Source organism: Schistocerca serialis, chromosome 6, assembly GCF_023864345.2.
Source record: "Schistocerca serialis cubense isolate TAMUIC-IGC-003099 chromosome 6, iqSchSeri2.2, whole genome shotgun sequence".
NCBI lineage: Eukaryota > Metazoa > Arthropoda > Insecta > Orthoptera > Acrididae > Schistocerca > Schistocerca serialis.
Genome location: NC_064643.1, coordinates 215,307,652 through 215,882,417, shown reverse-complemented (window position 1 = coordinate 215,882,417; position 574,766 = coordinate 215,307,652). Strand labels below are relative to the sequence as shown.

Sequence of the window (574,766 nt, the reverse complement as noted above, 5' to 3'; positions counted from 1 at the left end):
CCGACTTGCAGACGGCCGGCAGTGGTCCCCCCTCCTCACCTTTCAATGGTACTACGCAGTTCAAATCCGACCATCCTTTTTGGGCCACCCAGTATAATATATTTGTCCGATGAATACCCGTTTATCATCTGCATTTCTTCTTGGTGTAGCAATTTTAATGGCCAGTGGTGTACAGGGTGTTTCAAAAATGACCGGTATATTTGAAACGGCAATAAAAACTAAACGAGCAACGATAGAAATACACCGTTTGTTGCAATATGCTTGGGACAACAGTACATTTTCAGGCGGACAAACTTTCGAAATTACAGTAGTTACAATTTTCAACAACAGATGGCGCTGCAAGTGATGTGAAAGATATAGAAAACAACGCAGTCTGTGGGTGCGCCATTCTGTACGTCGTCTTTCTGCTGTAAGCGTGTGCTGTTCACAACGTGCAAGTGTGCTGTAGACAACATGGTTTCTTCCTTAGAACAGAGGATTTTTCTGGTGTTGGAATTCCACCGACTAGAACACAGTGTTGTTGCAACAAGACGAAGTTTTCAACGGAGGTTTAATGTAACCAAAGGACCGAAAAGCGATACAATAAAGGATCTGTTTGAAAAATTTCAACGGACTGGGAACGTGACGGATGAACGTGCTGTAAAGGTAGGGCGACCGCATACGGCAACCACAGAGGGCAACGCGCAGCTAGTGCAGCAGGTGATCCAACAGCGACCTCGGGTTTCCGTTCGCCGTGTTGCAGCTGTGGTCCAATTGACGCCAACGTCCACGTATCGTCTCATGCGCCAGAGTTTACACCTCTATCCATACAAAATTCAAACGCGGCAACCCCTCAGCGCCGCTACCATTGCTGCACGAGAGACATTCGCTAACGATATAGTGCACAGGATTGATGATGGCGATATGCATGTGGGCAGCATTTGCTTTACTGACGAAGCTTATTTTTACCTGGACGGCTTCGTCAATAAAGAGAACTGGCGCATATGGGGAACCGAAAAGCCCCATGTTGCAGTCCCATCGTCCCTGCATCCTCAAAAAGTACTGGCCTGGGCCGCCATTTCTTCCAAAGGAATCATTGGCTCATTTTTCAGATCCGAAACGATTACTGCATCACGCTATCTGGACATTCTTCGTGAATTTGTGGCGGTACAAACTGCCTTAGACGACACTGCGAACACCTCGTGGTTTATGCAAGATGGTGCCCGGCCACATCGCACGGCCGACGTCTTTAATTTCCTGAATGAATATTTCGATGATCATGTGATTGCTTTGGGCTATCCGAAACATACAGGAGGCGGCGTGGATTGGCCTCCCTATTCGCCAGACATGAACCCCTGTGACTTCTTTCTGTGGGGACACTTGAAAGACCAGGTGTACCGCCAGAATCCAGAAACAATTGAACAGCTGAAGCAGTACATCTCATCTGCATGTGAAGCCATTCCGCCAGACACGTTGTCAAAGGTTTCGGGTAATTTCATTCAGAGACTACGCCATATTATTGCTACGCATGGTGGATATGTGGAAAATATCGTACTATAGAGTTTCCCAGACCGCAGCGCCATCTGTTGTTGAAAATTGTAACTACTGTAATTTCGAAAGTTTGTCTGCCTGAAAATGTACTGTTGTCCCCAGCATATTGCAACAAACGGTGTATTTCTATCGCTGCTCGTTTAGTTTTTATTGCCGTTTCAAATATACCGGTCATTTTTGAAACACCCTGTAAATGAAATAGGAAAACTGTGGCTTTTTGCCACTTTTGCGCAATAAAGTCAGTGAAGCTAGAGTGTTGCAGGACTAATCAAACAGTTTCAGAGTAATAATTATTTACAGATAGCTCCCTTTGTCTCGTCAGTAATTTTATCGAAATTATCTCTGATGTGAATCGATCTATTCTCCTTCATCGTACGAGAGGCGGTTCAATTGTACCTTGACGATGCGTTCAACCGAGGAGTGATAGGGCAGCAACCGCAAGTTAAAAAAGAAAGAAAGAAAAAAAAACCTTCCGTCGTGTTTCAATACAATGGCTATCTTGGTGTGACATACAGTTAAGGATGAAGCGTATGGGGACTTCAAAGGAATTATACTTTCAGGTACGCAGCGAAAGAAAATCATCAGTTAATCCAAAAGGAAATCATTTTACAAACCAGCCATGAAAAGTGTTGTTACTCACACTATTTGTATTTATTGGAACAATATGCGTCTCAGAACGATAAATAGTTTAGACAAGAAGAGAATAGAAGCTTTCGAAATGTGGTGCTACAGAAGAATGCTGAAGATTAGATGGGTAGAACTAATGAAGAGGTACTGAATAGAATTGGGGGGAAGAGAAATTTGTGGCACAACTTGAGTAGAAGGAGGGTAGGACATATTCTGAGGCATCAAGTGATCACCAGTTTAGTATTGGAGGGCAGCGTGGAGGGTAAAAATGGTAGAGGGAGACCAAGAGATGAATACACTAAACAGATTCAGAAGGATGTAGGTTGCAGTTGGTACTGGGAGATGAAGAAGTTAGCACAGGACAGAGTAGCATGGAGAGCTGCATCAAACCAGCCTCTGGACTGAAGACCACAACAACAACAACATGCGTCTCAGGGCTTACCCTAGAAACATGTTTATTTACGCAAGAAAACAATTAACGACATTAGGAAATCATCAATTCATTTACAAGTGTAATATAAACTGACAGGCCAAAACACTATGACCACTGCCCACCGCGACGTTGGATGCCACCTGGAGGCGTTTCAGGCACGTAACAAAAGTATGTAAGCGGAACCGACACGGACAGGGGATCAACCCTAGGGCAGATATGGGCTGCAAGTGGAGAAATCCATTGAGATAAGCGTCTAATGGATGGACGTCCACTACTGTTCACAGAACGTTTGGTTCGGATACTTTTCTGCTCTGTAAAGTAGGATAGATGGTGATCTGATGCATCTCTACCGAAGGAGCACAATGCTGGTGCGCACAAAGTGTTTCGGACCACACGATTCATCGTACATCATTGAACATGGAGCTCCGCGGCAGACCATTCCCAAGTGTTCACATGCCGACCAAACGACATCGTCAGTTACTATTGCAGTGGACACGAGAGCATCGGGGTTCGACCGTCAATCAATGGAAACTTGTCGGCTCTTCGGCTGAATCACGTTTCTGCAGCACTAGGTCGATGGTAGTCTCCACAAACGCCGTCATCGAGGTGAACAGTGGCTCTAAATGTGCAGCGGGCCACGGACGCAGGCTGGTGGAAGCAGTATTACGGTATGGAGATTCTGTCCTGCGCTTGCGTGGGACCTGTGGTAGTAATCGAAGACACGCTGACAGCTGCGAACCACTTGCATGCCTTCATGCTTGATGTCTTCCCCGTCGGCGGTGTCATCTTTTAGCAGTACAACTGTCCGTGTCTTGGAGCCAGAACTGTGCTACAATACTTTGAGGAGGATTGTAGTGAACTTACGTGGATGTCTCTGCGACCAAATTCACCTGATATAAAGCCTATGGAACCCATCTGGATCGCTATCGGCCGCCATCACTGCGTACACAAAACAGCGGCCCGTTAATTACGCGAATTACATGACCCGTACGTAGATATCTAATGCTACACACCTCCACAAATCTACCAACAATTCTGATACGCAGAATTAGTGATGTACAGGTTATCCACAAAGACCCCTTACAACTTCAAAATTTTATTACAACGGCAGTTGTTGTAATATTTTAACAACATTTCTTTTATTGTAATCAGTGTTTTTTGACAGTGTTTAGTAGACCTCCATATGGGCGCCGTTAGTTGCACGAAGCGTGTCAAGACAGTACTAGATTTCTTGCCATGTTCGCTGTGGCATAGATTCATCAATGGTGACAATGTCATTACGAATACTTTGCTTCAAGTCAGCAATGACCCGTATCTGTGTTTGATACATGATATCTTTTACATACCCCCATAAAAAAAGTCCAAGGGAGTCATATCTGGCGAACGTGGTGGCCAAGGAATTGACCCATCCCTCCCAATCCATCTGCCTGGAAATGCTTCATTGAGGAACAGATGAACATGCAGTTCCCAATGTGGTGGTGCACCATCTTGCTGTAAAATATAGTTGATGCTACATATTCGGTCAGAAGGTCGAGATAAACATCTACAGTAATTCTTGATTCGCTGAAGAAAAATGGACCAACTATTCGGTTGCACATGATTCCACACAACACATTCACTTTTGGACTACCCCGGTGAAGCTCTCTAGTCACGTGGGGGTGTTCAGATCCCAAGATTCTCACATTGTCTGTTCAATGTCCCAGGAACATGAAAAGATTTCTCGTCACTGAAACAAACTCGCTTGGGGAATGCTTCATCCTCCGACTCGCGTTCCAGCATGTTGAGTGCAAACTCTGTCCGTTTTAGCTTGTCATTTGGCACAAGTGTCTGTAACAGTTGCACTTTGTAAGCGTACAACCGCAAGTTCTTGTGGAGGACCTTATGCACAATGAACGAGTGAAGACGTTTAAAACGAGATCGACGTTTTCCTCGGATGTTCTTTGTCGCCCGCTCCTCCCTTTATCCAATACTGTCCCTGTCTCCATAAATTTTTTGTGCCATGGACGGACTGAAGGGCGCGATGGTGCGTCTCTTCCGTACTTCGTTCTGAAGTTTCGTTGAGCCTGAACATCCGATTTTGTCTGAATAAACCAGGACACACATTGCGCCTTCTCTTGAGGAGCTGCTATTTTATAGAGTTTCAGTTCCTTCCATCAACAGAGTATCTGAAACACAAAATTTTGGTATATATAAACTTTCGTAAACAGTGATTACAGTAAAAGAAATTTTGTTAAAATATTTCAACAACTGCCGTTGTAATAAAATTTTGAAGTTGTAAAAGGGCTCTATGTACATCCTGTATTTCGTTCCAAAGACGGACATGCAAGCTGTTAAGTAGGTGGTCATAATGTTTTCGCTCATCAATGTACATGTGTGGTGTGCATACTGAGTAATTGTTGTAATCTGTCAACTATATGAGGCAGGACTTTCGAACGTTGTAAATCTTTGAAAAATTTACCATCACTTAACAGTCGCTTGATATATCCAAGGAGAAAGTGCAGGAAAGCATTATTAAATTAATCATTATTAATAACGAGTACAGAGTTAATTCTTACCTTGTTCTAGAAGTTAGTGGCTGCAGCTTGCTCGATGAAAAAACTAGCAAATACTAAGAATAAACCTTTATTGTTTTAAGGTATTAACTGATGTACTTCATATTTAGACTGTGTGTTAGTCACAAACTCTTATACAGTATATGTTGATGTGTCCTGGACGTCGATTCATATACAAGCTAGTTATAATTAAACTTCCGCTACTTCAGCGGGCTCCCATGAAAAACTAGGATAGTAGGACGATGAAGTTGTGTGGAAAAATTTGCAAGGGTATACGGAAGAGAACTGACGAATGAACCATTGAAAAAAAAAACATTTTAATTTCCATATTTTGAGGGTAACATTCGTTAATTACGTAGGATGTTTACGCTCCAGGCTACAAACATTGCTCAGTGTGACGACGATTTGCAGCCACGACAGCCTGGAACAGCACTAGAGATTGTTCTACTGTTGCCCGACACAACGGCAGCCCATGGAATGTTCAACTGACGTGGCACAGTTCGTGCAATACTTGGAGGTCGCACATTTAATCCAGCATTCTCACCCATTGCAGCGGTAACTTCTTCACCAATTTGTGGCGCAATTGATCTCTGCATGTGCCTTTAATGGGTCGATATTCGCGATGAGCAGCAGCACTGTTGCTGTTGTTTCGATAAAACAGCTTTACGACTCAAGCCCCGCTCACCTTGTCCAGACCCATGTTGACTGTCTGTAACTGTAATGCGCACTATTGTTAGCATGTCAACGCTACGTCGCCGTACTATTACCGGCTCCTAACGGCGAGTGACGACATTAACTCTGTTAACAACGCAAATCCCGCAGGACTCAGTCTGAACATAATTCTCATAAAGTTGTATACCCGTTCGGTAAATACACTCATGCTCATAAATTAAGGATAATTGCAGAATGTGGTGCCACACAATGTTTCACTACACAAAACTGGCGCTAATAGCATTGGCACGTAGGGAAGACACACGACACAGATCTGTAAGTCCACGGTATTGCTGATAAGTTGAGAAAACCGTCCCGAATCGCATGTGCTACAAAACGCCACTGTTTCCTACGCATGTACCCCGACGTCAAAATGGGATATGATCACCATGCACACGTACACAGGCCGCACAACGGGTTGACGTACTCTGGATCAGGTGGTCGAGCAGCTGCTGGGGTATAGCCTCCCATTCTTGCACCAGTGCCTGTCGGAGCTCCTGAAGTGTCGTAGGGATTTCAAATCTTCAAATCTGTGTGAAATCTTATGGGACTTAACTGCTAAGGTCATCAGTCCCTAAGCTTACACACTACGTAACCTAAATTACCCTAAGGACAAACACACACACCCAAGCCCGAGGGAGGACTCGAACCTCCGCCGGGATCAGCCGCACAGTCCATGACTGCAGCGCTTGAGACCGCTCGACTAATCCCCCGCGGCTCCTAGGGCTTTGAAGACGTGCAGTGATACGTCGACCGAGAGCATCCCAGACGTGCTCGATGGGGTTTAGGTGTGGAGAACAGGCGGGCCACCCCATTCGGCTGATATCTTCTGCTTCAAGGTACTCCTCCACGATGGCAGCTCAGTGGGACCGTACGTTATCATCCATCAGGAGGAAGGTGGGACCCATTGCACCCCTGAAAAGGCGGACATACTGGAGAAAAACGACGTCCCGATACACCTGACCTGTTACAGTTCCTCTGTCAAACACATGCAGGGGTGTACGTGCAACAATCACAATCCCACTCCACACTATCAAACCACGAGCTGCATACAGGTCCCTTTCAAGGACATTAAGGAGTTGGTAATTGGTTCCTGGTTCACGCCAGATGAAAACCCGGCGAGAATCACTGTTCAGACTATACCTGGACTCGTCCGTGAACATAACCTGGGACCACTGTTCCCATGACCATGTACTGTGTTCTTGACACCAGACTTTACGGGCTCTCTTGTGACCAGGGGTCAGTGGAATGCACCTTGCAGGTCTCCGGGAGAATAAACCAAGTCTCACATCGTCTGTAGACTGTGTGTCTGGAGACAACTCTTCCAGTGGCTGCAGTAAGGTCCCGAGCAAGGCTACCTGCAGTACTCCGTGGCCGTCTGCGGGCACTGATGGTGAGATATCGGTCTTCTTGTGGTGTTGTACACTGTGTACGTCCCTTACTGTAGCGTCTGGACACGATTCCTGTCTGCTGGAATCATTGCCATAATCTTGAGATCACACTTTGTGGCACATGGAGGGCCCGTGCTACGACCTGCTGTTTGGCCAGCCTCCAGTCGCCGTAGTATTCTACCCATAATAACGTCATCAATATGTGTTCTTTGAGCCATTTTCGTCACGATTAGCACGTCTGGAAACGCCTGCAGACTTACTCGCTGCACCGTACTCTGACGTGCACCAACACACGTCTGCATATGTGGACTGCTGCCAGCGCCACCGTGCGACGAGACCGCAGGTCAGATGCACCGCATGGTCATACCCGAGGTGATTTAAACCCGCAAACCGCCCACCAGAGCGTTGTTCACCATGTATCATCATTATCCTGAATTTAAGAGCATGAGTGTAGTTTTTCGTGTACACTGGCTCACTTAGGGAATGTTTAATTATAATCACCATCTATTTGGAGTCTCTTGCTGTTTTCTCTGTGGACGATGAAGATACGTGAACTTCGGAGATATGTATGGTTTTTAATTGGGTGTTTAGTGATAAAGATGTGATTGATCACTGTATGACGGGAAGGGGCAAGTTGGACAGAGAAGATAATATCCTGTAAAGATAAGCGAAATTCGAAGATTTGCTTGCTTATTGGTTGCGGTATTGATCATTCTATGACGGACAGGGGCAAGTGGATATTTTCGTTATGATAAATTAAGGGCATTTTCTTTAACGTGTCGTATCCATAACGATCTGCACGGGGTGTTCTATAGGATCTGTGCATCGTTTGAATCTACACAGCTGGTAACGAGAATGGACATCGGAAACAACAAGCGTGCTACTACAATACGAGAAGTCACAATAGGTTTTATTTTATTTTATAGCATATAGTTATATTTTTTGTTAGGCACCAGATTATGGACGAAATGTGCAATGCTACGACGGCCGCGGTAGCCGAGCGGTTCTAGGCGCGAAGTCCGGAACCACGAAACTGCTACGGTCGCAGGTTCGAATCCTACCTCGGGCATGGATGTGTGTGCTGTCCTTAGGTTAGTTAGGTTTAATTAGTTCTAAGTTCCAGGGGACTGATGACTTCAGATGTTAAGTCCCATAGTGCTCAGAGTCATTTGAACCATTTTTTGCAATGCTACGCCAATATTAGGGGTAAAAACATTTAATTAATAATGTTATTTGAATGGTAGAGACCATAAACATAGACCTACACAAGGTGTCCTATTCAGCATAACTTTATGGGTTTATCTAAAGACGCGTTCCTTGGCCACCAAGACCCCTTTATGCTATCATACGAGGTGCATTCAAGTTCTAAGGCCTCCGATTTTTTTTCTAATTAACTACTCACCCGATATCGATGAAACTGGCGTTACTTCTCGACGTAATCGCCCTGCAGACGTACACATTTTACACAACGCTGACGCCATGATTCCATGGCAGCGGCGAAGGCTTCTTTAGGAGTCTGTTTTGAGCACTGGAAAATCGCTGAGGCAATAGCAGCATGGCTGGTGAATGTGCGACCACGGAGAGTGTCTTTCATTGTTGGAAAAAGCCAAAAATCACTAGGAGCCAGGTCAGGTGAGTAGGGAGTATGAGGAATCACTTCAAAGTTGTTATCACGAAGAAACTGTTGCGTAACAAAAGATGATTCAAATGTCTCTGAGTACTATGGGACTCAACTGCTGAGGTCATTAGTCCCCTAGAACTTAGAACTAGTTAAACCTAACTAACCTAAGGACATCACAAACATCCATGCCCGAGGCAGGATTCGAACCTGCGACCGTAGCGGTCTTGCGGTTCCAGACTGCAGCGCCTTTAACCGCACGGCCACTTCGGCCGGCTGTTGCGTAACGTTAGCTCGATGTGCGGGTGTGTTGTCTTGGTGAAACAGCACACGCGCAGCCCTTTCTGGACGTTTTTGTTGCAGTGCAGGAAGGAATTTGTTCTTCAAAACATTTTCGTAGGATGCACCTCTTACCGTAGTGCCCTTTGGAACGCAATGGGTAAGGATTACGCCCTCGCTGTCCCAGAATATGGACACCATCATTTTTTCAGCACTGGCGGTTACCCAAAATTTTGTTGGTGGCGGTGAATCTGTGTGCTTCCATTGAGCTGACTGGCTATTTGTTTCTGGATTGAAAAATGGCATCCACGTCTCATCCATTGTCACAACCGACAAAAAGAAAGTCCCATTCATGCTGTCGTTGCACGTCAACATTGCTTGGCAACATGCCACACGGGCAGCCATGTGGTCGTTCGTCAGTATTCGTGGCACCCACCTGGATGACACTTTTCGCATTTTCAGGTCGTCATGCAGGATTGTGTGCACAGAACCCACAGAAATGCCAACTCAGGAGGCGATCTGTTCAACAGTTATTCGGCGATCCCCCAAAACAATTCTCTCCACTTTCTCGATCATGTCGTGAGACCGGCTTGTGCGAGCCTGAGGTTGTTTCGGTTTGTTGTCACACGATGTTCTGCCTTCATTAAACTGTCGCACCCACGAACGCACTTTCGACACATCCATAACTCCATCACCACATGTCTCCTTCAACTGTCGATGAATTTCAATTGGTTTCACACCACGAAAATTCAGAAAACGAATGATTGCAAGCTGTTCAAGTAAGGAAAACGTCGCCATTTTAAGTATTTAAAACAGTTCTCATTCTCGCCGCTGGTGGTAAAATTCCATCTGCCGTACGGTGCTGCCATCTCTGGGACGTATTGACAATGAACACGGCCTCATTTTAAAACAATGCGCATGTTTCTATCTCTTTCCAGTCCGGAGAATGGTTCAAATGGCTGTGAGCACTATCGGACTTAACAGCTGAGGTTATCAGTCCCGTAGAACGTAGAACTACTTAAACCTAACTAACCTAAGGACATCACATACATCCATACCCGAGGCAGGATTCGAACCTGCGACCGTAGCGGTCGCGCGGTTCTAGACTGAAGCGCCTAGAACCGCTCGGTCACACTGGCCGGCAGTCCGGAGAAAAAAAATCGGTGGCCTTAGAACTTGAATGCACCTCGTAATACTGAGAGTTTGGGAGATGGTATTAACTATACATTCGTCATCATGCAGGTAGTTTTCGGTCTGGAAGCTCACTGATGGGTGTAGAACTTTCTTCAGTGATGAGTCCCGCTTCGAAATGAGCCCCGATGAGCAGCGAAGACGTGTCTGTCGTGCGTTGTACGGCGCGTCTACAGGGAATGATGGGCTGAGTTAGCATTTCTTTTCATAGCAGAACCTCTTTGTCATCCTCGGCATCCTTACAGCATAGCGGTGCGTCGACTATATCTACGCCCCGTTTTATTGCTCTTCATTGCAAGCTATCCTGGGCTTTCATTTCAGCAAAATAACGCTAGGGTTTGTATTCCTTGTTTCGCACTTGCCAAACTCTACCTTGGCCAGCAAGGGTGCCGCATCTCTACCAGACTGGGAACGTTTGGAGCATAATGGGCAGGACTCTCCAACTCGGGGTTTTGACGATCTTACGCGTCTGCTGGACAGCATTTGGCATGGTGTCCCTCAGGAGAACATCCAACAATCAATCAATGCCAAGACGAATAACTACTTACATAAGTGCCACAGGTAGACCAACTCATTATTGACTTGCTCGATTTGTGAAGAAGCTAAATGGTTCAAATGGCTCTGAGCACTATGCGACTTAACTTCTGAGGTCATCAGTCGCCTAGAACTTAGAACTAATTAAACCTAACTAACCTAAGGACATCACACACATCCATGCCCGAGGCAGGATTCAAACCTACGACCGTAGCGGTCGCTCGGCTCCGGACTGTAGCACCTAGAGCCGCACGGCCACTCCGGCCGGCTGTGAAGAAGCTCTTTGTCTTGAGTAAATCATCCACTTTTCTGAAATTGTAATCATTTGTTTGTCTGTACATGTACATCACATTTACCAATATCTGTCCATTCAGATAATTCTTCATTGTGCAATTTTTTTCCTTAGAGCGTATATGCGACAGGCGGAATACTCTCGGGCTTCAAGAAGAGTCTAACAATTTCAATTCCAAAGAAAGTGACTGGAATTGTTTAAGGAAAAATGGAAAAACTGGTAGCAGCCAACTTCGTGGACGATTACTTTGGGTTCCGAAGAAATACTGGAACATGTGAGGCAATACTCGCTCTATGACTGAGAAGATAAGCAAATGAAAGGCAAGCTTTCGTGTATAGCATAAGCAGATTTTTCTGAAAATGTTGATTGAAATACACTCTTTCAAATTCTGAAGATAGTAGGGATAAATTACAGGGAGAAAAAAGTTATTTGCAATTCTACAGAAACCAGAGCGCAGTTATGAGTGTCGAAGAACATGAATGGGAGCAATGTTTGAGAAGGAGTAAGACAGGGACGCAGCCTATTCCGGGTGTTACTCAATCTTTACGTTTAGGTAGCAATAAAGGAGACCAAGAAGAAATTTGGAAAAGGAATTAAAGTTCAGGGAGAAGAACTCGAATTTAAAAGCAGTTGAATGGAGTGGACTGCGTCTTGAAAGGTAGATAGAAGTATGAAAAGAGTAATGGAATGTAGTCGAGGTAAATCGGGCTATGATGAGGGAATTGGATTAGGAACGAGGACTCTAAAAGCAGTACATGCGTTTTGCTGTTTGGGCAAGAAATCAGAGTGGATATAAAATCACACTGGCTATAGAAAGGGAAGTGTTTATGAAAATGATGATTCTGCTAACATCTAACATAAGTTTAAGTGTGTAAGGTAACGGGCGAATTGTGCGCCCTGAAAACATTCTAAGTTCGGAGATAGCGTGGCCGCACGGGCCGCTAGGCAAGCCGGAGCTCGTCATCAACCGCGTGGTGCCGAATTTTAGCCGGAGCAAGAAGGGCAGCCCCAGCGAGTCGTCCAGGCCAATCACGTGGCTGAGAATTCCATGTTGACGCTGGGTCGAGGACTGTGCTTTGTGTCAATGAAAGAGATTTGTATGTTGGGAGTGCCAAAGATGGCGAACTTTGTGAAACCATACTGGCAGACATTTCACAGTTCACACAGAAATTAATAGAAGTCAGAGGAATCGTGATACCTCAAAAAGAAGCATGTACATTACCATTATTTGCAAGGCGATTTTGATGGTGTAATCAGATTTTCAATATCTTTATTAGTTTAAAGTTTAGTATATGACTGTGAATTATACAAGTAACACTCAGCAACGAATTTCCAACATCTAAACGGTTCATCCGATTTTATCGATCTATGTGTCTTTAGAAAGCTATTAGTGAAAACCTAAATTGGTAGGAATTACAGGCATGTAACTTGAATAGTACATGAGATTTTGGAAGTCAAAAGTAGCCGATTACTATTAATCGCGTCAGGCCATAAGTACTCCACAGTTACACGAAGAAACGGTAGCAGCACGCTTACAAATATATTTATTCGTCTATGTCTTTGTTTGTATTGATGTATACTATTCATTAAGAAATTGGTCAAATATTTACTGTGTTTTAGAAAGCACAGAGACATTAGGCTACTGGCCTACTTTTCTTTCTATTCCTTTGATCTAGGTTTATTTCATTTGTTTATGTATTTAATCATGTGTTAGAGCGTGTTTATGATCCAGCCGTAGGAATTTTTTTTTTTACTTTCAAGTTATTTAAATTTAAATCCAGTATTTCGTATGTGTTTCAATACGTTTGTGAGTGTGCGTTGGCTTGGAGACATGGCGGGAGCGCTCTAGCCATTCACAGTGCTCGTTACTACGGCAGGCGACTACTGAAGTCAAGGGAGAGACTGTATGGAAGTGAGGGAGGAACATCGGGTCGCCCAGGACACGAGAGGAGTTCTGGACGGGAAGGCGCGATGGAAGTTCGAATGAATTACTTGGAGAGTGTTGAGCAGTTTGCGCGTGGTCGCGGGACATTGAAATATTTCGTAGCGCCGACTTTTGCACTTGTGAGATGTCCGTGGCTTCTGCTGTGAAGACTTAATATGCGTTTAGAAGTGAATATCTCGTGAACTGTGTTGTTGTTCATAACTAATTACGCGAAGTAGGAATCCATTGTTTCCCTGTTACTCAACTTACATTTTACTTAATTGCTGGACCATCGACACCAATAAGTGTTTTGCAGAAATAAACAGCATTCTTAAAAGTATTTCTGCTATTGTACTCATCATTTAAAGTCGTTAAAATAGGACCTGAAGATTTTGTTTATTTGCAATCTTTCATTTATAAATTTCTATGTTACATTCAAGATTCTCAATTGCCGAGCGACAGGAACCTTTGACCGTTCGATTCATGTGTCTATTCACATTGTATACTGTAGACTCAGCAGTATTTGGCATTTAACGTGGCAGCTACGTATCCCAGCCCCTAGACAACGAAAGCAGCCAAAACTTTTAATATTTCAACTGAGGGTACCTAGTTGAGGGCCACATTTCTTTTTTTTGAAAGCCCGCAAGTGTCAGAAAATGTTTCTTGAAGGTAATCATCTGGAGCATAGCCATGTCCAGAAGTGAAAAGCGGGCGATAAATAGTTCAGACCATAAGAGAATAGAAGGTTTTGAGATGCGATGATGCAAAAGAAAGCTGAAGCTTACATGGGTGCATCGAATAACTAATAAGGAGATACTGAATAGAACTGGTGAGAAAAGAATTGTGGGACACAACTCGAGTAGAAGAATGGATCGGTTGATAGGACACATTCTGAAGCATCACGTAATCCTCAATTTGGTACTGGAGGGTACTGTTGTGGGTAAAAATTTTAGAGGCAGACCAAGAAACAAATACTGTAAGCAGGTATACAAAGGCGTGGTTGGCGATAGTAATTCTGAGATGAAAAGGCTTGCACAGGATAGACTAACGTAGAGGGCTCCATCAAACCAGTCTTCGGGCTGAAGGCCACAATGCACACACACACACACACACACACACACACACACACACACTTCCACCAACTTACCATGAACTGTTTCAACGTTGTTCCCTTCAAACGCAGAAAACAACTGAAAGTACGCTGTGCCTTTTTGTTTGGCCTCCTCTAGTGATGTGCTGTTTCACTGAGCTCGAGAATCTATGTGTCTTCCAGAGCTGTTGACGTGCATCAGCTAAAATTAATTACGTAGCTTTATTTTTGGAAGTGACAATTAAATCTCTATGACTACCCTTTGTATCTTCAGCAACTACTCCGACTTCAGCTATTCTAAAACAACAACACCGAATACAAACAGATAACATCTGAGGTAAAATGATTAATAGTAGTTTCTCCCATAAGTTTAGTTTAATTTGTTTTCTCATTAACTCTAAGACAATCATTAAAATGCATTGCTCTTGAAATTATTATAAGATATGTAAGTTTTTTCCTCTCGTAATTAGTAATAATGAGGCTGTTACTTACTTACTAGTTCTGGTATCAGACGTCTTTCAGTTTTTACTTTTTTATTTACTGTCTAATCATTTGAATGCTGACTCGCTTGGGCAGATCAATGATTAAACTGTTATTTCATATTTCTCGCATTTAGTGTCGGTATTTTAGACTTTAAGAATATTCTAATGAATTGTAACAATGCATGCGAAGTAATTTTCAATGTTCGCTTCTTCGATTTTTTTTTTAATAAACTACTGTAGAGTTTTTATTTCTGACAGTAGATATATGTAGAGTAGCCTCTCAATAGAAACTAAAATCGAAACACACTAATTTTGTATATCAAACATCAGTACGAAAACTGGGCTACATTTAAATCATATGTAATAATTGTAACAGAATAAAACCATTTTACCATGGTATCTTATTAATTTTTTTATTTGATAACAATAATCTGTTGCGACTATTTTCTGCTGTCTTGTAAGGAGCCCGTCGACTGACAGCGACGTTTGATATTGAAAATTTTCGTTTGCCATAGATATGAATATTTGAAAAGAGCCTTAAATATGGGATCTTGGAATTAGTAATCACTCACGCTACCCACTAAGTAGTAACTAATTTTTCTATCTACACTATGTATCCATAACTCCATGCTTTTGACTCGAACTACAAACTGACTCTTTCATCACAGTGTACCGAATTTTGCATCTATTTGGGTGCTTACATAACGATAATGTATGAATGAACAATTTTCAATTAAACGAGTTCTCATTCATGAAGCTGCTAAAGCCCAAGGAGACAGATAAAGATTTATAAGCTTCGAATAACTAAATATGATGGAAAACTTCTTACCAAATGCAGAAGAAACTGGATTGCACATAGGAGCTTGTAGCGCAAAATATGAATCTCTGTCAGCTTATAATATGATTCGCAGGGCAATGGATAATATTATAAAAGTCATTATGGCCACATACTAAATTCCCACTTCGCTACTGTTCTTGGTAGCTTACTGTACTCGTTGATACTAAAGGAAACACGTTCTTAAAGTAATAAATTACAATTGTGTTGAGGGTTATAAGCACATACAGCCTTGTCATTACGTTCCATCACGCCTTATAATATTTATCGTTAAGTTAAAGAGTTTAAATCCCAAGGAACGGCAAAGATTTTTAAATAAATTAATAGGGTGCTAAGTACTGTATCTTGTCTGGACCTGCAGTTGCTTGAGATGATATTTGCTCAGATTACTCACAGCAGAAAGACAAACCTGCGGCCTTACTATGCAATTCAGAGATTATCTTTTTACAGCAACTAACTAATGAGTTATTGTCGTGTGCCATCAGGGAAGGCAGGCAATGATAATATGTGCTATTTTGTCTGGTGCACACGCATGCACGCTATAGTAGTATATAGGGATGTAATGCGAGGGGTGTTCAATAAGTAATGCTACTCATTTTCGTCTCGGCTAAATTCGGTTGAAAAAATGCGGAATTTGTTGTGGGACATCAAGGAATATTCCCACTTACGCCTCTGTAGTTTAATGAAGTTCTGTTAGGAAGCGGCACAATACGTAGACTTCAGAGTGGCGTCTGTAACGATGTGCGTTCCAAGTAGACAGTTGTTATTGAGTTCCTCTTGGCGGAAAACAAGGACGCCGCAGATATTCATAGGTGCTTGAAGAATGTCTGCGGAGATCTGGTAGAAAACAAAAGCACAGTGAGTCGTTGTGCGAGGCCTCTCTCACCATCGCAACAAGGCTGCGCAAATCTGTCCGTTCTTCAGCGTGCCGGCCGGCCGCATGCAGCTGTGACTCCAGCAATGCTGGAAAATGCGGACTCTCTCATTCGAAGTGGGACTCTGAGCGGGATGTTCCGTCCGATGTCCTCCCTCGTGGGGCAACAATCAACGCTGAAGGGTGTTGTGCTACCCTCAGTGTGTTCGTCCCCACAAAAATGCAGACGAAATTCTCCTTCCCTATGCCATCACAAGGCCTCACGCAAGTCTGCGCTTACGAGAGGAGCCCACAAGACTTCGTTGGACAGTTCTTCCTCATTCACCCTACAGCACGGATCTCGCACACTTCGACTTCCATTTGCTTAACTCAATGAAGAATGCACTCTGCGGGAAACAGTACGTGGATGACGGGGAGGTTATTGATGTAGCAAGATGTTGGCTCCAAAGTCGACCAATAGAGTGGTACCATGCGGGTATACAGGCCCGCCCAGTAAACTTGAGTAAGGCCGTCGCATTGAACGGAGATTATGTTGAAATGCAGGGTTTCGAATCCAAGAGAGTGAGGAATAATACAGTGTATTGACATCCTGAATAAAACCAAGCTGCTTTCATAAAAAAAAATGTGTTGCGTTACTTACTGAATGCCCCTCGTACAAGTGCAGATGTTGCCTACAAATTCCGTTTGATTTCTACGGCATCCTTGTCATTTCATTGGCATACAAGTTGAACAAAGTAGAGAAATGAAAATAATTCTCCTGTCTATTTTGAAACGTGACCACACATCAGCTATCACAAGCAACTTGATTACATCCGCTCGTTTGAAGACGACGTCAGTAATCAATCTGCTTCACTTGGGCATGAATAAGAACCAACGACACTTATAAGTACTCCAAAACCTTTGATATGTAATGACAGTTTGATAAAACGCTATCAGCCTCCTGTCAAGCCGACAAGATATCTATGCGCCGTGGTGCGTGAGTTCGGTTTCTTTGGAAGGTCTACACTTTTGCGACATACAAGTACTTCGCTCTATGCCGATTTATTTGTAGTGGCTTACATCTCTAAGAGGTGAATTCCCTATCCATACAATAGCAGAATAATTTGCTAGCAAGGAATTCTTGTTCCTAAACTACATAATCCTTTTAACTTTTTCTTTTCTTTGTCATATTTGAGCTTGAAAGCATACGTGTTAGCTTTAACACACAAGAGTTAGTTCTCAAACTTAAATCAACGGATCGACGAAGTGGTTTGGCCGACATTCGCTGTACGATTTATTATCTTCATCCCACAGGGAATCCTCACATACTGAAATGTTAAAAACGAGCTGCGTTTCTGAACATCATTTACCTATTTTGAGCTGCAACGTAACTTATTCTTAATCCAGAAGGTACTCTACTTGACAACTGTTAGGGAACAACGGATGCTTGCTAAGAAACAACCTCTAATTGCTACAGAAAAGTCGACAATTGGTATGGAACACACCACCAATGATAGTAAAATGAAATGTAACGGGCAGGATTTGTTAACTGCAGCAAAGCCAGTGCACGAACGCTCTGTATGCATTCGACAGTTCATGCAATACGGTGTTTGTCGAAGGTTGTTGTGGAACCGATTAGTGCGACATTCCTTGCGGCACGGCAATATCTTGCAAGACGTCATTACGATTCTGGACGGGCAGCTGGGCGGCTCCAAACCGGTCAAAGTGCCACCACAGTGGAAATTCATGCCGGTGGTCGTAGACGGACCACCGCACCGTAAGAGGATCGATACGTAGCCCTAGAGGCGGAAAGGAACAGACATGTCGCTCCTAGGCTGATCGCTGTAGACCTTGGAACCCCTACCAGTACACCTATCTCTGCAAGAATCATTTGGTGGCATTTAAATCAGGCTGGTTTGCGTGCTCGGAAGACTGCTAATTGCTTCCCACTTCAACCACGCCATCATTGAGAAAAAGTTCGTTGGTCTAGGGGAGCATGTTGGCTGGGGGTAGTAACAGTGATCCAGAGTGATGTTCTCCGACGAGTCCCGCTTCATTGTGGCTAGTGATTCTGGCCATCAGCTAGAGTGGAGAGAGAGAGAGGAACACATTACACAACACAGAATATTCATGAACGGCGTTGTTATAGCCTAGGCGTCATGGTGTGGGCATGCCTTATAAAAATGGTCGAAACTGCAGCATATATTTGCTCGAGGTATAGTTGCAGCACAGCGATACTGCAGGGATTTTTCTGAATCATGTCCGTTTACTCAGGGGTGCGGTAGGTCCAGACTTTATGGGCGACAATGCCCCCCCCCCCCCCCACACACACACAGTATCGCTCAGTTGTCAGACACACTGAAAAGCGAAGCCAGTCGGACACAGGACACACTGGAATGCGAAGACAATGAATGTGTGGAATGGCCTGCGTACTCCTCGGACCTAAACCCCATAAGGAATTCCAGGGATGCTCCTGCGAGACGTGCTTATCAACGAACACCCCCTCTGCGAACCGTGCAAGAACAAAAGCGTCCTGCTGTAGTTTATCGAGAGGTTGTAACAATGAAAAATTGTACTGAAATGCAGGAGGATATGCAACGAATTGACACATGGTGCAGGGAATGGCAGTTAAATGTCAATGTAGACAAGTGTAATGTGCTGCGAATACATAGAAAGAAAGATCCTTTATCATTTAGTTACAATACAGCAGGTCAGCAACTGCAAGCAGTTAATTCCATAAATTATCTGGGAGTACGCATTATGAGCGATTTGAAATGGAATGATCATATAAAGTTGATCGTCGGTAAAGCAGATGCCAGACTGAGATTCATTGGAAGAATCACAAGGAAATGCAATCCGTAAACAAAGGAAGTAGGTTACAGTACGCTTGTTCGCCCACTGCTTGAATACTGCTCAGCAGTGTGGGATCCGTACCAGATAGGGTTGGTAGAAGAGATAGAGAAGATCCAACAGAGAGCAGCGCGCTTCGTTACGGGATCATTTAGTAATCGCGAAAGCGTTACGGAGATGATAGATAAACTCCAGTGGAAGACTCTGCAATAGAGACGCTCAGTAGCTCGATATGGGCTTTTGTTGAAGCTTCGAGAACATACCTTACGAAAGTTTGTAGGCAGCAGCCACCGGCCAAGAAAGTGCAGCAAGATGAAAGTAAATGATTTTCTGAAATTTTACGACTTCCTGACCAGGAAAAAATTATATAGTTTCATCTGTATGCTTCGGTAGCTTAGTTTTTGAATTTTTACCTCTTCATTTAGTATATATTAGACGCAGTTCTCGCTTTTACTTTTGTGTCAGAATGTAACCGATTCTGTAACATTTTACAAGATCCTATCCAGCGAATTACTTAGCCTCACTTGTGTACTTTTGTAGTTTAGTTTTTGAATTTTCGTCTATTAATTTGATTACCTAGACACAGTTTTGCGTTTCGTCAGTGTCTACAGTAGAGTTTCGTAGCGTGTGAGGATAGTCGTTTGTTTGTCAGTGTAGTGTAGTTTCCCACTGTCTTTAGTATGAATGGGTCTATGATCGCTGTGACACTTTGCTCTCTGCTCCAGGCTGTGTTGGCTTCGGTTACACAGCTTGAGGCTGCAGTGGAAGGGTATCACTGTTGTGGACAAGCTGTGGGAATCCAACAGACGTCAGCGCGACCCACGAGTCCACTGCTTGTATTCAAGTTGACCCCTCATCTCGGGGCATAGCAGGCTCCAAAAAACTTCCCAAGTGGTCGAACATAAAGCCTCGTCGGTTAGTCTGACAAACAGTTCCAGCTGCCATCTGTGGCTGACAATGTCCCTTGGACAAATGTCATCGCTTGCCCTGTTTCAGAGGACACCTCACAGCCTGCAGTGGTGCTGCGACAATTGATTGTAACAATCAATTGGTCAGTCAATTGTATTTTCGTTCAGTCAGTTTTCTCAGTCGAATGAAACAACCGAATGTGGTCCTGTCAGCAGTATGAATGTTTTCACTCACTCACCACGTTTAAGTGATTTCACTCAACGCGAGACAACCGACAGCAACGTCTCCGTCGGTTGCGGCCGTTGTACGAATGTTTTCACCCACTCACCGTGTTTGAGTGATTTTGCTTACATCTTTTTCAGCATTTTCAGTTATACATGAACCGTGATTAGAACTGACAATTTTTTAAAGACAAATAAAGTATCTTACTCCAAGAATATGTGAATGAAAAGTAGATTTATAAAAATATATTCAAAATGTACGTATTTACTTACTGAAATACGAATTTTTGTACTTGTGGCATTAAATATCAGTTTTTTGTTGGTTTAAAAGTTTGGTATGTGGTGCTGCACTGTAGATTTGTATATATATAAATGAACAATCACTTTTTAGCTTGTTTTTATTGGTTCGGTTTTTTGTTTGTGCTTTTTCGGTCCAAATTTTGTAACTGATTTTAAACTAGCTTCCCAATAAGCTAGAGACTTGAAACTTTCAACATAGCTCAGAACTCAAAAGAAGAGACTGTAACATTAACTCGCTTTCGAGTCCGCTGTGTGGCAGAGGGTACTTTGTTTTTCGGTGTGTCTGTCTGTCTGTCTGTCTGTTCGTTCGGTACAAATTTTGCAACTGATTTTAAACTAGCTTCCCTATAAGCTAAAGACTTGAAAGTTTCAACTTAACCCAGATCTGCATGACAATGCAATATTAACTCGCTTTCTTTTCTTGTGTGTGGCGGAGTGTAGGTACTTGATGTAAGATCTGGATGACACTGTGATATTATTAACTCGCTTTTGAGTCTAGTGTGTGGCGGAGGGTACGTTGTTTTTCAGTCTGTCTGTCTGTTCGGGACAAATTTTGCAATTAACCTTAAACCTGCTTCCCGATAGTCTGTAGACTTGCAACTGTGCTCAGAACTGGATGACAATACAACATTAACTCACCTCCTCTTCTGGTATGTGGCGGAGAGTAGGTTCCTGGTGTAGGACTGCTATTTCCCTTTTTTTTGCCGTCGTGGATATTTTGCTGTTTAGATCGATTACTGCTAAGTGTGAAGTCGAGTCTCTCTCATTTTTACATTTGCGATCTTTATATTGACTGACTCAGATGAAGAGAAGCTGAAATAAACCTGAAGTTCATCAAAATGTTTTAAATAAGTTGAAAGATTTCATACACGTAAGATCAAAAAGCAGAAAAGAACTATTTAAATAGAGAAACTTTTTAATATAAAACGGTTTTAAAACAGACTAATAGATATTAAATAATCTCTCCTAGACCCATGCAGAATCATAACGTCACACAGATAGTCCTAAAATTTTGTGATTGTGAGTTTTTAATAGCTATGACACTAACTGTAAAACTGAGAACGTCGGGGGGACGTATGTAGCTGGTGACGTAGTTTTCTGTACAAAATATTTACCTCCCACATAAATAATTGGCTGAATATTCGAATGATTTTGCATTTGTGGACATCATCACACATTGCCTATAAAACGGAATGCGAACCGTCGCTAAAACGAAGCAAGATTCCTTTCTTCTTCATATATCATAAAGGGAACCATTTCTCTCATATTTGCATCTCCAATCAGGTCTGCAATACGTACGGATCTCTCCGGATCGGACCTAATTTTGAGGGCGTCAAGAGGCATGCTGGAAGGATTTTTGTACAACTGTCGTTGTAAACCTGAACCTTTTTTCGTGTCTGTGGAAATTTGTGATTGGAAATAAATTGTAAGAAACCTTAGTTAAAATTCATTGAAGGTGGACCGAACCAAAAATAGTTTCTTCGTTCTATCCTATTAAAAAGCAGCAGCAAGCACGCTTAGACGCTCTCCTATACGCATGCAGCATGTTACAAAATGATCTTTACAACTTTGATCACGTATAGTTTAGAAACTGGATAGGTAGAACGGCGAGGTTTACGGCATAATGTTCACACAAACCTAAAGCTGATGTTTCTTGTTTTCCCATGTTAGTTATTAACTGGATGCCCTCCAGCAACTGCCGCAGTGGGTGGAATGGTTGGTACAGACCAGATCTAACACCCAGGTTATGCGGAACTCCATTTCTTTCTTCGGGCAGTACTTGCATGAACCGTGAGCTCCCATCAGAATACAAATAACACACTTTAACGAGGACATCCTAGGCCGGACATGGAAATGGAATACCGCTTAGGTAACCTCCGTGCTACAGACGGAACACACATTTGACGTCACCATCCATCCTCCCGTCTCCTATTTTTCGTGACAGTCAGGATTTTCCTAGCTCTGCTCAGAATTTCTTCGAAAGTAATTCGGGACACCTATTTGTCGTGGATTTAACAATTATGAAACGATTCATCCCGAATTATATATTCATTTCACCTGTATCGGCATGCTGTTACTGAAAGGGTATTTCCCCAAATAAGTAATGTATGGAACAGTGACAGAATTTGTTGTAGAAACTGCGAAAGCAATGTTAGTGACTAGAGTGAATTATGGTGAAAAATTTAGTTGAATGTTTTCATAATGCTGTTGAAAAATACAGACAGGCTGAAGAAAATTTACAGCACTGATGAATACTGTATGTCTGCTCGCACTCATTCATCTTAGAAGATACTAATAATATATAAATTAATGTACTTTTCGTAAAAAACTAAAGTGATAGTTTTCATTCATTACATTCAAATAAGACTTTGTTTGCAGATCAAAATGTTTTAGTGTGTCTCGAATTTGGATCTAGAAAATATGGTCACCGTAACACACTAAACTCTGTTAAGCAGGTACTAGAGCCTTAGGTATGAATGAACATTATGCTGCAAACCAGGCATTTCTACCTGTCCCCATTTCTGGGACACATGTAATCAAAGTCGTAAAGACATTTTTGGAACACCCTGTATTTTCCATACTACTTTATTGAAACAATGAGAAGCCCCCGACAATGAGCGATCGCATATACCACGACAGCGGCCCTCCCGCCAAACAACTGAATATCTTAAATGTCATCTGGCTTCGCCAGAGAGAAAACATTCCCCCTCGCATGTCCCCACTCCCTGCGCAACATCGTAGCCATCGACCAACTTTTCGTCTACAGACTGTTTGTGTCCGGGAAAATAATCCGATTTGACCCAGATGTCCGAGGTTTTCGAAGTTTGCGTCTGACGTCGGCACTTTAAGTGATGGCAGGACTACCCTAGCGATATCTCAGGTTAATTAGTTAGGCTCTAATGACACCTGGAACAATTTAATCCACAACAACACGTGAACGGGTTTCAGTGATGAAAAGAAAAATTACTCCATTCGGTATATAATTAAATGAAGATGTATCCTGCATAGTTGAACTTTGGCATACCACTGAGATACGTCTTCACTTAGGACCACAATCTGTTAGTATAGTGTAGCACTGGTTTAGTCCAACTAATTAAAATATTGCAGGCCGGTTTCACTCAGAAGAATGAATGGGTAGCTCGGTCATCATGAAGGAGTTTTTCTATTAAAATAGTGAAGATGTGGTTCAACCGAGAGAAAAACTACTGATGTTTTCACTTGAAAAGAAAGAATTATTAATTCGATCAATATGCAAAGCTACAAGCATGCAGAATCTTTCCATTCGATTGCTGCCCCTGACTGCTTTCACTCGGAAAAAGTAAATGAATAATAATCCAAAGGACCTGTGAAACTACAACGACTGACACGATTGTTTTCATTCGATTGTTCCCACATGCTAGTTTCATTCAAAAGAATGAATGAGTAGTCCAATCAACAGAACGACTGTTTTCATTCGGTTGCTCGCGCAGACTGGTTTCACTCAAAAGAATGATTAATAATTCAAAATGGTTCAAATGGCTCTGAGTACCATGCGACTTAACTTCTGAGGTCGTCAGTCGCCTAGAACTTAGAACTAATTAAACCTAACTAACCTAAGGACATCACATACATCCATGCCCGAGGCAGGTTTCGAACCTGGGACCGTAGTGGTCGCTCGGCTCCAGACTGCAGCGCCTAGAACTGCACGGCCACTCCGGCCGGCAATAATAATTCAACCGATACGTGTAACTACAACCGAATGAGTCGATTGTTTTTCAATAACAGAATGAATCGATTGTTTTCACTCAGTTGTTCCCATCACTAGCCTGCAAGATCCAGGCAATCACAGAGGGTGGGATTAGTGGTAGGTGGGAGCTCCAATGCAAGGCTCATTAAGTTACCATTTATGGACACGGCTGCCAAGAGATTCTCTCTGGTTTCGAGCAGTTGTCAGGAGGGTAAAGGCTGCCAGTCTTGCCTGCGAGATGAAAGCAGGGCTCACCATTAACAGCATAGTCGACAGGACCGATTTCGGACCTCTGGTACTTATGCTAAGAACAACACAGTCTGAATCAGAGGTTTAGACGGTTTTGCGACTCGTGGCGATAACATATTAGACCTTCTGGTGACAAACACACCCGAACTATTTGAAACAGTTAACGCAGAACAGGGAATCAGCGATCATAAAGCGGTTACGGCATCGATGATTTCAGCCGTAAATAGAAATATTAAAAATGGTAGGAAGATTTTTCTGTTCAGCAAAAGTGACAAAAAGCAGATTCCAGAGTACCTGATGGCTCAACACAAAAGTTTTGTCTCAAGTACAGATAGTGTTGAGGATCAGTGGACAAAGTTCAAAACCATTGTACATTATACGTTAGATGATTATGTGCCAAGCAAGATCGTAAGAGATGGAAAAGAGCCACCGTGGTACAACAACCGAGTTAGAAAACTGCTGCGGAAGCAAAGGGAACTTCACAGCAAAAATAAACATAGCCAAAGCCTTGCAGACAAACAAAAATTACGCGAAGCAAAATGTAGTGTGAGGAGGGCTATGCGAGAAGCGTTCAATGAATTCGAAAGTAAAGTTCTATGTACTGACTTGGCAGAAAATCCTAAGAAATTTTGGTCTTATGTCAAAGCGGTAGGTGGATCAAAACAAAATGTCCAGACACTCTGTGACCAAAATGGTACTGAAACAGAGGATGACAGACTAAAGGCCGAAATACTAAATGTCTTTTTCCAAAGTTGTTTCACAGAGGAAGACTGCACTGTAGTTCCTTCTCTAGATTGTCGCACAGATGACAAAATGGTAGATATCGAAATAGACGACAGAGGGATAGAGAAACAATTTAAATATCTCAAAAGAGGAAAGGCCTCTGGACCTGATGGGATACCAGTTCGATTTTACACAGAGTACGCGAAGGAACTTGCCCCCCATCTTGCAGCGGTGTACCGTAGGTCTCTAGAAGAGCGTAGCGTTCGAAAGGATTGGAAAAGGGCACAGGTCATCCCCGTTTTCAAGAAGGGACGTCCAACAGATGTGCAGAACTATAGACCTATATCTCTAACGTCGATCAGTTGTAGAATTTTGGAACACGTATTATGTTCGAGTATAATGACTTTTCTGGAGACTAGAAATCTACTCTGTAGGAATCAGCATGGGTTTCGAAAAAGACGGTCGTGTGAAACCCAGCTCGCGCTATTCGTCCACGAGACTCAGAGGGCCATAGACACGGGTTCACAGGTAGATATCGTGTTTCTTGACTTCCGCAAGGCGTTCGATACAGTTCCCCACAGTCGTTTAATGAACAAAGTAAGAGCATATGGACTATCAGACCAATTGTGTGATTGGATTGAGGAGTTCCTAGACAACAGAACGCAGCATGTCATTCTCAATGGAGAGAAGTCTTCCGAAGTAAGAGTAATTTCAGGTGTGCCGCAGGGGAATGTCATAGGACCGTTGCTATTCACAATATACATAAATGACCTGGTGAATGACATCGGAAGTTCACTGAGGCTTTTTGCAGATGATGCTGTGGTGTATCTAGAGGTTGTAACAATGGAAAATTGTACTGAAATGCAGGAGGATCTGCAGCGAATTGACGCATGGTGCTGGGAATGGCAATTGAATCTCAATGTAGACAAGTGTAATGTGCTGCGAATACACAGAAAGATAGATCCCTTATCATTTAGTTACAAAATAACAGGTCAGCAACTGGAAGCAGTTAATTCCATAAATTATCTGGGAGTACGCATTAGGAGTGATTTAAAATGGAATGATGATATAAAGTTGATCGTCGGTAAAGCAGATGCCAGACTGAGATTCATTGAAAGAATCCTAAGGAAATGCAATCCGAAAACAAAGGATGTAGGTTACAGTACGCTTGTTCGCCCACTGCTTGAATACTGCTCAGCAGTGTAGGATCCGTACGAGATAGGGTTGATAGAAGAGATAGAGAAGATCCAACGGAGAGCAGCGCGCTTCGTTACTGGGTCATTTAGTAAGCGCGAAAGCGTTACGGAGATGAAAGATAAACTCCAGTGGAAGACTCTGCAGGAGAGACGCTCAGTAGCTCGGTACGGGATTTTGTTAAAGTTTCGAGAACATACCTTCACCGAAGAGTCAAGCAGTATATTGCTCCCTCCTACGTATATCTCGCGAAGAGACCATGAGGATAAAATCAGAGTGCTTAGAGCCCACACAGAGGCATACCGACAATCCTTCTCTCCACGAACAATACGAGACTGGAATGGAAGGGAGAACCGATAGAGGTACTCAAGGTACCCTCCGCCACACACCGTCAGGTGGCTTGCGGAGTATGGCTGTAGATGTAGATGTAGATGCGTATGCTGCAGATTCCTCGACTTGCGCTGTGAGGTGGTGGGGTTTCGGGTTCCACTTTATAGGTCAGGAGTTCGTTCGACGCAGGAGGCGGCTACACGGGTAGCGAGGACTTTATAACGTGGAGGCGGTTTTATAGTTTAGAGGGCCTCGGGAAAACACAGAAAAGGCTTTAGTGCACGTCGAACACAGGAAGAACGTAGAACTAGAAACCACTGGTATAGCGTTGTGCCACGCGGAATGGAGGCGTGGTTTGAGGCGCCATGTCACGGATTGCGCGGCCGGAGGTTCGAGTCCTCCCTCGGGCATGGGTGTGTGTGTTGTTCTTAGCATAAGTTAGTTTACGGTACTTTGAGTAGTGTGTAAGTCTAGGGACCAATGATCTCAGCAGTTTGGTCCCTTAGGAATTCACACACACTTTTTATAACCGTTGTAAATTGTCACAGCTGTATTGGGAATGTATCAGAGCTCCAACCGCTAATAGGAAGCACTGACGCTCAAATCGTTATAGGCACTGAAAGGTGGCTAAAGCCGGAGGGAGACAGATTCAGCTGAAATTTTTGCGAAGGATCTAACATTGTCCAGAAATGACAGGCTAAATACAGTGGCGTGTTAGTTGCTGTTAGACGTAGTTTATCTTGTGGCGAAATTGAAGGAGATGGTTCCTGTGAGTTAGTATGGGCAGATGTCGTAATAATTGGGTCCTTTTACCAGCTTCCCAATTCAGATGATCAGTTGCTGAAAGGTTCAAAGAAAACTTGAGTCTAATTTCAAAGAAGTAACCGAGTCATACAATTATAGTTGGTGGTGACTTCAATTTACCTTTGATACGTTGGCGAAAATACATGTTTAAATCCGAGGGTACGCATAAAATATAATCCGAAATTGTGCTAAACGCAGTCTCAGAAAATTATTTTAAACAGTTATTTCATGAGCCAACTCAAACAATAAACGGTTGGGAAAACACACTTGACCTTTTAGCAACAAGCTGATAACGACCATCAAAATGTAAATAAGGATTAGTGAACGCAGGTTTGTCGTAGAGAGACTGAATTTCGTCACTCTCATATCCACCAAAAAATAAACGAAAAATATATCTTCTCAAACCAGCAGAGAACAATTGGCTTGACGCCTTTCCGAGAGACAATCGCTACTCCTTCCAAGCTAACAATATAGCTGTAGATTGGATGTGGCGTGAATTCAAAGAATTTCCGATATAGGTCGAAAACATAGGGGTTACTGTCAATGAAATTATGAATCGATAGAATAAGGTAGAAGAAACAGTTGTTAGCCTGAGCAAAACAGTGCAAGATATTTCCTCAGGACAGGAAGATGAAATCAAAGAAAATTTTAGCCATGTAAGCGTTACTTTTCGGAGGGATCGTTAACTGGGCAAAGAGGAAGGAACAGCAGCTGAATCAGGCGAAAACAGATGGTGTAAAATCTGATATCTCATCCTTATCCCCGGATGAACTGTCGGAAGAGAATTTCTTTCAGAAAGGATTAGAAGAGGTTAAGAATCAGCTAGGCACCGATTTTGTGAAACAAATAGAGCGAATCGAGGAGTATATTAGTATCATCAAACGAAAGCTAAAAGAGTTTCGAGGGGCTGTGAATAATGGTAGCAAAGCATATCAACTTCGGGCGATGCATTCAGATAAGGAAATCCAAGCGTGTATTCGCCGTACTACAGTCCCCCACATAGGCCACAAGTGCATGTATTCTACACCTAATATTGAAGATAAAATGCTCAAGTATCGGCAGTTTCAGATCTTTAATGCCGATAAGAGGACGGCAAATCTCGTAGTGTTCGTGCGATGCTTCAGGGAAACTTTTCCAAGGAACTCGACTGATGCACAGAAGATAAGCTATGTTTCAGGTTACATCAAGGAGGAGGTGCACTATGGGCAACCGACTCATGCGAATCTTGTCAGAATTACGAAGAAGTTGAACAGGCGTTCTTAACAAAACAATCGTCGAACTAAAAAAAGGTTGCATCAGGAAGTACTGGGTGTATCAAAAAGAATTATCCGATTAAAGAAATCATAACTATTATGTTATATTAGATATATGGGTGAACAACGTACTGTTTTACATGGTTCTCGTTATGTAGCAGCAGTGTGCGCCACTTCAGTTCTAGTAAAAATCGTGTCGGTACAACAGAAAGCGTTTTGTGTTCTACGTTTTGCGCAGTGCGGGTCAGTAATAACTGTTCAGCGTGACTTTCGCACTAGGTATGGTGTGGATCCTCCTACAGCACAGAGCATTAGACGATGGCATGAACAATTCCGAGAAACAGGTTGTTTTCGTAAAGGCAAATCGCCGGGCCGTCCCCAAGTGTCTGACACAGACTTCGAACGATTCCGCCATAGTTTCACAAGGAGTCCGTAGAAATCCGTTCGCCGTGCAGCCCGACAGCTTAACATGTCCCGATGTCCGTTTGGCGTGTGTTGCGCCGACGTTTGCACATGAAACCATACAAAATTCAGCTACCGCAAGCTCTTCGTGAAGGTGACGAACAACACCGCTGGGTTCTGTAAATTCGTTCTTGCCAAGGTGGAGGATGACAGTTTACTTCCACGTTTAGTGTTTAGTAACGAGGCAAAATTGCATTCAAATGGAAAGGTGAACCGTCATAATGTGACAACACGGGGTCCGGAATAACCACATGAAGTCGTACAACAGGATAGGGGCTCTCCAAAATTTAATGTGTTTTGTGTAGTTTCGTGGGTAAAGGAACATGGTCCATTTTTCTTTGCTGGGAACACTGTTACAGGAACCACAAATATCGATATGCTTGAGAACTTTCTTTTCCCACAGTTGGTAACTGATTCGAACGATTTCATTTACCAACAGGATGGGGCACCAACACACTGGCAACTGGAATTTTTAAATCAAAGGATTACTGAACGATAGATCGGTCGCTCTGAATCAAATGATTCAGCTCTACATTACTGGCCTCCACTGTCACCGGACCAGACTGTAAGTGATTATTTCTTGTTGGGAGTTTGACTCTGGTTATGTATGTGCCTCCGTTACCAACAACAATGAATGGACTGAGACATCGCGAAGCAGCAGCTGTCGAAGCTGTAACTATCGACATACTTGCTACAGCCTGGGAACAATTTGAATACCGCACTGACATATGCCGTGCATCTCGAGAGAGGCCTATTGGACACCTATGAAAAAGGTATGGAAAAAAAAAATTTACCCTCCATCAAAAACAAAATTCATTGTATACGTTTATTAGTTTCAGAAATATAGACGCGCCAAATCGGACGATTCTGTTTGATACATCCTGTAGTATCGACAGCAATTGAGAGATTTATACCACATAAATTAACAAACGATGGAGCTGATCCCAAACTGGACACAAAACAGGTCAGAACACTTGCAGAAACAACGAAAAAAGCATGCCAAATTCAAACGAACGCAAAATCCCCAAGACTGTCGATCGTTTACAGAAGCTCGAAATTTAGAGCAGACTTCAGTGTGAGATGCTTATAATAGTTTCCATACGAAACTTTGTCTCGAAACCTGCCAGAAAATCCAAAAACATCCTGGTTGTATGGAAAGTATGCTAGCGGCAAGACACAGTAAATGTCTTCTCTGCACGAAAGTTATGCGAATACTATCGATGACAGTGCTCCTAAAGGAGAGTTACTAAACAATTCCTTCAGCAAAGAAGACCAAATAAATATTCCAGAATTCGAACAAGAACATCTGCTGACAGAGTTACTTCGAAGTAGACATCCTCGGAGTAGTGAAGCAACTTAAATCCATTAATAAAAACAAGTCTTCGGGTCCAGATTGTATACCAATTAGGTTCCTTTCAGAGTATACTGATGCAATAACTCCATACTTAACAATCATACACAATCACTCGCTCCACGAAAGATCAGTACCTAAAGACTGGAAACTAGTACAGGTCACACCAATATTCAAGAAAGTCTATACTAGTAATCAACTAAATTACAGGCCCATATCATTAACGTCGACCCATAGAAAGGTTTTAAACGTATGTTGTATTCGAAAATTATGAATTACCTCGAAGAGAACTGTCTATTGACACTTAGTCAACACGGATTTAGAAAACATCTTTCTTGTGATAGAAAACGAGCTGTTTACTCTCACGAACTGTTGAGTGCTATCGACAAAGAATTTCAAATTGATTCCGTACTTCTAGATTTCCAGAAGGCTTTTGACACCGTACCTCACAAGCGGCTTGTTATCACATTGCGTACTTATGGGACACAATCTTAGTTATACAACTGCATTCGTCATATCGTGTCAGAGAGGTCACAGTTCGTAGCAATTGACGGAAAGTCATCGAGTGAAACAGGGCTCTCTGCTGTGCCTTATCTGTTTAAACGATTTCGGAGACAATCTGAGAAGCCGTCTTAGTTTTTTGCAGATGGTACTATGGTTTATCGTCTAGTAAAGTCATCAGAAGATCAAAACAAATTGCAAAGTGATTTAGAAAAAGATGTCTACACTACGCTTGTCCGTCCTCTTTAGGAGTACTGCTGCGTGGCGTGGGATCCTTACCAAATAGCGTTAAAGGAGTACACTGAGAAAGTTCAAAGAAGTGCAGCACGTTTTGTATTATTGAGAAATAGGGGAGAGAGTGTCACGGACATGACACAGGATTTGAGGTGGACATCATTAAAGCAAAGGCGTTTCTAGTTGCGGGAAGATCTTCTCTTAACTTCTGAGGTCATCAGTCCCCTAGAACTTAAAGCTTTTTAAACCTAACTAACCTAAGGACATCACACACATCCATGCCCGTGGCAGGATTCGAACCCGCGACCGTAGCTGTCGCGCGGTTCAGACTGTAGCGCCTAGAACAGCCGGCTTATCACACTCAAATAAGGGAAATCAGAGCTCGCACGTAAAGATAAAGGTGTTCGTTCTTTCCGCGAGCTATTTGAGAGTGTAACAACAGAGAATTATTGTGGAGGTGGGTCGATGAACCCTCTGCCAGGGACTTAGGTCTGATTTGCAGAGTAGCCGTTAGATGTAGATATAGTGGGCGGAAGTGCTATAACGTCGAAAATGTTATAAAAGAAGTAAGAGGCAATCTGACTTAAAATTACACTCATTCTCTTTAAGTCTCACACACAGTCACTCGTTCAATCATGCTATGTCACATCCTGTAAGATGCCGTAAAAATTGTCATATGGTCTAAAACTGTCAAGTAAAATACGAGTAATACAAGAGGAAAGCTAAAATAATTACATAGTGATATGTAATTGACTGATCACTTACAAAAAAAAAAAGAGAAAAAAGAAAAGAACGTGGATGAGCCCTAAAATTTTAGGGAACACGTGGGACATTTCTCAGAATCTTAAAAGTTGTATCACACTCAACTTATTGTCAGTTGAAATCGAGAGAAAATCCATAGGCAAATCAGCTGCTGCCCTCCTGCCTGAATGTAAAACACGGTCAACTAAAATGTGGCACCCTGCGATCTGTATGCCCCAAGCTTCACACTTTGGAGGGTCTTCCCATCGGAACAAGAAGCCATGCGTCCCAGGCTTTTTACCATGCGAAGCCAAGTTACAAGGAAGGCATTCCGTCTGCGTGCCTGGAAGGAGATACGCCGAGATGTTGACTTTCTTAGACGCCGCTAATTGTCTGTCACTTCCAGCCACTCTTGTTCCCATACACATGACTTTGTACCCCAACATAGAGGTGATAGCATGTTGGGGGATGGCACATTGAACTATCTGATTTTGTGACACAGGCCCTTGGCTAATACATCTGCAATTCCGTTTTCCTTAATACCCATGCGCCCTAGTACCCAGCAGAAAGACACCCCCTTCCACATCACTTGTAGGTGGAGAAGGGCGTCATGAACATTCTGGACTGCCTGTTGAGTTACTCCATAAAATTATTCCATAAGACGTTATTCACTGTAAACAAGCAAGATATGTCAGAAGGTTAATTCGTTTGTGACCAAGATTCGCAATTATACGAAAAGCAAAAGCAGCTGATGTTAACTGTTTGAGAAGTACAGTAATATTTTTTTCTTCCACTTTAAGTTTTCATCAGTATGTACAACCAGGAACTTGGATCATCCTATCACGCTTACTTACTGCTGCCAATGTGGTACTTCAGTTGCTGGTATGACTCTGTTGTACAGAACTGAATATAGTCTGTTTTTTTCTGAATTTAGAGAAAGTACATTTTCGGAGAACCACTTAATAAATCTTTGAAAAATATCATTTACAATCTCTTCGTTTGCTTCTCTCTAATGCTATTTATTATATCACTAGTATCGTCTGCAAAAAGTGCCAGTTTTGCTTGTTCAATTTTTAGTGGAAGGCCATTCACACACATAAGGATTAGGAGTGGGCTCAAAATTGTACCTCTGCGATTTCTCTCTAGTCACTAAAATTTTCTACACTTCCAACATTGTTTAAATTATTCTGCAAAATTTCTTGCATTATATTTCTGAAGTATGATTCAAATCAGCTGTGTGTAAAGCCATCAATCCATAACACTTGAGTTCTTCTAAGAGAGTAACATGATGTACACAATCAAAAGCCTTGGAAAGATCAAAAGATATTAACTGACGATATCTTATTATTTAATTCTTGTACTATTTCATGAGTTAATGTAGAAGGCCGACCGATGTGGCCGAGCGGTTCTAGGCGCTTCAGTTTGAAACCGCGCGACCGCTATGGTCGCAGGTTCGAATCCTGCCTCGGGCATAGATGTGTGTGATGTCCTTAGGTTAGTTAGGTTTAAGTAGTTCTCAGTTCTAGGGGACTGATGACCTCAGCTGTTAAGTCCCATAGTGCTCAGAATCAGTTGAACCATTTTTTATTGTAGAAATTGTATTCTCAGACGAGTAACCCTTCTGGAATCCAAAATGTGATGCGCTAAGTAAATTGTTTCTACTTCTGTGGGTGTTTTGGAAAAAGGTAACAGTAAAGAAACTGGATAATAACTGTTTAACTCTATCTTGTCACCGTTCCTATGAGAAGGTTCTACAGTTGTATATTTTAAGCTGTTCTATGCCAGTGATGTATTACGTATATCACAATACCTATTAAGCTGGAATAACTTTTCAAAATTCTGTTTAAATCCCGTCAACATAACATCAGCTTTTGGTTTTTAGACTTTTAGTAATTCTATTAATTTCAGTGAAGCAGGCTGGTGCTACGTCTAGTTGCTTAAGGTTTAGTGGAATGGTATTTTAATACATTCTCTTGCTTACAGAATGAAATTCTCACTCTGCAGCGGAGTGTGCGCTGGTATGAGTCTTCCTGGCAGATTACAACTGAGTGCCGAACCGAGATTCGAATTCGAGACCTTTTCCTTTCGCGGGCAAGTGCTCTACTAACTGAATTACCCAAGCACGACTCAGGACCCCTCCTCACAGCTTCACTTCCACCAGTGCCTCGTCTACTACCTTCCAAACATCACAGAAGCTCTCCTGCGAAACTTCCAGAACTAGCACTCCTAGAAGAAAGGATATTGCGGAGACATGGCTTTGACAATATCCCATACAGTTTTAATCTTATTATCTTCATTATTAATTTCTGCCAGAACTACTCCATGACGTTTTAATGACTTTCTCTAAAATGTTATAGCATTTTTTGTAGCATGCAAGTGATGTAGGATCTTGACTTATTCCGGCCTTTATAGAAATTTCCTTCTTCCTCTTGCAGGAGATTTCAGTTTCCTTAGTTATTCACGACTTAGTTGTTTTTAATTGAGTTTTTGATATCTTTTTAGGAAAGGAACTACCAAATAAAGACAAAAACTTACTATGGAAATAATTGGATTAGGGATTAGCATATCTTTCTATACAGTTTGTACCTCATTCCACACCATTTTTTTAAATATACTCTTAGAATATTGCATCATGTTCTCATTTATAAGCCTCACAATCAAATAACGGTAGTAGTTAATTTTTCTTTTAAGAAACCTACATCGCAATCTCCACAAATTCTTAGTTGTTTCTTCTTGTCTTATAGATAGTTCAATAACGCATCTACGATGGGCTTTTAATAAGTAATGTAATACATCTTTTTCTCGGCCAACTTCAGTTGAAAAAAAAGCAGAATTTCTACACGTACATCGTACGCCGCAAGCCACCTAACGGTGTGTGGCGGAGCATACTTTCGGTACCACTATCTGATCCCTCCAAACGTGTTCCACTCGCGAATAGTGCGAGGGAAGAACGATTGTCGGTATGCCTCTGCATTGACTCTAATTTCTCGAATTTTCTCCTCGTGGTCAACACACGAGATGTGTGTGTGGGTAAGTAACATGTTGTCCAACTCCTCCTGTCCCGAAATTTCAATAGTGAATCTCTCCGTGATGCACAACGCCTCTCTTGTAACGTCTGTTAGTGGAGTTTCTTTAGCATCTTCGTAACACTCGCCAGTTAAACGGTCCCGTATCGAAACGCACCACTCTTCGTTGGACCTTCTCTATCTCCTCTATCAGTGCTACCTGATAGGGATCCTAGATAGATGAACAATACTCAAGAATTGGGCGAACAAGCGCCTTATTAGTACTTCTTTCGTAGATGAGTTACATTTCCTTAATATTCTTCCGATGAATCTGGGTCTGGCTCAGATGGCTCTGAGCACTATGGGACTTAACATCGGAGGTCATCAGTCCCCTAGAACTTAGAACTACTTAAACCTAACTAACCTAAGGACATCACACACATCCATGCCCGAGGGAGGATTCGAACCTGCGACCGTAGCAGTCACGCGGTTCCGGACTGCAGCGCCTAGAACTGCTCGGCCACCACAGCCGGCAATCTGAGTCTGATATCTGCTTTTCCCACCATCTGTTTTATGTGGTCATTCCACGTAAGGCCGTTCTGGATAGTTACGCCTAGATATTTTACTGCAGACGCTGTCTCTAGAAGTTTGTCATAAATAGTGTAGCTGTACAGTAGTGCAGTTCTTTTCTATGTATGCGCAATACGTTACATTTATTTACGTTCAGGGTCAATTGCCAGAGCCTGCACCATTCATCAATTCTCTGCAAGTCGTTCTGCAAATTCTTACTATCTTCTGGCGTTGCTTCTTTGGAATAGACGACTGCATCACCTGCGAATAGCCTTAAAGAGCATTCGACGCGTTCTACTAAATCACTTATATATATATTGTAAAGAGCAACGGTCCTATCACACTTCCCTGTGGTAATACGGATATAGCCTTTACATCTGTCGATTTTGTTCCGTTGAGAGCGACGTGTTGAGTACTATCTACAAGAAAGTCTTGAATCCAGTCGAAAGTCTGCTCCGAGAATCCTGAAGCTCGTATTGTTTTCATTAAACGGCAATGCGGGACGGGGTCAAATGCCTTACTGATACCAAGAAACACGGCATCAACCTGAGAGCCGTTGTGCACTGCGCTTTAGATCTCGTGGAGGAACAGAGAGAGCTGAGTTTCGCAGGTTCTCTATTTGCGGAATCCTTGTTGATATTTATAGAGGAGATGTTCATTTTCCAAAAACGTCATAGTTCTTGAGCATAAAACATGTTCCATAATTCTACAACAGATCGGCGTCAACGATGTAGGTCTATAATTGCGTAGATCTGTCATATGGCCTTTCGTAAAAACGGGAATGACCCGCGCTTTTTTCCAGTCGTTAGGTAACTTTCGTTGCTCAAGCGATCTACGATAAATTGTGGGACATCGTGGAATATTCCCGTTTCAGCCTCTGTAGATTAATGAAGTTGCGATAGGAGCCGGCGCTATACTTAGTCTTCAAAATGTAATTTGTAATGGAGATGCGTTCCAAGCAGACAGCTGCACTGCGTTTCCTTTTTTGCGGAAAACCAGAGTATAGCAGATACTTGTAGGCCCTTAACGTCTACGGAGGCCTGGCAGTGAACAAAAGCACCGTGAGGCGTTCGGTGAGGCGCCTGTTGTCATCGCAACAAGGTCGCACAAACCTGCCCGGTCTCCCGTGTGTCGGCCGGCCACTCACAGGTGTGACTCCTGCAATGTTGGAACGTGTGGACACTCTCATTCGAAATGATCAACCAATCACAATCAAACATCTAGCTGCCTAACTGGGCGTGCAGACACATATAGAACTCGGGGTACTCAAAGGTGCGACCGCTGGGGTTCTGCACTGCCTAGCAGAACACCATTGAGAGCAATGAAGGACATCTGTGCGTAACCAGTACGTGGATCATGGGGAAGTTATTGGTCCATCAAAGCGTAGGTTCCGACGTCTACCAGTAGTGTGCTGCCAAGTGGGCATACAGACCTTCCTAGTCAGGTGGCGTAAAGAGGCGTACTGTGTATTGGAATCCTGAATAAAACCAACCTGCCTTCAGATAAAAAAGTGTTACATTACTTATTGAACGCCCATTGTAGAATTCTCATTAATAGCTTAAAGTTTCCTAAAGGCTATTTGTAGACGATTACAGTTATCAGAGAAATATTATGCAGGAACAAACCACAAGCACATACTTATAGGTTCCGATCAATACCAAAGGTGTTTCAATATTTTTACCTGACTGAAAGCTCTTGTAACCAAGCAGTAAATAAGATAAATGGTACATTTAAAATCGTGATGGAGCGCAAGGATACAGCCGTATCATAAGTTGAGATTAGGAATAAAATTGGAGTGACAGGCAAATTTATTCCTAATCTCAAGATAAGTGATATCTCGAGAGGTTCGACTATATGACACCAGTATCCTGTCTATCCAGACGCTGGCGATTTGTCGAAAAGACAACGAGGCACTGCACAATGAAGTGAAAGCAGAAGAACTTGTTTAATTCTTCTTCTTCATTTCCTTTTGACTTTCCCCGTTTCTCCACGGATTCGGCATTTTGATGTATAGGTCTATCCAGTGTTAGTGGTATTTGATGGCCAGATACTCTTTCTAAGGCCACCACTCCCCCAGGAAGGAATCTGTGCACCCATTTCTCTGCATCTTGTTTAGGTCTCATGGTCACGCGAGATGAAGTTGTCTAAGTGTTTGCGCACTGTGTATATGAGGTGGGGCCAGGGGTACCAGCCCGGTATTAACCTAGATAGATGTAGGAAACGGCCTAAAAACCACATACAGGCTAGCCGACTCAACAGCTCTCGTCCTCAATCCGCGAGGCAGATTAAATCCGGGGCTTCCTCACCTCCTTGTGTCCCAGAAGTGGACTCGTTAGCGCTCTCGACTATCCATGTGTGTCATAACTCATTTATTACATGCGTAAAAAATGTTCGCGTTGTAGATCGATGAGTGGTTCCGACGTACGATCTAATACGTAAGGGATAATCTAGATACACGAAACAGCAAGAGACATGGTGATGATGTGTCCATTTAAAGGTGCCTTGGCAGTATAACAGCATCTTATGTCGTTATATAAATATACAAGGAAACGTATGATGCGGCATCGAATCACTTACTATGTTAGGGGTCCCTCTGCTGGTGGCAAACAAAACGTCAACATAAGGTTTGGTGCCCCAGTATTACAATACAGGTTACACAAGTGTTCCTCATATTGTACAAGTAGATAAGCCTATTCACCATGGCTATAAATTAAACCTCGAGATTAACAGCGATCCATGATATCACTGTTGATTCCAATGTTCAGAACCGTAGACAGTTAGTTACATGTTCCATTGATCATTTGAACGATTATTTTGTAGAAACGATGTGGAACGAGTCGATTTAGAGGATATGTACATGTCATTAGTGTTAACTCATTATTTTTTAGCCCTTCTGATGAACCTGCACTAAAAACGAAGTGGTTGTCCCCCCCCCCCCCCCCTGTTCTTCTCAAATTGTGATAGATTATTTATGATGAATTTCATTGGCAAATATATGTATTGTAACGGCGCAGGGAAAATGCCTAGCTCCTTGAAGAGGTACTTACAACACGACCATGGATGAAACACCACGACTTACTCTCACTGCTCGCTTTGTGCAGTCATTACTTTCTTTCTAAGTGGTCAGTTAGCTCAGAAAATTATTCCATAAGACATTATTCAGTAGAAATATACGAAATATGTCAAGAAGCTAATTGGTTTGTTTCCAAGATTAGCAATTATACGTAGAACAAAATAAGGTGAAATTAATTCTTTGAGAAGCTGAGTAATATGCTTCTTCCAGTCTGTGCACCCATAAATTTGGAGCATTCTACCCTATTCACTGACTCATGATCATGTGCTGCATCTTGATATGGTTTTGTGCACAATTGAATTTAGTACGTTCTTTCAAAATTTAGTAAGAGTGCATTATCCGAGAACCACTTAACAATTCTTTGGAAAACATCATTTACAATCTCTTCTGTTAGTTTCTCTCTAATGCAATTTGTTGTAACACTAGTATCGTCTGCAAAAAGTACCAATTCTGCTTATTCAGTTTTTAGTGAAACGCCATTCACACACATAAAAAATAGGAGTGTATTCAAAATTGTATCCTGTGGGACTACCTTTGTGATTTCACCCAAGTCAATAAAATTTTCTACCCTTCCACCATCTTTTTAATTATCCAGCACAATTCTTTGTATTGTCTTTGTTAAGTATGTTTCAGATCAGCTGTGTAGAAACCATTAATTGGCCCTGGAAAAATCACAAAAAATACCCACTGGTGATATTTTAGTATTTAAGGCTGTTACTATTTGATGAATGATTGTATAAATAGCATTCTGAGTCGAACAACTCTTCTGGAATCCAAACTGTGGTACGCTAAGTGATTTGTTTCTACTTAAGTGTGAGATTTCTCTTGAGCACATTCCTTCTCGAATGCTTTGGAAAAAGACGTCAGTAAGGAAATAGGACCATAAATGTTTAAGTCTTTCTTGAGACATTTCTTATCAAGAGGTTTAACAATTGCACATTTTAACCTGTCTGGAAAAACTGCCTGTGCCATTGATGCATTACATATATAACTCAAGACATTACTTGTTGAGTTGGAACAACTTATAAGAATTCTGTCTGAAATTCCATCAACACCATAAGATCTGATTTCTACAATTTTTGTAATTCTGTTAATTTTAGTGAAGTAAGTTGGTGCTACTTCTAGTTGCTTAAAGGTTTGTGGAATGGGGTTTTCAGCACACTCTCTCGCTGCTTCAAGTGAATCATTTAATCCCATTTGTTCTGTTACATCCAGAAAGTGATTGTTAAAAGAACTCGGACTTATCAGTCACACCATTGTCATTTACTTTAATTGTTGTGGCTTTTTGTACACTGACTGGTTGTCCTGTCTCCCATTTGACAATACCTCATATAGTTTTAAACTTACTATCTGCATTATTAATATCTATCAGGACGTACACACGTCTTCTCATTTTAATCAGTTACCTGAAGTATGAATTCGAGAAGAGACCTGTCCACACTAGAAGCATAATGCTCACATTTGTTTTTTTAATGTGGGTTGCCTACATCAAGGGCAGGTTTGCACTCAGGAGCAAATATATTGTTCTCCTTTGACTGACAGGTCATAACCTATCGTTCTCCTTTGATTACAGGTCCTTTACTCTTTTGCTAAAAGAGTCCTTCCTATTGATTGACGGGTCATTAACCTATTCTTCTGCTAAAAGGATCCTTTCTTTTGATTGACAGGTCCTTAACCTATTGTTCCCCCATCCCCTACTCCTCGTCCCCACCGCTCAGGAAACCTCCAACCCACCACCTCCACCTCATTGGTACAGTTACACTTCCGGGTTTGAGTTATTGGAATAGCTCCTCTCACTCTAATGAATTTGATTGACTACTTAATTAAACTGATCGATTAATTAATCTCTCTCCCTCTGGTAAATAACCCACCCCTTGTCCCTCCCAGAAATTGGTGGGAAAAAGACTCAGCTGATCAGTCATTTGGAGGGAATTCGATTGCAGTGTATGGAATGTTGTTTAAACAATTTATATAATGTATGGAATATTGTTTAGTTATTTATGGCAGTGTATGGAATATAGTTTATTTATGTAGTAGAATTTGTCAGGAAATCGATTGCAGTGTATGAAATAGTGTTTAAACAACTTAGACAATGTGTGGAATACTGTTTATTTAAACAATTTAGGGGATTCACAACAGTATGGAATATAGTTTATTTATTTATTTAAAAACATTTTCAGGAAATCGAAAGCCCCCCCCCCCCACCGCCTCTGACCCTCCCCCCCTCTCCCCCTCCCCTACTCTACCTGGCAATTGGCGGCTCTGCAGTGGAGAGTAAGGATCTCACAAAGGGAAATTCAAGGGTATACTGTTTATTTATATTAAAAAATCTTATTGTAGTAGTTTTGTGTTAATTTATATGCAAATCCTAACTTTTTTATTCTTTCTTTATTTCTTGTGTTATCCAGTCTGTTCGCTTGGATCCACTCTCCCAGGTATTTGAATCTATCAACTCTTTTAATTTTTCCATACTTTGTTTTCATAAGCTTTTCTGTATTAAATGGCTCTGAGCACTACGGGACTCAACTGCTGTGGTCATCAGTCCCCTAGAACTCAGAACTACTTAAACCTAACTAACCTAAGGACATCACACACACCCATGCCCGAAGCAGGATTCGAACCTGTAACAGATCAAACATCACTGTTGCGTCTGTTATACAAAAATACAGAAAAGATCACAGATACAATGAGGAAGAGATGGCTAAAATTTTATGGACATTTAAAAAGAATGGAAGAAACACAGATTACAAAGAAAATTTTTTATTACGTTAGTAAACTGAAAAAAACTGTAGGATGGATAGAAGCAGTAAATAAAGATGCCAACAAAAGAGGTGTTAAAGAAGAAATAATACGTGGCAGGAATCACTTTAGGCTACTGATAGAATTATGAAGAAGACGAGCCAAAACCTCGACCCAAGAGATAGTGGACAGATGAGCAGAGACGAGCAGTTGGCGAGAAAATGAAGAAGTACTGGGAAGAACGAAAGAAAAAGACACCATAAGTCTTAAGTTGTATGCAGTCCATAGCTGGCCAAATTCATAAAAAAAATTCAGTTTGTGGGGGTTGAATTTCTCTTGCTCATCGTTCTCTACTGTTTGGAAAGATGCAGGTCTTGTAAGAAGTAATTAAATCGATTGCCCTTCTTTTTATTCCGATCGCGCAAGGAATACTGTCATGAAACACACAACACACGTAGTTACACACTGAAAAATCTTTCGATCGCGAAGCATGCACTGCCCGCCATCCCCTCTCCACTGGACCGCACAGAACGCCAACACACATGCTGCCAGGAGTCGGGATGCACTGGCGGTCCCCGCAAAGTGAAGACGCGGCGGTCAGCTGCCAAACCATGCACAGGTGTCAGTTCGGGTCCCGCAAGCATGAGGCGGCGGCATCCCATTCATACTGATATCTGATAAATTCCTATCAAAAAATACACTCCTGGAAATGGAAAAAAGAACACATTGACACCGGTGTGTCACACCCACCATACTTGCTCCGGACACTGCGAGAGGGCTGTACAAGCAATGATCACACGCACGGCACAGCGGACACACCAGGAACCGCGGTGTTGGCCGTCGAATGACGCTAGCTGCGCAGCATTTGTGCACCGCTGCCGTCAGTGTCAGCCAGTTTGCCGTGGCATACGGAGCTCCATCGCAGTCTTTAACACTGGTAGCATGCCGCGACAGCGTGGACGTGAACCGTATGTGCAGTTGACGGACTTTGAGCGAGGGCGTATAGTGGGCATGTGGGAGGCCGGCTGGACGTACCGCCGAATTGCTCAACACGTGGGGCGTGAGGTCTCCACAGTACATCGATGTTGTCGCCAGTGGTCGGCGGAAGGTGCACGTGCCCGTCGACCTGGGACCGGACCGCAGCGACGCACGGATGCACGCCAAGACCGTAGGATCCTACGCAGTGCCGTAGGGGACCGCACCGCCACTTCCCAGCAAATTAGGGACACTGTTGCTCCTGGGGTATCGGCGAGGACCATTCGCAACCGTCTCCATGAAGCAAGGCTACGGTCCCGCACACCGTTAGGCCGTCTTCCGCTCACGCCCCAACATCGTGCAGCCCGCCTCCAGTGGTGTCGCGACAGGCGTGAATGGAGGGACGAATGGAGACGTGTCGTCTTCAGCGATGAGAGTCGCTTCTGCCTTGGTGCCAATGATGGTCGTATGCGTGTTTGGCGCCGTGCAGGTGAGCGCCACAATCAGGACTGCATACGACCGAGGCACACAGGGCCAACACCCGGCATCATGGTGTGGGGAGCGATCTCCTACACTGGCCGTACACCACTGGTGATCGTCGAGGGGACACTGAATAGTGCACGGTACATCCAAACCGTCATCGAACCCATCGTTCTACCATTCCTAGACCGGCAAGGGAACTTGCTGTTCCAACAGGACAATGCACGTCCGCATGTATCCCGTGCCACCCAACGTGCTCTAGAAGGTGTAAGTCAACTACCCTGGCCAGCAAGATCTCCGGATCTGTCCCCCATTGAGCATGTTTGGGACTGGATGAAGCGTCGTCTCACGCGGTCTGCACGTCCAGCACGAACGCTGGTCCAACTGAGGCGCCAGGTGGAAATGGCATGGCAAGCCGTTCCACAGGACTACATCCAGCATCTCTACGATCGTCTCCATGGGAGAATAGCAGCCTGCTTTGCTGCGAAAGGTGGATATACACTGTACTAGTGCCGACATTGTGCATGCTCTGTTGGCTGTGTCTATGTGCCTGTGGTTCTGTCAGTGTGATCATGTGATGTATCTGACCCCAGGAATGTGTCAATAAAGTTTCCCCTTCCTGGGACAATGAATTCACGGTGTTCTTATTTCAATTTCCAGGAGTGTATGTCTACCTAGGAACTGTTGCTGGCACGATGACACATGGCCTTTGTACCTGCAGTCCAGTGAGATGTTCGCATAGTGGATCATCCTCAGCAAGACGTTTGCATAGTGGCTCACCCACGTAGGTGCAGCTAAAAGGTTGTTAGTGTTGCACTGACATCACATGTCTATATAAATAAGAGCCAAGTCTACCTCTCGGAAATCGTAGTGTCGCAGAAATAGTTAACGGCCGCTTTTGTTGTTGTAGGAGCTTTCGTGATGTCTCAGATTGTCTGCATGGAAATTCTCGCCCTACCAGAACCTATTTACGAAAATAGTCCAGGATAACACCGAATGCATCCTTTGTGACGGTCCTAAAGAGGCGTCCTGTGCTATGCTTCCTGGAACAGAAGAGAAAAAGGCTGGAATTTTCTGTGTCCTACAGCTATTGGTCTGGGTATATCCTAATGCCACAATGGTGGATGAGGGCAGCATCCTGCAAGATATGGACGGTCTGCTTCAACTTGTCTTTGAACACTTGACCATCATGTTACTCTCAGAACTTTCCAAAGATACCTTGCCCCCATCTTGTTCGAACCTCTCCGTAGAGGCTCCTATGTCCCAACACAAAGGATGTCTTGTGAATGAATGGAGTTTTCTGATTGGATTCCACTGAATTTACCTGCTAAACTGTTACTGCTGCCGGTGTGGGATCAGTGTCCGCAATTTTTTCTGCAGACGAGACTTGCAGCAGCAAAACTTATTTTGTACAGATCGCCATATTGCACTGACAATTAAACCCTGAAAATGTTGTCTACAGATCGTCAAATACGGAAGGACACTTCCTCATTTACATTGCTCTGCCGCTGACGACGCAAGCTTGAATATTCCAGCGTGAAACCTATCTCCACGTACCATATCGATGTAGTAAAAATACAATTCGTATCCTGCGCCATACAGAATCGCCACTTCTGCATCCTGCATACAGCTATCGACCCCCAGACACTCGTACATATACCGCAAAGGCAGACAGCATAAGCACCTGCACCGTATATACTCCTCGCAGCGCTAGATATGTCCTGTGAGGTCGGGCGTCATGCATCGCAGTCGACAGTCACAAGTCATCCGCCCTGCATACACACTAGCCCGACGTGTGACCAGAGCGCCCTCAGCGGACCGATGTTACTCTCCAAACTGTTGTACAAAGGCCGGGTCAGTTCCCCTCGGCACAATGGTGTTACTGTTTCTGGCCCCTACCTGCTTGCTTGTTTGCTTTCTGCAGCGATCTCCAGATTCTGGGATTACAAGAACAAATTTATTTTCGCATTGGTTTCCAGAATATCATACCAGTTTCGCCATAAGTCTCGATATCAAGCACTTAGCAGTATGCTCCCGATAGCTTGCACACTTTGATTCCAAAGATATAGACTGGAAATTATTTTTCTATAAACCCAAAACTTTTGCGAGGTGGTGTGTGCTGTAAACTACTGAGTAACTAGAAACTTATATCATCTGCGAAGACCTTCACATGAAAAAAAAAAAAGAGTAAACTGATATTTCCACTTACGAATAGGTGACGTAACAAATTCCAAATCATTCTTATAATTTACAAAGTAAACTAAGCTGCTTCTCATGTTTAGAGAACCAGCAAACGTGTCTTCCATCCATCTTTCACCTGGTAGATGCACACAACACACACCACAATCATCGTTCTCTCAACCAAATAAAGACAGGAAATGTGCAGATGCAGTCAACCGGACGATTTACATGGGAGGGAATAAGGGTCCAGTGCAAACACACATCTATATTGAATCTCCTCAAATTTCCACGGAGAACACACACGATTACGAAGGCTGCCCAACACATACTGAGTATTAGTTCGCTATTCAGCCGTCTAGAGGACGACGTGGATAGGTCAGGTAGATTCTCGTACCTAACAGGCCTTTCCATTCGGACAGCTCCTGCCGTTAGCTGGAAACGTGAATCATTCCCGCCACAGGCCACTGACTGACTCTGCGTGCCACGCGCTCCCAGACAGAATCGTCCTAGGAAACCGGCCACACACATGTTTGATAGCTATACTTACAATTAAATATTACAATTGCGGTTCACAATTGGACGACATTCCCTGCTGACAATTGTGGCCCCGGAAATAGAGATATCTGTACCATTCATATGACTTGACATACTTTTCGAAGTAAAAAAAAAAGCTTTATTCGCTTTGTGGCTATCGCAGTATTCCACGTCAAATCCATATCTTCCCTTACGACAGGACATAATCATTTTATTTGTACATACCAGAACATACACACACACACACACACACACACACACACACACACACACACACACACACACACACTTTATAAGACTGACGCTCAAGGCAAACCTATCACACATCCCCTACTACTAAGTATAATACTTCGCCAATAACTGATTTCTGGCGATTCGAGAAAATACTGAGCGAAAATCGGCGATGGGTCGACATGTCTCTTAAGTTTTTCTTGCGAGTGGCACCACAGTGTGTTATAGAGAGAGACTTAATATAATCTCACAAGCCGCCAGATGTTAAAAATACAATCGCAACGACTATGTTACTGTCACAAGCGTTCTTGGTTCTACAGTTGCTCACAAGTATCACTAACGATATCCATGTTAACAACTGAAGAAGCCTTACAAATCATGGTATGGCATTACCTCCGAATGAAGTGGTTTTTCCACACAAATACCGCGATGCCGAATATAGACGGTGATCGCTGGAGTGTATATCAACAGACCGAAAGTGCGGTTACACGTCGCCAACGATACAAGCTAGTAATAAAATCACCAAATTAAGAAAGTGACTGGGCTAAGGAACATGGTCTGAAGCCGGTATTTGAAAAAAAAAAAAAAAAAAAAAAGGTTCAAATGGCTCTGAGCACAATGGGACTTAACTTCTGAGGTCATCAGTACCCTAGAACTACTTAAACCTAACTAACCTAAGGACATCACACACATCCATGCCCGAGGCAGGAGTCGAACCTGTGACCGTAGTGGTCGCGCAGTTCCAGACTGTAGCGCCTAGAACCGCTCGGCCACACTAGCCGGCCGGTATTTGCAGTTCCCTCATGCTGCCCCTAAATATTCATCCAGTATTCTGTCTCGATGCCACGTCAGAGGTTCTGCGATATATAAACTGGGTTATAGGCGATGGCTGATTGATAATGATCACAAAGAGCTTATGGTGTGCTGATTGAGGTTGTAAGAAATGCACACAGGCTTTTCAGATCGCTAGTGCCACGCTTTCCAGTAGAAATGCTGTCTGCGATTTGGGTAAAGTCTTTCCATTCAGCCGGCCGGTGTGGCCGTGCGCTTCTAGGCGCTTCAGTCTGAAATCGCGTGACCGCTACGGTCGCAGATTCGAATCCTGCCTCGGGCATGGATGTGTGATGTCCTTAGGTTAGTTAAGTTTAAATAGTTCTAAGTTCTATGGGACTGATGACCACAGATGTTAAGTCCCATAGTGCTCAGAGCCATTTGAACCATTTATCTTTCCATTCAACCACGTACCTGTGTTGGATCCTATGGAGAAGTCTTTTAACGATTACAGCCACTAGTTAATCATATGTCTGACACTTTCATATCTCGAAACGAGCCACCTTTTTCGAACCTATCTGCTACAGTAAAATTCCAACATGGTTTTAGGTAGTCCCTATGCATCTTGCAACTGCCACTCAGACTCTCCACAACCGTCCCTGCGGCCTTGCGCAGGTGATCGTTCCAATTTAAGTCGGAACTGAGTAGAAGTCAGAGCAAGCTATATCTGCCACATTCTGCAGTCTGTGTAGAAACAGGCTAAGCTGAGTTAGCGTGACAGAACTAACGATGGAAATGGAAACATGTTGTCGTAGCTCCACTAACCATTCACGATGTGTAAGGTCGGCGCCAAACGAAACCCACTCCTGCAACACGAGGTAGTATAAAAGACAGTATGGGAACTGAGAGAAGGACGAGGATTTTGCTACTGCATTGTGGTGCATCTCCAAAGTACCTACAGGTACTGCAGTGCGAAGCAGAACTGTGTCCTTCAGGGCCCTTTCACGTCCATCACCCCAACATATCATTGTTTTTCTGTGTCATCCAACAAAGAAAAATTACGAACTATAAAAGCTCCACTAACTTCATCCGATAGAAAACTCGATAAGATTTTTACCACATCTCTCTCCTCCCACATATATAAAAAACAAATACCATCTGTGTACCAGCATCGTGCACATGTGGCGACCCTATTAAATATACAGGTATTGATCCATTGCACGAACCACTCTAAAGTTTCATTGCCTGTATTCTAGGAGGATGACCGTGTCCCACAAACCGTACTATAAGTCGCAAGACATGCTCCCTGTGACCCTCTGTTGTTGTTTGAAACATTCTTTTATTCTGCTGTAACACGCTTTGTACACTGCCCTACATTTTGTTTTTTCCTCTACAACTTCGAGGTCTGTGTCAGGTCCCAAACTGACTTTAACATATTCTGATCCATTTCCTCTCACAGAAAACTAGACGTCACACGGTGTAAATCATGTTGTTGCTGCTGCTGCTGCCACCATGACACATGCACACTGGGTGATTTTAAATAAGACAGTTACAACATAAGGAAACTGGATGAGACTGGCGGCTTTGAGGAGCGTTTCCAAACTACTCTTCGTAAATGATTAACGACCTCTACATTTAAACTCATCTGTCACAGTGACGGGATAGCTGATGTCTCTGTGTTCCGTTTCGATTGAATCCTCATATTCCATTCATGTACACGATGGCTGTTTCGGTGCAAGCCATCCCCAGAAAATGTTGCTCCTCCAACAAAACTCTTTTTCCATCTCAAACAAGCGACGTCGGTCAATCATTATGTGGTAACCAATAGCGTACCAGTGGACAGGTGGGATGAAAAAGACACCGTTGATGTAATGTAATAATAAGCATCACAGTTGATAGAGCAAACAATTTTAGCAATTTTACAGTAATTTAAGCATTGACCAATGATGCGACAGCATGCTTCCCAGTTTCAGTATCATCGCTAACCCGCCCCCTCCTCTACTTGAGAGTACCATTGCGAACGTAGTCAGATGACTGTGCAGTACTCCATTCATTGTTAATTTTCGATCGTATACATCACAAAAGTATACCAGACAGCGATCTACATATTTCTAGCACCTCGAGCATAGTGTGTAATTTACGGTCATTCGCTATGCAGATGGGAGTCAGAGGGGATTCTCGCGTTCGTAGGATAAAGTTAGAGACTGAAAGACCCCCTTGCACTGTCTTTGACCAACCCACCTTGCAGCACCGTTACCGATTTAATCTGCAGCTGACCAGGAGTAGACCGCTACCTTCCGCGTCTCGTGAATGAATGGAGCTCGCCAAGTCTGTAACTGGTGTTCCGAACCCATCTAAGTGCACAAGATTTCTACAGATGCGCACATGTCGAGGAGGTTAGAACCCCTTATCAGTGTATATTAGTAGATTTGAGCGTGTTGTGATGTAATAGTAGGCGGTTAAGAAGAACAAGAAACGGGTGATTTTTATGAGTGTTGGAACTGCAGGCGGATGGAATTCAAAGCATTTTTATGTAAATGAACTACGCTATCAATTCTAAAGTATTGTCCTAGTGTCTGGGAACAGTACCGGGAAGGTACTGATAAGAGACAACATAAACACACTCCTAAGGCTACACGATTCTGCACTTAAAACAGGCTATAATATTCGATCGCTTCAGTTTGCAACCTACCAGTTGTATGGAATACAGCGCTATCAATATTCCTGTGTAAGAAATATATTTCCAGCGCATGACATACATCCTTCTTGCAGGTTTCTCTACGATAAACTATGGTAACAACGTGTAAAATGAAAAAACTACTTGCTTAAAACATCGGCTCTGTGTGATACATTCACAGTATAGCTTCCCAGGAATGTGTAGCGTCCACTGTTCACAGCCGATCACGGTTAAGAAATTATACTATAACCACATTAGTCCTATGCAAAAGGATCGTTAGTAACGGAGAATACCTCTTACAAGAAAACAGATAAACGCATAGCAGAGGCATTTGACATGTAAAATTACACGTCATGCCGCCACTAACTCTGTAAACAGGACATCTTCCAAGCAGATGTACACATGGGGATTGCAGGCCGGCCGGAGTGGCCGTGCGGTTCTAGGCGCTACAGTCTGGAACCGCGAGACCGCTACGGTCGCAGGTTCGAATCCTGCCTCGGGCATGGATGTGTGTGATGTCCTTAGGTTAGTTAGGTTTAAGTAATTCTAAGTTCTAGGGGACTGATGACCTCAGAAGTTGAGTCCCATAGTGCTCAGAGCCATGTGAACCAACCATGGGGATTGCAGTGCCTCACAAACACGGATCGCTAACTTAGAATCTTCTTAGTTATGAAACTGAAGTCTCGATTTTATACCTAAGATGCGACAGGGGAACAGAGTACATCGCATAAGTCTTCGTTCGTTTAGAGGAATGTGTCGAAACAGTATGATCACGTTTCATCACACATGAGATGGAAGTCCTCTAATGACCGAGAGGTTTGCTGTTAACGATCGCAAGTAGACAGTGCTCTAAGACACACACAGAACACGTGGTTGTATACGAGCCGACCGCAGGCTTTGTCACACAATTGAGGCATCTCAACAGAACATCGGGAAAAAATGGTCAAATGACCTGCAGCAATATCTCTCTCTCTAGAATGCATCGTGAGTCTGCCATTAAATCGTATCTTGTTACAACTCCATCTCCACTGATCTCTCCACCCGCTCTCTGTCATCCTTTAATGCAGGTGCAAGTAAGTTTAGAGACAGATCTGTTTTTCCCGGACAGCATTAAAGACAGCAGTCAAGTCATATGTATCACTATTACCTCAATAGACATACAGTAGAATGCTGCCTCGACGAAAAAAAATGACTGTTTCCCTGGTTCCCGAAGCTTCCATGTCAACGTTTATTTGTTTTCCTCTTGCTGTCGCATACTCGTTTGCAAGTACAAGAATTGTTCTGCACTGACCAGCAGACACGCAAGTACGTCCTCAATTTCTCCACATTTCGGTGTATTTTCCCTCAATTTGTACGATTTTCCGTCATTTTTTGTAACTTTATCGGTTTTATGTAACTTTTATCCATGCGATCATGACATCCCGTCTCGTTCCGTGTTCTGAAATTGCTTGTAAATGTAGTACACCTGCCAACACCTAGCACAAATGCACTATTTTTCTGATCAGACGGCTGAACTCGATTGCATCCAGTCACCTCCACTCATATATTCTACATTTGCAGTGCGTTTACTCTGTTTTCTGTATGTCTGTGTCTGCGCATGTGTCGCGGATGGCTCCCAGTATCCACAGTAGACCCGAGTTAGCATTCGAGTGTGGATTGGACGCGCGTTATATCCGGAGGGATGTTGGGATGCAGATCCACAATATACCACATCAAAGTTAGCGTTCGAGTGTGGATCTGCCGCGCTTTATATATCCAGAGCGATTTTCTGAGGCGGATCCACCACAGTCACATCTGGATAGGGCTCGCAGGTGGACCAACCACGCATTACGTCCGAAGATGTGTTCTATGTTAGAAGACGAGTTCACCAGCCGGAGGTCCGGGTCCTGGAAAACGCCGAACAGTAGAATGGTACAAGGCGGGCGTATGGGCACTCCCAGAAAGGTGGTGTAAGCCCGCCATATTGAAAGGAGATTATGTTAAGGAAATAGGGGGGTTTGTAGCCAAAAGAGTAGGGAATGATATTGTGTATTGGAATCCTGAATAAATCCAACCTGCTTTCAGAAATAAATGTGTTGCATTACTTACTAAACACCTCTCTTAATTATCTTTTCACTTTTTACTGTTTATTTCGAAACTGTCAGCCATTTCACTGGTTAACTGCTATCCTTAAACTTGTGATCTTACGTATCTTGTAACGTAGGCCTCGAAGATAGGGCACAGCCACAGATACTAACAAGTCAGAAATGTAACGGATGAGGTCCAAATTACCGGCTATGAGAGCCAAAGGTGATCCTGCCAAACACTGAACGGCATCGCATACCATCACACAAGGTGCTCGGTCTCGATTGTTTATGGCCAAAGAAAGGAGATTAAGGCGCAGCACCTTTCCAAATATACAGCTTTTTTCACACAGACAGATCAATATATGCATTTGAGGACTCGAAATGAAGCAAAGTAAGTACAGTTTGTTGCGCGTTTTTGTGAGATTCAAAATGGCTCTGAGCACTATGGGACTTAACTTAGAACTTAGAACTACTTAAATCTAACTAACCCAAGGACATCACACACATCCATGCCCGAGGCAGGATTCGAGCCCGCGACCGTAGCGGTCGCGCTGTTCCAGACTGAAGCGCCTAGAACCGCTCGGCCACAACGGCCGGTTTTTGTGAGATTACTGTATTTTTTACATGATTACAGGCAACGTTTCCAGACATTCGCCAAACCTAGACACGGACTGCTACAAGGTATAGCGTTACTCATCACTCAAAATCACTGGTTTTCCATCATCCATTGTTCACTAGCGTCGCTTTAAGACTACCTCAAGGCCACGCGGGGCAGCCGCGCGGTCTATGGCACCGTGTCACGCTCCGCGCGGTTCCCCCCGTCGGAGGTTCGAGTCCTCTCTCGGGCATGGCTGTGTGTGTTGTCCTTAGCGTAAGTTACTTTTAGATTGAGAAGTGCTTAAGCTTAGGGACCGATGACCTCAGCAGTTAGGTCCCATAAGATCTTACCACAGATTTCCAAACTACCACCTCAAGTTTCGTTTAACAGTGACTTAAGAAACATGTGGCTGCTCGATCACTGGACCCCATTCCTTCTAACTCCCTACCAGCAGTACTGTGCTAATTGGACTGCTGGTAGCAGGAGTGATTCCTTCCGCTTATTCCACGCTATTTTTTGGAATCACTCTCTCAATGAAAAATGATCCCTCTACGTCGGTGCATAAAGTCTCTCTGGTCTTGGTTTAGCTGTAGTTGTTCCTTCACGTTTCCACTTCACAATCACATCACCAGCAGGGGACTTGGCAACTTAGGTTGAAATTTTCCTGATGGATTTGCTACTCAGGTGACGTGGTCCACGTTCAAAGTCACTGAGCTCTCCTGATGGACACATTCTGATGTTAGTGCATCTCTACTGATAGTACGAGATTTACACTGGCGGGTCCGCCTCCCGTAACTTCTAGAGGTTATTCCTGCATTACATAGGGGTGTCATGATACTTCTGATTAGTACTTTATCTTGGAAGATACTATAAAGAAAGTGAAACCGACATTTACAGCATTTATACCTTTAGAGATAACTTTTGACAATATTAATCGAAACACACGCTTTGAAACTCTGAAAGTAGCAGTGATAAAATAGAGGGAGTGGAAGGTTATTTGAAAGTTGTACAGAGAGCAGACTGCAATTATAAGAGTTGGTGTGTATGAAAAGGAAACAGTGGTTGAGAAGGAAGCGAGACAGTTGTGTGGAATGGATAGTGGCTTGAAAAGATTTTAGGAGACGAATGTCAACTACGTTAAAAAATGGGTAATGGAATGTAGTCGTATTAACTGGGTGATGATGAAGAAATTAGATTAGAAAATGAAACATTAAAAGTAGTAGATGAGTTCTGCTGTTTGTGGGAGCTCAAAATTATAGATGGAGACTAAGGCATGAATACAGTGAGCAGATTCAAATGGATGCAGGTTACAGTAGTTATTCAGAGATGAAGAGGTTTGCACGGGATAGAGTAGCATGGAGAGCTGCATCAAACCAGTGTTCGGCCTGAAGAACACAACAACAACAACATCAACAAACAGGACTGCAGATATGTCAATAGGATAATAACTATGCACTGAGGTGACAAAAGTCATGGGAGACCTCCAAATATGGTGTTGGGCTACCTTTTACCTGACGTAGAGCAGCAACTAGACGTGGCATGGACTCAACAAGTCGTTGGAGCCACGCTGCCTCTATAGCCGTCCATAACTGTGAATGTCTTGCCGGTGCAGGATGTTGTGCATGAACTGACCTCTCGATTATGTCTCATAAATCTTTGATGGGAATCATGTCGGACGATTGGATGGCCAAATCATTAGCTCGAGTTATTCAGAACATTCTTCAAATCAATCACGAACAATTGTGGCCCGTTGGCATGACATTGTTGTTTCGGAACATGAAGTCCATGAATGGCTGAAGATGCTCTTCAGGTAGCCGAAAATAACCATTTTTAGTCAGTGATGAGTTCAATTGGACAGAGACCTCAGTTCGTTCCATTTAAATACAGCCCATACTATTATGGTGCCACCACCAGCTTGTACAGTGACTTGCTGACAAATTGCTTCGTGAGGTCCGCGTACAGTATAGCCTTATCATCAGCGTTACCAACTGAAATCAGGACTAATCTGACCAGGCCACGGTTTTTCATTCGTCTAGGGTCCAACTGATATGGTCACGAGCCCATGGGAGGTGCTGCTGGCGATATCATGCTGTTAACAAAGGCACTCGCGTCGGTCGTCTGCTGTCATAGTCCATTAACACCAGATTTCGCCTCACTGTCCTAACAGAAATGTCCTTCGTACGTCCCACATTGAGTTCTGCCGTTATTTCACGCGTTGTTGCTTCACTGTTAGCAATGACAACTTTACACAAATACTGTTGCTCTCGGTCGTTAAGTGAATGCCATCGGTCACTGCTTTTTTCATGGTGAGAGGTAATGCCTGAAATTTTGTATTCTCGGCACGTCTGTAGACCTCGAAATATTGCATTCCCTGACGTTTCCCGAAATAGAATGTCCCATGCGTCTAGCCTGAAGTACCATTCCGCGTCGTGCGGTCATAATCACGTCGGAAACCTTTCCACATAAATCAACTGAGTAAAAATGACAGCTCCGCAAATGCTTTGCCCTTTTATCTTGTGTACGTGATACTACCGCCGCCTGTATATTTGCATGTCACTATCCCTAGACCTCTGTCATCTCATTGTGTAGCGTGAATATAATACACACTTGTAGTAGTGGGAGCGGAGGTGGGAGGTAAAAATACGAAATTGTGTGGAACCCATGGAATAGTCTCAACCAAAACTGCTACACCTGCAGCTTATTACTGGAAAATATCCTTGCATTACTAGAGGGGTGATTGCAACTGAGAAGGATGTGACATACAAAAATAACAGAAAACGATCGTTCTTATAATCTAATCTAAGGTCAGTTTGCTCGCTAGACCGACATTTAAGTCCAAGTCTAATCTGAAAGTACGATTCCAGCTATCTTTAAGCTTCTAGGAGAAGAAACCGAGTAACACAGTTGCGTTAAAGAGATGATTTTGCTGTACAGCAAACATCTGTTAACCGTTCGTGTTGATGTATCAGTTCCAATTTCGGGTTTCATAACATCAGTACCACGAGCACGAACAAACTATATATATTAGAACCAGACGATAAAATTAATGGTACTGGACGGAAAACTGTTTAACATAAACGGTCAAAAGAGGTGTGGAGAAATATTTCTGGGTAGTCTCCTTGGAAAGGGATCCCGTAATCTTGATGAATCCCCACAGGAAGTCGTTTATCGTATCAGGCAAGATAACCAGTGCGACTGGGATGCCGGTAGATAAGACAACATATAACACAATGCAAGGAAGTGAATTAAGGCTTACAGATACAAAGATTGCTTGAATGTGACAAGCATACCGTACGTAATGTCTATAAATACTGACATCCAAATATAACTTTGGTTCAAGCACATACTTATACATTTACGTACATATTTTGCTGTTCCAATAAAGACTGTAAATCTGAATTGCAAATGAATAAAGGAAAAGTTAATTCGTGTGTAAAAGAGATGGAAATAGCAGACCGAAAGACTGAATAGAGTAAATAAAATAAGTATAAACATCACCATCAGGACGAGTTTTTCGATTTGGTTCACTAAGGCGGCCTTTCTGTTTGGAGCACTGTCTACTAATGTAAACGTTTACAAGGATACTAGACACTTCATAATATTACAGATTATAAAAAGATATGTAATTCAGAATACGTTCAGGTGTTTATATACTTACAGGTGTTAATACAAGGAGAATTTGTGAACAACAGCACAACGTCGTTCGGCTTGTCTCTGGTACTAAATGCAGCTTTGTTTATACATCCTTACAAAGAACTTATTTCATAATGTTGAAATCTAATGCAGGCAATGATCACTCGCTATCGTTTGGCGTGGGAGCTGCGACGATAACGTTTACTTTCCATTTTTTATACAGCAGCTCGGGTGAAAACTGAGCGAGGATTCTTCCACAATACAGGAATTGTTGAGCTGTCAAGAGGATAACATTTTAGCAGATTTGGTGTAAGATATTTAAAAAAGTAACCTAAAACAGAGCTGTGACGTGACATATGTTTTATTATCATCTACCTATGTTAAATTTTTTTACAACACACTTCCTCTATGATAAGTAAACAGCCCTTCACTGTATAGACTGTATTGCTTAAGTGTCTTTATAAATATGTTGGTTTGGGCGCTCTCCTCCGTGTTCTTTGGCAGGTTATTGTACGACATATTCCCTGACTGTGAATCCTGTTTCGAGCTTTTTGTTTATTTTTTCTTGGCAAATGCACTCGTAGTGCAGCCTGGATCGGTCACATGGAGTAGTTACAATCTCGAATGCCTTCAACACGTCTTCGCAATGAATACGATTACTATTTTTTGTTATTATTCCTACCACTCTTTTCACTAATTTGACAACTGTGGTGACAATCTGTGCAAGCTAGAAATTGTGTTCATGTGTTAATAGTATGTAACTAAATGACACCGATACTGCAGATTGACCAACCATAAACTATCTAGAAAGTTTCATTTGCTCCTTTGTGTGTGTGTGTGTGTGTGTGTGTGTGTGTGTGTGTGTGTGTGTGTGTGTGTGGTGGGTGGGTGTGGGTGTGTGTACGTGTATTTAGTGAGCATAATATTGCTGTCATCCACAAAAAGAATTTTTTTGCCTATGACTATTACCATCTGGAATAGCTTGACATACATCAGGAACAGTTTTGGTCCTAATATTCTGTCCTAAGGAATTTCTAAATTAATGTATTTTGCTTCTGATAAATGTTTCACTGAGGCTTTAGCCTTATTTGAGCTTTCTGCTGCATAAGGGACGATCAAAAAGTTTCCGTTAGAGGGGGTTGCTGCACGTACACTATGTGATCAAAAGTATCCGGACACACCCAAAAACATACGTTTTTCATATTAGGTTCATTGTGCTGCGACCTATTGCCAGGTACTCCATATCAGCGACCTCAGTAGTCATTAGACATCGTGAGAGAACAGCATGGGGAGCTCCGCAGAACTGACGGACTTCGAACGTGGTCAGGTGATTGGATGTTGCTTGTGTCATACGTCTGTACGCGAGATTTCCACACTCCTAAACATCCCTAGGTTCACCGTTTCCGTTGTGATGGCGAAGTGGAAACGTGAAGGGACACGTACAGCACAAAAGAGTACAGGCCGACCTCGTCTGTTGACTGACAAGAGACTGCCAACGGTTAAAGAGGGTCGTAATGTGGATTAGGCAGACATCTATCCAAACCATCACACAGCAATTTCAAACTGCATGAGGATCCACTGCAAGTACTATAACAGTTAGGCGGGAGGTGACAAAACTTAGATTTCATGGTCGAGCGGCTGCTCATAAGCCACACATCAAGCCGATAAATGCCAAACGACGCCTCGCTTGGTTTAAGGAGCGTAAACATTGGACGATTGAACAGTGTAAAAACGTTGTGCGGAGTGACGAATCATGGTACACAATGTGGGGATCCGATGCCAGGGTGTGGGTATGGCGAATGCCCTGTGAACGTCATCTGCCACCGTGTGTAGTGTCAACAGTAAAATTCGGAGGCGGTGGTGTTGTGGTGTGGTCGTGTTTTCCATGGAGGGCACTTGTAACCCTTGTTGTTTTGCGTGACACTACCACAGCGCCGGCCTACATTGATGTTTTAAGCAGTTTCTTGCTTCCCACTGTTGAAGAGCAATTCGGGGATGGCGTTTGCATCTTTCAACATGATCTAACTCCTGTTGATAGTGCACGGCCTGCGGCGGAGTGGTTACACGACAATAACATCTCTGTAGTGGACTGGACTGCACAGAGTCCTGACCTGAATCCTATAGAACACCTTTGGGATGTTTTGGAACGCTGACTTCGTGCCAGACCTCACCTATCGATATCAGTACCTCTCCTCAGTGCAGCACTCCGTGAAGAAGGGGCTGCCGTTCCCCAAGAAGCCTTCCAGCACCTGACTGAAAGTATGGCTGCGAGAGTAGAAGCTGTCGTCAAGGCTAAGCGTGAGCCAACACCGCACTGAATTCCAGCATTACCGATGGAGGGCGCCACGAACTTATGAGTCATTTTCAGCCGGGTGTCCGGATACTTTTGATCACACAGTGTATATGCAACTTAGTACGAGTCCGATGCGGATATATAAGCACCGACATGTAGCCAAGAGATTAGTGTGGCATTCGCGTTTTTCCGAAGTGCATGCAGTAAATGTGGAAACACAAAATATGATGATGTTACTAACATATACATCCAAACAGGAGCAACATGCTATTATTAATTTCTTGGCTTCCAAGGGACAAACATCGGAGACATCCGTCAGAGAATGAAGAATGTGTGTGGGGCGTATGTCTGTCCAAAACCACCGTTGTGGAATCGTGCGCCAAGTTCCACACTGATTGTGATTCGACACAAGACGCCGTCGACGATTCCTCTTGGACGAGGCAGTTTCGGAGTTCTTCACGCAGCAGGACACAGTGTTTTACCAAACAGCTCTCTTCAATCGGGGGCGTCGGTAGGATGATTATCTCAATGCTCACGACTATTTTGTCTCATTGGCATACTGGTTCTGGACTGTATGGGCTTCGAAAGAAAACTTTTTGATCACCGCTTATATTTATCCCTATCTGCTAGGTGTGATCGGATTCAGTTCTTTATGATCCTAGCCTTTTCGTAACATCTTAGGGTGAAAGGTCGTGTGACTAGGGCCTCCCGTCGGGTAAACCGTTCGCCTGCTGAAGTCTCTCGATTTGACGCCAGTTCGGCGACTTGCGCGTCGATGCGGATGAAATGATGTTGATTAGGGCAACAGAACACCCTGTCCCTGAGCGGAGAAAAATCTCCAACCCAGCCGTGAATCGAAGCCGGGTGCTTAGGATTGACATTCTGTCACGCTGACCACTAAGCTACCCGGGGCGGTCATCTTACGGTCGTGACTATCAAAAGCGTTGTGACACCTCGTTCCTTGTCAAGAGTGTCAAGTATCACTTTTGTAAATCCTGATTTGCTTACTGTGTACTGAACATGAGCGGCGACCCACTTAGAAGGGTATGTTTATTGAGATAAATCATTTTAAATTGTCTTCCATAAATGCCTATAGTTTACTACATCTTCTGCGATACCAGTCGTTAGGAGAGTCAAAGCCCTTCCCTGTTTTAGCCACACTGGAAAGTTGCATAACGGAAACGATTAAGGTATTAAATATGTAAACAAGCTTCTATTCTTCATCTACATCTACGGACCTTCTATTTTCTAATTTTTGTTCCGTTTTCTAGGCTTTATGCTTTGTGGTTGGTAATAAAATCAATTTCGCGGATTCGATTCCCACTCCAGCACATGGTTTTAATCTCTAAGGAAGTTGTTATGGTTTTGTTTCTCTCTCTCCGTTTTCTGTTTTGCGACGTGTTAAACTGCTTTGCATTTAGTGGGCATCATATATTAGTGCCCGTTTTGCAGAATACTTTCACTGGAATGTCATTATGCTGCTACTTTCGGCCACTTTACGCTTTTATCATAAAGATTCTGAACAGGCAGTATAAGGCTTTTGAATGGTCTGGGTTTCGAGTTGGGTGATGCATAAAGCAAAAAAAAAAAAATAATAATTAACAGCTTGGTTTAACTGCACTTTTCCTTTTAAAATTGTCTACTTAGAATCCGTCTGAGGAACTTCATCAATTTCAGTTTGCAGTGAGAATCTGTATACAAGAAGCATAAGATACAGATTCAAAGGCGGAGGGATTTGATCTTTGTCTTTCCGTCAGAAAGTCTGGTTTTCGTCAACCTCTAATCAGGCATAGAGTAGTTAAGAAACGTCTGGGTAACTCTCCAATCAATGACGCACAAACTATATAAGCAACGTGTGGATGTTTTATCTCATTGAAAACTTTGTAAAATATATGAGCGGGAAATTTCTTGTGCTATCAAAAATCATGTGACGTATGTAAAGTGTGTCCTAGCGTGCATGCTTTTGTATAAAAGCAGAAAGAGGAAATTGTAGGTGTTAAATTAGTTAGTAATTCATTTCTGGGAATAAATCGTATTTTGCTTTACTTAAATTAATTTTGGTTTCTAATTATATTAAATTTCAGCCTCCAGTTGCACAAGTAAATAAACTTTACCTAGGTTTCGGCTATAATAATGTAGCCTTCTTCCGAAATGTCACAATATAAAATTAAAATTAAAACATGCCAGATATTGGCGTTGTCAAACTTAAAATGTTGGTGGTACAGTACATAGTCATAAGGCTGCGTCACTTCTACTGATGTTTTGCCGATAGCACCAACATTTATGTATATTGAGCAAGCAATAAAGGAAACAAAAGAAAAGTTCGGAGTAGGTATTAAAATCCATGGAGAAGAAATAAAAACTTTGAGGTTCGCCGATGACATTGTAATTCTGTCAGAGACGGCAAAGGACTTGGAAGAGCAGTTGAACGGAATGGACAGTGTCTTGAAACAAGGATATAAGATGAACATCAACAAAAGCAAAACGAGGATAATGGTATGTAGTCGAATTAAGTCAGGTGATGCTGAGGGAATTAGATTAGGAAATGAGACACTTAAGGTAGTAAAGGAGTTTTGCTATTTGGGGAGCAAGATAACTGATGATGGTCGAAGTAGAGAGGATATAAAATGTAGACTGGCAATGGCAAGGAAAGCGTTTCCTAAGAAGAAAAATTTGCTAACATCGAGTACAGATTTAAATGTGAGGAAGTCGTTTCTGAAAGTATTCGTATGGAGTTTAGCCATGTATGGTAGTGAAACGTGGATAATAAATAGTTTAGACAAGAAGAGAATAGAAGCTTTTGAAATGTGGTGCTACAGAAGAATGCTGAAGATTAGATGGGTAGATCATATAACTAATGAGGAGGTACTGAGTAGAATTGGGGAGAAGAGGAGTATGTGGCACAACTTGACTAGAAGAAGGGATCGGTTGGTAGGACATGTTCTGAGACATCGAGGGATCACCAATTTAGTATTGGAGGGCAGCGTGGAGGTTAAAAATCGTAGAGGAAGACCAGGAGATGAATACACTCAGCAGATTCAGAAGGATGTAGGCGGCAGTAGGTACTGGGAGATGAAGAAGCTTGCACAGGATAGAGTAGCATGGAGAGCTGCATCAAGCCAGTCTCAGGACTGAAGACCACAACAACAACAACAACCAACATTTTAAGTATGACAAAGCCAATATCTAACATGTTTTAATTTTATATTGTGACATTTCTGAAGAAGGCTTCATTATTACAGCCGAAACCTAGGTAAAGTTTATTTACTTGTACAACTGGAGGCTGAAATTTAATATAATTATATTTTACAGTTGCTGACTCTGCTGCACCATGCTAAAAATATTCAAATTTTGTTTTCGTAAATTCAGGATTTCTTTTAGAAATCCATTTTTGTAAATCTCTTACATGATTTAGGAACTACCACTAGAGTAGAGGTGTTCGAGCTATTCCGATTGACTGCCAATAGGAATTAACCATTTCCCATGCTTTGTGTAATGCCGTGTGTTTCGGCGTAAAGTCAAGCACCGGCAGGCGAGTCGGGAAGGAGAGAGCAGAGAGGGCTGTGACGAAGACGTCATCCAGTCTCACGCTGACCGACCCGTCTCCAGGACGACTACGCGACAGCAGTGGCCTCTATGCGAAGGGAACAAAAGCGCCGTGCCCGACTGTTCGCGGTCAGTTCTACGAGAAGCTTCGAGACCAGCGACCTGAATAGAAGCGTCAAAGCTCGTTACTTGCTTGTACATTATATGTAGCTCAATCTTGGAATTGTTATACTGAAGAAGCTTGTTTATATTGCATGTCGCCCTTTGCTTGCGACACATCCATGTAATTCTCGAAGCTAAGTATTGTCATTTACTTTTCGTAATAAAACTCATTAATACGATTTGCTTGAATTGTTGTCTAGCGGTCCGAGAAAGCAGGTTTCCTAGACACACCATATTCGACGACTAGGCAGGATTTAACACCTTGTGCTACAGTTCTGTACCTCTGGGAGTCGCTCGTGAATCATCTTACTACACAGGTCAATGTGAAACCTCTGCACGCGAATTTTTGTTAAGAAAAAAGGAATCTTACGTTCTATCGGTTGTGTTATCGGAATTGTAAAGCGACTCTAGTTTTGAACACTATAGTTAAAATCTGGAAATTTTAAGAGGATTTATTTGGAAGTTATTGGCATGTGAACTTTTCTGTCCGTACTTAAACTCCGCTTGGCGTGTTTCGGGAACATCTTGCAACATCTGGACTTTCCTTAGAAAGTCCGCAGGCGTAAGCTTCTTGCTGCCTTCGTGTGGAGAAATCGAACTGAAAACAGTCGTTAACTTGCACCAATATTAGTTTGAGAGTAAATATCGTCTTGATAACCATTTACAAAATGTTTTGGAGGCAATAAAGTGTAATCAATCCAACCTTAAAACTTTTCAAGTAAATTATTTAAAATTCCGAACGCTTCGAAGCTTGCGTTATTCGGTAGGTATTTAGTCGATTTTTCTTCAGTGCTGCTTTTGTCGATATAACGAGTACCTACCAAGGCAGAATGAAGGGGCAGGCCGGCCGTTGTGACCAAGCGGTTCTAGGTGCTTCAGTCTGGAACCGCGCAACTGCTAGGGTCGCAGGTTCGAATCCTGCCTCGGGCATGGATGTGTGTGATATCCTTAGGTTAGTTAGGTTTAAGTAGTTCTAAGTCAAGGGGACTGATGACCTCAGGTGTTAAGTCCCATAGTGCTCACAGCCATTTTGAAGGGGCAGACCAACAAGAGCCGGCCGCGATGGTCTAGCGGTTCTAGGCGCTCAGTCCGGAACCGCGCGGCTGCTACGGTCGCAGGTTCGAATCCTGCCTCGGGCATGGATGTGTGTGATGTCCTTAGGTTAGTTAGGTTTAAGTAGTTCTAAGTTCTAGGGGACTGATGACCACAGATGTTAAGTCCCATAGTGCTCAGAGCCATCTGAACCATTTGAACCAACAAGAAGCCTGTTGACGTCGATGAGCTGAAAGTTACGAATGAGAACTTATAGCGCGCCCCGCCGCAGCTTGTCTGTTATGCGGACGGTTCAATTTAACATTTAATGGAAACCATTACATTTGCGTGAAAGAGTAACAATAGAAAACTACCACAACATCTAAATATTGTCAACATGTGCACAAAAAATTCATTAGACTATTTTGCGTTATGCGTAAAATCCTCACATTCTTCTCTGTGTTTTCTCACTGTGTCAGTATTACGTCTTTGCGTTGAGGGAGCTTGACGGTTAAGTGGATGAAACAAGGAAATTGAAAAGACCTATTTTCAGGACCACAGATGACTCTAAAAATTAATCACTTAGAGGGCGTTCTTCCCCCACATTATTTCCTAATTAATAAACGACCTATAATGCAAATAACTAAAAGCTGCCACCTTAAATCACAGTGCGACAAATACGGGAATCACTTTTTACTTTATCTTCACTTTCTTCATGGGGCATCAGCCCTTTGACTAGTTTGGTGCAGGTGCTTGATACGGCCCGATCTGACGTCCTCTACATCTATATCTACATCATACTCCACGAGCCACCTAATTGTTTGTAGGGGAGTGTACTTACGGTACCACTATCTGGTCCCGCCAACCCTGTTCCACTCGTGAATGGTGCGTGGGAAGAATGATTGTCGGTAAGCCTCTGTATTGGCTCTAATTTCTCGAATTTTCTCCTCGTGGTCAATACGCGAGATGTATGTGGGGGGAAGTAACGTACTGTCAGACTCCTCCTGAAAAATGGTGTTCCGAAATTTCAACAGTAGCTCTCTCTGTGATGCACAAGCCTCTCTCGTAACGTCTGCCAGTGGAGTTTGTTTAATATCTCCGCAACGCTCTCTCGGCAGCTAAAAGATCTCGTGACGAAAAGCGCCGCTCTTCGTTGAATCTTCTCTTTCTCCTCTTTTAGTCCTACCCGACAGGGATCCCAGATAGATGAACAATACTCAAGAATCGTGCGAACAAGAGCCTTATAAGCCGTTTCTTTCCTAGATGAGTTACATTTCCTTAAGTTTCTTCCAATGAATCTGAGCCTGGTGTCCGCTTTTCCCACTATCTGTTTTATATGGTCATTCCACTTCAGGTCGCTCTGGATAGTTACGTCTCGTGATGACTGGGTGTTGTGTGATGTCCTTAGGTTAGTTAGGTTTAAGTAGTTCTAAGTTCTAGGGGACTGATGACCATAGATGTTAAGTCCCATAGTGCTCAGAGCCATTTGAACCATTTGATAGTTACGTCTAGATATTATACGGCAGACGCTGTCTCCAGCTGTTTGTCATCAATAGTGTAGCTGTACAGTAATGGATTTCTTTTCCTATGTGCCGGCCGAAGTGGCCGTGCGGTTAAAGGCGCTGCAGTCTGGAACCGCAAGACCGCTCCGGTCGCAGGTTCGAATCCTGCCTCGGGCATGGATATTTGTGATGTCCTTAGGTTAGTTAGGTTTAACTAGTTCTAAGTTCTAGGGGACTAATGACCTCAGCAGTTGAGTCCCATAGTGCTCAGAGCCATTTGAACCATTTTTTTCCTATGTATGCTGAATATGTTACATTTATTTATGTTCGGGGTCGACCGTCAGAGCCTGCACCAATCATCAGGTGTCTGCAGGGAGTTCTGCAAATTCCTACTACCTAGTGTCGTTGCTACTTTGGTATAGACAACTGCATCATCTGCGAATAGCCTTAAAGAGCATCCGACGCTTTCTACTAGATCATTTATATATATATATTGTAAACAGCAACCGTCCTACCACACTTCCCTGTGCCACTCCGAATATTACCTTTACATCTGTCAATTTTGTTCCGTTAAGAGCGACGTGTTGAGTCTTGAATCCAATCGAAAGTCTGTTCCAATCTCCAGTCCGCCCGCTTAGCTCAGTAGTAGTGTGCTTGTATTCCACGCTGAGGGCCCTGGTTCGATTCTCGGCCGGTTTGGAGGTTTTCTCCGCTCGTGGACTGTGTGTTGTGTTGTCCCCATCATCATTTTATCCACATCACCGGCACGCAAGTCGCCCAATGCGGCTCCGACGTATATCAGAGTCGCACTCGGCGGCCGAACTCCCCCGGATGGGGTTCCCGGCCAGCAATGCCATACCCTTATTTCATTTCAGATACTCCATAAGCTCGTATTTTTTTCATTAAATGGCAATGCGGGACGGTGTTTAAACGCCTTACTGAAATCAAGGAACACGGCATCAAGCTGAGCGCCGATGTCCACTGTGCTATGGATCTCATGGAGGAACAAAGCGAGCTGAGTTTCGCAGGATGTCTGTTTGCGGAATCCATATTAATTTTTACAGAGGAGGTGTTCATTCTCCAAAAACGTCATAATTCTTGAGAATAAAACGTGTTCCATAATTCTACAACAGATTGACATCAACGATACAGCTCTATAATTGTGCGGATCTGTCTTATGGCCTTTTATTAAAAATGGAAATGACCTGCTCTTTTCCAGCCGTTAGGTGCCTTTCGTTACTCAAGCGATCTACGATAAATTACTGCTAGAAGGGGAGTAGCTTCTTTCGCATAATCGTTATAGAATCTCATAAGTGTCTCGTCTGGTCCTGGCGCATTCCCACTACTAAGCGATTGTAGCTGCTCTTCAATTCCGCGATCGGTTGTCTCAATATCTGCCATTTCGACGTTCGCACGACCATTGAAAGGAGGGACAGTGTTACGATATTCCGGGTGAAACAACTTCGGAAGACCGAATTCAGTATTTCGGCCTTCTCTCTGTTATCTTCCGTTTCGGTGCCGGTGTGGTCGCTGAGAGAATGAATAGATGATCCGGCCGCTGTGGCCGCTTCAGTCCGGAACCGCGCTGCTGCTACGGTCGCAGGTTCGAATCCTGCCTCGGGCAAGGATGTGTGTGATGTCCTTAGGTTAGTTGGATTTAAGTACTTCTAAGTTCTAGGGGACTGATGACCACAGATGTTAAGTCCCACAGTGTTCAGGGCCATTTCGAATGCAGGATCATTCATTAGTTCCTTAAATTGTGGACCAATAAACATGCGCTCTTTGATCTTGGCGTCACTGACCCTAGGGAATATGATTCTGAGGAACTCAAAATCTTTGCCAGTACGATCTCTCACTTTGACAACATTCTTAATCAACATCAGCTTGATGTGTAGTGGTGGAAGATGTTCTCCGACTTCACAACTACATTTTTCGTTTCAACAGTGAGAGTTTCTCTCTGTGGCCATTGTTTCCAAAGGTAGTGATTTTTTTCTGTCCTTACTGTCTCACTCACAAAGGAAACAACTTCGTATATCTTAGTTTTAACCCAAGAATCAGGACTATCGCCTTCAGATCACCACATATATGCCGTTCACAGGTATCATATTTCATACTGTTCAGCACAAGCTTCAAGTTGTCAAACGATTCCATCATATAAGCAGCATACTGCAAGAGGGATCGAAAACATTGGTTGAGATAGTGCAGAAGGACTGTTTTGAAACTAAAAAGCTTCAAAGAAAAGTCGCCATTCACTGCGATTGAGCGGATTCCCCATGACTTCAAGTAAGCACTCCACATCATTACTGTACACCCAGTTATCTTACTGGAAGAAAAGATGTTCAAACTGTTGATGTCTTTTCGGAAAATAGTATGCCCTCGCATTTTTATCCAGAACGTTCCATCCTTTCAACCTTAAAGCCACAATCTCAGCTTGTTTCTTTGATAAGTCAGCATCACGAACGAGATCGTTTAATTCAGACTGTGTAATCATATGAGATTCAGTTGAAATGTTTGTGTAGGTATAAAAACAATGGGTCCTGTCTTTCACTATCAGAATGTAACTCAGCCTCGAAAAATCTATCATCTTTGGTCTCATCAGTATCCATACTCCATATTTCTGGTCTTTGAGGAATGGGTGGGCTTGAACTGTGAGGCATAGGCCTTCTAGCTTACGCAAGATCACATACTGGATAGCGTGCATGGACTTCACGATTACTCCAGAGATCTGTGCAATGTAGAAGCAGCAGTCTGTTGTGTGGTTCTATGGTTCTCTTCAAACCATAGCTCTCCAAATCGTATGTGATGAGATCCAGTTTTCAGCCATCTACTTAACAGCGTCACACATGAAGCACAACAAATGTATGGGGCCCAGGACTTATCCTGACCACCTATTTTACCGTCAAAATAACGTTCAAATGATTTTCTTATCAGTAGGGTTACATTTCTCTTGAAAGATTTGAGTTATCTATCCACAGATGTAACAAAAACAGTCTTGGTGGTTAACATGTACATGGCATTGTTAGTATGCAAACATTATACGCGACAACAAAACAAAAATTTGGGACGTTCTTAATCATACTTCTTAACAAAGTTTATAACATCTCAAACATAGGTTTTTGATTTCACCTATATGCGTCTCTGGTTAAATACTCTTCTAACAGGAAGATATTATTGCAGTATAGTGGTACTTGCAAATAACAGAAACAAATGTTGGTATGCAATAATAACTAATTTAGCTCCAAATAACAAAAAAATGTTAGTATGCAATAATAAACAATTTAGTTGAAAATATATTCACATTATGATAGACAATGGAGTTCAATAGAATGATTCTAACTTCATATTCAGCAGACCAAACGGTTTACAAAAAACTGGAGCCCAAAATAGCAGTTCTAACTTAATATTCAGAATCAGCAGCCCAAAATACACAAAAATTAGTGAAAATTTATCATTTAACAAAATCACTGTTTCTCAGTGTTACACTGAAACGCAAATGAATTGCTGAAAATAACTTTCATCAGTGAATAAATGTAGTCAGGCTACAGTTAATATTCCAATCGTGTCACACAAATGCCTACAATATCATCTTACATGAATGCCACACATAGTCAAATTGCTTTATTTTGCAAACTGGATACTTGTTGTCTAAGTGAGAAATTATGCCAAAATAATATGCCAATGAGCAAGAGTGTGTAACTCACTGATTTATACGTTCCTAAAATTGCCATTTATTCTTGTGATGAACTTAGGTCAGAATAACCGCATTAGGTAATCTAGAATGTTTTCAGTTCAGGCTGTTGGCTACATTCATACATGAGATTAAAAATTTCTACTGTGTTTATTAGTTCTTATTGTTGCAATACATGAAATGCAGAAAATAGATTTTTGACGGCGTAAAACAGGATGAACTGAGTTTCTTAAAGTTTAAAAGGCAGCTTATTTATTCAAAACTTTTTAGTAACATTAAAATAAATTTATTATTTTCATTGTTGACGCTTACCTAATTTGACAGTATAATTGTACAAAGCCATTTCACTCGTGTCGTTCTATATTATTTTAGGATTAGCACTGCGAGATAGGGTGCTGAACATTCAAAAGCCGTCCATCATTATCGTTATCATCTGATGCAGGTCACTGACATACATCAGCTATGTCTTTAGTTTTTGAGACTGCCGGCAACGAGTACGACCCGGAAGTAGTTTCAATAATTCAAAGTTAAGTCATTTCAGTATTACCAAGCGCTCACTGTGAACTATTTAGATTGGACCCCGTTAAGAGACTCACAGTGTATTGTTATGTGTGGATGGAGCAATAACAGCAACTTGAAGTTTGATCTAGATGTATATGCTGATTCGCAAATAAAAGGGTAGTTACAAATATTGGTTTTTATAGTTCAAGTGTGGATCATACGGTGAACATAGCCTACAACTTACGGCAACCCCATACATTCGACATAAGTATTCATATATATATAGCATTTATTTGAGCATTTATTGCATTAACGTGGTATTTACAGGTAATCACGCCGTAACAGCATGCGTTCTCAGAAATGATAAGTTTACAAAGGTACATGTATCACATTGGAAAAACCGAAATAAAATTTTCAAACGTGCCTACGTTCTGTATTTTAATTTAAAAAACCTACCTGTTACCAACTGTTCGTCTAAAATTGTGAGCCATATGTTTGTGACCATCTGCCACAAAGCGAAAAAAGTGGTCCAACTAAAACATTCATATTTCTTTACGTACTACACGAATATGTAATAAAAATGGGGGTTCCTAGTTAAAAAAACGCAGTTGATATCCGTTTGACCTATGGCAGCGCCATCTAGCAGGCCAACCAAAGCGCCATCTGGTTTCCCCCTTCAAGCTAGACAAGTTTCATTCTTTGTAGTTTTTTCGTTTGATGCTTATTTCGTGAGATATTTGGCCCGGTCACTGTCAATGGACCACCCGGTATAGGAAGAAAAACGGCGTCAGATCGAGTGGTGGCTTGAAAGAGACCGATGCAAGAAGGTGAATACGGTTATGGCGGGGCAATGGAAGCGATCAGTGTTGGAATTCGTACTGAACACGCGTAACGAAACATGGAACGTAAGAAGTAACGTGACGATTTTCCTTTGGATTGCCGTTTCATCACGTGTTCCAAATGCAATATGGCCGACTTCCGCTGATCACCTCGAGATCTTGTGACAGAACGTTTGTTATCGGAACGACCTCAGCGGATGTCAGCGCTTAAAGATAACGACTGATAACTGGATATTGCACCACTGCTGGTACCGAGATACACAGTTTATATGCAGGGAGCAGGCACACTGGGAGTACCAACAGACGTTAGGCGCCACACAGGTGAGTACTAACCAATAGCTTATTCGAAAGATTACGGTAGCAACATATGTAGTGACGCGCATCAGCTACTCTGCTTTGCAGTGCGGAGAAATTTACTCAGTCTATGCAAATGCATACGTAGACATGGTTTTCAACTATTCTCCTTCCCACTATGGCAAAACTTAATACCCCTGAAAGCCATGGCTTTTTTTTTTTACTTTATTGAGTTTCGATTCCCCCCCAAAGCAGTCATCTAAGTTTATTATCCGCCCAGACCAAATAACGAGAACGATGACGAATAAAATGAAGAAAAAAAAGTGGTTAGTTTCGCTGTGTGAAGATGACGGGCACCTGCGTTCGATTCCCGGCCGGATCGGAAATTTTCATCGCTTGGGGACTGAGTGTCTTGTGTTGTTCTAATCATATCACCTCACTTTCATTTACGTGCAAGTCGCCGAAGTGGCGTTAAATAGAAAGACTTGCAGCTGGCGACCGAACAACCCCACCTCCAGGCCAGTAACAAATACGAGCACTTAATTTTCATCGAAAGAGATCACATGGGACATGACGCGAAATTTGTGACTGGAATGAGGATTTCTTGGTAAAGAGGACACAGCATGTTTTTCTTCGACGGGAAAGTCATCGACAAGTGTATATAATTAATATGCCCCTGGTAAGCGTGTTCAGATTTTTGCCATTCCTGTTATACACTACTTGGCCATTAAAATTGCTTCACCAAGAAGAAATGCACAAGGTAAACGGGTATTCATTGCACGCTTCCAATGTGCGTTCACTGCGAAGTCGCCAAACAAGGACGCGACCATCATGATGCTGTTAACAGAAGCTGGATTCATCCGAAAAAGTGACGTTTTGCCATTCGTGGACCCAGGTTCGTCGTTGAGTACACCATTGCAGGCGCTCCTGTCTGTGATGCAGCGTCAGGGGTAACCGTAGCCATGGTCTCCGAGCTGATAGTCCATGCTGCTGCAAACGTTGTCGAACTGTTCGTGCAGATGGTTGTTGTCTTGCAAACGTCCCCATTTGTTGACTCAGGGATCGAGACAAGGCTGCACGATCCGTTACAGCCATGCGGATAAGATGCCTGTCATCTCGACTGCTAGTGATACGAGGCCGTTGGGATCCAGCACGGCGTTCCATATTACCCTCCTGAACCCACCCATTCCATATTCTGCTAACAGTCATTGGATCTCGACCAACGCGAGCAGCAATGTCGCGATACGATAAACCGCAATCGCGATAGGCTACACTCCGACCTCTATCAAAGTCGGAAACATGATGGTACGCATATCTCCTCCTTACACGAGGCATCACAACAACGTTTCACCAGGCAACGGCGGTCAACAGCTGTTTGCGTATGAGAAATCTGTTGGAAACTTTCCTTGTGTCAGCACGTTGTAGGTGTCACCACCAGCACCAACTTTGTGTGAATTCTCTGAAAAGCTAATCATTTGCGTCTCACAGCATCTTCTTCCTGTCGCGTCTGTAGCACGTCATCTTCGTGGTGTAGCAATTTTAATGGCCAGCAGTGTATGTTAATGACCTCGCAGACAATGTTAATAATAACCTCAGACTTTTGCAGATGGTGCAGTTAACTGTAATGAACTACTGCCGGAAAAAAGCTGCACAAGTATTCAGTCGGATCTTGATAAGATTTCAGAGTGGTGCAACGACTGAGAATGCCTCGTCAGTAAGAAACTCCGTTTGTTGTTTTCTTGCATGATATCATGCCAACCATGGATGAAGAGCAACAGGCAGATTCAATATTCCTAGATTACCGGAAAGCGTTCGACACAGTGCCCGCCCGCAGACCGTTAACGAAGGTCCGAGCATAAGGAATAGGTTTCCTGATACGTGAGGGGTTGAAGACTTCTTAAGTAATAGAACCTAACACGTAATTGCCGATGGCAAATCTTCATAAGGGACAAAGGTTTCGTCAAGAGTGCCCCAGGAAGTGGGATTTGACCGCACATGTTCTCTATACACACTACTGGCCATTAAAATTGCTACTCCATGGAGATGACGTGCTACAGTCGCGAAATTTAACCGACAGGAAGAAGATACTGTGATATGAAAATGATTGGCTTTTCAGAGCATTCGCACAAGGTTGGCGCCGGTGGCGACACTAACAACGTGCTGACATGAGGAAAGTTTCCAACCGATTTCTCATACACAAACAGCAGTTGGCCGGCGTTGTCTGGTGAAACGTTGTTGTGATGAATCGTGTAAGGAGGAGAAATGCGTACCATCACGTTCCCGACTTTGATAAAGGTCGGATTGTAGCCTACCGCGACTGCGGTTTATCGTATCGCGACATTGCTGCTCGCGTTGGTCGAGATCGAATGACTGTTAGCAGAATATGGAATCGGTGAGTTCAGGAGAGTTATCTACATCTACATCTACATCTACATTTATACTCCGCAAGAGACCAAACGGTGTGCGGCGGAGGGCACTTTACGTGCCACTGTCATTACCTCCCTTTTCTGTTCCAGTCGCGAATGGTTCGCGGGAAGAACGACTGTCTGAAAGCCTCCGTGCGCGCTCGAATCTCTCTAATTTTACATTCGTGATCTCCTCGGGAGGTATAAGTAGGGGGAAGCAATATATTCGATACCTCATCCAGAAACGCACCCTCTCGAAACCTGGCGAGCAAGCTACACTGCGATGCAGAGCGCCTCTGTTGCAGAGTCTGCCACTTGAGTTTGTTAAACATCTCTGTAACGCTATCACGGTTACCAAATAACCCTGTGACGAAACGCGCCGCTCTTCTTTGGATCTTCTCTATCTCCTCCGTCAACCCGATCTGGTATGGATCCCACACTGATGAGCAATACTCAAGTATGGGTCGAACGAGTGTTTTGTAAGCCACCTCCTTTGTTGATGGACTACATTTTCTAAGGACTCTCCCAATGAATTTCAACCTGATACCCGCCTTACCAACAATTAATTTTATCTGATCATTCCACTTCAAATCGTTCCGCAGGCATACTCCCAGATATTTTACAGAAGTAACTGCTACCAGTGTTTGTTCCGCTATCATATAATCATAGAATAAATGATCCTTCTTTCTACGTATTCGCAACACATTACATTTATCTACGTTAAGGGTCAGTTGCCACTCCCTGCACCAAGTGCCTATCCGCTGCAGATCTTCCTGCATTTCGCTACAACGGAACGCCGGAACGGAACGCCGTGCTGGATCCCAACGGCCTCGTATCACTAGCAGTCGAGATGACAGGCATCTTATCCGCATGGCTGTAACGGATCGTGCAGCCTTGTCTCGATTCCTGGGTCAACAGATGGGGGCGTTTGCAACACAACCATCTGCACGAACAGTTCGACGACGTTTGCAGCAGCTTGGACCATCATCTCGGAGACCATGGCTGCGATTACCCTTGACGCTGCATCACAGACAGGAGCGCCTGCGATGGTGTACTCAACGACGAACCTGGATGCACGAATGGCAAAACGTCATTTTTTTTCGGATGAATCCAGGTTGTGTTTACAGCATCATGATGATCGCATCCGTGTTTGGCGACATCGCGGTGAACGCACATTGGAAGCGTGTATTCGTCATCGCCATACTGGCGTATCACCCGGCGTGATGGTAGGGGGTCCCATTGGTTACACGTTTCGGTCACCCCTTGTTCGCATTGACGGCACTTCGAACAGTGGACGTTACATTTCAGATGTGTTACGACCCGTGGCTCTATCCTTCATTCGATCCCTGCGAAACCCTACATTTCAGCAGGATAATGCACGACCGCATGTTGCAGGTCCTGTACGGGTCTTTCTGGATACAGAAAATGTTCGACTGCTACCCTGGCCAGCACATTCTCCAGATCTCTCACCAATTGAAAACGTCTGGTCAATGGTGGCCGAGCAACTGACTCGTCACAATACGCCAGCCACTACTCTTAATGAACTGTGGTATCGTGTTGAAGCTGCATGGGCAGCTGTACCTGTACACGCCATCCAAGCTCTGTTTGACTCAATGCCCAGGCGTATCAAAGCCGTTATAACGGTCAGAGGTGGCTGTTCTGGGTACTGATTTCTCACGAACTGTGCACCCAAATTACGTGAAAATGTAATCATATGTCAGTTCTAGTATAATATATTCGTCCAATGAATACCCGTTTATCATCTGCATTTCTTCTTGGTGTAACAATTTTAATGGCCGGTAGTGTACATAAACGATGTCACTGCGACTGTTTGCTGACGACGTTGTAGTGTACGGGAGAGAGTTGTCGTTGAGGGTCTGTAGGAGATACAGGACTACTTAGACGGGACTACTATTCGATATGAGGAATGGTAGCTTGCTCTATATGTAGAAAAAGGAAATTTAATGTAGATGAGTAGGAAAAACAAAGCTGTAATGTTCGAATTCAGTCTTTGTGGTGTGCTGCTTAACACAGTCACGTCGCTCAAATATCAAGACCTAACGTTGAAAAGCGGAGTCAAGTGGGAGGAGCACGGGAGACCGGTAGTAAGCAAGGCAAATGGTCGACCTCGATTTATTTGGAAAAATCTAGGGACGTGTAGCTCATCTATAAAGGAGCCCATGTATAGAAAACTAATATGACCCATTCTTGAGAACTGCTCAAGAGTTTGTGATCCCCACCTGGTCGGAGAAAGGAACACATCGAAGGTGCTAGATTTGTTACCGGTAGGTTCGAACAAAACACAAGCATTACGGAGATCGTTCGGGAAATCAAATGGGAATCCCTGGAGGGATGGCGACGTTCTTGTCGCGAAACAGTATTGAAAAAAATTTAGAGAAACGGCATATGCCGTTGCCTTCAGGACGATTCTAGTGACACCAACGTAAATTTCACTTAAGGATCACGAAGAAAAGATGAGAGAAATTAGGGCGCGTAGGAGGCGTACAGATAGTCGTTTTTCCCTCGCACTATTTGCGAGTGTAATAGAAAAGGGAATGACTTGTTGTCGTACGAGGTACCTTCCACCGTGCACCGTCTTATGAGCTAATTACAAGGATCAAAAAGCCATTGGAACAATCATTCTCCGCCTGTTCCATATATGAATGGAACGGAAAAAGGTTTAACCGCTGGTACACTGGGAAGTACACTCTGCCATGCACTTCACAATGGTTTGCAGTATATGGATGTAGTCACCTCTAGGAGTACATGAAATATAACTAGACGTCACGGTTTGAGCTGCGGGAATGTTAAACTTTTGGAAAATACTAGGACAGACAGAAAACAATTGCCGTTCATAAGGGAACGGACTGTAGGCGAAGACGTAATTACAAACGTGTTGAAAAGAAAACAAAACTGGCGTGGGCATGTAACCAGGCTAAAGTACGATAAGTAGAGCTAGGCAATCTTGCGAAGGGTTCCAAGAGGTGAGAAAATTAGATGGCATCTAAATGGCAATTGGGTGGGTGACACAAGAAAACACGTAGGTACAAAGTCGATACGTATGGCTGCAGACAGTAATGTATCGAGAATTCTGAAGAAGTCCAGTTTCCTGTAGTCTACATCAAATTACTGATGACGATAATGACGATGACGACGTTAATTAAATTAAAGAGGTCTAACATTGTTATATTAGGCGTCTCGAACTTGATCTGAGGCCACTAAAAGGATGCAACAGTAAATTACACTGAAGAGCCAAAGAAACTGATACAACTGCCTATATCGTGTTGGGCCCCCGCGAGCGGAATGAAATGCTGCAACACGACGTGGCATGGACTCGACTAATGTCTGAAGCAGTGCTGGAGGGAACTGACACCATGAATCCTGCACGACTGTCCATAAATACGTACGAGGGGGTGGAGATCTCCTCTGAACAGCACGTTGCAAGGCCTCCCAAATATGCTCAATAATGTTCATGTCTGGGGAATGTGGTGGCGAGTGGAAGTGCTTAATCTCAGAAGAGTGTTCCTGGAGCCGCTCTGTACCAATTCTGGACGTGTGGGGTGTCACATTGTCCCGCTGATTTGCCCAATGCACAATTGACATGAATGGCTGCAGGTGATCAGACGGGATGCTTAAGTACGTGTCACCTGTCAGTGTTGTATCTAGAGGTATCAGGGGTCCCATATCACTCCAACTGCACACGCCCTACACCATTACAGTCTCCTGCTAACATGCAGGGTCCATGAATGCACGAAGCTGTCTCCATACCCGTCACGTCCATCCGCTCAATGTGATTTTTAACGGATTCCTGACAATCAAGGTACACTCTTGAAATGGTCTTACGGGAAAATCCCCACTTCATCGCTTCCTCGGAGACGCTGTGTCCCATCGCTCATGTGCCGACTGTAACACCACACCCTAACTCACTTAAACCTTGATAACCTGCCATTGTAGCAGCAGTAACCGATCTAACAACTGCACCAGACACTTGTCTTATATAGGCGTTGCCGACCGCAGAAATCTCTGTATTTGAATATACGCATGCCTATACTAGTTTCTTTGGCGCTTCAATGTAATTGACACGTGTGGTAAATCAACGAAACAGTGGAAAATTTTGTTACACTGTTACTGTTGGTATGCGTGTTTCTTCGATTTGTTTAAACGTTAAAATAAATAGACCGCGTAGTTCTCTGTTGGCAGCGGTCACACGTTTCATAGAAATAGACAAAATGTCACAATTTCCACAGAGGAATTCTCGATCGCGCCGATAGTGAGGGGACGGGGATTCCGCAACAGCACCCAAGGCCGTTTATTGCTAAGACTTTAATCGTAGCCTATAACCACTACTATCGGCGCGATAGAGAATTCCTCTGTGGAAATTGTTCACACAGTTGATGGTATCGTCATAGAAAACCGTCGCACTGAGGTTCTTGAGATCGTTCCCATCTTATCTGAATGTGAGCCCAATATTCCAATTGAAATTGTGCGTAGTATGAAGCAGTTAGCACGCAGTGTCACGTATATCTTGATTGCGGAACTGCGACTGGAAACGTTGAAGCACAATCATGCAGGCTCCTGACGTCATGATGTGATGGTAGCCAAAAGTAGACTCCCAAATTACAATTAACGTTAAAATTGTGTGCCAAGGTGATTATGCACCGCCCAGTACGAGAATCCTTTTGTCGGTAGAAAAAGTGCCAATCCGTAGACATTACGTTGACAAAAGTGCACCATCTATACTTCTAAATAGTTCTACCGTGTTCACTTTCTTGCACCAGATTTGGTCCCGAGTGTCTTACAGGTTTCCTGACCTCGCACAATTACTCGGAGTGAATATACTATCGTCAAATGAATAGGCTATTCGTGCTATAAATGAATATTATTTAGAATTGTCAAAATTGTGTAACTTCCCAATAGTGCCATTAACTATTCAGTGACTAGATGTTTTGCTGTATCCAAGAGAATAATGGATATGTATCAACACCATGTTGTGCAAAAGAAATTACCTAAGCAAAATGGGAATAAACAGAAAATTTACTTATCTTTTGTAGTTATCCAGTGCGATCACCACTGTTTAAGTACTATGATAATTCGCCAGATTCTTGACAGTCATTTTTAATATTTATTCCCTGGTCATTGATATTTCAAAAAAGTATTTTTCTCCGGAAACATTTTTCGTTAGTGATTCCGTTTTATTTCGGAAAATTAAGCATCTGATTACATTCGCTCACCATGAGCTCAGTCTCTCGCCCTGAGCGTACTGAATACTTCACAAAAGCTGCATTTGCCGAAGTTGGCAGGAAGTCAAAAATAATAGATACAATTTTCATCTACAAAATGATGTCCGCAAAACTTCAGTATAAGATATAAATATTTAAAAATATTTAACGTTACAAAACTAACTAGTTCATTCAATTTAGGCCTACGAGTTTTTGAATATAACGTAGAAAAATTAGAATCTGATTACAATACGTATTATTTTAAAGTTTACTTGGATTGGCAGAACCACAGCCTTGTACGAAATGTGCGATACCCCACGTCTGGATAGTAACGTATGGACATACGAGTATCCCTCTCACAAAATCCTGTACTTAATGGCCGGATAGCCCTGATAATATCATAATTCTATAAAACTGTTTTACTGAGAAAATAAAAAGGTTCAGATTTTGACGAAACAAACTCAATGAGATCACTGACTGCGAATTAAATCGGAAGATAAATTTTGTTTTGTATTTATTACAAACGTGTCAATCTACCCTTGTATCTTGCCCGACACTCGGGATCTGATATGAGTTAGAAAAGAGCTGGAATTTACCATTTCTTCGATATCTAATACACGGGAAAAAGAAGGTTAGTGTTTAAAGTCCTGTCGACAACTAGGTCTTTACGGACGGAGAACAAGCACTGGTTAGGGAAGATTGAGGAAGGAAATCGTGCGTGCCGTTTCAAAGGAACTATCCCGCTGCGGAAAAATGGAACCTGGATCTTGTGGACCAAGTGTACTGAGCTAAACGAAGACTGTGGTGAGTTTTAAATGTTGCAATTTGGGAAAAAATTATTTGCTGTTTTACGACACGTAAAGTTCTTAGTTTTAGCTGCCGGTGGGCACTGATTTAGATCACTGGGGATGCAGAAGGCCCGGTTTCGCATCCCAGTCCGGCACAAGTTTTGAGCTTTCCTCATTGATTTAAATCAATGCCCATTGGCAGCTAATGTCATTAATTCCTTTGTGTCTTGATTCACAGTTGTTGCAGGATGAAAACGGTGCCCGTTCTTTTCGACACTTCCGAAAGAACACACACTACATATGTACTTGAAGTTCTGTCCTCGTAACTGCCTCCTCTGTTTAATGATCGCGATGTTGATTTAGTCGAGAATTCATACCGTCTGTGTTCAGTTTCAATGGTCCCACGATGCCGCTCCTTCCAACTGACAGTAATAGCGATAACAGTAGTTACGTTCGGCAGATTTCCCTCCTATTCTTCTGCAACTTAGTTAATCCATGAAGGGGAAGACGTCTACAGTATGCTTCAACAGTGCTTAAGAAGATAGCGCAAGTATAAATAGCTTTTTCTGTCGAGATATCGCATAACGCTCGACAATGAAAATAGTGTAGTTTAGCAGACGCAATAGTAGATAACACAATTTGCAGAAATGCGCAGATACCATAACGTTCTGTAAAAACATTGAAGTAATATGATGAACTTGCAAAGAAGCTTCGTAGCAACATGAGGTATGTACGGAATTGCATCCGATAAGCAGCAGCTGTGTCACTGAAACAACATCCCTTCGTTCTTCCAGAGGGATCAAGATGGGCATCTACTTCGACTCGTGGCTCACGGAGCTGCTGGTGGTGCTTTCACTGCCGATAATCTACATCTACCTCAAGTTCGTCTTCATCCACTACCGCTTCTGGAAGAGCAGGGGCGTACCTTACGACGAGCCGACCTTCCCATTCGGAAGTCTGCGTGACAGCTTCTTTGGCAAGCTCTCGATGGGCTTGACAATCGCCAAAGTGTACAGGAAACACAAAGGTAAGCTTTCTGCACCTGTAATTCGCTATTCATCCTCTCCTCAGAATTTTAAACTCTGAACCTCTCAGGCCTGTCATCATCTGCTATCTTCTCACTGCTTATATTCAAACGCTAATATTATTAGTAGGAGTAGCAGCTTTGTTACTGTATGCAACTTTGTTAGAGTACGTAAAATGGTAAACAGTGCATCAAGTCAGTCAGGCACCATGTCTTAACCAGGGACCAAATGACTTTCTGCTGTTATAAAGTGAGCTTCATAAACAAAAATATAAAAGATATATTAACTGTTGTCATAATTACACCCGCAGTCTATCTGCTTTTTTATGCTTTTTTTTTTAGGAAATCATCAGTGTCTGATGAGCAAGGAAATGTATTGAGTAGGCACAGGGTGGGAAGACTTTTCAGAACCGTGGAGAAGTGTGAGCAGCTAGGGTGCTTTATTTTTTTTTTTCCATCACGCTTCTGACTCGTTTGATGCTGTACGCCACGAATTTCTCCCTGTGCCAACCTCTTATCTCATAATAGCACTTACACTTAATGCACTCAATTGTTTGATGGATATACTCCAAATCCTGTATTCCCATATAGTTTTTACCCTCGACAGCTCCCGCAAGTACCACGGACATACTCGTATGTCCTGCCATCCAGTCCCTTTTTGTTCCAAAAATTCCTCTCCTCGACCATTCTAAACAGAATCTCCGCATTTCGTATCTTATCAATCTACCTAATTTTCAACATTCTTCTGTTGCACCCCATTTCAAACTCTTCGATTCTCTTATTTTCCGGTTTCCTCACAGCCCATTATTCACGTCCATGTAATTCTGAAATCCAAACATACATTATCAAAAATTTCTTCCTCAAATTAAGTCCGATGTTTGATACAAGCAAACTTCTTTTGTACAGGGATGCCATCTATTCCTGTGCTAGTCTGTTTTTTACGTGCTCCTTCCTTTATCCATCATGTGTTATTTTGCTTCAAACGTAACAGGACTCCCTCCCTCACTTCGACTAGTTCGTGATCCCCAACTTTGGTAAGTTGATGGTTAAGCTCAATCCCAATATTCCTTGTTACTTTCATTTTGCGTCACTTTACTCTCAGTCCATATTCTGCACTCATTAGACCAGGGGTGTCCAACCCGAGGCCCGAGGGCCATATGCTGCCTAAGGCAAGTATCAATGCTGCCCAAGAAGTGAGCATCTATCACAAGACTGGGGAAAAAACAAATCCCATAAATTCTATTTAAGAATTTATGATAAATTGAACATTTTCAATCTGAAACTCTCGCCAAGCGCTGCTATTCTCTCATTGGTCCACCCCGGCTTTTTTCTATTTTTCTTTAGCAGCAGTTATTGTCAGTGGAGTTGAGTACATTATGTGTGGCCCAAATATACTTCAAAATATACATCAGAGCCCGATGTTCCTTCTACAGCATCGTTCATTAGGGTTCAATCAATTTTCCATTTCACTTATTTCTTGGTGCTGCGGTTATCGATAAAGTCTGTCAGGACTTGCTCTGACGTCACGACATCGGCTGCTGCGACCCACCGTCGCCCATAGCCCAACGAATACTTCAAACAGAAGTAGCACAATCCCAACCTGAGATGTTGTTGTTGTTGTGGTCTTCAGTCCTGAGACTGGTTTGATGCAGCTCTCCATGTACCCTATCCTGTGCAAGCTTCTTCATCTCCCAGTACCTACTGCAACCTACATCTGCTTATTGTATTCATCTCTTGGTCTCCCTCTACGATTTTTACCCTCCACGCTGCCCTCCAATGCTAAATTTGTGATCCCTTGATGCCTCAGAACATGTCCTACTAACCGGTCCCTTCTTTTTGTCAAGTTGTGCCACATACTCCTCTTCTCCCCAATTCTATTCAATACTTCATCATTAGTTATGTGATCTACCCATCTAATCTTCAGCATTCTTCTGTAGCACCACATTTCGAAAGCTTTTATTCTCTTCTTGTCCAAAGCATTTATCGTCCATGTTTCACTTCCATACATGGCTACACTTCATATAAATACTTTCAGAAACGACTTCCTGACACTTAAATCTATACTCGATGTCAACAAATTTCTCTTCTTCAGAAACGCTTTCCTTGCCATTGCCAGTCTACATTTTATATCTTCTCTACTCCTACTGTCATCAGTTATTTTCCTCCCCAAATAGCAAAACTCCTTTACTAGTTTAAGTGCCTCACTTCCTAATCTAATTCCCTCAGCATCACCCGACTTAATTGGACTACATTCCATTATCCACGTTTTGCTTTTGTTGATGTTCATCTTATACCCTCCTTTCAAGAACTGTCAATTCCGTTCAACTGCTCTTCCAAGTCCTTTGCTGTCTCTGATAGAGTTACAATGTCATCGGCGAACCTCAAAGTTTTTATTTCTTCTCCATGGATTTTAATACCTACTCCGAATTTTTCTTTTGTTTCCTTTACTGCTTGCTCAATACACAGATTGAATAACATCGGGGAGAGGCCACAACCCTGTCTCACTCCCTTCCCAACCACAGCTTCCCTTTCATGCCCCTCAACTCTTATAACTGCCATCTGGTTTCTGTACATATTGTAAATAGCCTTTCGCTCCCTGTATTTTACCCCTGCCACCTTTAGAATTTGAAAGAGAGTATTCCAGTCAACATTGTCAAAAGCTTTCTCTAAGTCTGCAAATGCTAGAAACGTAGGTTTGCCTTTCCTTAATCTTTCTTCTAAGATAAGTCGTAAGGTCAGTATTGCCTCACGTGTTCCAATATTTCTACGGAATCCAAACTGATCTTCCCCGAGGTCGGCTTCTACTAGCTTTTCCATTCGTCTGTAAAGAATTCGCGTTAGTATTTTGCAACTGTGACTTATTAAACTGATAGTTCGGTAATTTTCACATCTGTCAACACCTGCTTTCTTTGGGATTGTAATTATTTTATTCTTCTTGAAGTCTGAGGGTATTTCGCCTGTCTCATACATCTTGCTCATCAGATGGTAGAGTTTTGTCAGGACTGGCTCTCCCAAGGCTATCAGTAGGTAGTTCTAATGGAATGTTGTCTACTCCCGGAGCCTGGTTTCGACTCAGGTCTTTCAGTGCTCTGTCACACTCTTCACGCAGTATCGTATCTCCCATTTCATCTTCATCTACATCCTCTTCCATTTCCATAATATTGTCCTCAAGTACATCGCCCTTGTATAGACCCTCTAAATACTCCTTCCACCTTTCTGCTTTCCCTTCTTTGCTTAGATCTGGGATTCCATCTGAGCTCTTGATATTCATACAAGTGGTTCTCTTTTCTCCAAAGGTCCCTTTAATTTTCCTGTAGGCAATATCTATCTTACCCCTAGTGGGATAAGCCTCTACATCCTTACATTTGTCCTCTAGCTATCCCTGCTTAGCCATTTTGCACTTCCTGTCGATCTCATTTTTGAGACGTCTGCATTGCTTTTTTCCTGCTTAATTTACTGCATTTTTATATTTTCTCCTTTCGTCAATTAGGTTCAATATTTCTTCTGTTACCCAAGGAGTTCTACTAGCCCTCGTCTTTTTACCTACTTGATCCTCTGCTGCCTTCACTACTTCATCCCTCAGAGCTACCCATTCTTCTTCTACTGTATTTCTATCCCCCATTCCTGTCAATTGTTCCCTTATGGTTTCCCTGAAACTCTGTACAACCTCTGGTTCTTTCAGTTTATCCAGGTCCCATCTCCTTAAATTCCCACCCTTTTGCAGTTTCTTCAGTTTTAATCTACAGTTCATAACCAATAGATTGTGGTCAGAGTCCACATCTGCCCCTGGAAATGTCTTACAATTTAAAACCTGGTTCCTAAATCTCTGTCTTACCATTATATAATCTATCTGATACCTTCTAATATCTCCAGGAATCTTCCATGTATACAACCTTCTTTAATGATTCTTGAACCAAGTGTTAGCTATGATTAAGTTATGCTCTGTGCAAAACTCTACCAGGCGGCTGCCTCTTTCATTTCTTAGCCCCAATCCATATTCACCTACTATGTTTCCTTCTCTCCCTTTTCCTACTCTCGAATTCCAGTCACCCATGACTATTAAATTTTCGTCTCCCTTCACTACCTGAATAATTTCTTTTATCTCATCATACATGTCTTCAATTTCTTCATAATCTGCAGAGATAGTTGGCATATAAACTTGTACTACTGTAGTAGGTGTGGGCTTCGTGTCTGTCTTGGCCACAATAATGCGTTCACTATGCTGTTTGTAGTAGCTTACCCGCACCCCTATTTTTTTATTCATTATTAAACCTACTCCTGCATTACCCATATTTGATTTTGTGTTTATAACCCTGTATTCACCTGACCAAAAGTCTTGTTCCTCCTGCCACCGAACTTCACTAATTCCCACTATATCTAACTTTAACCTACACATTTCCCTTTTTAAATTTTCTAATCTACCTGCCCGGTTAAGGGATCTGACATTCCACGCTCCGATCCGTAGAACGCCAATTTTCTTTTTCCTGATAACGACGTCCTCTTGAGTAGTCCCCGCACGGAGATCCGAATGAGGGACTATTTTACCTCCGGAATATTTTACCCAAGAGGACGCCATCATCATTTAACCATACAGTAAAGCTGCATGGCCTCGGGAAAAATTACGGCCGTAGTTTCCCCTTGCTTTCAGCCGATCGCAGTACCAGCACAGCAAGGCCGTTTTGGTTAATGTTACAAGGCCAGATCAGTCAATCCACCAGACTGTTGCCCCTGCAACTACTGAAAAGGCTGCTGCCCCTCCTCAGGAACCACACTTTTGTTTGGCCTCTCAACAGATACCCCTCCGTTGTGGTTGCACCTAAGGTACGGCCATCTGTATCGCTGAGGCATGCAAGCCTCCCCACCAACGGCAAGGTCCATGGTTCCTGGGGAAGGACCTGAGATGAATGTCTACAAAACATTTATGAAACACAAGTTCGCAGAAAAACATCATATAACACGAAACAGTACAAGAATAACGGTAAACTCTACACGTTTATTCATTCAGATCGTCATAAAAGGAACAAAAATTTTAGTGTGATAAACTCGCGCGTACGTTATCCCAAAGCGGCAAATTCAAATTTCAATCTCTTTGGTTGTTACGGCATTTCGTACCATTTCATTTGAACACTCCTCATATAACCTTGTTTAGTGTATTTTTTGCGAGGTAGTGAGGTTTAGTCTCTTCTTGTTTTTAGCTCTCTACGGACGTCCTCTTCCATAATGGGATCAAATTCAGACAGCAATTATTTTTGAGAAATTACGGGTATTAGATTTGAACAACCTACCCCTTATACCTTAAAAAGCCAGACCAGTTTTACCAAGAAATTTAGGAATTGCTACGATTCTTAGAAGCTTCTCGTTCCCATGATTTGTTTCTGTGTTAATAATTCTTTGAACGGTTATGCCCGTACAATTTTAAAATTCACTACGGCTATGTCTGTAGTTTTACAAGCCTTCAATCTTCGGTTCATTCTTAGCTACGATTTTTGGGCCTGAATATGATTTTTTGAAATTTCATGCTCTTTTTAAGTTCTGCCGAGGAACTTCCAAATTTTAACATCGTCCTTTGAAATAGAACTATCTACGCAGCCAAAATTTTTGCAACCCGAAACAGTAAACGTAGTTTTTTTTCAAAAAAGCATTAGACACTGTCATGAAACTTGCTCTCAATTTACTCTTAATTGTCCAGTGTCACTGGTAGGAAACTGGTGATTATGCAATGGTTTAGCTGGACCTTGTCTCACTAAAAGACTTACTTTGATGTCTCCTAAAATTCTTTATCACAGATGTGGAGCTGTACTCAAAGTTCGTAGAACGCATTTTGTGGGTGCCAAGTTGGTGTCAATTTTTTTGATGATTTCATCTGCTGATGAGAATCAGAGTGTAGTCAGTTCCAGTTGATTCAGAAGCATCGTAGTTTGGTTGTCATTGTCATCCTTTGATGATCCCGTATTTTCTTTTATGCCCATAATTGATGTTTTATGTACGGTCTGTCTCCTCATGTGTTTTGGTATAACTTTGAATATAATTGTTGACGTATCAGCTTGCGTTTTGCCTTTCAGCTTCCTTTTCCAGCCTTCTTTGACTGCTAGACATTCTGGAAAAGCCATGCACGTAATTCAAATTAAGGAATGGAAACTATAAAAAATAAAAATTTATCCTTGTTCTAAACAAGCTAGAACCATGTTAGATTTTGTTAATCGGCATAAAAATATTTACGGCCTACACAAAATACTTTTCATATGCTGTTGACATTCGATAATCGATATGCGATAAACTAGTATATCTCAAACTAAAAAAAGCTCAGTTATAGATGTACCTACTTAAAAAAAAAAAAAAAAAAAAAAAAAAAAGAAAAAAAAAAAAGAAAAAAAAAGAAACAAGCAAAGGGCGGTTAGGACTGCCGGCGTGAGGGTTCCGCACCCCGCGAATGGCGCATGGTTTCCACTCGCTTTACCGCAAGCAAAATAACAATAAGCCACACAACTGCGACAATGCTTTCTCTCAGCGAGCTGAGAAACTTCGCCACAACAGGGAGCGGTGAAGATCAGATGGGCGCTTTCGATCGCGTAGTGGGAGACGTTATCGTAATAATGAAAATTTAAATAACCAATGAGTCGGGAACCACTCGCATGACTACAGTTTACATTTTATGTTTGTATGCACTAATACTTTTCTGTTATTGGATCTTAAGACGTCGATATTTTTGTCACAAAAAATGGTTCAAATGGCTCTGAGCACTATGGGACTTAACATCGGTGGTCATCAGTCCCCTAGAACTTAGAACTACTTAAACCGAACTAACCTAAGGACATAACACAGATCCATGCCCGAGGCAGGATTCGAACCTGCGACTGTAGTGGTCACGCGGTTCCGTACTGAAGCGCCTAGAACCGCACGGCCACGCAGGCCAGCATTTTTGTCACATTTACAGCCAAAGTGGCGCCCCTAAATTTTGTCGCCCCGGACGAGTTTTGCCCGCTCCTTTATCATGTTAGAGTACTGGTCGAAAGGTCATTTATTCGTTGTTACTGGAGAGTACTGGCATAGCTTCATCGAACAGAAAAAATGTGAGACACCGGTATTTGGGCTTGGCACGGTTGCATCGCTTGTCTACCACTACCAAACGAATAACACACACGACAACGTTGAGGTTTATATTGCAGCATCCCTATGTTTCTACCGTTAGACACCCATGGCTTTCAGTAAGTGTTGTGGGAGTCTTGTGATCCTTGCAACTGATAGATGGGGACAGTGCAGCCAGCTGACGCGCATAATAGTTCTATCGCCAGGTAGGATACTCTTTTTTTTACGTTATGAACGCAACTTTTTGGTTCTTTTCGTTAGAGCCGGCTCTACTAAAACGATGTTGTGGGAGGAGATAGCAAAATTTTGATGGGAAGCGCATCACTCATATACAACAGTTCGATCGCTTTTTATTAAATGTTTGACAGTGAAAGATAATAGTGCACACTGCTCTTTGATTTGTTTTCATATATTAAACGTGAACATCAGAATGAAAAGAGATTGGGAATCTGCCATGGAAAACAAAAAATAGTTTAGGAATAACATCGATCAAATGTTTCACGGTATGTAGATGCCAAAAAGTAATATGAAAAAGTCTACCTCATTTCAAATGGACATGCACTACTGGTAATTAAAATTGCTACAGCACGAAGATGATGTGCTACAGACGCGAAATTTAACCGACAGGAAGAAGATGCTGTGATATGCAAATGATTAGCTTTTCAGAGCATTCACACAAGGCTGGCGCCGGTGGCGACACCTACAACGTGCTGACATGAGGAAAGTTTCCAACCGATTTCTCATACACAAACAGCAGTTGACCGGCGTTGCCTGGTGAAACGTTGTTGTGATGACTCGGGTAAGGAGGAGAAATGCGTACCATAACGTTTCCGAGTTCGATAAAGGTCGGATTGTAGCCTATCGCGATTGCGGTTTATCGTATCGCGACATTGCTGCTCGCGTTGGTCGAGATCCAATGACTGTTAGCAGAATATGGAATTGGTGCGTTCAGGAGGGTAGTACGGAACGCCGTGCTGCATCCCAACGGCCTCGTATCACTAGCAGTCGAGATGACAGGCATCTTATGTGCATGGCTGTAACGGATCGTCCAGTCACGTCTCGATCCCTGAGTCAACAGATGGGGACGTTTGCAAGACAACAACCATCTGCACGAACAGTTCGATGACGTTTGCAGCAGCATGGACTATCAGCTCAGAGACCATGGCTGCGGTTACCCTTGACGCTGCACCACAGACAGGAGCGCCCGCAATGGTTTACTCAACAACGAACCTGGGTGCACGACTGGCAAAACGTAATTTTTTCGGATGAATCCAGGTTCTGTTTACAGCATCATAACGGTCGCATCCGCGTTTGGCGACATCGCGGTGAACGCACATTGGAAGCGTGTATTTGTCATCGTCATACTGGCGTATCACCCGGTGTGATGGTATGGGGTGCCACTGGTTACACGTCTCGGTCACCTCTTGGTCGCATTGACGGCACTTTGAACAGTGGATGTTACATTTAAGATGTGTTACAACCCGTGGCTCTACATTCGATCCCTGCGAAACCCTACATTTCAGCAGGATAATGCACTACCGCATGTTTTAGGTCCTGTACGGACCTTTCTGGATACAGAAAATGTTCGACTGCTGCCCTGGCCAACACATTCTCCAGATATCTCACCAATTGAAAACGTCTGGTCGATGGTGGCCGAGCAACTGGCTCGTCACAATACGCCAGTCAGTGCTCTTGATGAACTGTGGTATCGTGTTGAAGCTGCTTTGGCTGCTGTACCTGTACACGCCATCCAAGCTCTGTTTACTACGGCCAGAGATGGTTGTTCCGGGTACTGATTTTTCAGGATCTGTGCACCCAAATTGCGTGAAAATGTAATCACATGTCAGTTCTAGTATAATATATTTGTTCAATGAAAACCCGTTTATCATCTGCATTTCTTCTTTATGTAGCAATTTTAATGGTCAGTAGTGTATTATAGCAGATGCTCTTTCCTTCGCCAACGTTAACCGTAGTCCTCGTCAAATTACTAGGGGCGTTCAATAAGTAATGCAACACGTTTATTTTCTCAGCCAATTTCGGTTGAAAAAATGTGGTATTTATTTGGGGACAATGTGGATTATTCTTACTTCAGCCCGTAAAGTTTCACAAAGTTGCGATGGTTGGCGGCGCTATACGTAGTATTCGAAATGCTGTGTAACTGAGGTGCGTTCCAAGTAGAGAGCAGTCATTGAGTTTCTTTTCGCGGAAAACCAGAGTGTCGCAAATATTCGTAGGCCCTTGCAGAATATCTAGGGGGCCTGATAGTGAACAAAAGCATGGTGAGTCGTTGGGCGGGGCGTCTGTCATCGTCGCAACAAGGTTGCGCAAATCTGTTCGACTTCTCGCGTGCCGCCCGACCACAATCAGCTGTAACACCCTGCAATGCTGGAACGTGCAGACACTGTGATTCGAGGTGATCGACGATCACAATCAGACACTTCGCTGCTCAGCTATAGTTGGCGGTCCAGTTTAGGCTTGTTCTGCACATCTACGTCACTCACCCTCCGACAGCCAATGAGCATTCAATAGTGCTGTGAGCGGTCTGTTCTGAATACCGTAGCTAATGCGAGCTTTAAACGTGTTCGTATCGAGTTGTCTAGTGGATTTTTATTCCATTTGTTGCGAGTTGTCATTGCTGATGGTGGTGGTAAGTGATGCATTCCGCATAAGCAAGGGAGAGACATAATTTGCAGTATATACGCTTTCTTCGAGCGGAAAGCAGGCGCACGCGCGTAGCGCAACTGTCGCTTGGAATTGTCAACAATGTGCTTGGACACGCGCGAACCACCATCGTTGATAGTGTTGTCACACTTGTTCACCAGTTGGGTTACTCAAAGGTGAGTGTCCGTTGGGTTCGTCTCCAAGAGCAACGAAGGGCGACCCGTGCGGAACTGCTTGGGCGTTACGAGGCCGATCATGACAATTTTTTCTCGTACATCGTCACTGGCGATGAAAAATGGGTTCATCACTTGGAACCGAAAACAAAACGGTATGCAAGTGGTAGCATACTCTTCTCCTCCGAAGAAAAAGTTCAAAGCCGTACCTTCACCTGGTGAACTGTCCGCCCCGGGTAGCTGAGTGGTCAGCGCGACAGACTGTCAATCCTAAGGGCCCGGGTTCGACGATTCCCGGCTGGGTCGGAGATTTTCTCCGCTCAGGAACTGGGTGTTGTGTTGTCCCAATGATCATCATTTCATCCACATCGACGCGCAAGTCGCCGAAGTGGCGTCAAATCGAAAGACCTGCACCAGGCGAGCAGTCTACCCACCGGGAGGCCCTCGTCACACGACATTATTACACCTGGTGAACTCGTGGGAATAGTCTTCTCGGACTTTGTAGGGTTATTCCGTTTGATGCCCTCCCTCACGATGAAACGATCAACTCTAATGTTTACTGTGCTACCCTCAGCTGGCCGTTGTGGCCGAGCGGTTCTAGGCGCTTCAGTCCGGAACCACGCTGCTGCTACGGTCGCAGGTTCGAATCCTGCCTCGGCCATGGATGTGTGTGATGTCCTTAGGTTAGTTAGGTTTAAGTAGTTCTTAGTCTAGGGGACTGGTGACCTCAGAGCCATTTGAACCATTCGTGCTACCCTCAGGAAATTTAAGAAACGAGTGCAGCGTGTTCGTCGCCACAAAAATGGAAAAGAACTTCTCCCTATCCATGGCAACCCAAGGCCTCATACACCAGAGAGGAGCACACCAGAGAGGAGCTCACAAAACCAAAACTTCATTGCACTGTTCTTCCTCATCCACCCTGTAGCCCGGATCTCACACCTACCGCCTTTCATCTGTTTGGCCCAGTGAAGGATGCACTCTGCGGGGAGCAGTACGTGTATGATGGGAGGTTATTGATGTAGTAAGACGCTGGCTCCGACGTCGACTAATACATGCAGGCGTACGGCCCCTCCCTGTAACGTGGCGTAAGGCCATCGCATTGAAGAGAGGTTATGTTGAAAAATAGAGTTTTGCAGAGAAGACAATGGGGAATAATATAGTGTATTGGAACCCTGGATAAAACAAACTTGCTTTTAGAAAAAAAGAATGCGTTGCATTAGTTACTGAACGCCCCTCATACTCAGAGGGTAGTGGTCACTGGAATGGTGCACCGCTGACCGAGAGCCAGAACTCGTCGCTGTCTGTCAATTTCGTGGAAATCCAACTGGGGGGGCCTGGAGCTGGGGAGGGGGGGGGGAGGGGGGAGGGGGGTGGGGAGGCGGAGAGTCAGCGGCAGGACAGCCTAGCCCAACTGCCAGCTCCCCGTGTCCGCCGCACATTACACGAGACGCCTTGAGGTCGGCATTCAGCGTTGCCACATGTAGCGGAATGGGGATAGACTGGTAGACAGAGAACGACAAAACATGACAACTTCTTGCGTGGCTATCTGGATAAGAATTAATTGACTTCCACAGGTCACTTTCTACAGTATATCGTAATGATGTGGAATGATTCGTTTTACGGAATATTATGTGACTGCGTGCCAGTCGTTTATGGATTGGTCACATAATTTTTGCACTAAACAGTCCTCCGAGGAATAGCAACAGTTTGCGTTGATTGTCTTCTATTCATGATTGTTGCTAGCGTAAGGGTATTCTCAACAGTGGCCATTTTCCTTCTTCTCATTGCGTTCATTGCAACAAATTTAGTTTATTATACGTTCTTTGCTACAGGTAAGTACGCTGAATAGTCAAAGAAGCAGGTACACTTGCCTAATATCGTTCAGGGCCCCCGCGAGCGCACAAAACTGCCGCAACACGACGTGTCATGGACTCGACTAATGTCAGAAGTACTGATGGAGAGAACTGACACCAAGAGTAGTGCAGGGATGTCCATAAATCCGTAAGAGTACGAGGGGGTGGAGATTTCTTCTGAACAGCACTTTGCAAGGCATCCCAGATATGCTCAATAATGTTCATGTCTGGGGACTCTGGTGGAAAGCGGAAGTGATTAAACTCAGAAGAGTGTTCCTGGAGCCACTCTGTTGCAATTTTGGACATAAGCGGTGTCGCATTGTCCTGCTGGAATTGTCCAAGTCCGTCGGAATGCACAATAGACATGACTGGACGCAGGTGACCAGACAGGATGCTTGCGTACGTGTCACCCGTCAGAGTCGTATCTAGACGTATCAGGGTCCCATATCACTCCATCTGCACTCTTCCCACACCATTACAGAGCCTCCACCAGCTTTGACAGCACCCTGCTGACATGCAGGATCCATGGGTTCATGGGGTTGTCTACATACCCCTACACGTCCATCCGCTCGATGCAATTTGAGACGAGACTCGTCCGACAAGGCAACGTGTTTTCAGTCATCAACAGTCCAGTGTCGGTGTTGACGGGCCCAGACGAGGCGTAAAGCTCTGTTTCGTGCAGATATAAAGGGTACACGAGTAAGGCTTCGACCACGAAAGCCCACATCGATGATGTTTCGTTGAATGGTTGGCACGCTGACACTTGTTGAGAGCCCAGCATTAAAATCTGCAGCAATTTGCGGAAGAGTTGCACCTCCATCAAGTTGAACGATTCTCTTCAGTCGTCGTTGGTCCCGTTCTTGCAGGACCTTTTTCCGGCCGCAGCTATGTCGGAGATTTGATGTTTTAGCAGATTTCTGATATTGACGGTACACTCGTAAAATGATCGTGCGGGAAAGTCCACACTTCATCGCTATTTCGGAGATGCTGTGTCCCATCGCTCGTGCGCGACCTATAACACCACTTTCAAACCCACTTAAACCTTGATTACCTGCCATTGAAGCAGCAGTAACGGATCTGACAACTGCGTCAGACTGCGTTGGCGTTGCCGACCGCAGCGCCGTATTCTGCCTGTTTACGTATGTCTGTATTTGAATACGCATACCTTTACCAGTTTCTTTGGCACTTCAGTGCACTACGTTTCAAAATGATAGTTTCGTAAGAGGCATCCCAGAGTATATGTTACTTCCGTGCGAAATCTGGAGGCTGCTTTCCTCGCTCGCCGCGTTGCAGCGGAAGGAAGAGCTTGATTGTGGCGCGCGCCCCATTTGAAGGCGGCGGTCTGGAACGTCGCGTTTAACGCTATGCGTAAATTGAGTCTTATATAGAGCGTGTGATGCAGTGCAGGGTAGCGCGCATTTTCTAATCTAACAGATTCAAGTGCGTTTGCACAAACTGGGAGCAGCGTAATGGTGGCGCGACACGCATCTGCGACAGGTCACGTGCCATTGTTGTTGTGGCAGAATTCCTCGCGCCGCGCGCCACTGTGGGAGAGGGGAGATGGGGACCGGGAAAACAGTCCTCGCTTATGATCCTTTCGGCACCACGAATATGGACAAAGGTAGTCTCGGGGGTCCGATAAATATTGCCTTATTGTCACGGAGTAGCGTTTCGTTTTTCCCCATTTAAGCTATCGGTCTTTATTCATTAGTACAATATATTTTTAAGTGATTCATATCCGTATAGTTTTGATGTTTTGTTCCGCTATTGTTTTTCCTTCGTCAAAAACAATGGACATTTCAATGACTGGTGAACCATTAGTCACTGGGATTATACCTTATGGCTCCACAATGTCTTCAAACTGCAAGAAGGCACAGAAGATTCATCGTGAGAATAGTGAAATGGGAAGTAATATTATAAAATCATCTGATCCAAGAAACAAGGCAGGAAATTTTAAATCTTATACAGTGAAACAAGGTTGTCTAAGTGCTGTCTATTATACTGGTGTGTATGTACGATCTCTTACAAAAATTCTAAATCTGGGAAGTTCCACAGATGTATCCCCTTTGTGTTCAAGATCTGAAATATATAAGTTTCATTGTGATTACTCGAATATAGATGTAATGAGAGTACATGGGAACATCACATCTACACTGAAAGCTATAAACAGTCGATAAACATCCATGAATGACAATGTTTTATTGGCGTATAGTGACGAGAAAATTCATTGGATACAAAACTGAAAGATGTGGTCAATATTATACTGAAAGTATGAGTATCCTGAAAGAGTCTGGTGATATAAAATATATTTAATTTGCTGGAATGTATTACTAACAAAGGCAGGCCAACATTCACGACAATCTTATGGATTGACTTTTTTCGGCTTCATAAACATTTTATTTTTATCTGTTATTACTTTTGTGTTCTAATCTCATCTACTGACATGTTCCATGACCTTGGAGATTTGTTCCTCAATTTGGTCCTACGAAACTTGACGTGTAAATAAACAGATATAACGACAGGGGTAGACAACAATGTGATCCCATATGGGTTCCGTTTTTACTGATTGAGGTAAGGAACCCAAAAAAGGCGTTATATGTTCCTTTGTTGTGTTTGTACATATAAGTTTTCGCGAGAAACGGAATTCTGGTGTTTTTAAATGTTTCTGCAATAATTTTTCTGCTCTTTCAGTTATTTGGCAGTCAGTATAATTTTTCAGACGACCTTTGTCGAGAATATCCAATATGAACTGCAGTACCATTGCTATTTCTTTAAGTTGGTGCTATATTCCGTCATTTTATAAGACGGGCGATTTCGCATAAGCTCACTTCATCGTTCACTACTGGGCTAAGCGATATGAAGCTAGGTTGACGTTCCGCCTCCTCTGAACACACCACCGTTTGATGACGAAGTCCCTTACCGTTGTTTTTCAGTATGGGTCCACCTTAATGCTACCGAGAGTTATCATATGACCAGAGAGGAATCTCCCTGACTGACTTCTCTCTATCGAGGCCTGTTGCAGCTCATACAGCTGAGGCTGCAAAAAAATTGAAGCTTCTGCAGCAGTCTTGGATAAGGCACATCTGCCTGGCTGAAACCGCTCTGCAATCGTCTCTAGAGGGTGACAAATAAAAATTGAATTTCACGAACAATGAGACAGGCTGTAGTGGTAGTACAGCAGCATCGACGGACAATTAAAAGCACTTCTCTGGTGTACTATTCAACTTAGGCTCACTGCAGCCATATTTATAATATAGGCAGTAATTGATACAGTTTGTAGCTAACTCTCGAACCAGGATGAATTAGCGAATATACACTTATGTTCATAAATTAAGGATAATTGCAGAATGTAGTGCCACACAACGTGGCACTACACAAAGCTGGTGCTAAAAACATACGTACATAGGGAACACACACGACACAGACCAGTAAGTTCACGGCATTGGTAATAACCGTCCCGAAACACATGTGCTACAAAACGCTACTGTTTCCTGCGCATGTATCCTGACATTAATATGGGATATGATCACCATGCACACGTACACAGGCCGCACAACGGGTTGTCATACTCTGGATCAGGTGGTCGAGCAGCTGCTGGGGTACAGTCTCCCATTCTTGCACCAGTGCCTGTCGGAGCTCCTGAAGTGTCCTAGGGGTTTGAAGACGTGCAGCGATACGCCGACCGAGAGCATCCCAGACGTACTCGATGGGGTTTAGGTCTGGAGAACATTCACCTGATATCTTCTGTTTCAAGGTACTCCTCCACCTCCACGATAGCAGCTCGGTGGGGCTGTGCGTTATCATCCATCAGGAGGAAGGTGGGACCCACTGCACCCCTGAAAAAGCAGAAATACTGGTGGAAAATTACGTTCAGATACACCTGACCTGTCACAGTTCTTCTGTCAAAGACATGCAAGGGTGTGCATCCACGAATCATAATCCCACCCCACACCATCAAACCACGACCTCCATACAGGTCCCTTTCAAGGACATTAAGGGGTTGGTATCTGGTTCCTGGTTCACGCCAGATGAAAACCCAGCGAGAATGACTGTTTAGACTATACGTGGACTCGTCCGTGAACATAACCTGGGAGCACTGTTCGATTGACCATATACTGTGTTCTTGACACCAGACTTTACAGGCTCTGCTGTGACTAGGGGTCAGTGGAATGCAACTTGCAGGCAAATAAACCATGTCTGTTCAGTCGTTTGTAGACTGTGTGCCTGGAGACAACTGCTCCAGTGGCTGCAGTAAAGTCCCGAGCAAGGCTTCCTGCAGTACACTGTGGCCGTCTGTGGGCACTGATGGTGAGATATCGGTCTTTTCTGTGGTTTTGTACACTGTGGACGTCCCGTACTGAAGCGCCTGGACACGTTTCCTGTCTGCTGGAATCGTTGCCATAATCTTGAGATCACACTTTTTGGCACACGGAGGCCCCGTGCTACGGTCTGCTGTATTTGACCAGCCTCCAGCCGCCCCGAGGTGATTTAAACCCACAAACCGCCCACTAGAGCGTTGTTTTACCGTGTATCAGCATTACCCTTAATTTATGAGCATTAGTGTATGATGTGCTGAACATCTGAGGCAAGCTACAGACTGTAAACTGTGTCGCTAGTGTTGGGGACAGCGTTCGTACCAATTGTGCTACTCAAGCGCGCCTTATCGACCCGACTAAGCTTGAGGTTAGAGAAATTCCAGTGATAAGTTGAAACTTTCGTAGCGCGGTACTTACTACTTACGAAAGACAGGTGTATGGATTCGATTCCCGGTCTGGCAAAAATCTTTTGCTTCTTACCCCAGGACGTCAGGGCAACGTACAGGCCCCTGTTTTCCACTGATATCCCATCACATCGCTGTCACAATTCGCTTCTCTCTCAGCTTCTTTCCGCAGAGCGCCCGTTCTACTAGGCTTACACCACAGCTCTGTCTGCGCATCACTCCCTCTTCTCTCCGTCATTTGTTTTCCTCCTAGTCCTTTTCCCTGCTGTGACAGTACTAATTTTCTCGGTTTACTAACTATTGTACTTTTCAGGCAAAAAGATCGTCGGCATCTACGCTCTTCAGCGACCAGCGCTGGTTGTCAGGGACCCAGACCTGGTGCGAACCGTGCTGGTGAAGGACTTCCAGGCGTTCCAAGACCGCGGTGTCACCATGGACAAGAGGGACCCCATCAACAGGCACCTCTTCGCCTTGACTGGAAACGAGTGGAAGAGGCTGAGGGTCAAGCTCACTCCCACCTTCACTTCAGGGAAGCTCAAGATGATGTTCTCTGTACGTTTACCTAAAGCTAGAGCGTTTCTCGATTCAAAGTGACGTTCAGATTCTGTTTACTATACAGATGGTTCAAATGGCTCTGAGCACTATGGGACTCAACTGCTGAGGTCATTAGTCCCCTAGAACTTAGAACTAGTTAAACCTAACTAACCTAAGGACATCACAAACATCCATGCCCGAGGCAGGATTCGAACCTGCGACCGTAGCGGTCTTGCGGTTCCAGACTGCAGCGCCTTTAACCGCACGGCCACTTCGGCCGGCTTTACTATACAGAGATTAGCCACTTAATACCGAAATAAATTTCTACTTGAATGAAAAAATAAAAAAAAATCATACTTTGTAACCATTAATGAAGCGTTATAGAGTATATAAGGTCAGTTATACCTGTTAGGTACAACTTGGTATGTCGTAAACTTGCTACAACAGGCATTCAAGAAATTAACACGTAGATCATTTAGTAAAATATTTTTAATTTAACATTTCGACGGTACATTGATAGGATTTACATGATCAAAAATGAGGAATACATGGAGGCATACATTTTAAATGATTATGTATAATACAGGGTGCTTCAAAGAGACTGAGCCGCGCGGAGTAGCCGTGCGGTGTGGGGCGCCTTGCCACGGTTCGTGCGGCTCGCCCCGTCGGAGGTTTGAGTCCTCTCTCGGGCCTGGGTGTGTGTGTTTCCCTTAGCGTAAGATGGTTTAAGTTAGATTAAGTAATATGTAAGTCTTGGGACCGATGATCTCAGCGGTTTGGTCCCATAGGAAATTAGCATAAATTTCCAAAAAAATTCAAAGAGAATGACCTGATTTCAAAATTCCATATTTATTGATAAAAACATACTAAAAATGGGATCAATTTCAAAATACTCACAAAATCTTAAAGTTATAGCTATGCTGTTAGAAATGTTCTGAGCGTCCACCAGCAGCTGCACGAACAACATCTAGACGATCGCTAAAATTCGTCATAACTTTATACAATGTACCTGCTTTCACTGAAACTGTGGCGGCTGCTAGTCTGTCCTTCACTTCTTCTACGCCACGAAGTAAAGGGGAGATAAACACACTTTCCTTCACGTATCACCACAAGAAAAAAATCGCATGGGGTCACGTCTGGCGATCTTGGACGCCAGGAATGCAGGGCATTGTCTCGGAGTCCCGTGCCCCCTATCCAGCTTTGGTGCAGAGTGTCATTGAGAAAGTAACGTACGTTATTGTGACAATGTTGTGCAGCTCCATCCAGTCGGAAAATGAAGTCATCGGAGCCCTCCTGAAGGGGTAGAAAAAAAACAATTTTACAGCATTTGAAGATAGTTCAACATGGTTAGAGCGCTTGGGACCCCGAGACACTGCTCCGCTTTCGTGGCCTTCAAAACCGCCAGACACGAGAATTTTTTCTTGTGGGGATACATGAAGGAAAGTGTGTTCATCTCACGTTTACCTCGAGACGTAGAAGAAGTGAAGAGAATAACAGCCGCCATAACTTCTGTAAAAGCAGACACACTGTGTACAGTTTATGAAGAATTTAGCTATCGTCTAGATATTGTTCGTGCTGTTGCTAGAGGACACATAGAGCATTTGTAATAGCATAGCTAACACTTCAAGATTTTGTATTTTGCAACTGTTCCCGTGTTTATAGTATGTTTTTATCAGTAGATATGGAGATTTGTCATCAGTCCATTCCTTTTGAAACACCCGGTACGATTTCACAAAATTCGTGAAAATCTCGGAAACAGTGTATTGTTTTGTTTAGAGACAGATGAACATTACACTTGCTACACACAAATGCTGTCTGTTTTTACAAGTTGGTCTTTTACATTTTTGCCTTGTGTCTGTAACGTGAGGCCAATGACATATTACATCAGACCAGGCAAACTTATCTGGAACCGGTTTTGTTGAACGCTGATGCTTCTTGCGTAGGGATGATTGGAGAGTATCTCTGCTATTTTGGATTTGAATTCTTATAAAGCATTTTGTTCGTAACTGAGAGTTTTGAAACTGTCGTAGTCCCTCTCCTCAGTTGGTACAGGAGCTTTGAAATCTTAAATTGTATTTCCTGGAGCATAAAACTCCAGGGATCCATTGCTAATAAAAGAAAAGCTTCAGGGTATTGGCAATTCATTAAGTTTGCATAACGCAATAAAAACGAAATGTAATCAGTCAAAACAGTGTTGATGCCGTACAATACAACATGATTTACTGGGAACTTGTAGTGCAAATGGTTCAAATGGCTCTGAGCACTATGGGACTTAACCTCTAAGGTCATCAGTCCCCTAGGACTTAGCACTAATTAAACCTAACTAACCTAAGGACATCACACACATCCATGCCCGAGGCAGGATTCGAACCTGCGACCGTAGCGGTCGCGCGGATCCAGACTGTACCGCCTAGAACCGCTCGGCCACCCCGGCCGGCGGGAACTTGTAGTGAATTTAAGTATGCATATGTAAATAATGAACACAATCGGTCACTGAAGTATTCTGGTGGTACAGATCAACGGAAAGATCTGCTTTGACTTCAGTTGATTTCATCTCCTGCACACTCACACAGGGGTTCACAAACGCCTAATGGTACATATTTTACACAAACAGTATTTTCGAATTAGCTTACACCTACAACTAGTTTAATAAATCAAAATGTGATTTGCATCACGTCACAAATACTATAGAACATATAAATAATTTTCAGAAATGAACTTTCCTCTTTATCTAGCTGTAATGATGTAAACAATGACAATAATTACTCGTGTTTGTGCCGTGTGCAAACACGCGAACAGCAAGTCGCTCTAGAAGTATTCGAAACGCTCAGGAGAGGGAAGCTCATGTCAGTGACGGTGTTAGGTTCGTGTTGATCTACAAATACCATCAATGGCGCTCCATTTATTAGCGTCGCTATGGTATGACACGAATTCGGGACGCTCGGCGTTAAAGGGTTAATAGTAATTAATGACCGTGCAAACTTCATATGGATAGATGTGATCAACCTTTCTCGTTTGAACTAGGAAAATTCAGAGAGCGAAAAAACTTCCACCCCACCACACATTTGACTTTAAGCGTTGTAACATACGTTCGTTAGTGTTTGAAGCAAGGGTAACGATAGTTGTTTGGGTGGTTTCTCTGTGACAACCCTGATGTTATGTCAGCTTAAAAGTCAAATGAGGTATGTTTTTAACTGATCTGTTTTACCTTATATCCAGTGATGATGGTCTATGACCGAAACCAGTAGATGACATATATGTCAAATAAAATAGCTGACAGTGAAAATGAATTTTCTAAAGTACTAAATGGCTGTTGGTTCTCACCTGATGAAAACCTCAAATAACAGCTGTGACCGTGTGCCAAGCGTCGCTTCCAAATTTCTGTTGTAACATAGACTGATTATACTGCAATTTCATAATTGTAGGAAGCACATGCTTTATATTCAGTAATTCTGATGAAATACATTTGCAGTTATAGTCACCATTTATTAGACATCAGTTTTATCCTAACAATATTTCAGGCCACTCTCATACTCGCCTTTGCCTTTACAATCCCACTTCACTAAGATTAGCGCCATTCTTCAACTACTTCTTCTTTGGCCCTGCAGCCCTTGATAGGCCTTGGCCTCCTCAGCAATCACCCTCCACACAGCTCTCTTCTCTGCTTTTCTCATCCATCCTCTCATCTCCGTCGTGATAAGGTCAGCCAACACGTTATCCAGCCATCTAGCTCTTGGTCGGCCTTCTGACGGAGGACAATCTGCCTACCGCTAATGGTTTGGGCGTCCTGTCTTCTGTCATCCTCTCCATATGCCCTAACCAGCTATTCTTTGAGATTTTACATATTTCCCTATATCCTTCTCTTTTATAAGCTCTTGTATTTCAAGGTTGTACCTTACTCTCCAGCTCTCTGTCACTATCACGGGCCCATAAATTTTTCGCGGGACTTTCCTTTGAAATTCATTTCTTAAAATTGCCCCATGAAAAGTTCTGAAGTTTAGATGAGCCTCCTGTAGAACAACTACTCTTTTAATCATTGCAGCGATAGTTGTAAATCTTGAACACTCGAAGCAATCAAATCCGAAAGAAGCTTCCTTAGACTTAATGACTTATCATTACTCTCGTTTTATCCTGAATTAATGTTCTTCATCTCATCGCACTTTCACTTCTTACTAGTGTTCCCAAGTGTCAAGAGTTTCACGGAATGACCCAATTTTCACAGGCGTCATGACTGGTCCCACAAAAGCCATCCGTTGAAGACCCGACTTTTGGAAACCGCTAAAATTCCAAATGCAGTGGGTATTCAGATGAGTAAAACTCGAGAGCATCAAAGTTCTGGACGTGTCACTGGTACTATCCAAGAGAGTCAGAATACCGTGTGCTAGGACGTCCCGATAGCCAATGAACTGAAGGGACAACTCAGCGCATGTCCGGACTGTATGTTCTGTGTTGCGTACGGCTTTGTAAACAACGGCTAGTAGAGGTGGGCTACAGTGTGTTGCGGTAACTATCGCCGAACGAAAGCTGGACAGTAACAGAAATGATTAGACTGAGCAAGTTAACACAGGAAACGGAAGATTTTCTCAACTCGTATTTCTCCAAGCGTACAAAGACTCATTACAAATAATGACGAAAGAAATTGGACTCAGCCATCTCAATAACGACAAGAATGAGGTTCTCTGAACAAAAGCACGAACTGTGGTGTCTAAGCTGTGGTTAGGTGGCGTCTGCATAACATCATTTAGCGGTGTGGCTCCAAGGCTGCTGCCAGCTATCCTATATATCATGGCAGCAGTGGGCATTCATGATACAGAGCTGCTGGAGGCGTCGTGGCTCACCCGGCGTGCTCCAATGGATCCTTCAGATCCCGCACGACCGCTGTCGACCTTTCAATTCTGTTGCCAACATTGACGCCCTTGGGATGGTATCGATATGTGATGTCACATTCTGAAACCACTCTGCTGTGCGAGGTCCATTGCTGTGTTATTACCGCCCCGCTGCCGTTTTGTCACATCTTCTTCAGTTCATCCACTCCTAAATCCTATTGGCTGGCCTCGTGACTAACCACGAATTCTCTTAGTACCAAGTTTTTACAGTTAAAGTGCAGCTACTCACGGAGGTGCAGTGTGGGGTGTAATTATCGTATGGCAGCGGAAGTTGGTAGATATGCTAATCAGTTAACGTGCGACCCATTAGTTCCAATTTTGGCCACCAGGTGCAAATCTGACGCTGTGAATGCAAGATAGCCGTATAGAAATGTTCGCAAATGTAATGGGTTAGGAGCAGCATGTGAGGAGAAAGGTCAAACGAGTGAGAATCGCATAATGTTGATTTTATTATGAACCAGCCTGCATGGGAACAGTGGTTTCTACAAAGTTGCGGTCTTCCTAAGCGGGAATCACATGCTGTACAAAGAGGTCTTCGTGTCAGCCTTACCGCACTCGTCGACAATATTCTGCGACCCGTTTTGTTGACCTTCATAGCAGGCAATCATGGGCCTACATTTCAGCAAAATAATTCACGTCCCCACACAGAGAGAATTTTTACTTCATGTTTTCGTGCTTACCAAACCCTACTGTGGCCAGCAAGGTCACCAGATCTCACCCCAACTAAGACCATTTGGAGCATTCTGGGGATGGTCCTTCAGCCAGCTAGGAGTGTTGACGATCTAATGCGCCAATTGGAGAGCATTTAGTACTAGCCCCACAAAAGGACATCCAGCATCTCTGTCAACCAATTCGAAGCCGAATAACTGTTTTATAAGGGTCAGAGGTGGACTGACGTGTTACTGACTTGTTCACTTTGTGAAGCTCTTTCTCTTGAATAAATCATTCAATTTTTCTGAAATTGTAATAATTTGATTCACCATACATGTACTTCACATCTACCAATTTCCGTCCCATTTGGTAAATTCCTTCGTGGCTTTTAAAATTTTTTCTTTTTAAGGGTGTAAATCAGATGATGCTGAGGGAATTAGCTTAGCAAATAAGCAGTTCAGACATGAAGAGACTACAAGCTTTTGAAATGTGGTCCTACAGAAGACTGGTAAAGATCAGATTGGTAAATCGAGTAAGTGATGAGGAGGTACTGAATCGAATGGGGAAAAAAGATACTTATGGCACAATTTGACCAAAAGACAGGATCAGTTGATAGGATACCTCCTGCGGCGAGAACCTATCCTCAGTTTCGTAATGGAAGGAACTGTGGGGATCAAAAATCGTAGCAGAAGACCAGGGATACTTGTTCGGAGATTAAGAGGCTTGCACAGAATAGAGTAGCGTGGTGAGCTGCATAAAATGGGTCTTCGGACTGATTACCACAACACCAACAACAGCATCATCTTAGCACACGCATTATTATTCACTGTCAACCCTCTTTCCCCTAAAATCCGTGTTTTTAATTTCGCACGCATGAAACTGATTGCAGACTATGACAGACTGTGGCCGCGAGCTGGTGTCGGTGCTGGAGAAGACAGCAGCCAAGGGCGAGGCGGAAGAGATGCGCGAACTGGTGGCGCGCTACACCACTGACGTCATCGCTTCCGTCGCCTTCGGCATCAACGCCAACTGCCTGCAGAACCCGGACTCCGAGTTCCGCCAGTGGGGCCGCAAGATCTTCGAGCCGTCCTTCGCCAAGACGATCATCATTATCGCTCACTTCCTCGCCCCAGCACTGGGCAAGCTTCTCAAGTAAGAAGCTTAATACTCCGACGTAACCACCCTTTGGTGTCCGGTGGGGAGTACATTAAGTATAACTGTCACTTTCCCCCTTCCTCCTTCCAATTGCGGATGGTTCACAGGGAGAACCGTTGCTGGTAAGCTTCCGAGTTAGCTGGCATGTCTGTCTTTTATGTTCACGATCTTTTCTCGAGATATACACAGCTGGAAGCAATACACTCGAAGAAAAAAAAAGTAGCAAGGCACCACGAAGGACCTATCCAAATGGGTCGGAAATCGATAAATGTGATTTACATGTACAGACATAACAAATAGTTACAATTTCCATAAAAACTGGGTGATTTATTCAAAACAAAGCGCTTCACAAACTGAGTAAGTCAATAACACGTTGGTCCACCTCTGACCCTTATACAACCAGTTATTCGGCTTGGCACTGATTGATAGTGTTGCTGGATGTACTCCTGAGGGATATCGTACCAAATTGTGACCAACTGGTGCGTTAGATCGTCAAAATCTCGAGTTGGTTAAAGGGTCAGGCATCTAATGCTCCAAACATTCTCAACTGGGTAGAGGTCCGGCGACCCTGCTGGCCCTGTAGGGTTTATGAAGATGGTATCTGTTCCTTCGGACATGTCCGAAAGAACAGATGCCATCGGTGACCCTGCATCTCTCTTAGAATGAAACGATAATTAAATCAATACCCTAAGCTGTCGACAGACGTTGATATACATCAACGGGGACAGTTGAAAATGTGCGCCCCGACCGGGACTCGAACCCGGAATCTCCTGCTTACAAGGCAGATGCTCTATCCATCTGAGTCACTGAGTGCACAGAGAGTACTGCGACTGTACGGATTTATCCCTTGCATGCTCCCCGTGTGACCCACATTTCCACCTTAGTGTCCACACACTACATTCGTAGTGCCCCTGCCCACTACACTCATTGCTCGCGGCAGACAATCTTACAGAGTCCCGTAAGAGTTCGAGCAATGCTTGTGCATCCAGCACAGAAGAAGAAGGTCAACGGCCGGTTAGCCTTAAATATACGAAGATGGTATCTGTTCTTTCGGACATGACCTTCTACTTCTGTGCTGGATGCACACGCATTGCCCGAACTCTTACAGGACTCGGTGAGATTGTCTGCCACGAGTAATGAGTGTAATGGGCAGGGGCACTACGAATGTAGTATGCGGATATTACGTTTGCAATGTGGGTCTCACGGGGAGTGTGCAAGGGATAAATCCGTGCAGTCGCAGTATCCTCTGTGCCCTCAGTGGCTCAGATGGATAGAGCATCTGCCATGTAAGCAGGAGATCCTGGGTACGAGTCCCGGTCGGGGAACACATTTTCAACTGTCCCAGTTGATGTATATCAACGGCTGTCGACAGCTTGGGGTCTTGATTTACTTATCATTTCAATGTAGCGTTTGGCAAGCACGAAGGCAAGCAGTAGAAACTCCTGCCGTGTGCGGCCGGGCATTATCTTGCTGAAACTTAAGCCTAGGATGAATCGTAATGAAAGGTAACAAAACAGAGAGTAAAATCTTTTTGATATACCGCCATAACGTACGGGTTCTGCGAATGATAAGCAAAGGGATCATGCTATTAAAGAAATTGAACCGCAGACCATCGCTCCTGGTTGTCCGACTGTATGGTAGGCGACAATCAGCTTGGTACCCCAACACTGTCCAGGGTGTCTGCAGGCACATCTTCGGCCTGGAATCACTTTGAATGGAGTAGAATTGCCTTCAGTGATGAGCCCTGATGACCAACGAAGAGGTGGCTGGAGTCATTGCAGACAACAGTGAGATACCAAAATGACAGTGGCTCGTCATACGGCCTGACAACCAGGAGTGATGGTCTGGGTTGACATTTGCTTTCGTAGCAGGACCCCTTTGGTTGTCATCCGCGGTACCCTTACAGCACAGCGGTAGACTGACGATATTTTACGTCTCGTTTCGTTACCCTCCATGGTAAGCCATTCTGGGCTTACATTTCAGCAAGATAAAGCCCGCCCGCACACTGGGAGAGTTCCTGCTGTTTGTCTTCGTGCTTGCCAAACCCTACCTTAGCCAGCAAGGTCGCCGGATCTCCTCCCAATTGAGAACGTTTGCAGCAGTATTGGCAGAGCCGTCCAGCCATCTCGTGATTTTGACGATTTAAAGATCCAATTGGACTGAATTTGGCACGATATCCTTCCGGAAGACATCCAACAACTCTGTCAACCAGTGCCAAGCCGAATAACTACTGTATAAGAGCTAAAGGTGGACCATCGTGTTAACGTGTTATTGATTTCTTCAGTTTGTGAAGCTCTTTCTCTTGAACAAATTATCCAAATTTTTGAAATTTTAATCACTTGTTTGTCTGTACATGTACATCATATCCACTGATTGCCGTCCTGTTCGATAAGCCATTTGCGGTGCGTCCTTTTTGTTTTGTCTAAGACTGTATACTGACTGACTCTTCTAGGAACGTACGCTCTGGGAATTTTACGAGTAAACCACTCCGTGGTCTCCTACAATGTCTCCCACTGATGGATGAGCATCTCCGTGACGCTTTCGTTCTTACTACATGAGCCTATAGCGAAACTCGCTACTATCCTTTGGATCTTCTCTATTTCCACTGTCACTCCCATTCCAGACTGACGAACAGTGTTCAACTATAGATTGAAGGGTTTTTTTGTAAGTTACCCCCTTTGTGGATGAACTACACTTTCTGAGAATTTTTCCAATAAATCTCTTCCAGCACCTAAGTCACTTGAGATTTTATGTGGTCGTCCCACTTTAAATCACTCCGAACACTAACTCCCAGGAAGACCTGCATTTCGCTACAATCTTCCTACAGTAGCGACTTCGTTTGCCGAAACTCTTCATCTCAGTCACACAGTTGGTCTGTTATAACGTGCGCTGTTATTTTGTTCATTAGGCGACAGTGCGGAATTGTAACGAATGCCTTCCGAAAGTTATGGAACACGGCTCAGTTTGGGCGCCTGTATCTACTGATTTTTGGGTGTCATGGATGGGCGGCTGCGTTACACACGATAGTTAATGTTGGAATCCTTATTGATTCCTATATAGCAGGTTTTCGGTCTCCAGAAATATCAAAACATAAGAGCGTAAAGCAAGTTCCAGAATTCTACGCCAGACCGTCAAGATTTATGTGTGTCTATTCGACTACCCTTCTAGCAAGGAAAGGTCCTCAGCGGTGCGATCGACTTTCGGAAACTATCTATACGATGATGTAGGTTAATATCCCTGGTATCACACACTACAGCCATTCACTGTGGCGGGTCCTCGCTTGCGACTAATTGAGGAAAAAAATCCGGAATTTTGTGCGACACTCAATAGTGTTAAAGAAATGGCAGTATGCAGTGTGGTTGCGTGGTGTAATGGATAGGATAACAGCTACAAATGCAGGAGGTTGTGGACTCGAATCTCAGCAGGTGGAGTAAGCTTCTTTATATTTTTAAATCTTTTCGAAGTGACTTTGATCATCATTTTTATTCAATTAATTGATTTAAATGTAATTTTTAATTCCATTCCTTTGTCAGCTAATCTTAACCATAATTTCAAATTCTTCATTTGCTCTCATTTTTCTTCCTATCGGTCTTTCTCCAATTGAAATCTCTGTTCATGTGTTTTTAATTAATTTTACGTCTTAATTTCGATTTAACTTCTTTTGTTTTATCAGCCGGTTTTTTCGTCCACAATATTGCGTTCATTATATCTATTTCTCCTTTTGCTTGAATTTCGTTTTACTTATAAACCCGACTTTGATTTCAATTTTCTTCTGCATTATTTTGTCCGTAGTGCAGCAGGTATTTACGCCATATTTCAAATGTTTGTGATACAATTACTGTGCAAATAAACTGCACATCTGGTAACAAAAATACATTTTTCACACCATTGCACAAGGATAAATAGATATTTCGTCTTTTGTTTTTTAACTGGTGGATCATAATTTTCAAAAAATGGATGTTATGAGACAAATATAATTAAATTCATATTCACGAAAATTCCGATTGGAAAAATAATGATATAAAGAAAAAATGATAGAAATGAAGTTCATATGGTGATTAAAATTATGTAGCGAAGGAATAGTTACAAAAAATAAGTGTTAAACCAATTAAATGTACAAAAATAATGATCGAAGTAATTTCGATAAAGATTTAAAGATAAAAAAAAATCTGTGCACCTGACGAGATTCGAACCCACAACCTCCTCCACCTGTAGCTGTTATCCTATCAAGCAACCAGGCTATATGACACAACTGTTGTAATGTTATTGTCGCACAAATGGCCGAATTTTTTTTCGTCAATTACTGGCAAAGGAGATCCCAAGACGGTGAATAGCTGCAATGCGTGATACCTGGGACCTTAACCTACATCACCGTCTAGATAGTTTCAAGAAGTCGATCGCCAGGCTGGGGACCTCTCCTTGTAAGGCCTTTTGCAATCATTGGAACCAGCGGTACACGACTGCTAGCAGAGGATCGTGTTTTTTCACAAACTCTGTGTTGCATAGTACTGCTGTCCCATCAGGTCCCGTGTCCTCTCCTCTGTTGAGATGCGGTAGTTGGTTTTCTGTCCAGTGATCACTTGTTTACACATCTGTCACTTTGAAGTTCGTGACACGGTTTTGGGAACAAGCGTTCAGGACTTCTCTGTGCCGTTCTCCATTGCGCCGCCATTACGGCCACAGAGTGTCTGGACAGGTGGAATCGATACGTTTATTAGGATTCCGTATCTTAACCGATAGAAACGGGACCCTTGTAAAATCATTTAGTTCTCCATCTGGCTCTCTGTTTGTTCGTCCGACTGTAGAAATCCCCTTTTCTCGGGAAAGGATAGACGCATCAAGTTGAAATTTATGTTTCTTACTTAGGCCTACATTCCTTTGACGATGTTAAAAATTGATGGTGGTACTCGATCTTAATGAGACCGTTAGCCCTGAGTGCCATCAGATATTAACTAATACCACCCCTCCTCTCCCACCTCGCTTCTCCATTATCAGCATTAGCCTCTAACTAAACTTTACAGTGAAAAAGAATCTTTGAACACTTTCGTTTTTAAAATGACGAAAGGTAAATGATAGTCAGCGTTTGTGGGTGTTTCTTTAAAGAAACAACTAAGTCAATTGGAACTGACTATTCCTAAAAACCTGTTTTTATAGAATGATGAAACATTTATCACTGCATTTCAGGTTCTACCTACAACTCTTGTGTTTCGTAACAGCCAGGATGTCATAACTACTCTACTGTCCATTAAAATTGCTACACCAAGAAGAAATGCAGATGATAAACGGGTATTCATTGGACAAATACATTATACTAGAACTGACATGTGATTACATTTTCACGCAATTTGGGTGCACAGATCCTGAGAAATCAGTACCCAGAACAACAACCTCTGGCCGTAATAATGGCCTTGATACGCCTGGGCATTGAGTCAAACACAGCTTGGATGGCGTGTACAGGTACAGCTGAGCTTCAACACGATACCACAATTCATCAAGAGCACTGACTGGCGTATTGCGACGAGCCAGTTGCTCCGACACCATTGATCAGACGTTTTCAGTTGGTGAGAGATCTGGAGAATGTGTTGGCCAGGGCAGCAGTCGACATTTTCTGTATCCATAAAGGCCCATACAGGACCTGCAACATGCGGTCGTGCATTATCCTGCTGAAATGTAGGGTTTCGCAGGGATCGAATGAAGGGTGGAGCCACGGGTAGTAAAACATCTGAAATGTAACGTCCACTGTTCAAAGTGCCGTCAATGCGAACAAGAGGTGACCGAGACGTGTAACCAATGGAACCCCATACCATCACGCCGGGTGATACGTCAGTACGGTGATGACGAATACATGCTTCCAATGTGCGTTCATCGCGATGTCGCCAAACACAGATGCGACCATCATGATGCTGTAAACAGAACCTGGATTCATCCGAAAAAATGATGTTCTGCCATTCGTTCTCCCAGGTTCGTCGTTGAGCGCACCATCGCAGGCGCTCCTGTCTGTGATGCAGCGTCAAGGGTAACCGCAGCCATGGTCTCCGAGCTGGTAGTCCATGCTGCTGCAAACGTCGTCGAACTGTTCGTGCAGATGTTTGTTGTCTCGCAAAGGTTCAAATGGCTCTGAGCACTATGGGACTTAACTTCTGAGGTCATCAGTCCCCTAACTAACCTAAGGACATCACACACATCCATACCCAAGGCAGGATTCGAACCTGCGATCGTAGCGGTCTCGCGGTTCCAGACTGTAGCGCCTAGAACCGCTCGGCCACTCCGGCCGGCTGTTGCAAAGGTCCCCATCTGTTGCCTCAGGGATCGAGACGTGACTGGACGATCCGTTACATTCATGCGGATAAGATGCCTGTCATCTCGACTGCTAGTGATAAGAGGCCGTTGGGATCCAGCACGGCGTTCCGTGTTACCCTCCTGAACCCACCGATTCCATATTCTGCTAACAGTCATTAGATCTCGACCAACGCGAGCAGCAATGTCGCGGTACGATAAACCGCAATCGCGATAGGCTACAATCCGACCTTCATCAAAGTCGGAAACGTGATGGTACGCATTTCCCCTCCTTACACGAGGTTTCAGAACGACGTTTCACCAGGCAACGCCGGTCAACTGCTGTTTGTGTATGAGAAATCGGTTGGAAACGTTCCTCATGTCAGCACGTTGTAGGTGTCGCCACCGGCTCCAACCTTGTGTGAATGATCTGAAAAGCTAATCATTTGCATATCACAGCATCTTCTTCCTGTCGGTTAAATTTCGCGTCTGTAGCACGTCATCTTCTTGGTGTAGCAATTTTAATGGCCAGTAGTGTATTTACAGAATGATCCGATCACAAATTGCGCAGACTTACCCTTGCTAAAGAGGCATATACCCACATGTATCACAGTAGTTTATGGAAGTTATTTTGCATTCACTGAATGAATTATGATTGCTGGTGTTGTCCGGAACAGGTTTAGCCGCTCTAACGAGCCTCCCGTGACGGATCATTTCCGGAAAATGGTAAGCGACACTGTCAAGTATCGCGAGACAAACAACGTGACGAGGAACGACTTCATGCACCTGCTGATCCAGCTGAAGAACGTCGGTTCCGTGGAGGATGACAAAGCGGCCAGTGCCGGAGCGGACGCAGATGCTGCCCGATGGAGTGAGTATTCTACGAGACAGCCAAGTAAAGGGAGATAAACAAGGTGTGAAGGAATTAAATGAAGCGGAAAATATTGTTCCTCAGACTCATATTACATTTTACTGTATTGGTATCTTTAACTCTGTATGATTGCTCCAAACTGAAAATGGGTCTCCACGACTAATGGGCAACTGTGTAGTTATACATCTGTATAAGTTCTTTTCGTTCCACAACTGAACTCTACATGGAAAAAAGTGTAATCTTATTAACAAGAAATTGTTCAGACTCAGTAGTCAGCACACTGGTGTACAAAACTTCAAGTCCAAAGTACCTTTTGCGTGTTGTGTATCATAGCTCGGTGAAACTTGGACCGTACACAGGAACAACTGCTGTAATATACAGGGTGTAAATTTTAAGTTGACAAATCAGAATAACTCGAAAAATAAGCTTCACACGAAAAAAATGTGTAGAATCCAAAGTTTATTATTTTCGAGGGGGACGTCTGCTGGTGCTAAAATTAGCCCGCCCCTATTTTTTATTGTAGAATCATATTCTACATAAAAAAAACTACGTACATTTTGTCTTAAACATTTGTTTTGATCCTTGGTAGTTGGGGCTGTAATTCAAGAAAATCCATGTTCTCATTTTTTGCGTGGAAAATGGTTACAGATAAATAAAAAATACTTATTTACTTCGTAAATTTTGATTCACTAAAACTAGTGTGGGTGGGTTGAGAGTGAGGACCACGAAACAAACAAAACTTATCCGAATCTGAGGAAAAAATTAATATGCGGGTCAACATTCGTAAATCTCTAATTACTCTCTCTCAAACCCCACCCTATCCCTATGGGGAGAGAGGGAGAGTTTTAGTTATAGCGAATCAAAATTTACGAAGTAAATAAGTATTTTTTATTTACCCGTAACCATTTTCCACGCAAAAATGAGAACATGGATTTTCTTGAATTACAGCGCCAACTACCAAGAATCAAAACAAATGTTTAAGACAAAATGTACGTAGTTTTTTATGTAGAATCTGATTCTGCAATAAAAAATGGGGGTTCCGATTTGAAATTTTTAAGTTGCGTCCCGCCCCGTCCACAGTGGGCTGGGGTGGCGGTCTAATTTTAGCACCAGCAGATGTCCCCCTCGAAAATGATCAACTTTGGATCCTGCACATTTTATCATGTGAAGCTTATTTTTCGAGTTATTCTGTTTTGCCAACTTGAATTTTACACCTTGTAGTACAGACGGTACAAAAAGAAAACAAACACCATCAGAATAGGCCTTGATGGTCCAACGGTGCCGACCGACCGCCGTGTCATCCTCTCAGCCCTTATGCGTCACCTGATGCGGATACAGAGGGGCATATGGTCAGCACACCACTCTCCCACCCGTTGTCAGCTTTCGTGACAGGTGCCGCTTCTTCTCAACAAGTAGCTCCTCAATTGTCCTCAGAAGGGTGAGTTCACCCCACTTGCCAACAGCACTCGGCAGATCCGGATGGTGACCCATCTGAGTGCTAGCCAAGCCCGACGCTGCTGAACTTTGGTTATCTGATGGGAACCGGTGTTACCACTGCGGCAAGATCATTGGCTGGTACGGAAGGTAACTGAAAGAAATAGACGAATTAAACGAACAGTAATGACACTTTTATTCAAAGAAAATAATTACGCTGCATTTACCACGATTTATGGTGGCCCCCTGTACATTACAAAAGGCGTGATGTGGTTCTTACAAGGGTGCGTGGCAACAAAGACAGTAATGCAAGCTATGCTGCTTGCTCCCATGCTGGTCGTGAGGTTGGTACAGAGTTCTTGTGGTAAGTGCGTTGCATTCCTCCACCAGTGCGGTTGACAACTGCTGGCAGGTCGTTGTTGCATGTGGTCGCGCGCTGTCATCCAAGAAAATGAACTCATGGCTGAATGCTCTCCTGAAGGTCGCACATGGGGAAGGAGTACAGTGTCGCAAGAACGTTGACCAGGAGTGCGCCGTACCTCAGAGATTTGGAGGTGGAACGCCAATGCAACATTATGCCTGCCCACTCCATAACAGCTGGGCCACCAAACAATAACTTTCGACAAAGGGTGCATTACATGTTCCCACCTCTCGCCATATGGGGGTGCGTCCAGATTAATTACTTGTACCGAATCTGTTCTCGTCCGAGTAGAGTGCGCTATCGCGCTCCTCGTTGCTCCAGTCCCTGTGCTCCTGACACCGCAGCAAAAGGTGCCGCTGATGTGCGGCTGTCAAATGGAACACAACGTACTGGGCGTCGGGCAGAGGGACCACCTCCATGCAGTCGCCGCGCCACCATGGAGAGTGAGACCGCGTGCCTTGCAGTCCTGCTAAATGTGGTTGCAATTGGACACGCTGCTTGACGTCGGGCCCTTCTTACCTGTTGCACAATGTAACAGTCATCCGATACCGTAGTCGACCATCTCCTCTCCTTTGGCTAGCAAGTGCCTATGGTTCGGAATGCTCTCCACGCACGTGAAACAATGCTGTGAGCAGCACCAGACTCCTAGGCTACACTCATCACACTTCGTCCTTCTTTCAGGCTCCCGATGATTTTCACAGTATGGAGTTAACCAATTTTTTCCCCCGAATCATGTTGTAATGAAGAACACCATCAGATTATACCGTAGGTGCTCGCTGATTGACATGCACTGTCTTTCCCCAGTCCTCCGACTGTCGCGTGTTGCGAGGCCAGCCCTATCTGGCACTGTCGTTATGCTAAACTCACGCCTAATGTGGCGTCCAACTTTCAGTGCTTGACTGCGAGACCTCTGGCAACACGCCCCCGCACTTTCATTAACTTCCACCTACTACCCAGTGTGTTATGTTACTTGATCTAGCTCGTCCTTCAATTTTTATAGCTTTCTATAGAAGCTCCTTGAATTCATATAAAACGTGCCACACTATTTGGGAACGAAAGTGAGGAAATTATACAGCCCGCCCGGTTAGCCGAGCGGTCTAACGCACAGCTTTCCGGAGTGGGAAGGATCGCCTGGTCCCCGGCACGAATACGCCCGACGGACTTGTGTCGAGGTCTGATGACCCAGCCAGTCTGACAATTGTTTTTAGGCGGTTTTCCATCTGCCTCGGTGAATGCGGGCTGGTTCCCCTTATTTCGCCTCAGCTACACTACGTCGGCGATAGCTGGGCAAACAAGTTGTCCTCGTAATCGTACACCACCATTACCACGCAAACATAGGGGTTACACTCGTCTGGTGTGAGACGTTCCCTGGGGGGGAGGGGGGGGGGGAGGGGGGGTCCTCCGGGGCCGAACCGCACAATAACCCTGGGTTCGGTGTGGGGCGGCGGAGGGGTGCAGTGGACTGCGATAGTCGTGGTGGGGTTGTGGACCACTGTGGCTGCGGCGGGGACGGAGCCTCTCCGTCGTTTCAAGGTCTCCGGTTACCATACAATATAATACATACAATACAATACAAGGAAATTATACCAGTTTGCGTCTTTTTGTCACCTTTGATTGACAATATCTGCGTTGCTAATAATGATTTGTTTAAGAGTTTCAACAGGTTCGTGATTCATACTCTCCCTCATCTGATTGTGTTATCAAGCTCTATTTAATATCCAGAATGACATTTTCACTCTGCAACGGAATGTGCGATAATATGAAACTTCCTGGCAGATTAAAAATGTGTGCCGGACCGAGACTCGAACTCGGGGCCTTTCCCTTTCACGGGCAAGTGCTCTACCGACTGAGCTACCCAAGCACGACTCACGACTCCTCTTCACAGTCTCAATTCCGCCAGCACCCCGCTCCCACCTTCCAAACTTCACAGAAGCTCTCCTGCAAACCTTGTATTCCTGGAAGAAAGGTTGGCAGGAGAGCTTCTGTGAAGTTTGGGAGACGAGGTACTGGTAGAATTAAGGCTTTGAGGAGAGGTCGTGAGTCGTGCTTGGGTAGCTCAGTCGGTAGAACACTTGCCCGCGAAAGACGAATGTCCCGAATTCGAGACTCGGTGCGGCACACAGTTCTAATCTGCCAGAAAGTTTCATATCTATTTAATATAATTGAAAGCTATCACCCTCTTCTACCACCACGTCCCTATATTTTATACTTACGCTGTTACAGGCTCTGAAGTACAAATAAGGAGTCTTTTCGAAGTTTATTGATAATGAATTCTTTACAAATGATTTATTAATTCTTAGAAAATATCATTAGGAGCCGTTTCTAAATTTGCATCTGACTTGTTATTTGTCATAATATTTGTATCAAGTGAAAACCAAACAATCTTATTGTCTGACAACGTAACTGATGAAAGGTCATTACCATTTGTAAGGAGGATCGATGACAGGCGACTGCTGCCTAATCAGATGAAACATAGAGTCACATCATTTCTGCAAGTCAGGGTCGCAGATTTCTTACGTGAAACACGCAGGAGTTTAACAGAAAAAAGAAACAGTCGTGTATCATGCTGTAGATAGCCATCCCTTTTTGTACCTATATGCAGAGTCACTGTACAGCCGCGGAATACTGTAAAATGCGCTGGACGCTGCTAATACGAGACTATTTGCCAATTTTTCTCGCCACAGTGTTCGAGCATTCGAGCAATTAGATGAGGACGTGCATATCTTTTTTTTAATCAAGTGCAGAGACGGATAACAAGGATATGCCGAAAAATGTCTCATTTGCTCTCAGAACAGGATTGAAATCTGCGTAATTGTACCCAGAATGTCCTTTATTTTCTGAATTTTCTCTTTTCTTTAGAGCAGATATACATATATTATCGCGGACTGCGAGCATGTGTAAGCGTTCGAACAAATTGAAAGTATGTTCATTTTTATAAGGGCCAAAGAGGAGATTTAATTCAACCTTTGCTTTTACTTGATGGAACACAGTATCACTCAGATAGAATGGGCCCGCACGTGAATCTATTTGCACATTCCGTGGATCATGCTGTCGAAAACTTTGTAATGTAGAACGTGTCTGGAGGTGTAAATGAAAAACATTTTTTTCTGTAAAAGTACGACTAGATACTGGCTTCCCCTTGACAGGATATCCACAGCTGTTGTAGAGATCATTCGTGGCTGATGACATCCGCATATATTTCTATTAAACTTTATTGCTCAATAAAAGGAAAGCACAACCAGCTTTCATGAGAACAGTCTCATCTTCAGGAACATTTGAAATGTTACAACCAAATGTGATGACTATTTTCAAACTCAAAGAAAACCAATAAAAACTATAGTAACATTATACAGAGGGTACCACAATACGTACAGTGTATCCGTATACATATGTAGCTCAATTGTGTTTTATGTAGGCCCAGTTCCTCGAGAGTTCTCTCCACGCGGCCGTAGAATATATGAGATGAACTTTCTGAGTACATGCTATGTACCAGACAATCACTGCGTCACCCCCTTATAGTTGACTTGTACGTATATTCTGTACGTATTGTGGTATCCTCTTTATGTTATTACATATTTTTTAGTTTTCTTAGAGTCACATAATATTAATAGTCGTCACATTTACTTTTAATTTTTCAGATGCACTGGAAGATGGGACTATTGTTCTGAAAGATGGTTGTACTTTCCTTTTATTGGACAGTAAGATTTAATACAAGTATATACGGATGTTATCAATCATGAATACACACTGAATAGTTACATAATTGTATTTTTACTTTAATCTTGACCAACAATAAACATTAAGAAATATAATCCTACAAGAACAGATATTAACCATTCATAGATGTTTGAATATAAGGAGAATCGAATAAATACTAAATCAGTTTGTTTTCCAAATTTTCATAGCTGCCACTAACTTTAATTCACAAGGGCAGCTGCAGTATTTTTATGGTTGTGAACTTTTTTGTTGGAGAAATGTTACTTCGTCTACAGCGGAAGTCATTTTTTATTCCTTGTGCTATATTTACGACTTTGTCATTTTTTTTCAAAATATGAGTTCTTCATAACCAATTTCGTAAGAGAGTAATCTCATATATTTGAAGCTGCTGTTCAGATACCAAGTTTCTCAAACAGTTGCCTACATGAGGTTCCAGGATGGACGCTACATATTGTCCTTACAGGATGTTTCTACGCAGTAAATACTTTTTGCCACGTGTGGAATTTCTATAGAAAATCAATCCACACGATATTTATGAACGGAACTGAGCAAAGTAAAAAAAAGAAGAGAACTTTATTATGGTGCTTTCATCACTAAAATATGCAGTCATACGTAAGACAAATATTACTGAACTCCAACATTTGAAAAGATCTGTTGTGTGGTGTTCAGTTCAACATAAGATCAGTTTCCATGTTAAGGTACTTTGTACATTCGGTTTTACATGTTTCATTTTCCCCATGCTCTATGTTTGCTGATGGTGATGCATCCTGCTTTATAAAGAATTCAATTAATTGTGTTTTTTCTAAGTGAGAGGCCGTTTACCAAGAACAAATATAAAAGTTTCTGATTCTTTCAGTTCTTGTCTATTGTACTGTGAAGCCTGTAGAGGGTTTGCATCTTCACCAAAGAGCACTATTTCTACTTTATCAGTGTAAGATGGAAGGTTATTTACATACAAGAATGGTCTCAGTTTTGAACCTTGTGGGACACGAGTAGTAATTTATCTCCAGTCAGAAGCAGATTAACTACAGAGGAAAATTTCGTTCTTGTTTCTAGCTTCAGCCACAAATCTCGTCAGCAATTATGGAATGTTATAGTTTTTCAACTCATGAGCAATTACCAGTAAAGTAATGAAGTTACGAAGAAGCACATTTGTTTCAGAGCTGACACTGGACGACATAGCGGCCCAAGCTTTCGCGTTTTACCTCGGCGGCTTCGAGACGTCATCCACCACAATGAGTTTCGCACTGCACGAGCTGGCGGTCAACCCAGGCATCCAGCGGAAGCTACAGGAGGAAATCGACAGCGTCCTGGAGAAGGGGGGACAGGGCCTGACGTATGATGCCATCAGCCAGATGAGCTACCTCGAGAAGGTCGTATCTGGTAAGAGACATAGATCTCCTTATGGACAATTGCTCTCGCCTAGTACATGCCCAATCCTTATACGAATTAATGCATTATAAATCTTTAACATACATCATCATTCTATGCATCTTCTTCCTTCAAGGATTAGGGTGTTCCTCTTTAGAAACTCACTCCATTGCTTGAGTGTCTGCTTATTCCTCTTTCCCAAGGTAGTCGACACCTTGTTATTCTTCAAACTTTCATATATGTTGTAGGTAGGGAGCGTGACTTCATTTGCTTAGATCTGGTTTAGCAATTGTTTCACCCTAAATTTTTCAATTTTGTTATTAATGCGAGTATGATGTAACAGCGTACGTCTTTTGACATTCATAAATTTCATTTCTACTGCATGAGTTTTACTTTCATCAGCTTTGAAGATGATCCATGGATCAAACACAGTGCAGCAATATTGGAATTTTGTACAATTTGGTACTATTTTATAAAATTTAAGTTTTCTGTCTTTATCAATGATACAAACTTGTTTTAACCTTTTACTTCCGTCTCATAAAAACAATGTGTCGATGCAAAATTCACTTTTACGGAAATAGTCCTCGTGAACAGTATTGCAATACAGAAAACATTTTGCAGTAAGTAGTATTTATTGAATTACATTAGTTTTTTCTTCTACTGTTTCCGAAAATTATATTGTCTAGCGCGGAACTGCAACAGGCACAATGTTTTTATAAAGTGCAGCATCATCATTTTTTCTTCTTCACTTCACGTATTAGACTTTAAGCCTTGCTTCAGTCACTGTCTACCCATCTCTACTTAAAAACTTTGACTGTCAGATGTTAATCTGACAGGTACTCGAGTTATGAGGCAGCACAAATGAAGGGCTTATTTCAATAGTGGTACAAGTCCATTTTTGTTCATTCTGAGATACAGAGTCCTAAAGTTAAATGAGTGCTGAAAAATCTGCAGTTGAGATACCAGAAATACTCAGCTATATATACTTGAATATTTCTGGTATCCAACTGCGGATTTTTGAGCGCTCATTCAACTTTAGGAATCTGTATCTCAGAATGAACAAAAATGGACTTGTACCACTACTGAAATGAGCCCTACAAATCACGTCGCAATCTTCAACCCCCGACCTTCTTTTATTTCCCAGACATGTAATATCGAAATTTGAGCATCATTAGGGTGTTTTTATTACCTTTCTTGTTACCACACGCTGTGGTTATCCAGGAATTTTCACTTTTTTATTGCAGTTGTTTTCTTTCACTGTTTATCATTTTTTGCTGGTTCCCGCATTTTCTTCACTGTGAAGACCTGCGCTAAGTAACTTTCACTGTCGCTGTTTACAAATTACAGTCACAGTGAAAGCTACTTTGAGCAGGACTTCACAGTGAAGATATTGGGGGAACCAGAAAAAAAAGCCTACTGATGATGCTGAAACTTCAGTGAAACATTTCTAGGAAATAAAAGAAAAGATAAAAATTGTGTTTTGCTTAAGGCGGACCCTCTCCAAAAACACATGTGTTTGAAAGCAAACACAGTAGAATATCTTCAACCTTAGGATGATCAGTAACAGTTGTTTGCTGCAGTCAACAGTGCATGTCATGCTACATCAGAACTATCTTCTAGTATGTATAAATTTAAGTTACAAACCAAAGAGCATAATATTTAAAGTAATCGGTCAGTTAGTTATCGTGTGCTTATTACCGAATTCTGAATATAGAAAGTGGTGGATTCACGAAACTGTATCACTAGCTTTATTATTGCCTAGACTTGAAACTACATTAACTCACTTAAGACAGGGAAAATCGCGTACATATGTTGCCCATGCGTTGTGCAATAAGTGTTATATATTGTTTTGTGTTACAGTAGCTTGCTTAATTCGAATAGAAATTGTAATTCGCACCAATATTAGCACAACGGTCTGTAAAAATGAGCTAAAAGTCGTCTAAGTCATTTTGCAGTTCAGTGTGAGAACTTGATGCATGAAAAAACTCCTCGAGTGCAACTTTTTCAATAAGAATCTCGAGCTTTCGACAGTTGTCTCTGCCCTTGCCATCAGTAGTAAAAAACCACAGACTGTCATAGTTGACATGACGTTCCGCTTATACAGGGTAGTCCATTGATCGTGACCGGGCCAAATATCTCACGAAATAAGCGTCAAACGAAAAACTACAAACAACGAAACTTGTCTAGCTTGAAGGGGGAAACCAGATGGCGCTATGGTTGACCCGCTAGATGGCGCTGCCATAGGTCAAGCGGATATAACCTGCGTTTCTTTTTTAGATAGGAACCCCCATTTTTTATTACATATTCGTATAGTACGTAAAGAAATATGAATGTTTTAGTTGGACCACTTGTTTCGCTTTGTGACAGATGGCGCTGTAATAGTCACAAACATTTGGCTCACAATTTTAGACGAACAGTTGGTAACAGGTAGGTTTTTTTAAATTAAAATACAGAACGTAGGTACGTTTAAACATTTTATTTCGGTTGTTGCAATATGCGTTTGTGAACTTATCTTTTCTGAGAACGCATGCTGTTACAGCGTGATTACCTGTGAATACCATATAATGCAAGAAATGCTCAAAATGATGTCCGTCAACCTCAATGCATTTGGCAGTACGTGTAACGACATTCCTCTCAACAGCGAGTATTTCGCCTTCCGTGATGTTCGCACATGCATTGACAATGCGCTACGCATGTTGTCAGGCGTTGTCGGTGGATCGCGATAGCAAATATCCTTCAACTTTCTCCACAGAAAGAAATCCAGGGACGTGAGATTCGGTGAACGTGCGGGCCATGGTATGGTGCTTCGACGACCAATCCACCTGCCATGGAATATGATATTCAATACCGCTTCAACCGCACGCGAACTATGTGCCGGACATCCATCACGTTGGAAGTACATCGCCATTCTGTCATGCAGTGACACACCTTGTAGTAACATCGGTAGAATATTACTTTGGAAATCAGCATACATGCACCATTTAGATTGCCATCGATAAAATGGGGGCCAATTTTCCGTCCTCCCATAATGCCGCACCATACATTAAGCCGCCAAGGTCGCTGATGTTCCACTTGTCGCAGCCATCGTGGATTTTCCGTTGCCTAATAGTGCATATTATGGCGGTTTACGGTAGCACTGTTGGCGAATAACACTTCGTCGCTAAATAGAACGCGTGCAAAAAATCTGTCATCGTCCCGTAATTTCTCTTATGCCCAGTGGCAGAACTGTACACGACGTTCAAAGTCGTCGCCATTCAATTCCTGGTGCATAGAAATTTGATACGGGTGCAATCGATGTTGATGTAGCATTCTCAACACCGACGTTTTTGAGATTCCCGATTCTCGCGCAATTTGTCTGCTACTGACGTGCGGATTAGCCGCGACAGCAGCTAAAACACCTACTTGGGCATCATCATTTGTTGCAGGCCGTGGTTGACTCGCATGTGGCTGAACACTTCCTGCTTCATTAAATAACGTAACTATCCGGCGAAGGATCCGGACACTTGGATGATGTCGTCCGGGATACGGAGCAGCATACATAGCACACGCCCGTTGGGCATTTTGATCACAATAGCCATACATCAACACGATATCGACCTTTTCCGCAATTGGTAAACGGCCCATTTTAACATGGGTAATGTATCACGAAGCAAATGTCGTCCGCACTGGAGGAATGTTACGTGATACCACGTACTTATACGTTTGTGACTATTACAGCGCCATCTATCACAAAGCGAAAAAAGTGGTCCAACTAAAACATTCGTATTTCTTTACGTACTACACGAATATGTAATAAAAATGGGGGTTCCTATTTAAAAAACGCAGATGATATCCGTTTGACCTGTGGCAGCGCCATCTAGCGGGCCAACCATAGCGCCATCTGGTTTCCCCCTTCAAGCTAGACGAGTTTCGCTCTTCGTAGTTTTTTCGTTTGATGCTTATTTCGTGAGTTATTTGGCCCGATACTATCAATGGACCACCCTGTATAGGCATGTAAGCAATGCCTGGAGCATTCCAGCTTCTGGTAGCTCAAGCGCGCAGTGAAAATTCGTGACGTCAGTTGGAACGAGGGGCCGATGCCACGACTGAAATTGCCTCTCCCACCTCCCTGTTTGCCTTTGTTTCCATTTGTGTGCAGAGCCTGCCCCCAAGCCGTGTACCTCTGGTTTCCTTTGAAAATATTGCAAATTAATCTAATCTCGCGTGCCTCTTTTGTAATTAAGTCTTATAAAGAAGCAATGGCCATAATATTTGTCTTTTAAATTTGTATTTTATATCTGTTCTCCAGCAACGTTCAGCCACAGCCGACTTTCCATGTTCGCCTACTGCCTCTTCTTTCTCCGATTTCACGAATGGTATGAGGGACACTGTACGGTATCTTATCGGGTAATTCCCTTCCTTTTTTTCTCGAGATATTTTCTTGTAAAAAATTGGGAGAAAATTATGCGAGTAGTAGAATGGTGCTTCTATGAATCTAGAAAGGAAGGGAAACGATGCATTAGGTTGGTAAAAGTTATATTTACGGTACTTTGTGAAAAGTGGTACCTACGGGTATTTGTTTTCGATTAACACGAAAGATATGGATTCATACTACGGTTTCATTATGCCTACAATGAAGAGCAGCAGTGCATTGTTTCATTGTTTCTTTTCTCTCACTATTCTGCGGCCTCGCTTTCGTCAAAATCGTCACTATTTTCAGGCTCAGATAACACATCAACTTCTCCAGTTTCACTATTTCACAACATGTAGGCCTCAGAACCGTCAATGGCACAAGAACTTCCAGTTTTTATAAAACTCTTCTTAACAACATCTACATTAATTTTCTGCCATGCGCCTATTATACACTCACATCTTCGGTATTGATGGCTTCCTTGTCTCGCCCCTTGGAGTCAGCTGATGCGATCCCCCCGCCATCCATTCTGAATACAGATGTTCTTTGAAAGGTTTGTTGAAGCTGACACCTAAAGGTTGAAGAATGGACGTTAAATCTCCAGGGATGATGACGGGATGGGAATTCATCCGTTTCATTTTCTGCTTTACAGTGTCTACCAGATGACCCCGGAAAGCGACCAGGACGAGGTGGGACTTCTTTTGTAATAATGCCTCTGGTCGTCATCCCCAAACTTTCTCCAACCAATCCACCATCAAATCTGCTGTCATCTGACTTTTCCCTGAATTCGTCAGTGAATTCTTTACTGGATGGTGTCCTTTGATAATGTCTTCCTTTTAAAGATGGCATACGGTGGAAGTTTACTGCCACCTGCTGTAATGCACATCATCACTGTGCATCTTAGTTTCTCCTCCCCAGTCGTCTTCACAGGGACACTTTTGGAGCCAGTTGGAGCAATGGTGGTATTATATGGCATATCAAAAAACACTGGTGTCTGGTCAGCGTTACCAACCTGGGAGAGCGAATAGTCATATTGCTGTCGCACTTGTATTACGTAACAATGGAACTCGATTACCTTATCTGTGTAGTCTCGAGGTGAACGCTGGCACAAAGATGTTCTCCTGACTGAAATTTTGCTCTCTCGTAAAACAAATCAACCCAACCAATACCTGCTTTAAAATCCTTTCTGTCAATGTTTAACGTGGCAGCTATCTCGCGAGCTTTGTTCTGAATCATTTCGCAAGTGACTGCACAACCATCATTCCGAAGTTCATTGACATAAGCAATTACACCATTATCAATTTTGTTATATTTCTCTGTTTTAAGCCCACGGAAAGTTTTGGAGCTTTTCTTTGCAGCCACGTGTGTATCTTTTTGTCTCCGCCAACACCGCGTTGAATTAGGATCAACGGAAAAATGTCTTCCTGCAGCTTTCACTCCGTTTGTATCGGCGTAAGATAACACATTAAATTTAAATTTTGCCGTGTAGTTTAACAATTGTTTCGACATTATGACGACTTGTAACAAACTGACCTAGAAATACGGCTGCAATCTCACTTTTAAAATTTACGGTATGTTGTGACAATGGAAATATTTTTATGCCGAGTATCGCTGTGTCCACTGTTGTTCATTGTCAAGTCATTTGAAGGCCGCTTCAGGAAGAACGAACCAGGAGAGGGAATTAAGCGCGATATTAATAAAATAAATAAAAAATCGTAGGAGAGGGGAATTTGCGAAGCGGAAGCTTGTACATTAAAATACGGTAATATGCTCTACTATTCTTCGAAAGTACTCTGTAACGGGACATCCTCCTCTAGCATTACTTTTCCTCAACAGTACGTGTCGATACCAGTATTATTTTTTTTTTAGAATTTTGGACACGTTATTATTATCTCAGTTGCTTTTCTGAAAACTTTATACACGGTATGTTATATTTCAACTAAAATTTATGAAAAGGAATTACTTCATAAAATATTTTAGTTTCGATGTTATAATCGGTAAGTACTAGTTCTGAATGTACAGTTAACATTATTTATTTTACAAACATTTGAAATTACGGATTCTTTGCAAACTTAAAATTTCTATTATTAATTACGCAATCCTGTACTGTTTGCTATGTTTACTTCTGGATTCATTTCTGAAATAATAATCGAAATCAATAATGTAACGAAAGCTAGCAGGAATTCATTTGTGAAGAAAAATTGTAAATCCTTTGGATTATTCTTATTTCCACATAGTGTGGGAGTTGTAAGCTTGCCTCTGATGTGATCGGACGTATTTTTGTATACTAGGTGTGAACAATGTAACTTCGGCTTTGTTAATGTGAGAAATCAAAATACTGTTATGACATACTAAAATCAGTGGAAAAAACATTTACGTAGAAAATTCTGCAACCGCAGTCTTCCAATTTACCTAGTCCAAACCAACCGTGAGGACCTAATAATAGATTTTCAGGTTCAAGAATAAGACGCCTAGACAAGTAGAACTGGAGCAATCTCAAATCATTGGAAAAAACATTTACGTAGAAAATTCTGCAACCGCAGTCTTCCAATTTATCTAGTCCAAATCAACCGTGAGGACCTAATAATAGATTTTCAGCTTCAAGAATCAGACGCCTAGACAAGTAGAACTGGAGCCATCTCAACATGACAAGTCAACTAAACTTGAAAGTTTATTGTAACCTTCGCTCGTCTCAAATCTTCATAAACGACTTTGCGTATTCATTACTTAGACTGGGCGTTGTTTAATGTGGACAATAGTTGGAAGAAGGAAGGAGTTGGGGGATTACAGCACTCTCAGAATACGCACAGTAAACCTCCCAGTGATGCACAATGTCTCTCTTGTATCATCTGCCACTAGAGTCTGTTGAGCATCCCCATAACGCTCTCGCACCGAATATAGGTTTCCGTCACGAAACGTGCCCAATTCCTCGGATCTTCACCATCTCCTATAGGTCCAACATAATAAGGGACCCATACTGATGAGTAAAAGAATTCGTCGAACACATGTTTTGCACTCCATTTCTTTCGTGGATGAATTATAAATCCTGAAGATTCTCCCAATGAATGTCAACCTGACAACTGCTTTACCTACAACTGTGACTGAAGTCTTTCCACTTTAGGTCGCTCCGGATGGTTATTCCAAGGTATTTTATGGTAATTGCTGTTTCCAGTGAGTTTGTCGCCAATATTGGTTTTTAGTTAGTGGCTGCTAATAACAATAAATACTGTATGTGTGAATCGCAGAGACGCTGCGGAAGTACCCCATTGTGCCGATACTGAATCGCGAGTGCGGCGTGGACTACAAGTTCGCCGGCAGCAACATGGTCATCCCCAAGGGCACGCCGGTGATGATCTCCGTGTTTGGGCTTCACCGAGACCCCGAGCACTACCCGGACCCAGAGCGCTTCGACCCCGAGAGGTTCACTGAAGAGGCGAAGGCCAAGAGGCATCCCTACGTCTACATTCCGTTTGGAGAGGGCCCGAGAAACTGCATAGGTGAGTACTCACATTTCAATTAAGGCTATCAGCGTAATACCGCACGAGAACTAAACATGAAGTAAAATTATTACACTACTGGCCATTAAAATTGCTACACCACGAAGATGAGGTGCTACAGACGCGAAATTTAACCGACAGGAAGAAGATGCTGTGATATGCAAATGATTAGCTTTTCAGAGCATTCACACAAGGTTGGCGCCGGTGGCGACACCTACAACGTGCTGACATGAGGAAAGTTTCCAACCTATTTCTCATACACAAACAGCAGTTGACCGGCGTTGCCTGGTGAAACGTTGTTGTGATGCCTCGTGTAAGGAGGAGAAATGCGTACCATCACGTTTCCGACTTTGATAAAGGTCGGATTGTAGCCTATCGCGATTGCGGTTTATCGTATCGCGACATTGCTGCTCGCGTTGGTCGAGATCCAATGACTGTTAGCATAATATGGAATCGGTAGGTTCAGGAGGGTAATACGGAACGCCGTGCTGGAGCCTCGTACCACTAGCAGTCGAGATGACAGGCATCTTATCCGCATGGCTGTAACGGATCGTGCAGCCACGTCTCGATCCCTGAGTCAACACATGGTGGCGTTTGCAAGACAACAACCATCTGCACAAACAGTTCGACGTCGTTTGCAGCAGCATGGACCATCAGCTCAGAGACCACGGCTGCGGTTACCCTTGACGCTGCATCACAGACAGAAGCGCCTGCGATGGTGTACTCAACGACGAACCTGGGTGCACGAATGGCAAAACGTCATTTTTTTCCGATGAATCCAGGTTCTGTTTACAGCATCATGATGGTCGCATCCGTGTTTGGCGACATCGCAGTGAACGCACATTGGAAGCGTGTATTCCTCATCGCCATACTGGCGTATCACCTGGCGTGATGGTATGGGGTGCCATGGCCTCCGAGCTGATAGTCCATGCTGCTGCAAACGTCGTCGAACAGTTAGTGCAGATGGTTGTTGTCTTGCAAACGTCCCCATCTGTTGACTCGGGGATCGAGACGTCGCTGCACGATCCGTTACAGCCATGCGGATAAAATGCCTGTCATCTCGACTGCTAGTGATACGAGGCCGTTGGGATCCAGCACGGCGTTCCGTATTACCCTCCTGAAACCACCGATTCCACATTCTGCTAACAATCATTGTATCTCGACCAACGCGAGCAGCAATGTCACGATACGATACACCGCAATCGCGATAGGCTACAATCCGACCTTTATCAAAGTCGGAAACATGATGGTACGCATTTCTCCTCTTTACACAAGGCATCACAACAACGTTTTACCAAGCAACGCCAGTCAACTGCTGTTTGTGTATGAGAAATCGGTTGGAAACTTTCCTCATGTCAGCACGTTGTAGGTGTCGCCACAGGCTCCAACCTTGTGTGAATGCTCTGAAAAGCTAACCATTTCCATATCACATCATCTTCTTCCTGTCGGTTAAATTTCGCGTCTGTAGCACGTCATGTTCGTGGTGTAGCAATTTTAATGGCCAGTAGTGTATAAAATTTTTGTGCACAACCAATGATTTCATAGTTTTGTGACGGCTTCAGCTTTTCTTTTCTAAACATACCACAGATTTATCATCGTCGAACAGCCTGTTTGATTAACTATTATGCTCTCGTGTCCACTGAAGCCCTTAGTGGTGTCCAATCTGCAAAATTCTCTAGAAAACTCTTTTAACAGCTGGGCATACTTACAGCAGCCTTACTGTACATTTACACCCACTTGAAGCTTGTTGTCAACAGTCCCTCAGTTTGATAACAGCAACATTTATAAGTAATTATAATTGTAGAACGGCAGATGACTTACACTGCCCTTCACGTAGTCTTAGCATGACACAGCAAGAATGAACTATTTAGCAATAAGACTCCGACCACCCATCCACTGATGTAAAGAATTTAATAGGTTAATCCACACATATTGTGTGTGTGTGTGTGTGTGTGTGTGTGTGTGTGTTTGTGTGTGTGTGTGGAGCGATTTCAACCAAACTTATCCTTCACTGCCAGGGAACAATCGTTGTGGGGGAAGAACCAGCTACCTAAAACAGTTCAAGAGACATGAAGTCATAAATAACGAAAAATTGCCGCATCGTGCATGACCTTTAAACGTATTACTTCTGTACTACCAACTGTATTCGCAATAAATTTCACAGTGTCCACATATGCCGTCAAATCCACCTACAAAAGTATATCATGGTACCACAAATAGTTCAAGAGATGCGTAAAAGACAGTCGCATTGTCCATGATGTTTACATTTATTTCTTCTTTTCTACTAACTCTGTTCTCAACACATTTTTCCAACAGTATCCACATATGCCGCAGAATGTACCTACAAAATTACATCATTCTATGACATATAGATCAAAAGTATGAAGTCATAAACTATGAGATGCGCGAGAAACTGCCGCATCATGCTTGACTTTTAAATATTTTGCTCCCAACTCCATTCACAACATAATTTGCAGACAGTATCCGCATATGCTGCTGAATATACCTACAAAATTATATCATTATATAAGACATAGATCAGTGGATATGACGTCATGAACACTGAGATCTTGAAAAATTGCCGCAGCATGCATGAAGTTTGAATAGATTTATTCTTCACTACTAAGACACTCGACAGTCGAGTCAAATAAAGAAAATTCTTGACACCTGGCAGTGCTTCTGACTGTATTCAACTGCTAAGCGCAGACGGTTGTAGGCGAAAATGGAAATGAAATTTTTTCGGTACTTCACTAGAAACACAGTTAATTTTTGTTTTCGTTTCTAATACGAAATTGCCAAAACGAATACTCGGGCAATGCTGAGTTTGTAAGCTAGTAGATAAAAAAATTAATTTCACACATAAATTGAAATAATATCTTCTTGATTACTCGTTCTGCTCCACTGAAGAATTTCTGAATATATGTTTGAGAGAGATATAGAGCGAGTTTGAACACTGTTAAGTGTAAATTACTGTATCTAAAAAAGTTACTTTGGACGATCATGTAAATGGTAAGCATTATGCCATATTTTTAAATTAAGAAGCCTGCTATAAACCAATAGTTGTGAAACTGTCTCGTTCCATATCATAGCGAAAAATCGCGGTTAAGATCGATGGGATGCTCAAATAACTGTGCTGAAATAAACTTTTTGTTCCAGGAATGCGATTTGGTCTGCTACAAACCAAAGTAGGCCTAGTGCAGATACTCTCCAAGTTCAACGTTGAGACCTGCGACAAGACGAGAGCGAATCTGCGCTTCAGCGCGAAATCCTTCAACCTGGGTTCTGCTGACGGCATACAGCTGAAACTGACAAAGCGGAGCTAGTCACGAAGACATTATATCACATGTGCTTCAGCAGCAGCTATTCATCTCATATGGACTCATGTGTTCTTCTGACGAATCTGAAACCTTTCAGTAGGAAGAAGTGGCACAAACATATCGCTCATTACGCGTACCCTTTTCTTTTCCATCACTTTGTTTTCACACTGTGTTCGAAAATCAAGTTTTTACCTTAGAACTTCTTTTGTGTTGTTTTTGTACATTTATGTTTTTGACTGTATTAATAAACTCTATAACGGAACACTATAACTCTGCCCCTTCGGCAAGTGTTGCCTGGCACGAGAAACAAATAATTTTACTACTGTTATTTAAATTATCTTTGGGAGTAATGTTGAGTAAGATGATGTGAATGTTTATACAGTCTGGATGTTGGTTACCGAAACCCTTTTGGGATCCACATCTGTACCTTTAACTGCGATTGCTCTTCAAACTGCAATGTTGAGGCATATCTCAAAAACTGCCCGCAAATCCAGTCCATTGCATATCTGAATGTATGAGACCTCATTAAATGAGAAAACTGTAACAGCCGGGGCCCGGATGATGGTGGTAGGTCGTCGAGGTCAGGATCTTGATGGACCACCACCCCTGGACGTCGGGTAACACTGGCTAGGTGTGAGATCGCCTTTCTGGCACCCGGAACCACTAATGAAACATCGTTATCGTAGTAGACATTTACTGTTCAAAGATACACAGTTGACTTTATTCACGGGCTGCTTGCAGCAATGACGGGGCAGAGGTGGCACATGCCTCATCGGAATATGGTGACACCAGGATGAGGCACGCTGCCTCGAATGCATCGGCAGAGGGAGCCACTTGGACAGCGTCCAGTGACATCATGGGGCTGCTCTGGCGATGCCGTATTGGCGTTGTCATCCGTGCTCTCCACGGTTGCAAGCAGCTGCAGAAAGTGGGTAACGGGGTCATGCTCGATCACACTGTAGATGTCATCCAGGAAGAGACTTACAAACTCTGCTAGAGGTTTGTGTATTCGTCATGAGTTATCCTGTGGCCTCCAGACAGGTGAGGGGCCCTCATAATGACAGATGTTGGTCTTGGGCCTGCTGGTTAGGCCACCAGAAAGCCAAGCGGATAGCAACATCTGCAGTTCCCCATTAGTCTTGACTCGGTCGACGGCTGTGGCGCTCACGGCAGCTGTGATCCTCAGATAGGACTTGTTGCTCCATCGAAGACTTCAGACAGCTAGGTGAGCAGGAGTTATACCGACATGTCCAACCACCAGGCTGGACAGCTGCGAACTGAGTACATTCCAGACCGACACAGGTCCCGCCTCTGGGCTCATTGGCTGCAGATTAGCATTGTTCGACTGCAACAGGTGTAATATGTATAAATTACCGTGTGATATGCCGCTGTGGGGCGACCATGACATCACTGGGTATGCTTTTTTCATCAGGTGAGCCACTCTGATTACTCTAGTTGCAGCTGAAGTGTTTCTGAACTTCACCGTTCAGGAGCAGTGGCGAACAGATTCTGCGAAGTCAGTATACTGAATGGTTATTCTTCCATCAAAGTTACACTTTCTTATTCCACTCTGCATGGTCTGGTCAACACAATGACGGCGTCCTTCTCTCTCTATGAAGTCACTCTGCTGCAGTGGCACATTGAACATCCAGCTCTTATGGTATGTAGCAGTTAACTCTGCCTTGCGGCTGTATTACTTGCAACATCAACAGTCCTTCTCTGCCTGTCAGTTCCGTGCTGACCTGCTTTTCATGTCTCGTGCATTACCAACTGAAGTTTTCAAAATTTTACTCAACTATGCAAAGCCTTGACACGTGGTAGTGGTATGTCTGTCCACTGAGTATGCGCTTCGTTCTTGTCATCAATAATTGGATTAATTAAAATAGTGATAGAAAGACCTACGCAAGTATAAGCATATCTTGTTGTGTAGAGAATTTTATTACATTAATTGTGTTAAAAACAATATTGTGAGCCGAGTGACTACAAAAACTCACGTCAATGTGACGCGGATGCAGCCAAGGTGTCGGGAAAGTTTCGAATGGTGGCGGATGGAAACAATTTCGCCGCAAAGACCAGTCAAAGAGCAGTTGCTGAAATTCTCTAATTTTAACAGTAACATTTCTTCGTCTGCGCTATGAGACATGTAAATGTATGTAAGTATACGATGGGAAATGACACTGTAGAATAGAAGTTCCAGTGTTGGTTGTTGCATAAACTAGAAGTCAATAATAATACTCATCCAGATATTTCGAATAAATTCGTGGCTCAGTTCGTCATCCAGTATATTTTGGGGCATGATTCTTCAAGACGCCCAAGTTTCATAAGTTTCAGCAAAGATATTAATTAGCGGATAATAAAGCATCGTTATTTATTGCCAAGTTAAATTTATCCGACTATTCACTTCTCTTTTTGAAATAAAGCAAATCTTGTTACAGACAGTCTCTTCTTGATAATCACTGATTTCGTAATCGATAATATGGCATTTCTTTTCTTCTTTGTACAATTACAAAAATTGAAATTTTTGTTAGGCACGGTATTCACAATTATCGGCTCATGAAATAATGCATTACTCCATCTTACAAGAAAGTTAGTCCAACACTTGACTTTTTACGACTGTCACCTGCCCATCACTCCCAAAGACCACTACTTGGGATTAAACCAAGCTAACACAACTAGTTGGTGCAAAGCATCAAAGACATATTCTTACGATATTAACATTACGATCTTTTCTGGTGTTAATGAAAATTGTTACAGTTTTTATTTTTATGGATAGTGAAATGTTATCATGGACTTTTGTAATTAAGTATTTCACAATGTAAAATACTTGCCAGTTTTCATCCGAAAGAATTGAAATTTATAGGAATATTAACTTTTTTGAAAGTGAAAGATAAAAATGGCTTTCCAAAACATTACAGAGAATATGAAAAAGAAACAAATTTCTAATAAATGTTCTTAACAATACATCGATGCCAAATCTGGTACCGTGCGCCGCGGAACTTGAATCCCCGCCAGACGTCATGGACGTCGAAGACCCCTAGAGGTCTCTACACCGTCGCGCCGTAAGCTATGGCGGCGCGCGTCTACTGGCCCGCTTTTAGTGTGAGGGCGCCACAGTGGAACACGTGTCCATCCTCACCCGACGCATCCACCAGCATCTCCGCCTGCACCCCCTCCTTCCCGTTACCCAGTGTGGCTTTCGACCGTCCTGCTCTTCTGATGACCTTCTCCTCCACCTCACTCATCTCCTTTCCGAACAGCTAAATTCCCGTCGCTCCGCAATCTTCCTCTTCCTGGACCTCGAACGTGCCTATGACCGCATATGGCATTCCGGTCTCCTCTTAAAACTCCAAACCTTCGCCCTTCCCATTAACTACGTCGGCTCCTTTCTCTCCCACCGTCCTTCCTATGTCACCATCCATAACACGGATTCCTACACCTTTTTTCCCTTCGCCGGTGTGCCCCAAGGCTCCGTCCTCTCCCCCCTTCTGTACCTTTTGTATACGGCAGACATGCCGCCACCGTCACCCCCCGTCCACCTTCTCCAGTTTGCCGATGACACCGCCTTCCTTGCCATCGCCCCCACCCTGCAGCGTTCCCAACACCTTCTCCAATCCCATCTCGACCGGTTCACTGCTTGGTGCAACCAGTGGTTGATCAAGGTCAATCCCTCCAAAACTCAGGCGATCATTGTAGGCAAAACCACCCCTTCCGTCCACCTCCTTGATTTCTATCTCACCATCTATGGCCGTCCTATCGCCCTCACCCCCACCCTTAAGTACCTTGCCGTCACCCTCGACCGTCGCCTCTCCTGGCCCCCCATCTCCAGACAATCCAAGCAAAGGCACGCTCCCGACTCCGTCTCCTCAAGCTCCTTTCCGGCTGTACGTAGGGTCTGGATCCCTCCACCATACTCCACACCTATAAATCCCTCATCCGCCCTATCCTCTGTTACGCCCATCCTGCCTGGATCTCCGCCCCCCCCCCCTACCTTTTACAAATCCCTTCAGATCCTTGAATGCCATACTCTCCACCTCGCCTATTGCATCCCTCCCCCACACGGATCCTGTACGACCTCATTCCGTTCCCCCGCCTCCTCCTTTTCCTTGAACGGATATGGATCCTGTAGACCTCCCGAAAACTCGATCCTCCTCACCCGCTTGTCTCCCCAATCCTCTCCCACCCCCACCCGCTGCCACGTCTGTATTCCCACGTCCCACCCGGTCTCCATCTCTCCACCCTCCTTACCCTCTCCCAAGGTGGCTTCCGCCAGCACCCCCTCCCTGATGATGCCCTCCTCCCCTCCATCTACCCCTCCTATCAACTTTGATCCTCCCCTCCCACTTCCTGTGTCTTTTCCTTTGGGCACCCTCCCTCCCTTCTCTCTCCTTTTCCCCCCATCCACCCTTCCTCCACCCCTCTTCCCCTGGGCTTCCCCTCCCCCTTCCTCCCTTCCTCCCTCCCCCTATCTCCCCTGCCCTTGACATCTCTGCTCTCCCCTCTCCCTCTCACACCCCCTTCCTCCTCTCTTGGCAGGTCCCCGGACTCGTACGCGCTCGGTGGACATTCGCACGCTGGAGATCATTGCCATCAGGGTCTCGTGTATGTGCCTTCGTTTTGTGTTTAGTGTCCTTTCGCCGTCACGCCACCACTGTTCACCTGTGCCGTCGCAGTCGTCCGTGTTTTGTGCGCCATGTCAACGGGTTTTAGTGTTTTTTCTCGTCCAGCGTGAACGGCTTCATGTTTATTGTTTTTCGTGTCTGCCGTTTTTGCCCGCCATTTTTATTGTATTATCTGTACCACCTTTCTGTCATATTTATTGTACCACTCGCGGCTGAAGAGCAGCGTACTATGCTGCTGACAGCCAACCTTTGTATAAGGTGATTAAAATAACGATAAAGAAAAAAAAAGTGGAACACGTGGTTCCAGCGGCCAATTGCAGCGCCCCCAATAGAGTATTTAAGGGCCTGCCTCTCGCTCAGCAGCCAGTCTAATCATTGCATGAGTCTTGACATATCACCTCGACAGTAGACAGCGTGTTTACTGTTCCTTGTTTTCATTATTAGTGAACGTCTTGGATTCGTTTGATTGTCTCTGTCACTCCATTGCTTCTTGCATGTTGTCGTCATAAGGTCTCTCTCCGCCGTCTGTTGTTGTTTCGTGTCCGTCTTTTCCGTTCGTGGGCCATTCTCCATTTGGTCCCCTGTGCTTTCTCAGCCACCCGTGACCATTCCGGTTGCAGTTACAACAGGTTACAATACCAAAGGTTCACTTGTTGATTATTAGATTAAAAAAACACAGTTGAAAAACGGGTGGAATCGAATACTTCGTTAATCAGAATATGTATTGTAGTTTACTAATGAACAGAGCTCCTGTGATACAGATTCGTTTTAATCTAAACAGCTTCTTAAGCAGAAGTGCTGTGTAGTTTACAGCAGCTGACATCCCTTCATCACGACCGAGTGGAAGAGTATGTGGTGTCGTAGAAACACAGAGAAAAAAATAAGGCGCAATAATGTTATGAATTATAATGTTTAGGAGAGAGGCAAAATACTGTCAGCTATAACTCTGCATATGTATCCCCAGGAGCAAATGATGAAGTTATTACACTATCAGAAACATTAACAATCCTGAAAGTTTGCAGTGTGATGTCATTGTCAGCTATGACGGGCCGCAATGGGGAGGATACGCCACTGTACAGACGAACGTGGCTAGAGCTTGGAGCAGCTGGACGTGATGCAAGATACAGCTCCACAGTTATCGCACAATATGCCTAGGGTTTGTACATATTAAGTAAATAATATATTTTCTGGTCAAGTAGTGAAGAAAGTGAATTTTGATTGGTGACAAAGTTGCAGTTTTAGACAGTGTCAGGTAACCTTCAACTGATTCTACATACATACGTCACAAACCACCGTATGGTATGTGGTGGAGGGTAGCCTGTACAACTACTAATTATTTCCTTTCTTATGCCACTCACAAACAGAGCAAGGCAAAAACGACTGTCTGTATGCCTCTGTAAAAGCCCAAATGTCTCTCACCTTATCTTCAGTAGTTCTGAGTTCTAGGGGACTGATGACCTCAGATGTCAAGTCCTATAGTGCTCAGAGCCATTTGAACCATGTCTAAGCCATCTGGTGTCCTTGTACAGTCACTCATCGATGATACCAGTCTGTACACCACAGCATCATCAGCAAATAGCAGCAGATTGCTGTGCACTCTGCTCATCTGATCATTTATGTATATAGAGAATGCGCAAAGCTTATGCCAGTCATAGCACCATTACTACAGTTCACGTAAGTTCAGTGCTTTCACTACTCCCAATTTTACTGCCTCAACGTTGTGGCTTTATCATCGCCGGTGACGACTTGGTTGACACACTGAGAGTATTCTGTAAATTTTGGTTGTTAAGAAAGTGTTAGCATTTCCTAAAATATTCAAGTGGTGTGTTACAAGTATAGTAATAATTGTATGTTCAAAATATAGTAGAAGTGTGGCATCCGTGAGCAAATAAATTTCCTTGCATACTTGTCGTCTTGAGGTGAGGGTAAGAAGTTATGTTCTCATGAGCTCCGTGAATTCTGATTGCCGCGTTTGTAACTTTGTGCAGTTCCAGTAATGAATGTACACTTGAAAAATGGGGGGACACTGGGTCTCAGCAGTATATTAAACTATTACCAGACTCGTCTGTGATTCATTTTCACGGGTGCACCAATTTCCCCAGAATGTTATTATAGTACCACATTCGTTCGCAGAGTTTATATATTGGAAGTGAAATGCGCTGATAGCCTGTTCTGCTGCTAAGACCATGTCATGGTGATGGTGATGGTGATGGTGATTATGGGTTTGTGGGGGCGCTCAACTGCATGGTCACAGGTGCCTGTACAAAGTCCCAATTTTGATACAGTCCAATTTTTCACAATCAAATCTAGACACTGTCACTAATGATGTTGGTGATATGATAACACAAACACCCAATTCCCAGACAGAGAAAATCCCCAAACTGGCCGGTAATCGAACCTGGGAGACCAAGACTACGGAGTTTGACAGGTGGACAACGTCTAGAATTCAAACTGGCAGAATCAGAAAGGTAGGTCTGCTATTCACTAGACCTACGCACCCTCAGATTTTCGCTTCCTGCTACAGGTAGTTTCCATATGGTACATTGCTGATTAGGGTTTGGACTTCCATTATTTTCTCTCATAGCAAAATGATGTGTTTTGTTTGATACAAAATTAAAAATTTAACCAGTCAAATTCAAGTAAAGTATGAGAGGTATAAGGGAAAAGTTACCACATGGTGCACTATATGGGAAATGGGTTGGACTATTGCAGAAGAAACAGTAAAAAATGGTTTCAAAATAGTGCATTGAGATGTCAGAAATGGTATGTAGTGTTTTCTGAGACAGTGGTAAGATAGCTTAACACTGAGCAGTAACAGTGGAGGTGGGAAGGTATCCTGCTTTGCGGCAGGACAAGCGTGACAGCACTTCAGCTGATGCAGATAGCTTTACCGAATGAGGTCGTACACCTGCAGCTATGGGTGAATCCAGTCAACCAGGTGATGGCAGTGTGGGACAGCATGGCAGCCCATTCTACACACGCAAATGATGCAATGCTGAACACGTCTGAAGCGGCACTCTCATATTATCAGCAGTTGGATGCACTAGTAACATTACAGAAAAGAATGACTGATGCTGAAGGAGTCCCAGTGGGTTCCACTTCACAAGGTGAAACAGAAGGCATGATTCATATGGATTGGATCAAGGAGGAAGTAAGCAGCACGGAAGTGTTTAGTCATGATATGTGCTCAAAACGAATTTTGTGTGTGGAGGGAATGGTGCTAGAATCTCAAAGTATTGTATCGTTAGCATAAATTAAAGCGGTGGCACTGGAAACTAAGTCGAACATTGAAGGCATTGTGACACTCGAGCAATAGCAGATGCAGTGTAGCTCGTGTATAATAAGTTGGTCAAAACGGATAAAATACAACATTCACCTGTTACACTTCTGTCTTTTATTCCAGAACAGATTGATTTCATTTTAATCTGTCTTTTGGAGAAGCAGGCTTCAAAAAGTTTAAGAAATAAGTCCAGGAGTGAATTGAATTTCTCATTCATTGTAACTGCCTGGTTTTCATGGTGTAAGCTCTTTCTAAACAAGCTAATACATTCTGTATTTATTATTCTAGTATGTTTAATCTTGGTGTGCTCATTACTGCTTTTCTACAGGTGAGCTTTAAGGTTGTCAGTTGAGCATCATGATCAGACAGACCATTTATTATGGCTTGTGTTTTTACATCATTATAATTTGTGGGTTCTAGGAATAGATTGTCAATCAAGGTCTTGCTGTGACCATATACTCTTGTTGGGAATGAAACCATCAGGAGTATACTGAAAGTTGAGAACAATGATCCAGTTGTTTATGACTGTTACTGTTTGAAAGAAAATTAATATTAAAATCACCACATACTCTAATCAAAATGTTATTCCTATAAAGGTTTGTAAGAACTAATTCTAGCTGCAAGAGGAACTTTTTAATGTTTCTCACAGGCACCCTCTAAACTGCATTTTTATGAAGAACTGAGTTTCCTGTTCTAATTTGGCAGCACAACATTCAAAATGTTGTTAGATTCAGTTTATGATCTAAGAGTATTGTGCATATAAATTTCCACCCCACCTTGCTTTAAGTTGGTTCTGCAGTAGTGAGAAATTATTCTATAACTATTTTAATATATTTTTTTGATATCTGTAGCTTCCAAGTGATGTTCATTTATGCAGAGCACATCAGCAATAGTGTCCTCAGTGTCAACTGTTTCTTGAAGAGAAAACTGTAGTTTGTCTCCTTTGTTTCAACAGCTTCTTACATTTTGGTGAAATCTTCTTAAGCTATTCAGGTAATCTGTTGCACTTCTGAGAGGTTTCTTAATGTTAGATTTAACCTGAGCTAAATTATTACTACAGGGTACAACATTTACTCTGTAACTTTTCTTATTCTCTAATCTAAAAAAGGCTTTTGTTGAATGCTGACTACTACAGGAATATTCTGCATTGGCAAACAATCACTATTTCTCTTTTTTTGCAGTGGGAGATACAGCATTCTTATAACTTCTCTTGCATCTGACCTGAGAGAATTACATGTGATTATTTCAACTTTTTTTTAGTTATGAACTTTTTATCAAGGCTATTCAAATGGAGACTATGTGTGGTATGAAATCTATGGTCAATACTATTGATGTCCAGAACATTCACGTTTACAAGCTGACTGCATACGATTGAGAGCTTTTCATTTGCACTGCTGATCTCTTTGTTCACACATGACCAGGACAGTAAATGATATTGGTGTGGAATGTTGACATAAATAATATTTGTGTCCCAGATAGCTAAAGCACTTCTTTAGTTCATGGCAGGCTACTGAGACTTATTGATTTCCTCTGAATGACCATACTTTATTACTTGAGACAGCGTTGTCCCAGGCTTGACAAAACCCGTTGCTTTCACAGTTTCTGTCATTTCATTTACCCAAGAAGTGATTCCCCATCCATGACTCTCGGAAAGAATCACAAGCTTCCTCAGGCAGTTACAATCCCAAATATGCTGGCAGATGTTTTCAGCAATAGGAACAGCATGACACAGAATTTGTTCATCTTCATGTTGATGTGTAGAAAGAGTAGTGTTCGAGAGAGCAGTTATTGCAACACTCAGTGTTTGGTTACATTCAGTGTGTTCTACAAAAGCATCATTGTCACTATGAGCACTTCAGATCCATTTGTTATGCGAATATTTGCTGGCCTATTAAGTATATCAGTGCACAGACTGCACTTCCATTATTTTTGTAAAGTTCTCATTTCCTTTCAATGAGAAGTCAATCTTTGCAACTTGAATGTGAAATTGGTTATCTAAAGTCTGTTATCTTAGAAATGCCAAAGTATGATCAGGAATCAGACTGTAGTGGGGCTGAAGATTGTTTAGTTACTGAGCAAAACTCACAGTTTGTAAGGACAGTTGTTAAAATGAAAAAAAATGGAAGTTTCTTTACACAATGGCAGTAAGTTTGGAAAAAGTGTCTTGTAGTAATTGCTTTTGAAAGAAGTTGGCAGCAGTAAGCCAACAACTATGTCCAGAGTAATGGAAAAGAGTGCTTTAAAGAAAATTTTAGTAAACTTTATAAAGGTGCAGTGAAAGTAGAATCTCTGAATATCCTGTAACAAGGTGAGGGATCACAAGTCTGGAAAGAGCATTAAGCTAATAGAAAAGCAAACTGAAACAGCAATAAAAGGAAGTAGGCCTCATAATGATAGTAAAAACAAAGGTGCAAAATTCAAGAATGTTATACACATAAATTTCTTATCAAATCAAAATTATGGGAGTCAAATACTGATAATAATGTCATGTTTGGATTTTTCTAACACTGAAACAGTGTTAAAACTTGAAAAACTATATTCACAAAAAAACAGCATTAATTGTAATTTTGTCTGCAGAATGTGAGAGATTGCGTATACCAACCATCATGACCTGTTTTTAATATTTCAGTACATGATGTAGTTCCCAGGTTTTTTTAATTAAAAAACTGCTGAGAGGCAAATGAACTACTGGCGCGGGGAATTTTATGTGTGTTAAATGAATAAAAACTATGTGGCCATTAATAGTGGAGAGAGAGTTCCAGAAGAAGATAGGTGGTTGATGAAAATGCAGCAGCTCTGATCAGTAACGTGTGGCAACGTTTGTGCAGCCCACCTCATCTTGATGGTGGGGTATGGTCCAGTGCATCCCTAGCCTTGTGCTGCTGACGTGACATTGGTGACCAACACAGAGGTCAGAGGATCAATGACAGTGAACAGGGGTGTCACAGTTGGTGTGGTTGCTGTTTATATGGAGCAGGCTTGTTTGAAATTGCTCACTCAATTGTTCTCAGCAGCCTGATTTTAAATTTAACAGGTGTAGTCATCTGTAACAGGAAATTCAAACGGAGAAGGATAAGGATTTTGAGAGGGGATTTGTGGCATTCTTCAGAGAAACAGGTGGTTTTATGACCATATAAAATACTCTGGATAGTGATAGCAATCCTTCCAGTGGTGATAAGGTTATTAGTGATAAGATTTAATTAACTTCCAGAGAGGGAAATGGTATAATGGGAATTCACTTTGGGAATGAAGAGGATTGGCCTCCTACTGAGTACAAACAGGGATTTGAAATTACTGAATCAAATGTGAAATCAGCAATCAAGAGTAGAGATGAGCTCTAATTTTAATGAGTTACAAACTGAACTTGTTAAATTATGGGATAAGCTAATCAATAGGTGTAAGGAGCTGAAGACAATTTTAGCAAATTAGAGAATAAGTCAACAATAATTATGAGGAACTAAGGAAGGAACTAAGAAAGGAATGAGATTCAGCAAGAAAGGATTATAAAAGGGACATTGATTATAGCATGAGGTTGAGAGGAATAGATAGGAATTGCTGAATCAATGCCAAGATAATTGTATAAATTGTTTTTATCCTCGCAAATCACCTACAATACCACATAATAAAGAATGTAACAGGCAGAAACCTCAGAAATGTGTAGGGGTAGCTGGGCTACCTAAATCAATCAGATGGTTAAGAAAAAGGTAAAGCAAATAGAGGAACTCAAGATGGTATAGCAAACTGAAATACTCACTCTTGAGTTAAAGGTGGAAAAAACCCTCAACAGAAGCATGAGAAAAATGCTAATTATCACCCATCGAAAGGATTACCTACTAATAATGAAGCAACACGAAATACTAAAACCATACCTTTGAAAAATAGGGGACCAATGGGTAGCAATAGGACCCATATTTTAAGGGAGGAATTATTGAATATGAAAGAAAACCAGAAAACTAGGAGTGGTTGGAGGAATGCTCATATTTTGGACTGTGAAACCAGCAGGGGCTATTATAGAGCAATTAATTGAATCAAGTACAAATAATATGATTGAATCTTGTGATAACGAGAGGGTAATGCATATAATGCCTCAATCCAGGAAGTGGAGGGTACATTGTGTGTACCAGAGAATATTAAGTCATGACATGTATGATGTTCTCCTGGAGAGCAGAGTAATATTACAGGAGATAAACATTGTTACTCTTGTGGAATAAAATTTATGGTATGGATATCAATGGCACAGATAAGCTACATTATGGTGGTGTTAGCTGTATTCCTTAATGCAAGGATGTTTAGTTAGCACTTTATATTTACATAATTTAAATTATTTATCTGAGGCATTGGAGCCATATTATAAATTTATTTATTTACTATTGAAGAAAGGTTTGCATGTATGTGATACGGAAGTTATTGGGTATTCAATAGTCTTTGATCGCATGACATAATGAGCTAATTAATTAAATGGGATTGCTGGAGTAATAAATGTAGTGTCTGAGTGCTACATAATCTCTGGCATATGCTGAAGCTTTGTGTAATATTAATTTAAGTAATTACTGACTGGAGAGCTTACATGAAATCATGCTTGGATTTTGGTGAAATATTTCACAGTGTGTAAGGTATGTTATATATGATAACAATGCCAGTGCTAGTTAGTAAGGTGGAACTATGTTTTATATTGTGTCAAAGGATGTTAGTAATAAAGTCGAATTAAAACTATTACTGGAGTGAAGAAAGCCTCGGTTCCTTTTGTTTGTTTTTAGGTAAAAGTAATGCTTTAATGTAGCTTAAATATTTGAGTAATGTATGCAAAGAAATGTTTGACATACAGTTATCTGTAAGCTGTAGCTGTCACATGAACAATATTGTCTCTGGCCTTGGTGAAATAAACACGGTTTAGTTCAATACCCATGGGCAATAAACATGAAATATGATGGGCAAATGTTTAAGAGAGCAGAATATTGAAAGTATCATCTTGGAGTGCACAGTATTTAAGTAATTATTAAAAATGATAAGGTAACTTGATTCTTGTCAGTGATTCTGATATCTCTGTAATATATTTCACAGATAAACGTTATGGAAAGACATACAACAAAAGACAAAAATACATCTTGTACTTCAACAGCTGTTTCCTGAACTAAAGGGGGCTGTTAACAGCAATTTTTAGAGTGGTGTCTTAAGTTGGTTACGTAGAAGGTAGAATACTAATGATACATGAAGGTAACGCTGAAGTAGTGTATTAAGTACATAGCTGTTCTTTGGAGGAATATTTAATGCACAATGAATGCTGGCGTATAAGCAAAATGATACAAGTAAAGGTGAATGAATTTTTATGTACTATGCATATTATAAGCATAAAAGATCCAAGATAGTATATCATAGAGTACTATGAGAACACAGTTTAATTTTAAAGGAAGATGTGAATAAATAATTTTCAAAGGAAGTGATATTTGTTGTAATAATGATGAATCACAAAAATGTTGATGAAGAGGTGATTATTTTAATTTCAAGTGTTATTCTAGTGTGTCAGTCTGAATACATAGAATAAGAAGGGAGTACAAATTATAAAAAGAATATTTAATTGATAAAGAAGAATGCCTAGTGATAATTTAAGTTAGGAATGGAAATGAGTGTACAGATAGCAGTCATGTATGTAAATGAGTTTATATGCCATAATGATATTTAAGATTATTCTCCGAGATGTGGTTTAGCATAAAATTAAGGAAAGGGCACCCATAGTGGGTAATAGTGACCCCAAACAACTGGTGTGAAAAAGAATTATTAATGCGACTTAAAAGAAATAAATAATGTGTAATGATTGAGCAATACTGGACACTTGGTGAGACTCACTTTACTTAGGAAGAGTACTTACGTAACTAGAGTTATAAAAGGATAATGACCTTGATCCTGCCAGATACCTGTTGCGTTAACTCAGCAATAAAATAATGTTGCTCTGTTTGAGTAAGGAGATATGTGGCAGATCACTTATATCTGAGGATGCCATCTAGTTCCCAGGCTTTTAATAACATGACTGCTGAGATACCAGTGAGCTACTGGCATGGGGTTTTTCTATGTAATGAATGGATTAAAACTGTTTCAGAATGTTGTAATTGCTTGAGCTATCCTGCCACTTACGCAACCAACAGAAACTGGTTGTTGACAGCAAGCTGTCTGACAGCATAGTGATACTGCAGTGGGACCAACTAATGACAAAAAATGTTTGATGACATTGTTAAGTCAGTCTTGTATCATCTTTTCATGAATGATACCTTATATTGCAGGTATGCACCAGACCAGGTCTGACATATATATCTGAAATGGATTTAATAATGATAGCTATCCAGGGAATCAATGGTACAATATCTACAAAGGAAGAACAACAATATAAGCCACTGATTTGCAGTATTTATTACTTGAAATCAGCAGTTGGATTCTGCTGAAGTGTGTGTGTCATTGTGTTGGTTGGTTGGAAGTTTAATATTGCTCAGCTATATTGTTACAGTGCAAAAAATTATTTACATGAATTTGACAGTTTGTTTATTGTTAAGAAGGGAAGTTGCAATTTTGGCAGTCATAGTAGTTCTGATTTCTGTCCACAGTGAGCATGAAGTCTGATAATGGAAATAATGTCCAGGACTTGTTAAGTGAGATAGTTAACAAATTACTAGGGGATATTTATTTTTTTGGATTGTTTGTGTAGTATCTACTTGGACTGATGCATCCAAGTTCATATTGGCTGTTGTGGACCTCAGACCTAACCACATACAATAAATTTGATTCCATTGACAGGCGGCTTACCAAAATGAGCATCAATAACAATTATCATGATAAAGTTCTTTAAATTTTTGAAAATAGGAATGGTAAAAAAAATTTACAAGATATGATCATTATGCAAAAGTGAATTTATTACGTTAAAATTTACAATATCTGTTTAATATTGAACTTAACTTTAAACAATTGCTAGTGACCTGCATAAATAAATTAATATGTGAGGATTGTTGGAATTCAGAGTAGTACATGTTTGGCAAAGAGAAATAGAGTAGAGTGTGGGTTAACTTAATCAAGTGTGTTAGGGGACTAACATGTTTTGTAATTTCTATTTATGTTAATGTGTCATGCAGTCTTAGTCCTAACATTGCAACTTTTTTGTATGGAGCCAGAAGCACTATTACAAATAAATCATGAAGATTACTTAAACTAACAAAATGTTATTAATTTGCCGAAGTTAACCTTACAGAATTCCACTACACAAACTTCTAAGAAGACTCATCTGGAGATATGATTAGTAATTATACAATTTTGACTTCTACAAGATCATCAACACACATGCAAATTCCAGTTGAGATTTCATGGGGAAGTCACAACATCCAGTCTGTCTATAGTGAGAAAAGTAACTTCATTTCCATTACAAGTAAAATACAAACCTACTAGCTTTTGACAATGAAAAATAAAGTAAGAAAAAGGTATCACTTGGTAGGAATTCACTTTAAGCTATTTTTACTTGCATCAGTATTAGACAAGATAACAAAATTTGTCTTACAAAGCAACATGCAACATTCACTTACAAGAAAATTTTAATATAGGGAGGACTCTTGAAAGAAAATTGTACAACATGAAATTTATGATATCTCTGAGGAAAAATCAAAAAAAATGTGACAACTAAGGTTAATCTTGAAACCTGGGATTTTGTACATCAAAATTTTTCACGTGTGATTAATGTTTTAAAATTTGACTCAGTGAAATTCAGTTGAAAGAAAAGATTAAGACTTTGCTGTTGTGACATACCTGGTTATAAATCGGGTTGTAGTTCCTCAGTAACAATGACCATGGTGAAAAATTGGCTGTAAACATAAGAGAGTACAGCACTATATACATCCAGTAATATGGTACACACACACACACACACACACACACACACACACACACACACACATATTTGGTTTCATGAGTTTTACTCCCATAAAACATTAGACCCTCCTCACTGAATTAGTTACGGCCAGTGCATGTCTTAATTACATAGTTAAGTGTCATTTGCTAAGTATGCACATACTACACGTTCTAATTACATGACAATAGCCACTGTGCAGTACAACATAAGCAACCTACAACAGTCTCACTCTGATAAAATGATACAGTAGCACTTTTATATTAATCAGCAACCATTATTAACTGTCCTTCTTCGTTTCCCATCTTCTTATCCACAACAATATATCATTACACCATTACATTGTTGCAGTTTTTACCGACACAGATTCCATATTTGAAAACAGCTTCAGATCCAGTTTTGCAAAATAGCTACAAAAGTTTCCATTGTTAAATACATAATTTCGATAATTTACACTTAGAATGGCGCCGAACAATTGGTTTTGGTCTGAACATTATCTTACAATAAGAGTTTCGATTGAAAGAAGCCTTCTTGATGACAAAACTGCAAAAATAGCTAAATAAACAATACCATACATGGGAGTGTTAATTACGTAGAAACTGACTGAATGCTGATGTTCCTACCGTGTTTTAGAAATTAACTGTATGAATTTCTGTGGGTTTTTTTCCTAACATTATCAGTAATATAGTAATTGCATCTGTTTTTACATCAACAATGTGATTGGAATAGCAAATAATTATTGTTAGTTAATTGTTCTAAGCTTTAACAAAACTAGTTAGTTGAAATGGTTCAAATTAAATAGCAAATTATTCTGAATAATGTAATTTAGCAAAACTGGGCCCGGTTTTATGCTCAGAATTAGATAACAAAAGAAAATGGAAGTGGGTCCCAGCCTGATTTTCTACATTGTGAGTAAAGTCACAAGCCATTCTTTCACATAAGTTAGTCAAATTCAACAATAATACAAGAAATGGTTTATGTGGTTCCTTGAAAGTATATTAATTTTGGTAACTGATTCATAGTATCGGTGTTTGTTTTTGCTGAAACATGGCTATCACCCTCAGAGAAATGTATATGGACTAAAATATAAATCTTAAGTGAGTTAAGCTCTAGAGTATTTCATTAAAAAATGATAAATAATTAATAGCTACTCCTTCTATAATCTATAACAATGTTTAAAATGGAGGGTGCAAACAGCTATTGACACTGATGTTCATATTAAACAGGTTTTTATTTTTTCCATTGTACAGATTACTATAGTTTCTGTAAAGTGCGTAAAGTTATGTAAATGCTTATTACAAAGAGGTAGACATAAATAGCAGATCAGTTGTGTCAAATAATGAGTAGCGCCTTCTCTCTCTCACTTTTCCTCTTTCATCATAGCTGCTTTTCTGATAATGTATGTAAAATAATGTATATCTAATTTATTAATTATCACTGTGTGGCTTAGCACTGTTCATAATTTGTTATCATTATACTTTACAGAAATTTTCTACACTGGATGCTTCTGCCTATTAATGTATATCCTTGATGTTCTCCTTATAATGAGATATAAGACACACAAATTACTGACTTAGTGAATGAATGAATGAGTGGGTGAATGAATGTAATAAGTCAATGAAGCAATGTGTATTTTCTGAAAGCATGCTTGTAGAAAACCAGGTTGAGCCCTGGCATAAGTCATGCAGGACCTCTGACATAACTGCAAAACTTACTCCAGATATTTTTAATTTTTGTTTTGAAGGCCTTCAGGGAGGTAATGAAACAATAATTTTGACAAAAGAGGTGGCTCTATTAAATTGTGTGTCATCTGATTACAGCAAAAAATGCACAGAAAAGAACTCATACATTGAAACACCATGATGGATATAGGCTTACATTCCATTACATATTATGATTTAGTTGTATACAGTTCCTCCTATATTGTCACACATAACACACTATTGTACATTGTTATAAATCAGTACAACAGCTGTACACATAATGGATAGTTAAACCCATAAAACAACTTTCCTTGGTTTTCCATTGGCTAAATGATGCATTAAGTTAGTAACCAGTTTATCACAAGTCAAAGGAAAACTAATTTGTTACCCAGTTTTCATTGATTGAGTGAGTCATTCGTTAATTCATTTTTCGTGCTCTGTAGACCTCATCAAGATGGAGAACATCCAGGGTTGTAGAACAAGTCAGAGTACATATTAATGAAGAATGAAGAAATTGTAAAAATTTAATCTGTACTCTGTTTAGCAATAAAATACCACTAGACTGCTTAGTGATGCTGGTAGAGATTCCCAAGTTCTTATCTTATGTTGGATGGGAAATTATTGAATATCTTACCACCAGAGCATGTAACTCCGTTTTGAACCCTTAACAAGGTGGCAAACTCTACATGAAAATCATTTTTGTATCTAGTATTACAACTGTGTACACCACAGTTCAGTTGAATCTGATTTTTATTATCAGCAACACAGGCCATTAAGGAGTAAATGCCTTTGGAAGTTGGTATAAGAATTATAAGATTCTTAAAAAGGCTTCTCTGAGATGCAACAGTTATTTATTTTGCACAGTGTTTCTGCTGCTTGTTTGTGGTGAACAACATATTATTTACTTTATGTGCACCATCACAGATATAATTCTGTAAGGCAATAGAGAATTGAAATATGATAAATAAACAGACACTCTTGTCTTTAAGTCAACACAATTTTTGATTAGTCTATCAATGCACAATTCTGGTGCTAACAGGTCATTATTGCTGGTAGGTATGAATTTGCACAATATGATTCCTTTTGAGATAAAGACTTAAACTGAAATAAATATATGATATTACTGCCTTAGAGAAGTTTGGGATTGTTTGGTTGCCTGGCACAAGTCTTTCTATTTGATGCCACTCCAACATTTTGCATGTTGAGGTGAGATACATTGATTAGGACAACATAAACACCAACTCCCTGAGCAAGGAAAAACTCTGATGCAGCTGGGAATTGGACCAAGAATCCTGTGATAGACAGATGTGATGCTAACCACTAAACTGCAAGTAGCCAATGGAAGTGTTAGCTGTGAACTGCCTTTAGGCAGCTTTAGCTATCATCTGAGTTGTGTCTGCTGAGGCTGAGTTTTAACCCTTGATGTTTGTGTCAGTAGTAAATATTACTAGTTTTGGACAATCCTTTAAAGATCATTTATGTAAGTTCCTAGCAGGTGGGCCTAGTAAATACCCTTGTGGCATGCAACATGTAATGATCCCCCATTATGAGTTTAGATTCTTGTCTGAAGAGCTGCCTGTAATGAGGCCCTATTATAAAAGGAAGATTCCATCTATGTGAGAAGGTACTATTAATGAAATAACACTTTGGTCTACTAAGTAGAATTTTGTGATTCGCACAATTGAAGACTTTCGCAATGCCTTGGTGTATAGCAATAGCATAATTTTTCTTGTTTAGCTCCGCTGCCACTTCATTTTTTAGGTCTTGTGTCGTTTTCACTGCAGAGAGTCCTTTACAAAAACTAAACTAAGAGGTTGTTAATAGGGTCTGGTCAATATTCTGTCAAAGTCCACTTTCTCCAATGCTTTTAAAAAGATGCAAAGAAGTGATACAGCCCTGTAGTTAGAGATGGTTTCATATCCCCAGCTTTATGTATTGGTATTAGTACAGCATATGTAAGTCTGTTAGGAAATATGCCCTAATTCCTGATTGATTACCAAGATATTTTGAGAGCAATCCTGTCAAGTCAGAATAAGATTTTAATGTTTTCTTAGTTGTAGAATAACTACTTTTTGATGACCTGATGAATTCTATAATCTCCTTTGCATTATATTTTTGAAAATAACAATTGTTGGTGGTGCATCTAGTGTCCACACAAGTAAATATAATGCATCTGCATATGGTTTGTTTATTACCATGTGCAGTGTTTGCTGCTACCGCTGTGAAGTAATGATTGAACATCGTAGCAAATGATTTGGAAGTGTCACAATCTCTGCCAGAGCTAATTTCTGGATGCTCAACTTCATTTGGATCATTATGTTCTTTTGCTTTTTGTAAACAATCGACTGGAGGATTCTACAAGACTGGTTGTAATGGAGTTTTGATCTTATTTATTTATTTATTTATTTATTTGATTAGCCATCCGTAGACATTTTGCAATGTATGGATGTTGTCAGTTTGGATACAGTGATTTTTGCAGATACATTGACACTTTTATATGCATTTACAGAGTATACAAATACAATGACATTTATCACTTAAATTACATTCAAACAATTAAATATTCACTTATTGTTTAGAAACAGTGTTCCTGAAAATATAGTTTAAGGGTTTTCTGTAACAGTACATGTTGTTAATTTCTTTGATGTCCTGTGCAGCTTGTTATACATTTACAGAATATACAATACAATGTCATTATGTCACTTAGATTACATTCAAACATTTAAATATTCACTTACTGTGTAAAACCAGTGTTCCTGAAAATACAGTTTAAGAGTTTTTCTGAAACAGTACATGCTGTTAATTTCTTTGATTTCCTGTGGCAGCTTGTTATACAATTTTACACCCTGATACAAGAAACTTTTTTGGGTCTTATGCTTGTTTCTCCTATCTAGATGAAGGCAGTGGCTTGTTCTTGTGCTATAGCTGTGTAAAATGCTGTTTGTACTATAATTCACTATATTTTTCTTTATATATACTATAGTGTGGAACATAAATAAACAGGGAACAGTTAGAATACCAAGTATTTTGAATAGTTCTCTGCAGTGAGCCCACTTACTGCTTTTAGTTATAATTCTCACTGCTCTCTTCTGCACTTTAAAAACTGTTTGTAAGTTGAGTACATTATTTCCCCAGAAAATTATCCCATAGCTTATGACTGAATGTACATAGCTAAAATATACAGTTCTTAGACATTCATCGCTGCATACTGAGGAGAGAACTCTAAGTGCGTAACACGTTGCAGATATCTTTTTTGTGAGTTTTTTAACATGTTCACTCCACCTAAGCTGGCTGTCAATATGCAACCCTAGGAATTTTGTGGTGGGCACTTCGTCTACAGAGGTGTTATGTAGCTTTAACTTTAGGGGGACTGTTTTTTCTGTTTATTCTAAAGCGTATGCTATTTGTTTTCTTAATATTTAAGGTCACTTTATTCTCTGTAGACCATTTGTAGACATCTTTCAGTGATTCATTACAATTTTCCAACATTTGTGTTGATGTCTCACTGGTGATTATAATATTGCTGTCATCGGCAAACAATATCTTCTCTCCATGTCGGATATATTGTGGAAAGTCATTTATATAAATCAAGAACAACACCGGACCCAGCACACTTCCCTTGAATATGATGTGCTCTCTGAACCACTTAGAGCTCTGTCTTTCTACCACAAGACTCTTTAACCCCAGGAATTATCCACTCTTTTTTTTTTTTTTTGCTCCTGTTCAATTTTACCTATCCTTTCCTTCTCTGTGTAGATAGAACACTGTTTATAATCAATCACAGTGGCAGTAATGCAGAGGCCAGTGAAACAAACTGGTGGTTCCTGAGATCCATGATGGTGGAGTTCACAAAGTAAATGGCTAATAAAAACTGAAGTACACAGTGCAGAAAAGTTGTCACATGCATACACAAACAGTCCAGGTATCAATCTAAATCAAAAAAATAATGCAAACAGGGCCAACCATCCTACTAATCAGTCAATAGTACATATCAAAGGCTTCAATGAATTAGTGAGACTGACTGGCAAGTGTGTGACCAACGTATTTACTGAAATTCTTGCATCACTGGATGGCATCAAGTGACACATTTGTGGCTGTTGTGGCACCTCATGCAAGAGCAAGATGTGGCTGGAATATGTAGCACAACTATCTCTGACCTGCCCCCCCACATCAGTACACCAACTGTCTGGGCTATTTCAATCACAGTCAGATACTAAATCCCTTCACCCTTTAAGTGACACACAACACTGGAAATGACCTGACCTTTGCTGATTTTATCAAGGAAGAGGATAGAGAGATGTCATAATCCCTGCAAGAGGCTCCCACAGTAGTTCTTCAATGCAGTCGACAGAGTTGGATGCTGACTTAGTAGGATTTCCTGGTGACTAATGGGTTCTGGGGCACAGAGGGGTTCTGTCTGCAGAGGAGTGAGTGCTGACCATGTTGGAGAAAGGAATAACAGTTTGCCCTCCATGGCTTCCTAGTCTGAAAATGCTCCATTACTGCCAATGGTGAAGTGAATGGGACACTGGCATTGGTGGATGCCGGAAGTGGCTTAGAGGGAGGCAGCGTTTCCACCTCCATTGGCTCCCATCATTGGTCATTTTGAATCTACTATCAATGCTTAACATTAATATGAAGGCTGTAGTAGTAGAAATCCAGTTTTTGGGTGGGCTCATTCCACGCACAGTTTCATAGATCTTGGAGAATCATCAGCTGAGAAACAGAGGGGGGGGGGGGGGGAGGGGGGAGGGAGGAGGTGGAATGGTACATTTCATTGCGGCCAGAGCTGAATGCAATGCATGACTATACGTTCATGGTCACCTGCGGCCTGAAACATTTGCCAGCCCCATCTACTGATGATGGTGCCCTGAACCTTTCACATTCCCAGCCAAAAATATGACCCCAGACATGGGAGCTCTTGTGTTAATACAACTGAATGTGTGAACGGTGGGCCTACTGAGTCAGGCACAGTGATTCAAAGAAGCTGTGGAGTGTGCATTTGTTTCAAATTTCAGCTAAGCAAAATCCGTTTATGGGGGTGGACTCATAGATGGCAAGGAAGCTTGATGAGTGCTTTTCCAGGATGGCAGTCATCATTACTCTGCACCACTGTGTTGTCTTATCAAGAAGTTTTGAACCGGAGCAGAAAGCAAAATGAGTGGCAATACTTGAGTATTGCTCATCAGTGTGGGATCCGTACCAGGTCGGTTGACAGAGGAGATAGAGAAAATCCAAAGAAGAGTGGCACTTTTTGTCACAGGGTTATTTGGTAAGCGTGATAACATTACAGAGATGTTTAGCAAACTCAAGTGGCAGACTCTGCAAGAGAGGTGCTCTGCATCGTGGTGTAGCTTGCTGTCCAGGTTTCGAGAGGGTGCATTTCTGGATGAGGTATTGAATATGTTGCTTTCCCCTACTTATACCTCCCGAGGAGATCATGAATGTAAAATTAGAGAGATTTGAGGGCACACAGAGGCTTTCCGGCAGTCGTTCTTCGCAAACCATACGCGACTGGAACAGGATGGGAGTTAATGACAGTAATGGCATGTAAAGTGCCCTCTGCCACACACTGTTGGATGGCTTGTGGAGTATGAATGTAGATGTAGATGTAGACTGTGTTTGATGACCCTGACCACCAGCTCAGCTTCTGTATCGGACTTGGGAGGCAAAGGGGTGGTGGTCAGGTGCTCAATGCCATTGTGTTCACAAAATCATGAAATACAGATGCTATGAACTGAGGCCCATTCTCGAAATCCAAGTGGGAGGTGTCCGCTCTATAGAAAATATAATGGAGAGGGCACGGATGTAGCTGCTGTGATGGCAGTAGCCATCCATGCCACATATGGAAAGTTAGTGAGGGCATTGACAGTGAGCAACCACAACACTTCCTAGAATTGTGTGGCAAAATCAACATGTACTCTTTGTCAAGGGTGGTCAGAGTGTGGCCAAGGGGTTAATGCTGTGTTGAGGCTGTAAGTTCCATATGATGTCTTCTACGGTGGCATCAGCACCAGGACAGTACAAATGATACCACTCTATTGCCTTCATTTACATATTCCCCAAGGTGTAGAGTGGGAGAGTTTGAGTCTGTGGAGACGGACTGTGAGAGAAACTACCAGCTAGCATTCTGAATTGCCCATAACAGATAATACAACACTATCAGTAATGTTAAGCCTGTGCATATGTGAAATAGGTGTGCCATTTTGGGTCAGTGCCCTTTTGCAGGTGCTCTGGCCAACCTTGCCGTGCAGCAGACAACAACGCTGCAGAGTAGTGGATCACAGTGTGTTTCTGCTACTTTGCACTCCATAACTGTGAATTTGTTGAAGGCGTGTTGCTGATTTGCATCTTGCTTGAAACATATCACTTTCTGCCTGTCAAATTCTGCATCTGCACCACACAGCAAGCAGGAAAGCACATCTGCATTTAAGTACTGCGAAGTCTGCCAATAACGGGTCTTGTAGCTATAGTTACTCAGGAAGAATGCCCACCACTGCAGTCACTGTGTTGTCTTATCAAGAAGTTTTGAACAGGAGCAGAAAGCAAAATGAGTGGCTGGTGACCAGAGATCAGGTGACATTTCCAACCAAAGAGATATACTTGAAAGTAGGACAGAAAGCAGGTCAGCATCAGTCATACTGTCATCTGTACATTTTGTAGAACTAGATTCAACTGATGGTGCTGCTATCACCAGTGCATTACTGGTAGTCATGTAGACTCAGCATAATTATAACAACAAATATTACAATATAACTTTCGCATGAACAAGCATCATTCGGTTGAGTTTCACTGATGCTTGTATATGCTAAAGTTACATTTAACATGTGTCGTTATAACCATGCTCAGTCTACAGACTACCTGTAACACACTGAAGACAGCTGCACTTTTAGCTGAAATCTAAATCAAATTTCTGTCCTATGTTATGTCATGGTCATGGGACACAATTAGTCTCATAGGATCAAACTCCACCCAGACACGTATACGATAGCCAATATGCCTTTCTCAATTTGTGTATTGTTCCTCCGTGTCACATTAAACATTTTAGGTGAAAATGCAATGGGCTGTTCCATGCCATTGATATTTTCATGGGACAATATGACACCAATGCCACAATATGACACACCAGTGTGATTTTAAGTGTTTGTTTGGATGAAATGCTGCTAAACAAGGGGCCACTCTGAGGCAGATTTTAAGTAACAAGAAAGCTTTCTGTTACATATCTAATGATACAAATAGACCTTTTTAACACAGTTGGTTAAGTATGTGGGAAATCTGGGATGAATTGGGTATACATTTCTCACAATAATTTATTTTGCCAATGAATGATTGTAGTCCTTTGAGGTACACAGGAGCTGGTAAGTTAGTGACTGCATCCACATGATCCTGTATTTTACACTTGTCTCGAGTGTACTACATTTTTTTTAGGCAGCAATGCAGACCATGGGCTTGGAGCCCTCAAGCAACTTCTGAAGACTGCACTGGTGATACTCCCACATGGTTCCAAACAATATCTGTAGATTGTGGTGGTGCTGCTCTTGTGTGGCTCTGGTGATTAGCAAGTCTTCTAAATAATTAAAATAGTTAAGAGACATCTTTGATGAGTTCCTCAAGGTATCTCTCAATTGTTGTGGGAATATTGTGACTCTAAATGCCAAACTGTTAAAATGATATGTTCTGAATGGCACATTAATCACTAAAAACTGTTTTGTCTGATCGCTTATAGGTAACTGAAAGTAGACTTCAGGTGGATCTGTCTTTGAAAAATAATGCCCCCAACCAATTTTGACAACAGTTCCTGTGAACTAGGAATTGGATATAGATCAACATTTGCTTGGGCATTAATGGTAGATTTAAAATGACCACATTAAGTACTGCACTAACTACTGATCCTGTGTTGCTGGACTACTCGATGAACAGGTGGTAGATAAACTGGATGACAATGTCGATGGGATGTCATCAGCCAACTGTAGAACAGAATGGTGACAATCGCTACTGAGAAAGTCACCACTGGAAGTATCAAGAAACATAGCTCATGCAGATGCCCTTACTTAGTGAGCTTTGTCAATTTTTAGCACATTGAAAGGGTTGGATCGATGACTCCAAAGCCTTTGAACTAACTTCTCTCTCAGGAGTGAGACATGTAATCACAGATAATGATTCCACGTGCAATGCACCACACTGTATACAGGAGAAATCACACTGGCATGCTAAACCTTACAAGTCAACAGCCCATGCTGCATACATTTGCTTATGTTGTGTAACACATTGATTAAACTTAAGCCTATTTGCAACTACATGGGTTTGGTGACTGTAACAGTCAGTCAGCAAAACCACAAACAGTAGAAGAGCTTAAACTACAGAGGTCCAAAAGTGGTCATAGGTTTCACACCATTTCATACATTTTATTACTAGAAGACAGCAGAAGTGTACTCTGATGGCCTGGATATGTTATTTGACTTGCCTAGCAGTGACGAACAAAACAATGTAAATAGACCTCTCAGCCCTCGTTTACCTTGTTGAAGCAGGCAAATGGCAGAGGAGAAGGTGAGGAAACTGCAGCTGCAGCCGGTTGTTGGTTTTGCTGCAGTTGAACAGCAATTTCTGCTGTTGCTGGTGGAATTACCACTGCTGTTCTTTCTGTAACTATTGTCGTTGCTGTTGCTGATTATGGAATTCCCAATGCTTTTCTTGCTGCAGCTATTGTTGCTGCAGCTATTGTTGTTGTTGTTGTTGTTGTTGTTGTTGTAGCTGCAACTGCTGCTGCCACAGCTGTAGAAACTCAGGACCCATACTTCACTGGAACAGGTGCACAGTAAGAAAGTCCTCAGCATCACTGTTCTGTCCTACTCTGCATAGATAAAATACAGTTGTTAAGTGTAAATCACTAATGGTCTAAGTTCTAAGTGCCAAAAGACTGATTCCGAGTTATTCAGTTTTATTTATTTTAATTTACTTAATTAATTAATTAATTTACTTATTTTTTTGACAAAAATATTTTAGCGAAAAAATCTGAACAATATTTTTAGTTATCGTCTACAGAGAGATTCACACAACTGTTGCAATTTTTTAAAGTTCTCTTCCTTTTCTCAATTAAAATAAAAATTTAATTCTGAAAAACATAGAAAATGCTAAATTCCATAATGGTATCCGCAAAAATGATGTAACTGCCAATTAAAGAAATCTCAAGCATTTATCAGTTTTGTTAATAACAAATATTTTAGTCGTACATTTTACGGATATAATATCTTGTGATTAAATTATTTTGGAAATATTTATTTTCATTGTGTTAATATGTGTATCTCCTGCTTTTTAAAAATAAAAGTGCTCAGGCTGGAGCATAGTAATCACAAATGGATTCTTAGCTGTCACATTCTCCATAAGTTTTCCAAAGTCCTTAGGTACTTGACACTCTGACATTCTTCCAGCCTCTTATGTTTTCCAGTCTGGGCAAAGTCTGTGTCACAAGCTGCTTTGTGGCACTTAATCTCACCAGTGGGCCGGCACGTACCGTTCATGCTATCTTAGGTGCCTTATACACACAACTAGAAATGATCGTAGTACTTAGCCGACTTTACTGGTTGTTGGCAATGCCACTTAGGTTCATTTTTCAGCTATAACAAAAAAAAGTGGCACTTAGCTCATTTCTTATTTCCACACTATAGTTTATGATCCCTCACAATGGCAGTAACACAGAGATCAGGGAACAAACAGATATTTCCTGTGGTTGATGATGGTGGAGTTCACAAAGTGAATGAACGACTTATTTGCTTTAGAGAGAAGAAGATACAAAGTTATGTGTGAATATGTTTAAGAAAGAGTTAAAGTTTACATCATCAACACTGTCTGCTTCACAAATTTCACTACACTGTCCTTCCCATAATTTCTGTCTTGATACTGTGACTGAATGATTTTTTTTTCTGAATCTACTATACAATACTTTTCTTCTATAATCAACTTTCCTTCTATAACCTGTACCTAACTAGTCAGTAAAATTTACTGTTAATATTTGGCCATCATGTTAGGATAAAATTGGTCTTTGAACTAAATCAGTGAAGGTTGTTGGATCTAAAAGCAAGCTGTCAATAGCTTTTGAGCTTTTGCAGTAAGTCCTTCAATCCTCAAAGGGAATTTTATGGTCAGAAATAATCCAAAACTGAATGTCAACAACTATAGTTGCACTCTATAAATAATATCTGTCAGAATATCAACATTAAAGTATCCACAAATACTGAATATACAGTTAAGTATACATAACCTTATTAAAAAAGTTTCTAGCTACTTCGTGAAGCTTAAGATGCTTCCAGTTTGTGGTCTGTAAACTGTCAGCGTTTTTTCTGATCAACTATTGTGGCACAGTATTCAGAAAGTTCTTCAACACAACATTTGTTAGCCTGAAGGGCATGGGCTTTAGTCTCAGATTTATAAGAGTTCATCTTCAGATCTTTCTATGTAAACAACCTACATTTATAAATTAAATTTTAATGATATATCTGACACACTTTCCAGCAAAAATTCAAGATAGCCTGTCTCATGTGTTTAACTACACTGAAGAGCCAAAGAAGATGGCAGATCTGCCTAATATCATGTAGGGCCCCGCAGGCACACTGAAGCACGGCAACGTGACGTGGCATGGACTCGACTAATGTCTAAAGTAGTGTTGGAGGGAATTGACACCATGAATCCTGCATGGCTGTTCATAAATCCATAAGAGTACAAGGGGGTGGAGAAGTCTTCTGAACAGCATGTTGCAAGGCATCCAAGATATGCTCAGTAATGTTCATGTTTGGGGAGTTTGGTGGCCAGCAGAAGTGTTTAAACTCAGAAGAGTATACCTGGAGCCACTCTGTAGCAATTCTGGAAGTGTGGCATGTTGTATTGTCCTACTGGAATTGCCCAAGTCTGCTAGAATGCACAATGGTCATGAATGCTTGCAGGTGATCAGACAGGATGCTTACGTACATGTCACCTGTCGGAAGCTTTTCTAAACATATCAGGGGTCCCATTTCAGTCCAACTGCACATGGCCCACACTGTTACAGAGCCTCCACCAGCTTGAACAGTCCCTTGCTGACATGCTGGATCCATGGATTCATCAGGTTGTCTCCATACCTGGACACGTCCATCCGTTCAGTACAATTTGAAATGAGACTTGTACACAAATGAAATGGTCTTATGGTAAAGTTCCCACTTCATTGCTACCTCAGAGATACTGTGTCCCACTGTTATAACACCATGCTCCAACTCACTTAAATCTTGATAACCTGACATTGTAGCAGCAGTAACCGATCTAACAACTGTACCAGACACTTGTGTTATATAGGCTTTACTGACCACAGCACCATATTCTGCCTGTTTACATATCTCTGTATTTGAATACACATGCCTGTAGCAATTTACTTGGTGCTTCAGTGTATTATAGGGGGTATCTGCCTTTTGAGGACCAAATGCTTTTTGTAATCTCTTTAACAATTAACTTGGCAAAGCCTATGTCTGCTGGTGGATTATGTAATGCTCTATAAGTAAATCTAATGGATGTGCCTTCAATAGTCAACTTCTCCCTGTTTTTTCACTGCTGTTAGAAAGAATTCATCAAATGTAGTGCCCAGTTACTTGAATTTAACATCAATTGGTCCCATAGGAGTTGAATATCATTTTCCTTACCTAGTTGACTCATTTAATACCTAATAATGCTCCAGACTGTCTTCGGTTGTACTTTGGGTTTATAATTTTTGTGCACACTATGTTGTTTTGCTAATTTTGCGATTCTGTTTGGTGTCATCTTTTAAGTTCTGATTAGAGCTTTTGCTTTGGATTAAACAAAACTGTCTCTCCAAGTTACATATACTTTGATCTCAGATGTTAAACTCCTCCTTTATGTTAGCTGTTTTTATAATTGTTCCTGTCTCATGCAAGCAGAATACTGGGTTGTTACAATACTATGAGTATTTTTAGGGAAGAAGTAAGCTTCTCCTCCTACTGCATGACATATGTATAATTTGTCTTTTTATCTGTGCAGTAAACTCTCCAAATTATAGACTGAGTCATCAATTATGATTCTGTGAAACTGTATTTTTCCATTGCTATTTAAACCTGACTGATGGAGATATTTTATTGCTGCCATATAACTTTTATACTCAGACAAACCATTTAGTTTGGGGTTCACACAAATTTAATGAAAGACAGTGGTATTTAGAAATTAATCACTGTTGGACTGTTGCACTATGTCATCCTGTTCTTACTGGGGAAAAATCTAAAGATGGACATCAATAACACTAGGTACCCTCAATCAATTCCATACAAGATGAAATCAATGCTGAAATATTCAGACTAACTTCCTAGTTATTTATATTACATCTTACAAAGTAAGTGCTTGTACACTTCATAGTCTACAACCAAAGCACAACACTCAACAAATTTTTCAATGCAACCTAATTAAGTCAATGGTATGAAACTTTATTCAGATTAAGTTCCCAGTTATTTCTACAACATTATACAAAGTAAATGCTTGTACACTCTTAGAACTGTTGTGATGTACATTTATTAGTCTATTACCAAAGCACCAAAGCACAATACTCAAAGAATTGTTGAATTCAGTCTAATTAAGTCAATAGTCTGGAACTTTATTTCGCTTTTCATGTACATAGTCATTCCCGCTTTCCTTATATCAGATGCAATGATCTGATAGAAACATGTATCTGTCTAGGAGCATCTACTCATTTTCTGTGGCACTGAACTGGTTCCCTTTTATTTCTCTGCGTAACACATCTGTGGAAATGCTTTCATGTTTTTCTGTCTCTTGTGTTGATATGAGAAGCTCTTATTACTTGTTTAACAGGCAGCTAATGTTTAGACAAAAATGTACAAATGTACTATGACTGATATCCTTTGTGTTATTCAAGGTGCTTTTTTGTATCTACACTAATGTTAGCAATTAAATCTATGGCTGTTCAGCAGTACTGGCATTTCAATTTTCTATATCTGAAGAAAACAAAAGCTGGTTTTCTACCTGAAAATTTGATTCTGCATGAAGTTGCTTCAGGCAATGGTCCTGTCAGATATGACACACCATTTGATTCACTTGTTCCAGATCACCCTTTACATGGACGCCATGGATGCGTAATATTTAATGTTAGATTCAAATCACAGTGAAACTTTGCATTTGGCACATTTGGCATTTTTAATAGGCAAAAGTCTTGTTAAGAACCCAAAGGCCATAACTTTGGGCCAGCTGTATGTTAAACCTTGAATATTTCAAGTAACAATAAACAAACACTGAGTGACTGCACCTAATTTCATGCTGGTGAAATATGTGTGGCCCATACAAACATGTAACGGATCAGATCATTGTACTTGTTCTTGTTCTTGTTCTTTCAGATTTTTCAGTTGCATGTATAAAGGTTTATTAACAACTCTTGACCATGGTTTCAACAATTGTAAAATTGTCTTCTCCAGAATCTATGTAAAATCATGTGGTAGTGGTGACAAATTTCAGTGCAAAGAAGCTCATATCAACTAACATGACATGTATGACTGTCAGTAAAACCAAATAAAATCCATTAAATGATGTTTCCATTGGAGCTGGTCTAATCATAAAGTTCTATTAGGAAAACAGGAATGCTATGGTGTTCAAGCCACTGAATAGACAGAGAACTATCTTAACAATAGAAAACAGAGGGTCACATTAGCAAGTAATATGACAGGAATCATTGCCCTGTTTCTGTTCTTGGTCTACATAAATTATTTACTCAGGGTGTTGGGACACACTTCAAAATCTGCAGTGTTTGCCAGTGACATAAATATACTAATAGTGGGCTGAAATACACCCATCGCAGATACAGCCAGAAAAATAACAGAATAGGGTAACAGAAGAAGCTTACAAAACCTATAGTACGCAATTTCAAACTTATAGTACTGAATTAATATAACAATAATGGACATTCCTGGGCAAAACAGTATGTAAAATAAGGGAAAAGGAACTACTCGCCTGTAGCAGACTAATGTGTGGAGCATAGAAACACATAAGAGAAAACAATATTCACACTAGCATTTGAGCTCTTGCTCTTTTTTTAGTAAAAGTACACACTTTCACATGCAAAATCATACAGACACCTAAAATCTCACTTCTATGGCTATGGTGAATAGTTGTGTGTGTGAATAAGTGCACTTCTTCTAGAAAAAGTGCAAGAGCACAAAAGCTGGTATGAATACTGTTTTCTGTTTATGTTTCTGTGCTCTACATATAAGTCCACTAATGGTGAGTGACTGCCTTTACATTATTTTATATAATAATGACATAGAGGTACCATGAGTTGAGATCAATGGACACACAGTTGGTGAGGCTTCATGTGGAAGCTCCTGGGAATCCAGGTGGATAATGAACTCAGGTGGCACAAGCATGTGGGGACATTAACCAAAAAACTCAGTTCTTCCTACTTTGTACACAAAAATCTCTCCCACTGTGTTGAGTTGCAAACAGGATATTTTGCATACTTTCAGACAGTTACGTCCTATGCATAATCTTCTAGGACATTGCATTTGAGGTGAAAAATGTATTTATTCTATTGCAGTCTTGTGTGTATGAGATGTGGGTGCTTTGTGAATGTGTATGCATTTTTCTTTCTTTTCTGAAGAAGGCTTTCACCAAATACTTATTGTGTCTTTTCATTGTGTCTGTCTGCAACCTAACATGTCATCTTTACAGTGTAGCAAACTATCCTCTTGTAATTATGAACGTGAAACTGACACACTCTTTATTGGGCATAAAACTTTTTAATACATATGGATTGCTAAAATTATTGTAAGGCAGTTGGTTTCAAGTGCTGTATGTGGGCAGCTTCAGGCCATACAATAGTTATAGCAGAACTCAACATAGTCATCTCATCTCAATTAAATGAGTATGCTAAGGTCTGATTAAATAACTGTAGAGTTGCTGCTATAGCCATTGTATTGCTTGAAGATGACAGTATAAGATAGTTGAAACCAGTCACCTTTTAGTAACTGCAGCAAACTGACCATGTTAAAAGAGTTTTATACACTTCATTTATTCATGTCAAATCAAATCACTGGCCAATAAAACAATAAATTATTCCTAATAAAAGCTGAAAACAAATGGGATGGGGTGGAAACACAACAAGAATCAAGTTTATTTACTTTTTTTGAGAGATCATAAAACCATTAAGTTTTGGTAGCCTATGACGATATTTTTACTGAAGTGGAAAAATCGTGGTCACTCAGCAGTAATCACCCTACTTACTTTTATAATCAGCTGATATTTCAGAGAACATTTCCTTGAAATAACAAAATGTGCAGTAGTAATAAGCCGATTCATTTCTAAAGCCACAGCAAATATATCCAGCGTGAGTAAATATATCAAGGTTCATTAAATTATAGTGGATAATGTGACAAATTTTCTGATGTATACAAGTAACTTTCAATGTCTGTAGCTACCAAACTGTGATGCTGGCTTTGTTTTTCCTAAATGGGACTACATTATTCTTGTGTTGCTCAGGACAGAGCCTCTAAGAGCACTTCAACAACATAAAGTGTGTAGCTTGATAATAGAATAACAAGATACATAAGTACATATTGTGCACATGCAATCTTAGGTCTAATTTCACAGGAACACAAGTTTTGGTTTTTAATGGTTGTTTTAAGTGCATTAAATTATTATGTTAATAATATACATACCACATAACTTGAGCAACTCTTGTGATCTGTGGTTAATAGAATATTACTGTTATTGCCTACATAAATTTTGTTAAAATATTGTAAACATCCATGAACAAGAAGCATTTGAGCTGCCACAGGATAGTTAGTTCTGGGGTTCTGTGCAGCTGTTGTCACAGATACTTACATTGGGGGGAATGTAGTGACATGGGAATTGGGGTAGTAAATGGGTCTCTTCCATGGTATTGCAGAGTATGTTCAAGGGATAGAAAGATACCTGAACAGGAAGGGAAGATTAGAGCCCTTTAGGCTGAACTGGATAGTGCTAGGGAGGAACTGATGCGGTTAAGGGGGGAGAACGATGAAGACAGATGGGAAGTGGTAGCAAGGAACAGGGGCCACAGAAAGAGGGTAGTATTTGACAGTTTCATCATTGGCACAAATAACAGATTTGTCTTGCTACCTCAGTCAATGAAGGAAGAAGCTCAAGTGGATGTAAGTGTAGTCAACACTCAACAGACTTAGCTACGGAATCTGTTAAAAAAAAAAAAAAAAAAAAAAAAAAGGAGGAGGAAAGCTCTGTTGTTAGGTACAGCCATAACAGATCTTGCTGGAAAAATTATGTGGCAGATACCAGGTCACAAGTATTTTCAAGCCCAGTGCATGTCTTAACTAAGTGATAGAGGATGTAGGATCATTGTGCAAGGGTTTTACAAAGCAGGATCATATTGTGGTAGAAGATGGATTAAGAAGTAGTACTGATAGAGATCAAGGCAACAATATTGAGTGTGATCTAGTAAAAATAGCATCTGTGATGAATCATACAAATGTTGGCTTGAAACTGCTTTCATGCGGTATGATCGTCCCCAATTGAAGAGCTCTTTTAGGAGGGTTAATATGGAGCTAAATTAGCTGCTTTGGGTGGCTACTTTGTCAGGCATAGGTTTGTTTCCTGTAGCTGGTATTAGTAGGTGGAACTTCACAAGACATGGCCAGCACCTCAGTAGGAAAGGGAAGGGTAAACTGGCTGGGATGATATCAAAACCTTTAATCGGGAGCTACTGAAACTCGTGAGACTACCTATTTTTTAGACTAAGATCAGTGTCCAATCATCCAACATTGATTGAAATTAAGCTTAATGAGAAGTTCAGACAGACTGGAATGAAGTATACAGGTAAGCCGATCCTCATTTGAAAATTAACCTATTTCATGATACCTTTGTGAGTATATTTGAAAACAGTTTCCCTAAGAAAACAGTGAAATATAATTGTAAGAAACCATCTAAAAAGCCATGGTTTACTAAAGGGATAAAAATATCTTGTAAACAGAAAAAGGAAATGTATCTTATAGCTAGGGGGAGTAATAATCCAGAAACAATGAAACATTATAAAAACTACTGCACTGTATTAAGAAAAGTTATTAAAGGGTACAGAAGTGTGTGAATTATGTCTGAGATTAGCACATCTGACAACAAAATTAAAACAATTTGGAATTGTGTTCAAATGGAAACAGGGCAACTGAGAGCACAGGAAGACTGTATTTCCATCAAACTCAATGAAAAGTTTGTTAACAAGAAGTCAGAAGCAGAAAACATTTTTAATAATCATTTTTAAGTGTTTTAGAGAAAATAGCATCCAGCTATTCATTAGAAAATGCAAGGCAGTATAAGGAAGAGGCAATACCTATGCAATTTGATAAAATGGAAATTCAACCCACTTCTCCTACTGAAATTAGGAAAATAATAAATTCACTGAAAATTAAAGTTCACATGGAATTGATGGTACTTCCAACAGAGTACTAAAAGCTTGTTTCCAACAGATAAGTAGGATTCTCAGCCATATATGTAGTAGCTCACAGAAACAAGGCATTTTTCCATATAGAGTAGAATATGCTATTGCTAAACCAATGCATAAAAAAAGGGATAGGTCTGATGCTAACAACTACCATCCAATCTCAATTCTGACAGCTTTATCCAAAATTTTTGAAAACATAACATATTCAAGAGTAGCATCACATATTTGTAAAAATGAAGCCCTAGCAAAATGTTAATTTGGTTTTTGGAATGGCTTTTCAACAGAAAATGCCATATTTGCTTTCACTGATCAAATATTAAATGCACTGAATAACTGAACATCACCCATTGGGATATTTTGTGATCTCTCAAGGGCTTTTCATTGTGTGAGTCATAAAATTCTTGTAGATAAGCTGAAGTATTGCGGTATGAGTGGGACAGTGCACAAATGGTTTAATTCATATTTAACTGGAAGAATGCAGAAGGTTGAATTTAACAGTACAGATAGTCTGCAAAAATCAGCAGAGTCCTCTAACTGAGGAGGTATCAAGAATAGTCCCTGATTGGTTTTGGTATATATTAATGACTTACCACTATATATTCATGAAGATGCAAAGCTAGTTCTTTTTGCTAATGATACAAGTATAGTAATCACACCACAAAAACAAGAATCAGCTGAGGAAATTGTGAATAATGTCTTTCAGAAAATTATTAAGTGGATCTCTACAAATGGACTTCTCTAGATTTTGAGAAATTACTGTATAAACAATACAGTACAGTAAATGGCATAACACCATTGATAAATATAGACTATGAACAGAAGTCTGTTGCTAAGGCAGAATATTCAAAATTTCTGGGTGTGTGCATTGATGAGAAATTTAATTGGAAGAAACACATTGATGATCTGCTGAAATGGTTAGGTTCAGCTGCTTATGCTATTGGGGTTATTGCAAATTTTGGTGATAAACATATCAGTAAATTAGCCTACTATGCTTAGCTTCATTCTCTGCCTTCATACGGCATATTTTTGGGTAATTCATCATTAAGAGAAAAAGTATTCATTGCATAAAAGCCTGTAATCAGAATAATAGCTCGAGTCCACCCAGGATCACCTTGCAGACATTTATTTAAGCAACTCTGGATATTCACGATACCTTTGCAATGCACTTACGAAATTTGTTATTAATAACCCCTCCCAATTAAAAAATAATAGCAAAGTGCATAGCTACAGCACTAGAAGAAAGGACGTTCTTCACTATTCAGGGTTAAATCTGACTTTGGCACAGAAAGAGGTGAATTATGCTGCCACAAAAATCTTTGCTCATTTGCGAAATAGCATTAAAAGTCTGACAGATTGCCAAAGCCAACCAACATTTAAAAACAAATTAAAAGAATTTCTGAATGACAACTACTACTCAATAAATGAATTTTTAGATATGAAGTAGTAACTGTAAAATAATAATAGTAATTAATTAATTAATTATTGTGTGTAAAGAAAACTTATCTTAAGGTGACACATTCCACATCATTACAAATGATCTATGGTACAAGTATTAATGTATGTATGTATATATGTATTACGTGCCGCAAACTGTAGTCCCATAGTCAGCAGAAGATGCCCCACAAATGTTTGCCTTACAGATACTAGAAATATTCAAGAATATATCTGGTATCTCAACTGCAGATTTTTCTGCCATTCTGAAAACCAAATCGACATATTCAAGTATATATACTTGAATATTTCTGGTATCTCAACTGCAGATTTTTCAGCACTCATTTAACTTTGGGACTCAGTATCTCAGAATGAACAAAATTGGACTTGTACCACTATCGAAATAAGCCCTTCATATGCAACAACAGAAATAGTTTTTAAATGAACAACTGACCATTTGACTGCGTTGTTGGTTATTCAATTACGACCCAGGTTTCAGCCTTGTATGCCATTTTCAAGTGACTGAGCTTGTATTTAACATATATTGCAGGACATCAAGCTTAAAACTGGCCATAAATTAACAAAAATTTTCGCTTTATATACCAGAGTAAACCAGTTTGTTAAATATGACATGGTCCCACTATTATTTAGTTAGCTTTTTACAATACGATGATTTTACATTTGGTATTTCATGGGGAGCAAATGTTATTCTCAATTTATGGCCAAATCTAAGCTTGAAGTCCTGCAATATATGGTAATGACATAAACCCAATCACCTGAAAATGGCATTAAAGGCTGAAACCTGGATCATCATTAAATAAACAACAATATAGTTAAAGGAGGTGTGTTCATTTAAAAATTATTGTATGACTGCTGCTCAGCAACACCAAAAACTTAACAGAAATAGTAATACGGTTTTTGAGTATGGTGAAAATCATCAAACTCTTAGAGCAGTGGTTCACTTTGTAATTAGTCCCTCAAAAATAAAATAAGCAAAATTATGAAGTGGTTTTTTGAATGTTAATTGTTGGAAAGGTGGGACACATTGCATTGCAACTGCAGGAGTATAATAATAATGACATGGATGTATGTATATTCTTTTATTATTCATGAAACAGAAATGCCTACTGCATCAAATAATATGTTACCTAAGATGCTCAAATTCTTGTAAAAGTCATGCTCAGTAGTCATTCTTGGAGAGTGGGAAAGCTCGATGAAGCATCACCAGGATAATATTAAATTGTAATGTAATAAATGATTTTCATGACAGCAGCAATGATAATCAGATTTGGTAAAAAGAAAACTTGTCTGCAAGCTCAACTTGTGAAACTGTAAAGTACATTCGACAGCACACTGATGCCAAACAATCATTGCATTATCAAACCTACCAGTTCCAGTGGCTTAATTAATGAAGATATATAAATGGTTCATAATTAGTAGGGCAGGATCATAATTATTATGAAATTGAATCAAACAAGGTTCACTTTTAATTATTATGTATATCACAAAATTAAATATGGAATCTCCTTGTTTGTATGTCCATTTTAGAGAGTGAACAAGGAGTAAAAGACAAGATTTGTAGAAAGCTTAAGTTGTACATAACTATTTTTCCAAAACACATGGTTCTCATATTTTACATCAGTTTTATCATATACACTATTGCTTTACTCTCTGGTAAGTAATGAATCAGTACAGCTTGTCTGCTGAAAGGTATTAAGACATGCAGTGGCCTCAAGATCTGCCTGTTTAAACATAAAAAAATACTTTTAAGAAACTGGAAGTGTGAAGAGTAATATGTGCCAACAGAAAGAGCATCATCTCACAAGAGAAGTGCTACTAACATTGTAGCAATGGTAACACACAGTTCACCTGTCACTATCAGGCAACATGGATATATGTGTGGACTCAGCCTAAGAACTCATATTCTCTGCGCATTTCACTCTGTCAACATATTCAAGGGAATGACTTTGAAACTCCGTTATAGTTCTATGAATGGCATCTGCAAAAACTGCAAGGTGAGGTGATATATCTCTGCTAGATTTTGCTTATAAATGAAGCACCATTATCAAGCTATTAGTGAATTACTCATCATAATAATGGTTCATTTGAAAATTTGCTGTTGCTCACAGAATTGTGTAATTAAGCACCTTGGTGTGTCAACATGTGGTGATAGTTTCTCAAAAATTGCAACACAGTTTCTTGTTTTATTGATGGGAATCTACATAGCCATAAGTATCTACAGTTCCTAACAGACATGTTGCTGCATTTAGGGGAATACATCCCATTGGAAATAAAGCAGTCTATGCAATAACGGCATTAAAGATGTCACGCCCATTCTGCATGGATTATATGAGACCTTGTTAATAGAACATTTAGAGAACATTAGATCAGTCACTCAGGAATCACAAAATGGTCCAAATAGTCACAACTTCTCCTTTTCCCCATTTCGGATCTACATGAATATATGGTTAATTTCTAGCCATATACTGTAAGATTTTCTGTTTCTTGGTTGTATGATGCTCAGTTATACAAATGATACCAATTTGTTTCCAACTACTGTGATCTTACAAACTAACAACACATTGTATATACTGGTATTATTCAGTGAATTTTGAATTTTGTTTTATTCATCTCATGACATACATTTGCAATCCATTTGGTTTGCGTACAGGAGACATGTCAAAAATTTATAATACAGTTATAATGATTTTTACTTTAACAAATAATAGCAGTACAATAAATAATAATACTATATGGATATTTCCTGGAATGTGTAACATGTAGTATCCAGCTCAAATATCCAAGTTGTCCTGCATGACTTCATCCACTGAGTAATAACACTTCAGTGTCAGTATCTCATATAGCTTTCTTTTAAGTGAACCTAAATTCATCTGCATCAACTTGTTCCCTTTTAATTTATTACATTTTCTTTCCCATGTATTGAGGTCCCTGGGCATACAGTCTGAGGTGGTGGGTGGGGAGCATAACATTTTCTTTGTTTCTACTATCATGTGAATGGACAAAATGGTTTCCCTCAAGTAATTCATGTCTGGTGTACAAAAATATAATAATCTCTTATATATATAAGGATGGCAGAGTCAATATTTTAAGTTTTATAAATAATGGTCAACACGGTTCTTTGTGGTTTGCAGTGCACATATTTCAAACAATTTTTTTCTGTATTTTTAGTATCCGCACTATGTTTGTTGAGTTACCCCAAAAAACAATACCATACCTAATAATGGATTTGAAGTAGCTTGTATACTCTACTTTTTGTATGTCCACGTCAGCTACAGTTGATAATATTTGCGTAGCAAATGCAAAGCTGCTCAGTTTGTTTGCCAGGTATTCAATGTGTGCCTGCCAGCTCACATTTTTATTTACATTTAAACCTAAGAATTTGACTGAGTCAACTTGTTCTATATCTTGGCTGTTGTGCACAATCTTAATCTGCTCACATTTTGACTGTTTGGTTTTGAACTGCATCATGTGAGTCTTAGATATGTTTAGATTCAACCCATTTAGCTGCAATCAAGTTTCTAAGGTACTGATCACAGATTTCGGAATTTTTTTCTGAAACCTGATCTTAAACTAAGACAGAAGTATCATCTGCAAACAAAACTGATGTGGAGCTGATATTTAATGATAAATCATTAACATAGAAGAGAAATAGGACTGGGGCTAATATGAAGCCTTGTGGAACACCCTGAGATATTTTTTTTCCAGTCAGAAAAATAATATGCACCATTTGAAGAGATGCTAACTCTTTGCTTTTTGTTGGATAAGTAGGATTTAAGCCATTGTAGGGCACTGCAGCTAATGCCATCTTTTCAAGTTTGTAAATAAGCAATGCATGGTTTACAGAATCAAACACCTTTGTGAGGTTGCAGAAAATTCCCGCCATCTTGTTTTTCTTGTCTAATGATGTACTTATTTTCTCAGTGAAACTGTTTACTGCATCTATAGTGTTTTTCCCCTGCTGGAAACCATATTGATTGTTTAGAATAACAGTATATTTTGCATTGAAGTTTTGGATATGTGCAACAGCAAGTTCTTCAAATATTTTAGATAGGACTGGGAGAATCGAGATAGGATGATCATTTCCCATGATCTCTTTTGATCCCTTCTTGAAGAGTGGTTTGACTTCAGCATATTTCAGTACTTCTGGGAAGCAGGCCTCTTCAAAACATTGATTTATTATTTGAGCTAGTGGGTTTGTCATTCTATTGTGTACCACTTTAATAACTTTGGTGGGTATTCCATCTCAACCTGCAGATTTTTTGTCAGTTAATGTTAGAATAGCATTTTCTACATCCTCCACAGAAACTTTTAAGAATTTTGTAAAGTTTTCAGAGTTTTCACTTAGGCCAAAGGGATTTACTTTGTTGTGATAATCTGTTACATCTACGTCAGACTTTGTTACATTTATAAAGAAGTCCTTAAGGAACTCTGGTATTTGAGTTGGATTTACAATAGTATTTCCTTCAATGTCAATTTTTTAAATTTTGTGGTTACACACATTGACACCTAACTCAGATTTAATGACTGACCACACAGCCTTTGTCTTATTTTTATGTTTTAAAATTAGCCTGTTATTTACCAGTTACTTTGCTGCCCTGACAACTCTTTTAAATGTGATCTTATAGAGTATAACATATTTAATGAAATCACTGTCTTTATTATATTTTAGTTCACTGTGCAGTTAGCATTTCCTTACACCAGAAATTTTTATGCCCTGGGTAATCCACTTTACTTTATTAGTTATTTTATTGCTGCAGAGTCTAGGTGGAAATGTTTCATTAAAGAAGCCAAGAAAACTACTTATGAATTTCTCAAAAGTTTTCGTCACTTGAGTTACAATGATCAAAAGGTCATGTTTTCTCTTTTAGGTTCTCACTAACTGTTAGCAAGTTTTCTTTGCTAAATTTCCTGTTCATAAGGGTTCTCATATGTGAAATGTTCCAGTCTGTGGCAGCTCACTCAACAATGCACAATGATCTGAAATACCTAGATCTAGACAAAATTTATACACATCTTCATATACCAGTATATAATTAGTTGGAACATTTTCAATACATGTTGCTGATTGCCCATTGGCTCTGGTAGATTCAAAGAAATTCAATTTGAAACCATATTTCTTTACTAAGTCAGTGAATGTTGAAGTGCAGCTTCTATCACATGTGATATTAATATTAAAATCAGCAGCTATTACATTTTTTCTTTTTTCTCTGGAATGGTCTTCTACCATAATTTGAAGCTTAGATAAGAATAGTTCTGTTCTTGACATCCCTGGAACTCTGTATATTGAGATTATTACAACATTTGCTAGTGGGCCCACTATTTCTACATGACAGCTCTCAAAGATACATTCTTTATTCAAATAATTAAAACAGTTTCTGGTCTCATAATTTATATCACTATATAGAAGTATACATGAGCCTCCGTGTGACTTGTTTCTTCTGCAAAAGCTACTTGCTAATCTGAAGTTCCCTATTTTGTTTACAATTTTAATTGTGTCCTTAACAAACCAGTGCTCATTTAAACAAACAACTCTAATATTTGCACATTCTGACAGAATGATTTCCAATTCATCTATTTTGGAGCTTTTATTGTTTGAAGCATCAGTGTTTAAACCACTTATATTTCGGTGGATAACATACCTGCTTTGACTATTAGTTATCATAAAATGGTGGTTACTTGAAACACTTTTGAATTTCCTCAGCATCTAGCTTTTTCTGTTTTACAAAAATATTGAGTGAATGAATTTTAAAGTACAGATCACATTGTAGTGGAGATCCTGCTGGCAGAAGAAAAATTATTTCTTAAATTTCTTTATGCTGATTTTTTACAAAAATGTTGATGTTTCAAGTCCCCCCATGGAAGGGTGTTATTGAAACACCTGTACTTTTATACTGAAAACTTGCAGTTTTGCAAGTTTGAACTACTGTGAGATACTTGCAACAGTGAACTAATTACAAAAGAAGATGTGTGATATGTTTTCATCTAACAAAAATACAAAATTGTGTACAAAGTGTAAACATTAACGAAACTTTCTTACTGATGTAATACATGAGGGTGAAATGCTGTACAAATTTCAAAATGATGACAGAATTACTTCCAAATTAAAGTAGAAAGTTATGTCCTCTTCTTTCAAATAAAAGGATGACAACACAGATAACATTTTTTATAGTAATGGAGCCTATACCTTCTTCTTGAGGGAATATATATACATGTGTGATGCTTTTGTTGAGTTTCTCAAGAATTTCACACCATATTTGTCTCCATTAATGCTCTGTATTTGAGCCACAAAGTGTTTCAGAGTCTGTTTTTTCATTCCTTCATCATATGTAAGACACACCAAGATGAAATCATTTGGATTTAGCTGTCTGTGGTTAATATTTCCAGGGCCTGCAGTTGCATGTGTTGTATGCTGATGAAACTGACTTTCATACTTCTCCTGGTAGTAATACTCTTCATTTTCATGTTCAGGAGAACTACCAGCAAGGTCTAGGTCACTTCTAGAGTCAGGTAGAAAATAATCATCAGTATTACTGCTAGCATCGCTGCCAGTGCAAATCATCTTTGCTCTGTTCTGTTCCCTCATTTTATTACTGCTCTTGACCTGATGTTGTCCAGATTGCATTTGTTGCTCCTCAGATGGGTTCTTCAGTCTCCTCTTCTTTTGTTTACCAGTACCGGAACCAGAAGGCTGCACATTTTTCATCTCAGTGTGCTGTAGTTCCTGAACATCATCCACCAAAACACATCATCCTGTTAATATAGCAAGGCACTTCTTCTTCCTGGACTGTGGTTTGGAGTACTGAGTGACTGAAGGTTTTGCACTGGTGTGAGAGGTTTCAGATCTCTTAAATTCATTCAAAAACTATTTTAAGCTGTCAGACCAAGATACCCCATCTGCAGTATCTTAATTTACTTTTGGTAGGTTTTTCAGAACATTATCTTTATTTGAAGGCATAATCTCAGTGGAGACACTTTATCAGACTACTTGAAGTATGTCAAGGCAAGACTTCGAAACCAGTCCTCAAAATCAATCCCGTTGAATTATCCATTTTTAGATCTGTTGTATCGACAGCCAGTAGGGCCCCCTTCAGTCCGTGAGTCATACATGTGTTCACCGTTGTAACAAACATAGACTGGTAGAAGAACTCCAGAGGCTGAACCACTAAACATTACAGATACAGTAGACTCTGAGTGATCAATTATTTGGTCTGGATGCTTACATCCTCTGCAAGTAATAACTTTTTTCCTTTGTGCATCAGTGGTCATGTAGCTCTCATCATAATTTACAATTGCACCTTGAGCCACCCCATCCAGTGATTTTTTCAGTTCCTCGAAATACTCTACAATCATTTCTGCAGTGAGAGCTGTTCTTGCTCGAGTTATATTTTGCCACAAACGCTCTGGTAGAACTGATCAGTGTCTATCAAGGAACCCTCTGACTCAATCAATGCCAGGCATATTTTTTGTAAAATGATTCTCTACAATGCCTCTTCCATCTAAAAACCCTTTCACAATGAGACAAATGTATAACTGGGTCAACAGAAACCCCCATTCACTTGCCATAATAACTCCCCCTGCAAGACATTTTTCATCCCTAGGTGTCAATACTGTTGGTCAGCCAACATTTTTCATATGTTTTCCATGTAATTTTCTGCTAAGAGTTCCTGCAGATTTTCCCTACTTCTGTGCTGCCTTATTCAATGAAATAGCACCACTGTGTATTTCCTTCAAAGCCTCTTGTAAGGAGGAATAATTTCTGTATTTTCGAGCACCAGGGGTAGTTTTATACACACTTGGCATCTTTGTCTAAAATAAAACAAAAGAGAAATATAAAATAACCATATTCTGTCTACCTACCTATGTAATTACATGGTAAAATAGTATTTACATTTCAACTTAGGGTAACTTGAAATGTATAAGGATACTTGAAACATCCATTTCAAGCTACCCCACTCCTGTCATTAAAATTTGAAGTCAAATATATATCAAAAAGATGGAGAGCTATTGAGTGATTGTTACTGTAGCCATTTTGACAATGAGTGAGGTTAAGCCCTTCAGAGTTTCAATAACCTTACTCCTCAGTATTTCGTTTTACAGCAGAAGTTTACAGAGGTCTATTTTTAGGTTAAGAAATGTCTCTGTGATTAAAATTTCTTAAAAAGTACTTACTGTATTAGTTTATGACCAATTTCTTCCAGAAATCACATACAAAGCTTCCTTCAACTTCTGAACACACAACAAATGAAATACACTACACATCAGTGTTTCCAACAATGTAGAAGCATGACACAAGTATTTCAAGTAACCCCACTGTTTCAAGTTACCCCATTTGACAGTATGGGCTTTAGCACATTTCTTGCCAGATAAAGGTTTGGTTTCGTCTTTCTTAATGCTACAGAAGTTTTTTCACCCCCATCACTACTTATCAGTTTCCCTTGTTTTTTATGGCCTGGAAAGTACTGGTTCAAAATGGTTCAAATGGCTCTGAGCACTATGCGACTTAACTTCTGAGGTCATCAGTCGCCTAGAACTTAGAACTAATTAAACCTAACTAACCTAAGGACATAACACACATCAATGCCCGAGGCAGGATTCGAACCTTCGAGCGTAGCAGTTGCTCGGCTCCAGACTGTAGTGCCTAGAACTGCACGGCGAAAGTACTGTTATCTATGAACTTCTTACTGAATATTTTTGAGCCCAACCTATTCAGATGTAGACCATCTTTGGCAAGTCACTTTGCACTTAGGAATTTGTTGGGACCAATGAAAACGACTCCTAGTTTGTTGCACTGTTCTTTAATACTGCCATACATTCTCTGCACATAGCTGTCACCCACTGATCTTCTGTACATGATGCCACTTATTATTATTTTGGATTTCGAGTAGGTCACTTTGAAGAAGACCAATAATTCCGTGCTGAGAACTTAGTGTGGATGTTAATAGCGCATTTTCGTCACTTATACAGTCGAGGCATTTCTACTGAATATCGTCATTTATAAATTTCAGACACACGTTTGCGCACTTCATGTGTAACCAAAAGTTGCACCGAATTCCTTTGACTACAGGTTTTTTACATTTTCTGCACGAAGAATCATTTAATTTCAACTGATTTTGGAGCATCCTATCACCACACAATCCTACCAGCGCTATCTTTTACTCAAAGTTAATTACAGAATTACAGGACTGCCCACACAAGCCTAAATAGCTTGTGTTTGGCTCAGTCTTTCTTATCTGGCCGTTCGGATGACGTTCCTTGGGTGGTTTACAATCTCTTCCTCGTGGTTGTTTCGAAGCGAATTTGTTCGCATATGGATAAAAACACCTTGCGTATTTCTGCTACCCTTATCTGCTGCGTTCTTTCTTGAGTTTAAGACGTTGTTTAGTTGTGGATGAAATTGATGCATCCTGTTTCTAGGTCGAACGTCGATTTCGGGGTTCGGAACGACTATGTTTTACAACAATGAGTCACCTATAATAATGAATTCACTTTCTGTCTTACTGTAATGCTTCTTTCTGTCTTTCTTGTACATTACGTTGGTCCACTTATATTTATTTGGTTTTTCCGTATCTTCAGTTTCTTTTCCTTTCGTAATGGCGGCTGAATTTTTTTCGTGGTTTGTCAGTTGTATCACTCCACGTATTTGCCGAAATAGGTCCATCTAATACCGAAGTTTTTTTTTCACATACACAACACTTTTCACGTTTGAATGCAATATTTTCTTGCTTTAGCAACGTCAGTTCTGCTTTCAGAGCATCAATGTCACTTTGAAGAAAATGAATAAATTCGTCCTTAGAACTTGGTGCGGATGTTAATCGCACATTTTCGTCACTTATATAGTTGAGGCATGTCTACTGAATATCGTCATTTATAAATTTCAGACACACATTTGCGCACTTTATCGTGTAACCAACAGTTGCACCGAATGCCTTTGACTACACGTCTTTTTACATTTTCTGCACGAAGAACCATTTAATTTCAACTGATTTTGGAGGATCCTATCACAATCCTACCGGTGCCTTCTTTTACTCACAGTTGATTACAGGACTGCCCACACATGCTAAAACAGCTTGTCTTTGGTTCATTCTTTCAAGACAAACTACAATGCATGTGAGCTTCATCTTGACATGTCCAAAAATTACTTACTTTTAAAGATAAATGTAATAATATTCTCATATAAAGCATTTAAGTAAGAAGAATATGTGAATCTGTATAAACTTCAACATACCTGCTCTCTGTATTACACATAACGTATGTCAGAGCACACAGTACCTATGTTCGTCCAGTCTTTCGTCAAATGACCCATCCCTCTTGGTCTATGATAGGACTGTAGACAACCAGAAGGAGCACATTAATCAGGAACTCTAAATTTATTCACGCTTTAACCTGATCCACTAACTAGATGTTTTACAGTCAAATGACTGCCCCCTCACTTCGCTCCAGCTTGGCTCGTTGTTTCTTAGGGTTGGTGGTTTAAAAGAGTGGTAGAGGGACCAAACTGCTAGGTCATCGGTCCTTCGTTCCGATTAAAATAATTCCTCAAAGGTGAGAGTAAAATAATCGAGACATACAAAAAAACAGCTGGAAGAATGGAGAAAACCACAAGAATGACAAAAAGGCAACAAACACAAAAATGGACAAAATCGGACAAGAAAACCACAGAGATATGCAAGAAACATGTAGAAGAGGTCATAACAAGAGAACAGATTACCATGACTGGCTGACCATGAGAATGATAAGGAGAAGCCAGCCACTCTGCAACACATTAAAACCTCCACCCTAAAAGCACTGAGGTGGATGACACAGAGGCACAAAGGACATGTGCTAAAACTTAGTTCAAATGATTAAACCCACCCTCATGAATAAAACGTAAAACTAAAGCTGCTGTTGAGACATTGTCGTCCAAAACCAAAGAAAGGTTGCTGGGAAAGTTAAAAGTCTGCTGCAGAATGGCTAGAAGTGGGCAGTCCAGCAAGAGGTGGACAACTGTCATTTGTGAGCCACAGCAACACTGAGGTGGGTCCTCACGATGGAGGAGGTAACCATGCATTAGCCACGTATGGCTAATGTGGGGCTGGCAGAGGACAACTGAGTCCCTGCGAGAGGTTTGTATGGAAGACTTCCACACATTCATAGTCTCCTTAATGACACGCAGTTTGTTATGCATACTGTTACGTCATTCGAACTCCCAAAGCCGAAAAACCCTGTGGTGTAAAACAGAATGCAGGTCTGTTTCGGAGATGCCCATCTCCAGAAGCGGTTCCCGCATAGCCTGTTTGGCCAGCCTGTCGGCAAGTCCGTTGCCTGGGATTCTGACGTGTCCTGGGGTCCACACAAACACCATTGAATGATGGGACTGTTTCACAGCATAGATGGACTCATGAATGGACGCTCCTAGAGGATGGCGAGGCTAGCATTGGTCGATAGCTTGTAGGCTGCTCAAGGAGTCGGTACACGGGAGAAATGACTCTCCAGGGCATGAGCAGATCTGCTCAAGAACATGAGATATGGCCACCAGCTCTGCAGTGAAAATACTGCAGTCTTCTGACAAAGAGTGCTGTTCAATATGTCCTCCATGAACATACACAAAGCCTATGTGACCATCAACCATTGAGCAATCGGTGTAAACCACTTTATGGTCCTGGTACATGTCGAGAATCGAGAGGAAGTGATAACGGAGAGCCACAGGGTTAACGGACTCCTTAGGGCCATGCAAAAGGTCCAGAAGAATCTGCGGCCTAGGTGTACACCATGGAGGTGTATGTGAATGGACTTCAAGGAGAGATGGTAACAGGAAGGACTCCAGTTCAGTCAGAAGAGACCGGACGCGAACCACAATCGTAAGCCCTGACTTGGGCTGCCGATGCGGGAGATAAACCGCTGTGGTTGGGAAAAGGAGATGGTAATTCGGATGAGCAGAACTATGAACATGTGCAACGTTACTGGCAAGCAGTTGTGCACACCTAACCTTCAATGGAGGGACTCTGGCCTCCACCAGGACACTGGTCACTGGATTCGTTCTAAACAGCTCTCGTTGCTAGGTGTATGCCACAGTGGTGCACTGCATCGAGTAAATGCAACGCTGAGGGTGCTGCCGAATCGCAAACCAGACTCCCACAGTCAAGGCAGGATTGAACAAGAGTTCTGTAGAGCTGCAGTAGCATAGAGCAATCTGCACCCCAGTTGGTGTCGCTCAGGCAGTGGAGGGCATTCAGGTGCTGCCAGCACTTTCACTTAAGCTGATGAAGGTGAGGAAGCCAAGTCAATCGGGCATCAAAAACAAATCCTAAGAATTGATATGTCTCCACTACAGTGAGTGGATCGTCATTAAGGTAAAATTCTGGTTCTGGATGAACGATGCAACGCTGACAGAAATGCATGACACATGACTTCACGGCTGAAAACTGGAAGCTGTGGGCTAGAGCTCAAGGCTGCACCTTGTGAATGGCTCCCTGTAGGAGCCGCTCAGCAACACCAGTACTGGAGGAGCAGTATGAAATGCAGAAGTCATCCGCATACAGAGAAGGTGAGACTGACGGCCCTACAGCTGCTGCTAGACCGTTAAAAGATAGAGATACACTCAATACGGAGCCCTGCGGAACGCCATTCTCCTGAATATGGGGCGAGCTGTGGGAGGCACCGACTTGGACATGGAAAGTACAGAGTTACACGAAGTTTTGGATAAAAATCGGGAGCCGGCCCTGGAGACCCAACTCATTCAATATGGCAAGGATATGATGTCGCCATATCATGTTGTATGCTTTATGTAAGTAAAAAAAGATGGCAACCAGATCTTGGCGGCTGGAGAAGGCTGTTCAGATGGCAGGCTTTAAGGCCACAAGATTAACAGTGGTAGAGCAACCCTGGCAGAAGACGCCCTGACATGGAGCCAGTAGGCCACATGACTCCAGGAGCCAACCCAACCACCAACACACCATTTGTTACAGCAGCTTACAAAGAAAGTTGGTGAGGCTGATGGGTGGGTAGATATCCACATCAAGTGGGTTTTGACCAGGTTTGAGCACCGGAACGATGGTGCTCTCCTGCCATTGTGATGGAAAGACACCATCGCACCAGATCCGGTTGATGATAATGAGGAGATGTAATTTGTAGTCAGATGAGAAGTGTTTAATCATCATACTGTGGATCTGATCTGGCCCAGAAGCTGCGTTGGGGCAATGTGCAAGGGCGCTGAGGATCTCCCACTCTGTAAATGGGGCGCTATAAGGTTCATAAGGTTCACGGTGGCATGTAGCGAACGAGAGGACTTTGAGGTTGCGAAAGGCTGGGGCATACTGCTCAGGAAAGTGCTCGGCAATTGCATTTGCATTGGTAGATAACATGCCATTGATGTTAATGCCAGGGACACCTGTTGGGGTCTGGTACCTAAAAAGACGTCTGATCTTGGTGCAGACTTGGGAAGGTGACGTATGGCATCCAATAGTCAACACGTACCTCTACCAACACTCCTGTTTCCATCGTTTTATAAGATGGCGAATGCGGGCAGAGAGCTTCTTAAAGTCTATTAGATGCTCTAGGGAAGGGTGCCGCTTATGTTGCTGTAGAGCTCGCTGACGCTCTTTAATGGCCTGAGCGACTTCTGGCGACCACCAAGGGGCTGTCTTTCGCTGGGGGCATCCTAAAGAACGAGGGATCGTGTATTCCGCCGCAGAAATTATCGCCATCTGGAGGAAGATATACATTTCAGACAGTTATTTCCTGCATCGTCCATATCCTGACAGCCACAGCTTCAAGAGGGGTTTGAAGGGGCACAGGTTCAATACGTACTGAGTTCAGGACATAGATGCAAACTCCACCTGACACCCTATTATATCCCTTATAGCCACAGATGTTAGGGGTCCGCATTGCCGGGAACCAAGTTTCCTGGAGGGAAATGCAGAAAGCAGGTGTAAAGCTTAACAGTTGCCATAGCTCAGCCAGGTGGAAGCAAAAACTGCCACAATTCCACTGGAGGATTACGTGATCGTGAGACTGGGAAGGTATGAAAAGCTCAGTGAGGCAGTCAACGCCTCAGTGTCACCTGCTGTCACCAGATGAGTACCTGTGTGATTGACATCCATTGTGTTTGAGGTTCCATGGAGATCTAGGTCCTCAACAGACACCAGAATATCCACCTCATCCTCAGACACAGAGCTTGTAGGTAGTGGTGGTGTGTATGCCACTGCAGTGCCTTGGTTCATGGGAGACCTTTTTTTTTTGTTTCTCATGCTGCTCCGTAGGTTTGTCCAAATGGGAGGGCTTCACCAATTCAGGATCAGGGACTGAGGAGGATCATGAAGCCCTATGACCAGCAACATGTGGTTGCTTCAGCCACTGGTGGGTGTCAGCTTTGCCATTGGTAGGAACCTGGGAAGGGAGTGACTCAAGGGATCCCTTCCTGGCGAGAGGAGCAGAAGAAGTCTTACCTTTTACCAGTTGAGAAGTGGAGACTGATGTCCCTGATGGTTGGGGGATGGTTGCTCCTGAAGTAGACTGTGCAGGAGCAACAGGGAGGGAAGTGCCCCCCCCCCCCCCCCCCCCAACATCAAGGGGGAAGGTGGAGTCTGACAGCTCTGAGAGCCTCTACACGGCGGAACAGAAGATGGTAGAACCATTGTCGTAGCGGGGGTGTAGATTGACGTCATATGCACAGGATGTAGCCTCTCATATTTTCTCTCAGCCTCATTTTAGGTCAGTCGGTCCAGGGGCTTGTATTCCATTATTTTTCTTTCTTTCTTTCTGAAGAATCCTGCAGTCTGGTGAGCACGGTGAATGGTGCTCTCCCCAGTTGACACAGATGGAAGATAGTGCACAGGTTGTATTGGGATGTGAAGGATGGCCACAATGCCAACAGGTGATGCTGGAAGTACAGTGGGAAGACATATGGCGGAACTCTCAGCACTTAAAGCACCACATTTGGGGAGGGATATATGGCTTTACATCACAACGGTAGACCATCACCTAGACCTTCTCGGGTATTGTGTCACCCTCGAAGGCCAAGATGAAGGCACTGGTGGCAACCTGATTATCCCTCGGACCCCGGTGGATGCGCTGCACGAAATGTACACCTCGCCACTCTACATTGGCGTGCAGCTAATCATCAGACTGTAAAAGAAGATCCCTGTGAAATATGATACCCTGGACTATATTTGAGCTCTTATGGGGGGTGATGGAAACAGGCGAGTAGTGCTCGTGACTGGACACTTGATCAATACCGATCTTCACTGCATTTTGGACAAACCCTCCACCTCCCCAAGCTTGTCCTCTAAATGCTCCACAAAAGCTGAAGTTTCATTGATAAGAAAGATTCCCCGTCAACTCTCGTACATACCGGAGTGAATAAGCTTCACTGCAATCCTCAGCCTAGCGTTCCTTCCATGGTGTGACCAGGGAAGCGGGTCACGGAGTTAACATTTCGGATCGTATTTCTTAGCAATTAAGTTAGATCTTGACAAGTTAGAGAATGCTGGTGTTTGACCACCAGCAAGAGATGATATACTATGCTTCATGGCATGTCATCTTCCCTGGCAGGATGGCCATTGCCAGGAGTCCTGATGCCCAAGGGTGACGGACATCTACTGCTTGGTGTAGGTAGGGAGCTAACGGCGGAGTCATCAGCAGAGTGATCCTTGTGTGGTCAGGGGGCTACCACCAAGATGGTACATGACGACCCCACCACAACGGACTGGCTACCGTGCTGGATATCAAGCACAAACAAGCTAAGATGTCCATTATCATCGACAGTGCAGCAAGCTATGTTGCACAGAGGATGGAGGAAAATGCAAACAGGAGGGTGACCTCACCAAACAGCTGGAGAATGAGCAAAAGTGCAGATCCACGTCAATGAAGGATGCGAGAGGTCTCAGCGCAGGATGGACACTACACACCATGTAAGGCACTCTTCCCATATTGTCTCACAATTCGGGAAAATCTTGAAAAATGGATGTCAGACCCTACAGGGGACCATCACGTAAAGGCCAAAACATGTGAGACTCCTTTTAGTCACCTCTTACAACAGGCAGGAATACCTCGGGCCTATTCTAACCCCCGGACCTGCAGGGGGAATTCTTAGGGTAGGGCCAGAAATGGATCAAGAGTGCACACTACTCAGAGCCCTGAGCTACATGCCAGTTAAACACATCTGCAACCACTTTTAGAATGTATCTCTTCACCTATGTTAAGTACTGCAAAGATGCAAAACATCGCATGTAAGAAATGTGAACTGTGTATCACACAAGAAGTTCTTTTTCAAGAAAACATGCTAATTCTTTCATAAAGATTATTATTATTCAGAAATCAGATGATGTTTGTGGCCAGGAAATATTCTAGAATAATTCAACAGATGGTTGTTATGTATGTGTGTCTGTAATTCTGTGGATACATTCTTGCACCTTTTGTCAATCATGAATGGGATTTACCCGGGTTCTTTTACAGTAATCCTGGGGCTATTCACCACTTGATAGATTCTCAATCCAGTGTAAAAAATGTTTGGAATTCTGTAAGTATCATCTGAAACATTCCACTTTGAGTACTTTCAACTATTAGTCAAATATGAGGATGTTTATTCCATTTGTGAGTTAAGAGCCACAGTCACAGACTGGTGCAGTAGTAGGAAAATTATGTGAAAATTTCTTTCCAGGTGTGAAAATAATATGTTCACATCCTGTGCATCACTTTTGATTTCAACACCACGACTACTGGTAATCAATAAGAATGTGGATAGCTAGTTTTGAATATGTTCATTAGCATTGCCATTATGTATAGGACTTTTTGTGAAAGATTTTTTTCCAAATAGTGTAAGCTTCAAGCATAGTGAAAGAATGTTTATTTGTAATTAGACTGTAAATACAAAATGTTACCATCTTGAGGTGACAGCCTTCCACCAGAGCACACCAGCATCCCCCACCCCTCGAAAAAATTGCTTGCGAAAAACAACAAAGCTTATTCTCATACAATGGTGATTATAAAAGTCCATTAATGGCCCAGTGGAGGTTCAAGTCCTCCCTCGGGCATCGGTGTGTGTGTGTTTGTCCTTAGGATAATTTAAGTTAAGTAGTGTGTAAGCTTAGGGGACTGATGACCTTAGCAGTTAAGTCCCATAAGATTTCACACACATTTCACACATTAATGGCCAAATAATTAAGACAAACATTCTTCCAATTTGATGATTGTGTTTACCAGAGTCAAATTCTACTGAATGTTCTTGGATTAAATATGTTTCACATCAATGGAAAATGGCTGAAATAAAGAGTTTCATTGAATCTAATGTCATTCATATTCCATAACTAAATTTTTGTGAAAATGAGGAAGAATTCCTAAGACTTGCAAAAAAAAAAAAAAAAAAATGTATCTTTTGACTTTCAAATACAATGTCAGATCATCCAAGAAACACATTTATCATTACCTCTACGTCAACTGAGTCCACAGCTCATGGTCTTGTGGTAGCATTCTTGCTTCCCAAGCACGGGGTCTCGGGTTCGATTCCCGGCGGGGACAGGGATTTTCCCTGCCTCGAGATGACTGGGTGTTTTTATGTTGTCTTCATCATCAACATCATTCATCCCCGTTACGGTCGGAGGAAGGCAATGGCAAATCACCTCCACTACGACCTTGCCTAGTCAGCAGTGCGGGTCGCCCGCATCATTCCCTAAGCTCCTTGGAGTATGGGACCTCATCTCTCTCTCTCTCTCTCTCTCTCTCTCTCTCTCTCTCTCTCTCTCTACCTCCACTGTAATTCGGTAGAATGCTCACATGAAGAACAATGCAGAATGACCTCAGTGACATAAGTCCCACAAATTTGCTGTTCTAGCACATAATGGTGTGGAAAGGCAGAAATACCCTGTAGGAAATTCATGGATCATGTTATGCATGATTCTATGCAAACCATGAAGAAGACTGATGTTTATGAAGAAGGTAATATAAACTGTATACAGACCTTACTGTTAATATTTGCCGCTACTCTAAATCTTTTATATGTCTTTTTAAAAATTGTCTTAGGGAAGCTATGTAAGTACAATTTTCTTAAATCATTTCCTCTGACTCTAGCAACCTTTTTGATACATCTAAAAGAAGTGAAAGTGTTATAGGTGAAGACAAAAAAATGCAATAAAAAGAAACAGTAATTATTTATTGCATGTTGTTATATATACTAATTGGAATAAAAGCAATGGACATGTAATTTTTTATTAGGTAGAATATGTATATAAGGTGGGAAATTAAATCCAAACAAGCAGTCTTCACCTCTTACAACCATTAAATTAAAAAATTATGGTACATGAATTTTGTTGTGCCTAAGCCCTTTTGGCTAAGCGCAGCTGTACTCCACCAGCAGGCATAGGGATGAAGGATACCTTATTGAACTCAATAGGCACTGTGGTATGTTCACAGCACTGCACCTCATACTTGGATGTAAGATATGCTAGTCCTATCTTGGCCTGCAGAAGGCCCAGTCGCATACCTGGAAGATAAGAATAATATCAAGTTCATTGCCATTGTCACATCTTCGTCAAAAATATATGTAAAATGATAATACATTATTCAATCAAAAGTGCCATAGGGGAAAAAGGAAATACTTTGTATACATACTTGCTATCAAAAAATACATCTCAGTAAATGCAAAAGAGTTGTTCCAATACTTGTACTGGAAAGTGAAGTGGAACAACATAACTCTCAAGGTAATCAAATATATATTAATTTACTCTTCCACGTGTCTCACATAGCCTCTTAAGCAAGAATAAAAGAAAGACCTTCTGTTCCTTAGTCAGAAATTTATAGGGAACACTGGACGAGCACTAACACTAGTAATATCGAGGTATTTTCCATAATATGCAATACTGAGGGGGCAGGTGAGTGCTTCGTGATCACCCTAAAAAAAATTTGTTGTTGAATTATATTCACAAGACAATTTTTAAAGAAATACTGATTTGTAAGGAGGTGGCAGAAGCTGAAAATAACTTTTAGCACACGCTTAGCAATATCAACGCACTTTCAATAACATGTACTACAGACTTTATGATGACCAGCAAAAAGTATAAAAAAATGCAAATTTCGTTCATTGTTATTCACTTTTAATCTCAACATACTTTTTAGATGGATACTGTTATCTGAGTAAGGCCCTGAACACAGAAATTTTGAACACAAAATTCACCAGCAAAAGTAACTACCACTGAGAGCTAAAATTTTGGATTCAGTTTAAGTGAAAAATTTAAATCATAGATGAAATATGGTAGGAGAATTCATTAAAAACAAAAAAATATTTCTTGCAGAATGTTAATATATAAAGTAACTCACCATATTACAATATTTTCAAAAGGTGAGCATAAAGTACCCCCCCCCCCCCCAAGCTGTCAGCCAAATTAAGTAAATTTTGGCCTGCAGCACAGAAAAATTAATAAAATGTAACCCTTTTGAATTAAGTTATGGCTTAGATATTACAGCACTATATTATGGTTATAAAATAATAAATATGTATCAAACGTCAAAGAAACTAATGTTTTGTAAATGAGTACAGCAGACATAGAAAGCGTATTTCAGTGAACAAAGGCTAAAAAATCACACAAGCTTCATTTATCGGAACAGAGATTCATAAGTTAAGTAGCATGTTCTTGAACCAATCATTTACTGTAGAAAAAACAAGGCAGTCCAACTGGAAGTCTTATAAGAAATTAATGCGCCAAGAACGGTGCTTTTCAAGCGTGTAGTAAAGTACGCTGGCGGTCGAAAAGCGAGTGTTTCGTTTACTGTACGCACCGATGATATACACTCCTGGAAATGGAAAAAAGAACACATTGACACCGGTGTGTCAGACCCACCATACTTGCTCCGGACAGCATTTGTGCACCGCCGCCGTCAGTGTCAGCCAGTTTGCCGTGGCATATGGAGCTCCATCGCAGTCTTTAACACTGGTAGCATGCCGCGACAGCGTGGACGTGAACTGTATGTGCAGTTGACGGACTTTGACCGAGGGCGTATAGTGGGCATGCGGGAGGCCGGGTGGACGTACCGCCGAAATGCTCAACACGTGGGGCGTGAGGTCTCCACAGTACATCGATGTTGTCGCCAGTGGTCGGCGGAAGGTGCACGTGCCCGTCGACCTGGGGCCGGACCGTAGCGACGCACGGATGCACGCCAAGACCGTAGGATCCTACGCAGTGCCGTAGTGGACCGCACCGCCACTTCCCAGCAAATTAGGGACACTGTTGCTCCTGGGGTATCGGCGAGGACCATTCGCAACCGTCTCCATGAAGCTGGGCTACGGTCCCGCACACCGTTAGGCCGTCTTCCGCTCACGCCCCAACATCGTGCAGCCCGCCTCCAGTGGTGTCGCGACAGGCGTGAATGGAGGGACGAATAGAGACGTGTCGTCTTCAGCGATGAGAGTCGCTTCTGCCTTGGTGCCAATGATGGTCGTATGCGTGTTTGGCACCGTGCAGGTGAGCGCCACAATCAGGACTGCATACGACCGAGGCACACAGGGCCAACACCCGGCATCATGGTGTGGGGAGCGATCTCCTACACTGGCCGTACACCACTGGTGATCGTCGAGGGGACACTGAATAGTGCACGGTACATCCAAACCGTCATCGAACCCATCGTTCTACTATTCCTAGACCGGCAAGGGAACTTGCTGTTCCAACAGGACAATGCACGTCCGCATGTATCCCGTGCCACCCAACGTGCTCTAGATGGTGTAAGGCAACTACCCTGGCCAGCAAGATCTCCGGATCTGTCCCCCATTGAGCATGTTTGGGACTGGATGAAGTGTCGTCTCACACGGTCTGCATGTCCAGCACGAACGCTGGTCCGACTGAGGCGCCAGGTGGAAATGGCATGGCAAGCCGTTCCACAGGACTACATCCAGCATCTCTACGATCGTCTCCATGGGAGAATAGCAGCCTGCATTGCTGCGAAAGGTGGATATACACTGTACTAGTGCCGACATTGTGCATGCTCTGTTGCCTGTGTCTATGTGCCTGTGGTTCTGTCAGTGTGATCATGTGATGTATCTGACCCCAGGAATGTGTCAATAAAGTTTCCCCTTCCTGGGACAATGAATTCACGGTGTTCTTATTTCAATTTCCAGGAGTGTATTAGCAACCCCAGCAGAGCGTACATAGTCAGTGTGTCCGGAAAATAACTAGGCGTGACACCCCGATGTACATCTAACGTGGGAACCGCACGTCCGAGAGGGCAGGGGGAAAGCACTGGGACGCATGGAAACGCTATACCCCCACTAAATCTCAGTTCGACTCTACCCACACATCAGGGGGTAACATTGTATCTGGCCTTTATACGACCTGTTCTTGGATACGCCGCTGTGGCATGGGGCAACTGAAATGAGCCTACCTACCCACCCCTATCTGAAATTCCTTCCTCATATTAACAGCCTCTGGAGAGGTCACTTTACCACGAATTTTTAACTTTCTGGACTTTATACTGTTATGTCTATACCCAGTTCCAGTAGTAAACTGCCCTTTAACAATTAGTACAAATGACTTTATTATCTCAGATTAAATTTCACTTTAATACATTACGCGATTTATATTAGCAGCTAAGGGGAATAAGCCGTTCGTTAACAATCCAACTTTGAAATTTCGTGATATCCAGTCATTTTGCACCACATGTTTACCTCTCTCATATTTCTGAAAAGCTACGATTTTTATTCATTATGGTAATTTAAAATGGTAGTTCTACTTGAGAACAAACCGAATTACTGTTAATAATATTTCATTCGAAGTAATTTGTTTATAATTAAGTAAAATAATTTGAATTGTTGTACTGTAAATTCACTGAAATTATATACGAAATTAAGCAAACGTTTCCAAATTGATTATCAGAACATGCAGGGTAATTTTTTGATGCAAGTAACTAAAATCGCTTCATGACTTTTAACTGTTATTTTGTGAATCTTACGTTCACTAAAGTATTCGATTGTTTTGTTTTATACCAAAGGAAGAGACGTATGAACCACGTGGTCAGTCTGCATTATTGTCTTTCAGAAGCAAGTTTGTGTAAGAGTCTTTCGGAGGCTGTCAGACGGTCAATGAATATTGCACCTATGTACTTAGTAATTAAAGTTTTCTATTCTGTGTTTTATTTCAAAAATATACTAGAGCGACGCAAGGACCCCCCGAGGATATCAAAGCTGAGTATCTCATAATACGGAGCAGCTAAATGGTTAAGTGAACTTTCATTAACTGTAATTGAAATTTTCTTGTTTCACTCGTCTTCGTACTTGCGAATGGTGGAGGCCCAAACTATTAAATTGCTCCTATGGTATGATTGAGAATTCGCTATTAGCAGTGTCCAACCATAGTCAGAATTTGAGATACTGTATAGTTTCCTCACTCAGCATCAGTGGTAACTAAAATGTTTCTCTCCTCTCACAATTAAGGGTGGCATTTTACAATGCAGTCAATAAACATATCGACGCACTACAGTGGATACAAAACAAAGCTTTACGCCTTGCACTACATCTCCCAAGGTGAGAACCGAGCACTAGAGAAGTGCACGAGATAGCAGGCATACCATTCCTTCAAGACAGATCTAAACAGACAGCTCACCAATTTTACGCATTGGCGCAGCACTCAGAGAATAGGTACATTGCCAACCTGGGCAACCCTGTCCACCGGCGACCGACCACTCGATGGCCGGACATCCTACTTGAACAGCAATTCTGTGGCAAGTAGCAAGAGCAGTTTTACAAAATTGGGTGACAACAAGAAAATACAAACAAAGAAACGTGATGTCTAAATTTCCCAATCCCAGATTATATGTAGGCTAGGTATTATGAATGTTCAAACTAAGCGGAACAAGGTCCAGAGACACCTTCAGAAGTCAAGAGTGAGTGAGTGAAGTCGGTCACGAAGAGTGTGCCAGTTGGCTCGAACCTCGTGACGTGTCCATTTGTGACGGTAGTTGCAACTGTGAGCGTGAGCCTCGAATGGCTATATGCGACAGAACTCGTGAAAGCGTCTCTGGTCGTACTTGATTATCGTTGTATAAAACTGAACTCTCGTGTGAATGTTCGATAGTTATTTGCTTCATCAGTTCCAGTTTAGCGAGTGTTTGTGGCGTCCATATTAAAATTGGATGTCGAGTTGAGCATTAAACTTTCCATTTGGTGAGCTAAACTACCTTTGACTGACCCGGCTGCTGGCTAATAGAGACAGGATTTGTAGAATTGTGAACAGGATTTTGATTCTGAACTGTGGTAGGTGCTGGAAGAAGAAAACAAATTAGCTGAAATGTTATTTTGTGCATGTGAGACGAAGGAAATTTTAATATACGGATTCTGTCCAAAAATATTAGTTACGTAATTTCAGTGGCTACTTCCTCTAATCTCACACTAGCTATTAAGTGGTAGTCTTATTCCTGCTATGAGGAACTGGAAATGTGGGCAACTGGAGCAAGTAACTCGGTTACGACTATTACCAGAACACCTACCTCAGTAGTTTATTGGCCCTTGGTGCGAGGTGGACAGTAAGTATCAGGAGAAAACTGAAATGAAATATAACCACTCGCCCTTCAACAACGGCCAGTTCCCATCCCTACCCGTCGTCATTCCCAGCTAATGAGTCCTAATCATCAATGACACGTTAAACCCTAAATCTGAAGATACATTTCTCCATCTAGTTATATTCTGACATGCTTGAATCAAAGAAAAAAACGAAGATATCTGGACTTACCAATGCAGTTGCGGGGACCTTCCCCGAACGGCAAGTAGACGTAGGGGTGTCTCTTTGCCTTTTGCTCATCCGAGAACCTCTCCGGATCGAAACGGTCAGGTTCTGGGAAGTACTCGGGGTCATGGTGCATTGCGTAGGTCGGTATGATAACGGGGATCCCTTCGTCGAGTTCAAGGCCGCCATTCGGAAACTGGTATTGGCGATTGCATTTGCGAACAAGTATTGCACCCGGAGGATACTTCCTCAGTGTCTCTGTAAGCACAAGATCATGTCCATAAAAATTCAGTAATCAAACAGTAAGGTTGGTTCTTTAGCAAGAATAAAACCGTGGGCACATTCTAACGGCAGTGTTATTAATGCTATCAATATAATGTTCAGATTCTGTCGCTCTTCAAATGGTTCAAATGGCTCTGAGCACTATGGGACTTAACATCTGAGGTCATCAGTCCCCTAGAACTTAGAACTAGTTAAATCTAACTAACCTAAGGACATCACACCCATCCATGCCTCAGACAGGATAACCGTAGCGGTCGCGCGGTTCCAGACTGAAGCCCCTAGAACCGCTCGGCCACAGATGCCAGCCTGTCGCTCTTAATACTCCATGGTATGATTAATTGCAAACATAACGATAATATGTAACGTTCACTGCCGTTTTATGCAAGAAAAATAAGCTTTAAAACGCTCACACCGTACATACTGCTCTTAATGAAGATGTAAGAATAGTAAGCGTTCGTTTGATCCTTTCCACTAACCACACATCATGAACATATTGGCAATACTGTTCTGTATATGGGGAGAATCGAGAATGACAGGAATAAGCAAATGTGTCATATTCTTCATAAGGCAACATTTGCATATGACGCCCAATAGAAAGCTAACCATGGAAAAAAATACCGGTGTGCCATGAAATAAGCTGCCCTGCTTTACTTTTCTGCTGAAGATTATTGTTATTAGGATCCCAATTTGTCACTTATTCTTTGACAATTTATTTATTACAGAGTCCGCCAGAAAAACGTATACACACTTCAAGGAACGATACGTATTACTTACGTGTTTATGGTAGGTGTAATAATTGATCACACATGTTGTTAAACCTTTAGATTAGCACATGGTTGCCTTAAATGCTCAAAATGTTCACCGTTGGCGGCTATACACATAACAGAACAACGAGAGATCGCCGCAACTACGTCAGTCAATGTTACAGTGAAGACCGCTGCATATATCGCTGTAATCTCCTGGCGAAGTTCCTCCAGCTTGCGTGGGTTGCGTTGATAGACGCTGTCCTTCTCAGTTCCCCACAAGCAAAAGTCCATAGGTGTTAATCTGACGACCGTGGAGGGAACTCAATGGGCCCTCTTCGTCCAATCCAATGCCCTGGAAAATTGTCATCCAGGAAAGCTCATACAGCTAGGTGGTTGTGTGGTGACGCCCCATCCTTTTGGTAGAAGACCTCTTCATCAGCTCTATAAAGTGCAGGTATATCTGGCAAAACTGATGTGCGTAACTTTTCCAGGTACACTTCTCCAGAAACAGTAGTATCAAAGAAAAAGGGTCCTACTAAGCCCGTAGATGATAGCCCACACCACACATGAGCCTCTGGTAGATTGAGCGCTTTATCCATACGAACATGCGGATTTTCAGGTGCCCAGCACACATTGTTATGCCGATTCATGGTTCCATTAGTTTAAATTGTGCTTCGTGACTCCACATTTCGTCACAAATTATTCGTCATCAGTTACCATTTGCTGATACCATTCCCAAAACTGCATTCGGCGATCAGGATCATCATCAATAATCGCGTGCAGCAATCGTGGAATGTAAACTTCCCACTTTGCAGTTTTCAGAATTCTTCGTATGCTTGTACTGGTAACTGCCACTTCACATGCACATTGCATAGCAGACTTCTGTGGAGAATTAACAAACGTTGCCAACACGAGAGCCAACGAAGCACGACTTGTAGCTGTACACTGTCTTCCTGACCTTTCTTTGCAAATATCACAAATCGATCCATCCAATTCAAACGTCTCAATGATTCGTTTAATTGTTAGGTGGGTTGGTGGTTCTGATTCAAACTCCCGTCTCCACTGACGTTGCAGTTCAACGGCATTATCAAACTTGAAAAACGGCCTTACAATACATTTCCGTTGCTCGAATGTCAAGCGTGCTACAGCCATCTTGTTTTGTCAATACCGAGATCAAAGTACTAACGTGTTGAGCCAAAGACCACACTACAACGCATTCGTAACTCAAATCGAACGACAATATCGATATCTCGATAGAACCTGACAAAGAGTGTATCCATTTTTAGGCGGACTCTGTATATGTCAAAAGCAGTTTTTTTTGTCACGGAAAAATTATTTGAAAACATCGACGAAAATGGCTTTAAAATAGCTGGTTGCGTTGCAGAGCCCAGTCATCCAGTGGCCGCCAAAATGTACAATTTCGCATTTTCCGTCGATTTCTGTGTGAATATCAATTTGTGACCAATTCGTGGAGAGGTTTTTTGTCTTAGAGCGCATCTTGAAAATTTATGTCAACGTTTTATTATTTTGTACACAAATGATGAAAAGTCTTTATTTTTGAGAATAAAGAGCCATGCCTAGAAATCATTGTTTAAGTTTATGAAACCAGTCTTCCATGAGACAGTTGAAAGCCTTGATTTGGGATTTTGATATTGACAACCATGCAGGACAGAGACGATTTTGCGTGTAGAGAAAGTTGAAATAATTTACAATGGAATTACGAATATAATTATTTAAATAGTTCTTAGGTTGCAGAGGAAATATACTGTAATGGAGGAGGAGATTAGTGTTTAACGTCCCGTCGACAACGAGGTCATTAGAGACGGAGCGCAAGCTCGGGTAAGGGAAGGATGGGGAAGGAAATCGGCCGTGCCCATTCAAAGGAACCATCCCGGCATTTGCCTGAAGCGATTTAGGGAAATCACGGAAAACCTAAGTCAGGATGGCCGGAGACGGGATTGAACCGTCGTCCTCCAGAATGCGAGTCCAGTGTGCTAACCACTGTATACTGTAATGCATAGTTAAGTAATTAGGGAAATGAACACAAAGTACGAAGCAGAAATGAATGAAGGAACATTCTAGTTTCTACAGAGGCTGTAAATGGCGAAACCCACTGATGTAAGCGACTTTGACAAATGAGAAATTCTTATGGTCCAGCACCTGGGAACTGTCATCTCATAAACGGCTGAGTTGGTCTGGCTATTCACATGCTACTGTCGAGGGCATCTATGGAAAGTTGTTGAAGGATAGTGAAAGCGTGAGTTGGCAACAGGTTATTGGACATCAGTGCCTCATCACTTAATGTGAATGTTGGGGGTTTGCTCGCTCTGTGAAGTAGGATACGCAGAGATATGCGGGAGATCTGGCGACAGAATACAGCACCTATGCAGGCACATGGAAATGGGGCTCAGCAGCAGACGACCTCTACATGTTCACACGTTCATCCAACAACATGGCCAAATTACGATTGCAGTGGACACGAGATCATCAAGATTGGACCGTGCAGCAATGGAAACGTGTTGCCTGACCGGTGGATCACGTTCCTTGTTAAAACATGCACCACACCATGGGCACAGGAAAATGAGGGCAGTGTTGTGCTATGGCAGGCATTGATTTTGGCTTCCTTGTGACCAGTGGTAGTAATTGATGGCACCATGAAAGCTGTGGACAATGTGAACATTACTGAGGACCGTCTGCATCCCTTCAGATTTCTTGTCATCCAGAATGGCAATGGCATCACCCAGCAGGACTGTCGAGCAGTAGGACAGGGCCTTGTTTTAGTATGTTGAGGTCACTGATAAGCTAAGCCTCCTCCTATGGTTCAAATGGCTCTGAGCACTATGGGGCTTAACAACTATGGTCATCAGTCCCCTAGAACTTAGAACTACTTAAACCTAACTACCTAAGGACATCACACACATCCATGCCCGAGGCAGGATTCGAACCTGCGAGCGTAGCGGTCGCTCGGTTCCAGACTGTAGCGACTAGAACCGCACGGCCACTCAGGCCGGCTGTTCTTGTGCACTGAGGTCATTGGGTCAATAGGGATCAAGTTCCCCCTCCCTCTGCTTATTATCCCAGTTGTGTTTCTTCATTCATTCAAGGTCTGCAAACAGTTGCGGAAACGCCAGGGTCTTTCTCTTTGTGAATAACAAAATGCATATAACATTGTTTAGCGAAGGTACTTTACAATATAACTGTTCTTAACTCTATTAGAAAACTTATATACAAATAGAGATACAGCAGAGAGATATTACTGCATTTCCTATTGGTTAAGTAAGATTAACTGGTGATATTTGCAGCAGATGAAGGAAAAACCACGATCACACCGACAAATATGTAGTACTCAGTATATATAGGCATACACATAGGCACATCTGTGTCAATAGTCCATTCAAATATCCCCCCACCCCCACCCCATAGAGTGTAAATACACTACTGGCCATTAAAATTGCTACACCAAGAAGAAATGCAGATGATAAACGGGTATTCATTGGACAAATATATTACTCTAGAACTGGCATGTGATTACATTTTCACGCAATTTGGTTGCATAGATCCTGAGAAATGAGTACCCAGAACAACCCCCTCTGCCCGTAATAACGGCCTTGATGCACCTGGGCAGTGAGTCAAACAGAGCCTTGATGGCGTGTACAGGTACAGCTGCCCATGCAGCTTCAACAAGATACCACAGTTCTGTAATGTAACGTCCACTGCTGAAAGTGCCGTCAATGCGAACAAGAGGCGAATGAGACGTGTAACCAATGGCACCCCATACCATCACGCTGGAAGATACGCCAGTATGGCGATGACGAATACACGCTTCCAATGTGCGTTCACCGCGATGTCGCCAAACACGGATGCGACCATCAGGATGCTGTAAACAGAACCTTGATTCATCCGACAAAATGACGTTTTGCCATTCGTGCACCCAGGTTCATCGTTGAGTACACGATCGCAGGCGCTCCTGTCTGTGATGCAGCGTCAAGGGTAACCGCAGCCATGGTCTCCGAGCTAATAGTCCATGCTGCTGCAAACGTCGTCGAACTGTTCGTGCATATGGTTGTTGTCTTGCAGACGTCCCCATCTGTTGACGCAGAGGTCGAGACGTGGCTGCACGATCCGTTACAGCCATGCAGATAAGATGCTTGTCATCTCGACTGCTAGTGATACGAGGCCGTTGGTATCCAGCACGGCGTTCCGTATTACCCTCCTGAACCCACCGATTCCATATTCTGCTAAGAGTCTACAATCCGACCTTTATCAAAGTCGGAAACGTGATGGTACGCATTTCTCCTCCTTACACGAGGCATCACAACAACGTTTCACCGGGAAACGCCAGTCAACTGCTGTTTGTGTATGAGAAATCGGTTGGAAACTTTGCACATGTCAGCACGTTGGAGTTGTCGCCACCGGCGCCAGCCTTGTGTGAATGCTCTGAAAAGCTAATAATTTTCATATCACAGCATCTTCTTCCTGTCGGTTAAATTTCGTGTCTGTAGCACGTCATCTTCGTGGTGCAGCAATTGTAATGGCCAGTAGTGTACATCCACTCTCTTTCTCTTTCACACTACCATAAAAGTGAATAGCGAGAATATAAGAAGTGCTGATCATTTTCCCTCAGATGAAATGTTCGTTGTCATGATGTGACAGTCCAACTTTCAGCTGCAGTGCAGTATGGACCTCATGACCTAACGATGTATAGACTACTTGGTGCACGTGCAGAGCGGCGCCACCATCCTTTAGCAGGCATCTCTTGTAATCTTCGACTGATAAATCCTTTGACGCCGCACAATGTACAATCTCAGCCCACCTTTGGGTGGCTTCTATATCTTTATGGTATACATACATTTTCGACCCCAGCCTCACAAATTCCACAATCTATGACAGTTCACCTCGTCCTTTGTCAGGCTAATAACCTTCTTGTTTTGACAAGTCGTGCTGTAAGGATTATCCTCTGCATATCCGACCTTTCGAATGCTCTGGGATCGTACGTTGTTACTTGATATGGATCACAGCCATTAATCGAAAGTAACTCAGGATCGGTAAAATTTGGTTTTTCAAACTCATAGTGGAAGTGGTACATTGGAGTTTGGAGAGGTCCAGTACACACATAATGACATAGACAAATTTCATGAACCCCACCAAAACCTTAGCCAACACCGGAGAGACTAATCCTTGATGGAAGGTAGTGGTCCTTCTTGTATTTGTTCTGGCGATGTAATGTCTAGAGACATAACGCCCATCCCAATGTTAAACTAAATGAACCAGATAAAGAAACACTTGACACATTCGCTTCGACACTATAGTGTGTCGTAGCAAGCCTAGATTTACTTCTGGAGGAGATTGAGCAGATACTGCAACACACACCAAATATTAGAGCACTCTATTAGAACTTGAATAATCTGAAATACTTTACTTGGAAACAATACTTGTCCACAGGAATGACACATGTATTTGTTACTGTCGCTGAACTCCATAATATATCACTTAATGCAGTACAAAATGATAGTCTCCTCTCAACATACAATTGACCGTAAACTTCAGTATACAGTTGTGGATTCTAATACAGCTCGCACTGCTGCATCTGACTAAGATGATGATGTCGTCGTAAGCGATGATTGCAGAGTGGGCTGAGGGTCACTGCGTTCTGACGTAGGTAATCTTCTGACACCTCCTGAGAGTGTGGCTACATTGGTGTCTCTCATTCGTTGCTACCTCAGGGAGATCATTCTGTCATGAGGTACCAAGTTTGACCTAGTTCTTAGGATGACACCATAAATTTCGCGACGCTTTTTCGAAATTTCTATAGTTTTTCCAAAACTTAAATTGGTCATTAATTTTGAAAAATGCTTTTTGAAATCACACGTCGCAATGCTCCCTTTTCAGTACTGACATCTATGTACATCTTCAGCTGGAATAACTGTTTCCGTCTGACAGACCTTTAAGTCCTTTGCCGTTTGTGATGTATTGTAAAGTCATTGACAAAGTCCTTTGCCGTTTGTGATAGTATTTTAGAATCATCGGCAAATCTTAGAAGCTTCTGTTTCTTTTTTCTGAGCTGTTTTATTCCTGGGAAAATTTGCCCTTGTTTCCCAATACTGCTTGCTCACTCTACAGACTGAATGATGTGGCGGTAGGGTAAAGCCATGTCTCATCCCTAGCTGAGTAAGCTGAATAATTTCCACTTCCGAACTGAAACACTGCTGGAAATTTCTGTGGTTCACGACATATCCCTGTTTGCTCCTCACTGTCATCGTCACCTTTGAGATGGAACCACTGCACAGGACTGGGTACTCCGGACACAGTGACAGTTCAAAGGGTATGGACAGGATATGCCAGTTCTGCCTCCATTATATGTCTCTCACCGGGATTTTCAGTCACATATTTGCTTTGAACAGCACTTTTTCACGGCATTTGACATAAAGAATGCTGCCTGTATGACCAAATTTTCGAAGCGAAGTAGTCATATTTTCATATGACATTTCAACATTGGCCCAGTGTTTTCTGTGGCGAAAGTGGTCAAAGAAGGAGTTGTCCATCGGGTCTTGGCATTCAGTACTGAACTAAATGGTCTCGGTGATGCGACAGTAGTGGAGAATTTAATCAATACTTGTTGGTGAATGCAATGAATGCGACGTCTATAAACACAAATTGCTCACACTCGTTGCGCAAGGGCGTTCAATACGTAACGTACCACTTTTTTCTGAAAGCAGATTGTTTTATGCAGGATTATAATACACCATATTATTCCACACTCTTTTGGCTACAGAACCCTGTTTTCCAACATAATTTGTATTGAATGCAATGGCCTTAGGTTCAAAAATGGCTCTGAGCACTATGGGACTCAACTGCTGTGGTCATAAGTCCCCTAGAACTTAGAACTACTTAAACCTAACTAACCTAAGGACAGCACACAACACCCAGCCATCACGAGGCAGAGAAAATCCCTGACCCCGCCGGGAATCGAACCCGGGAACCCGGGCGTGGGAAGCGAGAACGCTACCGCACAATGGCCTTAGGCCACATCATTTGGAGGGCCCGTATGCCCGCATGGTACCACTCTACTAGTCGACCTCAAAGCCAGCGTGTTGCTGCGTAAGTAATCCTCCCATCATTCACACACTGCTTCCTTGGAGTACATCTTTCATTAAGCCAAATAGTCAGAAGTCGCAAGATGCAAAGATCCGGGCTGTAGGGCGGATGAAAAAGAAAATTCCAATAAGTTTCGTGAGCTTCCCTTGGTTGTGTAGACTTGTGTGAGGTCTTATGTTGTCATGGAGAAGGAGAAGTTGGTTTGCAGTTTCTTGGCGACGTACACACTGAAGACGTTTCTTTAGGTTTCTGAGGATAGCACAGTACACTTCAGAGTCGATAGTTGCACCGTGAGGACGGACGTAAAGCCGGCCTAGGTGGCCGAGCGGTTCTAGGCGCTACAGTCTGGAACCGCGCGACCCACTGCGGTCGCAGGTTCGAATCCTGCTTCGGGCATGGATGTGTGTGATGTCCTTAGGTTAGTTAGGTTTAAGTAGTTCTTAGGGGACTGATGACCTCAGAAGTTAAGTCCCATAGTGCTTAGAGCCATTTGAACCATTTGAACGGACGTAAAACAGAATAACCCCCATCACAGTCCCAGAAGACCGTCGCCGTGACTCTACCACTTGAAGGTGCGGCTTTTAACTGTTTCTTTGGAGGAGAGGTTGTGTGGCGTCAAGGATTGCTGTTTTCTCTCTGGTTCTAAGTGATGAACCCATACTTCACCGCTTGTGACAATGTTCAATATAAATTGTCACGCTCAGACTCGTAAAGTGCAAGCAGCTCCTCACAGATGGCCCTTCGTTGCTCTTTATAGTCTTCTGTTAGGCGGCAAGGAATGCAGTGGTCATACAACTCTGAGTACCCAAACTGGTGGACGAGAATAACAGCACCACACAACAGAGATGTCCAGTTGAGCAGCGAGGTGTTTGACTGTGATCAATGGATGGCCTTGAATGAGTGCGTCTGCATGTTCAACACTGCAACAGTCACAGCTGTGTACGGCCAGTCGGCACACAGGACATTGGACAGGTTTGCGCGATCTGGTTGCGATGATAATAGACGCCTAGCCCAACGACTCATCGTGCTTTTGTTCACTGCCAGGTCTCCATACACATTCTGCAAGTGTCTACGAATAGCTGTGATGCTCTGGTTTTCCGCCATAAGAAACACAGTGACAGCTCTCTGCTTGGAACGCACCTCCATCAGAGACGCCATTTAAAAGTCTATGTATAGCGGTGCCACCCATCGGAACTTTATGAAACTACAGGGGCTGAAGCAGGAATGGTCTACGACATCAGACTACAAATTCTGCATTCTTTCAACCGAAACCGACCGAGGAAAAAAAAATGTAGCATTACTTATTGAGTGCTCCTCATATATCAAGTATTGGTAGACAATAGCCGGCCGCGGTGACCGTGCGGTTCTAGGCGCTTCAGTCTGGAACCGCGTGACTGCTGCGGTCGCAGGTTCGAATCCTGCCTCGGGCATGGATGTGTGTGATGTGCTTAGGTTAGTTAGGTTTAAGTAGTTCAAAGTTCTAGGGGACTGATGACCTCAGAAATTAAGTCCCATAGTGTTCAGAGCCATTTGAACCATTTTTTTGTAGACAATAATTAGAATTTCTTTCGTGACTGCTATTGGTGAACATTAACAGTTGTATGTTACTTTGAAGTTACTTGACCCTATCCAGCAGCATCTCCGTTTATTTTATCGACGTAAAACGTAGTGGCGGATTGTTCAGTTTACCTCACCATCATCGCAATGCTGTCTCTCTACGATATTCTGTCTGTCTATGCAATCGGCGCCCTCTGCGCCCACAGATTACGTTTGCGCTTTGCTTGCAGCGCTACTACACATACCAGATGGCAAATTATGAGGCTCTTTCATCTGGAATCTTCCTCTGCCTGTAAATGGCTGCTACACATTGCACTGGCTCATGTAGTAGGTTAGTTTGTGCAGAGTAATAACAACGAGAAAGCTGGACTATTTATCTTCGCCTACACCAGACGTTAGAAATGAGAACTGCAATTGTAAATCCCGATATTTATGAAATTCCGTCTATAATATGGTTTTTAGTGTCGAAAAATATCTCAAATCAGTCGAAATTCGTTGCAAAACTCGTGATGTATGTGGACCAGATGTGATGAGTGAAGAAGATGTTGTGTGTCAATTGCGTGGTTTATTTAGGAGTGGAAGAACGAAGTGCTCATGTGCAATGAACAACGAACTAGAACAGAAAATTGACCGAAAAATATCCTTAAAAACCGGCGTTTCATGAAACCTCAATTGTCAGACAACTTTCTTTGGCTTCTTGGAGCATTTTGCGTGAGATTGTAACTAAGTAATTAGGCTAATACATTTTCTGTGCACATTAAATTCCTGATCTCCCATGCAGGAGGATTTTGCGAAGAGGTATTCGTCATCTTGTAGAAGGATCTGATAGATGATGCAATCTGGGTGGTGATTACATAGAGGGCAGTGGATATTGCCACTCAAGTGGAAAAAGCGTCACATGGATATTTCCATTCTGTGCGCATTCTCAGCCATGAAGGCACATTCATTACATTTAATAATTAAGAAATAATCATGGAGAAAATAATTGTTTTATGCATTCAAAAACAGTCGTTATTACATAGGTTATATGTGGTGTGGTGATTTTGAAAGAAATCGTTTAGAAAAGATATTTATAAAATTATGAAAATGTAAGGTTTTTTTCTGGCTATCTGTTTTAACTGGAAATCTGTAAACGGCAATGGCACAAATTTAGAGACTTTTTCTTGAGACACAAGTAATGATGTATTGCTACCTACCATCATAAAAATAGAATATCTAGGTTGCAGCATACGATCACTAGCACGATCTGGGGATTATAGAAAGTTCCACAGTGCTAAGAAAAATATGAAACTGATTTGAAACACCTGAAGTTCAAGCTGATCGACCAAAAATGTCTTCGTTATTTCAGCAGCGGTGATGGTAGGGTACCCCTATGAGCATGTGTGATAATTCATACATACTGTAGGCTTGGTGCATATTTAACCTTGTACTGGAAAAAGTTCCAGTCTTTTTGGGACATTTTAAACACTTTTCAACTTTGAAGTCATCCAGCATGATAACAATGAATAGAAACACAATAAAACGTATTCCAAACTATGAGGCACTCTCCCAGCTGAGTTTTTCACTAGGTAATAAAGTTATAGGTCCATTTTTAATATTACAAAAATAGGATAATGTGAGATTACTGCTTATTGCATTTATTTAAGTGGAGCTGCATAAGTTTTTCGCCAGCATTGATGTTATGTGCATTTCTGGTGAACCATAATCAAATGCAACTAACATTCAGATGTAGGGATTCCATCTGTCCCGATTTCATAGAGCTCATGCTACTAGTCAGCCATGATTTACTGCAATTGTCCATTATTGGAAACATGGAGTGATGTTGCGGGAAACAAGTACAGTGGTGACTGAGCAAAACACATCATACTGTCAGTGCTATCAGTTCAGCTGTATATATTTTCGACCTCAATTACATTCTGACTTCTAATAAGTAGCAGGGCAGCCTGTGTTCTAGGTCGTTCTGTTAGTGTGGCTTGCATTCATTCAGGGGTAAACTTGATCGATTTAGGAACCCCTCCCTCTCCTCTTAACCTATTGTTCTGCTAAGTGGTTTATGACCCCCTCAGGTGGCCCATAAACCATAGACAGAACAGTGGATTAATGGGAGGGGGTCATAAATCGATCACGTTTGCCCCCGAGTGTATGCAACCCACACTAATAAAATCCCTAGAATGCAGTTTGCGCTACTACTGTAGTGTTCCGACTTTTGACTTGCCAAAGACAGCAATACTATTCAGACAGATGATTCTTTTGGAGTAATAGGAGGAAAAAGATTAGTGTTTTCATGGTTCTGGTGAATCTCATCCGATAATATTACAGTTTATCTACTTGGATGTAGACAGACTCAGTAAGTAGTATCTTATTAGGTGGACACAATAATAGTGACAACCGTTTTAGTTATATTCAGTGCTAGTTTTGTAAGACCTGGTACATAAATGAAGGACAAATTCATGTATAATAACTTGATATTGTTGTAATTGTTTGTGTTATGAATAACTGTTACAAGCTATCATTATGACTGTGTTATCAAAATCTGTCACAATAGGGTAAAACTAATGAGGTTTGAACAAACTGTACGCATCCAACACAGTGCCACAGCTCCCATTACTGTTTGAATGTCACTTGAAATTTTTTCTACATGGCGTTATTAGACCAGTGGTTCCCAGCCTTTCTGAGACCATTATCCCTGAGTGTAATCAGGTCTTAGTTAGTATCCTAGACATAAAACTACCCCCTGCTATCATGATAATTGACATTGATGTGTAACTGTAGAATGAAAAAGAACTTCCTTTCAACTTTATTTTTAAAATCACGAAAGATAAATGATATTTCGTTTTTGTAGTGTTTTATTAAACAATGAACTACTGAGTCAGTGAGACAATTGGTACTGCTTATTTCTAACAACTTTTTTTGTACAGAATGATACAATTCTTAATGGGATGAGGGTGTTACCCACAACACCTTCTGAGAGAGGAAAGCTAACTATCTGCATTGAGGGTAGATAATTGTTACAAGACATGCTTTCTCTGCAACACTCCTCCCCAAAAAGTCATCTGCTTCGTCCCGACGTCACACCCCCATTTAAAACTAAACAAATTAGAATGAGGACTCTACACTTATTGTTTCTAAATCACTTGACTGCTGGACTCCGTATTTCTGAAATAGCGGGTAGTGGAAAACTTAGGGCTGGCAACCCTTTTGTGTCCAGTCATTGCCACCAATAATAAGATAGTAATGAGAATGATAATAGTGTGTAGGCAACCAGAGCAATTTAGTAGCTATTACATAGTTACTGTTGTGTTGCACTGCCAATTACTCCATTTATCTATTGCGAAGTAAACAATGAAACAATGTCTGATCCATTGTGGGAACTATCTACAACTCAGAGAAGCCATTTGCGTGGGATATTTAAGCATACATGGTCTGTTTGTCTCCATTTTACCGTCGTAGAATGATGGTACAAAGAACAGAGTATGTATGTGGTGGGTGGATTACGTGAAGAACATGGTGTTTATATATCCGTTTCACAAGCTCTTAACATCCAAATGCTCAAAATGTAGAAATGTGTGAATTCCTAAGGGAGCAAGCTGCTGAAGTCATCGGTCCCTAGACTTACATATTACTTAAACTAACTTATGCTAAGAACAAAACACACACACACACACACACACAGACACACACACACACACACACACACACACACACACACACACATGCCTGAGGGAGGACTCGAACCTCTGGCGGGAGGGGCCGCGCAGTCCGTGAAATGGCGCCTCAAACCGCGCGGAGTTGTAACATCCACCACATTGTTTCACATAATAATGTTAGTATTTGAAAAACAAATTTAGTTATTGGGAACTTATGTAACCATTATTACAGTGTTATGAAAAGTGATAATAGTAATAATCCTATAAAATTAATTTAGTTTCGTGACCGACACAAACCTGAACTCTTTTGTTTTTAAACCTCAGAAAATTTCATTTTACCCCTGAGTGGGTAACTAACCCCGGAGAGGGAGCCACTGCATTAGCCGAAGTGGTTGGCTCTTGTCTGAGGAACACCTGTAATAGTAGCTCAGATGAACGGCCGTAGATATTGGCGACTCACCTGCGACGACCTTGTCGAGGTACGACATCTCCGAGATGGCCTCGTACGTCAGCTGTCCGCTGTTCTTCTGCATCGTGGCGTCCACCTCCTCCTGAAGTCTCTTCTGTACGTCCGGGTTGAGGGCCAGCTCGTACAGCGCAAAGCTCATTGTCGTCGACGACGTTTCGAAGCCAGCGAGGAAGAAAAGAAACGCCTGTGCTGCTACATCATCCAGTGACAGTTCTGAGAAGGAAACAGAAAAAGCAACCCATTATAACCTCAATATTAGACTGACATGTTTTTACTGGTTACACCGGTATGTTGCTTGGACACTGTTATCAACTTCCATTTATTATGTGGAGTGTTGAGCTTTCAGTACCTTTGAATTTTGCAGAGTCTTAGATAGTTTGTATTATTTGTAAGGTAAAGAAAGTAAGTGGATTTGTAAGTGAACCTATTAATTAGGAAGCGTTCACTGCTGGGTACTGTATTTGCATTAGTGTGGAGATGACATGGTTTTTTGAGCACTGAAAAAATACTTATTGACCTAGCACGAATACAGGATAACCAGAGAATTCTGAAACTTAGCTGTGAAACGAGTGGCAAATATTTTCTTTGGAAAATACCACTGTAATCAACTAACTATCAGTCTGCCACTAGCAGATAAGGAGAAGTCATCCATTATAAATGAGGAAGCACCAGCATTTTTATGTCTAATTTACTTATTTAAATTTAGCTGTCATCATCATGAATAGCATTAAGCAATTTAGTAATAGTTCATCCTTAATACGGTATACACATTAAGTTGCTATTATTTCTTCGTATTTTGTTAATATATATCTCGATTCAGTCCGTATCCCTGAAGGTTCTCATTCTTGATGGTATCTACGGAACACGATGAATTCAGTTTAACTAAAGTAATAACTGACTGTGCGGACAAAAATCCACCGTTGCCCGCTGGTCGGAACAATGTCTGAAGAGATAAAATGAAAATGAAATGATCGTATGGCATTGTTGGCCGAATGGCAGGGTCACACGCCGTCATTGGCGTGTTTTGTAAGACTTTTTTGTGGAGTTGTTAGTGGGTAGACGCATCTGTAAAGTGCTCAGAACGGCGTAGTTAATGTTGCACTAAAACTCCTTTGTTGCAGTTGAGACGTAGTAGTGTTATGCGACAAGCAGTTAACAACACGCTAAGTGCTCGGAAAACGCTAACGTAATCGTGTTCATAAGTGGTTAAAGTTTTAGCCTCGCCTCTTCACTCTGGTTAACCCAGTGACGACTTTGTACTACAATGTTATGCGCTTTCCAAATCTAACACTCCCATGGTAATGTCTGTTGCAAATGTTGTGTAGATAATAGAGAGAGTGACCGAAGTCAGTAACTCACCATAGAAATACGAAACAACCCGGATTTTCCCCGAGTGTGAAGTGGAAACAATTAATTAGACACTTCCGTCAAGTTGTGAGACCTGAGTTTCTCCTGACGTATACAACTTTCAAGTAACTTCCCGGAATTCAGCCAGGTAACACTTTCAGCGACCACCGATATTTCGGCGGGAGAACACCCCGCCATTTCAAGGCAACTGCAACGGACAGGCGACGTACATGCAAATTTAAAACCTAGGTTCTAGGACTGATGCAGGAAAGATCAACACATACACCGAACACCAGTGCCACCAAAGATAACCAAAGTCTGAGCTGTTGTAGTCTCACTATCGATAGCTCTGACTTTGGTCATCTTAAGTGGCACTGGTATTCAGTGTGTGTGTGTTATCTTCCCTGCATCAGTCCGACAACCGAGGTTTTAAATTTGCATGTACGTCGCCTGTCCGTTGCAGTTGCCTTGAAAATGGCGGGGTGTTCTCCCGCCGAAACATCGGCGGTCGCTGAAAGTGTTACCTGGCTGAATTCCCAGAAGTTATTTGAAAGTTCTGTCTAGTTCTTTGTGAGTTTAGTAAAGCTGTAAAGGCTGCATTCGAAGCTACAGACATATGCGTAGTCAACTGTGAGAGTGGCACTAGAGAACTTGTGTGTACAGAATATGATTGTGCCAGCGGGTTTTTATCGTTTTCTGAAAGGTTTAAATCATGATGGGCTTTGCGTTTCGGAATCAGAAAACTCTGAAGACTGTCTGCTCTCTGGTCATTTGAGAAAAGAGAGCATACCGAATGAAACTTGAACGGAAACATCACTGACATCTTACCGCACGCCTCTCCACTTCACCCCTCCGACGAATCATTACTAATCGCATCTGAAGAATCAACTACTCAGTCTGTGAATGGAAGAGGGTTTGATGAGTCACCTGCCAGGAGTAAACAGGCTGCACTGCTCGATATGGCTCACCAGAATTACTACTTTCTACAGAGTTACTGTTTACCGCAGCATTTAAAATTACGCTTAGTGCTCAACTAAAGTGAGTACTGGCAACTAATACATTCTCATAGCATCTTGCAAGCGGTTGATGTGCAGGCCGACAACAATAGCTTGAAACCAAATGTTGCCACTGGCACTTTCCCTCATTGGTCGCCCAATTTCTGTTAAGTATGTTAATACACGATAGCGCTCGCATGAATCAAAGTAACGACTTACAAGAAGAGCTGTGGATTCGTTTTCAGACACCTGGAAAAATGGAACTCCTATGCTTAAGTGCCGCGCGGGATTAGCCGAGTGGTCTACGGCGCTGCCGTCATGGACTGTGCGGCTGATCCTGGCGCAGGTTCGAGTCCCCCCTCGGGCATGGGTGTGTGTGTTTGTCCTTAGGATAATTTAGGTTAAGTAGTGTGTAAGCTTAGGGACTGATGACCTTAGCAGTTAAGTCCCATAAGATTTCATACACATCTGAACATTTTTTATGCGCAAGTGCGACGTAGGTTTTCAATGATAAGCAAAATTTGGATCAAACATCCAGAAATGCAAACCAAATGCCTGGCTATGATTAAGTACAACATTTCTATCTGTATTAACCGCCCTGTCTGGAGGAGAAACACAAACGTAGAAGAAACAATGACGATCGGGCATATTGCGTATCTGCACATAGACCAGAACTTAAATTCGAAAGCGAATGCTGGAGATTTTCTCAAATGACTGTGTTAAGCAACATTTGCTCTGCATACGATAACTAATGAAAAAATCAGCAAATTGCACTGCATTACACTCTTCCAATCATTAATGTCATAAGGAATAATTTTTGAGGCAATTCCACACTTATACCGAAACATGCTATATGGATACCGTCCTTGTGTCATATGCAGGCAATTATTTTAAAAAACTTGACTTATTAACAACCTCACAATACATTTAGTCTCTTGATAAATTTAAGTGAAGAACCAGACAATCGGAAAATAATAGTAGTATTCATAAAATAACGCTAGGACTAAAAATAGCCTAGACTTTCCGTAGGTTAACTGTAGCGTTCAACAGAAAGAAGCAATGTTTGCAACTATAAAAACATATCTGGATATCTCTCTTGCGAAGTAAAAGTAATGGTGGACAAAGCTTTAGAAACAAATTGAAAGAATTTCTGTATGAGAACTGTTTATGGTTCACAGACGAATTACTGAATGGTTATTACCGTTGAGGACATCGCTAGCGACACGTATCGCTGGCCAGACAACAGAGGAACACTTGCTAGCGAGTCAAAGAGAGCAGTGCACTGTTAGTCATTATATGATGTAGACATATTGAAGTATCGTGCTTTGTGAATAAAGCATATTCGCTATAAACAGTGTTGGCTCCGTTATTAGGACGTTCTCCGTCACCCGGTAGTGAAATACATCCATAGTTTTGACCCCACATAAACCTTGAAGTGGGTTGAACAAGTTTTCGTTCGAATCGTTTTACTGCACATTATCAATTCGGCCATCTTTTGTTGTCAATATAGCTCTGCCAGCTCCACGGAACATCGCATCTGGGATTAACGCGAGTAAAGTGTACTGACAGTGCAATTACTGGGTGTACCATCGACCTGTAATAAAACATGAGTTTACCATGGCTAAGAGTGTAATGTTAGCAACCAACACAATTCCTACTATGCTATGACAATGGCGGCAAACAGACAACTTGTTGCTGTACTTCAAACAGGAACCTACCGCAAATTTACAATGACGTGCACAAAAGTAGCAAGCAGAATTTATTTCAAACAGTGATGAGCTTCTCAAGCCATCTCGATAACCTCACCATGTAATGTGACTGGACATTCACCACTTCCTACGCACCTACACAATTGGATGGGTACTACGACAATTCGGGAGCTGTGTTTCCTACCAACCCACGATCTCGGAAAGGTCTCTCGTTAGTGATACTTGCTTGGCCTACCGTAACTGGGCCACAATACCTACCTCACAGACTCAGCTCCCAGCTTAAACTGCAACCGTTTCGAGTAAAACGGCCCACTTTATGGTTCGCCACTGTTGAGTATGTATTCATTTCTTTACGCATTTCATATGAAGATACTCATTTTGACACCCTCATTTGTCATTTGGTAAAACACGTTGGCCTAATCAGTGACGTTATATTAGCACTGCCTACCCGAAACTAGTACGACGCAGCCAAATTCACACTTTTACGACGGTTCTCATGGACAATGGTTAGCGACAGTTGAAACAAGCTACCCATGACGGACAGTTGGCTAATAGAATGCCATATCAGTTTTGGCGGTGACTTCGAGCTACGCCTAACCATAACCTCTTGCAGGATGCTGCCCTTCAGACACTCTTGGCTGTTAAAATTCCGCCATAACTACATCTGGCAATAATATCACACAAAACTGAATCCCTGGAAAAAGCGGTTTGCTCTGTTGGACAGAATGTTTACAGTGCTACTGCACTGCTAGAAAATTGACACCACGAATAATTCGATACCACGCAATATGCGACCACAACTGGGATCCCTGCCAAGCGCCCCCACTCGATTCTCCAGGACTACGCACGATGAGGACGTCACCACCCAACATGTCAAAAGAGCAACTGGCAGCCCACAGACCACAGCAACCTTGCAACAAGGCCACAGCACCTCAGACACCTCAAGGTCGTAGCTATGCTTGTACCATTTTCAGTTTGGCGCTATCACTCGTAAATGTCACGTCTCATATGCGTTCCTGAACTCCAGATGCAGGCTGCAATAGGTGGGCCGGCTCGCATTGTACTGTCAAGGGCCCCACAGTGACTACAGGTGACTCAAGCTGACACCCTTCAACCACACATCTGGGAGGCCAACAGTACATCTTTTGCCTCAATGAAGGAAAGAACTTTTTTGTGTGCACACCAGATGTGACATTAGCACAGTACCAAAGGAGAGCACATCAACATTCGACAAATAATGTCAGCACTACAACTTCAAATGGTTAATAATTTATGGATCTACCACACACAACTTACAACTGTGACTCATTACCGACTCACATGGACCCTTTATGCCACAGACGTGACAGAATAGATAGTGGGAACTGACTTCCTGAATCACCTACATCTCTCTGGACGTACAATGTGCTTCACTTCTGCACCGCATCCCAGGACTCTTCGCTCTGACAACCCAATTCCTACACAACACAACACGCTGACCATCCATGCAGAAGGACGCCTATTTTGAGTACATTAACACTCTGAGGCAGTGTCTAACAACGGAAGAAAACTACTGCCGGCACATCAGCTCTACAATGGCTGCTGTGCAGTTTCTGAAGCACTCCGCAAGAACACAGTTCTCTGAGGACTCATCTGTTGTACTTGCATTAACACACAAGCACCTCAATGTCATCTCAAGCACCTGCTACTCTGACGAATGTGAGAGAGAGCACTTGGCCTTGCTCTCACCGACCAACCATGCACCTGTACCCACACATCCAGCAATTACACGGCCAACGAATCAGTGTGGAGCACAACCAAAGGTTAGTGCAACAAACTATGCCTCGACGTGCAGCGCTTTGGACATAGATTTCACAACCCTCATTACTCAACCTCACACAAAGGTGTAACCTTGTGCGATACGTAATTAACGGCATGGTGCATCGTATACTATCAACCGCCGGATCGCCAGCACATCACAAGGTGTACCAACTGGCCTCCGCTAACTTCCGTGCCATTAACGTGATCATTGATGAACTGTTACAGGCAGGCATAGTTCACCGTCCAACACCCATGGGTGTCGCTGATCAAATTAGCAACGAAGAAAAATGGAACCTCCAGACTGTATGGTGACTATAGTCTAAGACGGCTGCCTGGTATCCAACACACACGAGTTCATGCACTCACTAGTGGGTGACACTTCATTCAGTGCGACTGACTGTAAAGAAGATTACCTACAAATCCCCACACACCAAGACAATATCATTAAAATTGGGATTATCACACTGTTATGTCTCTTTGAGTATCTTTTCATGCCATATGGGTAGAAGAATGCAGCTCAGATGCGGCAGGTCTTCATTTATGGGATACTTCTTCGGTATGATTTCTGCTACGCCTATTTGGATAACGTTTTCCATTTTTCAGCTATTCCCCAAAAGCCAGAACTGACACCTGGAACAAGTTCTCACTGCCTTAAAAGATGGAGGTGCGTTGATCAATAAGGACACTGATCAGTTACAGAAGACATACGTTATCTTCATCTGGCACATAGGTGCCTCTGCAAGGATCAGACTGATCCCAGACCTAATCAACAACGTAAGACAGCTTCCCCTTCCCTACAATTATGATGAGCTCCATCGTTTCTTAGGAATTTTGAACTTTTACCGGTATCATCTGCCACAAACAGAGGCCTTAGAAGCAACCCTCACAAGCGTATTTGCAGGATCTACCAAGCAAGGTAGAAGGAGGACTGAGTGGACTGCAAAGATGAAGGATGAATTCATAATAACGAAGGATTGCCTTGCACGTGCAGTCGCGTTGTCCCATCCCAATCCAGACGCGCAACTCACAGACATCACTGACACAAGCAACACTGCTATTGGCGCCGTACTGCAACAGCTAATGGCTGGGGAGGCACGGCCCATTCTAATTCTTCTCATGGAAACTTACATCCTCTCAGTCCAAATAGCCGCCCTTTGACCGAGAACTTCTTGTCATTTACGAGGCAGAGTGAGATACTTCTGTGAAGATACTGAAGGATGACAGACCATAAACCACTTGTCGATGCCATACAGCATCCGTCAAAGGACATCAGCCCCTAGAGCTACCGACATATGGATCTTGTTGCGCAGTACACTATGGATTTCCGCCACCTACACGGGGCTGACTATTTCATCGCTGAGTATTTATCGTGAGTGAACGTCATCTCCTTCCAATTCGATTATGAGAAGGTAGCCATCGACCAGTGCAACGATGCAAGCATCGCAGAACTGATATGAAAAGACGCTACCGGCATACAGATCGAATGCCCCAGTCCGGTGACTGAAACGACGATCCTTTGTGGCATCTCTCTCAACAGGATATGGCCCTTCGTGCCACAAACAATGTATGATGCAGTTTTTGACCAACTCCACAGCCAGTCCCTCCAGGGCGTCAGACCACCAGTCTGGATCATTATAGAATGCTTTGTGTGAGCCAGCATCAAGAGACTGCCACACCTGGACACAGGCATGTGCACCATGCCAATGTGATAAAGTCGGAAGACATGCATAACCATGATTACATCGTTTTTAAATTCCAAAATCTCGCTTCTGCCATGTACATATTGATCTCGTTACCTTTCTCCCAGAGCCAGAGGGCTTCAAGTATAAATTCTTAACGATAGAGTGCCCCAGTGGAAGGAAGTGGTCCCCCTCAGGGGCATCACAGCAAAGTCTAATGCCTGTGCCGTTGTAGAAATGTGGATAGTGCTTTTCGGCGCAACAGGCGTCATAACTACAGATAACCGTCAGCAGTCTGAGTTGGAACGGTTTGTCACACTGTGTAACCTCTCTGGAATCAATGCAATAGCTCTACAGTCTGTCACCCCCGAGTAATGGGCTAGTCGAGAGGTGGATAGGATTCTCAATGTCACCGTTATGTGCCATGGCAGGTTGTGAACTGAAGCATTAACATCGGTACTATTCGGCCGGCGTCTGAACCACCTTCAAGGAGGATTTTCAAATGTCCGTCACCGAGATACTATACGTAGAATCTCTGTTACTTTCTACAGATTTTGTTCTACCCATTGAAGACCCGGAGCAAATGGACCTACCTGCACTGGTTCAGCAGGTAAAGGACCACATTACACATATCCAAGTGCCACCTCCCGTCCACACTTGGGAGTCCAAGGTCTTTGTAGACAAAAAGTGGTTCGACACTATGAACAAATCATGCTGTAGGATGACATGGTCCAGCTGATGCTGCAGGACTTTTCAAATTTCTCAAGAGAGGCACACATGCATCTGACATTCTGATAAAAGGGGATGTACGTAAAACTGGTCAAAAATTTTGAAATTTTTTTGCCACCAGATAGTTCTGTAGTACGTTAGAAATATTGCCTGCAGCTTTCAGAGTTTAATTCGTGCTACAAATGATGTAAAAGGTATCTTGTTTCAACCCAGGTGCAGTGACATGTCTCCTTTGCTCCACGATTCTGTTATTGTTTGCTCTATTTTATTATTTCCTGCCATCACAAAAGACATCTGTGAGCTCATTTAAGATGCGATTAATTACGATGTATTAAAGAAATCTACACGTGTTGGGACACACTACCTGAGTGCACGCTGTAATAACCACATTTTGAAGAAACGCCTGAAGATAACATTTTATGCATCTACTATTGCTAAAATTTACTCATATGATGCTTGTCTGATGTTCAGCGATGGTAACAATCCAAGAGCCAGGACCCTTTTGAGACTAGGATTTGAGTCAGTTTGCTTCACAGAACTCTGTTGAAGAAGACTGATGTACGTAATGTTAGTCCTGAAATGTCAGCGAAGGATATTACCAGAAAGAGCATGCCAGAAGGATCAGAATAGAAGAAAAGAGGTGCATCAAGACCAAAAAGACCATGTGTATGATCATAACCAACATTAAGGTACTTGTCTCTGGCATAAATGCAACATTCATTTTCCAGTGTATAAGGAACATTTTCTACCGAAAAAAGTGAAATTTGCTGCATACCTTATACATACTACACCACAACTTCTTTTGCTAAAAAAGTGTCAACGTGCATCACTGTCAAATTTATTTAAATTTTTGTGAAGTATAAATTGCTACATGTTACGCACATAATTAAAAAAAATTCTTGTGAGAGTTCCTAGACTGATATCAAGAAACTGTTACACAGATTTGTTTATCTAGCTAACAAGAACAGCCGGCCGGAGTGGCCGTGCGGGTCTAGGCGCTTCAGTCCGGAACCGCGCTGCTGCTACGGTCGCAGGTTCGAATCCTGCCTCGGGCATGGATGTGTGTGATGTCCTTAGGTTAGTTACGTTTAATTAGTTCTACGTTCTAGGCGACTGATGACCTCAGAAGTTAAGTCCCATAGTGCTCAGAGCCATTTAACAAGAACAGCTCATTAAATTTTGAAAGTAAAAAGTAAAGTAACTATTGAGAAAATGTTCCTCATGTGATTCAATGTTTTCTAAAAGTATACAGCAGCATCCTGATCTAATTATTCGACAAAAAGTTGAAACTACAGATTATAGTAAATAACATAATGACAACCTGTGCAAAATTTGCTTCAATTACCTCTCAAACAGTAAAAGTTACATTAGCTTACAGATGTCCATGTATTTTCTCAAACGTCACCCCTGAATGACATACCAACGACTGTCTCAGTTAACCGCTTGAAATCAGCATGGGTTCTCCGGGAGAATATCGTCCTGAATGCCACAAAAACAACGGCTATGACCAGCCACTACGCATTGCGTAGGCGGCCAACCCCAATGCGGTACACCCTGTTACCATTAGGTTCGCCCTCAGAGACTTCAAATCGAACGACATTACCGTCAAACTCGTCGTTAACGACCTATGCATCTCTGTCTGCAAAGATGACACTGTAACACGGAATGTTGCATATGTCCGTCATACATACTACCCAATGAGATCGACTGAGCCTCCATATCATCCCGCCTTTCACCTGCCCGAGCGTTCTACCACGATCGCCATCTACACCTCCACGACAGGCTGGGGCAGATTCTGCTGCAGAGACTACCTAACTGCCGCCACTCCCTTGATCCTCAGCCACACCACCAGAGTGCCAGTACGCCACCTGCTAGCCATCAGCTGGCAGCACCACCAGCGCCACACACAACACGACTATGAGAAACGGCCTAGCTGTGTCCTGCATTGCAGCCAGCCATGACATGTCTTCTCACGCACACTTGCGCACTCCAATACTGCCAAACGCCGACGCCGCCGTTCACATTTCTCCTTCACCGCTTCTCACTGCGGGGTGTGGGGTGTGGGGGACTTTATGGGGATATCGATAGCGCCACGCATCGCTGGCCAAAGAGCACACTAAATGTTGGCGAGTGAAAGAAAGCATTACATTCTGAGCTATGATACGATGTAGACTTGTTGAGGTATCGCGCTTTCTGAATAAAGTATATTCGTCATTACCCACCTCGACTCCAGTTTTGGGACATTCCCTGTTATCTAGTAAGGTAATACATCTACATACCTATAAAATTTTATTAGATTTTAATTTTTGTAGGTTAAGATTAAATTAAAAATCTAGTTACGTAAATGTTCTGCACATACCCATGTTTTCAGTGAGAAAATGTATAACACTTGTAAACCTACTGACTCGTTCAACACCATTGTGAGAAGTTGTAAATATCGTCTACGGAACATTCAAGTATGTAAACTAATTTAGACTAACTAAACTCAAATTAATTTCTAAGTGTACCATTTCGTCCCAGCTGTTGATTTCGTTTGCCGACCGCGGTGGCCGCGCGGTTCTAGGCGCTGCAGTCCGGAACCGCGCGACTGCTACGGTCGCAGGTTCGAATCCTGCCTCGGGCATGGATGTGTGTGATGTCCTTAGGTTAGTTAGGTTTAAGTAGTTCTAAGTTCTAGGGGACTGATGACCTCAGATGTTAAGTCCCATAGTGCTCAGAGCCATTTGAACCATATTGATTTCGTTTAGCTCTTTATTAGTGGCGTGTGTGTAAATGAATATTGGCCACTTGACAAACATCATGTTAAAATATGTAAGTAGTCTACGTAAAAAACAGACTAAGAGGAAGAAGAGCGCTAGTAACATAACATCAGTGTCCCATGCGTACAAAATCGTAGCAAAGTCAGAATGGCATCCATCCCAGGTGAAGTAATGAAAGCAGAGTAAGATGTTTTGATATGAGACGATGATGAGATCATAAATGGGTTCTAAATAAGCTGGAAAGTGGTAAATATGAGGACTCTTAAACACACGGATGACGCCAAGTAGCCTGCGTTCGATCCTTGTATTAAAGGAATCGAACCGAAATATACTGAAAATGTTCAAATGTGTTAAATCTTATGAGACTTAACTGCTAAGCTCATCAGTCCCTAAGCTTACACACTACTTAACCTAAATTATCCTAAGGACAAACACACACACCCATGCCCGAGGGAGGACTCTAACCTCCGCCGGGACCAGCCGCACAGTCCATAACTGCAGCGCCCAAGACCGCTCGGCTAATCCCTCGCGGCGAAATATACTGAAACACGGCTGGATCAGTGGGGGTCGAGAGGCTTCAGAATTAGATATTGTTGATGGCAGTACGGAATTAACCATAGGATTACAAAATGTAGTGGTAGGACATCTCTGCTGAACGTTTCTGACCTGTAGATAAGAAGAGTGGCATGTTATCCTCACAATTTACACTTGCAGTAATTACGATACAGAAATATGGATATTGTGCGTTTCAGTGATATTAATAGATCAGATCTGTGACTATATTCGTGACGAAGGACGAAATTTGATTCAACGAAGCCGTGGTAACGTTCTGTACTTAACATGCCAGGATACATTTATATGACCAGGAAACTTTTATGTATTTTAGCTTCATTAAAGTACAATTCTTTTATGTGAGCTACTTCAAATTTGATTTATATAAAAATCTTTGCTTGTTATGTAATACTGTCTCAAAGATCAAATTGTGAGTATCCATGTGGCTTTCTAGTGAACCTAAACTCACTCCAGTTGTCGACCTCCTTGTTTTGATCCGTGGCAGCATGCGTCTTCTCCTCGTCAACGAAGCCCCTGTTCTTGAGCTGTATCAGCAGGTGCATGAAGTCGTTGCGTGTCACGCTGTTCTTCTCACGGTGCTCCACCGTCTCTCTCACCATGCTTCGGAAGTACTGCGACACTTCCTCCGTTCCGCCACCAATCCTGAAAGTAAGAGCGAAATCACCACATCTGCAGGTGATGTAGTACAATAAAGTCGACTCTCGAGAAATCGAAGTTCCAAATGCCTAACGGAAACTTCTAATAATTGAGTTTTCGATTTAACTAAAGATTGACTAATCAATGTGGAATCAGGAAACACCCGTAACAAGAGTGAAATGATAACTAAATCAAGACCTTAAGCTGTTTACAGGCGTTGGTGTACATCAACGGGGACAGTTCATATAGCTAAACGAGAGTGTAGTTTCCGTAGCATTCTTTCTTATTTACAAAAGGACATAAAGTAACAACTGAACTCAAATTAAAAGAAAGTTGACTGTTTACCTACTTAGTTACTTTCTGTTTATTTTAACATTTGAAACGAAAGATACCTACAAATTGCTCTAAAATGAGACTGCTGCCCCGGATTTGCCAGTAGAAAGAAAAGTTGGATAGAAAGTTTTCTAACAGAAAGAGAGCAGTATGTCGTCCGAATGGGGTGACTTCAACAGAAACAAACGTAACTTCAGGTGTGCTCCAGGGCAGCGTAATAGGTCCGCTGCTTTTTACGATTTACATAAACGATCTGATTGATGGTATTGACAGCGGCATTAGACTGTTTGGCGATGATGCTGTAGTCTACAGGAAGGTAGTGTAATGACTGGCTGTTATCTCTCAATATTAGTAAGTGTAACTTTTTGCGTATAACAAGGCGAAAATCCCCATTAACGTACGAGTACAAAATAAATGCCCAGTCTTTGGAAGCGGTAACATCCGTCAAGTAGCTGGGTGTGACTATTCGAAATGATCTCAAATGGAATGATCATATTACGTAAGTAACGGGCAAGGCAAACTCTAGATTGCGGTTTATTGGTAGAATCCTGAAGCGATGCAGTCCTTCAACAAAGGAAATTGTTTACAATACGTTAGTTCGTCCAGGCTTATTGTTCGTCTGTGTGGGACCCTTACCAGTTGGGCCTCATTCAAGAGATTGAAAAGTTCAAAAGAAGAGCTGGTACATTCAGCCATCGCAAGAGCGTTACAGATCTCACAGAAAGTTTCAAGTGGGATACACTTGCAGATATACGACGCCCTTGACGGAAGGGGATGCTTACTAAATTCCAAAATTCGCCGAGGATGTAGAGCGTATATTATTACCACCAATTTTCAACTCGTGCAATGATCACCATTCAAAGATAACGGAAATTAGAGTATTAAGTATTGTCAGTTTAACTTATTGCTATAAACTCCATTAATACGATTTGCTTGAGTTGTTGCCTAGTGATCCGAGAAATCAGCCTCCTAGGCACCCTATATTAGACGAGTGGGCAGGATATTACAGTCTGCATGGCATTTTTGCCAAGTTGTTAATAATAAACATGTATGCTCTCCTGAAATCATTGCGATACTGAAGACTACGGCGACGAGTGGTGTGGAAAGTATGGTGTAAGTGTGCTAGTCTCACGATATATACCAATGAGCCAAATACTATTGCCGCCTGCTTACAAGCTTGTTTGTCCGTCTTTGGAAAGAAATACATCGCTGAGTCTGGGTGTCAGGGATCCGATAGTATGTTGGTAGGTGTTTGGAGATATATGGCATTAGATGTCTCCGTACATGTATGTAATTCCTGTAAATATAGGGCCGCTGATTTGCGTAAGCTGTGATGGCACCCGATAGCGAATCAGATGGATTCCGTAGGACTTACATCTGGCGAATTTGGTCGCCGAGACATCAACGTGAGTTCGCTATAATGCTTTTCAAACCACTGTAGCACCGTTCTGGTTCCGAGATACGGACAATTACACTGCTGAGAGATGACATCGTCGACGGGGAAGACATCAAACATGAAGGGATGCACGTGGTTCGCATCTGTCAGTGTGTCTTCGATTACTACCACAGGTCCGATGTAAGGGCTGGAGAATGTCTCGCACAACATAAAACTGCTCCCACAAGCCTGTATCCGTGGCGCGCTGCACGTCTCGAACCTCCATTCACTTCGGTGACGGCGTTTGTGAAGACGACCGTCGGCCTAGAGTAGCAAAACTGTGATTTACTCTAAGAGCCGACACGTTTCCATTGATCGATAGTCGAATCCCGGTAGTTCAGTGCCCCCTGAAATCGTAATTGACGATGCCGCTATGTCAACATGTGAACACGTAGGGGTGGTGTGCTGCAAAGCTTCATGTTCAACAATGTACGGTGAACTATGTCCTCCGAAACACCGCATTGCTCTATTTTGGCAGAGATGCCACAGATCACCATCTACCCTACTTTACAGACCAAACAAGCCTCCAAATCCCACGTTCTGGGAAGAGTCGTGGACGTCCAACCATTTGGCGCCTAGTGGAGTTTCACTGTCCTACCTCTTTCCGTAGGTGCTCACGACAGTAGCTCGTGAACATTCGTCCAGCTGCGCCGTTTTCGAGATAGTCGTTCACAGGCTCCGCGTAAGAATAATCCGCCCTTTGTCAAAGCCGTTTGTCTCAATGGATTTCCCAATTTGCAGCCCGTACCTTGCCCGCCCCCGGTAGCTGAGTGGTCAGCGCGACAGAGTGTCAGTCCTAAGGGCCCGGGTTGGATTCCCGGCTGGGTTGGAGATTTTCTCTGTTCAGGGACTGGGTGTTGTGTTGTCATCATCATCATCATCATTATCATTTCATCCCCCTCGACGCGCAAGCCGCCGAAATGGCGTCAAATCGAAAGACTTGCACCCGGCGAACGGTCTACCCAACGGGAGGCCCTAGTCACACGACAACACAAAGCCCTTATATTTTCCAGGGTGATCCCCATCCATGTCTGTTCTGCTTACATACTTCTGTTACCGCGTCACGTGCCCTCAAAGCCACCAGGCGGCAACCGACGTTGCGAGGGGTAGTGGTCATAACGTGTCGCCTCTTCACTGTACATTGTGCAGTTGTAGCACACCAAGTCTTACTACATAGCAAATCGCATTGTCGTTAAGTGTTGAAAGTATCCATAAATGATCATTGTTAGTCCTTCAACTTATGTGAATTTTGTCCAATAAAGGATCGTATTGCGTTACCAGTTTTCTAGAATTAATGTAACAATGTGCACTGCGTTATTTTCCTTTGCCTGCATGCCGTGTAAGACTTTCAGTTTTCGTCCAGAGAGGGAATTTGTGATAAAATGAATAATTTTTTCCCGAGAGAATAAACAGAGCATCACGAGCAAATGTTAGTGACAAATTTTCAATACTCTGGCTTGAAATCGCATCCTGTCAGAAGATACGAGTTATAATACCAAAACAACCAAATGCATAAGCAAAAACGGCCAAATCCGATATGGTATTTCCAATGTTCTCCATTTGTCGACTCCAATCGAGTTTCGTGGTCGAATAGAGTTTTACGGAAGACACGTTGTTTCGGCATCCGTTGCCGGTAAGCTTCGAGTGACACTTGTTTCTCCCATAAACGGTGTCCTCCAAATTGCAACGTGGCCGCACTTCAGTGGCATGCAATTTTTAATCGTTGTTATTTGCAGTAATACTTCGTAAGGCTTGACAACGTGGACAGCGTCTTCCCCCTCTCTGCCACAACGTGTAAGTAAACCTCGCACCCTATGTAACTTCCCTATCGGAGTTGTGCGGACTTTCTTAAATCGCTACCCACACACTACTGCTGCACGTTGCAGCATAAAGAAGTTTATATCTGTGCGTGAAAGCGCCTATGATGATACATGAATGTCGCTGATAAACTGAAGCGTCACTCACAGATGTGCTTTAAAGCGACGAATACGTCTGCAGCTGTGCTCTTACAGCTACTGTAGCGCGTTCACAACATGGTTTTGAAAAGAATCAATGGCCCTGTGTTTTACTTGAACAATACGAACTGAAGCCGTGTCTTTTTGTCATCAGGAGTTAACATTATCACAACAGGGGCAAAGGTGATAGATCATTAAACAAAATATGCTTTTATGATAATAGCTAAGGCCGCAGACAACAGTGGAGGAAATTAAAAAGAAAGTAAAAATTCTGCGTTCGCAGCATTACTAAACTGACGTCATCGAGACCGCGGCAGTGAGGATGTTAGTGCATCAAAAGTATAGTTCTTGACCGACTTCATTTCACCAGTGGGATGGCATATTTGAGCAACCGATAACTTCTCAGATGAAGTAATTGCTCTCCTTATCGCAATATCCTGCTACGTTAATTTCCGTTCCACAGGGTCCAGTAGGAATCGATAATCAGCCTTGTTCATTCTCAGCTAATTTCGAAACGAGTATTTGTCCTGACAAAGAAGTTATTTTCGAAGAAATATGTGCTGCTTCTCCCTTTCCGTCTGATCATCCATTTTTTCGCCCACAAAGTCCGTTTTGTTTCTTTCGCGTTGCTCCCTGCCACGATATACACTGAGGCGCAAGAGAAGGTGGTACAGGCATGCGTATTCAAATACAGAGACTTTAAAACCGGCTGAATACGGCGCTGGGTTCGGAAGCGCCTATATAAGACAACAAGCGTCTGGCGCAGTTGTTAGATCGGTTACTGCTGATACAATGACAGGTTATCAAGATTAAGTGAGTTTGAACGTGGTGTTATAGTCGGCGCACGAACGATTGGACACAGCATCTCCGAGGTAGTGATGAAGTGGGCACTTTCCCGTACGACCATTTCAAGAGTGTACCGTGAATATCAACAATCCGGTATAACATCAAATCTCTGACATCGCTACGGCCGGAGAAAGATCTTGCAAGAACGGGACCAACGACGACTGAAGAGAATCTTTCAACGTGACAGAAGTGCAACACTTCCGCAAATTGCTGCAGATTTCAATACTGGACCGTCAACAAGAGTCAGCGTGCGAACCATCCAACGAAACATCATTGATATGGGCTTTCGGAGCCGAAGGCTCAGTCGTGTATCCTTGGCTGCACGACACAAAGCTTTGCGCCTCTCCTGGGCCCGTCAACACCGACGTTGGACTGTTGACTGGAAACATGTTGCCTCGTTGGACGAGTCTCATTTCAAATTGTATCGAACAGATGGATGTGTACGGGTACGGAGACAACCTCATGAATCCACGGACCCTGCATGTCAGCAGGGGACTGTTCAAGCTGGTGGAGGCTGTGTAATGATGTGGATCGTGTACAGTTCGAGTGATATGGGACCCCTGATACGTCTAGAAACGACTGACGGATGACATGTACATAAGCACCCTTTCTGATAACCTGCATCCATTCATGTTCATTCTGCATTCCGACGGATGTGGGCAATTCCAGCAGACAATGCGGCACCCCACACGTTCAGAATTGGTACAGAGTGGCTCCAGGAACACTTTTCTGAGTTTAAACACTTTTGCTGGCCACCAAACTCCCCAGACATGAACATCATTGAGCATATCTTGGATGCCTTGCAACGTGCTGTTCAGAAAAGATCTCCACCCCGTCGTATTCTTACGGATTTATGGACAGCCCTGTGGGATTCATGGTGTCAGTTCCCTCCAGCACTACTTCAGACATTAGTCGAGTCCATGCCACGTGCGAGTCGAGTCCATGCCACGTACGAGTCGAGTCCATGCCACGTGCTGTTGCGGCACTTCTGCGTGCTCGCGAGGGCTCTACACGATATTAGGCAGGTGTACCAGTTTCTTTGGCTCTTCAGTGTATAATGCAGTGCCGCAGAGAAAGTAAGAATTGCTGGTTTCTTTTTAGCATTCGACCCCATGGTAGTTCTGTGCATCTGTGTGTGTGTGTGTGTGTGTGTGCAGTACTGTTGCGCGATTTTTGAATGTCTAGCCATAATCGACTTTTCACTTTCGCTTAAGCGTGCACTTTGTTGTGTGCTTTAACGAGCATGTAAATGGGCACTAATAGAAGTAGTAAGGCGCACGTGAGAGTCTTACCCAAACAGCTTGGCCAGAGTAGGAAGGAAATCGTGCATGAACATAGAAAATCTGTTCTTGAGGCTGGGCTGGAACACCTTGCGCCCCCACTGTCGGAACTCGGCCTCCGGGTTCCTCTGGCAGTTGCACTCCACGCCGAAAGCGACGGACGCGATGACGTCCGTGGCGTACCTGGCGGACACCTCCCTCATTTCCAACACCTCGCCTCGGCATGCCGACTCCTCCAGCACCTCCAGCATCTCCCGGCCACAGTCCTGCATTGTCTGCAAGATTGAAATCGCCTGCCGTTAGTGTATCAGTTTGTACAGTTACTCCATTAATTGAATCTAAAAATTCGACGGAAACATCTGTTGTAAGCACAGAGAGACTTTGCCAAATGTGTAAGTTTGTTAGAATGCATCTATCACTCTGTAGTGCAAAGCCCTCTTCTAAAACTTCCTGACGGACTGAAATAATGAGCTGTACCGGAAAACCAACTATGAACCTTATCTTTCGCGGGAAATGTTCTTATGACTGAGCTATCCAGGCGCGATCGATATCCGCAGATCGGTTCCAGGTTCGAGTCTTGGTTCAGTACACAAGTTCAATCGGCCAGGAATTTTTCGAAACATTCCTTGCACAGCGAAAGACTCGTTCCTGAAACGATCACAACGTTTTCTCCTCGGAACGCCAATCCAGCAAGGAATAGAGGTACACTATACCCGTTTATAAATAGACGAGTAAACTCCTGATTCCTTAAAAACATCGAACCCTCATGTATACAGCAGCTACACGCTTCTCATTACTTTACAAATGAATTAAAGTGTTAAATATCTGACGTTAAGCATGTAAGCGAGGAAAAAAATTGGTAAAGGTTTGAAACTATGTTTAAATTTCGTTGGATGTCACTGAAGGCTATCTATCACCATCAAATACTGAATTAGTGTAGTCTGCGTAATTTGCGCTCTGTTGTAGGCAACAGCTAGTTTTTCCCGCATCTCAACGTTTATGATGTCATATATCCTGAAATGTGTGCAGTACAGTTGTATAAATTTGCAGGTACATTCAGTTGTGTAAGTGGATAAATTTGCAAAACGTGTTGCGAGTAAGCGTGAGCAGCAAAGAAATAATAAATTAAAATACATCACGTCTGATGTTGAAGTTTTACTGCATGAACAGCGAAAATGTAGCAAGTGATAAAAGTTTTTCTTTTTATCTACATCTACATGGATACTTTGTGAATCACACTTAAGTACCTTGCAGAAGCTTCACTGAACCACTTTCACAACAATTCTCTACTATTCCAAACCAGAACAGCGCGCGGAAAAAACGAACAACTATATCTTCCGGCCGCGCTCTAATTTCGCTTATTTCATTATGATGATCGTTTCTTCCTATGTAAGTCGACGCCAACATAATGTTTTCGCATGCGGAGGAGGAAGGTAGTGATTGAAATTTCTTGAGAAGATTTCGCCGCAACGAAAAACGCCTTTGTTTTAATGATGTCCACCGCCTGTACTGTATCATGTCAGTTACACTCTCTTCCCTACTTATCGATTATACAAAACGTGCTGACCTTCTTTGGACTTTCTCGATGCACTCCGTTAACCCTGTCTGATAAGGAGCCCACACCGCGCAGCATTAATCCAAAAGAGGACCGACAAGCTCCCGGCGGAGGTTCGAGTCCGCCCTCGGGCATGAGTGTGTGTGTGTGTGTGTGTGTGTGTGTGTGTGTGTGTGTGTGTTTGTCCTTAGGATAATTTAGGTTAAGTAGTGTATAAGCTTAGGGACTGATGACCTTAGCATTTAAGTCCCATAAGATTTCACACACATTTGAACATTTGAACCGACAAGCGTAGTGCAGGCAGTCTCTTTAGCAGATCTGTTGCATCTTCTATGTCTACTGCCAATAAAACGCTGTCTTTGGTTTGCCTTCCCCATAACATTTTCTATGTACTTGTATTATTTCCCATTTAAGTTGTTCGTAATTGTAATTCCTAGGTATTTAGTTGAATTTACGGCCTCTAGATTCGACTGATTTATCGTGTAACCGATCCTCGTTTTCACTGTCAGAGACTCTGCCTATCATTATCACTGGCTCGCAGCGACTTACACTTTCAGTCAGAGTGCTTTAGTAAAGAGGAGCACATTCACCTTGTCTGGGCTGCGATAGGAGCATTTTTCCGCGGGTTCCCCTCTTGTTCTTGCCACAGCAGGGTATATTACTCATGAAAAAACTTAATGGGTCAGTAAAATGTTGAAAGTTTATTTATGTGAAATGTAAATAACGCAAAACTAGTTTCACATCTCAGACCGGATTGTAAGTGCCAAAAATTTTGCATGTGCTTCAGTATTACAACGTGGAGTCCGCAGAACCCTTCCGATGGTAACGGAGACACTTTACACCACATTTCTCCATGCTACGTCACTTTATAAACTACGTGCGCGCCTCACACCGCATTTTAGGTGCACATGTAGGGTAACTTTGAACTTCTGTATCTCCGAAATGGATAAAGATGTCTAGAAAATTTTCAAGGTTGTGCGAGACAGCTATCTTTGGAATATATCGTAGAAATTACAGCCATCTATTGTGCATAGCCGTCTTGATATCGCGACTGGGATTTGGCCCGCTAAGGACGGCGAAAAAAGCCTTTTTTGGGAGGGTTTCCTCAAGAATCGCCAATGAATTTACGCAAATGTATCATTCATTCATTCATTCATTCATTTCTTCTTTTCGTTAGTTTAGGTAAATCGTGAGTTCATCAGGGTTATACCCGCCATGGATCTGTTTATTTAATTTTTACGTGAATAATTTAAGGGTACAATTAGGGTAATTTTGAAACTCTGTATCTCGAAAAAGGATGAAGAATCAAGAAAGTTTTCAAGCTTGTTCGAGATCGGGATCCTACGAATATATTGTAAAAATTAAAGCCATTTTCTGTGCATAGCCTTCTTGGAATCCGCGGCTGCGTTTTTGGTGCCCTGGTAGCAGCGAAAATATGGTAAATACCCTTTTAAGGTTTTTTCCGAGGAACCGCCCATGAACTAATGGCGCCTCCATAAGCTTCATCAAGCCCTTACATCAAATGCAAAAAGAACTAACCAATTTGCTCCATTTCCTTAAGCACGAGGAAGTGTGTAATATCGGCACTTTTACCCTGTACAGTAGGATAGTGGGTACACATATGGTCTCTATTCCAAAACACTTGACTCTAATATTTTTTTATTGCCAGCAGAACCCGAGCGATGAGCACCGGTGAGACCTCATGTCTCATGATGAAGGTTACTGCGCTAACAAGGAATAGGTAGTAGGCGGTAAACTTTTCTCTTCTATTGTTTCGCAAGTGTGTGTGTTTGGGGGGGGGGGGCGCGGGGGGGGGGGGGCGGGGGGGGGGCGGGGGCAGGCAGTAGAAATTTTTTGAAGGTTTGAAGGTATGTGTAAAGTTTGTTGCAAGTCACTTAGCACTGGATGAATTTAATCTGGGTATTTGCGCACAGTGAGCTACGCTACTTCAAGACAAGCAGACAGTTTCTAACATTAATACTTGTAATACTTGTCTTATTGTGTTAAATCTATGACATACAACTATACTTCTTAACAACTAGATTGCGACAGCATTTTAAAAATTTTACTTCTGTTAATAATTATGCGAAATATTATTTTTTGCCACTGAAAGCCGTTAGACAGGCAACATGCAACTGAGAACGTGAACCGTGAACCATGAGCCGTGAACAGTGTTATTCGGTTAGTAATGTAGATGCTGCCTCATGGTCACATATGCCTGCAGACTTATAATAGATCGAGTCCCGCAGTTGGTGCATGAAGATGTAGCGCTGTGGCTACGAAATTGGAGGACAAAAATCAAATGTAGTTATTTGGACATGGAATATTATAAAAGAGAAATAAACAGTATTTATTTACCGCCGCGGAAAACTGTAGCATCTACAGTCGCCATCTCTTACTGCTTTCGAAGAAACAAGACTAACTAATCCAGGAAGGTATTCAGGACAGCTCCTGTGAAGTGTGATAGACGCACATACACTTCGTCCAACGCTGTTCTAATTTGTTGATGCCTTCCTAATAATAGTAATTGTCAAAGTCTGTAAAATAGCTATTAGTTGCTGCAATCACCTCCTCGTTTGAATAAAATCATTGCCCCACCAGCCATTTCTTCAAATTGGGGAACAAATAGTAGGCCGAGGGCCTCAAGTCTGAAGAATAGGGGGGATGTGAAACTACTTGGAATCCTATTTCCACTAATTTCGCGACCACAACTTCTGAGGTGTGTGATGGTGCATTGTCGTGATGGAAAAGGACGTTTTTGCTGTCCAATCGCCGGCGTTTTTCTTGCAGCTCGGTTTTCAAACGGTCCAACAACGATGAATAATATGCACCTGTAATAGTTTTACCCTTTTCCAGATAGTCGATGAGGTTTATCCCTTGCGAATCCCAAAAGAAAGTCGCCATAACCTTTACGGCCGAAGGAGGTGCAGATTCTCCCTTGGTAATACATTGTTTAGATTGTTGTTTGGTCTCAGGAGTACAGTAATGTATCCATGTTTCATCCACAGTAACGAAACGACGCTTAAAGTCCTGCGGATTCTTCCTGAACAGCTGCAAACCATCCTTGCAACACTTCACACGATTCCGTTTTGGTCAAGCGCGAGCAATCGCGGATCCCGTCTTGCGGATAGCTTTCTCATGTCCAAATGTTTACGCAAAATATTATGTACCCGCTCATTCGAGATGCCCACAGCACTAGCGAATCTCACGCACCTTAACTCTCCTGTCAGCCATCACCATATCATGGATTTTATCAATGATTTCTGGAGTCGCAACCTCCACAGGGTGTCCAGAACGTTCAGCACCACTTGTGCCCATATGGCCACTCCGAAAATTTTGAAACCACTTATAAACTGTTCCAATCGATGGTGCAGAGTCGCCGTAATGTTTATCAAGCTTCTCTTTAGTCTGCTGACGTTTTTTGCTTTTCATAAAGTAATGTTTAATCACCACACGAAATTCTTTTTCGTCCATTTTTTGACAATCACCCGACTTCCTTGATTCACACGGATGCCAAACACAAAGAAACAGACCAATATGGCTGTGTGTCTTTCCAAAGATGCTACTAACTAAACATGACCTCGATACGCGCAGGCGGTGCTATCGCTCGGACTTGGCAGGGACTTTTGAAACGCCCCTCGTAAAGCGCACGGTTCCAGGAAGGCAGACGCACCACCCCATTTTTTATCTGGCCAGAAGATTAACTACGAGGGCCAGTGTGCCGGCGAGCCTGAATGTGGTTTTTAGGCGGTTTCCGTGTCCCATGAGGCGAATGGCGGGCTGACACCCATTTAGAAAACTTTTTCACACGTGTACATAGAATGTGCTCTGGACGCAGACATTTGGGATACTCTGCTTCTGTCCTGGGCTGTGAACACGAGAGTGATCGTCTTAATGTTGAGTTTCATTATCAGCAGCAGCAGCGAAAATCTCTCAGCACTGCCATGAGTATTACCACCTAACGAACTGAAAAGTAAACTTTCAAAACTTCTAAATTAAATTACATTTCAACATTGTGAATCTTAATAAATTTCTCAATTGTTTTTCTTCTCACAGAAGTGAGTTGGCAACCGTGCCACCCTACACAGTGTCAAATCGTGGTCAACAAAGTTACTGATTGGCAACATCTTTTTCGGTATAGATCAGTCAACATTCCGCTGTACACGAACAGCCATTCATGCCTGCGGCATTTATGCTGTCGGATATATTATTCACTCTTATATCATCGGCCTTTCCTTCTGTGTTGCGTGATGCTGTTGTCAGATGAGGCAGAATGGTGAAGACATCCACCTGTCCAATTTATGAATCGTCATCTGTAAGGTCGTGACATCAAGTGTGAAATCCTCCATCGGATACTAATGCAAATCGCAGTAGACCTCACACACCTTTCTACGCTCTTTTTAGCCGTAGCATATTAAAGAGACGCAAAATCCCCAAGATTGGCGATCTTTTACAGAAGCTCGAAATTTAGTGCGAACTTCAATGCGAGATGCTTATAACAGTTTCCACAACGAAGTCCGCCCCCAGTAGCTGAGTGGCGCCGGCACGGTAGCTCAGCGTGTTCGGTCAGAGGGTTAGCTGCCCTCTGTAATAAAAAAAAAAAAAAAAAACTGAGTTAATCGAACTCAAAAGGGTGTCTTACGACGTCCGCCCCGATCAGATTCAACGAACAAAAACGAACAAAATGAGATTTAACAAAAAAAAAAAGTGGTCAGCGCGACGGGCTGTCAATCCTAAGGGCCCGGGTTCGATTCCCGGCTGGGTCGGAGGTTTTTTTTCCGCTCAGGGACTGGGTCTTGTGTTGTCCTAATCATCATCATTTCATCCCCATCGACGCGCAAGTCGCCGAAGTGGCGTCAAATCGAAAGACTTGCACCAGGCGAGCGGTCTACCCGACGGGAGCCCTCCTCACACGCCATTATTATTATTATCCACAACGAAACTTTGTCTCGAAACCTGGTAGAAAATCCAAAGAGATTTTGGTCGTACGGAGACAGTGCTGCCAAAGCAGAGTTACTAAACACAGCCTTCCGATATGCCGTCACAACAGAAGACGAAGTAAATATTCCAGAATTCGAATCGAGAACGGCTGCCACCACGAGTAACGTAGAAGTAAATATTCTCGGAGTAGTGAAGCAACTTAAATCACTTAATAAAAGCAAGTCTTCTGGTCCAGACTGTATACCAATTAGCTTTCTTTCGGAGTATGCTGATGCATTAGCTCCATACTTAACAATCATATACAACCGTTCACTCGACGAAAGATCCGTTCCCAAAGACTGGAAAGTAGCACAGGTCACACCAATATTTAAGAAAGGTAGTAGGAGTAATCCACTAAATTACAGGCCTTTATCGTTAATGTCGATATGTAGCAGGATTTTGGAGCATATATTGTGTTCAAACATGCATTACCTAGAAGGAAACTGGCTATTGACACACAGTGAACATGGGTTTAGAAAACATCGTTCCTGTGAAACACAACTAGCTCTTTAATCACATGAAGTGTCGAGTGCTTTGACAAGGGATTTCATATCGATTCCGTATTTCTGGACTTCCGGAAGGCTTTTGACACTGTACCACACAAGCGGCATGTAGTGAAATTGCGTGCTTATGGGATATCGTCTCAGTTACGTGACTGGATTTGTGATTTCCTGTCAGAGAGGTCACAGCTCGTAGTAATTGACGGAAAGTCATCGAGTAAAACAGAAGCGATTTCTGGCATTCCCCAAGGTAGTGTTATAGGCCTTTTTGCTGTTCCTTATCTACCAACGATTTAGGAGACAATCAGAGCAGCCGTCTTAGGTTGTTTGCAAAAAAATGGTTCAAATGGCTCTGAGCACTATGGGACTTAACTTCTGTGGTCATGAGTCCCCTTGAACTTAGAACTACTTAAACCTAACTAACCTAAGGACATCACACACATCCATGCCCGAGGCAGGATTCGAACCTGCGACCGCAGCGGTCGCGCGGGGTTGTTTGCAGATGACGCTTCGTTTATCGACTGATAAAGTCATCAGAAGATCAAAACAAATTGCAAAACGATGTAGAAAAGATTTCTGAATGGTGCGAAAATTGTCAGTTGACCCTAAATAACGAAAAGAGTGAGGACATCCACATGAGTGCTAAAAGTAATTCGTTAAACTTCGGTTACACGATAAATCAGTCTAAACTAAAAGCCATAAATTCATCTAAATACCAAGGTATTACAATTACGAACAACTTAACTTGTTGGAAGGAACACACAGAAAGTGTTGTGGGGAAGGCTAACCAAATACTGCGTTTTATTGGCAGGACACTTAGAAAATGTAACAGATCTACTAAGGAGACTGCCTGTACTACGCTTGTCCGTCCTCTTTTAGAATCTATATCTACATTTACATCCATACTCCGCAAGCCACCTGACGGTGTGTGGCGGAGGGTACCTTGAGTACCTCTAACGGTTCTCCCTTCTCTTCCAGTCTCGTATTGTTCGTGGAAAGAAGTATTGTCGGTATGCTTCTGTGTGGACTCTAATCTCTCTGATTTTATCCTCATGGTCTCTTCGCGAGATAAACGTAGGAGGGAGCAATATACTGCTTGACTCTTCGGTGAAGGTATGTTCTCGAAACTTTAACAAAAGCCCGTACAGAGCTACTGAGCGTCTCTCCTGTAGAGTCTTCCACTGGAGTTTATCTATCATCTCCGTAACTCTTTCGCGATTACTAAATGATCCTGTAACGAAGCGCGCTGCTCTTCGTTGGATCTTCTCTCTCTTCTATCAAGCCTATCTGGTACGGATCCCACACTACTGATCAGTATTCAAGCAGTGGGCGAACAAGCGTACTGTGACCTACTTCCTTTGTTTTCGAATTGCGTTTCTTTAGGATTCTTCCAATGAATCTCAGTCTGGCATCTGCTTTACCAACGATCAACTTTATATGATCATTTCATTTTAAATCACTCTTAATGCGTACTCCTAGATAATTTATGGAATTAACTGCTTCCAGTTGCTGACCTGCTATTTTGTAGCTAAATGATAAGGGATCTATCTTTCTATGTATTTGCAGCACATTACACTTGTCTACATTGAGATTCAATTGCCATTCCCTGCACCATGCGTCCATTCGTTGCAGATCCTCCTGCATTTCAGTACAATTTTCCATTGTTACAACCTCTCGATATACCACAGCAACATCCGCAAAAAGCCTCAATGAACTTCCGACGTCATCCACAAGGTCATTTATGTACATTGTGAATAGCAACGATCCTACGACACTCACCTGCGGCACACCTGAAATCACTCTTACTTCGGAAGACTTCTCTCCATTGAGAATGACATGCTGCGTTCTGTGTGGGATCCTTACCAGATAGGACTGAAGGGCAGCACGTTTTGTATTATCGCTAAATATGGGAGAGAGTGTCACAGAAATGATACAGGATTTGGGCTGGACATCATTAAAAGAAAGGCGTTTTTCGATGCGGCGGAATCTTCTCATGAAATTCCAATCACCAACTTTCTCCTCCGAATGCGAAAATATTTTGTTGACACCGACCTACATAGGGAGAAACGATCACCACGATAAAATAAGGGAAATCAGAGCTCGTACGGCAAGATATAGGTGTTCGTTCTTTCCGCGCGCTATACATAATTGGAATAACAGAGAATTGTGAAGGTGGTTCGTTGAGCCCTCTGCCAGGCACTTAAATGTGATTTGCAGGGTATCCATGTAGATGTAGACATCTTTCATTAAAAATGGTAGTGCGTCAGAACTTACACTTTCGCGTGTCGGCAGATGTGTGTCTTCAGATGGGTTTGGAGAGTGAAACTGAAGGAGACAAGAGCAGAACAGCTGCCATACTATACGTAAGCAACATGACTCACATCCTTTTTATAATCACTAGCGAAAATCATTCCCAGGCACTGCTGAAACGGGTGTTTTTTTACATATTCTTTGGAATCTAGCTTTGCTTTCCCGTTTTCTTCAGGTTCACGTTCACACGATACGATCCTACAGCCTGCAGTGGAACAACGAAGAGGTAATTAGACGTTTGGGCCATTTCATCGTCGCCTACCTGAACGAGCGTGAATACAGTTCTTCCCCGCGTCCAGAGCGCCTGCACTGATAACTACTGGTAGTTTTCCTGATTACCTGGGCTGAAAAATTCGAGTGAGCATTAACGCTAGACGCAACACTAGTTCGGCACTCTGACGTGCTGTCAGAAATAGTTTCGTAAGCATCCATACCGAATCACAGCGGTCCGTTGCAATGGCATGTTATCTGTCCTTAGACCGTACCTGTGTCGGTAAATGTCAAATCAGCTCGCCCGGTTTGCCGTGCGGTCTTACGCACGGCTTTCCGGGCGGGAAGGAGCGCCGGTCCCCGGCACGAATCCACCCGGCGAATTTGTGTCGAGGTCTGGTGAGCCGGCCAGTCTGTGGATGGTTTTTAGGCAGTTTTCCATCTGCCTCGGCGAATGCGGGTTGGTTTCCCTAATTCCGCCTCAGCTACACTATGTCGGCGATTGCTGCGCAAACAAGTTCTCCACGTACGCGTACTCCACCATTACTCTACCACGCAAACTTAGGGGTTGCACTCGTCTGGTGTGAGACGTTCCCTGGGGAGTCCACCGGGGACCGAATCGCACAATAACCCTGGGTTCGGTGTTGGGCGGCGGAGGGGTGAAGTGGATTGCGGTAGTAGTCGTGGGGTTGTGGACCACTGCGGCTATGGCGGGGACGGAGCCTCTCCATCGTTTCTAGGTCCCCGGTTAACATAACATAAAATAACATAAATGTAAGACCGGGCCGTCAATTGCTGCTCACTTGTAGTTCCAAAGCAATTTGATGGATCGCATGTGTCGAATCGGTCACATATGGCAATATGGCTGCGTGGTTGAAACTCGCTTGTTTCGTTATTAAGTGTGGTTGTGTAGTTTTGTTTCATTTCACTAATCCTACGAAAATTCAGGTCTTTCCGCTACAATTTATAGTTGTTCAGGGAGCACGAACCAAGCTGAAAAGCGAAACTGAAGGCGAAGTTGCTACTTATATTAAAAAGGATTACAAATCTGGAAACACTATTACCATTTTGTAGATTTTGTTGCGAGCAGCATGCTGAACCCTGTGTTCTAGACACAGAAAATCATAGGAAGTCACTGATACCCTTCAGTCCATTTCTGGAATGTCACATCTCATGTTTCAATCAGAGTTGATTTAAACTCATCACTACCTGAATTCTATCCCTGTCATTTAATTAATATTAACGGTTGTGATGAGTGATTGCCAGGCTACGTAGTCTATTTTTGCATTAACTCCTCCTCTTTTCTGGTAGCAGTCTTGCACGTGATATTTTCCATTATTTACCTGGTTCCATGATGAACAAGGGTAACCAGAGACGGCCAAGGCGATGACTCGCAATCCGGTCGGACGACATGGCCGTGGCGGCTCGCCTTTCAGAAGAGAAATCGAAGGACGTGAGGAGAAGTGTCAGGTCGCAGCATGTAGACTGACAACCAGAAGCACTGTTTTGCCCGGTCGCCTATGAGTCACACTTCGGTAGTTTTTCGCATTATACATCCTGCACAATATGAAGTACAGGTAAGCATTAAAATAAGTCACGTAACGTGCCGTAAAGAGCAACTGCGCTGGTACAAAATCTTGGTCTTTACAAGCTGTGGCATCTGGTCAAAACACATATAAAAGGAGCTTCCTTTTTCGCTGACAGGTTGCCTTACTGGAAAGCCGTGAGGGTGGAAGTCCACCACATATACTGACCCCTGAGCTCCGTGAGTTGTGACAGCGCAGAATTGTGTTCAGAGATTCTTTTCTGTCTTTGTAAAGTGTTGGGTCGACTTCATGGTGCCACTTTAGGCAAGATGAACAGCTTCTTGACTAAAATGTTGTAAGAACACTCACTGCTGAATCTAAAAATTTTGGGTACGTCAGGACGTCAGTTTTCAAGAAATGCGTATGTGGAAACGTATATTGATTGAAGTCGCAAACTTAACTGGGGAGTGGAAGAGTAACATTGTTTAGGAACTGCTTACATGGGTGTTTAACGATTAGTTAACGTCGTAAGACGTTTGCTAGATGGGGAGCTAGTTATATTCTTAATGACAGCATCATTGTCCAGAATTATTCAGAGCCGTTTTCATTGGTGCACAGTATTTGCACCGACTATTAGAGAGGAAGGAGAAATTTTTTTCACTAGAGAACAGTTGGACTGCGGATTCTGGAGAAGACGCAAGGTTTACGGTCTCTGAAGAGGGATGTTCCCGCAATTGGCAGCTGATGTGATGATGCAGACTGCTGCGGATCATGGCGCTCGAAAATTTTCCCACTCATCAATGTAGAATATAGTGAGAAATTGCACATTAAATGAACAGGGTACAAGACAGAGTTTGTAAGCACGTTATTAGGATGAAGTAGTTTCGACGAACCTTATACTTTACCGAAGTGATTGGAAGGTCATTCATGACTCGGTCAGTGATGTCACCTGCATGTGGTAGTTTTCCATTCTTCTGGTGCAATCGGGCAGTCACTGTGCGTCCACGGCGCATTTGTTTCTTCATAACTCATTTGTTAAGATTATCTTTATTTATGCATACTACGTAGTTATAATAATTCCGTCACAGACCGCAAAGGACGTGGCAGGTCAGTTGAATTGAATGGATAGTGGCATGAAAAGATATTGTAAAATGAATAACCAACAAAATTGAAAAGTAGTGGATTTAAGTCAAGTGATGCTGAGGGAATTAGATTAGCAAAGCATACACTAAAGGTAGTTGGCGAGTTTTGCTATTTGGGTAGCAAAACAAGTGACGATGGTGAAAACAGACAGGATATGAAATGCATACTGACAATAACAAGAAAAGCAGTCCTGAACAAGAGAAATAGTGCAACACTGAGTACAACTGTGAGTGTTAGGAATTCTTTTCTGAATCTACTTGAGTAGAGTGTAGCTCTATTCGAATGTGAAACGTAATCGATATAAAGTGTTCATACCAGAAGAAAATGGAAGCTTTTGAAATGTGGTGCTGTAAGTGAATGCTGAAGATTAGATGGGCTGATTGGGTAAATAATGAGGAAGCACTGAATCTAATTGAGGAAACAATTGTTGCACAACTTGACTAAAAGAAAGGAAGAAAGTGGGGTTAAACATTTTAAAGGGAGCACCTGGCTTCAATAGAGAAAGTAGGTTCAGTGCATGGAGGTTGCTGCCGCTATACAGAGATAAGGCTTGTACAAGATAGACTAGCTGACAGATAATGGGTTTCTGTATTAATACTGGAAAAAATTAGTAAATTTTTAGCAGGGAATGCCTCCTGAAGATACAAAGCATACGAAATATTCCTGGAGCACTAAATTTTCAGGGGACTGATGATCTCAGCAGTTAAGTCCCATAGTGCTCAGAGCCATTTTTAGAACTAATTTTCTGCCATCATTTGTAGAAACAAATCCACAAGAGAGACTAAAATTCGCATCTTATGTGACGGAAGGAAGTGTTCTGATTGTGCGGATATCTTCTAATAAAGCGCATTAACACTGCGTTTATCTGATCGAACCAGGTTCAGACACGTTTATAATCAGAAATATGCAAATGATCCATAATTACGCTAAGACTGAAACTTTTCTTCTTTACCGCAACATGACATATGATGTAGACGACAAGAACCTGTAGATAAGCGTAAGTTCTATACTCCAAGCCCAGAGTTCTGTATCCAGGTAGATCAGAGATCACTTATCAAAAAACAAGTTCATCGCAGTTATTTGTGCAGTCACTGACACCATCATTCAGTCAACCTAATAATCGACCATAGTTTATTAAAAAGTGAAAAAAAAATCGCTCACTGTCTACACTTGAGTATACGTCGAGAAAATGAAATGGCGAATTCTGCAACACAAATACAGTTTTCTGACACATGTGAGTGGTGTAATATTAATGTAGCAGCTAAAAAAAAAAAGGCACAAATCTGGCGCATCCCACCTAGATTTCACTGCTTTTTTCTTTAACCATCAACGTAATTCATCGCCACATGATCCTGGTTTGTGGTGACATCAGTGTTTTACTAGAATCATGCTGAAATGAACTAAATACGTAGTACAGCAACCCCCACTTAATATTTCGTATAAGAAAGGAACAATAAAAGAAAGCAAAGACCTCATAGACTAAGTAAGCCTCACAGCAACCAACAAGGCTTCCAGAAGTAAGTAAAACGGAAACGGTCGTGTAACTGTAATCTGTTAATAATTACAAGAAAATGGTTCAAATGGCTCTGAGGACTATGGGACTCAACTGCTGTGGTCATCAGTCCCCTAGAACTTAGAACTACTTAAACCTAACTAACCTAAGGACATCACACACATTGATGCCCGAGGCAGGATTCGAACCTGCGACCGTAGCAGTCGCACGGTTCCGGACTGCGCGCCTAGAACCGCGAGACCACCGCGGCCGGCTAATAATTACAACCTGTCGTATCTCGAGGCAAAGCACCTTCTTACCTGACACATCATCTTCAGCTTCCCCGTCGTGAATGTCGGCGTCAACTTGTTTCGCAGTCTCCTCCATTTGACACCAGTTAAAAAGAACAGATTATGGTTCAGTGGCTCCCGATCATTGAAAGGAACGCCTCGGTTGTTGAAAGAATCGAAATCCTTGACCAGCACTAGTCGAATGAGGTCTGGATCCCTCAAGACAAGGAGTGGTCTGCTGAATCCGTACATTCCAAAATATTTTTCACCTACAACAGAAGACAAGAGTCAGAAGTGGTCAGTACAGTAGTTAGAATGTCTGTCATTGGAGTTCAGATTCGCACTGTAGTCAAAACTTTTCTAATACGAAATAAGATTATTTCTCAGTGTGCTACTTTCCATCAGTGTGATTATGTTAGGCGAGTATGTTGTTTGGTGAACAGTAAAAATGTGACCTAAGTGCTAGCAATATTTATTTTACATTGTGTACTCGGAGCTCTATTTGCTATAGTTCGTTTAAAATTACTTGATGGTTGACGGCTGCCATAGTGTTACCACATCGGCCGCCGGCTACTGCTCACTTATAGGCGATACACAAACATGGCGAATCACTTCGCAAATGTTCTTAATGTGTAACGCGGAACAATGTTGGAAATGCCCGCCGCGAGGTAAGTCGGAAATGCGAGATGCTCTCTCGACAGCTGATTTTAAGCGACCAATGACAGAACTGTGACAGGAGACACGTTTTATAGATCTGAATTTAAACTCTTATCCTAAGTTAAGCACAATCTCAAGATGTGAAATGTACACAAGAAAGCGGTGGTAAACAATCTGTGGCACAACTAAAATGACGGTCGCTTTGTTCACGGCTATTAAAGCTAACCTCTACGAGCAAACTGAAGACAGAAAAAGTCTAGCTTCAGCGCTAGAAGCAATCGGTAATTTCTCGCTATCGTTTGTTACTTGAAACTATGGCTCTGACTGGGTCACAGGCTGCCGCGTTAGCAAACGGTGAGTAGTCCTCGTTGGCATTTGGCTGCAAATTACAAGCGACATAGGTAGATTACAGACACAAAAAAAATGATAGGTAGAAAAACAGCAGCAAATAAAAATTCAATACGATGATTAAAATGACGTGGCAAAGAATCAGAAATAAGAACGCTACATTTAAACCAATTAACTGAACAGAAATGATAGTCAAATTCTTCTGATTAGATTTAGAAACGAAAAAAATTTGAGACGGTTGGCGAGACTCGAACCTACAACCCCAAGCATGGCAGGATTATACTCTAACCATAGCGTTACAATACAACACTGAAACAACGCATTATATTTTTGACTCTGATCATCCAGCCGCAACCATGATTTGCAGGCTTCAAAAACTTGGTTTCACGCAAGGTCGTGAGAAGCTTATCTAACGTGAGCCGACCTCTGTGATTATGATAACCGCATATGTGACGCTCAATCACGTCTTTTGAGAATATCCATTAGTGTTTAGATAGTGCTGTGTATGAAACGTGAGTATTTCATTAGCATCATTATGTGTGTGTGCTGTTTTTGGTGTGGTTATAATGTATGATGAAATACTAAATAAAAATGCCAGACCTGTGACTCAGGATCCAAACATCAAGAATGAATGCAGGACAAGGACTTCTAGGTGAACTGACCAGTTGTTGTGTCAGTTTGGCAATGGCTCTGATTGGAGGAAATCAGATCTAACATGAGAAGTGTCAACTATCAAGCAATTTCAGACTATAGGTGGGAACAACGGTGCTATTTCTGGAAATATCGTGTACAAAAGCACGGTGTTTCCTTGCTGTCTATTCAAAAAATGGTTCAAATGGCTCTGAGCTCTATGAGACTTAACATCTCAGGTCATCAGACTCCTAGAACTTAGAACTACTTAAACCTAACTAACCTAAGGACAGCACACACATCCATGACCGAGGCAGGATTCGAACCTGCGACCGTAGCGGTCGCGCGGTTCCAGACTGAAGCATCGAGAACCGCTCGGCCACACCGGCTGGCCTGCTGTCTGTTGCTGTAGCTGCATAAAGTTAGCGTTTATATTCAGTATTCTGCTAAAATAAGGTGAGAAGAGAAAGAGATTTCTTTAAGCATATCACATCTAAATTTTAATTGAAAACACTTAACTACGAAACGAATTATAATAGTCTTACTATTAGGGACACACACTCTGAAAGCTAGGAATTTAGCACATTGAATTACTTGCTAGTGTTACTACGGAACAGAATACACACCGTTTGCCCAACGGACTAAACCATCATCTTAATGACATGAACAAGATACAGCGAACCCTAAGTGGCAGAAATTATTTAATTAGGAAACAGTTTAAAAAAAAATGTAGGCAGCACATTCACATTGATCTGAACCTTATGTTCGTGGAAAAAGCCACTCAGAGGGAATTAGCTGGCCTAGAAGCAGGAATCAAGTCCATTGACAACCGAGGTGAACCTACTGATCAGAGTAGACACGAAAATGCAGCTGACAAAGGAGGCTCACGAGGCGTGAACATAAAATAACGGGACTGATGCTGTCATAGAGGAAGTACGCACGCACCAAAGATAAATGAGCAATAACTATGTAGCGTGACGTTTTCTCAGTTGAATGCAGCATCTCTGATGTCTGTAGACAAACCAGTGTGGCCGTGACTTTCGTTTGAATAAGAGTTGTTATTCGGTTTTGGCAGGAAAATGTTAAATGTAATACCGAAGCAACGAATTGTGAAGTTTCACATGAAACTTGGAAAAAGTGCTACTGAAACCTATCTTTTACTGAAAGAAGTGTATGGCGAAGGCTGTTTATAATGTTCACGGGAATTTCTGAGTGGTTCAAGCGTTTCAAAGATGGCCGACAAGACGCTGAAGATGACTCACGCCAGGGACACCCTTCAACGTCAAACGTGGATGAAAATCTCGAAAAAGTAAGTAAGCTGATTCGATCTGACAGTCTGTTGAGTATTCGATCGGTTGCTGAAACTAGAAGCTGATAAAGAATGCGTAAGGCAAATTTTATACAACCCATTTAAATTGCATGCGAAACTGGTGCTGAAAATTTTCACGATAGAACAAAAGAAGTTGGTGAAAATGTATATATTGACGCTTCGAACACAATTGGAAACGATCCTAATCTCTTGGAAAGAGTGACAAGATGTGACCAATCTTGGTTTTTGAGCTATGATCCACAAACTAAGTGCCAATCCATGCACTGGAAGGGCCCAGATTCACCAACTGCGCTCGCCACTCTGTGGTCTCTCGCGACGAATTCACACTATCGTCACTCTGAACTGTTTTCATACGACTAGACTTACAGTTTTAATTCATCGCGTTTCAGAAATGTGCTTGTCAACCTCATTATTATTCCTTATTGATTATCTTCATAATCCCAGTATTCGTACCAATGGCGACACGGGAAGAAATACAAATAAGAAGACCTGCAGAATGTGTTTTACAATAGAACAGTGCTTCTTTGCTTCGCAGGCAGAGGCCTTGGTTGCTACGCCAGCGGCGCAGTCTTTGAACAACGAGTTTAGCCTATGGGTACGCAAGTGGCGGCCGTAATAGTTTCTAAGAAAATACTGATGAAAAAGTACAATTTTTAATGATCTATCGATCCCGTCAATTTTGAATTCAATGCGTATAATGAAATTTACGGGTGGTTTTCTCAAAAGCGAAGGGCTTTAGGCCAAATATCTCAGTCTTTCATTTTAGGCTGTACGCAACCGACCTGCCAAATACGAGCCGAATCGATTGGCCGAGCCTGCGGCCTTCCCATTTGCCAGTCTGGTAACCCAGCCTTTTCTGTTTAGAAAACTGAAATCTAAAGACACAGTAACGTCGTCGTAAATAAAGTGATATTCCACCAACCGTTAGTGAATGTTGTTGGAATGTTAAGTCGGCCCTGTATCTGATATACGCTAACTAATCACTCTCCAAAATAATTGGTTAGGAGTGCTACATCTACTAAATTAGACAAAAATCACAATTACTTCGGTTTATTCTGATAAAGTTATTTATAAAAACAACTAACTAACAACGGCAATATTAATATAATAAGACCCCCTCATGAACCGTGGACCTTGCCGTTGGTGGGGAGGCTTGCGTGCCTCAGCGACACAGATAGCCGTACCACAGGTGCAACCACAACGGAGGGGTATCTGTCGAGAGGCCAGACACACATATGGTTTCTGAAGAGGGGCAGCAGCCTTTTCAGTAGTTGCAGGGGCAACAGTCTGGATGATTGACTGATCTGGCCTTGTAACACTAACCAAAACGGCCTTGCTGTGCTGGTACTGACAACGGCTGAAAGCAAGGGGAAACTACAGCCGTAATTATTCCCGAGGGCATGCAGCTTTACTGTATGGTAAAATGATGATGGCGTCCTCTTGGGTAAAATATTCCGGAAGTAAAATAGTCCCCCATTCGGATCTCCGGGCGGGGACTACTCAAGAGGACGTCGTTATCAGGAGGAAGAAAACTGGCGTTCTGCGGATCGGAGCGTGGAATGTCAGATCCCTTAACCAGGCAGGTAGATTAGAAAATTTAAAAAGGGAAATGGGTAGGTTAAAGTTAGATATAGTCGGAATTAGTGAAGTTCGGTGGCAGGAGTAACAAGTCTTCTGGTCAGGTAAATACAGGGTTATAAATACAAAATCAAAAAGTGGTAATGCAGGAGTAGGTTTAATAATGAATAAAAAAATAGGAATGAGGGTAAGCTACTACAAACAGCATAGTGAACGCATTATTGTGGCCAAGATAGATACGAAGCCCACGCCTGCCACAGTAGTACAAGTTTATATGCCAACTAGCTCCGCAGATGACGAAGAGATTGTTGAAATGTATGATGAGATAAAAGACATTATTCAGGAAGTGAAGGGAGACGAAAGTTTAATAGTCATGGGTGACTGGAATTCGATAGTAAGAAAAGAAAGGGAAGGAAACATAGTGGGTGAGTGTGGAGTGGGGGTAAGGAATGAACGAGGAAGCCACTTGGTACAATTTTGCACAGAGCATAACTTAATCATAGCTAACACTTGGTTCAAGAATCATAAAAGAAGGTTGTATACATGGAAGAAGCCTGGAGATACTGAAAGGTTTCAGATGGATTATATAATGGCAAGACAGAGATTTAGGAACCAGGTTTTAAATTGTAAGACATTTCCAGGGGACTCTGAGCACAATCTATTGGTTATGAACTGTAGATTAAAACTGAAGAAACTGCAAAAAGGTGGGAATTTAAGGAGGTGGGACCTGGATAAACTGACAGAACCAGAGGTTGTAGAGAGTTTCAGGGAGAGCATTAGGGAACGATTGACAAGAATGGAGAAAAGAAATACAGAAGAAGAAGAGTGAGTAGCTTTGAGAGATCAAATAGTGAAGGCAGCAGAGGAGCAAGTAGGTAAAAAGACGAGGGCTAGTAGAAATCATTGGGTAACAGAAGAGATACTGAATTTAACTGATGAAAGGAGAAAATACAAAAATGCAGTAAATGAAGCAGGCAAGAAGGAATACAAACGTCTCAAAAATGAGATCGACAGGAAGTGCAAAATGGCTAAGCAGTGAGGTCAAAGGAAAGGATGTAGAGGCGTCCATCACTAGAGGTAAGATAGATACTGCCTACAGGAAAATTAAAGAGACCTTTGGAAAAAAGAGAATCATTTGTATGAATATCAAGAGCTCAGATGGAAACCCAGTTCTAAGCAAAGAAGGGAAAGCAGAAAGGTGGAAGGAGTATATAGAGGATCTATACAAGGGCGATGTTCTTGAGGACAATATTATGGAAATGGAAGAGGATGTAGATGAAGATGAAATGGGAGATATGATACTGCGTGAAGAGTTTGACAAGGCACTGAAAGACCTAAGTCGAAACAAGGCCCCGGGAGTAGACAACATTTCATTAGAACTACTGATAGCCTTGGGAGAGCCAGCCGTGACAAAACTCTTCCATCTGGTGAGCAAGATGTATGAGACAGACGAAATACCCTCAGACTTCAAGAAGAACATAATAATTCCAATTCTAAAGAAAGCAGGTGTTGACAGATGTGAAAATTACCGAACTATCAGTTTAATTCAAAACACTAACACGAATTCTTTACAGACGAATGGAAAAACTGGTAGAAGCCGACCTCGGGGAAGATCAGTTTGGATTCCGTAGAAATGTTGGAACACGTGGGGCAATACTGACCCTACGACTTCTCTTAGAAAATAGGTTAAGGAAAGGCAAAACTACGTTTCTAGCGTTTGTAGCCTTAGAGAAAGCTTTCAACAACGTTGACTGGAATACTCTCTTTCAAATTCTCAAAGTGGCAGGGGTAAAATACAGGGAGCGAAAGGCTGTTTACAATTTGTACAGAAACCAGATGGCAGTTATAAGAGTCGAGGGGCATGAAAGGGAAGCAATGGTTGGGAAGGGAGTGAGACAGGGTTGTAGCCTATCCCCGATGCTATTCGATCTGTATATTGAGCAGGCAGTAAAGGAATCAAAAGAAAAGTTCGGAGTAGGTATTAAAATCTATGGAGAAGAAATAAAAACTTTGAGGTTCGCCGATGACATTGTAATTCTGTCAGAGACAGCAAAGGACTTGGAAGAGCAGTTGAACGGAATGGACAGTGTCTTGAAAGGAGGGTATAAGATGAACATCAACAAAAGCAAAACGAGGATAATGGAATGTAGTCGAATTAAGTCGGGTGATGCTGAGGGAATTAGATTAGGAAATGACGTGCTTAAAGTAGTAAAGGAGTTTTGCTATTTGGGGAGCAAAATAACTGATGGTGGTCGAAGTAGAGAGGATATAAAATGTAGACTGACAATGTCAAGGAAAGCGTTTCTGAAGAAGAGAAGTTTGTTAACATCGAATATAGATTTAAGTGTCAGGAAGTCGTTTTTGAAAGTATTTGTGTGAAGTGTAGGCGCGTATGGAAGTGAAACGTGGACGATAAATAGTTTAGACAAAAAGAGAACAGAAGCTTTCGAAATGTGGTGCTACAGAAGAATGCTGAAGATTAGATGGGTAGATCACATAACTAATGAGGAGGTATTGAATAGCATTGGGGAGTAGAGAATTTGTGGAACAACTTGACTAGAAGAAGGGATCGGTTGCTAGGACATATTCTGAGGCATCACGGGATCACCAATTTAGTACTGGAGGGCAACGCAGAGGGTAAAAATCGTAGAAGGAGACCAAGAGATGAATACACTAAACAGATTCAGAAGGATGTGGGTACTGGGAGATGAAGAAGCTTGCACAGGATAGAGTAGAATGGAGAGCTGCATCAAACCAGTCTCAGGACTGAAGACCACAACAACAAGAAGACCTTGGCACATTTGACAAATACTTTATGGTGAAGGATCTTGATAATCGCGCAAGTGACTAACAACAATCAAAATGATCTCAATGATTGTCGCGCAAGTGACTAACAACAATCAAAATGATCTCAATGATTGTCGTAATGTTATTACAAAGGTAAATAGCACCACAGAAGGGAATACGTCGCATCTAAGGCGGAGTTGAAAAGCAGACTGTTCAATGAATTAAAATACATGTCTTGAGAGCGAAGCCTGAAATGATCAAAATGTTATAAAATGACGCTAATTTCCTTCCGCTCCTCCTCGCGATTGCGGCTCTATCTCACCACAGTGTTGCAAGCGGAGGCTTAAGTGGCTTCAGAATCAGTCACTGGAGACATCACCGACGTTCTCAAGTGGAAAAGTGCAAAATCAGTTCAAAATTTCTGTAAGTTTCTGGATACATCAACGCTGATGGTGGCGTGCCGTCACAAGTTCTCGGCAAAGTCTGAAGTGCAAGATGAAGAGTAGGATGAAGTGATTTCTGATCGAATGTCTTCTACAAGGAAATCAATAATTGCCATGTTTCAATCCTTGTACTGTATTCACATTGGTTATGTTCTGGCGTAACCACAAGCGCCAGAACGAAGACGAAGATCGCAAGACCAGGGAAGGCGGTGAAACGACATCGGCCAATGGTGCACGGAATAGGACCGCACCACGACAGGAGCGCCCTCAAACCGAAGTGAATATAAGCACCGCTTGTGCCAGACTCGGCCGCTCAGATTGGCTCAGTATACGGGCATTAGTTATCAGTGACGCGTGTAAAACTTGCAGGAACATTGCATAGCCAAAAATACGACTGTTCGCTTGTCGCCCATCGCTTGCGCCTACTCCTTATAAATCTCCAAGTTAAGTATTGTCAGATCTGCTTTACTGACATAAAACTACTATTGTTATTTGCTTGAATTGTTGTGCCGGCCGAAGTGGCTGTGCGGTTAAAGGCGCTGCAGTCTGGAACCGCAAGACCGCTACGGTCGCAGGTTCGAATCCTGCCTCGGGCATGGATGTTTGTGATGTCCTTAGGTTAGTTAGGTTTAACTACACTCCTGGAAATTGAAATAAGAACACCGTGAATTCATTGTCCCAGGAAGGGGAAACTTTATTGACACATTCCTGGGGTCAGATACATCACATGATCACACTGACAGAACCACAGGCACATAGACACAGGCAACAGAGCATGCACAATGTCGGCACTAGTACAGTGTATATCCACCTTTCGCAGCAATGCAGGCTGCTATTCTCCCATGGAGACGATCGTAGAGATGCTGGATGTAGTCCTGTGGAACGACTTGCCATGCCATTTCCACCTGGCGCCTCAGTTGGACCAGCGTTCGTGCTGGACGTGCAGACCGCGTGAGACGACGCTTCATCCAGTCCCAAACATGCTCAATGGGGGACAGATCCGGAGATCTTGCTGGCCAGGGTAGTTGACTTACACCTTCTAGAGCACGTTGGGTGGCACGGGATACATGCGGACGTGCATTGTCCTGTTGGAACAGCAAGTTCCCTTGCCGGTCTAGGAATGGTAGAACGATGGGTTCGATGACGGTTTGGATGTACCGTGCACTATTCAGTGTCCCCTCGACGATCACCAGTGGTGTACGGCCAGTGTAGGAGATCGCTCCCCACACCATGATGCCGGGTGTTGGCCCTGTGTGCCTCGGTCGTATGCAGTCCTGATTGTGGCGCTCACCTGCACGGCGCCAAACACGCATACGACCATCATTGGCACCAAGGCAGAAGCGACTCTCATCGCTGAAGACGACACGTCTCCATTCGTCCCTCCATTCACGCCTGTCGCGACACCACTGGAGGCGGGCTGCACGATGTTGGGGCGTGAGCGGAAGACGGCCTAACGGTGTGCGGGACCGTAGCCCAGCTTCATGGAGACGGTTACGAATGGTCCTCGCCGATACCCCAGGAGCAACAGTGTCCCTAATTTGCTGGGAAGTGGCGGTGCGGTCCCCCACGGCACTGCGTAGGATCCTACGGTCTTGGCGTGCATCCGTGCGTCGCTGCGGTCCGGTCCCAGGTCGACGGGCACGTGCACCTTCCGCCGACCACTGGCGACAACATCGATGTACTGTGGAGACCTCACGCCCCACGTGTTGAGCAATTCGGCGGTACGTCCACCCGGCCTCCCGCATGCCCACTATACGCCCTCGCTCAAAGTCCGTCAACTGCACATACGGTTCACGTCCACGCTGTCGCGGCATGCTACCAGTGTTAAAGACTGCGATGGAGCTCCGTATGCCACGGCAAACGGGCTGACACTGACGGCGGCGGTGCACAAATGCTGCGCTGCTAGCGCCATTCGACGGCCAACACCGCGGTTCCTGGTGTGTCCGCTGTGCCGTGCGTGTGATCATTGCTTGTACAGCCCTCTCGCAGTGTCCGGAGCAAGTATGGTGGGTCTGACACACCGGTGTCAATGTGTTCTTTTTTCCATTTCCAGGAGTGTAGTTCTAAGTTCTAGGGGACTAATGACCTCTGCAGTTGAGTCCCACAGTGCTCAGAGCCATTTGAACCATTTGAATTGTTGTATAGCATTCCGAGAACGCAGCATCCCTTAGGCAAGCTATATGAGTGGACCCAACAGGTTAGGCTTTAAATTTTCCAAGAACCGACCTATAAAATTGCTCCTCAGAACATGCTAGTCCCCTCCCCTGAGCCATCCTCTATTTGGTTAACCAGCAACGCGCGTTCTATCATTTTATACGGAACAAAGTCTCTCTCTCTCTCTCTCTCTCTTTCTTCTTCTTCTTCTTCTTCTTCTTCTGTCTGTGACCAACAAGATAGTCTTCGTCAGTACAGTAAATCTTTTTTACCTAATCTCTTGTTTATTTACGTCAGCCAGTCCCTATGATTCTTATTTCGACTAAACATTTGGTTTTTGTTGAGTCAACATGCCCAGTGGCATCTCACGCCTTCAAAGGCCCGAAAACTGCGAGTTCCCATTCCATTTCCATGGTGTGTCTGTCGCGTGCGGTACTTTACGGAGAAAAATTCAGTAGTGCCTTTTGCTAAAAACGTTCCTCTTCTTCCAATTCGCCTGGGCTGTAAAATGTTTTATGGCAGGGGGCTTGCATCTCAAGAGATCCTATTTGTGTTAATCTATGATGTTTTGGACATCCCAGTGCGCTAATGAAAAGACCTACCTGGCCCGTTGGCTATTAACCAACGCCTTCCTCAGGCATCCTTCTGCGAAATGGCTGTGAGCATGTTTACTGCCTTGGCAGCCTGTGTCCTTCTGCCTTATTCAGAATACTTTCAGCGTCCTCTAATTTATATAAGGCATACAAATACGTAAAAAAGAGTAAATGAGGAGTAGGGTTACATTAGTCAGTTGCCAACAAACACAAGTAATGTGGTTTATCATATTCCTCCGTGCCGATTAAATATTCCGATGAAATGTGCCTTTCGTTATTAACTTACATGTGCTACATGTCTACTTCCGAAAATTGGATTGCTTCACACAGTTCTCTGTGAATCTCCTGACGACGGTCTAGCGGTTCTAGGCGCGCAGTCCGGAACCGCGTGACTGCTACGGTCGCAGGTTCGAATCCTGCCTCGGGCATGGATATGTGTGATGTCCTTAGGTTAGTTAGGTTTAAGTAGTTCTAAGTTCTAGGGGACTGATGACCACAGATGTTAAGTCCCATAGTGCTCAGAGCCATTTGAACCTCCTGACGACGAATTTCTTTCTGGTCTAAAAAGCATGCAATGAAATGGCAGAAGCGTTCCGCTGATTGCAGCTTTGAGACTCATGTAGTGACAATAATAACAGCTCACTACGACTGGTATTGCTGGTGAAGGTGAAACGTCCCCTTAGAACAATTATACATGACTGTGCTTAAACTGACACACAATATTTTGTTAGCGCAACGCAATCTGACTTTCAAAATTCCCTACAAAAGAATGGCCCTGACTAACATTAAACTATACCTTTCACAAATCACTTACCTCACAAAAATCTTCGCTGCTCAAGCTACTGCAATACAGCGAGCGCCACTACTGCCAGCTAAATAAAAGATTCAAACTATGGAAGGCACTAACTACTGATAGGGATAGTTAGCAAATGAAAGATATTAATAGAGAACGAACAATGTATTTACCTTTGTGAGGTAAGTGATTTGTGAAAGGTATAGTTTAATGTTAGTCAGGGCCATTCTTTTGTAGGGAATTTTGAAAGTCAGATTGCGTTGCGCTAACAAAATATTGTGTGTCAGTTTAAGCACAGTCATGTATAATTGTTCTAAGGGGACGTTTCAAAGGTAGACAGTAAATTTAGGTGCTATAGTTCGGTGCATGTTAAGCAGTGGCATGAGATTAAGAATAAACTTCATAAACTTTGATTCAAGAGATAAACCGTTTATGTATATCGAAAACATTAGGGGCCCAATTGCGCTTACAATTGTGTGTGTAACACTCGCCGCCCAGTAACTGCAATGTAGTTATAGGGCCTATTAGTCAAACATTGACCATGCCAGTAACATATTTGGAAAGATATCCCGTGTGATCGTGTCTTCGTTAGTAATGGGCAATGTGGTCAGCCTCAAACGTCTTTCGAAAACCTGGTGTTTGAAAACGACATGAGATGAGTGCAGACGAATATAGCCGAGGATACTGATGCGGTCCGAGCTTCAGGCAGACCTTCGCAAGTGGCCAAGGGATATGCTGGCCAGCCACCGACTTATTTCTGTGGCTGGACACCACAATAGAGCTGGTGCAACACCCTGCAATGCGCTGTTGTGCCTCAGTGGTTTACTGGGTTGCTACGTGGCTTAGGATAACACAGCATGGCCAGAATCGATTAAATGGCGGGAACCTACCGCACAGGTAAACTACTGCAGCCTCTTTCAGCAACATCACACACTAGGTCAAGCGGCTGATCTACGAGACTTCACCTTCCCTAATGGTTCCAGAACTGGATTCGCTGCGGCGAGACAGCTCATTGGGTGCGACTGCCGGACATTCCAGCCAATCTGAGGATCCTGGGTTCGATGTGGGTCTTCCGCACTTCTCACCAGCGTCACAGAGCACCAGCAGTACTCCACCTGGCTTCACCCAAAGCCGTCGTCACGTGGATCGTAGCATTCGACGTGGCTTGATCTCTACCGTGCTGCTAAACGCTCAGAAACAGCCCGGCTTGTGCAAACGGTACGTGATGGCTAGCAAATCAGACAGTTTGTTTAGTGACTGTACAGGTGTAAAATTCCTATATTAGTTCTATTAAAATGCACATTTCCTCGCTTATCCATACGTTAGTCACGTTATCCGGTCTTTAGCATACATAAATTAAAACTTCAATATCTATGAATATGTTATAACACAACAACGTTAGTTCCATTTCCGGTCAATAAGAATCTCAGCTTATAAAAGTTCCATTACAAATTGCGCAATACAAAATTGGTTTCCACATAAGATAAAAGTTTCTCGCCATTTTCACATTTTAGTAAACCCCCAATGTCATTATTACTTGAATCTTTAGAACCTGTGAAATACTACACATGAAATAAGAAAGTGGAAAATCTCTTACTGCAGTAGAGCAAGTTGTCTTGTACATAAAGGCAGTCGAGCAATCTCGCTGCTGACAGAGAGCTCACTTATATTTACATTACATAAAATATTCCAGTACATACTTCTCTTACTTGAATGAGGAAGACCCAGAACCTTTCAGAAAACACGAAGAGGAATAATTTTTTTTTTGTTTTTTTTTTTTGTTTCTGTGGGATGCGAACGAGCAGTACACAGCACTCTTTGCCTCGTAGTTCCGCCTTCCTATTCATTGCAGTACACTGAACTTATCCTACTTTCGGCCATGTATTATATGTCACAATATCCTGAAGGTTTTAATCGTTGATACGTTTGATTTTAACAAATAATTCCAAGAACAATGCATTTTTAATGTATCCTTAATGCGCCGATGACATGAAAGGGTATACTTTCATAATATGCAAGTTATCTGTTGTAAATACAAATCAAGGTGTATGTATATATGTATGTATATATGTTTGTGATCTCTCAAACTCCCAGATCAATTGTAACCAAATGTGACACAGAAACAGTAGGCCTCTCGAGTATCAGCACTGTGAGGTTTATAACCTCCAGGCTCCAGTAGGAGCGGAGATACAGGAAAAAAAAGTACTTTTTCCGGCCTTTGGTATGTAGGCTGTCCTACACGACAGGCATGTTGTGTTGGCAGGAGCAGAGATGAGATGAAGAAACACCGAGCGAGGAGAAGGAGAGAGACAGAGGTGGAAGGGTGAGGTGTACAGACAGAGGGAGGAAGAACTGTACACACAGAGGGGGAGGAGGTGTTGTGTTCAATATATGGGTCTGGTTCATACGCAGGCAAAGCAGTGGGGAAAAGGCTGGTAATACAATAAGTTTTTAACCAGAAATTTATTACAACAGTCCTACCAATAACAATGCCTTTTGGAGAGAAATGTGCCTGTTTGGCAAGACAGCCTACCTGTCAGGGTCAAGAAACGGTTTCCCTGGCCCTGACATGTAGGTTGCCCTGCATTACATGCATGTTGTGTTGGAATAGTATGGGCCTGCTTTATCGACCTGATTTGAGTGGTGACCTGTACATCAGGGTGAAATAAATGGTATTCAAGCCCTTGATGTGTAGCCTGTCCTGCATGACAGGCATGTTGTGGGAGCTGTAGCGAAATAAGTCGCAGCTGTCTCCATTACTTTACTCCAGGGGCTACACATGCCACTGAGCATGGCTAGGGACAGCTTGAGATGGACTGAGTGAGGTGAAGGAGGAACGGACAGAGAAAGGGGAGGAGGGGGGGATGCAGGTGGAAGGTGTGGAGGGGTAGTGGGTAGATGGAAAAGGAAGAGGGGGAGGTGGAGATGGAAACAGAGATGGGGAGAAGGATACAGACAGAGAGATGGTTGAGGAAGATATGGTCAGAGAGGGTGTGGAAAAAATGGCCAAAGAGAGTGGAAGTAGAAGACAGACGCAATGGAGAGAAGGAGATAGACAGACAGAGGTGGGAAGATGGGAATGACAGACAGGGAGAGAAAGAGATAACCACACAGAAGGGAAGGGGCAGGTGTGTTCAATATATGTGTCTAACTCATACGTGGTTGAAGAAGTGGTGAAAAGGGTAGTAATATAGCAATTCTTTAACCAGATACATGCAGTTTCCCGCAATTTTATTGCAACAAATCCTACCAAGAACGACGTGTTTTCGAGAGCTCCTCGGTGTACTGTTGCTTTAAGCTGCATGTATTCATTGGATCAGAAGTGGCTGCTTTGTGACAATATAAAAGCACGACAAGGTCCAGTACCTTTGAGTTCGTTGTAAATGTCCTGCACCACAAATTCGAAGCGTGTCTGCCCCAAGAGGCTCTGCCTGACGTTGCCGAAGGGGAACTGCGGCTGTCTCTGGGGCACGCCCCTCCTGGTCCAGTAGGTGAAGCTGTGCGAGAACCACACGTACGCCGCCGCCAACACCACCAGTGCGACGGCCGCCAAGTCCCCCAGCCACGACTGCAGTACCACGCTCATGATGGCCGCCTCCAAGGAACACGCCTCCAGCTAACCTTTACGTGGACGGACGGCGAGCTTTGACTGCTCCCTCAATTCTGTGAACAAAACACGAAGAGACACGCCATACTGTTGTGCTATAGAGTTTACAACAGATTTCTCTGAATCAGCATCCTTTAACATAATGTCCGCAGACCCAAAGTAGCCAATCAGAGACTGATACAGAGTCCGCAACAGCACATATGCGTTCTTTACTTCGTATTATGGCTTTTATCAGATCATTTGTAATAATGTAAATTCTCGTAAATCTGTAGAAATGGTGTCTATTTTCGTAAGACAGCTGGCCAACTGAATCTAGCAGACCTGCATTACTTGTTATTACTTGTTTGTCCAACTAACCACCTGTGCAATAATTGTATTGTGTTTGTTTTTTGGTGTTTCTGCACGCCGGGTTAGCTAATTCTTCATTTGTATTTGATCGGTTACTGCTGTTGTTCGCTTGTCTGTATCTTCTAAGATTGTTTGTCGCACTTTGGCGTTCTGTGTCTCAATTTTATATGATATCGACTAAGGGAGTTTAATATTTACAATTAGTTTCCCCTGCGATTTATACATATGTCGTAGGCAACTTGCCGTGAGAGTCTCACAGACTTCACGCCTCGTACCCGGAGTTTTGATCGGCCACTGCGCGTTAAGGCTCATTGTGGTTATAAGGCTAATAGCCTGCTTGCCCGCCGTGGTATGTTTGTACGAGGGTTGAGTGAAAAGCAATGCCTCCACCTTCGTTAATTGGGTTTGGATGGGAATATTTTAGTAAGTCAAACGCAGAAATAATCCTTAGAATGTGATATTTAATTACCAATATTCATTTTCCACATAATCACCAGTCAATTGGATATATTTCTGCCAAGGTTTCTGAAGCCGTCACGGAAGAAGTCGACACTCTTGTTTCCGCAACCACAGTCTCACAGTTCTTAACGTCTTCATCAGAAGCATAATGATGTCCCTGCAGATCGACTTTCACTATCGGGAACAAATGGAAGTCAGTGCGGTTTCATTTCAGGAGTCGGCATCCGGGGTGCCCATCGTGCACAGATCTGTCGATAGCCAAGCAAAGCAATAATGTGACCCACAAGTTCTTATGAAATGCCGGTTGTGCTTGCAAATTTTCTCCCAGTGATCCGACGATCGTCCTGAAACACACTGCCAACATTTTGCTTGTGAAACTCGGTGGTTGTTGTCACAGGACGTTCAACTCTTTGTTTATCACGCAGGTCATATGTTCCCGCCTCAACAACCTTAAACTTACTCGTCCAATGACGCACAGTACTCACATCAACACCATCACCATAAACTGCTTTCATTCTCTGATGAATCTCCTTTGGGGTGACACCTTCTGCTGTCAAAAATTCAATGACTTCACTTTGCTGAAATCGCATTGACCGACAGTCTGCGCAGGGTCGCATACTTTACACTGTAACAACACAACTGTTCAATGCTAAAGCTTCTCGCCAATTGGAGCTGTAGAGAAGAGGCTACGGAACAAGCCAGTACCTGCCGCACACCAATGCTGCCAACTGTTGAGAGTTACGAAGTTGGAGGCATTACTTTTCAGTCAACCCTCGTATGCAAGCTTAAAGCCCCGTAAGATAGTTACTAATAGGCTTCTTGTATTCGTAACCAAATTTCGTGTAAATCCTGAAGCTCCTTCACCCATCGTAAAACTTGTCCGCGTGGCCGCCGGCCGCTGCTTCTGTTATCCCGTATCCGTCTTAAATATGGTTAACGCTTTCTGAGAAGTTAAATTTCAATCACTTAAGATCATTAGTGTTGCTGTAAGCTGGTGTTTAGGGACGAGGCATCTTGTTTTTTAATGAAGTGCGTAAAATTTAATTACTTGAAAGGGTTTCGCCGTGGTAAGCATTTATCATTGGGCCTTAAGCCATTTGTGGACTTGCTAAGTTATTTGATTAATTGAAGTTCTTGACCCGTAACTATCCGTTAACTAGGAACGCTGTGTGGCAACTAATAATTGGTGATGATACTGCTTACTACTTTAAATTATTTTGGTAAGAAAAGGAAGGCGATTTCATTTGTAGGTCTGCGAAAGTGGGGAGAGTTTCCTTTTAGTTACGACCTTGCAACCATGCGATTTAAGGATTGTATTAATCGACGTCTTGAGCCTTGGGGTTTAACAGTTTGATTTACTTATCAGTGCTCTCGCTATTAAATTGTTTATTTTACTGATTGTAAAGAGTTCAACTGTGTTTTTATGATAAACTACTATTCAAATGTATACAGTTTTATTGACCCAGCAACTTACCACTCACCAACCAACTCCCTAGCCCTTTAGTGGTAATTAAACAAATTTTTCAAACAAGTTCGGTTGCTGAAGAATTATGATTTTAATCCTAATTGTATGAAAACAACTCCAAGGAAGATGCCTCCAAATTTCATCACGTGGGACCACGGACTGCTTTATTTCGGGGTTTCATAACTACAACTCGCTCCTGGAAACCCAGTGGGGATAGCAAAACTGCGCGGAGACAATAACGATCCATGGCATCATTTATGATCAAGTTGTAGCATCGATATTTCAATGTTATCGTATTCGTGGTTAGCGGCAAAGAGAGAGAAAAATATTTTAAATGTAACATGAGTCATTTTCCAACGAATCTTGGGAACGATGTAGTTGCTAGATGATGGTATTCCTCAGATTTTCTTGATGAAGCGAATATATTTGCTTCAAATGGTTATATGATCAGTATCACTCACCTAGTTGTTCGAAGGAATGTGAGAATATGTAACAGAGTGAATAGAAGGTCGATTAGTAAACTACTAGGATTACAATTTCTCTTCATCACTCATCCAAATTGTTTGAGAATTTTATTTACTCACGTTGTTCTTATTCGTTTTGGATTTATTTATCTTATTAAATCTCCTATTCCCACATATTTTGACACTGGGAAAAATACAAATGAAAAAACCATAGAATGTATGTAGGAATCGAACATGGGTCCTTCGCTTCCCATCCAGTTGTCTTCGTCGCTCGGCCAAAGATGCTTTTGTTGAAGGGCCTTAAGCCTTTAGGCACTTAAGCGACAGTCGTGAAAGTTTCTTTTCTCAAGTTCTTGGAAAACGTTTGCGAACTATATACATGGTGACAAAAAAAATGTTCATTTTCAAATTTCGTAGGGTGTTTACTAATATGTGGGAATCCTCTGGGGGATGGACAGTGGACTTCAAAAGAAATAAAAAAGTTCAGATACACATATGGTCAATTTTTTTTTGTTTTCTTAGTTACAGACACTCTTTTGCTGTTATATGTTTGCTTCCTTTCTTTCTTTTTGTTTTCAGACTTTCAGCTAATATAGCAGAAAACTGACTATAAGAATGGGAAATACACAGGCAAAAACTTACTAAATGTAGCCCATAAAAGACATCAATAAGTGATAATAATACACAAAATGTTACACTGGAGACCGTAATGCTAGATATGTATTGATAAATACAAAATAGTATATTACAACATTGACACAAAGTTAAGACCACAGCGAACAAGAAATCTATCTTCTCAGTGAAATATTTTAATAATAATTATTATAATTAGTCACAGTTGCGAAATGGAATGTATGCTCACCGTATTTGGCCGTTACGGCCCACCCAATCTTTTCAGGTTCCTTCCGGTATAGCTCGTCAGCTTCATCGTTGTGTACGACAGTCTCAGCATTAAAATTAATTGAAACTTTAATGTCGAGATTTATATAGAGGGAGGAAATTTACGTATCACATTGTAAAGAAAATGAAAAAATCTGAAGTGGTCCACAACGACTGAAATCTCTAATAATAGAGTTTATTTCGCAATTGTGATCATAATAGTTAATTGAGGCTTTTTGCGGATGATGCTGTGGTATATCGAGATGTTGTAACAATGGAAAATTGTACTGAAATGTAGGAGGATCTGCAGCGAATTGACGCATGGTGCAGGGAATGGCAATTGAATCTCAGTGTAGACAAGTGTAATGTGCTGCGAATACATAGAAAGAAAGATCCCTTATCATTTAGCTACAATATAGCAGGTCAGCAACTGGAAGCAGTTAATTCCATAAATTATCTGGGAGTACGCATTAGGAGTGATTTAAAATAGAATGATCATATAAAGTTGATCGTCGGTAAAGCAGATGCCAGACTGAGATTAATTGGAAGAATCCTAAGGAAATGCAACCCGAAAACAAAGGAAGTAGGTTACAGTACGCTTGTTCGCCCACTGCTTGAATACTGCTCAGCAGTGTGGGATCCGTACCAGATAGGGTTGATAGAAGAGATAGAGAAGATCCAACGGAGAGCAGCGCGCCTCGTTACAGAATCATTTAGTAATCGCGAAAGCGTTATGGAGATGATAGATAAACTCCAGTGGAAGACTCTGCAGGAGAGACGCTCAGTAGCTCGGTACGGGCTTTTGTTGAAGTTTCAAGAACATACCTTCACCGAAGAGTCAAGCAGTATATTGCTCCCTCCTACGTATGTCTCGCGAAGAGACCATGAGGACAAAATCAGAGATTAGAGCCCACACAGAGGCATAACGACAATCCTTCTTTCCACGAACAATACGAGACTGGAATAGAAGGGAGAACCGATAGAGGTACTCAACGTACCCTCCGCCACACACCGTCAGGTGGCTTGCGGAGTATGGATGTAGATGTAGAGATGTAGTTAAAATTTCCTAAGGATTGCTGCAGCTCTCTGAAGATATTATTTATGTCCTTACGTAATTTAAAATATTATGTAAAATCAAATAGAAAATAAGCAAACGTTCGATTTTATTGGAGATAGGAAAAATAATAAAAGATGATTAAACGGAGAATAAATTAGTTACTTTAATGAGCCGCCGATATCAATTGCGAATGAGAAAATGATATAGACAAATTCCGTCAAAGTTCACTGATATGTGAAGAATGCCAAATGGATATTTATGAGGCAAAACGGAAAAAAGGTATAAAACTTAAAACAGTTGCGGTTCAAACGGCGTTATGTAGAAACGAACTATTGGTTACAAACAAGCAACAGAAAAGCCATACTATAATATTTGAGAAGAGATTAATTAAAACAGAAAAATAATGTAGTTCGGACAGTAACAGTGATATTATGAAAGAAACGAATATCTGTAGCTCAAAAATAAAACTTCGAGGCCACGGAAGAAATATGCTATAAGCACATTACAAGAATGCATAGAAAGAGACTAACCAAGGAATTTAAACCATGAAACCATTAAATTTAAATAGAGGGGAAATCTAGATTGAATAAGTAGGAATGGGTACCTATAACGTGGGATTATGAGAGCACCTGGAAACGGAAGCGTATAAACATTCTTCTTTCGCTCCATGCACGAATAGACCAGGCAAGTAGTTGACTAACATCTGATATAGGGTTGATAGAAGAGATAGAGAAGATCCAACGGAGAGCTGTGCGCTTCGTTACAGGATCATTTAGTAATCGCGAAAGCTATACGGTGATGCTAGATAAACTCCAGTGGAAGACTCTGCAGGAGAGACGCTCAGTAGCTCGGTACGGACTTTTGTTGAAGTTTCGAGAACATACCTTCACCTAGGAGTCAAGCAGTATATGCTCCCTCCTACGTATATCTCGCGAAGAGACCATGAGGATATGGTAAAATCAGAGAGACTAGAGGCGACACAGAAGCACACCGACAATCTTTCTTTCAACGAACAATACGAGACTGGAATAGGAGAACCGATAGAGGTACTCAAAAGTACCCTCCGCCACACACCGTCAGATGGCTTGCGGAGTATGGATGTAGAGTAGATGTAGATGAGCAATTTTCAAATCTTGTCTGAATAACACAAAAATAGGAAAATGTAAAACGCATGAAAAGTTCCGCGGTATCCGTGACAGTAGTGAACGGTTATTTTCTCGCTCGGCAGGAAGTGCGGAATGAGTGACCCTGGCAAGGCGGATGCGTTTAATTGCTTCTTGTGTCACAGCACGACACGACACGCTGAGCAGTCAGCTGCGTACGCCGGACGCAACACAGAAAGCCGTCGCCGCAGTGCCGATCAGGAATACTGGTGTTACGCCGAACAACATACGCGGTGATTGCACTCTAACCAATGCAGAAATGCAATAATGCATTCCGTTTATTAAAAACTTAAGAAAACTGCAATTCTACGGACTGTGTTAATCACTGCCTTTTGGGATCATGGTGAAAATTTTTTGCCTTTACTTTGGTTTTGGGTTTGATACAAGAGAAATGCTTGTCTTCTTAGATACCAATTCCTCAAAAGCATTGTCTTCTTGAATTTTGACGATTGTCCTAAAAAGGTACCATATGAAATATAGGATATGCAGTAATTATGTTTTGTGTTCTAGTGAATGTCATATATTTGGCATGGGAAGGTGCGTAAAGGGGGGAAAATACATGGAACACGGAGTAAACGGTGAAATTTAGGTAGAAGTATTCTTACCGTACAGAAAAAAAATCAGGATAAGGGCGAGCAGGACCTGCGCACCGAGGGTTCCATATAAACCTAATTGTGTATAATAGGTGATTTATCCAACCTGAAAATTGAGAATCCTAACGATTTTTGCCTGTTACCGATACAGGCAAGATGTATGTCTGTCCAATCCTAAGAAAAAGGAGTGTTAACGTGATAGATGCTTGGATAATTTTTTACTTACGTTATAATTACAAATTAACAGTTTCCGGATTTTTCCTTTGCTTGTACTGTGAAACCTTACTTCTTGCCAAATTTTATGGTTCTAGATCAACGGAAAGTGCCTTTTAGGTTTGCATAAGTGAGTTTCTGGGTATAAATAATGTGATACGAACCATGGACCTTGCCGTTGGTGGGGAGGCTTGCGTGCCTCAGCGGTACAGATGGCCGTACCGTAGGTGCAACCACAACGGAGGGGTATCTGTTGAGAGGCCAGACAAACATGTGGTTCCTGAAGAGGGGCAGCAGCCTTTTCAGTAGCTGCAGGGGCAACAGTCTGGATGATTGACTGATCTGGCCTTGTAACATTAACCAAAACGGCATTGCTGTGCTGGTACTGCGAACGGCTGAAAGCATGGGGAAACTACAGCCGTAATTTTTCTCGAGGACATGCAGCTTTACTGTATGATTAAATGATGATGGCGTCCTCTTGGGTAAAATATTCCGGAGGTAAAATAGTCTCCCATTCGGATCTCCGGGCGGGGACTACTCAAGAGGACGTCGTTATCAGGAGAAAGAAAACTGGCATTCTACGGATCGGAGCGTGGAATGTCAGATCCCTTAATCGGGCAGGTAGGTTAGAAAATTTAAAAAGGGAAATGGATAGGTTAAAGTTAGATATAGTGGGAATTAGTGAAGTTCGGTGGCAGGAGGAGCAAGACTTTTGGTCAGGTGATTACAGGGTTATAAGTACAAAATCAAATAGGGGTAATGCAGGAGTAGGTTTAACAATGAGTAAAAAAATAGGAGTGCGGGTTAGCTACTACAAACAGCATAGTGAACGCATTATTGTGGCCAAGATAGACACAAAGCCCATGCCTACTACAGTAGTACAAGTTTATATGCCAACTAGCTCTGCAGATGATGAAGAAATAGATGAAATGTATGACGAGATAAAAGAAATTATTCAGGTAGTGAAGGGAGACGAAAATTTAATAGTCATGGGTGACTGGAATTCGTCAGTAGGAAAAGGGAGAGAAGGAAACATAGTAGGTGAATATGGATTGGGGGGAAGAAATGAAAGAGGAAGCCTCCTTGTAGAATTTTGCGCAGAGCATAACTTAATCATAGCTAACACTTGGTTCAAGAATCATGAAAGAAGGTTGTATACCTGGAAGAATCCTGGAGATACTAAAGGGTATCAGATAGATTACATAATGGTAAGATAGAGATTTAGGAACCAGGTTTTAAACTGTAAGACATTTCGAGGGGCAGATGTGGATTCTGACCACAATCTATTGGTTATGAACTGCAGATTGAAACTGAAGAAACTGCAAAAAGGCGGGAATTTAAGGAGATGGGACCTGGATAAACTGAAAGAACCAGAGGTTGTACAGAGTTTCAGGGAGAGCATAAGGGAACAATTGACAGGAATGGGGGAAAGAAATACAGTAGAAGAAGAATGGGTAGCTCTGAGGGATGAAGTAGTGAAGGCAGCAGAGGATCAAGTAGGTAAAAAGACGAGGGCTAATAGAAATCCTTGGGTAACAGAAGAAATATTGAATTTAATTGATGAAAGGAGAAAATATAAAAATGCAGTAAATGAAGCAGGCAAAAAGGAATACAAACGTCTCAAAAATGAGATCGACAGGAAGTGCAAAATGGGTAAGCAGGGATGGCTAGAGGACAAATGTAAGAATGTAGAGGCTTGTCTCACTAGGGGTACGATAGATACTGCCTACAGGAAAATTAAAGAGACCTTTGGAGAGAAGAGAACCACTTGTATGAATATCAAGAGCTCAGATGGCAACCCAGTTCTAAGCAAAGAAGGGAAGGCAGAAAGGTGGAAGGAGTATACAGAGGGTTTATACAAGGGCGATGTACTTGAGGACAATATTATGGAAATGGAAGAGGATGTAGATGAAGATGAAATGGGAGATAAGATACTGCGTGAAGAGTTTGACAGAGCACTGAAAGACCTGAGTCGAAACAAGGCCCCGGGAGTAGACAACATTCCATTAGAACTACTGATGGCCTTGGGAGAGCCAGTCATGATAAAACTCTACCATCTGGTGAGCAAGATGTATGAGACAGGCGAAATACCCACAGACTTCAAGAAGAATATAATAATTCCAATCCCAAAGAAAGCAGGTGTTGACAGATGTGAAAATTACTGAACTATCAGTTTAATAAGTCACAGCTGCAAAATACTAACGCGAATTATTTACAGACGAATGGAAAAACTGGAAGAAGCGGACCTCGGGGAAGATCAATTTGGATTCCGTAGAAATGTTAGAACACGTGAGGCAATACTAACCTTACGACTTATCTTAGAAGAAAGATTAAGAAAAGGCAAACCTACGTTTCTAGCATTTGTAGACTTAGAGAAAGCTTTTGACAACGTTAACTGGAATACTCTCTTTCAAATTCTGAAGGTGGCAGGGGTAAAATACAGGGAGCGAAAGGCTATTTACAATTTGTACAGAAACCAGATGGCAGTTATAAGAGTCGAGGGGCATGAAAGGGAAGCAGTGGTTGGGAAAGGAGTGAGAGAGGGTTGTAGCCTCTCCCCGATGTTATTCAATCTGTATATTGAGCAAGCAGTAAAGGAAACAAATGCAAAATTCGAAGTAGGTATTAAAATCCATGGAGAAGAAATAAAAACTTTGAGGTTTGCCGATGACATTGTAATTCTGTCAGAGACAGCAAAGGACTTGGAAGAGCAGTTGAACGGAATGGACAGTGCCTTGAAAGGAGAATATAAGATGAACATCAACAAAAGAAAAACGAGGATAATGGAATGTAGTCAAATTAAATCGGGTGATGCTGAGGGGATTAGATTAGGAAATGAGACACTTAAAGTAGTAAAGGAGTTTTGCTATTTAGGGAGTAAAATAACTGATGATGGTCGAATGAGAGAGGATATAAAATGTAGACTGGCAATGGCAAGGAAATCGTTTCTGAAGAAGAGAAATTTGTTAATATCGAGTATAGATTTAAGTGTCAGGAAGTCGTTTCTGAAAGTATTTGTATGGAGTGTAGCCATGTATGGAAGTGAAACATGGACGATAACCAGTTTGGACAAGAAGAGTATAGAAGCTTTCGAAATGTGGTGCTACAGAAGAATGCTGAAGATAAGGTGGGTAGATCACGTAACTAATGAGGAGGTATTGAATAGGATTGGGGAGAAAAGAAGTTTGTGGCACAACTTGACTAGAAGAAGGGATCGGTTGGTAGGACATGTTTTGAGGCATCAAGGGATCACATATTTAGCATTGGAGGGCAGCGTGGAGGGTAAAAATCGTAGAGGGAGACCAAGAGATCAATACACTAAGCAGATTCAGAAGGATGTAGGTTGCAGTAGGTACTGGGAGATGAAGAAGCTTGCACAGGATAGAGTAGCATGGAGAGCTGCATCAAACCAGTCTCAGGACTGAAGACCACAACAACAACAACAACAACAAATTCTGTATTTTTTTTTTTGCATTTACTTTGAAGTTTTGAGTGTTTTACACCGCCAAGGGACCGTAGATCTTAATATGTGACTTAACTTCAACTTGATACGTCTATCAGTTTCTGAAAAAAATAGTTTTATCAGTCGGACAGACAGACAACAAAGTGGTCTTACACGGGTTCCGTTTCTACCGATTGAGGTATGTAATCCCAAAAATGAAAATGGGAATATATCGTGCTTTTTTTAGATGAAAAATAAAATATGTTATATAAGTTATATTTTGTATGAATGCATGGTTTCGCAGCGATATGAATTAATAAAATCTCGGGCTTCCAGCCGCGTCATGTGGTTAAAATCCCACGAGCTTTCGACCGAGCTCTCCTCAGTCATTGTCAAGTGGTAGCACTGAGCCGGCCGGGGTGGCCGTGCGGTTCTAGGCGCTACAGTCTGGAACCGCGCGACCGCTACGGTCGCAGGTTCGAATCCTGCCTCGGGCATGGTCGTGTGTGATGTCCTTAGGTTAGTTAGGTTTAAGTAGTTCTAAGTTCTGGGGACTGATGACCTTAGAAGTTAAGTCCCATAGTGCTCAGAGCCATTTTTGGTAGCACTGACAACGACTGAGGAGAGCTCGGTCGGCAGCTCGTGGGATTTTAGCCACCTGACGCTGCTGGAAGCCCGAGAAAATTTTATTAACTTATATTTTGTTTTTTAAATACTTTCTAATTGTATTGGGTGCATCGATATAGCAAGTTCAAACTTCTAGGGTTGCCTTTACAGCCTGTCTTTTTCAAAAGTTGTTAAGTACTTTAATAACAAATTTCATTGACACTGACGATAATGCTTAAAGAAAGACAATGTCTGAAAGGTCTCTTCATATCAGGTTAACAAACTCCTCCGTCCAACAGGCCTCGGAAGATCCAACGGTACTGACCGACCGCCGTGTCATCCTCTGTCCACAGTCGTCACCGGATGCGGATATGGAGGGGCATGTGGTCAGCACACCGCTCTCCCGGCCGTATGTCAGTTAGATCGGAGGCGCTACTTCTTTAATCAAGTAGCTCTTCAACTGGCCTCACAAGGGTTGAGTACAGCTCGGTTGACAACAGCGCTCAGTAGACCACGACGGTCACCCATCTAAGTGGTAGCCAAGCCCGACAGCGCTTAGCTTCGGTGATCTGACGGGAGCCGGTGTTACCACTACGGCAAGACCGTTGGCTTACATTAACAAAGCTAGTTTGTAAATGATCAAAATAAAATATCCACTCACGCGCACAACTGGTGGTTTATCTTTTAATGTCACCTTTTAAAAGGAGTCCTAAGTGCAGTTTACAGTTGCTACCAACAGCATCGATATATGCGAGGGAAGTTCTTGTTTCGTTTCATTTTAGCTAATCTTACTTCAGCCTGGGGTAGCCAGAGAAAAAAGTAAAGTGGTATGGCATTTTTGTGTGTTGTTGACGCCTTAGATCTCCCCACAAAACCCATAAACGCAGTATGATGATGGTAAACGTGAAGTTTGTGGAACTGTCGACAGTAGCAGCAGTGGTTGAATTTCAGTCTGGCGAGGGTCATTACGAACAGTCTCTTGTCCTCTTTGCCAGTAGAGCAAGGATTCATATCCCATTATTTTTCAGCATACAATTTTTTTCTTTTGACAGATGCGCCTATGGAGATCTTCAGTCTCCCACTCCTTTTTCCATTCACTTCTGCCCGTCTCTAGAATGTTACAATGAATCGCTCTTGTATTTAATCGTATCCCTTTCAACTTTAAGTACCATTTTTAAATAGGTTATGTTTTACGACCGAAGTAGTCTCATATGGAAGTTCTTTATGGTGATATTGTGAATAAAATTACCGTAAGACATACTCCGTATCATACTATAAATTACAATGATTGTTCGTCATTACCTGTGGGTTTCCTTTCTTATTCTGTCCAAGTTTTGACGATATATGTTGCTCTCTATTGTCAATTAGCTTCGATTTTTGTGAGGAGAAAGTTATGCTACAACTCGAAACTAAAGTTTTTAAGATGGTGCACATTTCGCCAATGAAGATCATTGCACTGTAATAAGCTGGGTAAACTGAGATGCCTGTTTACGTTTTGCTCGTGGGCTGGCTACAAAACAAAAAAATAGCTTCAGTGCTTAAAGTGAAATACAACTATAAACAACTAATATTCGAAGGATGTTGGAAACTGCCCATCGGTTCCAAATGCAGAAACACATTTTGTTGAGGTGCTGTATCACTGCTCATCATTTCTTTGATGACATTAGACTCCTCTCGCAGGGAAACATCTTATTTCACTACAGAAGTGCCTTCTTGAACGATGTTTTTGGGAAAAATTTCTAAGAAAGTTCTGAGAAACTTGGTAAATTCAGAAATGGGTTTCAATAATGGGCGGAGTCTCGGCTATTTTTAGCCGTTATAATACAGTCATACTGAACTGATCATTGAATGGAAATGGCTACTCGGAGACCATTTTCAGCCATTCTTGGACTTCATGTTGCCAAACAATGGTTGACTTTCTATTGACGACTTTGCGCCATATCACTGGGTCACAATTGTTCGCAACTGATTTGAAGAATATTCCGAACAATTCGAGCGAATGATTTAGCCACTGAGATCGCTCGACATGAATCCACTGGAACATTTATGGTACATAATCGCGAGGTCAGTCGGTGCACAACATCCTGCACCGACAACACTTTCGCAGTCACGGACGCCTCTAGAGGCGGCGTGGTTCAATATTTCTGCGGGTTACTCCCAAAAACTTGTTGAGTCCACGCCACGTCGAGTTCCTGCACTACGCCGGAGAAAAGGAGATCCGACAAGAAATTAAGAGGTAGCCCATGACTTCTGTCTCCTGAGTCTGTGTGTGTATGTATTGCACGGAAGGCTAAAAATAGTTCTGTGATTGTAACTGTCAAGTTACCATGCAGCAATGTACTTAATAAATAATGGTCTTTCTGACGTAAAAGAAAAAACTGCGCTTCGAAGTAAATAACAGTTCTTGACTCACGATAAAACAGAATCTGAAAACAGACTATTATATCGAATGTTTAATCTGAATGACACATAGCCTTGAATGCTCCGGTTATGTTTTTTTCCTACGGTAACTACAGAATGGTCACAGTACAGACATTTCGGAACACCAGAAGACATATCTTTTAATAACTCTTTCTTGCTGGAGTGAGCGAGCATCTCTGCATTTGCGTCAGTTTCAAAAGTAATCATCCCACCATGTGAAGTACATTCATTTCCGTTAACATCTTCTGTCCAAAATGTCTGGTATCAGAGGGTTCTGTAAGGAGTACGTCTGTGGCCTGAAAGCTGGTACGCCAGAACAATAGCGATGGCTGTTATCATTAAAAGAATCGGTTTTCGGCTTTTTACTGCTGTTATGTTCAGAAATAAACATAGACACCAAACAAAGACTGAAAAATTCTAACACTCCTCAGACATCTGTATTATACGTTTCAAGGCACGTAGAATCATAATAACAAATAAAATAAGTAAATAAAATTCAGTCTGTGCACTGTCCGCCGCTTTTATCGAAAAGTGATGAGTTGAATACCACAAGAAATCTGTATTCTCTTATTCTTTCTAATTTTTTTTGAAACTATACTAAAAAATCACGTTGTAATCGAAGGTCATACCACTATTTGGACATTAAGAATTCAGCGTAATAAAGGAACATGACGTACTACATCATGTGAACACAGGCGGCAGATCGGCTGCTTTCTGTTTGTATTGTAAACTTTAAATGAATTGTTAAGTTTGTAATTTATTGCTGTTGCCATAATTTTCTTTCTTTATTATCTTGATGGTAAATTATAACAGCCAAACAGATGCAGGATAAAGATTTACTGAAATCCTTGACCACGGCTTGGGTATATATAACTATACCTTCATCAGAAGCAAAATTACACCTGAACAGGAAAACACCTTCATTAGCAAAAAACTTAGCAACATAACAGAGAGAGAAGAGAAAAACAAACACTTATAGCTTTAAGTAACCGCGAAAATTACCGAAGTATTACAAACACAAAACCTTTTAGTCACTTATTAAAATCACATCCTGCAGTGGGTATGAATAAAACAATCGTGCGAAAGGCGGCACCACTAGTTAAAATTAAAATATCACCTCCATCTTCACAGCATAATTATGAAAAGATGGTCGATGCGAACACAGCATACTACTAGTATTTATCCCGTGAACTAGCGTGAAGAGAGTGTGGAAGCACTAGGGCAGACAATTTCACCGAGAGAGGGCACTTGTGGTATGCGCGAGACAGTCGCGCAAATTAAAACCTGGGATACATACTCATGCGCGCCAAAATTTTTAAAGCTTGCGCTAGTTCAAACCCTCTGTCTTAATAAGTAAAACATATCAGAACCATTTAAAACACTTGCATACAATAGAAAATATGAACATCAATATGGCTGTGTCCTAGTGTCAAGCAGGTGAAGCTTGCGCTAAGGAACATATCCAACGAGAAAGGGCACCCGTGTTACGCGCAAGAATCTCGCGCAAAATTAAAGGCTAGGATACATACTAACGAAAACGAACAAGATGTTGTAGAAAATCGAAACCATCTGCCATCATAAATAAAAAACATAACAGAATTATTTAAATCAGACATACACATCGAAAATCGCCAACAACAGTAATCAAAAATACGTAAAATCCCAACAAGACAGGAAAGGAGCATCTCGCCAGCATCAACAGACAAGAGAACTAGCTTCTAGTCAACCAGACTATATTATGCCAGAGCAAGAAGGGGTTTGAAACTATCAAAAAAAAATTTGTTTCTAGGCTGCACCTGTTTGTTAAGAATAAATCCATCTTTTTGAGATAGATGTTTAGAAATTTCTAAATCCTCGAACAGCTTGTAACCCTTACTCACTTCGTGGAGCAATTCTACGTCATCCAGTTCACATGGCGTATGTTGTAAGAGCAACAGATGTTCAGCAAACGTGGAATTTTACACCTTTTCCCCATTTTTATCTAGCATGTGTTCTTTATATCTTACTTTAATGGATTACAACGTAATAGTTGGGGCAGTAGTTACAAATAATTATGTAAACTCCGGATCTAATACCAAGTTCTTCCCGTGTCCCAGTGATATGAATCACTCTTTGTTTCAAACTATTATTTGCGGAAAAGGCAACTCTGTAACCGTATTTCTTCTGCAGAAGTCTCCTTATCTTGTATGATACGTTCCCCAAAAATGGAATAGAAATAAAGTTATTACCCTCACTCCTTATCGCCCTGTTATCTCCTAAGGTTGGACATTTTACAGCTGTTTTTCTCCTAACAATTTCGTCAGTTAACATAGGGTCGTATCCATTGTTCAAAATGGTTCAAATGGCTCTGAGCACTATGGGACTTAACAACTCAGGTCATCAGTCCCCTAGAACTTAGAACTACTTAAACCTAACTAACCTAAGGACATCACACACATCCATGCCCGAGGCAGGATTCGAACCTGCGACCGTAGCGGTCGCGCGGTTCCAGACTGAAACGCCTAGAACCGCTCGGCCATCAGCGGCCGGCGTATCCATTGTTAATACACTCCTGGAAATGGAAAAAAGAACACATTGACACCGGTGTGTCAGACCCACCATACTTGCTCCGGACACTGCGAGAGGGCTGTACAAGCAATGATCACACGCACGGCACAGCGGACACACCAGGAACCGCGGTGTTGGCCGTCGAATGGCGCTAGCTGCGCAGCATTTGTGCACCGCCGCCGTCAGTGTCAGCCAGTTTGCCGTGGCATACGGAGCTCCATCGCAGTCTTTAACACTGGTAGCATGCCGCGACAGCGTGGACGTGAACCGTATGTGCAGTTGACGGACTTTGAGCGAGGGCGTATAGTGGGCATGCGGGAGGCCGGGTGGACGTACCGCCGAATTGCTCAACACGTGGGGCATGAGGTCTCCACAGTACATCGATGTTGTCGCCAGTGGTCGGCGGAAGGTGCACGTGCCCGTCGACCTGGAACCGGACCGCAGCGACGCACGGATGCACGCCAAGACCGTAGGATCCTACGCAGTGCCGTAGGGGACCGCACCGCCACTTCCCAGCAAATTAGGGACACTGTTGCTCCTGGGGTATCGGCGAGGACCATTCGCAACCGTCTCCATGAAGCTGGGCTACGGTCCCGCACACCGTTAGGCCGTCTTCCGCTCACGCCCCAACATCGTGCAGCCCGCCTCCAGTGGTGTCGCGACAGGCGTGAATGGAGGGACGAATGGAGACGTGTCGTCTTCAGCGATGAGAGTCGCTTCTGCCTTGGTGCCAATGATGGTCGTATGCGTGTTTGGCGCCGTGCAGGTGAGCGCCACAATCAGGACTGCATACGACCGAGGCACACAGGGCCAACACCCGGCATCATGGTGTGGGGAGCGATCTCCTACACTGGCCGTACACCACTGGTGATCGTCGAGGGGACACTGAATAGTGCACGGTACATCCAAACCGTCATCGAACCCATCGTTCTACCATTCCTAGACCGGCAAGGGAACTTGCTGTTCCAACAGGATAATGCACGTCCGCATGTATTCCGTGCCACCCAACGTGCTCTAGAAGGTGTACGTCAACTACCCTGGCCAGCAAAATCTCCGGATCTGTCCCCAATTGAGCATGTTTGGGACTGGATGAAGCGTCGTCTCACGCGGGCTGCACGTCCAGCACGAACGCTGGTCCAACTGAGGCGCCAGGTGGAAATGGCATGGCAAGCCGTTCCACAGGACTACATCCAGCATCTCTACGATCGTCTCCATGGGAGAATAGCAGCCTGCATTGCTGCGAAAGGTGGATATACACTGTACTAGTGCCGACATTGTGCATGCTCTGTTGCCTGTGTCTATGTGCCTGTGGTTCTGTCAGTGTGATCATGTGATGTATCTGACCCCAGGAATGTGTCAATAAAGTTTCCCCTTCCTGGGACAATGAATTCACGGTGTTCTTATTTCAATTTCCAGGAGTGTAGTTATGGATTTTACTGAAGTTATTCCTTTTTCTAAACAATCCTTTTCTAAAGGTGTGTTTATTTACCTTGAAGATTTTTAATAGTTGCTGCTTCAGCCATGTTTAAAATTTCGTTTCTTTATTATTCTATAGAAATGCCAGAAAATAATATTTGCATAGAATTTGTAGCGTTAATTTCTTTATTCTGAATGTAAAACACATTTTGCAGCCATATACATTTATTACAGTTTAATAGGAACTTTTGCTGACAAAACTAGAACTGTTCTTTCAAAAAATTGAAATGAACAATTTAGATAGTAGATGGCATGAAACTACAGTATAGACCAGGCGAGGGCAAGTCTTGCTCAGTGCAGTTACAGGCATGCCGTCCAACAGGGCAAGCAACAAGGGAACACGTACATTATTCTCTTGGCAATAATAAACGAAGTATGGGTAAGTCTTGCACAGAGCACGTGGGCGCACACCACATTTGATCGGACACGCTACATGGCAAGAGGTACATTAATTTCTCAGCGATTCTTAAGTTTTGTGTTTGTTGCACTTCTCTACCTGTCAGCATTGTTATTAAAATAACACTGGTAGCCTTCACCGTTTTCTATAGCAACCCAATAGCTCTAAGCAACGGAAATTTTACGAATGAACATTACCCATTAATAAAGAATCTAAAATATTTGCGCTGCTGTGCTATGGCAAATTGATATAGCGGTTTTGTTGCCAGTTATGACTAAAAATCCTGTTATAACTGGGACAAGACAAATATCGAAAAATACTGGTTATTCAGAGCTGAAATAGTGGTATGGGTTTTAACTGGTCGGTTTTTCCCATCCGTCCCGAATAGTAGTTGTGATAGTGGAATAGCCACTGCACAACAAGCATGGAAGTAAGTTCACCAGAATACTTCGTTCATGTGTTAACAATTTTCTGCGCTTCGCAAAGGAAGGAGCGTTGTGTCATAGGAACTGACCAGTGTTAAGTCAGAATAAAGCAAGACACGAGCTCTTGCGGCAACGTGCCTGGACTCAGCAGCTAACTTGCCCAGAGCCTCAGCCGCTAGTGTTTATGGCGACCTTGAGGGACCGGTCCACGAGATAACCTTCGTCTCTCCCCTCTACACTCCGCTCTCGTTCCAACACAATAGCATGCACATTAGTTTTCCTGCGAAACATCACGTACCAAGAATGCAGAGTCACTGTTTAATAACGCTCTGTAGAGGTTGGTAAGAAAACCGATTAATAAAACAACTGGGCTAACACACAGTCTATTTGAATCTGTTCTCCGTTTCAAACTTGACATTTTAATGTGTTTTGTTTCTATTGATAGTAGAGCTCAAGTGTTTCTACGCTTCAGAATTACACAAAATGTGAACACAAACTACGCATCACTTTCTTTCGCGACCGCTACGGTCGCAGGTTCGAATCCTGCCTCGGGCATGGATTTGTATGACGTCCTTAGGTTGGTTAGGTTTAAGTAGCTCTAAGTTCTAGGGGACTGATGACCTCAGATGTTAAGTCCCATAGTGCTCAGAGCCATTTGAACCATCACTTTCTTGTATCTATTTCTTTGGTACCGATGGCTACCTACATTGCATTGTCTGTGCAATGTATGTAGGTTCTACCATTGTGTGAGCTATCCTGTGTGTGATATATCTTTATAAAGGTATCTCGCTGAAAAGAGTGTGCAGCACTGTTTATTATATACATTTCGTCAGTATTTTCTTCCTAGATGCTGCTTTCAAGTAAAGTCTGTTTCTCGTTGTTTTTTGATATTATTTATAATTTTCGAATGAGAATTCGCAGATAATATTCAAAAAAGATAAAACTTTTTGTTTAACTATAACCTATCAGATTTCATTACGTTTTCGGGTTGGTATGGTCTGTTGACACGTATAGCACAAAATACGTAGAAAATAGTAAACAGCAACCATGAATATGTGTCTCAAGAAGATACTATTAATATTCTACTTAAATTTACGCATATTACAACAGTACTAGTTAAGGTTCCACACGTCTTTTGCTTTTGACACTTTGTTTTATTTCAAATAGTTTGTCACGAAGCGTTTCGGAAGCTCGCTGGTGTCTTTAGGTTCAAAAATGGTTCAAATGGCTCTGAGCACTATGCGACTTAACTTCTGAGGTCATCAGTCGCCTAGAACTTAGAACTAATTAAACCTAACTAACCTAAGGACATCACACACATCCATGCCCGAGGCAGGATTCGAACCTGCGACCGTAGCGGTCACTCGGTTCCAGACTGAAGCGCCTTTAACCGCACGGCCACACCGGTCGGCCGGTGTCTTTAGGTGATCAGAGGTTAGCATTACATTGTTTTGTGCAGCATTGACTGTTTTGTAATACAATATTTCTGCTGGGAGTGTTAATTAGATTAGGGGCAAAATATTCATTATGACACGTTATACTAATTAGAAAGTAACTACGCAAATTTCTTCAAACAGTGCTCCGTTGGTGAAAGATTGTTTCATAAACAAGTGCAAAGTACTCTGAAAAAATTTTCATCTGTGTAGTCCATATAACGTAAATTTTGGTAATATTAACGCCTGAACCAATCGATAGCATCTGAATAACATAACATTTGACCAATAAAAGGCATTTGTAAATAATAATTGTGAAGCTGTGTTTTTTGAAATGGCTCTGAGCACTATGGGACTTAACTTCTAAGGTCATCAGTCCCCTAGAACTTAGAACTACTTAAACCTAACTAATCTAAGGACAACACACACATCCATGCCCGAGGCAGGATTCGAACCTGCGACCGGATGCCTATTCACATCTGGTGCCGTAAAGTAAAAATCATACAAACGATAGATTGAACTGATGTATATTAAATTTTTGTTATTAGGAGCAAAAACTCGCCACCTAGCCTAAATGGTGCCCTCGGCAGAAGCACAATATTTGATAGGAGCGCATATTACACTAATAATAATAATAATAATAACAGTAATAATAACGTATGAACATTTGAAGATGACAACAAGATGCCGAAATATTACGTGCCGTACTATTACAGGAAACAGAAAAGCTAGACAGCTTGAAGTTTTCTACCTAAGTAATTAATGTTGGTGTCATAAAAGCAACTATTAATAGGTCCTGTATTTTTCCATGGCACCCGTGAGAAACAAATACGGTGATCAGCCCTCTGGTTTGGGTGCCAACTTAAGCCGTTCCTGCAAAGACGAACTGATGTGTAAACACCGGGTTTCACTCCTCCCTTCCCTACATCGTTGTCATCAACCACGCGAACACAAAAAACAATATTCTCTGCGCATTCAAAAGACACGTATTTATTTATATTTACGACACAATACTCTCATTCCCCTTAGTTTACCACGGAAATTTGAGCAACTCATGTGAGTGAATGAAGTCTTCACATTGACGCGACTGAAGTTCTACGGAACATCCCAATCAACCGCGACATTTACTGATGCGATGGTCGTTTACTATCAGCGAACGATATGTTTTTCGATTATCCTGCGACAAACTGAATAGTTTAGAGATCTAACAGGTTAACGAACTATTAATCACCGAAGATATAATCTGTTTCTTAACCACAGTTCGCCAAAACATCCATCTCTTTCAGCGACCCCATATTTTGCTGCAACCTACACTAACTAACCGTTCCATATTTCACACTGTTGCCACAGTTACATAGTTTCAGAATCACACCCGTTTCACTTTTCCCCCTTTAGCTTCTACAAACCCTATCCCATATTGCACAGCATCCCTACTCTTCTACACTATTATCGCAGTAAGATCCAATGCGATCAACCGAGCTTCCCACCTTTTTTCTCTGTTCCACAATTTCATTACAGCCGATTTTCTTTTTTTTTTTACTTGAAGTAGTGGAACCGAATTAAAAATCTTTCAATATCGACATCGCCAGCTGCATTAAATCGCCATCCCAGATATCCATCGCCAAATGGAGATCGTTTAATTCAATTCTTGAAATTCGCACTCTTTTACCACGTTTTCGTACAAGTAAGTTTATACCCAGCTTAATTACTTTCAATAACAGTACGGCTGACGAGCAGATACTTTAAATCTGCCAGTCCATCTCCTTTAGGGGAATTAAATAACAATAAAGAAGAAAAGTTAGGTAGACACTGCTCCCGATTTTCCAGGTTAAGCTGGCCGAGACTGTGTGGCTGACAGAAAAACACAGATAATTCAGAGTGCAAATAGTTTTACAGGAAAGTGCTGTTTAAAAAAAAAAATACTAGCCGGCCGAAGTGGCCGTGCGGTTAAGGGCGCTGCATACCGCCAGACCGCTACGGTCGCAGGTTCGAATCCTGCCTCGGGCATGGATGTTTGTGATGTCCTTAGGTTAGTTAGGTTTAACTAGTTCTAAGTTCTAGAGGACTACTGACCTCAGCAGTTGAGTCCCATAGTGCTCAGAGCCATTTTGAAAAAATATTGTCACATGTCGCATCTGAAAGTCCAGTGCATTACTTACGCGTTACTCGCCAGAAAGGGACAACATATTTACAAAATTGCAATTCCTATCAGTTGCTTTCTGTTCACTTTCGGGAGATAATCGTCAAGTTTTCTTCCGTGCCCTTTTTCCATACACTAATATTCCGACTGTGTCTCTCATTTTTCTAACGGTCAAAACATCGGTGAAGTAGTCAGGAATGCGATACTATTCTTGTCTGAGGTATGTTTTGAAACAGAATCCTTGGTACGAATAAGTAGATGATGGAAGCATCCACAAGTGGTTAAACAGCGATCTCTGTGAAACGGGATTTGAGCAGGTAGGTATCACGGATAGTGCGAACAAAGTGAATTCGGCGAAGGAAGAGAGCGAAGTGGAGGCAATAGAGAGGATCCCATCACCACGCACGTCGAGGCGCTGAAATGCATTGGTCTGTTACTGGAGTACGCAGAACAAAGTTCGTATAACTCTTCCGATGTTTTAGAAGTAAGAGATGAGTCATATGACGAATAGTGTATTATAAATGGAAGTACTTGTTCGTGTTATAAAAGAATACTTCAGGTTTCGATTTTGTTAAGATTTTTTTATTGTTCACAGATAATCTGCAAAGCGGTTAACGCGCACACTGCTGTATTCAACCGTCCTGAGATCACTGTGCACCCGAAAACCAAGTGTAAACAGAGAGTTTGCTCACCTAAGCTGCATTCGGAAAGCAAGCGGCGGCGTAGTGTTTGTGCAGCAGCGCAACGCTCCCAGTCGACTGCCTACCACAGGACGCGCGCTGCTGTAATGGAGCGGGCACGTCACGTCATCACGTGCGCACACGCTGGCGCTGCGCCAGACGCTCAGCGAACATTCTTCACGGTGATGTCTGAAAAATGGTGTACTTCACACTTGTTTCCACAACGAGACGCAGTCATAAAATCTTAATTATCACCTCGAAAAAGTAAAGTAAATCATTTTATCAAGCAGGAAAGGGAACAGCGAGAAGTTGCAAATGATGTTTATTACGTATGTGGATTTCGGTCACGTGTGCCCATCTTCAGTGCTAAGAAAACATCAGAAGAACCAGTTACAATAAGGTAACGTGCATAAGCTTTAAATGTGACTCAGTCATAAAACACATACCAGTAAATGCAAGTTAAAACATTAAAGGCCGGCCGGTGTGGCCGTGCGGTTTTAGGCGCGTCAGTCTGGAACCGCATGACCGCTATGGTCGCAGGTTCGAATCCTGCCTCGGGCATGGATGTGTGTGATGTCTTTAGGTTAGTTAGGTTTAAGTAGTTCTAAGTTCTAGGGGACTGATGACCTCAGAAGTCCCATACTGCTCAGAGCTATTTGAACCATTTGAAAACATTTTTTTATATGTGGACTATTCATGTCAGAGGTTGAGTTAACACTGAGGTCACTGTTTACAATTACAACACAGCTGATTTCAGTGTACGTCATACAAATCTACAGCATCCTCCTTACATGTGTGATGCACTGAAATCATGTATTAACTTTATTTTACACTTAGTATGTTTATCAAAATGGTTCAAATGGCTCTGAGCACTATGGGACTCAACTGCTGAGGTCATTAGTCCCCTAGAACTTAGAACTAGTTAAACCTAACTAACCTAAGGACATCACAAACATCCATGCCCGAGGCAGGATTCGAACCTGCGACCGTAGCGGTCTTGCGGTTCCAGACTGCAGCGCCTTTAACCGCACGGCCACTTCGGCCGGCTATGTTTATCACTTTATTAATCTTTCTTTTATTGTCACTTCAGCGCATACAGTTTGCAGCTATTCAGCTACACGAAAATATAATTCTAAACAATGTAATAGAAAAGATGATCATGGTCACTGACAAAATTAAACGCTTTGGACAATAAAAAGACAAATCATCAGTCGCACGAGTATCATTTTATTATTAGTTTATACTTTAAAAAACTTATGTACATGAAACAAGTAAGGCGGTCGTAATTAAAACCGCCGACTAATGTTTTACGGCTACACATGGTGGTTACTGTGTGGACTAGCCAGTGGCGGCAGTTAACGATGCACAATTTACAACTGAATATAATTTAAAAATACAAAACATCTTGGTAATGTGGTCGAGCGGTTCTAGGTGCTTCATTCCGGAACCGCGCTGCTACTGCGGTTACAGGTTCGAATCCTGCCTCGGGCATGGATGTGTGGTATCCATGGTTAGTTAGGTTTAAGTAGTTCTAAGTTCTAGGGGACTGATGACCTCAGATGTTAAGTCCCATAGTGCTTCGAGCCATTTTGAACCATCTTGGTCAAATACATAAGTTAATAAAATTTTTATTAAACTCGTCCTACATACTATGTACAGTTAATGGAGTTGGAATAGATGAGATTAGTGCAATAAATCGTCACGTCATCAGTAGCATGTCGAAAGGCCAGGAATGTTCCAGCTTTAAAATGTTCTCTATGAGTATCCTATATATAACGACTATAATTTACAGATTTTGGTGTCAGAACTAATAAACTGTCAACTACTACATGTAATAATGCGGGAAATACCTTACATTTGTCTCCAGGAACTTTATTCTCAGATGTAGGAGAAGTGTAATCATAGCCTGGGGTTATTATCCTCACATCAGTTATGCCTTACTGATACCTCCTCCTACTACCCTACCTGACTCGCTTCAGTGTTCAGAAAGGTCTTCAAACCATCCCCTTTTGAGACTTCCACCAACACCAGAACCTGTGTCGCCAGCCCACCGGGCAGCAAAGAGGTTACGAGAAGATCGATAGTAGGCATCGGAACAAGCGAGCCTATCAGGAGTGAGGTCAATGACAGACTCACAAGAAACGCGCCTCCAATGCCCTCTCTGCCACCGGTATTTAGATCGCCGCCGCGGACTGCGGGGCCCAGTCAGTCAGTCATCCGTGAGTCAATGAGTCGAGTCATCAGTCGCAGTCCCGTGGGAGTCCCAGTCGCAGTTAGCTCAGCCTGTAGCTCAGAATCAGTCAGATTAGTAGGACCTTGTACCACAACATCTGGACTATCTTAAGTTAATTGACTTCTTGCTCTTATGAATAAAGAACCGTTTTAATATATGCATGCAGTTATGTTACAGAAAGAGGATACCGGCCACCAAACAACATCCTCTCCTTGCTTCTCGTGGTACAAGATTACAGTGATAACGAGACGGCACAGAAGAACCAACACCACCTTCTTGCTTTTAATGAGACTAGCTTCCATTCCAATTTCTCCTCTGATTGCTCCTGCACCTCACCCATCTCCTATCCCTCCAACTCAACTCCCATAAATCCGCTATTTTTGCCTTCTAATCGCCCATCCTTTCTCACTACGAACAATACCAGTTTCCACACCTCTCATCCCACTGTGTGTGTCCTGCAAGGCTCCGCCCTCTCTCCTCTCCTTTATCTCCCGTACACAGCTGATATGCCCATCCACCATCACCAGCCCATCTCCTTCACTGAGCTGATGACACCGCTTTCCTCGCCTTCTACCCTACACTCCAGAAATCTCGACGGTCCCACCAAATCCACCTAAGTTAATAAACTTATACAACTTGTAAGAGGTCCATGACCAAGGAATCTATTGATAGCGCACTCGAGCAGATGTAATTCCGATGGATTGCTCACGCGCTGCCTGCGATATGTAAGCTACAAGAGAATCGCAGACCAGAGAGCAGTGTCGGCTGCAGTAGGAGCAGTGTGGGCAGTAGTGGTGGTAGCTAGCAGTCGGGCGGTTGGGCCGGTCGTTCATGAGCGATGTAATATAAGGTAAAAGCAGCTGCGGGCGTATCTAATTTGTTACAACTAAATTTGTACTGTTGTCATATCAAGTCACATGTAAATGTTTTTTTAAAAAACCTTTTAATAATAAACTTTCTTGTAAAAATTAACTTTTTACAATCATTCATCTGAATTTAAAGAACTTACTAATTTCTCCAATCCATGGTCATCCCGATTTTCGTAAAGAAAAATCAGTTGTTTCTTTTTATACATGACAAATCTAGCAGCCAGCATTGCCCTGGGCTGTGCCAGAAAAATTTCTTGTAGGAGTAGACATATACGCGTTATCCGGCGACTTCATTGAGGTAACAATTTTCAATTTATTCAGAATGATCTTTCAGGGCTATGACGCAGCACTGCCGACGTCCAAATTTACCAGTTTAGATTCACAGTGAGTTAATTATTGAAAGGTTATATGTGAGTCACATTTTTTATTGGGAGGTTAGTCACGTTATTATTGCAAGGTTACGGTATAATAAACTGTTGGGAGGATACACTAAATGTGAATGTTATATATTTATATAATTATTTTTTCTGTTGGGAGGTTACAATCCACTCCCACCAGCCTATCTCCTTCACTATGCTGATGACACCGCTTTCTTCGCCTTCTACCCGCTTTCCTCGCCCTCTATCCTACACTCCAGAAATCTCGACGATCCCACCAAATCCACCTAAAATGGTTCAAATGGCTCTGAGCACCATGGGACTTAACTTCTGAGGTCATCAGTCCCCTAGAACTTAGAACTAATTAAACCTAATTAACCTAAGGACATCACACACATCCATGCCCGAGGCAGGATTCGAACCTGCGACCGTAGCGGTCGCTCGGTTCCAGGCTTTAGCGCCTAGAACCGCTCGGCCACACCGGCCAGCTCAAATCCACCTAAGTTAATAAACTATACAACTCTGACTGGTCGGTAATAAGAGATCTTGGGTATTCCGTGCAATTGTTGTATTGAATCCAAACTCTTTATTACAAGTTTCAGGCGTTGCCCATCATTAGACGATCTGTTAAAAAGATAAACATGAGCACAAAAAACGTCATATTCTATTGCAAGCTGCCACTTGCTTTAATCATAAATATATGTCCAAGGATGCTGAATATTATTATATTTACATAAATGAAAGTATTACCTTGTCAATAAATCTCAAATTGTGAGCTACACCCTTAGTTTTTATGTTCTGAAATTAGTGAATTTACTCATGGCACTTTTGTTGCCTATGTCTGCGGTCACTTTCAGAACTCAAATTAATAATCAAATTAAATAATTTAATGCGATTGAATTCTGAATTGCTAGTGTATTCATGTATCCCCACAATAAAATAAAAACAATGATTAGTTGAGGGAGTATGAATGAGAACAATAGTGTATTTAAGTTTACAAAAATAATGACTAATTTTTAGTAATCCTTTTATACTTACAATGGGCTGATAAATTTTACGAAAAGATGACAAACACAAATAAGGAAGGGACAGCGCTTAATTGGCCAATCAACTACGACCAAGAACACCACAAACTATGGTTCTCTGGAGACCGTGGAGCTGTAAATATCATTTAACAACCATACACCGCTGCAGTAATACCTTATACCCTTTTACCCCGATTCTTGTGGCAGCAGAAAACGGTACACTGTGAGCGAGGAGCGACGCGCTGAGTCAGCTGTAATGTTCTGACGCGTCCACGAAAATTTGTAAACTACGCGGACTGGCGTTCTGATTATTAGAAAGCGGGGAACTTCCCATCAGAGCTCTGCAATTCCAGCAGATTTCAGTGTGAGGTCTGAACAAACCAATGTGACTCACAGGCGCGACGGTGCGTGCTGGAATTGTCAAACGACGGACAGCCGACTCAGGACGAATAATTTCACCCTCGTGACGCACAATATGTCAGACACGATACACAGTTCCACTGCCGGTACATTTGGAAACTGCTACTGGTTCTTAGTCCACCACAAGTTGCAGTGCACAAGTCTCACTCCAGCAGGTGAAGACTAGAAGATGATAACAGCCAAAGAATCACAATCACTTTCCACCAAGACTTGGTACGGGAGCCGAATCGGAGAAAAAAAAAATCCTCTACATGTTGTACAAAGGAATCGAACTACACTACTGGCCATTAAAACTGCTACACCAAGAAGAAATGCAGATGATAAACGGGTATTTATTGGACAAATATATTATACTACAACTGATATGTGATTACATTTTCACGCAATTTGGGTGTATAGATCCTGAGAAATCAGTACCCAGAACAACCACCTCTGGCCGTAATAACCGCCTGCATACGCCTGGGCATTGAGTCAAACTGAGCTTGGATGGCGTGTACATGTACAGATGCCCATGCAACTTCAACACGATACCACCGTTCATCAAGAGTAGTGACTGCCGTATTGTAACGAGCCAGTTGCTCGGCCACCATTGACCAGAGGCTTTCAATTGGCGAGAGATCTGAAGAATGTGCTGGCCAGGGCAGCAGTCGAACATTTTCTTTAGCAAGAAAGGCCCGTAAAGGACCTGCAACATGCGGTCGTGCATTATCCTGCTGAAATGTAGGGTTTCGCAGGGATCGAATGAAGGGTAGACCCACGGGTCGTAACACATCTGAAATGTAACGTCCACTGTTCAAATTGCCGTCTATGCGAACAAGAGGTGACCGTGACGAGTAACCAATGACACCCCATACAATCACGCCAGGTGATACGCCAGTATGGCGATGACGAATACATGCTTCCAATGTGCGCTCACCGCGATGTCGCCAAACACGGATGCGACCATCATGATGCTGTAAACAGAACCTGGATTCATTCGAAAAAATAACGTTTTGCCATTCGTGCATCCAGGTTCGTCGGTGAGTACACCATCGCAGGCGTTCCTGTCTCTGGTGCAGCGTCAAGGGTAACCGCAGCCATGGTCTCCGAGTTGATAGTCAATGCTGCTGCAAACGTCTTTATCAAAGTTGGAAACGCATTTCTCCTCCTTACACGAGGCATCACAACAAAGCTTCACCAGGCAACGCCGGTCAACTGCTGTTTGTGTATGAGAAATCGGTTGGAAACTTTCCTCATGTCAGCACGTTGTAGGTGTCGCCACCGACGCCAGCCTTGTGTGAATACTCTGAATAGCTATTCATTTGCATATCACAGCATCTTCTTCCTGTCGGTTAAATTTCGCGTCTGTAGCACGTCATCTCCGTGGTGTAGCAATTTTAATGGCCAGTAGTGTACTTTCTACTGATTGAATCTCCCCACTTAACTGATCTACTGGCCTGGCAGCCAGTCCAGACACAGCACCGGGGTTCCCACGCTGGGGGAGCAAGCCTCTGCTTTGCATATCCTGAGAGGAGCCAACCCGCAACTCGAAATCTCTCTTGTCTGAAAATAGAAGATTTTAGACGAGGGAGGCGTCGTTCTCACGGTACGTGTGGTCATGTTTCGGTAACAAACGTCTACCTAGACGGGACCACAGACCCTCATTTACAGAGGGATCTAATCTTTACAGGTCGTCCATTTCCAATTTCTGAAGGAAAGCTGTTAAGCTTCCTAGGCAGTCGTACACATGAAATACGTGTTTTCGGTGCTAGCTAAAAGAACCTGGCGACTTCCTGGCGTTAGGCGAGTTACCGTCTTGCCTCTACTAAACACGTGCACCAGCCACTCTGTCCGTATCATCCCAGCTTCTAACACAAGAATGCTTGGAGTTCTGCGACCGTCCCACCATTTGCACAAAAGCTCAGATTACAACAGTCTCTCTTAAATGGCTTCTTCCACCCACTTTGCGTCCACTGGCTGCCTTTGCGAGGGTCTGTTGCATGGCCCAGATAGAATGTTTTGCGAACTAGAGCCCTCCTGCTCTAACCTAAGTGGGATGAGGGAGTGCCATGGCCCAAAGTCCTCTTCAGGTACAATTCACAGAGCTTTGGTTCCCAGAATCACTTGCACAGCCAGCTCGCTGGAGGCTGCATTTATGGCCTGCAATCCATCTTTCTCCCTGTTCTCCAATGTCTCCACTAAGGAACTCGGGTACAAGTTCTCTACAGGCTAGACATGCAGATATAAGAACATTCTGACCACAATTTCCTCATTTCAAAACATCATAAACCACACATACCAAATGTAGTACTGGGGAACACCGAGTTCACGACCTAAAATATGAATATTAATCTGACGGAGAGTGTGGCTAAAGTGAGAGAGTGGTCTGTCACCTCTCACCATTTGTCGTCAACCATGTGTTGATAACCTGTACTCGTACATCTATTATGTGTATCCCCATAGAGGCAAAACATTTTACTCAAAACCGGCTTGCCCGGTGTTGTTGGATGAACACGATATTGCAGTGGCTGTGTTATCCTGAATTACGATACGAAGTTCCTTTGGACATGCGTGCCATGTTGTTCGCACAAAAGCGGTAAGGTCGAGGAGTTGTAAGAACGACAGTGTTCGTGGATGATACAGTAGAGAAGACAAGGGCTATGGAACTCTCTACACTTGTATGTATGCAGACAGGATAGCTGTTCATAAGATGATGAAATACGTAAAAGGTTCGAACATCACAGATATAATTAACAAAGACATTCATAACCAATTTAAGCTTCTGTGAGCTTTCCTGACAAGGGAAATGCAGGATCACATCGTTGTAATCAATAATTGGAAAAATAAGTGATCGAGGAAGTTTCTTTTTCAGGTCAAGAGGGAAGAGCTTTTCATATTTTTGTATAGCATGGAGAAATGCTGATGAATTCTTGCACATTGCAGTCATGTGACCAGTCCAATTTAGAATTTCGTCTAATAATACTCATAGTCTGTTTGCTGAAGGAAGGAAGTTGATATTTCTCAGTTGATTCTTCGGGGGTATGGGACAGCGGCCGGTAAGATATTTACTAAAGAAAAATCACCAAACATCCGTATGTTTTCAGAAGTTGTTATTTTATTTTATTTACCTGAGTTTCAACGTCTGATTAACATCATCTTCTACCCCTAAGCACTCGACGTATAGAAAATCAGATACATCGATGCATGCATTATCGGAGCTATCAATACCTGGATTGTATGCCTTCTTTGTAAAATGTGACTTCGAAGACTAGTCTTCGAAATACATACGCCATAAAAAACGGGGTACATATTTGAAACAAGGAATTGAATTAAGGTTTCTGTAAGACAACGCAATGAGTAGAAGAAAAATGGCATTCATAACATTTAGTAAAGATGTGTGATAAAGTCTCATATTGCATAATTCATTTAAACATAAGTGCAATTACTGTTAGGCACCAATTAATCAATCGCTCACACAGATAACACAACAACACTTCGTTAGGTAAATACAGTGTCACAACGTTGGGGTCGCTGAGGATGGCAACAATCTCAAACCGAAAGTGATTCGAATGGTGCCGACTTTTAACGGCTATTCCGACTTAGGAGACAATCTGAACAGCCCTCTTAGATTGTTTGCAGATGATCCTTTCCTTTACCGTCTTGGGAAATCATCAGATGATCAAAAAATTACAAAATGATTCAGACAAGACATCTGTTTGGCGCGAAAAGAGGCAGCTGACTCTAAAAACTCAAAAATCTGATATCATTCACATGGGGAGCTGGCCAACTTATGATCTGAATGGAATTAATTCGGGGACTATAATAAACTTTCACACAATAGTTACGATTCGATGTTCCTAGAAAAGGGGTTAACGTCAGTGTTAATTTGAATTGTGGGCGACAGGATTAGTTTTGACAGATACGTGTAAACGGACGTAACGAAAGTTGTTCGCATATCACCCTTGAACGCGACTTTTTATTTAATTATCGATTGCGGGCTCATTAAAAGCTATTATCTCATGGTTAGGATCAATCCCTCTTTCCTCCTAGATAGTGATCATTCATTAACATTTACGTCATAAGAAAAAGGATTATTAATAAAAGTGATGTGAAATGACAATTACGTGTTATTCCGTTAGTGTGGAACCGACGTAATATCTCTGAAATGACATTGATATATAATTTGTGTTAAATACTGAACTGAGATAGGAAGTAAATTGAAATTAGTGAACATTTGATACTGAGACTATAGAAGCGGAAGAGCTTAAGGTTTCTCTATTCTAAAATGGCAAAATAGGTACGCACTTAACTCAATAATCGACATTATGTATTGCGAAGACATTAGCATTTCACACTTATTTTGACGACGCGCTGTTAAACAAAGGAACGTTGAGTCTCTGTACGAGTAATAAAATTAAATCTAAAAACATAATTAATAACGGCGAACTCCGTTTTAAGAAACTGTATTGCGTGTCGTCATCGGGCAATAACTGCTCAACCCTGGAGACGTGTGTGCTGAAATTAGAAGTCGGGCATATAATACAAACTTAAAAATCCATTCAAGCTACAGTGGAGTCGGCACAACTCGACGTGGGCAGTTATTGTTAGCAATTATGAGTAAATCAACGTTTCCATATTGAGTTAGTAATTATTAACGCTTTTAGTGAGGCTCGCATTTTGAATCTAATTGACTTCGTATATTACGTGCGATCGTGCAGATATTCTTTGCCCTTGGTTACCGGCCACGTGAGTTTAGTATGTTAGTTGTTGCTAAGTTTAATATTCCATCTTTCGATGTGACTGTTCAGTGTCAATTCTTCGCAGAGGGATTTGTCGTGGAGTGCTATGTGAATGATTTATTTCCAATGTTGCGGATCTTTTTCTTTCTGGTTCCTTACACCATTTCATACGTCCGGCAGTTCAAACACATCCTTTGTGTGGCTCTGTCCACTATTTGTTTTCTACTCTGGGTTCTACAGTTAAAAGATCATTCTGTTAGATAGTGCAAAAATCACTGACTGTAACGAATCCCTGCCTGTTTGCTTACGATCCTCCGTAAAACAGTTTTATTGGACTAAATGTGTTTTACTTTGCAGAGTGGCCCTGTCCTTCCCTTGTCTTGCCCCAGGGTCTTTCTTTAATTACGTGGTACTAATTACACTGAGTGCAACGAATCTCTATGTGCGTGATGATTGTTCCCTAATCCATATATAACTGAAATTATTGGATTTTGCTAGGTGTCATGAATTCAGTATTTCTCCTCGCATTGTGTGATTGATTATTTGGGCCGAATCGAGCCTATTCCTTTTAGCTTAAAGAGTATGAAATCCCACAATTCTTACTGATCATTTAATTAATTAGATAACTACTTTGTTGTGTAAGACACCTTAGTGAAGTTACGCTTGTTCTGATGTAATGTACCTGTTCAGTGTGGAGACGAAATTCAATATAAGAAACGTTCAATTGCTGTAACTCATCCGTAGTTGCTTCACCTTTTTCACGTTCTCCACTCCTGTTAATACTGTCATAGTGTTAAATGATTATAAAATTACATTCCCCAAGAAACCTCTTTGATAGAGTATCCCAGTAATGTACGAGTATTGCCTCTTAGCATAAGAAATTAGTCCATAGGGAAATGGTTGCTACTGTACTGTCGTCCAGAATCCCAAGCGTTCTCCCCACCGCGCGACTTAAAAGTGTTTATTACCAAAATAATTAGGGTTTAAACTTTCAATTAATGTTGGTTCGATAGTATCCTTGCACATACGGTGAGCGACGATATTGTTTGTGCAAGTGTAACGGAATTAATAACTTGTTATCACGATTGCCTGAATTACCTCGGCAATAAAACAAAATCCGTTCAATATCATGAGAGGAGTAGTTCCGTCAGTAGGACAGTTGAATGTTACGAAGAGCAGAAGCCAATCTTTGAGACCCCATGTTATCTTCAGGCAAGTACTAGCAAATAGGAAAAATTTTCACCTCCAAAATCATGAATGATACTAGCTTCTAGAAGTAACTTCCAATCAAATTGCTTACCCATGGAGTATCGTCTCAGTCGTGTGACTGGATTCATGATTTTCTGTCAGAAAAGTCACAGTTAGCAATAATTAACGGAAGGTCACTGAGTGAAACAGAAGTAATGTCCGGGATTCCTCAACGAAGTGTTATAGGCCCTTTGCTGTTCTTGATCTACTTAAACCATTTCGGAGAGAATCTGAGCAGGCCTCTTAGACTGCTTGCAGGTGATGGTGTCATTTACCCTCTGGTGATGTCCTCAGACGATCAGAAGGAATTACAAAGTGATTTAGACAAGATAACTGTATAATGGAAAAACTGGCAGTTGACTCTAAATAACGAAAAGTGTGAAGTCATTCACATGAGTACTAAAAGGAATCCGCTAAATTTCTGTTACAGGATAAATTACGCAAATCTAAAAGCTATAAGCGCAACTAAACACTTAACGATTACAATTATGAATAACTTAAAAATCGGAACGATCACATACATAATGTTGTGGCGAAGGTAAACCAAAGATTGTGGTTTACTGGCAGAGCATTTAGAAAATGTAAAAGGTCCACTAAAGAGACTGCTCACGCTACGCTTGTCCGCCCTATTCTGGAGTACTGCTGTGCGGTGTGGGATGCTCATCAGCTAGGATTGACGGAGGACACCGAAAAAGTTCAGAAAAGTGCAGCTCGTTTTGTATTACAGCGAAATAAAGGAGGGAGTGCTACGTATATGATACAGGAATTGGTGTGGCAGTCATTAAAACAAAGGCGTTTTTCGCCGCGGCAGGAACTTCTCATGAAATTTCAGTCACCAACTTTCTCCCCAGAGTGTGAAGATACACTCCTGGAAATGGAAAAAAGAACACATTGACTCCGGTATGTCAGACCCACCATACTTGCTCCGGACACTGCGAGAGGGCTGTACAAGCAATGATCACACGCACGGCACAGCGGACACACCAGGAACCGCGGTGTTGGCCGTCGAATGGCGCTAGCTGCGCAGCATTTGTGCACCGCCGCCGTCAGTGTCAGCCAGTTTGCCGTGGCATACGGAGCTCCATCGCAGTCTTTAACACTGGTAGCATGCCGCGACAGCGTGGACGTGAACCGTATGTGCAGTTGACGGACTTTGAGCGAGGGCGTATAGTGGGCATGCGGGAGGCCGGGTGGACGTACCGCCGAATTGCTCAACACGTGGGGCGTGAGGTCTCCACAGTACATCAATGTTGTCGCCAGTGGTCGGCGGAAGGTGCACGTGCCCGTCGACCTGGGACCGGACCGCAGCGACGCACGGATGCACGCCAAGACCGTATGATCCTACGCAGTGCCGTAGGGGACCGCACCGCCACTTCCCAGCAAATTAGGGACACTGTTGCTCCTGGGGTATCGGCGAGGACCATTCGCAACCGTCTCCATGAAGCTGGGCTACGGTCCCGCACACCGTTAGGCCGTCTTCCGCTCACGCCCCAACATCGTGCAGCCCGCCTCCAGTGGTGTCGCGACAGGCGTGAATGGAGGGACGAATGGAGATGTGTCGTCTTCAGCGATGAGAGTCGCTTCTGCCTTGGTGCCAATGATGGTCGTATGCGTGTTTGGCGCCGTGCAGGTGAGCGCCACAATCAGGACTGCATACGACCGAGGCACACAGGGCCAACACCCGGCATCATGGTGTGGGGAGCGATCTCCTACACTGGCCGTACACCACTGGTGATCGTCGAGGGGACACTGAATAGTGCACGGTACATCCAAACCGTCATCGAACCCATCGTTCTACCATTCCTAGATCGGCAAGGGAACTTGCTGTTCCAACAGGACAATGCACGTCTGCATGTATCCCGTGCCACCCAACGTGCTCTAGAAGGTGTAAGTCAACTACCCTGGCCAGCAAGATCTCCGGATCTGTCCGCCATTGAGCATGTTTGGGACTGGATGAAGCGTCGTCTCACGCGGTCTGCACGTCCAGCACGAACGCTGGTCCAACTGAGGCGCCAGGTGGAAATGGCATGGCTAGCCGTTCCACAGGACTACATCCAGCATCTCTACGATCGTCTCCATGGGAGAATAGCAGCCTGCATTGCTGCGAAAGGTGGATATACACTGTACTAGTGCCGACATTGTGCATGCTCTGTTGCCTGTGTCTATGTGCCTGTGGTTCTGTCAGTGTGATCATGTGATGTATCTGACCCCAGGAATGTGTCAATAAAGTTTCCCGTTCCTGGGACAATGAATTCACGGTGTTCTTATTTCAATTTCCAGGAGTGTATTTTGTTGACGCCCGCCTACATAGGAAGAAATGCTAATCATAATAAAATAAGAGAAACCAGAGCTCGCTCGGAAAGATTAAAGAACTCGTTTTGTAAGTAGGCTGTTTAGGTTTTTATGTTGGTAAAGTCACCTAGCGCTCTGTATGAAAATCACTGGCTGTGCTGTGTGCAGTCTGTGGCTGGTTTGCATTGTTGGAATATTCGCCATTGTAGTGTTGGGCAACTGGATGTGAACAGCGCATAGCGCTGCGCAGTTGGAGGTGAGCCTCCAGCAGTGGTGGATGTGGAGGGGGAGAGATGGTAGAATTTTAAGAGCGGACGATCTGGACGTGTGTCCGCCAGAAAGAGTAAATTTGTAAGACTGGATGTCATGAACTGATATATATATGACTTTTGAACAGTATTAAGGTAAATACATCGTTTGTTCTCTATCAAAATATTTCATTTGCTAACTATGCCTATCAGTAGTTAGTGACTGCAGTAGTTTGAATCTTTTATTTAGCTGACAGTAGTGGCGCTCGCCGTATTGCAGTAGTTCGAGTAACGAAGATTTTCGTGGGGTAAGTGATTCATGAAAGGTATAGGTTATTGTTAGTCAGGGCCATTCTTTTGTAGGGATTTTTCAAAGTCAGGATGGCATTCCGCCGCAGTCTGAGACGTCTCCAGACATGTCGTCTGACTGGAATAGAATTGTCTTCATTGATGAGTTCCGCTTCGAAATGAGCACTGATGACCAGTGAAGACGCGTCTGCAGACGCCCGAACAACAGTAAGATGCCAGTCTGAATGTCGCCGCCATATGGCTCGAATACTGGGAGCGATTGTCTAAGGGTGCCATGTCATTTCATATACAGGTCTCCTTTAGTTGTCATCCGCGGCACCCTTTCAACACAGCGGTACGTGGACGATATTCTACGTCCCGTTTTCTTTCCCTTTGTGGCAAGCCGTAACGGACTTACACTACCGGCCATCAAAATTACCACACCACGAAGACGACGTGCTACAGACGCTAAATTTAACCGACAGGAAGAAAATGTTGTGATATGCAAATGATTAGCTTCTCAGAGCATTCACACAAGGTTGGCACCGGTGGCGATACCTACAACGCGCTGACATGAGGAAAGTTTCCAACCGATTTCTCATACACAAACAGCAGTTGACCGGCGTTGCCTGGTGAAACGTTGTTGTGATGCCTCGTGTAAGGAGGAGAAATGGGTACCATCACGTTTCCGACTTTGATAAAGGGCGGATTGTAGCCTATCGCGATTGTGCTTTATCGTATCGCGACATTGCTGTTCGCATTGGTCGATATCCAATGACTGTTAGCAGAATATGGAATCGGTGGGTTCAGGAGGGTAATACGGAACGCCATGCTAGATCCCAACGGCCTCGTACGGTCGCAGGTTCGAATCCTGCTTCGGGCATGGATGTGTGTGATGTCCTTAGGTTAGTTAGGTTTAAGTAGTTCTAAGTCCTTGGGGACTGATGACCATAGATGTTAAGTTCCATAGTGCACAGAGCCATTTGAACCAACGGCCTCGTATCACTAGCAGTCGAGATGACAGGCATCTTATCCACATGGCTGTAACGGATCGTGCAGCCACGTCTCGATCCCTGAGTCGACAGATGGGGACGTTTGCAAGGCAACAACCATCAACACGAACAGTTCGACGACGTTTTCAGCAGGTGGACTATCAGCTCGGAGACCATGGCTGCGGTTACCCTTGACGCTGCATCACAGACAGGAGCGCCTGCGATGGTGTACTCAACGACGAACCTGGGTGCACGGATGGCAACACATCATTTTTTCAGATGAATCCAGGTTCTGTTTATAGAAACATGATGGTCGCATCCGTGTTTGGCGACATCGCGGTGAACGCACATTGGATGCGTGTATTCGTCATCGCTGTACTTGCGTATCACCCGGAGTGATGGTATGGGGTGCCATTGGTTACACGTCTCGGTCACCTGTTGTTCACATTGACGGTACTTTGAACAGTGGACGTTACATTTCAGATGTGTTACGATCCGTGGTTCTACCCTTCATTCGATCCGCCGGCCGGCCGGGGGGTATCCAAGCGGTTCTAAGCGCTACAGTCTGGAGCCGCGCGACCGCTACGGTCGCAGGTTCGAATCCTGCCTCGGGCATGGATATGTGTGATGCCCTTAGGTTAGTTAGGTTTAAGTAGTTCTAAATTCTAGGGGACTGATGACCTCAGAAATTGAGCCCCATAGTGCTCAGAGCCATTTGAACCTTATTTTTTTTTTTTTTTTTTTTTGTCTCCCGCCCTATGGACCGACAACCAGAAGTCTGGGATCGATTTCATTTCATAGCATTACCCCTTTGGTTGTCATCCACAGCACCCTTACAGCACACTGCTACGTCGACAATACTCTATTCCCCACTTTCTTGCCCGTCGTGGCAACCCGTCCTCGGCTTCTTACATTTCCGCTAGATGATGACCAAACCCTATTTTGGCCATCAAGGTCGCCGGACCTCTCGCCAGTTCAGGAAGTTTGGAGCATTGTGGGCAGGGCCCTCCAACTAGCTCGGGATTTCGACGAGCTAACTGGGCAGAATTTGCACGATATACTACAGGTGGACATCCAACAACTCTATCAAAGCTCATACAGAATAACTGCTCGCGTAAGGGCCAGAGGTGGACCAACGCTTCATTGACTTGCTCAATTTGTGAAGCACTTTCTCTTGAATAAGTCATCAAGTTTTCTGAAATTATAATTTATTTGTCTGTAGATGTACATCACATCTGCCGATTCCCGTCCCATTCGGATAATTCCTTCATGGTGCGTCGTCTTTTTTACCGTCTTAGAGTGTAATTTACACATTTATATGGCAGCCCAAGTAACTTATTGAATGCTGGACTAGACTTCAAAGTACCACAACAACGATCGGATTCTACTGCCAGACGTTCAATTCATCGAAGATAGAAATCCGTTCCTTGGTCAAGGAGCCATTCTAGAACCGCTATGTTAGCGCCCTCATCGTTCGAAAATGTCTTTCTCCCCAAATATTTTTCCAGCTTTCCGAAAAGATGGAAATCACATTGTGTAAGATCTGGACCGTATGACAGATGCTTCCAAAACCTCGCATTGGAAACGCTGAAACAAAGCTTATGCGCGCCGTGCGGGGTGTTCAATTGTGCACGAGAACAATGCCTCTGACAAATTTACAAGCTTTTGTTCTTTATATTCCAATGTCTGTCGTCTCCTCTCTACGGCTCTCTCCAGTGCCATGGAAACTTTTCATTTTTGCCTTAATGAGTACCCTATAATTCTACTCACTCTTATCCCACAAAGCCTTTCCTCACCGATTCTCTGGAGAACCTCTTCGTTGCTTACCTCACGTCGTTCTACAGGATGTAAGCGATAACTGTTTACAACATACCATATTAGTTTAGTGAAAGTTCAGACCAAGAACTTGATAGATGATGCTCTTGTAGTCTATTAAGCTTGGTAAAAACTTCAAATTGGCCTACAAATGCCACGCTTCGGCGCTTTCGCATCGCGCGGTATTTCGACAGTTCGCCTCGAATTCTCACAGACTTCTCTGGTATGTTGCAAACAGTTATCTTCCACACCATGTATGACATAGCCGCACATCTCAAATACTTCGATGCTTTTACCGAGGGAGGTAGCGCAGTGGTTAGCACTCTGGACTCGTGTTCGGGAATACAACGGATCAAACCCGCGCCCGGGGAGACTGATTGAGGTTTTCAGGAATTTCCCTAAATCGCTTCAAGAAAATGCTGGGATGGTTCTTTGGAAGGCCCTGGCCGATTTCCTTGCCCATCCTTCCCCAATCCGAGCTTGTGTTCCGTCTCCTATGACCTCGTTGCCGATGGGACGTTAAACGCTACTCCATTCATCCTTCTCCTTCAGTTCTATTCTTCCGCTTTTCAAACAGGCTATATTTCACTTACATACAATGCTGTGCTCCAGAGAAGTATTCTGCAAAATTTATTCCGCGAATAGCGATATATGTCTGATAATGGTAAACTTCTTTTTAACAAAGAATACTCTTTTTGCCAATACTAGTCTGCTTTTTATCTCCTCACGGATTATTTTGCTGCCTAGGTAGGTGAATTCCTTCATTTCGTCTAATTCATGACCCCCAATTCTGATATTAAGTTTTTCGATGTTGTCATGTCTGCAACTTCTCGTTACTTTCGTCTTTCTTCAATTTCACTTCAGACCATATTCTGTATTCATTAGACTGTTGATTACATTTAACACATACTGTAATTCTTCTTCACTTTCACAGGCGATAGCACTGTCATCAGCTAATCTTATCACTGATATCCTTTCACCCTAAATTTTAATTCCACTTTTGAACCTTACATTCATTTCCATCACTGCTTCTTCGATGTGTGTAGATTGAATATCAGGAGCGAAAGACTAGATCCCTATCTGACACTCTTTATAATCCGAGCACATTGTTCTTGGCCTTTCACTCTTACTGTTTCACCTTGGTTCTTGTACATATTGTATATTACTCGTCTCTCCCTATCTTTCTACAGGTCGACAAATCTCTGAGCTCTGGGTCAATAGCTTCTCATGTCAAGACAAAATTGACGGCTTGTTAGAATCTTCTTGTGTTACATGTGAAGCTTTACGTTCAGGAGACAATTGACCCATCCGCCTATGCTCGGAATGAATTTCCTTAGTTATTTCGGCAATTGCAGCTGACACTGAAAGGGGAGAGTCGAAGTAGATGCGCTTTAGCCAGGGATCGAAAACTATAGTTACGGCAAGAAAATTATTTCTTTCGAAAGGAAGTAGCCTGTCTTATAGTCCTGCGAAGAGAATATTTTTCACAGACGATCGTAAAACAGTTGAAGGAGTTACATGCTCCTTTTCCTGTAGAAATAGGCTTGCTATAGGGATGCCTAAGCTTGCATGTAGTTAGCGCCACTAACATCTTCAGTGGCTTGTTTGGAGTGGCCAAGAAGATCAACAAGATCTCTTATGTATTAAGCTGTAAGCTGTAACCATATCAGGTGTGTTCCTATTTACCGACATTTTGTAGGCAAGGTTTTAGCTACATTTGCTGATAAGCAATAATTTCTCTAGCATCTTGCGCTGTTAGCTTGTATTGAAGACAACACTTCGATTCTTTTTTTTATTTTCCAGATGCTTCCTGCTCAGCTATTGGTAGGTCCATAGCTGCAACTGACTGTTTAAAATACGTTATAATGAACTCTAAGCACTGAAAACGTACACTACTGGCCATTAAAATTGCTACACCACGAAGATGACGTGCTACAGACGCGAAATTTGACCGACAGGAAGAAGATGTTGTGATATGCGAATGATTAGCATTTCAGAGCTTTCAGAGCATTCACACAAGGTTGGCGCCGGTGGCAACACCTACAACGTGCTGAAATGAGGAAACTTTCCAACCGATTTCTCATACACGAATAGCAGTTGATCGGTGTTGCCTGGTGAAACGTTGTTGTGATGCCTCGTGTAAGGAGGAGAAATGCGTACCATCACGTTTCCGACTTTGATAAAGGTCTGATTGTAGCCTATCGCGATTGCGGTTTGTGGCCGGCCGCGGTGGTCTCGCGGTTCTAGGCGCTCAGTCCGGAACCACGCGACTGCTGCGGTTGCAGGTTCGAATCCTGCCTCGGGCATGGATGTGTGTGATGTCCTTAGGTTAATTAGGTTTAAGTAGTTCTAAGTTCTAGGGGACTGATGACCACAGATGTTGAGTCCCATAATGCTCAGAGTCATTTGAACCATTTGATTGCGGTTTGTCGTATCATGACATTGCTGCTCGCGTTGGACGAGATCCAATGACTGTTAGCAGAATATGGAATCGGTGGGTTCAGGAGGGTAATACGGAACGCCGTGCTGGATCCCAACGGCCTCGTATCACTAGCAGTCGAGATGACAGGCATCTTATCCGCATGGCTGTTACGGATCGTGCAGCCACGTCTCGATCCCTGAGTCAAGAGATGGGGACGTTTGCAAGACAACAACCATCTGCACGTACAGTTCGACGACGTTTGCAGCAGCATGGACTGTCAGCTCGGAGACCATGGCTGCGGTTACCCTTGACGCTGCATCACAGACAGGAGCGCTTGCGATGGTGTACTCAACGACGAACCTGGGTGCACGAAGGCAAAACGTTATTTTTTCGGATGAATACAGGTTTTGCTTACAATATCATGATGGTCGCATCCGCGTTTGGCGACATCGCGCTGAACGCACATTGGATGCGTGTATTCGTCATCGCCATACTGGCGTATCACCCGGCGTGATGGTATGACGTGCCACTGGTTACACGTCTCGGTCACCTCTTGTTCGCATTGACGGCACTTTGAACAGTGGACGTTACATTTCAGATTTGTTACTACCAGTGGCTCTACCCTTCATTCGATCCCTGCGAAACCGTACCTTTCAGCAGGATAATGCACGGCCGCATGTTGCAGGTCCTGTACGGGCCTTTCTGGATACAGAAAATGTTCGACTGCTGCCCTGGCCAGCACATTCTCCAGATCCCTCACCAATTGAAAACGTCTGGTCAATGGTGGCCGAGCAACAGGCTCGTCACAATACGCCAGTCACTACTCTGGATGAACTGTGGTATCGTGTTGAAGCTGCTTGGGCAGCTGTACCTGTACACGCCATCCAAGGTCTATTTGACTCAATGCCCAGGGGTATCAAGGGCGTTATTAGCTAGAGGTGGTGGTTCTGGGCACTGATATCTCAGGATCTATGCACCCAAATTGCGTGAAAATGTAATCACATGTCAGTAGTATCATATATTTGTCCAATGAATACCCGTTTATCATCTGCAATTTTTTTTTGGTGTAGCAATTTTAATGGTCAGTAGTGCATTATTCTCCTTTAGCACGCAGTCGACTACAAAATTTAGTAGGTCCAAAACGTAAGGAATCCTCTTCTCGTCTTCTAAAAACAAGTGTGCCACTGCCACTGAATCTGCATTGACATGAACAGTAACAGACACGATTTTAATTTTGTATTTAACAAACTGTTCTATAACTTCCTCTTAGCGATCTTTGGTGTACTATCCTGTGTGTGCCTGAAAAATGACGCCCGTCATGAAATAAAATTCGATACGATTACGTTATAAATATTGTTTTTTCATAACTTACGTAGTTATCTTGACCTACATGATATAATAATTCATTAAACAAAACTTACCTGAAACACTGTGACCATATGAGTCTTACGTTTTGAACCGTAAAGAAACCACTCAAGCAAGTGAATTGTCAATACCAAAAAACCCCTTGTTCTGTTGCCGACTATCAGTATGTCACTTGCAAAAGGAACAAATTTTGCTTCAATCAATTTAAAAAAAAAATCCTTTGTTTGTGTTATATCTCTCTCTTACTATCTATGTTACCTACCGTTTAGATGTGTGTATATATAACGTATTAGTTACAGAATAGTTATGTAAGGTATTGTCCATTATAATTCATATCTCTTTAAAATGAAATTATGAAAACTAAACGTAAAAACCTTTCTCCTGGAAGGCATTTTACAGAGTGGACAAGCCATATGCACAAATCTGCTCATTCCAACTTCCTCCACGTATGAAAAAGACAAGTTATCATTACATGTGATTTAGATGAAGGCTTGTGTAATGTCACAATACTTTTGGCCACATTTTTAAAAATGAAAATCAGCACTAAATAACAAATAGTAGAAACACAAATTAGTGATATTGAAACTATCGATATTTTTAAAGATTAGTGCATACTTTGTACTCCTCACTAAATTTTAGTATTTGATATTATGATTTGCTAATTTCAGTAGCACACTATTAAAATAGAAACTTTGGCACCCTAAATAACTGGTTCAGATACTTTTTTGTTACAGTTGAATTTTAACTGCGAGTAAAAGCAATCTCTAAGGGTCAGTTGCTTTCTTTTCTTTGCTTCAGAAACCTTGAACAGTAGAGGTTTCTTGGCTTGACTTGATGTGAATCATGATTACTGGACAACGTAACAACAAAACAAGAAGGAATGGGTAATTCATAGTCCTACTGATTATAAAAACAATAATAATAGGAAATAGCCATTGACACCTTGAAAGCCTCACATGATATTCACATCTGAGTATGGAAGGAGAGAAAGTGAAATGATTCGTTTGCTACAGCTTCTGCATGCTATAATCAGCTCCAGTTATGTTGATATGATTGATACATGTTGGTAGATAACTTGGCGTTTCCAGCTGTTGGCAACCCTTGCAGTCTGACAGTAATTGTAAATGTTGTAAAGACATTAATTTCCGATTCTTTACTACAGTGAAATCACGCGTTTGGCGTCATTGGCCGGGGGGCCCCTTGCGGGGCAGGTCCGGCCGCCTTGGTGCAGGTCTTATTACATTCGACGCCACATTGGGCGACCTGCGCACCGGACGGGGATGAAATGATGATGAAGACAGCACAACACCCAGTCCATGAGTGGAGAAAATCCCCGACCCAGCCGGGAATAGAGCCCGGGCCCGTAGGACTGCAATCCGTCACAATGACCACTCAGTTATCGGGGCGGACTTTACTACAATTAAGCGCTGTATTTCAACATGGAGGTCTCTATAATGAGCTTTAACCAAACCTAGTAGTTACTTCCACGCGTCATTTCCACAAAAACGTTCAAATGGCTCCGAGCACTATGGGACTCAACTGCAGTGGTCATCAGTCCCCTAGAACTTGGAACTACTTAAACCTAACTAACCTAAGGACATCACACACATCCATGCCCGAGGCAGGATTCGAACCTGCGACCGTAGCAGTCGCATCATTTCCACAATAGAACACGACCAACGCGGAGTGTGACTGCAACCTAAGGAACCTACACTGCGCAAGATCACGAGAATTCCCCGCTCCCTCTTTCTCTCATCACGTGACAGCCGATGGCTGCTTCCACCACTCCCCACAATCCCCGAGCGCATATACCAACGAAAGTGTTCCAGTAGCTGCAGCGGTGAGAGTACCAAGCGTAGACAGCCGCCGCCGCAACCAGGGTGACGGCTAGGAATTCACTCAGCCACGATTGCAGAAACAGGCCCATGGCGAGACCGAGCTTATCCACAACTAGGGTTATCTGGTAGTCGTCGGAAATGTCCAACAGATCTGTTGAAACACAAGCAAAACAAAGAACCAGAAAATAATACACTACACCATTAGGTGTTTAGCGGACCTATATTCATTGTCTGTGACACAGTTGTCTCAACCTAAGTTCTTCCAGACTCCTTTCGGTAGGCGGTGGTAGAAGAGATCCTCTCTGCCGTACTATAACAGGATAGAAGTGAAGAGGTGCTCATTACAATCCCTGGTCAGTACAGGACTACTTTCTACTGTAAAATAAGGGGGTGTAGGTAGTGGAGACAATCCCTCAGTGTCACTATTGTAATTTATTACTTACCAGCACTGGACTTTATTTTTTACTGATTTGTTTGGTATTTGACTACATCCATTATGGTGTAGCATGTATGTGGTCCAAATGGCTCTAAGCACTATGGGACTTAACATCTGAGGACATCAGTTCCCTAGAACTTAGAACTACTTAAACCTAACTAACCTAAGTACATCACTCACATCCATGCCCGAGGCAGGATTCGAACCTGCGACCGTAGCGGTCGCGCGGTTCCAGACTGAAGCGCCTAGAACCGCTCGGCTACACCGGCCGGCCAACGAAAGTGTGAAAGACTGTAGTACTGTGATTCACACAGTTTATTATACAGTAATGTGGTATTTAATTTTACCACTTTCAGTACAGTAGTTGATATTTCCAAAGTGCACTCAAAGTTTTAAGTGACTTTTACACAGCAGATGTCGCCACACAAGGTGCAGATGTGTAAAAGTCAGTTGAAAGTGATGGATACGCTTCTAAATGAGAGCTCTTTGTCACATGCGACCCTAGGAGCGAGATTACATGTTGATACTGGCTAGAACACTCCGCTGCCACAGCCCCTCCAACGCTATTAGTTCAATTATATAGGGATGTTTTTAATCTGCGTAGTCTGCAATTCATAAATGTAATAATTAGTATTGGGTGTCCAAAGATGCCATTGTGCCTCGATCTCCATAGGGAAATAAAATAAAATAAAATTTTCGTAAGGAAAAACTGGATTGTTAGTGTCAATAACCGATTAATATTAATTTATATGACGATTACATTTAGTTACATCATCAACAGTAGAATATCCATGTGGCCCATCACTGAAACATCTGAAGAGGCACTATCTACATCTACATCTACATCTATACTACGCGAGCCACCTTACGGTGTGTGGCGGAGGGTACTTATTGTACCACTATCTGATCCCCCCTTCCCTGTTCCATTCACGAATTGTGCGTGGGAAGAACGACTGCTTGTAAGTCTCCGTATTTGCTCTAATTTCTCGGATCTTTTCGTTGTGATCATTACGCGAGATATATGTGGGCGGTAGTAATATGTTGCCCATCTCTTCCCGGAATGTGCTCTCTCGTAATTTCGATAATAAACCTCTCCGTATTGCGTAACGCCTTTCTTGAAGTGTCCGCCACTGGAGCTTGTTCAGCATCTCCGTAACGCTCTCGCGTTGACTAAATGTCCCCATGACGAATCGCGCTGCTTTTCGCTGGATCATGTCTATCTCTTCTATTAATCCAACCTGGTAAGGGTCCCATACTGATGAGCAATACTCAAGAATCGGACGAACAAGCGTTTTGTAAGCTACTTCTTTCGTCGATGAGTCACATTTTCTTAGAATTCTTCCTATGAATCTCAACCTGGCGCCTGCTTTTCCCACTATTTGTTTTATGTGATCATTCCACTTCAGATCGCTCCGGATAGTAACTCCTAAGTATTTTACGGTCGTTACCGCTTCCAATGATTTACCACCTATGGCATAATCGTACTGGAATGGATTTCTGCCCCTATGTATGCGCATTATATTACATTTATCTACGTTTAGGGAAAGCTGCCAGCTGTCGCACCATGCATTAATCCTCTGCAGGTCCTCCTGGAGTACGTACGAGTCTTCTGATGTTGCTACTTTCTTGTAGACAACCGTGTCATCTGCAAATAGCCTCACGGAGCTACCGATGTTGTCAACTAAGTCATTTATGTATATTGTAAACAATAAAGGTCCTATCACGCTTCCCTGCGGTACTCCCGAAATTACCTCTACATCTGCAGATTTTGAACCGTTAAGAATGACATGTTGTGTTCTTTCTTCTAGGAAATCCTGAATCCAATCACAAACCTGGTCCGATATTCCGTAAGCTCGTATTTTTTTCACTAAACGTAAGTGCGGAACCGTATCAAATGCCTTCCTGAAGTCCAGGAATACGGCATCAATCTGCTCGCCAGTGTCTACGGCACTGTGAATTTCTTGGGCAAATAGGGCGAGCTGAGTTTCACATGATCTCTGTTTGCGGAATCCATGTTGGTTATGATGAAGGAGATTTGTATTATCTAAGAACGTCATAATACGAGAACACAAAACGTGTTCCATTATTCTACAACAGATTGACGTAATCGAAATAGGCCTATAATTATTCGCATCTGATTTATGACCCTTCTTGAAAATGGGAACGACCTGCGCTTTCTTCCAGTCGCTAGGTACTTTACGTTCTTCCAGCGATCTACGATAAATTGCTGATAGAAAGGGGGCAAGTTCTTTAGCATAATCACTGTAGAATCTTAAGGGTATCTCGTCTGGTCCGGATGCTTTTCCGCTACTAAGTGATAGCAGTTGTTTTTCAATTCCGATATCGTTTATTTCAATATTTTCCATTTTGGCGTCCGTGCGACGGCTGAAGTCAGGGACCGTGTTATGATTTTCCGCAGTGAAACAGTTTCGGAACACTGAATTCAGTATTTCTGCCTTTCTTCGGTCGTCCTCTGTTTCGGTGCCATCGTGGTCAACGAGTGACTGAATAGGGGATTTAGATCCGCTTACCGATTTTACATATGACCAAAACTTTTTAGGGTTCTTGTTTAGATTGTTTGCCAATGTTTTATGTTCGAATTCGTTGAATGCTTCTCTCATTGCTCTCTTTACTATCGATATTGTCTTCAGGAGAAGTCGTTTGCCTGTTTGTAAACGTTGCTGGAGTTGACACTGACGACACGATTTTGCTTTTTTTGACAGTTGAAAATAGGGAAAATTACGTTCACATTTCAGTGGAGTAGACAAGTTGGTTGTATTACCACAGATTTTATAAGTTTCACTACACAAGATACAGCAAACGCGTTCGTTATTGTGGTGTTTTGAAAAGAATTTCCAAAATGCACATATGGTTATTCTGGAAACTCAAATCAGCTTGAAGCCAAACCAAACACTGTTACTAAGAAGTTAACGCATTTCGCAAGCAATCACAGGGACATACGAGTGTATACAGGTATAACAGCATCGGCACTGTGTCCTATTACGCATTGACGCAGTTTAATATGCCACGTCGCGATAACTAGCAAAGCAACTAAAATGTAGGTGAAAGGAGGACGTCGAGCTGCGTCATTCTTCGGTAGGTGTTCGAGATATCACAAGAATGGTTTCACCGAACCGTCAATAGATGGCGTGCGCCACGCGATACGCTACACTGGGTGGCACTGTTCACGGGAATACGTATTGATCGTGCCTTCAGTTGCACTCTACCTGAAGTGCGCTTCGGTAGTTTTGGTACGGTACATATATGACGTAGTAAATGGTAGATTTACTGATAGTCTGGTAGCATTGATAGGGAAAGAAACGTAAATGAACGTATGAGAGACGACTTCTCTCTGTTTTTTGATTTTTTTGTTTGTTTTGCACATATTTACACCCACACATTGTCTGGTGGTGTTCGGTGTTAGTACATAGTGTATTTTATACCCTGACAAAATATAAATTTAATTTTACAATTAAGAAAAATTAAATGATCGCATAACTTCTGCACTTTTATCTAATGAAAGTAATTATTTTATGCAAGTACAGTTTACATGCACAGACATAAAAATTTATGTAATTATTGCTGCTATTTTGTACTCAATGGAATGTCCTTCAGCATGATGAAATGGGAAGAGATTCCTGTTATTATTTACAAGTGCGTACGTTGTTTATTAATAACAAAAAATGGCTCTGAGCACTACGGGACTTAACTTCTGAGGTCATCAGTCCCCTAGAACTTAGAACTACTTAAACCTAACTAACCTAAGGACGTCACACACATCCATGCCCAAGGCAGGATTTGAACCTGCGACCGTAGCGCTCGCGCGGTTCCGGACTGTAGCGCCTAGAACCGCTCGGCCACATCGGCCGAAATAACAGAAATATGTTTTATGTATTGAAGCGATGTTTGATACGTTTTCGTTTCGCGTTTTTTTTAAAATTGTACCTTCTTTTGGAGGAAATTTCGTTTTCTACTGCTACATGATAAATCTGTATTGCTTCTTTTTAAGTTTTGCTACAGCATCTCTCTGTTTCACTTTATAGATAACAATTTCCGAATAAAACCTGAACTAAACATTGACAATTTCAATTTTGTTATAAGTACTCTTTACTTTTAAGTAGCAGATTGGTGACAACTATGTAGAGCAAAAATGTTCCATAGGTTATGTGGCCCATTGTACAATGTTATTCTAAGCTTTAGACCAATGAAAAGAGGAAGTTTCAAAGCTTTATTTCATAATGTTTGATATCAATTTAATAAATTTAATAATTAATTAGTTTTTAATAATTATTTAATAGTTAGAAATGAGATAAATGTTATAAATGTTCAATGTGGTCAGCGTTGGCTGCACGTCAAACATCGACGAGGTAGCCAAACTCGTCCCACACACGCGCAACCGTATCTGCTGTTACTGACTGCAAAACAGGTTCCTTCACGTAACCCCATAAGAAATGGTCTCATGGTGTGAGATCAGGAGGTGTACGTGTTGAAGTCCCCTCCGACTGATCCAGCGCCGAGGAAGGGAGTAATTTAAAAAGCCTCCACATCACGATGCCAATGGGGAGGAGCTCCATCCTGTTGGAAAATAAAGTCCTGGGAATCTTCCATAACTTGAGGGAACAGCTCTTTCGCAAAGAAAAATGGTCAATAAACTTCTGTACAGGATATGGCACAGAACACGTTGATCTTCGGTGAGTCTCTTTCGTGTTGCAATGGTGAAGGTGGATTTTCCAAACCCCATATGTGATCATTATGTCTGTTTACTTTTCCACTAAGGTGGAACGTCGGTTCATCGCTAAAAATTGCACGCTATAGTAATGCGTCATCCTCCATCTTAGCTGGGACATAACCATAAAATGCGAGACGCTTCTCTTTGTCATTGGGGTTGAGAGCCAGCACAAGTTGTAATCGATGGGTCTTGTACAGCAAACGTCATCTCAGAACTTTCCATACCGTTGCTTGGGAAATTCCAAGTTCTCCATTGGCTCTATTGGTAGACTTACTGAGACTGTCCACAAAACTTCCTTGAATCCGTTGGACGTCATCCTCTGACACATGCGGTCGGCCTGTGCTTTTTCCTTTGCACGACCGCCAAAAACTTTGAAACTTCCTCTTTTCATTGGTATAAAGCTTGTTCATTTTGAATTTGCACTTGAATACATACGAAGTTTTGAAAATGGGTCCATCATTTAGAATAACCATGTATATCCTAGAGTGATCACCACTTCCGGTTCCTAGGGGAATCTCGATAGGTTTGCAACGCACCTAGCATACATGTGATGCGGTTACAATATTAACTGGCCAAGGCCACTAGGAAAACTACTGCAGTCTGCACTTACGATAGTCTACAGTAACCTAAGGTAGTATTACAACTCTAATCGTGCCACAAATGCCTGACCTACGAGCCAGTGGAAGCCATATGGCTGAGGCGAGGGAAGTCTCAATTTACGAAGGATGGGGCCCCTCCACGCCCACACCAACGTGGTGACCAAACCAAAAGTTCTACTGTCACCTCCGTAAACATGTTAGTTTTTGAATCAGGCGTCACAGGATGCGGGCTGTGATGTTGTCCATGCGTCTGGGTAAGACTACTCATTAACATGGTCCATCAGGAGATAGAAGTGGTCGAAAACGATTGAAGGGTAGCGGTTGTAAGGGCAGAGGAAAAAAAGTGCCAAGGCAAGAGCCAAGGGAAAAAAACCTCTGCGACAGTAGGACGGGTAGTAAGGGCAGTAGCGGCTTGCTATCTGCGACAGTGCATGCAAGGTGTGGTTGTGTTAGTTCGAGGTATCGTGCATCGTTACCTTTGTCGTTGTTGGAGCTTGTTGCGGCGCTTGCTGCAGTTGCTGCGTCCCTGCAAGTCTCGGTAGTGAAACACTATTTATATGTGTTCTGAGCATGAAATATTGTACTTACCATAAATATTCCAGACAACAGAGTCCACTTTCCACTAAATACCAATGCAGAAATGAGTGCGATTTTCGTACTGAGTCTACATTACTTTTGCAGAGTGCCTCTCTTTTTTTAATCCAGGCGCATTCTGCCTCGTAGTTGGGAACAAGGAACGGTAATTTACACAATGCCCATACAGTGATGTCACCAAAAGCGTGCGTTTTGCGCCTCAGACTTATCATTTGCAATGAATGACACACGGAAGAAAAAAGCTTTCATGAATATGCAGCACAGATACATTCACGTTGAAATCTGATGTTTATTTATTGCGGTGAAAATGAAATTAAATTAAGCCCATTGTAAAACATTTACTGTCAGACTGCAAACATTGGTAGTAGCTAGAATGGGCAAGAAATGTGCTGCTGAGAACTAAAGTGCATATGAGTCAGTAAAAGACGGACAATATAAAATATCGTTGTCGATATTCGATACTCAGTGTTCAATTTCGATTAATCGACATATCGGTAGTTTAAATTTTGTGATGCATGCCGATAGAATTGAAAAAAATATCGATATTTTTATAAATCTGTATTTTTAGCCCATCCCTCTTATGGATGCGACCCGCGAGTAGCATCTTCTGTTGTAGTTTCTTCAGCGACAACCTGGAAAGTCCACGAAGAGCGTTGGCCTCCATCTAGAAGTCGAGAGAGATTAGGAAAACTGGCGTTTTAAGCTCTGACGATCTGCACCTGAAGTCATGGGTTCGTTTAGTCCACGTGAGTGTCACAGAAATTCTCAAAAAACTGCAATGAGAAGCGCAACAAGAAAACATTTAAGTATCACGGAGAGCTTTACTCGCAAACGCGAGCCCTGTTTGAAAGCGATTCTACAAGCACATTACCTCTTCCGACGTTCAACTCGCGTATTAGCACAGACAATAAAATTAGTGCAATTCGTCCACGAACGGAGGGTTGCGAAGAGCACTTTTTCGCTTACATATCTAAATCTACACTTTGCAAGTCGTTTTACGGTGTGCGGCGGTGTGTACTACTACTATCTGTTGCCTACTTCCCTGCTCCACTCGCGAGTGGAGCCTGGGAAGAACAGCACTCAGTAAACTCCCAAATCAGCTCTAATTTTTCAGATCTTTTCATTGTGGACATCTCGCTAGAGGAAGTAATATGTTCCCCGACATTCCCCAGAACTTAATCTCTCGGACTCTCCATAGCAAACCTCACTATGATGCACAACGCTTCTCTTGTAGCGTCTGCCATTGTAGTTTGTTGAGCATCTCCACAGCTCTCTCGTACCGACTCAGCGATCCCGTGACGCATGTCGACAGAATTGAAAAAATATCGATATTTTTATAAATCTGTATTTTTTGCCCATCCCTCTTATGGATGCGTCCCGCGAGTAGCACTTCTGTTGTAGTTTCTTCAGCGACAACCTGGAAACCAAAGGCAGACGATTATGCGGACGGGCTGAGCAGTCGTTCCACAATGTCATTAATAAGATCACGAAGAGCGTTGGACTCCATCTATCTTTTCTATCTCATCTACTAATCGAATCTGCAAGGGTCCCAGTTTTATTAGCCATACTCAAGAATCGGTGAGACAAGTGTTTTGTAAGGATTTTCTTTCGCGGATGAGTTACTTTTCCTTAAGATTTTTCCAATGAATCTCAGCCCGGCATCTGCTCTCCATGCAGGTTGTTTTATGTGGTTTTTCCAGTTTAGGTCGCTCCGCATGATTACTCCTAGGTATTTTATTGTAGTTACTGTTTCCACTGATTTGTCGCCAATTATATTATCGCAGAGTAGTGGATTTCTTCGCCTCTTTATGCGCACTACATTACATCATTTATGTTCAGAGTCAACTGCCAGTCCCTGCGCCTACCAGCAACTGTCTGAGTTGCTGTATTTTTATAGACAATCTTACTATCTGCGAATTCCCTCATGGAGCTTTGGACGTTATCCAGTGGATCATATACGTAATATATTTTGAGCGGTAGCGGTCCCATCACACTTCCTTGAGGAACTCCTGAAACTAGCTTTACATCTGTCGATTTTGCTCCCTTCTGTATGCAGGGAAGTCCAGAATCCAGTCACAAATCTGTTCCGATCTTTTGTTCAGTAAACGACCATCAGCGTTTCAAACTCTATCTTCTGCTACACACTTCAGTGAGGCCGAGTAAAGATGTGAATGTAGAGGAAACGGACCTAGCTAAAACGAAGATGAAGAAAACGAATTAAAGTAATAGACAAGTAAAAGTTACAAATTACTTGAATAACGCAAGACGTCACAGACGAATCACACGTCTACATCTACATGACTTCTCTGCAGTTGAACTTAAGTGCCTGACAGAGGACTCTTCCTCTACCGTTCCACTCTCTACCAGTGAGTGGGGAAATTAACACTTACATCTTTCTGTACAAGCTCTAATTTTTTTTACTTTATTGTGATGGTCGTTTCTCCCTATGTAGATTCGCAACAATACAATATTTTCACGTTCACGTTCTGTTGTGTTTGTGAATTTTCTACACCATGCGACGTCTCTCGGTTTCAAGTTTCCGCCTTCCTTCTTGCCAGTCCTCTTCTTGTATTACCCTGTCCAGCCTCACACGCCTCACTCTATCATTCTGATGTAGCCGGGGTCTCCTTCTTTTTCTGTCGTGGAAGTCTCCAGATATCTTTCCCCTGGCATTCTTCTAAGATCTCCATTCCATGTTAGCCGTTTATCAATTCCCTGTACAATATCTTTTGTAACTCTCATCTATGTTCGTAGCACTTCATATCTTATTCATCTATTCTTGTTACTTCACAACTTCATCTCCAAAACACCATTTCCATTTCTTTCTCATCGACCCTGGAGACTTCCCGCAGTTGAGCTCTGTACAGAGCAATGTTCTCAACTATAGTTTCGTATATCCTCCTTTTCAAATTTTTGACGTCGTTTTATTCCAAATAATGGAATGTCACTGCTCATTGGCATATTTCCTCTTCCTATTCAGGGCTTTATTTTCCTGTTGCTTCCACGTTTTTTCCGAAATAATTGTCCCTAAATATTTACGAGGGTTGGAACTTAAAAAGTGGCAACTATTTTTTCACAAACGACACAAAAGAGTTACATATTTGCACCTGTTACTGTCCTTCAAAGTAGTCACCAGCGTTGTGTAGAACCCGTTGCCAGCGATGTGGAAGGCGTAGTATACTGTTAGCAGAGCCTGTTCTGTTGATATTGCGAATGGAGCGGTCTACTGCCTGTCGAATCTCTGGAACAGTTCTGAGGCGAATGCCACGAAGTGGTTCCTTCATCTTCGGAATCAAATCAAAGTCACAAGGACGTAAGGCGTATTACTGTTCGTTTTTGGAGCATCACCTGCAACCAGCTTTGTGAAAGAAGCGGCGACACTTCCTGCGCAACGCACCCATCATTTTGCACGACAATGTGCGGCCGCATACAGCGCAAGCTGAGGCTGCTCTGTTCGGTCGATGGGACTGGGAAGTACTGTACCATCCACCATACTCCCAGGACTTTAGTCCTTGTGACTTTGATTTGATTCCGAAGATGAAGGAACCACTTCGTGGCATTCGCTTCAGAACTGTTCCAGAGATTCGACAGACAGTAGACCACTCCATTCGCACCATCAACAGAACAGGCTCATATGATTATTTTCTTTCCCTATAGCGTATTCAATTATGGATTTAAGTTCCTTGGATTCTATGTCCAGGTATATTTATGGATCTTTTTATATTGAAAAAAGCCGATTCATATCGTAAGGCTGTACTCTCCACGCATTTCTAGCAGGCTCGCTCCATTATCATTGACGATAAGATCTCAAACTCGACTACAGCCTTGTTAGCATCCTGCTTACCCACTCGCCTGCTAAAATCTTCTAAAGGATATAGCTCCTTTCTATTGCTAATGTCTTCGAGGAGGTTTGTCGACACACGGTCCCTTTTCTTAATGTAGCGTATCCACTTTTTATGTACCGCAACGGATATCCCCTTCTTTGGCCAACACATTTTGTTCACTCCATTGCAAATATGATTATAATCGTCTATTTCGTCTACTCTTTAACCTTCCTTTTTGTTTCTGTTAGTGCTATTACGTCTACATTGTTGGGATGGATTTCTTTGAATACTTCTGTTTTCTTCGTTGCGATGCTCTGGACGTTTCGTGAAGCAAAATTCGTATAACGTTTTCTTTTGCTGGGTCTATTCAGTTTAATTCCGATCTGGTTACGAGGCTTTACTCTTGGATTTTTTCCGGGATGAAGTTTTCCGAGTAATGAGGAGCAGTCCCAGAGCCGCAACCCTCAATTTGGAGAACCAGGTAATTTTTAACCAAGATATTCTTCTTTTATACCGATTGTCGTTCTGGACTTAAGGGCTCGGACCACCCTGTGTTTTAATCAAAATTCCGCCGGCTCCACTGTGCCGAGCGTCCATCCTCTCCACTGACCCCACCGTTGGAGACAGAATAAGAACATGAGACACCCTTCAACCTCGAAACCTAATACCGTAGGAGTAGGAAAAAAAAGTCTAACACAGGTAAGTGGAAGTAATGTCTTACTTAGGTAAGGGACCACGTGTTTGCCACCAACACACTCCGAAGAAGGGAAGCTTCTAAGGAAACTACAGTTTGTCTGGAATCTTACCAATTGACCATTATGGCTGGGTGAACCTACCATTTGCATTACTCCTCCCAGCTAGCTCAGTGGATCACTGATATACACAAACCTCCCCGCCAACGTGAAGGTGGTAGTCCATGGGGAGGGAGGAGAAAGTTCGTGAAAAGATCTCACCACAACGAAACACGCCTTTGTTTTGACGACTGCCAACCCAGCTCACTTTCTCCCCTGTTTCGCGGTAATACAAAACGAGTTGCCCGTCTTTGAACTTTTTCGATGTCCTCCATCGACCCTATCTGGTAAGGATCCCATACAGCACAACGGTACTCTTGCAGAGGACAAACAAGCGTAATGTAGGCAGTCTCTTTAGTGGATCTGTTGCATCTTCTAAGTGTTCTGCAAATAAATCGGAGTTTTTGGTTTGCCTTCCCACAACGTTATCTATGTGATCGTTCCCGTTTAGGCTGTTCGTAGCTGTAATTCCTAAGTATTTAGTCGAAAAGACAGCCTTTAAATTTGTGTGATTTATCGTGTAATCGAAATTTAACAGATTTATTTTTGTGCGCATGTGGATGGCCTCACACTTTTCCTCATTGAGAGACAACTGCCACTTTTCGCACCATTCAGATAACGCGTCTAAGTCATTTTGCAATTGGTTTTGATCTTCTGATGACATTAATAAACGTTAAATAACAGCATCATCTGCAAACAGTCTAAACTACTCAGATTATGTCCTAAATTGTTTATGTAGACTAGGAACATCAGAGGGCCTGTGACACTTCCTTGTGGAACGCCGCATACCACTTACGCTTTAGCCGATGCGTTTCCGTCGATTACTATGTACTGTGTGACCTTTCTGAGAGTAAATCTCATATCCAGCCGCACAGCTGAAGTGACACTGCATGGCTACGCACGCAATCCGATTACAAGTCTCTTGTGAGGAACGGGGTCAAAAGCCTTCCGGAAATCTAGAAACTTCAGAGCCCCTGTCAATACTACTCATTACGTCTTGCGAATAAAGAGCTATAAAGGACGATATTTTGTGAACGTGTGTTGACTGTGTAGGTAATCATAATGTCGAACACAGTATATTTCCAAATTCCTACTGCAAATCGACGTTCGTGATATGAGTCTATAATTCAACTAATTATATCTATTTCCTTTCATGGGTGTTGGTGTGACTTGTGCAACTTTCCAGTCTTTCCGTACAGATCTGCCGGCCGCGGTGGTCTCGCGGTTCTAGGCGCTCAGTCCGGAACCGCGCGACTGCTACGGTCGCAGGTTCGAATACTGCCTCGAGCATGGATGTGTGTGATGTCCTTAGGTTAGTTAGGTTTAAGTAGTTCTAAGTTCTAGGGGACTGATGACCACAGATGTTAAGTCCCATAGTGCTCAGAGCCATTTGAACCATTCGTACAGATCTTTCCGCAAGCTAGAGGTTGTATATCATTGCTAAGTATGGAGTTTTGTATCAACATAGGCTGAAAGGAACTTTACTGGTAACAGACTTGTCTATATTAAGTGCTTCAAGCTGTTTCGCTACACCGAGGATATCTTGTTCTAAGTTACTCATGCTGGCAGTTTTTCTTAATTCTAATTCTGGATTTCGGAAAACTATGTTTAATAACTCGGCTTTAGTGGCTCTGTCATTGGTTCATTACCACTGGTTTTGCGCAGTGAAGGTATTGATTGTATCTTGCAGCTGATGTACTTTACATACAATCAGAATCTCTCTGAATTTTCTGTCAGATTTCGAGACAGAGTTTCATTATGGAAGCTATTAACGCCATATCGCATTGAAGTCCGCGCTAAATTTCGAGCTTCGGTAAAACATTGCCAATCTTTTGTGTTGTTCTAAATTTGTCATGCTTTTTTCGTTACTTTTGCATCAGTTGTTTGACCTGTTTTGTGTACCATTTATTTGGTATGACTCTCTCAATTGCCGCAGATACTATTTCTTTGAATTTAAACCACACCTTGTGTTGGTAATGTAGAAGGACGGCGCAGGTTATCTCCAAACAGAGAGATCCCCAACAATTAGTAATAAAATAGTATTTGTTAAATATGAAGAAATACTCAACTTAATTGCTGCTGATTCTTGTGAAATGTCCAGCACAATCAGAAGTATGAAATTATTACAAGTCTTCTAAAACATTAAAGTCCTGTCACTGTCCCTCTGAGTGACGCCTACGTAGAGTCCAGAACTGGCCTACGATGCCTAAGTTTCGGAGACGACAGACGAACACTACAGCTTGTAGACTGGTCTGCAACTGGAGACTGTGCACGACTCAGCACTCTGAGTAGAAATGTCCGCCGTAGCTTTTTTTTTTTTTTACTTTATTGTTATTTTAAAACCTGTACATCTGGCAGGCTGTCAGCAGCATTTTACACTGCTCTTCAGCCATAGAATACACAATGAGGAAAAACAGTAAGAATACACATAAGTTACAGAACGGTGGACAATAAACTGTAGACACATAAAGACAAACATGAAGCAGTTCACACTCGACGATAATCCACACTGCAAACTGTTGAGACGACGCACAAACACTTAAGATGGCGATGGCACAGGTGAACGATGGAGTGCGACGGTGAACACTGAACACTAAACACGACGGCACACACGAGACACTGATGGCGATGATCTCCGGCGTGCGAAAGTCCACGTAGCGTGTGCGAGTCCGGGGACCTGCCAAGAGTGGTGGAGGGGGGGTTGGGGGTGGGAGAGGGTCCGCCGTAGCTCAGTGATCCAGTATTAAAGGACGCATCGACCAATCGGTATCCACACACGTGATGCTCGTGGGTTGGCAACTGCGGCCCCTGGCGGACCTCGGTATAGTTCGTACTGCCAACCCATACAGTTGCTGCGCTACGAGTGTTTCGAGCGCGACTACATCTACATCTACATACATACTCCGCAATCCACCATACGGTGCGTGGCGGAGGGTACCTCGTACCACAACTAGCATCTTCTCTCCATGTTCCACTCCCAAACAGAACGAGGGAAAAATGACCGCCTATATGCCTCTGTACGAGCCCTAATCTCTCTTATCTTATCTTTGTGGTATTTCCGCGAAATGTAAGCTGTCGGCAGTAAAATTGTACTGTAGTCAGCCTCAAATGCTGGTTCTCTAAATTTCCTCGGTAGCGATTCACGAAAAGAACGCCTCCTTTCCTCTAGAGGCTCCCACCCGAGTTCCTGAAGCATTTCCTTAACACTCGCATGATTATCAAACCTTCCAGTGACAAATGTAGCAGCCCGCCTCTGAATTGCTTCTATGTCCCTTATCGACTGTGGCGCGGTACTCCCTGTAGTTGTGAGTACCGTCTACGCCTACATAGTTAGTTGGGAAGGTATAGAGGCTGCGTCTTGCGAAGACGTCAAGGGAATTTTTATCCGTTTTCTTAAACAGATATATTTTGCGTTTACTGTGGGTGAATTTGGATGGTTCAAATGGCTCTGAGCACTATGGGACTTAACTGCTGAGGTTATCAGTCCCCTAGAACTTAGAACTACTTAAACCTAACTAACCTAAGGACATCACACACATCCAAGCCCGAGGCAGGATTCGAACCTGCGACCGAAGTGGTCACGCGGTTCCAGACTGAAGCGCCTAGAACCGCACGGCCACACCGGCCGGCGTGAATTTGGATTTTGCAGTGATCAGTCTCGCTACAATCTGTCATGATGCTCCCTATTTGCTCAGGATTATTTGTTGCTAAGTGGTCAAGTATGTTTTGGCAACCATTTACACTTCGAGTGGGCATCTGAACTAATTGCTCAAAGTAATTTTTGAAGAAAGAATTTAGTAAAATTTTGTGTGAATAGTCAGTTGAAACTGTAATTAGCATGTCAGCAGATCCCGTGTAGACAGCGAAACTTCCGAGCACAGCCTTTCGTTAGTTAGTTTTAGGTTTCATTAGAGTTTATTCTATAGTTCAACCGAATTTAGAATGGGCAGGAATTGTGTTTACGGTGTTCAGATGCGAGATGAGTTGGTGATGTTTCGCTCGCAGCTTCATGCAGTGCTGGCTTCGGTTACGCAGCTTGAGGCTGTTGCTAATGGGCTTCGCCGTGGGTGTTGGACATGAAGATGCAAGAGGTGTGTCCAGCGCGTCCGTTGTGTCCCCCGATCGGTGCGCTACTATGACATCCCCAGGTACTGCCCGCATTGAGGATGACCTCCCACCTGTGGTCGAGTGGGAAATTATTTCAAGGTGTGGCAGGCAGCAAAAGATTTTCCGGGGGACCGTGCCAAGGAACTGTCTCGTTTGTCTGACGAACAGGTTTCAGGCGTTATCTGTAGCTGACAAAGACCCTGAGCCACTGCAGTCTATCCCCCTCTTCTAGAGGAAGCCTCTCGGCCCACAACAATTTGCCGGATATAGACTGGGAGACTCAAACGTTCATAACGGGTGGCAGGGACAAAGAATCCAGTGAAATATTTTTAAGTGCTTTATCTGAAAACTACCTTGAGCAGTTAAACAGAGAACCGACTCGTGGCGATAACATATTAGACCATCTGGTGACAAACAGACCCGAACTATTTGAAACAGTTAACGCAGAACAGGGAATCATCGATCATAAAGCGGTTACTGCATCGATGATTTCAGCCGTAAATAGAAATATTAAAAAAGGTAGGAAGATTTTTCTGTTTAGTAAAAGTGACAGAAAGCAGATTTCAGAGTACCTGATGGCTCAACACAAAAGTTTTGTCTTAAGTGCAGATAGTGTTGAGGATCAGTGGACAAGTTCCAAACCATCGTACAATATGCGTTAGATGTGTATGTGCCAAGCAAGATCGTAAGAGATGGAAAAGAGCCACCGTGGTACAACAACCGAGTTAGAAAACTGCTGTGGAAGCAAAGGGAACTTCACAGCAAACATAAACATAGCCAAAGCCTTGCAGACAAACAAAAATTACGCGAAGCGAAATGTAGTGTGCGGAGGGCTATGCGAGAGGCGTTCAATGAATTCGAAAGTAAAGTTCTATGTACTGACTTGGCAGAAAATCCTAAGAAATTTTGGTCTTATGTCAAAGCGTTAGGTGGTTCAAAACAAAATGTCCAGACACTCTGTGACCAAAATGTTACTGAAACAGAGGATGACAGACTAAAGGACGAAATACTAAATGTCTTTTTCCAAAGCTGCTTCACAGAGGAAGACTGCACTGTAGTTCCTTCTCTAGATTGTCGCACAGATGACAAAATAGTAGATATCGTAACAGACGACAGAGGGATAGAGAAACAATTAAAATCGCTCAAAAGACGAAAGGCCGCTGGACCTGATGGGATACCAGTTCGATTTTACACAGAGTACGCGAAGTAACTTGCCCCACCTTCTTGCAGCGGTGTACCGTAGGTCTCTAGAAGAGCGTAGCGTTCCAAAGGATTGGAAAAGGGCACACGTCATCCCCGTTTTCAAGAAGGGACGTCGAACAGATGTGCAGAACTATAAACCTATATCTCTAACGTCTATCAGTTGTAGAATTTTGGAACACGTATTATGTTCGAGTATAATGACTTTTCTGGAGACTAGAAGTCTGTAGGCATCAGCATAGGTTTCGAAAAAGACGATCGTGTGAAACCCAGCTCGTCCACGAGACTCAGAGGTTCCCAGATAGATGCCGTGTTTCTTGACTTCCGCAAGGCGTTCGATACAGTTCCCCACAGTCGTTTAATGAACAAAGTAAGAGCATATGGACTATCAGACCAATTGTGTGATTGGATTGAAGAGTTCCTAGATAACAAACAGAACGCAGCATATCATTCTCAATGGAGAGAAGTCTTCCGAAGTAAGAGTGAGTTCAGGTGTGCCGCAGGGGGGTGTGGTAGGACCGTTGCTATTCACAATATACATAAATAACCTTGTGGATGGCATCGGAAGTTCACCGAGGCTTTTTGCGGATGATGCTGTGATATATCGAGAGGTTGTAACAATGGAAAATTGCACTGAAATGCAGGAGGATCTGCAGCGAATTGACGCATGGTGCAGGGAATGGCAATTGAATCTCAATGTAGACAAGTGTAATGTGCTGCGAATACATAGAAAGAAAGATCCCTTATCATTTAGCTACAATATAGCAGGTCAGCAACTGGAAGCAGTTAATTCCATAAATTATCTGGGAGTACGCATTCGGAGTGATTTAAAATGGAGCTATCACATAAAGTTGATCGTCGGTAAAGCAGATGCCAGACTGAGATTAATTGGAAGAATCCTAAGGAAATGCAATCCGAAAACAAAGGAAGTAGGTTACAGTACGCTTGTTCGCCCACTGCTTGAATACTGCTCAGTAGTGTGGGATCCGTACCAGATAGGGTTGATAGAAGAGATAGAGAAGATCCAATGGAGAGCAGCGCGCTTCGTTACAGGATCATTTAGTAATCGCGAAAGCGTTACGGAGATGATAGATAAACTCCAGCGGAAGACTCTGCAGGAGAGACGCTCAGTAGCTCGGTACGGGATTTTGTTAAAGTTTCGAGAACATACCTTCACCGAAGAGTCAAGCAGTATATTGCTCCCTCCTACGTATATCTCGCGAAGAGACCATGAGGATAAAATCAGAGAGGTTAGAGCCCACACAGAGGCATACCGACAATCCTTCTTTCCACGAACAATACTAGACTGGAATAGAAGGGAGAACCGATAGAGGTACTCAAGGTACCCTCTGCCACTCACCCTCAGGTGGCTTGCGGATTATGGATGTAGATGTAGATGTAGAGAAGATCTGGGCATTTGCAGAGGTTGGCTTTACTGGCAGTTGGGAGCTCCTATGTCACACACATGTTGGGGCCGCTTAGGGATATCACTGCCAAAGAGGGGAAGAAACACAGTCTGTATCCTGTGTGCATACCGGAAGGAGTCATTCCAGATGTGGAGCGAGTGATTCTGCATGCCATGAAGAGCAGAGGGTGCCGTCAACTGCATCTTGTGGCTCATGTCGGTATTAACGAATGGTGTCGCTTCGGATCAGAAGAGATTGTCTATGGTTTTGGGGGGCTAGCTGAAGAAGTAGATACTGCTATATACTACATCTGTAGCACTGTCGACGGTATCGACTGCGAACTTTTGATACAGAGCCGAGCGGAGGGTTTGAATCTGAGGCTCAGACGGTTCTGCGACGCTGTAGGTTGCAGATTTCTCGATTTGCGCCATAGGGTGATGGGGTTTCGGATTCCGCTTTATAGATCAGGTGTCCACTACACGCAGGAAGCGGCTACACTGTTAACAGGGCTGCGTGGAATGGACTGGGCCTTTTTTTAATTTTTTTTTTTTTAAGAGGGTCCCGGGAGTGTGCAGAAAGAGCTTCAGTTTCAAAGCGTGCAGGACGAACACAGGAATAGGGCAGAAATAGCAAAAATCAATATTGTACATGTAAACTGTCATAGCTGTGTTGGGAAAGAACCAAAGTTCCAGGTGCTAATAGAAAGCACTGAAGCTCAAATCGTTATAGGTACCAAAAGCTGGCTAAAGCTGGAGATAAGTTCAACCGAATTTTTTACAAAGTACTTCACAGTGTTTAGAAAGGATATATTAAACACATTTGGTGGCGGCATCTTTGTTGCTGTACAGCTCTTGGGACTACCGAACAGAATCTGCCGTATTACTGCACGAAATTGTTTCCTTAAAGTTTATGCTCAAAATATCGATGTGCATGCTAAAGCCAGATTTTTTTTATTTGAATCATAAACAAATACTTTCTTTCTTTCTTTGGCTTGTGCCGTTATTCCCGCGGATACGCAGGGTCGGTTAGGCGTTAGTTGAAGGGGTGGCCGGATGCCCTTCATGCCGCCACCCCGCACCCCCCGGGAAGGAATTAGTGTACCCCAACTGTCTGCAACTAGTGTAATCCATGGAATAATGCGAAAGTGTTCAGATGTCTGCGAGCCGTATAACTGAGGTGGGACGTGGGGACCAGCCTCGTATTCACCTAGGGGGATGTGGAAAACCGCCTAAAAACCACATCCAGGCTGGCCGGCACACCGGCCCTCGTCGTTAATCCGCCGGGCGGATTCCATGCAGGGCCGGTGCGCCTACCCGAGTCCAGGAAGCAGCGCGTTAGTGCGCTCGGCTAACCTGGCAGGTCAATCATAAACAAATACAACACATGGTAATTATCATTAAAAACAAATCAAAGAAATAATTATGAAGCTGCAGTACTGTTTTCCAAAATCGTACAGCTTCAATTGCGATTGAAGTCGCAATCATAAGATCTTTGTCCATGAAACTTTCAGGAATAGTTAACAATCCAGTCTGGTCTGCGGCTCTCCACAGTCACAGTTGCTGGTATCCACAGGCAAGTGCCATTTCTGGAGATTACTCCTTGGTCTTCCATCTCCAGAACGAAGAACGGCTGAGTGACCTCGCACGATACAGTTCTGTTCATGTCCACGTGGGAGAGTTTCCGAGGGGACAGACGCGGTAGAGATATTCTCAAGTCAAGAAATTGTTTTCTTGCTGTAGCTGCTGTTGTTTGCGAGACTGAGGTGTCTTCCAAAAACTTCTTCTGTACCGCAACCTTGGGCTGCTGGGATGTGCCCGTGTAATGGACGGTTTTCCTGATGAGCCTGATGTTGAGGTACTGCACTGAAATTCAGCACTTCGGAAGACAAAACGACATATAGAAGAACATAGTTCCTCGTATATACCTGTATAAAATGGCAGTTGCTCTGTGGAAAGCTTGTTTTCAGTATCACTTCTCTACCATTTATTTCTACGGGGCCATACACACTGTAACGCTAACGGTAACAAATCGCGAAACAGGACACTGAAACACACAGAGGTCGAATCAGGAGAGTGTAGAGGGGCTCTGAACCGTGTTGTCGACAGCGAGCAGGACGAGGGGTTGATAAGTTTTGATTGATAACATGACACACATTCGAGGTAAACAGATACAAAGCTAGTTGGGTTAATAAACAGAACGAAATGGAACGAGCTCCTGTGTCCATTGATTCCCAATATCAAAGCATCCGGCAAATATTCCGATTCCAGCACACAGTATGAACAGAATATTTTTCTCTATCACCCATTCTAACCTAACTCTGTCTGGAAAAGTGATTCAGTACTTCTTCTACTTCCTGACTGTGTTATTGCACTGAATTCTGAATTTTGAGCTTTTATTTTGTGTCCAAATGCCCTCCTTTTTCTACTGCAAAATTGGGTATCGATTTGGTTGCATTTACGTATTTTAATTTTCCTTTCTCAGTCTTCAACTACCTTGTGATGTAATTCATCGAATCTAATTAGGAAGGAAGCATACCAAGTCTTTAAAAATTAAACTAAGATTCACTCAAATTAAAATGCGACATGAATAATTATTTTTATGGGTTGATAACACTCAAGCCAAAAGGGCAATGTCACATTACTTCTATTTCCAATTCCAGTTACAGCCCAAACCTGTCTTTCTCCAGATTACGTTCTACTACTTTTTACTTACTGCCCATCAAATTACATCACACCTTTTTTAAGACTACTGTAATAGTTCATAATGATCGGACGATGTTGCGGAAAGTGAAACAGCGAGAACAGATAATTACCAGCAACAAACTTTTTACTTATTTCATCTTTTGTTACAGGAACACCAATATATGAAAAATGCACACTGTCAGAAGTAATGCCCGTTTGTAGCGTTTTCCTTAAATTCTTTCACACTGAAAGGTTGAATCAGTGAAAAAGCCATCACCAATGATTAGTCTAACCCTAGCCTCCTTCCAAATGGTTCAAATGGCTCTGAGCACTATGGGACTTAACTTCTAAGGTCATCAGTCCCCTAGAACTTAGAACTACTTAAACCTAACTAACCTAAGGACATCACACACATCCATGCCCGAGGCAGGATTCGAACCTGCGATCGTAGCGGTCACGCGGTTCCGGACTGTAGCGCCTAGAACCGCACGGCCACCGCGGCCGGCCATTATTGTTGTTACTGTTGTTACTAATAAATAAATATCTAAAGAAGGGTAAATACGTGACACCCTGGAGGTTTTACTCTAATATAAAGTGGCCAGACGTCCCGTTTTGAACGGGGCAGTACTGTTTTTCAACCTACGGTCCGGGTATCCCGACAGATTTAGTCGGGACGCCTCTTTGTCCCGTTTCGTTAGATAGTAGCATATATTGTTAATTCTCTGTCTTATGCAACGTAGATTTTCAAGATTTACGGCCAAAATTGCTAAAAACGAATATTGTGTTATTTGTCACAAAAAACAAATCGTCTAAATGGGCACACTGTTGACATCGTTACATTTCTCGCGCTTCATTTCGAAAATTCGATTCCATTCTCTGAGTGACTCAGTGACAGTCAGAGCGTGATGTGCATTATTTCGTCAGTTCCGTGAGAGATTCAAGATGTCAAAACGAAAGTGTGTGGTCACTGCTGCGTTGCACGCACAGTATTTTAGCCAATGACATTTTTTTATTTACATTTTATCGTCTATCGTAGGTACATATTCATTAAAAAACGCGGTCAGATTCTGATATTCACTGCACCGTTTGTGATACCAAATTTTGCGTGTGTCACGGGGGGAAGAGCGAAATTGAGCAACATCTAAATTCAAGTAAACAAAAAAGGTAGAAATTTCTACTGCGTCAAACCTATCGTTTTGAATCTCGCTACGACTACAGAGTGACGATTCACAACTGAGTTTGTTATATTACACGTCAGAAAAATTTTTCATTTTCTGAAAATGAGAATGCTTTAGAAAACTACCAACATTCGCCCGATGGGGAGCGGAATCATATTTTTTGCATGGGAGGGGTGGTTTACCTTGCTTGACCTAGCCAACCGCAAGAACTAAAAAGGCGGGAAACCTCTCAATCGATAGCAAGCTGTACTACTTGATATCGATGGAAAGTCCGAGTGAAGCTGGTACTAACTTACTCACAGGAAGCTAAACTCCAATACAGGTGCATTCAAATTGAATCCACAATTTACAGTAAATATTCAAGGAAAGTTAAGGAAAGGGATGAGGTTGATGATATTAAGCTGAAATATGAAAGTCACTCCAACGTATCCTTTTCTCAAGTACTTTATCAGATAAGAGAACAACATCTTTGAGACTCTTTATAATGAGGTGGCGAGACATGATAATTGAAAGAAATATGACCCTTCCAATGGCATGTCTGATACAGCCGAGTCGCTGGAAAACTCGACGTGAGAAACAAGGTTGCCCGACCGGGCAACATGTTTCCAGTCATCAACAGTCCATTGCCGGTGCTGACGGGCCCAGACGAGGAGTAAAGCTTTGTGTCGTGCAGTCATCAAGGGTACACGAGTGGGCCTTCGGCTCCGAAAGCTCATATCGATGATATTTCGTTGAATTGTTCACACGCTGACACTTGTTGATGGCCCAGCATTGAAATTTGCAGCAATTTGGGAAACGGTTGCCCCTCTGTCACGTGTAATGATTCTCTTCACTCGTCTTTCGTCCTGTTCTTGCAGGATTTTTTTCCGGCCGCAGCGACGTCGGAGATTTCATGTTTTACCGGATTCGTGGTATTCACGGTATACTCGGGAAATGGTCAAACGAGAAAATCCCGACTTCGTCTCTACCTCGGATATACTGTGTCCCACCGCTCGTGCACCGACTATAACACCATGTTCAAACTCACTTAAATCCGTATAGCCTGTCACTGTAGCAGCATTGAGAGATCTAACAACTGCGCCAGACACGTGTTGTCTTATATGGGCGTTGCCGACCGCAGCGCCGTATTCTGCCTTTTTACATATCCCTGTATTTGAATACGCATGCCTATACCAGTTTCTTTGGCGCATCAGCGTATTTTACCGTATTCATATAGTCATATCTTTATCACTTTAATAAATTATGATCTATCTACAAAAATATTTTATGTTTACAAACGATTGTGTGGTCTGGGCATCCACAGCCGTGGTAGTGCATTTTGTAGAAAGAACTCCGCAAACAGCTGTATTTATCCCATGCCACGGTCATGACAGACCGGTCGGCGCTTGCACCGGCACATCTGGGCTGCTCTGTGTTTTTCTGACTTGATGGCACGTCCTTGTTGCATGTCACTGAATGTTTTCCATAGTCCAACTTTTTGCACTCATGACTATCCACACAATGGGCATTACGGTCTGAGCTACGAAGGCCAGGCCTTCTACATTCTCCACCGCGCTGGTTACAATGTTCTGACGTATATTTTTTTATATATTCATATCTGCCCTACGGACGTAATAGTTTTAACTAAGAGGGCTGAGCCTTCTACATTCTTCGCCATATTGTGTACCGTGTTTTAATGTATACATGCAATTGATGATGTCGCCGTAAGGAACGAAACCAGTAGTGCCTAAATAAAATTAGTTTAAATACAGCCGTTTCAGAGTTCTTGCTACAAAATGTTTTATTTTTAACATAAGTGAATTACTAATTGTATATAGATTCTGTTACAAAACTTTATCCTTCTATCCTTTATCATTATTACAAACAAATAAAACACTCTCCGAATAGGCCTTGAAGGGCCAAAGTATCGACCGGCCGCCGTGTCATCTTCAGCCCTTGGGTGTCATTGGATGCGAATACAAAGGGGCATATGGTCAGCACACTGCTTTCCCAGCCATTGTCAGTTTTCCTGACTGGTTTATTATTTTTACATAAAATCCTAAATAAACACCTGTTCATGCACACACACTATGCAGCATGTTAGGGGTATAGGCACAAATGTTGTGGTAATTGGTACCTTAATATACACGGGACAGGCAAAATAGTGTGAACAGTGGTAGTGATGAGATGGTTGTCTTTGACGGTCAACAACGCAGGTAAGGCACGTGTCGCGCTGGAGTGTGTGTGTTTAGTACGGACTAGGCAGCAGTGCAGGTTTTTTTCGTATCTGCATTCAGAGGCCGAGATCGACGGGCAAAGAAAGACATAACAGAGTTCAAAAGAGGGCAGATTGTGGGGGCCCGATTAGCCGGAGGATCAGTAACCAAGACAGCCAACTTATTGCATGTTTCAAGAGCAACTCTTTCAACAGTCATGACGGCCTGCACAAAACATTAAAAGACATCATCGTATTAACGTAACAGTCGGTGCAAATCAGAGCTAAATGACACAGATCGCCGTACGCTAACACGAATTGTGTCAAAACAACACAAAACTACGGCGGCTAAAGAAACTGCAGAGCTGAATAGCCATCTTCGAGATCCCGTATCTATCGACACTGTCCGCCGAGAACTCCATGAAGCGAATATTCATGGACGAGCTGCTATACCGAAACCATCAGTGACGACGACCAGCACAAAGAAGGGTAAAACATGGTGCCAGGAGCATATATCCTGGCGGCTGATCAGTTGAAACACGTCATATGGTCCAACGAGTCGACGTTTTCGTTATTTCCAACACCGCTCAGAGTTTACGTCTGAAGAATGCCAAAGGAAGCCTGCAATCCTGGTTGCTTGATTCCAACGGTTAAGCGAGGGGTTGGAAGTGTGATGGTGTGGGCAGCCATGCCATGGTATTCCGCTGGTCCCATCGTTACTCTCAAAGGCCGTGTTACAGCCAACGATTATGTGAATATTTTAGGTAATCAGGCCCACCTCATGACTCAACTGTTGTTCCCCAACAAAGATGCCATATTTCAGGACTATAATGCACCCATTCACACAGCAAGGACAGTACAGGTATGAGGAGCATGCAACTGAACTTCAGCGTCTTCCCTGGCCTGCACAGTCCCTGGACTTGAACATTATCGAACCCCTGTGGGCGGTATTGGAGCGCGGACTCAGGAGCAGATTTCTGCCTCCCTCGTCATTACAGTAGTTAGAAGAGTTTCTGGTTACAGACTGGCATAACAATGCACTGGAGACTATACAATCATTCTGTGCCAGTATTCTAAGAAGAATCGCAGTTACATTATCGGCAAATGGGATCCAACCCCTTAATAATAAGCCATTTCCAAGTAAATTGCCCATCCTCTGTATCTCAGCTTCAGTGGGCCAATTGGTTTTCCTCTGAATCTAACAGTCTTCCTGCAAAAACATCACATGTTTACATCTTGATGTTTTCTGCGTGGTTGTAACTGTGCCACGAGGTGTGCTACACCTGTCAGTATGGGCTATCCATTTTGCGTCCATGCAAGCATTCTTATCTGACCTGCTGCACAGGGGAATATAAACATTAATGGCTTGATTGACGTGATTGTGCCATAGTTACTCGATGTGCTAACCAGTTTAAAAAATACTACTCGAAATAACTATATTTATTAGTCCGAAAATGAAGTAAATACTGATCTCATGTTGTTCAGCACAGTGTCATCAGTCATCAGTAGAAATACCTGCACTTATATCCCCATGTCCCAGGCGAGACATTAAACTGTGATTACACACCAGATAACCACAAGTATAAATGGGGGTCCGCCCCCCCCCCTCTTATCACGTGCCAACGGCCTCCTCAGAGGGAAGACAAGTGCGTGCAGATGTAGGGTACCCTCTTGTCGTCGCGGTGGGAAGTTGTCGCTAAATGCGGAAGAGCAACTAGATAGCCAACAGCATAAGGATCAGGAAGGCAAGGGGAAACCACCTGACTAAAATCCCATGAGCACATTGTGAAAAGTGAAGTGAAAACATCATGCCAAGTGATATGAGTAGCGATTGGCGTCGATTTCGTTCCAAACGATGTCAAATGCGCGACTGGAGGTGCAGAAGTGAACGATCAGGCATTTCGCATTCAATCTGTAACTGATCGACCAGAGGCAGACCTAGTTCGCGAATGTAAACAATGGCTATGTGGAACATGATGGTCTTCAAGTAGCCACATAATGCTCCAGGCGTTCTCAATTGGGGAGAGATCCGGCGACCTTGTTGGCCAAGATAGGGATTGGTAAGCACGAAGATAAGCAGTAGAAGCCGGCATCTGTGGCCGAGCGGTTCTAGGCGCTGCAGTCCGCAACCGCGCTGCTGCTACGGTCGTAGGTTCGAATGCTGCCTCGGGCATGGATGTGTGTGATGTCCTTAGGTTAGTTAGGTTTAGTAGTTCTATGTCTAGGGGACTGATGACCTCAGATGTTAAGTCCCATAGTGCTTAGAGCCATTTGAACCATTTGAGCAGTGATCGGTTCAGGTTGGCCAGAGGACCTAGTCCATTCCGTGTCAACTCAGCCCACTCTATTATGGACTCACCAGCAGTTCGCACAGCAATTTTCAAAATGGGAAGTTCTATGCATTTAGCTCCAATTACCAGTCCGTGTTCAGAGTCTGTTAATTCCCGCTGTGCAGTCACAATCATGATGGAAACAGTTTCACATGAATCATTTGAGTACAAATGACAGTTCCACCAATGCACTGTCCTTTTAAGCCTTGTCTCGCCGTAATACCACCATCTGTATAAGTGCATAATGCTATTCCACAGTTTTTGTCACTTCAGTGTAATCAAGCGTCAAACTGACAACTGTGGCTTGTAAGGAACTCCTAGAAAGGCTGTGGACATTTTGAAACCGATGATCACGTCGTATGCATTGTTGGAGCGGGTGTTAGTGGGCAGAGTGTCGAAGTGTTTCTTGTCAGCAAGGGTACGGCGCAATATGTTGAGGCATACAGAGCTATCAAAGAGAGAATACTGATGCCCACGCTAAACACCAGCCCATATAAACTACATCTTACGCAGCTATAACTGCCCCGATCCCCCCCCCCCCCCCCCCAAAAGTTGCAGAAGACCAAGATATTCAAGACTTCTATGCAAATGCAGAAGATACCGTTACAGCCCTAAAACCAAGAGGAATCATGGTCATACTGGGAGATTTCACTGCGAATTTGTGAACCATTTCGATGGAGAACCACTTGTGAAAGACTGTGGGACAAATGACCTTGGAATACACAACGAGAAAATCAATCGATCGCTACAGATTGCAAACGACAACAACTTTTTCGTAATGAATGCTATCTACATCTACATCTACGGGAATACTCTACAAATCACATTTAAGTACTTGGCAGAGGGTTCATCGAACCATTTTCACAATAATTGTCTATTGTTCCAGTCACGTACAGCACGCGGAAAGAATGAACGCCTAGATCTTTCCGTGTGGGCTATAATTTCCCTTATTTTATTATGATGATCGTTATTCCCCGTATAGCTCGGCGTCAACAAAATATTTTCGTGTTGGTGATCAAAAACTCGTGGGAAGATTCTGCTGCAAAGAATGATGCCCATCCCAAACCCTGTATCATTTCAGTGACAGTCTCTCCCCTATTTCACGGTAGTACAAAACGTGCTGCCCTTCTTTGAACTTTCTCGATGCACTCCCTTCAGTTCTATCTGGTAAGGTTCCCACACCACACAACAGTACGCTAAAAAAGGATGGACAATCGTAGTGTAGGCAGTCTCTTTAGTAGATCTCTTACATTTTCTAAGTGTCCTGCCCATAAAACGCAGTCTTGGGTTAGCCTTCCCCACAACATTTTCGTTGTGTTCCTTCCAACGTATGTTGTTCGTAATTGTGGTTCCTAGGCATTTAGTTGAATTTACAGCCTTTAGATTTGACTGATTTATAGTGGAACCGAAGTTTAACGGATTCCTTTTAGCACTCATGTGGATGACCTCATACGTTTCATTAAATAGGGTCAATTGCCAATTTTTGCACCATACAGATATCTTTTCTAAATCGTTTTGCAATTTGTTTTGATCTTCTGATGACTTTACTAGTCGATAAACGACACCATCATCTGCAAACATCCTAAGACGACTGGTCAGATTGTCTCCCAAATCTTTTATAAGGTACATGTACCAAATAAGGCCCACGAAACGTTTAGGAGTTTCGTATTCAGTATGTGTAAGTGGTAAGATTCCGAGATCGTACGTGCAACATCCTACAACTATATTCAGTTCAAAAATAAATGAACAGTGAAAGTTTATTTAACTAATATCATCACTTTAAAGGAAATGTTTGACTCTTAGAGTGGGCCTTGTGAGGATACCTTGTTCCTAATGTGGCCGTTAGCCGTGTCTTGTTGATATTAACATTCTGGGGCATGCAAGACTTGTAATGTAATTTTATTTTAGAAATAAGTGGAATGAGATCACACATAGACTTTTATAATTACTTGTTTTTACAAAGGCTTCATACAGAACTGTTGGTACTTACTTAACTCTTCATATTATTAAATTTAATCAGCAATCAAAATTGTTCTGACAGGAATAAGTTTCCTTATCTTAATAGCAACCATAATTCTAATCATTACATTTTCAATGAACACATGAACAATGATTCGTGAAACTGGTTCGGCTCATTTAAATCATTTTTTTTACAAGTGGGGTACAGGAAATTTCGCACTTTGTCTTTGCGTGTCAACCCTACACAATCTTCATGCACATATATCATACATTTTTTGTAAAGTCTCATGTCGAATATCCTATCTACACAGCACATGTGAGAAACCCAGCCAACATCTTGCAACACTTTTTTAGAGGCAGAGCTGCTGCTTGCTTCAGCGGAGTCTATATTTTTGCATTGTTTTTCAGAATATTCTTCACTGAGAGTGAATTTTTTTTTTTTTTTTGCAACATGTATCTTCCTTTCGTTGGTACCATTTTTCTTATGATTCTGCGTGAACAGTGCCTTACGTACGACTTGCGCCTTGCAATTTAATGTCTTCTTCCACCGTGTTTGTTTTTTTTCTTCAGTTTTGGGGTTTGCAAAATTTCCTTGAAAGAACAATCAAGATCTACAGCTGCATCACTAGCTTCAAGACTGAAGTCACTTGAACTATCTGTTACTGAATATGCTTCGCTTTCTGATGAACTGAAATCAATGGACTGGCGTCTCTTTTTTCGGGAAGCCTTTGAGATTGATTGACTTTCTGGCAGTTTCCTTGTTTCAGGGGCAATTGTCATGTCCTCTTCTGGGTCAGGATGCTCCGATAGACGAGAGGGAGCAAATGCAGTGTCTGTAATAGCTTCTGGGTCAAAAGGATAAATCTCTGTTGCACGGAACCCAGAAGTGGCATTTACTGGGGATGCTGCTTTTGGCCACACCTTGCTGAAGATTTTTCCAAACACACGTCTATTAATTGCTCTTTTTTTCTTCCCTTTTACGCGTAGACCAGTATAGCAGAGTTTTGTCATCCCAGTAAGACTCAAATAGCTTGAATACTGATTTATCTATGGGTTGCACCTCATGTGTTGTGTTGCTGGGCAAGCAATAAAGTCTGATATTGTGCTCTTCAGCAACGTCGCAAATTTCAGGGTCCAAGTATGACGATGCTCCATCAAATATCAAAATAACATTTTCTGTAGGCTTGTATTTGGCAAAATGATGTATCCATTTGATGAACGTTGCAGTATTCATTGAGTCCTTATCTTTCATTTCTACTGCTGTCCCAGGTGGCTGAAGTCTACCGATTCTGGCTTGTGTCGCTTTCCTTTGAGAAGTATCATAGGAGGAATAACCCGTCCAACTGCATTCCCACATGAGACAATGGTAACATTTTCCCCACGTTCGGGGGCAACAAAGTGCAAGCTTTTCTCACCTTTCTTCGCTAACACTTCAGGAGACTTGTGGAGTGAGAGGTGACATACCTTTTCGTCCATATTATAGATAAGGTGGGGTTTGTCAAATAACTCCAATTCGGACAAGATCGTTTTCAGTTTCTGAAAATGATCATTTACAATAATCTTGTTTAGCTTTGCAGCTCTTCCTGGACTCAAGTGTTGTGCCTTCCTTCTTGCAATGTCTGGGTGTCTTTGTAGGAAGAGCTTGAGCTACTTGTGTTCAGCCAATCTCTTCGTCTCATTAAAAGGATTCTGCACACTACTCTTTTCACAATATACAGTACAATCTACACATTTTCTGAGCACTTTTGCTGTATTTGGATACCCAACTTCAGCAAATCGAAAAATCCTTTGACAAAGTTCTCTTTCCTGAGCTTCGTCCAAACACGTTTTTCGTCCCAAACTTTTGATTGTTAGTTCAGAATTTATTTTGTTTCGTAACGTTCGTCGAGGAATCCTGTATGTTTTCGAAGCGGCATCCCTTCAGCAACAGCTTTCATAGCTCGTTTTTAATTATCTGCATCCCATGTTGCTCGTTTTTCCTGTGGCTCCATCTAAAAACAAACATTTCCAGTTCCTGAATTAGGGCTGTAACACTGCGATTATACATTTTTTTAAAGTACCGTACTTCAGTTATAGCTACTAAAAATTATTGATCTAAATGCAGAACGCCCTGTCACAAAGATTACCAAGAATGAATTTAAAATGTTTCCTTTTGCCATTTCTTGCAACGACCCACTAATAGCTCAGTAAAAATGTATAAAATAATTTAGATTTAATTTAGAGGTAGTAAATTTGTATTACATGCGGTTTACCAGGATACACTAAAACATGCATTGACGTTATGCACAACTCTATACAACAAGGTACCTAATAAGGCCTGCCTGGCCATGTTTGGAGCGCTGTTTTTTCTTTATTGTTGTTTTCACATCTGATACAGATAGACCGGCAGCGGCATACTACGCCGCTCTTCGGCCACAGATATCACAAACTATACATAAGGAGACATCGCAAAACAGACATGGGGGATAAACAACAGTAAACATACAAAATTAAAGTACACGGAGCCGTTCTCGAGTGCAGTGTCCAAAATAAAAAACGTTCAGAGACGTGGAGACACACAGAAATGACAGAAATGACACATGCGAATAATGAAGTACAAACGATGAAACACTGGAACACGAACACAAAGGCACACACAAACACTAGGCAATAATCTCGGCGCCCAAATATCCACTGTTTGTGTACGAGTCTGGGGACCTGCCAAACGGGAAAAGGTGGGGGATTGGAGGGAGAGGGGGAGGGTGTAGATGTCAGTGGCAAAGGAGTGGGGGAGGAAAGAAGGTAGTGGGGTAGGAGAAGCCCAGGGGAGAGGAGGGAGGGAGGAAGGAAGGTGGGAGAGAAGGGAGAGAGGGTGCCCTTGGGAAAAGACACAGGGGGTGGAAGGGGAGGATGAAACACTGGTAGAAGGGGTAAATGGAGGGGATGAGGGCATCATCAGTGAGGGGGAGTTGGCGGAAGCCACCTTGGGAGAGGGTATGGAGAGTGGAGAATTGGAGACCAGGTGGAACATAGGAATACAGGCGCAGCAGTGGACGGGGGTGGGAGAGTATGTCATACAGGATCCGGGTGGGGGAGGGCAGGCGGATGCAATAGGTGAGGCGGAGTGCATGGTGTTCGAGGATTTGAAGGGATTTATAAAAGGTAGGAGGGGCGGAGATCCAGGTGGGGTGGGCGTAGCAGAGGATTTGGAGCGCCACAGATGGGCCTTATTGGGAGCAACCAGTTTAAAAAGTGTGTGCATTTATTGTTTAAAAGGAAGCATATTATTAGGAACTGAAAGTAAAATGGCTGGCACGAGAGCGGGTGCAGAAATAGTTGTTGCCTTGGCCCCTAGATGTCACAAGCTATCACTACTGAAGACATTTAGCGCTGTTTCCAAACTTTCTATGCTGGAAAATGACAATGAGCCATATTAGGAACTGGCGCTATTTCGTACATGTACTTTATAGATAAGGAACCGCAAAGGGCATATAACACTACCTTGAAGAACACCATAAATCACACCTGTTCCTGGCATTCCCGAAGGTAGTGCCCTTTGCTGTTCCTTATCCATATAAACGAATTAGGAGTCCCTCACCTGGATCTAGAGGGTTGGATCCCCTCCTTTAAAAACGACAGATTGCAGACCCTGGGCTACCCTCAGGGTGGAATCTCCATCTACGAAGCTTTGTTGCTGTTGGTGTTTCTGTCTGTCTGTCTGTCCATCCATCTGTACACCGGAGCCGACGCCCGGTGCTCATTGCTGTAGGCTGTCTGTCCATCCATCCAACTGTCGGTCTGTGCTGGCCAGTGTGGCCGAGCGGTTCTAGGCGCTACAGTCTGGAACCGCGTGACCGCTACTGTCGCAGGTTCGAATCCTGCCTTGGGTATGAATGTGCGTGATGTTCTTAGGTTAGTTAGGTTTAAGTAGTTCTAAGTACTAGGGGACTGATGACCTCAGCAGTTAAGTCCCATAGTGCACAGAGCCATTTGAACCATATTTTGAACCGTCTGTCTGTGCGCCTGCCTGTTCGCCGCCGCCGCTGCCGCCGCTGCTGCCGCCGCCGTCACCAGAGGATTCTGGGCCGCCACCAGAGGATTCTGTGCCACCACCTTCTTGCCGACATTGTCCAACCACTGCCTGGAGTGAATTCACTGGCCTGTCTTCATCGCCTGCTGGAGGGGCTGCCGCCTCCTCGCGCTGCCGGCCCCTTCACCGCAGCCGCCGCCGCCCTTCGCCACTACCGTCGTTTCTCATTTCCTGCCGCCACCGCCGCCGCCGCCACCGCCGTCGCCGCCACCATCACCTCTGTCGCTGTCTTCGCCACCATGTCCCACCCCACTACCTCTATCATTTTCACCTCCCTCTCCACTGCTCCAACCACCATCACATGGAGCTCATCTGCCACCCCCATTCCCGTCATTCCTTCCCTCCCTGTCCACCCCACTCCTGCGCCTTTTTCGGCTGTAACTGTCTGTAACTCTTCCTCCCCTGTCGCTGTTTCCCCATCGCCATCCGCAGGTATCTCGCTGCTCCCTGCACCACCTTCGACAGGCTCTAAGCCAGCACAGATTTCGGCTCACCGCTCCACCGTCTCTGTGCCACCCATGCCCCCTCTCCCTGTGTCATCTGCCCCTCAGCGGGGAACTGCCCCCCGCCATTTCCCCTGCCACCCAACCCCCGGCCCCCTCTCCACCCTGTCCTGTCCACAAAACCTTACAAATGCCCTAATGTTGACCCTTCCCCCACAATGTCCACAAAGAAAACCTCCGATCCCCTGATCCACACCCCTTTCCTCTCCAAACCTGACCCTCAGTTCCTCGATACCTGCACCCTCACTCTGGCCATCTGTAAATACTTCCCCAATGCCTCCATCTCCCTTCTTATTCCTTGCAAGGACTCGGTCCTCATTACATCCCCCAATGCTTCCTTCCACACCAATCTCCTCTCCCAAATCCTATGTATCCAATTTGGCACTTAGCCACCCTCACCCCCTACCACACCCCATCCTCTCCCCATCAGCCTCAACCCCCCAACCCCTGCCAACCTTCACTGCCGTGATCACGAAGCTTAGCCCCATGGTCAAGGAGGCTGAGGTATTAGCGGAACTCAACTCCCAGCCCAACATCGAAATCCACTCGGCCCATCGCATCTTTAATGAATGATGCCGGGGCGTCTTATCTAATGTGGATATTCACTGAATCCTCCTCCTCCATTGATTGCCTCCTTACCGAGGGAGCCCTCATATACAATCGCCATCACAAAGTGGGCCCCTCCTGTTCCCCAGTCCAATCCTACTGCTGCCTCAAGTACAATGACCATGTTACTTCTGCCTGCAAGAACTCCCCTACCTGGCCCCATTGAAAAGCTTCACACTTCTTAAGGAACTGCCCCAACCTCACCTCTCCCCCATCCTGCAACAGCTGTAGCGAACCCCATCCTACCTACTCCTCGAAGAGTAAAGTGAAACCTCCTTCAGTCACCCCTCAGCTCCATCCACCCAACAACTCGCTCCGCCCTCCCCCTACTGCAGAGGAGATCATCCATTTCATCACCATTGTGCTCCAAAACATCCACCCCTTCCAGCACTCCCACACCCTTTCCCAAATCGCCATTGCTGCCCATTCCATCTTCCATCTTACCACCTATGCCACCTACTCCCACAAGCAGGCCGAGTTCACCTTCACCCCCTCACCACCGTCGTCTAACTGTCCCCTCCTGTGGTGTGACAACACTACAGTACCACAATATCCGCTCCCTGCCCACCCATAAACTCCTCTTCTTCCACATCCTCCGTCAGCACTGCGTGGATGCCTTCATCCTAAATGAAACCTTCCTTCAACCCCATGTCTCCATCTTCACAGCTCCTTATATCCTTCACTGCATCACTAACCTGTACCCTCTGGTGTGTGGTGGAGTTGCTACAGGCCACCTCAAGCACCTCCCTGTTCGGCCCCAACCTCTCCTTAACAATCCTGCCGAGCATCTCACCCTCAGCCTCTTCTTCCCCACCCTTACCGTCACCTGTGCCACCATTTATGTCCGCCCTCGCACCCCCATCCCGTATGATTTCCTGGCCCACAATGACAGCACCTTTTCCACCTACGTGATTGCCGCCAACCTCAATATCTACAGCCATGCTCATGCCGACCTCCAGCAGTGGCAACAGTTTATCACCACCCTCCAGGGAGACATGGTTCCCCTCCCCCGGCACACCTGACCGTAATCCAACACCACTCCCGATGTGATCCTTGCCTCTTCCAACCCCCTTGGGAGCATTACCGCAGATGTCTGTGACCTCATTGGCACTGACCATACTCCTGTTCTACTCACTATCTCTAATGGTCGCCGTCCCTGCCCTGCTCCTAACCCTGACATCCCTCCTAAACTTGTCCATGATTACTCCCGTGCCAACTGGGATGCCTACTGGGACTCCTTTCACACCCAGGTCGAAGGCCACAACCTTACCCTCCAATCTCCTGATGACATCTCCCACACTGCTGCCTTCCTGCACCAGACCTTGTCTGATGCTGTCGCCACCCATATCCCCACCAAAGCCATCCACCCTCACTGCCCAGCCCTGCCCCCACAGGCTGTCCTCCTTCGTGAATCCCGCCGCCTGTACCACGCTTTTCTCTGCACTCGTGACCTGGACACACTCACCTGCCACCGGCAATTACAATGACACATCCGCAACCTGTTTACTGCAAAGAAATGCCGCGTATGGTGCCAGACACAACTCAACACCACGCTCCCAATAAACTCTTCCAAGTGTTGGTCTGCTTTCCACTGCCATACTGCTAACCACCCCACCCCCCAGTACTCTCTCCTCCTTGAAGACTGTTCCTTTCCTGACAGCCTCAGTAAGGCCAACAAATTTGCCTCTCACCTATCCAATGTTTTTTCCATCCCAGGTGATCCCCAATTTGATTATTCCCTCTTCCCTTACATCATCGACCGTACGAATACCTCTGTTCCTCCCCTTGCTCCTAGCTTCCAGTACTTGGGTCACACACCACCACCTGAACTTAACACTCCCATCACTACACATGACATCAGCCTCACACTCCGCACTAAACGCAACACTGCACCCGGCCTTGACCACGTTACCTACCGCCTGCCGTCCCTCCTTCCTTGCAGTCCTTGCCACCCTCTACAACATCATCCTTGCCACCAGCTTCAACCCTGACCTGTGGAAAACCTCCCATATCCTGATGTTCTCCAAACCCAACAAGTGTCCATCTGATGCCTCTTCCTATCGCCCTATATGTCTCACATCAGTGTTCAGCAAGCTCTTGGATTCCATCCTTACCCAGCACATTCATCACCACCTCCACCGAAACCACCACCTCCCCAACACCCAATGTGGCTTTCGACCTTCCTTCTCTGCCGATGACCAACTCCTACGCCTCACTCATCTTCTCTCCCTCCAACTTAACTCTCGTCTCTCTGCCATTTTTGTCTCCCTCGACCTCTATAAGGCCTAAGACCGTGTCTGGCATCCTGGTCTCCTGTTTAAGCTCCAGACCTATGCCCTTCCCGTCAACTATGTCCGTCTGATTGCCTCCTTCCTCTCCCACTGCTCCTCCTATGTTACCATCCATAATGACGATTCCCACACCTTGGCTCTGTCCCTATGGCTGTGTCCTCTGCCCTCTCCTCTACCTCCTATACATGGCAGATATGCCTCAAACCCCCCCCCCCCCCCCCCATCCAGTACACCTCCTGGAGTATGCTGATCACACCACATTCTTTGCGCTCGCTCCTACCGTCCAATGGTCCCAACGCCTTCTCCAGAATCACCTTGACCTTCTTGCTACATGGTGTAACCAGTGGCTCCTGAAACTCAATTCTTCCAAGACCCTGGCAATCATCGTAGGTCGTACCACCCGCTCCTTCCGGCTCCTTGATTTCTCTGTTACCACCTGCGCCCATTCTGTCTGCCTCTCCCCCACCCTCACCTACCTTGACCTCACTATTGACCGTCACCTCACCTGGATCCCTCATCTCCACTCCATTCAATCCAAAGCCCATAACTGCCTTGACTCCTTAAACTCCTCTATGGTCAGACATGGGGGTTGAACCCCTCTACCATCCTCCACACCTACAAATCCTCAATCCATCCCATCATTTGTTATGCCAGTCCAACCTGGATGTCCACCCCCCCCCCAAATTCTACACTCCTGGAAATGGAAAAAAGAACACATTGACACCGGTGTGTCAGACCCACCATACTTGCTCCGGACACTGCGAGAGGGCTGTACAAGCAATGATCACACGCACGGCACAGCGGACACACCAGGAACCGCGGTGTTGGCCGTCGAATGGCGCTAGCTGCGCAGCATTTGTGCACCGCCGCCGTCAGTGTAAGCCAGTTTGCCGTGGCATACGGAGCTCCATCGCAGTCTTTAACACTGGTAGCATGCCGCGACAGCGTGGACGTGAACCGTATGTGCAGTTGACGGACTTTGAGCGAGGGCGTATAGTGGGCATGCGGGAGGCCGGGTGGACGTACCGCCGAATTGCTCAACACGTGGGGCGTGAGGTCTCCACAGTACATCGATGTTGTCGCCAGTGGTCGGCGGAAGGTGCACGTGCCCGTCACCTGGGACCGGACCGCAGTGACGCACGGATGCACGCCAAGACCGTAGGATCCTACGCAGTGCCGTAGGGGACCGCACCGCCACTTCCCAGCAAATTAGGGACACTGTTGCTCCTGGGGTATCGGCGAGGACCATTCGCAACCGTCTCCATGAAGCTGGGCTACGGTCCCGCACACCGTTAGGCCGTCTTCCGCTCACGCCCCAACATCGTGCAGCCCGCCTCCAGTGGTGTCGCGACAGGCGTGAATGGAGGGACGAATGGAGACGTGTCGTCTTCAGCGATGAGAGTCGCTTCTGCCTTGGTGCCAATGATGGTCGTATGCGTGTTTGGCGCCGTGCAGGTGAGCGCCACAATCAGGACTGCATACGACCGAGCCACACAGGGCCAACACCCGGCATCATGGTGGGGGGAGCGATCTCCTACACTGGCCGTACACCACTGGTGATCGTCGAGGGGACACTGAATAGTGCACGGTACATCCAAACCGTCATCGAACCCATCGTTCTACCATTCCTAGACCGGCAAGGGAACTTGCTGTTCCAACAGGACAATGCACGTCCGCATGTATCCCGTGCCACCCAACGTGCTCTAGAAAGTGTAAGTCAACTACCCTGGCCAGCAAGATCTCCGGATCTGTCCCCCATTGAGCATGTTTGGGACTGGATGAAGCGTCGTCTCACGCGGTCTGCACGTCCAGCACGAACGCTGGTCCAACTGAGGCGCCAGGTGGAAATGGCATGGCAAGCCGTTCCACAGGACTACATCCAGCATCTCTACGATCGTCTCCATGGGAGAATAGCAGCCTGCATTGCTGCGAAAGGTGGATATACACTGTACTAGTGCCGACATTGTGCATGCTCTGTTGCCTGTGTCTATGTGCCTGTGGTTCTGTCAGTGTGATCATGTGATGTATCTGACCCCAGGAATGTGTCAATAAAGTTTCCCCTTCCTGGGACAATGAATTCATGGTGTTCTTATTTCAATTTCCAGGGGTGTATAAGTCCCTCCAGATCCTCGAGCGCCATGCACTCTGCCTCACCTTCTGTATACACCTCTCGTCCCCCACGCGGATCCTCTATGACCTGATTCCTTTCCCCCATCTGCTCCTATTCCTCGAACATATCCACATACTCTGCACCTCCTGCCATCTTGATCCCCCTCATCCGCTGGTTGCTCCTCTCCTCTCCAACCCCCCCCATCTGCCATACCTTCACTGTTGTGTCCCCCCTACCTTCCATCTCTACACCCTTCATCTCCTTTCCCAAGGTGGCTTCTGTCAACTCCCCCTCCTGGATGACGCCCTCTCTCCCTCCATGTATCACTACTATCAACTCTTTTCCTCATCTCCCCTCTGTCCCTTCCTCAGGCTCCCTCTTTGCCCCCCTTCCATCCTGTTTTTCCCCCTTCTACCCTCTCTCTGCTTCCCTTCCCTCTGCTGAGCCCTTTTGCATTCCCCTTCTCTGCCTTTCCCCAGTCCATCTCGTGTCTATCCAGCCTCACCCCCCTCTTATTAGTCCTTATCCTCTGTCAGCTCCCCCCACTTCGTTTTTCCTCTCCTTCCCCCCTACTTTTTCCCATCCTTTGTCCAGGTCCCCCCTCCTCCCACTTTGCCCTCGGCTGTGGTGTGTCATATTTGTGCCAACTTTTAGTGCAGTGTTCAAGTGAGTATTCAGTGTTGGGCATCTTTCCAAATTGTTGCGAACCGAAATCATGCCGCTGTCGCTGGGTGTGATTTTTATATCCCTTGCGAACAGAAACCAGACTGTCGATGTGTATTTTAATTGTCTGTCTATTATTTTACCTGTCTGCTTCCTGTGTATTTTATTAGCATCACCGACCCTTTGTTTTATGTTTTAAGTTCCACAATTTTCCACCATTTTACCATTTAAGTCACTGATTTTATCGCCTGATTTCATTATTTACTATCGTCATTTTTTAAAACAATTTCTGCAGGCTGAAGAGAGGTGTACTAAGCTGTTGCCAGCCCACCCCCTTCTAGGGGAATCGAAACTCAATAAAGGAAAAAAAAAAGCTCCCCTGCTGCAACTTGCTCTCCCCTGCTTTTCCATCCTCTCAGGCCTCTCCCTTGGCAGGTCTCTCCAGGCAGTTTTATTTTTTATCATGTGTGCTTCATCTCTCCAAGTGGGTTTAAAGTGTCCTGTTCTGGAGTGTTTTTAACACTGTGGCCAACTTTTGACCTGTGTGTGTGACTTCAGAATCTTTTGGTGCTCTACAAATCGCCAGCTGTGTTTTTTTCGCTTTATGTCGACTTTTTTAATTGTCCTCCATGAACGACTCCATGTCAGTGTATTTTTACCTCCATTATCTCCCCTTACTGTGTTTTTATGTCCTCCATTTTTATCGCCATTCTATGTACCATTTTCTTCTGTATTAGCTGTCATGTCACTCAGCTGCAGAGCGGCGGATTATGCCGCTGACAGCCCTCCTCTGCCCATATGGGGCGGGGAAATGAAACCACAATAAAGAAAAAAAAAAGATTTAGGAGACAATCTGTATAGTCGTCTTAGGTTGTTTGCAGGCGATGCTGCCGTTTATCGACTAGTAAAGTCGTCAAAAGATCAAAACAAATTGTAAAATGATTTAGGAAAGATATATGTATGGAGCAAAAATTGGCAATTGACCATAAATAATGAAAAGTATGAGGTCATCCACATGAATGCTAAAAGGAATCCATCCGTTAAACTAGGTTTAAATATCACAAATGCCGTCTCTTTACGTGAACCTCCACAAATGTACATTACAACAAACACATGGACTACATTGTTGTTGACAAGAGATGAAGAACCTCTTTCACACAAAACAAAACCCAGTGCCGAAAGTGGATCCGATCAGCATCTACTGTGGGCCTACCTTAAAATTAAGCTGCGTAAACCAGTGGCTAAAATAACGTCGAAAAGACTGACAACATCTTACCCAATTATCTTCCAAGAAGTACTTTGAATCACTGGGCCCCCTGACCTAAAGGTAAAATACGATATAGCTTAAATGAGGATAAAAAAATGGAATTGAGCGCTTGGCGTTATTGGCCGGGAGGCCCTTTGCGGGGCAGGTCCGGCTGCCTTGGTGCAGGTCTTATTACATTCGACGCCACATTGGACGACCTGCGCGCCGGATGGGGATGAAGAGATGGTGAAGACAACACAACACTCAGACCCTGAGCTGAGAAAATCCCTGACCCAGCCAGGAATTGAACCCAGGCCCGTAGCATGGCAATCTGTTACACTGACCACTCAGCTATCCGTGTGGACGTGGAGGATAAGAAAATGGATAACAAATGCAGTAAGCGAGATCCCAAAGATGTACACCAGAGTGAAGCGACAACACTGGACGTCTAACGAAGCATAGGCTGTGATTGAAAGACAACTTAACAAAAAAATGGTTCAAATGGCTCTGAGCACTATGGGACTTAACATCGGAGGTCATCAGTCCCCAAGAACTTAGAACTACTTAAACCTAACTAACCTAAGGACATCACACACATCCATGCCCAAGGCAGGATTCGAACCTGCGATCGTAGCAGTCGCGCGGTTCCATACTGAAGCGCCTAGAACCGCTCGGCCACCGCGGCCGGCACAACTTAACATCTGACTCACAGTTGCAGATCTAGAACAATGAGAACTACTTTTGAGAAAAGTGAATAGTGCAATTACACATTGTTGCAGGAAGGACAAGACTGACCATAGTAAAATAATGTCTGCCCTACAAACGCCCCTGAAAGGTCTACATGTTAGTGCTGTACATAAACGGATACTAATGTGGCTCAAAATGAACTTCCTGATTATTTCAGAGATTTCTTTTTTTTCAAAATTTGGTCAGTACTTATGAGAAAGTAAGGTATAATTTGCGCTTTTCCATGAAGGAAACAAGGTAGCCACTTATGTTTATTCCTATTCGATCTAAAACTGGTACCATTTCGATTTGCCCGGTTATTGCGGTAATTACCATTATTTCGGTACTGGTGATCTCATGGATGATTATTGTTACACTGTTAATCATTTGAGCGTTCATTTGGTTATAATTATTTGCCCTCCCATTGTACTGGCTAGGCTCGGGCACATTATTACTCATTGGTCGTTGACTGGCTTTAATGTCCTCTTGAATCACATCTACTCAATCTAACACTGACAACAACTCTCGGACATTGTCCTCATTGGCATGGATGAGCTTGTCCCTGATTTCGACTGGCAGTCTTGATTTTAGTATATGCAGCAAATCTTTATGGGCAATCGGCTCATCCCTGTAGCGCGCCATATTCACATACTTTTCAAAATACCGACTTAAGTTTCCGTTTTTGTTAGAGTAGACTTCTGGGCTAAAAGCCTCAATTTTTTCCATGTGACCACTACTTCGCTAATAAAGCTCTTTCAAAGTCTCTATAAGTATTACACTGCTCAAACACATCCGTATCCCATAACACAGGGTCTCCTTGGTAATAGCCTGCTACCTAGCTAATTTTCTGAGCTTCAGTCCATACTCTTGGAAAAATTCCATGGAATCCTCGTATGAAAACAATAAGATTCACAAATTTTTTCCATCAGTGAATCGTTGAAACTGCCTATGTTTCAACAATTTATCTTCCATGAACATGGTCGCATATAGGTTTGTCGGTGGCAATACAAATGTAGCAGTATCTGCATTTGCAATTCATGAATTCTTGATATGCTTACCTATTTCTCGTTTTTGTACTTTATATGGGCCCCAAGCGTATGGCATTTGCATACCACATTCTTCTACCTTTGATGTTTGCAGCAACCTCAAACCTCTTTTACATCTTGTGAAAATTTCTTCGCCAACATGTTAATCTGCTCCCCCCACAGCATGAAGTCAGGACCTATTTGTTCTTTTCTTCTTCCAACAATGATCTTCATTCGATACTGGAGGGTAAACCATCTGTTAATAAACTATCTACGGTTTGTTGCACACAGGTCTCAACTTGCTTCTCTTTAGTTCTAGACCACTCTTCAAGCTCACTAGAAAAAGTTTTCGATGCTCATCAAATTTTTCTACAATTAACACTTCATAAAATGACACCTTGGTAGTAATCTGTGCATTCAGTTGCTCTACTGTAGACTACCTTCATGTTCTTGCAAAGCTGTGATTTCGAGTGCCACATTCTCCTGCTGTAGGGCTATCACTATTATACGTGACGTCATCTCTTCCAGGTCATGCTTAGTTACATTTCCCACCTTAGTACTTATGTCAGCCTGACTAGTATTACTTCATTCACAGTAGAAATCAGAGTAGACACAGTTACATCCAGTTAGTTTTTTTATGTCTATCTCCATACTGACTTCATCTATTTTGTCTATTTTATTCATTATATAATCTATTTTCTCTGCTTTAGTGGCCAAAAGACTTAACCTGTTCAGTATTTCCGGTAAAGTATCCATGTTCGACCTAGGTGCAGCTTTTGACTGATCTGCAGAAGCTTCACTGATTGGTTGAACATCCATTTGCTGTTCACTCTCCATTTTATAAAACTGAGCACAAGTCCTGTCATAACCCAGAAACAGTATACAAATCTTGCACCTGATCTATCCTCACAATGAATTCCCAGTCTACAAAAATCAAATATAATACACATTTAACACACAGCACTATGAGGTATTCACAAATCACCAACTACTATAAAATACATACATCACATGATGTGTTCTTGTTAAAGCGTTTGTGTGTTATAAGACTGGTACAGAAATCTACAGTCAAAGGCAGTTCGCCAATCTTGCCTGTACTAACAATTGTTGAGTCTAGAGGTTCGTTTGTGATAGACATGGGTGCTCAGCTACTGAGAGTACTCTCAGTTTCACAACAAGCTTGAAACAAAATTAACATAACAGAGTTAATGCACTGTACAAGTTGTGAAATACACAGATTTCCCCCAAAAGTTACACTGACAGTCCTGCATGGTCGCCACTTTTTATATGGCTACAGAAAAATAAAGGGATAGAAATTTAAACTATGATTTACTTAAGTGATTATTAAACTTGAAATGTTAAAGTTGGAATGGATGTTACTTGAATGTTAAGTTAAATGTTAATGTGCTTCACAACGAACTTTTTCCCCTTAATTTAGTGCGTCTTTAAATGGATGTTAGCTTTCAGGCCTGTCCAGCTATGCCTATGTTTAATAAGTTTACTTGTGTGATGTATATTCGTGCAGTCGTCGTAATGGTAGCGATATGGAACTGTGGCCTCCGCACTCAGCACCTCTGCTGTTGCACGCTAGTTTCTTGAAAAGCCGATTTATTTCTCAAATTAGACATGCGTGACCACCTACATTCGTAGCGCGCTCGGAGATGTATGAAAGCAGTCGTCTCAGTTTTTGGAGGAGAAAATATTAGTTAATTACAGTTGCAATGTAAAGATGATCTATTCCGGCGGAACCGAACCGCATGCAGGCTCGAACTAACACTCGTAAAGCCACATAGACGAATGTCTAATCGTGCGTATACGTAAATTGAAGCACAAAATTCCAAACTTGTTAAAATGATGAAATTGCTCACCTTTGAATAAATATTTATTTATACGATAGTCTTCTTTAGCAGAGCAATCACTTTCTCATTTCTGTTCAGATATATTACGCCTCAGCGCTCAAATAAACTTAATTCTCTAACTAATTCCGTAACGGCTGCCGTGCAACAATACAATTATATCCACTCCGACAACACGACTTTCTATACTGGATTACTATATTGCAGTGTCAAGGACGTTATACGAGGGTTATTCCAAAAGTAAGGTCCGATCGGTCGCGAAATGGAAACGACTATGAAAATCCGATAAAGCTTTGCACAGATGTGTTGGGTAGTGTCTCTAGTATAACCCCAGTTAGCATCACGTCGCTCTTCTCATTTCTGAGCTCGCAGTGAGTGCGTAAAGATGTCTAGAAAATAGTGTCTGCCGCCAAGTACGAGGGCCTGGTGAGAAATTTCGCCTGAAGCTATGCAGCCAACATTACATAACTGTCGTGCTGTTTCGTCTTCACGACAATTCTCAGCCGCATTCTGCAGGGGCAATGAAGATGCTCCTGCATCGTTTTCAAATGGAAATGTTAGATTACCCACAATACAGTCCGCAATTGTCTCCCCCTGAGTTTCATCTCTGGTCACATGAACCGCTGTCTTTGAAGACAACATTTTGACACAGACAACGAGGTGTAGGCCAGCGTGGAGAATTGGCGGAAAGCACTGGCGGCTGCCTTCTATGATGAGGCTATTGAAAAGTTGGTACAACGCTATGACAAAAGTCTAAGTCAGAACGGCGACTACGTAGAGAAGTAGCTGAAAGGTGTAGCTAATTGTTACAAGTAAAACATTTCTGATGTTCACTGTGGTTTCAATTTGGCAATCAATTGGACCTTACTTTTGGAATAACCCTCGTATATCAGCAAAGAGTAGCATCGCCTACACAGAGTTTATTCTCGGAGTCACCTTCTTTCGCTGCCGCAATCGTGTTATTACATCAGATCGCTTTGAACTCCTCTGATTATGGAACTCCCTTCATGTTGTCTTAGTGCTGACAAGTCTCGCAAGTGCGGCGCATAGTTCCGCATTAACGTTTGCAGCTGGTGTAGTCCTCTTCAATGCCAGTTCATAACTATCACTCAACACACGCTTTTGTTCGGTTTTTCACTTGGCGGCTGATGTTTTTCCGCTTCACCTGCCTGCGGTACAAATCGTCGATACGATGTCTCTTGGAACACCAAACACTTCGGCACCCATCGTACGAGCGCCAACAATTTGTCCACCTTCGAGTCACATAATGCATTCATAATTACACAGAACAGTGTTCTGACCACGCTTGACACTTGCGAAGAATTGAGGATATTGCAGAGGCTATGTTTTTGTTCGGTTACAACACCGCCACTTGAAAGCTTGGCCATCATCTACACTTCGTTCAAGCATGAATTTCTTGCGGCGTTTCCTTATCTTTGACGAACCCCTGCGTGTGTGCAGCCCTGTGAAGACGGCTGTAGTCATCTTGAAAGAGGGGAATGTCCACAGCACACTCACAACGAAAGGGCAAAACTTAGTACCGAAAATGTTAAAATAAATGTTCTGATTCATATTCACCGTAAAGTAAATGACTGGGCAAAAGTCACGGAACAAGAAAACATCCTCAAAACATTACAGAACCACCCCCAGCATGAATTATGTCCTGCATACACTGCGATCTGAACGCCTCACTGGGCTGTCGATGCCCTCGTCGCCTCGTATCATTTGAAAAGCGGCAAAGTCGCGAGTCGTCGGACACCAGTAAGCGCCTTCACTCAGTTGCCGTCCGCTTTCTGAGTTTCTTTGAACACTGGAAGACGTGTAGCTTCATGCGTTTCTGATGACTGATGAACTCATTGAGTGGTACCCGATTCCAAATGTCCACTGCATGCAGTTCCTTTTACAGAGTTCGCTCGGAACTGACAGATGGTCTTGCGTTCACCGACAGCAGCAATTTCTGTAGGGTTTCCAACTAACTGTCATTAACTAGGCGTGTCACTCGCCTCTGGTTGCTGTCGCTTAGGAATTTTTCTATTACACCGATCCTTACGCCGTGTAACGTGGCTGTGAGTCGTGTGACATTCCTGGTACACACGTTGAACAGTCCGCGTTCACACACGAATGAATGGGGAGACTTACAGTGCTGATTCCATAAAATCAATTGGATCGTTCACATTACTGCGCATGCATGATTTTGGTCAGCGGTGGAGCTTGCCACCAGTTTTGCACTAAGTACAGCGGTTCATAGCGGTGACTAACTTTTCGTCTGGTGGATTAATTCACGTAGTTGATGTGACATCTTGGAGCAACGAGCCCAGCCTGCTCTTTGGAAGTTCCTTCGCCCGACTAACGTCGATCTCACTGAAGTACGAGGGTAATCCCAAAAGTAAGGTCTCCTATTTTTTACAATTACATAGACCTATTTATTTCTACAATGGTTTACATCAGTTTACAGCTAGAACATTTAGCTATTTTTCGACATAATCACCATTTCTGTCGATGCATTTTTGTAGACGCTGTGGCAGTTTTTGTATGCCCATGTCATACCAGCTCGCCGACATGCTGATCAGAAAGTTATGAACCTCTTCTTTCACCTCGTCGTCGGAGCTGAATCGCTTTCCGGCCAAATGTTCTTTTAACCTAGGGAACAGGTGATAGTCACTGGGCGCCAAGTCAGGACTATATGGTGGGAGGCTGATTATGTTCCACTGAAACTGTTGCAGGAGAGCAACGGTTTGCCGAGCGATGTGTGGGCGAACGTTGTCATGGAGAATGGTTCAAATGGTTCAAATGGCTCTGAGCACTATGGGACTTAACATCTGAGGTCATCAGTCCCCTGAACTTAGAACTACTTAAACCTAACTAACCTACGGACATCACAGACATCCATGACCAAGGCAGGATTCGAACCTGCGACCGTAGCGGCCGCGCGGTTCCAGACTGAAGCGCCTAGAACCGCTCGGTCACAACGGCCGGCCATGGAGAATGTGTACGACCCTGCTCAACATTCCTCTTCTCCGGTTCTGAATTGCCCGTTTGAGTTTTTTCAGAGTCTCACATTACCTGTCAGCGTTAATTGTGGTCCCAGCGATTCAGCTCCGACGACGAAGTGAAAGAAGAGGTTCATAACTTTCTGATCAGCATGGCGGCGAGCTGGTATGACATGGGCATACAAAAACTGCAACAGTGTCCACAAAAATGCATCGACAGAAATGGCTAAATGTTCAAGCTGTAAACTGATGTAAACCATTGTAGAAATTAACAAGTCTATGTACTTATAAATAACTAGGAGGCCTTACTTTCGGAATTACCCTCGTACAACAGCCGTAATAAATGACTACAAGTTAATGTGGTCTATACGGGAAAATATGGAGAATATGTCGCCCAATGGTGAACTACTTTAGGAGATTATTTTGATTAACATTTGCTTTCTTACCTAAGCGAATCAACACGTTTTCACCTATGGCATTATAATGCAGTATGGTGTTATTTCTTCATAGCCAGTGAACACATTTACAACCATTCTTGTCCTCTTCCTCATGGGGCATCCGTCTATATAAGAAGGACACATTTTCAGAGATTTCGTTGCCTGGCCTTAGAAGCATTCTTTATAACTTCAGCTATTTCTAAGTTCTCTGTCGTTTTATCAAGGCTCTTCCGAGAGTCAGTTTTAGTGAATGTAAGTTACTCCATCTAGCTTTTACTAAATGGACGCCTCAGGCGCAGCTTTCGAATCACTGCACATTCAGGCGTGGTCATCTGTCGCTGTTATAATCTAAAACCTTTTTAAGTAATAATCCCAGCTTATCATTCTATAGCTGAAGCAAATGATTTGACAAAAAAATACATCATAAATCCGCTTTTCTAGACATGCAGGTGTAATCAAGCTAAGTAGGAAGTGTTAGAAGAAGTATTGTCTAATACATGTTGTAATACCCGTTTTAAAAAAATTATTTTTATTTAAAATTTCGTGAAAATATTTGTGTGTGACCAAAGAGTCGACGTTCATATTTGCGTTATCTGTGTAATAAAATAAGGTGCAGCCTGTAAATTTTTTAGAGAGCAGCTAGGAGAAGCCTGTCTGTTCGCATTTGTCTTTCTGCTCCCAGCTATCGTAATGAAAGTATCCTAGGCTGTAGTCGTAAATGCTCCTTCGTATACTAAATTATTTTGAGTTACAAATATGTTTATTCTCCGTTAAGTCACTAGATCACATGTTTATCTCGATGGTTATTGCATTACGAGCTGTACTTTCCAGCATTTCTCGCAGGGAAGGAGCAACACTTCGATGTGGCACCGATCCGCCATTGGAATTATTTAAGTACTTATAGGAAATGTTCATTTTCACTAACTGTACGACGAGAGCCTGCAGTCATTCCGAGAACAAGTCCGAGATCATCAGATCAATCTTACAGCACAGAGCGGTTATCAAATCGCGATACGCGAGTTACGTTTTCTAAAATTCGATCGGTCTAGATCCTTAGTTGCGTCACTCAAAGAGGAGGAACCCTATATAGCTGGGCAGTTGGTCAAGAGAAATATTGTCTGATATAAGGGAGCGACGAGGGAGGGTACCCGAGCAATGTTGTTTTTGCCAATCTTTATACGCTACCGGCTGGTGTGGTCGAGCGGTTCTAGGCGCTTCAGTCTGGAACCGCGCGACCGCTACGTTCGCAGGTTTGAATCCTGCCTCGGGCATGGATGTGTGTGATGTCCTTAGGTTAGTTAGGTTTAACTAGTTCCAAGTTCTAGGGGACTGATGACCTCAGATGTTAAGTCCCGTAGTGCTCAGAGCCATTTATACGCTGTACAGCGCCGATAACGTTATGCAAGCAGTTATAAAATTGTTGTCAACTGCAGTCAGTTATATGCCAAAATAAACCAACAATTCAGTTCTAATCAAACAACTGTTGAGAGAAGAAAGAAAATATTTCTGTAAGTTGGATTGTCAACGGTGGTTATTGGATGAGGCATTTATTACAGACTTTGTTCAACGTTTACAGACATGGAATACATCATTGCAAGGCAGTGCAGAACTTATTTCTGATTTAGCACAAATTATGTTAAGCATTCATAACAAATTAAGACTTTCGGAAAGACCTTCACACAAAAGAAGTTGCTCATTTCAGATGTCTGAAGTAAATCACTGAAAACTTTCCTGAAGTTCAGATTATTTACGAAACATTTCTTATCTAATTGAATAAATACAGCGATGTTTTACTGATTTGTAGATACCTAAACATGTGTTGTGGGAGATGGTTGTCCAACGTCTGCGTTAAGTAAGTAAGGCAACACCTTTTTTTTTTTTTTTTTTTTTTTTTGGAAAGCAAGTTGGTTTTATTCAGAATTCCAATACAGCATATTATTCCCCCACTTCTGTCTACAAAACTCTGTTTTTCTACATAGTCTCCTTTCAGTGGAGCGGCCTTACGCCCCCCCCCCCTTCTGGGAGGGCCACTACGCCCACATGGTACCACTGTACTGGTCGACGTCGCAGCCAATGTCTTGCTGCATCAATAACCACCCCATCAGCCGCATCCCTCATTGGGCCAGACAGATGAAAGTCGGATATTGCTAGATCCACGCTGAGGAAGAACAGTCCACTGAAGTTGTGTGGAGCCGGCCGATGTGGCCGAGCGGTTCTAGGCGCTACAGTCTGGAACCGCGCGACCGCTGCTGTTCGAATCCTACCTCGGGCATGGATGTGATGTTCTTAGGTTAGTTAGGTTTAAATAGTTCTAAGTTCTAGGGGACTGATGACCTCAGATGTTAAGTCCCATAGTGCTCAGAGCCATTTGAACTGTTTTGAAGTTGTGTGAGCTCCTCTCGTGTGCACAGAATTGCGTAAGGCCTTGTGTTGTCACGGAAAGGGAGAAGTTCGTTTACATTTTTGTGGGGACGAACAGGCTGAAGTCGTTAATCTGTTTCCTGTGGATAGCACAATACAATTCAGAGTTGATCTTTGCACCCTGAGGGAGGACATCAAACAGAAAAACCCCTTCAGAATCGCAGAAGAATGTTTCCATGACTTAAGCGACTGAGGGTGCGGCTTTGAACTTTTTCTTTGGAAGAGTCCGCCTGCTTAGCTGGGCGGTAACGTGATCGCCTCCAATGCAAGCGGGCCCGGGTTCGATTCCTGATCGGGTTGGAGATTTTCTGCGCTCGGGGACTGGGCATTGTTTTGTACTCATCATCATTTCATCCTCATCCCTGGTGCGCAAGTCGCCCAATGTGGCGTCGACTGAAATAAGACTTGCAGTTGGCGGCCGAATTTCCCCGCATGAGGCCTCCCAGCCAACTATGCCATCCGCTCATTTCCATTTTTTTCTTTGGAAGAAAAATGGTTCAAATGGCTCTGAGCACTATGGGACTTAACATCTATGGTCATCAGTCCCCTAGAACTCAGAACTACTTAAACCTAACTAAGCTAAGGACATCACACAACATCCAGTCATCACGAGGCAGAGAAAACCCGTGACCCCGCCGGGAATCGAACCCGGGAACCCGTGCGCGGGAAGCGAGAACGCTACCGCACGACCACGAGCTGCGGACTTCTTTGGAAGAGAGGTGGTCTGGCGCCACTCCATGGATTGTCGGTTTTTTTTACGATTCGAAGTGATGAACCCACGTTTCTTCGCCTGTGACGAAGTTCGACAAAAAATTATCACGATCAGCCCCGTTACGCGCAAAAAATTCCGACCAGATGGTCCTCCGATGTTCTTTATGATTCTATGCTAAGCGGCGAGGATCCCAGTGAGACACGCCTTTGATGATGGAAACGATCGTATGGCATTGTTGGCCGGGAGGCCCCATTCGGGGAGTTCAGCCTCCGTATTTCAAGTCATTTTTAACTGATACCACTTCGGCGACTTGCGAGTCAATGATGATGAAAGACACACAACACCCAGTCCCCCGTCGGGAATCGAACCCGGGCCCCCTGCATAGTAGGCGGTAACGGTACCGCTGCGCCACGGAGGCGGACGCCTTTGATGACGATGATGGCTATCCACAAAGTACATTACGTTTTCGTTTGTATCCGTTAGGGGCTGGGCTAACGCGGCCATCTTGGTGTCATGGCATTCCACCGCTCAGTCGGCATCCTGCCGTGCTAGTGAGAGGTTCGTGCTGTACTCCGTTGAGTTACTGTGACAGTTTGAAATGTCAGCGTTAATTGAAAATGCCGCGAAGTGTGAAGTGCGTGCTGTAATAAGGTTTCTAACTGCAAAAAACTGTACACCGATAGAAATCTGTCGCCAGCTTTGTGAAGTGTATGGGGACAACATAATCACTGAAGGTGGAGTGCGTCAATGGGTCATAAAATTTAAAAATGGCCGAACTGACGTTCACAACGACGAGCGAAGTGGAGGACCCAGTATAGTGACTGCTGAACTTGTCGAAAAAGTCGATGCCGCGGTCCGTGAAAACCGTAATTTCACAATAACGGAACTCTCTATGAGTTTTCCACAAATTTCATGAAGTTTGTTGCACGAAATCATTACCGAAAAGCTTGGTTACCACAAGTTTTGTGCAAGATGGATACCAAAAATCTTGACAGAGATTCACAAAAATCAGCGAATGGCTGCAACGTTAACGTTTTTGAACGCTTACGAGAAAGATGGCGACTCATTACTCGATCGCATCGTTACTGGTGACGAAACATGGGTTAAGCATGTGTACTGCGAGACAAAATTGCAGTCAATGCAGTGGAGGCACACAAATTCCCCCAAAAACCCAAGAAATGCATGCAGACAATGTCGGCAAGGAAGGTGATGGCGACTGTCTTTTGGGACAGAAAAGGTGTGATTTTTGTGGATTTCCTGGAAAGAGGCACTACAATAAACTCTCAAAGGTATTGCCAAACTCTGCACAATCTCAGAAGAGCAACGCAAAACAAGCGCAGGGGAACGTTGGGCTCAAAGACCTTGCTGATTCACGACAACGCCTGGACCCATACGGCAAATGCCACTCGTGAAGTTCTCGAATCTTTTAAGTGGGAGTTGCTTCCTCATCCGCCGTACAGTCCCGACCTGGCACCGAGCGACTTCCACTTACTCCCAGCAATGAAGAAGTGGTTGGCTATGCAGCGTTTTGATGACGACGCACAGCTTCAAGAAGAGGTAACCACGTGGTTGAAGGCGCAGGCGGCCGAATTTTACGACGAAGGAATTTCCAAGCTCGTCCATCGCTACGATAAGTGTCTTAATTTAAATGGCAACTATGTAGAAAAGTAGTATTTAAGTGTGGCTTTCATCTGTATATAATAAAAAAATTTACAATACTTTATTTATTTTTAATTCCAAAACGTAATGTACTTTGTGGATAGTCCTCGTATATTGTTTGTGAGGCGCTCAGCTACGTGGTTATCAGCGCCCGTACAAATTTCCAATCTTTTCGCCGTCCTGTCTCACCACTTTCCTCGCATGATGACGAAGTGATCAGGACAACGCAAACACTCAGTCCGCAGGCGGAGAAAATCCCCGACCCAGCCGGGAATCGAACCCCGGACCCCGTGATCCAGAGGCAGCAGTGCTAGCCAGCAGAACATGAGCTGCGGAAACACACCTTTGACTACCCCAACTCGTGGACAAGTGTGTCACCACAGTTTAGAGAGACGTCCAGCTGTAGAGCGAGCTCCACCGATCACGTCAAACAAGAGTGGCCGCACGTTCCAACATTGCAGGAGTGACAGCTGGACAGGTTAGCGCGACGTTGCGTTGATGACAGACGACTCGCCCAACGAATCACCGTGCTTTTGTTTACTGCCAGGTCTCCGTAGGCATTCTGCTAACGCCCATGAATATCTGCGATGCTCTGGTTTTCCGTCACGAGAAACTCAACGACAGCTCTCTGCTTGAAGAGCCCCTCCGTTACAGGCGCTATTTTGTAGACTACGTAAACCGCCGCCACCAACAGGAACTTCATGAAACTATAGGCGCTAAAGCCAGAATATTCCATGACGCCACACAACTAATAACACATTTTTCAACCGGAATCGGGCAAGAAAACAAAGTGTTGCATTATGTACTGAATGCCCCCTCGTATAAGCGATTGAGCAAATTTAGAGTTCGAATTATAGGAACTGCTCTAGGACGAAGAGCTAAAAGGCCGTAAATGAACTGGTTGCTGAGATACTGAATTTTGGAAGAAGGTTCCTGAAGGAAAATAGCTTGTAACAAAAGACTGTGCGAAGAGACATCAATTTTTGGGACTATCCTTACCTGAAAAACTATACTCAGCACTCAAGTTCATTCGTTGTAAATATCGAACTGAACTAAGTTGCTAATATTCTAGTAAACATGAGCGAACTGCGCCTACCAATTGTCAGCCGGGGTTCGTACAGCTTACAGTGAACAACCGAAAATTAACTTTTTCTTTCCTATTGTATAATGAAGCGTTGATCAGTGATGTTAGTTCTGAAATAAAAATATATAAACGTTGTTTTATTTATTAAGTAAAGATGTTTCGTCATTAATGAAAAAAATGTTTCTTCATCAGCGTTTCCTGTTAGTATCTAAACAACACACCTCTCTTCGAATCAACTCTATGAGTTTGCCGCTCCAAAAGTTAAGTGTATTTCATATCCTTGTAATATGATAATGATAAGTTCTTGAAACTGTAGGAATATGAATATGACCATTTGTGAAAAGCCTTTACGCAAAGACTTAAAGGGAACTGAGAGTTGTATTTGTGTGTGATGCCTCTATTGACCGCTGAGGTGCTCTATAGCCGGCCGTGGTGGCCGAGCGGTTCTAGGCACTTCAGTCTGGAACCGCGCGACCGCTACGATCGCAGGTTCGAATCCTGCCTCGGGCATGGATGTGTGTGATGTCCTTAGGTTAGTTAGGTTTAACTAGTTCTAAGTTCTAGGGGACTAATGACCTCAGATGTTAAGTCCCATAGTGCTCAGAGCCATTTTTGGTGCTCTACTCTTCTTGCTATGGATTCGAAATTTTCGAAGCCAGAAAATTATAATAACCCGTTTTTATTGCTTCTTGTGCAGGCTCATTAAACTACTGATTGTCAGTTATTTCACAATGACTGTCCAGCCCACCGAATTATATTTGTTTTTTCCACTTTCTACTTTGTTAGTTCGACTACCTCATAAAATACCGTCCTGAAAACAAGAGGATATCTTATCTTAAATGACTCAAAGCGCAAAATAACCGTATTTCGAGGTACTGGGCTTTCATGCTTAGTCAGTGTTACACAACTTTACGAGGTGCCAAACTTGACTCTTCAGTTCGTCATTGTGTGAGAACAAAACAGCCGCCGATAAGCGACTTCCTGTCTTGAAGAAGCACTTGATAATATGCGCTTATCTTCCAGTCCTCACATTGTTTTCTCAAAGAACTGTACGACTTTCACGTGCAGTCGTGTATGTTCTCTCTGACGTCATCTACCTGATTCATTTGGCTAGTGTCTCACAGCAGTTCTGCATGAAGAGCAGCAGATAATCATACTGGCAGTAGGGTGTATCTTAACTAGCTGTAATAAAAGTGCTGTTAACGTTCAAGTACAAGATTCTTCAAATCTATCCACGTCTTTTCTCAGAAACAATAGAAAGAATCTACCCGTATATTAATCCTGTTTCCATAGCGTGTCTCAAATAATGTTATGAAAATGTGGGTAACAACTAGAAGACATTCCAGTCCCGTCGACAACATGTTTTCGCACAGGCGTTTGATTTCTTATTTCTATAAACGGAATAAATAATCTTTATCATCATGAACAATGGCATTTGCCTAGATTCACAAAGTACCTTTTCTGTCAAGTCAGTCAATCCGATATTCTGTGCTAAGATTTGAAGTCAGAGACGTTGCAATGGCCTCTTACTATGGTTCTGGGGAAGGCGGTAGGCTGGTACTTTCCTTCAACCTTTAACCCATTCACGAATGATAGGAATGACTGCTTAAGCGTCATAGTGTATTACTGTTGTGTAGCCCGAAATATAAAACCCAACGACACAAAAAAGGCGAATATGTTCCTTTTTAAAACACTCTGATATTAAAGTGGGGGCTGCGCTTGGTAGTGAGCGGTCTCAGGCGTCTTGTCACGGTTCGCGCGGTTCCCCCCGTAGGAGGTTCGACTCCTCCCTCGGGCACGGGTGTATGTGTTGTCCTTAGCGTAAGTTAGTTTAAGTTAGATTAAGTAGTGCGTAATACTAGGGACCGATGGCCCCAGCAGTTTGGTCCCATAGTCCTTAACACAAATTTCCAAAAATTTAAAGTGGGGAACCAGCTGTCTCACTCCTCATTCGGCCTTCCTCACAAAGTATATGGGCTTGCGAATATATTCGCGTTTTTAACACAGAACATTCTAAATCCTTTCATCCCGTTTCTCTGTTTGTATTTAAGCCTACTCTCTAGCAAAGGAACGATTACAATTCCAGAAAAATTGGCTGATTTATTCAAGAGGACGAGCATCTTAAATCAACGTCAGTAACGTGTTCGTTCACCTCTCGTCTTTTGGCTAGCAGTTATTGCGCTCGGTATTGATTGATGAGGTTGTTGGATGCCTTTCTTAGGGATAACGTGTCACATTCTGTGTAATTACCGCGTTAGACCGTCAAAATCCCGAGTTGGTTGAAGGGACCTGCACATAATATTCGAAACGTTTTCAGTTGGGGAGACACTCGGTGACCTTGCTGGGCAAGGTAGGGTTTGACAAGCACGAAGACAAGCAGTGGAATCTCTCGCCGTTGCAGGTTCGAATCCTGCCTCGGGCATGGGTGTGTGTGATGTCCTTAGGTTAGATTAAGTCCCATAGTGCTCAGAGCCATTCGAACCGAACCATTTTAACCTCTCGCCGTCTGCGGGTGGGCATTATCTTGCAGGAAGGCTTGCCAAGAAGGGCAACAAGACGGGGCGTAGAACGTCGTAGACGTACTGCTTTGGTTAAGCCATGTCTCCGCAATATCTTTTCTTCCAGGAGTGCTAGTTCGGCAAGGTTCGCAGGAGAGCTTCTGTGAAGTTTAGAAGGTAGGAGACGAGGTACTGGCGGAATTAAAGCTGTGAGGACGGGGCGTGAGTCGTGCTTGGGTAGCTCAGTCGATAGAGCGCTTGCCCGAGAAAGGCAAAGGTCCCGAGTTCGAGTCTCAGTCCGGCACACCGTTTAATGTGCCAGGAAGTTTCACCCCTGCATGTCTTTGACAGAGGAACTGTAACAGTATGTCCGCCTTTTCAGGGGTGCAGTGGGTCCCACCTTCCTCCTAATGGATGATAACACACGGCCCCACTGAGCTGCATCAAGAAGAGTACTTTGCAACTGAAGATATCAGGCGAATGGAGCGGCCTGCCTGTTCTCCAGACCTAAACCCCATCGAGCACGTCTGGGATGCTCTCGGTCGACGTATCGCTGCACGTCATCAAACCCCTACAATACTTCAGGAGCTCCGACAGGCACTGGTGCAGCTGCTCGACCACCTGATCCAGAGTATGTCAACCCGTTGTGCGGCCTGTGTACGTGTGCATGATCATATCGAATATTGATGTCGAGGTAAATGTGCAGGAAACAGTGCAGTTTTGTAGCACGTATGTTTCGGGATGGTTTCCTCAACTTATCACCTATACCGTGGACTTACAGATCTGTGTCGTGTGTGTTCCCTATGTGCCTACGTTATTAGCGCCAGTTTTGTGTAGTGCCACGTTGTGTGGCACCACATTCTGGAATTATCCTTCATTTATGAGCATCAGTGTATGTGACCAAGATTATGCCTGCCCGCACACGGCGAGAGATGCTACTGCTTGTCTTCGTGCATGGCAATCCCTACCTTTGCCGCCAAGGTCGCCGGATCTCTCCCCAATTGAGAACGTTTGGAGGATTATGGGCAGAGCCCTTCAACTAGCTTGGGATTTAGACGATCTAAACCGCCAATTAGGATTTATCACGATTTCTCTCAGGATGACATCCAACAGCCCTCAGTCAATACCCAGCCAAATAGCTGCTGGCATAAGGCCAGAGATGGACCAACGCGTTACTGTACAACTCTTTCTCTTGAATAAATCACGCAGTTTTTCTAAAGTTATTATAACGTGTTTGTTTATACATTTACATCACATCCATCGGTTTCCGTCCCATTCAGATAATTCCTTCGTGGATACTTTTTCTTTTTGTTTTTCTTATAAAAGGAATTCTGAAAGTCAGGAAAGTTATGGCAGTTCATCTATATACTTCAACACATTTATGAACTTTGACACACATAAGCAACATATAAGTACGCATAGTGTAAGGTTAACAAAAAGTCGTTTGCTTTACATTTTTTGGATACTTTGCTCATCGACCGCAATACATTGAAAATGTCCGGCTTACGATTTGTTTCCTAAAATAGTAAAAAGCTTTTTTAGAAATATTTTGCTGTGTTTCTATTTTACATAAGTATTGGCAGCCGTGTTAAGTTCTCTTTAGGTGTGAGACATTTTTATCCCATTTTTTATCACTGCAGTACCACTTTGGACATACTTGTGTAGGCGTGAAGAGCCCATTATACGAAAACAGCGCGTCGTGTAAGCGTGAAGAGCCCATTATACGAAAACAGCGCGTCGTAAAGTTTTTTGGTGAAAAAATGCAGACTAAAAACTGATTTTGCTACCCTCAAATTCTTTGCGATGACTCTAGAATCCTTGTCATGTGTTCACTATGTCAGTTAAAGCTCCATTCATGCCTCAGAGCGTATATTACGAATAGTGATATCGCAAAAAGTTTCACCGTTCCCCGAGAACATCATCTTAACAACGTAGTGTATAAATTTCGGCGATTTCTAGTGAATAGAAATTGTAGAAGTGGTCATTCCCACAATTGGTACTTTTGGTACCTAATTATCATGGTTTTTCGGTTTATACTGATAACGGGCAGAGTTTCTAAAAGGGGAATACCACGTTTCTAAATGAATGTGTAAAGAATGTGAAATTAAAGTTTGAGCCATTTTCTATGGTTTATTATTTAGATACTGCAGTCCACAGTGCAAAAACTGTTAAAAACCAGTTTTTGTAATTTTCTGCATAAGTATGGCAATTTTCTATCTCTGTCTCTCGTTAAGGAAACCGGAAAAAGTTTCGAAATTACCCGAGAATGCAATCTTAAGACGTAATGTAAAAAGTTCGACAGTTTGTCGTGAGTAGAAATTAAAAAAGGAGACCTCCTCCAACTGGTATTTTAGGTACCCAAAACTCATGGTTTCTTGTGATGTCCTAAGGAAGTGCCCATGAACAAATGACGTTTTCATACGCCGCCTAAGGTTCACTCTAGACCATACCTATTACAGAAGAACCAACCGATTTGCACACTTTGCCTAGGCTGGGAAAGTGTGCACCGCCCGCATCTCGTGGTCGTGCGGTAGCGTTCTCGCTTCCCACGCCCGGGTTCCCGGGTTCGATTCCCGGCGGGGTCAGGGATTTTCTCTGCCTCGTGATGGCTGGGTGTTGTGTGATGTCCTTAGGTTAGTTAGGTTTAAGTAGTTCTAAGTTCTCGGGGACTGATGACCTAAGATGTTAAGTCCCATAGTGCTCAGAGCCATTTGAATCAAAGTGTGTATCGTTCAAATTTTGACCCTTTACTGTATGACAGCTAGGTATGCGGAACACTTGATCCCTTATCTCTGTGATCAATAGAAGCCATGACAATAGAAACCATGATGTAATTGCCGGCCGCGGTGGTCTCGCGGTTCAAGGCGCGCAGTCCGGAACCGTGCGACTGCTACGGTCGCAGGTTCGAATCCTGCCTCGGGCATGGATGTGTGTGATGTCCTTAGGTTAGTTAGGTTTAAGTAGTTCTAAGTTCTAGGGGACTGATGACCACAGCAGTTGAGTCCCATAGTGCTCAGAGCCATTTGAACCATTTTTGAACCATGATATAATTCCCTTAAAAACTCATTTTCGCGAATTTATTGGTACCGTGCACGGACCAGATCACAGCGATAATTCGCACAGGCTACAGGCTTGACGAAGTTCGCCATATTAAGCACAAAACATAGATGCATATTGATATAACAACAGTGCAGTTAGGTACAACTGAGATGGAAACAGACACATGGAATAATTTAGGCAGGGCCGTTTCTATCATTAGGCAAGACTAGGGCGCCAAAGTTTTCGGCGCCAAGTGCGGAAAAAATTAACTTCATATCAAACACTGAAAAACCGAGTGAATAAGGAGAAAAGCTGCAAAAAAAAAGAAAAATTAAAATAGCCAATTTCTTTCAGAGTACATGGAAGTCTTTAATTACTTTGATGAAAGTAAACACATTGCCTCTGCCTACTTCAGAAGTAAAGCAGTCGCTACTGCCTATGATGCGTCCGGTCGGAGTGGCCAAGCGTTTCTAGGCGCTACAGTCTGGAGCCGCGCGACCGCTACGGTCACAGGTTCGAATCTTGCCTCGGGCATGGATGTGTGTGATGTCCTTAGGTTAGTTAGGTTTAACTAGTTCTAAGTTCTAGGGGACTGATGACCTCAGAAGTTAAGTCCCATAGTGCTCAGAACCATTTTTTTTTACTGTGATACGGAAACAACGGAAAGAGCCATTGCCTTTAGAGAACCACAAAATCCTTCCCTCATCGGGATTCGAACCTGGACCCACTTCGGACGAATGATCAGAAGCCAGTCGCGTACACCACTGCGACTAATAAAAGTTGTAGAACAATCAACCGAAAATGCAAAGAAGGTGTCATTTATTTATGTAATCGCAAGAAATTGGAAGGTGAATAAGATGACATTTATTTCTCGCTATAAAAATATTTCAGTTAAAACAGAAACCGAAATAATACCGCGATTATCCAGATAACCTAGTCTGATGCTTCGCAATGTCTTCCATAGGGTACATCATAATTTCTAAATCGAAAGAAAAATTCATTCGTATTACAAATAGTTACACACCCTTATTTGCCCATTTCCTTGCAATTAAATAAAATAGGTCATTGATGCCGAATTTGTATGCACTGGTATATTGAGTTCAGCTTCTAGTTTAAAATGTTCAGCACGCTCTTCGTCTTTCAGTTATCTGGAGAAATTTCAAAAACTGAGGACAAAAACTTAGAAACTGAAGTAGTCTGTTGTCCTCAACCAGTTTTAAAGCATTTGAGGACAAACCATGAAAACTGAAGATTCTCTCCAGACAAATAAGACGGCTAGTGACCTTCGTTTCATGATTCAAAGTATAATATAGGAGATTTGTATCGTTAAGCCGTTGGATGTTGGTGGTAGTGGAGTGGTGAGGGGAGGGACATCGGGGAAACAGATGGTAGAAAAAAAGAGAGGGCGTAATTTTTCAGTTATCACCTACCAGCGGCCCTGAATTTCGGTATGGTAAAGAAAAGCCAAATAATTGAAAACAGTACGGTATAGCGTCCCCAGTGCTATATTACGAAAAGACTTAAAAACGGTATTTATAAAGGAGAGACATTTAAAATTTGAATAATAAGTGGACACTAGCCGCTCAGGCGGACATAAATTTTTCTCCGTACTATAATAATTTCTCTGTGTAAGTCTCGAGGGCAAAGAAATACAGGGTGATTCAAAAAGAATACCACAACTTTAAAAATGTGTATTTAATGAAAGAAACATAATATAACCTTCTGTTATACATCATTACAAAGAGTATTTAAAAAGGTTTTTTTTCACTCAAAAACAAGTTCCTCCAGACACTCGAGCAATATCAACCCGATACTCCAACTCGTTCCACACTCTCTGTAGCATATCAGGCGTAACAGTTTGGATAGCTGCTGTTATTTCTCGTTTCAAATCATCAATGGTGGCTGGGAGAGGTGACCGAAACACCATATCCTTCACATACCCCCATAAGAAAAAATCGCAGGGGGTAAGATCAGGGCTTCTTGGAGGCCAGTGATGAAGTGCTCTGTCACGGGCTGCCTGGCGGCCGATCCATCGCCTCGGGTAGTTGACGTTCAGGTAGTTACGGACAGATAAGTGCCAATGTGGTGGCACTCCATCCTGCTGAAATATGAATTGTTGTGCTTCTTGTTCGAGCTGAGGGAACAGCCAATTCTCTAACATCTCCAGATACTGTAGTCCAGTTGCAGTAGCACCTTCGAAGAAAAAGGGACCAAAAACTTTATTGGCTGAAATGGCACAGAAAACGTTCACCTTAGGCGAGTCACGTTCATACTGAGTTGTTTCCCGTGGATTCTCAGTGCCCCATATACAGACATTGTGACGGTTGACTTTCCCGTTAGTGTGGAAAGTTGCTTCATCACTTAACACAATCTTTGAAACGAAAGATTCATCTGTTTCCATTTAAGCAAGGATAAAATCACAGAAATCGATTCTTTTAATCTTATCAGCTGCAGACAGTGCTTGAACCAATTTCAGACGATAAGGTTTCATAACTAACCTTTTTCGTAGGACTCTCCATACAGTTGATTGTGGAATTTGCAGCTCTCTGCTAGCTCTGTGAGTCGATTTTCCTGGGCTGCGAAAAAATGCTTGCTGGATGCGTGCTACATTTTCATCACTCGTTCTCGGCCGTCCAGAACTTTTCCCTTTGTACAAACACCCATTCTCTGTAAACTGTTTATACCAACGTTTAATACACCACCTATCAGGAGGTTTAACACCATACTTCGTTCGAAATGCACGCTGAACAACTGTCGTCGATTCACTTCTGCCGTACTCAATAACACAAAAAACTTTCTGTTGAGCGGTTGCCATCTTAGCATCAACTGACGCTGACGCCTAGTCAACAGCGCCTCAAGCGAACAAATGTACAACTAAATGAAACTTTATAGCTCCCTTAATTCGCCGACAGATAGTGCTTAGCTCTGCCTTTTGTCGTTGCAGAGTTTTAAATTCCTAAAGTTGTGGTATTCTTTTTGAATCACCCTGTATAACAAAATGATCTAAAGAGACGACAAGATACGCTCTTTTGTTAATTTTTTAGTCGTCTTCACTTCTTCTCTTGTCTCGGTTGTGTGTAGACGGACATCTTGCGAGTGCTGGCAAGTGTAAGCATATTTGTACTAATTAAGCAGATAATATATTCATTTAATATTATTGTGCACTTTTAATTTGTAAGAGGTGATACCGATTTCAAGTCCGCCTTCCTTTGAATTAACCTGCATTCGAGTAATTTACAGTTCAACAATCGCAGCAGCCGATGCAGCCAACGACGCCATTACGTGGCGATATTCACTTATAAAAAATTAGCGGAAGCGAAAAACTCGCCCGCTATTAACATAATATTCATTTTTCTCCATAGCCGCACGAAGTTGCAGAAAATACGTAGCTTTAAGATACTTATTTTCAGTACCATAGCCGAGAGCCAGAGGCAGAACTCCGACTACAATACAATGGTTAACGGAGGTCTCGCGCGTGTGTGGGCCGCAATTATAATTAATAACTACAGATTTTTTGCTTTAAAGTGAACTGACTAGCCGAGGAAATTAATATGAAAAGTTTATTCCATTGTTCAATTTATATGCTCCTGTTTTCAGATTCAGTGAGTCTAACGTTCATTAACGTAACAAATAATTTAAGATTAATATTGTTAAAAAGCAGAAGTTCACGAAAGCGTTTAATTGTAAATTAAAATTGAATGAAATATCATTCTTCTTAAGGCCCACCACGTAAGTCGGCAACAATCAAAATAATAGTAATAATATATTAAATTACGACGGCCGATGGACGTAGGAGATCTGCATTGTTACGCCATTGGATGTTGGTAGTAGTGGAGTGGTGAGGGGAGGGACATCGGGGAAACAGATGGTAGTAAAAAAGAGAGGGTGTCATTTTTCAGTTCTCACCTAGCAGTGGCCCTGAATTTCGGTATGGTAAAGAAAAGTCAAATAATTGGAAATAGTACGGTCACCAGCTCAAACTGCCAATTGTTGCAGTACCTGGTCCACGTGGCATCTCTTCCGTTAACGATGGACGAGAATGCTATTCGTTGTGGCGCCAAGCAGCATTTCCACAGCCTACTGGTTGACAGAAACTAGGTGCTGTCATAACATGCCCACCCAGAGCGGAATACACTGTCCAATGACATTAGCGTTATCACCTGTCAAAAGTCTGAATAACCTCAATTTGCAGGGTGGACCGCTGCGAGATGTGCAGGAAGAGAGTCAGTGAGCTTATGGAAGGTACCGACAGGGATGAGGTGGCATGCCGACTCCAGGAGCGTGGCCAGCTTGTAACGCGCCCGAGGGTACAATTGGATGCGGTTGTACCTTAAATTGGTTGTCGCTTCTGCTTTACTTGACCGTGCGCCCTGTCCACACCACGTACCTGATAATCCCGCGGCGGTCGTACTGTTCTGCTCCACACTGCTGCTGCCTTGCCTGGAATTATCTATCGAAATATACAGGCGGGTTTAGGGGAGCCACTCAACGTTAAAACACAACACAGTCCTACGTCTGCCGTGAACATCTGTATTTTGAGACGATAAAAGAAAGTCGCAGGTTGCACTGTTTACATTCTAATTCATAAGTGTTTATCCCAATTAATGGATGATTACGAGTCCACAGTATCACCCAGACGAGCGTACGCGTAACCGACACGACGCGGATGATTGTTGATGATGCGGAAGCCGAATGATCGCACAAGAGTTCTTACGCTCGTCACGCATACACAGATTTCTTTTGGTACCAGTCCTCCTTGACACTAGTAATGATATAACACTGATTACAGAGTTAATTATTCAGTTCTCACTTGTACGACAGTGCGCGTAACAGTCGCGGCGTGGCTGATTGTTGATAAAGCGGAACGCGATGACAGAACGCACGTTCTCACGCTCGCTACAAGACACTGGCACTTGACTGCATTCTTTTGTGGTGACAAATTTTTTTTCTGGTTACATTAGTTCATTCTGGGAGACAGAACACGGCGCGCATGGTTGATACTGTACGGTGCGACACGCAACGAGAGGATACACAAATACGTCATCAGCAGCACTGCTAATTTTTAAATTACTTCTTGATGCACTTTCCTCTGAATCATTTGCTTATTTTATCACTTTACTGTAATAGCACTTGTAGCAACAGTTCAATTTCCATATTAACAATGCCTCTCTCATGCAGAGCTACACACTACACAACATAACAGTTTCGTGTCCCGTGCTCGACTCTACAGACGCGGCTGCCAGCAAAGATACTCCACAACTAAGCCAGCGGGTATGGCAATACGCTTACAAGCTGCGCTAGGTTTCTCAGTTGAGGATACATGACACGATCAGCCTGATCAACGTGGTCCAACAGATTGTCGATTGGGTTTAAATCCGAAGAGTTTGGTGTCACGGGGAGTACAGTAAACACATCCTGGTGCTCTTCGAACCATGCACGTACAAAGCAAACTACGTGACATGTTGCGCTGTCGTGCTGGTAGAGGCCATCGTGCCGAGGAAAACCAAACTGCATGTAGGGGTGGACATAAGCCCCAAGGATAGATGCATACTTTAGTTGATCTACTGTGCCTTCCAGAATGAAGAGATCTGTCAGGGAATGTCACCTAAACATTTCCCAGACCATAATGCCCCCTCCTCTGGGCTGGAACGTTTCGACTATTGATGCATGGCCGTACAAGAAAACAGACATCTGTCTGATGGAGCATGAAACGTGACTATTCTGAAAAGGCCACTTGTCGCCACTCAGTGGACGTTCAGTTCCGGTATTGGCGTGAAAATTCCATCTACATCTACATCTACATACATACTACGCAATCCACCATACGGTGCGTGCCGGAGAGTACCTCGTACCACAACTAGCATCTTCTCTCCCTGTTCCACTCCCAAACAGAACGAGGGAAAAATGACTGCCTGTATGCCTCTGTACGAGCCCTAATCTCTCTTATCTTATCTTTGTGGTCTTTCCGCGAAATGTAAGTTGGCGGCAGTAAAATTGTACTGCAGTCAGCCACAAATGCTGGTTCTCTAAATTTCCTCAGTAGCGATTCACGAAAACAACGCCTCCTTTCCTCCAGAGACTCCCATTTCCGTAACACTCGCGTGATGATCAAACCTACCAGTAACAAATCTAGCAACCCGCCTCTGAATTGTTTCTATGTCCTCCCTCAATCCGACCTGATAGGGATCCCAAACGCTCGAGCAGTACTCAAGAATAGGTCGTATTAGTGTTTTACAAGCGGTCTCCTTTACAGATGAACCACATCTTCCCAAAATTCTACCAATGAACCGAAGACCACTATCCGCCTTCCCCACAACTACCATTACATGCTTGTCCCACTTCATATCGCTCTGCAATGTTACGCCCAAATATTTAATCGACGTGACTGTGTGAGGCGCTACACTACTAATGGAGTATTCAAACATTACAGGATTCTTTTTCCTATTCATCTGCATTAATTTACATTTATCTGTATTTAGAGTTAGCTGCCATTCTTTACACCACTCACAAATCCTGTCCAAGTCATCTTGTATCCTCCTACAGTCACTCAACGATGACACCTTCCCGTACACCACAGCATCATCAGCAAACAGCCGCACATTGCTATCCACCCTATCCGAAAGATCATTTATGTAGATAGAAAACAGCAGCGGACCTACCACACTTCCCTGGGGCACTCCAGATGATACCCACACCTCCGATGAACACTCACCATCGAGGACAACGTACCAACGTTCGTCGCCGCCGATGAACTGCAGTCAGCGTGGGTGCATGAACCGGGCGCCTTCAGCAGAGGCCCATACGCAGCAACGTTCGCTGAATGGTCGTTGAAGAGGCGCTGTTGGTAGCCTCTTGATTCACTTGGGCAGTCAGTTCTTCAGCAGCTGTACGTTCATTCTCCTATACACAGAGCCGCAGCCATCGTTCACCCCTTGTGGTGCACCACAGTTGACTCACCACCGCTTTTGGATAGCGCCATTTTGCCATTCACTGTGTACTCTAACCACGGCGGCACACAAACAGTTTAGAAATTTGATCGTTTCGGAAATGTTTCCACCCTTGGTCCAAAAGCCAATTAGCATGCCTATTAGGACGTCAGATCAGTCGCTCGGCTTCCACATTGCGACAAGGATGAAAACTGATAGTCAAGGGAAGGCAGGATTCGGTTACGATTGTGGACGGGGCCGTAATCAGTTACTACTGGTTGCCTTTTACAGTTACACACATTTATTTTTAAAACAGTAATTCCAGACTAAAAAATAAATAAAAAATATCACACATTATTAATTAAGGAATAAACAACCGTGTTAATAATAGTGATTTCGGTGCGTTACAATTTAGCAAATCACCATAAAATACAGATAATGTTAAAAAAAAGACAAACCACTTTGATCACGGCTGAAGGCCTTACACGCCAACAACGGCAATAAATTACGGATGTTGAAGAACTCGCTGAAATTACAACTTACAGTTACTGAAATATTAAAAAGTAAGTGGCCACAAACACAGCAGAAGATATCAGAAGCCAGGAATAAGGTTTTAAGGCTTACTGCTAAAATACAAATGTGGAATTATTTTTTTAAACAAATGACCACAATCACAGCTGAAGGCCTTACACGCCAGGAACGGCAACTATATAAAAAATTTAGAAACCTGCTGTTAACAACAAATACTAGCAAAAGTTAATAAAAAGAAACAAGCAACTGACCACCAAACGGGTGAAATAAGATGGTGGTAACCTTGTAACACAACCCTTACACTGCTGGATTTATTCCAGAAGGCGACCGGAACTATTAGCTAGACATACATTACCTTTAATGAAGGCATTACAATATATGGTAATAAATAATACAAAACTAAAATACAAGGACCAGTTACAGACGGTGCTCCAGGAATCGACCTATGAGAAGGTCCGGCAACAAACACTTTTGAGAGCGATGAGATAGGCAGCCAAGGGTTGCATTCACTTCACAAGATGGTAACTCAGACTAGTGGCAGTCAAATGAATGACTAATGTGACTAATGATAATCTTGCTGAAGCTACCTGACGTCCAATAAACCAAATACAAGAATGGAACAACACGCCAAAGCCGGAACTGGCGGACTGCACTACCCCCCCCCCCCCCCCCCCCCTCTCGCCCCTCCCAGAATACTGTGTTTAGAGCGCCCGCAACGAGAAGGAACCACAACCAGATTTCCGTCCGATTCCACAAACCCGCAAATCTGAACAAACAAGTCACAGTGCAGAACACCAGACAAACTAAAACCCCACTCGATTTGCGTACGAGGCAAAACCGAAATGTAACCAACCAAATTCAACAACCACACGTCATTGCGGAAACAATCACAAAGCGAGCCCAAACCAACTACCAAATGAGTAACATCAAATTCATTAGGCGCACAAACGTACACTGAATTCATTGTGACAACTCAGATGACGGTTGGGAGAATGAAACAAATCTCTTCACTGCTTTATTAATTCAAAGTTGAGTAACCATACCGTCTAATCACTGAGCCAAGTGTTTTTAACACAGTATTGTCTTCAAATACTAAGTGGTACGCAGATCCTCCAAGCTGCACATGATGGTGCGATGATAATCTGTCACAACGTCACATACATACTACAGGGCTCACACGTGTGACTGATTCCGCTCTGCTTGGACTGAAATGCACTCATCTTAAAGCTTGCTCGATCCGGTTTACGACGAGCTCGTGCACCCTCGTGACCACAGCCCTTCAATCCGGCAGTCCATGCATGCCGCCAGCGGTCCCGGCGTCTTCTGGCACTGCGTGGACCTGGCTCGTCCTGAATCCCCAACTGAACTGCCACACTCACACGACACTGAAAAACATCGACGGCGCCCCAAAGATAGGGCAACAGTTACTGCTTAACGTTAACCGCCGCTGCTGCCACTAGCGGACAGGAACCGCTTGCGAAACGAGTGGCGCCAGTCAAGACAAGAAGACAAACAACCGCAACCAACGGTCTGGCCTCCAACAGAGGGCGTAAACCTACAAACAGCACCAACGCGAGCCGCAGCATGGCTGAAAGGACTGCACTGCTTCCGTGGCCCCTGGCACGCTTTGTGTACCCCATTTGCTCGTGCTATTACCTGCCGTCTATGAGTGTTTACTGCATGTTGACATCGAACCTAGGTAGTGGTTACATTAATGTGACTGGACCGTGTATATGCTCCCAGATCAGCCATAGCGACAGTCCACTTAAACTGTGCATTTAGTAAGTGCAATCCCTACACCAGATATTGTCTGAATGTGTGCCCAAGTTGCCATAGTCTCGATGAACAGCATCACCAGTTAAGTGAAGCTGCTGGTCTGCAAGCTGTCATGTAGAGCTGATGCTTCCCAGACGAGGCTGCACAGTGGATGCCATCACCAACATTGCAGCAGTCTGTGGGTCCTTAGTTCATCTCTGGGTGTCTGCCCATACGAGTCAGTCGCCTCGTACCACGTAAAGTATATCCCAGTCCAGCTGCGGACCTGTCACCAGACATGCGCCAGCAAGGTCGCCGTGGTCGTCGGCCGCCATTGTGCTGCAACAGTATTCCTCTGCCTCAGCAGACTCCACTTTCTGGTACTAGCCACTACAGGTGGCTCTTGAACCGCGTCCACCGACTTCCTCTATGGTAGTATCAATTAATAAATAATGTTAATTCCAAGTATTCTGCTCTCTGCGCTCGCTGCAGTACTGAAATCCTGCGTACACTACGAGGGCTTTTCAGAAAGTAAGGACCGATCGGGTACATAATGGAAACCACCATGAAAATTCTATGAAGCTTACCACAGATGGGTTGGGCAGTGGCTCTAGCATACACGTCGATCGCGTCGTGTCACTCTTTTCCATTCTGAGAGCACAGTGAGGGCATAAAGTTGCCTATATAAATAATGTCTCACGACAAGTATGAGGGCCTGGTGAGAGATTTTGCCTGATGTCATGCAGCCCACCTATTATGCGTTTACTTCTTAATGACAATGCTCGGCCGTAATCTACAGGGGCAATGAAGACGCTCCTGCAGTGTTTTAGAAAAAAATGGTTCAAATGGCTCTGAGCACTATGGGACTTAACATCTGAAGTCATCAGTCCCCTAGAACTTAGAACTACTTATGCTTAACTAACCTAAGGACATCACACACATCCATGCCCGAGACAGGATTCGAACCTGCGACCGTAGCGGTCGCGCGGTTCCAGACTGAAGCGGCTAGAACCGCTCGGCCACAGCGTTTTAGACAGGACGTGTTTAATCACCCACAATACAGCCCTCAATTGGTGCCCCCTGAGTTTCATCTCCGTTCACGTGAACCGCTGGCTTTGAAGACAACATCTTGGCAAAGACAATGAGCTGTATACTAGCGTAGAGAGTTGGATGTAAACTTCTGTGACGAGGGTATTGGAAAGTTGGTGCGACGTTACGACAAATGTCTAAGTTGGAGTAGTTGCTATGTGGGAAAGTAGCTGAGAGGTGTAGCTAAGTGTTGCAAATAACACTTCTTTGGATTTCACATTGGTTTCCACTTCGCGACCGATCGGACCTTACTGCAGCTATAACACAATGAAGCCGATGATCATGCCTATTTAGACGCAGTTAACCTAGCCACAGGTATGTAATATTATGTGCACAAAGGACAAGTTCTGTGTTATGATAAAAAATAATCAATGGGATCTTCAAAATCTGAGACTGCATAATTTATGGATAGTACTAGAGGAACATGACTGGTTTGACTCAATCAACCACGATTCTCTCTTTTGTGCCGACCTCTTCCTCTCAAAGCAGCAGTTACGTCTTACCTTCTCAAGCGTTTGTGGAATTTATTCCAATCTCTGTCTTTGTTGTGGTTGGCAGAAGAGCCAACACCGTGTTACTAGAGGAGGCCGAAATGCACGCGTTTTAGCTCACGCAGGCTGGCGTGAGTTCTGGAACAGGACAAAGAAATTAGAATTTAGAAAAACGGACGTAGCTGGTAGAACACTTATCTTTAATCCATTAATGATGAACGTCGCTCTTGACGGTATATGATTCGCAATATCAATGGTAACTGAATATGGCGCATTGCTAGGTCGTAGCAAATGACGTAGCTGAAGGCTATGCTAAGCTATCGTCTCCGCAAATGAGAGCGTATTTTGTTAGTGAACCATCGCTAGCAAAGTCGGTTGTACAACTGGGGCGAGTGCTAGGAAGTCTCTCTAGACCTGCTGTGTGGCGGCGCTCGGTCTGCAATCACTGATAGTGGTGACACGCGGGTCCGACGTATACTAACGGACCGCGGCCGATTTAAAGGCTACCACCTAGCAAGTGTGGTGTCTGGCGGTGACACCACATTCCTCCCCCGCAAATCGGCGTACGGTGGTGGCATAAGGCTTCCGCCCGCCGTGGGGAGGACCCCATGTTGACGTATGCGACGAGGTGGGGAGCCTAACAACAGGAGAGGCTGTGCCACCCGCACTCTGCCATTCGGACCGCGGGGAGCTAGGAAACGCCTGAAAACCTGTTCCAGGGTGCACGCCAACATGCGGTGTATGCGCCCGCAGAGAGACAGGAGGGGCCGAAGGGTCGACCTCCATCGGGCCGGGGCACCCGACGGGCGAAGACGACATATGGTCCAGAGCGGGCAAGAGTTCCATGTCGGAGGACAACTGGTCATGGGAAGCGATCGGCGGCGCGTGACCCAGGGAGGCGCCCGGCGGTTGCAGCGACGTGTCCACTGCGGGCGTCGCCGGCGGGAGAACAGGCGGCGGCGTCGGTGGCGGCGGCGCGTCGCCATGGGACAAAATGGAAGGCAGCGTCGTTAACACCTGGGGCTGAGGCGAGCCAGTAGATGGGTCCCCAGGGCTCTGACCGGACGGCACCGTCGCTGAAAGCAGACGGCGAGCGGCAGATCCCGTGCGACGACAGAGGCACAGCTGGTTGAAATGCCTGCACACCTCACCAGAGGCCCCCAAAACAAGATACATAGCGCGCCCGAGGCAGCGAAGAACGCGCCCTTCGAGCCAACGCCGTGAACCTCGGTAGTGGCGGTAGTAGACAACGTCACCTGGGGCAAAAACAGGTGTCTGCCGCTGCACAGGAATCTGATGCGGCGGATGTAGCAAAGACATCAAGGTTCGATGAGAGCGACCGTGGAGCAACTCAGCCGGCGAGCGACCATCTCGGGGCTGAGAGCGATACGAGGACAAAAAGAGCAATAACGCGTCCTCCCGAGAATGCGACTCTTTTAACTTCAACATCTGTGACTTGAAAGTCCTGACCAATCGTTCAGCGGCACCGTTTGACTGTAAAGAAAACGGCGCAGACGTCAGATGTTGAATACCATTGGCCTTGCAGAACGACTGAAATTCTGCGGACATAAATTGTGGGCCACTGTCGGAAACAATAGTCTGTGGGAGACCTTCAATGCAAAAGATAGCAGACAACGCTTGGATGGTGGCAGACGACGTCGTGGAATACATCCGAATAACAAAAGGACAATTACTGAATGAATCTACCAAAACCAACCATCGAGCATTCCAGAATGGACCAGCAAAATCGATGTGTAAGCGTTGCCAAGGGGAAGTGGCTTTTGACCATGCAAAGAATTTCCGCAGTGGTGCTGATTGTTGTTCGGCACACACCATGCAAGAAGAGCACATATTCGTAATCGCGGCATCTATTCCGAACCAAGTACAGTGCTGACGAGCAAGTTGTTTCGTTCTCACTATACCCCAATGTCCTTGGTGGAGAAGCTATAAGACAGAGGACTGTAACGAACGTGGGACCACGACCCTGGACTGATCATTATCAGAACGCAACAGCAAAACACTAAGTCGCACAAAAAGTCGCTCCTGGTGAGCAAAAAATCGGTGAACCAACGGATCCCCAATCCGTGACTTTGACAAGGGCCATTGTGTAGCAACAAAACGCAGAACGGTAGCAAGGACAGGGTCGGCAGCTGTGGCTGTAGCTACACGACGAAAATCAATCGGAAATGATTCGACCACGTCATCGGTTTCCGAATCAATGAACATGCAAGCAAGTTCGGAGGAATCGAATGCCCTATCCTCAGCAACAGGCTAGCGGGACAACGCATAGGCGTTTCCGTGCTTAGCAGTGGACTGATACAAGATATCGTAGCGGTATTGCGAGAGGAAAATAAACCAGCGAATGAATTTCTGCGCTGTACGTGGAGGTACAGGCTTGGTCGGATGAAAAAGCGATGTCAAAGGTTTGTGGTCTGTGATTATGGTAAAGTAATATGATGTTATGAATAAAGAATTTTTTTTTTTAAAAAAAAAAAAAAAAAGTGACGACCATACAAGAAATCATGAAACTTTGTAACACCAAATACGAGAGCCAATGCTTCTTTCTCGATCTGTGAATAATTTCTTTGCGCAGACGAGAGCAATTTGGACGCAAAGGCAATAGGGCGATCGTGCGATTCATCTTTGTGCGCAAGCACAGAACTGATCCCGAAATCCGATGCATCCATCATCAACAAAAGGGGCTTCTGGGGATCGAATGGCGTAAGGCAAGTATTGGAAAGCAACGCCGATTTCAACTGGCGAAAGGCGCGTTCGCATTCCGTCGTCCAGACGAACGGAACACCTTTACGGCGTAAGCGATGAAGCGGAGCTGAAATGGAAGAGGCCTGTGGAACATATCTGTTATAGTAATTTATTTTTCCCAGCACACTCTGTAGCTGCTTCAAATTCTGCGGCGAAGGCAAGTCTTGTATGCCTTGGGCATTGAGTACATGTCCCAGGTATGGCAAATCACGAACAAAAAAAACACATTTGTCCTTCCGCAAGCGAAGACCATTTTGTCGCAAGACCTGAAATAATGTTCTGAGATTGGCCAAATGTTCTTCTTCCGTCTTTCCGGAGATCACAATATCGTCCAGATAATTTGCTGCAGTAGGGACCGACGCACAAACAGTTTGTAGATATTGCTGAAACAATGCAGGGGCGGATGCACACCCGAATGGCAGTCGTTTGAATTGATACAACCCAAGATGCGTGTTAACCACAAAAACGCGCTGGGATTCTTCGTCCACCGGTATTTGCAAGTACGCATTTGCGAGGCCCAACTTCGAAAAATATTTACCCGGGCACAGTTTGTTAAAAAGATCTTCCGGGCTGGGTAAAGGAAAAGTTGCAGTCACTAGTTGTGGATTCACTGTTGCCTTGAAGTTCACACAAAGTCTCAATTTTCCGGAAGGTTTTGGCAAAATTACTAAGGGTGATGCCCAGAGAGAAGCCTGCACACGTTCAATTACACCTTGTGATTCCAAATCGTGTAATGTTTTTGCGACCTCATCACGCAATGCGTGGGGAACATTGGGTGGTCTGAAAAATTTCGGTTGCGCCTTTACTTTCAGTTCCAAATGTGCTTTATAGTTCTTAGCGCAACCAAGGTCCAGTGCAAAAATGTCTGAAAATTCTTCAGATAGACGAGAAACACTGTCTGAAGGCACAGTCTGGTTCACTGATAGGACCTGATTTACTATAGACAAGTTAAACAACTGAAATAAATCGAAACCAAACAAGTTCACTGCAGAAGAAGAACGAAGGACGTAAAATGACACAAGTTTTGTTTGTCCTTTGTATGTTGCAAGAAGGCTGCACTGTCCTAACACAGGGATCTCTTGACCTGAATAGCTAGTTAACTTAACATTTGCGGCACCCAACAGAGGTGTGCCCAGCAGTTTGTGTCTTGATTGATCGGTGAAACTGCAGCTCCGGTATCAAGCTAGAATGGTATCACTTTGCCGTTAATGTCCAAGTCTACAAAAAGATTATTGTCCTGCTGACCACAAGAGCGACTGTCTCGTGCAAAGTGAACTGACACTGGTACAAAATCACTTGCGACTTGATGGGAGTTCCAGCGATGTCGACGCACACTATTTGTGGGACGAACACAGTCACTGTTAGAGAGAGTGGCACTGGGCGAAGTGGAATGAACTACATGAATGTCCTTTTTTATTACAATAAAAGCAAATAGCTTGGCGTGACAGGCAATTCTCACGCGAATGTCTAGCAGCGCACCGCGGGCATGATTTGAGCACAGCATTTGCTTGCCGGTGTGGCACACGTGGCTGAGAGCCTGGCGGCAGCGGCGCGGATGGGCGCGAGGTCTGTTTACTGTTCCATGCAGCTCGACCAGCGGGCCGGTTAACCTGACACACGGGTGGCAAAGTTTCAAATGATTCCTCAGCAAAGTCAAATGTGTCTTGCCGATCCAATATGTCCATCACTTGTTGACGGGAGGGATTGATCAGTTTCAAAATCTGTCCCCTTATACGAACATCAGAAACGTTCTGTGCAATTGCAACACGTACCATAGTATCTGAATAAGGGAGTCCACATTGACACTCAAAAGCACAATCCCTAGTAAGGCCTTGCAAGGTTGCAACCCACTCCTGATTAGTCTGACTTGCCGTACGTTTTGTACAAAAGAAGGTATACTGTTTCGCAACTACATTGACTGATTCTTTGCAATATGCATCTAATGCAGACAAAATTTCTCCGTAGGACAGAGTTGGTACGTCACATTGGGGAAATAATTTGTCTATCACACGGTACATATTCACGCCGACCGAAGACAACAAAAAAGGCTGCCGCTCGTTATCTTGAATTCTGTAGGCGGCGAGATGGAATCCGAATTGGCGTGACCACTCCGTCCAGCTTTCCAGTGCAGCATCAAAAGGTCGAAAAGTTGGTGCAACTGCGTGTTGTGGCTGCGTTAGCGGTGGAGCAGCTGCTGCCGCATCGTTTTGGATCGCACGTTGACCCTGGACGAGCTGTCCTAGGCCATCCAGTAAGGCCTGCGTCTGCTGATTCTGTAAGCGATAAATTTCGGACAGTACATCTGGAGATTGTGGCGAAGCCATTACACAAGTAAATCAGGACAATATCGATAAGAACGCGGTTCTGCCTCGTCGCCAATGTTGTGGTTGGCAGGAGAGCCAACACCATGTTACTAGAGGAGACCGAAATGCACGCGTTTTAGCTCACGCAGGCTGGCGTGAGGTCTGGAACAGGACAAGGAGATTAGAATTTAGAAAAACGGAAGTAGCTGGTGGAATGCTTAACGTTAATCCATTAGTGATGAACGTCCCTCTTGATGGTACATGATTCACAATATCAATAGTAACTGAATATGGCGCCTTGCTAGGTCGTAGCAAATGACGTAGCTGAAGGCTATGCTAAACTATCGTCTCCGCAAATGAGAGCGTATTTTGTCAGTGAACCATCGCTAGCAAAGTCGGTTGGACAACTGGGGCGAGTGCTAGGAAGTCTCTCTAGACCTACCGTGTGGCGGGGCTCGGTCTGCAATCACTGATAGTGGCGACACGCGGGTCCGACGTATACTAACAGACCGCGGCCGATTTAAAGGCTACCACCTAGCAAGTGTGGTGTCTAGCGGTGACACCACAGTCTTCCTCTGCAGTCCCCTCTACAGCTCCCTCTACTATTCTGAATGTTACTCCCTGGTTTCTCAATAAATGACATCAGACTCCTTGACTCTCTCGTTGTCGGAGTTCGCACTGTCCATGACTCACTACCATAGAATGCTTTGCTCCAAGTGTACATTCTCAGAAATTTCTTCCTGAAATTAAAATTTGTATTTGATACTAGTACACTTCTTTTGTCTAGGGACCTCTTCGCTTATGTTAGCCTCCTTTTCATGTCCTCCTTGACTTATCCGTCACGTACTATTTTCCTTTCAAGATCCCTTCATCTACTTCGTGATCACCAATTTTGATGTGAAGTTTATAACTAATCTCATTCATACTAATCTTCATTGCTTTGTCGGTTTACTTTCAACACACAGTGTGCGCTCTTTAGACTGTTCTTTTCATTCAGCATGTCCCTTAATTTTTCTGTACTTTTACTGATAAACAGACCACATAGCACCTGAATTTTTTATATTTTTTATATTTATGGTACGTGAAATTCAGAACTCAAATATCAGTCCCCAAAGCTATTCGATGCAACTCTAAAAATTTTCGAGATTTTCGACTTTGAAGTTTTCCGGCCTTCTTTAATATCCTAAAGTAAGATCGCTTTTTCGGCATGCAGTGTGGCTTCGTGATGGACAGCTTGCTTCCCATGTGGGAGCCTGGGTTCGATTCCTGAAGGATTCAACTTTGCATGTTGCAGGAGCATTTCCCCAAAGCGCAAAATACATTGATAAAAAATTAATTTGTAATGTTGTTTTTTTTAAATTTAAACAAACTATATTAACAACCTTTTACAAAAGGTCGGTAACTAAGAATTCACATTTGCAATTAAAACTGGATTTTGTTTCCAATATGCAATTACAAATAAGAAGACGTGCATTTTTCACAAAAATGGCTAACAGCAGAAACACACCAGTTGTCCTGCGGAAAAACCTGCATGGTCTGGTTACGGGCAAAGTAAAAGCTGCAAGAAATTTGAGAATTTGTGATAAGTTCTATGAGACCAGACTGCTAAGGTCATCGGTCCCTAGGCCTACACACTATTTCATCTAACTTAAACTAACTTACTCTAAGGACGACACACACACCCGTGCCCAAAGGAGGACTCGAACCTCCGACGAGAGCAGCCGCACGAACTGTGCCAAGGTGCCTTTAGACCGCACGGCTACCCCACGCAGCGTAACAGCTGCAGCTGATCCCATTGTCCCAGCAGAAGAACTGAACCGATAGTTCACATTACCTGCAAGCACAACTGAACCGCCGACGAAACAGGGACTCGCTGTTTAATTCATGGGCGTAAACGACTTTAGCCACCAAAAATTCTAGCTAAAACATTCTACTCCCAATATTGTCAAAACAACCACAATGCATATCAGGTCAGCATCTTAAGGACAAGATAGCACCGCAATCCAAATAATAATATTACTGACTCACTATTGCCCCCTATATCAAGTATCTTGAGGCCTGGAAAGAGGGACTAGTTAAGCCACTACCTAAAAAGGATGGTACCACAGCGCCATGCGATTACCGACCTCTCATTCATAATGTATTTTTCATCATTACTAACTTTACGACAGGAGCGGGTATACAATGTAAAAGGCATATTACTATATACATAACTAGGTCTAGATTGGGACTTAGCATCTATTCCACAATGCCAGGTCTTATAAGCGATAATATCTCAGTCGGCAAATGATTCCAATCCAGGTAGAGAGGCATTCTCACATCGGACGATGGCGAGAGTAAACCATCCACTTCCAGTACTGCCTGTGGCAACGTCAAGACTGAAATTAACTCGACATCCACGGAAAAAAATCGGTCCATTCAATATGACACTTTGGGCAGTTCCATTTGTGCCAAGTTTATTCTCCAGGCTTATTATGTGTTTGTAGACTGGCATGGGATAGCGACGTTGGCGATACGCAAGTCGACGAGGCATAGCGCTTCAATGCTGTTGCAGATATAGCTCACAGCGGAATGATTCCGCTGGTCTGCTTTGGCCGCTTTTATACTGCATGAAGCAACCCGCTTGGGCCGGCTCGCCAGCGGGTACGCGTGCCGCTAGTACGACCACAGCACGCTTACGGGATAGCGCTCCCGTGCCGACCTCGCAGCGGCTAAGTCCGTTATCAGCGCTCTTATGTAGTCAAGGTCAGGCGCTCAGTATAAAAACGGCCAACGCAGACCAGCGGAATCATTCCGCTGTGAGCTATATCTGCAACAGCATTGAAGCACTATGCCTTGTCGACGTGCGTATCGCCAACGTCGCCATCGCATGCCAGTCTACAAACACATAATAAGCCTGGAGATTAAACTTGGCACAAATGGAACAGCACAGGCTTTTGTTTTAAATGGACCTATTTTTCCGCGGCTGCAGGGTCAATTTTACGCTGGATGTTGCTACTGTAAATTCTGGTAGTGGTTGGTTTACGCTAGCCATTGTCCGTTATGAGAATGTCTCACGTCCTGGACTCGAATCTTTCGCCGATCGAGATGTCATCGCTTACAAGACATGGCACTGTGGAATAGATCCTAAGACCCAAAGTAGACCTAGTTATGTATATAGTAATATGCCATTTACATTGTATACCCGTTCCTGTAGAAAAGTTAGCCTCTCTACTCTTTCCAAAGCCTTAGAATATATAGTCCACGCCCAGCTAAAAAACTATCTCACTACAAACAAGCTACTAGACGAATACCAGTCAGGTGTCCGCAAACATCACCCAGCACAACATCTGCTTTAATAATGGTAACAGATGACCTGAAGTTTGCTGTGGATGCACAAGAAGAGACTATCATGTGCTTCTTAGACTTAAGCAAAGCGTATGACAGTCAACTTTGACATTTTATTTGACAAACTTACCACTCCAAATTTCTCGCAAAGTGTAGTGTCTTGGTTTCGCTCATACCTGAGGTCTCGCAGGCAGTGCATCATGTCAGGTATGATAAAGTCACAGTGGAGGTGGGTAGTATCAGGCGTACTCCAGTGTTCAGTATTAGGTCCTATACTGTGGTCATTGCGTCTCAATGAAGTGTCATAAATTTTGTCGAACTGCAAATACCACAGATACGTTGATGACCTCCACTTGTACCGAACTATGAAATCAAGAAACCTGAAGACAACTGTCTAGAATCTCAATACCCACTTGTGCGCACTATTAAAATAGGCGCTGGACAAGGGTTAGAGTTCAACCCTTCCAAAATCAAAGGGGTATTGGGTGGTCCTTCTAGGCTCTGTAAGTAGGCTGTTTAAGTTTTTATATTGGTAACGCCACGTAGCGCTCTGTATGTGCTGTGTGCAGTCTGTGGCTGGTTTGCATTGTTGTTGGAATATCTGCCATTGTAGTGTTGGGCAGCTGGATGTTAACCGCGCGTAGCGTTGCGCAGTTGGAGCTGAGACGCCAGCAGTGGTGGATGTGGCGAGAGAGATGGCGGAGTTTTGAAATTTGTAAGACTGGATGTCATGAACTGCTATGTATATTATGATTTTTCAACACTATTAAGGTAAATACATCGTCTGTTCTCTATTAAAATCTTTCATTTGCTAACTATGCCTATCAGTAGTTAGTGCCTTCCGTAGTTTGAATCTTTTATTTAGCTGGCAGTAGTGGCGCTCGCTGTATTGCAGTAGTTCGAGTAACCAAGATTTTTGTGAGGTAAGTGATTTGTGAAAGGTATAGGTTAATGTTAGTCAGGGCCATTCTTTTGTAGGGATTTTTGAAAGTCAGATTGCGTTGCGCTAAAAATATTGTGTGTCAGTTTAAGCACAGTCATGTATAAATTTTTCAAAGGGGAGTTTTCATATGTCGACCCTTAGCCGAGGATACTTCACTGGAATGTTATCATTTTTTTTTTAGTTTGTGTAATTAGTGTAGATTTTGTTTATTGATAGCGCGTAATTGTAGAGAGAATCTCCTTTGTAGTAGCAGTCTTTCATTGTTGTACAGTAAAACAGGTGTGGCAGGCATGTAAATTTGCACCAAGTATTTCGCAGCTTGCAATTAACTAGATATTATTTTCAGCGCTATGTTAATGTGTTCTCTTATTTTCTGTGTTATCGTGTGAAATATTGTGACAATAATGGCGTGTGAAAAACGTAACACTAGGCTCCAAAGTAAACAGAGAAATAATAGTGACGACGAGCGTAGCTTACCAGCACCGCTGTGTAATGAATTAACAGACATTCAAAGTAGTAATTTGGTAACTGTGCATAGGGAAATGGAGCGGGCGTCAAATAATAGTGTAGACAGTGAAACAGGTAGTGAACAGGGAAGCATTATCGATCGATCGTTCGGCAACAGCTCGCCTCAGGAATCGGGAATGACAGAACACAATATTGCAAATACTGTAGACTCAGGTTTTTGGTTCTCACCGTTTTCTCAAATGAGTCAAGACACATTTTCCGCTTGTCAAAATGTGAATGTTGCCGGTGCAAATTCACTGCCGAAAAGCATAGAGGAACATGTTTGAGACACCAGTGCATTGTTATCACAATTAATGCAACAAATGGGACAAAAGCTTCAAAAGTTAGACACAATGGAACAAAATCAGAGACAAACACAGCAAAAGCTTCAAAAGTTAGACACAATGGAACTAAATCTTCAAAAGTTAGACACAATGGAACAACACCAGAGAGAAACACAGCAACAGTTAGACGCAATGGAACAAAATCTTCACACCACGCTTGAACAAACACGTGAAGATTTAACTACTGAGTTACATAAAATCGAATCGAAATGTCAAAAAGTCTGTAACGACGTAAAAACACAAATTTGTGAGCATTTCCAACCTATTTTTTCGCGTCATGAAAATGCATTACAGAATCACGAAGCAGCCATAAAGGAACTACAAATTATTGTTCATGAAAATCATGAGACCTTGCAAGCTAAAATTGTCTCAGTTGCATCTACCAATTCGGTTACGCAATTTGCAAAAACTCAGGAAAACTTAAAGGACACAGTAGAAAGACACATGGAGGAAATTAGTTCATTATCAGAGAAAGTAGGTGAACTTTCGGATCAGCTAAATAATTTATCTACGAAGGTAGATGATAATCTGAATGACACAAAACCGGTAGTCTTTAATGACACAGAAGAGTGCGAATAAATTAGGAAATTCAAACAAAATCAGAATCAAATTAATACGCAACGCCAAAGAGAAATCCGGGAAGTACAAGATCAGCTGACACAAGTAATACAAAAATTACATATTTCAGAGGACACTCGCGCTCCAACACAGGAAGAGGGACTTAGAAATACGGAACAACCACAAAATAATAACACAGGACACTTCGGAAATTATGAAAAAAATTGGCAAGGGACACCGAATTTTGAGATGGAACCGCCGAAACGACGTAACAATGACCGACATGTGACTCGCTGACATGATGATTTTGACTATAAGCTGTTCATTACTACACGTAAATTCAAAACATTTAAGAATTCTGGCAACAACTTTCATCCTAAAGCATGGCTCCATCAATCCTCTCATTGTTTTCCTCCCAACTGGTCGTTAGAGCACAGATTAGAATTTATGTGTGGCTATTTAGAGAATGAACCAGCTGTAAGAATGCGATCGGTAATTCACGATTGTCACAGTGAAGGAGAATTTTATCATGCCTTCCTCTCAGCATATTGGTCTCAAGCTACACAACACCGAGTAAAATATAGCATCATGATGATGAAACACTTTGAACAATCTGAATTTTCCAGTCTTGTCAAATATTTTGAAGACATGTTGCATAAGAATCAATATCTTTCAAAACCATACAGCCCCTCAGAACTCATCCGCATTTGCTTAATGAAATTTCCTGAACATTTAAGAAATATTACGTATTTTGGCAGGACGTTGCAAAGACGACATTGAAGCTTTTCAGGGACTCTTACAAGAATTAGAAATTGACACAGACAGTCGCGGGATGCGAAAACAGGAAAACAATCACTACAGGTCACATCCATCACAATTCCGTGACGACAGAAACAATAACTGGACACGACAAGTCTATTCTTACAACGCAAATCGTGAACAAAACAGACACCACCCATATGACAACCACTGGCAGAGTAATAGTTACAGAGAAAGATCACATTTCCGTAGTAATGAATATGACAGAGACAATCATAGAAACAGACAATATGGCAACCAGAACTATTATTATCACGGGAGACAGAATAAACATATGATTATAATGTGGAGCTTTTAATTTATGATATTTACTAAAATGCCTAATGAAACGATGAGAAACATTTCACGGCTATTGTCTTGCTAGCTGAGAGAAATGCCATATGGCTTGCTTTATGTATTTATTTACTCATTTTGTTTAATATCTAGTTTCTAGCTGCACTGCAGCATTGGTTAAAATAAAATTTAATAGATGTACTAATATAAATATTTTATGCCTACAGATCCAGTAAATAATTTTATGATCTATTCAAAAAAACGAAGGAGCATAAAAAGACATTTCCCTTCACAGGAATTGCATATGGAATTTTCTTTTCAACTACTTGGTAATTTTTTTGGTAGAATAACTTCTTGTGGTGCACCACTTTAATTACATAGACATTAAGATGTGAATATACATATCCCTTGTCTGCATTGTTGTCTTTAGTGTAATATTTTTTCTGATTGAGCTATGTCATGTTCAGATATAAGTTATTGCATTTGCTGCTGCTGTTTGCCAGGCATAGTGCTACTAAATTTCACTTTGTATTACTCTGTTAAGCTAATTTTACTACTGATTTATTTTTCTTGTTGCTGCACATTGGCTCATATTAGTTGTAATGTTGCATTGCTTGGTAATTTAGATTTACTGTAGCTTGCTTTGCAATTTTTCCATTTTTTTGTCATTGCTGTTTGTGTTAATTGTTTTGTGCTGCTGCATTGCCTCGTCCCTTAGTTTAGCATCTGAGCTCAGTAGATTTAAGTTAGCTTAAGAGGGGGTAGCCTATAAGAGAATGAGTTGCAATGAATTTGAAGAAATGCACTGAGAGGCTATACGAGAAAAGTACAGAAAGCAGGTATAGATAGGACTTTTTGGAAATAATGAAGAGCGAAGGGAGATCTCTGAGAAGTAAAGAAAGTTTTGTTTGCAAAATACTGCAGTAAAACAAACCCTGTCCTTTCCTTGTGTTATCCTACTATGTGTTTGTGTACCCTTGTGTATTTACGTTCTTCCTGTCTTTATATGTTTATCTGATAAGACTTATGTTGTACAATTTTTCTAATACTCAGCTACATGAACTATGATGAGGAATACTGTTATCCTCAAATATAATTTGCATTAATAACATGTTATTTACTTTGTAAAGATGTTAGACATTATTAATTCTGTTCTGTTTTAATGCTCATGTGTGAAGTTGATGTTTCAATAATTATTCTGATCTTTTATGTATTTACTTATGTCATAATTGCTGTAACACTGATGTATATGTTTATTTCTATTCTTTTGTAAAGCCCCTATTACTACAAATGTTATCTGTATTATTATGTTTTTAATGATGTATTTTGTACAGTTGTTATTGTATTCTTATGTTATAAAATTGTAATTGATACCAGTTCATCATATTATTAACTTGTAAGTTACACACGTTTCTGTTGGTCATAGTATATGGACAATATGTGAGAAGTAGGAACTGTTAGTGTTTGCACGTGTATTAATAATTCAGCAAGGGACTGGATAACAGCATTGCTGATTCTAAGGACAATTCCAAAAACTTTGTGAGCGCACAAGTGGTGGTTATGGACTTGCTATATTATCCGCAAGACTCTTCAATGGTGATTGTGCGCCTGTACAGTCACAACAGATGGCTGCTGGCCATCTCTACAAGGACTACAGTGGGTCTGCATCTTTGATGACCCACCAATACCATTATTTCTACAAGGACTACAGTGGGTCTACACCTTTGCTGACTCACCAGTACCATTATTTCTACAAGGACTGCAGTGGGTCTGCACCTCTGGTGGCCCACCAATACCGTAATCTCTACCAGGACTACAGTGGGTCTGCTCTGTGATGACCTACCTACCAATACTCTTCAAAATTTCGACTGACTCTGCTGTGGGTTTGCTCTGTTGTGGACCAATACCTGTCTGCATGTCAAGAGTCAGCACTGTCTCTCTGTTGGAAGGACAACACTACTTCTTCAAGATTGCATGGAAATCCACTACTTCCGTGTGCATTTTCTTCTACTGCTCAAGACTTTGAGAAAAACACTGCTATTTTACTGTGATGAACGATCAGGATTGTCTTTATGGACTGTGAGAAAATTTTAGCTTTTGACCAACATTGTATCAATAAGTGTGTGCATTTGATCCTTTGTTATTGTAAATATGAAAAAATTTTTCACATCTGTATTGGCAACTGCCCAAAATAATTTGTAAAATTTTTTGTAGGGAGCATGGGGGCTATGTAAGTAGGCTGTTTAAGTTTTTATATTAGTAACGCCACGTAGCGCTCTGTATGTGCTGTGTGCAGTCTGTGGCTGGTTTGCATTGTTGTTGGAATATCTGCCATTGTAGTGTTGGGCAGCTGGATGTTAACCGCGCGTAGCGTTGCGCAGTTGGACGTGAGCTGCCAGCAGTGGTGGATGTGGGGAGAGAGATGGCGGAGTTTTGAAATTTGTGAGACTGGATGTCATGAACTGCTATGTATATTATGATTTTTCAACACTATTAAGGTAAATACATTGTCTGTTCTCTATTAAAATCTTTCATTTGCTAACTATGCCTATCAGTAGTTAGTGCCTTCCGTAGTTTGAATCTTTTATTTAGCTGGCAGTAGTGGCGCTCGCTGTATTGCAGTAGTTCGAGTAACCAAGATTTTTGTGAGGTAAGTGATTTGTGAAAGGTATAGGTTAATGTTAGTCAGGGCCATTCTTTTGTAGGGATTTTTGAAAGTCAGATTGCGTTGCGCTAAAAATATTGTGTGTCAGTTTAAGCACAGTCATGTATAAATTTTTCAAAGGGGACTTTTCATGGGTATTGGGTGGTCTTTCTAGGCTCATTAGCCTGAAATATCGGGAATCACTACCGTCTTTAATTCTACATGCGGCAAATATCTTCTGTCCCTCAGCAGACAGTCTAGGAGTAATAATAGATGAAAATATAAACTGAACAGAGCACGTAACTGCAGTGTGCAAGAGGGCATTAGCATCTTTCCATACCCTACAAAAATGTAAAAACCTCTTCTCTTTTTAGCTGAAAAATATACTTGTACAAATACTTATAATTCTAATTATTGATTACACTGATTTTATTCTGGAAGATCTTTCACTAGAAAACTTATGGCGCCTAGAACTGGTTATGAATCGCTGTGTTACTCATATCTGTTCGACTCTATGATCATATTTCATCATCATATGCGCAGCTATCCTGCCTGTATGGAGACAAGGTCAGAGATTTCGATACCTCTGTCTTCTCTGTTGTCTTATCAACTTACACTGTCCCTCAAATATCTCCTCGACGTTAACGCTCTCGTCTGAGCAACAAGACAGAAACACTCGTTCCTATAAGAGCCACTTTCTCGAGGTCCTTCTCAGTGCCAGGAATCCGACTCTGGAATACCGCCTGCATTATATCACACAGCAGAATGACATCGCCAGTCTCAGAAGACAGCTAATGACATATCTATTAAAGCAACAACAATTAATATTATTGTATCTGTGCACGCTGGTTACCGATGCACATTCTTGTTTCCCACCAGATCTTCCTCATTTCCCAGATGTATACACGCAGTTGCTTTATGCACGGATCTAGGATCTTTCTGGTGTATTATAGCACGTTGACGACAACGCTTTTGTGACTATCGATTGCTACAGAATATGAACCATGCGAAAACACCTTAAATTAACAGCAAACATATTTCCCTGTTCCCTTATAATTTACGATTCATGTTGACGGACATTCTTTTATTTTAATTCCTAAAATGTTTAGAAGTGCTTCAGTTAATGTGAGCCGGCAGCTGTGGCCGAGCGGTTCTAGGCGCTCCAGTTTGGAACCGCGCGACCGCTACGGTCGCAGGTTCTAATCCTGCCCTGGGTATGGGTGTGTGTTTGTTAGGTTTAAGTGGTTCTAAGTTCTAGGGGACTGATGATCTTAGATGTTAAGTCCCATAGTGCTCAGAGCCATTTGAACCAATTGAGTTAATGCGAAATGAGATTTTGTAAACTTTCATTAACAACTGAATCAAATACACCTGATAGTAGCTACAGGCACTAGAGATGCAAGTGAATTCTCGCGTATTTTCGAAGACAGGGGTGTTGAGATGGGAAGATATTGAGACGTCTGTTTTATAGACGTGGAAAAGGCGTTTGATAATGTGGCTTGGCATAAGTTTACAACTACACTGAAGCCCCAAAGAAACTGGTATAGGCAAGCAGTTTATATATATATAAACAAGAGCCGGCCGCGGTGGTCTAGCGGTTCTGGCGCTGCAGTCCGGAACCGCGGGACTGCTACGGTCGCAGGTTCGAATCCTGCCTCGTGCATGGGTGTGTGTGATGTCCTTAGGTTAGTTAGGTTTAAGTAGTTCTAAGTTATAGGGGACTTATGACCTAAGATGTTGAGTCCCATAGTGCTCAGAGCCATTTGAACCATTTTTTTTACAAACAAGAAGAATACGGCGCTACGGTGGGCAACGCCTATTTAAGACAACAAGTGTCTGCCGCAGTTGTTAGATCGATTACTGCTGCTACAATGGCAAGTTATCAAGATTTAAGTGAGTTTCAACGTAGTGTTAGAGTCGGTGTAGTGTCGGCAGACTTGCCAACACTACGCACACTAATTGAAAGAGGCGGCCAAGATGCACGCGCTAACTCACGAAGGATGGAGTGAGGCCTAAAACAGGATACGTAATGAATGCTATAAAGAAAAGTACGTAGATTCTGGAATACTTAACTTTAATCCATCCTTGGTACATGAGACTCTATAGTTTCAGACAATATACTGCTAATGGCGCCTTGCTAGGTCGTAGCCATTGACTTAGCTGAGGATTATTCTAACTATCTGCTCTGCAAATGAGCGAGGCTTCGTCAGTGTGCATCGCTAGCTACGTCGTCCGTACAACTGGGGCGAGTGCTAGTACGTCTCTCTAGACCTGCCGTGTGGTGGCGCTCGGTCTGCTATCACTGAAAGTGGCGACACGCGGGTCCGACATGTACTAATGGACCGCGGCCAATTTAAAGATACCACCTAGCAAGTGTGGTGTCTGGCGGTGACACCACAGTCGGCACACGAGCGATGGGACACAGCATCTCCGAGGTAGCGATGAAGTGTGGATTTTCCCGTACTACCATATCAGGAGTGTACCGTGAATTACAGAAATCCGGTAAAACATCAAATTTCCGACATCGCTGCGGCCGGAAATACTCCTGCAAGAACGGGACCAACGACGACTGAAGAAAATCGTTCAATGTGACAGAAGTGCAGCCCTTCCGCAGATTGCTGCAGATTTCAGTGCTGGGCCATCTACAAGTGCCAGTGTGCGATCGATTCAACGAAACATCATCGGCATGGGCTTTCGGAGCCGAAGGCCCACTCGTGTACCCTTAACGACTGCACGACACAAAGCTTTATGCCTTGCCTGGGACCATTAAAATCGACATTGGACTGTTGATGACTGGAAACATGTTGCCTGGTCGGACGAGTCTCGTTTCAAAGTGTGTCGAACGGATGAACGGGTACGGGTATGGAGACAACCTCATGAATCCATGGACCCTGCATGTCAGCAGGAGACTCTTCAAGCTGGTGAGGCTCTGTAATGGTGTAAGGTGTGTGCAATTAGAGTGATATGGGATCCCTGATACATGTAGTTACGACTCTGTTGGGTGACACGTACGTAAGCATCCTGTCTGTCGACCTGCATCCATTCTAGTCCATTGTGCATTCCGACGGACTTGGGCAATTCCAGCCGGACAGTGTGACATCCCAGACGTCCTGAATTGCTACAGAGTTTAAATACTTCCGTTGGCCACTAAACTCCCCAGACGTGAACATTATTAAGCATATCTGGGACGTCTTACAACGTGCTGGTCAGAAGAGATCTCCACCCCCTCGTACTCTTACGGATTTACGGACAGCCTGCAAGATTCATGGTGTCAGTTCCCTCCAGCAGTACTTCAGACATTAGTCAAGTCCATGCTACGTCGTGTTGCGGCACTTCCGCGTGCTCGTTGGGATCCTACACGTTATTAGGCAGGTGTACCAGATTCTTTGGCTCTTCAGTGTATAATGATGGAGAACAGAGTGAACTGGTAAGCCAGATGATCTATAAACGCTGTCAGTGCGGCTGAGAGGAGAAAGTACCAACTAGATCATCCTTAACCGATGTCACACCAAAGAGACTGGTTCTCAGTTAAAAATTAATTTATCAACATACTTTCTGGCTGAGAGGCAGGGCAGTTAAGTACAGAAGTACTGACGCTAGCAGAAATCGCATCAGCTTGCAGACAAGTCCGCTGTCGCCGGCATTACATCCTACTCGATCATTATCGCCCTCATATGACACTAACGACGAGTCGGCCGATGTGTTGTTTGGTACCAAAGCACTGAGAACGAACGTCCTTGGCCATTCATCGATATCGAGCTCTTAGCCTGATAAAAAGAGGTCCCAGACCTTTCACATTAATGAGTAAGCAGACAAAATGCTGTTTTATTACGTTAGTTTGGACTGACTCACGCGGCTGGAGTTAATCGACTCTTATCTACAGCGGAAGCGACTTGTTTTGCACCCACACGTTAGGAGTATTCCCTGAGTCCGTTAGGTAGGTAGCTGTAATTTAGAGAATAATCACTGAGGAATGTTTCTTTTTAATGATAATATAGTCTTCTTTCGGAAAATCAACCACTTCAGACGAGAAAAATAATGTATCACAGTTGGAGTAATAGGTACAGCAAGTTTTGACACAAGTGAGCTTTCAAAGGATTGGTTCAAATTGATGCTTCCTATAACTCAGCGGAGGTGAAATAACCACGGATCCCAAAGATGGCTGATGCAACCCAGAGTTATAATTTTCTAACAAGGGAACCTCCCCATCGCACCCCCCTCAGATTTAGTTGGCACAGTGGATAGGCCTTGAAAAACTGAACACAGATCAATCGAGAAAACAGGAAGAAGTTGTGTGGAACTATGAAAAAACTAAGCAAAATATACAAACTGAGTAGTCCATGTGCAAGATAAGTATCATCTAGGAGAGTTCGAGTTCAGGAGCGCCGTGGTCCCGTGAGCAACTGCGGAGCGAGAGGTTCTTGGTTCAAATATTCACTAGAGTGAAAAGTTTACTTCCTTTATTTTTGCAAAGTTATGATCGTTCGTTCATTGACGTCTCTGTTCAGTGTAATAAATTTAGTGTCTGTGTTTTGCGGCCGGACCGCAAAACCGTGCGATTAGTAGCGGAAAGGACGTGCCTGACCAATGGAAACCGAAAACATTTGATTGAAAGGTCATAGGTCAACCAATTCCTCCACAGGAAAACACGTCTGATATATTCTATACGACACTGGTGACGGCATGTGCGTCACATGACAGGAATATGTTGTCGACCCACCTAACTCGTACACTTGGTGAATGGGTAAAAAGATTCTTCTACCTTGCCCAATTTAGGTTTTCTTGTCGATGTGATAATCACTCCCAAAAAAGTGTGAAAACATAAGAGTTTGTCACATAAACTGCAACAAATGAATGCAACAGTTTCACAGTCGCAACAGTTTTGTCTGTGCTCTGTCAAAACATGTTTTTAACATTTTCAAATTTTTCCGTGTGTAGACCGTCAGATCCTGCATATGTCCAAGCAAATCTGAACATGTGCTGGAATTTTGGAGAGCGAAGTTGATTATATGTGAGTGCCTGAACTTTGATAATTGTCTGAAAATAAAAAATTAAAATTCCCTCCCGAGGGAAGACTTGAACCAAGGACCTATCGTTCCGCAGCTGCACACGCTAACCACGGGACCACGGCGCTCAAGAGTTTACACTCCCCTGTATGTTGCCTATCTTACACATGGACTACTCAGTTTGTATATTTTGCTTATTTTTTCATAATTCCACACAACTTCTTCCTGTTTTCTCGATTGATCTGTGTTCAGTTTTTCAAGGCCTATCCACTGTACCAACTTATAACTAATTCTGAGGGGGGTGCGATGGGGAGGTTCCCTTGTAAGCATAGTCTTAAACTGAAGCGACTTCATTTAATTCTACATCCTGTTTTCCTGAGAAACAGTATATTTCGAACACTGCTTTGCCTATGACAGTGATGCGTATAAATTAGCATCTGAGGCATTTCCTTGATGGTAATGAATGAGGGATCTATAATACTCAACAAAGGCATATTTATCAAAGATAAAACGAATTCTACTTTCATTAACACAGAGTATATTTTATAGAGAGCAGAAGAATTCTGTCTCGTCATAATGATTACTGACCTGCTGACCACAAAAGCATTCCCTCCGGAATGCGTCATCTAGAAAATTGGGACGAAGACAGAAAAGACAACAGTGACTATATACGGTTTAACATACTAAATTTAGGTCGGTATCCGATAATACTGTGGAAGTGTTACGCAGGCAATTTGACAAAACACTATCTCTCCCCCTTGCCATTTTAACCTGTCAGTCCCCGTCCCATTACTACCACGAACAAGCTCAGTCTTTGTAGTCTGAGTAAGAAGAGAGATCAAGTGAAAAATGAATGTAATCCTAAGTAGAGGCCAAAATCAATCTTGCTTCCATCTGAAGAGTACTTCCTTCTGATGGAAGCAGATGAATTGAACAATTCGATAACTTCCTGTTCAGAGTGTCTGTACAAACGCTCTTATGGAAATAGGCTGATTAAACATTTTCATATTCTCCGACTAGGAACAATTCTCCAAAGAATTTAAAAGATCTGTTATAGTGACCAGTACATCGCCTAGTTTCGTGGCATCGCCGGGCACTGTGGCCGAGTGGTTCTAGGCGCTTCAGTCCGGAACCGTGCTGCTCTGACTCCCTGTTTTGCGCTCATAGGCAGCACACCGTGCCTGGTACACGCGGCGCTCGGGGGCACAGCACAGCTACGAAACCTGAGGATGGACTTATAACAGTCCGAAACCGGTCGTGTGAAAATAAAGTAATTTACAACTGAAGCGGTATTTTCAACCTCTGCGATAATGCTCAGTTGCGGATGTTCTGCCAACAGGATTGTTTGTATCAACAGAACAGGCTCTGCTAACGGTATACTACGCCTTCCACATCGGTGGCAAAGGGTTCTACACAACGCTGGTGACTACTCTGAAGGACAGTAACAGGTGCAAACGTGTAACTCTTTTTTTATCGATTGTGAATAAATAGTTGCCACTATTTAAGTTCCAACCCTCGTGTTTATTGCAAATCTCTCGCCCAGTGAAAAATCCCAAAAGTACAGGGTGTATCCTAAATGAATGTGGAAGATGAGAGGGCTGGTAGAGTGGGTCATGAAAGCGTATTTCACATAGCAGCCCATGTCTGCATCCCTTAGAGCACGTCGCTAGGCGTCGTTTAACAGCGTCGCTCACCGCTAGGAGGATAGGCACACAACATGCCATCCGAGCCGTCATGGTAGTAGGTCTGCAGGGCAGCAATTTAAATGCTTTTGTGACATCAAGATAAAAAGAGACGTCGAGCTGAAGTTTTATGACCTTTATCTGCAAACGCTGTAATCGACGCAGTTGCGGATTTTCCAGACAGGACAACACTATGGGTTTTCTGTCTGTTATCGGGAGCCGGTCGCGGTGGCCTCGCGGTTCTAGGCGCTCAGTCCGGAACCGCGGGACTGCTACGGTCGCAGGTTCGAATCCTGCCTCGGGCATGGATGTGTGTGATGTCCTTAGGTTAGTTAGGTTTAAGTAGTTCTAAGTTCTAGGGGACTGATGACCACAGATGTTAAGTCCCATAATGCTCAGAGCCATTTGAACCATTTGAATCTTATCGGGACGTGAACGCGTTTCTTTTCGCTGTGCAAATGCCTATGTGATAGGTGTTACATAGAGGGCAGCACCTTTGCACACTGCGAAGTTTGGTTTGCCCTGCGTCAGTTTTTGATCAAACGGGGACACTCTTGTGTTTGTTGCTGTGCGGACTGGACAGGAAATGGAGCGCTGTTCTTGGGAGGAATGGACAGACATGCACCGTGCTTACGGTGCGGCGGATGGAAATGCTGAGGCTGCCCAACATTTGTACGTTCGGCGGTTTCCGATTGGTCGAGCGCCAGATCCACGCACATTTACTGCCATCCACAGGTCCCCATGAGAGCCAGGGCCGCTTGAGGTACGTTCTCTCTGGCACGTTCTCGTAATGGTACACATGCATTTAAGGTCTATTTCAAAACCCGGTGTTTTCGTTTTGTGTTAAAGGTCTGAAGGCCTAACGGGCGCGGTCGTCAACGCACAGTGCGTACACCATGGCTTGAAGATGAGACGTTAGCAACGCTGGAAAACACACCCTTAACAAGCTCGCGGCGTGTGGCGCGGGAAATGGGTGTAAACTAGTCCACAATTGAGCGTTTGTTTCATGAGGATGAATTGCACCACTACCGCCTTCACAAGGTTCACGGCCTTAACCCTGACGATTTTCCACGTCGAATGGAATTTTGCCAGTGGATTTTGCAAAGATGCGTCATTCAACCGGACTTTCCAAACCGTGAACTTTTTTCGGATGAGGCATTCTTTAGACGAGAGGGTATTTTCAACACGTGTGAGCACGGGAAAGTCCGCACGCCGCCTTTGTTCAAAATGGTGCAAATGGCTCTGAGCACTATGGGACTTAACATCTAAGGTCATCAGTCCCATAGACCTAGAACAGCTTAAACCTAACCAACCTAAGGACATCACATACATCCATGCCCGAGGCAGGATTCGATCCTGCGACCGTAGCAGCCGTGTGGTGCCGCCTTTGTTCGTGGTTGCCAACATCGCTTCGCTGTCAACCTTTGAGCCGCCTTCGTAGGCGATAATCTGGTCGTTCCGTACATGTTCCCCCGGATACTGAATGGAAACAAGTTAAAAAAAGAAATGAGCGTATGGCGTTGTTCACCAGGAGGCCACGTTCGGGGAAGTTCGGCCGCCAAGTGCAAGTCTTATTTCATTCGACGCAATATTGGGCGACTTGCGCGCCGGTGAGGAGGATGAAATGATGGTTCAAATGGTTCAAATGGCTCTGAGCACTATGGGACGTAACATCTATGGTCATCAGTCCCCTAGAACTTAGAACTACTTAAACCTAACTAACCTAAGGACATCACACACATCCATGCCCGAGGCAGGATTCGAACCTGCGACCGTAGCAGTCGCGCGGCTCCGGACTGAGCGCCCAGAACCGCTAGACCACCGCGGCCGGCAATGAAATGATGATGAGGACAACACAACACCCAGTCCACGAGCGGAGAATATCTCTAACCCGGCCGGGAATCGAACCCGAGCCCGCTTGCATGGGAGGCAAGCACGTTACCACCCAGCTAAGCAGGCGGACTACTTAATCCTTTTACGAGAAACTCTGCCAGAATTGTTGGGAAACGTTCCACCCAACGTGCGACAGCGAATGTGGTACCAACATGATGGTGCACTTCCTGCGCACATGCAGTGCGAAAGCATTTGGATGAAACCTTTGCTGAGAACTGGACAGGGCGCGGTGGATCGGTGGCATGGCCTGCACGCTCCTCCGATTGACGGCCACTGATTTTTCCTGATGGGGACACCTGAAACCTGTTGTCGATGAAACACCCAACGAGACTGACGAAGAGCCGATAGCGCACGTTATCGTGGCCTGCGATGCAACTTCCACTTTGCCAGGCATGTCCGAAAGGGCGACAGTCACTCCAGCGCCGTTGCACAGTGGCATCCAAGCAGGAGGGCGTAAATTAGGGCACTTTTTCTGTTTTCAAATAAAGATTATAAAACTTCACCCAGTCTTCTCATTTATCTTGATGCCACAAATATACAGTGAAAACGTTGCCCTGCAGACCTGTTACCATGACCACTCGGATGATATGTTGTGTGCCTATCCTCTTGGCGGCGTGCAACCTGTTCAACGACGCCTAGCACCGTGCGTTAAGCGATGCGGACATGGGTTGCTATGTGGAATACGCTTGATCCACTCTACCAGCCCTCCCATTTTCTACATTCATTTAAGATACATCATGTACAGAAGAAGGGTAAAAGAACGTATCCACAAAATTACAGACCAGTATCCTTAACATCGGTTTTCTGCACGATACTTGAACTTATTCTAAGTTCTAATATGATAAGTTTCCTTGAAACATGAAGCAGAGCAGATTTAGAAAGCATCGCTCATGCAAAACTCACCTTGCGCTTTCCTTGCACGATAGCACGCGAAGCACGGATGAAGGGCTACAAGCGGGGTGAGTCGCTAGAAGACTTCTTATGTAATAAAACTAAGTGCCTTGTCCTTGACGGTCAGTGTTCGTCAGAGACAGGGGCATCGTCAAGGGTGCCTCAGCGAAGTGTGAGAGGATCGCTCTCATTCTCTATATACATAAATGATCTGACAGACAGGATGAGCTACAATCTGTTAATATTGGTAGCATACCTCTTCACACAGTCACTTAGATTAAATACCTGCGCGTAATGTTGCAAAACGATATGAACTGGGACGATTTGGGACAGTGTAGCTCCTCTACAAAGAAAACCGTATATAGAACAGAAGTGCGACGCATTTTTGAAAACGGCTTGTTTCAAATCCGCAGCGTATCATATTAAAGGAAGACATCGAAACCATTTAGAGGCGAACAAGCTATTAGGTTTGTTACTGATAGGTTATCAGTTATTGAGTTATTGGTTATATGGATTTGGTCATTAAGTACTTTCTTTTTCATTTCAAGTGAACTTTGTATGTGGAAGTTTCCTTGTAATGTCACAAAAAAAGCTCCTGACATTACAAGAAAACTTTCACATACAAAGCGCCCTTACAATGAAAAAGAAAGTGCTTAATGACCAAATCCATATAACCAGTAACTCTCTGATCATCTTGGCCACTAAAACATTAACAGCCAGAGGTCTGAAACAAATCCAGAGTAAATAATTAATGAATCTTCCTCTCCCCCCACCTCCATTTCTCTCTCTCTCTCTCTCTCACACACACACACACACACACACACGCACACACACACACACACACACATACACACAAAATATCCATTAAAAACACACACACTCAAAAAGAACGACACATTTACACATAGCAAAATACACTCACACACAAAATAAATGAAAAATATAAAACCACAAACAAAAGACGAAAGATACACAGCGATAGTTGACAACACTGCACACTGTAAACACGTACATGTTGATCAGAAAATGAAAATTGCAACTGATATAAGTGATATATATGGCATGACAGCACTGGAAATCGTAAGTAACAACGAACGATAATTTCACCTTACGAAATTTGTGCTACAAAAGTTGAGTCTGATCTGAAAAATAAACGAAAACATACATAGTAAGGCATTGTAACTACTGCATAATACATTTACTGTAAACAGGAACATGTACTACAGGACACCGAAAATGCTTCACAAGTAAAAGACGCGAAACGCATATGGTAATAAACAAACTGCCTTTCATTTGGTTGCATGGACGGAACATACCTTCATGAATTTTGAAGCAACTAAGGTACGACGGAATACAGAAAAAATGACGAGAATAAACAGTTTACGTTCTTTTTCTGCATCTGCCTCGTTTTCATGTGACTATCCCTTACAGTTTCTCATTTCCTAATCTAATTCAGTCGCGATCACCTAATTCGACTATACTCCACTAGACTCTTTACGCTTTTATAGGTATTTATCTTACAGACTCTTTTCAAACTAAGTTCTCTTCTGCTAATCTTCCTTTGGCATTGAAACGTTTCTGACAAGATATGAGTAGGCTCCTTTCATTAGAGTAATGTGCGAATTGCTTCTGAGAGAGAGGAGTTTGTATGAATATGAGAAATGAGTGGTATTTGATAGTAGATGGTACGGCTTATCCAACCCTTTTATATCCTTAGAAAGCAGCAATAGTACGACATATAGTTAAAGGTCTTCAAAATTCCTCCTTTTTTTTACTGGGATTGAGAAAAGAGAGCGCTTTGGATATTTAGGTAGACGGAGGGATCATTGGCCAGAGGAGTCAAATATTTTTAATTCAATAGCAATGGTTGGTAAGTGACGCGTGGGGCAGAGTGACCGCTGAAAGCTTTGGCGCGCTTTGGGAATGTGGCTGCCAGCTATTAGGAAAAAACACGTGACTCGCCCGCGTGGTTCAGTCCAGAACGGTCGGACACAGGTTGCAGCAACACTATGAATTCTGGGTGTCAGAATATGGCGCTAGACAGTTGTACTTAACGATACCACACTGTTTTCCTCAGACAGTGTAATTACGTTTTTTTCTCTTTTGCTGTTTTTAATTTGTTGAATTATAAGATGGATCTTTGTGACTGCTGCCACACGTCATTAGGTTGGCTGTTTTGTTGATTTATGACATCAGTCAGACACGACGGTGTTTTTGTTTTTTCGGTGCATTCGTCTGAACAATGTTCGTGCAACATTTCGATGGTCCTCGATCTTAATTCTTGCAGTTTTAATCAACCTTCCTTTGTTGATTGTCTCCATATGGCACTTATCAGTATTTGGTGTATCTCCTGGCTTTCAAGCGGCCTACAGTTTTTCTTTCTTTGATATTAATCATTTCAGTGCAGTTCTTTAAGGTTTTCAGTAAGATGCGGAAGTAGTGTTTCATAATTAACTGTTTCCTCTTTGTGACTTTAGACAGAGTCCCATGTCGTCATTGAAGTCGAGCAGGTCCCTTATGGCCGCCGAGTAATTGAACTGTATTAGACTGAGATCTCAACTGCTTGCCGTTCTTTTTCGTGTATTGTTTATAAATATGTAATGAGTTTCCTTTGTTAAACGATACACATGGAACAGGGCGGTCCGTTGCATGTTGCGTGGCGGATGGATAGTGCTTTGTTCTATTCACTTCCTTTACTAATTTTGATGCAACTGCGCTGCCAGCTACTCGCCAACGAGCAGCAAATGAGTTTGACTTTCTTATCTTGGCGTTACTTTTGTGTGGCCAACCACGTGATGACGTTCGTGGGCTGTTGTCGGTCAGTTGCCGTTAGGGTATCATCGTTTGTACCTTTTGTTACCTTTATCCACTCACAATGCTCACTATGCTCCGACTTCATTTCTCTATAAATTCCTCAAACGTTTGAGTCAAGCTACGATGCTTTTGTATTTCAAGGTCTTCTGTCCCACATGTTAGTGTTACTTCAAACAGAGTAATCACTGTGAAGCTTCCATGAGTAGTAATTATTATAGTCTTCGAACTGTATTCCTGTTAGCAAGATTAGTAAGTTCATGAATCCCTGAATAACTATGTACACTACTGGCCATTAAAATTGCTACACCACGAAGATGACGCGCTACAGACGCGACATTTAACCGACAGGAAGAAGATGCTGTGATATGCAAATGATTAGTTTTTCAGAGCATTCACACAAGGTTGGCGCCGGTGGCGACACCTACAACGCGCTGACATGAGGAAAGTTTCCAAGCGATTTCTCATACACAAACAGCAGTTGACCGGCGTTGCCTGGTGAAACGTTGTTGTGATGCCTCGTGTAACGAGGAGAAATGTGTAACATCACGTTTCCGACTTTGTTAAAGGTCGGATTGTAGCCTATCGTGATTGCGGTTAATCGTATCGTGACATTGCTGCTCGCGTTGGCCGAGATCCAATGACTGTTAGCATAATATGGATTCGGTGGGTTCAGGAGCGTAATACGGAACGCCGTGCTGGATCCCAACGGCCTCGTATCACTAGCAGTCGAGATGACAGGCATCTTATCCGCATGACTGTAACGGATCGTGCAGCCACGTCTCGATCGCTGAGTCAACAGATGGGGTCGTTTGCAAGACAACAACCATCTGCACCAACAGTTCGACAACGTTTGCAGCAGCATGGACTATCAACTCGGGGACCACGGCTGCGGTTATCCTTGACACTGCATCACAGACAGGAGCGCGTATGATGGTGTACTCAACAACGAACCTGGGTGCACGAATGGCAAAACGTCATTTTTTCGGATGAATCCAGGTTCTGTTTTCAGCATCATGATGGTCGCATCCGTGTTTGGCGACATCGCAGTGAACACACATTGGAAGCGTGTATTCGTCATTGTCAAACTGGCGTACCACCCGGGGTGATGGTATGGGGTGCCATTGGTTACACGTCTCGGTCACCTCTTGTTCGCATTGATGGCACTTTGAACAGTGGACGTTACATTTCAGACGTGTTACGAACCGTGGCTCTACCCTTCGTTCGATCCCTGCGAAACCATACATTTCTGCAGGATAGTGCACGACCGCATGTTGCAGGTCCTGTAAGGGCCTTTCTGGATACAAAAAATGTTAGACTGCTGCCCTGGTCAGCACATTCTTCAGATCTCTCACCAATTGAAAACGTCTGGTCAATGGTAGCCGAGCAACTGGCTCGTCACAATACGCCAGTCACTACTCGTGATGAACTGTGGTATCGTTTTGAAGCTGCATGGGCAGCTGTACCTGTACACGCCATCCAAGCTCTGTTTGACTCAATGCCCAGGGGTATCAACGCCGTTATTACGGCCAGAAGTGGTTGTTCTGGGTACTGATTTCTCAGGATCTATGCACCGAAATTGCGTGAAAATGTAATCACATGTAAGTTGTAGTATAATATATTTGTCTAATGAATACCGGTTTATCATCTGCATTTGTTCTTGGTGTGGCAATTTTAAGGGCCAGTAGTGTAATTAACTTCATTTCCATTCCTTTGCTGAGAAGCTAGAAATGTTTTCTCCCTTCCTGAGATTAGTGAATATCGTTGAAGAAACTGATTGTACATAGGTGTACAGGGCCTATTATTAAAATTTAAAAAATTCCACGTGACGGCATCTGGCACCGTCTGTATGGGTATTACAAAATCGTCGACAAACCTTACAGTTTTTATGTCTTCACTATGGACTTCAGTTCCCCTTCCAAACTTATCTATGCTTTACGAGGTGTGGCTAGAATAAAACCGGACTAGTACTGGTGAAACAATAAAACGAATGCAATAAGGCTGAAAGTCGCGTGGCCTGTCACGTGACTCTCACTCCGGCTACTGCTCGAGTTTCATCCGCCTCCTGCACTCAGTCTGCCCGTGGCGTCTGTTTTAAGTAGTTGACGTTTTGTCTGTGCGTCGGAAAATGTTGAGTGTACAGAAAGAACAGCGTGTTAACATCAAAGTTTGTTTCAAACTAGGAAAATCTGCAAGTGAAACGTTTGTAATGTTACAACAAGTGTACGGCGATGATTGTTTATCGCGAACGCAAGTGTTTGAGTGGTTTAAACGATTTAAAGATGGCCGCGAAGACACCAGTGATGACACTCGCACTGGCAGACCATTTTCAGCAAAAACTGATGCAAACAATCAAAAAATCGGTAAACTTGTTCGACAAGATCGCCGTTTAACAATCAGAGCAGTGTCTGAGTTAACAGGAGTTGACAAGGAAAGTGTTAGGCAGATTCTTCATGAAATTTTCAACATGAACAAAGTGTGTTCAAAAATTGTTCCAAAGTGTCTCACAATTGAACAGAAGGAACGCCGAAGAATGATTTGTTCTGACATCCTGGAAAACATTGAAAGTGATCCCACCTTCTTACAAAATGTTATTACTTGCGATGAATCGTGGTTTTTTACTTACGATCCCGAAACTAAACGCCAATCGATGCATTGGAAAACTCCTGGTTCTCCACGACAAAAAAAAGCGCGAATGTCAAAATCGAAATTCAAGGCAATGATGATTGTTTTTTTTTTTTTTTTTGTCATCAAAGGGATTGTGCACATTGATTGGATACCAGAGGGACAAACAGTGAATCAGCATTACTACATTAGCGTCCTGGCTACCCTACGTGAGCGAGTACGGAGAAAACGGAACGATTTGTGGAGAAAAAAGTCATGGATCCTTCACCAAGACAATGCCCCAGCTCACAGTGCGTTGTCAGTGAAGACGTTTTTGGCAAAACACAACATTCCCATCTTAGATCATCCAGCCTACTCACCTGATTTGGCCCCCTGTGACTTTTTTCTTTTCCCTAAAGTCAAGTCAGCTTTGTAAGGAACTAGATTTGAGACTGTTGAAGCAGTAAAAGAAAAAGCGACGGAAGTAATGTATGGACTTACCGAAAATGATCTGCAGCATTGCTATGAACAGTGGAAAATTCATATGGAGCGGTGTAGAGACCGAGGAGGAGAGTACATTGAAGGAGATAACATGAAATTGTAAATAATTGTAAATAAATGTTTTTTCCAGCATCAGTCCGGTTTTTCTCTAGCCGCACCTCGTACATTACATCTTGCTCAATGTACAAGTTGAATAACATCGGGGATAAACAGAAACTTTGTCTCAGTCTTTGTCTCACTCCCTTCTTAACACCTGCTTCCATTTTAAGTCTCTTGGCTCTTATAGAAGCACTCTTGTTTCTATACAAGCTTTATTTTTTGTTTGTATTCATGCTACCTTCAGAATTTCCAAGATTGTATTCCATTCTGCACTGGGCATGTGACTTCACACAAGAAAGATTATGTGCAACTAAGATAAATAATACCTTAAGCAAATATAATAGATCTAAAAAGGGTATTCCACAAGGTGCAGTGACCTTTCCTCATACATATCTCCAACAGAAGAAATAAAAGTCTCACCATATGCAGATGATTTAGTTACTGTACTTGGATTTCATTACTATAGAAAGAAATGGATCAGTTATCGAATAAAATGAAGCAAGTAATAAATAACCTTGCAGAATAGTCATATGAAAACCTTATGGAAATAAATACTCCCTCACATATTTTCCATATGTCTCTCTCATCCAAAAGTAACTTCAATGAGATTCACGAGGGGACTACTCGTATATCCAACAGAATGGATACCGGAAATATTTACGGGTATATGTGGACCAAAAAACAAACTGGCAGACCAGCATACGAGGTCTGTCTAAAAAGTATCCGACCTTTGACTTTCCTGCCCAAAATAGAGACGATAGCGGGGCGCCATTGTACACAGTAAAGGAGGAGACCTTTATGCGCATGCGTGAATGTTGTCCCCGCCTTCCAGCGCGTCAGTCGCTGCCTGCCGGTCTCTGAGAGAAGAGCTACACAACGTGTTCGTCAGATTACCGATTCTCTCAAGATAACTGAACGTCTTGAGCAAAGATACTGCATCAAATTTTGTCAAAAGCTTGATGATTCTCAAAGCTAAGCAATTCGTAAGATTCAGCAGGTGTTTTGAGAAGATGTGATGGGTGTAACACAAATCAAGATATGTTTCAACCGATTCAAAAATGGTCACACATCGGCAGAGAGTGACCAGCGTTCTGGCAGGCCCCAAACTGCTCGGAGTGCAGCTGTTGTTGGGAGGGAACAAAATTTGGTGATGTCAGATCGTCGTTTAACCATGCAGGAGATTGCCCAAGAGGTTGGGGTGAATAAAGATTCTACACATGCAATTTTGTATGTTGATTTGAACATACACCAGGTGACTGCGAAATTCGTGCCCAAGTTTTTGTCGCCGGAACAAAAAGACCTCCATTTCGACGTTGCACAGGACCTTCTGGACAACACCAACTTTGATCGTGGGTTTCTGAACGCCATGATAACTGGAGATGAGTCATGGGTGTACAGGTACGACCCACAAACAAAAAGAAAGTCGTCGCAATGGAAGCATCCCGAGTCTCCAAGGTCAAAGAAAGTGTGGCAGGTGCAAAGCAAAATCGAGGTGATGCTGAGTGTCTTGTCTGATGTCTGTGGGATTGTGCATCACGAATATGCATTGGAAGGACAAACAGTGACAAAGGAGTACTATCAAGATGTTCTCCGGTGACTCCGTGACGCAGTTCGGCTCAAAAGACCAGACATGTGGACAGCAAAAAACTGGCAACTGCATCACGACAACGCCCCTGCACATTCATCCCACTTGATCCAAAATTTCACGTCCAAACATGGAATTACAGCCCTTCGACAACCTCCCTACTCTCTGGACATGGCTCCTTGCGATATCCAGTTGTTTCCAAAATTGAAGACGCCACTGAAAGGATCCAGTTTTGAGAGTATAGAAGAGATAATGTGGAACACGACGAAGGAGCTGAACACCATCCCAAAAGAAGACTTCCAGAGGTGTTTCCAGTAGTGAAGGATCGGTGGGCTAAGTCTGTGCAAGCACAAGGGGCCTACTTTGAATTGGATTAGGGTCCCAATCCAATCAGGTATTCGAAATATTTTTTTCTGGCAAAAGGTCAGATACTTTTAGACAGGCCTCATAAGTAAAACTGCCGAAAAAGAAAAGGCTCAGTATACTGAAGAGATGATCTGGTAGTAAATGGGGATTGTAAAGACCAGTGCTCAACAACAGCTACTAAAAATACATAAGACTAATTTTAACATTTGGATCGAGGCCCTTCTTAAGGATACTACAAAAACAGCACCAAGCTCGAAAAAAGTTAAGAACCAGTAAGTTATAATTGGATTAGAACCTATTGAAATAAATATTCAAACGTTCGCACTACTTCGCTATAAGAGACTTATTCATCTACCCGATAACATTAAATGGTTAAAATAAAAAAAAAACATATAATAATAACAGTGGACAGTTTAAAACACAAGTTAGATTCTTTACAAAAGTAGTAGACATAAGATCACCATAACAGCTGCCGAAAGTTGATGCTGAAAAATTTATCTGCCCTCTCTCTCTCTCTTCCGTTCTACTTCCTCAACTGCAATACCAGCTAGACACAATGGTTCATTATATAAAAAAGTGAAACAGATAAATGATTAATGAGAGCTATAGAATTGGAAATAATAAACCTAAGATAAACTGGCCATCAGTGGTTCCACGCCTACATGTGTGGTTCATTCATGGAAGAAGAAGGAAACGTTGGCGTAGGAATATACAGCAAATTTCCTCTTTCTGTCAAAGTTTAGGATTGAACCAACAAAATTTTGAAGTTAAAGCTATTAGAATTGCAAAAAGCCAGCTGAACACCTATTTAAACACATTCGAGAAAGTAGTTATATTTTGTGATTACAAAACAGCAATATCGACAGTTATCGACACAAAAATTCCAAGATTACCTGAAGTTAAAGAAGTCCAAGAAGTAATTAAAAATCTACACCAGAAGAACAATATAAATGCAATTCAGTGGATACTATCTGACTATGGCTTAGATGGTAATAAAAAAGCAGATTTTTTTATTCAAAAGAGCATAAAAACTAAACAGACTGGGAAAACTAGCATGTCATATTTTGTAATGAAACGCATCATTAAAAAACATTTCAAGAAGAATTAAAACAATCTGACAAAATTTGATGCAAGAGGAAGATTTGGAAAAACCTCTCAGACGACTCGGTCTGACGCATCAAGACGAGAAGCAGTAGTCGTATTTCGATTTACTGCTGTACATGATCCTATGGCCGCCCTTCGTAAGATCTCCATCCCGCTGTCTGTGTCACAAGATTGGTTCGATCATGAACAACATTTATAACAGTGTAGAAAATTAAGTGATTGTAATTCTCACTGAACATGAGTGCAAAAGTAAGATGGCGAATGGCAATAAGAGAGGTACCAGAACATTAAAATACACTGACGGAGAAAAATCACAACACCAAAAAATAATTAACGTAGAGTAACGAAATTTCTGGAGTACATTTGTGTAGGTAACAAAAAATAGTTCAAATGGGTCTGAGCACTATGGGACTTAACTGCTGAGGTCATCAGTCCCCTAGAACTTATAGCTACACTCCTGGAAATTGAAATAAGAACACCGTGAATTCATTGTCCCAGGAAGGGGAAACTTTATTGACACATTCCTGGGGTCAGATACATCACATGATCACACTGACAGAACCACAGGCACATAGACACAGGCAACAGAGCATGCACAATGTCGGCACTAGTACAGTGTATATCCACCTTTCGCAGCAATGCAGGCTGCTATTCTCCCATGGAGACGATCGTAGAGATGCTGGATGTAGTCCTGTGGAACGGCTTGCCATGCCATTTCCACCTGGCGCCTCAGTTGGACCAGCGTTCGTGCTGGACGTGCAGACCGCGTGAGACGACGCTTCATCCAGTCCCAAACATGCTCAATGGGGGACAGATCCGGAGATCTTGCTGGCCAGGGTAGTTGACTTACACTTTCTAGAGCACGTTGGGTGGCACGGGATACATGCGGACGTGCATTGTCCTGTTGGAACAGCAAGTTCCCTTGCCGGTCTAGGAATGGTAGAACGATGGGTTCGATGACGGTTTGGATGTACCGTGCACTATTCAGTGTCCCCTCGACGATCACCAGTGGTGTACGGCCAGTGTAGGAGATCGCTCCCCCCACCATGATGCCGGGTGTTGGCCCTGTGTGGCTCGGTCGTATGCAGTCCTGATTGTGGCGCTCACCTGCACGGCGCCAAACACGCATACGACCATCATTGGCACCAAGGCAGAAGCGACTCTCATCGCTGAAGACGACACGTCTCCAATCGTCCCTCCATTCACGCCTGTCGCGACACCACTGGAGGCGGGCTGCACGATGTTGGGGCGTGAGCGGAAGACGGCCTAACGGTGTGCGGGACCGTAGCCCAGCTTCATGGAGACGGTTGCGAATGGTCCTCGCCGATACCCCAGGAGCAACAGTGTCCCTAATTTGCTGGGAAGTGGCGGTGCGGTCCCCTACGGCACTGCGTAGGATCCTACGGTCTTGGCGTGCATCCGTGCGTCGCTGCGGTCCGGTCCCAGGTCGACGGGCACGTGCATCTTCCGCCGACCACTGGCGATAACATCGATGTACTGTGGAGACCTCACGCCCCACGTGTTGAGCAATTCGGCGGTACGTCCACCCGGCCTCCCGCATGCCCACTATACGCCCTCGCTCAAAGTCCGTCAACTGCACATACGGTTCACGTCCACGCTGTCGCGGCATGCTACCAGTGTTAAAGACTGCGATGGAGCTCCGTATGCCACGGCAAACTGGCTGACACTGACGGCGGCGGTGCACAAATGCTGCGCAGCTAGCGCCATTCGACGGCCAACACCGCGGTTCCTGGTGTGTCCGCTGTGCCGTGCGTGTGATCATTGCTTGTACAGCCCTCTCGCAGTGTCCGGAGCAAGTATGGTGGGTCTGACACACCGGTGTCAATGTGTTCTTTTTTCCATTTCCAGGAGTGTACTTAAACATAACTAAGCTAAGGACATCACACACATCCATGCCTGTAGCAGGATTCGAACCTGCGACCGTAGCGGTCGCGCGGTTCCAGACTGTAGCGCCTAGAACCGCTCGGCCACCCCGGCCAGCTGTGTAGGTAACATATTTAAGTGATTAACATTGGAAGGTCACAGATTAATGTAATCGTGAGATAAGCCATTGTAAACGTGAAATGCTGGTACATTAATAACCGTGGTAATCGACAGGATAATGAATGCAAACGTGCATGCATTGTGTTGTACAGGTTCTGGACATCAATTTGTGAGATATGTGCCTGTTGCATTTGGTCGGTAAGTACAGGGATGATTAACGCTGTTTGTGGATTTCACTGGAGTTGTCTCGTGATTCAGCAAGTCAAAACAAAATGTCGACAATCTGTAGAGCATATTGGTTTACAACATCGGACTGTGGGAGAGCGTTATCCTGCTGGGAAACGCCCTCTGGAATGTTGTTCATGAACGGCAGCGCAACACGTCGAATACGAGACTGACGAACAGATTTGCAGGGTAGCCACATGACTATTCCTGCTGTCATATGAAATCACACTACAGACCATAAATCAAGGTGTAGATCCTTCGTGTCCAACACATAGATAGATTGGGTGCAGGCCCTCTACTGGTCTCCTTCTAACCAATACATGGCCATAACATGTACCGAGACACAACCAGCTTTCGTCACAAAACACAACGATCTCCACCCTGACCTTCAATGGGCTCTCGCTTGACTCCGCTGAAGTCGCAAATGGCGGTGGTTTATGTTCAGTGGAATTCGCGCTACAGGGCGACAGACTCGGAGATGTTCTTGAAGTAACCGTTACGTAACAGATCGCTTTGTTACTGTGGTGCCACCTACTGCTCAAATGGCTGCTGCAGAAGCAGTACGATACGCCAGAGCCATACTCCGATTACGATGACCTACTGTCTTCGTAGTGCCACGTCACCGTCAGGAGCCCGGTCTTCTTGCTACCATATATTCTTGTGAACACCGCTGCCATCAATCATGTACACTGGCTACATTCCTGCCAAGTCTTTCTACAATATGGTGGAAGGAACATGCAGCTTCTCGTAGCTCTATTACACGACCTCATTAAAACTCAGTGAGATATAGATAATGGTGTCCTTGTAGCCTTAAAGACATTCCTGACTAACATCGACTCACCACGTCCCGTGTCAAAGGTAACCAACACTCACGACCATTGCCGGCAGGAGTAGCCGAGCGGTTCTAGGTTTAAATGGTTCAAATGGCTCTGAGCACTATGGGACTTAACATCTGTGGTCATCAGTCCCCTAGAACTTAGAACTACTTAAACCTAACTAACCTAAGGACATCACACACATACATGCCCGAGGCAGGATTCGAACCTGCGACCGTAGCAGTCGCGCGGTTCCGGACTGCGCGCCTAGAACCGCTAGGCCACCGGGGCCGGCGCGGTTCTAGGCATTACAGTCTAACCGCTACGGTTAGTTAGGTTTAAGCAGTTCTAAGTTCTAGGGGACTGATGACCTCAGCAGTTAAGTCCCATAGTGCTCAGAGCCATTTGAACCATTTTGAACTCACGACCCTTACAGCGTGTATTTAAAGAAAACTTTTTTTTCCATAGTGCCGCTACTAGTGCCATTTTTATGCGACTGGCGCGAAAGTTTACCAGATATCATATCTGAGATGTAGGAACACGCCTACTAACTTTCGTTTATGTCGCACAACTACTGCTTGGTACTGGGATTTTTTTTTCCGTCCGTGTTATACTAATAATAACATTGTCAAACTTTTTTTCTACATCTGCAAATGCTCTAGACGTAAGCTGAGCTTCCTTCGGTCTACTTTTTAAAGTTTGGTCTCGATATTGCCAACTTGTTTCTCCAGAGGTCGGCTTTTACGAGTTTTTCCAATATTCTGCAAATAATTGGTGTTAGTATTTTACTACCATAACTTCCTAAACTGAAGAGTCGGTAATATTTACATCTCTCATCACCTACATTTTTTTTTTTATCTCTGAGGATACGACGCTGTCTCATGTACCTTAGCTCTTTCGGTGCTCTGTCAACTTTTCTCGCAGCATCTTACGTCACATTCTCATCTTCGTCTACTTGTACTTCTATTTCAGTAAAATTATCTTGAAGTTCGTTTCCTTTTTAGAATCCTACATACTCCTCCTCAGTTTTCATACAGGCGGCATCTGTCGTAGATACGTACGTCTATAGCTTTTCATTAATCCTCTGGCTATCCTTACTTTGCCATTTTGCATTTACTGTCTGTCTTATTCTTTAGACTTCTGTATTCGCGTTTCCATTCTTGATTAGCTGTATTTTATATTTTCTACTTTCCTAACCAAATTCAATATTTGTTCTATTATCCAAGGGTTTCTACTGAGTCTTGTCTTAATGCCTGTTTGATCCGCTGCTGCCTTTACTATTTAATCTTACAAGGCTATCCATTCATCTGCTGTTGTATTCCGTTCCTTTGTGTCAGTTAATTGTAGCGTATTGCTCTTTCTGAAACTTCTGTCACTGTTGCTTTTAATTTACTCAAGTCCCACCCCCTTAAATTCAGATCTTTCTGTTATTTTTTCACTTTTAATCTGCAGTTCGTGACCATCAAATTATGGTCACAGTCCACATCTGCAGCTGGAAATGTTTCTCAGTTTAAAATCTGGATGCGAAATCTCGGTGTTATTAAATAATCGTTCTGAAATCATGCGTTATCTCCAGATGTCTTTCGGGTATACAACTTTCTTTCATGATTATTAAACCAAGTCGTTGTGACTATTATATAGTAATCTGAATAAAATTTAATCTGACGCTTTTCCCTTTCATTCGCAGCCCCCCACCAAGTTTTCTTACTATTGTTCCTTCTCTTTCTTTATCTATTATCATATCTCAATTAAATTTTCGCCTTCCTTAGCGAACTAAATATGTGATTTTATCTCTTCACACGTTTTTTAAAAATTTCTTTATCGTCTTCGGTTCTAGTAGGCGCATGAAACAACATATAATATTAACAACATCTATGAGCATTTCGAGAGCTATTTCATAAGTCTCAAAAGCTACGGTAGTATTACAGGGTTTTGAGCAGGAATCCCTACTCCGGAATATCTTGCACGCCAGCTGTTATTAGCGATGATTTCACTGTCTACAGTTGTCTAGCTCTAGAGTTCTGAGAATTTTCTCTGTGATAACGGTGATTCATACATCACCGTACACTTGCACCAATAACAAAAGAATGCTCCTTCTCCACATGGTCACTAACGAGTTTCGTTTATCAGTTCGCTGTAACTGAGATATCAACTTATCTATAACGGAAATATCTCATCTAGCAGCTTTATCTTTGGAGGCTTTATTTCTTGTCAGTAAGGTAACTCTGGAGTCTAACAGAACTCTTATTACTTTTTCAAAATGGTTCAAATGGCTCTGAGCACTATGGGACTTAACTTCTGAGGTCATCAGTCCCCTAGAACTTAGAACTACTTAAATCTAACTAACCTAAGGATATCACACACATCCCTGCCTGAGGCAGGATTCGAGCCTGCGACCGTAGCAGTCGCGCGGTTCCAGACTGAAGTGCCTAGAACCGCTCGGCCACCACGGCCGGCTATAGAGCACCTCAGCTGTCAATAGAGGCATCACACACAAATACAACCCTCAGTTCCCTTAAGTCTTTGCTTAAAGGCTTTTCACAAATGGTCATATTCATATTCCTACAGTTTCACGAACTTATCATCATCATATAACGAGGATATCAAATACACTTATCTTTTGGAGCGGCAAACTCATAGAGTTGATTCGAAGAGAGGTGTGTTGTTTAGATACTAACAGTAAACGCTGATGAAGAAACATTTTTTTCATTAGTGACGAAACATCTTTACTTAATGCAACGTTTATATATTTTTATTTCAGAACTAACATCACTGATCAACGCTTCATTATACAATAGGAAACAAAAAGTTAATTTTCGGTTGTTCACTGTAAGCTGTACGAACCCTGGCTGACAACTGGTAGGCGCAGTTCGCTCAAGTTTACTACAATATTTGCAACTTAGTTCAGTTCGATATTTACAGCGAATGAACTTGAGTGCTGAGTATAGTTTTTCAGGTAAGGATAGTCCCAAAAATTGATGTCTCTTCGCACAGTCTTTTGTTACAAGCTATTCTCCTTCTGGAACCTTCTTCCAAAATTCAGTATCTCAGCAACCAGTTCATTTACGGCCTTTTAGCCCTTCGTCCTAGAGCAGTAGGTTAGGTTAGGTTTTTATGTTGGTAACGCCATGTAGCGCTCTATATGAAAATCACTGGCTGTGCTGTGTGCAGGCTGTGGCTGGTTGGCATTGTTGTAACATTAGCTATTCTAGTGTTGGGCAGTTGAATGTGAACAGCGCGTAGCGTTGCGCAGTTGGAGGTGGGCCGCCAGCATTGGTGGATGTGAGGAGAGAGATGGCAGAGTTTTGAGAGCGGACGATCTGGACGTGTGTCCGTCAGAAAGAGTATATCTGTAATATTGGATATCATGAAATGATATAGGTTGTGTTGCCTGAAGAGTCAACACCGTGTTGCTAGAGGAGGCCGAAATGCACGCGTTTAGCTAACGCAGACTGGCGTGAGGAGGGAAGGACTATACTGACATGAGGTCTGGAACATGACAAGGAATTAGAATTCAGAAAGCGGACGTAGCTAGTTGATACTGAACTTTAATCCATTTATGATGAACGTCGCTCTTGACGGTACATGATTCACAATATTATCTGTTCAGATTATAGTAAGTGAATATGGCGCCTTGCTAGGTCGTAGCAAATGACGTAGCTGAAGGCTATGCTAAACTATCGTCTCTGCAAATGAGAACGTATGTGGGCAGTGAACCATCGCTAGCACAGCTGGGGCGAGTACTAGGGAGTCTCTCTAGACCTGCCGTGTGGCGGCGCTCGGTCTGCAATCACTGATAGTGGAGACACGCGGGTCCGATGTATACTAACGGACCGCGGCCAATTTAAAGGCTACCACCTAGCAAGTGTGGTGTCTGGCGGTGACACCACAATATATATACGATGACTTTTGAACATTATTGAGGTAAATACAGTGTTTGTTCTCTATCAAAATCTTTCATTTGCTAACTGCCTATCAGTTCAAAAATGGTTCAAATGGCTCTGAGCACTAAGCGACTTAACTTCTGAGGTCATCAGTCGCCTAGAACTTAGAACTAATTAAACCTAACTAACCTAAGGACATCACACGCATCCATGCCCGAGGCACGATTCGAACCTGCGACCGTAGCGGCCGCTCGGCTCCAGACTGTAGCGCCTAGAACCGCACGGCTGCTCCGGCCGGCATGCCTATCGGTAGTTAGTGCCTTCAGTAGATAGAATCTTTTATTTAGCTGGCAGTATTGGCGCTCGCTGTATTGCAGTAGTTCGAGTAACAATGATTTTTGTGAGGTAAGTCATTCATGAAAGTTATAGGTTATTGTTAGTCAGGGTCATTCTTTTGTAGGGATTGTTGAAAGTAAGATTGCGTTGCGCTAAAAATATTGTGTGTCAGTTTAGTGTTGATCAGAATTAGTAAAGAGGGAAATGTCTGAGTATGTTCAGTTCTGCTCAGCTATTTGAAAATCAAATAACGTAAGAGGTTTATCAGCACAGCAATTCATTAATTTTCAAAAGGGACGTTTCTAACCAAATGACATCACACACATCCATGCCGGAGGCATGATTCGAACCTGCTACCGTAGCAGTCGCGCGGTTCCAGACTGTAGCGCCTAGAACCGCTCGGTCACTCCGGCCAGCGTTACTTTTTCGTTTTAATTTCATGTACTGAGACGTTTCATGGCCTTGGAGATTTCCTTCTCAATTTGGTCCTACGGAACGAGACATGTAAACTAAAAAAAATGAAACAAATCAGTTTGCGACTATCCTGCTTCCATTCTTCCTATGGCCCTCCACCGCAGAGAGTCTGGTAGGCGTTTTCTCTGTGCCATACTGCACCGTCTCTGACTGTGCACACAGCGATTCTGGATTTGGGACTACCAGCAAACACTACCACGTTTGACGTCATCGTTGGAATGGTTGTCCGTTGACCGGAATGCCATCTTCCGTGCAGAACACGGTCGTACGTACATCTGTTGATAGTTTCTATGATTATATTGTGAATTAGACAAAGGACGGGGAAATAAAGGTTTGTTGCTTTAATTTTGGACATCAGTGTATTTAAGCAGCACATGTGACCGCAACAGTTCACTGGCGGCATAACGAAGAAAAGAATTATTCACTCCGTATTCTTGCTCTTGAACTGTTATTGCAACTGCAAGTAAATTCATGTAACACATCCCACAGATGTGGTCTTACGTCATGCTTCAGGTAGGTAATTCAGCATCATACGATGAAAGAAGGGGAACCCACAGCTTCTCTTGCAACAAAGCTCAACAATTAGCTCATCTGATGAAGTTGCACAACTACAGTCGCTGGCAGTCATTTCAAGAAAATAAAGAGAGCTGTTGCATGTGTCAACCAACTAAAATTTTTAATGCTATTCTTTATAATTTCACAATAAAATGTTATTTGATTATGAATGGGAATTTTTATTTTGGCTACAAGAAGGAAAATATGCCATTACTTGTAAATTTAAATAAATAAGCATGCAAAATTGATGTTCCCCAAAATATGTAATTATATGCACTTTAAAACTGCACGTGTGACCTAGTAAAGGTGAGAAAAGTGAAGAAGGCTATTTGCGTTCATGTTGTGATATAAGATAGAACCGGTATTATGGGGAGACTCAGGTTAAGACCACAATTTGCGTACACCTCGTTACTGAGTAAGAATCCATTACATAAGAATGAAATCGTAGACTCTGGCATGTCACAAAACAGTTTTGATTGGAGCACCTACAATGAAAACTTCGTACTTCTTTACAGTCCTCAAAGCGCCGACGAAATTCGCTAATGAAGACAAGTAATATCTCAGAAACTGTCAAATGGCGGACAGGTTTTCTAACTACTGGAACAAACAACAATATGGTCTCATGCTTCATCTACACCAACTGTGTTCATTGCGTTGCTGAGTAGCACATGCAGTTCTTCAGTTGTTTATGGACATTGTTACTTACACCAGAACGATAAAAACTTCTACAGCATTTCATCTGGCTAATGAATTAAATACGTCAAAAAAAATCAATTGCCTCAGTAGTAATTAATGTAATTCACTGTTCATCGATTTCATTTTTTAGCAGCTAGAACTTTAGTGACGTGCCTTTTATTCCTCCTTTATATGAGTAATTCAAGCGTACATACCTGTAAACGGTTCGAAATACGTTGAAGACTCCGTCATTATGAGTTTTCGCGTGTATAGCAGTATTACTTGTGTTGCGTACTAATACAAAGGCGTATAGCGTTGATCATCAAGTACTTACACTGTGCATGATACTCTTATCTGTTGGTCTCTTTGCGTTACGTAATGTCATGTCTGTGCTGAATCATTCCCCGATTCGATATTAATGATTTTTCACAAACGTGCAGCGTAGACACTTTGACAACAGACTGCGGTTTTGTCACCGCTTCTGCTCAGAGTGTTTCTGTGATGGCCCAGTTAAACAGAGTAGAAATATGTCTGAAATGAGCATTAGAAAACGCGGAACACAAAATTTTTTCAAAGCACACGTATTGCCTGCGTGGTCACAAGACGTAGGGACGGCGTAACATTATCCGTCCGTAAAGCGCTCTACGTAATTCTGTTATTTTATTTTACATATCTAGTAGAGCCAAATAACCATTCATAAGCACCTTGAAAATTATACGAAACTGTGGAAAGTGAATCTCATTGTCATTTCCCTTGTCTCCATCAAGTCTCACACCCTGACATCGAAATTTTTGTTATGTTAAAAGTAGAGAAATCACCACTATTTTTTGATTTTGTACTGCACTTAATCTTGTGACCGAGTCTTTGTTTTAAGAAATTACACTGCAGAGGCATTGCGAGATGACGCCATAGTATGCCACCGACGTTGTAATGTCCATAAAAACATTGAATGTTGAGGTATGGCATTCAGCAAATTAGCAATCTACACCATACACTTGTCTAGTATTCCTTTCTCGATTTTTCTTATTTTATTTTTCGCTTTCTTTAAAGTATGCACGAAGTAGTATTCAGTATTTTAAAGTATTTACTATACTCACAAAGGTCCACTACATTACATAGTAAATATCAAGTGAAAAACAAGGACAGCCAACATTAATAAAATTAATTTCATTCTGCTTGTAGACACTCTCGCATCCAAACAAAGGTTACCTAAACTTATTACAACAGAGTTACGCCGAGCAAAATTTTAGTTGCCTGAATTGGAGTGTGAAAGCAACAAAAGAGAGTGATTAGAATGGCCCTCATGAGCAAGTTAGATGCCATCTTACACATGTAAATCAAATAGAGAAGGCAAAAATCTGGAATAAAAATCGGCCAAAGTTTCGAACAAGTTGCATAGTATGTGTGTAATTTTTGTATGTTTTCTTTTCCACATAGTAACGATTCCTTGCTGACTGGCTCATTGTATCTGTGTCTGTCTGTCTCACACACACACACACACACACACACACACACACACACACACACACACACACACCACACAGTCGCTCTTGGTTTCATGGAAGTATCATTCTTAAGCACCAGACTGATAAAAGTTTTCGCTGGCGAGCTATTTTTCTGCAAAGAGTTTTGAGCGCACTTTGAAATACGACGCTTGGAACTCAAGCCGTGGCAACTATTTATTCACAACCTATACAATGAGTTACATGTTTGCCCCTGTTACTGTCCTTCAAATTAGGCACCAGCGTTGTGTACAATCCGTTGCCAGCAATGTAGAAGGCGTAGTATACTGTTAGCAGAGCCTGTTCTGTTGATGGTGCGAATGGAGCGGTCTGCTGCCTGTCGAATTTCTGGAACAGTTCTGAAGCGAATGCCATGAAGTGATTCCTTCACCTTCGGAATCAAATCAAAGTCACAAGGACTTAAGTCCGGGGAGTATGGTGGATGGTAGAGCACTTCCCAGTCTCATCGACTGCACAGAGCAGCCACAGCTTGCGCTGTATGCGCCCGCGCATTGTTGTGCGAAATGATGGATGGGTTGGGCAGGAAGTGTCGCCGCTTTTTTCGCAAATCTGGTCGCAGGTGATGCTCCAAAAACGAACAGTAATACTGTGCACTGACGGTCTGCCATGGAGGAACGTAATGTGTCAGGATAACACTACTTCAGTCGTACACGAGAATCACCATAACTTTCACCATACTGGGGCTCTGACGCACTTTCGACTTTCGCGGCGACCCATAATGACGCCACTCTTTCGTTTGGCGTTTTAGTGTTGTCTTCGTGGCATTCGCTTCAGAACTGTTCCAGAGATTCGACAGGCAGTAGACGCTCCATTCGCACCATCAACAGAGCAGGCTCTGCTAACGGTATACTAGGTCTTCCATGCCGTTGGCAACGGGCTCTACACAACGCTGGTGACTACTTTGAAGGACAGTAACAGGTGCAAACACGTACCTCTTCTGTATCGGTTGTGAATAAATAGTTGCCATTACTTAAGTTCCAACCCTCGTACTGCTACACTTGAAATTCTTTCGTTTTCATTACTGGGTTTCATACTTTTAATCTTCCTTCGCTCTTCCCAGAACTAAAATATGAATTGCACATAATCGTTCTATTCATTTTAGATGCTAGTAAACCATCCCTTCCTACAGTGACTACCGTACAGTACAAGAAATATAATGACTAGGAACTCGGTAAAAATCAGAAGAAAAGACCGCAGCTAATACGTCATCGCAGGGTATGTCATTGTCTCCTCATCAATTTTGAGCCCTTTGAAACTATCATTGTGACAATAATCCCTGAAAAGTAAAGGAAGACTTCCGCATTTTTATATTTGTCGCGTCTGTTCTTGCAGACAGGTCTGAAAAACGGACACCACACATATAAATGTACGCGTCTTGAGGGGAAACAATATCTGTAGTGCAGATACATCTCTTGAGGGAATCAGGCAACGAGGACAGTGGACAGGGCACACTGCATCTGTAGCGTGCGTCATGTGAGAATCGGATAGCCGATGATATCATATTCCGTCTGTGCGCGTCGGGGTAATAGATAGTCCTAGTTTAGCCTCTTACCGTTAGCACTGTGTGTCTTACTTGTTTCCATTGTGTCGAAGAAAACGTTCAAATGGCTCTGAGCACTATGGGACTTAACATCTGTGGTCATCAGTCCCCTAGAACTTAGAACTACTTAAACCTAACTAGGACAGCACACACATCCATGCCCGAGGCAGGATTCGAACCTGCGACCGTAGCAGTCGCGGGGTTCCGGACTGAGCGCCTAGAACCGCTGGACCACCGCGGCCGGCGGGGTTGTCCCACCCCATGATGTCCAGCACGCTTCCCATGTCTGTTCTAGGTACAGGAACTGTCAGCTTCAGTTTTGAAAAATCCACACGGGACTTGCTGCCCGGCTCCTTTAGAGATACACGACTGCTTGGTAAACGAGATCAAGGTTACTACAGATCAAGTGCATACTGCATACTTCGATTTGGAATTATATGTGTGTGAAACCCTGTAATCAAGGAAGGCAGGATTGAGTTACGATTGTGGATGGGGCCGTAATCAGTTACTGTTGGTTCCCTTTTGCAATTACAGACATTTATTTTAAGATGTTAATTCCAGACTTAGCAATAAATAAAGCTATCACACGTTATTAATGAAGGAATAAACAACTGTGTAATTAATAGTGCTTTCAATGTGTTACGATTTACCAAATGAGCATAAAATACAGACAGCAAATAATGTTTTAAAAACAAGCCAGTGTGATCCCAATTAGAATTTTAAGCCAAGTAACCACAGTCACGGCTGAAGGCCTTTAACGCCAAGAACGGCAATTATTTTAAAAAAATCAACAAACATACTGTGAAACAGCAATGCAATAGCAAGGTTAATTTAAACAGACAGGCAACTGATCACCAAACGGGTGAGACAAAATGATGGTAAACTAGGTAGCAAAATCATTTAAACCTGCTGTAACGCCAAGAATGGCAATTATATAAAAAATTTAGAAAAATAAAACAAGGCCCAGTCACAGACGGTGCACCAGGAATCGATCTCTGAGTAGGTCCTGCAAAAAACACTTTCTCAAGCGATATGAGATAGCAGTCAAAAGTTGCATTAACTTCACAAGATGGTAACTCAGACTAGTGGCAGTCTAACGAATGACTAATGATAATCTTGCTGAGGCTACCTTACGTTCAATAAACCAAATGCAAGCATGTAAAAATACGCCAAAGCTGGAACTGGCGGTCTGGACTCCATCTGCAGAATACTGTGCTTAGAGCGCCTGGAACGAGAAAGGAATCACTACCACCGGAGTAGAAGAATCGCCAACCAGCCTAAAATCAAGAAAGCTGTCAAAACTAGACGCCTCACCGGACAGCAGTAGCAAGGCGAGGAAACGTACACTGCTGTTACATACACTAACCCCCAGGGCAGGTAACCCAAGTCACTGCAGAATCGCGAGATCTCAAGATGTTGGAGGTTTCTCTACTTGAATCCAAATGCACTCAACTTAAAACTTGCAGGATCCAGTTTACGACGAGGTCGTGCACCCTCGTGACCACAGGCTTTCGATTCGGCAGTCCATGTCTGCCGCCAGTGGTCCCGGCGTGTTCGCGCACTGTGTGGACCTGGCTCCTCCTGAGTCCACAGCCGAACTGCTCACTCACACGACCCGGATGAATCACGACGTCGCCCCAAAGAAAGGGCCACAGTACATATCGATAACCGCCGCTGCTGCCGCTAGCGGACAGGCAACGCTTTCGAAACCAAGTGGCGCCAGTCAACACGAGAAGAAGACAGACAACCGCAACCATGTCAACTAAACAATACGGTCTGGCCTCCAACAGAGGACAGAAACCTGCAGACAGCACCAATGCGATCCGCAGCACGGCTCAGTGTGTGTGTGTGTGTTTTTTAAATTATTTTTTTTAATCTTCTTGATCCCTTTACTCGTCACGATGGTTCCACTAGCATGATTCTTTTGGTGAATGCAGAAGTAGTCTATACAAATGTTCAGGTTTTTAATGTTCTGCCTGAAGTAGATGACAATTTTCTGAAGTCAGTCCTGTTCCCTTTTTGGGATATATGACATATTTGAAGGGAATGCTGGTTTAATGAGCACCACATGGTGATTAAAAAAGATATTCCCTCTCATTGGCAGATATGTGTTCAACGGGTTCATATTACTTTGAAACGTCCCCTTTCAACAATTATACATGACTGTGCTTAAACTGACACACAATATTTTGTTAGCGCAACGCAATCTGACTTTCAAAATTCCCTACAAAAGAATGGCCCTGACTAACATTAAACTATACCTTTCACAAATCACTTACCTCACAAAAATCTTCGCTGCTCAAGCTACTGCAATACATCGAGCGCCACTACTGCCAGCTAAATAAAAGATTCAAACTATGGAAGGCACTAACTACTGATAGGGATAGTTAGCAAATGAAAGATATTAATAGAGAACAAACAATGTATTTACCTTGATATCATCATATATAAATATAGCAGTTCATGACAAATTTCAAAACTCCGCCATCTCTCTCCCCACATCCACCACTGCTGGCGGCTCACCTCCAACTGCGCAACGCTACGCGCTGTTCACAGCCAGCTGCCTAACACTACAATGGCGAGTATTACAACAATGCAAAGCAGCCACAGACTGCACACAGCACAGCCAGTGATTTTCATATTGAGCGCTACGTAATGTTGCCAATAAGAAAACATAAACAGCCTACTTACATAGAGAAAACATAAACAGCCTACTTACATAGCCCCCATGCTCCCCACAAAAAATTTTACAAATTGGTTTGGGCAGTGCCCAATACAGATTTGAAAAAATTTTTCATTATTACAATAACAAAGAAATGAAATGCACACACTTATTGATACAATGTTGGTCAAAAGCTAAAATTTTCTCACAGTCCATAAAGACAGTCCTCATCATTCGTCACAGTAAAATTGCAGTGTTTTTCTCAAAGTCTGAGCAGTAAAGGAAAATGCACACAAAAGTAGTGGATTTCCATGCAATCTTGAAGAAGTAGTGTTGTCCTTCCAACGGAACGACAGTGCTGACTCTTGACATACATACAGGTAATGGGCCACAACAGAGCAAACCCACAGCAGAGTCAGTCGAAATTTTGAAGAGTATTGGTAGGTAGGTCATCACAGAGCAGACCCACTGTAGTCCTGGTAGAGATTACGGTATTGGTGGGCCACCAGAGCTGCAGACCCACTGCAGTCCTTGTAGAAATAATGGTATTGATGGATCATCAAAGATGTAGACCCACTGTAGTCCTTGTAGAGATAATGGTACTGGTGGGTCATCAAAGATGCAGACCCATTGTAGTCCTTGTAGAGATAGCCAGCAACCATCTGTTGTGACTGTGCAGGTGCACAATCACCATTGAAGAGTCTTGCGGATAATATAGCAAGTCCATAAACCACCACTTGTGCACTCACAAAGTTTTTGAAATTGTCCTTAGAACCAGCAATGCTGTTATTCAGTCCCTTGCTGAGTTATTAACACACGTGCAAACACTAACAGTCCCTACTTCTCACATATCGTCCATATACTATGACCAACAGAAACGTGTGTAGTGAAATGTAACTAACAAGTTAATAATGTCATGAACTGGTGACAATTACAATTTAATAACATAAGAATACAATTACAAAGGTACAAATACATCATTAAAGAACATAATAGTACAGATAACATTTGTAGTAATATGGGCTTTACAAAAGAATCGAAATAACATATACATCAGTGTTACAGGAATTATAAGTACCTACATAAAAGATCAGAATAACTTTCGAAACATCAACTTCACACATGAGCATTAAACAGAACAGAATTAATAATATCTAACATCTTTACAAAGTAAATAACATATTATTAATGCCAATTATATTCGAGGATAACATTATTCCTCATCATAGTGAATGTAGCTTAGTATTAAAAGAAGAAAAAAATTATATGAAATTACACAGAGACAGAAGGAAAACAAATACACACGGGTACACAAACACATAGTGGGATAACACCAATAGGAAAGGACAGGGTTCATCTTCAGTGTAACATGTGGTACTGCAGTCCAACCCAAAACTTCATATATCTTTCCTCTTATTTCATCCTTTGTTTCCACCAAGAAAATTCTATCTAATCATGCTTTCTGTATTTATATGTTCACACATTTCTTACCTCAACATTTATTTCCAAGAAAATCCTACCTAAACCTGTTTTCTGTACTTTTTTTTCGTATAACTTCTCAATGCATTTCTTCCAATTCATCGAAACTCATTCTCTTAGAGGCTACCCCCTCTTAAGCTAACTTAAATCTACTGAGCTCAGATGCTAAACTAAGGAACGAGGCAATGCAGCAGCACAAAATAAGTAACACAAACAACAATGACCAAAAAAATGGAAATTGCAAAGCAAGCTACAGTAAATCTAAATTACCAAGCAATGCAACATTACAACTAATATGAGCCAATGTGCAGCAACAAGAAAAATAAATGAGTAGTAAAATTGGCTTAGCAGAGTAACACAAAGTCAAATTCAGTAACACTACGCCTGGCAAACAGCAGTAACTTATACCTAAACATGACATAGCTCAAGCAGAAAAAATATTACAGTAAAAACAACAATGCAGATAAGGGAAATGTATATTCACATCTTAATGTCTATGTAATTAAAGTGGTGCACCACAACAACTGATTGTAAAAAGAAATATTACCATGTACTTGAAAAGAAAATTATGTGTTACTGTTACTAGTTCCTTCTTATTGTTCTTTCCTTTCCAAGTGCTCCTTTTTTAAAGAATGTGGATCATAAAATAATTATTTAATAGATCTGTTGACAGAAAGTGTTCACATTAGCAAATGCATTCCATTTTATAAAAGCAATGCTGCAACACAGCTGGAAACCAGATATCAAATGAAATAAGCAACTATGAAAAGCAAAGCATAAAAATATCATTCAGTAGTCATGTGACATTTCATAAGTTAGTAGAAATTCTCTCAACTCTCATAGAAAGACGCTTGTCATAATCAGGTGTGCAGATGTAAAAATATTTCTTGTCATTTTATTAGGCATTTCAGTAAATATCATAAATTACGAGCTCCACAGTATGCTTTCAACAAGGAAATGTCAGTAGCACGGACAATGGCCTCCCCTTTTTTTTTTCTACCTGTGCCGCTGAAAGGCTAATGGCTTTTTTTTTCGGGCGGCTGTCGCCCAGGTGGGTGCCCGCGATGCATTACGTGCAGGTGGTCACTTAACTTTCTTACGGAAATATTTACGACAGCAGTTTCCGCTACAGTGACAGTCTCACATAAAAATATTTCACAGGTCAAGAATTAGCGTTGCAAATCTGTAGAAACAAAATCCTATAAATATAAGTGTCCAAAAAAAATGTTCGCCGGCATTGTGGTACATTCACGCATTTACACACATTTCATAACTCTTAAAGTACGATTCTTGGTTTCCAACATCCTGTTTCACAAGTCAAGAGTCTCTACCCACTATTCATTACTCCTTACCTTATTACACATATACGTATCCATCGACACTCGTCAATATTTCGTCATTATAAATATGAAGCATAATCAAATAACTCATATAGCCTCAGCCTATTAATCATAAACATACCTCAGCAGCGTAATACACATCGTCGTCGTAAAAATAACATCATAACACCTCAGTCAAATTTCAAAATCGTCGTAGCTTCCTCCAATAATTAAAAAAATTCACTTCTCATGTCAAAAGCGTCATCTGCCTCAAACGTACTTTAAAAATCATGAATCCATACCAAATACATCATTCAAAGCTCTCATAGTATCACAATGGTTCCGAAAAAATATGAAGAGTTCACACAGTACAGACAAAATACAATTTCGTAAGTGTGAAGTTATCCAACGGTGTAATTGCGTAAACATCTGTCACTGATGTAATAAAAAAAAGTTTAGATAGCTGTGTAATTTGTGTGTTAGAGAAATATGGTACCGATGTGTAAAGTTGTATAAGCAAATACCATATTAGCTAGGGTTCCTTGTGGTTGCCACACACATGGTACACAAAGAAAGCGTGTACCCCCCTGAGGATTAATGTAATTATACCCTCAGGTGTTACAGATTACACCAATGGAATGAAATATATCACGGAAAACTTTCTTTGTAATTCAAAAATCTTTAAAAATAAATGTTTTAAGTATAAAATTGATCACTCAAATGTGTGTACTGTAGCGCTAAACTGTGCATCTTGTCGCAACATAATCTCTGTGGAAGTGTCGTAGTTATCGTCCTCCGAAAGCTAAGTTCTGCAGAAGTCAATGTACTTACCACATGATAAACAAAATTGAAATGCTTTAAGTATAGATATCGTAGTTATTATGCTTATTGGCGTGATGAAGAAAGTACTGTACAGTAACGTATTGTTATGCCACGAAAAAGGCTGTCTCATTGTTGCTATACCACAAAAGTTACTACTAAAACATGTTTTTCTTCCTAGAAGAATTCAGAAAACTGTGCAGATATAAAACAGATACACTGCAAAAGCAACATTGTAAATTGTCACTCATTAGTAGCGTCATGATAACATCGTGTAGCTGTCACATAAACTAACCACTGTGTCCTCTGCTATCTCACAGAAAGTACTTTAAACCCAGAATGTATTTTCAAGTAAACCAAAATGTTGCATTAAAATCTCATTAGCAGTACCAGTATGTGTCCTAAGTATGTAAGCCTGATAGTCGTTACGTAATTGTGCAACTAACAAGCAAGAATGTACAACTAACAACACTGTGTCGTCTGTTCATTATAACAATGCATTCGTAATTTCTGTTTCAATAAGTTCTCTTGGTTCTTGACTGGATATTTAACTTCAAACATTGTTGTATGTTAACACTTTCTTAAGTCTGACACAGCATACTAGTAATGTAAAGGGAAACATTATATGGCAAAGACAAAGTTGAAAGGCAGATTATCTTTCAATAATCGGTTTTACATGTGAAATGTGGTACAATCTTTTACTCTTCAAAGTACTCAGAATTTCAGCTTGAACGCAATTATCATGCAGTATACGTCGGTAAAGAATACTGAAATTTTTCACAAGGTTAGCGACAATGTTATTTTTCTCTGAGCCAGCCGGCGCACGTGGGTGCCTGCGGCGCGAGTCATTGTCTGTCTCTTTGTTGGCGCGCGTTGTTATTGGGATTAGGAGACCTAACTTCTACAAATTCGCCTTGCCGAGAGGGCCCAGATCTGTTAGAATCCCGCCAGTTCTGATGCAATTCAGGTCTGTCGTTACGATCACATCGTCTGTCGTCATGTCGGTAGTTCCTGTAGTTTCTTTCTTGTCGGTTAAGTTGTCGAGAATCTCTCCCTGAATTGTAACTGCGCGCTGGACCGTTGCGTCTAAAGTTATTCTGTCTCCCTTGATAATAATTGTTTTGGTTCCCATATTGTCTGTTTCTCTGATTGTCTCTGTGATAGTCATTACCGCGGAAAGGTGATCTTTCCCTGTAACTATTACTCTGCCAGTGGTTGTCATATGGGTGGTGTCTGTTTTGGTCACGACTTACGTTGTAAGAATAGGCTTGTCGTGGCCATTTATTGTTTCTGTCGTCACGAAATTGTGACGGATGTGACCTGTAGTGATTGTTTTCCTGTTTTCGCATCCAGCGACTGTCTGTGTCAATTTCTAGTTCTTGTAACAGTCCCTGAAAAGCTTCAATGTCGTCTTTGCAACGTCCTGCTAAAATAATATGTCGTAAATGTTCAGGCAATTTGATTAAGCAAATGCAGATGAGTTCTGAGGGGCTGTATGGGTTTGACAGGTACTGATTCTTGTGCAACATGTCTTCAAAATATTTCACAAGACTGGAGAATTCAGATTGTTCGAAATGTTTCATCATTATGATGCCATGTTTTACTCGGTCTTGTGTGGCTTGAGACCAATATGCTGAGAGGAAGGCATGGTAAAATTCTCCTTCACTGTGGCAATCGTGAATGACCGATCGCATTCTTACAGCTGGTTCATTCTCTAAATAGCCACACATGAATTATAATCTGTGTTCTAACGACCAGTTGGGAGGAAAACAATGAGAGAATTGATGGAGCCATGCTTGTGGATGAATGTCGTTGCCAGAATTCTTAAATGTTTTGAATTTACGTGTAGTAATGAACAGCTTATAGTCAAAATCATCATGTCGGCAAGTCGCATGTCGGTCATTGTTACGTCGTTTCGGCGGGCCATCTCAAAATTCGGCGTACCTTGCCAACTTCTTTCACAATTTCCGAAGTGCCCTGTGTTGTTATTTTGTGTCTGTTCCGTATTTCTATGTCCCTCTTCCCGTATTGGTGCGCGAGTGTCCTCTGAAATACGTAATTCTTGTATTACCTGTGTCAGCTGATCTTGTACTTCCCAGATTTCTCTTTTGTACTGTGTATTGATTTGATTTTGATTCTGTTTGAATTTTCTAATTTGTTCATACTCTTCTGTGTCTGTGAAGGCTACGGGTCTTGTGTCATTCAGATCATCATCTACCTTTGTAGATAAATTAGTGAACTGATCCGAAAGTTCGGCTACTTTCTCCGGTACTGTACTTATTTCCTCAGTGTGTTTTTCTGAACCAAGTTTCAGAGTATCTACTGCGTCCTTTAAGTTTTCCTGAGTTTTTGCAAGTTGCGTAACCGAATCGATAGATGCAACTGAGTCAAATTTTGCTTGCAAGGTCTCATGATTTTCATGAACAATAGTTTGCAGTTTTTTTATGGCTGCTTCGTGATTCTGTAATGCATTTTCATGCCGCGAAAAAATAGGTTGAAAATGCTCACAAATTTGTGTTTTTACGTCATTACAGACTTTTTGACATTTCGATTCAATGTTATATAACTCAGTAGTTAAATCTTCACGTGTTTGTTCAAGAGTTTGTTCCAATGAGTCTAACTTTTTAAGATTTTGTTCCATTGTGTCTAACTTTTGAAGCTTTTGCTGTGTTTGTCCCATTGTAATAACAATGCATTGGTGTCTGAAACATGTTCCTCAGTGCTTTTCGGCAGTGAATTTGCACCGGAAACATTCACATTTTGACAAGCAGAAAATGTGTCTTGACTTATTTGAGAAAACGGTGAGGATCCAAAACCTGAATCTACAGTATTTGCGAGATCGTGTCGTGTCATTTCGGCTTCCTGAGGCGAGCTATTGCCGACCGATCGATCGATAATGCTTCCCTCTTCACTAATTGTTTCACTGTCCACGCCAGTGTTTGATGCCCGCTCCATTTCCCTGTGCACAGTTACCGAATTACTACTTTGAACATTAGTAAATTCATTACTCGCCGGCGCTGATAAGCTACGCTCGTCGTCACTATTATTTCTCAGTTTAGTTTGGAGCCTAGTGTTACATTTTTCACACGCCATAATTGTCACAATATTTCACATGATAAGACAGAAAAGCACAATTTGAAGTGCAAAAATAGGAGAACACATTAACATAGCACTGAAAATAATATCTAGTTAATTGCAAGTGTAGCTGCGAAATACTTGGTGCAAATCTATATGCATGCCACAACTGTTTTACTGTACAAAAATGAAAGGCTACAACTACAAAGGAGATTCTCTCTACAATTATGCGCTAGCAATAAACAAAAGCTACACTAAATACACAAACTACAAGAAAAAATCAGAATATTCCAGTGAGGTATCCTAGGCTAAGGGTCGACATATGAAACGTCCCCTTTCAACAATTATACATGACTGTGCTTAAACTGACACACAATATTTTGTTAGCGCAACGCAATCTGACTTTCAAAATTCCCTACAAAAGAATGGCCCTGACTAACATTAAACTATACCTTTCACAAATCACTTACCTCACAAAAATCTTCGCTGCTCAAGCTACTGCAATACATCGAGCGCCACTACTGCCAGCTAAATAAAAGATTCAAACTATGGAAGGCACTAACTACTGATAGGGATAGTTAGCAAATGAAAGATATTAATAGAGAACAAACAATGTATTTACCTTGATATCATCATATATAAATATAGCAGTTCATGACAAATTTCAAAACTCCGCCATCTCTCTCCCCACATCCACCACTGCTGGCGGCTCACCTCCAACTGCGCAACGCTACGCGCTGTTCACAGCCAGCTGCCTAACACTACAATGGCGAGTATTACAACAATGCAAAGCAGCCACAGACTGCACACAGCACAGCCAGTGATTTTCATATTGAGCGCTACGTAATGTTGCCAATAAGAAAACATAAACAGCCTACTTACATAGAGAAAACATAAACAGCCTACTTACAACTTGTACCAGTATATTTGCAGTCAAAGTGACAACTTCCATACCAAATTTCCGCATTGCGTTGTGGTATTAAAACCCGCTTACGATCAGCGTAAAAGATTAACTTCAGCGGATCTTCTCCCACAGGATTCTACAGCTGAGCCAACACCGGTTATTGAGGCTCAAAGTGAATCTTACAGAGACAATGCTCGTGTTGTTTCCCCCGGTACTAACGAGTAGGGACGCTAAGGCCGTCACTCACGCAATGCTGGCCGCGATTATTCAAAACAAGAGTAGCAGAACATAAGACGTTGCAGCAGTTGAGGGGCCTTTTCCTTTGGTTCACCTTTTGGAGAGAGCTCTGTTGAAGAATCTTCTTCTCCGGCCTCCGTTTGTAAACGAGAAAACCATGGGTTCTTCAGCACATGATGAGGTGGTTGGTGATAAGTCACATGGCGATTCTCCTATCATCCAGGTCGCATCGTCGGTGCCATATGTTAAGGAATCTGGTTCAGGACCCCACTTGTCTCCCCCGGCTTTGTCAGATACCTCTCAGGTTGTCTCATCTTCCCACACTACTTCTGATTCTCCTGTCGTGGCCTCCACGTCACAATCTCTTGGTTCCCAAGGATACGAGTGCCGCGCCGTTAATAGACAAATCTCCATGTGTGAGTCCCTATCCGTCGACCAGAGGAGTGAGGAGATCTCTCCCTCTCTGTCTGAAACTGATCTTTTGCATGATCCACCCACACAACTGCATGAAGTAACGGCATTGTCCAGGAGCCCCAGTAAACAACGTATCAAGCCTGAGAGAGTCGCATCATGGAAGAAAAAAATACTGTTGGGAGATGGGGGGAGATCTTCACACTTCTTCTCCCTCTGCTTCATCAATTTGAAACTACGGTCTTTAATTATTTTTATCATCTTAAACACTGACCTACAGAATTTTCCACGACAAAGAAAACTCAAACTTAACCTATTCCTTTACTACCCACAATATACAAGCCCAACGCAATCTGACTGCTATACAGTGACAGCATGACTTCCAATAACTAACACAGAAGAATGGCCCTGAATTGCAAGACATCCCGACAGTAATAAATGTCCAAAAACTACGAAATTAAAGAAATATGAAACTACCTCCAACTCTGTTAATTGCCTAAACTCATTTCAATCACGTATCCCATTTTTTTAATAAGTAACTTACCTCACAGAAAATCTTCATAACACGAACTACAGCATTTATAGCAAGCAGCAACTACAGCCAACTGAATAAAAAGATTCTAACTACTGTACACTCTAACTACGAGGAGGCATATGGTTAGCCAAAGAAAGATTTTGTTGCAGAGCAAACAATGTATTTATAAAATTTTACCTCATTCATGTGACATCCAGTTCTAAAAATGATATAGTTGACAATAACTCCACAACCCAAACATTACAACAACATCCATCCACATTTTACATTTCCCTGCGTTTTACTTTACAATGCATGTCCTACCAACACAGAGTCTAAGCTAAGAAAAACATGACCATACACTTTTCCATCCATTCGTTAATAGTCCGTTGAACCACAGAATCTCTTGCCTAGGGCACAGTGCTGTCAGCAATATTAACACAGTCTATAGCGCTGCCAGCATTCAAACAGGCTACTTAGATAGCATCCTGTTCCCTTCAAAAAAATTTGCAAAGTGTTTTGGGCAGTGGCCAAGACTAAGTTGTTAAAATTTTTATTTTAAAAATATCAAATAGAGCAGATGCACACAAAGGTTAAGTAATGTGCTGTTAGTCAATAAAGTAAAAATTCTCCTCACAGTCCCTAAAGACAGTCCTAATATTTCATCAGAAGAGGAGTCTACGCCAGTTTTCGCACAAATGTTGAGCAGTATATGAAAATGCACAAGTAAGTAGTGGACAACAATGCAGTCTTGAAGGAGTAGTGTTGTCCTCTCCACGGAAACACAGTGCTGACTCTTGAATTGAAGATCTCAGGTTGTATCGTACGATTGGTAATGGGCCACAACAGCGCAGACCCACGGCAGTGTCAGTCGAAGTCTTGAAGAATAATGGTAGAAATGGTGGGTCACCACAGAACGGACCCACTGTAGTTCATGTAGAGATTATGACAGCAGTGGGCCACCAAAGGTGCGGACTCACTGTAGTTCATGTAGAGATTATGATAGTAGTGGGCCACCAAAGGTGCAGACCCACTGATTCCATGTAGAGATTATGATAGCAGTGGGCCACCAAAGGTGCAGACCCACTGTAGTCCATATAGAGACTATGACAGTAGTGGGCTACCAAAAATGGAGACCCACTGTCGTCCTTGTAGAGATGGTCAGCAGCCATCAGCTGCGACTGTGTGGGTGCACAATCACAATTGAAGAGTCTTGAGGATAACATAGCAAGCCCATGAACCACTACTGTGTAGTCAGTATTGATGCATGTTACAAGACCCTAAACAATCTCTTGTGCACTCACAAATTTTTTTTGCAATATTCTTACAATCAACAATGCTGTTAACCAGTTCGTTGCTGAATTATCAACACACGTGCAAGCATTAACACAGTCATATAGTGTCTGAGATTTGATACATGTAGTATGACCAACAGACAAATGTGTGCAGTAGAAATAATCCCTACCATTTACCTACCTTGAAAAACTGGTGTCTATACAATTACAATTTTACAGAATAAGAATACAATTACAAATGTAAAGGAAGCATCATTATAGTTAAGAACATGATAATACAAATAACATTTGTAGTAATACAGGCTTTACAAAAAGGAAGCATATACACGAGTATTATAGGAATTACAACATAGTAAATAAATGAAAAATGAGAATATCAGTAGAAGCATAACAGAATAAGTAATGTCTGCACATGTTCCTAATGTAAAGAAAATGGTACAAAAATAGAGATTAAGTTTGAAGATAACAGCATTCCTCAACATGGAGAATGCAGCCTAGTATTAGAAGGAGAAAAATTCTACCGAATTTATCTTATTAGGTAAACACAAATAGATAGGAAGAACACAAAGACACAAGGGTACACATAAAAATAGCAGAATAACACAAAAGGAAAGGACAGGATCTGTCTTCAAGTGTAAATGTGTCAATGTGTAAGTATAACATTTTATACTACAGTACTTGTGGTGAGCATTTTATGCCTCTGTTTCATTTTTCTCATTTCAAGAATATCTTTCATGCGCATATCTCCTTTACTTTCAACCTAAACTACTTCATTTCCAAGCAAAACTTCGTTTAATTCTCGCAGATCTCTGTTACTTCCAACATTTGTTTCCACAAAAAAACCCTATCTAAGCATGATATCTGAATTTATACTTTCAACTAATGCTTATACTTATACATTTTTCTTACCTTATCATTCATTTCCAAGAAAATCCTACCTAAACCTGTTGTCACTACAACCTACTTATATCTGTTCATTTCCTATTTCAAAATAATTGTCCCTCATTATGCAATATTCTTTGCTCTGAACTTTTCCTTATAACTTCTCAATGCAGTTCTTCCCAACTCATCACAAGTCATTTTCTTATATAGCATACCCCCTCTTAAGCTAACTGAAATCTACTGAGCTCAGATACATAAACTAGAGAGTGAGGCAATGCAGCAACACAAAAAACACAAAAAAATAACAAAAATGCAAATTGGCAAAGAAAGTAGCAGCATATCTAAATTAGCAAAGCAAATGCAACATTACAACTCATATAAGGCAATACGCACCAAAGAAGAAAAGCAAGTCAGTGGTAAAACTGGCTTAGCACAGTAATACAAAGAAAAATTCAGTAGGACATTGCCTGACAAATAGCTGCAGCAAATGCGACAACTTATACCTAAACATCACAAAGCACAAGCAGAAAAATATTACAGTAAAGACAGCAACACAGATAACAGAAATATATGTGTAAGCTTACAATGAAGATCTGTGATCATCAAAAATATGCAATGCACCAGCACAAGCAACACGATCTATACTATCCCCTATGTGAAATGCAATGATTCTATGTCACATCTTAAGACTAAAGGTATGCACCACAACAACTTATTCAACCAAAAAAATTACCAACTACTTGAAAAGAAAATTATGTATGCAGTTCCTGTTACTAGTCCCTTTTCCTTTTTATTGGTCTTTCCTTTCCAAGAGCTCTTTTCTAAGAATGTGGATCACAAAAATTTATTTAATGGATATGTTCACATTAGCATACGTAATGAATTTTATTTTATAAAACCAATGCTGCAGCACAGCTAGAAATCAGACATAAAAAAAGCAAATATGTCCAAAGCAAAACATAAAAACATCACCCCATAGCCATTTGGCATTTCATAAGTCAGTATAAAGTCTCTCAACTCTCGCAGAGAGACACTTGTCATAATCAGGTGTTTAAACGTAAGAACATTTCTCATCAATTCATAAGCATTTCAGTAAGTAGCACAAAGTTCAAACTCCAAAGTGTAATAGTGTATGTTGTGTTCGTGGTGTGTTCTGCAAAGAAATGACAATAGCGATGTGAATGGCCTCTCTTTTCTACAGCTAAGCGAGTGCTTGCAGGAGTGCAGCGAGCTTCGAAGCGTCTTGAATGGCACCAACTAAGTTGAAAGTCAATACAACAATGTGTATATTTCAATGAGGCTAGCGTGCAGCCCAGCACAGCAGAGCATTACGTCAAGGTCATATATCACAATGGTTCCAAAAATACGTGTGAACACTTCACAAAATGCAGACAAAGTACAATTTCATAAGTGCAAAGTAATCCATCTGCGTAGTTACGTAGACATGTGTCACGGACGTAAAATCCTCACCGTTAAATGACCAGATAGCTATGCAATTCTGTGTTAGAGAAATGTGGTACCTATGCATAAAACTGTATGAGCAAATACCATATTAGCTAGAGCTCCTTGTGTTTGCCACATGCACGTTACACATAGCAGGTGTACCCCCATGAGGGATAATGTAATTATAACTCAGACCTTACGATTAAAATTGCGGAATGAAATGTATCACCAAAAACCTTCTCTGTATCATTGTCGTTCAAAAATATTTCTAATAATGTTTCAAGTACAAAAGGTAATCATACAAATGTGTGTTATGTAGCGCTAAACTGTAATTCTTGCTGCCAGCCGTGGTGGCCGAGCGGTTCTACGCGCTACAGTCTGGAACCGCGCGACCGCTACGGTCGCAGGTTCGAATCCTGCCTCGGGCATGAGTATGTGTGATGTCCTTGGCTTAGTTAGGTTTAAGTAGTTCTAAGTTCTAGGGACTGATGATCTCAGAAGTTAAGTCCCATAGTGCTCAGAGCCAGCCACTGTAATTCTTACTGTAAGAACATTTCTGTCATTACTTAACGATAAAAATGTAAAAAGTGTTGTAGTTATCATCGTTCACAAGCAAAGTTCTCCAAACATCAAGTACTTATCCTGTCATATACAAAAGTAAAGTGCTATGCGTGTAAATGTCGTAGTTATTAAGTTCATTGCCATGATCTTAAAAGTACTGTTCTGTAACATATCGATGTGAGACTGTGCAGACACAAAACAGGCAGAGTGTAAAAGCAACAATGAAAGTTGATAATCGTGTATCTGTGAAACAAACCAAATATTCTGTCATCGCCGACCGGAGTGACCGAGCGGCTACAGTGTGGAACCGCGGGACCGCTACAGTCGCAGGTTCGAATCCTGCCTCGGGCATGGCTGTTTGTGATGTCCTTAGCTTAGTTAGGCTGAAGTAGTTCTAAGTTCCAGGGGACTGATGACCTCAGGTGTTAAGTCCCATAGTGCTCAGAGCCATTTGAACCATTTTTGAACTCTGTCATCTGTGAGCTCTCAGAAAGTACTTTAATTAAAAATGACTTTTCAAGTAAACCAAAATGTTGTAGTAAAACTTCATTAGCAGTATATGTTCCAAGAATGTGGGCATTATAGTCATGACATAATCGTGCAACTGACAAGTGAAAATGCATGCACAATAAAGCTGTGTTGTCTGTTCCCTACAAAAGTGTATTCATAAAATTACTGTCTTAATACGTTCCGTAGGTTCTTGACTGGATAGTTGACTCCAAAACATCGCTGCATGCTAACAGTTTCTAAATCTGACGACGCGTAATAGTAAGTTGAAGAGAAAAAAATTTTATAGCAAAAACTAAGTCAGAAAGCAAATTATTTCTCAATAAACCGTTTCACATTAGAAATGTGGTGTAACCCTTTACTTTTGTTATAATGCAGAGTTTCAGCTTCAATGCAATTATATTGTGGTATACGTCGTATCCTATAAGGATCAGAAGGAATTTGTGACTCAAACGGTTCTTCTTATGTGACAATGAATGGGTTTTAATAAGAACTTTTTGACCAATGTGTAGTTTCTTTGCATTTGTCTTACCGTGTAGTTCTCCTTTTATCTGCAGCAGAATTTATATTTTTAATAGCCAATTCAATTATGTCTTTATGTCGAAGTTTACGTGTGCTCTGAAAGGTACAAGCTTTCTGATTCTGTTTGGTGGTTCCTCATTCTTCAGCACAAGAATAGGTGCTAAAGCAGTGGAGTCATGAGGCATTTCAATCTGTACATTTTGGAATAAATGTAAGTATCTGTCCCAATACTGATGCTTCCTGTGACAGTAAAGTCTGCAAAGCTTATTAATATCTTTCATAATGCGTTCAGACGGGTTGCAAAGTGGAGAGTACAACGAAACAAAAACAGGTTTGATTTTACGATTCCGAAGCATTCGTGACCAAACAGCAGATCTGACGTCCCAGTGGCTTTGCCTAACGGTGTGAAATAAATTTTGAAGTAAGTTCAACAGCGACAAGAACGTACTAAAATCCATTCAGTGTTTTAGCAAGTGGTCCCAGAAATCAGCAGCAGCTAATTCTTTCAATCTAGTAGGAATAATTCGAAACAATGGAGCACGATGTGAGATGGTAGACGGTTCAGCTTTTTGACAATGTTTGCAACGGACAAGACTCTCCTAATTCTCTTTTCCACGTTGCTAAAATAATAAGTCGTCCGAAGAATATGATAACATTTTCGTGGGCCAAAATGTGCCTAGCTGAAATGAATGAAGTAGATGAGCTTATTAACAAAATCGTCAGCATAGCTTGTTATCAACAGTGTAACGTTTGAAGAGTATGTTATTTCTAAGCAGATAATAATGACGAATCTGCATGTGTATCTTTTCACGCCCCTTACTTTTAATATTTTTCTAAATCGGATCCTTGTCTTGCTCACGAGCAATGTCCTTTAAAGATGCAGGGACGAAGTTTTCAAAATCTACTTTTTGAATGTAAACAATACTGACTTTTTTTCAAGGTTAGCTTCTGTGTTGCTTTTCACAAGGCCAGCCGGTGCACACGTGAAAGTGTGTCCGCAACAATGTTTTCCGTGCCAGGAATGTGGACTATCGTGAAGTGGAATTCTTGCTAAACAGTGCCCAACGTCTCAACCTGTCATGATTTAATTTTGAAGACATAAGAAATTGCAATGCTCGTAATCACTATAAACTTTTACAAGCATGCCACAAAGAAAGAAACAAAATTTGTAAAATGCCCAAACGATAGCTAAAGCTTCCAATTCAGTGACGGAATAATTTTTCTCAGATTTTGTTAGCACGCGGCTAGTAAAAGCGATGGTTTTCTGAACAGTAATGTCATTTTCTGTAGCTTCTTGAAATAAATGCGCACGAAGACCAACTTCAGAAGAATCCATATCAAGACAAAAATCCTGTGACAGATCTGGGCGAGCTAAAATTGGCGCGTTAAGTAGCGCATCTTTCAAAGAATCAAATTCCAACTGTGCCTGTTCGTCCCAGTTCCAAACAGTGTTTTCGCTAGTGAGAGATCAAAGTTCTGGAGTTACTAGAATTTGCATATTTAGGAAACGACGGTATAAGTTCACGAGATCTAGAAAACTACGAACATTTATTTATTTATTGTGGATGGAACAGGAATAGCTCTGATTGCTTCCAACCTGTCAGGATCCGGATGAATACCATCAGAAGAAATAATGTAACTAAAAACTTCACCTTTGACCTGCCGAATTCAGATTTTTCCATGTTAAGTGTAATTTCAGATTCATCAAATATACGTAACTAACTGTTGAGAATATGATTATGTTGTTCCCAAGAGGCTTCTGCTATTTTTTATATCGTCCACGTACGAGGTGATGTGTCGTTTTAAAAACTCAAGTAATATGTACTTTAGCCCAATAAATGAATGCAGCCGAAGAGATGTTCAAACCAAAAGGAAGTTCCCGAAATTGACAACAAACGCCGAAACAAAGAAAAGCCGTATATTTTCTACATTCTGGATGAAGTTAAATTTGATAAAAGCTGGATCTGAGATAAATAGAAGACAACACTTTTACGCCACGTTTGAAGAAGTTCTTCCAACGTTTGCGGCCTGTCTGTTTCAGGAATGATTATGATATTTATTCGTCTGGAATCTAAGACAAGCCTAATCGTTCCGTTTTTCTTCTCAACACCATGTAATGGATCATTGTATGAACTTACCGCTGGGTCAATATTGCCCTCGTCAAGCATAGGTTGTATTTCCGTTCTAACACGGTCTGTATAATGTGTCACTAAGAAAAACATGTCCACACTCTTCTCCATCCACTCGGTAACTGCTAGTCCGTCCAACCACAGAATTCTTGCCGCGGGCGCAGAGCGCTGTCAGCGATATTAACACAGTCTATAGCGCTGCCAAGATACAAACAAGCTAAAGACACACTGACTCTGCCATGGATAGTGGTACATAATTCCTTTCGAAGATGGTTTTATAATTTTGCAGTTTTTGTTCCAATTCAGTTGTCTATGCAAGCATTTGCTTTGACACTTTGAATGTAAAAACGATTGGTTCGGAACTCCGGCTCGCCACTTTGCGACAGTTTGTATATGACTCTGACGCAGACGTAATTTTTGTACAGGAAGTATTATTTGACCCGTTTGCAATTCCTAGGTTCTCGTCCTTTCTTAATGGGGCTTCCGAACTTTCTAGGGCCACTGCCTTCTTTTATAGGGAAGGAATTCTATTATGAGATTTCGAAGGTCTCTGTGATGGTAGGAGTACAGGATGCACTTTTTGTGATCTCATTTTCATTCTTCTCTGTGCTCCTTCTGGCTCTGGTCGTTCTATGGAACGTTTCCGTTCCTAGAAAGAGGAAATCATTTACCTTTGTAGTAAATCCCCTACAAAGATTCTATTGGGTGATGACTTTATTGTGTTCTCTGGCGGATGGATTAGTCTCCTACTCTTAGTTTTATTAAGAAGTCGATAACATGGTGGGTTTCTCCGTATGCTGTACGATACATCTATTTTACTGCCACCTCTAGAAGTTAGTTTTATCACTTTTTTTCTTTCTGGTTCTTTGTGCGGGCAGCTTTTGGACGTTGATTTGATACCCACCTGTTTTACTAATCGTTGTGCTGTAACTGTCACATTTACTTACGAGTATGAGCCAGTAAAATTGTATCGTATTCCTTGGATGCTCAATCTAGCCTATCTACAAGGCCATTCCCTTGGTGTTGTCAATCAGGAAGTATGGGCCCGTTGCTCTCGTAGTGTATAACGGCAATCGTCTATTGTGGAATGGTGGACACTGCATGCCAAGTCACAAATTCGTAAGGCTCGCATGCGTTTTGGTTCCGTAAAGGCGATAGACGTCCGGCGGACTCAGGTATTTCGTTACTCCGTCTTGCATCAACTTTACGATAGCGATAGGCAAGCTCCCTTACGGAATATTGATGTACGGCGAATTAAAGTAAAACTCCCAGAGTTAAAACAATTTCAGATGGAAGAACACGGGACAAATTCGCAATCGCATTTCGTTTTAGAAGATGAACTGACTTCACTATACCATCTTATCAGTATCCATTCACCTGCCTCGAGATGACTGGGTGTTTGTGTTGTCCTCATTATTTCATCAGCATTCCCGAAAGTGCCGAGTTTGGACAGAGCAAATGTTGGGAATTTGTACGGGCGTTGATAACCGCGTAGTTGAGCGCTCCACAAACCAAACATCATCATCATCATCATCTTACCAGTATCTACGTGCGCATGAAACGCGTTTGTGTTGCATTCCTCGCTAACGCCGTTGGTCGAATGTCAACGCCCCACCGTGACATTTTCAACTTCATTTTTAACTACTTCACTGAATTTTAGGAGGCCCACAATCTGGTTGAAAATTTTCCTGATGACTTTTCCCCTTTGCTGGAATGCGTCGGCACCACTGTGCCTTTTTTGAGTGATTCTCACAAGGACCATATATATGATGTTACCGGGTCTCAGTCACGCAAATCACCTGGATTGGATGGTATTTCTAAAGAATTTTATCTTCATTCTTGGCCTCTCATAGGTGACACAATATCGTCGATAGTCGATGAAGTGATACGGGATGTCTCGCTTCCTACTCCTTTCAAGGAAGGTAAAATGGTCCTCGTCCCGAAAACCAATCTGATCTTGACTCTCTTCGTTCGATTACTCTGCTAAACTTCGACTGTAAAATTGTCGCTCGAGCTATAAATATCGGTGTCTCAAAGTTGCTCGGCAAAACCATTGCCGCTCACCAAAGTTGTGTGCCTGAAGGCATAGTAGTAACTTCTATTATCGAACATCGAGATGTCGTATCGGTGGCTGCGGCCACTAATGTCTCAGGGGCCTTGTGCTTTCTCGACTTCCGCAAGTCATTTGACGGTGTCTGCCACAGTTTTTTAATGAGCGTCTTAACCGCTTTGGGTTTTACTCCAAGCGCATGCCAGGTCCCAGTCAACCTTTTCATTCCTATCCATGTCTCACTGAACGGCCACCTTACTCCCCGGATTTCGATCCGAATGAATCTTCCCGAGGAGAAAAACATGATCCTTGTATAGAATGTATCAGATATGTTTCTGGTCGAAGTCACAGTTCTAGGGAGACTGGGAGAACACTTCTCAACCGTATTTGCGCATCTTTCCGGTTACAACATCTCTTAAAAGTGCTGCAAGCGTAGCCCACTCTCAAGCAACTACATCTGTGTTTAGTGCACCTTTTTGTTCAGTTTTCTCGTGAGTTCAGTATAATGAAATGAGGTGTCTTTGTTCACATGGAACTGTGTCAGTCAAGATGACTCCTTGGCGATGATTAAGGGAATATGATCACTTGTTTGACTGAACTCATCGTAACGTTTCTGGTTGGTGGGAAAACAGACCTCGCCACTGGTTAGGATTAAACTACAGCTGAAGTGCCCACAATAAACAGTCGAGCACTGAGGCCTCCATCTTTCAGATGTGTTTCTCTTTTTTAAATCATCAGGAAGAATTCGGAATTTTGATGTTGGTGGAAAACCTGTCACCTCAGATTGTTCTTCAGAGGCCACATGACGGTTCTCTTCATGACCATCTATTGCAAGTTTTAAAATTCCTTCCTCAGTTAAAGTTTTCAGCCTTCCTGATCTGGGATCATTGCTTATTCTCTTATTACCAACAACAAAACGATTAGACCAGCGATAAATTGTAGTACAGTCAATTCCCTACAACCCTCACTTTGACCATATTGACTTACGTTGCGCCTTTGCCTCGTAAATTTTCGATCTTAATATTCGATATTTCATATTCAAAAATGTCATCATCCAAGATTTCTGAAATTTTTATGTCGGCTATAGGATGCTGAAAAATAGAGGACGCTGTGGACGAAACGAACTCTCGCTTCTTCCTCGAGCTTTAAACTGAAACTTGCTCATTACTGTTACAAATGCAACCTCTGTATTGCCAAACTGCACATTATTTATGAAATAATCCTTGCATATTTCTAGGCACTGGGGGATACCAAATGGACTTGTGTGTTGAAGTCGCCACCTAGAGTGTCCACAGTTCGGAGCGGTCGAAGGCACCTAAGATATCAGTGATGGAACAACGCTTTACAAGAGGTGTGCGTTCAATATTCATAGTGTTGCAGGTATGAGGAGCAGTTATGTACGAGCAACATATTCTGATAAGTTGTTAATATAGCATTTCTGTGCCACTACACCATTAACAGCAACTTCTATATTGTTGAAACCGCTTGCCTACAGCGTGCTCCACTCCTGTCTACACCAGATAAAGGCTTACATAAATTTTTGAAGGCAAAGTCTATTTGTTCACCCTCGAGATGCTGCTGTTCTAAAAACGCTGATAAAAGGATCTTGATCTGAGAACAAATTTACTGCAACTCAGGCAAGACGTGACACACGATGATCGATTACAGAGGCTCAAGTGGCACTTTCTGTGTAGATAACTATCTGTTTCCTGCCAAATAAGTGGGACATTTCAGGAGAAATCTCAAACATACATCGTGAGTCACGTCTATCGTGAGTTGCAATACACTTACCTTTAGATCAAGGTTCCTTTATTGCACGACGTGAATCGGCGTTTCACGAAAAAGGGCGTCTTGAAAGGGGACATATATCAAGTTGTGCCACGAACTCCTCTTCTCCCCAATTATATCCAAGACCTCCTCATTAGTTATGTGATCTACCCATCTAATCTTCAGCATTCTTCTGTAGCACCACGTTTCGAAAGCTTCTATTCTCTTCTTGTCCAAACTATTTATCGTCCATGTTTCACTTCCATACATGGCTACACTCTATACAAATACTTTCAGAAACGACTTCTTTACATTTAAATCTATACTCGATGTTAACAAATTTCTCTTCTTCAGAAACACTTTCCTTGACATCGCCAGTCTACATTTTACATCCTCTCTACTCCGACCGTCATCAGTTATTTTGCTTCCCAAATAGCAAAACTCCTTTACTACTTTAAGTGCCTCATTTCCTAATCTAATTCCCTCAGCACCACCTGAGTTAATTCGACTACATTCCATCATCCTCGTTTTGCTTTTGTTGATGTTCATCTTATATCCTCCATTCAAAATACTGTCCATCCCGTTCAACTGCTCTTCCAGGTCTTTTGGTGTCTCTGACAGAATTACAATGTCATCGGCGAACCTCAAAGTTTTTATTTCTTCTCCATGGATTTTAATACCTACTCCGAATTTTTCTTTTGTTTCCTTCTCTGCTTGCTCAATATACAGATTGAATAACATTGGGGATAGGCCACAGCCCTGTCTCACTCCCTTCCCAGTCACTGCTTCCCTTTCATGTCCCTCGTCTCTTATAACTGCCATCTGGTTTCTGTACAAATAGTAAATAACCTCTCGCTCCTTGTATTTTACCCCTGCCACCTTCAGAATTTGAAAGAGAGTATTCCAGTCAACATTGTGAAAAGCTTTCTCTAAGTCTACAAATGCTAGAAACGTAAGTTCGCCTTTCCTTAATCTATCTTGTAAGATAAGTCGTAGGGTCAGTATTGCCTTGCTCTGTGTCCACTAGAAACAAATTATACATTCTCCAAGGATTCGCTAACAGACTAGCAATATTATCAACATACATACCAATTTACTGAATTTATTGCACAGAATAACATTGTGAGCATGACGTGTGACTGTACACAACGGTAAGGAGAGTTGGGCGACAGAATAGTACTGCAACTCTCGTGGTAGGAAAGCTGGACACATGAAATGATAAGGGAATAAGGTAAGACAGTCTGTACTAAGGACGAAAGATGGTGTCGTAGCGATGAGGTTCGAAGTGCGTTGAGTGGACGCCACAGGCCATCCTGTATTGTGGTGGCAGAGGGCGCTCGTAGTTCAGAGGCGTGACGCAGTGAGCGCGCACCATTGGATCCGCCACATCCCGTGCGACCGCTATCGGCCTCTAACGGAAACTTGCAATTCCGTTACCAACTGTAGAATGTCACTGGGGTGGTATTGACACATAACACCACAGTGAGCTTATTCACTAGAGATGCTGTAATCCCTAGGAAGAAATTCTCTCTCAATAATTTTTACTGAATTTTCAGTACCTTAAACAAAGAACAAATCTTTCACTCCCCCCTCCCTCTTCCATCCTGTTTTTCCCCGCCTACCGTGTCTCTGCCTCCCTTCTCTCACCCGAGTCCTTCTTGTTCTCCCCTCGCCTACCTCTCCCACTCTTTCTCGCGCCCGCGCAGCCCCCCTTTTCTATATCCCCTCCCTCTATCGGCTCCCCCCTTTTTTTCTTTTCTCTCCTCCCCCATTTATTCCCCCTCTTAGGTCCGGCTCCCCCCCCCCCCCCACCCGAACTGCCCTCATGTGTCGCCTGTATAATGCTGTTATAAGTGAGTGTTCAGTGTCATACGTCCCCTGTCAGTGTTGCCAACAGCCACCACACTGTCACTAGTTGTGTTTCTTATCTCGTGCGAACAGAAACCAGACTGTCGCCATGTTTTTTAAATTAGCCTGTCTCCTTGTGTGTCTTCATCCGCATCGTCACCGCAGTGTTTTTTTATGTTTTAAATTCCACAACTTTCCGCCATTTCACAGTTTTTTACAATGTCACCGTTTTATCGCCTGTTTCTCTTGTTTGTTTATGTTCTCATTATGTTTCTTAACTTTTCTGTAGGCTATAGAGCAGCATATTACGCTAATGCCAGCCCACCCCCACTCGAGAGGGGGAGGAAGGAAATTGAAATCCAATAAAGGAAAAATAAACTTTCACTCCACTGTAGAGAGATAGTTTCCTTTCCTTACGTACAGAAGCTAGTTCTAAAATTATCGAGAGACGATAATTTTGTATCGATTACAGTGTTTCCACTGAATAAGATGACATTCCTGCTTACTCTGCAAAGAGAAAGATTCATTCTGGAAACAGTCTGCCAGACCATCTCTAGGCCATTTCTCCACAACATCTGTTCTTCCAAGAGTGCTATTCCAGCAAGGCTAGCAGGAGAGCTTCTGCGAAGAACGGAATGTAGGAGAGAGGTGAAACTTCCTGACAGTTTAAAACTGTGTGCGTGACTGGGACTTGAAGCTAAGACCTTTGCCTTTGGCAGCCAAGTGTTCTACCAACTGAGCTATCCAAGCACAACTCACGACCCGCCTTCATGGCTTTACTTCCACCAGTGCCTCATCTCCTACTTTCCAAACTTCCCAGATTCTCCTGCATATCTCGAAGGAGTAGCACTCCTGGAAAAATGGGTAAAGTGGAGACGTGACTTGGCCTGGGGGAGGGGAGATTGTTTTTGTCAAATCCTGCCTAGTTGTTGAAGATCGGGTGTCTAGTAATCCTGCTTTCTCGGATCGCTAGACAACATTCAATCTAATGGTATTAATGAGTTTTATTACAAAAACGTAAATGATAATACTTAACTTTGAATATTACACAGCTGTGTCGCAAGCAAAGGGCGACAGACAAAATAAACAAGCTTCTTCAGTAAATACAATTTATAAGTGGCTGCTATACAAGTGCCTAATCTTGATGATGCTGTACAACTGCCCAAGACCAGTAGGGCGCGACGCCTATGTCCCATTCGCATAGAAACCGCTGAGAGGGGTCGGTCGGCGTGCTATTGGCTGACCTCTTCTCACAGCCCTCTCTGCTGTATCGTTCCGGCTGGCGTGCCGGCGCTTGACTTTAGGCCGTAACAGTTTTCAGCACCAATTCATTCTAGGAGAAATGTACTGGCAAAGTAAAGTCACTGAGTGGGAAACACGAATCGTGCCTGGATAACTCAATTGATAAACTCATTGCCCACAAACGCCGTATTTGGAGGTAGGGGTGTAAATGTGGAAACCCAGTTTGTTTTTGCTGTATAAAAGAAATATACACTTCTCTTTCAGTTTCAAAAATTAGACAAAGCTAATTCATAATGTTTTAGCAATGAATGTAATATTAGGAAACACAAAAACTAAATATGTTAAAAACTAAATATGTTAAAAATTAAAAAACATTTTGTGGTTGCACAACAAATCACAAATTTTTCAGGAAGTGCGGGTAATGTGGAAACGCCTTAAAATTGTGGGAAACGGACTACTACAAACGAAAACTATTGAAAATGTTAGAAACTGTTTTATTTTATATTAAATTTAAATTACACAAAAATATTTTTAAACGCAACTGTATTAGAAAAATGCTTCATAAACGAAGTTCACTTGCAAAAATCGCATATGTAAATATATCCTTCATTTCCGGCACGCAAAGAGTGACTCCACTCCTCACACACTACACACTTAATCCACAATTCTCCCTGAATGTCTTTGGAATATGCGCCTTCACAAAAAATACAAATTGCATCTTCTTCAGTAGGTTTTTCTTCACCAACTGCGAGATCCAAATGTGACTCACCAGAGAAGACAGTTGGTGCAATGTGCTCTTCATCTGAATCCTCAGATAACTTAAGCCGTTTTTTGCACGGTTTTCTAGGAGGAGCTTCACGTTTTTTCTTGATTTTGGCAGGTGCCTTAGGAAGCTTCTGTTTACCCTCTAGTAAGGAGTCTTCAAGGCGTGTTTTAGAAGGCGAAGATGTCCAAACAGCTGATGAACCTGGCTTATGACCTCTGTTGGAAACCATCCTCTTTAGAGGAGGTACTGGCATGATATCTTGTGGAGACACACACGTATTTGCTGAGGTATGTGACAACGATGTTGACCTTCTGTTTTATCCATTTCAGCGAGGTACTGTACCAACTGTTTCTCAGTAGCATCAGTGGAAACGTCCAAGTCTCCAAGAAACACATTCTTCAGGTGACATATCACTATGCACAAACCTTTGAAGTGTCGTCTGAGGTACAATGAATGCTTTTACTGCTCTTCTTAACCCCACCTGCTTTCCCTTGAGGCTATTATAGCCTTAATCATGTTTTCAGCATCCCACTTCTTCACAATAGCTCTTGGTTTCCGATCAGTTAGCTTTCGTGGCATCTAGAAACAACGCAAAACGTATTGGACGTAATTTATTTGATGTTGGTATTGTGGAAACGTTTCCACAATGCCATCGTATGTATGCTTCCACATTATCTACACAATGGCCATTTTAAATTTCGGTAGATTACATTAAGCAACTACCCATTTCAGGTTGACATAGGACTGCTAAAACCTTCTATGCACCTCCATTTATAAGCTATCAGACGTAAAGAAAGATAACTAGAAAGTATATAGATAAATATAATAGCACAACTTACCTCGAAAAAAATGCGCGAACGTTAATTGCATCACTGTTACGGCGTCTGTTGCTCAACTGACTTCTAACTCTCTACCGTGACAAAAAGGAACTATTGCAACAATTTCTGGCTGCCCCACTACAGTGCAGCACTCTGCAGACCAGATACTAGACGTTTCCACATTACCCACACGCTTCCACATTTACACCCCTACCTCTATAGGTTCGAGTCCACCCCTGCACAATTTTAATCTACACTTGGTGTCTGCTCGCCTTGTACGAATACAGGATAATACGCATAAACACGAGGCAAAATCTTGTAGCTCCTATTTACAGTATTTGTCAATTCTGTAGTGAGTTGGAATCATGGCTGTGGAAGATGTCTGAGTCGCTAGTGCCTTGTCGTTGAGGAGAGGAGCTTAGTGGTCTAACCTCTGCGCCTACAGTCTTTTGTACTAATGACTGCATTAAATCTCAAGTCCTCCACAACGTGCTATGGAGTGAGAGCTTCTGATACCGTTGATAGTGATAGACGGTTTCACAGTCATTTCTTTGCCCTTTCTATAACCACCCTCATCAACACAAATATAACACTACTTGACAAAAGCTAACAGCAAAGGAATTCTGATGAAACAGATTCACCTGACTCACTACACTGAGACACGAAGAGAGGTTCTAGCTCAATAAGTCGGTGTATTTAGCAACAACTACGAAAACTGGACACAGTGTCTGGGTCTGAACGAGAGCGTAGTTCCTCACGCACGTAATTCAACGATATCACAGCGGGCAGATTAGTTTATTTGCGTAGATCCATTGTGGTTTAATAGACGGCATAGCTTGTGCCAACTATACAGCCTGAGCTACCGACATCCTCTTCTTACCATACTAACAACAACGAATTGGGCGATGTGTTGTATGTACTCATGCGCTGACAACGTTGTCCATGGCCATTAATAGTTATTGAACTCCTTCGTCATAAAAGATCCCCAACCTTCCATAGAGATGACTAAGGGGGCACAAAGTTGATTTCTCACGCCGGTCTGCACTGATTCACTCGGCTGGACTTCACCTACTCTTATCTAGATAGGAAGCGACTTGCTTTGCAGCTGGTTATTTCGAGAACTCGCTGAGCACATTAGGCAGATAGCTGTAAATGGGAATTATCACTGAACAGTGTCTATTTTTAATGATACTGCAATTATTTTAAATAATAGCCTATTCAAGATTTACCACTGTAGAAGGTAGAAATAATCTACCGTTGTTAGGAGATACCACATTTCGGAACAACACGGAACATCAGTGAGTTTCAGTTTTAGTTCGAACTGAATCTTTCTGGAACAAATCAGCAATACCGCGAGATGCAGAGACAAGCGTTAACATTCTTAATGTCATCCATGGTGCCAATTTTTTGCGAAGGCTTCCAAAGTGAATCGTCTTTATCTAACTGCAGTGGGTATCCGAAAACACCCTATTTCCCTCATGACATCGTAAAACTGAGGAAATATTGTTTTTTAATTTGGTAAATGGAAATTATGACTCAGGAATGTTTCAAACGTCCGCAGTGATTCAGCTCGAAGACAAGGGTCGTAGCCGGACGAAGCCCTAGCACAGGGCTGCTCAGGTGCGAACGATTTAGATGCCTCTGACTGTGGAGTGTTCTGCAACACCGCCGCCAACTTGAAAGGCCCATAACGAAACCCGGACCTTACCGCACCAGACAACTCATGGGAAGAAATCAAGTCCCATAGGGTTCAACATCGATACAAGACATGAAGAACTGAAGTGTTGAGGAAGCCTTCTGAAGCATTACTCTTGCGATGCTCCACGAGATGTCAATGTCAGGGTTGGTATAGATCTCTTTGTAAGGCACTATGGCTCACGTACAGATCATCCGTACAGGTTACATAGTTTTATATGTACTCTAATACACGACATCCTGTTTTGTTTCAGGGGTACTGCAACCTCTCGGACACACTGTACAAACTGCTCCACGAAGAACCAGTATAATTTGAATACAAATTTTTCTATGAAACAATAGTTCGTCAGAATTAGCAGCTCAGGCATTTCCTTCGTGGTAACTCGTGCGTCATTTAGAATAAACAACATGGCACATCGTTCGCAAAGACAAAATAATGCCACCCCTATCAACACAGAATATATTTCGCGAAGAATAAAGAATTCTGTTTCGCGTGATTCATTACTGACTCACTGAAAATAAAAAGATTAATTCTGAACTGCTGAAACATCCCCTTAGGAAAATTTATATTTTACTGTGCCGGAAAACCTCTACGTTATTTGATTTTCAAACAGCTGAGGAGAACTGAACGTACTCAGACATTTTGCTCTTTACTTATTCTGATCAACACTAAACTGACACGCAATATTTTTAGCGCAACGCAATCTGACTTTCAATAATCCCTACAAAAGAATGGCCCTGACTAACAATAACTTATGCCTTTCATGAATCACTTACCTCAGAAAAATCTTCGTTACTCGAACTACGGCAATACAGCGAGCGCCAATACTGCCAGCTAAATAAAAGATTCTAACTACTGAAGGCACTAACTACTGATAGGCATAGTTAGCAAATGAAAGATTTTGATAGAGAACAAACAATGTATTTACCTTAATAATGTTTAAAAGTCATAATATATATATCAGTTCATGATATCCAGTAATACAAATTTACTCTTTCTGAAGGACACACGTCCAGATCGTCTGCTCTCAAAATTCTGCCATCTCTCTCCCCACATCCACCACTGCTGGCGGCTCACCTCCAACTGCACAACGCTACGCGCTGTTCACATCGAACTGCCCAACACTACAATAGCAAATATTCCAACAATGCAAACCAGCCACAGATTGCACACTGCACAGTCAGTTATTTTCATACAGAGCGCAACCTGGCGTTACCAACGTAAAAACCTAAACGGCCTACTTACATAAGAGCGCTACTTGGCGTTACCAACATAACAACCTAAACAGCCTACTTACACTGCCTTATCTAGAAACTGGGATGAAGAAACAGTAAAAACACTACAGTGACTAGAAACAGTTTAACGAACTAAATTTAGGAACAAATTATGCCGGGGACAGTGTGTGAACGACACGCATGTAATGTGAGAGAACACTGCCTCCCCATCTCCATTTTTAACCTTCCCCGCCCGTTCCCCTTATTCCCACGCACCTACTGTATCCTCCATAGACGGAGTTAGAGATGAAGTCCCATACTCCTTGACAGAGCGTAGGGGACGATGCGGGAGACCCGCACCGCCGCACTAAGCAAGGTCATAGCGGGGGTGGTTGACCGTTGCCTTCCTCCGACCGTAATGGGGATGAATGATGATGGTGATGATGATGACGACGACGACACAATACCCATTCATCTCGAGGCAGGTGAAAATCCCTTACCACGCCGGGAATCGAACCTGGGATCCCGTCCTCGGGAAGCGAGAACGCTACCGCGAGACCACGAGCTGCGGACACAGACTGAGTAAAGGAAAGGTCAAATGGAAAATGAATTCCGTCATCCATTGTTGTAAACGAAAAAAAGGGGCCTTATTGCTTCCAACTGAAAAGGAACATTCTTGACCTCCTATACAGAATAATCGTCAAAACGTTGTGAAGGAGGTAAACGAATTACACATCTTCGCCCACTTGTGGTCTGAATAATTATCCGAAGAATTAAAAACTTTTCTTATAGACACATAATATCGGTTAGTTTGACACAGTCCCTCCGCCACTTATTCTCTAGCTTCAAACGATTCAGTTTTATCAGCTCCTCAACCTAATATACTTGATTGCCGGTGAGTGAGAAGCGTTTTCGTTACCCTGTAACAGTCTTGTTCCTTGTGTAACTCACAGGCTCTGGTTGGTAGATCGAAGAGACATCCATTTTAATTTGAAGGTAGCTCTTGTACAATCGTGTGAACCTGAGAACTGTTTGCTTTTACGGGTAACTGTTGTGAGCATTTTTCGGTATTTCCGGACACGAGCCACTTTGCAGGAAGGCTGTGCCAGTCATATGTTTCAGTGTTGACGGTGGGGGTCATTTGGCACGAGAATGTAGTGAATGTACATGGGCTCTTTAGTGTAAATCTGGTGTCAATCACTTTTGTACTATATGTTTCCTTTTCTTTCTTTTTTGGCACTATTCTATACAAGATGCCGGTGCTGTGTACCAAGGTGTAGCAAGTAGTAGCCCAGGGGCGTCCAGCCTCCCAATTTACCTCTACCACATTGGAAGAAGACGAGTACGGGCTGTACATATTATACTTAACAGTACCAATAACCGCTGAGGAAAATAAAAAGAAGAAAAGATGAACCAGTAGTTGCAGACTGAAAATGTTGAATTTATCATAGGTTATCAATCAGTCCACACACTTTCCCAATTGTAATACGTGTGTGTTTCACACATTAGTATTGTGACCTGAGAGACATTGTGTAGTCCAATAAGAAGGGAGATTTTGTGGAGATCGCGCAGTGAACAAATTGACTGAAGAGCCAAATGTGACAAATGGTGTTTGCTTCCAGGTACAGGTTATGTTCCGGTTTGATTATATGCCTTCTACCTATCGTTGATTCGGTTGTCCTGTTTAGGACTGCAAATTTCTTCCTCATCCAGCTCCAAATTTCCCTTTAGTTTCTGCAGATCAAATGGTTCAAATGGCTCTGAGCACTATGGGACTTAACATCTGAGGTCATCAGTGCCCTAGAACTTAGAACTACTTAAACCTAACTAACCTAAGGACATAGCACACATCCATGCCCGAGGCAGGATTCGAACTTGCGACCGTAGCGGTCGCGCGGTTCCAGACTGTAACGCCTAGAACCTCTCGGCCACACCGGCCGGCTCTGCAGATCAGCGCATGTGCAAGCGTGTCTACCAAGTGACATTGCATGCAATACGGAGCAGTTCTTTATTTCATGTAGCTTTTCTCTCCTCTAGGTATCGTTTCGTTGAAAATATCGTACCGTAATGCATGTATCCTGGTTCCTAGAGCTGGAGTGTGGATATATTCCCAGATTTGTTTTAAGTTATGGCGCGACTATTTTATATTTGGTTCTGTTCATGAGCCATAGTGAGCGCTCCGAAAAGTTTAACATTAGTGCAGACACGTTTGTGGGGATAATGTGCTGGATTACACATCAATTCTAAGTTGACTTTTCGTACATGAAATAGATCCGAGTTAACTGTCCTATGTTTATCGGTACATCCCGTGCTGGAGGTGCTAAGCACATAACAACAAGTTGGTAATAGTATTTTATCTTGTAATATTGTTAAACGTTCTGCCGATTAAGAAAGTGGTGCATTATGATTGTACATCCTTGCTTCCTGATCCTCTTGGTGGCGTGCTAACTCCATGGTTTTGAGGGGTACCGGTACTGTGAAAATGTTCTCCCTCCAAATGTACCAGCCCGCACACACTAAAACACTTTTAGCAACGTCACTAGGTATATATATATATAATTGTGTATTAATTGCACTTATTGTGAGCGGTCTAAATTTCTTCCTGCATGTTCTTTGAACGCGGTGCGTACTGCATTGAGTTATTCTTACTAATCGCGCCTCATAACTGATTTGACGTCTGCTGTGATAATCAAGCCCAATTGTTTTCTTGCGTCTATTTGTTGCAGCCAGCTGGTTTGAATGTGCGGAGAGTGGACATCCTTGTGCTATTGTTCTTTATATGTTGACAGGATTCGTTAACTGGCCATTAACTTTGCATTTAGAGCGTGTTCTGCATATGCATTTTTGTATTATTTGCAGAAAGGCATAGTTAAAACCCATTTGTTTCATCACGTGCAGCAAGAAATCGTGATGCAATCTATCGAACGCGTTATTGAAATCAAGAAATTCTACAGCTGTTATGGTCTTGCATACTCACGTGATGTGCGTGATGTCTCAATACCCTGCTAGTGTAGTTAGCATTCAGCGTCCGACCACAGCACTGGGTTGATAAAGCCCAGTCACTTGCCAGACTATAGATTTTGTCCTATTATTCATTACGTGCGTAAATAATTTGAAATATGAATTCAACAAAGTGATTGGTCAATAGTTTTACAGGGTGGTGGAGCGAGGCTTTTTGGCGTATTCACTATTAAACCTTCTGTGAACTCCGGAGGAAAACTTTGGTTGGATAGTAATTCGTTGAACATCTTTGTAAGTTCTGCACCAGAGATGTGCCAGCAATGAGCATGAAATTCAATTGGCAGCCCTTCTAAGTCAGCCGCTCTTTGATTTGGTGGACCGGCAATTACATCTGTCCTCTATTTCCGCGGACGTTACACTTGCAACCAATATCGCATTGTCCACAGGCGAAATGGTTGTCGCTACGCTACATAACATATTATGATGTGCGATGTCACTAGTTTCTGGTTCTGTAAAAAACTCAGTAAAATACTCTTAATTGACATTATAGTCTCTGTTAGCGGCCTGGGCGTTATATACTTTATTCTGTGGGTCCTCAAGTTTGGTAACTGCTTTCTGTTTAGCTCGTTTAGTTTCGCGGGTAATGTGACATACGGAGGTCGGTTCATTAGAAACATCACTTAAATGTCGTGCCCTAACGTGGATGCCACCCAAGGATTGTCTAGCAAGTACAATTAATTTGGCTTTAGCACGCTTAATCTTTTTATATTTAAATTCGTTTCATCCTTGTACAGGTCTCGAAATAGTGCAAAATAATACTCTTGTATATGTCGCCTCCAGGGCGATTCTCTTTTGCAAAGCTCTCAATGCATTTTTGTTGGCTTGGTTCAGTTAGCTGCGTCCACCATATTATACGAGAGGTATATGTTGATAGCCGATGGATTGATATGTTCCAAATTACTTCCACAGCCAGAGTCAGAGAAGCATCTTTTAAGGAGACATTCATGTGCCACACGTCCCTCCCAATAAAAATATTTTATCGGCGAGTTTCAGAGATATATGATAGATACTGTGGTCGGAGGAACTAATTTGCCCTACCTCACAACTGGTAACTTGACTTGTGAAGTCTTTATGAACATAAAACCTGTCGAGTCTGCTGGCGGATTCATGGCTGGCATACGTAGAACTGTGTGTGTTTGGCTAGAGGTGTATGCAAGAGTCTTTTAGTTGAAGGCCTTCGACATGTAGTTGTAACTCGTAGCAGTAATTAAAATTGGGGATTTGATCCAATTAATTTAACACACAGTTAAAGTCTCCCGAAATTAGTATGGTAGTGTGTGGTCTGATAAAAAAAACTACTTTTTTCGTCTTGGAAAAATGATCTTCTACTCGTATGTCTTCGTCCAATACTTCCCGAGGGTGCATAAACGTTCACCAACAAAATTTCCTGGAAAACCATTGAGATTCCTCTGCCTGAAAGTAAAAGTGCTTCTGTTTTGGGTTCTATGGCTTGCTTGAATAAAAAATCTGTGCCACTTCCAGTTCTTATATCTAAAACCGCGTTGAATCCTACGATACAGAAAATTTTATAGGTCACCACTTCCTGGATAAACATGATGTTCTAATCCGCAACATACAGGTAATCTGTTAATTCTCTATTTTTAATACACAACTCGATTCTATTAACATTTATTTTCGCAATTTTGTAATCCTACATGATGTTAACTCAGCTGTTTAGTGAAGCCATAAAGCAATAAACGACACGTAGCTACGTAATGGGCATTGATTTTCATCAACGGGGAAAGTTGAAGCACGCCACCTGTCGGACACAAATTCTCAACTTGTCCACACACTACTGACATAGTGCCCCTGTCCGCTAATCACATTACTCACGGTTTTTCGCCGATTCCCATAAGAGTTAGAGCGTGGTGTGCGTCTGCACTGAGGGATCTTTGGCCGTCACGCCTTCCTTATGTATGTCGTGAGCGAATGAACGGACACCACACGCATATATTTGTATGTCCATCCTTTTGACTGGAGGTCTCTGGGACCACGGCCGTTCACTATTGTAAGAAAATGATACGGCTACAGGCGTCCTTATGATATTATTTAGTGTGTAGCTACCAGTTTCGGCGCTTCAAAGCATCATCTTCAGGCCGTTGTTGATGCTGAAGGGATTAAGATGATCCATCTATACCCGGATGAATCGGCAATATAACTAACTTACGCAGACTATCTGTAAACTTTGGTGGATAAGTTGAGAATTCGGGTCCGACGGGAGGTGTGCTAGGGTAGTCCGTACAGTGGCTCAAAATGGCTTTGAGCACTATGGGACTTAACGTCTGAGGTTATCAGTCCCCTAGAACTTAGAACTACTTAAACCTAACTAACCTAAGGACATCACACACATTCATGCCCGAGGCAGGATTCGAACCTGCGACTGTAGCAGTCGCGCGGTCCCGGACTGAAGCGTCAAGAACCGCTCGGCCACAGCGGCCGGCGGTACAGTTGCGCTGAGAACTGTGTCCGGGTGGCTTAATGGTCAGAACATCTGCCCAGTAAGCACGACTGAGTTAGTTGTCAGTTGAAGGTTGGAGTGCTGACACCAAAATTTGCAGATAGTCTGCGTGAACCAATTATGTTGGCCACTGATGAGGGTATATATGGATCGTGTTAACTCATTCAGCATCAACTACGGCCTGAAGATAGAGGATTGAAGCACCGAAACTGGTAACTACTCAATGAATAAGATCATAAGGACGGCTGCAAGCGTTCTATTTACTTAAATGCAGATTTAGTGAAGTTGTTTAGCCTCCAATGTCCTCAGACCAATTCAGGATAGTGCGTCCGAGTCAGTCGTTGCAATTTTCTCGGTTTCCTGCCCGTCGACGATCGCAGCGTCTTTCTCATCCTCCATATTTTGGTAGTGCCTCACGTCCTTTTTTCCGTGTGACGTTGCTCACCTTTTTCGGCATTTTACTTGTCCGTCGTAATTTATTGTCTATGGTAAGTCTTGCAACTCATCGAGCGTTTGGTAGCGCGCATTTCGTTTTGGTCTTTTACATTCTGAGATGTGCTGTGATTTCCTCATCGGTGACGGTTTTGGCTTCTTCTGTTGGTATGACATCTTTTGATGATGCCGTGGTAATCGATCTCGTTGTTACTTGTGTTTGAGACTCTTGAGGAACGTCGGTAAGCAGTCTGACAGATCTGTTTTCGGGTTCCTCTGGAACGAGTTTGGTGAGTACAGCCAGGGAGAGGGGTGTTGCACTTTTTCTGGTTCCCACTCGGACGCACGCATTACGCCGTCCACTGTTCATATAGAAATTTCAATTACTGGGCCAACCGGAAGCGTCCCAGCACTTTCAGGCCGGAGTGGCCGAGCGGTTCTAGGCGCTACAGTCTGGAACCGCGCGACCGCTGCGGTCGCAGGTTCGAATCCTGCCTCGGGCATGGATGTGTGTGATGTCCTTAGGTTAGTTAGGTTTAAGTAGTTCAAAGTTCTAGGGGATTGATGACCTCAGATGTTAAGTCCCATGGTGCTCAGAGCCATTCGTCCCAGCACTTGTTGTTAAGGTATTTGTTTGCACCAGAGCTACTACCTGTTGTTCCGGAGTGATGATAGTCACTTTGCTGACCTCTCCGTTTGTATGCATAAAGTCCGCAGTTCGTTGTGTACTATCCATAATTCTAGCACAGGTTTCGTCATCACTTATTTTAACATATGGGCCATTTGATACAAAATCATACTAAAAACCAAGCATTTCATTGTCACACAAACCGATCTTTTCGTCAAAACACTAATGTAATAGGGACAAAAATGGCAATGAGCACTATGGGACTAACTAACCTAAGGACATCATACACATCCATGCCCGAGGCAGTAATAGGGACAGTTTTGGAAGTTCAAAACCGTATGAGAATGCAAGCTTCAAGTGGCATATGAAAATACTGGATTCCATGGTCTTATCAATCAATGTACTGACAATAACATTTTCGCTGTGCAGTAAACTCTAGCGGCGAGGGCGCTGGAGAGCTCGTTAACACGCCCTTCCTCGGCCGCGCCAGCGACGGAACTGCAGCGGAGCTGCCCAGGCACGACTCGCGACTCGCTCTCATAGCTTTTCTTCTGCCAGTATCTCGTCTCTTACCTTCTAGACTTCACAGAAGCTCTCCTACGAAACTTGCGAGATTAGCGGTTTTAATCTGCCAGCAAGTTTCATATCAGTGCACACTCCGCTGCAGAGAGACTATTTCGTCCTGGGAACATCCCCCAGGCTGTGGCTAAGACATGTCTCCGCTACGTCCTTCTTCCCAAAAGCACTAGTCCCGCAAAGCTATGAGAACGGGTGGTAAGTCGTGCTTGGGTAGTTCAGTTTATAGAGCACCTGTCTGCCAAAGGCAAAAATCTCGAGTTCGAGTCTCGGCCCGGCTTACGGTTTTAATCTGCCAGGAAATTTCATTCAGGCAGTCAGATGAATGTTAATGACTGCAGTATCGAAAGCAGAACAGCACTCTCTTTTTCGGGGAGAACTTGAGTAAGTCGACGCAGATGTATAACGAGTCCGTTGAAGCATTCACGGACAGCATCCGAAAGATCAAAGTCCAAAAGTACGAACTGATGTGGAATTTGGAAAGAAGCAAGAATACGGCTCTCGAACTATTTTTATGCGGCATTCCCTCTGAAATGTCCCGTAGAATTAGGATGGAGAACCCATGTGGCTTTGCCACAGCTACTAGGATTGCCACACAGTTGGAAGAGACTGCCATGTTTTTGCTTCAGTAACAAAATGTCACAGTATGGAAATGAGGTTCACATCTAACAACGCTTTCATCAGGTGGAATGCTACGAGTGTGGACGAGAGGGTCACGTAGCACGAGAACGCAGGAGTAAGAACCAGGAAAATGCGTATCAGCACAAGCGTTCCAGAAACGTCAACGGGAATGTGTCAGCCATCGGAAAAAGTTCCCATTAAAGTGTAGTACCGCATGGACAGATGCAGACGCTGAATGCTGCTTGTTGAGTTTGGTTAATGGCAAGGAACATAGGTTTTTAGAAGATACAGAGTTACATGCATCAGTTGTCGTGTTTGATCTCTTCGGTAGATAGAGACTGGGGTCTCCACATTACAGGTTGCGTGGAGTTGGTAATAATGAAATATGCCCATTGGGGACAGCACTGCTCAAGTTTAACATTGGGGCGAAGACTTTTTCTGAGCAAAGGAAGTGTTGCCACAGGCTGGTGAATGGTATTCTCCAATTCTCGGGTTTCATTTGCTTACTAAACATCATGCTAAACTTGATCTTTCGCGACATACCGTTGAGATTGGATTGACTTTGTTTCCACTGGTAACACCGTCACAAGCAAAGAAGTGTCACAAAACATACTGATAATAAAGCTGTTGCCGTTTGCTCTGTCGACACACACATGCACACTAAAGATGGGTACCCATGTTATGTAGTGCCACATACACAGAAATTAGTTTGGGTCTCTGTGAAAGTAACGAGAATTTGGGTACAGCGCACTGCTTTATAGGCAGAAGACTACCATTTATATGTAGCGTGGTTATTGAAAATTGGTTTCACTTAACGTGGACAATTTCGATGTGGAATACGCGAATCTACCGAAGGGTTTAATGATCATCACATTGGATATTGTGGGTGAAGAGGCTATATAGATAGGTCAAGCGCTGACCACAGCCATAAGCATACTGTCGACGATTCTGCATATGTGAAACACTGGGTCTTTCGTAGGCAGTGAGCGGAGAGCTATAGAAGCACTACTGTCATAATTGTTTAATGCACAGGGTCCATTATCTATGACCCTGATTACCCTACACCACACTCTGACTGGAAATAATGTCCCAGTTTATGGCAACCATACTGTATACCAAACAATTGCAACCACACATAGAAGAATTCATCATTTGACAGCTGGTAGATGGCGTCATAGAACCTAATGATAGTCCCTGGTGGACACCCGTGGTCCTGGTCCTGAAAGAACTGACAGATGACACCAAGAGATATCACTTTTGTTACGAATGTAGGTACCTGAAAGCTGGAACAACCACCGAGGTCTATCCAATACCTAATATCACAGACATACAGATGCAAATACGTACTTCTTCACATTGGATTTATGCAGTGGTTACCACCACTTGGATGTACTGCCAGAGGAAACTCTAAACAACTTCTTCAGTTCCTTGGGGGCAGTTTCAATATTTCAGGATGCCATTTGAGCTTAAAAGTGCACCAGCCAGATTCCGAGGATTGCTATGTGGGTTTAGCGTCTCCTAAAATCTGGAACATGCATGATATATCGCGATGACATTATAGTTGTTTGGAGGATATCAATGGACATGTAAAACTGTTGGAGGAAGTGTTCCATAGACCACGGGAAGCACACCTCATGCTAAGTATTGAAAAATGAAACTTTGCACAGACTCAGATCAAGTATGTGGGCCATGTTATTAGTGAAGGGATGTATGAACCGACCCCTGTTTAGTGTCAGCGATATCTGAATTTTCAACCCATCACACAACTAAATAGTTACAGGCTTTTCTGGGGCTCTGTAACCATTACCAAAAATTGTCACAGTCCTGGCATAAATTGCTCATCCATATTAAATAGATCCTGAAAAAAGACATTAAATTTGAATATGAGTGTGCCTTTCAGATACTGCTAAAAGCATTAACCAAAGACACTGTGGTGGTGTTCCCTAATATCTGACAAAGATTTCATCCTTTCCTGTGATCCTAGCAATAACGCTCTTGTTTGCATTCTCAATCAGAACACATATGGTAAAGAACATCCTGTAGCATACGCATCTCAACAGCAAAACAGAGCAGAATACAATTACTGGACCACAAAGAAGCAAATGTTGGCAGTCATCTATCATCTATGGGATCACTTACTTTCGGCTTTACCTGTACAGGCAGAAATTTTAATTCGCAACAGTCCACACTTCACTTAAATAGCTATTGGGTTTAAAGGATCCCTCTAACAGGTTGACAAGATGTGTTCTTAAGTTGCGTGTCTTCTACTACGGAGCTACTCATCAACCTGTGGAGGAACACAGAATCGCAGATACTTTGAACTACAAGGTCGCAGTGCTACGAGCATTTGGGAAGAGTGTGAGTGTGTGGCAGACAGAGCAGACAGGTGACTCAGACTGTCAGGAATTTAGGTCGCAGCCACAGTTCCTAATGCATGATGGCTTGCTGTGCAAGTCAACAAATTGACTGACTGACTAGACTGAACATAGCGGTTCCGTTGTTGCTGAGGAATAAAGCGTTGCAAGAGGCACATGACCATATGTTACCAGGTCATAGTGGCTGAAGAGCGACGGATAAATACAGATTTCCATAATTCCTTCAGGAAAGAAGACGAAGTAAATATTCCATAATTCGAAACCAGAACAGCTGTTAGTATGGGTGACATAAAAGTAGATATCTTCGGTGTTGCGAAACAAATCACTTAAGAAAGGCAATTCTTCCAGTCCCGAGGGTATACCAATCAGGTTCCTTTCAGAGTATGCAGACAAAATAGCGCCCTTCTTACCAATGATATGCAACTTCTCACTTGACGAAAGGTCTGTTCCTAAAGACTGGAAAGTAACACAGGTCACACCAATATTCAAGAAAGGAAATAGGAGTAACCCACTGAATTACAGACCCATACCACTGACCTCAATTTGCAATAGGATTTTGGAGCGTATACTGTACTCGAAGCCGGCCGAAGTGGCCGAGTGGTTCTAGGCGCTACAGTCTGGAACCGCGCGACCGCTACGATCGCAGGTTCGAATCCTGCCTCGGGCATGGATGTGTGTGATGTCCTTAGGTTAGTTAGGTTTAAGTAGTTCTAAGTTCCAGGGGACTAATGACCACAGCAGTTAAGTCCCATAGTGCTCAGAGCCATTTGAACCTGTACTCGAACATTATGAATCACCTTGAAGAAAATGACTTATTGATATATAACCAACACGGATTCAGAAAATATCGTTCTTGTGCAACACAGCTAGCTCATTAGTCCCATGAAGTAAAGAGTGCTGTCGATAAGGGACCTCAGGTCGATTTCATATTCCTAGGTTTCCAGAAGCCTTTTGATACCGTTCCTCACAAGCAACTATTAATCAAATTGCGTGCATATGGTAAATCATCGAGTAGAACAGAAGTGATGTCTGGCGTTCCGCAAGTTAGTGTCATAGACCCTCTGCTGTTCCTGATTTACATAAATGATCTGAGCACCCACCTTAGATTGTTTGCAGATGACGCTGTAATGTACCGTCTAGTAAAATCGCCAGACGATCAATTCCAATTACAAAATGATCTAGAGAGAACTTCTGTATGGTGCGAAAAGTGGCAATTAGCACTAAACAAAGAAAAGTGCGAGGCCATCCACATGGGTACTAAAAGAAATCCGATGAATTTTGGGTATACGACAAATCGCACAAATCTAAGGGCTGTCAATTCGACTAAATACCTAGGAATCAGAATTACAGCAACTTAAATTGGAAAGACCACATTGATAATATTGTGGGGAAGGCGAAACAAAGACTGCACTTTGTTGGCAGAACACTTAGAAGATGCATCAACGACAAACCCACTAAATAGACAGCCTACATTACACTTGTCCGTCCTCTGCTGGAATATTGCTGCGCGGTATGGGATCCTTACCAGGTAGGATTGACGGAGGACATCGAAAAAGTGCAAAGAAGGTCAGCTCGTTTCGTGTTATCGCGCAATAAGGGTGAGAGTGTCACTGATAGTGGGGGTGGCAGTCACTGAAACAAAGGTGGTTTTCTTTGCGGGCAGATCTATTTACGAAATTTCAATCACCAACTTTCTCTTCTGAATGCGTAAATATTTTGTAGGGAGAACTGATCATCACAATAAAGTAAGAGAAATCAGAGCTCGAACGGAAAGATTTAGGTGTTCCTTTTTCCCACGCGAGTTAGAGACTGGAATGGTAGAGAAGTAGAATGAAAATGGTTCGATGACCCCGCTGCCAGGCACTTAAGTGTGAATTGCTGAGTAGCCATGTAGATGTAGATGCAGATTCAGAAGAAAATTTTGTTGGTGGATGAGAAAACATGATGTGGATCAGTATGTGCGAAACTATAGACCATACACACAAAGGGCCAGTCCTAGCTATAAAAAAAATCCCCTCCAAATGTTGCCAGTGGCATCAAAAGCTTAACTGCTAATGATCCACTTCATACATCATGATTCTAATTAAGGCCGGTGTTACACTATCATATTTCTTTCTTAAATGTTCGTAAAATTTATTTGACAAAGTTCTTTGACGTGGCGCTAAATTAGTTTATTACACTGTCGTCATACTTTTCGACAAATTTCAACAACTTGTGTGTTATGCGCTGCAGTTACTAATACCACAATTGCATTGTGTGTGTATTTGGAAGACAAGCGGCGGAAAAAAGGAAATATGTTCGCTTAATCCATAGGTATTACTTCGACGTAATAAAAGCATCCAGCAAAATTTGATTCGAGAGCTGCAATTGGAGGAAGTCAAGTCTTAATATATAAATTACTTACGAATGGATGAGAGGGTATTTCAGTATTTGTTCAGTAAAGTGGCTTCTCATATTACAAAACAGAATACTCTCTTGAGAAATGATGTATGTGCAGAAGACCAGCAAACTGTAACACTACTCTTTCTTAATACAGGAGAGAGATACTCTAATTTACAACACAGCTTTCGAATATCACATTGCACATTAACCAAAAGAATTCCAGAAACGTGCGAAGCGATTTATAAAGCACTAAAGGGGGACTATGTGAAGGCAAGTCCTCATGATGGTTTCTCGATGATTGATGTATACTACTTGTTCGCACCTTACATTTGCACGGCATTTTAATTATTAAGTAACGGCAGTTTCGTACTGTGATTATTTTTTATATATTTGACTCCTTGGTATTAACGTTATTATTTTTTATATATTGACTCCTTGGTATTAACGTTTGTTACATAAATTACGAACGTTGTACTTTTGACTTCCCACGCCAGATGGTGGGTGTTACGTTTTTTAAGAAAGACCTGTGTTGCGCCTCTTTTTATGTTGTTCATTTATTATTCTTTGGCATTATCTTTTGCTTTGTATATGTTCTGCACTCTAACAACTTATCATCGATCTATTTTATGTGTTATAGTTTATAAAAAACAATATGCCAATGTATTTTAGATATTCTCCTGCGTCTGCTATGTGTTGTACGCACATTTTAAATTTGAATTACTACACCATTCACAAAAGTACAAGAGTTATTTAGTGTTAATAATTCGCAAAACCAATAACACTATGTCTCCACGTGACACATGTCACATAGAGGGCGTGTCAAGCCCCGTCACACCGAGGTCTGCTGAACAAGTGCAGGTAAACAGCGACCTCAGTCTATGTGATTGCCGTAAGCTTAGTGACAACAGTGCATCCCAATTTAAGTTATACAATATAGGTTTGTTTCTAACAAGTGTTATGTTCATATGCAGATGTAATTGTCATTTTCTATGTTGTACTCTCTGATCGTAATGTGAAAAAAATTTTAACTTCTAGCACTGAAAATGGTCACTCAGTGACAGAAAATCGATTTTGCAATAGTAAAAAATATACGACCAATGCTGTCTCTTTTTTCAAGTATACCTTTTACCTGGTCGTAGTGCACAAGACAACATGGAGTCGCCAATCAATAACTTTCCAAACGTTCAAGAGGCCTGGTTTCAACAGGACGGAGCGACATCACACACTGCACGGCAGTTAGTGGCATATGTGAGAGAATTGTTTGGCAGCCGTGTGATCTCGGGATTCGATAACATTCCCTGGCCCCATAGATCGCCAGATTTATCCGTTTGTGATTTTTTCCTCTGGGGCTACCTCAAAAGCAAAGTCTACATGACTCGACCAAGAACCCCGAATGAGTTAAAACAGAGAATTCTGGATGCAATTCACAGTATCGCAGCTGAGATGTTGCAGCGGTCAATGAGGAATCTCAAACAGCAGATTTCACGAATGTATTCGTACAGGAGGAAGTCATCTAAAGGACGTAATTTATAAAAAAATGATGAATGCCATCAATGTGTCGTAAATGGCAAAGTTGCAAGGTTTCAATTACTATGAATGCAGTTTCTATCCTTCATCACTTCTAGTTTTATTGGATTGTGGAAATGTTCCCTTTTTTCTGTGCCACCCTGTACTTAGTTTGCAAGGCTATCAACACAGAAGCAAGATAGCTCAGACAATATGGACGGAAGAAAGAAAATTACAACGTGAGAAGAAGATGAAGGATTACTGCGAGAACATGAATAAGTGCTGAAAAAATAGGAAACATTAAAGACATTAAATCTGTGACGTAATCCCAATCACTCAACACGAAGATAAAGAAAAGTAGCAGATACTTAGTACGAACGAGTTAAGAGCAGATTGTTTTGGAGAAGTGCTTCCTACTTCATTTTTGTGTGTTTTCTCACAGCTTGACTAAGCACAAGACAGTATACAGCAGTTTAACGATAGTTTAATGTTAACACAATTAGTTCCTTTCTAGTATTCCTCTCTGTTAATATTTACCTTCGGGTATCTCTCATACGCGTTCTCCTCCAATAATGAGATCCACAGAATGCAATTTTGTAGGACAGTATCAATCCGCAACCGCTGAAAATGAACAACAGTACTGTGTTGTGTACTAATTTCAAAACTGAGATGGATTCAAGCAGATGAACTTTCTTGCCTATATAAGGAAACTCGTAAAATAATCAAGGAGAAAGTAAGTAGACAATTATGTTATCAGATCACAAACGAAATTACATGTCACGAAAAGGTGTCCAGAGTACACTGCTGTGACACACTTGCACCGGAAGTTTACGGTGTAATTACCAACGCTGCTTAATCTTGACAACCTGCGTTTCTGTCGGTTATCTTATCAGGATCTCTCCTTATGCGCAGTTACGTTTTTCACGCTGTTTTAACGCATGCGCTTTATCGGATGCTGTTGCTTATAAGAGAGCGGACGACAACAGCAGGTACCAGAGTGGTTGGCCTCTTCGCCATCGGCTGCAGAGGTAAGAGAATTTCCTCCACATATTAGCAGTGGCCGCTGACATACCATAATGCCGAATATTTCCGATACTGTTGTCTTGAGGTGGTAGTAAATTGGGTAGAATACAGGAAAAACATGTCAGCAATCACAACTTCTAAACCAGAATAGAAAATTTTGTGCTGTAGAGACTTGCACATGCCTACATTCTCTCATAGGGTATTGTTCTGAAACGAAGTTTTGTCAGAAATATCGTGCACTGTCTCTATCAAATACCTATAGTTAGTTGTAATGCAAATACCTATTAGGTAAGGAGATACCGAATATTTCTAGCTGTACGTTTGGGAGCCCGGAAACGTTGCGTACTGGTGGCATATATTCGTACTTGGCTTCGTTGCTAAGATATGAATCGGTGCATCAGGAGAACTTAGTTAAATTGCACTGGCCTTTTTGAAGGTAAATACTTACGCAATTAATCATTAAATTATGTTTTGACAAATACGAGGTTGTAACTTTAATAGTGGCAACTATTTATTTACAGCTCGTACAAAATAGATACGTGTTTCAAAGTTTTACCGACCCTCATAGTAGTGTAGGAGACTCTTAGCAGTGCCAGTTCTGCTGACAGTTCGAGCGGTGCGGTCTATTGGCTGAAGAATGCCGTGAAGTGTTTACTTCAGTTTAGAAATCGAGGTGAACTCACGAGGGCTTAAGTCAGGGGAGGGAAGTCGGTAGTATACCACTTAGCAGCCCTATCAGTCAAACAAATCAGTAACAGTTTGCACTGTACGTGCTTGAGTATTGTCTTGCAAAATGATGGTCAGGTCCTGCAGAAAGTGCCATCACTTCCGTCTCTAAGCTGGTCGTAGGTTGTGTTCCAGAAATGAACAGCATACAATGTAGAAAATGATTTCATCATTTTAAATTTTATCACAGGTTTAAAAAAAAACAATGATTTTTTACGGCTTTCGGTGGAGGGGGTGCGAGAGATGATTAGAAAGTAATACTGGAGGCAGTGTTGTCAAATCAGCTTTTTGGGTCTGGCCCTGACTTCTTTTTAATACCATTTAGTTGGCAAATGAGTGATTTAGCTAGCATCCGGAAGTATGGCATTTTTCGCAATCACTTGGCTTCTTTTCTAGAGTTTTTTCTTTACCATAGGAAGGAATTAAAATCCATGTTTATTAAAGGAAAATTGTTTGCATTGGACTAAGAGTTCAAAACACGCTTCAGTATTCCGTCAAAATATATTATTGGACTGCTGACATCAGCAAAGTATTGCAAGTCAGATGTTCTAAGCAGAGCAGCGAAACTGAATTACAGTTCTGCTATGAGTAAATGTGAGTAAATTATATGTGATCCACTTTCGTGGTCCTCTTTTCGCTGATACGGCCCCCTAGCGTTTGAAGTCGACCATTGGATTTCGATACAGACCACTTTGGTAATCGCTGGTTTAGACGATGCTACAAGCGGAGTCACTGTCGAGTTATTCCAGTTTATTACATTCAAAATATATTCGTCAGTTATTTAAACTGCACAGATCATTTCAACAGTAAAATTTTACAGCTTCGTTATTTGCAAAACTTTGAATTCCTCACGCACCACAAAGTAATGATTTTACATGACAGCGGAATTACAGTACTCTCTGCTCATACCAGTTCATGAAAAGTGAAGTGCGTGACGTAAATAGGTTTGGAGAAGATGGCGCTGACCACTGAAAACCAGTGTCACAGGTTGCTCAATTAATGGCAGTTGTAAACCCTCCATGTTATGTCAACGTTCAATAAATCCCTCTGAAAATGGAGGTGAAATTTTCCGAAAAGCTTAGTACGAAAAGTAAATAAGAACGTCAGATGTTTGTGCATTTCAGTTGCTAGTTGAAAGTCAGAGCTAGGCCTTAGCTGATATTTTCGTATTCACTCAGAGTTACTGTGAATGCCACTGCTGTAATTGGCGCGCTAAACTACCTTCCGTGTAAATCGTTAGTAGCATGAAATATTGCCATCAGGCAATATATGCACCGTAACTAATCATATTTTTTTGATGCTATCTCCTGAATTAATTTGAACGGATGGTTTCTGGACTCTTGCATAATTTGAGGTGTTTAGGATCTGAGAATATAATAATCCGGGTACAAAATCTTCTTTTGTCTTACAGGTTACAACACACCGAATTATTCCTTATAATCTTCAAAATGGTTCAAGTGGCTCTGAGCACTATGGGACTTAACATCTGTGGTCATCAGTCCCCTAGAACTTAGAACTACTTTAACCTAACTAACCTAAGGACATCACACTAATCCATGCCCGAGGCAGGATTCCAACTTGCGACCGTAGCGGTCACGCGGTTCCAGACTGAAGGGAATAGAACCGCACGGCCACAGCGGCCGGCCCTTATAGTCTCTGCGGCGCCTATACTATCACTTAAACCTTCCATTCTTCTACAAACACCTTTCTAAGGGCGATTTAACCGTCTAGCACCCATTTTTCACGGGACTGGTCCTGAAATACACCCACCGTACCAGCTGTAATCTGCACCATGTGTTTATACCTTGTCAAGGTTGCAACCCAAGCTCTTCCTGCCCGACTGATATCTTACCACCTCTTAGTTCCCAATTCTCAACGATCCTTTCCCCACATACATGCCGGCCGCTGTGGCCGAGCAGTTCTAGGTGCTTCAGTCCGGAACCGGGCGCCTGCTACGGTCGCAGGTTCGAATCCTGCCTCAGGCATGGATGTGCGTGATATCCTTAGGTTAGTTAGGTTTAAGTAGTTCTAAGTCTAGGAGACTGATGACCTCAGAAGTTAAGTCCCATAGTGCTTAGAGCCATTTGGACCACATAAATCCTACACCATAATGGATGTAGTCCAATACCATACAGATCAGTAAAAAATAAAGTCCAGTGCTGGCAAGGAATAAATTACAATAGTGACACTGAGGGATTGTCTCCACTACCAACGCCCCCTTATTTTACAGTACAAACTGGTCCTGTACTGACCAGGGATTGCAATCAGCACCTCTTCACTTCTGTCCTGTTATATTACGGCAGAGAAGATCTCTTGTACCACCGCCTACCCGAAGGAGTCTGGAAGAACTTAGGTTGAGACAAGTGTGTCACAGAAAATGAATATAGGTCCTCTAAACACCTAATGGTGTAGTGTATTATTTTCAGTTTCTTTGTTTTGCTTGTTTTTAACAGATCGGTTGGACATTTCCGACGACTACCAGATAACCCTAGTTGTGGATAAGCTCGGTCTCGCCATGGGCCTGTTTCTGGAATCATGGCTGAGTGAATTCCTGGCCGTAGCCCTGGTGGCTGCGGCGGCTGTCTACACTTGGTACTCTCACCGCTACAGCTACTGGACCAAGAAGGGCGTATCGCAGGCACCAACTGTGATCCCATTTGGCAATATGGCGAGAGTGTTTCTTGGACTGACTCGTCTGGAATTCATCTTCCAAGGGCTCTACAATCGTTTCCGAGGTATTGTGGAGTAATACCTGTCTGAGCTGCCTTCTCTTTATATTGTTTCCAATTTTATTTTAACTGTAACTTTCTTTGATAATGTAGACTATATTTCTGCCCACTATTAATGTTTCACACTTTTCAGATCAGAGATACGTGGGAGTATATCTCTTCAGCAAACCAGCTCTGTTGCTGGTCGACCCGGATCTCATCCGACTGGTGTTAGTCAAGGAGTTTGATGCATTCTCCCACAGAAATGTTAACTTCGATGAGAAAGACCCACTGAGTTATCATTTATTCAACTTGAACGGAGGCAGATGGAAGAGACTGCGAGCTAAGATGTCGCCTGCCTTTACGACAGGAAAGCTCAAAATGATGTGCCAAGTAAGTAACAAAAATGGATCTGTCCATATTATAGATAGATATTGTACACACGTCACTAACACTCCTCTGATTTCCTTAAAGTACTGTACTTAGTTGCAAATTAATACTATGCACAATTCCCTATTTGTCATAAATACCTTAGTCCAAGAATGATTTTGTAACAACTACAATTTCACACAAAGCATCCAATCCGAGTCATATTCTCCTAAATACAAGTAAATGGTGACACATTATTTGGGATTCAAACAGAAAATTGTGACCTGTAAATATCTGAATGAGACTTTGGACCAAGGTCATATTCGCTAGGCCAAAATATCAGTCGAAGTTTCTGTTTTATCAGTGAAATTTGTACAATTTACTAACAGCTAAGTTTCACGGAAGCTCGAAATTTAGTGCGGACGTCAATGCGAGATGATTTTAATAGTTTCCACAATGAAATATTGTCTGAAAATATGGTAGAAAACCCAAAGAGATTCTGGTCGTATGTAAAGTACACCAGTGGCAAAAAATAGTCAATACCGTCACTGCGCAATAGCAATGGAAATGTTACCGATGATGGTGCCACTAAAGCGGAATTACAAAATATAGTTTTCCGTAATTCCTCCACGAAAGAAGACGAAGTAAATATTCCAGAATTCGAAACCAGAACAGCTGTTAGCATGAGTGATATAAAAGTAGATATCTTAGGTGTTGCGAAACAACTCAAATCACTTAAGAAAGGCAAGTCTTCCGGTCCAGGTGGTATACCAATCAGGTTCCTCTCAGAGTATGCAGACTCAATAGCGCCTTTCTTAGCAATCGTATACAACCGCTCACTTGACGAAAGGTCTTTCCTAAAGAGTGGAAAGTAGCACAGGTCACAAGAAAGGAAATAGGAGTAACCCACTGAATTACAGACCCATATCACTGACTTCAATTTGCAGTAGGATTTTAGTACATATACCGTACTCGAACATTATGAATCACCTTGATGAAAATGACTTATTAATACATAACCAACACGGATTCAGAAAATATCGTTCTTGTGCAACACAGCTAGCTCTTTATTCCCATGAAGTAATTAGTGCTGTCGACAAGGGATCTCAGTTCGATTCCATATTCCTAGATTTCCAGAAGGCGTTTGATACCGTTCATCACAAGCGACTATTAATCAAATTGCGTGCATATGGCGTATCGTCTGAGTTGTGTGACTGGATTCGGGATTTCCTCTCAGAGAGGTCACAGTTCGTAATGATAGAAGGTAAATCATCGAGTAGAACAGAAGTGACATCTGGCGTTCCGTAAGGTAGTATCATGGACCCTCTGCTGTTCCTGATTTACATAAATGATCTAGGTGATAATCTGAGCAGCCGCCTTAGATTGTTTGCAGATGACGCTGTAATTTACCGTCTAGTAGAATCATCAGACGATAAATTCCAATTACAAAATGATCTAGATAGAATTTCTGTATGGTGCGAAAAGTGGCAATTAGCACTAAACAAAGAAAAGTGCTAGGTCGTCCACATGGGTACTAAAAGAAATCCGATAAATTTTGTGCATACGATAAATCACACAAATCTACGGGCTGTCAATTCGACTAATTACCTAGGCATTACAATTACGAGCAACTGAAATTGGAAAGACGACATAGATAATATTCTGGGGAAGGCGAAACAAAGACTGTACTTTGTTGGCAGAACACTTAGAAGATGCGACAAACCCACTAAAGAGACAGCCTACATTACACATGTCTGTCCTCTGCTGGAATATTGCTGCGCGGTATAGGATCCTTACCAGGTAGGATTGACGGAGGACATCGAAAAAGGGCAAATAAGGGCAGCTCGTTTCGTGTTATCGCGCAATAAGGGTGAGAGTGTCACTTATTTGATACGCGGGTTGGGGTGGCACTCACTGAAACAAAGGCGGTTTTCTTGGCGGCGAGATATATTTACGAAATTTCAATCACTTACTTTCACTTCCGCATGTATAAATATTTTGTTGACACCCACCTACGTCGTGAAAAATGCTCATCATAATAAAATAAGAGAAATCAGAGCTCGAACGGAAAGTTTTAGGTGTTCCTTTTTCCCACGCGCCATTCGTGAGTGGAATGGTTCAGAAGTAGTATGAAAATGGTTCGATGAACTCTCTGCCAGGCATGTAAATGTAGATGGCTATCGTAGTGTGTTAGCTCTGCAACTGTGGAAAGTCAGTATCACCAAACCCTAATAGTGTGACAGATGAACACTGAAGGACGTCAGATTACGTCATCAGATATAGCTGAGCAGTCTGCCGTTATAACTAGCTTGGAGGCAATCAGTCACGTATCTAAACTTAGAAAAACCTGTCAGCCTTGAAGCTCCTATGCGATTGGGTTGTTGTGGTAATGGACTCAACCCTTGAGAGGCCAGTTGAGGAGCTGCTTGACTGAGAACCAGCGTCTTCTGACACGAAAGCTGACAACGACTGGGAGACCCATATGCTCCTCTATATCCGCACCAAGTGATGCTTTAGGCTGCGAATGATACGGCGACCGATCGGTACCGTTGGATCTTCCGAGACCTGTTTGTACGGAGTCTTTTTTAGTTTAGTAAAGTATAATAATAATAATAATAATAATAATAATAATGTTGTGTGACTAGGGCCTCCCGTCGCATGGTGCAAGTCTTTCGATTTGACGCCACTTCGTAATTGATCAGAGGCCTTGTGCGCCCCGCTGGTAATATGTTGAATCACGTCTTCTCGAAATTGATCCGTTCAATTGTTCAGAAATGTTCATTGATTCAAACAGGAAACCTTCTTCTCTCTTGGCTTAACACATTCCAGCTGCGAGGCGGGTCGTGGAAAGCACTCCAAGGAAGTTCGAGAAAAATTGTCTGTATTTTGGGTGACGGACAACGACATAATGACGGTCATTGAGGTATGTCCATAAATCGAGTACAGGGTCTACAGTTTGTCCAAATAGGTAGTGAATGGCATGTCAGCGAATCCAATTCACAGCATTGGTCTTTGTAAGAGGAAAATAGTCACGTTCCGGAAATAATAATGAAAGGGGAGTAATCCGATCCGGAATGTCCCGTGTTAGAAAAGCCACAATACGACGAATCAAGTGCCAAACCTCCACCGCCGGTCCGCAAACAAACCGATGTTCATCATTGTCTGGCACTCCACACGTGGAACATAGAGGTGATTGGACGAGGTGGATACGATGAAGGCGAAATTGGTTGATTTGCTTACCATTGACAGTTAGGTACCAGACAGATTGAACATTCGTGTCAAGGTAACAAGCGAACACCGCGCGCCATACATGACGCCAGTCAACCTGGGGGAACTTTTGTTGAATCGGGTTAGGTGTACGACCTAATTGGAGGACATTGTATACTGCCTTTGTCTTGAGTAAAAGCTGTCTTGGTAAGGTGAGGCGTAGATAACTGAGTTCAAGAAAGAAGTATCGTATATAATGGAACTGGTCCGGAACATCCGAGACCATTACTGGGGCTGACAGTGAGACCGGCGAATATGCCGACAGGAGGAGACCAGTGAGGCTCGTTGGGCAACGTGTCCATACCGTCATCTGGGAGCTGACAAATAGGGCGCGAGCTCTATCCGGCACGTGAAGCAGATCTATCCCACCTCGTTCACGGGGAAGAGTTAGGGTGGCATAGTTAACTTTGAACAACAGCCCAGAGCTGACGAAAGATGCCATCGCTGCCAACATGCGACGTGCCACAGTAAGCGGGAAGGGTAGAACTTGTGCTACATGGGGAACTCGGGATGCGATATATACAGGGTGAGTCACCTAACGTTACCGCTGGATATATTTCGTAAACCACATCAAATACTGACGAACCGATTCCACAGACCGAACGTGAGGAGAGGGGCTAGTGTAATTGTTTAATACAAACCATACAAAAATGCACGGAAGTATGTTTTTTAACACAAACATACGTTTTTTTTAAATGGAACCACGTTAGTTTTGTTAGCACATCTGAACATATAAACAAATACGTAATCAGTGCCGTTTGTTGCATTGTAAAATGTTAATTACATCCGGAGATATTGTAACCTAAAGTTGACGCTTGAAACCTCCGACGTTCAGTTGCGTGTTGTAACAAACACGGGCCACGGTCGGCGAGCAGCATCTGCAGGGACATGTTTACGATGACGACCGTGTTTACGAGTGTGGCTGTGGTGCACTGTTGTGGTTTGGTCTAGCTGTCGCAGTGTGCGCATGTAGCGCTTTCTGCTATTGTTATTCTGCATTCGTCTCCGCACACAGACCAACTGTAGTACACCGTGTTACCAGACGTCTGTGATAGTGTAGTGTTGTAGGAACTGTGACCATGGTGTATTCGAACTCTGAAAAGGCGGAGATGATACTCATCTCCGGCGAGTGTCGACGAAATGCAGCTGAAGCCTGCAGGGTGTATGCAGAACGGTACCCGGACAGAGAGCTTCCAACGTGGCGCACATTGCAAAACATCTACCGCCAACTGTATGCAACAGGCATGGTCTAGCACGCAAACGGGTCCGTAACAGGCCCGTCACAGGAGAAACGGATGCAGTTGGTGTGTTAGCTGCCGTTGCCATGAACCCACACATGAGTACACGGGACATTGCGAGAGCCGGTGGACTGAGTCAAAGTAGTATCATGCGCATACTGCATCGTCACCGCTTTCACCCGTTTCATGTGTCGCTACATCAGCAATTACATGGTGATGACTTTAATCATCGAGTGCAATTCTGTCAATGGGCATTAACAGAGAATGCGTTGCAGTTCTACCTGTTTACCGATGAAGCGGGTTTCACAAACCACGCGGCAGTGAATCTACGGAACATGCATTACTAGTCCGTGGACAATCCTCGCTGGCTCAGACAGGTAGAGCGACAGCGACAGTGGACTGTAAATGTATGGTGCGGAATCATTGGCGACCACCTCATTGGTCCTCACTTCATTGCAGAGGCCCAAACAGCTGCAACATACATCGCGTTTCTACAGAATGATCTGCCAACGTTGCTCGAAAATGTCCCACTGGAAACGCGTCGACGTATGTGGTATCAGCATGATGGTGCACCTGCACATTCCGCAACTAACACTAGGCTGACCCTTGACAGGATGTTCGACGGGCGTTTCATAGGACGTGGAGGACGCATAAATTGACCAGCCCGTTCTCCTGATCTTACACCTCTGTTCTTCTTTCTGTGGGGCACGTTAAAGGAGAATGTGTTCCGTGATGTGCCTACAGCCTCAGAGTATATGAAACAACGTATTGTGGCAGCCTGCGGCGACATTACACCAGATGTACTGCGACGTGTACGACATTCATTACGCCAGAGATTGCAATTGTGTGCAGCAAGTGATGGCTACCACATTGAACATCTATTGGCCTGACATGTCGGGACGCACTCTATTCCACTCCGTAATTGAAAACGGAAACCACGTGTGTACGCGTGCCTCACCCCTCATGGTAATGTACATTTGCGTCAGTGAAAAAGACCAATAAAAAGGTGTTAGCATGTGGACGTAATGTGCTGTTCCAGTCTCTTCTGTACCTAAGGTCCATCACCGTTCCCTTTGGATCCCTACGTAATTCGGTGCTCTCCGATACACACGATCGAACAGCGGAGGAGTGGTACTCAAGCGTCAACTTTAGGTTACGATATCTCCGGATGTAAGTAACATTTTACAATGCAACAAACGGCACTGATTACGTATTTGTTTATATGTTCAGATGTGCTAACAAAACTAACGGGGTTCCATTTAAAAAAACATAGGTTTGTGTTAAAAAACATACTTCCGTGCATTTTTGTATGGTTTGTATTAACCACTTACACTAGCCCCTCTCCTCACGTTCGGTCTGTGGAATCGTTTCGTCAGTATTTGATGTGGTTTACGAAATATATCCAGCGGTAATGTTAGGTGACTCACCATGTATATTGACATATCGAGCTCGTTGGAGAATATCTAGGGATCGAAGGCGATGGTCCATAAGACCTGCTCTGATCATTAAAAGGAGGCGTCGGCAGTTGATGGTGGCTGAACGCCGGAGATCAGATGAAAAATCTATTCCCAAACAGAGAATGGTATAAACGGTGGTGAGAGGTGTAACGCACTCCACGGGACGTCCCGTGCCAATGAACATAACTTGTGACCTACGTACGTTGAAAGAGCTACCCGACGCCTCACCATAAGTCGCTTCCCACTTCAAAACAGCTCGAACCTCGTCGGCATTACGTAAAAGATGACTACATTGTCAGCTACCGGGGGCGGACAGTTTAGTAAAGTAAGACCCATCAGCAGTAATGTGTTTCATGTGCATGACAGTGTCGACATCAACTTTCAGCTTATTCCCGAAAGCTTTCGAACAATACTCAATCCCGTTTCTCCCTATGCCCATTGAATAGCTGAACGTATGGAACTTACGCAATGTGCATCCACTGACTGCAGGCTCACTATGGAATCTTGAAAGGATTGGCGCTCATCACTGGAACGACACTTCACTGGAAAAGCGATTATCAAGCATTATTTTATGAATGCCTCCTTTGAGAACATATACACACATGACTGTCTAGCACAGGGCAGGTTGAACCCTCAGTAGCCTCATATGGGCAGTCGAGGTGTCAAATTAGTTAGTATTTCCGAGACTCCAAAACCTTCTATTTGAACACGACTTGCCCTTCGTGACACAAACTCCATCACTGGCACTCCGTGAATTGTCAGCCGTGTAATCTGAAACAGCAGCGCGGTCCTATCAAAGTGAACCTGCGGACAGAGTGAACAGCAATTTCTGAATCTTTCTGATGGTGACGCTGTGGTGCACGGAAAGGTATCGTCGCTGAGTGACTGTAGAGGGATACAGGAATAGTTGTGATGAATGACAGCTTAATCTAAACGTAGAAAACAGTAAGGTAATGCGGATGAGTAGGAAAGACAATCCTGCAACGTTCGAATACAGCATTAGTAGTGGGCTGCTTGACACAGTCCCATCGATCAAAGATCTAGGCGTAACACTGCATATGATATGAAATGAGCACGTCAGGCTGGTAGTCGAGAAGGCAATGGTCAACTTCGTCCCTGTCAGCATTTTAGGAAACTGCAGCATATCTATAAAGGAGACGGCATATAGAACGACACTATGCCCGGTTCTCGAATACTGCTTGCGTGTTTGGTATCGAATCAAAGTAAGTAAAGGAAGACATCGAAACAATTCAGAGGCGTCGTGCTTTGTTACTGGTAGTTTCGATCATCAGTTCACAGATATTACGGGTATGCATCTTGAATATAAATGGAGACGGCATATAGAACGATACTGTGACCGGTTCTCGAATACTGCTTGAGTGTTTGGTATCGAAGCAAAGGAAGTAAAGGAAGACATTGAAAAAATTCAGAGGCGTGCTTTGTTACTGCTAGGTTCGATCATCAGTCCGCATATATTACGGGTATGCATCGTGAATTGAAATGGAAACCCTGAAAGGAAGATGACGCTTCCGAGGCACTATTGCGGAAATTCAGAGAACGCCCATTTGAGGCCGACTGCATAACGATTCTACTGCCGCCAACGCACATTTCGCGCAAGGACTACGAAGATAAGAGAAATTTGGGCCTCTGCGGAGGCTTATAGACAGTTGTTTTCCTCTCGCTGTATTTGCAAGCGGAACAGGAAAGGATATGACTGGTAGTACTTCGTACCAGCCGCTTTGCACCGTAAGCTGGTTTGCGGAGTATGCATGTAGATGTAAACGTATACATGTCCTATTATGGGCTCACCTGTCATTCCCATTCTGTTGAGACGCTTCTAATGATTGACGTTGCTTTCAAACAGCGATGCACGTAAACCTGAAATCTAACGTTTGTCAAGATAGTAACACGGAAAACCATTGATGTGATTGAATGAAGTTTCCAGCACAGGTTAGATACCGTACACAGCACAAATAGGACTGAAGAACTGTACATGTCCGACTGTCAGAATTACGTGTGGTATGAAGTACCCACTTGATACAGGCACGTTATACATGAGTGCCTGCAGCAACAATGGTTGGAGGAGACAATAACGAATAAGTTGTCCACGCCAGTGACGGGAACAATTGAATGAAAACAATAGATCATTCGGTTGTTGGAAAACAATCGACTCATTCGGTTGTAGTTAATACGTATCGTTTGAATTATTCATTCATTCATGTGGCTCTGAGCACTATGGGATTTAACATCTGAGGTCATCAGTCCCCTAGAACTTAGAACTACTTAAACCTAACTAACCTAAGGACATCACACACATCCATGCCCGAGGCAGGATTCGAACCTGCGACTGTAGCGGTTGCGCGGTTCCAGACTGAAGCGCCTAGGACCGCTCGGCCACACCGGCCGGCTATTCATTCATTATTTTAAATGAAACCAGTCTGTGGGAGCAATCGAATGAAAACAATCGTTCAGTTGGTAGGACTACTCATTCATTCTTTTGAATAGAACCAGTACGTGGCAGCAACCAAATGAAAACAATTGTGTCATTTGGTTGTAGTTTTACCTGTCAGTTGGATTATAATCGATTAATTTTTTTCGAATGAAAGCAATTAGTGGGAGCAATCGAAAGGAAAGATTCAACATCGTTGTAGCTTTGCATATTGATTGAATTATTCATTCTTTCTTTTCCAGTGGAAAGAAAGAGTAGTTTTTCCATCGGTTGAACCAGATATTGATTCTTTTAGCTGAAACAACTCTTTAGTATTTTAGCTGACCGAGCTACCCATTCATTCTTCTGAGTAAAGCCAGCCTTCAGTAGTTCAATTAGTAGAACTAAAGCAGTGCTACATTATACTGTCAGAGGGTGGGCCTAACCGAAGACGTATCTCTGGGGCATGACAAGTTAAAATAAGCACTACACATGTCCGATCAATTATGTACAAAATGGATAAATTTTTTATCATTTAAAACTGATACATATATCGATGTGGGATAAATAGTTCCAGGTTCCATTAACGCGTAACTAATTAACCTGATGTATCGCTAAGGTAGGCCTGCCACTGCTTGAATTGCGACACCAGACAGAAACTTAAACGCTGAACACTTGGGTCAAATTATTTTCCCTAACACAAACGGTCTGTAGACGATAAGTTGGCCGATGGCCACGATGTTCCGGGGGGAGCGGGGGACATGAGTTTCAGTGCTGACAATGTCAGTGGGCGTGCGCCTCCTACAGATCAACAGACATAAATTACACGTGGGAATAACAAGGATTTGCGAAAGCTCGTTATAGAGACCTTCGTGTCAGACGTAGTAAAAATCTGGAGTAAGGACTATAAACGTAAATGACATCAATTTTATACATCTCAATGAGTTGAAGGCAAATGACATTTAAGATATTCAGTTGTCTGACGGGCTAGGCGGCGTCGCGGTGTATGTGATCGCCCATTGTTGGTGGCTTCTAATTGTGTCAATAGAGAAGTATGGAAAATACAGGGTGTTCCAAAATTGTCTGTATAACTTATATCATATATATACCAGAAATGTGGATAGTCAGAAACGCGCAGTTTGAGGCATAATGTTCATAAACACCTAAGGTTCTAGTGGCCGCTTAACAGAGTTCATTGTGATAAGGTAATCGGCGGCCGAAGTGGCCGAGCGGTTCTAGGCGCTTCAGTCTGGAATCGCGCGACCGCTACGGTCGCAGGTTCGAATCCTGCCTTGGGCATGGATGTGTGTGATGTTCGTAGGTTAGTTAGGTTTAAGCAGTTCTAAGTTCGTGGGGACTGATGACCTCAGATGTTAAGTCCCATAGTGTCACAGCCATTTGAACCAATAAGGTGATCATATTTTCTAGTGCCAAATCCCAAACACATTAAAAATTTTTGATATTGCAAATAGAAATCTTAATTAAATATAATAAATGCAGCAAACTATTACCTTAATTTGTTACAAGAAGTATTTTATTTTAGATTTTATTAGTACATAAGATGAAGGAGTGTGAACAGACATACAGTATTCATGAGTACTGTAAATTATCTTCAGCATGTCTTTATTCTTCAACAGCATAATGAAAACATTCGGCTCAAGGTTTTTCATAATTCACTCTAGTCACTAACATTGCTTTCGTAGTTTCTACAACAATCTGTGTTTTGTTACTGCTCCATACATCGCTCATTTAGGAAAAAACCCTTTCAGTAACAGGATACGGACGCAGATTAAATGAATATATAATTCGGGATAAATCGTTTCACAATTGTTAAATTCGAGTCAAATAGGTGTCCCGAATTACTTTTGAAACAATTCAGGACACAGCTAAAAATATCGTGAATGTCAGGAATTTTAACATGTTGCAGCCATGTCAGCAACTGTGATAAATTAATATGTCAAAAATCCGCCTCAGTTGCTAAATCTCACTGGTCTTTACCCAGGTTTCAGATAGAGTAATCTAGCCTTATTCAGGTCGTTGGATGTTCCTCTCCAACATAAAGAAATTGGAATTATACCTCTTTTTGATCGGATGTGTAGTTTTTAATTGTTGCATGATTGAAATGGTACATTTCGATTTACAGATAATTACCTTTAGGGAAATTGCAGCTTTTATGCAATTGTCATTTCGTTTGCTTCACACCAGTTCCTTGTCCACACCACAGGTTCAGACACCGACTAAGCAGTACGTCCGTTATGAGTATACAAATCCGATCTCGATAATCCTTTCTTGTTGCCGTACTGCATCACTTACTATCCGCTCATCGCTGGGAATAACGATTTTCTGTTCACTGTAACTTCATACGTATTATCATTGCAGCTAATGTGCCCTTTGCGTGCCGAAAGATAACATTACTCGGTGGCGGAACACCCTGCGTCATTCAAATTCACTCAGATGCTCGCTCTATTGCTTTCACGACGCATATGTATATTTCTTTCAAGCTTCCATTTCCTTTGACTGAACATCACTGTAGGTGTGTTTTGAAAGAAATACATTCTTGACCACCCACACAAGAGAGCGCTCTGCCATGCTTAAGTGTACACCATCTGTATGTGAACTTAACCACTTACTGCTGTTACACTGCTATACACATACCTTCTGAAATGGATTCATTCGGTTCATTCCTTCTGAGCGTTGCCATTTTCACGAATATTTGTTAATGTAAGACGCAAATGGCAGTAGGCAGATTACAGTTATATTGTTAGGTATACAGGGTGGTTCGCAAACGGCGCGAGAAGGCTCTACCTTCACATGTGGGCTGGCATCGTCGGAAACTGTTTAATTGGGCCGTGCATTCTCCCGGACCGACTTGGTTGTCACACGTATCTAGAATTCCTTCGAAAGGCTATGCCATACATGCTAATTGATGTTCCCCTGTCTATTCGTCGCCGCATTCGATTTCAGCATGGTGGAGCCCCTGCAAATCCCTGCAGGCAAGTGAGGGCACATCCGTAGGCGACCTTTCCCAGCCCAGCCACTGGACTGGTCGCGGTGGGCCAGTCACATGGCCACCACGATCACCTTGTCTGCCCCCAATCGATATTTTCCGGGGGGAGTGGGGGGCGGTATCTGAAGAACCTTGTGTATGAATCATCTGTTACATCGTCGGAGCACCTAGTGGACAGGGTAGTTGTGGCAGCAGGATGTCTTCGAGATAAACGAGGTGTCTTTGAGAGGGTGCGCCGTTCAATGCAACATCGATGTCAGGCGTGTCTCGATGCATTTTTACAAACTTTGAGCATCTCCTGTAGTGAGCATCCATTTTTAGCACACTGACTAAACAAATGCAACGCAATTTAGTACCCGCGGATGGTCTTTGCGACCGCCGGTTCCTGTGTGGTTACTGATCCTTGTTGTATGCCTGATGTACCATGTCGGATTGTAAACATTTTTTTTAACCGTCCTGTATATCGGAAAAAATTGTATGAGAACCTTTACAATCAACGGTCTCTTCTTCCTTGCAGACAATGCAGGACTGTGGACGCCAATTGGTGGAAGTGTTGGAGGAGCCAGCGAAGAAGGGCCAGATCCTGGAGATGCGGGAGATAGCTGCCAGGTTCACCACCGACATCATCGCCTCCGTCGGTTTCGGGCTCGAGAGTAATTCTCAACGAAACCCGGACGCAGAGTTCCGCCGCTGGGGACGAAAATTATTCGAATTTTCGATTAAGTCGAGGATTGCCGATCTCATGTACAGGTTCATTCCAGTTGTGGCTAAAGCTCTAAGGTGAGTAGTTTAAATGTGCATTTACTCTGTAAAACGTATCACATTGTAACGATACCAGAGAAAAATCTGTCAGCTCCATGAGCCTTCCTAAAACAGTGTAACACACTCTTTAACTTGATAAAGACCGGGGAGGAACAGACCCCATGAATTTCTTCAAGCCGGCCACGGTGGCCGTGCGGTTCTAGGCGCTCCAGTCCGGAGCCGCGCTGCTGCTACGGTCGCAGGTGCGAATCCTGCCTCGGGCATGGGTGTGTGTGATGTCCTTAGGTTAGTTAGGTTTAAGTAGTTCAAAGTTCTAGGGGACTGATGACAACAGCAGTTGAGGCCCATAGTGCTCAGAGCCATTTGAACCATTTTGAGTTTCTTCAAGCATTGAACATCTACATGAAGCCACTCATTGATAATTAGAACCAGTAGTTAACAATTGGGGGGGGGGGGAGTTGACTGGTGAGTTACAGCCGCTGTTTAAAGGGAGGCCAGTCATTTCCATGGGATTATAAGTGTAACGAAGTGGGGACCCTCGGGAACGAGTGACTGGTGGTGACTGCCCGCGAGGTATGGGGCAAACACTGTTAAGAATTAGAAAGAACTTTATTGATCTTGGTACATGGCGTAGCTCGATAGGCTCTTCTCGCTGACACTGACTTAGGTCAGTGAACTGGTGGCGGCTTCTGACTGGTGCTGCTGTGCTGTCACCTTGTGCTGCTAAGGCCGGTAGCCCCTGCAGGCCATGGGCGTTGACGTCAGTGGCACTTGGAGTTGTGCTGCGATGACACCCCAAATGGGAGCCTGCTCCTCGCTTCCGCACGCAACTACCAAGGTGGTGCGTACATCACTTCCCTCGGGCTCCTGTAGGCTTGGCAGCCCCTTGCCCCACTTGCACCATTGTGACGGAACGCAGCTGTGAGCTGCCTGCTACCCCTGGACGAAGTCGGCTGGTGACTCGTGTTGTGGCACTGAACCCCACTAGGAACTCAGCGCAGGTTGCAGATTGGCAGGGCTGAGACACCAAGTCCTGTGAAGGACTTACTGCATATGGCAGGTGCAGCCCAGTCTCAAACGCGTGGCTGCAGTTAGCAGAGTCCACTGTCTCGCCTGTCCGGTGTTGCTCTGCTACCTTCCGGCGATGATGAGTGTTCCCGCCTTAAAATCCAGACATTTATATGCCTCAGGTGTCTAACATTCTGCGTGGTGTCTGTTTGTTCTAAGTCGTGTCTCCCTACAACTTTCGCGCAACGACGCTCTGAGCGTGTTTTTTAGGGAATTGACTAGTTTGAACCTGGGACCTGTTGCTGGTAAGGAGACGCCAGACCACACACGACATGTAGAGTTCAAAAGAGCTCAGTGAGACTACCGATGATATAATCAAATATTTAATGATTTCAGCGTCAGCTCCACTGCACTCCCTGTAAAAGAATCTTTATACTAACTAAATTTAGTGGATGGAGTTCAAGGCTTTCCTATTTTTAGTTAGCTGGTAAAATAACGTCGAAAAAGCAGTTAAGTTTACCACTGGAATTTTTATTCAACTCACAAAAGATTCTTTATAAATTGCACTATTGATAAAAGGAAATATTTTAATACAGGATGATAAAGACCAACTGCGTTCAACAAAAATGTGAACGAATATTCCCTGAATGGGTTTCCAAGTTCTATAATAGATCGAAGGATGACCTATGCCATATCACATCTATAATCTAGGTTTAAATTAAGTTTCATAAAAGAGAAAACTATCAAAAATGGTCTACAGTAACCCTCAATTATCTTTAATTACTTATTTAACTTGTCATAAATTACAGTGGCTGATGTGACTTCTCAATAATTATATAACAGAAAAATCATCGCATTTCAGATTTTAACTTCAAGTAGCAAATGTGAATACCACGAAGTTTAATTGACGATCGACACTACTATTACGTGCGGTTCTAGGCGCTACAGTCTGGAACCGAGCGACCGCTACGGTCGCAGGTTCGAATCCTGCCTCGGGCATGGATGTGTGTGATGTCCTTAGGTTAGTTAGGTTTAATTAGTTCTACGTTCTAGGCGACTGATGACCTCAGAAGTTAAGTCGCATAGTGCTCAGAGCCATTTGAACCATTTGAGCTACCATTACGTAAAAAAGCCAGCCGGAGTGCCCGTGCGGTTCTAGGCGCTACAGTCTGGGACCGCGTGACCGCTACGGTCGCAGTTTCGAATCCTGCCTTGGGCATGGATGTGTGTGATGTCCTTAGGTTAGTTAGGTTTAAGTTGTTCTAAGTTCTAGGGGACTGATGACCACAGCAGTTAAGTCCCATAGTGCTCAGAGCCATTTGAACCATTACGTAAAAAGGGGATGTAACAGATGAGACTTCTGCAGTTCTGAGTGAAGCCTTATGCTCCCTTATGCGGCATCGCGTACGTCCATTACCTTGTCGGTGGTTAGGCTGCGTCATGGGTGGCGGGCGGCGCAGCTCCACACACCTCGTCGTCTCAGTAGCAACTCTCACTAACTTCTCCTTACTACAATTTACCGAAGCTGGTTTAAGAAAAGGTATCTGGCTGTGTTTTCAACTGACCAATCAGCGTCTCAATGTTAACCTTAAGCTCCGCCTACAAAAATTCTGTCTATCCAATGAGAAACGTTATACTTTTCGTGGTGGGGCAATGTTTTTTAGTGTTTGCTACGTAACAGAGACACGTATATTCTCACGCTAAAACTTGCAGCTGGTGTGGCCCTTTTAGTGTTATCGTAAGATCTATACTGTTCTTCTGGAAGGCTCTATCTTTTAACATGGGCTGGGGGATGGACATCCCGGCGATCGGCCGGTGATGTGGGTGTCCGTCCCTTATCGTAGGGCCTCCTAGCCTACACGACTCTGCTCTCGGCTTCTGTTCTCGTCTCTCCCCCTCGGAACTGCATCTGTTTCACGGTGGAAGGTATGACAAGCATTTAGGCGTTCTTGTGTTAGTCTGTGGTATTCCATTTGCTCACTTGCTGATCGTATTACTTTTGTTAATTTAATGTCAGGATTTATTCGGAGCTATGTGACATACTGCCGGATTTGCTATCATGTCAGGGTTTTCATGGAAGGTGTTGGATTTGCCTGACACCTTACAAGTGCCCATTTGTTTCATTAAAACCTGGCGCTTCGTTACGTTGCCAAAACAAGTGACTCTCCCTGGTGTGGTACCACCACCCCACTTGCTACATGGTTACGGCTGCGCAACGCCGTTTACCGCTGACCACTGTTATCCCCGCTGCACAATCCATTGGCGTGTCTGTTATTGTAACCCACGTGTCGCCACACTTGCAGCTACGGGCTAACGACTGTTAACGTTACGTTGTTTGGTGAATCGATGCTATTTTTCATCACATTTGTGAAAGACAAGTAATTTTTCGTCCAAAAACTTGGTTGAAGGACTATATAAGAAAGGGCAGTACTTGGTCACCGAGAATTATGGAATAAACGAAATGGTTCATGCACACAAACGTTGGTATGAGAAACATCCCCAAAACATCAGACAACTTCCTCCGGCCTACAACTCACTCCCCACTTACTGCGGGTTAAACGCCTCATTAGGCAGTCAGTGCTCTTGACTTCTTGCATCATTTACAAGAAGAAAAATGATGGCTTTTCCGGCCACCCCACACACCATTGGTGAGCTACTGACCATTTTCTGTGTTTTTCGGCCCACTGACGAAATGCAGCTTTCTGTTCACCTGTGAGGACACTCCTTTTGTCAGGAGACCCTACTCTAAACGCTGCTTGCTTCTCTCTCACACTGGTTGATACAATACTGCACTCACTCTTAGCAGGAAACAACGTCGGGTTTGAAACCCATTGTCATTCCCAAGGCGTGACAATCCTCTCCAGTCCCTGTCGGTTTGTATCTTTTTATGACCACTGTTCTCATGGCTTGTTACGTGGCTGCGAGTGATAGACAGTTCCTTATAGACACACTCGACTGTCAGCGTTGATACACCACCAGATCGAGCAACTTCAGTAGCCATATTGTCCCGGTCGTGTTAAAACATGATAGTTCCTTTACCCTGCAAAACGTATCACATTGTAATGATACCAGAGGAAAATCTGTCAGCCCCATGAGACTACCTAAAATAGTGTAACACAGTCTCTAACTTGATAAAGACCGGGGAGGAAGAGAATCCATGAGTTTCTTCAGGCGCTGCACATCCATTTGAAGCCACTCAGTGGCCGGGTGTTGTGTTGTCTCTATCATCATTATCTCGTCCCCATCGACATGCAAGACGCCGAAATGGCGTCAACTCAAAAGACTTGCACTAGGTGACTGGCGACGGGAGGCCCTAGCGACATGACATTTCCATTTGTACAATCCAGTTCAGGCAGTATGGTGTCATAAACATAGGTTTTGACTTGTTCATTAGTCTCTTAGTTGAATAGTCCAAAACTAATAAAACCGACAAAATTACAGTCTCATTTTTCAGCCATAAAGATTTTATGTGGTTAACATCAAGTAGTCCTTATCATAAGGTTTGAGTCCTGCAACTGCGGTTCCAAAAGAATGATGTTTAAGCGTACTTGAAGCTCTAGTCATTAAATTTACCAGATACCAAAGCGAAAGAACTTGCCCCCCTTCTAACAGCCGTGTACCGCAAGTCTCTAGAGGAACGGAAGGTTCCAAATGATTGGAAAAGAGCACAAGTAGTCCCAGTATTCAAGAAGGTCGTCGAGCAGATGCGCAAAACTATAGGCCTATATCTCTGACATCGATCTGTTGTAGAATTTTAGAACACGTATTTTGCTCGCGTATTATGTCATTTATGGAAACCCTGAATCCACTCTGTAGGAATCAACATGGATTCCGGAAACAGCGATCGTGTGAGACCCAAATCGCTTTATTTGTTCATGAGACCCAGAAAATATTAGATACAGGCTCCCAGGTAGATGTCATTTTCCTTGACTTCCGGAAGGCGTTCAATACAGTTCCTCACTGTCGCCTGATAAACAAAGTAAGAGCCTACCGAATATCAGACAAGCTGTGTGGTTGGATTCAAGAGTTTTTAGCAAACACAATACAGCATGTTGTTCTCAATGGAGAGACGTCTACATACGTTAAAGTAGCCTCTGGCGCGCCACAGGGGAGTGTTATGGGACCATTGCTTTTCACAAAATACATATAAATGATCTAGTAGTTAGTGTCGGAAGTTCCATGCGGCTTTTCGCGGATGATGCTGTAGTATATAGAGAAGTAGCAGCATTAGAAAATTGCAGCGAAATGCAGGAAGATCTGCAGCGGATAGGCACTTGGTGCAGGGAGTGGCAACTGACCCTTAACATAGACAAATGTAATGTATTGCGAATACATAGAAAGAAGGATCCTTCATTGTATGATTATATGATAGCGGAACAAACACTGGTAGCAGTTACTTTTGTAAAATCCGTACGGAACGAGTTGAAGTGGAATGGTCATATAAAATCAACTGTTGGTAAGGCGGGCACCAGGTTGAGATTCATTGGGAGAGTCCTTAGAAAATGTAGTCCATCAACAAAGGAGGTGGCTTACAAAACGCTCGTTCGACCTATACTTGAGTATTGCTCATCAGTGTGGGATCCGTACCAGGTCGGGTTGGCAGAGGAGACAGAGAAGATCCGAAGAAGAGCGGCGCGTTTCGACACAGGGTTATTTGATAAGCGTGGTAGCGTTACGGAGATGTTTAGCAAACTCAAGTGGCAGAGTCTGCAAGAGAGGCGCTCTGCGTTGCGGTGTAGCTTGCTGTCCAGGTTTCGGGAGGGTGCGTTTCTGGGTGAGGTATCGAATATACTGCTTCCCCCTACTTATACCTCCGGAGGGGATCACGAAAGTAAAATTAGAGAGATTCGAGCGCGCAAGGAGGCTTTCCGGCAGTCGTTCTTCCCGCGAACCATACGAGACTGGGACAGGAAAGGGAGGTAATGACAGTGGCACGTAAAGTGCCCTCCGCCACACACCGTTGGGTGGCTTGCGGAGTATAAATGTAGATGTAGATGTTGATGTCATCCAGTCACGTCTCCACCTCACTACATGTTATTGTGGTCTTATTCCGTACGATTGAATAAGACCTATGAGCATTTCACTGTGAAAAAGGCCGGACGCAGAGAGATTGTTTTGTTAATTTTCGAATCCCTTTATTACGGCTCTCCGACGTGATTCGTAACAAGATGTGGCAGCGCCGTTGGCTGGCCGCTTTTGTGTGCGTGATATCCAGCAATGTTGGTAGAATGCAGCCTGGCCGAGCGGCGACATGGCGCCACTGCTTCTGTCAGTGGCTTCCCCAGACTCGGCAGTGGCGGCCGACGTGTGGCTGATGGTTGCAGCACTGGCTGGCTGGCAGCAACGGATGTCGCAGCGACCGTGACTCACAGCAGAAGCGCAGTGGCATCCAACTACGGACAACTTCCAGCATTCTGGATGGTGCCCCCAGATGTCACAGCCCGACGGTGATAGTTCTGCGATACTAACAAAATACGATTTCAGTTCAAATGTAGCTAGATGTTTATATGCTCACGGGCTGTACTTGATTGGGCTTTTCTATGACTTGCGGTATGTATACTAATCACTGCTGTCTAGACTATTTCCACTACTCGCCTGGCCAGCTTGCCTTGGAGTGTGGAACAGCCATGTTGTGTTTTATAAGGAATTACTTCCGCGCTCGCCTGCAGCTGCTGTAATGTACTTCCTAGTTTCTGTGTTTGTGACTGAATATGGTCGGTGCGCTGCAGCTGCTGTGACTTACTACTAGTTTCACAGGAGTCAGTGCCTCACTCGATAATGTCAAAGACTGATTTAGATTGGTCGCAAATATTGCTGCTTTCATAGAGAAGTTGTCTCACGAAAAAATACGTTGCGACTGCTGGGAAGGCCTATAGAAAACTAGTCAACAACATTCTCGCTATCCAATCACAATAAATGTGATCATACTCAACGTCACTTGAATATGACAGGCCGGCCGATGTGGCCGAGCGGTTCTAGGCGCTTCAGTCTGAAACCGCGCGACCGCTACGGTCACAGGTTCGATTCCTGCCTCGGGCATGGATGTGTGTGATGTCCTTAGGTTAGTTAGGTTTAAGTAGTTCTACGTTCTAGGGGACTCATGACCTCAGATGTGAAGTCCCATAGTGCTCAGAGCCGTTTGAACCATTTGAATATGACAGTTCAGCGTTGTGGGTGTTTCTTAAGTGGAAAATCAGAACGTTCGCTCTCCTCAACCAGCTAATACTGGACTGTAGTTCGAAGTGATAACATCGTTCACCAACCCAACAACATTGTGCTCCCGATGATGAACGCAAATCCGAAGAGCTTTTGGAGGAGAATGAGTAGGACAATATAAAAACCTTTCGCGCAATCCAGTGAAAAGTTGTAAAACCACAAGAGATTCTACAAAAGGTGCTATCCGTCCCCCGAGCCCTGTTAGTGAAGATCCGGACAGCCTGTCGTCACACCTACGTCAAGCAATATTCTTTTCACTCAGCGTTTCCAACCGCCGAGCTCCACCACCTGAACTCATAGTCTCGTTAACCTGTGACAATATCCCATTCTGGCCATCAAGAGTTACATTTACTGCGTTTTCCCTAAATTTCATCAAAACCAAACCCATAATGATTTTCCTCCATACCTCTCAATTTTGCTTTCTGTAATTAAATCCATGTCGATAGACGATAAAAGCTTAGCTAATTTCCTTTCACTTGCACACAAACGACTTTACTGGTAGCTCACTGTGGACTTCTTAAGGAGCACTTCTTCATAATCCAAAGTACAGCTGTTTCTGAAATTAAAAGAGCTTTCTAAACAGCTGTCATGGTTATCCATTACTAGTGTTTAGAACCCGTGACTGTTTATGCAATATAAGTGCAGAATACTAGAACTAGTCACTTTTTCTGAAATACTTGTTGATTTCACAAACCTGTCTTCGAACCTTTTCAGGCTCATCTTTAGATAGTGCACAGGGGGTTGCATCACAATTTCATAACGTAACGCAATCCCAAAGAAAGCAGGTGTTGACATGTGAAAATTACCGAACTATCAGTTTAATAATTCACGGCTGCAAAATACTGACGCGAATTTTTTACAGACGAATGAAAAAAATGGTAGAAGCCGACCTCGGGGACGATCAGTTTGGATTCTGTAGAAATGTTGGAACACGTTTGACAGTACTGACCCTACGACTTATCTTAGAAAATAGATTAAGGAAAGGCAAACCTACGTAGACTTAGAGAAAGCTTTTAACAGTGTTTACTGGAATACTCTCTTTCAAATTCTGAAGGTGGCAGGGGTAAAATACAGGGAGCGAAAGGCTATTTACGATTTGTACAGAAACCAGATGGCAGTTATAAGAGTCGAGGGGCATGAAAGGGAAGCAGTGATTGGGAAGGGTGTGAGACAGGGTTGTAGCCTATCTCCGCTGTTATTCAATCTGTATATTGAGCAGGCAGTAAAAGTAAAAAAAGAAAAATTCGGAGATAGGAATTAAAATTCATGGAGAAGAAATAAAAACTTTGAGGTTCGCCGATGACATTGTAATTCTGTCAGAGACAGCAAAGGACCTGGAAGAGGAGCTGAACGGAATGGACAGTGTCTTGAAAGGAGGATATAAGATGAACATCAACAAAAGCAAAACGAGGATAATGGAATGTTGTCGAATTAAATCGGATGATGCTGTGGGAATTAGATTAGGAAATGAGACGCTTAAAGTAATAAATGAATTTTGCTATTTGGGGAGCAAAATAACTGATGACGATCGAAGTAGAGAGGATATAAAATGAAAACTGGCAATGGCAAGGAAAGCGTTTCTGAAGAAGAGAAATCTGTTAACATCGAGCATAGACTTAAGTGTCAGGAAGTCGTTTCTGAAAGTATTTGTATGGAGTGTAGCCATCTATGGAAGTGAAACGTGGACGATAAATAGTTTGGACAAGAAGAGAATAGAAGCTTTCGAAAGGTGGTGCTACAGAAGAATGCTGAAGATTAGATCGGTAGATCACATAACTAACGGGGAGGTTTTGAATAGGATTGGAGAGAAGAGAAATTTGTGGCACAACTTGACTAGAAGAAGGGATAGTTTGGTAGGGCTTATTCTGAGGCATGAAGGGATCACCAATTTAGTATTGGAGGACAGCGTGGAGGGTAAAAATTGTAAAGGGAGACCAAGAGATTACACTAAACAGATTCAGAAGGATGTAGGTTGCAGTAGGTACTGGGAGATGAAGAAGCTTGCACAGGATAGAGTAGCATGGAGAGCTGCATCAAACTAGTCTCCCCAACAACAGCGACGCTGGGTGATGTTGTCTTTGCCAAAAGCATGTTCCACCCTCTTACACTATGAAATGATCATGTAATATACTGTGCACCATCTGAAGATGAGCCTGAAAAGGTTCGGAAACCGGCATATGGAATAAAAAAGTATTTAAAGAAAACATTTGGTTGCAGTTTTCTGTATTTATATTGGCTGTTTTTGTATGTTGAGACTAAAAAGTGGCTTCCCCTACTCGTTCTAATACCAATAGGATTTTCTAGTACATAGATCAGCTCAATATCTAATCTTAATTCGTTCGGTATGGTACACTCTGGCTTCCGTCTGAGAAGAAAAGTTCATTTAAGACGTTTGCGACCAGAACAGCAGGAGCAAACGAAACGAAAATTCACGGTTTGGGAAGGTATATGATGTTTCTTCAGTGGTTACTATCCAGAGTCAAATTTACGAATTTAGCAGCAGGAGCCCGCTTATCATCATGGCGTTGTATCTTCCCTGGCCTAGATGTATGCATTGATTATATTGGGAAGGTAGTCATGAAGGTGTTGTATCCTCTCCAGAGACAAACTGGCCCTCAACTTTTGTAACTGGTCCTTAACATCCTGGATACTGGAACTGGGAAAGAATTGATGTCCAGCTGGCCCCACACGTGATCTATTGGGGACAGATCTGGAGATCTTAAAATGATACCACGATACTGCCACAGGAGAGACAGCACATGAATATTCAGGACGTCCTCGACATAACGCTACACTATCTCTCCGTTCTCTCAGTTACCACCAGTTGTGACCTCAAATATGCCAAATGGCTTCCCACTCTATAACGAGCCGGCCGCTGTGGCCAAGCGGCTCTAGGCGCTTCAGTCCGGAACCGCGCTGCTCTATGATCGCAGGTTCGAATCTTGCCTAGGGCATGGATGTAGGTGATGTCCTTAGGTTAGTTAGGTTTAAATATGACCTCAGATGTAGTGCTTAGAGCCATTTGAATGGATGGATTTTACTTTCATTCCGATTGATCCGTAGTGAGGAGGTCCTCCAGAATGTAAAACATGTCAGAAAATCAACAATACGTGACAAATATTTCCAACTAAAACAAATAAGCTAATGTACCATTCCACAGGTCCCAAGTGGAATGATCGTCATTTTTTAGTGAACACTATAAGAAAGAGTCATTTTACAAGTACTAATGCACTGAATTTAAAATAAAAAAGTTTTTTTATTTACTTATAAGGTAATAAACTTGAAATACAACTACTATAATACTTATTTACAATGAACACATTACTGCACTGAAATGGTGCAGAAGTTAGACTGTACTTACACACACACAGATATATATATATATATATATATATATATATATATATATATAATGAACACATTATTGCACTGAAATTGTGCAGAAGTTATATCGTACTTATTTATATATATATATATACAGACAAATCAGTTGGTTTTACTGAGAAATTCATCAATGGAGTAGAAGGAGTTGGCCACCAATAAATCCTTTAGGCTTCTCTTAAACTGGATTTCATTGGTTGTTAAGCTTTTTATGGCTGCTGGCAAGTCATTGAAAATGTGTGTTCCTGAATAATGCATACCTTTTTGAACAAGACTAAGTGACTTTAAATCCTTGTGAAGATTATTCTTATTTCTAGTATTGATTCCATGAATTGACCTGTTGGTTTGAAAAAGTGATATATTTTTAATGACAAATTTCATTAAGAAATAAATATACTGGGAAGCAGTAGTTAGTATCCCTAGTTCCCTAAACAGGGCTCTGCAGAATGTTCTTCAGTTCATACCACATATAACTCTTACTGCACGTTTTTGTGCCCAGACAACTTTAGCTTGGCTTGATGAATTACCCCCTAAAATAATCCCATATGACATTATGGAATAAAAGTAAGCATAGTATGCCAGATTTTTCAATTTCATATCCCCTATGTCTGACACAATTCGCATTGCAGATAGAGATTTGTTAAGACGCTTCAGCAGTTCTGTGGTGTGCTCCTCCCAGTTGAATTTATTATAAAGCTGTAATCCCAAAAATTTAACCCTGTCCACTTCTTCTATCTGCTTGTCATTGTATGTTAGGCATATACTCGTGGGAAACCCCTTACAAGTTCTGAACTGCATGTAGTGTGTTTTTTCAAAGTTCAGTGACAAAGAATTGGCTAGGAACTAGTGATTAATGTCCACAAATATTTTATTAGCTGATCTTTTTAAGACTACACTTGATTTGCTATTTATTGCAGTCTTTGTATCATTGGCAAACAAAACAAACTTGGCATCTGGTAATGTTACTGAAGAAAGGTCATTGATATACACAAGAAAAAGTAAGGGCCCCAAAATGGAACCTTGTGGGATCCCACATGTAATTAGTTCCCAGTTGGATGACGCCTGATAGCTTGATACATGTATCTTTCCTAATAACACCCTTTGTTTCCTGCCAGAGATATAAGATTTGAACCATTTTGCAGCATTTCTTGTTACACTATAATATTCTAATTTATTTAAAAGGATATTGTGATTTACACAATCAAATGCCTTTGACAGATCACAAAATATACTAGTGGCCGGCAATTTGTCTAATGAATTAAGCACATTTTCACTGTAAGTGTAGATAGTCTTCTCAATATCAGAACCCTTTAGAAATCCAAACTGTGACTTTGACAGTATGTTATTTGAGATAAGATGGTTATAAAGCTGATTGTACATTACTTTTTCTAAATTTTTTGAGTATGCTGGCAACAGTGAAATTGGAAGGAAATTTGATGCTATTTCGTTATCTCCCTTCTTAAACAGTGGCTTAACTTCAGCATATTTCAACCATTCAGGAAATATTCCACTGATAAACGACTGGTTACACAGATAGCTTAATATGTTACTTAGCTCAGAATCACATTCTTTAATTAACTTTGTCGCTATTTCATAATACCCACTAGATGTTTTTGAGTTTAAAGATTTTATGGTGGACATTATTTCTGCTGGGGTAGTGAGGGTCAAATTCATATTATGGAAGTTACTTGAAATGTCTGGTCTGAGGTATTCCATAGCAGCATCTACCGAATCTGACAACCCCATCTTTTCTGTAACAGTTATAAAATGATTGTTAAAAAGTTCTGCAACACTATACACATCTGTCACCAATGTATCATTTACTCTTAATGCTATTTGTTCCTCTTCATGTCTGGTTTTACCGGTCTCCTCCTTCATTATATCACATATTGTCTTTGAACCACTCTATGACGCCAGGATAATACAGCTCTGTCTCTCCAAAACGTTGGAAGAATGAGACCTCTCCCTAGGATACCGCCACACTCGCCGACGATAGTCATCCGGGGTAGTATAGAAGTGCTATTCATCGCTGAACATAATGCGATGCCGTTCACCGGCAGTACTTGCTTCCCGGCCAAGGCGCTACTCCAAACGCAGCCATTTGTGTTCTGGTCTTAAAGGCAGCCTATGCACTGGGTGGTAATTCAGTGACATTGCTAATGCTACTCTGCCAGTAATTGTACGGAATGGCACAGAACGCTACGGGGAGTCCGTTACTTGTTCTGGGACAACAGACGCAGAAGAGAAAGGGACTGCGAAGCGCTGGCTGCACAATCCGGCGATATTCCCTTGTGGTGGTCAGACGTGGTCGATGGGAACATTGACAAGGTGTATGCCTGCCCGCGTAGTCCCATACAGTCCAACACTGGGCCGCTGCCAAGTCCGAATGCCCCATTATTATACACGTTGAACGATTCGAACAACTGGGGAAATGAAGACGGACAATGAGGCCCCTTTCAAACACTGTCAGGTGTTGATAATTCCTGCCTAAAACGAGTACGCGACATCACCGTGTACTTGATAATGATCACTCAACACCGGACGGTATTCACACCTTTTACACAGTATTGGAAATCAGTATAAACGCAGGGTTCCACGAAAGGGCCTGAAGTAGGACTTTTGATAAAATATCGATGTATCGACATATTTTACAAGAAATGTAGATACGTAAGTATATGTATATGTCGACACCGAAACAGCAATATCAAATGCCGATATTTTTATTTTATGTTATATATTTTCCGCAATTTTCAGCAAATATTTGAAATTGTTGTGGAATATAAGTTTACTTTCACTGTGTGAAGCAGTCTTGCTACTTTTTGAGCTTTCATCATGTCCAGTCTTCCTCTGTGACTGAGTGAAGCAAATATAGCTGTCTCAATGAAGTCCGATTCACTACGGTGAAGGGAGGGGGGGGGGGGGGGGGGGGGAGCGGGTGTGTGAATAGAATAAGAGGATTTCCGATCGGCGTTCTTCAAAATCAGTTGCTCAAAATGATGAACAAAAATCTAAATGATGGCTGTCGGAGAAATGCTGACGTAATCGGCACTCCGCGCTACCAGCGGAAAGTGCAACGTTTGACTCCACCATGTACCTTTGACACTATAATTACAAGGTCGCTGGCGTTTGCAGAAATGAAAAAACAGGGAAGTTGACATGAGGTGTTCCGGACAGATTAGATGTATGACGAATCCGAACGACAGCCTTATCGGACACCTGTTAATTGCGCCACTTACGTGCAGTTACCATTGTTAGCAAAGTGGTTATCGACAAGCGTGAAAGTGGATCGTTTTCCTTTCGACTCTCCTCTAAGGGGGTAAGCAGGTTGCTACCTTGTTGACCTGCAGAATATCTAATAATAAATCAGTACTTAAATATACCACTCTAAACCCGGCAGTATATTTACAACGTGCAGCCAATATTTTTTTAGGTCTGTACGTCGATACTATTTGTCGATGTTTTGATACTTTCTTCGTTACATCGATGGTTAATAATGATACGTTTTTTAAATATCGATGTATCAGATTTCCGATATTTTAAAAATATTCTGAAGCAGACGCTTATCGAATTTACTATGAATAAATATACATATAAGACTTACATAATCATGTTTGAATTACATAGATTATTTCATAAAACAAGTAAAAAAATAAGGCGTTTACATTTCCTGGGTGGCAACTGATACAAAGGCACTCACCGTGCTCTTGTGTTATTGCATTGATAGTACTTTGTGCAACTTCCGCTTTTCCTAATTACCTAATTACCTAAAAAATTCTCTTCGGCATTGATTTTGTCAGGGGTGGCAGTTCTTGCATTGAAATTATCGACTACTCTTGTCGTATCGCTCTTTCAGCTTACAACAGCCTCAGATTGCCTTCCATTTCGATAAACACGCTTGCAAGTATTCTCCAAAGATTTTCCACGAAGCTCAAAATCTGGGCTATGTCCGTTATCTCCATATCATGCGCCCAATCTCACGTAAATTACCCAACGAAACTGACCAGTTCAACTTGTTGGCAGTTTGACGGTTAGAGTGTCCCATTTACTTGTACGTACAGATTTCTGCTTTTTCGTCACCTGATAAATGTTTTCCGCGTAGCACAGTCACAATCGTGGTTTATGTACACAGCACGCATAGTCACTAATGGCGTATGTTTACTATCTGCAATAAAGGCATGAACGCAAACACTAACACTGCATAGAGCCAACTGCCTTTATACCTACTTCCACCCTCTACCATCTGAATCGTTGATGTCTTCTTATATACTGCCCTACTGGTGTCAAATGCGATACCATTTGACTGCATTTGTCGGTATATGGAATTTCATACTGTTCCAAATACATTGTGTACAACTATTCCAATGGACAATGTTAATTTTCCAGCAAATATCCATACCTTTATACTGATTTCCACCACTGTATTCCCTACCAGGCCTGTTAATACTAAAGATGAACAAGACTAATTCACTCGACTAGTCGTTCTACTTGTCACTGAGAATTGCAGCTCTAATCATTTACGTACCCATGTGCGTGTATGATGAAGTTACACACATCAAAAAAACTTTTTCATCACTTCGGTTCCGAGAGTTCCGGTACCTGTACAGAAACCTGGAATAGAGATCAACATAAACATCATTTCCGCCCTTTTTATTGCTCATGAAAACCACACATTGCATGTTGTACCACCATACAGCGAGATCTTCGGAGATGTTGGTCCTGATTGCTGTACCTCTGATACCCAGTGTAGTGTTGGCAGAAGAGCCAACACTGTTTTTCTAGAGGAGGCCGAAATGCACGCGTTTAATTACACGCTGACTGGCGTGAGGTCTGGAACAGGACAATATCTTGAGAATTGTAAATAAAGTGCGTAGATGATGTGATACTTAAATTTAATCCACAATTGTAGAACATCTCTTTTGATGATACATGCTTAAATATCAATTGAATACGGCGCCTCAATTGAATACGGCGCCTTGCTAGGTCGTAGCAAATGACGTAGCTGAGGACTATGCTAACTATCGTCTCGGCAAATGAGAGCGTAGTTGTCAGTGAACCTTTGCTATGAACGTCGGCTGTACAACTTGGGCGAGTGCTAGTACGTCTCTCTAGACCTTACGTGTGGTGGCGCTCGGTCTGCTATCACTGACAGTGGCGACACGCGGGTCCGACGTATACTAATGGACCGCGGCCGATTTAAAGGCTACCACGTAGCAAGTGTGGTGTCTGGCGGTGACACCACATTCCTCCCCAGCAAATCGGCGAACGGTGGTGTTATAAGGCTTCCGCCCGCCGTGGGGAGGACCCCATGTTGACGTATGCGACGAGGGGGGGAGCCTAACAACAGGCGAGGCTGTGCCACCCGCACCCGGCCATTCGGTCCGAGGGGAGCTAGGAAATGCCCGAAACCCTAATCCAGAGTGCACGCCAACATGCGGTGTATGCGCCCGTAAAGAGACAGGAGGGGCCGAAGGGTCGACCTCCATCAGAACGGGGCACCCGACGGGCGAAGACGACATCTGGTCCAGAGCGGGCAAGAGTTCGATGTCGGAGGACAGCTGGTCACGGGAAGCGATCGGCGGCGCGTGACCCAGGAAGGCGCCCTGCGGCTGCAGCGAAGCGTCCACTGCGGGCGGCGCCGGCGGGAGAACAGGCGGCGGCGGCGGCGGCGGCGCGTCGCCATGGGGCAAAATGGAAGGCAGCGTCGGTAACACCTGGGGATGAGGCGAGCCAGTAGATGGGTCCCCAGGGCGCTAACCGGACGGCACCGTCGCTGAAAGCAGACGGGGAGCGGCAGAACCCGTGCGACGACAGAGGCGCAGCTGATTGAGATGCCGACGCACCTCACCAGAGGCCCCCAAAACCAGATACATAGCGCGGCCGAGGCAGCGAAGAATGCGCCCTGCGAGCCAACGCCGTGAACCTCGATAGTTGCGATAGTATACCACGTCGCCTGAAGCAAAAGCAGGCGTCTGCCGCTGCACAGGAACCTGATGCGGCGGATGCAGCAAAGACATCAAGGTTCGACGAGGACGACCGTGGAGCAACTCAGCCGGCGAGCGACCATCTCGGGGCTGAGAGCGATACGAAGACAAGAAGAGCAACAACGCGTCCTCCCGAGAATGCGACTCTTTCAACTTCAACATTTGTGACTTGAAAGTGCGGACCAATCGTTCAGCGGCACCGTTTGACTGAGGCGAAAACGGCGCGGATGTCAGATGTTGAATACCATTGGCCTTGCAGAATGACTGAAATTCTGCGGACATGAATTGTGGGCCATTGTCGGAAACAATAGTCTGTGGAAGACCTTCGATGCAAAAGATAGCGGATAACGCTTGGATGGTGGCAGATGACGTCGTGGAAGACATCCTGACAACAAAAGGAAAATTACTGAAGGAATCGACAACAACCAACCATCGAGCATTCCAGAATGGACCGGCAAAATCTATGTGTAAGCGTTGCCAAGGGGAAGTGGCTTTCGGCCATGCAAAGAATTTCCGCTGTGGTGCGGACTGTTGTTCGGCACACGCCATGCAAGAAGAGCACATATTCGTAATCGCAGCATCGATTCCGAACCAAGTACAGTGCTGACGAGCAAGTTGTTTCGTTCGCACTATACCCCAATGTCCTTGGTGGAGAAGCCGTAAGACAGAGGACTGTTACGAACGAGGGACCACGACCCTGGACTGATCATTATCAGAACGCAACAGCAAAACACCGAGTCGAACAAAAAGTCTCTCCTTGTGAGCAAAAAATCGGCGAACCAACGGATCCTCGATCCGTGATTTCGACAAGGGCCATTGAGTAGCAACAAAACGCAAAACGGTAGCAAGGACAGGGTCAGCAGCTGTGGCTGTAGCTACACGACGAAAATCAATCGGAAACGAGTCGACCACGTCATCGGTTTCCGCATCAATGAACATGCAAGCAAGTTCGGAAGAATCGAATGCTCTATCCTCAGCAACAGGCAAACGGGACAACGCATCGGCGTTTCCGTGCTTAGCAATGGACCGATACAAGATATCGTAGCGGTAGTGCGAGAGGAAAATAGACCAGCGAATGAATTTCTGCGCTGTACGTGGAGGTACAGGCTTGTTCGGATGAAAAAGCGATGTCAAAGGTTTGTGGTCTGTGATGATGGTAAAGTGACGACCATACAAGAAATCGTGAAACTTAGTAACACCAAATACGAGAGCCATGGCTTCTTTTTCGATCTGTGAATAATTTCTTTGCGCAGACGAGAGCAATTTGGACGCAAAGGCAATAGGGCGATCATGCGATCCATCTTTGTGCGCAAGCACAGCACCGATCACGAAATCCGATGCATCTACCATCAACAAAAGGGGTGTCTGGGGATCGAATGGCGTAAGGCAAGTATTTGAAAGCAACGCCGATTTCAACTGGCGAAAGGCGCGTTCGCAATCCGTCGTCCAGACGAACGGAACACCTTTACGGCGTAAGCGATGAAGCGGAGCTGAAATGGAAGAGGCATGGGGAATATATCGGTTGTAATAATTAATTTTACCCAGCACACTTTGTAGCTGCTTCAATTTCCGCGGCGAAGGCAAGTCTTGTATGGCACGGAGGTGCTCGGGACTGGGATGTATGCCTTGGGCATTGAGTACGTGGCCCAGATATGGTAAGTCCCGAGCAAAAAACACACATTTGTCCTTCCGCAAGCGAAGACCATTTTGTCGCAAGACCTGAAATAATGTTCGGAGATTGGCTAAATGTTCTTCTTCCGTCTTTCTGGAGATCACAATATCGTCCAGATAGTTTGCTGCAGTAGGGACCGACGCACAAACAGTTTGCAGATATTGCTGAAACAATGCAGGGGCGGATGCACACCCGAATGGCAGTCTTTTGAATCGGTACAAACCAAGATGCGTATTAACCACCAAAACGCGCTGGGATTCTTCGTCCACCGGTATTTGCAAGTACGCATCTGCAAGGTCCAACTTCGAAAAATATTTACCCGGGCACAGTTTGTCAAAAACATCTTCCGGGCGGGGTAAAGGATAAGTTGCAATCACTAATTGTGGATTCACCATTGCCTTGAAGTCCACACAAAGTCTCAATTTTCCGGAAGGTTTTGGCAAAATTACTAAGGGTGAGGCCCAGAGAGAAGCCTGCACACGTTCAATCACACCTTGTGATTCCAAATCATTTAATGTTCTTGCGACCTCATCACGCAATGCGTGGGGAACATTGCGTGCTCTGAAAAATTTCGGTTCCGCGTTTACTTTCAGTTCCAAATGTGCTTTATAGTTCGTAGCGCAACCAAGGCCCGGTGCAAAAATGTCTGCAAATTCTTCACATAGACTAGAAACACTGGCTGAAGGCACAGTCTGATTCACTGATAGGGCCTGATTGACTATAGACAAGTTAAACAACTTAAATAAATCTAAACCAAACAAGTTCACTGCAGAAGAAGAACGAAGGACGTAAAATGACACAAGTTTTGTTTGTCCCTTGTATGTGGCAAGAAGGCTGCACTGTCCTAACACAGGGATATTCTGACCGGAATAACTATTTAACTTAACATTTGCGGCACGCAAGGGAGGTGGGCCCAGCTGTTTGTACGTGTCGTGATTGATCAGAGATACTGCAGCTCCGGTATCGAGCTGGAATGGGATCACGTTGCCATGAATGTCCAAATCTACAAAAGGTTCATTGTCCTGCTGACGACAAGAGCGACTGTCTCGTGCAATTTGTACTGACACTGGTACAGAAGCACTTGCGACTTGACGTGATTTCCGTCGACGTCTACGCACACTGTTTGTGGGACGAACACAGTCACTGTTAGAGAGAGTGGCAATGGACGGAGGGGATTGAACTACATGAATATCCATGGGCGAAGGTTCACGAGCCTGAGTATTCTTGGTTCGATTCCGGCGCGAAGCAAAGGGCCTGGAATGGTTTTTAGTGTCCGAACTAAGCTTTTTCTGGCAAACACTCTGAACATGTCCTTTTTTATTACAGAAAAAGCAAATAGCTTGGCGTGACGGGCAATTCTCACGCGAATGTCTGGTTGCACACCGCGGGCATGATTTTAGCACTGTATTTGCCTCCTTGGGCGGCACACGCGGCTGCGCGGATGGGCGCGAGGACTGTTTACTGTTCCGTGCAGCGCGCCCGGCGGGCTGGTTAACGTGACACACGGCTGGCGAAGTTTCAAATGATTCCTGAGCAAAGTCAAGTGTGTCTTGCCTATCCAATATGTCTATCACTTGTTGAAGGGAGGGACTGACCAGTTTCAAAATTTTCTCCCGTATACGAACATCAGAAACGTTCTGTGCAATTGCATCACGTACCATAGTATCTGAATAAGGGAGTCCACATTCACACTCAAAAGCACAATACCTTGTAAGGCCTTGCAAAGTTGCAACCCACTCCCGATTAGTTTGACCGGCTGTACGTTTTGTACGAAAGAACGTATACCTTTTTGCAACTACATTGACTGATTCCTTGAAATATGCATCTAATGCAGACAAAATTTCTTCGTAGGACAGAGTTGCTACGTCGCGTCGGGGAAACAATTTCATTATCACACGGTACGTCTGGACGCCGATACACGATAATAAGTGAGGCTGCCGCTCGTTACCTTGAATTCTGTAGGCGGCGAGATAGAATCCAAATTGGCGTGACCACTCCGTCCAGCTTTCCAGTGCCGCATCAAATGGACGAAAAGGTGGTGCAACTTCATGTTGTGGCTGCGGTAGCGGTGGAGGGGCGGCGGCCGCATCGTTTTGCATCGCACGTTGACCCTGGACGAGCTGTCCAAGGGCATCCAATAAGGCCTGCGTCTGCTAATTCTGCAGAGCGATAAAATTCGGACAGTACATCTGGAGATTGTGGCGAAGCCATGACACAAGTAAATTAGTTATATATAAAGGAGACCGTTTGTATCCTCGTCGCCAATTTGTAGTGTTGGCAGAAGAGCCAATACTGTTTTTCTAGAGGAGGCCGAAATGCACGCGTTTAATTACACGCTGACTGGCGTGAGGTCTGGAACAGGACAATATCTTGAGAGTTGTAAATAAAGTACGTAGATGATGTAATACTTAATTTTAATCCACAATTGTAGAACATCTCTCTTGATGATACATGCTTCACATGATAAATATCAATTGACTATATCGCCTTGCTAGGTCGTAGCAAATGACGTAGCTGAAGGCTATGCTAACTATCGTCTCGGCAAATGAGAGCGTAGTTGTCAGTGAACCTTTGCTATGAACGTCGGCTGTACAACTGGGGCGAGTTCTAGTACGTCTCTCTAGACCTGCCGTGTGGTGGCGCTCGGTCTGCTATCACTGACAGTGGCGACACGCGGGTCCGACGTATACTAATGGACCGCGGCCGATTTAAAGGCTACCACCTAGCAAGTGTGGTGTCTGGCGGTGACACCACACCCAGCAGTACGTCCTCTTGCATTGATGCATGCCTGTATTCATTGTCGCATACTATCCACAAGTCCATCAAGGCACTGTTGGTCCAGATTGTCCTACCCCTCAACGGCGATTCGGCGTAGATCCCTCAGAGTGGTTGGTGGGTCACGTCGTCCATAAACAGACCTTTTGAATCTATCCCAGGCATGTTCGATAGGGTTAATGTCTGTAGAACATGCTGGCCACTCTAGTCGAGCGATGTCGTTATCCTGAAGGAAGTCATTCACAAGATGTGCATGATAGGGGCGCGAATTGGCGTGGATGAAGACTGCCTCGCCTATATGCTGCCGATATTGTTGCACTATCGGTCGGTGGATGGCATTCACGTATCGTACTACCGTAACGGCGCCTTCCATAACCACCAGCGGCGTACGTCGGCCCCACATAGTGCCACCCCAAAACAGCAGGGAACTTCTACCTTGCTGCACTCGCTGGACAGTGTGTCTAAGACATTGAGCCTGACCGGGTTGCCTCCAAACACGTCTCTGACGATTGTATGGTGGAAAGCATATGCGACACTCATCGGTGACGAGAACGTGATGCCAATCCTGAGCCATCCACTCAGCATGTTGTTGGGCCCATCTGTACCTCGTTGCATGGTGTCGTGGTTGCAAAGATGGTCTTCGCCATGGACGTAGGGAGCGAAGTTGCGCGTCATGCAGTCTATTGCCAACAGTTTGGTTCACTCCGAGACACGTAGACACTTTCCTTGTTGAGAGCCGTTCCTGGCACAAAGTAACAATGCGGACGCAATCGGACAGCGTTATTGGCGGTCTAGGCATGGTTGAACTACAGACAACTCGAGCCGTGTACCTCCTTCCTCGTGGAATGACTGGAGCTGGCGCTGCTCATTCATGGTTGTTTACATCTTTGGGCGGGTTTAGTGCCATCTCTGAACAGTCAAAGGGACTGTGTCTGTGATACAATATCACAACCAAAGCCTATCTCCAGGGGTTCTGGGAACAGGGGTGATGCAAAAGTTTTTTTTTTTTCTTTTTTTTGGTGTGTGTATCTCCACATCCAAGCATGTCTTCTGGGTCATGACTGTTTGGCATATACTATTAAAACATTTCTACCCAAGAGAAAATTGGCTATGTGTAGTGTATTTTGACAACCACGTGTGCATTACATCAAATTTCATGTATGTTTGATTAGCGAATTCTGAATACTACAAAAACGATCGATGACCATTGTTATCGATTGAGCATCATCAAATAAAGTTAGGGAAAGTACCTTCCTTCGGTTGAGATGTAACCTTACTACTAACTTCATGACTTTGAATGTACATTTGTTTCCCTTATTTTCAGGTTAAAGGGAAGCGCTAGAGACGTCATAATATACTTTCAGGATGTGGTGAAGAGCACTGTGGAGTACCGCGAACAACACAGCGTTGTCCGCAATGACTTCCTGCACCTGATGATACAGCTCAAGAACAAGGGTTTCATTGACGAACAAAGCAAAACGGGATCCCAAGAAATTGATAACTGGAGTAAGTATGAACATATAACTCAACGAACGTGTGGTCAGACAAGTTTGTCACTTCTTCAACAAGTATCTGGAATGTTATTTTATTCAGAAACAGCTGAAGGCGCGAATCGCATAAATATTTTTTTTATTATTTTTACGCTCTTATACCGGAAATGACATTCATAAGATGGAGCCAATGTGAATATCCCACACATCACCACAAAGAGAAAGAACAGGATAGTGCCTAATTACGAGATTAGTAATGAATATTTTGAGCACTTCGTATCATATAAGTATTTAGCAGTAATAGTAACAAGGAGATCACACAGTAATCGCATTATTGTAATTTTTTATACTTGCGGTACATTAACTCTGCTGGTACTGCGAACGGCTGAAAGCAAGGGGAAACTACAGCCGTAATTTTTCCCGAGGGCATGCAGCTTTACTGTATGGTTAAATGATGATGGCGTCCTCGTGGGTAAAATATTTCGGAGGTAAAATAGTCCCCCATTCGGATCTCCGGGCGGGGACTACTCAAGAGGACGTCGATATCATGAGAAAGAAAACTGGTGCTCTACGGATCGGAGCGTGGAATGTCAGATCCCTTATTCGGGCTGGTAGGTTAGAAAATTTAAAAGTGAAATGGATAAGTTAAAGTTAGACATAGTGGGAATTAGTGATTCAATCTGTATATTGAGCAAGCAGTAAAGGAAACAAAAGAAAAATTCGGAGTAGGTATTAAAATCCATGGAGAAGAAATAAAAACTTTGAGGATCGCCGATGACATTGTAATTCTGTCAGAGACAGCAAAGGACTTGGAAGAGCAGTTGAACGGAATGGACAGTGTCTTGAAAGGAGGATATAAGATGGACATCAACAAAAGCAAAACGAGGATAATGGAATGTAGTCGAATTAAGTCGGGTGATGCTGAGGCAATTAGATTAGGAAATGAGACACTTAAAGTAGTAAAGGAGTTTTGTTATTTGCGGAGCAAAATAACCGATGATGGTCGAAGTAGAGAGGATATAAAATGCTGACTGCCAATGGCAAGAAAAGCGATTCTGAAGAAGGGAAATTTGTTAACATCGAGTATAGACTTAAGTGTCAGGAAGTCGTTTCTGAAAGTATTTGTCTGGAGTGTAGCCATGTACGGAAGTGAAACATGGGCGATAAATAGTTTGGACAAGAAGAGAATAGAAGCTTTCGAAATGTGGTGCTACAGAAGAATGCTGAAGATTAGATGGGTAGATCACATAACTAATGTGGAGGTATTGAATAGAATTGGGGAGAAGAGGATTTTGTGGCACAACTTGACAAGAAGAAGGGGCCGGTTGGTAGGACATGTTCTGAGGCATCAAGGGATCACAAATTTAGCATTGGAGGGCAGTGTGGAGGGTAAAAATCATAGAGGGAGACCAAGAGGTGAATACACTAAGCAGATTCAGAAGGACGTAGGTTGCAGTAAGTACTGGGAGCTGAAGAAGCTTGCACAGGCTAGAGTAGCATGGAGAGCTGCATCAAACCAGTCTCAGGACTGAAGACCACAACAACAACAACAAATAATTTTGTGGATGGGATTGATGAAACTTCCATCCACGCATTGGTCCCAGGATCCACTGTTTATTCAAATATACCCGGGAAAGGAATGATAAGAGATGGTTTCTAAAATTCGTTGAGAATGCTGCGTTTCTCAGGCAGTACAAAAATTGATGCTTTATATCACCTCTCAAAAGTTCAATTCATTATTGACGGATTGTGCCAAAATTTTAAAGTTACTCTTTTCAAAAACCGTCCTACCCGAAACGTAGCTAAGACCAACGGAAAAGAGTTACTCACAATATAACGTCTGTAAAATATATCTTTTGTAGTTAGTTAGTGTCTTATTATAGAGCACCGACTTGTGCTGCTCTGCTTTAAGACACAACGATAAGCGTAAATTACCATGTGATGATTATTGGATTTTAGAAAATACACAGTCCCTAAATATCACAAAAACTACAATGAAAAAACTGGCAAGAAGAAACATATACATTTGCAAATTAGGACTTACCTACAGGCTTTCCTGAGTGGCTAGCTCCATAGAAAAGTTGAGTGAGATCCCAGCTGCTTTCTTCTAACAAAACCGTCTAGCAACCAAATGAGCCTTTCTCATCCTACGACATAATGCGTTACTTCGTTGGTAGAATACAACGTTAGTGGGATGAACTCACTATTATCAAATACAGTAATTGTACTAATGGCACGATTTCGTTTCACAGAATTTACGATCGACGACGTGACAGCACAGTCGATCCTGTTTTACGCCGCAGGATTCGAAACATCGTCGACAACCATGAGTTTCGCCCTCTATGAACTGGCTCTCAATCACGATGTACAGAAGCGACTGCACGAGGAGGTGGACGCGACGCTGAAAGAGAACGCAGGACAGTTGACGTACGAGGCCATTTCCAGCATGAAGTATCTCGACAAGGTCGTCGCAGGTGAGTTTCTGCAGACCAGCACAACATAAACCGACATAACTAAAGTGATTGCCTTCTTTTCATTTTCACACAGGCAATCTATATTTGCAGGACCCAACAGATTCCACAGAACTACCCTAAAATAATTTTTCACTCTGTAGCTCATTGTAAGCTGCCGTTAAATTTCGTGGCAGAGTAAAATTGTGTACAAGATACGTACGCCCACACAGACCTCCCTATACCGAATGAATTAATTGGAATTGCTAGAAAATGACATATGTCGATGTTTGAGTACTGATCCGAAAGCTTCATTACATTCTTTCTAGATTATTTACTTGAACAGGCGCACTTTTTTCAATGTCTATATATAAGTAATAAGCACTCCGTCTTCAGACCATGAGTGGCATCCCGAAAAATGGCAACAGCATATGGCGGCCTGGATGGTCCCCCATCCGAGTGCCGACCACGCCCGACAGCGCTGAACTTCGGTGATCTCACGGGAACCGGTGTATCCACTGCAGCAAGGCCGTTGCCCTAGTGTGTATATATAAAGGGTGTAAATTTTGAGTTGACGCACCAGAATAACTCGAAAAATAAGCTTCACACGAAAAAATGTGTAAAATCCAAAGTCGATTATTTTCGAGGAGGACATCAGCTGGTACTAAAATTAGTCCGCCACCCCAGCCTCCTGGGGATGGAGCGGGAGGCAACTTTAAAATTTCGAATCGGAACCCCCATTTCTTATTGCAGAATCAGACTCTACATAAAAAACTACGTACGTTTTGTCTTAAAGATTTGTTTTGATTCTTGGTAGTTCTCGCTGTAATTAAAAAAAATCCATGTTCTCGTTTTTGCGCGGAAAATGGTCACGGATAGATAAAAAACTTATTTACTTCGTAAATTTTGATTCGCTAAAACTAAAACTCTCCCTCTCTCCCCATAGGGTGGGGTTTGATAGAGAGGAATTAGAGTTTTCCAAATGTTGACCCGAATATTAATTTTTTCCCGCAGATTCGGATAAATTTTGTTTGTTTCGTGGTCATGGGGCCAAACAATTTTTAATTATCAAACAAACCATCTTCCTAGCTAACGAACTAACCAAACATTTTTCATATTTTTGACCATAGCCAGTTAAATCCCACTCCTGCAATCCGACGTTAGACGCCAATCATTTCGTAAGAAAATCTGTCATCTTAACTGCCAATGTTGGTATTTCGTATTCTTTCCCCAGTGTAGCTAATGGCGCTTGCTTTTCTGTAGGAAACCAGGCGTGACACGTGGAGTTAACGGCACACAAATAGAGACGACAGTGCCAGTGTATAAAGGTTATTTGCTGGAGTGACGTTGGTAGCTGTCTGAAACAAGTAAACATCGGTCAGAAGTCGTAACCTTGTTCCGACGTTTGTCGTTTCTGCTGCTCGCATGAGTTACCAAGTGCCTTATTGGAGTGCAAGACTTATTGACAGCTGGCAACGCGCGTTACGTGCCCAGACAGACAGAAATCAACACGTTGAGAGTGGAACTGATTTCACTGGGCTTTTCGCTGAGGCGTTAGTCCTGCTTGCCGGCGATCACTTGTGTTGAGTTGGCGTATAAAGGGATATGTAATGCTGCGCCGGCCGGGGTGGCCGAGCGATTCTAGGCGCTACAGTCTGGAACCGCGCGACCGCTACGGTCGCAGGTTCGGATCTTGCCTCGGGCATGGATGTGTGTGATGTCCTTAGGTTAGTTAGGTTTAATTAGTTCTAAGTTCTAGGCGACTGATGACCTCCGATGTTAAGTCCCATAGTGCTCAGAGCCATTTGAACCACCCGAACTGCCGCCGTGCTGGATACGTCAACAGAATGTATGTACTCCATCTCACGGTTGTTCAGTTGTAATTAGGGATGGAAAAAATGACCAATTAAACCGATACCGAGATTTTCGTTCTGAATAAACGGTATTTTTCGGTATTTGTTTGGTCTCGGTTATAACAGATTTTTTAAATTTTTTACTAATAACTGTGTAAAAAATCGAAATTTCAAAGAGCCCTAGCAGCAGTGCTAAAGTTTCTCGTTTGTAAGAAAACGTCTTTCTGAAAAATGAGCAATTTTTATTTGTAAAATTTACATTGATTTGAAATACTGCGTTATTGTAGAAAATGGAAAAAGCGATCAGTACTACTTTAATAACAACGCCGACAGAAACGAACAACAAGCACATGCCGTGAAAATTTGTACAGCATTGCTGATACAATAATGTCCGTGTTGCCTTGTGTCGTTGCTTAAGGTAAGCGTGTACGTGCAGTGCGCAAGATTTGCCCCCACGTGGTCTATACGGTAGCTTCTCGCTGTCGTTGCTGGACATCCGTTGTATTGCAGAATGGAACGAACCCTAGTCTGGACGTATTTCTCCGAAGTGACGTAGAAGAGAAGTACAATGCTTCGGTTGCTTTAAAAGATTAAAGATTTGTCTGCCATTTCTATGAAATAATAATAGAGGGAAGATATTAGGGCAACAGCAATAAATTAAAAACTGTCTATAACTCATTCATAGTATACAATAAGAACAGAAAGTAGCTTCGCTGCTGCCTGTGTTCTCATTGTACCGCCTTTATTTGCTAGTAGTCCCTGAAAATGGACGAATTAACACAAAAACAGAGTCAGTTTTCACCCTTTGCTACTCACTATACGTAACGCCAAAACAGTGGAATGATCCCCAATTACAACATGATTTTTGAGCAGAGCTTCAAAAATTTAGAATCAGTCGGAGAATACTGGTGATTTATTGTAGTATTCAACCACTTGTCACTTTTCTAAAAAAACACTGTGAATGGTGGACGGGCCAAACGGCTCTAGGCGCTTCAGTCAGGAACCGCGCGACGCTACGGTCGCAGGATCGAATCCTGCCTCGGGCATGGATGTGTGTGATGTCCTTAGGTTAGTTAGGTTTAATTAGTTCTAAGTTCTAGGGGACTGATGACCTCAGAAGTTAAGTCCCATAGTGCTCAGAGCCATTTAACCAATGGTGGACGGGCTTAGTTTTCGGTTATTTCTCTATTTAATTTAACATTGTGAGTCTGTGTATTTTGAAACCGAGAGAGTCGAATTTTTTCAATCTTTCTTAGAGTTCTACTTTTATTACAGGAAGTAATGGGAATAAAAAAACCGAAAATCGATTATTTCAGAAATCAATTATTCTGAGAGGTTTTAACAATCAGGTCAAAATGGCGTGGAAAAGTCCATATAATCGAAAACCGATTGTTTCTGCGCTAACCGCAATCCCTAGTTGGAATATTAAAAGGAGTGGTATGACAATAAGACAGCCTCCCAGGACCGACCGTCTAGAGAAAGTCACATTCATGTATATAGGGACTAGTTTCACAGCAATTACATTCAGAAAATTTTGTTCCCCATAGTAGCAATAACGTCGAAAGGAGAAGACCGTGATTTGTTGAGTGCGTTAATTGTACCACGTATACGTCGCAGTACGACGTGACTGCCATCATCCGACCGTGAGAACTTGTCTGATGCCTCAGTAAATGATCGAAGTACGTGATTTGATCCTCTATGCAATCAACCGAATTTTGTATGTTTTACGACTACCCATGGTGCCAAAGTGAGCAATGAAAATGTGCAAAAATGTATCAAAATTGATGACCTCTGTCTACTTTTGTCAAAGATGAATACTCAAACACATCAACGAACAAACAAATATTTATGCTACACAAGCGACAGTGGTTTCCAAACGTTAGAATCAGTGGATGCCAACAAACAAGAACGAGGAAAACGGTGTTTGAATTAATTTTGTGGATTCAATTAAACGAAATAAAACGGTGTTTCAAATAATTTTGTCCCCACATGAACCATGGACTTTGCCGTTGGTGGGGAGGCTTACGTGCCTCAGCGATACAGATGGCCGTACCGTAGGTGCAACCACAACGGAAGGGTATCTGTTGAGAGGCCAGGCAAACATGTGGTTCCTGAAGAGGGGCAGCAGCCTTTTCAGTAGTTGCAGGGGCAACAGTCTGGATGATTCACTGATCTGGCCTTGTAACACTAACCAAAACGCCCTTGCTGTGCTGGTACTGCGAACGGCTGAAAGCAAGGGGAAACTACAGCCGTAATTTTTCCCAAGGGCATGCAGCTTTACTGTATGGTTAAATGATGATGGCGTCCTCTTGGGTAAAATATTCAGGAGGTAAAATAGTCCCCCATTCGGATCTCCGGGCGGGGACTACTCAAGAGGACGTCGTTATCAGGAGAAAAAAAACTGGCGTTCTGCGGATCGGAGCGTGGAATGTCAGATCCCTTAATCGGGCAGGTAGGCTAGAAAATTTAAAGAGGGAAATGGATAGGTTAAAGTTAGATATAGTGGGAATTAGTGAAGTTCGGTGGCAGGAGGAACATGACTTTTCGTCAGGTGAGTAGAGGGTTATAAATACAAAATCAAATAGGGGTAATGCAGGAGTAGGTTTAATAATGAATGAAAAAGTAAGAGTGCGGGTAAGCTACTACAAACAGCATAGTGAACGCATTATTGTGGCCAAGATAGACACGAAGCCCACACCTACTACAATAGTACAAGTTTATATGCCAACTAGCTCTGCAGATGATGAAGATATTGATGAAATGTATGATGAGATAAAAGAAATTATTCAGGTAGTGAAGGGAGACGAAAATTTAATCGTCATGGGTGACTGGAATTCGAGAGTAGGAAAAGAGAGAGAAGGAAACATAGTAGTTGAATATGGATTGGGGCTAAGAAATGAAAGAGGAAGCCGCCTGGTAGAATTTTGCACAGAGCATAACTTAATCATAGCTAACACTTGGTTCAAGGATCATAAAAGAAGGTTGTACACATGGAAGAATCCTGGAAATACTAGATGGTATCAGATAGATTATACAATGGTAAGACAGAGATTTAGGAACCAGGTATTAAATTGTAAGACATTTCCAGGGGCAGATGTGGACTCTGACCACAATCTATTGGTTATGAGCTGTAGATTAAAACTGAAGAAACTGCAAAAAGGTGGGAATTTAAGGAGATGGGATCTGGACAAACTGATTAAACCAAAGGTTGTACAGAGTTTCAGGGAGAGCATAACGGAAAAATTGTCACAAATGGGGGAAAGAAATACAATAGAAGAAGAATAGGTAGCTCTGAGGGATGAAGTAGTGAAGGCAGCAGAGGACCAAGTAGGTAAAAAGACGAGGGCTAGAAGAAATCCTTGGGTAACAGAAGAAATATTGAATTTAATTGATGAAAGGAGAAAATATAAAAATGCAGTAAATGAAGCAGGCAAAAAGGAATACAAACGTCTTAAAAATGAGATCGACAGGAAGTGCAAAATGGCTAAGCAGGGATGGCTAGAGGACAAATGTAAGGATGTAGAGGCTTATCTCACGAGGGTTAAGATAGACACTGCCTACAGGAAAATTAAAGAGACCCTTGGAGAAAAGCATAAACAAAAGAAAAATTCGGAGTAGGTATTAAAATCCATGGAGAAGAAATAAAAACTTTGAGGATCGCCGATGACATTGTAATTCTGTCAGAGACAGCAAAGGACTTGGAAGAGCAGTTGACGGAATGGACAGTGTCTTGAAAGGAGGATATAAGATGAACATCAACAAAAGCAAAACGAGGATAATGGAATGTAGTCGAATTAAGTCGGGTGATGCTGAGGCAATTAGATTAGGAAATGAGACACTTAAAGTAGTAAAGGAGTTTTGTTATTTGCGGAGCAAAATAACCGATGATGGTCGAAGTAGAGAGGATATAAAATGCTGACTGCCAATGGCAAGAAAAGCGATTCTGAAGAAGGGAAATTTGTTAACATCGAGTATAGACTTAAGTGTCAGGAAGTCGTTTCTGAAAGTATTTGTCTGGAGTGTAGCCATGTACGGAAGTGAAACATGGGCGATAAATAGTTTGGACAAGAAGAGAATAGAAGCTTTCGAAATGTGGTGCTACAGAAGAATGCTGAAGATTAGATGGGTAGATCACATAACTAATGTGGAGGTATTGAATAGAATTGGGGAGAAGAGGATTTTGTGGCACAACTTGACAAGAAGAAGGGGCCGGTTGGTAGGACATGTTCTGAGGCATCAAGGGATCACAAATTTAGCATTGGGGGGCAGTGTGGAGGGTAAAAATCATAGAGGGAGTTCAAGAGATCAATACACTAAGCAGATGCAGAAGGACGTAGGTTGCAGTAAGTACTGGGAGCTGAAGAAGCTTGCACAGGCTAGAGTAGCATGGAGAGTTGCATCAAACCAGTCTCAGGACTGAAGACCACAACAACAACAACAAATAATTTTGTGGATGGGATTGATGAAACTTTCATCTACGCAATGGTCCCAGGATCCACTGTTTATTCAAATATACCCGGGAAAGGAATGATAAGAGATGGTTTCTAAAATTCGTTGAGAATGCTGCATTTCTCAGGCAGAACAAAAATTGATGCTTTATATCACCTCTCAAAAGTTCAATTCATTATTGACGGATTGTACCAAAATTTTATAACTATTATGATCCTTCTGAAAAACTATGTATCGACGAGCACGAATTATATTCAGGAATATGTGAAACAAAAGAGACACGAATGTTATATCAGAATGTTTAAATTCTACTGCGATAATGGATACTGCTCCACTTTCCAGATTTACGCTGGTAAACTAGTTGATAAATAAAACAACACAGCGACAAATGTTATGATGAGTTTGTGTCAAGATCTATTCAATATATGCTATGCATTATATACCGATAATTGGTATACCAGTGTAGATTTGGCAAGCAAACTTTTAACAAAGAATACGCTTTTGGTTTGTACCCTTCTACTAAATCGCAAAAGAATGCCCAAAGAAATTGTTACGACCAAATTGAAACTCGGGCAAGTGATTGCAAAAGAGGACGGTCAAGGAATCAGAGTCCTGAAATGGGTACACAAAAGAGACGTTTCCGTTCTTTCCGTCATACATGCTAGTGGGAGGGATTTATCGAATGACAAAAATTGTTACGAAATGTTACGGGGAAAATCTGCTATTGGCCTTTCTGATCAGATGAGTGCATATGGCAGTCCACTGAGAAAGACAGTAAAATTGTATCGGAAGTTAGCATTCAATCTTTTTCTGAACGCCGCTGGTGTGATTGTGTTGTATGTATTGCAACATGTGACGGGACAGAAAATGTCAAACAGAATATACCAGAACCAGTTGGCAGATACGATCACACGGTATTCAGTCAGTGTCGATACAGGATGAAGGAAACATCAGTTGGAAGCAGAGGAAGGAATTGCGTAAAAATTTTTATGAAAGTTACAAGACGAACACAGAAACACTCGGGCGCAATTCGCTTACAAAATTAACTAAACAGGTGCTTGATTAGCCTTTGTAATAAATGCAAATCTAACACCATCTATGTACTGAATGTTTTAATAAATTACATTAAAATTTGACGTGGGCTATTTAACGTTGATGCTGCGGCTCCCAAGCACTGATTTTGTCCAGACGAAAAGTGCACTCATCTCCATAGGACTGGTGGCGCGCTTTGCGTGTTAAAAAAAGAAAAAGAGCACGAAAGGCAACCAAAGGGACAGAGAAAATTATAACCTCACACCCCTACCTCTATTTATTTGGCTAACTCGATTTTAGCGTTGCTAACGAGTACGTTAGACTTCTTCAAAACAATCGTGCACCAATAGCTAATAATATTTGAAGGTTTTTTAAAAATGTGTCAAATAACTGTCACAGTGGTGCAAGTGAGCGTCATGTTTTGCATGGAAACACAGTGATTTTACCGTCGGTTACGTTTTAGTGTCCTCATACTTTCTACTGCACTGCATATTATGTGACAGACTCTGCTAGATTCTCTCCTAATCACTGTAACTAACACCGGTATTTTGTCAGTGAAGTATGAACCTGAAGCGCACCGAACATGGTGGAGCAGTTCGCAAGGAACAAAGTTCATATCTCCGTCGGAAAACCTGATGCACACTGTCTGTGGCTTCCGTTATCAGGCCAGGCTACAACCAATGGTACGTCACTCGAGTATCCTTCCCAGCCCATTGAGCAAGTGATCGTTTTCAAAGTATCTTGACGTCAATGGAGCATTAACGGGTCCTGTAAAACAGAGATGTAAAGTCGAATGTAGTTGAATTAGCTTGGTTACTAGAAATAGGATAACGAACAAACGGTGGTTAGCAAGATTCCTCAAAACTGGGAGTTCCGGCAGCCATTTCCCTTGTTTATAAACTACTTGTGATATTTTCGAAAATGCTTCAAAATTTTATCGCTTCTCACAGAAGTCAGAGTTCCACGAAAAGATGTAAATTGATTGACTGATGATGACACACTTAACTGAGAATGTGGAAGCAGGGAAAAACAAAGAGTAAGAGACTTAACAATACTTAATACCTCGCAGCTAAGCAGTCTAGAACACTTGTCACCGAACTTTACACTTTAAAGGGTTCATATGTTTCGTATCTGTAACGAGGCAGATAGTAATGGTCTAATTGTATTCAGCTCTTGGGTAACAGCAACGTCGAGATAGTGTACTAAAGCTGTAAAGTGTCAGGCAAATCCAACACCTTTCATGAAAACCCTGACATGATAAGCAAATCCAGTAGTATGTCACATAGCTCCGAATAAATCGTGACATTAAATTAACCAAAGTAATACGAGTAACGAGTGAGCAAATGAAATACCACAGACTAATACAAGAATGCCTAAATGCATGTCATAGCTTCCCACCGTGAGACAGACGCAGTTCCGAGGGGAGAAACGAGAACAGAAGCCGAGAGCAGAACCGTGTTAAGCTGGAAGGCCCTACGATAAGGGACGGACGGACACCCACGTCGTCAGTTAACTGCTAGGACCACGCCACCTGCAAGTTTTTAGCGTGAGACTTTTTCGCGTCTCTGTTACGTCAAGACCACCCCCCAGCCCATGTTAAAAGATGGAGCCCTCCAGAAGAACAGTGTAGATCTTACGATAACACAAAAAGGGCTACACCACCCGCAAGTTTTAGTGTGAGACTTTTCCGCGTCTCTGTTATGTTAGGACCACCCCCCAATCCATGTTAAAAGATAGAGCCCTCCAGAAGAACAGTATAGATCTTACGATAACGCTAAAAGGACCACACCAGCTGCAAGTTTTAGCGTGAGACTTTTTCGCTTCTCTGTTACGTTGCAAACTTTAAAAACATTGCCCCACCACGAAAAGTATAACGTTTCTCATTGGATAGACAGAATTGTTGTAGGCGGAGCTTAAGGTTAAGATTGAGACCCTGATTGGTCAGATGAAAACACAGCCAGATAGTTTTTTTTAAACCAACTTCGGTAAACTGTAGTAAGGAGAAGTTAGGGGAGAGTTGCTTCAGAGTTGCTTCGGAGACGGCGAGGTGAGCGGAGCTGTGCCCCCTGACGAACACCGACAAGGTAATGAACGCACACGATGCCGCATAGCAGCGCATAAAGCTTCACTCAGAACTGCAGAAGTCTCATCTGTTACATCCCCTTTTTGCGTAATGCTAGTGTCGATCGTCAATTAAAGCTCATGGTGTTCACATTTGCCACTTGAAGTAAAAATCTGAAACGCGATGATTTTTCTGTTATATAGTTATTGAGAAGCCACATCAGCCACTGTAATTTACGACAAGTTAGATAAGTAATTAAAGATAATTGAGGGTCACTGTAGACCATATTGATAGTTTTCTCTTTTGTGAAACTTAATTTAAACCTAGATTATAGATGTGATATGGCATAGGTCATCCTTCGATCCATTGTAGAACTTGGAAACCCATTCAGGAATATTCGTTCACATTTTTGTTGAACGCAGTCGGTTTTTACCATCCTGTATTAAAACATTTCCTTTTATCAATAGTGCAATTTATAAACGATGTTTTGTGAGTAGAATAAAATTTCCAATGGTAAACTTAACTGCTTTTTCGACGTTATTTTACCAGTTAACTAAAAATAGGAAAGCCTTGAACCCCTTCCACTAAATTTAGTTAGTATTAAGATTCTTTTACAGGGAGTGCAGTGGAGCTGACGCTGAGATCACTAAGTATTTGGTTATATCATCGCTAGTGTCACTGAACTCTTCTGAATTCTACATGTCATGTGTGGTCTGGCGTCTCCTTACCAGCAACAGGTCCCAGGTTCAAACTAGTCAATTCCCTAAAAAACACGCTCAGAGCGTCGTTGCGCGAAAGTGGTAGGGAGACACGATATAGAACAAACAGACACCACGCAGAATGTTTAGAAGGCAATTTGAAACAACGAAAATGGAATAACATATTTCATCACAACCAAATACATTTAAAAAAGTTAGATCACGCTGAGATCTTTAATTGGGCAGTGATTGTCGACACCGCCACCTGATGAGTTTCTGTAATAAATTAATTAAACCTCTGTGGAAGGATAGAATTCGTATTTTTGTTCGATACAGTAGATTAGGTTTGACAATTCGCTTGATTTGCGCCTTTGGTTCTGTATAATTAGAATTTGTGCGAGATTGATTAGTTCGAAACCGAACACGGTTTCATAACTGCGACAGGCATTCAATAGCCAGCGCCACACATATTTTTCTCGGCGAATTTCGGTTGAAATAATGCGGAATTTGTTGTGGGTCAACGGGGAATATTGCCGCCGCAGCCCCTGTAGTTTCATGTAGTTCCGATAGGTGGCGACGCCATCCGTTCACGTAGCCTTCAAACTGGCGTCTGTAACGGAGCAGAGAGCTGTCACTGAGTTTCTTTTGGCGGAAAACCAGAGCATTGCAGGTATTCGTAAGGGCTTGCAGAATGTCTCCGGAGACATTGTAACGAACACCGGCTGATGGCACATAGCTGTCACTCCTGTAATGCTGGAACGTGCGGACACTCTCATTCCATACTATAGTGCCTGTGTTGCTCAGAAGTACTGTGTTCAGAAGGATTGCATGTCCGAAGGAACATTGCATCGTACTCCTGAACAACTCAGGCACTATCGTATTTATCCGTCGGCACCGAGCAACCGGCTTTCAATTAAAATGTTTCCCCTGTACGGGAATATCCATAATGGATGTACAAGTGCATGATTGACGACATGTGAAAGTTTTGATCTGACCGTGAAGTGTGCTCAGATAGCTTAACGGCAAGACAATTGTAGTGTCACCGCCAGACACCACACTTGCTAGGTTGTAGCCTTTAAATCGGCTGCGGTCCGTTAGTATACGTCGGACCCGCGTGTCGCCACTATCAGTGACTGCAGACCGAGCGCCGCCACACGGCAGGTCTAGTCTAGAGAGACTCCCTAGCACTCGCCTCAGTTGTACAGCTGACTTTCCTAGCGATGGTTCACTGTCTGCATACGCTCTCATTTGCAGAGACCACAGTTTAGCATAGCCTTCAGCTACGTCATTTGCTACGACCTAGCAAGGCTCCATATTTTTCGTCAAAGTTCAAGATGGCTGACAACAACAACTTGTCATTAACCGCAGCAGTTGCATGTACCACAATTGCACTGTGTGCACATGCGGAAGAGAAGCTGGGGAAAAAAAGGAAACGTACCAGGGTGAAGCATTCAACAAAACTTGTTACGTGAGTTTATAGTGGAGGACGTCAAGTAATACATCAATTACTTAAGAATGGATGAGCATACATTTCTGTATGTGCTCGGTGAAGTGATTCCTCATATCTCAAAGCACAATACTCACTTAAGGGGGGGTAGGACGTCCAACGGGCCTGACTTGGAGCAGGAGAGGCACCACAAGACATTTTATTTTCTACTGTCTATACTTTTACAAATAAATCCATAAAACTTTGTCAGCATGACCAGGAAGGATTCAGGATTCACACTCATAGCAGTGGAAGTGCAAAATCATAACAAAAAAATAACAAAATAATTTTTTTTAGATACGAAATTTCATCATTTTTCACTTACTGTTGGCTGCATTTGTTGCTATAGGTACATTTTTCTTCACAATTAAGAGAGATTCTTTGATGAATTTTGCACAGCACACTAACCATACTTACAGGTGTATGAAACTCTAGAATTTTCCAAATCTATTAAAAACTGCGGTAAAAATTGAAATAATTAACTACAAAATTTGATTTTTTTCTAAACATAAAGTATAAAACGTAACAGTTCATTCATTTTTCATAAATTAAATACATTCTAGAGTTTCAGACACCTGTAACTATGGTTTGTATGCTGTGAAAAATTCATCGAATGGTCTCTTACTTATGAAGAAAAGTGTACCTATAGCAACAAATGCAGCCAATAGTAAGTGAAAAAATGATGAAATATCACATGTAAAAAAAATTATTTTGTTATGTTTTTGAACTTCCGCTGCTACGAGTGTCAATCCTGAATCCTTCCTGGTCATGCTCACAAAGTTTTATGAATTTGCTTGTAAAAATATAGACAGTGGAAATTAAAATGTCCTGTGGTGCCTCTCCTGCTCCAAGTCGGCCCGTTTGACGTCCTATCCCATTTAAGAACTGCTATATCTGCAGAAGACAGGCTCACTGTACCACTCCAATTCCTTGCTGCAGGAGAGAGTTAGGTTACGATAGGTTAGGTTAGGTTAGATTCAGGTCTCCAATCTTCGTAATCTATTTTTGTATTCAGGGCGCCTCACGTTGTAAAGCGCGTCATCAGCTTCATACATCTCTATTAATTTTGTGGTTGTCAGTACACACCAATTGTATTTACTGGCAATGTTTAATAAAAACAATACAGATGACAGAACGCTGCAGCGATGCTAGTCCTCCACGTGATAACACGTCACATTGCAGTGAACAGAAGACAAGCGCCTTATTTGATCAAATCTACAGTGAGGCCCTAGATTTGATCAAATATTTGACGACATTTGACAAAGTTCCCTATTACACCATCAAATTTCTTTGACAAAGATATTGGACAAAGAAATTTAATAGTGTAATACCGGTCTAAGGCGGTCGCATTGAACGGAAATTATGTTGAAAAATAGGATTTTATAGTCAAAACCGTCGGGAATAATATGGTGAATTGGAATCCTGAAGAAACCCAACTTGCTGTCAGAAAACAAAAAAAAATGTGTTGCGTCACTTATTGAACGCTCCTCGCAGAACGAACCGGTCTAGAACTGAGTTACCTGTAGTTCATACATCATCTGATGGCCGAAAAGTATCAAAATAAAACAATTTAATGCAACAGTAAGAAAGACATTTTGGAAAAGATGTATGTAGCGCTTCGTTTTCATTTTAGCGAAGTTGCTGAAAACCTTGAAAACTATAAATTTGTAACCGCTATTGCGTGTGTCAGTTACTTCATTTCCCATACACATTCATTTCGTTCCACAGAGACTCTTAGAAAACACCCATCGTTTAATCGCTATTGCGTGTGTCTGTTACTTCATTTCCTATACACATTCATTTCGTTCCACAGAGACTCTTAGAAAACACCCACCGGCAGCTGGCACTGACCGAAGATGCGCACGCGACTTCCAGCTTCCTGATGGAGGACCTCTTATCGAAAAAGGGACTCCTGTGTTCGTCCCGATTTACGCCCTCCACCACGACCCCGAGTACTACCCAGAACCACAAAACTTCGACCCCGAGAGGTTCTCAGAAGAACAGAAAGCGGCGAGGCACCCATATGTGTACATGCCATTTGGTGAAGGTCCTCGGAACTGTATAGGTAAGTCCTCAGACTCTTACTATGAGTACAGCAGACAAAGCATGCGAAAAATTTACGATTGTTTGCAACACATTTGAAGTGACGCATTTCTTTATTAACAACTGCTTCATCTAAGATAGTTGTTTGATAACCGACGTTGGTTACGTTTCCTTGGACAACTGGGTTTCGTTTTATAATAATAGTGATTTTGAAGCCGCTTCTTTCCCTCTATCTATGTTTCCTTTGGAAAATAACTGCCGGCCGCGGTGGCCTAGTGGTTCTAGGCGCTTCAGTCCGGAACCACGCGGCAGCTACGGTCGCACGCTTGAATCCTGTCTCGGGCATGGATGTGTGTGATGTCCTTAGATTACTTAGGTTTAAGTTGTTCTAAGTTTAGGGGAATGATGACCTCAGATGTTCAGTCCCATAGTGCCTATAGACATTTGAACCATTTTTTTGAAAATAACCTTAGCGTGATTAGTTATACACGAGACTAATGGAAATCAAAATGTGACTCATACGACTGGACTAATTTTTGTCTTCCAGGTATGCGTCTGGGTCTTCTTCAGGCTAAGATCGGTCTGGCGTACATGATGTCCAAATACGAAGTTCGCCGATGTGAAGAAACCAAGGTGCCTCTTCAGTACAGTACATGGTCCGCGGTTCTGATGTCTACTACTGGTATACAACTGAAACTAGTCCAGAGGAAGTAATCAAAGATATCTCACTGGTTACTCTCAACCGTCTTTCGCATTGTTTGTCTGTGTAACTTTTTATACTATTTGTTTTGTAAATATCATCTTTGTGGTTGCAAATGGTGAGGACACAATAAATTATTTCATTCCAGCTACATAATATTGTTTGTAGTAAATTTTTTATTCACCTGTTGCGTAGTTCGTCAACGTTTCCTGCAGTTCAAGGAGGATTCAGAACCTTCAATCACTCTTTGATACTTTAAGTCTTTGGAAAAAAATGAAGTGCAGCTACCATTAATGCGACATTATTGTGCGACCGTACGTATTCGAAGTGACCACCATCAGCAACGAAATAATGCCATTGTAGCCCTCAGAGAAAACTGCCGTTGTGACTGGTACGATGGCTCTTCTCGAGCATTTGACGCATACTTGTAGAGCCTTCAGTATTTTTGGCCTCTTTCAACAATCTTCGCCCTTCGGAATTCCACACTGAAGGAGACTAAGAGGTGTTAGATGCCGAGGTGATGCTATGTACACAACTGTACGTCTCCGTCGTATCCGGTTTGTTTCTAGAGTGTTATTCAGTTACTCTCTGGCATCATGAGAGTACTGAAGTAGAACAGCACATTTTGTTACCAGTATTTAAAATCTCTGACCACAACGCAGCGCTTGATATTTTTAGTAGAATAACACATGTAATAAAGTAAAGAGCGGAGCAATTCAGTAAATCTAAACAAAATAAAGTCAAGGAAAAGAAAACGAAAATTGTTGCAGAGACGCACTGGAGGGCTGCGTCAGATAAAATTGAACGCATTCCACATAAAAATAGCGTGCGATTGGCTTTTAAGGTGACGAGTAACCTAAAATTAAAACTATAGCGTAACATTACACCTAGGGCACATGAGTTCGCAGCAATTGGAGTGGTATCAAGATTGCAAGAAAGAGTACAAAGTACAAAATGGTGGGTCCCTCGATGTTCGTATCAAAAACAAAAAATCAGCTTTGGGACACCACAGTAATAAAAAAACCCAGAGTATTATTAACAGAATGAAAATTTTAAAATCCTGCACAGAAATGCTACAGGAAAACATAGGGAATCCCTTGATGTATTAGAAACTTACGTCACTAGACGAAATGGCCCGGATAAATCGGTAAATTACCTCAGTGGGTCTGCACGGAATGCGTATTTCAGTAGCTTTGCTGGCTTTTTTAAAACACTTTTCACACCACTTCCCATGTGGAGCTGCTTGTAAGCACCGCGAGTACGCGACGGGTCGAGTTTGTCGGTTGCTTGCTGTCTGCCCGTGACATCCGAATGAGAGCTCCGTCAATGAGGATATGAGCGAGTGCGCGGTGAGCAGACGATGGAGTGAAAAGTGACCATAGGTGAAGTCGTACGTGCCTCGCTGATAACCTGCGATGCCACGTGTCTTACACGGGTATCCTTCGATTCATATCGTCACAGTGCTTTCCAGTGTTGGAATACTGTTTTCAAGACTTGTGGAAATAACTACAGTGTACCTGAGTTACGTATTTTCGGATATATTATGCGCTCCGTATCTGTTCTGTTCGCACATAGGTCAAATAGTGGATTGTATAGCTTATACACCTGTGAGTGTAAATACGAGTTTTCACCTGACAAGGGCGCCATACTTACTGGCTCTCTTCGATTTTCTTCAAATCTAAAGAATTTGTCGGTCAATGTTCGAACATTAATCTCGTCAAGCAGTACGACACAATTCTAAAATCAGATAAACTCAAAAGACCGCCTTCGATTCTTAGAAGATTGCTGTGTTAATTACAACTCATATCGACGCTATTAATGTAGTCGACAGTAGCTTAGTACGTAGAGGCACAATGTGATGATTGTGATGTCGCCAATTTGAATCTCACTGGTAGCAACTTTGTTTTTAATTTAATTTAAATTACACGTTTATTACTAAATGGAAATGCTGAAAAACAAATATTGAATCGTAACTTTCGAATAAAAATAACATCTTTCCATTTTTAATTACAGGCCATGTGAACACAAATTAAGATATTTAAAAATGTGCTGTATTTTCTATTTTATCTTTTGTATTTATGTACTAAGTTTAGATTTATCTTCAGCACTCAAATTATCATGTGAATAGTTACTAAGAATAAAAGTGTTATCTTTATTGAGAAATGCAAGTCAACATTTGATAATTAAGTTTCATTTGTTAATAAATATATTATTTAAATAATCATACAAATAAAAAGAAAGTTATTATTGAAGAAAATAGAAACACTGAATTCACAGTTCAAGACTTTTACACTGACTGGACTTCCAACTACAGGCAGCTACGGTAACAATATTTAGAAACGAGCCGTTCACGAACTAACGGGTCCAAAGGAACGGTTCATCAAGATGATCGGAACGAGCGATGAACGAATTCTAAGGAACGGTCTTTCACAGTTCACTTCGGTCGAGGCTTTCCATTTATAGTTCCCAGGAACAGGAAACGGTCGATCTCGTTCCCGCAACGGCACGTCGGCCGGTTTCGTTCCAGCCTCGGTCCCGTTCCCGTCGCTCTCGGTCTCGGTCTTCTACTTATAGTTCCCGCGAACTGGAAACGGTCGGTCTCGTTCCAGCCTCGGTCTCCCGTTTCCATTTGTCTCGGTCTCGCTCGGCCGGACTCGTCCTTCTTCGCGTGGCCACTCGCAGTTCCACTGCCGACTGCTCATAGTTCAGTATAGAGTTGTTCGTTTCGTTCGCTGTGCACGCCCATTTTAGATCTGTTTGAATCCTTTTTTGAACGTGAACTTCTGGTTCTTTTCGTATTCTATTCAGCGTCCATGACCGGTTAATTAAAATGTATTTTATAATTACGTAAATTGCATAAAATTCTGTGGTATGTAATACATACATATTTCACGTAACAAAACAGCATATCTGCATACTTCACTACTTCGATAAACAGCGGAAGAAATACTTGTAAAAAGGCAAGATTTCTTTGTTATTACAAATGCAAAGGAAGTCGGCACGGCACACACGAATGGCCATTTTCCGTCTTTTTGATCCAAGGTAAAAGAGCATGTCCAATGTTATTGAAGGCAGATCGACTCACAGCCGAATGAAGCCTGCGCTCCATAATTGAACGTCTGGTGTCACATTTTGTAAAGAGAATATGATAACTTCTACAATATCATTTCAGTGGTACAGGGTGGCGCACGAAAAATCGGCCCCGAGTACTAGACTGCTCGTTGTCGCCTACCAATCGTCATCTATTGTTTCGAACTTGTTGTTTGCGTTAGCTTATTTGTTATTTATTCACTGCCTAATTATTACATGTTATTTCTATTCTGCTCGTAGCGGTCAACAAATCGTACTTAATTGGCGAGCAGTCTGTACTCGGGGCCGGTTTTTCGTGTTCCACCTCGTATTATATCACTGCGATCAGCCTCATACCGCTACAATTGGCTAAACGAGATGTTCTGCAGAACCACGAAAATTACAAGTGTGTCAGAATTCTGTTATGAATAAAAACTCTGTACTCGAGCGGGGATGCAAGTGCCCCCTCTTGGCGCCTTCCATCTTCAGTCACCTGTGCTACTAATTTTCAATTTTTCATAACAACCGGATACCAAGCACAAATGAACGGTGAACGAATTAAAATGAACGGTTCCCAAAAAAGAGCGATCACCAGTAAACTAGTTCCCAAGGATGAACGAGTTTGCCCATCTCTAATAAGATCGAAATGTTTTGTACTTAACAGCATCCATAAATCTCTTAATTCCCAAAGACGATTGTTTGGAATGTGCTCACGGATTCGGGATACTGATACTCAGGCACTGAGCTTCAGGTACTCAAAGTACGAAAAAAAATCGAAGATGACCACTCCATAAGATCCCCTTGTGAGACCTTTGTCTTCGAATGCGGCGTATCTAATGGGGCAGATTACCTCAACGTTGTCCTCCCTTCTCTCCCTCACCTCGCCATTAAGGTTACCCTTCAAGCTCCACCCCCTACCCTCAGTTCCTCATCCCCCTCCCACTCCTTCCACAACTTCACCACTTCCTCGTTCCACTATCCCTCCACTCTGTGAGTGCATATGCTTTTTACTTTATTTAAACAATTTAGGTGTGCAGCTGCTGCTCCGAGATAAAAATTTAGAGCTGTGTACCCTATTATTTATTTATTTACACAATTGTGCTGGACCAGCGGATCGTGATCATTGAAGCAGGTAGTATCCGTCACAGCTGTACAGTGCACCCACGGGCCTGGAGATTCCAACTGAAAGGAAGCCCCTGATCACGACGTGCAGAATTCCTGTTAAATAGTCCACAATCCTTCTCCTGCTCCGTCTGAACAGGTCTCGGAAGAACGTAACGGTACTGACTGATCGCCGCACCATCCTCAGACCATTGGCGTCACTGGATGCGGATACGGAGGGACGTGTGGTCAGCATACCACTCTTCCGGCCATTGTCAGCTTTCGCGACTGGAGCCTCTTCTCCTCAATCAAGTAGCTCCACAATTTGCTTCACAAAAGTTGAGTGCATCCCGGCAGACCGGACAGTCACCTATCCAAGTGCCAGCCAATCCCGATAGAGCTTAACTTCGGCGATCTGACGGGAACCGCTTTTACTACTGCGGAAGGCCGTTGGCAAGTGCCCGCAAATACCCCCTGATAATTTCGCTTGCTGATGGGAGCAGATAACTTGAAAAATCTTACATCCGTGGCACGCTAAAAATGAATTCCAATTGCCTGCACGAATTTCACAAGCAGCTGCATGTGCAACAGTTATTCAGAACGGCGTCTGCCAGCGTCAATTCAGGTATGGCATCGTCGCACAAAGTTCTGTCGTACTCGTTCTGATTTGAACAGTGTCGCAGTCAGTGAGAATTCTTGCCAGGAGATCCTCTTCGGTTTTGAGAGGCGTCTCGTACACAAGACTTTTCACACTGAAACCTTCCCGGCTCCTCTATATCTCTTTTGTGTTACTATTTCTATCTCTTGCTTAATAATAACAAATGAAATCTTCCCTTTGAAATTAATTCTCTTTCTCAATCTTCTCATACAAACTTAATTGCTGCTTATTAAAAGTGATTTTCTCATTGTTTCGACGAAACATAGAATGTGTCGTAGTCGTGGCTCTCAGTCGTTATCTGCAATAACTCAAAACTGTTCCTTACCTTTTTTACTGTTACTGGATCGCCATCTGACTGCTACATCGAACTGCGACATAAATATACTTACTCTGGTTTACTATACTCTATTAAATGCTGGTGGGCTGTCATAATAAGTGGCTGTTCAAAATGGTTCAAATGGCTCTGAGCACTATGGGACTTAACATCTGTGGCCATCAATCCCCTAGAACTTAGAACTACTTAAACCTAACTAACCTAAGGACATCACACACATCCATGCCCGAGGCAGGATTCGAACCTGAAGCGCCAGACTGAAGCGCGTAAGTGGCTGTATTTATTACCAAAGCTGACATTCTTTAATAGCAAGGCTGACGTTATCCTTTAATTAATTTGATTAAAGTTACGTAATTCATAGTAACACTTTTTCTTGACAACAATAAAATTTTTGCAAAGTTTTGCGTTGATGGTTTTTGGGATGGATTATAATCAGTAATGCAACATTGCTGGCAAAAATTAATTATATTCTGAAAACGCTTCAAATATTTACTGTTGGTAGTTACACTTTTTCTTGACAACAATAAAATTTTTACAAAGTTTTGCGTTGATGGTTTTTGGGATGGATTATAATCAGTAATGCATCATTGCTGGCAAAAATTAATTATATTCTGAAAACGCTTCAAATATTTACTGTTGGCAATGAAATTATTTTACAAACGTTCAAATGGGACTTACTTTTTACAATAATCTTATAACTAGGATTGTGCAAACATACCTTCAGTAGTCTTGAGTTTCGCAAAGAAAATAAATTCAATAATATTAGTTCCTCTTATGATAATAGTTAGCTGATGTCTCTGTACATCCGTTTTAATCTCTTGTAAATCATAGCTAGTGGCTGGCAGGCACACCGCTCCTCTCAACCTCTCGCTTCAGACCTGTTACCGAGTCGCTTCACATCTCGCTTACTGCTGACTTCCTACGAACGCTAAAGTGCAGTCTCTCCTGCCAACAATGCTCTCTGGTGCAGACAATCTCTGCTACCATTACAAAATGTATCAATGCGCGGTCTTTCCCGCTCTTTCCTTAAAATGTATCCATACGCGGTCTCTCCTGCCCTTTTTAAAATTATATCAATTTGCGGTCTCTCTTGCCAACAATACTTTGGTGCAGACATTTCCTGCTACCACAATTATTTACAACATGACAAATATTAATTATTCCTACTTAATCCTATTAATAAAATATAAACATCTTTCATAAATTGTGGGTTGACAATAGCCAATAGAAATATACACCTCTTACAACATAAGGGGAAGAAATACTCTACTGTGCGATATTATAACTGTCGATAAATTAAAGGAAACAGTAACTACAGTAAAATACCTAGGAGTAACCACAGAAAACAAAATGTATGGATAGCAGATACCAGAGCGAGATTCATTGGAAAAGTCTTAAGGAAGGGTAACTCATCCACGAAAGAAGATCCTTACAAAACTCTTGTTCCACCGGTTATTGAGTATGGCTAATTAATCTGGGACCCTTGCCGGGTTTGATTAATGAAAGAGATAGACAAGATCCAAAAGAGTGACGCGTTGCGTCACGGGGTGGCTCAGTCGGCGCGAGAGAGTTGTGTAGATACTCGACAAACCACAGTGGCAGATGCTACAAGAGAGACTTCATGCATCACAGTGAGGTTTACTATGGAGACTCCGAGAGGCTGTGTCCTGGGAAATGTCGGGAAACACATTACTTCTGCTGTGTCGTCCGAACAAGACACAGCCAGGGCAAAAGTACCACAGTCGCAAAGGTGCTTGCTGATGCCAGTGCCTTAGAGACTCGCCACTTGCGCGAGTTTCACCAGCGTCAGGGGCGGCGCTGGGGATGAACAAATCGGCTTTGCGTCGGCCAGCTGCCGGCTGAGTACAATCCGCCAATGACCGGACGACAATGGACAGAAACCGACGCAGAAGATAGAAGAGCAGATGTGATCCATTTGGTTATAGACTATCGTCTAGGCCTGACATAGACAGGGAATGTCGTTTAGTGAACTCTTAGAAGTGAACAGACAGTTGTTGTAAACTGCATTTGCTATATAATGTGAAGCGTACCTTCGATTATTTGCGCTTATCCAGGGCTTTTTTTGTGTTATATTATAAACAGAGTTGCAGACTACTTCATTGAGCAAGTCACAAAGGAAAATAAATCTTGCAACTCATTTGTGTGACTCTGTTACTAATTTGTCAGAGTTTTGTAGAACCTTCGTTCTCCTATCCTGTTACCTGACTCTGGGCTTAGCTGTGTGACAGTGGGAGTTAGAAATTGTCTTAGTGGCGTACTGCACCAGAAGCCGTTTCACGAACTCACAGACTCGGCCTACGGAAACAACAGTGGCAATTCGGACTCCACAGTAGTAACGCCGAGGCCTTGACAAAACTGGCGACGAGGGTTTACAAAAATGGTGTGATGAGATCAAGTGAACGTATTGGCCATGAATCTGGACCTTCTGCTCCCATCCACTTTTCAGGGATTGTCTAATCCACGTGTAGTTTAAAGTGAGGTGGAGCTCCATCACGTTGGAATCACATTTATTTATGAATAACAAAAGGGATATGTTACAGGTACCTGGGTACCCTACAGTTTTATCAACCAGTCTTATCAACAACGGTAGTGGTATGTGTGTACCATTGTCAGAGATATCAGAAAGATTTTCGCTTAGAATGTCCAACTCGGTCGTTTCTGCACGAGGGTCCTATACCTCGTATTGTTAGTCTGTATTTACCCTTCTCCATAAACCCTGAAAGTCTGCAACATCATAACGGAATCAGCTACGTTATATATATATATATATATATATATATATATATATATATATATATATATATATATATATATATATATATCATACTATTCCATATACGTTACACACACACACACACACACATTATAACATATATATTCACTAGTTGTTGTGGATTGGCAGGAGAGCCAACCCTCATAGAGGAAGCCGAAAGGCACGCGCCCAAGCCGACGCAGGCCGGCGCGAGGTCCGGAACAGGACAAGGAAACTAGAACTCAGAAAAACGGACGCAGATGGTGGAATACCCAACATCAATCCATTAATGTTGAACGTAGCTCCTGTCCGTACATTCTTTACAACACCAATAGCAACTGATAACGGCGCCCCGCTAGGTCACAGCAAATGACGCAGCTGAAGGCCACGCTAACCATCGTCTCGGCAAATGAGAGCCCACTTCGTCAGTGAACCATCGCCTGCAACGTCGGCTGTACAACTGGGGCGAGCGCTAGGAAGTGTCTCTAGACCTGCCGTGTGGCGGCGCTCGGTCTGCAATCACTGATAGTGGCGACACGCGGGTCCGACGTATTCTAACGGACCGCGGCCGATTTAAAGGCTACCACCTAGCAAGTGTGGCGTCTGGCGGTGACACCACACTAGTTAAAGTTGAAACAAATGAGCCCTCGGTCACCATTTTTAGTCGTATTAGCCAGGTTTGAGCACTTCTAAGAGAGCCTTCATTTGAATTTAAATGTTTGAAGTGGCCTATAACATAATTACAAATTTTTGGGAAAAGAAATTTATTTATATAAAAATGTAAGTACTCACTAACAATACAAGACAGAGACAGTGCTTACATGTCACGCATAAAATAAATAACAGGCCAGAAGGACTTAAGCCGCAAATTTTTTTTAAAGAAGAATACATGAAGGCGAGCCACTATGGGCTGCTCATATCTGTAAAGCCACAGATAGCAACGGACTGAGGCACCTGCGTTATCAAGTGAGGGCAGGTGAACATTACACCAAGAGCGCCATCTGGTAGCAGTAAATATAAGTAATATAGATAGCCGAATGTTAAATTAAGAGTATTTAGTACTCGAACTCACAGGCAAAGTTTTATATGACAACAGTAGACATGGTAATATTTTGCTTATGTAAAAGCATAGAAATACAGTTTTAAAACTGAAAACTGATTAGCAGTACAAAAATAGCAGTAGTTACTCGTCACGTACAAAGAAATATAAAGCGAAACAGCTCTATTCACAATTAAAAGTAAAATGTGTGGAAGGCGAGCCACTACGGGCTGCTCGCATATGTCGTGCTTCAGACTGAGGCGCCCGCGGTAACAACTGCGGGCCGGCGAGCATTGCCATCTAGTAGCCGCAAGTAAAACCTGGATACTTAACATTCAGATATAGGCAGATGAATATTATGACGAACATTATTCAGTACATGATGTAAAAGGCAATATTTTTTTCAACAGCGATAGATAAATTGACAGTTTGTCTACATCAGAGCTTAGAAGTACAGTTTGATGTATGAAAACATCACTATAGCAAATACAAAAACAGCTGAATGACACAGCCTATAGAAAACGTTATAACATGAAATACAGCCAATAATCCATTTAATGCATGAAAAATTATGAGTTGACTTAGATGGCAAAAATGCATTTCGGTCACTTCACGAGGAGCCCTGAAATTAAATGTCATATAACGACTTCATACCGTTGAACAAATTTTTGTTACGCAACTGCAGCTGCTCATTGAGAATGAGGCTATCGTTTCGAGAAAGATGTTCACAAATCTCTAATTCTTCAACAATATCTAATCTACGCCCTTTCTTCTCGGTGTGCAAAATGTTGATATCGTAAATAGCTTTAGGCGCGTGACCTGTAATCAGAAGATGGTCGGCAAAAGACGAATTTTGAGTGCTAATCCAATTTTTTCTTAAAAGGTGTTACAACCAGATATAAAGAGATTACTGGAGAATGCAGCTATGCCCGGTAGTCTTCTTTCGTCGAGTTTTGCCATACTATCCAGGCTACCCACATGACAAAGCCCCCTTCCTAGTCGCAAGTTGAAAGTTTGTGTCATCGAGAACTGCATCTTCGGTGATGCCTATGTCGCCTTGATACACCGTTTCAACAAGTTTCTCGATTGGTGCCTGCATAAAACGTAAAAAATCGAGGAAGCGCAGCGTAATTCTATGCGTCATTCGTTTGGAGAATGATATACACTCCTGGAAATTGAAATAAGAACACCGTGAATTCATTGTCCCAGGAAGGGGAAACTTTATTGACACATTCCTGAGGTCAGATACATCACATGATCACACTGACAGAACCACAGGCACATAGACACAGGCAACAGAGCATGCACAATGTCGCCACTAGTACAGTGTATATCCACCTTTCGCAGCAATGCAGGCTGCTATTCTCCCATGGAGACGATCGTAGAGATGCTGGATGTAGTCCTGTGGAACGGCTTGCCATGCCATTTCCACCTGGCGCCTCAGTTGGACCAGCGTTCGTGCTGGACGTGCAGACCGCGTGAGACGACGCTTCATCCAGTCCCAAACATGCTCAATGGGGGACAGATCCGGAGATCTTGCTGGCCAGGGTAGTTGACTTACACCTTCTAGAGCACGTTGGGTGGCACGGGATACATGCGGACGTGCATTGTCCTGTTGGAACAGCAAGTTCCCTTGCCGGTCTAGGAATGGTAGAACGATGGGTTCGATGACGGTTTGGATGTACCGTGCACTATTCAGTGTCCCCTCGACGATCACCAGTGGTGTACGGCCAGTGTAGGAGACCGCTCCCCACCCCATGATGCCGGGTCGTATGCAGTCCTGATTGTGGCGCTCACCTGCACGGCGCCAAACACGCATACGATCATCATTGGCACCAAGGCAGAAGCGACTCTCATCGCTGAAGACGACACGTCTCCATTCGTCCCTCCATTCACGCCTGTCGCGACACCACTGGAGGCGGGCTGCACGATGTTGGGGTGTGAGCGGAAGACGGCCTAACGGTGTGCGGGACCGTAGCCCAGCTTCATGGAGACGGTTGCGAATGGTCCTCGCCGATACACCAGGAGCAACAGTGTCCCTAATTTGCTGGGAAGTGGCGGTGGGGTCCCCTACGGCACTGCGTAGGATCCTACGGTCTTGGCGTGCATCCGTGCGTCGCTGCGGTCCGGTCCCAGGTCGACGGGCACGTGCACCTTCCGCCGACCACTGGCGACAACATCGATGTACTGTGGAGACCTCACGCCCCACGTGTTGAGCAATTCGGCGGTACGTCCACCAGGCCTCCCGCATGCCCACTATACGCCCTCGCTCAAAGTCCGTCAACTGCACATACGGTTCACGTCCACGCTGTCGCGGCATGCTACCAGTGTTAAAGACTGCGATGGAGCTCCGTATTCCACGGCAAACTGGCTGACACTGACGGTGGCGGTGCACAAATGCTGCGCAGCTAGCGCCATTCGGCGGCCAACACCGCGGTTCCTGGTGTGTCCGCTGTGCCGTGCGTGTGATCATTGCTTGTACAGCCCTCTCGCAGTGTCCGGAGCAAGTATGGTGGGTCTGACACACCGGTGTCAATGTGTTCTTTTTTCCATTTCCAGGAGTGTATATTTATCGACGCTCTCAGACAGGACGATGACCTGATCGTTCTTTTAACCGCAATCAGCCAAGTTCTCAACAAGAAAGTGATCATACCTGCTCAAATTACTCCAGGTTGCATGCACTGTGAGCCGCAATGCGGAATATACCCACTAGGTGGCAATATTCCTTATGGGGAGTTTCGGCTTTCCAGTCTCACGGCAACCCACAAATATGGCAGCCAAATCTTGTACAAATCATCGTTCTTCTCCTTTGTTTAATTCGTTCATGGGGATAATGTTGCTTTAAAGCTTACCGACCTCCCATGTAAGTTACTTGAGCTCATTGAGCAACCGATTCCCAGGATTATCCCTCACGTATGATTTATTATGACTGAGACTGGTATAATAGTTTCGTACCACCCGTTACGCGGCCACATATGGTACATGTTTCTGCGTGAAAGTCGTATGTGAGGCAGTGGGATCACCTCCACAACGTGCCACAGGGGCGAGGAGTCCCTCAGAGTCAGCATATACTAGAAATGGACGTCGCTCCTGGTGGTGACTCTCCTTAAACTTTAAGAATTTGTTTTCCTCTGTCGGCATTTTAACACATACTGGTTTACTGGTTGAGCAATCAACTTGATGTTTTGTTAACTACTCACATGAAGAAAAGGATCCGAGTCACTTGTAGCAAATATGCTGTTTATGACCATGTTTACTCAATTGGGAGGAAAAGAGCAGGGTCATATCCTTGACACACAGGTAGTGTCGGTTTTCATTCTCATCTGAGAATGTTAACATACAGCTTGCACTGACATAAAAAACTTGTAACATTCTTATATCAACCTGCCGGATTCTCTATCCTTGTAAACGAGATTCGCTGAATAAATGGAAGCGACCAACAGCTTTGTAGATGATTTTTCCATTGCAAACTGACTTCATCTTCTTCAAGCCAAATATGTTAACCGAAATATTCTCATTCTCCCTCTCGACTCTGGGTACATCCTCACATTTAATTGGGAATTCAATGCCCTCAACGCTGTAACATGCATTACTATCATGTACGTGGTATTTGTCTCGACAGGCCGAATGAATCTTATAACTCTCTCCACAAGCTAGGATTGATCACGCGAAACAGCCGTTGCCTGTTTCATTGTTGACATTAATGGCTGGTTCAAATGGCTCTGAGCACTATGGGACTTAACATCGGAGGTCATGAGTCTCCTAGAACTTAGAACTACTTAAAGCTAACTAACCTAAGGACATCACACACATCCATGCCCGAGGCAGGATTCGAGCCTGCGACCGTAGCGGTCACGCGGTTCCAGACTGAAGCGCCTAGAACCGCACGACCACACCGGCTGGCAGACATTAATACTCGCCTGTTTGGCTGCTGTATCTTTCGGTAGCTCGATATAGCTGGCCCTTCCATCATTTTTGGGACATGGTGATGTGGATGGATGTCTATATGTAAAATACAACTGATTGCTTTACCAGATCCTCTACCAGTCATCTCCGAAAGCGTGGTAAAAACAGGACTCAAGGTGAGGTCGTGGAACTACCCAGAGATCGAGGTGCTCCATGATATCACACCGTTCCCCCCCCCCCCCCCCCCAGATATACTTTTCTCTTGGAGATCGCCTTCCTCTTTGTGAGGAGGTGATCGTTCGCAGCAAAATACACTGCTGTATTTCACGGAGAGATCTCGCGAATCCTTTGTCAGTTTAATGAGCTCTCTCTCCGTGACACGGCGGCACAGAAACACGAAACTTGTAACATCTTTACACCATCCTACTGGACTCTCGATCCTTACTAATGAGATGCGCTCATCAAACGCATCCTCGATCGCTACATAGTCTAGTTCTGGCATGACGTTTGTAATCTGATGTCCTGTAACAGGACAGGGAATGAGGCTGCTACTAGCCATGTCACTACCACTATTACTACTACTAGAACTAACCGAAGGCATCCGCAGCAGCGACGGCCGGCATCTCCGCAGCCTGGCTGTTCGTTCTGGTCGCTCTAGGTTGCCAATGGTCTTCACCATGCCCTGCGCCACTGCGACCACTATGGCCTTCGGTAAGCGATTGACGATGATTTGATTCTCTTCTCGAGCTCCTTGAATGTATGAGTTGCTATCCGTTGCACTCCGTAGCAAAACAAGTTCCTGTATAGCATTTATAATAATTTGATACATGTCCTCGAAGCACCCCGTAAGCATTTTTAGAGGTAAGCAAGCAGTAAATCGTCGGTACCCATCTCCTTTTCCTGCCCACAGGCTTGTCTATGAACCAGCCTGCATTTTCCAAACCGTTCAAATCCGAGGATGATGATGGTGAAACAAATGTGACCCGTGGCCGGCTCGCATTGATGCCGTGTCCTTTGGCATTTGTCACAATCAAGTGGCGTCTTATTTCTCCTTGAGTTACTGCTACAACGAGTTGCTGACTTGCCTGCATCAGTGGCAGCAGCAGCGCTTATCGATGCTAGTCATGGAGGTAAGAATAGAGGGAGACGCCGTGACGTCACAGCTGTGAAGCTATGTGAAGCCGAGGGCAGCCATCTCAATCCGACCAAAACATTGCTGCTGTAAGCTTGTGTGCATAGGCTTGTCGCTCGCTTTTGGAAGGATTTTGCGCTATTATGGTGAATTGTGTGGTGTTCGGATGTACGAATCGTTCTGATTGTGATGCGAAATTGAAGGGAATAACATTTCATGTGTAAGTTGTCTCGTTAAGTGTGATTTTACAACTTCATTGTGAATGAACGTGTGCTACATCGGTACTTGTACTATAGCGTGTTTTTCTCCTGTATGATTTTAGATTTCCTAAAAATGAAAGTCGGAAATCTCTGTGGGAGAATGCCGTGAGGAGGAAGAATTGGCGTGCGTCTAAATGGAGCACTATATGTTCTCAGCATTGCCGAGAAGAGGACATAGACCGAACTTCCCTTTCAACAGTAAGGCTCCGAGAAAATGCTGCACCATCAGTTTTCCCTACACACCCAAAACATTTGCAAAAGGTATGTTAATTCAAAGAATTAAATTCTTAGTTTTCAAGTTCACGTTTCAGTATAATACATACGTATCGTCGATAATCGAAGTGTTGAGTAACTCACTTTGTCTTCATCATGTACCAAATTAAAAGCTAACACTACATTAACTGGCGTAAAGTATAGGCCTAAACAGGACACTGTGTAGATTTGCCATTCTATGTACCGTATTTCAGTAAATATTGGTGGTAATGAACAGTGTTTCCCAGTAGGGTAACGTAACTGAAATGTCCCAGTACGTATTACAAACAAGATGAATTTATGGGGCTTTGGAGGGAGGGTATAACTAACTTAGTTTTCAGTTTCTATTATTTAGTTTGTGATACACGTTTATTACTGAATTAACAAAGTTGTATCGTTTACATTGAAGGCTAGCTATTCGTAATATTACATTAAAAACTATTTTTAATCAGAAGAAACGGCGAATTTCGCCTTTACGAGATTTTATTTTAAACAAAACTTCGAAACAACCAATCTGATGACGTTACATGCGTATATGGTGCAATTAGCGACTGTAATACACGCAGCGCTATAGCACACTGGCAATGTTTTGGTCAGAGTGTCATGGCAGCGAGCCACGCCCCCATGGCTTCAAAACGTAGTACGGCTGGGATACGTAGCGCCATCTCCCCTTATTCTTACCTCCATGATGCTAGTACTGCTGTACCATCTTTGGTGTGACCGCTGTATTTGCGTGTGAGGTGTGTGTGGCGGTCGGTCGGTTGGGACAGAGCAGCGAGGAAGTCGCCGTGGAGCGAGATCAGGCCGGGGCCGCTGGCGGCGTGCACCTGGACATTGAAGTTGAGTGATCAGTTAACCTGTAATGAAGCCTCAACTACGGTGACATCTCTTAGATCATTGCGGGTTGTTGCTTTCTGGGCCATTCCCGCAAGCAGCAATGTATAGTGTGTTGGAGTCGGCGAAATTTTGCAGCCGTCTGCCTCTATGGTGTTTAACTGTTGAATTGGTTGGTACTTATTAGTGAAGTGCACCAGCGGTATCTTCGGCCTTGTGGCCAATAACGTTCCAGTTACCTGCCGTGGTCGTTATCGTGGTTTTCCGACTGTGTTTTTCCTCACCTTGTTGATGCTGTCTGACACGACGTGTAGTTCAACAGCCTTTAGTTCTGTTCATATTTTTAGTGGTTATTGTGTCTTGACTGTATTTAGATGCCAATTTTCAAGACGTAGTGCTGCTGATATATTCGTCATCGCTGATTTTTCCGTTGTTGCGCTGTTGGTCGAGTGGTAGGGAATTGATTAGGTTGTTGGTCTGTCCTTCAGCCGTCCCTAGGTCGGGTTGCCATCCGATTGTTTAGTATTACGCTTGGCTGCCTGTCTCACGTAAACTTATATTGGTGTTACCTCCTCAGGCCGACCCTTGGAGTACTTCTGAGTATGACCTTCAGCCGTCTATTAATTTAGTCTGATTTAATGTTAAAATAAGGCCTTCAGCCGCCTTTAATTAAAACCTTGAAGATTCTTTTTTCTGTGTGAAATTCTTCTTATCCAGGCGTTAAGCCTTGAGCTGTTCTATGTTCAGTATGTTGCCTTCAGCCAAACTATACGTGAAATATTTTAAGATAAGGCCTTCAGCTATCTTAAATTAAAATTTGAAAGTCACTTGTTTAAAACCTTTTAAAATTTTCTTCTCTATCTGAAATTATTGTTATCCAGGCCTTAAGCCCACAGTTCTTGTACCTCCAGTGTGTGGCCTTCAGCCGAGTTTTTATGTAAAATTCTGTAACTAAGGGCTTCACCTGTGTGTATTCCTTAAGGCAATTGTAGTAACTTGTGTTTGGGTCTTCAGCCATGTTGTATTTGAATGCTTTTAAGGGCATGTGTGATTAAGTGTTTTAGGAAAATAAAGTTTATGTTTTATGCAACTGACAATAACTGATTTTGGCCCCTTTCCACAACTATAACCTGATCCGCTCTGTCCGGCAAAACCAGATTTCAATCTGTTTAAAGGTTTATGCTATGCCTACATCATGTGGACGATCAATCTCTACCCTAGTAAGTTCATATCGTATTTCCTGGAACAGGAATGCCAAAGCATTAAGTGTAAGCTTTGATCCCATTGTATGACTACCATCCGTTTTCTTACATGATCCATTGAAATATATGAAACTCTTGGATGAAAGAGTCTTGGTTCTGGATAACAATCATAATTTTATCTTTCTTGTTAAATGTCGTTCAAGCATAAGGTTTATGTGAGAAGTATTCCTGGGCTATGGTTCGCTCATAATATGCTCAGCTAGTTACAGTATATGACATAGCTCCATTCAGTAATTCAAAACTACCCTCCAAAGTTGTGCGTTCAATTAATAACTCAACAATTAGAAATTTCAGAGAAAATCTTCAGCAGTTGGACTGGGATGAGGTGTACGAGGAACCCGATGCTAATTTAAAATATAACTTATTTCATGATACACTTGTAAGAGAATTTAAAAACTGTTTCCCCAAGAAAATAGTTAAATCTAATTATAAGAAACTATGCAAAAAACCTTGGCTTACTAAAGGAATAAAATTATCTTGTAACCACAAAAGGGAATTATATCTAACAACAAGAAAGAGTAATGACCAGAAACAGCCAAATATTACAAAAACTACTGTGTTACATTAAGAAAGGTTATTAAAAAGTCCAGAAGCATGTGCATCATGTCTGAGATTAATACCTCTGAAAGCAAAATCAAAACAATTTGGAATATTATTACAAGGGAGACAGCAAAACCAAGAGTACAGGATGATGGCATCACCATCAAAGCGAATGGAAACTTGATAAACAACAAGCCGGAAGTCGAAAACATTTTGAATAATCATTTTTTAAATGTTGTAGAGAAAATAGGATCTAAATGTTCATTAGAAGAAGCAAGGCAGTTAATGGAAGAGGCCTTACCCACACCTTTTGATACAATTGAAATTCCACTCACCTCTCCATCTGAAATTAGGAAGATAATAAACTCTTTCAAGAATAAAAGCTCACATGGGATTGATGGCATTTCCAGCAGGATATTAAAAGCTTGTTCCCAAGAACTAAGTGGGATTCTTTGCCACATATCTAATAGCTCTCTGAAGCAGGGTATTTTCCCAGATTGACTGAAGTATGCCATTGTTATACCACTGCATAAAAAAGGGGATACGTCTGGTGTCAACAACTACCGCCCAATCTCTCTTCTGACTGCCTTATCCAAAATTCTTGAAAAAGTAATGTATTGTAGAGTAGCTTCACACCTTTGTAAAAATAAAGTTTTAACAAAATGTTAGTTTGGTTTCCAGAAGGGTTTTTTCAACGGAAAATGCTATATCTACTTTCACTAATGAAATATTAAATGCTCTGAGTAACCGGAAGTCACCCGTTGGGATTTTTTGTGATCTATCAAAGGCTTTTGATTGTGTAAATCATGGAATACTTCTAGATAAGCTCAAGTACTGTGGTATGAATGGCACAGTGCTCAAATGGTTTAAATCATACCTAACTGGAAGTTGAAATAAACAGTTCACATAATATGCAAAAAACTGGTGATTTCTCAAACTGGGGAACAATAAAGAATGGGGTGCCGCAAGGTTTGGTATTGGGTCCTCTGCTGTTCTTAATATATATTAATGACTTGCCATTCTATATTCACGAACATGCAAAGCTGGTACTTTTTGCCGATGATACAAGTATAGCTATCACACCCGACAGACAAGAATTAACTGGTGAAATTGTAAACGATGGTTTTCAGAAAATCATTAAGTGGTTCTCTGCAAATGGGCTCTCATAGCCCATAGTAAGTGGGTAATTTCCCAGCCTCCACAAAAAAATATATTATTGAGTGTCATGTAATATTTTGTCTAATGTAATAACTTGTATAGACACCTTTTATTAACCTGACACGTTCCACATCATTACGAAGTGTCGTATTCATAATCTATGGAACAAGTACTAATCTAATCTATTTCACTGGGTGAGATGTATTGAGCGACGACGTCATTGCGAGGTTTCAAGCCTACTGGTATAGCGGAACTCGTAGCTCGCACGTGTTATCACCTTGCGCTTCTGTTGCGAAGTGTTGTGGAGTGTGGTGTGTGCGCTGATTTCATACCTTACGCCCATCCTGCCTTGGATGTAGTCGTCCAATGATTTCCTCACCACGAAAGTCAGCAAGTAGGTTGCTCTGGTCCACAATACGCGGCTTCAGGTAGATCAATGTCTGAACTGTCACGGGAAGATATATAGCGTTGGTAGGAGTCTCAAAAATCTTGTACCTTGTTCCAACTGATGCGAAGAATCCGTAAGCTGAATGAATCACTCTGTCGTCGAGATATGTGTTCGTTGCAATGTTACACTCAACACGGACTGAACTGACAGGGAAAATATTCAGTGTCTGATCAGATGTGTAAAATTTACTGGGTTCTACTTTCAAAACCTGTCCCTATTTGAAACCCAGTGGTGCGACTATTGAACCTTTCTCCTTAAAGCCAATCGATGCATTCACCGTCCTTATTTCAGATTCAAGTGTACTGATGTTTGCACGGATCTCAATCCCTTTCCCAAACTGCTTTAAAACCTCGTTTAAAACGTAAATATCGTATACATCATGTTCGATTTCCACAATTTCGTTTCTACCATTAATTTCCAGATGCAGTTCATTGTTAGCCCCTGTGATATTTGAGATGGTGTTGTATGTCTCAAGTTTAATCAGCGCAATACTCAATCCCCAATGCCTAATCAATTGGTGCGAAGTAATTCCCACGTAGTACAGACGATCGTTCTTTTAAAGTCAGAGTGTACGGCACTGCGACTAAAAATCAACTGGAGAATGCATGCTTAAATCCCGTCCTTATATATCACTCAGACGTAACATGACGCATAGATGACCACATAAGGAATGTTTTAAAGTCTTGGTAGCGTCGAAAATTGTAGAACACATGCCTCCTGCCCGTGAAGAATCGTTGTAATTCTTGCGTACGTTTCTGGTCCCCGAATGAGTCGAAATAGCAGACGTTATTTGTATTTCTTTTTGTAACATATGCTACCCAGAGAGTTCCAGGTCCTCCTGCTACATCTATACTCATAATTCCGCATGTTCTTGATTTTTAGATAGTCTTCGGTAATGTATTCCGCATAAATCTCGGAATACTGAATTTCTTCTTAACAGGCTTAAGCAGATCTGTATTTGTAAGCGCCCTCTCAGATACAATTGTTAATGGGCTTTTTTGTTTATAAAAGGACCTAGGCAGTCCTGGCTATAGTCGTAGCACCCCCAACTAGTGAACCCATCGTCGAGAGATCGGCTAGGGCCGGAATGAGGAAAGGAATCATTCCACCAGGCGTCTTGGGTGTTTGTAGAACCTTGGTGGTTTAATCGATCTCCTTTTCCTCGTTCCTTTCTTCATCAGGGCGCTTTGAACTGCATACATCTCTGTCAGGACCCTTTTATTTGATTATTAATGGGAAGTTTTATTTTGCTTAGAAGAAGGTAAATAGACCATTACTTGTATATTTTAATAAGTATGCAAGCAAAATCAATTTTTTCCCAAAAATGCAATTATATGCACTTTATAACTGTACCAGTAAGCTTTCAAAAGTGAGAACGGTAAAGAGTATATCTGACGCATGCATTTAGACTATTCACAAACTGAATGAATTTTGCATTAAAATCTGGGTGGTGTCTATGACATGTCGTAATTCTGATATAGCGATCATTTGGTATCATGGGAATGACATCACTAAGTCGCTGAAATAAATTGATGGAGGTGATGGGGCACTTGGCGCCTGGACAGTCGTGTGGGCGGTTGTTGTTATGAGAGTCATGGCAGACACTTTAACGGACGATAGTTGTGCCGATGTTTACAAGCCGGCTCCTTACTGAATTTCCCTAGTGTTAAGGTGGCAGCAATGACTCGCTGAGACAGCACGATGCTTCAGGTGATCAGTCTCGTAAAACTGTTTATGTAGGGAATACTAAAAAAGATAAGCATTATTAGAAGTTTTTTCGTTATTTATGAAGTTAAAAGACAACTCAGTCAACATATGACGCCGTGGGGCTCCAACTCTGGATAACAAAGGACTGCAAGATAAGTATATCGGCGGAACTTGTGGGTTTGGAACTCTGTATTACACTACTGGTCATTAAAATTGCTACACCAAGAAGAAATGCAGATGATAAACGGGTATTCATTGGACAAATATATTATACTAGAACTGACACGTAATTACATTTTCACGCAATTTGGGTGCATAGATCCTGAGAAATCAGTACCCAGAACAACCACCTCTGGCCGTAATAACGGCCTTGATACGCCTGGGCATTAGGTCAAACAGAGCTTGGATGGCGTGTACAGGTACAGCTGCCCATGTAGCTTCAACACGATACCACAGTTCATCAAGAGTAGTGACTGGCGTATTGTGACGAGCCAGTTGCTCGGCCAAAATTCACCAGACGTTTTCAGTCGCTGAGAGATCTGGAGAATGTGCTGGCCAGGGCAGCAGTCGAACATTTTCTGTTTCCAGAAAGGCCCGTACAGGACCTGCATCATGCGGTCGTCCATTATCCTGCTGAAATGTAGGGTTTCGCAGGGTTCGAATGAAGGGTAGAGCCACGGGTCGTCACACATCTGAAATGTAACGTCCACCGTTCAAAGTGCCGTCAATGCAAACAAGAGGTGACCTAGACGTGTAACCAATGGCACCCCATACCATCACGCCGGGTGACACGCCAGTATGGCGATGACGAATACACGCTTCCAATGTGCGTTCACCGCAATGTCGCCAAACACGGATGCGACCATCATGATGCTGTAAACAGAACCTGGATTCATCCGAAAAAATGACGTTTTGCCATTCGTGGACCCAGGTTCGTCTTGAGTACACCATCGCAGGCGCTCCTGTCTGTGATGGAGCGTCAAGGGTAACCGCAGCCATGGTCTCCGCGCTGATAGTCCATGCTCCTGCAAACGTCGTCGAACTGTTCGTGCAGATGGTTGTTGTGTTTCAAACGTCCCCATCTGTTGACTCAGGGATCGAGACATGGCTGCACGATCCGTTACAACCATGCGGATAAGATGCCTGTCATCTCGACTGCTAGTGATACGAGGCCGTTGGGATCCAGCACGGCGTTCCATATTACCCTCCTGAACCAACCGATTCCATATTCTGCTAACAGTCATTGGATCTCGACCAACACGAGCAGCAATGTCGCGATACGATAAACCGCAATCGCGATAGGCTACACTCCGACCTTTATCAAAGTCGGAAACGTGATGGTACGCATTTCTCCTCCTTACACGAGGCATCACAACAACGTTTCACCAGGCAACGCCGATCAACTGCTGTTTGTGTATGAGAAATCGGTCGGAAACGTTCCTCATGTCAGCACGTTGTATGTGCCGCCACCGGCGCCAACCTTGTGTGAATGCTCTGAAAAGCTAATCATTTGCGTATCACAGCATCTTCTTCCTGTCGGTTAAATTTCGCGTCTGTTGCACGTCATCTTTGTGGTGTAGCAATTTTAATGGCCAGTAGTGTATTACTGGGGGAGGGGGGGGGGGAGCGTAGGAATTGATGTCATTTGCAATTAACCGAGTGCTATATGTAGACCTCAATACCACAACACATTATCTTGTCATGGCCTACTACTAGAACACTATGTCTGCAGCCTTTCTGTTACAAACATTTAGTTGTGTTTAGGAACCCATGTAGCCGACGTAGACATTTACTCTCATAGTTACTTTCACCCCACAACCTGCCTAAACCTCACTATTAGATTAACAATCCTTTACACAAGAATTACATTGTAGGCTCGGACATGTCACAAAACAGTTTTGATTTCAGGTGTGTGGAACATAAATTAATGCATACCTACAATGAAAACTTTGTACTTCTCCATAATGCTCGAAACGCCGAAGAAATACGCTAATGAAGGCAAGAAATATGATAGAAACTGAAAAATAGAAGACAGGTCTTCTAATTACTGGTAAGAACAATAACAGTCTTATACTTCATCTACACCAATTGTGTGTTCATTGTGTTATTCAGTAGCACATGCCACTCATCAGTTATTTATGGACGTTGTTACTTACAAATTCTACTTTATTTCCTGTGGCAAATGAATTCAATACGTTAATAAAAATAAATTGTCTCAGTAGTAATTGCTGTCACTCACTGTTCAGTGATTTATAGCCTTCATTTTTAGCAATTAAAACTTTTGTGGCCCGCCTTTGATTTCTCCTTTACAATTTCAATGTACTTACCTGTGAAGATTGTAAAACTCCACCATTATGAGTTTTTGCGTGCAGAACAGTGTTGCTTGTATTGCGTATTAATACAAATGCATTATGCATTGATAATCAAGTACTTACGCTGTGTATAATATCAGCTCGTCTCTTTGCGCTGTCTAATGCCGTGTCTGTCCTGCGTTACTTCCCAATTCGATGTTGATGACATTTCATAAACGTACAACGTAGTCATTTCGGCGACAGAGACGCTATGGTTTTATCACCACCTCTGCCACAGAGCTCACTTGCACGGACTAGAAATATCTGTGAAGTTAGCATTACGAAGTGCAGCACAGAAATTTTTCGCAGTATCAGCAGCGCATATTGCCTCTAATCGTCCCGTGACGTCGGGACGGCGTATGTTTTACCCGTGAAGCGCTCTAAGCACAGGGGCGATTGTAGAAGTCGGTCAAGTGGGGGGATGGGGGGGTTGGAGGTAAACAAAAGGTGAGTTGGGGTCCTCGACCGACAAATTGGTAAAATTTGGTGTTGCTTAAAGTAGTTTTGGTAACTGTTTTGGAGTTCAGGGTAAAAACGTGTCTACAGAATGTGTGTAGCCGTGAAAATAATACGATTTTACCAAGATGTCCGGCGATTTCGAAGTTTTTGTCTGAGGTCAGCAATTTAAGTGTCAGCAAGCATATCCCCCATATTTAGGTTTCATGATTATTGTAAGTGGTACTCGTACGTTAATATACATCCAGTGTACATAAATAATAATAAGACGCCCATTTTAAGTTAAATGATACTTATTGGTTTGGATAGGAAGCTATTTGCCGCTCTTATTCTTTATCTAAAATGTATTTGAAATACATTGCAACCTATATTGCTACATAATTAAAAGAAATTGAGCGATTCTGTTAAGTAATATATTCGCTGATTTCTGGAGTCATTTTATCCAGTCTAATATGATACCCCATTTGGGGGTGGGGGCTATAGCATCCCCCTCCCCCCTTGCCACCGCCCTGTCTGCACAGTTTTCTTATTTTATTTTACACATCTAGTACAGCCAAATACCGTTAAAACGCACGTTGGAAATTGTGTACAACTTTGGGGAGTGGACCTCAGGTAACTTCCATCGATCCCAGGAAGTGGCACAGATTTGGTTCTTTACTGCCCTTAATATTATGGTCGAGTCTGCGCTCTAATCAATTATGCTGCATTATCCTCCGTAGTATGCCACTGACATTGTTAAGTGTCCCTAATAACTTCTAATCTGGAGTTATGACGTTCAGCAAATTAGCCATCTACAACATATGTTTATGCCTCGCTATAACTCGAGTTTCTTACGTAGTTTTTCAGTTTATTAAGGGTGTATGTAATGGATTTTGGTCCATAAAACGATTTTCCAAAACTATTATTTTCTTGGTCTACACAATTTAATCTGCAATGTGTGTGAGTTTTCAACATTGGGAAACTGATTGCTTCAGCGGAATTTTTGACTGTGTGAAGGCTATTTTCTTTCAATATCTTTGGATAACATCTATATCTCTTGCTGACGTGTGTATCTTTATCTGAAAGCTTTCTTGCGTGTGGTTTATACGTGGAGGTCAAGATTTATGCACAATGGGTGGTGGAAAAACTGTGTTTAGGAAACGGAGGTTTCGTGGAAATCGGTTTACCAACAAAAAAGAGGAAACAGCTCGAAATGAAGAGCATCGAAACTTGGGACAGGAGAATTGCACAGGTGCGCGAATGATGTTGTTATGGATTCCACTGGATTCAGACTTAATCATTAGAGCTTCTCTGCCAGGCTATAAAGTTTTCATGTTCGTGTGTTAGCTGTAAAAATATGGAATTAATGATTGTTGTTGAAGAAAGAAGAGTGGGAATAGCTTGTGATTCTAAATTAATTTGTAATTCGTTTGGCTATGACTTTTCATTTTCCTCCTCCGAGAGAACTGATACTGGTACCTACGAAAGCAATTTTAGGTTAGCATATGCTCTGAGATGCCTGGGAGAGTGCAGGAAAGGAGGTAATTTATTGTGTGGTTTTCTGAACATGCCTCCACCTGGTACAAGGCTTGAAAAAATAAATAAAGAAATGTCTGATGCTGTATGCGATACTGCCAAAGTTTCTATGAAGAAACAGTGGAGGAATTGGTGGAAATAAACCAAAAAGAAACAGATCCTGGGGTTGATACTCATGCCACTGAATCTCCTTTAAATGTTACTGACCTATGTGTGTCTGTAGATGGGACCTGGATGAAAAGGGGCCAGACATCTCTGTATAAGTTGCATCTGTTATTGATATTGACTCAGGGAAAGTTTTAGATGTAGAAATTATGTCCAAGTACTGCTACCACTGTGCAACAAGGAAAATGTTCTACAAAGAATACAATGAGAAACTGTGGCAAGAGTAGCATGCATTAGCATGCTCTACAAATTATAGTGGCTCAAGGAGGGGGGGGGGGGGGGCGTGGAGGCTGTTGCAGTTTTGAGGATGTTCTCCAGACCTGAGGACCAGTATGCTCTTAAGTATACTAAATACCTTGGTGATGGGGCCTCCTCTTCGTTCAAAGCTGTAGCAGATAAAAATCCGTACAGTGCAACAATAGAAAAGTCGAAATGTGTTGGCCACATCCAAAAGAGGCTTGGTGGTAGGCTTCGTCTCTTGCTGAAAGAGAAGAAAGATGAAGTACTTGAGGATGGAAAACCGCTAGGAGGAAAAGGCAGGCTTACTCTGAAAGAAACTGATTCTCTTAAGTTATTTTATGGGAGAGCTATCAGGAAAAATACTCATAATTTAGAGGCATTGAGGCGTGCTGTGTGGGCAGTTTTTTTCTACAAACTATCCACTGACCAAACACCAATGCACTATCTGTGTCCGAAAGACGGTTGGTGTCAGTTCAACAACAGAAATGGAACGTATTCACATACACACTCATTACCATAACCTGTTATGAATGCAATTAAGCCCACATTCAGGTTTCTTGCAAACCCTGATTTACTGGAAAGACACAAAAAGCAAATGAAAGCCTAAATAATTTAATTTGGATTAGATGCTCAAAAACGACATTCTGTGGACTTGAAGTACTCAAAATAGATGTCTATGATGCAGTTTTGTGCTACAATAACGGAAATAACGGCAGAATTGAAGTCCTGAAGAGGGATGATATAGATTCTGGTGTGTTTACAACAAAAGCATTCTACACCATCAATGAGAGCAGGTGTAAGTAGGCTGTTTATGTTTTCTTATTGGCAACGTTACGTAGCGCTCTGTATGAAAATCACTGGCTGTGCTGTGTGCAGTCTGTGGCTAGTTTGCATTGTTGTCTGCCATTGTAGTGTTGGGCAGCTGGATGTGAACAGCGCGTAGCGTTGTGCAGTTGGAGGTGAGCCGCCAGCAGTGGTGGATGTGGGGAGAGAGATGGCGGAGTTTTGAAATTTGTAAGACTGGATGTCAATTATGACTTTCCTATCAGTAGTTAGTGCCTTCAGTAGTTTGAATCTTTTATTTAGCTGGCAATAGTGGCGCTCGCTGTATTGCAGTAGTTCGAGTAACGAAGATTTTTGGTGAGGTAAGTGATTTTTGAAAGGTATAGGTTAATGTTAGTCAGGGCCATTCTTTTGTAGAGATTTTTGAAAGTCAGATTGCGTTGCGCTAAAAATAAAAAAAATATTGTGTGTCAGTTTAAGCACAGTCAAGTACAATTGTTGAAAGGGGACGTTTCATACACTGCTGGCCACTGTAAATGCAACACCTTGAAGGAAGCATCCGAATCAAGTGAAATTTACACCATGAGTTTGCAGCGATGAGATATGCAACTGATTAGAATTTCAGCGCAGACGCACATCACGCGCGCCTGTGGTCCCACCTCATAGCGCCATTTAAGGCTTGGCGATTTCGACGAGTGTACGTTCGGCACGTGTGTTTACGTTGTGGTTGTTTCACAAGACGATCAGTTATGCCTCGTAGACAACAGCGAACATCTTTTGATCAAGTATCCGAGTTCGACAGAGGAAGGATAGTGGCTTACCGAGATTGTGGATTGTCATACAGAGAAATCGCTAGTCGTGTTGGACGAAACCAAACAACTGTAATGCGGATATGTGACCGTTGGATGCAGGAGGGTACGACGGACCGACGTGGTCGATCGCATTCACCTCGGTGCACCACTGCACGTGCTGATAGGCAAATTGTGCGCATGGCAGTGACGGATCGCTCAATGACATCCCGAACCATAGCACAGCACATTGCGTCTGTAACGCATCATCCAGTGTCTGCGCGTACCATACGACGCCGTTTACAGCAGAGTGGTATGTCCGCAAGACGTCCATTGCTTCGTCTACCATTGACGCAGAACCACAGACGTCTCCGTCGCCAATGGTGTGATGACAGACAGATGTGGACGGCAGAATGGAATGACGTTGTCTTTACTGACGAGGCATGCTTCTGTCTGCAGCACCACGATGGTCGGATTCGAGTGTGGAGACACCGTGGAGAGAGTATGCTGGACAGCTGCATTATGCACCGCCACACTGGTCTTGCATCAGGTATTATGGTATGGGGCGGTATTGGATATTACTCTCGCACGCCTCTAGTACGCATTGCCGGTACTTTAAATAGCCGGCGCTAAATATCCAAGGTGCTGGAGCCAGTTGTCCTTCCTTACCTTCAGGGCTCGGCCACAGCCATATTTCAACAGGATAATGCGCGACCACACGTGGCACGCATTGTCCAAAGGTTCTTCGTCAATAACCAGATTGAATTGCTTCTCTGGCCGGCTCGCTCTCCGGATCTTTCGCCGATAGAGAACATGTGGTCCATGGTTGCTCAACGAGTGACCCAGATTACATCCCCAGCTGCCACACCAGATGATCTTTGGCAACGTGTGGAAGCTGCGTGGGCTGCTGTACCCCAGGAACAATCCAACGTCTCTTTGACTCAATGCCGAGACGTGTGGCAGCGGTGAACGCCAACAATGGCGGCTACTCTGGCTACTGATTCTGGCAGGAACCACATGTCACAGACGTCTGTAAACGTAATCATTTGATACTTGGTCAACATGTTATCTACAAAATAAATTTTGTTGTGCTACCTCTTGTCTTTTTTGGTGTTGCATTTACGGTGGCCAGCAGTGTATGTCGACCCTTAGCCGAGGATACCTCACTGGAATCTTCTGATTTTTTCTTGTAGTTTGTGTAATTAGTGTAGATTTTGTTTATTGCTAGCGCGTAATTGTAGAGAGAATCTCCTTTGTAGTTGCAGTCTTTCATTGTTGTACAGTAAAACAGGTGTGGCACACATGTAAATTTGCACCAAGTATTTCGCAGCTTGCAATTAACTAGATATTATTTTCAGCGCTATGTTAATGTGTTCTCTTATTTTCTGTGTTATCATGTGAAATATTGTGACAATAATGGCGTGTGAAAAACGTAATACTAAGTTACATTCACTATGATGAGGAATCTGTTATCCTCAAATATAATTGGCATTAATAATATGTTATTTACTCTGTAAAGATGTTTAGACATTATTTATCCTGTTTTGTTTTAATGCTCATGTGTGAAGTTGATGTTTCAAAAGTTATTCTGACCTTTCATATATTTACTTATGTCATAATTCCTGTAACACTGATGTATATGTCTATTTCTATTCTTTTGCAAAGCCTGTTTTACTACAAATGTTATCTGTATTGATATGTTCTTTAATGATGTATTTTGTACCTTTGTAATTGTATTCTCATGTTATAAAATTGTAATTGACACCAGTTCATCAAATTAACTAACTTGTAAGTTAAATTTCACTGCACACGTTTCTGTTGGTCATAGTATATGGACAATATGTGGGACTGATAGTGTTTGCACGTGTGTTAATAATTCAGCAAGGGACTGGATAACAGCATTGCTGGTTCTAAGGACATTTCAAACAAATTTTTTGTGAGTGGACAAGTGGTGGTTTATGGACTTGCTATATTCTCCGCAAGACTCTTCGATGGTGATTGTGCACCTGCACAGTCGCAACAGATGGCTGCTGGCCGTCTCTACATGGACTACAGTGGGTCTGCATCTTTGATGGCCCACCAATACCATTATTTCTACAAGGACTGCAGTGGGTCTGCACCTCTGGTGGCCCACCAATACCGTAATCTCTATCAGGACTACAGTGGGTCTGCTCTGTGATGACCTACCTACCAATATTCTTCAAAACGTCGAATGACTCTGCTGTGGGTTTGCTCTGTTATGGCCCATTACCTGTCAGCATGTCAAGAGTCAGCACTGTCTTTCCGTTGGAAGGACAACACTACTTCTTCAAGACTGCATGGAAATCCACTACTTCCGTGTGCATTGTCTTTTACTGCTCAGACTTTGAGAAAAGAAACGGCAATTTTACTATGATGAATGATCAGGACTGTCTTTATTATGGACTGTGAGAAAATTTTAGCTTTTGACCAACATTGTATCAGTAAGTGTGTGCATTTGATATCTTTGTTATTGTAATTATGAAAAATTTTTTCAAATCTGTATTGGCCAGTGCCCAAAGCCATTTGTAAAATTTTTTGTGGGGAGCATGGGGGCTATCGAAGTAGGCTGTTTATGTTTTCTTATTGGCAACGTTACGTAGCGCTCTGTATGAAAATCACTGGCTGTGCTGTGTGCAGTCTGTGGCTAGTTTGCATTGTTGTCTGCCATTGTAGTGTTGGGCAGCTGGATGTGAACAGCGCGTAGCGTTGCGCAGTTGCGGGTGAGCCGCCAGCAGTGGTGGATGTGGGGAGAGAGATGGCGGAGTTTCGAAATTTGTACGACTGGATGTCAATTAAGACTATTAAGGTAAATACATTGTTTGTTCTCTATCAAAATCTTGTGCCTTCAGGAGTTTGAATTTTTATTTAGCTGGCAGTAGTGGCGCTCGCTGTATTGCAGTAGTTCGAGTAACGAAGATTTTTGGTGAGGTAAGTGATTTGTGAAAGGTATAGGTTAATGTTAGTCGGGGCCATTCTTTTGTAGAGATTTTTGAAAGTCAGATTGCGTTGCGCTAAAAGAAAAAAATATATATATTGTGTGTCGGTTTACGCACAGTGAAGTACAATTGTTGAAAGGGGACGTTTCACAGGGTCAAGAAAGCTAACAGATCAGTGTCTTACCTGCTAATACAGGCCAGGCAGATTCGAAGAGGAGAGAAGAGAAACCTGAGGGATGAGGAGTATCAGTATGCAAGATTTTAAAATTGAGGTAAGCTTATTACATATGAGAAGAAAATCTTTGAAACTCATTGTCTCTGTTTTAAATTTTTTGCTTTATTAGAAGCCTTTTCTCAGAAAGTATATGCGCTACTGCTATGAAATTTTCAGGAACTGTTTGCAACGTGGTGCTGTCTTCCTGGAATTAAAAAAATACGAGATCCCAGAACAAAATTCTAATTTTTAGATGATCACATGTATAAAAAAAGTTCTGTTAATGCTACAGTTTTTACCATAAATTAATAACTGTAGTTCAGTGGTCTTATAACCTCCTCAGGACACTACAATAAAATTTTCGGATTAATTGCATGGTTAGAATTTGAGTTACGGCTTTTTATAAAAAAAGATAATAAAAAAATTAAAAATTAAAATTTCTGGGAAAATATTAATTCTACACATTTTATTATATTTTTCCGTTAAAACACAGTATTTTTGCTTTACACATGATACATTTTAGATCCGTACATTTATAAATATGGATGTAATGATTTGTTGAATAAATGTTTATATTTTCGGTCACATCCCCCCCATAAAGGCAAGTGAAAAACGACATTTAACGTTTTAACATATTTAATTTGCAGAGAAATGTCCACTATACTACAAAGTAAATAGCAGGTGAAAAAATTCTGAGCGTTTAATAGATGAATAACAAAGAGAGTCAATATAAAAAAAACTTAACACAACAAAAGTGTGTCATGCAAAATTTTATTCGTGCAGTGTCAAGAGTTACCTGAAGTGGCTGTGCGACAGCAACAAAGGATAATGAATAGAATGACTCTCATGAAGAACTTAGCTGACCTCTTATATACTAGTATTTTACATATGTTAACCGAATGGAGAAGGTAATAATCTGGAGTAAAAATGTGGAGTAAAAATCAGTCAAATTTTCTGACATGCTTACATAGATGTTTTTTTTTTAAAAAAACTTTATTCCAAACGGAGTACAATATTATACATCTTAACCTACTACCTAAGCTAAGTGGTGAGCCTTATAATTTATTCATTAACAGTTGCAACTACAAGCATTCATTAGTGGCTGTCACTATGTACAAGCTTAGTATGTTTACTATTCTACTCTACAAATATACAAAAGCTGTAATTTCTGCAGCGTTGCAGGTGTGCCAGAAGGTCTTATAAACCTACTGTTGCTGACCTGCCCAACCAGCTAATCTCAGTGGGAGTGCCCCTGGCAACGAGCTAGCCCAAATTAATTGAACTCGCTGCAGTCCCTGTCATGTTAGCGGTTGCTAATTGGTGTCTACATTCTGTTCTATAACTACTAGTACCTACTAATTACTATATAAGTGCTGCTCTCAGATCTGTGTTAGTGACACACCTGCCTCTCTAATCCAGGAACACGGCGGATCTCGACCATAACGGCGATCGGCCAGCCGCTGTGGCCGAGCGGTTCTAGGCGCTTCAGTCCAGAACCACGCGGCTGCTACGGTCGCAGGTTCGAATCCTGCCTCAGGCATGGATGTGTGTGATGTCCTTGGGTTAGTTAGGTTTAAGTAGTTGTAAGTCTAGAGGACTGACGACGTCAGATGTTAAGTCCCATAGTGCTCAGAGTCATTTGAACCAAAACGGCGATCGGCTATAACGCGCCGAACGGTACTGGGCAGGTGCATCTCAGTCTTAGTCCGTTCTTTTGATTGAGGTTCTTTTGTGACACCTCTTTTGGTAAGGTGTTGAGTATCTGAAAGATATCGTCGGGCCTTAGTAAGGAAAAGGTCTCACAGTTGGGTAGTTATTATCGTAATCCGTTTGGCACATCGTTGTATGTCGGGCACTCATAGATCATGTGATCAGGAGTGCCTTCTTCAGTGCCACAGTCACACGCAGATGTAGCCCGTTTTCCAAAACGACATAAATATGTCGTATATGATCCATACCCTGTAAAGAAGTGCAGCAGACCCCTACTTGATTTATAGCAACCCATCTGTAACCTTTCCCTATTGTCTGGCAACAGTTGAAACCCCTCCACTCTGTTTCCTCATTTTCCCATGACAATTGCCATAATTCCTACCCCCTTCTTCTGATTGCAAATTTGTCACCCATGTGTACCCACATAATCTCCCTAGTCTTTTCAATTTTCCTTTGGTTACCCAATAATGAGCTGCCTGTTCATAGATTCCAATGCGTAGAGGACATAGCCCTATAAACACCAGCAAAGCCCCCCCCCCCCCCAGGAGTTGTTCTGAACACCCCAACAGAGCTTAACACCGTATTCCACTACAACCTCCTCACAGCCACGGCAGGCATCACCCTCATGAGCCTTTGCGCCCAATCTCCCACCCCATATCCTACTATAGAGGTTAATATGCTGTTGTGGTAAAGTTTAATTAAGTTGGGTGGAAAATGGAATCTTTTGTGCCCAATCTTAATTAGATTACTTAAAACTTCTAAAGATAGTTGGGCTACAACATCTGCATGGGCTTTGTTGTTCCATTTTTCGTCTGTAATTACTCCTAACTATAGAGCCTCGCGGCGCTGAAGAACTGGTGTCCCCTCTATCCTCACAGAGGGATTCCTAATTAGGCTACCTTTAAGTAGTAAATATGTCGACTTATTTGGTGCGATCTTCAGTCTGGATTTGTGGCACCATTCAGCAACTGATGTCATGGCCCGTTCCACTTTAGGTTCTAAGTTCTCATGGCTACGGCCACGAACCAGCAGGAGGAGGTCGTCTGCATAGGCTATCACGTCTAGTTTTTCCAGCAAGGGCTCCATATTTATATCCCAAAGGAGTGGCCCCAGGACAGAGCCCTGTGGACACCCCTTGGTGATCTTTCTACTTATTTCTCCGCTAGCGATGGTAAGCAGACCTCCCTTTCCTCACAATAGCTCCTCAGACAGCCACCATATTCTTGTGCGCGGCCGAGCTGCAGACCCCAGCTGCCAGGGCGATTGTGTCAGATGCCAGACGCCAGACGCCCCAGCTGTAAGCCAAGCCTGCCTGTCGCTCATCCCACACAGCACCCTGTGTGCCGCCAATCTGTCAGATAATAGCCTTTCAAATATCTTCCCCAAAACATGTAGAAAAGATATTGGCCTATACGGCTTTGCTTCCATTGGATTTTTATCTTTTCCCTTCTTTACGATCACAACGTTCGCCTTCTTCCAAGTTTTTGGAAATTTGCCAAGCCTTAAATCTAGTAAGAGGTGCACTTAGCTGAGGGGCGAGGAACCACCTCCGCACCACCTCCGCTACAATGCCGTCTACCCCAGAGCTTTCCCCCTTACGATTTTTTCTTTCTCAGTGAAGGGGCACACCCCAGTGTTGTTGATGTACTCAGCAATATCATCCACGTGGATCTGATGCTGCATTTGTGTGTCCTCATGCTCGTCATCATCTGGCAGGAGAGACCGAAGGAGGACTTCTGCAGTCTTCTGCCAGGAGTTTGTCACCTGGCCGCAGTCTCTGATGGACGACAGAACTGTAGGAGGCCTTATTTTTTCCCTGACCAGTTTAAAGGGGACTCCCCAAGGGTCATTAGCTAACTGGCTCTGAGCTCTATGGGGCTTAACATCTATGGTCACCAGTCCCCTAGAACTTAGAACTACTTAAATGTAACTAACCTAAGGACATCACACAACACCCAGTCATCACGAGGCAGAGAAAATCCCTGCATTAGCTAACTGATGCATCACATATTTTTCCCGGCTCTTGATCCTTTCCTCCTTTAGTTCCTTCTTGAACCACTCTTTCGCGTCACGATACCTTTGTAGCCGGAAATGCTTTTCCTGCCAGAAGATACTTCACTGATAGTACCTCATCGCCCTTCTTACAGACTGACACATACGTCCAAGGTCGGCAGTCCATGCGGATGGGAATGCCACAACGTCTCTCGTTCTGGTTGTTACAACAGCGTTCACCGCTCTGACTATTGATCCCACCAGCTCCTCGGCATATCTACCCACATTTTCATCACCATCTAGCAATGGAGGAACTTCACACTCCCGAGCTAGGCGTTCCCAATCTGTTTTGTTAAACTTGAATTGAACCTCCCATCCCATGTCCCAGTGGAGCTCCTTGTCACTTAGGGCGAACAAAATCAGGTTGTGGTCACTTGCTGTGACCTGATCAAGGACTCTCCAATTCCTAATAGTGCCAATGACACTGGGTGTCGACAGAGTTACATCTGTGTTGGTTCTAAAGCCACCTCCACCCCTATAGGTGGGGGGATTCCCAGGCCTATTTGCAGCAACTAGTTGTGAGGCCATTATTAGTTCTTCGGCTCTCTCACCATTTGCGTCTCGAGTGCCACTGAACCGTAGTGGGGATTTAGCATTCATGTCAGATGTTACAATAACTTTGCGCCTCCACAATGCCATGGTGACTAATGTGAGGTAATCTACGTTATCTTTAAAATTACCTCCATATTGGAAGTACATATTTACAATGTAAATGAGTCCAGCAGGTGACTGAAGCTCCACCACCTTGCAGTGGCTGTTCAAGAGTCGTGACAGGACTGCGACATGTAACGCCTTATTAACTACAATTAGAGCTGCTTTTGGCTCATCCCCGTTGCTTATTATCTGCCAAGTGGCAGCCATAAAGGAAATTTGCCCAGCTTGGGAGTATAGCTCCTGCAGGCAGATTACATCCAGCCTCCACTCCTTCACCTCCCTTCGCAGTTCATGCACCACCAAACAACTGTTGTGTGTATTTACTTGTCCAAATGTTTGTTTTGGGATGCATTATGGGACACACGTGTGCACATTGCACTCAGGCCAGTTCTTTTTCCAGTCTAACGCAATACGCCTATTAGCTAGTACGGACTGTATATAAATTTCGTCTAAGTCGAACCTTTCGCCTCTTCTTTCAAAAACTTTTTTAACAAGGTCACGTAGGACTTCGAAGTCAGCGGTGAGATTCATCGACTTTAACTGTATTCTGTCCACAGCCTCCATTGTCGAGAGGGTGATGTTTCTTCCATACTTATGTCCTGTGCAAACGACATGTCGTAGGGCAGTTGACAGGACATCCAGCTGTTCCAAGTGCGAAAACTGCATGGCGTGCTGTAGATTGGGGTATACCCTTCTTGTGTCTGCACCCGGAGCTCGCACTTGTGGCACTTCCTGTACTGACATCGTCCTAGTTACAGTGCTATCTTGAATTCGTTGCTGTGACTGTTTCATGTGCGCAGGTAGGGTACTGTTGATTGTGCCTGCTCGCAAGTGGTTGTCCAAAATTTCGCTGCCCTGAATTACCACTGGCTGGCCAACTGCCACTGGACGCCCACATGTCTCTCGCCTTCCTCTGTCTGGTTGTGTCCTTAGTTGTGGGAGGAGGAGACGCTTGGAGGAGCCTGAGCCACTGGCTCGATCTGAATACAAGCGCCCATTATTACTGCTCTTCGAGCTCTCACTACCGACAGTGACTTCAGAAAATCTTTAAACTTGCATGCCCTCTCAGCATCTCTCCTCCTTTCATTCGGGGACTTCCTCTTCTTTACTAGCCTGGTCTCGATGATGGCAGCAGCCATAATCAATTGGAGTTTTTGTATGTACATCCTTTTGGGAAGAGGTCTTTGGGACGACGGCCGTTTGCTATTGTGATACAGTAAACCACCTATAGCTGTCCTTATGATTTTATTTTATTTTGTTGCAACCAGTTTCAACACTTCAATGCGCCATTTTCAGGCTGTTGTTGATGCCATACGGGTTGATATGATCCCTATTATTATCACACCAGTTGCCAGCATAACTGGATACGCAGATAATGTGTCAGCACTCCAACCATCACATATTGGCAAGATTGAAGTGCTGAAGGTATTTGGTATAGATCCTGGTGTGTTTATAACAAAAGCACTTTACACCATCGACGAGAACAAGTCAAGAAAGCTAACAGATCAGTGTCTTACCTGCAAATACAGTATTTATAGTTGGAGTGCTGACACATTATCTGCATATCCATTTATGCTAGCAACTGGTGTGATATGCAGGGTGGTCCATTGATAGTGACCGGGCAAATATCTCACGAAATAAGCTTCAAACGAAAAAACTACAAAGAACGAAACTTGTCTAGCTTGAAGGAGGAAACCAGATGTTGCTATGGTTGGCCCTCTAGATGGCGCTGCCATAGGTCTAGCGGATATCAACTGCGTTTTTTAAAGTAGGAACCACCTTTCTTTATTACAAATTCGTGTAGTACGTAAAGAAATATGAATGTTTTAGTTGGACCACTTTTTTCGCTTTGTGATAGATGGCGCTGTAATAGTCACAAACGTATGAGTGCGTGGTATCACGTAACATTCCGCCAGTGTGGACGGTATTTGCTTCATGATACATTACCCGTGTTAAAATGGATCGTTTACCAATCGCGGAAAAGGTCGATATCGTGTTGATGTATGGCTATTGTGATCAAAGTGCCCAACGGGCGTGTGCTATGTATGCTGCTCGGTATCCTGGACGACATCATCCAAGTGTCCGGACAGTTCGCCGGATAGTTACGTTATTTAAGGAAACAGGACGTGTTCAGCCACATGTGAAACGTCAACCACGACCTGCAACAAATGATGATGCCCAAGTAGGTGTTTTAGCTGCTGTCGCGGCTAATCCGCACATCAGTAGCAGACAAATTGCGCGAGAATCGGGAATCTCAAAAACGTCGGTGTTGAGAATGCTACAACATCGATTACACCCGTAACATATTCCTGTGCACCACGATTTGCATGGCGACAACTTTGATCGTCGTGTGCAGTTCTGCCACTGGGCACAAGAGAAATTACGGGACGATGACAGATTTTTTGCACGCGTTCTATTTAGCGACGAAGCGTCATTCACCAACAACGGTAACGTAAACCGTCATAATATGCACTATTGGGCAACGGAAAATCCACGATGGCTGCGACAAGTGGAACATCAGCGACCTTGGCGGGTTGATGTATGGTGCGGCATTATGCGAGGAAGGATAATTGGCCCCCATTTTATCGATGGCAGTCTAAATGATGCAAAGTATGCTGATTTCCTACGTAATGTTCTATCGATGTTACTACAAGATGTTTCACTGCATGACAGAATGCAGATGTACTTCCAACATGATGGATGTCCGACACATAGCTGGCGTGCGGTTGAAGCGGTATTGAATAGTATATTTCATGGCAGGTGGATTGATCGTCGAAGCACCATACCATGGCCCGCACGCTCACCGGATCTGACGTCCCCGGGTTTCTTTCTGTGGGGAAGTTGAAGGATATTTGCTATCGTGATCCACCGACAACGCCTGACAACATGCGTCAGCGCATTGTCAATGCATGTGCGAATATTACGGAAAGCGAACTACTCGCTGTTGAGAGGAATGTCGTTACACGTATTGCCAAATGCATTGAGGTTGACGGACATCATTTTGAGCATTTATTGCATTAGTGTGGTATTTACAGGTAATCGCGCTTTAACAGCATGCGTTCTCAGAAAAGATAAGTTCACTAAGGTACATGTATCACACTGGAACAACCGAAATAAAATGTTCAAACGTACCTACGTTCTGTATTTTAATTTAAAAAAACTACTTGTTACCAACTGTTCGTCTAAAATTGTGAGCCATATGTTTGTGACTATTACCGCGCCATCTATCACAAAGCGAAAAAAGTGGTCCAACTAAAACATTCATATTTCTTTACGTACTACACGAATATGTAACTAAAATGTGGGTTCCTATTTTTAAAAACGCAGTTGATATCCGTTTGACGTATGGCAGCGCCAACTAGCGGGCCAACCATAGCGCCATCTGGTTTCCCCCTTCAAGCTAGACAAGTTTCGTACTTTGTAGTTTTTCCGTTTGACGCTTATTTCGTGAGATATTTGGCCCGGTCACGATCAATGGACCACCCTGTATAAGCATTGTCTCTCATCTCAGTTTTAGAAAAGAAACATATCTATATGGCCATCATATTATGTATTAACATGTAGCACTTTGAGATGCACTTGATAACGGCTTAATGTGAAGACCGAAATCGGTCGCGTGAACTTCATGAAGTTCTAAAGAAAAGCAACTGTAGCGGCTTTTCATTAAATGTTCTTCACATGTCGCATGATGATTCTCTTCACAAACATCTGTTTTAAGTTTTACAGTTCCTTCCTCTGTTAATGTTTGCAGTCTTTCTGATCACTGCTTACTCCCACGCTACCAATAGAAAAATGATTACACCAGCGATAAACTGTACCACAGTCCATTGTCAGTTTTCTACAACCTTCATTTCGACCCATGTCGACTTATGTCGTGTTTATGCCTCGTAGAATTTCGATATTAATGTACGATCTTTTATATTCATGAGTCTCGGTATGCAAAACCCGAAAACTTTCTATTTCGGCAACAGGATACTTACAAAGCCAGGACACTGTGAACGAAACAAAATACTTACTTCTTACTCAAGAATTAAACTGAAACATACTAGTTATTGTTGGAAGATTTAACTTTTGTGTTGTCAACCTGTGCATTACTTATGAAATTATTCCCGCATATTGCTCCCCACTGGAGGATACCAAGTGGTCTTGAGTATTTGATTCGCCGCCTAGAGTGTCCATAATGAGGAGCAATCGAAGTTGGATAAGATATCCACGATGGAACAACGCATTGTGATAGGTGCACGTTGTATCTTCATTGTGTTGCAGGTTTCAGAGACAGTAACGTACGAGCAACATACACTGTTAAGTTGGTAATATAATTTTTCTGTGCCATTACACCATTAGCAATAATTTTAATATTTTTGAAACCGCTTGTCTATTGCGTGCTCCACTCTTGTCTGTAACAGGTAAAGGCTTACACATGTTTTTCAAGACAAACTCTATCTTTTCGCCTTCTAGCTACTGTTCTTCTTAAGACGCATACTGTTACGTCACGCGATAAGAGAATCGTGATCTGAGAACAAGTATACTACAACTCATGCAAGGCATGATTCACGATGACTGTTTGCATGAGTGTAATGTAGAACGTCCTGTGTAGATAACCATTTTTTCTTGCCAAACAAGTCGTAGATTACATGAGGAATTTCAGACACACATCGTAAGTCATGTCTATTTTGAGATGGATTACGCTTGTCTTTAAATCAAGATTCTCTTATGTCCAAGACGTAAGAGTCGGCGTCTTACGAACAAGAGTGTCTCGAAGGGTAACGAACAGAGTAAGCCTTCCAACATTTATGTAAGCCATTCGACATACACCGTTGTAACATCTAGAATGCGTAGCGTGTCCTCCAAACTACTTGATTCATTAGAAGAATTCTTGCTAGATAAGGTCCACTGAATAGTCACGCATGGTGAGTGTGTCCACTAAAAACTAATTGCACATTCTCCAGAGATTTGCCGGCCGTAGTGGCCGAGCGGTTCTAGGCGCTACAGTCTGGAACCGCGCGACCGCTACGGACGCAGGTTCGAATCCTGCCTCGGGCATGGATATATGTGATGTCCTTAGGTTAGTTAGGTTTATTCTAAGTTCTAGGGGACTGATGACCTCAGAAGTTATGTCCCATAGTGCTCAGAGCCATTTGAACCATTTTTTTCCAAAGAATTATGAATTGACTGGCATTATTGTCAATACACAAGTCAATCAATTGACAGAAGTGCCGACACAGTGTTATTTTGAGGGGGCCGATAGGCACGCTATCTAACGCAGACGGGCGTGAATTCTGGAACAGGATAACTATAGAATGGTAGCAAGAAAAGTACGTAGCTGCTTTATACTTAACTTTAATGACTCCTTGTGATACATCTCTCTTGACTATACAAATGCGACTCGTAAGATACATGCACTGTTACAATTGGCGCCTTGCTAGGTCGTAGCCATGGACTTAGCAGAAGGCTATTCTAACTGACTCTCGGCAAATGAGAGGAAGGCTTCGTCCGTATTGTCGCTAGCAATGTCGTCCGTACAACTGTGGCGAGTGCTCTATCGTATATCGAGACCTGCCTTGTGGTGGCGCTAGGTCTGCGATCACTCAGTGGCGACACGCGGGTCCGACATGTACTAAATGGACCGCGGCCGATTTAAGCTACCACCTAGCAAGTGTGGTGTCTGGCGGTGACACCACAACAACAGTAAAGAGAGATGGCCTACAGAGTCGTAAGAAAGCTGGATAGGAGTGAATAAGTTAACACAGCAAGCAGAAGATTTACTTAACTTGTATTACTCCAAGCGAGTGTAGACTCATTACAAATAATGTCACAAGAACTGGAGTTCAGCTATCACAATGTCAACAGGGAAGAAACTCGTTCTACTAAGCATAGAGGATGGTGGCATAGCGATGAGACTCCTACGTGCGAGTGGACTGAGAGGCTGCCTTAGGCCATCCAATATTGTTGTGGCTGAGGGCGCTCGTAGTTCAGAGCAGAGCCGCTAGAAGCGTGACTCAGCGGACGCATACCACTCGGTCTGCCCAATCCTGCATGACAACTATCAGCGTCTAATGTTGCTGTTGTTGTGGTATTCAGTCCTGAGACTGGTTTGATGCAGCTCTCCATGCTACTCTATCCTGTGCAAGCTTCTTCATCTCCCAGTACCTATTGCAGCCTACATCCTTCTGAATCTGCTTAGTGTATTCATCTCTTGGTCTCCCTCTCCGATTTTTACCCTCCACGCTGCCCTCCAGTACTAAATTGGTGATCCCTTGATGCCTCAGAACATGTCCTACCAACCGATCCCTTCTTCTAGTCAAGTTGTGCCACAAACTCCTCTTCTCCCCAATTCTTTTCAATACCTCCTCATTAGTTATGTGATCTACCCATCTAATCTTCAGCATTCTTCTGTAGCACCACATTTCGAAAGCCTCTATTCTCTTCTTGTCTAAACTATTTATCGTCCATGTTTCACTTCCATACATGGCTACACTCCATACAAATACTTTCAGAAACAACTTCCTAACACTTAAATCAATACTCGATCTTAACAAATTCATCTTCTTCAGAAACGCTTTCCTTGCCATTGCCAGTCTACTTTTTATATCCTCTTTACTTCGAACATCATCAGTTATTTTGTTCCCCAATTAGCAAAACTCCTTTACTACTTTAAGTGTCTCATTTCCTAATCTAATTCCCTCAGCATCACCTGACTTGATAGGTCGGTAATTTTCACATCTGGCAGCACCTGCTTTCTTTGGGATTGGAATTATTATATTCTTCTTGAAGTCTGAGGGTATGTCACCTGTCTCATACATCTTGCTCAACAGATGGTAGAGTTTTGTCAGGACTGGCTCTCCCAAGGCTGTCAGTTGTTCTAATGGAATGTTGTCTACTCCCGGGGCCTTGTTTCGACTTAGGTCTTTCAGTGCTCTGTCAAACTCTTCACGCAGTATCATATCTCCCATTTCATGTTCATCTACATCCTCTTCCATTTCCATAATATTGTCCTGAAGAACAACGCCCTTCGATAGACCTTCTATATACTCCTTGCACCTTTCTGCTTTCCCTTCTTTGCTTAGAACCGGGTTTTTGAACTTGAGCCTTTAACCTCCAGGGAACAGGATAGAAAGTTCTACAATACGTTTCGTGTGGCTTAACGTAGAGATGGCATATGTATCCCTTAATAACTCCTGGCCTTTCGTCAAACACGTTTTCATACACTAATAATAACTCTTTGAGCTGCTTCTTCTGCTCTTCAATAATGCAGTCAGATTCATTTAACTTCTCATACACTAATTGACCGAAGTCTCCTTTGACTTGGAACTCATTATTTACGTGCTGTTTAGAATTTTGTGCAGTCCTGATTACTTGCACACTGATCCCACTATTATATTTTCTGGTAAGGCTTTCCTTTTTCAACAAGTCCAACTCAATTTCTTGTTTATTTACATTTAACCAAATTTTTCCTGTTTTAAAATCTATTCTGCATCCGTATTGACGTAGGCTGTCGACTCCTATAATGCAGTCTACCACCAAATTTTTTACAACAAGGAATGTGCTTAATATTGCTACATTTCCGACTTCTACACTAAGTAGTGACTGCACTTTTACATTAGCCGATCTAGCCCCAACGGCGCCTATTATTCTGCAATTTTGAACTGGAAAAATTGGTACTCGTCTTATATTTCTGATCTTGTTGAATAGAGCCTCCGAAATAACATTCGTGGTTGCAGCTGTGTCCAAAACCGCCACTATAGGTACAGTCTCCAAAATGACTTGCACTTCGGCTACTGCCACCTGTTCCTTATCCTCATCTTGGAGTTCTAAGTCCTCGGTCAATTCATCTGCCAGTAATCGTCCATCATTATACGTTAGCATGGGTACACATATCTTGTTGCCCCTCAACCATTTGTTGACCGCTCCTCCGGGGCACGAGTGGGTCCTTACAAGTTTGTTGGATTTTGATTCGCCTGGTGGTTGACATCGTCCGTCACTTCGGTAATTACCGGTTGATTCGTAGATGTCCGTCCCCACTGATGTTGGTTATTTGAATCTATTCCCCCCGGTTGATTCCACTTTCTATTACTGTTACTGTTCCAGGCTTGCGGTCTGAAATTCCTTTCGTTCCCCCATACGGGATTGTATCGTTTCCCATTCCTGTTGTTCCTTGGATAGCCCCTCGCAAGACTATTGCCGGTATTATTATTGAGATTTTGAGGGGTTTCTCCACTATTTATCGATCTTTGTGCGTTCCCTTGCCTACCATTTGGCGGAGGTTCTATCTCCCTATATTGGAATCTGTTGTTACGGGCTTTCTGGTTGCTCTCTTCTATAATGTCTATATGATCTAACGTCGTGAGGAACGACTCCAAGTCTTTATCGTTCCCGTAAATTAATTGATTCCGGATGTTAGTTGGTAATCTTGCCTTAAGTATGTTTATTATGTCTGGCAAAGGCATAGGTCTGTCCCAATATCTAGTTTTGTTTATATATTTTTCAAAATACTTCCTAAGGCTTCCTTTTGAAAAAGAGAAAGGCTCTGGGTAGAGCACCTCCTGCCTTAGGCGTTCCTGTACCCCTTCTGACCAGAATTTTGCTAAAAACGCTTTCTCAAAATCGTCATATGTCGAGCAAACGGAAGTCATGTCCGAGGCCCAGATCGCCCCCGAACCTTGTATATACCCAGTCACGAAACTGATTTTCTGCCACTCCGACCAATTTCTGGGTAGCACTCCTCTAAAACTTCGGATAAAAACAATCGGATGGACCCCCCTTTTGTCAGTGTTAAAAATCTGGAATTGCCGATGCTTTATCATTTTTTCTTCGGCATGGCAAAGGCTTTCGTAATCTCCGTCAGATAAAACTTCACGCGAACAACTGGCTCGTGGCAATTTAATATTCGAGTTACTCACACAAGTCGGTATCGTGTGCGAATGTGCAGTAACTGGCTCTACAGACGCTGCCAACTTCTGCTGCTGGCCGGTATTCATTTGTTCTGAGCCTTGTTGTGAAACGCGTATCGACTCTTCTATCGTTTGTTTCCAATGCTCGAAATCAGCACCTAACTGCTGTCGCACTTCCTCAAGTCCTTTCGCAAACAAATTCTCTTCCTGTTTGCCGCATAGACTCTGGAATGCTGCTTTAACATTTTGCTCAACGTTTTCACACATTAGCCTTTTGTTTTCTAATGTGATTTCGGATAATTTACCCGTTAATACATTAATTTGGTGGTCTATAACGTCTTGACGTTCGGTCAGATGTTCAACACTTTCCTTTAGGTTCGTCTGCGTACGTGCCAATTCAGGAAGTTGCGCAATTGCACATGACATGGCATCTTGCTTTTGTACTAATTGCGGAACCATTTCCACCTGTTCCCGTACGGTATCTATCTTAATAGCCACATACTCCTTCATTTCTACACGTACGCGTTGAGTAGATTCCTCACATTGAGCTTTAACCAATTCTATTTGTGCAGTTAATTTTCGTTCCGTCTCTTCGGCCTGATCTTTAAGTTCCTTTGTCTTCGCCTCTATCCGCTGCTCTAATTCGGAAAAACTGTCATGTAACTGCTGCTTAATCTCAGCTTTCAGATTTTCCTGCCCCTCAGTAACTGAGGCTAATTTCGCATTCAAATCATTTTGCCCCTCGGTAACTGAGGCTAACTTCGCATTAATGTCGTTTTTCATATTATTCATGCTCTCGGTTATCATCTGCATCTGTCTCATCATAATTACTAATGGATCTAATCCATGTTGCATACAGTTCTTGCACTGCTGCAAGTCTGAACACACAATCGTAGTGCTTCCCTTTCGGACAAAGCGGAGGTTTGGTACGATCGTATAGTGTTGGAAACACTACCGATTACGCCACGTACGGTATCTATCTTAATAGCCACATACTCCTTCATTTCTACACGTACGCGTTGAGTAAATTCCTCACATTGAGCTTTAACCAATTCTATTTGTGCAGTTAATTTTCGTTCCGTCTCTTCGGCCTGATCTTTAAGTTCCTTTGTCTTCGCCTCTATCCGCTGCTCTAATTCGGAAAAACTGTCATGTAACTGCTGCTTAATCTCAGCTTTCAGATTTTCCTGCCCCTCAGTAACTGAGGCTAATTTCGCATTCAAATCATTTTGCCCCTCGGTAACTGAGGCTAACTTCGCATTAATGTCGTTTTTCATATTATTCATGCTCTCGATTATCATCTGCATCTGTCTCATGATAATTACTAATGGATCTAATCCATGTTGCATACTTGCTGTTACATCTCCAGCCGTGTCTACCGGGCGTTCTATTGAACTATCTGTAGCGATCGGTTCTACAACACTTCTTACTACATCACTATTATCCGTGCTCACAGCTGAAGGCTGTTGCGTGTTGCTCTGCTCTGCTTGACTCATCTTAAACATTGCCCTAGTTAAAACCATATAAATGTTCTACAGTCAATATGTATATATCTCCCTTCATACAAGAATACTTCTGTGGCTACTTTCTTATAGTACTTACACAGGTAAATGCAACTAGGGCAGGTCAATCAAACTAAATCTGGCAAGAACACAATTAGTAAATGTTCATACCTACGTCTACTTCCTCAATACTAGCAAGCTTTAATAAAAAATTGTAGATCCCAGCGTGCTGCTTTTATTTGTAGATCCACTTAATTTGCCTGCGAGTATTTCTTCTCTTTTCCAAGTTAAGTTGTCTCGTCGTAGTTCACATGAAACAGAGAACAAAATTATTTTAACAACGTCCAAAAACGTGTCCTGTCACGGATTGGCCATTATAATGAATTCTACTCTGCTTTTGTAAATGATGAAAGTCTATGTGAATGCAGCTTGCCGCTAAGTTGGTGTAATGTTTTGTCTGTACAGAAGTGTATCTGTCGCATTTATCGCTCTTTCCCTCTCACACATAAATCGGTACAATGAAGTCAGGGCTTCGTGTTTTCTAGTTAGGCTGATCCGTGAAAAGACAGAGAAACAATTATGCTAATGGAGGATTCTCTCACTCACTCTCTCTCTCTCTCTCTCTCTCTCTCTCTCTCTCTCTGTCCTTTATCTGTGTACAGTTTAAATATATTATTTACGTGAAATCAGCCTAGTAGAATCTCTGGTGGAGCCCGTCGTCTTAATATTCAGCGGCTGGCTTGCTAGAAAAGATCTTTACATTTGTTATTATTATTAAGCGCTGCATTCAGTTGGGAAAATCGATCGTTTGAACAATTCGTCCAGTTTACGACAGATCTAAAATTTCAGATGTGGACGAAGCCTTTTTGGACGATTTCAAAAAACTCAGAGATTGCAGGCTCTCTTCGTCACAGCTGAAACTTCCCAATTAATTACAGGGCCCAGACAATCATCAGTGGTTCAGACAGAGAACTCATTCGTCATTCACTCTAGAATAAAATGGTCACAAACCTTATTTCTGAGGAAAATTGTATATTGAATCCATTTCCGTACATGTTCCGTTTTCTGTTGGTTCCAAGTCTCATGTAATTTTCTTTTACAGGTTTTTCTTTCTCTTTATCTATCACGCTAGCGGCACAAACTTTCCTAACTCGCTTTAGCGCGAAGAAGAGTAAATAAATCTCCTTTAGCAATCCGACAATCTTCCAACCGATACTTCCGAAGCTGTTCCTCTCTCTCTCTATAATAACCATGGAGCATACATTTCTGTACCTCTGTTGTTCCAAAGAATAAACATACTAGAAAAATACCTTGGCGTCGACGAGCTGTCGGCGCATATATTACTAGAAAATCTGATCAGATACTTTTCAAACGTAAATACATGTGGATGATTTGGTTGACCATTATTAATTATTGCGTGGTAGAGGGTAATTTTCCGTGGGGAGATTACACAGAGCCTGTTCTGTTGATGGTGCGAATGGAGCGGTCTAAAGTTATGGTGATTCTCGTGTACGACTGTGATGGTGTTATCCTAGAGCATTACGTTCCTCCACGGCAGACAGTCAATGCACAGTATTATTGTTCGTTTTTGGAGCATCACCTGCGACCAGCTTTGCTAAAGAAGCGGCGACACTTTCTGCGCAACCCACCCATCATTTTTCACGACAAAGCGCGGGCGCATACAGCGCGAGCTGTGGCTGCTCTGTTCGGTCGATGGGACTGGGAAGTACTGTACCATCCACCATACTCCCAGGACTTAAGCCCTTGTGACTTTGATTTGATTCCGAAAATGAAGGAACCACTTCGTGGCATTCGCTTCAGAACTGTTCCAGAGATTCGACAGGCAGTAGACCGCTCCATTCGCACCATCAACAGAACAGGCTCTGCTGACGGTAAGTTACGCCTTCCACATCGCTGGCAACGGGTTTTACACAACGCTGGTGACTACTCTGAAGGACAGTAACAGATGCAAACGTATAACTCTTTTGTATCGGTTGTGAATAAATAGTTGCCACTATTTAAGTTCCAACCCTCGTGTTTATTGCAAATCTCTCGCCCAGTCAAAAATCCCAAAAGTACAGGGTGTATCCGAAATGTATGTGGAAGATGAGATGCCTGGTAGAGTGGGTCATGAAAGCACATTTCACATTGCAACCCATGTCTGCATCCCTTAGAGTACGTCGCTAGGCGTCGTTTAACAGCGTCGCTCACCGCTAGGAGGATAGGCACACAACATGCCATCCGAGCCGTCATGGTAGTAGGTCTGCAGGGCAGCAATTTAAATGCTTTTGTGACATCAAGATAAAAAGAGACGTCGAGCTGAAGTTTTATGACCTTTATCTGCAAACGCTGTAATCGACGCAGTTGCGGATTTTCCAGACAGGACAACATTATGGGTTTTCTGCCTCTTATCGGGAGCCGGCCGCGGTGGTCTCGCGGTTCTAGGCGCTCAGTCCGGAACCGCGGGACCGCTACGGTCGCAGGTTCGAATCCTGCCTCGGGCATGGATGTGTGTGATGTCCTTAGGTTAGTTAGGTTTAAGTAGTTCTAAGTTCTAGGGGACTGATGACGACAGATGTTAAGTCCCATAGTGCTCAGAGCCATTTGAACCATTTGAATCTTATAGGGACGTGAACGCGTTTCTTTCCGCTGTGTAAATGCCTATGTGATAGGTGTTACATAGAGGGCAGCACCTGTTTCACACTGCGAAGTTTGGTTTGCCCTGCGTCAGTTTGTGATCAAACGGGGACACTCTTGTGCTTGTTGCTGTGCGGACTGGACAGGAAATGGAGCGCTGTTCTTGGGAGGAAAGGACAGACATGCACCGTGCTTACGGTGGGGCGGATGGAAATGCTGAGGCTGCCCAACATTTGTACGTTCGGCGGTTTCCGATTGGTCGAGCGCCAGATCCACGCACATTTACTGCCATCCACAGGTCCCCATGAGAGCCAGGGCCGCTTGAGGTACGTTCTCTCTGGCACGTTCTCGTAATGGTACACATGCATTTAAGGTCTATTTCAAAACCCGGTGTTTTCGTTTTGTGTTAAAGGTCTGAAGGCCTAACGGGCGCGGTCGTCAACGCACAGTGCGTACACCATGGCTTGAAGATGAGACGTTAGCAACGCTGGAAAACACACCCTTAACAAGCTCGCGGCGTGTGGCGCGGGAAATGGGTGTAAACTAGTCCACAATTGAGCGTTTGTTTCATGAGGATGAATTGCACCACTACCGCCTTCACAAGGTTCACGGCCTTAACCCTGACGATTTTCCACGTCGAATGGAATTTTGGCAGTGGATTTTGCAAAGATGCGTCATTCAACCGGACTTTCCAAACCGTGAACTTTTTTCGGATGAGGCATTCTTTAGACGAGAGGGTATTTTCAACACGTGTGAGCACGGGAAAGTCCGCACGCCGCCTTTGTTCAAAATGGTGCAAATGGCTCTGAGCACTATGGGACTTAACATCTAAGGTCATCAGTCCCATAGACCTAGAACAGCTTAAACCTAACCAACCTAAGGACATCACATACATCCATGCCCGAGGCAGGATTCGATCCTGCGACCGTAGCAGCCGTGTGGTGCCGCCTTTGTTCGTGGTTGCCAACATCGCTTCGCTGTCAACCTTTGAGCCGCCTTCGTAGGCGATAATCTGGTCGTTCCGTACATGTTCCCCCGGATACTGAATGGAAACAAGTTAAAAAAAGAAATGAGCGTATGGCGTTGTTCACCAGGAGGCCACGTTCGGGGAAGTTCGGCCGCCAAGTGCAAGTCTTATTTCATTCGACGCCATATTGGGCGACTGCGCGCCGGTGAGGAGGATGAAATGATGGTTCAAATGGTTCAAATGGCTCTGAGCACTATGGGACGTAACATCTATGGTCATCAGTCCCCTAGAACTTAGAACTACTTAAACCTAACTAACCTAAGGACATCACACACATCCATGCCCGAGGCAGGATTCGAACCTGCGACCGTAGCAGTCGCGCGGCTCCGGACTGAGCGCCCAGAACCGCTAGACCACCGCGGCCGGCAATGAAATGATGATGAGGACAACACAACACCCAGTCCACGAGCGGAGAATATCTCTAACCCGGCCGGGAATAGAACCCGAGCCCGCTTGCATGGGAGGCAAGCACGTTACCACCCAGCTAAGCAGGCGGACTACTTAATCCTTTTACGAGAAACTCTGCCAGAATTGTTGGGAAACGTTCCACCCAACGTGTGACAGCGAATGTGGTACCAACATGATGGTGCACTTCCTGCGCACATGCAGTGCGAAAGCATTTGGATGAAACCTTTGCTGAGAACTGGACAGGGCGCGGTGGATCGGTGGCATGGCCTGCACGTTCCTCCGATTGACGGCCACTGATTTTTCCTGATGGGGACACCTGAAACCTGTTGTCTATGAAACACCCAACGAGACTGACGAAGAGCTGATAGTGCACACTAGGGTGGCCTCCGATGCAACTTCCACTTTGCCAGGCGTGTCCGAAGGGGCGACAGTCACTCCAGCGCCGTTGCACGGTGGCATCCAAGCAGGAGGGCGTAAATCAGGGCACTTTTTCTGTTTTCAAATAAAGATTATAAAACTTTACCCAATCTTCTCATTTATCTTGATGCCACAAACATACAGTGAAAACGTTGTCCTGCAGACCTGTTACCATGACCACTCGGATGATATGTTGTGTGCCTATCCTCTTGGCGGCGTGCAACCTGTTCAACGACGCCTAGCGCCGTGCGCTAAGCGATGCGGACATGGGTTGCTATGTGGAATATGCTTGATCCACTCTACCAGCCCTCCCATTTTCTACATTCATTTCAGATACATCATATACAGAAGAAGGGTAAAAGAACGTATCCACAAAATTACAGACCAGTATCCTTAGCATCGGTTTTCTGCACGACACTTGAACTTATTCTAAGTTCTAATATGATAAGTTTCCTTGAAACATGAAGCAGGGCAGATTTAGAAAGCATCGCTCATGCAAAACTCACCTTGCGCTTTCCTTGCACGATAGCACGCGAAGCACGGATGAAGGGCTACAAGCGGGGTGAGTCGCTAGAAGACTTCTTATGTAATAAAACTAAGTGCCTTGTCCTTGACGGTCAGTGTTCGTCAGAGACAGGGGCATCGTCAAGGGTGCCTCAGGGAAGTGTGAGAGGATCGCTCTCATTCTCTATATACACTCCTGGAAATTGAAATAAGAACACCGTGAATTCATTGTCCCAGGAAGAGGAAACTTTATTGACACATTCCTGGGGTCAGATACATCACATGATCACACTGACAGAACCACAGGCACATAGACACAGGCAACAGAGCATGCACTATGTCGGCACTAGTACAGTGTATATCCACCTTTCGCAGCAATGCAGGCTGCTATTCTCCCATGGAGACGATCGTAGAGATGCTGGATGTAGTCTTGTGGAACGACTTGCCATGCCATTTCCACCTGGCGCCTCAGTTGGGCCAGCGTTAGTGCTGGACGTGCAGACCGCGTGAGACGACGCTTCATCCAGTCCAAAACATGCTCAATGGGGGACAGATCCGGAGATCTTGCTGGCCAGGGTAGTTGACTTACACCTTCTAGAGCACGTTGGGTGGCACGGGATACATGCGGACGTGCATTGTCCTGTTGGAACAGCAAGTTCCCTTGCCGGTCTAGGAATGGTAGAACGATGGGTTCGATGACGGTTTGAATGTACCGTGCACTATTCAGTGTCCCCTCGACGATCACCAGTGGTGTACGGCCAGTGTAGGAGATCGCTCCCTACACCATGATGCCGGGTGTTGGCCCTGTGTGCCTCGGTCGTATGCAGTCCTGATTGTGGCGCTCACCTGCACGGCGCCAAACACGCATACGACCATCGTTGGCACCAAGGCAGAAGCGACTCTCATCGCTGAAGACGACACGTCTCCATTCGTCCCTCCATTCACGCCTGTCGCGACACCATTGGAGGCGGGCTGCACGATGTTGGGGCGTGAGCGGAAGACGGCCTAACGGTGTGCGGGACCGTAGCCCAGCTTCATGGAGACGGTTGCGAATGGTCCTCGCCGATACCCCAGGAGCAACAGTGTCCCTAATTTGCTGGGAAGTGGCGGTGCGGTCCCCTACGGCACTGCGTAGGATCCTACGGTCTTGGCGTGCATCCGTGCGTCGCTGCGGTCCGGTCCCAGGTCGACGGGCACGTGCACCTTCCGCCGACCACTGGCGACAACATCGATGTACTGTGGAGACCTCACGCCCCACGTGTTGAGCAATTCGGCGGTACGTCCACCCGGCCTCCCGCATGCCCACTATACGCCCTCGCTCAAAGTCCGTCAACTGCACATACGGTTCACGTCCACGCTGTCGCGGCATGCTACCAGTGTTAAAGACTGCGATGGAGCTCCGTATGCCACGGCAAACTGGCTGACACTGACGGCGGCGGTGCACAAATGCTGCGCAGCTAGCGCCATTCGACGGCCAACACCGCGGTTCCTGGTGTGTCCGCTGTGCCGTGCGTGTGATCATTGCTTGTACAGCCCTCTCGCAGTGTCCGGAGCAAGTATGGTGGGTCTGACACACCGTTGTCAATGTGTTCTTTTTTCCATTTCCAGGAGTGTACATAAATGATCTGACAGACAGGATGAGCTACAATCTGTTAATATTGGTAGCATACCTCTTCACACAGTCACTTAGATTAAGTACCTGCGCGTAATGTTGCAAAACGATATGAACTGGGACGATTTGGGACAGTGTAGCTCCTCTACAAAGAAAACCGTATATAGAACAGAAGTGCGACGCATTTTTGAAAACGGCGTGTTTCAAATCCGCAGCGTATCATATTAAAGGAAGACATCGGAACCATTTAGAGGCGAGCAAGCTATTAGGTTTGTTACTGATAGGTTATCAGTTATTGAGTTATTGGTTATATGGATTTGGTCATTAAGTACTTTCTTTTTCATTTCAAGAGAACTTTGTATGTGGAAGTTTCCTTGTAATGTCACAAAAAAAGCTCCTGATATTACAAGAAAACTTTCACATACAAAGCGCCCTTGCAATGAAAAAGAAAGTGCTTAATGACCAAATCCATATAACCAGTAACCCTCTGATCATCTTGGCCACTAAAACATTAACAGCCAGAGGTCTGAAACAAATCCAGAGTAAATAATTAATGAATCTTCCTCTCCCCCTACCTCCATTTCTCTCTCTCTCCCTCTCTCACACACACACACACGCACATACACGTACACGCAAAATATACATTAAAAAACACGCACTCAAAAAGAACGACACATTTACACATAACAAAATACACTCACACACAAAATAAATGAAAAATATAAAACCACAAACAAAAGACGAAAGATACACAGCGATAGTTGACAACAGTGCACTGTAAACACGTACATGTTGATCAGAAAATGAAAATTGCAACTGATATAAGTGATATATATGGCATGACAGCACTGGAAATCGTAAGTAACAACGAACGATAATATCACCTTACGAAATTTGTGCTACAAATGTTGAGTCTGATCTGAAAAATAAACGAAAACATACATAGTAAGACATTGTAACTACTGCATAATACATTTACTGTGAACAGAAACATGTACTACAGGCCACCGAAATGCTTCACAAGTAAAAGACGCGAAACGCGTATGGAAATAAACAAACTGCCTTTCATTTAGTTGCATGGACGGAACATACCTTCATGAATTTTGAAGCAACTGAGGTACGACGGAATACAGAAAAAATGACGAGAATAAACAGTTTACGTTCTTTTTCTGCATCTGCCTCGTTTTAATTTGACTATCCCTTACAGTTTCTCATTTCCTAATCTAATTCAGTCGCGATCACCTAATTCGACTATACTCCACTAGACTCTTTACGCTTTTATAGGTATTTATCTTACAGACTCTTTTCAAACTAAGTTCTCTTCTGCTAATCTTCCTTTGGCATTGAAACGTTTCTGACAAGATATGAGTAGGCTCCTTTCATTAGAGTAATGTGCGAATTGCTTCTGAGAGAGAGGAGTTTGTATTAATATGAGAAATGAGTGGTATCTGATAGTAGATGGTACGGCTTATCCAACCCTTTTATATCCTTAGAAAGCAGCAATAGTACGACATATAGTTAAAGGTCTTCAAAATTCCTCCTTTTTTTTTACTGGGATTGAGAAAAGAGAGCGCTTTGGATATCTAGGTAGACGGAGGGATCATTGGCCAGAGGAGTCAAATATATTTAATTCAATAGCAAGGGTTGGTAAGTGACGCGTGGTGCAGAGTGACCGCTGAAAGCTTTGGCGCGCTTTGGGAATGTGGCTGCCAGCTATTAGGAAAAAACACGTGACTCGCCCGCGCGGTTCAGTCCAGAACGGTCGGACATAGGTTGCAGCAACACTATGAATTCTGGGTGTGAGAATATGGCGCTAGACAGTTGTACTTAACGATACCATACTGTTTTCCTCAGACAGTGTAATTACGTTTTTTTCTCTTTTGCTATTTTTAATTTGTTGAATTATAAGATGAATCTTTGTGGCTGCTGCCACACGTCATTAGGTTGGCTGTTTTGTTGATTTATGACATCAGTCAGACACGACGGTGTATTTCTTTTTTCGGTGCATTCGTCTGAACAATGTTCGTGCAACATTCCGATGGTCCTCGATCTTAATTCTTGCAGTTTTAATCAACCTTCCTTTGTTGATTGTCTCCATATGGCACTTATCAGTATTTGGTGTATCTCCTGGCTTTCAAGCGGCCTACAGTTTTTCTTTCTTTGATATTAATCATTTCAGTGCAGTTCTTTAAGGTTTTCAGTAAGATGCGGAAGTAGTGTTTCATAATTAACTGTTTCCTCTTTGTGACTTTAGACAGAGTCCCATGTCGTCACTGAAGTCGAGCAGGTCCCTTATGGCCGCCGAGTAATTGAACTGTATTAGACTGAGATCTCAACTGCTTGCCGTTCTTTTTCGTGTATTGTTTATAAATATGTAATGAGTTTCCTTTGTTAAACAATACACATGGAGCAGGGCAGTCCGTTGCATGTTGCGTGGCGGATGGATAGTGCTTTGTTGTATTCACTTCATTTGCTAATTTTGATGCAACTGCGCTGCCAGCTACTCGCCAACGAGCAGCAAATGAGTTTGACTTTCTTATCTTGGCGTTACTTTTGTGTGGCCAACCACGTGATGACGTTCGTGGGCTGTTGTCGATCAGTTGCCTTTAGGGTATCATCGTTTGTACTTTTTGTTACCTTTATCCACTCACTATGCTCACTATGCTCCGACTTCACTTCTCTATAAATTCCTCAAACGTTTGAGTCAAGCTACGATGCTTTTGTATTTCAAGGTCTTCTGTCCCACATGTTAGTGTTACTTCAAACAGAGTAATCACTGTGAAGCTTCCATGAGTAGTAATTATTATAGTCTCCGAACTGTATTCCTGTTAGCAAGATTAGTAAGTTTATGAATCCTTGAATAACTATGTATACTACTGGCCATTAAAATTGCTACACCACGAAGATGACACGCTACAGACGCGACATTTAACCGACAGGAAGAAGATGCTGTGATATCCAAAAGATTAGTTTTTCAGAGCATTCACACAAGGTTGACGCCGGTGGCGACACCTACAACGTGCTGACATGAGGAAACTTGCCAACCGATTTCTCATACACAAACAGCAGTTGACCGGCGTTGCCTGGTGAAACGTTGTTGTGATGCCTCGTGTAACGAGGAGAAATGTGTACCATCACGTTTCCGACTTTGTTAAAGGTCGGATTGTAGCCTATCGTGATTGCGGTTAATCGTATCGCGACATTGCTGCTCGCGCTGGTCGAGATCCAATGACTGTTAGCAGAATATGGATTCGGTGGGTTCAGGAGCGTAATGCGAAACGCCGTGCTGGATCCCAACAGCCTCGTATCACTAGCAGTCGAGATGACAGGCATCTTATCCGCATGCCTGTAACGGATCGTGCAGCCACGTCTCGATCCCTGAGTCAACAGATGGGGACGTTTGCAAGACAACAACCACCTGCACCAACAGTTCGACAACGTTTGCAGCAGCATGGACTATCAACTCGGGGACCACGGCTGCGGTTATCCTTGACACTGCATCACAGACAGGAGCGCGTATGATGGTGTACTCAACGACGAACCTGGGTGCACGAATGGCAAAACGTCATTTTTTCGGATGAATCCAGGTTCTGTTTTCAGCATCATGATGGTCGCATCCGTGTTTGGCGACATCGCGGTGAACGCACATTGGAAGCGTGTATTCGTCATCGCCAAACTGGCGTACCACCAGGGGTGATGGTATGGGGTGCCGTTGGTTACACGTCTCGGTCACCTCTTGTTCGCATTGATGGCACTTTGAACAGTGGACGTTACATTTTAGACGTGTTACGGCCCGTGGCTCTACCGTTCATTCGATCCCTGTGAAACCCTACATTTCAGCAGGATAGTGCACGACCGCATGTTGCAGGTCCTGTAAGGGCCTTTCTGGATACAGAAAATGTTCGACTGCTGCCCTGGCCAGCACATTCTTCAGGTCTCTCACCAATTGAAAACGTCTAGTCAATGGTGGCCGAGCAACTGGTTCGTCACAATACGCCAGTCACTACTCGTGGTGAACTGTTGTATCGTGTTGAAGCTGCATGGGCAGCTGTACCTGTACACGCCATCCAAGCTCTGTTTGACTCAATGCCCAGGAGTATCAACGCCGTTATTACTGCCAGAAGTGGTTGTTCTGGGTACTGATTTCTCAGGATCTGTGCACTCAAATTGCGTGAAAATGTAATCACATATCAGTTCTAGTATAATATATTTGTCTAATGAATACCCGTTTATCATCTGGATTTTAATGGCCAGTAGTGTAATTAACTTCATTTCCGTTCTTTTGCTGAGAAGCTAGAAATGTTTTCTCCCTTCCTGAGATTAGTGAATATCGTTGAAGAAACTGATTGTACATAGGTGTACAGGGCCCATTATTAAAATTTAAAAAATCCCACGTGACGGCATCTGGCACCGTCTGTAAGGGTATTACAAAATCGTCGACAAACCTTACAGTTTTTATTTCTTCACTATGGACTTCAGTTCCCCTTCCAAACTTATTTATACTTTACATTACATCTTGCTCAATGTACAAGTTGAATAACATCAGGGATAAACAGAAACTTTGTCTCAGTCTTTGTCTCACTCCCTTCTCAACACCTGTTTCCATTTTACGTCTCTTGGCTGGTATAGAACCACTCTTGTTTCTATACAAGCTTTATTTTTTGTTTGTATTCATGCTACCTTCAGAATTTCCAAGATTGTATTCCATTCTGCACTGGGCATGTAACTTCACACAAGAAAGATTATGTGCAACTAAGATAAATAATACCTTAAGCAAATATAGATCTAAGAAGGGTATTCCACAAGGTACAGTGACCTTTCCTCATACATATCTCCAACAGAAGAAATAAAAGTCTCACCATATGCAGATAATTTAGTTACTGTACTTGGATTTCATTACTATAGAAAGAAATGGATCAGTTATCGAATAAAATGAAGCAAGTAATAAATCACCTTGAAGAATAGTCACATGAAGGCCTTATGGAAATAAATACTCCCTCACATATTTTCCATATGTCTCTCTCATCCAAAAGTAACTTTAATGAGATTCACGAGAGGGCTACTCGTATATCCAACAGAATGGATACCGGAAATATTTACGCGTATATGTGGACCAAAAAACAAACTGGCAGACCAGCATACAAGGTCTGTCTAAAAAGTATCCGACCTTTGACTTTCCTGCGCAAAATAGAGACGATAGCGGGGCGCCACTGTACACAGTAAAGGAGGAGACCTTTATGCGCATGCGTGAATGTTGTCCCCGCCTTCCAGCGCGTCAGTCGCTGCCTGCCGGTCTCTGAGAGAAGAGCTACACAACGTGTTCGTCAGATTACCGATTCTCTCAAGATAACTGAACGTCTTGAGCAAAGATACTGCATCAAATTTTGTCAAAAGCTTGATGATTCTCAAAGCTAAGCAATTCGTAAGATTCAGCAGGTGTTTTGAGAAGATGAGGTGGGTGTAACACAAATTAAGATATGTTTCAACCGATTCAAAAATGGTCACACATCGGCAGAGAGTGACCAGCGTTCTGGCAGGCCCCAAACTGCTCGGAGTGCAGCTGTTGTTGAGAGGGTACAAAATTTGGTGATGTCAGATCGTCAATTAACCATGCAGGAGGTTGCCCAAGAGGTTGGGGTGAATAAAGATTCCGCACATGCAATTTTGTATGTTGATTTTAACATACACCAGGTGGCTGCGAAATTCGTGCCCAAGTTTTTGTCGCCGGAACAAAAAGACCTCCATTTTGACGTTGCACAGGACCTTCTGGACAACACCAACTTTGATCATGGGTTTCTGAACGCCATGATAACTGGAGATGAGTCATGGGTGTACAGGTACGACCCACAAACAAAAAGAAAGTCGTCGCAATGGAAGCATCCCGAGTCTCCAAGGTCAAAGAAAATGTGGCAGGTGCAAAGCAAAATCAAGGTGATGCTGAGTGTCTTGTCTGATGTCTGTGGAATTGTGCATCACGAATATGCATTGGAAGGACAAACAGTGACAAAGGAGTACTATCAAGATGTTCTCCGGTGACTCCGTGACGCAGTTCGGCTCAAAAGACCAGACATGTGGACAGCAAAATACTGGCAACTGCATAACGACAACGCCCCTGCACATTCATCCCACTTGATCCAAAATTTCACGTCCAAACATGGAATTACAGCCCTTCGACAACCTCCCTACTCTCTGGACATGGCTCCTTGCGATATCCAGTTGTTTCCAAAACTGAAGACGCCACTGAAAGGACCCAGTTTTGAGAGTAGAGAAGAGACAATGTGGAACACGACGAAGGAGCTGAACACCATCCCAAAAGAAGACTTCCAGAGGTGTTTCCAGTAGTGGAAGGATCGGTGGGCTAAGTCTGTGCAAGCACAAAGGGCCTACTTTGAATGGGATTAGGGTCCCAACCCCATCAGGTATTCGAAATATTTTTTTCTGGCAAAAGGTCAGATACTTTTAGACAGGCCTCATAAGTAAAACTGCCGAGAAAGAAAAGGCTCAGTATATTGAAGAGATGATCTGGTAGTAAATGGGGATTGTAAAGACCAGTGCTCAACAACAGCTACTAAAAATACATAAGACTAATTGTAAAATTTGGATCGAGGCCCTTCTTAAGGATACTACCAAAAACAGCAACAAGTTCGAAAAAGTTAAGAACCAGTAAGTTACAATTGGATTAGAACCTATTGAAATAAATATTCAAACGTTCGCACTACTTCGCTATAAGAGACTGATTCATCTACCCAATAATATTAAATGGCTAAAATAAAAAAAAAGACATGTAATAATAACAGTGGACAGTTTAAAACACAAGTTAGATTCTTTACAAAAGTAGTAGACATAAGATCACCATAACAGCTGCCGAAAGTTGATGCTGAAAAACTTATCTGCCCTCTCTCTCTCTTCCGTTCTACTTCCTCAACTGCAATACCAGCTAGACACAATGGTTCATTATATAAAAAAGTGAAACAGATAAATGATTAATGAGAGCTATAGAATTGGAAATAATAAACCTAAGATAAACTGACCATCAGTGGTTCCACGCCTACATGTGTGGTTCATTCATGGAAGAAGAAGGAAACGTTGGCGTAGGAATATACAGCAAAATTTCCTCTTTCTGTCAAAGTTTAGGATTGAACCAATAAAATTTTGAAGTTGAAGCTATTAGAATTGCAAAAAGCCAGCTGAACACCTACTTACACACATTCGAGAAAGTAGTTATATTTTGTGATTACAAAACAGCAATATCGACAGTTATCGACACAAAAATTCCAAGATTACCTGAAGTTAAAGAAGTCCAAGAAGTAATTAAAAATCTACACCAGAAGAACAATATAAATGCAATTCAGTGGATACTATCTGACTATGGCTTAGATGGTAATAGAAAAGCAGATTTTTTTTATTCAAAAGAGCATAAAAACTAAACAGACTGGGAAAACTAGCATGTCATATTTTGTAATGAAACGCATCATTAAAAAACATTTCAAGAAGAATTAAAACAATCTAACAAAATTTGATGCAAGAGGAAGATTTGGAAAAACCTCTCAGACGACTCGGTCTGACGCATCAAGACGAGAAGCAGTAGTCGTATTTCGATTTACTGCTGTACATGATCCTATGGCCGCCCTTCGTAAGATCTCCATCCCGCTGTCTGTGTCACAAGATTGGTTCGATCATGAACAACATTTATAACAGTGTAGAAAATTAAGTGATTGTAATTCACACTGAACATGAGTGCAAGGGAAAGCAAGATGGCGAATGGCAATAAGAGAGGTACCAGAACATTAAAATACACTGACGGAGAAAAATCACAACACCAAAAAATACACTCCTGGAAATGGAAAAAAGAATACATTGACACCGGTATGTCAGACCCACCGTACTTGCTCCGGACACTGCGAGAGGGCTGTACAAGCAATGATCACACGCACGGCACAGCGGACACACCAGGAACCGCGGTGTTGGCCGTCGAATGGCGCTAGCTGCTCAGCATTTGTGCACCGCCGCCGTCAGTGTCAGCCAGTTTGCCGTGGCATACGGAGCTCCATCGCAGTCTTTAACACTGGTAGCATGCCGCGACAGCGTGGACGTGAACCGTATGTGCAGTTGACGGACTTTGAGCGAGGGCGTATAGTGGGCATGCGGGAGGCCGGGTGGACGTACCGCCGAATTGCTCAACACGTGGGGCGTGAGGTCTCCACAGTACATCGATGTTGTCGCCAGTGGTCGGCGGAAGGTGCACGTGCCCGTCGACCTGGGACCGGACCGCAGCGACGCACGGATGCACGCCAAGACCGTAGGATCCTACGCAGTGCCGTAGGGGACCGCACCGCCACTTCCCAGCAAATTAGGGACACTGTTGCTCCTGGGGTATCGGCGAGGACCATTCGCAACCGTCTCCATGAAGCTGGGCTACGGTCCCGCACACCGTTAGGCCGTCTTCCGCTCACGCCCCAACATCGTGCAGCCCGCCTCCAGTGGTGTCGCGACAGGCGTGAATGGAGGGACGAATGGAGACGTGTCGTCTTCAGCGATGAGAGTCGCTTCTGCCTTGGTGCCAATGATGGTCGTATGCGTGTTTGGCGCCGTGCAGGTGAGCGCCACAATCAGGACTGCATACGACCGAGGCACACAGGGCCAACACCCGGCATCATGGTGTGGGGAGCGATCTCCTACACTGGCCGTACACCACTGGTGATCGTCGAGGGGACACTGAATAGTGCACGGTACATCCAAACCGTCATCGAACCCATCGTTCTACCATTCCTAGACCGGCAAGGGAACTTGCTGTTCCAACAGGACAATGCACGTCCGTATGTATCCCGTGCCACCCAACGTGCTCTAGAAGGTGTAAGTCAACTACCCTGGCCAGCAAGATCTCCGGATCTGTCCCCCATTGAGCATGTTTTGGACTGGATGAAGCGTCGTCTCACGCGGTCTGCACGTCCAGCACGAACGCTGGTCCAACTGAGGCGCCAGGTGGAAATGGCATGGCAAGCCGTTCCACAGGACTACATCCAGGATCTCTACGATCGTCTCCATGGGAGAATAGCAGCCTGCATTGCTGCGAAAGGTGGATATACACTGTACTAGTGCCGACATTGTGCATGCTCTGTTGCCTGTGTCTATGTGCCTGTGGTTCTGTCAGTGTGATCATGTGATGCATCTGACCCCAGGAATGTGTCAATATAGTTTCCCCTTCCTGGGATAATGAATTCACGGTGTTCTTATTTCAATTTCCAGGAGTGTATTATTGATATGTCAAGATTAAAATTTAAAATCATTGTTAATAACGATCTGTTTCTGACACACAAAGTTCTTCAAAAATTAAATATTTTCAAACAACAATAAACATCTTGCGTTTTTAAATTCTTTTTTCAGTTTAGTCGGATACTAATCTGTCTTAGACAGTCCTTTCTCCTATATCTTCAGTGCGGTTCACTGTAGTCGTCACTCTCCATTTCATGCACCTCGATGTGTCTCTACTGAGCATAGAATGATGGACGGCCGTGTGCCTCGACATGTCTCCTCTAAGCGTGGAATGATGGTAGGCCATGTGACTCAATGCGTCTATGCTGAGCATGGAATGACGGTCGGCAGAGAGCAAGGTTGCTGAAGGTATGAGCATGTTGCGAATGCTTGTTGCCTTTGTTCCATTCCGCATGTGCCAATGGCGAAATTGTGTTAGAGATATATCCGTAACAGAATAAAAACTAATCTTCGACATTCCTCGAATCTTTATCTCGATTCATTATTGGTCAATTCGTCTCCTATTTTCCATATGAGTAATCATCTTCCATCTTCGGTGTGACACCCGAAAGTGTTGCAATGTGCCATAAGGAATATCAGATATTTGGACGGCTATAACAGTTAAAATTGGATTCTTTATTGGTAGGTAAATGCAATAATGGTCTCGTATAGGACTGTATTTAGAAAGGTTTCTTGATCTCTTCTGGTCCAGGCTCTTCTTTCTTCCAAATCTTCTGTGTTGTATCTTCTGTCCTTGTTGCATCTTACTGTCTTCTCACTTGTGTCTTCATTCTTCTCTAGACTGCGAATCAGGATTGAAGATCTGGTTAACCTCGTTATTGTGTAATCCGTTCTTATGGTGTTTTCTTTCAAATTGTTGTATCAGGTTGTTCATCAAGATAGAATGGACAGCCTTCCATCGTTTTCTTGCTTACTCCCACGAGTGTTCAGTTGTTGAATTTCATATGGTATGATAATAGTTTTAGCCATTCTGAACCTTGTAAAGCATGTATGTAGAACTGTGTACGGATCCTAGCCAAGGCTTGACATACGTTACGTACCAAGAATAATGTAGATGTAACCCTTGTGCGCAATTTCTGTTTAAGCCACCTCACAAGGGCAGTTATAAATTTAAAAATTACAGGGTTGCCACCAGCCCAAGCCCTTCCTAACAATTAAGAAAAGATCAAATTGGAAATTATCAGTTCAATTAAATTAAGAATTTAATTATAAGAATGCAATTTTTTAAAGACACTAATAAGATGAACAGCATTGTATGTCGTACATCAATGAGCTTGTTTAATTAAATTGATTTTTCCTCCCATTTTTGTTCATCACAAGCAAGCAGATGAAATTAAAAAAATCTGGGAATAGAAAATTAATTTGAAAACTGGCATAAATAAGAAAGATAAAGGACGCAGAGTTTATCTTTTACGTAGCACATTTATTTCATTACTGATCTGATACACATCCTATGAATGCACATGACTGGTGCTGAATGAAAAATTTAACTAAATAATTCACCAAAAATGGCAGAATAGCGCAATTAAAAAAGGATAAACACACAAAATGGAAGTAGAACACAATAATTCAATCATTCCATCTACACACCCACGACAGAAACAGTTCAGAGAGATACCTATCACCATTATGCTCATGCACTAGCTTGGAAAGAGGTTTATCCGATTCGCAAGGTTTGTATAGTAGATATAGGACATGGAATCCGCGCCTGCCTCTTACGAACGGAAGAACTTCGGGACGTGGTAAACTTGATTACGAGTTAACGATTCAGAAATTAGGCATTAAACCAGGCACAAATGTAAGAAATTTTAATGGTGCAATAGCAGAATGATTTTGCCGTCACGAAAAAACTCTCTAGGAGCTACTGACTGTACTCAATCACGGCTAGCTGCAGAGTGACCTTTCTCCCTCGAGCTTCGCCTAACTAGCGGTGCAACGGAAGCTGCCAGAGGGGTAGGCTTCCGCCACCAACCTGCCAGACAAACCAAACTCAGATTAAAAGGGGTAAACCCCTCTGTCCTTCTGGGAGAGTTAATAACTTTGTAAGTAGGCTGTTTATGTTTTCTTATTGGCAATGTTACGTAGCGCTCTGTATGAAAATCACTGGCTGTGCTGTGTGCAGTCTGTGGCTAGTTTGCATTGTTGTCTGCCATTGTAGTGTTGGGCAGCGGCAGCTGGATGTTAACAGCGCGTAGCGTTGCACAGTTGGAGGTGATCCGCCAGCAGTGGTGGATGTGGGGAGAGAGATGGCGGAGTTTTGTAATTTGTCATGAACTGCTATATATATTATGACTATTAAGGTAAATACATTGTTTGTTCTCTATTAATATCTTTCATTTGCTAACTATCCCTATCAGTAGTTAGTGCCTTCCGTAGTTTGAATCTTTTATTTAGCTGGCAGTAGTGGTGCTCGCTGTATTTCAGTAGTTCGAGTAACCAAGATTTTTGTGAGATAAGTGATTTGTGAAACGTATAGGCTAATGTTAGTCAGGGCCATTCTTTTGTAGGGATTTCTGAAAGTCAAATTGCGTTGCGCTAAAAATATTGTGTCAGTTTGAGCACAGTCGTGTATAATTGTTCAAAGGGGACGTTTCATATGTCGACCCTTAGCCTAGGGTACCTCACTGGAATCTTCTGATTTTTTCTTGTAGTTTGTGTAATTAGTGTAGATTTTGTTTATTGCTGGCGCGTAATTGTAGAGAGAATCTCCTTTGTAGTTGCAGTCTTTCATTGTTGTACAGTAAAACAGGTGTGGCATGCATGTAGATTTGCACCAAGTATTTCGCAGCTGCGCTTGCAATTAAGTAGACATTATATCCATTGCTATGTTATTTTATTTTCCTCTTCAAATTGTGCTTTTCTGTGTTATCGTGTGAAATATTGTGACAATTATGGCGTGTGAAAAACGTAATACTAGGCTCCAAAGTAAACTGAGAAATGACAGTGAAGACGAAAGCAGTGTGTTAGCGCCACCGAGTAGTGAATTAACTGATGTTCAAAGTAGTAATTTGGTAATCGTGCATAGGGAAATGGAGCGGGCTGCAAACAATGGTGTAGACAGTGAAACAGGTAGTGAACAGGGAAGCATTATCGATCGATCGGTCGGCAACAGCTCGCCTCAGGAATCCGAAATGACAGGACACAATTTCGCAAATACTGTAGATTCAGGTTTTGGGTCATCACCGTTTTCTCAAATAAGTCAAGACACATTTTCTGCTTGTCAAAATGTGAATGTTGCCGGTGCAAATGCACTGCCGAAAAGCGTAGAGAAACAGATTCCAAACACTAATACATTATTATTGCAATTAATGCAACAAATGGAACAAAATCAGCGACAAATGGGACAAAATCTTAAAAAGTTAGACACAGTGGAACAAAATCTTAAAAAGTTAGACACAATGGAACAAAATCTTCAAAAGTTAGACACAATGGAACAACACCAGAGACAAACACAGCAACAGTTAGACACAATGGAACAAAATCTTCAAAAGTTAGACACCACACTTGAACAAACACGTGAAGATTTAACTACTGAGTTACATAACATTGAATAGCAATGTCAAAAAGTCTGTAATGACGTAAAAACACAAATTTGTGAGCATTTTCAACCTATTTTTTCGCGGCATGAAAATGCATTACAGAATCACGAAGCAGCCATAAAAGAACTGCAAACCATTGCTCATGAAAATCATGAGACCTTGTGGACTAAAATTGACTCAGTTGCATCTACCGATTCGGTTACGCAACTTGCAAAAACTCAGGCAAACTTAAAGGACACAGTAGATTCGATTTCAACACAAATGGACACTCTGAAATTTGATTCTGAAAAACACACTGAGGAAATGTGTTCACTATCGGAGAAAGTAGCCGAACTTTCGGATCAGGTCACTAACTTATCAACAAAGGTAGATGATGATCTGAATGACACAAGACCTGTAGCCTTCACAGACACAGAAGAGTATGAACAAATTAGAAAATTCAAACAGAATCAAAATCAAATCAATACACAGTACAAAAGAGAAATCCGGGAAGTACAAGATCAGCTGACACAGGTAATACAAGAATTACGTATTTCAGAGGATACTCGCGCCCCAATACGGGAAGAGGGACATAGAAATACGGAACAGCCACAAAATAATAACACAGGGCATTTCGGAAGTTATGAAAGAAATTGGCAATGTGCACCGAATTTTGAGATGGAACGGCCGACACGACCTAACAATGACCGATATGCGACTCGCCGACATGATGATTTTGACTATAAGCTGTTCATTACTACACGTAAATTCAAAACATTTAAGAATTCTGGCAACGACATTCATCCACAAGCATGGCTCCATCAATTCTCTCATTGTTTTCCTCCCAACTGGTCGTTAGAACACAGATTAGAATTTATGTGTGGCTACTTGGAGAATGAACCAGCTGTAAGAATGCGATCGGTCATTCACGATTGTCACAGTGAAGGAGAATTTTATCATGCCTTCCTCTCAGCATATTGGTCTCAAGCTACACAAGACCGAGTAAAACATAGCATCATAATGATGAAACGTTTCGAACAATCTGAATTTTCCAGTCTTGTGAAACATTTTGAAGAGATGTTGCATAAGAATCAGTACCTGTCAAACCCATACAGCCCCTCAGAACTCATCCGCATTTGCTTAATCAAATTACCTGAACATTTACGACATATTATTTTGGCAGGACGTTGCAAAGACGACATTGAAGCTTTTCAGGGGCTCTTACAAGAACTGGAAATTGACACTGACATTCGCGGAATGCGAAAACAGGAGCACAACAATTACAGGTCACATCCGTCACAATTCCGCGATGACAGAAATAATAACTGGACACGACAAGGCTATTCTCACAACACATATCGTGACCAAAACAGACACCACCCGTATGACAACCGTTGGCAGAGTAGTAATAATTACAGGGAAAGATCACTTCTCCGCGGTAGTGACTATCACAGAGACAATCAGAGAAACAGACAATTTGGGAACCAAAATAATTATTATCAAGGGAGACAGAATAACTTTAGACGCAACGGACCAGCGCGCAGGTACGATTCAGGAAGAAATTCTCCACCACGTGACCGACAAGAAAGAAACTATGTCATCCACCGACATGACGACAGACGATATGATCGTAACGACAGACCTGAATTGCATCAGAACTGGCGGGATTCAAACAGAGCAGGGCCCTCTCGAGGAGGTGAATTTGCAGAAGTTAGGTCTCCAAATCCCAATAACGACGCGCGCCAACAAAGAGACAATAGGCAATGACTCATACCGCTGGCAGCCACGAAACGTACGTATGAAACTGACGACGCAGCTGCCGTAGCTAGTAATTACGTAAAAATGGAAAACATTAGGGACATCTTACTCCAGGAACACGACATAAAACATAACAACATTGCAACATTGCATATCCTGTGATTCACATTACAGTAAGTGATGTAAAATTTACGGCAGTACTTGACTCTGGCAGTCCCATTACAGTAATTAGTGCAACAGCCTTTAGCAAATGCAACAAATCGAACGATTGTCCCACACTTCCGTTACGTAAGATTAAATTACAAGGTGCAATCTTTGGAAAAAGTGTAGATGTACGCCAACAAACCAACTTAGAATTCTTTTGTCAAAGCCACAGCTTCTCTATGAACTTTCTTATTGTTCCATTATTGTCGACAGAAATTATATTGGGAGTAGACTTTTTGAATGAATACAAAGCAATCTTAAACTTTCACGATGCTGAAATAAGTTTAGAGAAGGAAGGTAAGTCAATAGCTTTGAAATTTGAAGATTGGCTCTCAAACCATGACGAAGAAATTAATCGGCTTTACCTTCTGTTGGACAACAGTTCGAAATTTTCTACTGAACTAGACACTAACAATCACTCTGCAAGTACTGACAGGGATGATATCGACGGCATATTTGAAATTAATGAGTTAATTCAGAATAAAATTCAAACAATTGAGAATTGTAATGATACTGATAGGCAAGACCTTTTTGAGATTTTACAAGCACATTCCACAGTTTTTACTCACAAAACAGGAACAATCAAGGGATTTCAATACCAATTTCGTGTTCGTGAGCATACTAAATTTTGTGTTAGACCATACGTAATTCCAGCGCATTATAGGGACCGTGTTAGAACAGAAATACAATTTATGCTTAATGAGGGCATTATTGAGCTGCAGTAAGCTCATACAACAATCCATTACATGTTGTTGAGAAGAAAAATGGATCGATCAGACTTGTCTTAGATTCGAGACAAATCAATACTATCATTATTCCTGAAACAGACAGGCCGCAAACGTTGGAAGAACTTCTTCAAAATTTTAATGGTGTAAAAGTGTTGTCTTCCATTGATCTCAGATCCAGCTTTTATCAGATCGAACTTCATCCAGAATGTAGAAAATACACAGCTTTCCTTTGTTTCGGCGTTTGTTATCAGTTTCGGAAACTTCCTTTTGGTTTGAACATTTCTTCGGCAGCATTCATTCGCGGGCTAAATTCCATATTACCTGAGTTCTTAAAACGTCACATCACCTTATATGTGGACGATATTCTAATAGCAGAAGCTTCATGGGAACAGCATAATCGCATCCTCAACAGTTTGTTACGT

General features: G+C 42.7%; 3 protein-coding genes across 3 annotated transcripts; 2 read left to right on the top strand and 1 right to left on the bottom strand.

The window, feature by feature from the left end:
• The first annotated feature begins 69,566 nt into the window (after positions 1–69,566).
• LOC126484766 (cytochrome P450 6k1-like) lies at positions 69,567–128,074 on the top strand. The gene is made up of 8 exons (XM_050108363.1): positions 69,567–69,608; positions 78,788–79,020; positions 95,824–96,062; positions 102,471–102,733; positions 109,690–109,883; positions 116,617–116,838; positions 124,462–124,713; positions 127,870–128,074. The coding sequence occupies exons 2-8, from the start codon at positions 78,798–78,800 to the stop codon at positions 128,034–128,036; spliced, it is 1,560 nt and encodes a 519-aa protein (XP_049964320.1). The 5' UTR covers positions 69,567–69,608; positions 78,788–78,797; the 3' UTR covers positions 128,037–128,074.
• A 54,453-nt stretch (positions 128,075–182,527) lies between these two features.
• On the bottom strand, positions 182,528–271,213 carry LOC126484402 (probable cytochrome P450 6a13). Its single transcript, XM_050107902.1, has 8 exons — positions 271,121–271,213; positions 248,660–248,956; positions 234,011–234,249; positions 219,987–220,249; positions 213,938–214,131; positions 201,890–202,111; positions 188,109–188,360; positions 182,528–182,878 (listed from the first exon to the last, which is right to left on the bottom strand). Exons 2-8 carry the CDS (start codon positions 248,877–248,879, stop codon positions 182,712–182,714), a joined length of 1,557 nt encoding a protein of 518 aa, XP_049963859.1. The 5' UTR covers positions 248,880–248,956; positions 271,121–271,213; the 3' UTR covers positions 182,528–182,711.
• On the top strand, positions 271,193–507,521 carry LOC126484765 (cytochrome P450 6k1-like). Its single transcript, XM_050108361.1, has 8 exons — positions 271,193–271,508; positions 455,429–455,710; positions 455,838–456,076; positions 467,967–468,229; positions 490,569–490,750; positions 492,987–493,208; positions 506,578–506,829; positions 507,355–507,521. The coding sequence occupies exons 2-8, from the start codon at positions 455,491–455,493 to the stop codon at positions 507,519–507,521; spliced, it is 1,545 nt and encodes a 514-aa protein (XP_049964318.1). The 5' UTR covers positions 271,193–271,508; positions 455,429–455,490.
• Positions 507,522–574,766: the final 67,245 nt, after the last annotated feature.

Excerpts from the sequence above, each read along its gene's own strand:
- LOC126484766 (XM_050108363.1), top strand. The coding sequence starts at position 78,798 with ATGGGCATCTACTTCGACTCGTGGCTCACGGAGCTGCTGGTGGTGCTT. Across the intron at positions 79,021-95,823 it reads AGTGTACAGGAAACACAAAG|GCAAAAAGATCGTCGGCATC; the intron begins GTAAGCTTTCTG and ends TGTACTTTTCAG. Across the intron at positions 124,714-127,869 it reads GGGCCCGAGAAACTGCATAG|GAATGCGATTTGGTCTGCTA; the intron begins GTGAGTACTCAC and ends TTTTTGTTCCAG.
- LOC126484402 (XM_050107902.1), bottom strand. The coding sequence starts at position 248,879 with ATGAGCGTGGTACTGCAGTCGTGGCTGGGGGACTTGGCGGCCGTCGCA. Across the intron at positions 220,250-234,010 it reads AGCTGAAGATGATGTGTCAG|ACAATGCAGGACTGTGGCCG; the intron begins GTAAGAAGGTGC and ends TCAATCTTGCAG. Across the intron at positions 202,112-213,937 it reads CAAGGAGGTCGACAACTGGA|AACTGTCACTGGATGATGTA; the intron begins GTGAGTTTAGGT and ends TTTCCTTCTCAG.
- LOC126484765 (XM_050108361.1), top strand. The coding sequence starts at position 455,491 with ATGGGCCTGTTTCTGGAATCATGGCTGAGTGAATTCCTGGCCGTAGCC. Across the intron at positions 455,711-455,837 it reads GCTCTACAATCGTTTCCGAG|ATCAGAGATACGTGGGAGTA; the intron begins GTATTGTGGAGT and ends CACACTTTTCAG. Across the intron at positions 456,077-467,966 it reads AGCTCAAAATGATGTGCCAA|ACAATGCAGGACTGTGGACG; the intron begins GTAAGTAACAAA and ends TCTTCCTTGCAG.